Source organism: Metopolophium dirhodum, chromosome 1, assembly GCF_019925205.1.
Source record: "Metopolophium dirhodum isolate CAU chromosome 1, ASM1992520v1, whole genome shotgun sequence".
In the NCBI taxonomy this organism is placed as follows: Eukaryota; Metazoa; Arthropoda; class Insecta; order Hemiptera; family Aphididae; genus Metopolophium; species Metopolophium dirhodum.
The window spans coordinates 120,982,091-121,558,806 of NC_083560.1; the positions used below are offsets into that span (position 1 = coordinate 120,982,091).

The 576,716-nt window shown below is 27.8% G+C and overlaps 12 protein-coding genes, 4 long non-coding RNA genes and 3 pseudogenes across 20 annotated transcripts; 9 read left to right on the forward strand and 10 right to left on the reverse strand.

The window, feature by feature from the left end:
- Positions 1–3,600: 3,600 nt before the first annotated feature.
- LOC132936409 (uncharacterized) lies at positions 3,601–14,270 on the forward strand. 2 transcript variants are annotated; one of them, XR_009663451.1, is made up of 2 exons: positions 3,601–3,927; positions 10,836–10,937. XR_009663451.1 is itself a non-coding variant. In XM_061003129.1 (2 exons), the coding sequence occupies exon 2, from the start codon at positions 13,689–13,691 to the stop codon at positions 14,019–14,021; it is 333 nt and encodes a 110-aa protein (XP_060859112.1). In that variant the 5' UTR covers positions 3,601–3,927; positions 13,684–13,688; the 3' UTR covers positions 14,022–14,270. The 2 variants fall into 2 exon arrangements, 1 of the variants encoding a protein (XP_060859112.1); XM_061003129.1 differs by lacking the exon at positions 10,836–10,937 and adding an exon at positions 13,684–14,270.
- Positions 14,271–41,052: 26,782 nt separating this feature from the next.
- LOC132937398 (uncharacterized) lies at positions 41,053–213,788 on the forward strand. 2 transcript variants are annotated; one of them, XM_061004217.1, is made up of 14 exons: positions 41,053–41,772; positions 49,724–49,988; positions 119,337–119,553; positions 145,902–146,146; positions 147,999–148,145; positions 156,344–156,679; positions 166,381–166,742; positions 178,384–178,582; positions 180,545–180,681; positions 188,711–188,951; positions 189,863–190,306; positions 191,197–191,838; positions 204,948–205,817; positions 213,085–213,788. In XM_061004217.1, exons 2-14 carry the CDS (start codon positions 49,727–49,729, stop codon positions 213,147–213,149), a joined length of 4,167 nt encoding a protein of 1,388 aa, XP_060860200.1. In that variant the 5' UTR covers positions 41,053–41,772; positions 49,724–49,726; the 3' UTR covers positions 213,150–213,788. The 2 variants fall into 2 exon arrangements, with proteins under 2 accessions (XP_060860200.1, XP_060860199.1); XM_061004216.1 differs by lacking the exon at positions 213,085–213,788 and adding an exon at positions 207,997–208,802.
- A 2,334-nt stretch (positions 213,789–216,122) lies between these two features.
- On the reverse strand, positions 216,123–221,087 carry LOC132937399 (uncharacterized). Of its 2 annotated transcripts, XR_009663667.1 has the most exons (3): positions 220,606–221,084; positions 219,876–220,521; positions 216,123–216,745 (listed from the first exon to the last, which is right to left on the reverse strand). It is a non-coding gene; the product is annotated as an uncharacterized LOC132937399 (long non-coding RNA). The 2 variants fall into 2 exon arrangements; XR_009663666.1 differs by having other exon boundaries at positions 219,876–221,087.
- Positions 221,088–221,098: 11 nt separating this feature from the next.
- On the forward strand, positions 221,099–225,137 carry LOC132937400 (uncharacterized). Of its 2 annotated transcripts, none has more exons than XR_009663668.1 (4): positions 221,099–221,926; positions 222,114–222,297; positions 223,154–223,330; positions 223,402–225,137. It is a non-coding gene; the product is annotated as an uncharacterized LOC132937400 (long non-coding RNA). The 2 variants fall into 2 exon arrangements; XR_009663669.1 differs by having other exon boundaries at positions 221,099–221,922.
- A 2,662-nt stretch (positions 225,138–227,799) lies between these two features.
- LOC132953599 (piggyBac transposable element-derived protein 3-like) lies at positions 227,800–229,872 on the reverse strand. Its single transcript, XM_061025979.1, has 2 exons — positions 229,738–229,872; positions 227,800–229,540 (listed from the first exon to the last, which is right to left on the reverse strand). The coding sequence occupies exons 1-2, from the start codon at positions 229,752–229,754 to the stop codon at positions 227,800–227,802; spliced, it is 1,758 nt and encodes a 585-aa protein (XP_060881962.1). The 5' UTR covers positions 229,755–229,872.
- Positions 229,873–250,233: 20,361 nt separating this feature from the next.
- On the forward strand, positions 250,234–253,241 carry LOC132953600 (uncharacterized). Its single transcript, XM_061025980.1, has 5 exons — positions 250,234–250,619; positions 250,953–251,326; positions 251,604–251,810; positions 252,027–252,473; positions 253,181–253,241. Exons 1-5 carry the CDS (start codon positions 250,422–250,424, stop codon positions 253,239–253,241), a joined length of 1,287 nt encoding a protein of 428 aa, XP_060881963.1. The 5' UTR covers positions 250,234–250,421.
- Positions 253,242–255,382: 2,141 nt separating this feature from the next.
- Positions 255,383–259,167, forward strand: LOC132953601 (uncharacterized). The gene is made up of 5 exons (XM_061025981.1): positions 255,383–255,823; positions 256,157–256,530; positions 256,808–257,014; positions 257,231–257,677; positions 259,140–259,167. Exons 1-5 carry the CDS (start codon positions 255,626–255,628, stop codon positions 259,165–259,167), a joined length of 1,254 nt encoding a protein of 417 aa, XP_060881964.1. The 5' UTR covers positions 255,383–255,625.
- LOC132935667 (S-phase kinase-associated protein 1-like) lies at positions 259,074–259,692 on the reverse strand. The gene has a single exon (XM_061002271.1). The coding sequence runs from the start codon at positions 259,690–259,692 to the stop codon at positions 259,204–259,206; it is 489 nt and encodes a 162-aa protein (XP_060858254.1). The 3' UTR covers positions 259,074–259,203.
- Positions 259,693–261,132: 1,440 nt separating this feature from the next.
- On the forward strand, positions 261,133–267,076 carry LOC132937469 (probable dimethyladenosine transferase; annotated as a pseudogene).
- Positions 267,077–267,887: 811 nt separating this feature from the next.
- On the reverse strand, positions 267,888–268,478 carry LOC132934451 (protein hold'em-like; annotated as a pseudogene).
- A 62-nt stretch (positions 268,479–268,540) lies between these two features.
- Positions 268,541–270,969, reverse strand: LOC132934363 (protein hold'em-like). Its single transcript, XM_061000668.1, has 4 exons — positions 270,799–270,969; positions 270,575–270,728; positions 269,037–269,219; positions 268,541–268,704 (listed from the first exon to the last, which is right to left on the reverse strand). Exons 1-4 carry the CDS (start codon positions 270,967–270,969, stop codon positions 268,541–268,543), a joined length of 672 nt encoding a protein of 223 aa, XP_060856651.1.
- Positions 270,970–274,691: 3,722 nt separating this feature from the next.
- LOC132936979 (surfeit locus protein 6 homolog) lies at positions 274,692–276,015 on the reverse strand. Its single transcript, XM_061003803.1, has 2 exons — positions 275,945–276,015; positions 274,692–275,310 (listed from the first exon to the last, which is right to left on the reverse strand). Exon 2 carries the CDS (start codon positions 275,225–275,227, stop codon positions 274,706–274,708), a length of 522 nt encoding a protein of 173 aa, XP_060859786.1. The 5' UTR covers positions 275,228–275,310; positions 275,945–276,015; the 3' UTR covers positions 274,692–274,705.
- Positions 276,016–283,146: 7,131 nt separating this feature from the next.
- LOC132935585 (S-phase kinase-associated protein 1-like) lies at positions 283,147–283,745 on the reverse strand. Its single transcript, XM_061002179.1, has 2 exons — positions 283,735–283,745; positions 283,147–283,647 (listed from the first exon to the last, which is right to left on the reverse strand). Exon 2 carries the CDS (start codon positions 283,618–283,620, stop codon positions 283,147–283,149), a length of 474 nt encoding a protein of 157 aa, XP_060858162.1. The 5' UTR covers positions 283,621–283,647; positions 283,735–283,745.
- Positions 283,746–288,462: 4,717 nt separating this feature from the next.
- LOC132933500 (uncharacterized) lies at positions 288,463–290,692 on the forward strand. The gene is made up of 3 exons (XR_009662891.1): positions 288,463–288,596; positions 290,253–290,429; positions 290,501–290,692. It is a non-coding gene; the product is annotated as an uncharacterized LOC132933500 (long non-coding RNA).
- Positions 290,693–324,655: 33,963 nt separating this feature from the next.
- On the reverse strand, positions 324,656–325,440 carry LOC132935445 (S-phase kinase-associated protein 1-like). The gene has a single exon (XM_061001995.1). The coding sequence runs from the start codon at positions 325,326–325,328 to the stop codon at positions 324,840–324,842; it is 489 nt and encodes a 162-aa protein (XP_060857978.1). The 5' UTR covers positions 325,329–325,440; the 3' UTR covers positions 324,656–324,839.
- Positions 325,441–331,375: 5,935 nt separating this feature from the next.
- On the forward strand, positions 331,376–333,516 carry LOC132937459 (uncharacterized). Its single transcript, XR_009663677.1, has 5 exons — positions 331,376–331,513; positions 331,632–331,851; positions 332,351–332,484; positions 332,847–332,946; positions 333,013–333,516. It is a non-coding gene; the product is annotated as an uncharacterized LOC132937459 (long non-coding RNA).
- Positions 333,517–459,284: 125,768 nt separating this feature from the next.
- On the forward strand, positions 459,285–461,338 carry LOC132935950 (uncharacterized; annotated as a pseudogene).
- A 997-nt stretch (positions 461,339–462,335) lies between these two features.
- On the reverse strand, positions 462,336–520,599 carry LOC132933476 (laminin subunit alpha lam-3). The gene is made up of 50 exons (XM_060999749.1): positions 520,128–520,599; positions 496,411–496,709; positions 482,967–483,215; positions 482,631–482,876; positions 481,860–482,084; positions 481,605–481,754; positions 481,355–481,513; positions 481,142–481,285; positions 480,769–481,035; positions 480,368–480,603; positions 480,055–480,280; positions 479,741–479,955; positions 479,491–479,678; positions 478,803–478,912; positions 478,560–478,737; positions 478,344–478,450; positions 478,090–478,270; positions 477,865–478,004; positions 477,580–477,807; positions 477,265–477,516; positions 476,967–477,143; positions 476,736–476,908; positions 476,334–476,468; positions 476,012–476,270; positions 475,755–475,951; positions 475,504–475,697; positions 475,148–475,401; positions 474,932–475,043; positions 474,358–474,502; positions 474,120–474,267; positions 473,891–474,055; positions 473,674–473,828; positions 473,458–473,596; positions 472,887–473,118; positions 472,647–472,820; positions 472,412–472,578; positions 472,182–472,349; positions 471,673–472,121; positions 471,448–471,616; positions 471,219–471,384; positions 470,819–471,060; positions 470,606–470,749; positions 470,455–470,514; positions 470,046–470,389; positions 469,676–469,976; positions 469,478–469,609; positions 469,255–469,404; positions 469,030–469,186; positions 467,616–467,978; positions 462,336–465,765 (listed from the first exon to the last, which is right to left on the reverse strand). The coding sequence occupies exons 1-50, from the start codon at positions 520,243–520,245 to the stop codon at positions 465,617–465,619; spliced, it is 9,738 nt and encodes a 3,245-aa protein (XP_060855732.1). The 5' UTR covers positions 520,246–520,599; the 3' UTR covers positions 462,336–465,616.
- An 18,229-nt stretch (positions 520,600–538,828) lies between these two features.
- On the reverse strand, positions 538,829–572,942 carry LOC132953602 (dynein axonemal heavy chain 2). Its single transcript, XM_061025982.1, has 60 exons — positions 572,897–572,942; positions 566,302–566,426; positions 564,456–564,523; positions 564,108–564,273; positions 563,914–564,044; positions 563,638–563,817; positions 562,468–562,625; positions 562,251–562,396; positions 562,024–562,166; positions 561,850–561,946; positions 561,490–561,639; positions 561,216–561,408; positions 560,783–560,930; positions 560,518–560,718; positions 560,315–560,442; positions 560,011–560,234; positions 558,247–558,545; positions 558,038–558,161; positions 557,821–557,972; positions 557,652–557,763; positions 557,452–557,590; positions 557,162–557,376; positions 556,979–557,087; positions 556,789–556,916; positions 556,506–556,725; positions 556,087–556,428; positions 555,527–555,999; positions 555,091–555,435; positions 554,507–554,624; positions 554,213–554,349; positions 553,964–554,123; positions 553,690–553,897; positions 553,439–553,627; positions 553,106–553,383; positions 550,395–550,724; positions 550,213–550,322; positions 549,925–550,040; positions 549,530–549,840; positions 549,188–549,456; positions 548,992–549,131; positions 547,961–548,105; positions 545,860–546,005; positions 545,472–545,799; positions 545,209–545,373; positions 544,983–545,149; positions 544,740–544,911; positions 544,105–544,684; positions 543,593–544,020; positions 543,072–543,438; positions 542,864–543,010; positions 542,500–542,800; positions 542,220–542,436; positions 541,967–542,158; positions 541,608–541,792; positions 540,241–540,574; positions 539,681–539,831; positions 539,448–539,602; positions 539,290–539,379; positions 539,050–539,197; positions 538,829–538,980 (listed from the first exon to the last, which is right to left on the reverse strand). The coding sequence occupies exons 1-60, from the start codon at positions 572,940–572,942 to the stop codon at positions 538,829–538,831; spliced, it is 11,898 nt and encodes a 3,965-aa protein (XP_060881965.1).
- Between the last annotated feature and the right edge of the window lie 3,774 nt (positions 572,943–576,716).

Genomic DNA, 576,716 nt, shown 5'->3' on the forward strand with positions numbered 1-576,716 from the left:
AATGTAATAAAATTAATTATTAGTCACTAATAAATAATAAATATATAATAATATAAATTAAAGTTAATAAAACGCTATGTAAATTTAAGAAATGTATTTTAAATTGTAGTAAAAAAAATAATATATAAAAATAACTACTGGGTAATAAAAATATAGTATTTTTGTTTTATGAATTGTAATACATTTTTAACGCATATTTTGTTTGCATTTTTCGTAATTTTTTAGTGCATAAATGCATGCATATTACAGTAGTTTTAAGTGCATAAACAGTGCATATTCATATATTACTAAAATCAACCGATAGCGGCATGACAAAAACATAACATAGACGGTTAAAAAGTTTTTATTTATTGTATTTATGTGGTTTCTTTAAATTATTTGAATTTGCATATATCTATTGGGTTAAACTCATTACTTGCGCACAATGTACTTACATTAAAATTTAATTTTGACAATGTGTAATATTACAATCTTGTATGTTAAGACTGAACTGAAATTTTTATAGAACTTGTATAGATGTAACAATGGAACATTCCATTAAATTTGATTAGTATTTAGATTCTTGTGTTATGGGTCTTTAACTATCAAGCCTATAGCTGTATAACTAAATACAAAATAAATTTTGCTTCAATCTACCCAAGTATGTTTATCAATGGATTTCTCACAATGCACAAAGATCATAATTTAAATTGATCATTACAAGTGACTTGTGATAAAATTAGTTGAATGTTAAAAAGTTAATTTAAAAATAAAAGTTGAGTAAAAGAGTAATACAATTGTATATTAGTTTGGATGATTAGATGTGAAAGGATATTGTATTTAATTACTTATGTAGCATCTCCTCCAGTTTAGTTTTCTCTGTGTTATTGTTGAATTTAAATGAGATGTGTTTTATTTGAAAGACACCAACTGAGCCAACGCCGTGTGGCTTGATACACTGCTATCTGAAAAATAATAGTCAGTTAAATTATGTTGAATTTATAGGTACAAAATATTATTACTAGTCATCATTAAAACTATACATAGCACTATACCTGGATTCCTCTTTCATATATTACTATGGATTCAATTCTAACCGGTTATAATAGCGGTCCGTGGACTAAAGCAAATGTTAATACAGAATGGTATGACTCAAAAATCAACCGATAGCGGCATGGACCAAAAATGATATATAAATAATTTTTGATTTGTCTTAAGTTATATGCTGAAACTAAGGTTGGTTGAATTTGTGGAACTAAATATACCTAGTATTTAAATAGTGCCGAAGTTTTCGATCGCTGTACTGAAGCATGGCATATGGATACCAGATGCCATTCTTCAGTACCCACAAGCTGCGGTCAAAAACTCCCGCACTATTTTCATACAAAGTACTTCTAATACGACACCAACTGAGCCAACGCTGTGTGGCTTGATAAGCTGCTATCTGAAAAATAATAGTCAGTTTGAATCATTTCATTTCTTCAACATTATTTGAATTTATAGGTACAAAATATTACTAAAATATTAAAACCATACATGTACAATGTCTATAAGTTCCTGAAAAAACCTGAAAAATAATGGTCAGTTAAATTTTGTTAAATTTATAGGGACAAAATATTACTACGAATCATCATTAAAACCATACATTGCGTTATACCATAATTATACGTACAAATTTAGCAATTCGGTAAGGAAGCATATTTGTTTAACATATTTTGAATATTTAATTTATATAGTTTAACTGTATGTGGGCTACTGTGATGATTTTAAATTTAAAATATTTCTAAAATTGCACCGAATGATTAGCTTTTTTGTCTACTTCAGTTTTTTTTAATTAACAAAAAAACAATAATATAGGTAATTTGAGCAATAATCAATATTGTGTCACAGTAACAAAAACATAACATAGACGGTTAAAAAGTTTTTATTTATTGTATTTATGTGGTTTCTTTAAATTATTTGAATTTGCTTATATCTATTGGGTTAAACTCATTACTTGCGCACAATGTACTTACATTAAAATTTAATTTTGACAATGTGTAATATTACAATCTTGTATGTTAAGATTGAACTGAAATTTTTATAGAACTTGTATAGATGTAACAATGGAACATTCCATTAAATTTGATTAGTATTTAGATTCTTGTGTTATGGGTCTTTAACTATCAAGCCTATAGCTGTATAACTAAATACAAAATAAATTTTGCTTCAATCTACCCAAGTATGTTTATCAATGGATTTCTCACAATGCACAAAGATCATAATTTAAATTGATCATTACAAGTGACTTGTGATAAAATTAGTTGAATGTTAAAAAGTTAATTTAAAAATAAAAGTTGAGTAAAAGAGTAATACAATTGTATATTAGTTTGGATGATTAGATGTGAAAGGATATTGTATTTAATTACTTATGTAGCATCTCCTCCAGTTTAGTTTTCTCTGTGTTATTGTTGAATTTAAATGAGATGTGTTTTATTTGAAAGACACCAACTGAGCCAACGCCGTGTGGCTTGATACACTGCTATCTGAAAAATAATAGTCAGTTAAATTATGTTGAATTTATAGGTACAAAATATTATTACTAGTCATCATTAAAACTATACATAGCACTATACCTGGATTCCTCTTTCATATATTACTATGGATTCAATTCTAACCGGTTATAATAGCGGTCCGTGGACTAAAGCAAATGTTAATACAGAATGGTATGACTCAAAAATCAACCGATAGCGGCATGGACCAAAAATGATATATAAATAATTTTTGATTTGTCTTAAGTTATATGCTGAAACTAAGGTTGGTTGAATTTGTGGAACTAAATATACCTAGTATTTAAATAGTGCCGAAGTTTTCGATCGCTGTACTGAAGCATGGCATATGGATACCAGATGCCATTCTTCAGTACCCACAAGCTGCGGTCAAAAACTCCCGCACTATTTTCATACAAAGTACTTCTAATACGACACCAACTGAGCCAACGCTGTGTGGCTTGATATGCTGCTATCTGAAAAATAATAGTCAGTTTGAATCATTTCATTTCTTCAACATTATTTGAATTTATAGGTACAAAATATTACTAAAATATTGAAACCATACATGTACAATGTCTATAAGTTCGAATATTTCATACATATTTATTTAGTATTTTAAATTGAGTAAAAACGAATATAAATTGTTACATCATGGCACAAACATTTTATGAATTTATTTAATTAAATGATTAGGTTATAAGTTATGTATTGAATGGTATATTATTAATTATAATCGTTGCTTACTGGTGTATCCACGACTTTTATTTAAGAGAAACCTTAGATGGCCCAGGTTAATCATAAAAGTATTTTTGTAATGCAGTTTTATGGAAATTTGTTTGCGTAACAATTAGATTTATATAAGTTAACATCTTAACGTCTTTACTATTGGATAATTATTGGTAATCACTATTCACTTATTTCTTATGGTTTCCACAAATATTATGTCTATCTATTATTTTTTGATTCCAAATTCTCTACAATATTATCATTTAAAGTTTGTTTATTATATTTTATTGATCTGATGACTGTTATCAATATATTTATGTTTTTAGTGATTAGGTGAAAAATAGTTTGTTATCATTTCTATCTGCTTTTTGATTACTGTTTTATAATATATCATAGCTTATTAATTATTTTGTTTGTGGTCTTAAATCCTAATTTCAAATTATTCCAAGCTTGTATTGTAGCATCAACGTTGTTTTATTCCTTCTCAGTAATACAGCATTTCCTAAGTTGACATTGTGTCTTACTTAATATAAATTTACTTTTATATAAATTAATTTGATATTAGTTACACAAGTTTCTAATATTTTCAAAGAAGACCACTTTCATTTAAGAAATTACTCTTGCAATATACCAGTTTTATATCGGACTCAGACTCTTCAACTCTGTTACAGCTGTCTGCGGTCGGTACACGGTAATATTGAAAATTGGAGTCAACTTTTTATACTATAAACTTTTGATCATAAACCATGGTATAGCCTATATCACTAGTGTTATGTGTGTGAATCCAACATAGTACCAAAAGTGTGTGTACTTTCTGTATATGTGTACACTTCTCTGTTTTGGTGCCTATTATTTCTTTGCATTTCTAAAAACAGTGTGAAACCTGTATATAGCTGACAGTCACAAGACCATCAATAGTATCCATTATATTAAGGTGTTTGTTGGTAGACTACCTACTACTATCTGTTTAGTATGTCACTCACATAAGCTATTACGTACCCATGTATCAATTTAATGATAATATATTTTATGAAAACAATCTTATACTAACTATTAGTAAATATTACATACAAGATATAGGTACACACATACATTGATAGTTATTTAAAGATCTATTGGTAGATTATTATTAATATGTGTATTTTGTTATCAGCAATATAGGAGTATGTGATCAGTCGCCATCCTTGCCTTCACCATCCAGGGTTTATGTGTAATATTGCACCTTGCACAACACTGTTGCATACATAGGCGTAAATAGTGTTTGAAATTTGGGTCTATATTTGATACTCTTACGATGCTTTTAAATTATAGTAATGAAATCATTGGTTTTTTTTGAGGAGGGGGGGCTAAAGAAATTCTATGGGGGCCTAAGCACCTTAGCCCCCCCCTTTTTGCACCTATGGTTGTATAGTACTTAAGTATGCAATTATAATTGATTTTGAACTAAGATTGTTGTTCTTTATCAACGTATGGTGGAGAAATTTTACTGTCTGTATCTATAATATAAAGGGTCTGTTATAGACATATAGTTTTTCTGGAAGTTAATCATTCTGTTGAACAGAAAGGTATCTGTAAAGTCAAGTTTCACTGTATTGTGATGTAATCAATCAAAATCAATAATTATATTATATTATTAACAATATTTTGTTGATAGGAGTGAAAATAACAAGCTTAATGAAACTAGCATTTTCACTTTTCAAGTCTATAATAATAAATAATAATGAAATAATGGCTAGTTAATATTGTATTACAATTTACATTACATTTAATAAAAAAATAAAAATTCATATTTAAATGAAATAAAAATAAAATTAAGTATACTATACAGTGGTTAAAATGTTTTAAATTCTAAATATTTCGAAAAATTGTGTTTTTATTTCCTACTGATTTTTAACCTAATGTTTTTTTTATAAATTGGTATGATTATTGTCCTTGGTATTATAACACAATATTGTCATTATTAACAATAATAATGATTATTGACGACTGGGAGAATACTCGATTACCGGAAAACACATTCTTAAAAAACATGTAAATCTAAATTTATCAATATTAATTCTGTTTGATTAAAGATAAAGATAGACATTTTCACATGTTTATGTTTTTTAATTTGTAGCCTGTTATTAGGTTGATTATACATAGATAACTAGTATTAGTTAAATTTACCTGATAATATAATATATATGTATATTGTATACTCTAATCCAAAACCGTTAATATTAATCGGTTAATCAGTCTGTGATGGGTAGTCTGTTATTAATTGTTAAAATATATGACAATATTTTGACTTACTTATAATCGATTAATCATTATATCAATTACATCAATAACAAAAAACTAATTGATTATGAACATAAATTATTTACAATATTCGATTATTTGCAAAATAAATAATCGCATATACCTACTATTTACTATGATGGAGAAAAAGTTAAACATTTGATAACCAAAACTGATTATGTCCGTAAACATCTCAAAAAGAGTCAAGATATTTTTGAAATTTTATGGTGTATTGAAAATAAAAATATAAAAATTCAGTAAAATTCATGATGATATTATTGTGAATAGAGTAATTTACATATAACCTATTTATGTGGAACCTTGTTTTAAAATTTCAATCCTTGGCTAGAGAATTTGAACATTTGATAAATTTTTTAAAAATTCGAACTTTAAATGCTTATAAAAAAAAATTGTGGCCATGTATTTAAAATTTCATGTATCTACAGTTATTCGTTTTTGAATTACAACAAAATAACAAAACCGCTACATGAGAAATCGGGTGAATATCCGATATTATAAAAATGTAACTTATAAGAAATTTTGTATTAAATTTTAAAATCTTAGATTTAAAAAGAAAAATTTTTATGAATTTCTTACTCAAAATAATTTGCACATTATCGTGATTTTTACGTGTTTTGTCAACATTTGAACTTTAAATGCTTATAAAAAAATTTGTGTTGGATATTTAACATTTTTCAAACTCCATTGTAACGATATATTTAGATCTTTGTATTAAATTTTCAAGCTTTTTCACTCAACAAATAAAATTTAATTGACATTCATAGAAAAAAAAAAAACTAAAAAAATTGGATTCTGTAAATGTCCGTATACAGTTCAAAACACATCAAAATATTTTAGATTCTGAGTGGAACAATGAATGTATTGATTTTATAGTGATGTGTGTGTGTGTGTGTTTTTTTTTGTATCTGTGTACACGATAAGTAATTGAAATAATGCTTTGATTTTCAACTTCAGTATCTTGTTCAATGGGAAAGTGAATATTGTTGGTAGTATTTTTTAATGCGCCGTGAAAAACAAAAGAAAAATTAAGGAAAAAAGGGAAGTTAAACGCAAAATTGACTTTGGTGTTTGGTGTAATCTTAAAACAAATGACAATGACACAGAACAAATAAAAAAACATTCATCATTGTAAAATCAATACATTCATCGCTCCGCTCAGAATCTAAAATGATCTAAAGGCCAAAGAAAACTTAAAATATAATATATGTTTGCTAACAAATATCATAAATAATTTATTTGCAATTCAATAGCTTATCAACAGATTGTATCACTTTTAATCTCATATAGTATTGAATATTGACTATAGTGCAAATTGAGGTACAAAGTATCATAGACAACAGTTTACTCAGTTACTCACTTAAGTTCGAATTTTCTAGGCATTTGCTTTTTTTTTTTATTGATCTAAAATACTTTGTATATCTGCTATACATTTGATTTACACCACTTAGAATAAAATTCTTTACATTTTATTTTGCTTTTTTATCTATCTTTTTGGTTTTTTGTGTGCTTTTTTACGTTTTAATGTTTAAGTTTTTTGTTTTGTGCTTGATAGCATTTTAAAAATGTAATCTAAATCAATGTATTTGACTTTTATATCATATTTTAATATGTTCCAAGGACTTGGCTTGTCGATTTTATCTTGTTATATGTTTGATGTATTCAATATATCTTGGATGATTCACTAGTGACATTTCTTATTTATTGTACATTATTTTCTATATTAACAAAACATCCACAAGTTGTCAACTGGAAGTGTCCACAACTTTTTTAAACATTTTTACATTTATTTTTATTTAGTTTCATTTTATATTTTTATGTATTTAATTACAATTCCGGATTTTAAACTAACCCGTTTTAAATAATAATAAAAAAACTATAGGTACAAGTCTATTTTCAAATTTTGTAGGTTTATTAAAAATAGTTTAGGTACTTTTTTTAGGAATTTTAGTGATTTTTTGCTTTATTTTAAGTGTTAATTTTTATTGTTTTATAGTGCTACAAAACCCAAACTCTATTTATAAGCCAATATAGGCTATGAAAATTATAATTGAAAATAATTTGAAAAAAAAAATTTGATTTAGCCATACTATAAACAGTAGTAGTAATAGATTTTATGATATTTAAATAATAATATTGCTAAGGAACAAAAATATTATTTAAAACTGATTATTATTTTATCATAATTATTATTCAATTTTTATGAATGAATAAACCTTAAACATTGATGGTTAAGAGTTGGTATGTATTTTTTGATTTTGATTTACTACATATTAAATGAATTGATCAATTTTTAAATTGTTTGTTGTAAATGTATGCTTGATTTGTTGTTTTCTAGCTTCTAACTTAGCTCTCTTTTTAGAGTTGTTTCTCTTTTCAGCGCAAGCTTTGCTTTTGAAAAGAGAACCAATTAATGGATCTTATTTGTAACATCTAAGTTATTTAAACATTTTTAACTTGGTGGCAAATAAATATTATTATTACCAACTATGTAGCTTTTTTACTTACTAGTTACTTGTGTAATATATTGCTATATACAGGGATAGGCAAGTTACTTAAAAATGAGTATTGTGAATTACAATATTAGATACTAGATACTTGTCCATGGAGTATTTTAATACTAGATACTCAATATTCAATAGTCACTGCATTTGAATAAAATTAATCACAGGTATTTTAGAACTTATATTTATACACATACCTAATATATATTTTAAATAGTTAATTACTTAAAGTATACTACAGTTAATACTAAATAATAATAATAATAGTATTCTAAAATGCTATTAATAATTGTTATTTATGTACATAATTATTTAGATAGTTATCATAAACTACAGTCAATAACATAATTTTTATACTAGTATGTATTAGTATTATAGGCTCCTACTTATATTACTATTATACTATTATTATAATCATTCTTGTATAGTACTCAAGTAAAAGTATTCAAAATTAAAATATTTTTTAGGTACTCAAATATGTATGTTTAATACTTAAAAAAAGTACTAGAACAAAGTATTTCAAATAATTGCTTAAGGTATCTGTATTTAAAATCAAATACTAATTTTCAAATACTTATTCTTTTTGATTTATCAATTTACTATATTAATTTTAATTTAGATTCTTTGACATAAAAAGAGGATTTTATAGTTAAACAAAATGATACAGTGTTAAATACTCTTTGAATTAACAAAAAATATAAAAATTAGATAAGTTGATTTAAAAGGTAAAAAAAATATTTAGTAATTACTAAATATTTTTTTTAAATAGTTGAATTGAAATTATCTACAAATACTTTTTTTTACTGAGTATTGAAGTATGTATTTTAAATACTTTACAAAATAAGAATCTGTAACCATAACTGTAATTGAATACTTTTAAAAAGTATCTTTTAGAAGACTAATCATAATACTACTTTATGTACTAGTATTGAAATATATATATATATTTAAGGACAAGTTATTTTTAGTATAACATAACTTAAATAAACACATTAAAAATGTCAAGTATCTTTAAATGGTTATTAGAGTATCTTATAGTTCTTAAGTAGTATCTTAAGTTTTATTTAGATAAGAAGTTAGTAAAACTTAAAGTACCTACTCTGTATTTTGTATCGAGATACTCTTTTTGTGGTATCTTGCTCAGTTCTGACAACATTATAATATTATATTGTACCTCTGTAGTACAGGTTAGACTTTTATACAAAATACATAATGTTCAATTTTAACTTTATCTTGTTAAAAATTGGCGAGACATTGTTGTCTTATACTCAGGTAAACTAATTAATAAATTACTATACTTAAATCAACGAGAGAACGCAAGTCAGTAATGCATAAAACTCGTCTATTGCTACACATTCCCATCTTGTGCTCAGCTAGGAGGGGGGTAATTTCATACAGTAATTTCCTATGTCTTATATTAACTTGTATTATTATTATTTTAGATTCTTAGCAACTGAGTGATAGATGATGAATGTATTGATTATAAAATGACGTGTGTTTTTTTTATTTTATTTTTTTGTTATGTCTGTCATCACCTTTTAGGACAGTAAAAGTGCTTGGATTTTCTTCAATAGTAACTTTTCTGATAGGAAAGTGAATCTAGTTGGTTCTTTGGGGGTCAAAAGTAAAATATCCTGATATATCGTTCTAATAGCAGTTGAAAAATATTAAAAATACAAAGGCACAATTTTTTTTTATAAGCATTTAAGGTTCAAATTTTGACAACATTTATCAAATTTATAATTTATAAATTATTTTGTAGTTAAAAATGTATAAAATGTTTAACTTTTATGGCTAAGGATTGAAAATTTAACACAAGGCTCCACGTAAATAGGGTATATATAAATTACTTTATTCACAATAATATCATCAAATGTACTTGGTAATATCATAGGCTGACTGACCGTTTTCGCTCAGAATCGTTTTTCTTATACAATGATATTATATCATTGAATTCAAATTTAACACCATCCATTACAGTGACCCACTTGTAACCTACTGTACAGCAGAGCGACATCCACTTACCCACCCATTTTTTAGTTTTTAATTCTATAATTGTCAATAAAATGATATTTGTTGGGTAAATTAGGTAAACACACTTGCCCACCTTTTTTAAATTGATTATTTGTAAATATTACAAATAATATATTACCCCTACGGCTCAATAATGTTTTACAAGTGATGAGGATTGAGGATGCTCTTTTTTTAAAAGTAAACAGAGTCCCCTTACTTTGATTTTGCCATGTCGAGCACTGTTGTGGGAACGGAAAGTGGTGGGCACTTTACCAGCGCAAGCGCCTCCGCCGCCGCTAGACTGCGCAGAATCGCTGTTGTATACACGTAAAGCTTTAAGCTACCCCATAGTGGGATAATTTAAACCTCGAGACGGCGGATCGCATTCATTTGGTTGCCAAAGCGACTTGCGTTTCCTAGGTGATTTGAGCATATACCCCGCTCCATGAGAGAAGTTTACACGCCGTGCATCCGACTGACGCCGACGCCCGGCGTAGCACGGAGCCCCAAATTTTTCCCACTCCTTACCACGACCCCTGCAAAATTATCGAATTTTTGACAATCGTTACCAAACGGGGAAAAGTGGTGGGAGATGCGCAGTGACGGACGAAAACCCGTGTATCTTCTCTTTTGGAGTGTAGTACAAAAGGTTGCTACCGATATCGTAGACTCAATAATACGTTGACACGGTCGGAAGGTCTGACATATTTTGATATAATATATTATTGGTTAATATAATAGTCATAAATTAAAAATAATAAAGCTGTTTTATTTTTTCATGTAGTTAAAGTTCTACCCAGTCATTGTTTCATTTCTGCCAACCAGAATTACAAATACTTCGCCAATTTGTATTATTGATTTTTCTTCAAGAAATTATAACTAGGTAAGAATGAACATTTAATTGCTCTCATAAGTACCTAATAATTATTTAGAACTAAATTTACATATTAGTATCTTCCTTATTTATTTTTACATCCATTATTAGTTTTGTAATATCGGAATTCTATAAAACCCCTCACTTTCATACTGCAGTGCTCTCAGCAATATTTAGGATCCGTCTGGATCTCTATATTTTATTTTATTTTTAAATTAATTTATATAGTTATATTATTTTCAGATAGTTGCTATATCCTCAAAAAATTACATTTTATTATTTTCATTTGTATAATTCTGTTTTGAAATAAATTAAGTGTTTTTTTCATAACAGATTTAATTGCCTTATTAAAAATGTACTATTGACATTACGTAAAAAATATTCCAACTGTTTGTGTGCTGTGCTTCAACAACCTTTTAACTACCCGTGCACACCGGCACTCCATTGTGAAACACCAACCTGAGCGCCCGCGACGCACCTGTGTGTTTCATAATATATATTATGTTTGTTTATCTTTAATGTTCCAATTTGAAGGCAAAAGCCTTTTTTTAATAATAATAATAATAATAATAATAATAATAGAGAAATCATTTTTATATAAAAATGCGTATCATTTAATATGTAAGAGTATTTTTATTTCCTTTTTTTACTGATAAATGCCTTTTTGCCTTTTTCATTTAAATAAATGCCTTTATTGTGTTTAATTTTCTATTGATTTAATAGTTTTATACATAATATACGTATAAACGGTACAGATCGATAAGATTTTCTGATTAAATATTTTCTTTAATTATTTTTAATGGGTTTTATTATCGGTGATATTTACCGACATCGCTAAATACTTTATCGAGTTATTTGGTAATGGCCAGTTAATTTAACGTTTATAAAAGTACCCAAACTACCTATCTATAGATTAAAATAATGCGTTTATAATGCGTCAGACCACCCCGATTACATCGTCTATGTACACAAATAGTTTAAGCCCAAACCGTCAACGTTTTACTAATGACTGTTTATCTGATTACATAATAGTGTTTTTTTTTAATACACACTAGTTAAATATACAATATACAAACTATTTATTTTTTAGTAAATTTTTTTAAATTAATTAAATGCTTTTTTTTCCTTTTTTGACATTTTAAATGCATTTTACTGATTAAATTGCCTTTAAATCCGAACCCTATTTATTATAATAATATTATAATATATATTATTGATTAATTATGATAGAGATATTTTACTGGTACTGCCATCTAGTTCTCGTTATGATGAATCATGCTTCATATCACAATTTCCAAAGAAGTTATAAGCAAATCTTAATTTTTTTCTTATCAGGGGTTGTTATTACAAAATATATTTGTAAATTATTACTACTTGCCTGAACGTGTGGGTGTGCCTTTGCAAAATGTGTCTGGGCTCTAAACGGTACAAATTGATTCAATATGATATTATTTGTTCATTTATTTTATAAACTATTTACATTGCATACAGAACACGTATATATTTTTGATTTTAATTTTAATTTAAAGACACAACTCTAAGGGCTGGACTAGATACGAAGTCTAGTATACTAGTGAAGCACTAACAAAGTATAAATGAATGAAACATTTTTCGACCCCAAATATAAAATCTAAATTAACATGTCTTCCACCCCCATGTAGGAATAGGAAACTCAAATTAAATGTTAAGAGAAGGGCACTAACGATATTAATGAACACTAACGAAGCACAAACAAATACAATTTGTTTGGATCTGAAATTCGAAATGGGGGGTACCAGTGACATGGACCTTTATTATATTTTTATTTTATAGCAAGTTATAAGTATTTTAACATTATAAATTGTTTGTGCATTTTAAAATACTTATATTTCGCTTGAAATTAAAATATAATAAAAATCCTATGACATTGCCTACATAATAAGCTTACCTTTAGAACTAACGAAGCTAAATGTGATTGGCTGAGCGTAAAATTTGCTCAATTGGAAGACGAGTGATAAATATCGGTAAAACGTCCTCGTAACTAGCCGACCTAGCAATGCATCGCTATTGCTATATTTCAGTATAATATATTTATATATGAACACCATACCATTGAAAGTTTGATATCATTTTTTCTTAAAAACTTGTTTTTTTATGTATAAGACTACGCTCAACACATAATAGTTCTTAAACTTAAATCTTAATAATTATTATAATAATGACCTTTGTGATTTTTGAGATAATAGTGTAAGATAGTTTGGAATGTTATGAGAAATACGTGTTAGGTTCTGGAAAAGTAAATATTTCAAATTTGTGTTTGACTGATTTTAACAATAATTATAATACAATTATAAATAAAAATAATATATCCATAAAAATGTATTATGATTAAAATGAAAGAATTACACAATTTCTAACCAATATTTATAATTAATTATTCTGTCTATAAAATCATTAAAAAAAATACAAAATAACATTTACTGGCATAGGTGCTTATTTTAAATTTTATAATTGAAAATATGTGATTTATATAAACATACCTATTTATTTACATATAATTGATAACAAAAAAAAATTAATACGACTACCAGACTACATAAGAATGTGGTGTTGAAACAATATAATTTTGAATTTATTACCAACAGTTGAGAAATATGAACTATTAATTATATTACATTTTAGTAACCAAAGAGTTTATTTACACTAAAACAGATATTATCTTATAGTTATGCCAATAAATTAATCTGTTATTAATATTGCATAATTTAAATGTCAACAGGTATCATGGATAACATTCACAGATACAACAAGGAGCAATTCTTCTTTTATGAACTTCTAAAAGATATCCAGGAAGATATTCATTATTTAAACGATAAACCAGGCAAAGTGTACATAACTTTAACGGAGCATTTAAATAATGTGAATGGTAGAGTACCTGAACCATTTAGAGCACAAGAACTTGTTGACATGGAAGAATGTATAAGAGATGCAGTGAAAGATCTGACCGATCTTGATCTTAACACTTACCTTTGTACTGGAGTTGTTGTTCTATCAGAATATTTAGATTCCCCAGAGGATATGTTTGAATATATTGGGAAAAAAAAGAGAGGCTTGTAATTTGTACTTTAAACTTATTAAAAAGTTTTTGTCTTCATCTTTACTATATGTAGTTTAGAATAATAAGTAGTCAAGTAGTTACTATATTATAATAGTATTAATGTTTGAATATTGATAATGAATCAAGCATGGATTCAGAAATCTGAAATGGTGGGAGCCTACATTTTTTTTAGAAAAAATAATTTTATAGTTTTAGTACATAATGTCATAATATGTCACAGATAACATTAAAAATAACATTTAATAACATTTTTAAGAATTTTCTTCATATTTAAAATTTTAAAATTTTAAGACATTTAAACTATTTATTGTAAAAAATATATATATACTAAAATATAACATTCCCCAATAGGGATTTGCCTGTAATGAATCAGTTACTAGAATATTAGAATAGCATGGTAAAAATCCAGAATAAAATTAACCTCTATAATAATTAGGTTAATTTGAATCAACCAATATTTAAAAAACAATTTTAAGATTACTTTATACAAGATTTTATTTATTTTATAGGTTTTATTAGGATATTCAACAATTGAAAATTTAAATTTATAATATTATACCTACCTCCTATATTTAATGCAAAATGAAAAAAAAATTAATTTCCTATGGAATTCCTATTTAAATATTATGAACCTATTATAATTTATAAATAGATCTTATTGTTTTTTCAAGCTTTTCAATTCCAATTCAGTGCAATAATGATTAATCTTTTATCGTAATATTAAGTATTAGTATTTGTGTTTAGTAGAAATAATCTGTAGAAATAAGATTTTATTGATGTAATTAATAATTAAATTGCTGTCAATGCTATCTTACAAAAAATAAACTGCTTATATACCTATATATATATGTGAATAAATTTATTTAATTACAAAGGTGTAAAGGAAAAATCAAACTAATCTAATATTAAAATTGAATACTTGACCTGATGAGGGCATTGTCAATTATAGTTAAATTGCAAATATATTTGCAATAAATTTATGGTTAAAAATTTAAATATATATAAATATTATGTTAGTCTATGACTAAGTAAGTAAGTAGGCAAGTATAATATTATAATCATAGGCGTAACGAGTATATTTTAGCCCCCCCTGTCATCTCCTATGCTCCTATACTTCCACAAATGATAACTAAATTTAAAATTTAATATTTTTTTTTTTATATAAAAAGTGGTGTAGATTTTATTACATACTTAATAAAAGTTTTCAATAAAGTAAACACAAAAATAGTCTTCACCCAGAATAATAGATTCAGGATTTTATTTTTGTAACATTAATGTATAAATGTTAATACAAATAACGACTAACCAGACAAAAATCGCAGCGCCTGCAGACCGCTTATAGTGACCGCTAACAACAAAATTCAATTTTATATTATATTATTAAAATATAATTTATCATCGTCTTTTGATCTTCATAAGTACAACAGTTATCTGATGGTTTGTATTCTGGTCAACGTTGTTATTATTATTATAATAAATTAGTCAAATTTTGTTTTTATAACGTTAATAGGCTTAAATAAATATAAAATAAATGAAACTAATTTAAAATCATAAATGTTGGTTGGATAACAAATTATTAATCATTTAATTGTATCATCATTATTATCATTTATGTAACAATCACCAGGGTAATTTATTTAAAATGTCTAAGGACTAAGGACTAAGGAGTATTATTCAAAAATCTATAGTATTGTTCCAAATGTATATTAAATGCTATATTTTTCACTTTCTGTTCCAATAAGTTCCACATTTAGTGAAAGAACATTTTCAGAATAGATACTTATATGAGGGAAACTTTATTACTAAATTGATTCTCTAAGTTGTCTATTATAGCTATTGAAACATTTTTTAAATAAAACCCTAATACTGAGTATTCAGTGAGCAGAAGCTTAAACTGTAATGACTAGTGTATTATTATTATTTTGCACATATCGATTCTTTATCTTTCGCTAATACAGTACCTAATACCTATCATAAAAACTTTAAAAACTTGAATTTGTACCCAACTAATAATATATTTTAATAATTATAATGTTTACCTCCTCATTCCACTTTTTTATGATAACTAATAACTATTATACACACATTTTAATAATAAAATAAAATATTAATTTATTGATTTACGTTTACATAACATTTAGAAAACAATTAATGTAACGCGTTTGAGTGATATAGGGGGCATCCCCCCACTTAATTTACTTATTATACAAATGGTAGGACTGAAGCTTCCCTCCCCTACATTTAAGGTCTAGTCACGCCTATGAATAATAAATATAATAATGAATTCTCATTACAGTAAGATATTAATAAATCTATATGCACAACATAACTATACACTCCAGTAGCCAATCAACTTGATTTTGCTTCATTAGCGGAGTGCAGGTGGATTATGAGTGTTAACTTCTTAAAAGGATTGTTAGCTGCTGGTAGAGTAGATTTCCCGACCTTACTCTCCTTTATAAATTGTATTGTTCCACTATGCACCCCTCGTTCCATTATTACTTTTTATGCCCTTCTGTGTACCACCGATTACACGTCAAATGAGCTATAAGACGTATGATATCTAATGCCAATACGGACCCCAATCTTATCTTTTTTAACCTCAATTTCATAAGTATTAGCATTTTGTTATATTTTTAATTTGTAAATTGTTTGATTTTCTTGTTATCTAATTCTTTCTTTTTATTTATTAAATATCTTTGTTTCTTGATCGCAAATCGGAGCATTTTCACTACCTGCCCCAAAAGTTGATGACAGACGGAAAGATAACACATATCACTGTAAAAACAATACTTTGACAATAATGATAGTAGGTAAAGGTAGGTAAGTAGATACTAGGTACGATAGTTATTAGTCATAGCTCAATAGCTGTTCAATGTTTATAGATGGTTACCAAAACCCGATATGTTAAATTTTCAGTATAATTTACATGGGTGAGACTAAAGGGTGGCTGGGGGGTATCTTGCCCCCCTAAACTTACCCCAGTCAGCCATTCGGACTTTTTTAATATTATAGTCAGCCAAATCGAATGAAAAAAATTGATTTCACGTATTTGTACATGCCCATGATAGACGATAGACATAATATATTAATACAGCCACGGATTAACGAAAAAAAGCATTACATAAAAGCATCATAATAATAATATGTTATATTCCATTATCGTCTAATAGTATAGCCAATTTTTGCGTCTATGCAGTATGCTTACGACTATTTTGAATCGTTATCTTTACACACTAGATGTAACCAAAACCCTCGATAGACAAGGTTTAGCATTCAGAGGAAAAGACGATTAAAATTGAAACTTTAGACAATTTACGTACCTATTTACTTTATAGACACTGTCCGTCGTTAAAAAAATGGCTGAATGATTCTTGTTATCGGCCATACCATTCTACATATAAACATATTTGAGTTCCCAATCTCAAAACGAGTTCATAACCATCCTTGCGTAACCAGTGAACAAAATAATTAGAGCTAAATTTAGGGAATTGGGGCAGTTTTCTGTAATGGCTGATACTACGCCTGATTTGTCACGTACAGTTAGTTGTAAGGTTCGACGATAATGAAGGTACAGTACAGAAAGATCAATAGAAGTCCGCGAAGCTTTAAATAAGAGTGGCGTGGGAATGGCAAATTACTTATTAGATACATTGCAAAAGAATGAGTTGGATTCTGATAATCTTGTTCTTCAGTCGTGTGATTTTGCCAGCAGTACCTATGTCTGGAGTATTAACAACAAAAATTAACTGAATAATAATATTAGGTAGAAAAATACCTCATATTCCATGTCAAGCTCATAGAATAAACACATTCATTGAAAATTGATGTGAAGCTAGTCTTATTATATCCGATATGTTTTCAGTAATGCAAGAACTTTATATATTTTTTTCTTCGAGTACAAAACGATATTCACCATTACTGAACAAACTAGCTGATATTGAAATTGCATCGAAACTAAAAAAATTAGATGGATAGCACATGGGCCATTAAGTCTGTTTGGTCATAATTTAATTATTGAAGTTTTAGATGAGATAACAAAATATACCAAGGACAAATTTGATAAATCTACCAGAAATGCAGCGTATTTTTTATCAAAACATTTAATTTCTATAGACTGTTGTCAGTATTAAGTTTATGGAAAATGTTATGTATAATATGAAGTTTTTAATTAAGTGTCTCGAATCAACTGAACTTAACATAGCTGATGCAATCATATTATTTTATGTCAAGTACTCAGGTACCTGCTCTAGAATCATTAAACATTATTAATTCTGATGTAGATGGTATGGTATGATAACCTTATAAATAGTTCAATTTCGTTTTTGAAATCTTGATGTGGATGCTGAAAAAGAGTTTATAGTTCGCCATAGACGTCAAGTTGTACCTAAACGCCTTGATAATAATAGAGATTAATATATAATTTAAAACATTTTATAGGAAAGAATATGAATCTGTGTTGGATGAGTTGATGTCACTGAAGAAAAATCATTAAGAAAGTTGCATTGGTACAATTAAACCATTATATAATCTGTCCAATCCCCCTGTATAAAGGAATAACTTAAACTGAATTTGGTATTCAAGATGCAATAACATTTTTACCCAAACAGTTTGTTGTAGACCCGTCACATTTACAGGTTGAGTTAGAACTACTTTATAACCAATGCAAAGAAGTGAAAACTGTTTCAGATGTAGCTGCTGTTTCAGAACAAACAAAAAAAATGCTTCCTATAGCTAATAGAATGTCTCGTTTATTGTGTACAGCTCCAGTAACTGTTGCTGGAAATGAGCGTTCATTTAGTAAGTTTAAGTTGGTAAAGAATTACTTGAGGACAACTCAGAGTGACTCCCGTTTAAGCGATTTGGCGTTAGTTTCCTCGGAAAAAGACATAATAGATAATATTAAGTTAGATGTTATTGCTAAACAAAGGTCAATTCTTAAAAAAAGAAGAATTTGTATTCAATAACTTTTTGTATCTAATACTTTTGTTTTAAGTTCATCCTCCAAAAATCAATTAAATATTTTGTATAAATAACAGTGTTACATTTAAATACTGACTTACGAACACCGACAATATTGTACAATAAAAAAATTAATTTAAAAATAAAACATGTATGCACATTGTCTTTTTATAGTCAGTCGGCCAAATGGACTTGGTTGCCCCCCTAAAAGAATGACTTTGCTACGCCCCTGATAATTTAATGCTTACCTACTTTACAGTTGGATGCAATCAAACAATTTTTTCGTTAACAAAACTAATAAATTTAGTTTATTGGAATAAGCTTACGAATGTCGATGCTGATGAGACTACCTATATTATTTAATTATTATGGTATTCAGAACCGAAGAAAGAACATCACGATATATGACTATAGTCGGGGACACGAAAATAGGTAATTTAGGTAATTACACATTTAGGTAATTTTAGAAGCACAGAAATGTCAAGGCTATCATTGAATATTAATCAACGGTTATTTATGAAATAATTAAATAAATTAAATAGTTATGTAAAAGGAACTGCGAGTTAAAAGTCGGTATTTATTTTGAATTCAATTAAGGACAATAATAAAGGCTCTAGCCTCTAGGTCCTATTTTTTTCATGAGGACATCAATTTTGCCAGGCAGAAAAATTGGCAGTAATTTTGAAGTAGGTAGTTCTCTATATGGTTACATATTTATAGGTAACTACCTATTAGTAGGTATTATATTTGTATATAATACTTATATAAATTTAATACAACTAAAATTAATTAAATTTATTGGCTAACATATTGTTAATAAATATTACTATGAGAACAGTCGTTGTTACATACATTTATATTTTATTGTACGTATATTTTGGATAGATTATAATTTATAAACTGTAATACCTAATAATTATAAATTTTTCATTCTAGCCCACTTAGACAATAGTGTATTAATGTACATGCAGTGGCTGATCCAGGGGGGGCGGATAGGGGTTGTAACCTCCCACCCCAAAACAATTGTTAAATAACAACAACATATTTTTCATTAATAATTATTTTTAAAAAAAATTTGTCAACAATTAATTTTACCCTCCCCCCAAAAAAAAAAAAAAATTCTGGATATGTTACTGTGTAAATGTATATGTAGTAAGAACTTACAAGTAAATTGTACATAGTATAAAGTATAAATATAATAAAAATGTATTTAAAAAGAATTTATATTAACTAGGTATAGGTATTTACATTGATAATTAAATTAGTATCTAATTAGGTACTAAATTTTAAAAAATAACCTTAAAACTAAATAAATAGGTATTATCTGTTGAAGTTAGACACAATTCCTTATGTTATTTTATTTTATTTTGTATCATGATGTTTTTACATGTTTTTATTGCGTTACTCAGTCACGTAAAGTGTAGACCATGGTGTCATGAAACTCTAATTTTTTCTTATTAATTATAAATGTGTCTTGGAATAAAGTTTATATAATTATATTGCAGTTGTTAAAGTATGATTTCTCTTTTTAAATCAATATTTTCTTGTATTTATAGCCTGCTATTTAATAATACATTATTTGTTAACTGTTAAACTATATGTAGTCATCGATTAAACATTTAAACAATATCTACTTTATTATGTACAAAGATAATTTCAATAAATTACTGAGAACTTATAATATACTTATTGTCGCCTAAATTAATTCTTTATTGCTTTCAGCTGGGTTGATTAATAACAATGCATGGGAAATATATTTTGTTATTGATGTTTATTTTCCATAAGGATATATGGCGACCGTCTTTGTACATAATATCGTATATATCAGTATATGTAGTAGGAATATCAAATATTATGTATATTAGGTATATGTAAGGAATTTGAAGTTAATTCTCAGTATAATTATTTGTATGCATGATTTGTGTCAAACATTACTTAATGATTGAAGTTCCAAATCCATTATAATAGATAACATTTTAACTTTTGCTTGAATAATTAATTGAGGTGAAAGTTTTTTATCGTAATGCCTAGACTTGTTTAAAAAAAAATCTACATCATCGTATTTTTCAGAATTATATGATTCTGGCTTAACATCTCTGATTTTTCTTTTACCTTTTTTTCTAATTGTTTCGTTATAATGTGTGTTTCTTTTCTTTTATTTTTCTGTTGTAGAGGTAATGGTTGGGTAACTTGAGTATCAGTGGCTTTGTCGTCTTCATTTTGCTCAGAGTTGGAACTTTCATCGTAATCCATATCATTAATATGTGATGTAAGACTGTTGGAATATAATTAAAAAGTTAGATGTATAATATATTATATAGGTAATAAAAAAAATTGGTAAGTAATTAATTAAAAAGTATACAAGTAACCTACAAACATTATTTAAGTCTTGGAATAAAGTTTATATAATTACATTGCAGTTGTTAAAGTATGGTTTCTCTTTTTAAATCAATAGGTTATGGGCCTAGTCACCCTATCCTGGTTATGTAATAATAAATATTAAAAAAAAAAAAAAAAATGGATGATGACAAATTCAAAGTACCGCTACTCAATGGAAAGAATTTTTCCGATTGGAAGTTTCGGATGGATGTATTACTCGAAGAACAAGAACTTTTGAATTTCGTCACGGAAGAACCCACAACTGAGAAAGACAAAAAGAGACAACTAAAATGTAAGTCTTTAATTATTCAGAGAATTGCTGATAGTCATCTGGAATACGTGAAAGACAACAAGTCGGCAAAGGAAATCTGGGACACTACAAAAAGAAACTTTTGAACAGAAAGGTGTTGCTGGTCGCCTTCATTTGATCAGAAAATTGCTGACAATGAAGTATGATGAAAAAGATTCATTGGAGTCACATTTTCTATTATTTGAAAATCGTGTACGTGAGCTTCAAGGATCTGGACAGAAAATGGACAAATCGTTTGTTATAAGTATGTTGTTGTTAACTTTACCCCAATCATACGATAGCATAGTTATTGCATTGGAAACTACTAGTGATGATAAACAAACACTAAATTTTGTTAAGAGTAAATTATTGGATATTGAACTACAGAAAACAGATAATAACAAAAGAGTTAAGGAAGTATCTGGAGCAGCTTTTTCTTGAAATGCAAATAAATATCCAATTAAAAAAACCAGTTTTCAATTCAAATGCTACAACTGTGGGCGAATAGGTCATAAACGTTCTGATTGTCGTGTAAAGACTCAGAAGCCTAAAATTCAACAGTAAAGAATTTTTTACAGAAATTCAAGAATTGGAACAACCTATAAAAATTGCTGTGGCCAAACAAGAGGAAATGCTTTACGCCAAATACTCAGGTACAATCCATGTATTCTCTAATGTTGAAAATGTTTTTAGAAAAATTATTTTTAGCAATGTACTTTTTGTACCAGATTTGTTGCATCATTTATTTTCTGTAAGAAAAATTGAAGAGAAAGGAATGAAAATAACATTCTACAATGCTAAGGTTTTAATACAACAGGATGATAATTTAGTTGCCATGGGTGAAAGGAATGATAAAATGTATCAAATTCATTTTAATATGCATAATATGCATGATTCAGCTAATGCTAATTTAGTTATTGAGGGAAGTGCAAACTTATGGCATCAAAGGCTTGGTCATTTATGTAAATCAAACATGTCTAGATTAATCAAAGATAAAATGGTTGATGGAATTGACATTTCTACCAAGGACATAGATAAACTTGATGTTGTGTGCGAATCATGTGTAGGAGGTAAACAAACAAGACGTCCATTTAAGGAAAGATTGGTTCAACGGTCAAGTCGCCCTTTGGAACTTATACATACGGATGTTTGTGGCCAATATCTCCTGCGACATGGGATAACAAAAGATACATTTTAACGTTAATTGATGACTTCACCCACTTTACAATGGTTTATCTTTTATCAAAAAGAAGTGAAGTATTAGAATATGTTATGCAGTATGAGGCTTATGTAACATCGAAACATAACTGTAAAATATCTCGTATAAGATGTGATAATGGAGGTGAATATACTTCTAAGGATTTTAAAGAATTTTGTGTAACTAAGGGTATACAAATTCAATACACAACGGTGTATACACCACAATTAAATAGAGTAGCTGAACGCATGAACAGAACCCTGTTAGAAAAAGCCCGCTGTGTAATACTACATTCTGGTGTTAATAAAAAATTATGGGGAGAGGCAATTTTATCATCTACCTATGTAACAAACAGAAATCCTTGTCATTCATTACAATGTAACAAAACTCTAGCTGGGTTGTGGACAAATAAAAGGGTAAATCTTTCTAAATTAAAAGTTTTTGGTTGTGAAGTTTTTGTTCACATTCCTGAGGGAAAGAGAACAAAGTTTGATTCAAAAACAAAGAAATGTATTATGGTTGGTTACAACATAAATGGTTATAGACTTTGGAGTGAAGATGAAAATAAAATAACTATATCAAGAGATGTAATATTTAATGAAAATAAATTTCCAGAACTAACAAGCATTGAAGATACACACATCATTGATGAAATTAAATGTCCAGAACCAAAGCATGTAACTCAAGATATAGAGAGAACAACTATAAATGAAAAACAACCACCCAAAACTTCAAGATTAAGAAAAACACCTATATGGCATGAAGACTATGATTTTAATGCATTGGCACTGAATGCCGATACCTTGATTGATGATTTACCGTATAACTATAATTCAATTATAGGTCGGCATGACAAAAAACTATGGTTAAATGCAATTGATGAAGAACTTCAGTCGTTAAATAAAAATAACACATGGGAATTAGTACAATTACCTGCCGGACGAAAACCTATAGACAGTAAATGGGTTTTCAAAATTAAAAGGGACAATGAAGGAAACATCCTGAAATATAAGACTAGATTAGTGGCAAGAGGTTTTCTTCAAAAATATGGAGTTGATTTTAGTGACACATGTGCTCCTGTTGCAAAGCTTACAACTGTGCGAGCTATACTGGCACTCATCAATGAAAATTCATTATGCGCTCATCAAATGGATGTGAAGACTGCATTTTTGAACGGGTACCTAAATGAAGAAAAATTTCATGGTGTTACCAGATGGATTCAAAAATAATGAAGACACAAAAATGGTATGCAAACTAAATAAATCTCTATATGGACTGAAACAGGCAAGTAAGTGCTGGAATGAAAGATTTCATACATATATTACCAAACTAGGTTTCAAGAGATCAGACAATGACTATTGTTTATATTCTCAGCCGGACACTGACAAAGTTTTGAGTTATCTGATTCTATATGTTGATGATATATTAATTATCAGTAAACACTTACACAAAGTAAATAAAATTAAAGATAATCTCATGAAGGAGTTTGAAATGACTGATGGCGATGAATTGAATTTTTTTCTTGGCATTTACATAGAAAGAAACTATGAACTTTAAAAATTGATCAAATACAGTACTTAAAAAATGTATTAAAAAAATTTAATATGGAAGATTGCCATCTAATATCAACTCCAATAGAACACAAATTAAATCTTACTTGTGATAAAAATGATGAAATTTGTGACAAACCATATAAACAATTGATTGGCTGTTTGATGTATGCAATGCTAGGAATAAGACCAGACCTGTGCCATGCTGTTAGTTATTTTAGCAGATATCAATGTCATCCGACTGAACAACATTGGGTGCATCTGAAACGTGTTCTACGTTATATCAAAGGTAGTATTGATCACAAACGTTGTTATAAGAATAATTAATGATTGAAAAAATAATTGAATAATTAATTGAGGTGAAAGTTTTTTATCGTAATGCCTACTGTTTAAAAAAAAATCTACATCATCGTATTTCTCAGAATTATATGATTCTGGCTATGTTAACATCTCTGATTTTTCTTTTACCTTTTTTTCTAATTGTTTCGTTATAATGTGTGTTTCTTTTCTTTTATTTTTCTGTTGTAGAGGTAATGGTTGGGTAACTTGAGTATCAGTGGCTTTGTCGTCTTCATTTTGCTCAGAGTTGGAACTTTCATCGTAATCCATATCATTAATATGTGATGTAAGACTGTTGGAATATAATTAAAAAGTTAGATGTATAATATATTATATAGGTAATAAAAAAAATTGGTAAGTAATTAATTAAAAAGTATACAAGTAACCTACAAACATTATTAATAGTAGCTAGGTGTAGTATTGTAATATTCAAGAGTGGCAAGTTAAATAATTTATCAAGTAAAATAACAAGTTACTAGTTTTTTTATGTTAACGTTCACTACAATGAGTTATTACTATCTTAAAACACATTAAAAATTGTGAAATTTGTACTTTCAATTATGTGAAGGCAATTTTTTTTATATGTTACATAATGTTGACATAAATAAGTTAAACCAAATATGGATAGCTAGAACAGTCTTTGGTTATAAAATCTTATGAATGGTAGTATAAATAAATTAAAATTGCATAATATTACTTACTCTTTCTCTGGTAGAACATCTAAAAATTTTAAATGCGGTGCTAAGTTCCATTTGGTTGATTTTAAAGAAACCCTTGTCATTTTCATCCTTGTTCTCATTTTTTTCCATCTTTTAATTTTAAAATATGTGTCTTATATGTTCTTATATCTTTTTTTGCAGTCTTCCTCTAATATAAAAAAAAAAACTAATTTAAATCTCAGCAGAGCTAGTTTCTAGATGGAAACGTTTTAGTTTTTAGGTAGGACATTAATCATTACACCCTCACACATAATATTATATTGTCTCTGTTTTATAAACAGAGAATAAATAAATACAAATTTACATGTAGTAAATTTGTGTTCAGAAGTCCAGTTTTTTGTTGTTAGCTCTAATATTACAGTGGATTGACCTATTATCAAACCTAAAGGTTAAAACATTGTATGTGTTTTCTTGATCGGTTTTTACAATATTTAAATTTTTAAGTGAGTTACAGGCATTTTTAAATGTTAATACTCTACATACTCATAACCTACTTAAAAATTTAAATGTTGTAATAAACCAATGAGCAAACACAGATTATGTGTTTGGACCTTATAGTTTGATAATAGATCAATTCATTTAAATATTTAAGCTAACCACATAAAATTGGAACTACTAAACGTAAGTTTTTGTTGACAACGTCGTTTTCGGTATTTTAATTGCAAAAATGTAAGAATAAGTTATAAGACGTAGTACAAATGTATAATCATTAATCATTTTAGTCTTTTAAGAATATTATAAAGTTGAATATTTGTTTTATAATTTGTGCAGGTAAGTAGGTACCTGCCAATATTTAAAATCAAAGCATTTTAGTAGGTTATTTATAGGATATTCAATAAAATAATATTTATACAGTTGAAAATAAACTAAATATATTTAAAGAATAATATGTGAATATCCATGGTAAGGAAGCAATTTTAAAAAAAATAGATAGGTACCTATATCAAATTGTGAATACAATATTTTGAAGTACATGAAAAATAGAAGTAGGTAAGAAGCAAATTGAATAATCTTTAGGTATTAACATTTGTAACTCACTGTTTCTGCCAACTAATTCACTTATTTCCTTCCATATTGCCTCTCTAATATATAATAATTTATAATCCTTATTTTGTGGATTATAAATTGACGGATATTTGGCAACGCATTCTACCAATTGTTCATCTTGTTCTTTAGTGAATTTCTTAAGAACATACGACCTTAATCGGATATTCATTTTTTTTAAATATGATATTATATTTAATAGGTGAATAGGAAAACTACGGGGTGAATGCCGAAAAGGAAAAATATGAAAAAATTTTGTTTTGAATTGTTTACGCTGGTACAAAAGTTAACAAATATTTATGATAACACCGGCATTTCGTTTCAAACAACATTTAGGAGATATTGACTAAATCGAATTTGGTATAGCACCACTTTGTTTTCAGTTATCACTGATAAGCTATTATCATAATCATTTTTTTTTTGTAAAATTTAAGTACACGTAAAACTTCATAGGAAAATCATAGGTACTACGGAGGTTGAGAAAAGCAATTGTTGCGATTATTAAAAGTTAATAGACATAATATATTATATTAATAATGATTTGTTCAATCACAATGGAATTCATAATATTTTTCGAATAGAAAATATCATAGATAATAAAAGATAATATATTATCTATGGAAAATATGCTTCAAAGTTAAATACTTCTTAACTGTGTCATTGGGGTGAACAGGAACACTCGAAAATATTAACAAATTTCAATTTATTAAAAATGTCTATTACCTACCTATATAATTGCTATAGACTAAAGTGCATAACAAAAATAATAACAATTATTAAGTTATTTAAAAAAGATATGAAAATAATTAAGTTGTTAAATATACCTGATGTAATAAGTTATTATTTTAATTTGTTTTTAATTAATTATATAGTAACCTGTTACCTATATATTTTAATATAATTTTTTTTTTAAATTAATTATGTAGTTATGTCCTATAATATATATATATATATAACCTTTTTAAAAAAATAAAATGTGTTCCTATCAACCTCCGGTTGATCTGAATAAGAAAAATTGAGAAAATTTTACCTATGTTCCGGTTCACCCCAAAAACGTGAAAATATGAATACGTTTTTGAAAAAAAATATAAAAAAAACTAACAGACCTAAATTAAAAATTTCACATTAAAATAACGAGTCTGTGTGTAGTCTATCCAAAACATATTTCAGAAAAACTCTATCTAAAAAATTGGCATTTTCATAATAAAATAACATCTAAAATCGTTCCTATTCACCCCATTTTACGGCCACCGAGTTATAACAATGAAAAATAATACCTGAACGTCAGTGGTCAATAATTGGTTATGGATGAACCATGAATGAAATGTGTAAAGTTTAATGAACGTGAAACGTTCTTCCAAACACAAAACCACTGGTCGTTCGTCGGGCAAACGCGATCAGCGTGTTTGTCGTCGCTATCGAGGAGTGGCTTAAATTTAGATCGCCGACCGCGACCGCAGTAGGGAAACCAACCATATTTATCACGATATTTAGTTTGAATTATATTGTAAGCAGGCAACTGGCACTGGCAAGTATAGTCGTGCGATCAGTGTGCGCATTATGGTACTACGCCGACAAGTCGTGCGCGATCTACGATAGCTGTTCGCGTTCGCCGACACCGTATTATCCAAAATTACTTTTTTAATAGTATTTTTTTTTTTTATTGAGTAATGACATTATCATTTATTCTGTATTTTGCCCGCGTCTGTGCATTGTCGAAGAAAATGAATTAATTAAATATAGAAATTATTTTGAATTAAATAAATTATTGTTTTAATGGACGAGTTACAGACGTAAATTGATACATAGGTACTATGTAGGTAGCTACTAAGTGTAGGTACTGAGATTGAGTGAGAAGTAAGTAAGTACTCGATACGGAATGGAAGGAGATAAAATGATTAAATTAATTGAGTGCTTACAGTTGCCAATACTTGCCAGTTGCCATTGAACTCTATGTATAATATAATATACGTAATTAGGAGGACGTATCTAATATTAATATATTATCTTCTTATCTTAACATATTATAAAACAAAGTCCCTTTTTCTGTCTGTATACTTGGATCTTTAAAACTACGCAACGAATTTTGATGCTGTTTTTTTTAATTGATAGAGTGATTTAGGAGGAAGGTTTATATGTATACAACATGCATAATATAGTAGAGAAACACTGCCTCTTTTTGTATGTACGAGCATATCTCGAAAAGAACTCTAGTACTCTACTTATTTTAATAAGGTTTTCACTAATAAATCGGTCGAGTCATAGGAGCAATAATTAGTAAAAATTAGTATTTTAAATGTTTACCATTAGTTTCTCTGGCAGATGAGGTAAAAGCATCCATCAATCGTCGCACGCTTATGGTTTCGAATAAAGAAATTATATCTTAAAACAAATATGAGAGTTGAATGTAAATTTGTAGCTATTATATAGATTCACAAAAATTACTTGACCGATTTTGTGAACATTTCGAATTGTTCTTGGAGATATCAGGAATGTTTAAAGAGTAGTTTGAACCACGTTCGATTTATACAAAGTGCTATACCAAAATATCCACCACAAATAAATTGCTCACCTTGGTCGACTTAGTTCGCAAAGCTACCCAAATTTATCTGTGAACTGAGGTACCTAGGTATAGGTACACTTAATAAATAATCTAAATTTTTTGGTGGGCGGGATTGAGTTATAGGTACAACTAAAATTGGATGTTGGTTTATCCGAAGTTAATTGTCTCAAAAAATGACTGGACCGTTTTCAATAAAAAATCATAACAATATATTATTACTTGAAAATTGGAAGGTGTATAGGTACAGCTTGATTTTTCAACTCATATAGGCTGTAGATAGGTAAAGGGTAGCTCACACATGAATTTTTTTAGCAAATGATTTTTTTTGTCAATCTAAATGGTTGCAATTCGTTACATATTATATTAATATTATAATTAAAAGAAATATAGTATATACATTTTTACAAATATATTTATTAAAAATATAAATATTTGGCCTGGACAACGTTGGGCGGGACAGCTAGTTAAACTTTAATATTATATAGTGATTATGTTACTATATTTTAGTTTAATTATTGTAGTTTGCTATGATATTTCAAACCTCCGGCGCTACTTTAGCTCTGATGCATAATCTATTTATTATTTTTTCATTTCTAGGATTTGTTAAATAGGCAATTGGTTCTTCTCGTCATCTATACATTATAATTATCTAGGTAAGTACTATATGTCTATGTTACTTATCATAATATCTAGTCTCTGCTATACTTAAAACAAACCTACAATTTAAAATGTATTATTAATTGAAGTTGTAATAATAAAATTAACCTAATTAATTAATCACGATTTATGAAATAAATTGTATAAAAAATAAAAATAATAAAGTTGAAAGAGAAATTAAAAATTACAAACATTTTTTGAAGTAAACATTTTACTATCTACAATGTTTATTGTATCATAGTAGGCAAAACAACTTTATTTCTTATGTTTAAATATTTATTTCAATGTTGTTTATTACTATTAATTAATATTTATCGTAATTTAAAGTCGTTCGTCATTGTATAAGTTCCTTATTACTCACGTATCCTGAAATAGTGAAATCATAGGTATAATGCCAAGTCTCTGAACTCTGAATGGTTTTTCGGAATCCAGACATTGAATTAGTATTGAACTTATTTACTTGTACATGTATAGTACTATAGTCACACAACAGCTGCTGTCTTTGTTATCGTCTATAGAATACGTTTCACCGGTAGCCTAACTTGTTGGTTACTATGCGCTACACTTATACTGGCTGTCTATTTTGTTGCCTACATTCTAGATAGTAGGCGTTATACTTCCAGTCCGATCGTCCAAAATCGTAATAAATAATTATGAATACGATTATTTGTCGGTAAATATGTAAACGAATTTTCATAGTGTTTGTGTTTAAAATATCTATCCCTGCTTCTATAAAGCTAAGTGAAGTATTATTTTCAATGTTAAACGGTAATTTACGCGAAAAGGTCTCGACATCTGTTTGACTCCGTTTGTATGCAAATATTCTTCAGTTTACAATTTTAGTGCTAAGTCCATCTTGCAGAGTAATGTAAAATTGCATGATAAGTTGAACAAGCTAAACACTGGAAAGTTCCCTGTTGGGTTTTAGGTTAGTGGAGCTCTGAATGACAATGAATCCACGGTCTGTTCTTCGTCTCCTCTGGTGAAATTAAAAGCATCCAACACTATGTAGGTAATTCCAATAATGCTACTACATCTCTGTCTGCTGCTCCAGTGACTGAGTTCGGCGAAGAAGGACTATTGCCTTTTTCTCTTTATTTGTTGATGGCATAAAGATTAATGGTCTAAGAATGTGCCAATTTCTTATGTTTCTTATGTTTCTTCATACTGAATACCATTAGGATCTTATTCTACTACAAGATGATGAGAATGATGTATTAAACAGTCATATTTCATTAATTATGAGAATGCGAACAAGCGTCCATCATTCCTAATAGTGGACTAAATCAATTACTTCTTATTTTACTTCTATATTATGTGTTAATTGTTGTAGTTAATATAACTTTATTTTATGTAAGCTAAATGTGAGATTATTATTATCCAAAATTTGTATTGGGCTTATCCTGTTTCAAATAAATAAATATAGGTATAGTGCATTGGTTAGTGGTTGTTACGCGGATGATTACGTTTTTTAAAAACTCCTTTTAAGATACGCGTGTAAACCACCAATCAAGCATTTTCTCAAGGGTTAGTGTTTAGAGGTCACTTTTCGTAATTCTGTAAAACCCGTTTTTTTTTTAAATGTTATTTGGCCCACGATATTCTCATCGTTAATTGGGTCCTTCGTACACGCGCCGTCACTCAACAAGCCGCATGATCGGAATGTTATAAATTTATAATAACAACGCCCGGGCTTCTCAATTCGGTGTAGTAAACACACAAATAATAAACGGATCCATGACTGACGATTTTAGTGATAATTGGTATTTATCATATCCTTAGCGTGTTATTTTTATCGCATGTGTTACACACTTACACCTACTCCTAAACAACAGCACCCGCAGGGGGGACCCAACTAGTATATTAATAAAAAAAAAATCATAAAACAACATATCCGACATTCTAAAATCAACTATAAGCATCCAGTGGATACATAATATTGTAGTGTTTATATAGGACTATTTTTAGTTCTAAGTGGAGCCAAACGCGTATTAATTTTACAAAGATGTGTGTTTTTTGTCTGTTTTTGTCTGTTATTGTCTTTTAGAATGTAAAAATGCCTCAATATTTAACTTAAATATATTTTCTGGTAGGAAACATTTATTGGTAATTTGGAGCTTTGGAAGGCGAAAGGTAAAATATTCCCAGTTATTTTATTAATAATTAGGATAAATAAAACATTTTTGTTTTTATCTTGGTGACTATTAAGTCGCAATATTTAGTTAGGAAGTATTTTAAAATGTTATTGGTAATTTTACATTTTTGTTAAAGGTAAAACAATTGTTTTTGATCTATAGCTATAATCTATAGATCAAATGTACACCCTAATTCTTTTAGATAATTTTTGTTTGTCAGAATGCCAAATTAATTAAGGCAGATATAGGGTCTAATGTTGTTTATATAAAACTGTATATAATTGTATTGTTTGATTATTAGTTTTTAGATTCTGAGCGAAGCGATGAATGTATTGATTCTACAATGATGTGTGTTTTTTTTTTTATTTTTTTTTTTATTTTTGTGTCTGTCATCACCTTTTAGGACAGTAAAAGTGCTTGGATTTTCTTCAATAGTAACTTTTCTGATAGGAAAGTGAATCTAGTTGGTACTTTGGGGGGTCAAAAGTAAAAATTTCCCAGTAGTTTTCACAAGCGACGTGAAAAACAAAAGAAAAATTAAGGAAAAACGGGAATTTTTACGCAAAATCTGTTTTCGAGAAAATCGATTTTGGTTTATGGTGTAACTCTAAAACAAATGACCGTAGGGACATGAAATTTTGACTGAATGTTTATATTAGCATTTTCTATACACCATAAAATTTACAAAATATTTTGACTCTTTTTGAGCTGTTTACGGCCATTGTCAGTTTTCAATTTTTTTAGTTTTTTTTTCTATAAATATCAATAAAATTTTATCTGTTGAGTAAAAAAGCTTGAAAATTTAATAGAAGGCTCCTAGGTTATTGTTTCAAAGGCAGATGAAAAAAATTAAAAATCCTTAGTCACAGTTTTTATTTATAAGCATTTAAAGTTCAAATTTTGACAAAATACGGAAAAATCACGAAAATTAGCAAATTATTTTGAGTTGAGAATTCATAAAAATTTTTCTTTTTAAATCTAAGATTTGAAAATGTAATATAAGATTACTCATAAGTTTGTCTACCTTTATCAAAAAAAAAAATGTCTAGAAGAAACTTAAATTAAATTTTTATGAGCGTCTGAAATTTATATTTTTACAACATTTGATATTTACTCGATTTCTCATGTAACAATTTTCTTATTTTATTGTAATTAAAAAACGAATGACTGTAGATACTTGAAAATTTCAATGAATGTTCATATTAGCATTTTCTATACACCATAAAATGTTGAAAATATTTTGACTCTTTTTGAGCTGTTTACGGACATTGTGAGTTTTCAATTTTTTTAGTTTTTTTTTCTATAAATATCAATAAATTTTTATTTGTTGGGTAAAAAAGTGAGAAAATTTAATATAAGGCTCCTGATATATCGTTCTAATAGCAGTTGAAAAATATTAAAAATACATAGGCACAATTTTTTTTTATAAGCATTTAAAGTTCAAATTTTGACAACATTTATCAAATTTATAATTTATTAATTATTTTGTGGTTAAAAATGTATAAAATGTTTAACTTTTATGGCTAAGGATTGAAATTTTAAAACAAGGCTCCACGTAAATAGGTTATATATAAATTACTTTATTCACAATAATATCATCAAATATACTTGGTAATATCATAGGCTGACTGACCGTTTTCGCTCAGAATCGTTTTTCTTATACAATGATATTATATCATTGAATTCAAATTTAACACCATCCATTACAGTGACCCACTTGTAACCTACTGTACAGCAGAGCGACATCCACTTATCCACCTTTTTTTTAAATGATATGAAATATGAATGATTATTGAATATGCCATATAATAATATTAACAATTATAAAATTAATAAAAGGAAATTAGAAGAAACACAAAATATGTATAACAATGTATAAAAATGTGCATACAATTACAAGTAAAAACATAACAAGTATAGAATAATATGAACAAAATGTACAAGATAACATTAAATTAAATGATGAAGGCGTCTGCACAAATAAGCGGCTCATTAGCTAAATAATTAGTAGGTGGAGTATGAAATGTAGCAGAGGACTTGAAGGTATTAAGGCTTAAATAATAGTAATGATAGAAGAGTGGGCAAATCAAAGGTACTTTCAACAGTCCGTTAAGAATACCTGCAGCATGCCTACGTCCGGCCAGACACGAGTGAGCCAGTAATGTAGCAACGTGGGTGTAATCGTAAGATGCGCAAGAAATACTGAGAGCATTACTTTCAAACCGAAATAACTTGGTTGGACTCGTTGAACTGGCTTATAAGTTACCTAAAATCACCAGCTAAATAGGAATCTCCTACAACAGCCCCGTATTCGAAGCATGGGTCTGATAAGAGTACAAAATAGCTACTATTAACGGACCGGCTAGAACGAAAGTCTTTAGACCGCCCAAAGACAAAACCCAGTGTTTTGAAGGACTTGCAGCACACGTAATCGATATGGCGACCAGCCGACCAGGGTCAAGGTTAATACTTACCTTAAGACTTATAAATATATTATAATATATTTATTATAATTGTAATATTGTTATTGTATTGATATATATTTTAATATTTATAGTTAATTTAATTAATAATCGATTGTTAAGTATCCAGTATCTGACACATATTACTATAATATTAAAAAAATGTACCTAAATTGTATTATAGTATGAATAAAATACCCGCGCATGCCCGGCACCTCCACCATTCATGTTTTATATAGGTATTGACATATAATATATAATTTTATAATATATGTACCTATTGTACCTACATTATAATCATACAATATAAATACTGTAATGGTGGATCACCATTTTGAACTATTGGCCACAGCCATTTATTAACATGAATTAATAAAATATAGCATTTGGTATCTGATTGATCATATAATTTAAAAAAATAAAATGCTATAAATATATATTTAATATTTTTCCAACAGTATTGTACATCTTAAATATTATATTAATCCTGTACTCATTTTAGCCAGTTTATAATAAATCATTGAGTGAACTATGCGCCGTATAGCAGTTTTGGCTGCAAATAAGTACTGTTCCAAATGAATTAATTAAATTATGTCTGCCGGTTCGATATAATAAACACGAGCTGTGTTTGTAATATTACTATACAATAATATGTAATATTATGCACAATATTAATTCCTAAATATATTTCAAGTAATAAAACTCGTTGTAACACTACACAATCGTCGAGTAGTTTCTATTTTGTATACACATGTTCATTTTATTTAGTGCATTTATTTCAAGTCTTACAACTTATTGTAACTTCCCAATATTTTCGAATACTTGCTTTCAGTTATTCGAGCATTGTTGAACAAAATAAATAATCATGAATGTAATGTGAACAAATTAGAGTATTATTTTTATTTTGCTATAATTGGATGCAAATATATTTTTACCATAAGATTCTGATGAATGATATACTTATAGGTTCAGTAAAATATAAAAGTAAAAATCGGGTAAGTGGGTGACGCTCTGCTGTACAGAAGGTTACAAGTGGGTCACTGTAATGGGTCTTGTTAATTCAAGGATGTAATATCATTGTACAGTATTACAGTGGCAGGTAAAGCAATTTACCGCCTACAATCGGGACATTTGCAGCCTTTTGCAGCCCTTGTTAAAAAAACAAAATAAATAAATAAATAATATATTGTTAATTTATTTATTCTTTATTATTAAATTGTATGCAATACGACTTTTCCTTGATCTACCATCGAGAATAAAACAAAATTAACATTAACAACTTTTTGTCGCCATAATATAAAGTTTTAATTGTAAATAAATAAGCGGTTTCCTGGAAAAATCATGGTTTTAATACATTTTCAATCCTTAGCAATAAAAATTGAACATTTTATAAATGTTAAAACTACTAAATAATTTGTAAATTTTCAATTTGATAAATTTAGTCAAAATCTGAACTTTAAATGCTTATAAAAAAAAATCGTGCCTATGTATTTTTAATATTTTTCAACTGCTGTTGTAAAAATTATATCAGGAGCCTTTAATTGAATTTTCAAGCTTTTTGACCCTACAGTTAAAATTTTATTGGTAATTATAGAAAAAAAACTAAAAAATTGAAAATTGAATATATTTGTAAACAGCTCAAAACGAGTCTAAATATTTTGAAAATTTTTTCAAGTATAAAAAAATGATAAAACAACATTTGGTGTAAATTTCAAGTATCCATACGATTATTCGTTTTTGAATCACAACAAAATTCAGAAAACCGCTCCATGAGAAATCGAGTGAATATCCAATGTTGTAAAAATTTAAACTTGAAACGCTCATAAAAATTTAATTTGACTTTCCGGTTGATATTTTTTTTTTTTTGATAAACGTAGAAAAACTTATGAGGAACTTTGTGTTTAATTTTAGATATAAAAATTAAAATTTTTATGAATTTCTAACTCATAATAATTTCTAATTTTTCCTGATTTTTATGAATTTTGAGAAAACTTTAGATGCTTATAAAAATTACTGTTGATTTTCGATCAACAATGAATTTTCAGTTTTGACCTTCCAAATACACCAACTAGATTCACTTTTCCATCGGGAAAGATACTAAAGTGGAAAACCGAAGCATTATTTCGACTACTTACCGTGTTTACAGACAAAAGATAAGGAAAAAAAGAAAACTAGCCTCATACTAGGCGAGCAAAAACGATTGTTATAAGCAGGTATGTATTTTCCTAATTACATTTAATTGGTACTTGGTTGTCATATTTAGTTAAGAACTGTGGTATATGGATATATGGATATAAATATTAAAATATATAATATAGTTATCTATACTACAAATAATAGGGAACCTACTATCGAAAATATCCATAATGTATTATTTTGTATTTATGAGTGACTGTGTGACGTGTGGGAGCAACTAGGATACGTATTCGGACATTATAGTCTTTAGAGGTACCACCAATCTAATTTAAAAAAAGAAATTATTTGTGCAAACATTTAAACGTAATGCTAACTGGTTATCAGTATAGTCATGAATAGTTTTATTGTTCGTTTTTAATATGACATAATAATATGTTATAATAATAAATTAATAAGTAATCGCGTACTGAGGACTACAACAGTCGATCATGTCGAAAGGAGAAAAATATAGGTTAATTAATATAATACTATGACGGTATTTTGGTGACTTGTCAGTGTGTGACAACCGACGAGTAAATAACCTTAGCGTGTGTGTCTAATCTAAATATTTTATCCACCATATTCATAGTTTATTTTTAATCGTTGAACTTCATCTGTACCCGCAGGCCAGTGGAGTACTAACTATTACTACCGTCCACCTACCTATATTTTATTGTGGAACGAGAGATATTTTTTGAATTATTTCTACAATTATATAACAAGCACATTAATTAATGCATATTAAAGGTACTGCAGTTTTAAAATTACTCAAAAGGACATAAAGCCATGATGTATGATAGTCAAATACAATAATACCACCAAGGTAGTTACATATTATTATAATATAATATCAGTAAGATAATTGGAAGGATTGTAATTTTAAAAACAAATTCTGATTAATTTAACCAGTTTACTATGTTTTAATCGAAGTGATTTTCAATAGGATTTTGTTTTTTCAACTTGCATATTATTATTATTCGCATTGATCGTAAAAACTGAATTTTGTATTATAACCATAAACCTTGTATTAGTAGGTAACTTCTAATATTTGCATGTGTACGTTTTGAGTGTCTACGGTTGTTCGTTTTTGAATTACCACAAAATAAGAAAACCATTCCATGAGATATCGAGTGTCGTAAAAATTTGAACTTCAAACGCTCGTAAAAATGTTATTTGACTTTCCGGTAAACATTTTTTTTTTTGTTAAAAGTAGACAAACTTTTGAGGAATCTTGCATTCAATTTTAAAATCTTAGATAGAAAATACAAATTTGTATGAATTTCTAACTCAAAATGATTTTAATATTTTCAAAATTCTTACTTTCAACACTCATATAAAATTATTGTTGAATTACGCTCAACTTCTATTTTAGTTTTCACTAACAAAAATGTATGAGGAACCTATTGTATTACATTTTAAGTTTTTTGACATATCAAAAATTTAAAAATACTAATGAAATCGAACATTTCATATGTTTATAAATAGCTCAACATGAGTATGAGTCGAACATTATTGAAAATTTTTTTATGTATAGAAAATGCTAATATAAATATTCAGTAAAAATTGCATGCATATAGGTACAGTCATTTTTTTTTTAAATTACACCAAAAACCAAAATCGATTTTGTCTAAAACCCATTTGAAAACTATTGCTAATTAAAAAAAAACCTCCCTATTCACTTACCCACCAGAAAAGATACTGAGGTAGAAAATCGAAGCACGATTTCGACTATTCATCGATAAATATCGTGTACACAAGACACAAAAAATAAAACAACATAAACATCATTGTAAAATCAATACATTCATCGATTTACCAGTCGGTTTATGTTATCCGTTTTGTCCAGTACCAAAATGATTACATTAAGCAGGAATTTCTATAAAATATCAGTCATCAGTAACTACTCATTGTGCAGTACAGTCACAAATGTTGTACTTGGAAATTGGAAAAATTCGCTGCTAACCCCCCTAAAAATAAACCTTAGAATCATCCCTGTATTTCATTTATTACTATTTAAAAAAAAAATCCTCATCTCTTAAGGTGAGTGGGTAGGTGCCCAAAAAAAGAGTTTACCCCAGTGATTTAAAAAAGGTTCGGAGCCACTGCGTACATAAACACACCATGAAAGTATCAAAAGATATTTTGCCTAAAATCTGGGCTGCATCCTGCAGGTGTCTTAGTGCTAATATCTAAAATAGGTACCTACCTATATATTATCACGTCCAAAAAACGTAAGAATATAATCAATATACGTAATAATGTGAATCCATAGATCAGCTGGGTTGGTCTGCCAGTACCTATACATAGGTATGTTGGATACATATTGTACCTTGTGTTATTTTTAGTTAGAAAGTAAAAGATACATATTTTTCAATATTTATTTCTCGGTTATAATAATGGAATGAATAAAATTAATTATATTTTATGTTATTAATAATAAAGTTATATTACTTTGGTCTTATAATTATTAATTATTCAACAAAAAACTTTTTATTAATTATAACACCCAGCCTTAATTCTTCAGATCCTGTTTTTCATCGCTGCAGGATTTGCACTTTCGCCCCCTTTTTTTTAACCGAAGACGACGGGGGGCATTAGTTTTCCTATTGCTTCCCTGAAATCTTCACCTAGACTAGTGGTTCTAAATCAATGGTACGCGAAAATCTCATAAATGGTACAATTTAAATTATGTATTAAGATTTAAGATATTACGTTTTGCGACACGCGTACGATAATAACTTAGCCCAGTTATAGCACTACCAAAGGTGTGAAGCCCGTATATATTTATTTTATACCTATGAAGATCAGGATTTTCTTTCAAGTGGTTGGCTATGCGAACGTTTTAAAAATGTGTAGGTTGTACTGGGATAGAAGAAGGCTGAGAACCGCTTACCTGTATGATAAATATTGTCAGATAAAATATTCAAAACGTATGTTGAATAATCATGTTTTTATTAATATGATAATATTTAAAAATATTAAATATCCTGTTTAGGTTCTGCAATCATTGGATGACCGTATTTGATAAATAAATAAAAATGAAATAAAATTTAGTTATTCATAATAATTAGGTAGGTATATAATATTCAAATTATGTAATAATTGTAATAGCTAATAATTTGTTAGTAATAAAGTAACTGTCTGTATAACATAGTATGATCATTATCATCACATCATTAATATTAAACATTTTTATTTGTATACACAAATATCTAAGGCGGGTTTGTATAAAAACTATATTATAATATATTGTCATTCATGCATTTATTAATGCAATGGCGCCTAAGGTAGCTATATTTCACCAACTGGTTCAATTTATAAAACCATAAACACACAACTAGTACATTTCAATAAATACCATAATATATTCCATATTATAACTCATAATAGTTATTATTATCAACAGTAAAGTTAATTATTCCAACCCATGATTTTTCTATTGAACCGAATGAATGTTCGGCGCCTCTGCAGTGATTGTTTTGTATACTTCATTGGAACGAAATATATTTGCCTTAAACATAATATTATACTTATCGTACTACCTATAATATGATCAATATAATAATAAATACAGCCACCTAACCACCTTACCTAATCTGGTAAACCTAAAACCCAATAGTGTATTGTATTCCGCGTATCGAAACGTTTTATTCCGTTGGCACCTCGCACACAGCCTTGCAACAGTGCAGTAGTGTCCACGTCAATACAAAAAAAGTGTAAGTGGATGTCGCTCTGCTGTACAGTAGGTTTTAAGTGGGTCGATGTATAATGGATTGTATTAAACTTGAATTCAATGATATAATATCATTGTTTAAGAAAAACGGTTCTGAGTGGAGACGATTTGTCAGTCTGTATGTTTATATTGTTGTAATTTATTATAGCCTGTAAGTTGAATTAATATTATAATATTTTTATTATTTTTATTCGTTGCTATGGCAATAAGCAAAGCGTTAGAAATTAAAATCCCATTTTTAGCGGTTTTTCGTAATTTATCGGTAGTTTTCCCGTGGCATTAAATAACTATTGAGGAAATCGAAAAATCACCTCTCCAAAGTACCATCTTGATCCAATTTGCCAAAAGATAAGATACTGTATATTATGTTAAAATCAAAGCAGTCCTTCTGGTAGAAATTTTTTATACAAGATAAAAAAATATACACCATTGTAAAACCTCTAGCTTCTTCGCTCCGCTCATAATCTAAAAATAACAGGTGCATCTGAAAATATATAATATTATTATCATCGTAAAGCGTATGGGCCTACCCTATACAGATTTCGTACACCCGTCTCCACAGTAGTTATTGCGGTGCACCTCCGCTGTGGAGGGACAAAAGAAAACGCGATTGTATTAAAATATCATATTATAATTATAATAACAACAATAATAATAATAATAATAATAATAATAATAATGTGCCTGCCTACCGTGCAGGCGCCAAGGCGTATTGCGCCTAATTGAGATACCTTTGACGGCGTGTGGAGGGAAAAGAGTCGCGCCATAGCGTGCGGCGTTAGTGTCGCACGCGTCGGGGAAAACCTCTTTAGAAGAGGTACCACGTACACGCGTGCGGAAAGCAGTTGTAAGCAGTTGGCTGACCGACAGCGACGGGGACGTTTGTCGTGCGGTGTAGTCATGCCCGTCCGGTGCTGAACGATCGATGTGCGGTCCACGTGGGTTTTTGCGTAAATTAAAAACGACGATGTCGACATTAATTATTTTCCGTCCGATGGCGGACGTTCACGCCATATTGTTTTGATCGCAAAAAAAAAAAAAATAATAACAATAAAAACGGAAAACAGTTATCGCATTTTTAATATAAAAAAAAAAACAACAACAGAACGATATTACTCTCGTTTGAATTTGATCGAGTTTTAATTCTATCAGAAAGTTTTCTTACATCGTGATATTAACTTCCTACCGAATATTTTGTCGACCGTTGATTAAATTTCGTTAAAACCAACGATGTAGTATTATTATAGTCCACTCACTGACGTTTATAAATATTTTATTGCTATACTATTATATTATCTTATTACGCAATTAAAACTGAGTTATTTAGTGAAGAATTTAATTTTAAAATTATTTAAATTCAATAAAACGGTTATTAGCAGCATCATTCGAATACAATTATGCGGATGTACTGCCAATGGCATATCCTCTAGCAGTCGATGAAATAGCTGGCTAATATAATGACGACGACCTAAATTTTTATTTACGACTATAATAGATGAAAACTACTTTGAATTATTCATTCTGAGGCACTGCTATACTACATAGGTAAGGAAAAAATTATGGACATAATTAAATATATAACATTATAATTATATTATTAAAAATTACGTGGACATGTTTTACGTTATTTTTCTCACGTTCGTCTGTTGTAGATTAATTTGTGGTTGTAAGCCTTACGAATTGTACCTACAACCATTATGTCTTAAATGCTTATAAATACTGGTATCGTGTTTTAGAAATAAGCAATAATGTAGACTAGAATTTATTAGAATTGTATAGTAATCAACCATAATTTGGAACCTAATTTTACCAAATTCATTATTTTAGTATTTTATTCGATTCAGTATTATTTTATTTGAGTTGCTAAATTTATCTCAAAAATGTGTTATACTACTTTTACTAAGCATCCTATTTGTGTTATATCTCTAAACTGTATTTTTACAAAAGCTGATTTATTCATTAACTAAAATTAAATAATACTTAACTTGACGTTAGGGCCTCAAATTAGCTAATATCAAGTTAGTAATAGCTCATTAGAATAAAGTTTAATACATAGATGTTAATACATTTTTCCATCCATCTTGTGTAGGTATTATACACTTAAATTTTAATGTAAGAATATTGATTACATACAATTCAAATGATACCTACTCCACATGAAACATTTCCAATATTTTTAATTAGGTAGTTAGGTACCTACCTTAAAAAGCGTTTCATTGATCAACCATTTAATTTAAAATTAAACATCTCATTCTTAACAAATAAAACTAAGACAAATGTATAAAATGTTTGAAAACAAAATATTTAAAAAAAAAAAAATCAAAACCCCGAAAATAAACAGGAACATTATTGCCAAAATGTTTTAAACTTTTTTAAATGGAGGTATTTCAAGTATTTTTGAAATTAAAAACATTTATAATAATTATAACATAATATACAGAGATTCCAAACGCTGGCTTAGTATGCACTTGTTTATATTTTTACTATTTTTTGCTCGAAATGGTTGACATTCATTTATCATGCCAACAGTGCAAACGAACTTATAAAATGTAAATCAAAAAACGCGCGTGTAACACGCTGCGTACTATTATACGCGTGGCTCTAAAATGGACCTTAGGACCTATTTTAGAAAAGGTTTCATTGTTGTAAATATGTTGGTTATGTATATTTTAACTTTAAATCTTAATTCCGGGTGAATCAAGTTGTTTTATTTTTATTCACAATTTATATTAAAAGCTCTTTCAACTTCGTAACACGACATAAGCATTACCACTATACTAGTATTGTACTACCGTATATACGTATACTACATATACCTATTACAGTATATTTACTGAGAGTAGAATACACATGGTACCTAATCGTTTTCTTGAATGTGGTGATTTATTATTAATTGAGATGAGTGCTTACCATCAATGTTTCAGTATGATTCGGTTTTTTTTTTCTATAGATATTTAACGTGATGTTAGGCCAATTGAACTATATATTTAGCCATATAGGTACTCCTAAAGTAACGAAAACCGTTAGTTAATATGTATTTTTAAAACCATTGTGGAGTATTCATTTTTTAGATTTTTTATTTCTGACTTTAAATACTTTAAAGGTGGTAGTCGGTAAGTATATTATTTTATTACAAATTGGTTCCTATTTGAATATAATAAAACTTACGGTTATTTTTGATTATTTAGTGGATTATTATGACTTATGCGTAGTCTTTTTATTTAAATTTCCGTCAATTTGCTTTTAAATTATTTAAAACGTGTAATTTAAGGTAGGTAGGTACTAAAAGTTGTAATATTCATCCGAGTTTAATAATCATAATATAATGTTCTAATTATGTTGATACATTTCAACTACTTATGAAATATATACATATGCAACTGAAATGTTTTAAAGTTAAATTTGTCCATAGAGTTCATCTGCGTTGATCAACTTCATTATTTAAACAGTGGGTACAACCTTTATTTGCCGACACTGAAACTCAGCTAAAAAGTTTTCATATGTAAAGCTCCTGATGTTTTGTTTCCATTTTTAAAATGCGTTTGAAGCTTACATTGACAGTTTTTTAATTTTTGTTGATATAGCTTAACATAAAAAAATTATCATGTTATAAATAAATAACTGTTTGGTTACTAGTAAAAATTTGAACAACACTTAGTTTTTAAAACTTTGAGACATAGAACTAGTTTTAACCATGACGTTATTTAGAATGTTAAGTATATAAAACACTAACTATAACTGAATTATAAGGGATTAATTTCACTATATGAATAAAATTTAAAATAAACCACATTAAATTCAGAACTGGTTTTCCGATATTTGTATTAAAATCTGGAACTTAATTTTATTGTTAATGTGGGTATATATTGTATAACTTGTTTGTTAGAATTTATTTGTAAATTAAAAGTAGTTTATAGACAATTTTAAAACGTCAATCGAGCATGACATTTCTTTTTGTGGCCAATCTATAAAAATAATACCTTTATAAAATATTTTATAACATTAAAGTAACCATAAATTATATGATGCTGAATAGTTGGCAGACGGCCAGACGATATTGTTGTTTTGATGGTTGAAGTAGTCTGTGTGCGAAAAAAAACTTGTTTTACCAGAATGAATATATTAGAATTCCTTTAACTTAAGAGTATTTCAACTAGTAAAGAAATGTCGTTTAGATAATAATAAAAATAAAATAAATTTGATCGTTTTGTTTACTTTTGACAGACTGTGATCATCATTAAGAATCGACTAATAAATAAATTTTGGTTTAGGTACAAGTGTTTATGTCAACGACAAACAACTAAAATTATAATTGATTATAAAAATATTTTTTATTAAATTTACTATAGGTACCTAGTCATAGTTGTAATATAATATTCAGTCAATTTAACGTATTTGCACTTCTTTCTGCAGGGTTGATTATACAAATCAATTTGTTGTACAAAAGACATTATGGACTAAGATACAAAACATGTTTAGACAAGCAAATGTTTTAACATTTAGATTGGATGTTTGATTTAAAATTTTTAGATTTTTTTATTTCTGAATGATTGTTTTATTTTCTATAACACCCATAAAATGTTTAAGGATATTTCTTCCAGTAAACTATGTTTAACAATACGCTAATAAACTAGGATGTATTGGACCTTTCGTTATAATTTACAGAAATTAAGTAATTACAATTACAGAAATGAAATTGCAATTTTTGTTGTTTTTTTTAATAAGGTTATTTAAATAAATTAGATACCTAATTAAATAAACGACTCATTTTTTAACAACATTGGGGCTGTCTTAGGTCATATTTCGAAGTTCTTAGTGTATATTGCATGCATGCAAGTCTGAGCGCTTTATATCTGAAAATACTGTATATATATTATAATTTGTTTTATTTAGTAAAAACTTTAACTTTAATACACGTCAAAGTGAGTACTGAATTAATAAGTAATAACTCTGCAAATTATAGAAATATTATTACCTATATTAAATAAACGAAATTACAGGGTTACTCAAATTTAAGGGCACAACCAATTTGTTTACTAAACTTAAATAGTAAAGGAAATTGTTTTATGTTGAATTTTTAAAATATAGGTCAGTCTATTAAATAATTTAATTCTAAAATGTTATTTTTCAGTAGATCAAGGAATCACTATGAAAATATAAATATTAAATCTCTTTCGCATAAATCGAATGTACATTATACAGCTATAGTTTTTAAATCAATTTCACGGTCGTTAAATAATAATAATTCAGTATTATACTCGTAATTTAATTATTCGTTGCGGACAAGCAATTTAAACCTAAGGGTTGTAAAATATATTTGTTTAAATTTATCAAAATATAATATCTTCCGAAAATACATTTGGTTACCATAAATGAAATGTTCAATGAGTATAAAAACAAAAAAAGTTGTGAATTATATTGATACGTTTTTGAAACATGTAATTAAAAATATATACTGTTAATAGAAATACCTATTTTTTTGTTATAAAAAGCGTTGACATGGAGTAAGGGTAGGTAGACAGGTTTTTTTAGAAAAAAACATTTTACAAAATACTTAAAATTAAAAAGTTTGGATAATTAGGTTTCATAGAAAATTATAATGGAATAAGTAAATAATTAATACACCTAATTGAATATACTGCATCAAAGAAAGGAATAGAAATTAATTTTGTTCAACAAATGTGGGTGGAACGGGGATTTTTGACATTCAAATGAAATCACACCCGATTTTTGGATAAGAACCATAAATTACGATGTGAATATCATATACAATATATAACAAATATTGAGTAGGTAGGTAATAAGGATTTTTTCGGAGGTTTCATAGAATATTTGAATAGGTATTGAAATAATTGACATAACGCGCATTTACGGTAGGTACAAACAACCCTGCACTGTGTTGACTACCATTTTACCTATACCAACATGTCGGTCGTATTATTTGAAATATATAAGAGCAAAAGTAAAAGGAGCAGAGATATTGTAACTCAACTCTTTTTCTACATGCCGCCGACACCCATATAGTCGTTTATAATATTATTGTAAATATATGAAGGACAGATGTGCTTTTACAGCGTGATTGATGTGCTCATCGACATTATCCTAACGATCGTTATCGACGTTATCGTTATTCCTATTGGCTATTATCTATTTCGTGTGCGGTGCGTATACATACCCGCGTCTATTGTTGTTCTTTGTTTACATGTACACTGGAATAATGTATTTTGTGTATTATATATATATAATATAATATTATGGTACATACACATATAATAATATTATTACTATCATCATTATTATTATTATTATTATTATATCTTTACATCTGCATAATTGATTTAGTTGTTGTCTGTAACGCGTTTATATTGTTTTTAAATGTGTTGATGATAGTCGCGCTAAAGGGTTGGTCGTGTGGACTCAGCCACTATACACGATTTTCTCTGCTATTAATGACGTTACATTATTATAATAATCACTGTCGGTCTCCAACACACAAATATTTATATATATTATATATGTACAGTGTATACACACCACTATATGTTTTATATACGCAACGCACATTATATTATATATACATAAAAGCACACAGTGGGCACAGTACCTACTTGACATCCGAATGCGTGTGCGCGCATACGAGTATATTATTTGTGCGAGTGCTTATGTGTTTGTACCTTTACTATATATTCCAGTACATTTAGTATTATATTATAGTAGCGGCGACTCGCGCCACGTTTTAAATGCAATAATTGTTTATAGGTGTGTATTAATGTGTACTGTGTGTGTGTGCGTGTGTGTGTGTGTGCGGGCGCGTACTTACCACTCACTTTAGAAAACCTCAGAGGGCCCCGCAGCATTGGAGTCTTTAAAGAAGGAAAAAAATCCTTATTGCTGCAACATATAGCTCTTTAAAACCCATCATCATTTTACCCTTTTTCTCCTGGTCGATATAAAGCCATATATGGCCACTCTTTAATCGAGTATCCGACAGCCAGCCAGCCTTATTATTATTATTATTATTATTATTATTACTCTGTGGTATTACACCACTATAGTATAGTTGCAGTAGTAGGTATTATAGTAGCACTGTAGTTTCAGTAGTTAGTAGTTGTAGGTATCGCAGTAGACAGTAGTAATAGTGGCAGCACTAGGGCCAGCATAATTGCTTATATTATCGGTAATAATTGTAGGTTATACCTCTCGGATTTACACCGGTGAATATTAACGCGTACCTAAATTTTACTCGTATGGCAAATAAAAAAAACCCCGTACCTACACGACTACAATACAGGCCAATATGTCACGTATTTTTTTTCATTCATTAATTTGAGTGATGTACGAGTCATTTCGAGATTCATTCGCGTTTATTATTGGAATCACGACGAACACAAACTAGATTTTATCACCTGCTGGGAAACAGTTTTTGAGCCCGGTAGGTATTCAAAACAAGCAGAGACCCTTTTTAAGCCCGGTACCGGAGTTATTGAATCTGTGTTGACTCCCGAATTTGTTTAGATAAATATTATTCAATTTCACATTTTCTGATTTTTAACCTTTTTCATAACATATATGGCCAATTCAACTAGGTATAATATTATACCTTATACATTTTCATATTATATATATTTTAACGAATTTGACTGACGTTATTATATACTAACTACTACATACGTGCATATAATAATAATACATTTATTAAAAACGCTGAGCCGGTACTAAAAGATCTTGATTAGGCAGTTAATTAATTGTTTTATCCCGTTGAACACTAGACCGCATATTGATTTAAAATTATGGAATAAAATATATTTAATTACATTTTGAATAGTAACATCAATATTTTTATTACGATTTGATTATATTAGTTTTTTTTCTTACAACCTCAAAACTTATTTTTATTATTTTCTCAAATAATAAAATAATCAAGATAAAATAAATGTAAATGTATATTTATTATTACTTTTAAAAGTATTTACTGATATTAAAATGTTAGGTACACTCTAAAACCAATAACTGTTGGATTAGGTTTAGAATCGAAAAAATGATATTTACTTTTCTATAGAGTATAGAGTATAATTCATAATATATTGGATAGTGTGGGACAGCGGTGGATACGATGACGAAGCGATCGTCTAGCCGCTTGGGTAGTTTTTTTTACATAATTCTTATATTGTATAATTATTGTTTTTATGGTTTTAATATTACTACTATAAGCTAAACATATAGGTATTTTCCTATTTTCCACCACATAGGTAATGCAAATCTCTTGTAATTCTTTCTGAATTTCTGGATTCACTAATGGTTTGGAGCAAGTAGGTAGTGTTAACATATTCCGTCCCGCAGTCCAGCGAAACCACAAAAAACAATTTAGGTGCTACTATTTTTGGGTAGTATACAAGTTTGAACTCTTTGTTGTCTCATTGTGTTTTTTTTTGAAATTAGACTTCCAAATTTTGACGAACTTGTACATAAACATGTCTAACATTTACCAATCAACTACGCGTATACATACAACAATTATGATACAAATTATAAAGGCTTAACCATTTCCGAGTAAACGTTAAAATGAAACATTAAAATTAGGTTTCAAAATCTTTGTCGTGTTTTTGGATCTGATCGCGTGTCACAGAATTATAAAATTATTCGTCTATTTACGTGTGAGTTCATGCGCGTCCTGCCACCTTTATGGCATTGTTGAATAATATGCAGTTGACATATTATGCGTGTGAGTACGAGTGTTGCAGTGGTAAAAAGGGAATAGGAGACACTGTAATGATAATTATTTACTTCGCCCGTACACGTTTTTTTTTTTTTGATATTGCCTATGTTTAACTCCTCACAAGTATAAATCACGTCTTGACCTGTGTAATCACCCATAAAATACTAAACAGTTAATATATTATTATTATCCAACATGTAACGTTTTTTTTTTATTAAAAGTTTTTATTTACAATCTATATATTATATAAATAATTACAATAATCAAACTTGATAGTTGAAGAAAAAAAAATTACAAGAGGGACGCCATTAGAGGAAATATCCAGTGATATTACTCAGCAGTATGTACAAAAGTTGTAATAAAATTGTCTAGTACTCTAGTCTGAGTTCAAGACTTAATAATATATTTTTATTTTTAATAATTTATTTTTATTACATAAATTAGGTGTAAATAACAGTTAGGTTATGTTACGTTTTAAGTCATTTTTATTTTTACCATTTCATACGGCGTAATATTGGTGAAACAAATTGGGGGTAACACAATGCACTATATTATTTATATAATATTTTTATGATTTTTGTTTTCAATATGCATATTATGACGTTTCGTTTAAGTCATCAACAATTTATATCCAGTACCGCGCGGGTAAAATATTTGATACACCTACCCACATAATATTTAAATTCTAAGTAGGTATAAGAGCTGCGTGCGTCTGAAACCTTAAGATATCACTATATCAGCATATCGTGTCTCCATCAAAACGATAATATTATGTTGCAGACAATGTCATTGGGTTCCATCGTCCTATTAACTGTAGTTTGGTTAGCAATGTCCATGGTATTGACCTGCGAATCGCTCCGTAACAGCGGCAGTCACCGGGGCCGTCATAAATACAAGCGAAGACAATTATATTCCGGAGGAAATATCGGCGACGTGCGCCTCCACCGAGACGACTTGCCACTGCAACATGATCCGTCATTGTTACTGATGGACGACGATAACGAAGCAGCGACTGATGACGCTACGTTTGAGTTGGACAAACCACGTGAGTGTATATTTTATTATTCATATTATTATAAGCGTACAAAAAAAAAAAAAAAGATTTTATTATTAAGATTCGTGTCATTTATAATACGCGGTTAACGGTATAATTTAGATATTTCGGTTTTTTTTTAAAACATTTTAAATTTTAAGTGGAGCGACGACGAATGTATTGGTTTCATAACGATCAGTGTATTTTATTATTATTTATAATATGTCTGTCATCGCGTTTTGAAAATATTAAAAAATGCTTCAATCTTAAACTTTGCGGACAGTGTCTGGTTACAAATTGCAGGTTGTTGGTAGTTGGTTCATTGAAGGTTAGGTTAGGTTATCAAAAATAGAAAATTCACATGACTTTTGGAGTAAACTTTTACTAATGAGGAAAAGAACTTAAACAAATTACGGAAAAAACGGGAATGTTTAGAATCAATTTTGTTTTTGTCTTAATTCAAAGAAACGAATACCGGTAGATACTTGAAACTTTACTTGAAACTTTTACTAAATACGTTATAAGCATTTTCTAGGTATAATACAATATTTAAAACGTTTTGGCTCTATTTGAGTATTTATAGAATATAGACATTTTAAATTGTCAACTGTTAATGCCACGTCTGTTGATTAATATATATTTGTTCATAAGTAATAAGTATAGCTATATTATTATACTGTTTAGTTTAATAATTTAAGAGTGACTTTACTTCAAACTTTCACTAAATACATTATAAGCATTTTCTAGGTATAATAATACAATATTAAAAAAGCGGGGAAGTAAGTAACGCTCTGTTGTACCTACATTAGGTGTCTAGAGAGTCACTGTAATGAATATGTTAAATTTGAATTCAATGATACAAAACCATTGTATACGAAAAAAGATTCTGAATGACGACGGTCTGTCAGCTTATATATTACAAAGTATGTTTTATGATATGATTGTGATTGAAGTAATTTATTTTACTATTAGGCTTTAGTACTACTATTAATGGCTAGTTGTATGGCTCAGTTAGTTAAATTCATTTTTGACAAAAAAATTGCATTTGCAAATGTCATAGTGTGTATAAAATATCATAATATATTGTGAAAGTTCCAAATACCCGCAAATAATATTTTTAAATTACAACGAAATAACTAAAATCGTTATTCTTCGTTTAAATATGTAATTTCGTCCAAATTTGAACATTTTAAATGTCTGTAAAAAATAACCGCGTATATAAATTTTTAGATTTTTTTGTTACAGTAAGAACTACCTACTTATGAGAATACATAATTAGTTAATAAATTGTAATACATTTTTAAATTTTAGATGCACATAAACCATTTTTATGAATTTCTAACTCAAAATATTTTGCTTATTTTTGTGATTTTGATGAATTTTGTCAAAATTATAACTTAAGACGATCATAATAAATTACTGTTGACTTATCCTTAACTTATTTTTATTTATTTCCACTAACAACAATTTATAAGGAACCTTGTATTAAATTTTCAAGATTTTTTACTGAGCGAAACATTTTTTATCGACAATAATTAAAAGAATTAATAAAAATTGAAATTTTCTTATGCCTATAAATAGCTCAAAAATATTCGATATATTTTGAAAATTTTTGCTTATAGAAAATGCTAATATGTACATTCAGTGAACTTTTCATGTATCTATACGGTTATTTTTTTAGAGTTACACCAAAAACAAAATTAATTTTTTCGAAAATTGTATTATGTAAAAATTTTAATTTTTCCTTGATTTTGTGCTTGTTTTTCTTGACGATTTTGAAAAGTGCTGCTAATTTTTTACTTATTACCCCTCACAATACCAAGTACAATCATTTTCCTACCAGAAAAAATGATGAAGTAGAAAATCAAACATTTCTACGGCCCCAAAAGGTGATGACAGACAAAAAAACATTCATCATTGTAAAATGAATACATTCATCGCTTCGTTCAGAATCTAAAATGATGTGTGTTTTTTAGTATTTATAGACATTTGAAATTGTCAACTGTTAATGCCATGTCTCCTGGCTTATATATATTATTACATATGTATAAGTCTGTATAGCTATATTATTCTGTTTATATTAATAATTGAAAAATCTATTATATAATCCTACTATTATAGTTCAAGATGGTTATTTATCTTTAGGTACAGTTAATATTTTTAACAGAAAAAAATGTATTTTTTTCAGTGTAAGTACCTATTTATTATAATGGCTATATATTATACTCCTCGATTGATGTTAAAATAATTTAAAGTAGTTTTAGGTTCTGAGAGAAATGAAGGAAATGTTAAAAAAAAATTGAATAAAAAAGTCACACAAATGTTTTGTTGATTATTCATTGTTATAGTAACATTATGAACGACGACAAAAAAATCATGACATATTGACATATTATACTTAGTATAGTATATTTACATATTATTTATTTTATCTATTCGACAGTTATATCATGGATGCCGAGTGCCAACGTGCAGTTATACATATTTTTACCTTGAATTGCGTATAATTTAGGTATGATTGATATGGACTTGGGTCTAAAATGTTCATACCTCCTGGTGTCTCGAAAATGTTCATCAGGTTTTTGATAAGTCCAAGAAATATAATTTGATAATCATGAAGCATAATTTGTCATTTATTTTAAAATTTCCTTTCTGTGATTTTGCCGCTGTCGTCATACCTATTTGTTTAATTGTGAGATTTTGTGTATTTAATATTATTTAAAATATTAAAGAACTAAACAAAGGATGATTTATTTAACAAATTATATTTAATTTAAACTTAATTATTATTAAGAGTTTAAAAAAATGAGTTGAGCTAAACTGTTATTTAGTAGGTAGGACTACAGGTTTTAAGTGTTTGTTTATTTATTTTTTATTATTATATCACCTCTAAAAAAAACTCAGGACCAAGGATTGTAATGGGACCAATCGATTTCACCAATACTGATACATACTATTAATTTCTTAATTTTATTGAAACCTAATTTTTTATATTTTTAAGCAGTATATTAAATGCTTTTAGATTCGGAGCGGAACGATAAATGTATTGATTTTATAATGATGTTTTTTTCATAAAAAAAAATTTTGTTGTGTTTTTTGCCTTTTGGAGCAGTAAAAATTCTTCAATCTTAATTCTACTACAATATAATCGTTGGTAGTAAAGTAGAATATCTAGTTTTTTATATTTATATTTTATTTTACGCAATGAAATTTTCAAAATATTTACATTGATTTTAAGCTATTTGCTAATGCCTATTTATAATGTATTAATAATCTATTCACACCGATCTTCTGTAAGTTGGTTATAATTCAAAACTAAAATGTTTTTAGCAATAATATACTATGATGTAAACAATAATTATATGGGTACTGTTATAATAATTATTAATATAAAAGAGGTGGTTATATGGCCAAAAATTAATTCAACCAATTGTATTAAGTACTAAAAATAATAAAATATTTTACTACATAAAAGCAATATGAATGTATAAAAAATGAATATACTTTATAATAAAGCCGACGACCCGTCTCCGCTCATTATCGTTTTTCCTATATGCAATGATTTATCATTGAATTCAAATTTCACACATACATAATATTACAGTGACCTACTCAATAACGAGGTACCTACACTCGACTCCTGCTGTACAGAAGAGTGGTTTCCTACTTGACCACTTTTTTTTTTAAATTTAAATATAGCAACAAAAAAACTTGATTATTTCAATGAAGAACACTATGAACACTATTATAATACATCGGTATAGGCATAATATTATGGCCTAATGGTGCGTAAACTATAATACATTCCCGCAGTCTCTGTATGACTCCCAGGACTTCCTACACGTGTCCACGAATTTCTGTCGCATTTTTTTTTGCCCATATCTAATAGGTTACGTACTTTCATAGTAAGAGTGAAATGTTGAAATGTTAGTTTTAAAGAAGTTCTAAGAAAAAACCATCGAGTTTTTGAGTTAACAAACTACAATTTTGGAGAATAAAATAAAGCGTTGTACATTGTTCGAAAAAAGGTCGACTCCATAATGGAGAATCTTAGGCAGATATTGTGTTTCATATTTTAAATTTGTTGTGATAATGAATGTCAAGCAATAATTTGAAAAACGATTGCGATCAGAGCCCGGTTAAAAGTGAAAATCACGCTTTTACTTATTTAATTGTCTTAATTTAATTGTAGTTTTTCTTTGAGTGTATGAAAATAACTGAGCATATCGAATTACGATCTGTTCAAAGTCCCACCCGAAATTGATTATAAACTGACAGATGATTTTACTTAAAACTGTTGGAGCATTTTCCCTACCAGAAAATGTGTTGACAGAAGAAAACGTAAAAAACACCTTGATTGACTTCCGTTTTAATGTTCAGTCTTGACGTGATCTCAAATGCATACCTAATTATAGACGTGATATTTTTAATTGGAGATATTTTTTACTAAAAATATTTTTATATATTATTTTGCCAGGTTTCCGTTGCTTCATCACAATTCATCACATAATAATTTATTAATAATTATACGTAATTGTTGCGTAACATATTCATAGAAAATAATATTTTTCAAAGTTATTCACTAAGTGTATAAACTAGATTTAAAATGAATTCTTTTTTATTTAATAATCCAAAGTGTTTTTAATTTATTTTATTTTATTTAAAAGAGATTTGATCAGATAATTTTGATTTTACTCCTACAATACAATTTTTTTTTCAAAATTATATATTTTCTATAAATTGTAAATTAATTCTTCGTTAATAAGACGGAAACAACGTATTATACGGGTATGACGTCCTCGTAATGATTTCAGACATTTTATCCTTAATATTATATTTTTTTCCCATGCAACGCTAGGTAATAAAATAAAATTATCAACCATGGTTTATAATAATAAGTTTTTGTTATCAAAACATGACTTATACGTCCTAACAAATTATACGAATACTGGTCATTATACGTAGGTAAAATTATATACTTAAGTACTATACTAATTGGTGTATGTAGTAGGAACATACCTATTATATTAGGTATATACGAACAACAAACACGAACTACGATGTAGTATCTACCATTTAGCATGACGTTTATAGAGAATTACAACACGTCAATATAATATAATTCTTGTCCTATTGGCTATTATATGGGCTATAACCATTATTTTTTCGATATCTAAAAAAAATAAACAATGTTAGGTTAAATTAACTATGTTTTTAATAAAACGTAATCTGGATAATGTGAGTTTAACTGAACGATTTTCATTTTTGATTTTATAACTAATATATAATATTATGTTTACCAAATTATTATTGCAAAACTAGGCAAGTTTCCATAGACCGCGGTACTGCATGGAAATTATAATTTCGCAAAGAAGGAACGTTATTTATGTATTCATTAATTTAGTTTTTCATTGATATTGAGTATACTGGTTTCTTTTTGAAAAAAAAATGAATTAGGTATAATGCATATAATATATAGGTGCTCTTCTTTGGCTACTGCGTTCAGTTTATTATTTTGCTGTTTTCCTCAGCCACAGATAACAAAAATACCCATACGTTGAAATGGAGGACGAAAAATATTTTAATTAAATAATATTTTAATGATAGAAGATGGGTACTAAATAATAAATAGTTTGAATCACTTAAATTACAACTCTAATTTATATTTATTGTTTATTACATAATTATTGTTTTTAATTTATATTTTAAAGAAGGAGTAATATCTACCTACAAAATAACCTAACCATAAAAAATTAAATGTATAGAGACTATATTTAGAGGTTATAGACACTGTATAGAAAGCTTTTATAATACCTACATGTTTTTGTCTTATACATTTTAGGTCCCTGATAATAAAAATAAATGTATTCCTGTTCAATATTACATATACATGCAAATAAAATGCAAATCCATGATACATCTATAATATACAATACGTATTTTAAAAACTCCTAATATTTTCCTCACATTTCCGGACTTTAAATTGTTTGTATAATACAAAAAAATAACGTTTAAAAGTTAAATTAATACAATAATAATTATTACAATTTTAGAGTTGCCAGGAAGTGAACATATTTTTTTTTGTACCTCGCTATTGTTAGATTACTCTTGGAAAAATTGTAGCATTACTGTAATGCTAATGCAATTTTTATATAAGTGCTTTTATTACTATTTATTTTTTCATTTTTTGTATAATGAAAAAAAAAGTCGCAACGGCTGCAGTTGACCAGGACGGCTGTTAAAATTACATTTAATTGGACACTTACCCTCTACGGGAGGGTAATAACCATTTTGGTAAGTTAAAAAAATGACAAACTTTTTGAGTTTTATAAAAGTCTAAATTTAATTCTGGTTGTGTATATTATTGGGTAACATGCTATTATGCTAATATTATATGACTTTTATATATGGAAATATATTTTTCCTTAAATAGGATAGCCATACTATAACCTACGATTTCACTATATTTATATTGTATACTATCATTGAAAATAATGATATTATGCACATTTCAGATATTTTTCTATAGTGTTAGTGTATAATACGTTAAAATATATATATGCTAGTAATCTCGTAATTGAATATTAACTCATCTAAAATTCTACAGTCCTATTCATTCAGTGCCTATATTAACATTCAGTATGTAATACTGATAATAATAATAATAATAACTATAATACACTATTATATTTATATGGGGTTTGAAGTTAGAAATCTTGTGAGTACTCATCACAGATCATAGTAAAATATTTCACAAAATTGTAATTTTAGACTTTCATGTTAATTTTTTTGTTGATAAAAAGCCATGTAGGTATCTCTGTTTTATAAAAATAATGTATCATTTACCTATGTATTTAGAATTATAACAACTATGTTAACCATTTGAAAAAGCCTAAAATCAAATAAGTCAACATTCAGGATTCATTGTAATAACCTAGAACATTAAAATGTTATGTCTATTAGTTTGCTAATCTTATTTAATAGTATTCAAATTATTTTATCAAATTAAGTTCGTTATTAAATTATAATTCAGCAATTAAAATATATGAGTGGAATTATAGTTTGTGAATCATGTTCCTATTGGCTTAAACATTTTGATTTATTATATTTTATCTGTTGTAATTTGTGCTTCAAATCGCTAAAGTGAAATTCAGGTGAAATGTAAAAGCACATTGTTAATATTATAAGTACCTAAATGATACATTTTACGAAAATTATATGATCTGCAGTATTCGCATTAATTAAATTAGCATGTTCTTGAAATGATGCATTTAGCCATGTTTGAATGTTTCTATTTTTGATTTGTAATGCCATAATTATTTAGAGAATCTACTACCTTTTACCACTAATTCTATTTGACTTTACTGTATTCAATATTTGTACCTAACATTATCGATATGCTGATAATACATAGTATAAACAATAAACATATATAATATACCAATTAAGTAACTACACATTTAATAATAATAAAAACAAAAATAATTTAGAATCTTCGTTAAATCAAAATCAAAATGAATTAAGTTCATTAAATCGTTAAATGCAGGTATGAAAAAATATTTTTAAGAAAAAATTTAAGAAACTATTAACATATTTCATAAAACTTTCAAGCACTAAGTAGGTACTTACCTATATATTATAATAAAATAAAACCAATAAAATATATTTATTTACTAAGTTTTTTTTCAATTAAGTAATAAATTTAAAATACCAACTGGGCTGTATTAAATAAATTCAACTATTAGCATCGCGATCACTCATCATTATCATTTTTTTTAAGGTTGTTAATTATAGAAAATAGTATTTAAAAAAATATTGTTTTTGAAACAATAATTTATAATAACTAAAATATTAATTCGACAAGATTTTATTCATTATTTAAACGAAAAAATAAATATTTAGTTGCAGATATTGTAATGTAAAAAATATATAGTAGGCACCTAATGAGTTGAATTGCGTAAAAAAATTGTCTGACGCCTTTAATTTGAGATCGTTATTAGTAGGTACTTATATTAGTTATTACACACATTACCTATATACCTATAATATTGTTATATTATGTACCTTTATATTTCGTTTTATTTTGGCATTTTACTATGTATTGATTTCGTAGTTATATAAAAATAGTATATAATTGAATGTTAAAAACAAAAAAAAAAAAAAAATGGGATGAAAAATATGAGTTAAAATTTAAAACATATTTTCAAGACTCATGACGTGTACCGTGTAGTGTAAAGGCGTGAACTATTTTACATTTAGACGCATATTTTCACTCCGACCACCCGCTTGCCTAACACATACATTTTTTTTCATATGAATAGGTAGCGACACGGCCGTTCACCTTATAAGAAGGGTAGAATGGCCCCGATGAATTCTAATTCCTTGTTTAAAGCTTATTCAATTTATACGCATGTGTGTAAGTTTTATCTCATTCACGCCAACACTGCAGTTATGACGTGTTTTAGGTACTTCAGAACATTTTTATCTGCTGTACCTACTATAATAATAATAATAATAATAATAATAATAATAATAACAATATAAAGATTTAATTTTCTATTCTAAGGTTGCAATGTAAGTAACTCTGTTACTATGGAACAAACACGACGTATGCCCCCACGTCTGTGAAAAATAGAACTTGGTAAACTGTAGTGAAATTTATTTTTATCAAAAGTAGCTTTTTACAACAATTTAATAATACTTTGCGTTTTTTACCTACTGCACACTTAATAAATCGAGAAAACATTGTAGTTCAAAAATGTAATGAGAGATCGTGACAATTAAATATAGAAGGTTTCGTAATTCGTAGGTACTTTTATTTGATAATATTTCAAATAATATAATATAAATGTTCAAGAATTTAAGCTGTTCTGATCACCAATCGAACCCAATAGGTAGGTAATCATTATAATAATACTAATTATTAATAACACCTATATTTAGAAGTATTCATAAAAATTAAAAAGCCATACTGTTTTCTTTGGATGTTGTTTTGATTAACCTTGTTTGAATATCTGAGTGACTGAAAATTATAATAAAAGTTACAAAACAAAATAGAATTATATCAGACACATTTATTTTACTCACGGTTCAGTCAAACTACAGTATAACGACTTATAAATTATAATACAGTGTATAATATTATAATATTTTACACATCAAATGGTTTCATACTGCAGTTCATTACATCATTTTGTATCTGAAACGATAAATTTTTCTCGATTTTTGTAATACTAACAACATAAATTAAATATATATATATATAGTTAGTTAATAACAATACACTACAAAAGAGTCTTCAAGCATTGAACAAACCACGAATAATATACCTATAATAAATTAGGTATTTTCTGGTCAACAGAATAAAATGGACGCGTACCTACCTATATTACATTTGATAAAATAAAATGGAGTTAGTTATTTTATATTGTACGCTGTTTTGCTTACAAGGTTCCCATACAAGAATTGTTCGAGTTTATTTGGGGTGAAATTTACGTTAGATTGTCGACTTCACAACATGTAGGTATAATTAGGTAATATATCCTACCATGGGCGGTAAATAGCTATCGGCCCTAGTCCCTGTCCTACTGTTTTACCTAAAACACGGAACGTATACGATCTAAGCTATTTCAAACAAGGGACCAATAAATCTGGGGAAGGATAAAAACTAGTTAAATTAATTATTTATTTCTATCACGTTTGTTTTAAGTGTTCTGTAGCCAAATTAGAAGTTCAAAAATTATATAATAAATTATTTTGTATTCAATCACGTTAACCATCTGACAAAGAAATGTAATAAATATATTTAAAAAGCCAAAGTTGAATGGTAAATATAATTCATAATTATTTTTATCCGAGTTAATATAATAGATTTCGATCATTAACATAAATTATTAATCAATTTTCAATATTATATAGCACTTGCGATTATTCTCCTACATTTTCACAAGCATAATAATACGAGTACCTACGTCCTATATATTACCTATATTATGATAATGTACATTGTATCCTTTATATTTACAATAAATACGTTCATAAATGAAATAAATATATACTATTATATGATTTTAAATTTATGGGTTTTTTTAGTACCAGTGTATAGACGTTTTTGGGTAGAATAAGTGCTTTATAACTGACATATAGCCCCTCCATCGATTGAATATTGGACACAAATGGTACTTTAAGTGTTAGGAATAAATGTCTAAAAAACATATAGATACGGATAAAAGATAAGTATATTTTTATCTGAGTAAAAATAGATAATAATAATTAGGTTCATAATATATTATACTTATTTATTATACTTAACTGGAACGTGTTGTACGTACGTATATAATAAAGAGTCATGATAAAATATCTTAATATTTAATTTGTATAATATATTATCTTAATGTACAAATGAATATTTCGTAATAATGTTGTAATAATAATATAATATACTGATATAATGTGTTTTTCCTTACAGGCATAGGTACTAGAGAGACTATAGCATAATAACTATAGTATAGATACAGGTATTAACTTAATTATAATTCAATTTGTATTTTTAGGTATTTTGAGTTTACTATAAAACATAAATGGGACCTGTATGGCTGTAGGTATATACTGTATTTATGTTATTGATCAGTTATTTTGGTATACCTACCTACTTACTTACGAGTAGATACTTACTTTCGGATTCAATATCGTTATCAAAGATTTAAAGACAGTTGGTTATTCCCGTAGTTTTAACACACGGCTAAAATACGTTAGTTGGATATTACCTATATAAAATTAAAAATTCACAAATTCAAAATAGTTGAGCGATGTCGAATCGATCTACAAAATTTAAATTTATATCCAAAATTATTCACTAGGTAAAATAACTTTGCTATTATTTATCTTGATAAGATAAATAAAAACTATGTGTTTATCTACATAACCTAACTTGGTACTTTCAATTCGTAATTGTTGTTGTTAACGGTCAGTAGTTTTTGATGAATTGCGAATAAACTTTAAATAAATTTATTGGTATATTGTTTCGACAAAAATGTGCTTTGGTTATTTTATTATTATTTGGAAAATAATACTTTGTAACATATAAACTTTCTTCAAATGTAGTTAATGTGTTTATTTTATCATTTTATAAATGTTCATATATATATATTAGTATTATATCTATATGTGGTAAAACTTACTTTATATTATATTTTTAATTATTATTATTGATTTAATACAGATTTTAGTTATTTGAATAAATAAATATATATTTCATACATTATAATTATAAAATTATTGAATGATATATACAATATTATTTTTAAATAGATTTGAACAATGATATTTTTTATTATTATGGTTTTCAACCAGAACTATCTACCCAGTACTCAGTCTTAGTTAATTTGTGTCTAGTTTATTTTTTTTACGAAAAACCTATTCAACGTTAACAGATAATAAAACCATTCTTATTTACCACCTACGACTTACCTGTTTAAAATTCCTCTGACCGTACAACTGTTAAACTACACACAATATTAGCATTCATATTTCAACCATAAATGCCCAATTACTTTATTTGAATTTCTAGTTATATTTTATATTTGAATTATGTACATTTTTTCACCACATTATACATATACCGTCATACTAAACGGGGAAAGTTGGCGAACGTGTGTCGTACTGTCGTCAATCACGAGGAATTCAGAAGGATTTGGTGGTATGGAAAATAATTAATAGCTTTGAGGTTAATTAATAATTCGCCACCCATCACTTAATTTATCTTGCTAGTATTGTAGGCGGTATCGTCTGTAAATACTACATAGGTACCTACACCTCGGGGAAACATTCTATTATTTTGTTGGTGCAGTGCTGCAGTGTATAGGCACGGCCAGGGTATGGTACCCTGCCAGGCGTTGCGTTACCAAACACAGGCCCGATGATGGTCAAAAATAATCACAGCCGGATTTCTTTACCCTCGGCGCGGGTTAATGCTGTCGTTTCTATGATAATATACCGAGAACTAGTAATACCGATTACGATTGCAATTTTTTTCCCTTATATATAAAAGTAATAAAAATAATAATACAAACTATAACGAATAACCATAACCGTTTACCCCGATGCCACTACTATGATTACTAGTCCGGGAGCTCACGTGACTATTACTATAGTCGAGATTACTAGTTGTACACACACACACACACACACACATGCACACATAAATATATACACTTATATGGATATTTATATGTGTGTGTGCGTGTGTGCAGTATAAGTATTATAGAAAATGTATACAGACTCCGTCGTCTCAAGACACGGTAATATAATCACAATCGGCTTCCTACTGTAATATTACTATTTCTCGCTATACTTACACGCTCCTATAGCACGGACTTCGATGATTATATGCTTCCGGTATAATCGTAAAAATATCTGTTTTGGGAAGGAGGGTCAAAAAAGAGTGAAAATAGGTATATTGTCCTTCCTGTATATCTGCGCAGCCATGAAGAAGTCGTAGTAGCATTCGCCGTGACTCGGCCGAAATTGGATATAATTTTGATAATAATGCTATAAGCGCAACAATAAAGTTAAACTGGAAACATAAAAATGTGTTCTCGTGTGTATATACATATATGTGTGGAAATAATGAAATTTAAGTTCTATATACGTTTCTATTACTTTTGTTCATCTACTTTTAAACAATACAATTTGTATGAACAAGCAACATGTACAACGTTTATGGTGTTGGTGTACACTGCAGTAATGCACATTGTACGTACATATTATTATTATTATATATTTGCTAAAAAAAAACAGGTCTATTGCACGTATTTGTATTTACTATTTTGTATGTACTTAACATACACGGGACGAACCTTAAAACAGAAGCCAAACTGTAGATTTGTTGTCGTTATATTATATTAACATTAATTAAGTAACTACAAAACAAAACGGGTAACTTATTACTTAAGGATTTTTTTGTATAATTTTAAACACTGGTAGATTAATGCCCTCAAATTTATAATGGAATACATTGAAATAAAGAAAAATATTTTTATTTTCAAAGAAATGGGACCAGTGAATTTTTGTAGGTACCTATACTAATCATGATTTAGACTTTCGTACGAGACAACTGCACTTACATTTTTTAATGATACCGTTGAGTACCAGTCATCTGTTAAGTAAATATTTAGTTTTCTATCCGTGGGTTAAAAGAATAGAATGAAAAATCACATTCGGAGTCAACAAATCCCATAGTACTATAATATATATTTGTTAATTGTTAGTACGATAATAATATGTTCATCAATGCATATTGTCCAGTGAATGTTATCCACTTAATATCTTCGCTACAACGTCAAATATAAACGGTATAGCTACCTATCATAATTATTATTTTGTTTTGAAAAATTAGTGTTACAACAAATTTAATCAAAAGTACTTACATGATCATAATCACGTATTGTGTGTATTATAATATAATAATTATTGTACACCTATGTGTATGATATCACGTGGCGTATTTTATAATCCTATATTATGGATGGTAATTTTAATTTTCAATATGAATATTTTAATAAGTATCGCTTTATGTAATAGCCAATAGGAATTATGCAACTTTTTTCATTTCATTGTAGATGTAAACAGTTGTTTTATATTAAAAAAAAAAAAAAATATATATATATATATATATACAAAAATAGCTATGCTATACAAACCTCTCATTATTATAATGTCAGAGCATTCAAGTACCATGATAAAAAAAGATATCCGACTGACGGTATCTTATGGTACCACTTCTATGTTATTTGTTAGGGTTACAAAAATAAAAAATTAATAAAAGCTGTGTTTTCAAAAATGTGTTTTTTGAAAATAATCGTTTTCTTAAAATAAAATATAAAAATGTACTTCATTTTTTAAATTTCTAACAACGGTTCCAGATTTAGAATTTAAAAAAATATATTTGATAATAATGTTAAAACGGGTTTTTTAAAGTTACATAGTTAAGGGTACAAAACGAGTTATAATAATTTGTTTTGCATAGCATTGTTTTGAAGTCAGTTAAAATAAAAATGAAACTAGAAATACAGTCATAGATATTGTACCTATATAAGTAATAAGTAACCCGTTTTGTTTTGTAGTTACTTAATTAATGTTAACATAATATACTATACATTGTGATGTTTAGATTATTGTAATTATCGTATTCGTGTCGATTATGGAGATATAAATACGGAAAAAGAGGGTTTAAAGTTAAGGACAGGCACTATATTGTTTGCAGTGCGTATTATACATACCTATACTATTTCTACAAACTTGATAATTACTATGCTGTTGTCATTGTAGTGATTTAAGGGGGACTAGAAAGGGTAATATAGAAAGTTGTTGGCCACTGATACGGTTCATTTACCCCATACGGGTTTATTTTCGTATTTTTTTTTTATCTTCTTATTTATCGCCTGATACACACACCCCGTGACGTATGCGTTACCACCCATGTACAGAATCCCTTTGCGGCTGTATAATAATATACCAACGGTGGTCGACAAAAGTTTAAATATATATAAAAAAATACAATCATGGTGTGCGAACCATGGAGCAAAAAAATTATGTGTCATGTATGTATATATAACTATAATATAGGGATAAAATAAAATAGAAATAAAAGAGAGAGGTAGAAATATATATCAGGACTGTAAAACTATTGCCAACAACGATCGTTGGTATGCAACGGAGGTGGGTAAATTATCGGCGGTGACGACCGGCTTTTACTAGTGCCACTCCTCCACGTCCGCCGACGAATGATAATAATTATTTAATGAACCGCGGCGATGGTAAAACTGCTGCGCTGCTCATCCGATCGGAAATACAGCAACAAACCCGCGGTGGTGAAAAACAAAACCAACCAGTAAGATAATAAATTATCTGTACCTTCAGACTTTCTGTTTTCGTGCACACCCCCGCACCCATCTCAATTCACGTTTGTGGCAAATGGGTCGTTAAAAAAAACAAATTTCACACTCGAAATCTATCGAAGTAAAAATATAGGTACCTACTCGTCGAAACTTCTGCATTTATCAAAGAAAAAACTCCATTTGTTCCTCGTGGCTGTGGCTGCGACCCAACGGAAAAATCTCAGCAGTGTATAATATTATAATTACTTAGGTACACTCTATAACATAGAATGGCCGCGACTAAGTACACTATACAATTTTTGATTAAACAGTTTTTTTTTTAATACTCAGGTTGACGTTGTAAACTTGAACTGCTCAACAGTCGACGAGAGAAAAATGAAAAAAAAAAATAATCATAGTCTTGTTTAACCGACCAGCGACGTGGTTGCAGTGTCGGCCGTATGAAATTAGAAAAATGCGTTTGGTATTCAGTTTTTAATTTGAATCGTACTTTCTGGCACTTCGGTCGCAATATATTGTTTATTGACCATCGCCGGCCACCGCCGTAATGATCATTTAACGTGGATGCAAGTAGGTACCTACGGGCTACGACGTATAATACAGTGTATATAACGCGGGATCGTGCAGTTCGGTTTATTAAATATTTTCCTATACACGAGGACCGTGCAAAGTTTAACTTTCAATATATAAAACTATAGCAGCGACTATATATGTATGGGGGAAAACCAATAAATACCCATGGTGATCCATACATTCGCGGGACTTGTTATTAAACCATCATGGTGTAACCGTGGGTTAGCACGCGGGTGGATGGAAGGAAGGTAATAGACGAAATAACGATAGTCGGGGAGCAGTAAAGCATAATACATACCAACGTTGGGTATAGGCGATAAAAACAAAATCCGATCCAACGTGTACAAACACAGAGACGAGACAGGTGAAATAGGGGAGGGGGGATGGTAAACGGGAGAAAACAAATAATAATATACCGACGCCGCCGATGCTGCCACAGCCGCCGTCGCTGCGCACGGATAATAATCGACCGGTGGTTGCTGCAAGGCAAATAAATGCGGTGCAAGGGGAGGCAAAAAAAAAAAAGAAAAAAAAGAGGAAAGAATTGTGTGTGTTTGTGTGTGTGTGTGTGTGTGTGAGTGTGTACCTACCTCGGGCAAAATAGGTAATATCGTTCGTTGTTGTTGCGTGGCAGTTTTAGTTTCAGCACCGGGCAAGCAGAATTTAAAAAAAGTATAATATATGCTCCCTATGCGAAATTCCGCATGCAGTACAGAGTGATCATTTTATTATCAACGGAACAATATTATTTTCGAAAGATTTTGATACGCGTCACATATTATTATATTAACTGTAAATGTATATAATCATGATTTAATAAACCACCCACACACCTATTATTTTTTTTTGTTTTTCAAAACCTTTCAAAGTTTCAAATATTTTCACACTCCTCTCTCGTACAGTCATACCCGCATTAAAATGTCATAAACTAGGTATGATTTTAAAACGACTGTCCGCATAATTTATTTAAATCGTTAAAAAGGCATTAAAAAAAAAAAAATGTATACGCATCACAATTGAATATTAATTTTAATTGTTGCTCAAAGGTTGATAAGGTGAGTGGTGCATCATCTGCCGTTCCACTCTCCTCCTCTGGTTCAATCTTGAAATGCTTATATAAATTATAATACAAACTACAAATGATGCAGCGTATTCAAATTAATGAAATTTGAATGGTCATTTGAAGTTTATGATATTTTAGCGCTCACGAGTAGTTGCACGCCAATATAATGTTCAAACTGTTGAAAAATGTTTAAACTGTAAAACAAATTTGCATTAAACGAAAGCGTTCAAAACAATGTAAATTACGTAATATTATAATGAATACCTATTAAAATATAATATGCGACGCTAATATAAAATTTCAGTGCCGATTGTAAAGTAAATTGTTGCGCTAGCAGGAAAAGCGAATAATGCTGGGATAAAGGAACACCGACAATTAATTTATCTGACGATGGCAGCGGATACTATTTTTACATGTATCTTCGTACTACGCGTTTTTCGTATATGATAATATTATAATATAATACCATCCCATTATAATTTAAAGCATTTAAAATACGCGGACAATGTGTGCGTAGCTTTTTCATAATATGTAATTAAGTAAACAATATTATACACGTAATATGGGATAATAAAAATAACAATTATTTGAACTATTGTAATAATGTGTAATTTACGGAACTGTAGTTATAGTAAACACACTTTTACCAAGTTTGCAAAATATACTTATTTATTTATGTGTAAGATTTCAACGCAGGCACCTAACTATACTTACATATATATTCCATGTTTGTCTACAGAACATTAAGCTGATTTAAGTATGTATAATTTACAAAGTGGTCGTCTCTTCAAGCGGACTCTATATATTAGTGTGCCTACGTGTACACACTATTATACTTATAACATAATGATGGTTTAGTGTTTACTTGCAATATTTCTATATGGGGTTACCACTTCCACCTACGAACCACAGTTATTTACCACAGTATTGAAGCTATACGAAGAATGTCAGACGACATCACACGTACATGACAGATATTTTCTAAACTTGTTCTCTCCGGACAGGCGGCCGAATGATAATTTTTTCTTTATTAGGTATACATGCATGACGTATAATAAATACTTGCTGGAAATTACCAAAAAACACTATTTTAGTTTTGTCTGTCCCGTTGCGTGTCGGCCAAGCATTTGTTTTCATTTAGTGCTCCCCATGCTGCTACCGTTATTTACTTTGAGCTTCCTCTCTTTTTTTTTTAACAAGCGGTAATAAATAAAATAACGTACACCCCGGATATGGCCACTCTGCAGACGGCAGACCACTACTAGATTCTATAATAATAATAATAATAATAATAATAATAATAATAATAATAATAGCTCCTCCATAGCAAAAGTATCTCCCTCCCTCCATCCCTCTCTATCACTATATATATAGAGTATATATAGTTTAGATGGTGGTTAGCGCAACGTTAGTTGATGAATATTTAGTGGTATATCTGTTGGACAGTAGTAGCTACTCCTACTACTATTATATGGGGGTGGCTAAACGATAAATCTTTCTCTCCAAGGCCGCCCGCAGCTTTTTTCTTTCTCTCTCACCCATTTTACCGGTCTGCACACACAACCACCAATACCACACACATATAACGATAATAATACTCTCTTGTGTGCGTTTGTGTATGTACACACGCGAACAATTCCCAAGGAACGCCACTACTATAATACTACTAGGACCGTATATCGTAGATAGATGAGTTCTGGGGTTAGAGAACTATATATTATATATATAATATATAGACGTCAGTATTGGTGAATTATCATCATTGAACAACTTCCGCCGTGTATGTAGAGCCTATCTTAATCTTAACTATCAAAATGCCATCTACACCTTTCTGTTCCTATGTCTAGGTAGGAATATATAGTGAAATGACAAGTGTCTTTTAGAGGATAAAATATTATGTTCTTTAGAAGTTTTGAAAACATAATTTTTGTTTTAAACCAAAATATGACGACGTATATAGTACCTAATTTATATTATAATGCACGTATTGTTCTAAATAAAGTTTTATTTTCTGTATCTCTCATTTTCACGAATAAACAGGAACTGTACACTGTACAATGTAGGAGGTACCTACTTAAGTAAAATGCAAAGGAAAAAAAACACGATTTTTTTGTGATAATATGCAGTGTGCATAATATTATATTCCCCTATATTTATTTTATGAATACTGAATAATAATACTGTGTAGTGATAACTATACAATAGTCAATAAGTGAAATATATATAATCCAAAACTTGCCTACAATAATGTCGTGAGTACCTATTATAAAAGTTGAAATATTTAGGTACACCATGGAATAAATTATTTATTTATTTTGGTAAATTATGTATGTAATTGGTGAATTTATGACAAATAAAACCTTGCACATATAGGTACCTTATTTTTGTATGTTCTCTAGTTGTATAATATCGAAGAATTAATATACTAAAAAAATGGAAAATAAGTAATTGGTTCCGGGGCCGAAAATATAATTATGTACAAATTGGTTTCTAAAAAAATACTTGTTATCATACAACTGTTCCCATACGTATATCATATGATTGCGATCTTACAATGAAAACGGGGCAGAATTTTCATCTACTTCAAAACAAACAACAATGAACAAATTTTTGTTTTTTAAATTTAATTTAAAATGTTATACCACCCTCTCAAATATATTTTTATTGATTCAAAATTGGACCCAATATGAAATATATCTAAAATAAAGAAGTACACTTAAATTTAAATCGAGAAAAACAGCTGAAAAGGGAAAGTTTATTGGTGAACTATAATGCAAATATTGAATGACTGCCAATTTTCAAGTTTTTCGTCAAACATTTATGTTGTAAATTTATACCGCAATCATATTTTTATTATTATTATTATTTTGGTTAACTTAGACTTTTTTTCTATTAAGTAAATATAATTTTATTAAATACTACCTATTTCATTGTTATTAGTTTAGGCACAATCTTATATAGCTTATTGCGTATAGTAGGTACCTAACAAATAATAATAAATATATTATAATATTATAGTTTATTATTACATTCGTACATAGACTGACCAGCAACACGCGTTTAACCATACATAGGTTTCTAGACAACTTCAAGTTTGTGTAAAATGGAAAAGGAACTGTAATTTAAAATATTTTTCCTATTACAATGAAAGTTCATCTGGAATCAATTCCGAATTCATATGTATATTGTATACCTATTGATTACCTGGGAACCAATTCGGTATTTGGAAACCACCTCCTAGGGGTCTTAAAGAATTTAGTGAATGAATAAATAAAGACATTTTTTCTTGCAACAGGGGTTGTATCGACGTGTGTTAAAAAATGAATAGAGATACCTATATGTTTTAAATAGGATTTTTTTTACGTCCTTAGATATGATTAATGGCTAGAATGTAATAACATTAAACTAAAAAAAATATTTAATAATTAAATTGTAAGTACAATATTATCGATCTTTTAAATTAATCATTAATTAGGTTACATTGCCAAAAGTTCCCAAAAAAAAAATTAAGTTAGAGCATTTAGATATTTAAATTGATAAATAAAAGTATTAATACACATCCGCATGACCATCACACGACAAGCGATTAGGTTTTAATAAATGTTGAGTTCTGTTCATGCAAAATGATTATAATATGTTTTTAAATGTATAAGCTGGATGTAACTATAACCTATATAATTTATCCATTAAATGAAATGGATACGCTTTTTTCACATCATATAATTTCGTAATTACCAAATAAAATACGCTTTTGGGCTTGCGTTTCATGAAAAAGATACTAAATAAACACATTGTAAAGGTATATCTAATTAATTTCTTAACCTGGACTTCCATTTAGTGTTCTTATCATAATATTGGTATTGCAAACATTATTAACTCTTTAAACATATTATCTGGGGTGTCATTTGCATCCCTCGGATACCGTTTATGTTTTATAGATCATTTGTTAGCATTTTAACACGTTTTTCTTACGAAAATAATAACATTTTGACAGTTTGATTTATGTTTAATGATAAAACAATCGCAACATTGAGTGATCATTTTAGATTTTTAGTGGAACGAGAAATGTACCTATTATGTACCTACCTATTATACATTTCAATGACGTCAAGTACAATGATACGATTTTTTAAATTTTTTTTCTATCATCACGTTTTTGAGCAGAAGATTTAACAAAATCGAGTTTCACGGTATTTTTTTAATTTTTGTATACTAAAGCATTTAAGGAAAAAAAATACTTTGTAAAATATGGTGTGTGCCCTTCGTTGTTTACGTATCTATTTCACAATATTATGTGTCTTGTGTGCGCCGATTACATTTAATGCGGATTAGCTTTAGCGAGGAACCAAAAACAAAATCTCACAATAATATAGGGATAAATGTCATTATCATATTATTAATTTTACACTTTGGTAGGTATCGGATTATTAACCGAGTCCGTCTCGTGTTTTGTCTTAATGCGTATTTTGTGACGGCCACCAGGTATATTAATTAACGGCAAACGGACTGGTTCCGTCATCTGATCCTATACGGTTCGCGGAAAACTATAAAGATGAACGCTGAAGCGAACCCACCTATACTACCTATTACCTAACACCTATATTTGTTATTTTAGTGACTTATTATAAATTACCTAAAACTAAGACACAGAAAATTAGTATAGCAATAATGTTTAGCAAAAAAAAACATTTGTAATACACAATAAATTATTGTTTAAAAAGGGGAAGAAATTACATCTTTGCCCACACTATATAAAATGCCAGGACAGGACAACTACCAACGATTTACCTAATGTAATATTATGAATTCGTAATACATTTTTCGTACATATAAAGCTTTCCATAATATATTATTCAGATTGATAATTCCAGTATTTTCTGGTTTTGTTTTTTTTTTTTTTAAAGATTAATCGTTTTCATTAAAAATATGAATTTTTACAATAAATTATCCGAACATTAGACAAGTGATAATCTATAAAATTTAACTAAAATTATATTGTGTAGCCAGATGACAGGCGTAGATATTTTATATTTTATACTAAATATTAAAATATGTATAGTGATTATGATAATATTTTTAAGATGGTGTTATATTCAGTTAAAATGTCAACATATTTTAAATCAATTTAGGAAAATGTTATTAAAAATTCAACTTTAAATATAATTTTATTATAAATCGAATTAATTGAATAAATAATTTTGATTTTATTTAAAATACTAATAAAAAAACTACTTAATATACGAATTCTGATAATAATTACCTAAGCAATTTATTTATTTAATGTCTTTTAATTTATCTAAAAGTTATTTAAATAACGGTATTTTTTTTAATTATTTCCCAATACATATTGTTTAAATACATTTTAAATAAAATTATTGGATTGCTTGCTATAATATGTCCAACTCGGGGGTATTACTTTTTTGAATTATTTATACAAGCCGAAAACGTTAAATGGTTTTCTATAATATTTTCATTACTTACTACTTACTTGCATTTATTTAAATCAGAACCGATTCAAATGAACAGAAAAATCGAATATAAAATATAACTTCATTCATTATTGTTATATAATTATAGTAATATACGTCTGAAATCATGTGCCTATATAAACTGTAGTATTGCACAAAATGTATATAAAAATCTATTATGTATGACCCATAACATATCAAAAATAAAATGTAAAAATGTCTAATTTCAATCCGTTAAAATAAAATTACTCTTTAACATTATTTCAATACTGCCGTGAAAATCCGTTCTGTTTTATAAGTTGCGCACCTAGTGCCAACAGAAGCAAAAAAATAAATTATAGGCTTTGGAAATTAACTTTAACAAGTTCAAAATAATGTACAATACATTTTTGGGAGCAGTGAAGTGGCATACCCTAAAATATTCGGGCTTACATAAAGTGTACACGAATATACAAATTCTGACATAATAATGTTTAAAACAATTGTTTGTCTACAAAAATGTATTATGGGTGCTTACCTATGGAGATATAGTTGCGTAATAATTTACACACAAAGTTTTTATTCTTGCAAAGTTAAGGGTTCATAATATTTATATTTGAAAAGTTAAAAGTACGTTTCTCTGATATTTGTGAGTGTCTTATCAAACTTGTACACCTTAATAAATTAGCAGGTAATCTCATCTTTATTGCAAGTTTATTATGTCATCAAGGTCCTAGTAAATATTTTTAAACCTCCAGGCCAAAAATGAATTATTCAACAAACAACATTAAAACAATTCTTGATACAATTAATATTCGGTTCCAACAGTTATTTCGACAATTTCTCCACATGTGTATATAAAATATTTTCTTCTGAGAAATTGTCCAGATCTAAATAGATAGGCAAATAAGAAATAAAGTTTTTTAATTTTAGAACCATCAAATAATGTTCTACCTTTGGCTTTTAATCGTCAACGGTTTGTTCAAAAATGTAATTATAATATATAGGTAGTGATAGTATAGGCACACATGCTCTTTATCAACAATAAGTTGTTCAAAAGTTATGCTTTTATATTATAGGTACGTTTCATAGAACTTAATAGTCTTTCAGATGGATAAAATAATATCGCCAGTTAAATAAATATATGGCTTAAAAATAATTCTCCAATAGGTAAAGTTATATACATTATGTACAAAGATACATACAATAATTATTGTTTACGTTATACCTACTTTGGTTGTTTGATAAGGTGATATTAGATTCTGAGCAGAGCGATGAATGTATTGATTTTACAATGATGAGTGTTTTTATTTTTGTTAACTGCGAGTCTGAAGACAGTTTATATAGTAGAAAAAATGCTTCAATTTTAAACTTCAATATCTTTTCAGATAGGAGTATGAAACTAGTTGGTACTTTGAGGGATTACAAGTAAAAAATATACGGTACTCATCCTAATAATTAGGAAAAACAAACATAACATTTTTTATGTTTTTCTATTAATATCGATTAATAATTTTATTGTCGGTCAAAAAGCTTGAAAATTAAATACATTGTCTTTTATGTTGTTTATATTTGAACCAAAATTCTAAAAAATATATAAAAACAATTCATTTTTTTATACACATTTTAGTTAGATATTTTAACAATAACTTTTCCAAAACATTCTGATACGTTTTACAAAATTCAACCCATTCTATGGAGTCAGTATTGGCTCAAAAGTTTATAATAATAATATATGAAATAAATATATTTTATTTAATTTTATTTTATTCGAATAAACATCCGTAAGGGCTCAAATAAAGCAGCGAAATTCAATCGTATCTTAAAATTATATATTATATACTTTGTGTACAATAAATGTTTTCAGTAAAAATTAATTAAACCTATTGTACTAATAATAGTTAAATACATTACTCTAGTATAGCCATACGAATATATCAAAAATTTACTTAGTAATATATGACGGACTGTCATTGCTCAGAATATTGTTTTTCTTAAGCATTGATTTATCGCCGAATTCAAATGTACATGTCATACAATTTTAGTGACTTTGAAATTATGAGGCAAACTCGACAACTATACTGTTCAGCATTACAGCAGAGCGGTTACTTACTTCCACCCATTTGTTTGCTAAATTTAATAAGAACTATAGGTACATAATAATTAATTTTGAATATGTATTTTTAAACAATGGTGTAATACCTAAGTAATAATTTAATTTACTAAAATTAACTTTAATTAAAAAAATGTTTTATTAAAACAAATATTGTTGTACACAGGGAAACCAGTGTTCTAGCTATTGTTCATTAGAGCGGCGATTTTGTGTTAATATGAACCTAATAAACTAAATAATGGAGTTAATAATTTAATATTTATTAAATTAAAGTAAAAAATTTCAAAAACACAATTAAATAGTATCATCCCTTTAGAACCTACCCATATTATAAGAGGGATTTACAAATAAACCATGTTTGAAACTAAAAAATGAAAGATGCTGGACAGAAAAATAATAAAACGTACCTGCATATCAGCAATTATGTAATTATCAAAATAAAAGAATTTTTAAAAAAAAAGTGGACAAGTATGCTATAAAGTAGTGTAAAGTATTTCATTGTAATAGACGTGTTAGATTTTAATTCACTGATAAATCATTGCATACGAAAAACGATTCTAAGCAGAGACGGTGTGTCATCCTAGCATACATGTATAAATAATCAAATTTAATAATTAAAAACCACTGAATATCAAATATTATAAAAAAAATTAAATCAAACGGACATAAAAAATGAATGATACTGTCCGATGAACTTTGATAAAGGTAGAAATACTTGTTGAGAATTATCTGTTAAAATTTCTAATGTTAGCTATAAAATTAAAAACTTTTAGTTGAAAATTAAAAGTGCCTACGGTTATTAATTTTTGAGTTACACAAAAAAAATGTAATTTATTTTTTATAAAATAGGTTTAGCGTAATGATTACCATTTTTTTCACTTTTTTTGTTTTCCTAAAGCCTTCTAAAACTACTGGGAATTTTCTATTTTGACCTCCCGAATGCACCAAGCACATTCACTTTTCTATTAGAAAAGAGGCTTATATCGAAAATCAGAGCATTTTTACCACCACAAATGTTGATGACAGCAAAATTAACACACATCGTTGTAAATAGAATACATTCGCTACGCTCAGAATCTAAGACGTATCACACCATTAATTAATCGTTGTATTATATTTAGCCATTTAATTAGATTATTAGTTTTTTATTTATTATTTAAAACAAGATAATTCACAATCTGTACAATAATATATAGAAATAATAGTAAGTTTGATATATTAAAGATAATACCTTAGATAATAATAACACGTGATGAGGCAATCACTCATTGGTAACATATTTTAATTAAGTTAATAGGTCTCTACACCATTTGCGTTTTAGTTTGCGTGATAGTTTTTTGGAAATGTGATGGTATACGTAAAATAATTAAACAGATTATACTGTGAATTTAAATTTTAGTGCAAACGTTTATAGATTATTTGTGCTTGTATTATTATTTATTATAGTCTAAACACAATGCGTTTTCCAATGGGTGAAATTTTAAAATGCGTGCCGTGAGTGAAAACTTGAACTTTTGTATTTTTAACAAACCATTAAATATTATTAAAAACAATTGAAAAATGGTCTAACACATTAATTCCTGTGTCATCACATACTTATACGACTAACGTGAAATACAATGTTTTTCTATTTAATTTGTCGATAATTTTCTTATGCTGTAAAAATATGATACAAATAATAACTTTCTGGAGCCTATAATATATTGTTATAATTTGAAGTAAGAACTGAGATTACGTTAATTGCAAATATATACTTAATGTTCGTATAATTTTAACTAAACATAATAATATGCAATTAATGTGCAATCGCTTTAGTAAATTGACACCTATAGGTTGTTGTTGTCTTGACTAATCGACTATAATTCGTAATTAATTGTTATTATTCAAAAGTATAAGCTTCAATGGCTGGTCAATAAATAAACACAATTTATAGTATGCCGGCCAAGTGTCATGGAAGAGGTTTCCGGTGACATGAGAAAACAGCTACGCTGATGGTTATCTTCGCATGCGGTATTGTCTTGAGAATAAAGTAGTGAATAAAAACCAATCAATTATTAATTATTGAAATCGTTGACAAACATAATTAATATTAATGGCTGAGATGATTAATCATTTACAGTTGTTCAGATATTCACGCAGCTTGTCGGTTTGTTTCAACACATTTCCCGATAATAAAAATAATATAAGGCACAAGTGTATTGTGTATGTATATATTATATTCTGTGTATAATGTATAAACAGTTCTTGAATAGTTCGTGTACAATTTGAATAAATTGGCAGACGAGCTAATCGGAATATATTTAAACTTATATCACCAGCTGTTTGATTTTTTAACACAACAGCTCATTAATTTAAGTTAACTTATCGATAAACTTTTAATGAGTATGCTAAGATCTTGGTTACTAAATGTGGTTTATGAGTTTAAAACTTTTAAACGAAATACAGCCAATCGTGTTGTAAGTTCCCAGCCATAGGTATCCAATCAAGTTGTTCTCTATTGAAATACAATTTAGCACTGTGTACTAAATTTGCTTTGTATTATTTAATTTAAATATAATGCAAATTAATATTGTTTTGTATTAAAGAACAATGATATGCCTTTAGGCTATTGCTAAATAATATTTTCTATGGTATTGGTAAGGTAATGAAAGCCGCAACGAACACAACGGGAATAAAAGGTATTCCATTATGCTATGCAAAACCTAAAACAAAGTCTAATCATATTTATACACGTTTTATGTACACAGTACACAATTCAATAAACTATTAAAATCTGCAAAGTTGAATTATGCTAGCATTTTAAATAATCAGAAACGCTATGTATTTTATACGAAATAGAATTGCTGATCTATTTTCCAAACATAAATTAATTATTCGTAATTAATTTTTGTCGAACAGTCACTAAGGATAAATCCTTCCCAATCATGATATTTTCACTTTGTTTTAGTTTTGAAATAGCTGATGATAATAATCATTAGTGGATTTATTTTTCTACTATATTATTATGGACATTTTTTTTCAACAATTACTGTCCAATAGTTAATAAATGTGTATAATATGTCCAAGACAAAAAGTGGTTATCTAGTTAATGTTTAAATAATATTTTTACAGTTATCGACGATAACTTATCGTTGAAATGGTTATACTTGATAATGTACTTCATCGATTGCAGGTATGACACCATATATTATGTTATTATGGCATCACGTTGTGAATACTAAATCCATATTTATTAAATTGTATAATTTATTGTGAACATTTTTTATCAATGTCGTGTCTGGAGCTTAATCGAGGAGGGAAGGGGCGGAGGTGTTAAAAATTGTAATAAATTGTTATTCACAAGAGGTTCTACCCCCACCATAACACACATTCACAAAATAAACAATCATTTTTTTCAATGATACATAATTTAGTAATAATAAAAATATTGCATAGAAATAAAAATACAAGGAAAGGAAATTTCTTATATTAACAATAGAAGTCTTTTTTTTCATTGGCAAATCGTTTAATTATTGTTTGGACTCCTGTTCAATATCTCTGTGTTTATTTAATGATACGAAACCCTTCAACCTTTCTTCTCTCAATTTTTTTTTTTTATTTCGACCAAGCAAAAATTCAACAAAACGATACAACGTGCAATGAAGTAACTACTAAAAAGCAAATAAAAGTTGTCACATATTTACAATAACTGAAGATAGTTAAAATATGATTATTTTAAATTTAATATTTTATCGTAAAACACTACTAAAATTCATTGTTTAGCCTTTTTTTTTTACACATATATTTACTAATAAATCCATAACTATAATGTAGGACTAGGTGAGACTTTCTCAACAGTCCACTGATTAATTCATATACAATTATCTGAAGCAGTAGTTTATAGTCAGGCTTAAAAGTCCACTGAAATTAAGCAATAGGGAACAAATTATTTATCAAAACAATAACGCTACTAAAAGTGTACAGGGGAGGGGGAGGGTTGGCGATTCAACTATAATATTATACACTGCTGCTTTCTATGCACTATATTGGTGCATGCGATGATTGAACCGTTAAAATGTGGAAAAGTGTAAAATTGACTTCAAAAAAGACTTAAAAAAGAACGAAGTGCACCGACGTGTCCTAACTTCTGGAACAAGTTGAGTAAAAAAAAAACTGATGACTAAATAATAAGAGAGATAATTATTATTCACGTGTAACTTTTGTTATAAACTTGTAAGCGTTATGATTCCATTAAGTTTAAACTTGTATACATAAAAAATATATCGTTTACGCATACTATGTGTTGAATGTGTACCTATTAATAATATCAACCATAAAAATTCTGTAAAGTTAGGAGGGTAGACGATTTTTTTCTGTAGCGACGAAATGACGTGTTGATTGACATGTTCATGATTGTATAACATAATCAACCATGCACATGGCTGGAAGTGGACTGTTGAGAAAGTCTCACCTAGTCCCACATTACAGTTATGGATTTATTAGTAAATATATGTGTAAAATAAAAAAAAAGGCTAAATAATGAATTTTAGTAGTGTTTTACGATAAAATATTAAATTTAAAATAATCATTATACTCTGGACCAGTATAGGGATATAGAATAAAAATAGATGTACCGATTAACGTATTGATAATTAATCGTAAAGATATATTTATATATTATTATATGACGAATAATTTAGGGATACATTGGTAATTTAGATCGAATATAAAAGTCCAGTGGAAACTAATTTTTGATCGGAACAACAGCTTTCAATATAATAATTATTTTTTATTGATATATTATATAACTAATAATATACCTCTAATAGTACCTAATTGATTATCTCATACCCTCAGCCTCCAGATTTTTTGAAAAATATATTTGTGACAATTTAGTTTTCTGTTTTATCTTAAAGTGTAGCTAAATATTGTACTATAATTATAATCATGTTTTATATTCTTATATTTGGATTATTATTCTGACTAATCTATACCTAATAGATGATTTAATAATGATGTTTTGAAGTTGTTTGTTTTGTTATATTTTTTTTGTTTAAAAAAAGTGGCTCAAAAAGTTTTATGTAGCACCTCTATAGATAGGAAATCGAATATAGATGGTACTTTGATGAGGTCATTTCGTTTTCGAGTTTCTTGAAGCGTATATAGTAAAGGTGACCTATCAGAAATTTTTCCAAAAATGTCAGCATACACGGTTTTAACTTGAAAATTGATTTTTGAATGTTGTAATTTATCTTTATTTTTGAATTTAGTATAAAATCTCCCCGCTATCCTTAGCGAGACGAGGTGAGACGAGACGAGTGTCTAACACCTGGTCATTATAAATTATATTCAGATTTTTCATTTATCTCTGAAATATTTTTATGTATGGTTTGTATAGTATTCCATACTGTATAGTATTCCAAACTATATAATATGTACTTATCATAGATAGGTACTAATAGCCACTTGGCCAATGATAGACCTTTGTTTTCCTAATTTAAAATACGACGCACGTCGTACATATTGTATATGGAAAATAATATTACTAGAATGAATAGAACTAAACTCCGTACCTAATATATAGCAATAAAATTGAAAATGAAATTATTTTTTATTTAATTTCAAAATAATCCACTGTATATAATATTATATGTATCCCTTTAAGCCATTAATATTTTAGTATTATGTATAAACGAGTATATGTTGACTGTTAAGCTTCCTACATCCTACTAACACGTTTGGCTACATGTACTGGTAATTTTTTTGTATATATTTTATTATTAAAATGTACAACTACGTTAAATGTCAAATTTAATTATGAATCAGATGACCCTATTTTCACTTTTCAGTGTCATGGTTTGAATCCAGTTAGGTATACATTTATAATATTTAGAGGATTTACCATATACGAATAAGGATTTTTACAATATTATGTTTCTGACTTTACGGTAAAGTTGATTGCTTTTACATAAAAATACACAAAAAATCATATTTTTGTTTTTGTTTTCACAATATTTACAGTTATGCGTAGTTTTTAGATACAACATAATGTCATTATTGAATTAATTACGTCAATAAAATTACGATGTTACTTGTTAATAATGAATATAGAAAAATCTACCACAGAAGAGAAGAGCTAGAAGTGATGGTTTACAACATATTCCCCAGATGTATATAGATATTTATTTTTATCTGTTAAATATTTATGAAATTTATCAGATCAAAAATGAATTAGAACTACGAATAAAATATTATATCTTTTCTGAATAATTCTTTATTATTATCTATTAAATAATTATATGAAAATGAATACTAAACATAATTTTAGAAAATGGTCCTAGGGGTCCTAGTTACAAGTAACTAAATTGGGATACTATAATTTGTATATTCTTAAGGATAATAGTAGTTTTCTGTTATTTTTTTTTTTGTATGGAATGAGAGCATTCATTAAGTGAGAGGATTGAATTCTTTGTCAGACATTAAATTATTGGTTTCTTTATTCATTTTGCAGTATCTTCGTTTTCTGTTATAGGAACATTTTCAAAAATAAGTTTTACAAGAAATAATTTTTTGATTGCGAAAATTTGACTCTTTTATTTTATAATTTATTTATTACCGTTGAGCTACAAATTTAAAATTATAACGGCACTAAGAACAAATATCAAATAACAATAATTGCATATAAGCTAAATTGTCATAGTAATAATTGAGATTTCCTTAAACTTTATGAAAAGTATGGTATAGGTACCTAACTATAGGTTAATATTCTTCAACTTATAAAACTAGTATATTGTAATATTATAAAAACGACATGGTAGTTGAAGTCCAACATATAGCTTCAGTCAAATTTTAGGGTTGGTTAAACATTTTTAATTTAAGCTAAAATAATACCAATAGCATAACATTTTATCTTAGTATTCCTCTCTCCAGTCTCCATCAACTATTTATGTTTTAAGTATTTTTTTTCACATTATCATAAATATTGCCTATGTGCAATAATTGTACATCAGACATAATATTTATTACATAAATATACCTATTAATATAAATAACATTTTTATACAACATACCAAAAGCGTGTTTAGTTTTTAACTTTAAGTCTTCCCGTACACAATACAATTACTGACTATACAAAAAAACATTATTTGAATATGTTGTGCATAACGTATATTCTATAATATGGTAACTAAACTATTTCTAAATATATTATATTATATTAAATAAGTATATATAAATATAATTCAAGGATTTTGTAAAAGAGTTTTAGTATTCTCAAAACTAACTTAAACATAACTAACAACTATACTAAATTCAACACAAAATACTTTTATAACAGCCCTAAATAATAATATAGACGAAATTAAGTAGGTATTTAACTAAAATATAGTCATTAATGGCGATGACAAGATGTTGAAAAAAACCAGTCATCTCGTCTAACAGTGTAAACAATTCAATATTATGAAATGTAGGTACTATAAATACGTTTAGTAAATCTCTCACAGTTATTTTACCAACGACAGCTCTAATAGTTGTTCATTTATCATTCATAATAGTAGAATATTACTTAGTAGGTACATATATCATTGTTTTCATTGATTCCTGCATTATTGTTATTTATCTATTCGCCAACATTTTTTCAAGAATGCTTATTATGATTTAACAAATGTCAATAAAATAATACTTAAACGTGCAATTTACATGGAATCACATACAAATATGAAATATAGGTACCAGGTTCAGGCTAGACCTATATTATAGGTATTTACGTTTATACCTATAGTATATTATACAATATACATTCGAAAATACAGATTGGGCGTACAATTTCTAAAGCAGAAGATGTGTTGCTTAGGTGCATGTATTTGATTATATATAGTTATAAGATTATGACATTATTAGAAATATAATATTACATAAACAGGTGTATTCTTGTGCAAAATATGATTTTAAGATGAGCTTCGTTTTGAGTATAGGTATTAATTATTATTTATCCATTTCTTAAATTAAAAGCAGGTGTCTATTATACCCATATATAATAATAAAATAGAATAATTTACAAGTCATTCCTAAGTATATTGATGACTATAATAAGTATAATCGCAAAATTATCATCAAATAGTTAATAATGTAACTAAAATAATAAAACAAATAAAATTTGAATTAGACTTAAAGAAACAGCCATCCGTTTATCGCTGCAAATTATTACAATTTATTAAATTTCATAGACGAAAGTGTCGCTTTAAATATGACGTATTCTTATCAAGATATTTTTTTAATAGAGTTTTCCAATATTGGATCAATAGTAATGTACACTGTTAGGTAACATTACGGGAAATAAATTACCTATGTCGGCAAATCACCATTTTATTGTGATGTAAATAAAAACAAGTATTTTTTGTTGTTTCCGAGCATGTAAATACCAACAATTATTGAACACTCTCCTTTTAATAACAATAATCTACAATTGTCTAATGGTACCTAATATGAAGCAGTGTGTTATTTCCGTGCGTTTATTACGGTTTGAAAAAAAAACATAGCGAGCCTACCATTACCCACCACCGGTCCCTTAGGAGTAAAGTAATTACTCTTATCTATGTCAGTAATAATACGAGAAAATAAAAACGCACTCCTTATAAATATATGTTGTATAATATAATATATAGGTCTGAACAATAATACAGCCTAGTGGCTACTATATTATCATCGCACACCGATCTTCTTTGATGCATATATAAACCACCGTGCCGGTACGAAATTACACACTAATTATACATTTCACCTCTCAGTCGCATTATAATTTATAATATATACCGATGATTTTGATGTCAACGATAACGCGGTTTTTATTGAGTTAATTTATAAATAGGTTTATATTTCAGTGGTAGGCAGGTAGGTTAGCTATACCTATTATACCGATTGGCGATCACGATCTGGACGTGGGTACCTATATTATATTATATTATATTATATATATATATATATATATAAATAACTACTGCGGCATGTTGTTTTATTCAAAGATTAGACATCGACACGAGAACCTAATGGTGTAATAAAATATGGTTGAAATATTAGATTTAAAAAAAAAAAAATCATAAAAGCCTCCTTTCTCACAATATTGGTATGCACTTTTTAACAACTCAATTATCAACGCGCCCGTGCCCTACAATGGTATAATATATGAATCATATAAATAATAATCTTATCACTCAGAACAATCTTACTCCGGAGTGGGTACCTCTATATAATATATACGCGATACTAGTTTATACGATTTTAGTAATATTATTATTATAGGCGTAAGTTGGGTAGGTACTTTACATGTACGCCTTGTCGCCTTGGTTACGAGATACACTTTGATTAAAAAAATATATATATATTGCTGGTATCTATAGTAGGTAGGTGGTCACATAGATCATGATCATATTGCAGTCAACGTGAAAAAGTTTAAATAAAACCACGTAAATTATTTTAGTATTAAAATTTGTTAAAAGTTTTTCAGTAATGATTTATAGACCTAAACCGCGTAAACGTTAGATATTATGTGCTTTTAGAACCATTTACCAGGTCTTTTACTTGCCCGACTTATGATGACGGTAAGGTTTTTTTTTCGTTTGTTTTTTGTATGTCAATAATACTTCGAAATGAATAATCGATAAGGCATAATATTTTAAACATATAAATGGCTATTCAAAATAAACTCACTACCAACAAAATACTATAACGCACTTAACGACGGCCAACGTGTTGTTGACATCGCTGTTTTATGTATTCTTATAGACTATTATGAAATGTCCTGTATCATTGTGTTATCTTTTTTTGTCGAAAATGTGTTTGAAATGTCTAATGACAAACAATGAAAAATATTTTTGCTGAAATAATGTTGTAGATAACACAGACTATGAATATTATAATATTAAAAACGATAACTGCTTTATACCTTTAAAAAAGTACAAATGAACACGACACGATAACGTGATAATGGAAGTAGCAGTTTTGTTATAATTTGCGACCGCCTTACTATTATAACGTGCACATAAAAATAATATTTATACTTTACAACATTATGTAGGTTATAGGTGTAACTACAACGCAATAAATATATGTATTTATTAAGATATAGGAATAGTAAATACCACATTTTCAGATATACTGTGAATTTGAAAAGTTTTATTTGTTCATAATATAATATTAATGTTAGTGAGCTAAACACTGAATAATATTATATTATAAAATACTGTTGTAAGTACCTATGGAGTATAATTAAATTAATTTTACTCAATTGATATAATCATATATAATTTATTATGTGATGATCTGATGATGAATAGGAGGTACAACATAATAAAATATTGACAATAATTACTAGACAGTAGACAATTATTTTAAAGATGAACATATTGTTCAAATAGAAGTATAGAACAAACAATAAAGGGCAACTCTGTGTGTAGTAGGTACCTACCTATACTTATTATAGTGTAGTATAATAATTATAGTATTATACAATTCAAATAGGATAAAATTATACCCACACCACTTATAGGTATGTTTACTATGTATATGTAGTTTCCGCTATTACGTGTATTTGGGTGCAAAATAATAAAATAAAATAATGCAATGTAGGTACAGCACTTACTACTTACTGTAGTTCATTAAACGAATGATAATATGGCGTAATATCATGAGAAAAACCAAAGGATTGGTCTATCGTGGATAATAATATTCAAATTTTACAAAGTATATTGTATTTCAGAAATTGGATTCTGAAAATAAATGTAATCGTCACAGCGGTTCTCACTTAACCAATCAAATGAAACACAAGTAAACAGTAACAATAACAATAGCTATTGGTTCATAAAAAACTTGTAGATGGCGTTGGCATAAAAAAAAATCGAAATGCCTTAAATTCGTGAAACCATGAAAATGGAGTATAATAGATCTTTAAGTAAAATTTAATTTAATTTTTAAAAAATTGTTTCGTTATTTTACATTTGCCCATTTATCAAAATTTCAAAATAACTTTAAACGGACATTAGTATAATAGTAGATACACATAATTATTTTAATAACTATACCTATGTTTATCAATAATTTTATGTAAATATCAATTTTATAAAAAAAAATATTTAAATACAAAGATAAGACCCAAACTGACATGTGTAGGTATTTGAGTTTACCCTACAATGTAATTCACGCACAAATAAATAAACTTAATGACATTTAAAAACTACAAAAATATAAAAATCACAAACAATATAATTCATAACTTATGGATGGGTAAATTTAAACCTTTCACAAGACGGTTAATTTACAAATTTAGGGTTTCAAAATGTTCAGACAGTAGCTCTACCTATGTTGTAATTGAACTCAAGTTATATATTTAAATACACTGCCCATTTGAAGTAAATTACAATCAACTATTATTATCAAACTCACCAAAATTATTAATTATCTTGAATCCATCCAAAGTACAACACAATTCAAAAATTAAAGACTTATATTATAATAACTATTATATTAATCCTCAGATGGATGAATTGTTTTTACTTTTAATATTATAATAATTATAATGATTTTCCGTTTAGGTTTCGATTAATCAAACAATTAGTTATAACTTCTATTTAACAGTTAATGAATTACAAAGAGAAACACGACAATTTGCAAATTGGTTAATACCTATATAGGTATAGTTGAAAATGTATTTAATTTCAATTTTAGGAGCCACTTGAAAATTAAATACTGAAAGGATTCTCATTTATTTTTCTTAATCAAACCTAAACATCTCAAAAATATAAGGTATGCACAATTTTTTTCATACACATTTCAAGTTCAAATTTCAAATTTTGACGTAGTTAAATACTGTTTATTGTTCAAACGAAATATAACGATTTTATAGATATTTTGTTGTTATTCAAAAACCATTATTCAAGGAGTCTTGAAGCTTTTCGGGATTGCGTATAATATTATTGAACCTATTAATTATTAGTTTATAGTATTTACTATACATAATGAATTTCTCAATAGTATTTAGATTAATGTAAAGCTATTAATACAACGGACCTATTAACGGTTCGTCGGTATTGACTTACAAGTTATTAACAGCTAATGAAATAATATATTAATTTATAAGTGATATTTATTAGACAAAAATTAGTTCAACTTACCGTATTACAAATAGAAAAATTAACTACTAATAGCCGTATACATATATTATAATAAAAATCACTTAGAATAGACAGTCGACAGATCGTCTTCGTTCATAATCGTTTTTCGTATCCAATTATTACAAACTCATCGTCAATACTCTGAATACAGCCACCTACACAATATCGAATTACACTCGACATCTACCGAATACCATTATACAGAGTGACTTCCCCGCTTTTTTCGATTTTCTAATTTTATAAAAAAGTGAATCTATAAAATAAATATTATCGAATAAAATATTGTACGGATGGTTTTTATGTAAACACTTCGAGTATTATAATTTAACATCATTCATGCCAATGATTTGATAAATTTGCACATTTTACTAAAATTTAAATTAAAAAAGTACGATTTGATACAAGAAAATTTCGAATAAGTTAATGTTACAGTAACGGCTGAAACAGAACTATTGTAATTACTAATTAGTATGTAGGTACTAATTACTAAATTTATAGAATAGGTTTTTGTTTTATAATCAGAACATACCTATTATTATTCTATCGAAATTATATTCTGTCAAAACATTTTTTTTTTTAAATATCTAATTATTTATTATGTATTTTGTATCTGTGTTACCTGTATATATATATAATATGTTGAGTGATATAAGCTATTGAAGAGATACACATTATTTACGTACTTATATAGTCTATAATTAAAAAACTTAATCAATTACAACTCCTTGCTTATTCTTTGATATAAGTTGAATACTCATTACACCTTTAAGAGTTGTGGTAAATATTAAATCTAACTTTCCATCAGAATGTTAACAATTATAATAGTATTCAACAAATCAAGAGCAACTTGAATGATGTCACGTCCTTCGGTCAAAGTCACTTTTTTGTAAATATTTACAATTGTACCTATCTAGGGATAAAAGGTACCTAGTACCTACCTTTGGATTACAATCAATGTAAATCCGGTTTGGCAAAATTAATAAAATGTAATAGAATTATTTGTATAATACCAATTTTGTTTCATAAGATTTACTATAAATATTTATTATAAATAAATAATTGTTTCTAGGGAAAATATATAGATATATTATACAACATTATTATGGGGCTAAAAACTTGGAAGTAATTGGTACCTACTATCATTCAAGTTCCTAATAATTTAAATATAATGTTTATAGAATTAAGGCATTAAGCAATACCTAAATTGAAAATTGCTGACGGAATATAAATATGATGGAAAATACATCAGAAAAATGTATGTCCTATAATATGTACAGCCTATAATATAAACATAGGTATTTACTACCTAGTTGACTACCTACTATCATAGCAGTGAGCACCATAATTATCTTAATAATAATTATTTATATTGTACAATAATCATACAATTATTATAGAATAAATACTATCATTCAATTTATAAAAAGTAAATAATTAAACACATTAAATTGTTCTCTAATTCAACGAAATGTATAAAATTAGGGACACTGAAAAAGCTGCATGACTTTTTTCATCAAATCAATAATAGGCGTTGCTACCAATAATCTGATAATCGTAATTTACTAAATTATTAATGTATTATTCTAATATTAAATGTATATTGAACAATTATAATTATTTCATTTTAATAAAAAAAAATTAAAATATTTCAACGTTAATATCTAAATGGCTAATTTAATTATAATAACAGTATTTTTTTGTTTATTAAAATGTTAGTACTATCGTACAAAATAACGAAATGGCTAAACTGCTATTAGATAACTGCATACTCGTTATAAATACTTTTTACACTTTTTATACTTCAATTAAAAAGTATTTCAAATACTTCCAAATACCTACTACATTTACATTTTTCCACAAAAATCATTTTCTTCGTAATAAGTTTGTAAAATATTTAATATAGAATTTTGATAACAAAATTTACAAATCTTACGTCATCGTCTCGTCGACGATAAACCATTTCGGAGGAAAAATATAATCAAAATATCCAAGTAAATAATATAGTTTAAAGGAATTTTGTATTAATTATTTTAAATTTTTAAGCACCTAAAAAAATATAATAATAAGTATATTTTAAAATACAAACAATTATTTAAATATTTAACAGTTATAACGTAAGAGGATATAAGATATAGGATATAGGAGTGTGTTTAAATCATAGATAATAAATATTTGTTGGCTTATCAATGTGAATGCAATACCTAATTATTACGAAGTGATAAAAATTTGTGGCTTATACGATATACCTATAGGTACCCTATTTTGTCACAGCACCATATCACATTAAACAATGTAAACAGACGACCTCAATTTCTTATCGTTTAGGACCACGAAACTATAACGACCTGAGTAGTCAGTTGGAAATGTCTGATCCATGGTTTAAACCCTAAAAAAAAAATCCCCTAACATAGGCATGTTACGATTGACTTATGAAAATAAATAAAATACTTACCAAGTATTTGTCAGTTTAAGCAAAACCTTTACAGTGGATTAAATAAAATTGTTGAAAACGAAACCTATCTTATTTCAGTAGCGGATTTTTAAAGTTGAAGTGGGCTTGTTGTCTGTTACATGTCTTGTTCACTCTGACAAAGATATATTGATAGAATATGTTATTCGTTAGACTGCATAATATAATATTATGTAAGTTTGTATACAGAATCAAAAAATGACTACAATTTATTAATATTCTTTTTTTTTCAAATAAATTTTAATTACGATTTGCTTTGATGTAGACAAATAACAATAAATATTAATAAAGAGCAGAGCTGATGACACGAAATAAAGTACAGTCTGCTTAAAAAAACATAAAAAAACTGCAGCAACAGACAACAGTACATAACAGAACCTCAGATTTATTTTATTATTTGCAGCTTATGCGAGTTATACAAAATACAAAATTAACAGTTAAATATTAAAATGGATAATTTTTTATAGTGTTTCGTTCAGTATTAGTCCATTATTTAAAGATATAATTCGACTTATGTAGGTATCTATAATTTTTTTTTAAATTTTAAACATTCATATTACCTATTTCTTTTTATTCTTGATATAATAACAGAATTTAGGATTGAATACATTATATAAATTATAATTTTAGCACCATCAGAATAAGTTCAGTAACACGTGAATACAGTTTCTCATCTACAACGATGCGTCAAAGCACGGCGGAGAACTTATGGCTTCAAAATAGGTTAATATGTAACCAAGGCTATATCGCTATATGCCTGAAGGGTTCAAGGGTTGAAAGTTCTCTTCCCTTTTCCTTGCTGGTTACCATAAATTAAACCATATTTTGAAAAACATATCATACAATATTACTTTCTTTAAATTGTGTTATATAATATACTATATCCATGAGCAATGGCTTATATTATTGTATTAGTATTATAATTTTCAATCACTTTATTATATACAGTTGGGCAAATATATAGTAAGTATATATTATACTTATTACTTGTTTAATCCATGTATATATCACTATATAATATAATATTAATGTTTTTCTCTATTACTACGGATTATTTTTGTATATTTTGATAGCAACCGTCTTCTCATTATTATTCGAGAAACTTTTTTTTATTTTTATTAAATTATTGGTCGATAAATTGTATTAGTTAAAAATATATTAATGTGATAGCAAATATTTGCAAATATCGTGGAAAACTTTTTAAATAATAATTATTTAAAAAAAATCAATAATAATATTAAATGTCTAATGCTGATTTTCTAGACATTTTTTGAATGCATACTGAATTATAAGAATATATTTAGAATGTTATGATTAAAGGTGAAATCAAATCTAAATGATCCTTATAATTACAAATTTGATCAAATCGGGTTTTAAAATTAATAATAATATAGTAAAATTAATAAACCGATTGCTAAAAGGTAGGTACTAGCAAAATATTTACATGCATTTCACAAATAGTGAAAGTTTATACCAATGAAAATACATATGTCACGGTTCATTCGTTATTTTTCCTGAAAACCTATTAATTATCTGGAAAATCGACCTTTCTAAAGTGGTATCTGCACCGACTCCATCCAATTCACAATAACACTCTTGATATTGTAATGGTAGGTGAGTATGTAAAGTATCAGGATATTTTGCAACTTAAAGAGAGATCACAGTTAGAAAAATTAAAAATGAACTCCGTGCAGTTACTTAGTTTCTCTTTATTTGGTTATTAAAATATATCACTATGTTTTAGGTAGGTGTATCAAAATTATAAAATAGTTGCTGACAATAATTCGTTATTTAAAATACCTATTTGTATAATTTAAATTATTAAATTAATTTATATCAATAAATTTATACTTTTGTGACCTACACAGAACACATGTTTTTGTTGTATATATTTTTCGCCTTTATCTATAGTCTTTGTAAACTCATCTGGTGTATGGTTTTCAAGATGGCTTAGTGTTATTAAATACCCGTGTTTATAATATGCAATATAGAATGTTATATAACTAATCAAATTGCTCTTTCAGTATTGTTTACAACGTCAATGTCGATCACGTAAATAAACAAATGTATGCGCCAGACCACTAGAATTCCTATATTCATGGTTTTCTTGGACACACAAAACTTAAATTCTAAATAAAACAAATATCACGTTATTTATAAAAAATATATTTTGACCAGAGGATATTACCAAATAACAAATCAAGTTTCTTTTTATTTAATAACTCATCCTTTGGTTGGTTTCTAGAATGCTTATTGCTTTCACAAAGAAGACTTTTTGTGTATCTAATGGAAATCACTTGTCTCGTGGTAGTAAAAGTGTCTTAAACCTTTCATGTTGCCTCTATGTTGATTGAAAATGTGGAAAACAAACGCTGATAGTATTTTAGGCGGACGGAATAGCAAAATCATGCTTTTAAGAAAAATGTTGTAAATTACGAAGAGATATTGGAACAAAATTTCAGTGAAAACACATAAAATCATTAAAAAATGTTGTACTTAGGTACAACTTGAAACAAAAGCTAACTTGTTTATAGCCTATACGGTCTTTTTCGAATATAGTTATAAAATTAACGTTCTATTCGGTAACTACACGACGTATAATCGATTAACAATAAAGATTTGACGTGTTTTGTTTTTCACAAAATCGGTAGGTAGGTAGTACCTATTAAGCACACCGAAAGTCTACAACCTCTGTTCAGCGAACCTCATAACGGTTTTAACGACGCCACCGATCATGCAAAAGTTCGTAGATTGTAATACGATACAAGATTATTATATTATTATTATGTTATAATATTGTTATGACGGCGATGACTCTATCCGGTGCAGGCCATCCGCCCGGGGCACTCTTCCTCCTCCTCACCCTCATCTGCGGTACATAATATTATAGTAATACTATAACAGTAACGATATTAATGTGATACCACTACGAATAACGAATGCGGAAGGTTCACGCTTGCTTTTCCGTCAAATAAATAGCCGGACCACTACCCCGACCAGACAGACGCCTCGCGTTATTACGAATTACGACCGATTCGTCGGACACTATTTTATCAAGTCTCTCCCGATCGCAGACGACGTACATCAGCAGCAGCAGCAGCAGCAGCCACGGAGTGCCCTCTCGCGGCCGGTTGCATATTATAATAATATTATTTACGTGTACACGTCAACTTACGAGAGAACAAAAAAAAAAAAAAAACACCAACAACAACATTAAACGCACCGTCTCCGGATTAATTATTAGATTCTGTCTCGCTGTACGTGCGTGCGCTCGCGGAACAACACGATAATAATAATATTATTATTATTACTACCATCGTCGGAAACAACTCAGTCGCGGCGCGGACACAGTCGCACGCAGATAAGACGCGATACGCACCTACGTGCCCTCCTCCGCCGGTGTAGTATGCGCTTATAATATTATTATTATTATCATCATATCGCGCCGTACGCACTCGCGTGCATTATTATTAATATAATATATATATGTATGTACAAACACACGTGTCACGGGCAGCATCATAGGTATAATAACATTATATAATATAGTATACCTAGGTATATAATAATAATATTATATTATAATAGGTATATCGCTCGCGCACGGACGGGTGGGGACTGGTGGGTGCCGCACTGCCGCGGATACTGCGCGGACGCGGGGCGGATGTTTCGCCCGTTGTATTACGACTGTCGGCGGGCGATGGGTGGGTGGGTGGTACGTGCCCGCAACAATAAAACACGAAAATACTCGCCGCGTTCGGTAAGTGTGTTATTCTTCGCCGTCCGTGTGGCATTGCCACTATACATACCTCTTCGGCTAACCACCACTATTATGATATGGCGGCGTACCGTGCCGTATCGTCGCGCCGTATCGCCCGCGCTCATTGTTCGCGCCGCCGCCGCCGCCGAGGCTCTTCTAAGTCCGATTGCTATCGTCTTTGCCTCGTCGAACAGCCGATGAGACCGAATGCAGGCTCGGCGTGTCATCAGCCACTACCACAACCCCCACCCTCTTATTTCATCCAAGTCGACGACGACGACGACGACTCACTATATTATGTTATTATCTATATGGTTATATTATTATATTAATTGTATAGTGTATACAATAGTGTATATCAATATCGAAATGGAAAATAGTTAAATTACGAAATTTCCTAAATTTCTTAGGATGATGCATTTCATATAAGCCCTTCTCTACCAACCTCTCCATTACACTATATACCCTCCTCGGCGGGTATCTCCCGCGCTCATTGTTCGCACCGCCGCGGCCGCTGACGACGCTCTTCTAAGTCCGATTGCCATCGTCTTTGCCTCGTCGAACAGCCGATGAGACCGAATGCAGGCTCGGCGTGTCATCAGCCACTACCACAACCCCCCCCTCTTATTTCATCCAAGTCGACCACGACGACGACGACTCACTATGTTATTACCTATGTGGTTATATTATTAAATTTGTATAGTGTACCTATCTATAATTATATAATGTATAGGTACCAATATCGAAATGGAAAAACCGGCCAAAGACAATTCCGTTTTCAGTTTTTCCGCACGCGATAATAGTAGGTACCTATATAATATAATATTATATGCGGGTAGGCCGCCCGTCATAACACACGAATCTTGTACGTATATGATGTATACATACGTACGGCCGAGCGAGACCCAATAGCAACGCCCCTGCTTCAGGTTTAATATAAAGGGGGATCATGATCACCCTGTATGTTAATAGCTTTAGGTATAATTTACTGCGGTGCCTACTAGAAAACGGTTAGGAATCATTAAATGGTTAGGTTTTACTTATGGGAAAAAAGTCAAACAACCAGGGTCGTCGTCATGGCGCTTTATGTGGAAAGAAAATATTAACTTCTTGTAGATTATGTAGTATTTAAAAATAATTTTCATATCCTGCTTGATGATACATAATTCTTAGAAATAGCTACATAAAGATAGATTGCAAACCCATGAAGTTTACGTGGGCGAAGGTGCTTACCTTGCAGTGAGATCTGCGACATTCAGGCTATTAAATCTTTAGTGCGGGCTAGACACCAGAAATTATTATGAATATTATATCCGACAAATTCGCCCATAAGGAGGGTCCGGGGGAAACGACAACTATATAATATTGTCTCCAATTTTAAGAATTTTGTCTGAAAAAACTACCTAAAAAAATAACAGTTTGCAATTATCCATGGTTTTGACAAAATCTGAATTGCAAAATCTAATAACAAAAAATAATATGCCCATGTATTTTTAATATTTAAAAATTACTATAGGAACAATTTATGAGGAATTTGTTTTACGTTTCCATGCTATTTGTCTGCTAAAAATTGGTAAATCAACAATTGTTAATAAAAAAAACTTAAAAATGTTATATTTTTAGTATAAGAAAAATATTTCAAATTTTAATAATATTTTTTGAATTACCCTACCTACTATAAAATAACGAAAATCGTTTGAAGAAAATTCGTTTTTTTTACTTTTGAATATATAATTTGGTTTTACTTCAAACGCTTGTGAAAAAATGGTGACTATATTGAGTATTTTCGATTATTTTAAATATTTCTATTACCTAGAGATATTTATGAAGAAACTCCTATTTTGTTACATTGTCAAGCTTTTTGACTAGGAAACAAATATTTTATTAATATACCTAAATCGGAAAATAACTAAAAATGTAGATAATTTCAAATCACTAAAAATACCTACCTATAGTTCATTAACTTTATTTGAAAAGTACTGGGATTTTTTAACTTTGACTACCAAAACATACTAAATCAAATGTTCTTCCGAACACTTGAAATATTACCTCAAATTTGAAGATCGAGCATTTTGTCTGCTCCAAAACGGAAAGATAAACACAAAAAAAATCACATAATTGTAAAACCGATAAATTCATCAAAATGTAATATTGTTGATTATCAGTTATCATACGTTGATACTCTGTTTTTTTTTTTTATAGGTAGTTGTGCCACAATCAAATTTATTATAATATTATGATATGACAATTTTTCATACCAACATAACTTAAATCCATCTAAAATATAGAATATTATTAGTGCTGAGAATCATTTATGAAATGGGAAACGAATAAGTTTGATCATAATTATAGTATGAAGATTATAGAAGGATTTCTCTGATTATATATTATGTACGTAAATTATGTACGTTTTGATTTCAGACAATGAAGATCTAGAGTTCAGGGAACGAAGATTTTTCTAACGTTAACTGCCAAAAATTTCCTGATTTTTTTAGTTTTTTTCCTGCTTTCTATTGAATTATGAAATATCTTTCTATAAATAAGAATAAAAATTATAGTCTTATAATTTATTATTCAAAATAAAATATAATAGGTAAAGTACTTAATAAGTACCTATTTTAATTTATCGAGTGGCATGTTGGGTACGCGTGTTACGGATTTGTCACGTCTAGACTTATGATACGTTGATTTATATTTTTCGTAAATTTTTGGAAATTCCGAAATTTCCGAAATTTCTTAGGGTGATACATTTCTCAAAAGCCCTCGTCTACCACCCTCTCCATACGCTGGCCCACAGCGATCCCCGTGTCGGTCAAACGAGAAAACCCATATTTATTATTATACATTTCCGTGCACTGCGTGCAGTGTAATCTATATTGTTATTTGTATTTTTCCGACCGTTATAGAACACGACAGTTTTAATGTTTTGAATTATTAAGATGCTACAATTTTGCCAAGTAATTTAAATTTAAATATTAGTGCAGTTATAAAGTTGTTTTGAAAATATATGTTTAGGGTACCTCTACCTAAACATATTATATTTTATAACCTACCGCATAGGTATATGCAGTATTTAATCATATTGTGTTATACTATGTTGTTACTACTTATACTCACGTCATATTCAAGTGTTTGATTTTTTGTGAAAATGTACGTAAATAGTTTTTATAATTATTATTTATTATTATATTATATAATTATATGTTATATTTATAACTATTTTAATTATTAAAATAATATATATTTTCATTCTTCACTTTCTTTTCTTAAAAATGTCCACATGGATTATGTGATTCTATTAATTGGGGACTAAATTATAAATGGATAATGAATAAACGATAATTGGACATTTGTAGCTTTATTTTTTTCCAACTATAGGTATTGTAAACCTTTATTCAATCGTGTGAAAAGCAATAACCAGTACCCAACACTACTAAATAGGTAGCTAAAAAGATTTTTTTTTTTTTTTTTTTTATTTATTTGAAGAAATCTACAATCTATACATGCTTTTTGTATAATAAGTAGGTTAGATATATGAAAGGTAAAATATGGTATGAGTAGTTAGATTAGGGAAGATACCCAGTGGTAACACCCTGTGACATGAATAAATGCTAAAAAGATTAAGCTTTTCTTAATGTTATAAACATTATTTTAGTAATTATAAACACTAAGCTAGAATCAAATTCAATTGTGTTATATTTTATATTATAATTTATAATCTTTATACCTATAAAATCAAAAAAATTGTTGTTTAGAATATACCTATATTTGGTATTATTTTTGTAATTCTATACTCCTATTTGAATATAATATTATCAACTTTAAAGTTAAATATGCAAGTTCATTAAAAAATTGAACAAAACCCCAAATATATTAATTTAAAAATAAATGTTGACTTTTAACTTAATTTTTGTTCTTACATTATAAACTTACAACAAATAATCGAGTTTAAAATATATAGGTACCTATCTACTTGATAAAATTAACAAGTTTATATACAAACTAGTCCATTTCAAGGACAGGTTTTCAACGATTGTTAGTAGTTTTTTTCTGATATTGGCCGAGAAACTATTGAGAAAAATCAAAAAATAATAACCACCTATACTCAGGATTTCTGATTTTAAAAATGTGCCACATAAAACATATTTTAACCATTGCTTTTACACGAAAAAAATGTTCACAGTTAAAAAAGATTTTAAAAAAAAAACATTCCTGTAAAACGGTACATTACTTGCTAGTTGCTACACTCGAAACCTATAAAAGAAGTCCATGCATTATTCATAAATCATAAAACATCAATATAAGGTTAAAGTATAAGGGAAAACACCGTATTGTTTTTTCCAGATTTGTATTCTGTTATGGTCATATTTTTAATTTTTGATTTAGTATGTAGGCCGTAGGTTAGATAATATTTCTAATTAGTATTATAATATAAATATTTAATTTGTCAATTTTTTTCAATGAATTTACAATGATGATGGAATGGCACATTGGTACCTATATTATTCGTATCGTACAACTGATAATTTTTTTTCAGAATAATTATTGTGTTAGGTATTTTAATTGAATTTAAAGTTCAATTTGCATAACAAATTCATCCTCAACCAACTTACTTAAATAAGAGATTCATAATAAACATCTATCTACTATCCTAAAAATAATTAAAGTGTCTAAACTTAATTACAAAAGTATAAAACCAATTGTGACATTTATAAATTGTGTTCTAAATGTAAATAATTTCAAGTATGACTAGACGAAGACGATACTACATACTCGTACCGCACGTGGCATAGTCCATTCACTACACCACTTCGGACTAACAGCGAGACATTTTCAACAAAACTTGTACGAGGAATGCTATCTTATTACTTATCAATTTTCTGCCTCCACTATAAATTAATGGTCACTTTTTTCAATAAAAACAAAAACCTACTGCCCTCGTGTAACTTATTATTTAGATTTTGATCTTGTTTATTAATATTTGTTTTTATCGCTTATTGATGTACCTACCTACCTATCATATGTATAATTTTCTTTGATAATTATATGGTATAGAGGTTATTTTTTTCAATTACGTATACCTACTATAGCCATAAGCAGTTAGGTGAAAGGTATACACTATACATGATATATGATTATTTACATAGATACACCATATTAAACAATCTATATAATTAATTTATCCGCCACCAATGAATCATTATTACAAATAATATTATAACCACGTATGAGTGTGTATATAAATATTTGATCAGTGAACAGAAACGGACGGTTGATGCACGGTTTATTTAATATTCAAATAATTGATATAGGTACGAATAGAAATATCTAGGTACTCTTATAAATAATTTGATAATGAGAAAATTGCATAGGTATAATTACATTTGTTATTCTTGTTTTTAATTAAAATAGTGGTATGAAAAGTATTTAATGCAATAATATTCAAATTATGTTAGGGTGTCTAGAACATTTTAAGCGATATAGTGAACCTCGTTATTAGACACAGACGAGTGGAGGACCTTTACTCTGAAAAGAGCAGAAGACCATTTATCGTTTATCTGAATTAATAAAATAATTCCTTCACAAGTATTCTTTTAATTTAAATAACCATAGAATATAGGTACCTAATGACAAATAATAAATTAGGAAGTACAAGAAAAAATAAATAAATGGATATAAGAACTTAAAACTCGTAAAAAAACTTTAGATGACAATCATAAAATGTAATATTATAACTTAAAATTGCCCATACCACAGTCTAATTAATATGTTTAATGTATTTTGAAAATATTGATATGACATTATTGTTGCTTGTGTTATTTTGGAATAAATTATTTTAATATCTAGAAGAAATAAGAAATGAGATTAATAACGATTCATGAGTACCTGCTGTGAACTGCATATTTTTGTAAGCAACAAAAAAATAATCAATTTGTATTAAATTAACATTCAGCCGAGCCATATAGCTCAGGATATAATTATATTATTTATTCTATGTTATAAGTAAATCCATTATCGATATTGTTTTTATTTTTATTGGAAAGACTTTGTGTTTATCATAAATAATGTGCAAATTGAAAATTAAAAGTTATAAAACAGGAAACATCCCTATTTAAGGAGACAAATAAATTTAAGTTGTAAAAATTACAAGGTATCACCTGATATAAAATCTATCTAAAATATTATATGTTCACTATGTACACATTTTTCAATAGGTCAATTAATCTGTCAGGTTAGCAAAGGAAATACCATTATGATTTTTATTGAATCTGTCATTCGGTATGAAAGTGTGTTAAATATTTAACTATTTAAGCTGTAGTTATCACAAACAATTTGGTAGTGTATCTATAAATAAATAACGATGGTCATATTTAGACAATTTTCAGATAGGGGTTATAGAAAAATTGTCGCTCTAAACAATTTTAATTTACATTCAAAGTGGTTTTACATTTTTTTTTAATAATAATTATGAAATTAAAATAATGACACAAAATATTATATTTGTTTAATACGAGATGTTAGGTAACATTAAAATGTATGTAAACATTTGTTAAAAAATGTAATAATTTGTATGTTTGGTTATTGGTTGGACATTAGACTCATTAGATCATTTTATAATATAAATTAAGTATAAAAACATCAAATTACAAGCTATAATATATTTTATGTATTATAATGCTATTATTATGTTGACATAAAATATGAACAACACGCACGGTCACATACTCACTAGTGCATTATGCAATATTATACACCAATATTACAAATCCTTTATTTTATTATAAAATAAAATAAGATAATATATTTACCAATAATTATAATAATAAAATCTCTGTAAATGTGTAATATTATAGGTACTAATAAGTAACATGAAAGATAAAGACTGGAGAATGAAAATAAAGAAAAATAAGTAGATACTTAGTTCAGTATGGCACAAAAAGACACATTGACACATATAATAAAATAATTATATTCAAACTTTTAATTAATAAGTATATTTAATACCGGTATTTTTTTTGAAAAAAATAAAAAATAATTTTCATAACAATGTCCATTGTATGATAAAACATTTAAAAGTTACAATTTACAATATAAATGATAATGATATCGTCTTGAAATATTATTACCTATTTAAATGTATGTAGACACAGGTACAAATTGTATTTTAAGTTACAATACAAATTGTAACGAGTTCCATTTTAAAATTAAGTAGATACTTAAAAATTACGCAACTTATTAAAAGTTGCAAACGTACCTAACTTGGTTATACGTATCTTTGATGATAATATTGATAATATATTGGCAAGCCCTGTGTTTTTTAAATATTATTTTCAAATCTTGAAGTATTTATTAGTCTATAACATTTGAGTGAAAAATCAAATTTATAAAAACTTTTTATTGATGTGTTTTTAAGTTTTATAATTTTTTTAAATTTTTTTTAAGTAGGTACCTATAAAAGAATAAAATATGTTTGCATTTTTAAATTACGGTAACTCTCCACTAAAATACAGTGAATTTAAGTATTTGAATAACAATAATAGTTTCTTATAAATAATTTATATGTTTATACATATTTTCTTATATAAAATTGATAGTAGAATCGAGTTATAATTATGGTCTATTCTGAAGTAAGCATAACATAACTGATGCGCATGGTCTATAGTCTCTAATTTGACAATAAATTTACCTAAGCACATGTATGCTCACTGGTGAAAGTAGGTTCTATATTTGCAAAAAAAAAAATTGATATTATACCTACTGATATTATACGATACGATAATAACAAACATGAAACTGATTTTATTTATCCATAAAGTGATATTAATTCCCTCTATGAATAAAAAACTGGAACAAGCAAGTTTTGGAAAAAAAACAAATCAATTCATATCCATCATAATACCTGACAAATATTTTCCTGAATTTATGGTTTCTGACGAAGATTATGCGCCACCGTTAACACCGGCCACGGGCGCTCAGTTACTCGTGTCACTTACGAGTTGACATCGGCGTTCATCGTATTAAATAATGAATGACCGTGTAATACCTATTATTATTTTTTGGAAACATGTATAATTTATACATATTTTATGTTCATGACTTTTTTATTTTTCATAAACATAAGAGCGCCTGAGCGCCCTTATACCATAACTGCGCCCGGGGCAAGGATACACTGGCCTCCTCCCCCCCTCTATAGATCCGGCACTGTTATGTACAATAGGAGATTAATATTCAATTTTTTTTATCTTTCATACCTTCAATACAATCAATAAAACTGAGAACTTGCATGAATGCACAACTTTAAATTAGAAAATTGTTGAACTATGCTCATTAGTCACACCTGTAGGAATAACTTGGTGTGACCTCTCTATATGCGTATGGGAAAATAGAAAAGCCTGCTAAATTACATTTAGTAGTCAACTTGATAAATAACATGCAAAATATAATACTATAGGTAAATAAATATATTAAACTTACAGATCACAATTTTCAGTATTATAGATAACAAAATTATAAGTTACCGCCAATAAGTTTGGATTATTCTGGTTTAGATAATAAGTTATTATTTTAGCTCTTATCTATTTATAGATATTATATAATATTTTTATTAATGCAGTGAAGTTCAAAAGTGTCAACATTAATACTTCAAAGAACTTCCTAAAATACTCAAAAAGTTCAATTTATAAATGTCCGTATAACAAAATAATCAGAACCAAAAAATGTCATCACCAATATTTTTTGTTTCTAAATTAAATTCGACAATTTTTTATTGAAGAAGGGTCGTGAATTCACTATTCAGGCATCGGTCAATATTAGCTGAATAACTGTTTCGACGACCCAACGTTTGTATTATTATGCCCTTTAAAACAGTTTTAAATCCTGCACGAGGATACCTACTCGTTTTTTTTTTTACCGATAGAGTAATCTTATGTCCCCCTAAAAATCATAGATTTACCTAAAATAAATTGTTGTTATATGTTTACACTAAAAATCAGTGCACCTAAAACAGATATTTATATATTAGGTATTGTCTGTGATCTAAAATGGTTTTGACGTCATCACTCATCATATTATGGACGCAGAAACAGTGATTTAGCCGATATTGATTAGTAGGTGTACCTAGTTTTAGTTTTACCGAAGCTTAGAACATAAATAATAAATGGAAGGTCCGTCTATTGTCACTGTTATGTAGGTAAAGCCTATGGGGCTATGGTGAATACAATGAAATATGAATTATTACAGCTACATCGTTTTTGTTATCGTCACATTGGTGGCTAATAATAAATTTACTTTATTTCTAAGAAAATACTGCTGTGGCCCACGTAACGTGACCAATCGCGTGGCTGGTCCATGGTCGAAAGATAATATAATTATTATTAGTTGGATTTAATTTTCTAGATAGGTAGGAAGTTTATGAATGTATTTTCCTTCCCCTGGCAAGCGATGTAGTTAGGTACAATAATTAACGGTGGTTCAATAGTTTAAGTTATGTTAGAAAGTTTATTTTTTTAAACTTTTAAACTACTTAGTTAGTTAATAGACTAACAATCAAACTTCACATTTTAACTAGTTTAAATGACTGTTAAAATAACTTAGCATTTTTCTGTTTTTCAGTTATATTTAAAAATAATTTATCAAGTTAAGATTAAAAATGATTTCGAAATTTTAGATAGATATATATAAAAATATTTGGTATAGAGACACCCATAGATAATAATATATTAGATAGGCGTAAATACTATTTATATGTTCTAAATAAAAAACGTATATTAGATAACTTGTTTTAAACTGAATATTTTTTCCATATTAACTTTGAACTTTGTGAGTTAAATTTATTATTTGTTATCAATTAACTTCTAACTTGACAATATTGTATTAATTTAATTTAATTATTTTCATTAACTCAGCTACATTTGAAATAACTCTTAAGTCATAGTATATATATTACTGAAATACTGCTTAAACTACTTTTAGTAGTTAGTAGTTGGTACTACTAAGTACTAACTATAATGCAATAATAGTATTTACTAACTTAGTGGTTGCTATGTATTATTACTGCAAGTTGCAACTACAGATCTGCGAATAACTATGTTAGTGTGAATGCAGAGCGACGTATATAGATGGATTAATACGTCATATTAAATATTAAATCAAATGCAAAATATGCATTTACAAATTTAACAAATTTTGCCGCTCCTATCAAGTACCGCTTGCGGCAATTTCCCTAAGTATGGGGCTGAACATAACATATTTTATATTACCGGTTATATTACTATTACAATATAGGTACCTACTATTAACAATACATTTTAACATATAATATACCTATCTAATTTATGCAGATATAGGCGGTATAGCACATACCTAATATATTATTAAAATAAAATATTTACATTATGACATTTATTATAGAAGTACAAGTATTTAGTTATAACGTTACAACTCATAAGCACATATTATATTAATTAATTAAACACAAATTTATATCGGTTCCATCAACTCGTAGCATCATTGCGATATTGCTACGCCATTTTCTTTGATGTATATACTGACAAGAGCTATAGATGAGAATCCGTGGCTTTGGACAGTCACTAAAGTTTTAAAGCTGATCGGCAAAACCAAACACAGCGAAGACACATTAAAGGATAGAATAGCAGTTCATGATAATATATTATTAACTTTTGTAATATATAGGTTGAAGGTTGAAGGTATCCACTCTGTATATAGATATTGAGATTTTTAATAATTTAAGGTTATAATTTTGTAATGCGCCAATGCACTATAATAAAATTAATGCTACATACCTATACTACTACTAGTACTACTACTAGATACCTACCTACTTTTAATGTAGATTATAGACATACACATTACATATAGACACATACTATATAATAGTATTATATAACCTTCGTATATTAATTGAATACTATCTCTAAAATTCTAATAAAAATGTGTCATTAGTGCGGACATCTAGAGAAACATCTTGTTTCAATATTCTCTGTTTAATAATATCAACTTTCAGTTTTATAACACCTATAATGACTGTTAAATATCCAGCTCATATTAAAAAATAATAATCTGATGGACTAATGGACTAACAATGTATTGGCATTGTCATAAATTTATGATTTAGTACCTATCTAGGACTGGTTGCAATTAAGATCAAGTAGGATTAACGTGAAGATATATTATTTCAACACACATAACACGGATAATCTCTCGTTAGCGTGCATATAATTTGATCTATCAATTTAAATTATTAACAGTTGTCATCTACGTATTTCAGCTGTCAATTATCTACTTAATCGGAATTAATTTATGTGCAAATAACAGTCATTGCAATATATTTCAAAGAACTAAATATTTTTATTCTGCAATTTATTATGTTTTTATTACAACAATTTAACGTTAAAGTTTAATATTAAAATTAAAGATAAAACAATAGAAATTAATTTTTTTATATTATGTAATTGTATATTTATGTAAATCTTGCTAATTTAATAAAATAAAATATGTACTAGGTACATATTGTATTAACAGCAAAAGTATAACAAAATATATCTACGATTCCGTAAATATTAAAGTATATGAAAAAACTATTCTAGAATAAATATGTACTTACTGATTTCAATTAATATTTAGAATAATAGATGTACCTAAAACAAGTATTTAAATTAATATTTATTATTTTTTAAAAAATAATGAAAGGAAAACGGGAATTATTTTTAAGCAAAGCCAGCTTTTGACAATATTGATTATTTTTTTTGGGTATTACCTACTCAAAAACGAATAATTGTAGATACTTGAAATTTTCACCAGATATTTAATTATTTTAAATTAGCATATTCTGTACATGAAAGCATTATTTGACTCTTTTTAAGCTATTTATTTAGATTTTAAATTTTCTTTGGTTTTTTTTTTTAAATTTCAATATAAAGTTTTCATACTAAAAGCTTAACATTTTAATAGAAGGTATAATAAGCTGTTTTAAAAAATTTAACATTTAAAATATCGATATTTCATAGTTACAATATATTTTTATAAGCGTTTAATCTTAGAAATTTGACAAAAATCGTCAAAATCGTGAAAATTTGTAAATTATTTTGCGCCTAGCAAGAAATTTATAAAAAAATTTCTTCTACATCTAAGATATGAAAATGTAATACAAGATTTTCTACTTATAACAAAAAAAAGTTCACCGGAAATTCACATTAATCTGTTATGAGCGTTTGAAGTTCAAATTTTTAAGAGGATTACTCATCTACACAGTTCCTTATAAGTTGTTATTATAGCAAATTTAAAACTATTAAAGATATTTTTTTTTATAAGCATTTGAAGTTCACATTTTAATAAAATTCGTCAAAACCACAACAATTTGAAAATTATTCTGTAGTTAAAAAATTAAAAAATCTTATTAGTTATTACTAAGAGTTGGACATTTTAAAACAAGATTTCTCATAAGTAGTCCATGATGTAACCAAAAAATATAAAGAATACATAAGCACGGTTTTTTATAGACATTTTAAGTTCAAATTTGGATGAAATTAGATATTTAAACAAAGAATAACGGTTTTAGTTATTTTATTGTAATTTAAAAATATTATTCGTGGGTACTTGAAAGTTTTAAAGTAGGTATATGTTATTATATTTTAAAGTGTTTAAGCATATAATGACATTTTCAAATGCAGTGTTTTAGACAAAAATTAATTCAAGCTGCTGTATTACTAGTAGTAGTCAGTATAGGTATAGGTAAAATAAATTACTTTAATATCAATAATATCATAAAATAAGACTTGTTGTATTTAGGCTGATGGACTGTCTTCGCTCTGAATTGTTTTTCGTATTCAATATGATTTATCTTTGCATTTAAATTTAATACATTAATTACAGTGACCCACTCGTCATCTATATTATACTGTACCTTCAGCAGAGCGGTATACACTTGTCGCTATACACTAGGGCTTGAATAAAGCTAACACAAGAATTCAGAACAGTCATGAGTTTTTTACTTTAAACTAAAAAAAAGTTTAGAATAAAGCCATGTACATTTTTTATGAGCTATTGATGTATCAACGACATAGGATATTCACACGTAAAATAATGATTTCTCTTCAAACAATTTTTGTTCTTTTGCGTTGTTATTCAAAAAAAAATTAATCTTAGAAACTTGAAACAATTTATTGTTTAAATTATTATTTTTTAGGCACATTGACATTTTAAAAATATTTGCATTCATTATATGTGATTGATAACCAACCTATTTATATAATTCTAATGTTACCTCGGTATTTGACTTATTTATTATTTTGTATTATATTTGTGATGTTTTTAGCAAAAATAAGTTCAATCTACTGTAATGGTAATAAAAAAAATAATACCTTCTTACGGTTATTAAATGTATAAATTGTACTATTCTTAAAATCAAAGAATTTGTATAAATTAAAGTATATTTTGAGAAATGAATTAAAGTATTAAACAGTGTATTTCAGCTTTTTTGTATTATTTAATTACGAAATTGAAAATAGTAATCATTTATACCTATCAATATTATAAAAATATTTGTTCTAACCTAAACAATTTATAAGAAGTAGGTAGTATATATATATTTATCAATTTATCATATATTATTGCCTAACTTTGGTCATCTAAGTGCTACTAGAATACTAGATATCATACTTTAATTTACAGTAAATTTAAACACCAAAGTACTATTAAGTAATGCGAGAAGGGACGAAAGCTTAGTTTTGAGATAATGCATAATGCTAATGCCATAATGTGTTTTGTTTTCTTGCACAACTTTGAGCGATAATATTTATATTTACTTTGATAACATTTAAAATGTTTAGATTTAGATAACGCTAGATATTTTAATTTTAAATGTTTAATACATTTTCATATTTTATTATATTTTGTAAATCACAAAAATCTTTATTCACTATAAATACATGGTTTTACACGTCTTGAAAGGTTCTAAAAATGAAATGCGCATTAATGTCAACCTAGGCGCGTATATAATCACAGCCATTTTTTTTATATATTTAACATGATAATGGGGACCCACGCCTATAGCGCCCTAATAACAGTGACCTAGGTAACCTACCTACTGCCTAGGTACCCAACATGCAAAGGATGTCCGCTTTTTATAATGATTTTAATATACCTACTAATTATATTAAAAAAATCTTGTAACCGTAAATTTAAATTTTATACGTAATTATATATTTGCGTAATTGCGTATACATTTAATGAATAGAGTCGGGCGAGCTGGAGAACAAAACAAATTTCTTTATTTCACAAACGTATAGTATTATGTGGAACAAAAAAATGTTTTTTATTTATTTGTTGTAGTGTTAAAGTACCGTTATGGTGTAATGCAAACGATGAATTTTATATGTTTTAATATGAAAAGTTTTTCTGCATCATCACCGCCACGGTATAGGTCATAGTAGGTAAAGTAGATTTATACAAAGTACGAATTATTGTACATAACCGTACGTATAAACACGGCGATGGAACTGTTTGAAAAGCTAAAAAAAATGTGTGCACCTTGAATGAAAAAGATTAAATCATAAATGTCTACCAAATTGTTATTGTTGATGTGATATTAAATTGTTGTTATTATAATAAGCTTTAAATATGATCAAACACTGAACATTCTAAAATAAAACTTGTACAATATTATGATATAGAATTATAAAAAAAATATCACAAAACTTCATCTTCTTTATTTTTTGTTTTTCACTATTTTTAAGTTGACCTACCAAAGTTAATTTTATTTTGAAAGTTTTCATGATTGCCACATAATTGTATTTATGAATGCTGTTTTTTTTTCTTATAGAACAATTGTATTCAAAGACAAATTAAAAAAGGAAACTTTTGTTTAACATTGTACATTATTGTATATTTAAATGTAAATTTATGTAACTTTAATAAACAATTTAATTACCTATTCAAATAATATCGAATTATAATTAATAATATTATGTCTTGACTAGGATATTAATTTGGTAGGTATTTTCCACATTTTTATAAGCTTATAAAATCTATTCTATGTTTAACATCTTATCTTACATTATACCTATGGGCTACTTATTGACTTTTATGATTTATATTTTATTGTGTAGTGTATAAACTAAAATCGAAATAGTAAGTAGTGTAAGAAACTATAGGTACTATGGAGTTTACCTACCTAAACATTTAGTTCACATACTTATTGTTTAAAATAGTTAGGTATATTTAGAACTTGTAATAAATGCGTGTTCATAGACGATAAAAACTGACTGACTTAATTCACAGATAGATTCTGTTTGTTCAAAAATAATATATTTTAAATCACGTACCTACCCATTTAAAATATATTGCTCTTGTTTATTTTTATGTGTAATCTTTGGATATTTGAATGGATGAAACTTTTTGTCGATCTTTGTATAATTTTAAACAACACGTCATATCATAATAACCATCTGCAGGATTCTTGGTACCCGCAGAAAATATGCAAAAAGGTATGTTTAACATAATATATCACATTGGTAAAGAGATTATTAGGATTTATTTTACTTTGTTCATTACTAAAGCTTATAATAATACTAAAAATGGCTCATTTGTACATTTTATGTTATATATATATAATATTTATGTATTGTGGTTTCTTTAAATCGTACACGTATCCATTTAAATGTAGAGAAAATTTTCCTTGTGTAAGGCTTCTTGAGCAAATGTGAATAGTTCGACGAAAGTATGTATAAAAACCTGAATAAGCTCAGCCTAGAAATCATTTGAAGCAGACCTCATTCACCATAAAATAAATCATAATAATGTTATTAACTATTTTAATTATAAATCTATAACTTTGGATTTTGATAAAGGTTTAAATATTTTTTAAGATTTATCTCAACAACCACAAAATACAAAGAAAATCATTATAGTTAATTTAGAATTATCAATAATTGGTAAAAATACAATGATGCATGTGACATTAACTGATATACTTATTTTTACAACAAAGTTTCGAAATTCAATAAGACCGTTCATTATTTGACTAAGCAAAAATGTACAAAACGTATTGTACCAGTGTACTATTTTTAAAGTTAAATATTGTTTTAAGTAAGATTTGTTTACAAATTTTCCAAATTATATTTGTATTTTAACAGCCCAAAAGAAAGAACATTATATTACGTATGTCCCACGGCTGTTTGTCCGCTTATATTAGAAATTTAAAATACCTATTGTGAATAAACCTCCACTATTTTTTAATAAACATTATTTGAATTGTATTAAAAAATTGTATTACAATTTATCAGTTTTATGATAATATTTATCATACATGAATCGGCTGGAATATTTACTATGCTGTGTAGTAGGCAGAATTCATAAACATTTTAATTTGCTCAGTCGATCATCAATATTGACCAAGTAATGTACTAATGTCTAGTTTACTCGGGTTTGCGTCTACACTCATTCTATTCACTGGACCGAGTGGCTACCCTCCCCCCTTCTTCCCCATCACTAGAAGCACAGAACAATATAGAAGCGACACTCGATCAGCTGGTCGGGCTTCTGTATCCCTACGGTATGAAGTATTGGACTCTAAAAGTTGTACTTACCGTGTCCGTACTCTGATAAAATGTCGGTAACGTATATCCCTATTTGTTACGATATTATAAAAATGGAAACAACGCAAATATGGCCAATGGACATTAACCATTAAATAATTTATAATATAATAATATATTGTTCTGTGATAATATAATAATATTGATATGATTTATATAAGTGATAACGTATACCACGTCCTCCGGATACAGTGTTCAGAGCCACAGTCACCCGATTTGGCCAATACGCACAGTGTCTATGCCCTGCTAGAAGTACTCGAGTACTCGACAGTTATATCCCATGTTGATTTTCTCAGAATCAACTTTGAGCATAATATGAGCATTAATTTATTATTGTTATGGACGTCACTCAACATATTTATTCGCTTGCAACTACTACAGCATGACGTGTTTTCTGTATTCTAAAATACTTATCTATGATGAGTATACATTTCTTTGGGATGCAAAATTTGAAAAAAATCCATGGGGATCCATTCCCCTACCATAATTTTATAAATACGAGTACAATTGGTTAAATACAATATACCTAACCTAAATCTTAGTGGGGGTAACCCCTCGGCCCTGCAATGAATAGAAACATCTTCACGACTCGCCAGAGTTCTAGGGCGAGTACTGTACTTTTGTGTTTAGATTGCGGACGAGCCAATAGTTCACTCTTGTGGCCGAGTGCTCTTCCCGTGTAAACTTGGCTTAAGTATAAATTAAAAGACATGGATCAAATAATAAAAATTTTGTTTATTACGTAATGAAAGAGACTTTATTTTATAGGTTATAGTAGACAAAGGTTCATAACTTAATTCAGCACATACACGATCCACTATTAGGTTTTTAAGACCACGGCCGCTTGATATTATGTTTTACTTTTCAAATTTGTATTGCAGACTGTACCTACCCATTAACCTATATAGTATATACCTAAGAACATTTAAGATTGATAAACAATTTTATTCAAGCAATAAAGGTAGTAAATGTACAATATATATATACAGTATGATTTAAATGACAGCTGGAAATGCCTAATTATTGTATGGTATGCTAAATAAAATTATTGTGATGCCAATTCGTAAAAGTAAGTATTTATATACAGTTTACTCACATTATGTGAAACTCAATGGAAATAGAAAAAGTTCGAGATATTGAGTTTTATTTTAATGATAATTATTTCGTGATTTTGTTTTCAATTTTTTTTTGAATAAGTTTGAGTTTACGAAAAATTTGAGATATAGACGTTCGACAATCGACATAATAAGAATTTACTGTGTATATATATATCACACCCGCTTCCAGTTGAAAATCATTAAGGTAGTCAACTTACTATGTTGTGTGAGCCACAGAGAAATATATAGGCATATTATTAGAATTCGTTATAAATTATGAAATTATTATGTTATTGAGTTACTTCTAATAAAAGCTCCGATAAATCTTGTTTTACTTAAAATGTATGGGTGGTTCTCCAAACTTCAACGGTTTCATTATTTATAAATAGTGAAGATTTTAGAAATTTATAAAAAGTTATTGGTAGTAGGTACGTTATTAATATACCAACGTATATAATTGAAATACCACAATTTTTCATAGTTTGGAAAAAAACTTTATGCCTATCAACTTGGTTATACAGATACCAAAATGATCCTAGATTTAATAAATATTTTATCAAAACTTACAAAATGATAAATCAAATGCGTTATATTCATTATTGTATTTTTTGTGCACATTTCTGTACTAAACCATAATATACCATAATAGTTAATACTTGACTTTGACTTGACTTAAGAATACCTAAGCTATAAACTTATAACTATTTCAAATAAATACCTGGTATATTTAAAACACTTTTTTTTATATATTTATTTACGATAAAATGACTGATATTTGAGTTGAGTGGATGCGATTCAGTCCACTGGAGCGAATGTGTTCTATTTGCGTTGTGATAATATCAATTTGAAAGCAAAGATTAATCGTAGCGTAGTATTTGAAAAACAATTTTGAGCGAAGCTTAATTAAAAACCACGCTTTCTTCAATACTATAATCTATAGTATCTTTACGCTTAGAAAAACCACAAAGAAAATGATTGAAGCTAAACTCGATTTACATCAAATTGTTGGAACTTTTTAAGTACCCTTTTTATTAAAAAATTTTTTACCTAAAAAACATGAAAATAGTAGTTAAACCAATCATTGTTGAAAATGTAATAAAGAAAGAATAACATTTAAAATTACAATTATGAGCAGTGATATTTGAGGTCGCTTAAAATCTAAACGTGAATATTTCGTCCTAAAAGGTGTATACTGTGTGTTGTACCACTAATATAGAAATATAATAATATGGAATTTTATAAAATATGAGGATTTCTCATGTTTTCTTATTCTTAAACTAGGTGAATGTTTTTTTTTTGAAGAATAAATAAAATAAAAACGAGAAGGAATTTCACGTGCAAGTGTTCCGAGTAGACATTGAATGTTATGGTAATGAGTGAGTATAATAAAATAGCCTCTGGTTCTTTGCCCCGACACCTAACCCATCTGAAAAAAACAATATTACTTGAGATCCATTAAATGACGTCGCAGTTCCCGCCACCGCGACCGTAATAACTCATAAAATAACAACACCATACCCCTTATTTTAGTTCATCATCATATTATTAGTTGTATAACAATCTATATTATTATTATTATTATCGTTATTATACATGTATCCAGTATGTATTATATTATATATTATAATAAAAAAAATATATATATCAGCGCGTTTTAATAACATAGTTACTACTAATCATTTTATATATAAGTATACATACACAGGCGTTGAAACGTATCGTAAAAAAAAAATTATATTAATGAATATCCTACGTGGTTAGAGATAAAACGATGTCTATTTATACGGATAATTATAGGGTTATACAACAATTCCTGTTGCACCGCCAATATGTCGTATATCCAGTTATCGTCAACAAAATATGATAATATTCACTAACGATTATGAAACACAGCACTACAGAAGCGTTTTAGAATTTGTTAGCCATAGCGTATAGAGCATAATAATATTATAATCGCAAAATATTGTCTACAGCACATGACAGTAAAAATAAACGATGCATACGTGGTCAGCTGAACACAAACGGTATAGTTAGGTACATACAGTGTGAAATTATCAGATATAAAATCTTTATTGTCAGGCAACGTGGCAATTTTTAATCCACAATCATAATATATTTTTCCCTATAAATGGTTCCGAAATCTAAAGCGAATAATAAACTAATATAACGTAAGTATATCTACTAATTAAAATTACTTTACCTCTCAGCTAAAAATGTTCTGAACCTGCAGATTATTGAAAAACAAATTTTAGTAACAAAAAAAAAATTACTATAGGTAGTACTGTGCATTCTATTTTTTCAAGAAATAAAATTAACCCATGTTCTATTAGTATCTACCAACTCAATTTTAACTTTTACTCTGAAAACAAATAATATCGCCCACTAAATGAATCCCCTTTTATTTCTAAGTCTTGAACTTACCACGGAAAATAACGTACTAAATACGAATACAGTAGGTACCGTTAAATATTAAAAAATCGAACTTTTAATCTTATGGGAATTGAACTCGTCTGAATGGTCATATAAATTAAACTTAACTATTATTTGGTTTTCAACTGATACTAAAATTAGATATTCTATCCAGTATTTAGATTGCCAATGATAAATAGAGTTTGTTTGAAATTTACTCTCAATCGAAAATAAAAATATAGGTAGTATAATATAATGAAATATTCAAATACCTATCATACCACTTTATTCATTTTAAAAACATTGCTGTTTATATGATTTTACCACAGTATTGGTTTTTTAAAGCTTATTATTTCTATAGCTAAGGTAACTGGTAGACACAAACATATTTTTAAATTTTTATGCAATATAGATCATTAAAATGTAATTATTTATTTTATTGTAACCGACAACCGTGCTTATAAATACGATGTTTTTTTGTTTGAAAAATTGAGATCATTTTATAAAAAAAATACGAAGAAATACAAGCAAACAATAAAAAAAAGTTGAAATAAAAGTGGTCGGAGGGAGGGGGCAATTATAGTAAATGCTGACAGTTACCGATGCCCGTAAACATTCACTAACTAAATTGTTAAATGTTGGGAATGCACATGAATATAATAATAATAATAACTTTAACTAGCATAAACTTCAAGCCTTCAAACAAAATTAAATGTAATTTTACAAGTAAAAATAAAAAATAAAAAAAATGATTCGATGAACCTTTTATTTCATGTTGTGATACAATTTAATATGCTAATACCTATATATATTACTACCGACTAATATTTGAACACAAAAACCTGTAAATAAAATACAGTTATTAATCCATAAAAAATTAACCGATATAGGTTCACTTTATAATACTTAAATGCAACCAAAAAAAACTAATTGATGGTTAATTTCCAATATCTAACATTCGTGTTTCATATTTTAGTAGGCTATTTCTGAATCAACTATAGGAACATGACCGATATGTTTCGGGCTCAAGAAATAAATCGATTCTAGTGAAGGTTTAATTTTATGTTGGTATCAACTAAAAAGGTAATTATTGATGGTTATAATAATTATAAGCAAAACAAACTAAAACTTCTGAATTTGTGTAAGAAATAATAATTTTGATAAGAGTACCCATAGTATAAATGTATAACATTATGTAATAATATAATATATAGGTTAAATCCACTTATTTATCTTTTCCCACAATGCTAGAATTTTTGAAAATAAATATAGCAGGTATACAATTCTAGCACAGCATTCACTTCTTTTCCTAGGATTTAATTTTCCTAGAGTTTAATATCAGACTTACTATAAGTAACTATATTATGTCTTTAAACATTTAAATGAATTTTATTAAAAATGGATTTTCTACAAATATCTAAATTTTTATTTAATTTTCTAATTTATCAGTAAATTGTATATTATATTGTGGCTCACCGGCTGAGGTAAGTGAGCTCAGACTTTGCGCCCTCCACAGCTCTCTAATAAAAGAAATGGGAAAGAAAGGAAAATATAAATATATAAACACATAATATAATATACCTATAGTTTATTTTAATATTTTATCACATTCTAACATTTTTCATACCTGTCATTTTAAATGTTCCATAGTTTTCGTATTTTTTTACACACAACTCCTATACGTTTATACACTTATACTTTTAATCATATTTTGCCTCAGTTGATTGGTATTTGGTACAGATAATAATAATATTAAATTTAATATTTAATAATATTAAATATTCGGGAAAGCTATAAAATATATGATCAAAATCCAATTGGATCACAACATTTCGCCGAATGAAAATAACTATATAATATCCCAATCTGAACAATATGTGTCACATCGATATTTATCATACAACAATTACTATTATAAACATTATGTTTGTGTATTATGTAGTTAATAGTTTTGAGAACGATATTAAATATCTACCTCGTCCACTATTATTATGTTCATGAGCCACTATTGGACAGTTGATGTCATTCACTCCCTAAAACACATTAATTGCACTAATATACGCTGAAGTGCTGAACTTTATAAGATATACAATAAAACTTTGTTATAGTGCGTTTCCTGATATAACGTGGATTTAAATCGGTCCTTTGTACCCTAGGCTATGGAATCCGCTCGCTTTCCAGAATTTTCAGAAATAGTGATCTTGTAGCTTCCCGGATTTAAAACTGATGTAAATTATAACAATAATAATAATAAATCCAAAGCTAAAAAAAAAATAAAATCATATTTGAATCGAGACTGTTTTATATGATACTTACCTATATATTATTATACACGCAAAATAATATTACCAATTTATTTACATTTTCTATAAAGAGTACCTATGAAAAAAAAATTATTTTTTTGAATTAATTGAAATTTAAATCACGATCAAAGATATGATTTCATTTTATTCGATACGGCCAGGAAATATTAAACTTATAGCAATCATGTCTTGCAATATAATTAAAAATATTGAATGTACCTACCAAAATTAATCTAGAAATAAAATTAATATCAATACATCATGCAGTGAAATCAATATATAGAGTACCAAGGTATACATTCAGTAACCGCAATTCAAGCTTTCATTGTTTTTTCAGTTTCTAATCAAGTTGAAATTTTTATTTAATGTTTGAAACTGTTTTCTTAAAATGTCTACTAATATAAACTCAATAGGTGGACATTTTAACGATTTTATATCAAATATAAAGCTTTTTGCTGTATTTTTACTATTTATTTTTAATACTTTCAAGGTTCTAGAAATTGTTTAAGTTAACAGGTACTGTTACTGTAATGGTACTGTAATGTACTGCAACCAATTTTTTACTTAGGTACGTCGTACATGATACAGACGAATCTTATTTTACCAGCTACCATTTTGTTGTTGGAAAAAAAGTTTACCAATAAAATAAAGACACATATTATACCCAGAATCTAGATATAAATCATTAAAACCAATATAATAGTATAATAGTATACTCACGTAGTTAAGCTCCGTTATAATGTGTTGTAAAATATTTGTAAAATTATATTATTATTAATTTTATAACCTAATCTATATATAACGGAAGTCTTAAATCTATTCTAGTCGAAAGGGTATTTTTGGTATACATTTAAGCCAAAAAAAAAAAAAAACGTATTTCAATATACCTAAAACAATTTTGTTTTAAAACGAAAACAACCAAACTAAGCGATTATATTCAGAATATTTTAACTATCGTCTGTGGTTGGATAGATATTGATATTGATTCACATAATAATTAATTGTTCGATAGGTTTGTTTATATTTTTACCGCTTTTAAAGTCACTTAAGATCTAGATAAGCAGGTTAACCTACCTGTACCTACCTACATCTGCAAACTGCTATTAAGGAGACTGAAATGAATACATTTTTGACGGAAAAGCTGTATCTAATATTTCGGTCAAATGGATTTTCAAATTTAAAACGGATTTAGACTCATTAATTTGTTTGTCATTTTTTTTATCGAAACGTTTTTAATATTTTGTTTTAAAAATGAGCAAAAATGGTATTTGTTGATTATACATTTTACAATTATTACATAATACCTTCAGTTAAAACATAGCCGGTAATTCTTATATAAATGAATCCGAAATCCGTGTTCAAAAATAAAATCCGTTCAACCTGTCCTATAGTGTTCAGTGATGATATCATCTTATGTGCCGTTTTGATTGATTTGAAAATCGTAACCATAATATTGATTGACATTTGTCCACACACGTACACCGATTAAAAATAACCCTTTCATTCGTACGGGTGATAAAATGTCCAGATTAGAATCACACTGCTGACTCACTTACCGTTCACTAATATATTAATTTACTATTCACACACTGACACGTCACCATCATAATATAATCATATCGATTTACTATTTACCTATGTTTCTCCTTATAACACGGCCGACTGCAGCCCAGTGGCGCAAATAGGAAAATTGTTTAGGGGGCTCAAGCCCCAAATATTAAAAAAAAAAAAATATACATTATATTATTGTTTTTTGAGGAGGCTTTGTGTGATTTTAAGGGGGCTACCCCCCCCCCCCCCCCAATCCCCACACCTATTTGTGCCACTGATGCAGCCCTTTAAATGCATTTTTATTTCAATTATAATAATATTATGCTATTACTTTTATGTCGATAAATATTTCTATGTCTTTATAATATTTGTTTCATGGATGAATATACGTTTTTTTTCAATTGTCAATTACACAAAACTGGCAATTGCATATTATAACGGCCGCAAATCCGTGCCCACGGACATAGCAAATATTTCTCAATTTCCGGTTTATTTTAAGCCGACCAATTAGTTAATCAAATTTGCCAATATATCATTACTGTATGCGGATAAAGTTATTTAGAATACCTATTAGATTTATTATGAATTACGTAAAATGATTTAATACTATCATTAACTAACAACCATGTTTAATATTTTGCATTTTAATGAATTTCCATGTATTGCAAAAATCATAAATGTTCAAACGTATACAACAAATTTGTGCTGATACACTGCACCTAGGGAAGTCACAAAGATATTACATAATGTTATAACATTGTGTGAGGATAATTAATTATTTAGAGTAACCCGGTAAACGTAAAAATAATATGATCACACGTTTTTAAAATATTAAGAAACGTTTAAGTATTTATTTAAATTGTATTAACAAGCTTCTTCTGAATATAATATAAGTACCAAAATTAATGTTCTTGAATATTCCTGAAAGTGAATAGATATTTCTAATACTGTCGTATCTGTAACCTGTAAGTAATAATGGCATTTAAAATTTTTGAATTTTAATTTTGTACCTCTTAAAATGTCAAAATAATAGTTACCTACTCATAAATATGTTTTTTTTATATCTTAATTATTAAGAAAAAAAATGCTGTTTATGTGTTTTTTACATTTATTTTTATGGTCGTTCAATGTTTGAAATATGGCACAGTGTAACTACAAAATGTACTATAAAAATATTTAACTTACGAATGACGATATTGAGTGAGATTTAGATTAGAACATGATACCTACCGGTAATGTTTTATATTTAATTATGTGTAGGTATTTTATTCGTGGTTAGCAATATTTGTATAAGAAAAAAATTAAAAAAAGTATCACGTCACAACATTAGAGATTGTTGTTGTTGATATAAACTACACTGCGCAGTCAGTCTATAATATCGATTTATCGCATTAGTTTTAATAAATTAGGTGATTCGTTATGTTTGGTTAGTACTATCAGAATTTAAATTAGAAAAATGTTGTTTTTTAATTTTAGTTTTATGTTTATAAAAATATTGGGATTACGATCGACATTAATATTTAGATAAGTATATTATACGTATCAGTATTCTTCATAAAGTGCCTTAAAATTATCTTATAGGTTTAACTTAAAAAAAACGCTGTTAAATATATAGATAAGCAAACAAGTTGTACCTAATATTAATATGTATTACAAGTATGAAATACGAATTGGCTATTAAGTTTTAATTATTTATTCATTATTTATCGTTAAGACTTATGTATATCAAATAAATTCCATGAGGTTTATAATATTATATAACACATTTTATATTATCAGTGATAGATACGCTTTATAGAGTAATAAATAATATATATATACACCGACAATATATTTTCGTACTATATTCATGTAGAAATTAAAGAGCTATTTGAATAATAATTTCAAGGCGCGAGAAAAAAATACTTTATAGGTAGGTAGGTACGTATAATATACAAGTTATTATAGGTACCAATAAAAAAAAGTTCATTTTAGAATTATTTATCTCGGTGAAAATTATAATAGCAGTAATAGTATTAAGATGGTAAGTAGGTAACACACATTTGTCATAGTTTGTACCTACTTATAAAACTCGTTAAATATAATTTGTTATAGAAGTAAAATAACTTATTGTTAATTTCTTTTATATTTTGTGTGTAAATCGTTTCAGAAAAACTGCTATACTCTATGAATTCTATAATAGTATTTTTATCAATTCAATTATGATTTGTAAACATTTTTGATTTTCGGTACCCCAGTAAAAAGTACATACTTATCGGAAAAATATTTTTTTTTAAAAATCAAAAAGTCTCATATCATTATGTTTATCTAGGAGGAAAAAAATAACCAAAGAAGATATATAAGTATAATTAGATAAGTATTATAATATATATATGTTAACTTGATTGAGATCATTAATTTGTTTTAAACTGTTCAGTTTTTATGTATATTTTCCAGTTGTCTATTATTGTTGCTAGAGTTTATCCTAACACTACGTGTGATGATCATTATTGCATACTAAATTATTTTTATTTGGATTTCTTTATATTCAAGAGTTCTTTATGCCTCAGTAAAATCCACACATTATAATTATTTATCTGCATGGGAAGAAACGGTACACTTGGTACACTTGGCGTGTTGAAACAGAATACAAAAATATAAACTTTTCCCAGCTCGGCGTCATGTATTTCATTCAACGTTTACTTCTTTTATAATAATTTTTAAACCTTGACCCGTGGAAGGAGATGATGTATAATAATAGTCTCAATACGTGTCTACCCCATATTGCCCTGTGGTTAAAAATTCCTGACAGCGTACCTGTTAAATTACAGAGTAGTGCACTGAGCAATGAGCACGTGTCAGAGCGTACTTTATTGTTTTATAAATACAGGTTTGATTCATATTCATTTGTTTCATAATTCCAAAATTTTTATATTTTCCAGTACCCATCGACCAAGTAGCAGTTCCGGTTGGCGGCAAAGCTTATCTGCCCTGTGACACACGAAACCAAGTTCCGGGAAAGTCTAAAGTATCTTCTGGATTTTTCATGGTTATGTGGTTCAAAGAACAAAAGGAAAATAACCCAGAAGATCAAAGCTACGGACAGGCCGCACCGTCATCTTCCTCAATTTCATCCACTTCCGGTGAACCAATTTTCACGTAAGTGTTTTTATTTTTAATATGACGACGAGAATAAAAAAAGCTATTACATTTTTTTAAATATTACAGTATCTAAATAAAATTAAGGATGGAATATTTTGGACCTTAAAATACTGAAATTTAGACAAGTCTCTTACTAATAGATACATAACTATGTTGTTAAATATGTAAGGTTTATAGTGAGAGAGTATAGAGTCGGTTAATAGTTAATACTTTAGGTATACCGTTTCATTAAATAACACATGTTAGAGGCGTGTTGTCTATTTAAATTTGAAAGCAATGATTAATGACCGTATTCAAAACCGATTATAAGCAAAGATTATTTACTGTTGAACAAACTACATAGGTAACATATTAAAAATGTTATAAGTATAAATCAAATTGATTCACGATTTTTAAGATTTTCGAAAAAAACTTTTTACAATATTAAATGTAGCGCCAAGGTTTTAAAATTAAGTTTAAAATTGTTTAGTTTTTGTTTGAATCGGTGTTCAGACTTAATGTACAACAAAGTGAGATACAGAGACCGGGTATTAAGTACCGTGTATAAACACATAACGAAAAATAAGTCAATCTTAAGAAGTTGAGTATAAGAATCTCAGAACTCTTAATATTTTTAATGTATAGTTTTCATATTTTGATTGTATTAAGTATTTAGTTCAGAAAAGTTTTCAGAAAAGTATTTTATAAATTAAATAAGGAATTATTATGGCTAATATCGTTTGTCGACATATAAATACAGAATTATGCTTTTATATTAAAATTGAAAACCTATAACATCACATTAAAATAATTAACGGTTGTTCAGGGTAAATTTATATTCAGTGATATTTTTTATTGAAATTAAAATAATTAACGTAAAAATAACATAATATATACGTAATTATATTTAATATTCATTGTGGTTTTTGTGTTTCTAGTAGCTATAGACATTTTTTTTTAGAAAATTCTGAATGTCCAATAACTAATTAGTTAAAATTTAAATGATTTACTTATTTTATTTTTCAATAGACACTATGGAGTTAACAACATAATTTTCTTAATTACAAAAAACCAAAGTAAAAAACGTTGTGTCCTAATATTATCTTATAAGTACTCATTATTCCTAATACTAAAGATATCTAAGAGTACCTAAATCCTATTTTGTTTTTAGATTATGACATTATTTCAAATGTGTGTGTATTGATAACAAACACATTTATGTATTTGATCAATAATCATAATATTTAAATCTTAAATAATATAAGCTGCAGTGGATCGCGATGTCTATAATATGGTTTTAAAATATTATGTGTATAGTTAGGTAATTTATTTTGATTATCAACACTTTTCATTACTATATTTAAATTCTTTAGTGGACATCCATTCATGAACAACAAAATTAAGGAGCGTCATAACACCAATATTAGATGGCAACTGGCATGCCCGCTCGTTCGTAGAATACTCCTATAGAATTTGTACAACATAAATTAGTTTATTATAATAGGTATTAATTTGTTCACACATTTTTTTTTAATTAAGAATGTGTACAGTCATAAAATATTTCCTAGTATCTTAAAAACTCATTAACTATTATCTATATATTAGATCTATAATATCGTAATAGTCCAAAATAGCATGGGGTAGAATTGTCCAGATAATATTTGAGATGGTCATATTTTAAAGATATTTCAAATGTCAAATAAGTTGAATACGTTCAATAATAATATGCAATTGAAAATGTTGTGTCAACGATAGAATTATGGAGATAAAACAGTGATATTATCATCTACTGACAATACCTACAGACGTTCTTTAGATTGTTCTTAGTTAAGTTATGACGATGATTGAGACTAAATTTAAAATTAATATTTATTTTTTGTAAATAACAAATTTAATTAATTAATGTTTGAACTAATTTTAATTGCATTAGACAATCTGAAAATAAACCATTAATTTTTACAAAAAAAATGTTGTTCATTCTCAATTTTAAATTAACTGAGTAGAAGCCATTTAAGAATTAATTTTAGGAAAATATGTTTTTCGATCTATTCAAGTTGAATTCAATGCATATTAATTTGTTTTAGTATTGTTAATTATATAGTATCTTACTTAAATAATATTAAATTACAGCATTAAAAACAAATTAATAATAGGTAATAATAATAATGATAATATTAATCATAATAATTAATTAAGCTATATTATTATGTAACGACTGTTACGAAACGTCACAGTTATCAACATTTTAATAAATCTAAAAAGATTATGTTTCAATTAAAAATTTTAAATAGTCCAGTTGATTTGGATTTGAGAGCATAAATTACTTAAAAAATAAATAGTCCAAATAAGGTACCAAAAATACGTGTTGCTATTAATAAATATACAATTTTTATTGAGCACGCAACTATATACTATGCTGCAATGGGTACCAGAAAAATTAAAAATTTGAAATTCACTGTATAAAACTGTAAGTACCCTTTACCAGAATGTCAATCTCTGATTCAATCCAACGTATTCTGTCTGAAAAATGTACTGTTCCAGTGTTGCCTTAAACAATTATCACTCTGTATATGACAGAATACAACTTTTTAGCTACATATATCGCTATACTTTTATACAATAAGTCTTCAACACTCTGTCACACGTAATATTAAGTTATAAATAAATTTTTGATTAAAGTAACCAAACAACTAACCACGAAAATGTTCGTTTTTAATGACCAACTTTAATCCCAAAACTTATTGTCGGTTAAGATATAAATATGTAAGCATAGTGTTAACTTCATTCGAACAGTTTTTTGCTACTAACTATACAATAGAAAACAAACATAAAATAAATAAATGATGTCCATAACTTTTCTTTCAAATAAACCCTTTTGATTTCATAATTCATAGTTTAAAAATTGTTTTATATCAATATATTTACTAAACATTTTTGAATGAATATTTTCAAAAGCAAACAATCGTACTATGTTAATTACTAATAGATTATTTTCCAACTTTCTAAAACGAGTGAGCTGAATTTATAGTATTTATAGGTATTTATTTTAATATTATAAATATTATATAATATTAAATTAATGAGATTATTTAAAATATACTTTAAAATCTTAAAACATTCATTTAAAATTAAAAAATTATTTACCAGTAATAAAATAAATTAACTAAAATATGCATTTAACATTTTTAAAATTTAAAAAAATCAACATTTTAAAATTATAAAAAGTATTACGTTTTATTAAAAATAATTCAAGGTAGATGCCAACAAATTATAAATGTATTCAAATTGAAATTTTTTTAGAATTTGTATCATTGAAATTATTTGAAATTTTTGAACTTCAAATTGTTAAAAATGAAGTTGCGACTATGTATATATTAGATATTTTTTAATTTCCGTAAGAAAAACTTAAAAGGAACGTCGAATAACATTTTAAACTTTCAAGCTTTTTGACTAACAAATAAAAATGTTATTGTACAATTGAAAAACAAAATCTAAAAAGTTAAACAATTCATATAACTATATAATACAAGCATTAAGTATCCAAAAAACCAAAATCTTTTTAAAACTACACCATTTCTATAAAATGCTCATATAAATTTTTGGTGAAAATATATATCAACTACCTACTTTTCTACTGATTATCTGTTTTAAATTTCTACAAAGTAACAAAATCTGGTATTGCGTAAATATTCCCATTATTTATTAAATTTTGTTTGGGTTTTCTTAATACTGTAAATTTTTTTGACTCCCAAAAAGTATCAAATTGATCTAACTGTTTACCAAAAACCACCCTCAAAAACTTTACTACTCTTAAATGTAATGTCAGACACAAATAAAAACATACACAATTCCTCAGCATATAAAATAATGCAAAAAATATTAAAATTAAAAGTTAAATGTCGCAAATAGTTAAACAAAATATTTCAAGTGAAATCAAATAAAAAAAAATTTTAAATGCAAACAATTATATACATCATCAAAAATATCGAAATATGTGAATAAAATTTTTCTAATAATTTGCAACCTTATTTTCAGGTTCTTAACAATTTTTAGACACTATAGAGTACCTACACTACCTATACTATCGAAAATACTTAACATTTTAAAATTATAACTAAGAATTTATTTTGATTAAAATGGTCTAATGGAATAGGTACAGAATTGATTATACCTACATACATATTAATACCTGTGCATAATCATTGAAATTGTCGTGATTTTTTTACCATTACTATAATGTATATATTATCCCTAAAATAAAAACTTTATTTAAACTCAACGTTTCTATTATTATCATTTTTTCTATTGTTCTAAAACTAAATTAATTAATCAGAATACAGTTTGTTAAAATAATTACAATATATATGATTTCTGTTATTGAACAATTTCCACAACCATTAAGTACGGTTTTAGCAGAATTCACATATATAAATTTAAAAAACTACTACACATGAGTAAATGAATCATTATAGCTCTGTACGAGAACAGATAAACATAGGTGTATAATACGGTACCAAATGTACTTTTTGTATTAATAAAAATCATGTTGTTCTAAACTGAAATGTTTTGTATTTCATTCTAAAATAACATTTTTTTCAAACAAAATAAAAACGTGCAGTTAAAATTTACACAATATTATATAATAAACTAATGAAAATCAATATTAATGTACCTATAAAATGTTTCGAAAAATTGTTTTATACGATATCTTCTTCGTGTGTGGAAAATCATAATTAGCAAAATGTTATTTCTTTCGATTTTTCATAATTCAGTATTTTATAACCTACCCTGTTATTCCTTTCAGTATTTTTTTTCTTACATGGACTTACTTAATAATTATCTTTTTTGTACTTTCTGCTAATTAATCGTAAAATATATGTTCCCTACCCCTTTATTTACGTTTTTGCTATTCTTATCCGTCATTAAATTTTCGCAGTTTTCACTTTGTATATCTATCTACAGCTGATGTATTCCAATCAAACAATGTATAATTATTATTAATCACGATAAATATTTACTTTAATAATTAATTCTAAATCGTATCATAATGTCTCATATTAATTTTATCATTATATAATTAAGTATAGGTACCTACTAGAAGTATTTATTAATTATTTGTATTCGACATAGGCACAGCGACTGTCCGCCATAAACCTAAAGGTATTCTCTATTGTCATAATATTATAACTCGTTACAATCTACTGTAGTTGTTAGCAATTATTATGTATATATATATATATAAAGCACAACGATCACATGACAATATTAAATATTATTGTTTTGTTCGACGACACCTGGGATTGTTGCGCGCGCCATTCCACTTTGAAATCATCTTTTGAGCCTCGTACTAAATATAATGTTATACAAACGCGTACACCACACACATAATAATATAATTCTGTGTGAATATATTGTGTGTATTTATGGTTTCGATTAAAATAACCACCGGCGGTACCTACGAGAAAGAGTTGTTTAGCGTGAGATCGCGTGCCGCTGCGGGGTGTTCACACAGCCGTTAAATTTTCCCCGTGGTCGCTACGGCCACGCAATATAATTACTGTCGGCGTGCACACCGAGGAGTATCACAGTTGGTGGCGTAATGCCACTGCTGCCTTTGTTGCTATGGCGGTATGATGATAATCGCCGAATAGAGTTTACATGTACGCCGCTGCCACTGTTTGCCGTTCGACTACTCGGGGTGGTACTACTATAGTGTATGCGGGAAGAGGTTAACTTAGAAAAAAAAAAAAAAAACGAAAAAACCAACAAAAACAAATGGGTTTAAAAAAACTGTGCCGGTGAATTAAAAAAAATATAGTCGCAGTATTGCAGATAGATTGCAAAGCTCCACTGTAGGAGATGATTCCTTTTTGCGAGCAATATAGGTTTTATAATTAAAATGGCCGTTGGCTAATTTGAATTCTTAAGAAAAATACCGCAGCTGTGCGTTTTGCGAAACTCACGAGACAATTTAAGGATAAAAAAAAAAATATGATATTATGTCATGTGTTTAAACATTTTCTCCGGAATAACAATATCTAGGATAAACTAATAAAAATACTAAAAACATAATTTACTTCAGTACCTAAATGAATGTTGAGCACTCGAGCGGTTATATTGCGATGTATAGTTGAAAGTTAATTTAGATGCTATTCGATACATTTCTTGTTTCAGTTAATTTCTGGATTAATGACATTGTTATCGCATAGGTACAATTTAGTGTGGGGGGGAGGGGCTTTGGTTGTTGGATAGCCGCTATGTTGTACAATCAGTTTTGAAATCAACACACTCATAATAGTTATGCCATTAATTACGGTTAATCAGTTCTTATTTTATATTAATAAATCAATATGTAACTAGGTACAAAGCCATTATTTTATATATAGACATATAGTTATTTGATTGCTGGTGTGTGAGATGGGGAGAGGTAGATAGTATAGTATAATATGATCATAAGACTAACTGAAAACATAGAGAGCTTCAACACCCCCAGATTTTTCATTGTAGTTGCTCCCCTGTGTATACGTCTTAAAAAGTTAGTTACTTTAATCTAGTTTCTTTATTATAAGTAAAATTTAAAAGTCCAATTATCTAAAAATAATTGTTTTACAAGACCAACTAAAGGTAACTACTAATTACATTATTCCAACTTGATAACATTATTATTTATTTAAATATACCTACATAATAAATAAAACAAATATTTTTTAAGACTAATACCTATTGTTATCGTAATATTAGATATATTGCACAAATACAGTGAGATACCTAAATTCTTTCATTTGAACAATTTATTTAGTTCCCTAACTTGTTCAACGAATTTCGTTTTATATTTAAAACACAAGACTTTTATTTTTGTGCACATATTGCCGGTTTTTTAACTACAGTCACATAGGTATTCTGGTAGATTATAAGTTATAACTTATAACCTATCGTGGTTAGAACAAATATATTTTTTCTTGCTAAATTGAGTGCTTGATAATAAAAAAAACATTGTTGTGACACGTTTTCAAATCACTTGATTGAATTGGTTATAGATTGTACTGTAACTTAGTTTAAAAAATTGAAAATGTTTCATTATTTTACGAGAACAGCCACATAATTTTATCACACATAATCTATTATTATTATGAATTTATTATCTACTGTACACCGTACTTTTCCTATATTTTTACCATATTATTCCAACTAAAATAGTTTTATGATTTGAAAATTCAATCTAATATTTATATTCCGAACTTTATAAACTTATTTAATAGTATTCAAGAAAAAAATGAACGTGCAGACATACTGTATAAAAGTATTTTTTTATGAAATCGAAAAGCTATTAAAATAAATTAACTTTAAAACGTTTATAAAAGGTCATTCAAATCACTTCATAATAAATAATTGTGTACAAGTTATATTTAAACAGATACTATGCATACCATTATAATCTATATACATGTAATAGGTACAAGTTATTATTTAATTAGGTATGTTAAGACTTTCTACGGATAATATGAGTATACTAATATTGCTAATAATTAATAAACATTTTATGCATAAATATTTCAAAATTCCAAACATTTTTATCACATTTTCTTCTCGAAGAGTTTGTACAACATTACAACTATAATTTAAACTAGATTTCACAAAATAATGAATCAATTTTCATAAAAAATGTATCATAAAACATCTTATATTTATATAAACAAAAACGTTTCAATAGGATTCAATATAAGTAGATATATAGTAATATTTTTTAACGGTTTATTTAGAAATCAAAATATAACTAATAGTATTATAGGTTCAGTGTTTTGACTTGGAAGAATATCCCAAATACAAAATACATATACGACTGTACAACACTGCAGTACTCAAAGGTGGTAATATTAAATAAATAATTTGAGTTAGTTATGTGACGTATACAATGCATTTAATTTTAAGTTAATAGTTTACGAATAATATATTTAACTATAAAATTTTGAAGTTAAAATGGAGAAAAATATTAACACAACTCCGTTAAAATTAAGTTATATAATTATTTATAATTACGACCTGTGCTACACATAATGATTCTTAAATTTTCCAAATAATAACTAAACATTTTCTTAAAATTATTTGTTTATTTTTATTTTAAATTATTGTATACAGTGTAATTAAACAAAAGCAGTTTTTATTCATTAAATAATTAGTTTGATCTAAAGTTATAGAGTTTGTAAATTTAAAAATAACGTATTATTTTTCAAATAAACTGGAAAAAGCTAAGTTATTACTCATTAAAATGATTACTAAATAGGGTACCCCCCTACACTACCATTATTAGATATTATCTCCTCAACCGTATTACCACAAGCCAACAACATTTAATAACTTATTAGGTATATTTACTTTAATCCATAAGTGTGCGATGGTGGTAGACTTTCGCAGGTAATACCGATTACTGGTATTTATTTTATAATGGATTAATTTTGGTATCACTCATCACTTATCAACACTGTTGTTAAAAATGTTTGACTATCGATTATTATGATTTATTAATTACCAATTTGTGATTATTAATTACTCACAGGGTTAAAGATCTTTATGCACCAGTGGTTACTTATTACATAACATCCACTCGAATTTTGTTAACAGTTCATTTTTGTGTAACAAAAAATGCTAATCTTTAAACTTTATGAAAATACGTTTAATAACGTAGGTAGGTAGGCCTGGTAATTCAAAAACAAAAGTAGTAACAGGTAAATTCAAATATAATAAAATATCTTAAAAATTGATTTAGGTAGGTACTCAGTTCCACTGTATTCCTTATGACAAGCACTGGGACTTAACATTTGAGTCTATATTTGTAGTCTTATGTGATAGTTTTTTAATTTTTATTCATATACTTTTGAATTTGTGAGACAGTCACAAGATAGATCATTATATATTTTTAATGTTATTATTAAATTCTGAATGTCAGATAATATGTAAGGTAGGTACATAAAAAATTAATAATCAGCAATTTATTATTTATAAGTGACATACAAAATTGAAATAAAGGACAATCCCATAAGTTATTAGAATTTTTATTTAATCGTCACGTCTTCAATATTGCTATAAAAGTCTCGTCGTTAACAATATTACACTATATTATTGACTATAATATGAACAGACCGTTTTAAACCTTTATCAAAATAAAAATTCTCACCTTCTATAAACTGGTAAATATAGATTTAAGTTTTGAAATATTATCTAATTAGGTAAATTGGGTTCTAGAAATTGTATTATAACTTGCAGTGTAACTAACAATTTGATCGTACCCAAATAAAAAAAAAGTTGACAGTTTAAACAAAATAGTTTTCTGATCGCAACAAGAATATAAAATGTATATAGGTAGGTAGTCATTAAAAAAATGTTCTATTCATATCATCCATTTAAACTGTAAAGAAATATTTATTTATTGTTATCTCTTTGACGAAGGTTCAAACAAATAATTAAATTAAGTAATTCCAATGAAATTTGTCATGATCGTGTATCATGTAAAGTAGTGTTTATGGTACATTTGATGTATTTTGTACGTATACCAGTAAAATATTGAAACACTCAAATCATCTATTTCTATAGATACTTAATATTACTTATACGAGAAAAAAGCATCCGGAACGCTCTACGCACGGTATTCAATAAAAATAAAGGCTGACAAGCCTATATAAGGTCCCTCGCCTCAGCCACCTCGATGGTTTCCGTCAATCGCTTTATATAATAGTATTATATAATATATTATCACCTATGTTATTACCCACTCGGCGCCTTTAAATGATATGCCAATAGCTGTTCGGTTATTCGGCGTGTCGGAAGGAACGATATTATGATAAAATATATCTCATTTATTATATTATTATTATGTTTACGATTCGGCTGGATTATGATGACAAAAACGAGCCGCAACTAGTGGTGGGTATGTTCATAAAATTAACCACCCTTTCGGTGTTTGAATAAAATGCCCCGTTGTGGTTAGACGGCCAAGTTGCCTGTTCCGTACGGGCAAAAGCAACAGACGAACCGCGCCGAGCGCAGTATAGTTACATATTATTTATATAGTTGGTGGCAGGGCCGACACGAGTGAAAGAACTATTACATAGGTATTAGGTACTGCTGCTATGGTTTTATTATTATATATATTATACAACTATACGATTATAATAATCGCGTTTCGGGGTTATTATCGTAATAATAATAATAATAATATCGCCTTCACTGGTTCTGGCGGCACCCGCCGCCGCCGCCGCCACTGTATTACCTACTATTATAAAGTGTTGTTCAAGAATTTAATGAGTGCGTGAAAACACGACACGGGTACAACAACACTGTATATACACTGGTATAATATAATAATACCGAAAAACAGAATTAGCAGCTATACCTAGTTAATATAATAGTAATAATAATAATATCCCCCCCTCCCCCGGTCGGGGGTCGGCAGAGATACTATGTACACACGCCTTGTCCGTCGTAACGGTGGTTCTCTCCTTTTTTTTCACATATTTTTTTCCGTGCGCGCCAACAGAGTTGTATTATATTATATTATTATTATAGTAACCGGGTGACAGCGAGAGTACAAAATAGGGGCACGCACGCACGCAAAACTCGTCACGCAAAACACTGCCGCCGGCGGCAATCACCACCTCTCGCCCGGCGGCGATGAAGCCTTTTAATAGTAATTAATGTTATACTACGTAAACTATTTTATTGTTTTAAACGTTAACGCTGGTTTTGTTTGGCACACCGAGACACAATAGACACTGACTGCGCGTCGACTTCATTTTTTCCCCCCGCAATCGAATTAATAATGAAACGAACCAGTACTGCCGGTATACCTCATATTATATACCTGTGCGGTTGTCCAGATGTAGTCTGGTATACTTGTTTTATTTTCATACCATAATTTGTAATCTTAAGTTATAACGATGAATTCGAAGTTTAGGCATTAAGAAATAAATCGTATGGCTCGCTTATTCTTTTTTACGAAAAAAAACCCAGTATAGTTTCTGACATTTCCAACTTCACCCTGCACGAATGTAGGCACAACATTAAAACTATAATCAGAACAGACTATGATATAGATTGGGTGTGTTTATAGCACTATCGTTTGATCTTGTTTAGCACTGTCTAGTAATCTTTGTATACATTCGAAGACAATAAGAAACAATCGCAAATATTTTTGTACAGCTGGTAGGTAACAGTATTGTTCATCAGACGTTCTTAAAATATTAAGTGATCTATAAATAATTTTCGAGTAAGTAGTAAGTATATCTACCTAAAACTATAATATTAAGATATACACAATGAAACGAATAATGTGTAAGCAGGTCATCGTATTGTTTTAATATCTTAATTCTTAAAACTAAAAGGAATAAAAAGTTATAAATTGAAAATAGACAGTATAAAAATATGTCGGATCAGATACAGAGAGTTCTGGTGTTGGACATAATTATCTTGACCCTATAGTGGTGCATGCATTACAATACATTTTAAAGCAATAGTAGAATTAATAGAATAAATTATTATAATCGAAAAACGATTCTGAGGTTGTACTAAAAAAATCAATAATTGTATCTGTATATTAAACACCAATATTATACACTTGACTTCCAATCCATGAAGTAGTTACCTATACATTAAGCTCTTGAGAAAAACACAATTTCAAAAATGTTACCTAATATTAATTTACTGAATATATTAGTGATAATAACACCGTAATTAGTTCATGAATATAAAACATAAATTACTTACAAAAATGAACCGTTACGGTTAAAGTGTCCGATTTATTAATAATACACTTTAAATGGTATAATAACTATACCTAATACCTAGGAAGGTACCTACTAGAGATGACATGCCAGCTGCAGCTTGGTAAATTTACGTAAATTTCACTGATATTTTTTTTACGTTCATACAATTAGATGACCGCTCATTTCAATTGTTATCAAGTAAGGTACACACTAATATTGCATTAATAATATTTGGTTCACGAGTTGAGGTGGACGTCTAAAATAATATTATTATAAAGGTAAACTAATATAATATAATACCAGAATAATATGCATGTTAATATATTTAAGTACATCCGCTTTTATTAAACCGTTTAGAATATTACGAAAATATTATTATTTATTTAATATCAATTTACTATTGAGTCCATAATAAAAAAAACTAAATAAAAATATTATACACTATTATTATTTATTACCTATAAAAAAATGTTAAGGTTCATTTACTGACAATTTGTTTACGGCTTACGGTGAAACTCCCATCACTAGTAGGTAGGTACCTATGCCTGTAACTTACCTCAAAAGTTCTTTAGCACACAATTTGTAAACGAACTAAAATAAACACAGCATTGTAAAACAAAAAGCAATACGCGTCCTGGAACCATCCGGCTTCAATAAAGTATATACCTACGTAATTAAAATCATGCGTAAAGCGTACCTAACCGCTGTGTAAAATATAAAAATTCCTTGTTGGTATATTGTTTTTCCACTCTCTAGTAGGTGGTATTATATTCACACAATTTTAACTCTAACGATTTATATCTCATATTTATTTACCTCATATTGTGACATAATCATTTAATACCCTTTGGCTCGTGATGTCGTCGAGTGGTATATTTTTAAATACGAGTGTAAATAGAAATACATTTTTACTAATAACAATACGAAAAAAACTTTATCTGCTCACTCCGCATCTGCACAAAATCAACACAATATAATCATTATACTCTTTGATCCCACTCGTATTCATCTTTTGAATGTGAAAAAATAGTTACTTTGAAAATTGAAATATTAATGTAGTATATTGTATAGTAATCCGTATACTATAAAGTGACGAACCTTAAACGGTTGTAATGACGTACATAATATTATAATAAAACGTGTGAAAAATTCACCTTTCCTATCTGTTTTTTTGATATTAAATTGCTTACCTATCAAAAATAATTAAGCACTTCAGAGCATACCATTGGATTGGTTGAACGCGTTTAACTATTATATGCATATTTTATATTAAACTTAATTAATTTAAGATTTCTAAAATCCAGGATATTGTTGTTCTCCTTAGGTATTCTATCCTTTCTATATGTAGTTCATTTTCCCGTTGAAATATAAGTTAGGTATTACTTACATCCTCAGTCCTCACTAGGTAATTACTATCACATTCAAGACGTATTAGTAACTATATAGTAACTATACCTACCATATATTTAATTCTACATTTAATTTCAACCTTCAAAAAGTGTATGATAGACGTAAACATGAAAAAGGGCAGGAGATAGGACAGAATGTCGGCACACTCGTCTCACTTTGATCACCTTGAAAGAAGATGGTGTTATATTATTATTATTATTATTATTATAATTTGATAGCAATAGAAAATCATCACATTCGAACAAATGACTTCTGAGTGAAGCTCGAATTACCTCAGTATTTACGTAGATATTTAAATTATAATAATTCTGGTTGATAGTTAAATTACTACAGTACATAGTATTATATTAACTTTATAATCAAATTCAAAACAACTACAACAACTATAAATAATTACTTTAAAAAATAAATAAATGTATGTACTCATTGTATGAAATATTATATTACCTAGTCTTGAATATGTATAATTTTTAAAAATTTAAAAAAAACTTAAATTCTTTAAGATTTAAAACGTTAAAGGTACTTACCAAATTAAAATGTTGTGAAAAACAATATATTTACGGGTAGAAAATATCAACGTGAAAGTAAAGTTTAAAATTTACCGATAAACTTTAAAAACTTTGTTATAAAAATTGTTTGGTTATGATTAGAAGAGATTTTTGGTTTTCTGAAGTACAATATTGTAACCAAATACATTTTATTCCAAACAAAGTTGATATAAATTGCAGTCTATTAAATTTGGTACAATAACATATGCATATCTAAAGTACTTTCAGATTTCAATTTAGAATATAGATAGGTACGTTTATAATATCATAGGGCTATAATTCATAATATAATTATAAATTCATTAAAACACCTTTTATTGATTTAAAATTATATAATACACGTCCTATTGTTAATAATATACCTATACCTAGAACTTAATTATAAAATTGATCAATTCTTACTTAAATCATAATATAAGTTCAAAAATAACCACAAATAAACTATTTAATAATTTTACGTAATTTCAATGAGAGCAGTTGTTTATGAAATGAGTATTTTCAGCTAAATTTAGCCGCATAGGTACATTTTTATTCTACTGATCTACTAACGAGAAAAAAAACCTAGTGCATCGTTGTGTTTAGATATATATTTTCGCCATACAATTTTTACAACAAAGAGGTAGAAAAAACGAAAAAAAAAATAGACGTCTATGAGATAGGTAAGGTACATTTGAAAGAATGATATATACTTACCGCAACTCATGGGAGTTGGGGATCAACCCGCCATCACCGCCACCACTAGCACCACTCGTTCGCAAAAACCGTCTAATACTTTGTCTACCTCTTCTACCCACCCTAACCCATTCCAGCTCCACCCTAAACTAATATAACAACAAATCTATACATTTAATACAGTGGTACTACACTCGTGTATATTTGTCTACACGTATTTTACGCGGCCTCCGACACCGACAGGCGTACACCAAGTTTGTACATTTAATATTTTCTCTCACCATAGACACATATACCTACACGAGTCTGTTCCGCTTTATTTATTACCTCGGTTTCTTTTACCCATAACTTTACTCCGACAACCCCTCAGGTTTTCACATATCCCCTTATTCCGCCCCCGCAGAACTGTCTTCCATGCGTGCACAAAATATAATACAAATGTAAAATGCACGTTTATACCCACACACTGGAGCGATGTTGTTATTACTGTTATCATAATGGCTTGTATGCGATGGTGACGGTTTTCTTTTCCCAAGGCGACATCTGAATGATAATACAATCCACCTGTAGAAACCTGACATGGCAGTTTGCACGATCATCGAGTATGATGTCTACTATACGTCTATACCACTGTATAGGTATAGTAAGTGTGGAAAAAAGCTCTGATACCGACCACTGCCTAGGACAACATAATAAATAACCACCCTTAGTTTTTGTAAGGGACATCTATAAGACAAACGACTCACTTAACCAATACTGGTACACATTTATAAGATGATTTTTGTTATCACCAAGTCTTGGATTTCAATGCGATTGTATCTTTTTTGGATTTTCTAACATAATCCTTTCCATGCTACCTAATAATCTGTTTCAAATGCATACTATTTCAAGAAAAGGTCCAACTATAATATACTATTCGCAAGGCTCGTTTAAGGTTTTTAAGGCCTTTTTTCGTTGTCCAGGCCATGTTTGACTTATTTATAGGAATAGAACAATTTAGAATAACACCTTAGATCTTAGATTTAGTATAAAAATACATATTTTTAATGTTTGTTCTAATTCGTGTTTTAATCTGGTTTTAAAATAACATGAATCTCATATTAGTCTTAATGACCAAATCGTCACTCAATCAATCGTTTATTACAAAGGTACATTTGCAAATGCAATTAATTTAACACGGGTAAACTCATTTTCTTTTATAATATATTAGTTAATTAATATAAATGTATAAAAAGTTTCAGTCAAAAATAAATAAATAAAATTATTAATTTAAGTGTTATTTTTGGAATTTTGAATTTTGAAATCATAAATTAATTTTTTAACTAGGTATCGCATTAAAATCCTATCCCTAATTACATTAAAACCAATGAGCGAACAAAAACCACAGACGCTTTTCAATTTATCATATTAAATCTTTCAATGTTGATTCTGGAAACAGTTGTCTATCATTGTAACCCGTTGACTACATCTCTGCAAACAGCTATTATTATTTTTGATGACTCTGTGAGCCTTAACAATTAGAAAAAATTCTACCGAGATAAAAAAATACAATCAAACAAAAGCAAGTATACAAAATAACATAACAAAGCACAACTATAAGCTATAAACACTTCATCATACTTAATCATTAACCTTAAGTCATTCCATTTCATTTATTCTACAAAAAACAATACGTTGTATTTTTTGTTATTTTTAAAAATTAAATACTAGGATGGAAAACCAACATTTAATTATTTTGTGATTACATTGAAAAACGTTTATTCCCTTGTTATTTTCTTAAATATCATTAATTGGAGAAATTGTTTTTTCTCCCCGATTAAATCTATAAAATATAATTATTTACTAATCTAAAATCGAATAATAATTAATTAAAATCGGAGAGCAAAACAATATCAAATCGGTTGAAAATACAGTAATAAGAAATTAAAAAGAAATAAGAAATTTCGACATTTGCGAATATCAATATAACCTTAGTTCAACTTTTAATTTGGTTATTGACCACTTATATTTATTATTGCAGATCTTGCTTTTACGTATATTAATAAATTCTAATAAAATGTCAATCAAATTCACAGCTATGTTGTGATTCATCAACCATCGCACAATACAAATTGTATTTACCTGGAAGAAATACTTAATGAATTATCTAATAAAGAGTGGAAATAAGCTTTTATTTTATAAAATTAACAAAAAATAAAAAAAGTGGGTAAGTGGATGTTGCTCTGCTGTACAGTAGTTTACAAGTGGGTCAATGTACAATGGATTGTAATAAACTTGAATTCAATGATATAATATCACTGTATAAGAAAAACAATTCTGAGTGGAGATGGTTTGTCAGTCTGGATATTTTATATTGTTATTATTTATTATAACCTGTAAGTTGAATTAATATTAAAATATTATAATTTTTTATTCGTTTCTATGGTGATATACAAAGCGTTAGGAATTAAAATCCCATTTTTAGCGGTTTTTCGTGATTTGTTGGTGGTTTTTTCCCGTGGCATTAAATAACTATTGAGGAAATCGAAAAATGACCTCTTAAAAGTACCATCTTGATCCAATTTGCTAAAAGATAAGGTACTACATGTTGAAATCGAAGTACTCCTTCTGGTAGAAATTTTGTATACAGGATAAAAAAAAAAATAAATAAATAAACACCATTGTAAAACCACTAGCTTCCTTGCTCCGCTCAGAATATAAAATAAACAATTAGTTTTTTATTTTTATTTTTATATTGAGACCTGAGTTATAGACAATAGAATGTAGATATTTATTACTAAGACTTAAGGGTAATAATATTATCAATTAATTTCAAATTATTTATGATTCACAAATAAATCAAATATAAAATAAAATCCCCCTTCCAAGTAAATATCATTTCTACGTCATTGATGGTACTTTTATCAATCACTTATTCAAAAGAATTGAGGTTAAATAATATTCAAATAATATATTTTAACAGATAATATAATGAAATAAATAAACTTTTTTTGTGGTATTAACTCTTCAGTCTTCGGACATTTAAATACATTTAAAAACCATTTAAACAGATATGATTTCCATTAAAACATTTTACATTCAAAAGCGGGTGCATATGGACGTCAAAACAATTACTATCACATTACATTCACATACATTACACTTTAACATTCCATTTTATTTATGACAACATATTTTAATGTTTGAACGTGAGTCACAGAACATTTTTTTAATAGTTCAGTGTACATTTTTTTATTATTAATTAATAAAATTATTAATTTTATTTTTATTTTTTATTTTTATAAACTTATTTTATTTATTTTATATTGTAAGTTATTGAACAGAAGCTGATAGAGTTTCAATTATTAACTGAATGATTTTCTTTTACACGATTGTCTGTATTTTAATAATTTAGTAAAACAGGAAAAATCGTATTAATAAATTATATTATGTATAATTGTTTTAAAAGTAAATTATTATTTTTTTATTGATATGTGTGTATTTATTAGGAACAGTTTCGTTTATTAAATTACACTAATCTAGAGTATCTTAGTAATTAAGTTATAAATAACAAATAATTATTTACAGAATCTATAGAGTTGATCATTTAAAAATGATATCGTTTAACTATTAATAAGCCACGATATTATATTATATTATATTACATAGATAGTTATTAAAAATAAGGTTGCTATAAGAACAATTATCAGTGTCCCTAAGTTCGTATTCTTTAAGAAATAAAAAATAAACAACATTTTTTTAAATATTTTTTCTATAATTATTATTATTACATCATTGTTAAATTTACATTATTTATTAAAATGTAGAAGTAATTCTTTAACTATCGTGGTATTATCAAAAATTAATACCACTGTTGATTAAAAAATAAATTTATAATGTATATAGGTACATACTTAATTTGACATCATTCTATAATTATATTATATTATTGCCTATCTGTATATTGAATATTTTCGTACTCATGTTGATAAATTATTGTTTAATTAACTTTTAAAATACAATTATATTACCTATATTTTGAATGAGCAAACAGTTGAGTTTGTCGATGGGAAAACTGCGTATCACTCTAAATCATTATTTTTTAAGAAAATTCTAAAAAAGCCTTAGTTATTAAATCATCTAAATGTATACAGAAACAGAAAAACAATGAGGAATGTATGCACCAGAACTAGGATTATTAGAAATGCAGAACACTATTAAAATAGTGGCAATAAAAAGTTGATCAGATAACAAAATATCATTTACACATTACGGTATTATATAAAACGAGATGACTACGTAATGGGTAGTATTAAACATAAAGAAAAACGATTTTCTACTATGGATATAGGGACGAAAGACGTGCATTTTATTACAAACGACGATAGACAGTTAACGAACTTCAGAAGATTTGAAGCCGTAGGTGAATGAATATGTTTCATCTTCCTAAGAACTGTACAAAATATTATTATAATCATTTGCCACGCACTAACAATGGTAAATGTGAAAATTAGCAAGAAAATCTCAATAGCGTATATAAAAAAAAAATTGAACTACTATATTAGTGTCTCCGGATGCAACATCTAGCTATCGACAAGCAGAGGAGATACTGACCACTACTTAGTAGTAGCAACCCTAACTGTAAAGCTAACAGACTACGGCTGATTGGTAAAGAATCAAGGCAGAAGAAAAACAAATATAATAGGCATAGATAGACTTGAAACCCACTAGTAGTAACTAGACAGTATAGGAATAGACTAACTGATGAATTTAAGTATAAGTGTATAAATTAGTAATTTGATTAAGTGATATTGGACATACTCTATCATCTAATAGATTTTAATTTTGAATATTTACAAGATACTTTAAGAAAGAACTTCCAATCCCTATAGCAGTTCATAGTATCCTTGATGAGACTGCTAACTGTCCAAATGATTCCGATAATCTATTCTCAAAGTACATCCCTTCTGTTTTTAATCAAACTCTGCTCTCTCGATCTTAAATTTTCTATGATACTTGGACAACGTATTTTTAGCACTCATATCTTTAAAATCTTCCAAAGGCCCTGACGAAATTGTTCATCGTTTCCGCTATTATTGCCGTCATTCAATTGTTTATACTTCATAATTTCATTCAAGTCACCTCAATCTAACTTTTTCTCTCACCTCAGCACTTATCTGATTATCTGAATATAATATGTAGGCATACAAAATATTAATACCTCAATGCCTGGCAAATTATTTCAGATTTAATTATCCAATAAAAGTTAACTGAGATATGGAAAGCTCTTGTATAAAGCTCTATATTAATGTCTCACTCAACATCAGCATGGCATCGAACAGAAAACAATAGATAGAGATAAAGAAGCGGCAAAAGATCTAATTTTACCCATTTTAATATGCCAAAGAAAAGAAGAATCGGTATATAATAGCTGTATAATATTGTATAGTTAACGAACTGCATATTTGTTTAGCTAAAATAATTTTGTCATCTGTCAGCTTACAACATACAACAAAATTTGTCTACTTTAATAATTTAAATACCAATATTGTGATTTAATTTTCAGTTGGTTGGCGGAGATATTTATTGTTTTGAATTATTAGCCAATTAAAAAAAATTGATGTTTAATTTATATTAAACTGACCGGAGATAATGTAGTGATAAACATAATTTGGTTACAATAGTTGTAGAAATGAAACTTTGTACTTAAAAAGTTTAAACTGCACTTCGTTAATTATAGCGATGTATTAGAAGCTATTTTTTTTTTTCTTGAAGAACCTCTATACTATAGTTGTTTGATAAATACACACAATAGACGAGTAATAACTTACAGGCTGCAGCAACTTAGACCGTTATACTATTATGCGAGCTATTGTCAATAAAAATCAACAATATACCCGGAGTGTTTGCTTTAATGAAATTTTAATTAAAACGTCGTTGACAATTGTGTATTTTTATTCTTATTATATATCAGTGAGGGAGTAGTTAAAACACAATTTTTTTAATAGTATAATAAAATAATATTTATATAATAATTTACCTTGAAGTTGGGTCAGTGCATGTATACTCTTCTACATTAAAATTCGTATATATTTTTTTCCTTTTTTCGCTAGTCCCCACCGTGCTATAATAATCTAACCTTCCTGACCCGCCGATGGTTATAATATTTCCTACTAAAGTATTCCACTTAGTATCATTTATATGGCGATCTCTCGGCAGCCACTACCGTTTCAGAGTTTATATTTCTTTTTTCTTTTTTATCGTTTTAGTTGTTATTGTTTTGTATATCATTAAATTATCGTCCCCTACATCAACAAGTATTTTCCCTAACCAAGGCAATGATAATAAACTTTTATCGGTAGGTACTGTGCCGTCAAAATTACTGTCCACCATCATTTTGCTGGTCGCTTTAATGACATTCAGTTGATTTAATAGTAGGTACTCGGTCTGTGTATCCACGTTCAGTCAAATATTAGCACAGTGCTTGCCGACTCGTTATATTAATCATCATCATCTTCCGATGACGTATACTTCTCTCAGTTACTATAAAATGGGATATTTACCAGCTTTAAATAATAAAATGTAGTATTAACATAGGACATACAATATTTAATTATAAGTAGGTATTTATGACTACCAGTGTGTATATAATATATTAAATAAATACATCAATATAAATTAATATTATTAATGTCAGGTAGGTATAGACTATAGGATTTTAGTTATTAATTAATATTATGGAAATAATATTAGACACAAAATAAAAATTCTTGCATAATTTTTTCAAAATTTAGTACTACTTGCGCTTTAAAATAACAAAATACAACACTCGCTTGTCCTTGTAACACACCTACAAATGTTACCAAGTCAATGTGCGAGGAAAGGTATAGTTTTTAGTAGCATAATTTACATATTATACTTACGCTGCAATATATATAATTAATATAAAAATATTTAAAATATTAAAATATGTCATGAAAAACATATTAAGAAAATAATACTTTCCTATAGCTTTGTGAATAAAGTCATTAAAAATATTATCATCCTGTAGTAGCTAACGGATTTATTATTGTTTTATTTATACCGATTTGATTTCTACAATCTATAATGAATACCTACTGACTTCATTTATATATATGCATATAATACATTATGACTATGAGTCAGTAATGGTGTGTTGAGTGTTGACTATAAATTATTTTAGTACACAGTCTAAAGCTATAGAGTTGGTAGGTATATAATATAGGAGTTGGTACATAACTTATCCCTTATAATCACGATTTCCTCTTAGGAAGAGTGGATGGGCTACAGACAATTTAATTTTGAATTTTGAATAGTAAAATACGTCCAATAGGTATACGGATTTATGCTTTGGAAGTTTTTTTTTTTTTGAAACTATAGGTAATCGGTATTATTCATATTAACAAAACTAAAAAATGTATTCTTCATATTATTATTAATTAAAAATATTTTTACTCTCGTTACTTAATTAATAATAACCACTAACTGATATCCGTGATTGTATTTTACACTTACACGTTTTACATTGTTTTTGATTTAATATATTCAGACATAATAAGTTATATTACATAATAAATGAATTCCTTCACATACATTTGTATTTATCAATAATCAATACTTTCAAAAGAACTTAAAACTTCTGGAACTATAATCGTTTGGATTTTATTTTGATTCATTGGTACTATAGGTAAAATTTTACCTATGGTTAAAAATTGAAATTCACTTTATTTTTAATTTCAATATGTTTCTTAAATAAAATAAAGTGCCTAACCTAAATAATTTTTTTTCATATTCTTTATTCATTTCAACTACAAAGCCATTATTTAGTTGCATATTGTACCAACATTTTTTTTTTTAATGAAGTAAATAGTTTTCTGAATTTTTTTTACTATAAATTATACATTTAACTAAGGTAGATTTTATTGTACAGTGTTATTTTTGTAAATATTAAAAAAGTATGTTAATGCGAAACTGAGAAAATTGTGTAAGTCATCATTCTAAAACAAATTCTTAAATTATAAATTAACATTGTTGAACGTTAAAAAATATATAATATTTGGTTATTAGACTTTAAATTATTATTATATAGATTGGTTAATTTACTTTGATTTGACTTTAATCGCCGTCAAATTTTGAAAATAGTATTAAACAATGGACATTCAACACATTAAAAAAAATGAATTATGCTAATCATTATTCAACAGTGACTGTTGATAATCTGTTTTCGGTCCCTCACTGTAATAGTATGCAAATAATATTATTGATTGACACGAAAAAAATTAAATAGCTTATAATTTAATTGTATGTAATTTAGTGTTTCGATACTCATTTTATATTTTATCTTTTTCTTTGTGTAGGTACATGAAATGTTTTTATCACCTAATTTCATCTTTTTTTTTATATTTTTAAACTAATCTTTTTTTCGTTTAACGATTAATTTCTAAATAACTGTTAAATAGTTTAGACTCGTGAGTACTATAAGCAACTTGCATCAGATCGTTTTTCACTATCATTTTGTTATTTAGTGGCGATCAATGATTGCTATCTGTTGACACGCTTTCAATACATACATATCAGTTTATTTATGTACTAATGATAAATACGCGAAATGAAAAGTTTAAATCTAAAGCTAATAATACTTAGTCACGAAACTATGAGATATCTATGAGTTATAAATTAAAATATTTCCATGGGTTTTTATTTAATATAATCATGAAATTTCTACCACTGATTTTTACTGGAATATTTTTGAATCAACTTTGTTAATACACTTCGTGATTTTATCTTTGGTGGTAATATTATTATGTTTAGATTGTAAGATATCTACTGTAATACGAATTTAATTATAACCAACAACAATAATAACTACTACCTGACCAATTCGTTATAAATATTATAATCATTTGTTATTTATGAGTTATGACACAGCATGTTACAATTATTAATACTATATTTATTCGAATGACTCGGTTTTCATATTTGATGAATTGGTATTGTTTTATTTTTTGTCATTGATAACGTTGGAACGGTGAAGTTCGTTTATTGAATTTTAGCCAGGAATACAATATTTTTATTCTCTGAACATAATCGAGTTAAAAAACATACAAAACAATAACGTGATAGGGACAAACAATAATCGTATGTGTACAAGGGTTTTATTTTTTTTTTTTTTGCTATTCTTTTGACCCACCGCCTTGCCCCATTTTCCTGTCCCATGCAAGATTTTTGACCGCTTGTAAAAATTCGAATTTTTCATTACTATTATTATTTCAAAAGTAGTGTATTGTGAAAAATAAAATAAAACCGTATGAGTTTTTTATATATATATAAAAGGGTTGAGTAATGGTGGCGATAGTTAATGAATAAAATACAATAGTGTTCAGTCGTTTATTTTTCATCTAAAATGCGGTTATAAAACCATATGTCCAACACCATAACTAACATTAAGTAAAAATAAAACCATGACTAGGTATAATTGTTATACTTTTTTCTTTCATCTCCCATTGTTTCAAACACAATTTGTTTAATTTAAACAAAAAAAAATCTTAATTTATTTGAAAAATTATGCGCTAAGTGGGTATATTAATTGTCCTGTTATATGCGTTGACCATCGTCTTTTTTCTCAAAGATCAAGATAGGCAAGTACTAAATAATTTTCATTCGCTGTTTTTTTTCTGTCATAATATAAAAGGGATTTTTCAAATATATCCAATTATTATTTTATATTGTATTTAAATGCCTACAATCCGGTACTTTACATATAAACTACCAATTACGAACCATAAGCAAATCTACACTTTATTGAAAATACTATTCTTAGGAACAGCCAAGTACTTCCATCTACTCCCCCAACTTCCAAATGTTTGAATTACATCGTCAAAATGTATAACTCGGCTGTGTTAGGCTATTGTTTGGGTAGGTACCTACATATGCTATATATGGCCAGAGCTAATACATATATATATATAGGTAAGTGCAAACAATATAAGGGTATCTCGGAAAATCACTGAAATAATATTTCCTTAGATTATCTGATTCTAATTATATTTTACTTATAGTGACTTTGAGAAACTACTCAAAACGTTTTTCAATTCAGACAATTCTGTCTTTATGTTTTGGAAAAGTCAATCTTAAAAAATATACCGTAATTAATTACCCACCTATTGAATTAATACTAACAGATATTATTAGGATTTAAAAAGAGTGGAAAATTTTAAAATTATTTTATTTTATGGCAATTTTATTACAATTAGGAATGTAGGTAGAAAATTATACATATAATACAAATACGTATACATATACAATATATTTAAATCATTTGTTATATGACAATAGCATAGTTTAATTGTAATCTATAAGTTATACCTGGACATTAAGATAAATAAAATATTATAATATAAACTTTTACAAATATAAAAATCTGGACGTTTTTTTTTATATTTAGACAATGTTTATGCATACATATTTTCTTAAGTCTATATACTTATAATGTATAATGCTTAATACTTATCTGCTGAATATCAAACTATGCTTTGAAAATACAAAGATCTACATTTTTATATGAATAAGCGCATATTATATATTTGTATTATGCTCTTAGGTAGGTCGTATATAGATATACCTAATGCTTAACCCAAAATTATTGTACGTATAATGTCGGGCTTAAATTTAAGCTGTAAATATTTTTAAATTATTATTATAAAACTATAATAATAGTTGAGACATTTAAATGTAGAAAATTAAAATTAATTTTGTATTGTTGAAGTTCTTGAAAAAAATTAGTTAGAAAATAAAAATAAAATATATATTAATATTGTGTCTCATAATTGAAATCTCTAGACATTTTTATTTTCATAGATACCTAAGTAAAAAACAAACTTAATATCTTTTATTGTGTTTGTAATCAAAACTATAATAAAGTCAACTATTAAAGTCATATATAGCTAGTAAATATTTAAATCACATCTGTGGAGGTATTATGTAAAATTGTGTGTTTTTCTCTAATTTAAATAATAAAAGACAAATAATTTAACTAACCCTCAAGAGGATGCGTTGTATCCATCTTCAAATGTATGCAATACATATAGACAATTTGCGTTCAACATAACCAATAATTTTGTTTTGTTAGATTTTATACAAGAGTGAATTAACCTATTATAAAACTTTAAGGTAAGGGCATCTGTGTTTGTACATTATTTTTTTTACGATATTTCAATTTTGTAGCTAGTTATGAGTATTTTTATATTGTAATATTTTACACGGGTACTCCTTAAAAATCGAAATATCGTAAAAATTTAACGTAAAAACACAGATAATAATTTCACCTTTAATTTTGATAATAGGTCAATTCACTCTAATGCTAATGGTTGGCATGGTTATTGGTTCTCTTGAACGAAAAAGTGTTATGTTATAAACTTATAATATACGTTTTTAAGGATAACTCATTCGTGCAGGTGTGGCGTCCTCTTAATAGGCGTAAATACCTAAATCAAACGTTTTATTATGCAAATGAACTTATAAATTGTGTAAAATGCACGATCGATTGACTAAATTATTCTTCTAATATACCTATTAATTTAAGTATGATATCGTTAGTATTTCGTAATTTGAAGTTGCATTATAACTATTATTATAACTGTATAAGTAACGAATTACCGTCTACAGCCTATAACTTGGTTGTATAAGCTTGGAAGTATAGGTTAAATGACTATTTACTATCAAAAAAAACCGAATTTTTTATTTAAGTATTTATGTCTTACTTATCAACTATCGTACCATTATTCTTTAATCATATTTATTATATAGTAATATGATATAATAATAACTGACTAAAATATTTATTAATTTATTTGAGATAGAAAAAAACGGTTGAATTGGTTTATTATAATATTGTTTTTACAGGACGCCGTGTTTTTAAACTCGTGTATTAATTTTATAGTTATTTGGTTACAATGTTTATTATTTTTGTTTTTCCATGCAGGTATGATACAAGACAGACATCTGCAAAAGTTCCGAATCCACCAAGATGGTGGTCTTCACCAATGGGATTTGGTGACCGTGCATACTTTCACACAGTCAACAGTGAACAACTACAGGGTGACCTAGATACAGTAGATCATCTGACAGTGGATAGAGCTATGGCCACCGATACTGGAATATATAGATGCAGAATTGACTTCCTGCAAGCTCCCACCAGGAACAGACTAGTTAACCTCACAGTCATAGGTAATTTTAAAGAGATAAATCAAAGAAACATACTATTTTTATTTACTTTAATTAGTATTATGATCCAGCTGCGACTGTTCTCGAATTTTCTGAAATAAAACAAAGAATAATCTAATAATATAAGCTTTTGCACGCATGTGAAGAGAAATAAAAGTACGGTTTAAATGTAATTTTTAAAACTCGTTTACTCTAAGCTAATATGAAAAAATATAACAAGAAATGTAGACACACAAGAAAATAATATTAATATGACTGGCTTGTGCCCACACAGCATAGATAACGCTTATAGTTTGGATTAAATTTTTATTTCAATCTAAACTTAATATTTACAGCCTTACAAGTATTAAAAAAAGATTATGTAATTTTATAAGAGTAATTTCTTTCTTTATGAAATTAAATACATTTTTAAATTAGGATCATTATTAAATTATTTCTATATTTGGTTCTAAAATTAATAAACGATTATCTCAAGGTTAATTATCAGTGAAATTGTTAGAAAATAACCAAAAGGCAAAACTGGTACCTATATATAAGGTATTGTTGCAAGTTATATTATATTTATATATTTTTTCAGTTTCTTGGAAGTCGTATAATAATTTTCTCTTGACAACTACTAAAGAAGCTCCAAAATTCCTTTTTAAGTACAATCTGTGGCCGATTTTCAATCGATAGAGTCATTATAGAACAAAACTTTTGGAAGAGACTTCTTTTCGATAAACTGTTTGCAAACAAAAAAAAATCATCACTGTGAAACCGATACTTACATAGTTTCGTATCTAAAATATGATGTAAAATTACATAGTTGTAAATATTTTCTGTCAAGTAAATTGTTATATACATAATTGATTGTAGTACACTCTAATTTAAAAATTAGTATGGATATGAGAAAGTAATAATCTGTTTTATGTAAACTTATGTCTGATGGAAATAATTACTTTTAAGGGCTCAACGCTCTTCATGTTGTATCGTTTGTTGCTAAAGTTTTAAGGGAACATCTGTCATTGGCATACTTGGGTTTAGGGAGGGGGGTCGAAGTCCCGGCCAGATACTTTACAAGCTTACAAGTCATTAAACGCGCTAATTACTGCATTTTTAAATACAAATCATTCATAAATCATAGTTTAAACAAAATATGAAAGTTAGTGCTTCATACAATACCTATAGATAATAATATTAAGTTTGTACTTAACATAATGTATATTACTATACTAGGTAGGTACCTGGGGGTTCACTAATAAATTATAATTAATCAAAATCAAACAGGTATTGACAGACTTTGGTTGATTACATATTTACATGTGAGTAGGAAAGGCTCATTTGTTATTAATTTAGCCCAATGAGTTTCCGTTGAATGATTGTGTTAGGTACTTTCATACCTATAGGTACTATTACTAATGGTTTTTAAGCATAAGGAAGATTATATCTGAATTTCTGAAATTAATCACTCATCATTGTAAATAACATCACAAGACCTATTTATAAAACAAATAAAAAATAACAGTTATACGTCTATACGAATCTCGTTTCATTGGTACGCAGATGGACGCTCTTTTTTTCCTACGAAAATGTCTGTCAAGTATCTCATTTCAACTAAAAATGCAAGTTTAATTAAATTATTTAAATTTTTTTTGTTTTAAATTCCAAGTAGGTACAGTGAGAACTTTATTTAAGTATTTTAATAATGAGTATTTTTTATTAAGAACCGTAAAACCCATAGAGCTTTTTAAATTTACTAAATAAATTTGTACTTATTGAAATAGTTTATAAAATAACATTTTTGTATTGGTTACCTTAAAAACAAATATTATTAAGAACATATTTTACATATTTAATTATTTATTATGTATTACAGTCGCTCCCGAACGACCAACCATTTATTTCGAATATGGAAACTCTATTGGAGGAGATCGTCCAGAAAATTACCAACAAAATTCCGGAAATGTGATTGTTGTCGATGAAGGCAGTCAAACTGTTACATTGGTGTGCCGTGTGGTTGGAGGTAAATAGTCTTATTTTGTCGAAAGCTATATATATATATATATACAACTAAGGGCCGTATTCGTATTCGATGCTTAAGAATAAGTATTGCTTAAGCTAATTTTGATAGTTAAAAATATAAAAAAATTATGATAAACTAAAAGCAATGCTTAAGTAGGTCTCGGACCAACCTTAAAAACAAGGAATACTTTTCTTTTTTTGAACCAAAATCTCGTTTATGAATCTCATTTGAGTCATAAGTATAGCTTAAGCAATACTTATTCTTGAGCGTCGACTATGAATACGGCCCTTAATGTTTAAAAAATTGTCAATTATTTATTTATTTTTTCGAGGCCCCAGTGAACAAAAGTTCGTGGATTATAAATCACAATATTAAATTACAAAGAAAATATATATTAATTTACCAACCATATACCGTAGGTATATTATAATACGTACGAGGCACTAAGAGGTTTTGGAAATTCTATATGACAGTTGATATTATATACAAGCGGTAATAAATATTTAAACTAGAAAAAAAATATATTAATGTGAACAAATTTTGGAATCATATTGAAGTATCATCTGGATAGTTTGATTTTTATTACATATTATTTTTATTTTTAGCCTCCAAACTCTATTAATTTGACAATATTTTGAATGCAACAATAATTACTTTCGAGTATCGAACGAACATAATATAGTTATAATGTTAGGCATACACAAAAGTACCGGTATATAGGTACATATTATCATTTTTGTCATCATCGCTCGCCGGACTGACAGTATCGTGACATTTTTCGTCAAGTCCACGATAAGCAGTGGCTCGTTCATCCACAGGTGCCTCGTCAGATCGCTGCTTTGAGGAGCGAATGTCTATTATGTACAACTAACATCACACGAATAAAACTTTCTGACAGTAGATACTATTCTCGCCCATTCGAGTCCTATTCGGCTGGCCGCGAGACCGGTCATTTTAGTGATGTTGATCCCGGAGAGACGTCGTCACGAGCATTTTCTCGGCCTTTGCTAAATAATACACCAATCAAAGGTTAACCGCGTTTTATATACATCTATGTGTTCGTATTCGTACAGCAACGCGGTCACTAGATAATTTATTACGGTTTTGTACTTTTGTTACACGGTAGATTGGAATTCATATTGACATTGTGGGGTGTATTCGTTCCAGTATTTGTTGTATCCCCGTTTAAAGTAATTACAAATTCAAAACGAAATTAAGAATCAGATGAATAAATTAAGATTTATATTATGACTGCTACTGAGGCTATGTCGAGTGTTGACTATGGTGGTGACATCGCAGGGGTTAATTTTGCGGTTGTTGAATATAAATACATGTGTATACAATATATATAAATATATAAATGGGGTAACGTGACTGGTTCAAGGCTGGACCCAAATTATATAATATATTATACATAAGTCGTGACTATCATACAATATAATCAATCATTACGATACCTAGTTAAAGCAGTAAATTATTATAATATTTTAATTAATTATTATTAATAAAATATTAGTTTTGATAAAAATATAATAAATAAATACATATTGTATGCGAAGATTAAAAAAAATACTCATCCCATGTATAGACTTTATAGGTACATATTGATGCAAGATTAAAAATAATATTAATTGTTTAAAACATAAATTACAATATAGTGAGTTAATATTTTATGGATAAATAAAATTGGAAGGAAATAATTGTGTACAATTTTTAAAACTAACTATATAATTCTATAACACCACAAAATGTACGAATTCAATTAAAATATTGTCTTTTAAATATGGCTTCAACCTTGGTATAGTACAATTGTAATATATGAACTGCCTCCCTTACTTACATTCGTATTTTAAGTACTAAATACATAATATTATGTTTATAAATTTAAATAATTGTATTTCCTAATATTCATGTTATAGACATTATACCTACGTAGAGTTAGTAAGCTAAATATGTTTCGGTAAATAAAAAGTTATTTAACTTGTCGTACCTATATTCATTATTCATGATGACATGTTCAAAATTATATTTTTATTAAATCTTTCGGAACAAAAGTAAATATATTTATATTTATGTGGTTACGCACACACAACTATGAATACTTGCACGACCGGCTCGGTTTAAAATATCACATATAAAAATGAAATGTTTTGCGGCAACTTCTAATATTGGTCCTTTGAAATAATTAATAATTATAATAACCACCAACGACCTAAAATATACTTATAATAATACCGATATAGATGATTCATTGAAAAACTCTATCTATTTTAATGTATTAAGATGTAAAACAACTATAATTAAATATGCTATAAAAATAATGCTTGTTGAGAAATTGTTGTATAAAATATGCAGTTCGTTATTAAATTGCTTACATCAATGTTTTACTGAGAATTTCAAATTCCGCATTTATTGAAATACCGAGTTAGTTAAAAAAAAATACGCTTCAGGGTATTTTATGTCTGCAAAAGAATATTGATAAATTTAGACAAAACTGCAAAACTTTGCAAGTTTGATAATTTTAATTTTTAAAACAGATTATGATTCAAAAACAAAAGTTCACTATATTATAATTTAATTGGTTTTTAATATTCCCAGAACTGTTTACGTTGTTTTTTATAATAATAAAAAAGTAAAATATAAAAATACCTACTACAATACCATTAGGGTTCATTGATATTTCTGTAAAAAAACAAATATTATTAAAAAAAAATCGGGTTAGTGGATGTCAATCTGCTGTACAGTAGGTTACAAGTGGGTCACTGTATACTATAATGGATTGTATTAAATTTAATGATATAATATCATTGTATACAAAAAACGATTCTGAGCGGCGATGATTTGTCAATCTGGGTATTTTATATTGTAAAAAAAACTAATTCGTCACAATTTTTTATTCGTTTCTACGGTGAAATAGCGGTGACATTTCTAGCGTTAGAAATTAAAATTCAGTTTTTCGTAATTTGGTGGTAATTTGGACGGTGGTTTTTCCCGTGCCATTAATTTAACTATTGAGAAAATCGAAAAATGACCTCTTTAAAGTACCATCTTGATCCAATTTGCTAAAAGATAAGGTAATATAATATTATGTTGAAATCGAAGCACTCCTTCTGGTAAAAATGTTGTATACAAGATAAAAAAAAATAAACAAATAAACACCATTGTAAAACCACTAGCTTCCTCGCTCCGTTCAGAAACTAAAATTACGTCGGTTAAGAAGATAGTAATGTTGTGAACGAAACAAAAATCTAAAATTCGGTCTTTTAAATTAAAATCCGTCCTACCTATTATGCCTACTCTGTCCACTGTCCAGCGAGAGAATATGTCGTGGCCCGAAAAAAATTAGTTCTTCTTTTAAGTTTACCCATGAAGTTTAACACCTTTGCCAGATCTATTCTAAACGAACATCAACATGTAGAAAATCAATCGCAAATAGTTCCAAATCGCTTTTTGAAATTTGCAAATCAAAATCGTTATTTCAGTTAATTTCTCGACTAATTACGATTAGCTCCCCCCCACATTCTATAATATTATTATAGTCTTTAAATGCCTGAATAAATAAATATAGTTTTCGCTAGTGTCACAGTAATAAGTGAATTCCAGGTCACGTGAACAAATACGCAATAATTACGCATGTACATTTTGCAAAATTTCGAAAATTTGATTTTTAACTGCCTCCGTAAATGGTAGGTTGGGGCCTGTAAAAATGCCTCAAAACTATAATTTATCAGTTAGTGCAATATTGATTTGTTAAGCGTTGACCGTTGGTTAGGCATTGGTCAGAGAAAGTGGTGGATTTATGAAAAGTTGGACATCCAAACGTAAAATTAAAATTTGATGTTTTGTAAATGATTTGCGAATTCTAGAAAGTAATTTGCATTTTATTTAAAAAAAAAAATTGCACTAATTTTGATTGATTCATTTGGCCGGGGCTTCGTGGTCATACCGACACTGCAGCAGACCCTATTAAACTCGATATTATAATATTATAACTTCAAAGCGCACCGTGACGACTGCTGTGAATGTCCGTGACATATTATGGAGTAGATAAGTAACGTTACCGCCAAATGCCGATGCTGCACGATAACGCGATCCGACAATCTCGAATTTACAATACGAAGTTCTTTACGTTTCGCCTTCACGGATGTGACAGTACTAATTTACATTAATAGCGTCAACGTACACGTTTTGCCCGCCACAATTATACACATCGTGTCCATATGTACACACATTACACTCGTGTGTCGGCTGCGGTTGTACCGGCCAACTGTATAATATAATATTATTCTACATTATTGTCAATATAACAACAATAATTCACTGTACATAGTATTGGGATAGCTACATTTTACGGTCCCGTCCGTTGTGGTGTTCACGTGTCCAAGGTTTATAAAATCGTCTGTTTTTTTTATTGATTCTATATATGCACCGTTTTAAATGTATTATGTAAATAGATTTATATTTAATTTTTATTTAGAAATGTACATTTGCTTGTTTAATTATTTATGATTACGGAAAATTGTCGGAAATCAGCTATCGGGTACGCAGTGCCGGCGGCGTTCAATGAAAAATCATCACGTTTAGTAAAATAAAATATGCATTCGTGATATTTTTTTTTTTATTTATAAATAGAACTTATTCGGACACACGTGGCCTCCACTAATGTGCATTTGATTTTTACATATTTAATCATATAATTAGTTTCCTAGAAAACTCTCTTTAGAAGATGACCGGATTGAAGCCTGGATAACTAGGGCTATGTGTTTGTATATAAAAATGTATTTTTTTTTTGAGCTTATTGTAAACCGTAGATTTCTCAATAGAAAGTTTTGATACAGTTTTGAAATTTTTCCTAAAATGTTTTGACAATTTTCCTATTTATTAGTGTATCTTAGTGTATATTTTTTATTAATTTTCGTTGATTAAAATCGTTGACACTAATTTCTACAAACTATTTATTTATTTACATCGACTGTAAATGTATATAATATTATGCTTTATACGTCGTTAATTAATAATAAAATTAAGAATGTAAATCTGTAGTACTTAATAGCACTTTTAGCTATCTTGGTTGTCATATTCTTAATGCATTTTTTAGGGTATTAAATTTCTTTTTTTAAGGTTTTATTGTGCATTTAATTTTCAGCCTTACTGTTGACTATAAATTATGAAACAACTAAAAACACGTCCAAGAAAATCTACTAATTTCATCTGTTTCTTGTACGTGTTTAAAATAACCTACATATAATAATGTATTCATTGATAAGTGGTTGTTGTACGTACGTCGTAATCCTAAAAGCAGTTAAGTAATATACATAATATAATATGGATGATATTGAGAATTTTAATCAGATGGTTTTCAATCATTCATTGCCTAATCCAATAATTTATGCTATATATTATGACATAGTAATATGTTTCTATATTATAATCGTATACTTAGTTTGATTTAATATTGTTGGATCATCGCGGTTGCTATTGATAGCTTAATCCGTCAAAAGACTTGACATTTTTGTGAAAACCATCACAGTAATTTTTTCTCAGTTTTCTAACGATGCCTAATAATATATTCTATCTAGATTATTGTATATTTTTATGGTATTAACCTTCCGAATGTTATCCCTACCTTTTTTTTTTTTGTTGCGCTCAGGTCTCGTAGTAATATCACTACCTATTTACCAGATACCTGTTAGTATCTATATAATGTGGGTACGTGATGCGCCAACATTCCTCGGGGCCCCACCTCACCTATGAGAACTACTAGTGGCTAATGGCTATGGTTGATAATTATATTGGAAATTTATTCTTAATTAATATTCAACAAGTTTCGTATTATCGGAATAGCAGCTGATCAGGTATTGAACTACTTGCGAAGTTTACACGACGCCTTTTCATGATTGTAAAAGGTCCGTGGTTCTATAGTGAGGTCCATGTATTGACCAAAGATAACACTGTAGATAACTCTTAGTTTGGGATTTTATCAGTATGAATGGCGTAATTTACACGTATGCCCATATTTATCCCATATTATGTTAGTGTTCAAACAATGTTGAATTTGGTTGGTCATTAATGCAAAAAATAATGTTACACCGTTAAAAATAACTTTTTTTGTTACATAAGTCATAAACGACAATATCATTGTAACTTAAAATAGTTAAAAACATTAAATTCCGTCGTTAATTCAAATAATGATGTGTTGTATTATTGATAAATTATTTAGATTTACAATTCATAAAAACAGAGTACGTACACGATAATTAATTTTATTTTGAGTGATTGCTTTTACCTATTATTATTTCATTTTCTGTGTTTTTGATAAAAATAATTTTCGCACGTCAGCAGTAGCTTTTACAGCTGCAATTTTACTGATATGTGTTATAACTTATAATGTACGTGTATAACCACGCATTATGTTAGCAGTGAAATAATAAATATGTTGCGTAAAATGACGGGACAAGATTAAAGTATCATAACGTTAATAATATTGTAACTACATTTAGTTCAAATTGAGTTAACGTTTACATAATATGTAATAAACTATTTGTGTAACTTTTCGAGACTTTATTTCAAAGTCACAGAAATGAAATATACGAACTAGGTATATTTACCTAGTCGTCAATTTATTATTTATCTCAAAAACTACTTGATGTTTCTGTTAATTAAAATATACTAATATTATTTGTTATTTGTTATTTTATTTTGTACAATATCATATTTAAATGATTTACTAAAAAAACATTATTTCCCTACTTTGTTTTATAGTTATATACCAAAATTGTTTATTTTGAATAATAATACATTTTCAAATTACTACTTATAAAATAAATTGTTTACTGATTAATAATTTGTACCTACCGTTAAATTGTGCGAACTTTTTTTTAAGATATCCGAATTATCTGATTAGTTTGGCGCTTTATATCCACCAGAACATTACTTAGTTTATTTTTATTATTGTTATAATAAATGAAAAATTGTATAATTTATATGTGCACAATACAGGTACATAAATACATAATAATATTATAACACAATAACCATTTGTGACACGACTTCATAAATTCGAGCTCAAACGTTTAAGATATTGGTAAGTTAAAAATATTGTATCATGCCATATTCTATTAAGATCAAAAATTGTTTATTATAATATATACTATTATACTATATTATATTTATATAGTATACCTATGTTCAGAAAAAACTTTTATTATTTTTTTAGACGTTTAAAAATAAATGCATATAAACTAAAAGCCCTAAATTAGTTTTTAAGGTTAACTACTGAACTAAGTCATATGTTATTAAATTTAAAAAATGTGAATCTAATATAAATTGTATCAATTATAAATCTTTATATCATTTAATTAATTAAATTTTAAACACTTAAAAACAATTATTATTTCCTAAACAATTTCCCTGTATTGTAGTGGTTTCGAAAATAAGAAATATGTTCGTAGTCTATTTGAATGAAATAATCAATACAATTGTATTCATTCAAGACCTAAGCATTTTTTTTTTTTGTAGAAGACCATAATAATAAACCCGCTAAGTTCCACCTTATTGAAATTTATTACAATAAGTTAGTCTTGTTATTATTTAGGTACCTATGTAAGTATAATGTATAAAATAGTTTGTATTTTAAAATAGAAGTATGTTATGGGCAAAGTGTCGACCACGATAATTCTTAATATATAGATTTTATATAATATAAACTACCTAAATACAATCATTTACTTTTTTGAAAGTTTGTCTATTCTTTTATAGCACAATAAGATAATATTTAAGTTTTTAAATTTAATAGAACTTTTGTTATTGAGCGCATAAATACAACATGTGGGAAAGCTGAAAAACATTCGTTTTTAATATTTTAAATAATTATAGGTACCTATTCAGGATATTTTGATATAATTCAGATTTTTAAACGTAGCTAGAATGAACTTTTATAACATTTGAAAATATATACAGTGTAGTAATGTACACCCGTTTAATGATATTTATGGTTTAAAACTACCTATTATATTATTTCAGAGTACAATGCACGTGAATTACATATTTTTAGTTTTTTTTTTTTTTACAACTGAAAATGATGATTATTGTAGCCAAGTGTAATTTTAGTTAATTAAAAATAATTTTTCGCGAATATTTAATGCATAGAAAACAACAACAATAATTGTCTTAACAAATTACACTAATTTATTTTGCAGGGTGGCCGCGACCTCGACTGACGTGGTACCACGAAAATGCAGTATTGCACTCTCCGTATCAACTGGTAATTGACGATAACCACAGTCGCGGGTACCGCAAAAAGCCGAACAACGGTTCGACCACCGCCGGTGTGACCGTTAACCGTTTGGCGTTGACTAACCTAACCAGGTGGCATCCGATAATGAGCCAGCGGCAACAGACGTTGGGCACGGCACGTTTGACGTGTCAGGCCAGCAACAGCATTCTATATTCCGTGTCCCGTCCTTCGGCAATTGCTGTAAATGGAAATTTGCCACCGCCAGCTACCACCGAGCACACGTTTATCCGTTTGAACCGTAAGTAAACCAATAACCATCATATCGTTATATTTACATTGCATTTCCCCGGCCGGTTATGACTTGTGCATTTAGTAAACTGCTTTAGATCGAATGCGATTGGATGTGTGTGGCCGCCGTTTAGGTATACCTAACCCATGTTATCGCATATTATAGTTTTGGAAACTGTTTGCTAAAAGTGTATAGGCAGTATTGAGTATAGTACGCTGCACCGACGCACAGATATTATATATTATTATTATACTTAGCCGTTGCGCAGATAACCCTTTGAAAACAAGTTTTGAATATATATAATTACCTACTTTCTCGGTCTTTATTTGTTATTGTAATAAATTCCTATAGACGCAAACAAATCATTCACCTTGTATCGTTAAATCGTAATTTAAATTATGATTTCGAGCTTTATTTTTCGACTTGAATATATTTTTATACCTACTGTATAATTACTATATTTTTTCGACGAAAGTGTTCACTTTACATGTATTAATGCGATTAGTACGCGATGAATAAACACAATAACAATATCAGACAATATGATTCTGAACATTTGACATTTTCAAAACAAAAGAAAAATAACGAAGACAAAGACTTTGGTACTTGTATAGCTGTTACACATTATAAGAATACATAATTATTAACATTTGACAATTAAAACAGGAATCATAACTATAAAGTTTCTTGACTGTTAATGGTTTTGGGGATAGTGATCTGCACTACCACGGAACTTGTAATTTTTGCACTTTTAATCGATACTATACTTTCACTTCCATAATATACAAAAAAGTTAATTGTTACCTACCGAAAGTTAGCAGTGAAATATGGTTCATCCAGTTGCGTAACCAGGGCCGTATTTACACTTTTTTCGCTCTGGGTCAACAATATTTGTAACAATTGGGTAGTAGGGTGGCACGAAGTGAAAAAGGCCAGAGGCCCACAAGTATAAGGGTGCTCCATCGTATTGAATATATTATAATAAAACTATTTAAAAATTTTTTCTTCTTGTAATTTAATGCATTTACGGTTTTACTATTCTAATCGTTCTATATAATACAATTAGTGCCCACAGTTTTTATTTTTCCACAAGCCATAAATGTAAATACGATTTACACCTCTGGTTCTTCGGTTCCTCTATATTTGGAGAGCTTGGTCGGTCGACATTCACAGAGTCCTCATTTTGTGGATTAGTGGATTGGTTGACGAACATCGGCTTCTCCATTGGAGGAGTGACTGATTGATAGAACAATCCTTATGCAGATATAACCGACCCATATATGATATATGCAGGCGTCCAAGTTTTTGTGAATAACTACGCGTAACTCGGGCCGGGACATTATCGAAATCAAAGACATTCTTCGCAGATACCCATACTTCAACATAAATACCGTTATATGCGTGACATGATCACATTAAATATACAGAGTGATTCACCAAGCATGCTCTCCCCTTTTTTCTTCAATAACGCTGTAATTCAAAATCTGATTATTGGAATTTTTAAATATACTTTAAGACCATATTGTTTTCAAATTCTTGAGATTTTTTGTATTACTAATAAGGAGTGTCCTGTGGAGATACAAACTTCTAACTTGTGTTTTTAAAATGAAAACATTCTTTTTCAACTGTAAATTATACAGTGGACAATTTTTCTGAAATTTTTGACGTATCAGAACCATAATTCGTACTGGTATTTTTTGAGTTTTTCAACTTCGTGTTCTAAGGGTAAAAAGTCCATGGTAATGGGTTCATAAGATATGGAGGCTATGGTGATTTGAAAATCGTAGTCATTAATATTAATAATTTGTAAAAAGTATAACAAATACTAGATCCAGTTTTACTTATTTTTTATATTTATGTAAAACCATTTTTAAAGACTATTATCCTTAATACAAACATTTTAATAACTAAGAGACTACTCATTCGAATTTTGAATTAGGGTCATCAACATTTTCAAAAAATTATCTACTAAATAATCTATAGTAAAAAAGAAGGGTTCTCATTTTAAAAACAGAATAGTATACATTGTATAGCCACAAGACATTCCTTAAGTAGTACAAAAATTTATGAATTTGAAAATATGGTCTATAACTTATGAGTATATTTAAAAATTTCAAAAATCAGAATTTGAATAAATTCATTATTAAAAGGAAAATGGTGGTGAGCATGCTTAGTGAATCACCCTGTATAATGTATATATATTATATATTATTTTAAAAACATTTATATTAAAATATATATAAATTTGTTTCGGGACAAAAACAAACCTGGAGATAAGAGGACGTTTAACCAAAGACACGTAAAAAAATATAAAGGGGAGGCAGAACCGTACCAATAACTTCTAAATAGGTGCAATAACACCTTAAAAATTGTATTATATTTAAATTTAATTGCATCGTTGTATTTAAAATACTATATGCTACATAATTATGTGCTTAAAAAATTTCACAGTACCTACCTAAGTTGAACAAAACTATTTAGTTTTTTTAAGTTCCAAAATATCAAACTTGCAAGGCATGTTACAATAAAATAAAAAAGTTTGTAATTATTCCATCAAATTATACATATTGTTTATAAAGTGATTGTTTAACATTTACTTAGAATGAAACGTAATAAGAATAAAACAATAAGCATATGATTTTTTTTTTTGTATTATTTTGTATTTTTTTATATGTAATTTTTGTAAAAGGAATTTTTCTAGTTATTTTTAATTGCATAAAAATAAAAAAATAAAATAATATAAATAAATTTGAAACTAATGCTATAATTTATTAAATAATGTAAGATATGTTGTAAAAATATGATGTACCTATACAATAAAATAAGATTAGGCCCAAACAGTGTTATCACACAGTATAAAGGTGGCTTCGGATTAACGGCAATTTAAAGAAATGTATTAACAATCAAACAATTATATAGGTAGTTAAATTATTATAGGCACATTCGTTATAGTAAATTTGAACAGTTAGTACAGTTTGAATTCATATCGCATAAATTTACGAATGTATTTATATTTAACATCAAAATATCAAAAACAATTAGTGATCGAATGCATTTTGTGATAGTAAGTATTTGGGCGGAAATGTATTACGTACAAGGTTAATGGTTATGGATAACAATTAATGACATAATATTATGGTCAAAGAATAAAAAAAGTCATCAATAATATTTTCTTTTATCTTCACTCAATGTTATAGGAATACCTTATCATTATAATATGGTTTTGCCTGTTTTACGGAATTACTCATCAGCTTTCCCCAACATAATTTAATAGGTTGACAATCATTAAATTATCAGACTATCTACATATACATGCACATGTTGTATTATTATGATTAATTTTAATTGAAACGTACATTTGTGAACAATACATTATCATCTCACTCCACGCCGCAGGTAATCGGTATTCTTGCCAAATTATAATACTAAATATTAAATTATACCAGATGGCAATTGATAACCATCATACTTAGATGGGTAGAATGTAGTTAAGAGAAAAGTGGATTAGTTAATTTAGTTAACAGTTATAAAATGTGGCCAAAAATATTCTACAACTAATGAAGAAGAAAGTTTTAAAATTCGTTAAGCAAAAGAGAATTCAACATTAAGTTATCATATGATTAAAGAACAAATTAATTTGAATAAGTCTGCAAAACAATTGTTTGGTGATTAAAAAATGCTAATTTACAGAACCGTACAGTATATCAAGAAAAAGCCTCTCTGTTATAACTTAGCAAAAAACTTTTGGATTTTATAAAAACAAATATGTTGACATTCTCTGTTATACTTTTACAACAATATAATTTGGAATTGTACAAGTAAATTTGAATATCTTTTGTCACAAAGAAAAAACAAAAATATATATTGAATAAATCAAATAAAACTTCTATTTAACGTGTATTATGGGTTATAATATTATTCTGAGTCTATTGTCATCTGAGACGTTTTTCCTGTACAGTGTACACTGTACAGCAATTACTGATTGAAGATTATTGTATCATAAATTATGACTTTTAGAACTATTTAATATGAAAACATTTTGAAGACTCGATTATGCTGTAGTTGTATTTTTAAAACTCCATACATAAATTTAGTTTTTTTTCATTGATGTTTATGAACTCAAAATATTATTTATTTATCAATAAAATACATTTAGTAAAATAATAATAAATCTTTTTTTTTCAATAGTTGATCACTTTAAAATTGTAAATGTCATTGCACCCGGCTAAAGTACAAACAATAAACTTTCATTAAGTACCTACCATTAAAGAAAATATTTACACATAGTTTTAGACGTTTTAGTGTATATCCTAAATATATTTCTAAACTGTAAAAAATGAATCCTAATAAAGAGTAATTGTCAAGATAAATAAAGATTAATATAGCCACGTATAGGTGGTATATTATTATATATCGTATACTATCGAAAGTGTTTTGAAGAGTTTGTCCTACTTAACAGTGTCATTAGCATTCATTTATAAATTATAATTAATATATTTTGAGCTTTCAGAATTGAATTTTTGCAGAATACCATAACTTAATTCTGAATAATTAAAAAATTGTTCTTAATTCATTCACCGATTCAAATTAGTTTAACTAAAACAATTGTTTTTCATGTAAATGACCGGTTATGCCGTTATGTCATAATATCAAATAATACACGAATAACTTAGGTTCTTATATATTATCTTTGACTATACTCAACAGTTAACGATTAAGTTCAATTATAATATATGTATAACTTAACTTATTATTGCTTCTACTATCTATTTACTCTTACTTCACTTGTTTATTAAGTATGAAAAATGTCTAATGTCTATAATACTTGAAAAATTAATACAAGTTAGAACCTACTACAACAACCTGAGTGAAGGCTTTTTCGAGTCCTACCATTATACTATTTTAATTTTAAACATTTTCTATTCATATATTTTTTTGATGGTGGACAATAATTTACGTATAGTTGAATATTATTACTTATTATTTCTTTGTTGACGAAAAAATCCGCTTACAATACATTATACATATAAATTGTGTAGTAAATAACAGATACAATAAAAATTATAGCATATACGAATAATATTAAAATTCGTACTCAATTAATATAATAAAATATATATATGGTATCTATATAATTTTACAGCCATAATTAACTATTAACTAATATCCATAGTATTTACTATAGCCATCAATATATTCGCAGGTGATGATTTTAAGTATGTTTTAGAAGTATTATTAATTAAGAAACTTTCTTGATTTCTGGTAGATTAAGTATTAATTCGAAAATCGAATCGTTCCATCAAATAAGGGCCAATCTATAGAGTTATTTAATAGTTTCAACAAAAATGAATAATGAAGGTTACCTACTTCTCCTTATACTTAACGATTTTATATTGAAATATGATAACACTCCATTATAATCTAAATGTCATGGACGTTAAACTTTTTTTTTAATGTTAAAAAACGAAGAAAATGATTCTGAACAGCTTCAAAATTCTGAGTTACACCTGTGTTATTTGAATAGATACCAAATAAAGGATGCATATTCTAATTGGCATCTCAAAAATGCAAAATATATATATTTTTTAAGCCATTTAAATTATTAAAATTTGTACAAGTACGTGTAATGAATCCTAGATTATGAAAAGCTTTATTAACTATTTGATGTGTGTATTAAAACACGTTCCAATGATTTGATCATTTTTAGTCACACATACATTTTTTTTAAATGTGGTAGTTGTTTACAGTTTTTTGGTTAATAATATATTATGTATAGAAATAGAATAATATGTACTCACCTTAAATATATTCATCGTACCTACCTGACCACCTTTGGTGCCTACCTACGCTAAAATATATATTTTTTTTATAAATATACAGTGTATATTATACACTCCTATTATGGATGTATATTGTCATAGTATTTATTATTTATGATTTTATTCAAATAAATATCTATTTCTCGTTAAGTTCATTGAATATTCTATTACTATACTTGATTTCATAGATTTAATAAGTTTCATATTGGACATTTGAACCGAGTATTTATTACGTATTATTCAAATGTGTTTACCGTTTTAGTAATGTAAATTTGAATATTTTAGCACATTCAATTTGATTAGGCAATATATAACATTAATAATTATTGATTATATGCCAATGTATACTCACCAATAAATCATATAAACAAGGAGCATTATAGTAGAGTGTGCATTTCAATGACTGATAATTTTTATTACATATTAAAATAATATAATATTGACCTTTAGTTATTTGAAAATGATAGCATTATATTGTCAAGCACACATAACCAATGGGTTTTTTTTTATTCCAAACAACAAACTTTTATTTTCTTAGTGAAAGTTTATTTGTTTCAATGTCGATTTGTTATATTTTGTCCACAGTTATAATAAAACACTGGTATTTTATGATTATAAATAAACGGTACCTAAAATAATATAAAAACAAAAAAAAGGTCAATGAGGGATCAACCTCGTCATCCCCTCTATCATAAATACGACTGTGCTTTTCAGAATCTAAAATATGTGAATTATTACGTATTGGAAATTATGAAGTGCCGGAATAAATACATTTGAATTTCAAGTTAATAGAACCATGCATATTTAGTTTTTTCATAGTACATAATACATAAAATATTATATTATAATATATTGTATTGATATATTGAATAGTCAATGAGATGAATACAAAAATACTAAATTATGCATTTAATATTAAGGAACAAAATATCGAATCCATGTAGGCATGCAAAACTTTCATATTTACGGTGCACCTCAAATTTTCACCAACCCGAATGTCTTTTTTTTAATATAAATACGAATTTTTCGGATATAACAATTTATTGCACAAATTGTAAAAAAATTCGTAAACAAATTTGTATAAATAAACATATACCATACATTTCCATTTTTCCAGTTAAAACATGAAATACTTTTTAAATAATGTTTATTCTACCTAAATTTTATAGTTTTAAATTTGTATTATTTCTCGGATGTAAACTTCAACAGGTACCCATGTCCTATGTACCTATTTTTACTAAACGGTGAAAACTAATTAATTACACTGTATTGTTATTTTAATCCACACGTGTGCAGTATTTTTCCCTGAATCCAAAACTACCGACCAATAAAGTGCATGCAGATTAATTATGTTGATTATTTTGTATTATTTTCTATATGCCACGACCCACATAATTTTTGAATCAGTTCTTAATTCTTAGTTTTGGGATACGTTTAAAAATTACACTTTTCAATATACATTGATGTGTCTATGATATATTAAAACAAAAATATCAGGGTGGTTTTAAGTGTTTGAACCTAGAAAGACATTATTCGGAATTTACCCATACTGTATACCAACATGCAAAGTTTATATAAGTGGCGTATAAGATTCAAAATTTAAACATATGGCAGAACATTTCTTTATCTCGACGTAAAAGATAAAAATTCATAATAATTAATAATATTCTCCATTTAAGTTCTGAAAAATGTTTCATATTATTATTTCCCTTCGTGTAATTTACATTGTTTGTAAAACATTTAGTAAGCTAATAGTTTTATTAATCGTAATAGTTGGGAATTTAATAACACCTTATAGGTCATAATAATTTTTACTAAAAGTTATTAAAAATTGTTTAAATATTATGTTTATCTAACTAAATTAATACAAAAAAAAAACCATAAATCTAGCCCCTATTTTAAGGTGTAATACGATACACTGTATACAGTTAGAAATTTAAAAGCGTGTACTGCGTGTAGTTGTAACATGAACTATGTGGAGATATACGAGTTTCAATAGTTTTGTTAAAACATAAAAGTAGCCAGTAGGTATATAGAATATAGATAATATAATAAATTTAAATTTTTGAGTTCTGGACATTCTGGTGTTTATAATAGTCAATGTCAAGTGACAAATAATAAAAACAAAATATAAATTAAAAATCCATTACTCATGTATTTAATTATTTAAATCAAAATATTACAATTACCTACAACTATTGATTTATCATTTTAAACTAGTAGGTACATTATTATATGTTCTAAAAGTTAGACAGGAAATTTGTTATAAGGACATTAAATATTATTTATTAGCATAATAATGTGCATCAGTAAACTACAACAGTATGTCAATATACATTAAGGGTGTCGGAGTCTGCGCTTTTTTTAGTAAAAAAAAACATGTCTTACAGAAAAACTCTTACACCCTGTATTTTACTATTTTAGTCAGATTTTGTTAATTTTTATTTTCTTTAAAAGAAGAGAACATTTTTTAAGTCGGATTAAAGCCCCATTTTCAAAATTATAATTATAGAAGCTAAAATATGCATTTTTATTACAATATTTGTTATTTGTCAGACGTGTTTTTCCAGCTCTATTTAAAGTAAAATGAAAATCCAGGCTTTGATCTGACCTAAAAAAAGTTCTCATGTTTCAGATAAAAAAAAATTATCAAAATTCGACTCATCAATGAGGCATATATAATTTTCAATAAATTGCGGAAAATTGAGAAAACCAGGACCGACACCCTTAACAGTAAAATACCCAATTTTTTATTCAAGCATCATAGATTTGACCCAATTCACATATTACCATAATATTATATTATATTCTTGAAATATAAAACCAAAACTGTAATCCTTAGTATAATTAATAATAAGTAATAATAATACAAATTCTTAGATAATAATATTCATAATGCTTTATGAGAGTGTTGGCAGAGTGTTCAACGCTTTTTGTTTATAGAAAATTATATAACTGTGCAGAACGAAATAAGTGTAAAATAAAGGCTACATAAAGGTGCATCAAGCCTAACGTGGTAACTATTCAAATATTATAGAATATTGACGTACCGACCTATTCAGCTGCATATTTACTTTTAACCTATATATTTTTTTGAACTTATAAACAACAGAATATTACTATAATACTGTTAATTTGCCATTTTGTTTCACTACCTGTATAATGATGTCGTATAAAAATTAAAAACTATGATGTACATAAAATAATTTCAATGTCGGTAGTTGTTGACAGTATTTTTGATTTGTTTGGTTGACTACCGCCAGTAGGTACTTGCTGCAAGTGATTTTACTTAGGTGTTGTTTGGTAAATTGTGATTATCATTAACGGCACACGGCGTGGAGCGTCGGCCAATGCTGATAACATTCATCGTATTATTCTACTTATAAATCTATCATTTTCGGTTATACCTATACATCTCAGAATAATAATATATCTTTCGTAAATAAAAAACTGATTAAAATTTAGTTTTTGCATTTTATTGGGGCTTATAAAAGTAGATATTCCTTAAAATAACACCGTCTTCTAAAAAAAAAACTGTGTATACGCCACACCGTATTTTTCCAAGTGCTATACCTAATATAATCACTTTGAGTTCATTGTACCTACCTGTTTGATAATTATTTCATATTATTCAATGCAGACAAATGTTCAATACTACTATGAGCCGACATTCGTGAACTCCTTCAACCGTAATCAATTGATGTACTTTATTGTATTCATATTTTGTAAATATTGATTTTTCTTCGATTCTTTGTACATTTTTGGTATATATTATATTCGAAGATAAGTAACGATATTGTCTCGTATATACATTTGATACATGGGTACAAAAAAAAATTCACCTTGTATTTTCATTGTTGTTGAATAATTTAACTAATATTTTTTTTACAGTGAAACCCACCGAAGTACAAATCATATCAATAAAAGGATACGCAAACCATTTGAAAAGTAATGAAAGCCATGTGATTGAGAAAAATGAAGTGTTCGCGTCGGAAGATACAGTTGATCACAAGAAATATACAATTAGAGCCGACCGGGTGTATCAAGCCGAGTGCCGTTCGAAAGGATCTCGACCATTGGCTACAATCGAATGGTATCTATTAAAAAAAAATCAACGCTTTAACGTTGGTCAATCGATAAATTCCACTCGTACGATGGGTGCATCGTCCCTGATGGTCTTATTGGGAGAACAACGAGGCGGTGCGTCGGCGAATTTAGAAGGTACAATCTCCGGCGTGGTGGAAACACAACAAGTAAGTAATACGTTCCTTATTTTTACGATTGTTACTTACAATTTAACGAATTATATACACGAAGCAAAATATTATACATTGGGCTCGATAGTATATTGTTTGATATACCTATATTATATACATGGTCAACCCGTGTGCGAGATTTTCGTGGAGGGGGTTTCGAAAAAAAAAGTTATAATATAGATACATAAATTATTAATAAATAATATTATATTTATATTCATTTTTAAGTATATGAAAATTGTTTACATCAATAGGTTAGAGTGGTTAAACCACACATTTAGGAGTTTAGCAGAAGTACACTTGCTTTTAATACAATAAATCTAATAAATGTTAATGACCTAGATGCAGAAAAAAGGCTTTGTGGGAGGGGTTCACAGAACGAGCCCCCCCCCCCACTATTGTGCACGTGCCTGTACATGATTACATGATGGGTACACTGAACTAGAATAGAGCCATCACTAATACTTTTTTTTTTATAATCATTATTATGTCAGTGAGCATATACACGATACACTTACACCTAAAACCTAATTGTCTAAAATTGAAATGTGTCACTTGTGCGAATGGAATATTGTTATAAAATACGCTTTAATGATAATTATACGTTGTATTTCCACAATAACAACGACTGAAACTAAGACATGTCTTATAACCACCCAACCTTATATTTTGCACACAGAACGCATAATTACTATTTACTATTATAACTGTATCAATGAAAAAATACGACTAAAAGTATTTCAATATAATGCGACGAAGATGTCTAAATTGCATAATATGTCTGTAAAAAAATTAATTGTATTACATTGGACACCAATATACTTCAATAGCACCTTTCAATTATATTTTTGAATATTTAATGACAAGCCGTAGTGCAGTACATTTTTAATAAAAATCAAATTCTCAAAACAACAATGTCTTGGTTAAGCCTGTATTATTATTTTTATTTTTAAACCGTATATTAATATGGTATAATTATTATAATATACCTATCTCCAAGAATTATTTTTACTAGGGTGTTGTACAAATATTTTACTTAGTTATGGAGTTAATTAATGGGATATTACCTTACTATGTAATGTAATATATAAATGTAATTAATTGTCAAATATACATTTTAATTATGTTTATAATAATTATGTATATACATTTTAGTTAAATAACTATTAAACACTTAGGTACCTAATATATTTGATTGCAAATTAAAAAAAATATGTTTAAATAAATTAAAGAAGACATGCCCACATTTATCAGTTATGATTACTGCGTGGATTTTCCAAAAAAACTGGAAAATGTCTTTAAACAATAGGTACGACTTGATGCACTAATAATAATACTACAAAACTTAAAAATATGCCTTTAATAATTGTTCTGAACATAATGTTAAATAAAAACATAATTGAACAAAAATCTATTTCTATTACAATCAATAACAAAATGTCTGATAAGTATTCTGTGTCACTATAGGCAACCTGTTAGACAGGCAGTCCGCTATGTATTTTATAAATAAAGTTGTTCTCTCTCTCTCTCTCTAAATGTACGTAATTTGGCATTATCACCATTGTTCTTCATTTATGGTATTTACGAAAATGTATCATTTACAATTATGTTTACACTATAGGTATATTATTTAATTGGTTCTATAGGTAATATGTTTGTTTTATGGAATGAATGTACATTATCATTTCAAAAAGATTTGTAAGGGGTAATATTATACCTACACTTTGACAGACTGCCGTTTTTATTGATTTTTGTCTTTTGAGTTTTGATATAGGTTATAACTTATAATCATATTAAATTGTGGAATAATTATCATCGCATGATAAAATCGATCATAATTTTTAAATTATATAGATAAAATAATCAGTTGTACCTACAAACTTATAAACAATTTCAAATATAATTTAAGTTCATTTTTAATTATAAATTTCATTAAGTGTTAGGTAATAATTTTAAGCAATAAACAATATATATATTATATATATAAATGTAGATATTGTCCATAGAAAATACTGCGTTTTTGATAGAAATTGTTTTTATTATAAAATACTATCACATCAATGGTTATGTATCAAAATCTTATGGTTTATAAGACCATTCAAAACTGCCCTATACCAACGCAAAAACCGAAGTATAAAAACCATTAAAATTTAAAACATATTATATATTTTCTAAAATAATTATGGAAATACAAGGATTAATAATTAAAAAAAAAAATTGTGTTCTGTATTTTAATCCCAAAGAGAATTTATCCTTTATGGTTTAACATAGAAATGCACAGAAAGATAGATGTGCCATGTGTATGCACTATTTACAAATTAATATTATACGACATATTTTATTTTATCGATTGTTACAAAATACAGAATGTTTACCCAATACAACCACTTCCATATCTAGAATTACTATTATTATTATTATCATTATTGTTCTATTATAAACACACAGTTCTAGCTAATGAATAATGATCAAAAACAATAGCGGACCACTATAACTCAGTTAATTCATCAATTAATGTATTTCAGCATCATCGCCGATATTTGTATTTGTTCTAAAAATTAAGTTTGCCTCTCTGACACAATACTATGCAGTTTGACAACAATGACTATTATTTCGATTTTATTTGTAAATGACAAAATACAGCTACCAGTTTCCCAAAACATATTTTAAAAATTCATTTGTCGTAAAAAAAAAAAAAAATACAAAGCAGTATAATATATTGAGTAGGTGCTGATATAAATAATTATTTGACGATAACGATTATAACAAGTGAAACGTATTATTACGTACCTAGTTGACTTTTATCATGAATAACACTATTATTGATTAAACTAGGTTATAGGTAATACCTATACATTATTTTAGAAAATTGTAAAATTTTGTAGGCACTAGGCAGTAGTTATATTAGTTAAAATACAAATGTTAAGGTATGTATTTATTAATCAAATCTGTCATGTGTTTTCTTATGAAGTAAATGAACAAAATTAGTTTTAAAATTAATTATTTCATGAGTAATACTATGTTTAGTACGTAAAAAATAGTATATTTAAAAATGATTGTAATGTTTTGTCAACATTATTATTATTATTCAACCAACATAAATAATTATAATAACAATAATATATTATTATAACAATAATTTATATTGCTCTCTCTGATAAAATAGAATATTATAATATATTAAGCTGTTGATGAGTAAACTCATTAAGTTTACACGTCAACAGTTATATGGTTTACCTTGACGAGTCACTGCATGGTAATTTCCTGCACTTGATGAAATATTTTAAATGTAATTATTAGGTAAAAATGTAAAATACTATGAAAATGTAAGAAACGAGATAGGTGTAAAGTGATTGTGGTTTGAAAGTAGTATTTTAAAACAATGTTTTAAAATACTAAGCCTGCGCCCGGATATGTTGTGGTAAGGGAGGAGGCGTCCCCGTGGTCCAGGTATGTAAATGACCCATCAGATTGTCAGCTTGAACAATTATTAAGTGGTAATTTATTATTTTTATGGTGTAAAAATTGAATTATTACATTTTAAGACAAACTGATTAGTATATTAACAAAAAGTTCAGGTGAAAATAAAATGTATAGGTACCGTCCTACCATATGGTACCCATATACCTAACATATGTTCTTAATTGTTATCTGCTTTTTTATAATATTTATATATTATGGACCTTAATGTTTTGAAGTTATAATTTTATTCTTTGTAATAAATATTACATTTTTAAGCCTTAGGTAGTTAGGTATTTAAACTAAACATTTTATGAATTCTCAAGTACAAATTAATATTTAAGATAGTCTGATAGTGTCTAGCTGGTGAGTTAGAAAAAAACAACCTGTTTTAGATTTTTTAAATTGTAACCCCTCACAATAATTTTATTAAGATTTCCGCCTTGAGGATGTGTATTAGGAGATTGTATTTGAGTGAATAAAAAAATGCGTATAGCACTATAATGATTGTAAATGATTCACCAGATCACAGGACTTCAAACTACGAAGGACAAAACATTTCAAACATTTTTAAATGTACTATTTTTTACGTACTAAACATAGTTAGGTACTTATGAAATAATTAATTTTAAAACTAATTTTGTTCATTTACTTCATAAGAAAACACATAACAGATTTGATTAATAAATACATACCTTGACATTTGTATTTTAACTAATATAATTACTTAGGTATATCGTATATTATACGTTAATCAAATGATGACTCACATGATTGTGTAAATATGCCACCAATTCAACCATATTTCGAATAAACATTACTGTTTGTTCAGACAGATGGTATTATGCATTGGATTTGTAAATATTAATGAGTTTTTCTGTATATACACATAAAGTAAAATTCATTATTTTAAGTAATAAAAATGTGTGAATGTTGTAGACAGAGAAATCAAGAAGTGTTTGGTTACATAACAATGGGGTTTTATTTTATCTATGATCATTTGTTTAAGAATAGGGTTTAAAAAAAAGCATAGTGTTATAGACGAATATCTATTGAACATTTTAATTTATAAAATGTCTGTTCAATATTTTAAAATCTATAACATCAGAGTAAACCGGAAGATTTTTTTATCATTATGTTAATATTATTTAATCATATAAGTAAAAAAAAAATACTTTTATTCTTGGATATTATAATAGTGGTTCATAAACGCAACAATATATTTTACATTAAACCTACGCAAGTACGTAATACTGCGGATCGATGGATATTTATGATTTAAATTGTCTATAGGTAAGGGTGGTAAGGCGGTAAAACATATTTTGTTAGCAAAGTTACCAGCTTGCAACATATAAAAAAAAAGTACTTCTTCGTTAAAATCTTTTTTTACTCGACTTGACTTTCTCAATGGGACAACGCATATTTGTTTGTCCCATTGAGTTGTTTAATAAGGTATAATTTTTTGCGCTTATAAATAATTGTATACATTTGCACATTTGAGGTGCGTTTGTGTATTTTGGGATTAGTAACACTCGTATCAGTCGTATCTACTTGGATCTCTTAAAATTATAAAATAATAGGCAAATTCAAATATTAAATTAATGAATAAGAAGTAATATTTTTTTTCGAGTGCATACAAATTAAAAGTAGTGTTAACTATACCACCTCAATTGAGTAATAAATGACTATAGTAAAATATTAAAGATAATATTTCAAATATATTGGTTATAAGTTTTAATACAATACTGGCTTTTGGTCATAATATAATTTAAAATGTGAAATGATTTAATTTGTGCATTGGCTATTTGGATTCAGTGCTAAATTGATTCATTAAATCAACTTAGCTTTGAGTGATTATGTGCTGTATCATTTAAATATAGCTGTAACCTAAAATTAATAATAAGATGATTTATAAATTCTCTGTATTTAATAATATTATACTCAGTAATTTATTATCAATCATTGTTGTAACTGTTACGTTGGAACTAGGGATAGTAGGGTAGTAATTTCTAAACACAAATATGTTATTGTTTCTGCCGCCGTGAACATTCACCGCTACTTTTGTTATCAACGCCAACTATGATCAATTATTTCAAAATATTTACGTATTTTGATATCTAGTGTTATTCCTGTGACCAAGTATAGGGGAGATGTGGGGGTCGAAAGAATGTCAAGAAATAATGTTTTTTTTTTTTAGGAAAAGCTTAAATACATAATACTGCGTTGTTCAAATTCAGAATAAAAATGTAGTTATTTCATTATAATAATCCTATATAGTATGGCGAGTATAGGTATACACTTGTTAACCTAGGTTCGCACGATGATAGTGGCAACCGTGACACAAAATATCATGATGGACGATAGTATCATAATGTAACCCCAGGGAGCTAGTTAAAATCACGAACAATAAATAAATAGTGAAAATAAAACGGCGAAATGTTTTAACATCGAAAACCATAATATCGATTAGTAGGAAATTCTTCTCGTAGATATATTATAAGAGAATTTCGTGTGTAATGTTACTTACACGGTTACATCTAAATAGAATAATTAAAATTTCATGTAATTGTGTAGGTACTGTTAGTCTTGAATCACGTAATAAAAATAATTACGTGGTTGGGCCATTACCGAATTCGTAGTCGTCCATATTATAGTCGAAGTAAAACAATCAGTGTTGTACAACTGTCATATCCAAGTAGTTATAATACGTACCTATATATATATTATATATAAATATAAATATATTTGTTATATAAAGTGTGTTAAACGATAAAGGTAACACAAAACATTTCGAAAGCATAACCCTGAATGAATTCGGGTTTTTTTTACCGCATAATAAGGACAAGATATGACACTTGTTTTAAATAAAAATTTCAAATTTCACTTCCCATTTTTTAGTTTGGACTTTAATTAAATTTATTTTATTTGAACAACTTTGACTATAAAGTTTTTCCTATTTTTTTTTTCTTATTTTTATTTCACATTATAAATACACCGGTTAGGTTATTCTCGTTTACCTCCCCCAACTGCCTACCACTACAAAAGTTATATTCAGTGTATATTCCACTGACTAAGATGTAATAACTATAATATATGACTTATAAATATTGATTATTGACAAAGGAATAAATGATAATATATAATAATAATATAATAATATAGTATAGGTAGCGACTGTATGATTACAACGTTTATTAGATAAATATACGGCTACAATAAATCGCGTGGGGATTATGAGCTAAAATAAAATATTATACAACTCGTGTTCAACGAAGTACGTGCAGGATTGTAGAACTTTATAATACAGTGGCGGTAGTCGTAACCACACACACTTTGAAGAAAAAAGTCGTCGTTAAAATCTGTACACTTCTATATAACATATCAATATGGCACAGTTCTCCACAAAATCACACCGTTAAATACCGCTTGGAGGTACGCTGATATAATATTCGTTATACATCGATAACGCACACATACATATAAAGTTGCATTATTGATTAGAACCGCACACCGGACACATCGGTTAATGAAAATTCGTAAAGATACATCTTTCAGGACTATCCATATAAAATACACTTGATATGTCTTCGGTCTTAAGAAATTAAATGTCTACTACCGCGAGTGTCAACGGGAAACCATCGTAACGACAATATTAGTGTACTCGCGTCTCGTCTCGACTTCACGTGGTGTGATACGAGTTTCCACAGCCAATAAAGGTGCGAAATTTACCATAAGTACCTATGCATATACGTATCGATTTTTTAGTAAAAATAATAAAATTCCGAGAACACTCAAATTCGGCGTTACAATATTAAATAGTGACGTAGTGTTGTGGTGAGAAGAACACATCCAGATATTATTATAATAACAATAACGTATATTCATCAAAGGGATTGTAATGTGTAAACACAACCGCGAAGAAAAATAAGTTAAGACAGCCTCAAAAGAAATTCGTTCTGCCGTCAAACGTAAACCACGATTAAATGTACATATAATATGAAAAACCCATGAAAATTACAAAGCAATAATTAAACATGTGTTCCGCCGGAGTGCAGATAAATATTGATGCTATCCTACGAGACAGAATAATTATTATACGGAAACGTTTTACGCACACCACTCCTACCGATGATAAAGACGTTACACATATGATGTGCAAACCAAAGGGAATATCGTTGCGGTTCGTGGGCTCTGTTCGAGACACAATAATAGAACGAAGAAAAAAATAACAATAATAATATGATGTTTGCATAGCAGGTCGGTCCACGGTCGACCTAAAAATCCGAATAAACACGCGATAAACGCACCACCACGGCCGGAGAGTATTCATCGGATGATCACCGCTTAAAACAAACATGTTTTTCGCTGGCGCGGCACCGCGCCGAACGGGTAATGTAAAGTTGTCTAAGCAAAAAGTAAGCATTCGAGAAAATATATAAAGTATTGCGCACAAGTAAGTATAAGTAAAGCGTACGCCCGAGCAAACATCCGGCGAGTGTGGACGTGTGTGCGTATATATGTATATATGAGTACGATATACGCACCTATACATGTGCGCGTGCGCGTGTGTGTGTATTGCAGTAAGCTTTCAAACTTTGTATAATATTAAGACAAATACGAACATTTTTAACGAACGAATCAACAGCGGCAGTAGAAATACTACTGTAGTTTTTGGCGAGTTTTACGGGTTGGTGTAAACAAATAATAATAGTAATAACAATAATACTTCTACGGGAAAACTCAGAGGCGGTAGCGAAAAACGTATACAACAAAAGACGAGGGGGCCTGAACAAACAAACCTACTATGCAGCAGCAGCAGAGAAATACATATATGTATATTCATTGCCCGCTCCTCCTGCCACCTCGCCGAGCCCTGCCTGTGCCTGTGCCTGTGCCGCCCAAGTACAGCAGTAGTGAGTGTATATATAACTTTGTTGTGTATTATGTTTGTCGACGGACTGTGAATAAATAAAGAACAAGTTTTTAGAGTTTCTGCGGTGATGGCGACGGGAAAACCGAGTTCGTATTATATACGTGTTTTTATTGTATTTTCATAATATAGTACCAGCGCGCGGCCACGGCGAAGTATATACTTTACTAGCGGTAAAGATAAATACAACTGTACTGTGGTTTAAATTATAAAATAATAATATTTCTATATCACATACGAAATTGAACTTTTCCGTTTATGCATAAAATCTCCAAGCAACACTAAAATTATCAATGATTTGACTTTTATTTTTCTTCGGGACAAAACCCATGGGTAACATTTTAATTTTAAAAGTGGGCCACCGTCATCAGATAAAAAAAAAAGTAAAAACAAATATTACTTTATTAATAACTTTACTTTATTCAATTTGAATTCCTTACTTTAACTTTCCTTCTCGAAATATTACTCGAAATCAAGTTATGCTGCATCAAAGGACCGACTACCTACTCGATTTTTTCACAAAACATATTTTTCTATATAGTGTAATATAGAAGAAATAAATTAATAACCTTAACCATAGACTATACATTTTATTCGAATATATTACATATTTGTATTATTATTATTAATATAATACAAATATTTTCACTGATTTAAAAATTCATATCGATACAATCTGCCAAAATAAACGGGATAAACATCGAAAAAAAAACAATTCCAAAGTCAAGTGAAATAACACGAACAATCCACAAATTGCCTATCAGCTATAACTCTAGAAAATACCAAATAATATTAAACAGATTAAGAACTGGGCATACTAAAATTACCCTCACATGTCTCACATGCGGAACCCAAAAATCAGTGAAACATATTGTGAACCTAACTACTATCACAGTAGGTAGGTACGTAATGTCTCCATTACGAACAGGAAAGAATAAAAACAAAATACCAGACCAATTGTATAAAATCATTGGACCATAAAATATCAAATCGACGAATGGAATTTTAGGAATTCAATATTTAGATATTAAGAGACAATAAAATAAAATAATTGTAAATACAGCTGATAGCCATTGTTTTTGAAGCTTATAAGCTCAAATAAAACAAATGTTTAAAAACATTTTCATAAGAAATTAATCGTTTGAAATCGTGTTAAATGTTGTCACTTCATCAAACTTTATACTATACAATTATAACAATTTTATAAAATATTTTTTAAAAAAATATTGCATTATAATAATACCATACTGTTAATTCATAGGTAATCCAAATATAAATAGAGATATTATGTTAGGATAATATAAATATGCATTCAAAGTTATACTAAGTATAATTCACAAGCATTACAAAAACATTAGGGTAAAGTTTATATAATATTATCTTGTATCTTGTATCATATAAGTCGTATTTATTTTGGTAGGTACATTCGCAATACGGTTGACACCTGAGTATTACAAAATTGCCTTCATACTTACAGTATTTTTGATGGTTTATTATTTTCTAAGTTCAAGAACATAAGTTTTAATAGCGAAGGAAAAGTTTACGTCGATGAACTTCTTTTGTATGTCATTCAATTTATACTCCTCCTATATATTTGAACTTTCAATATGATATTAATTTTGTTCTTCGATGTTGTTTCAAAAATATTTAATAATAATTAAATTATAATATAAGCATCAATGGTTAATAGTATATTGTATATGAATAAAAGCAGCTTTATAAAATTTTAAGTAAACAAATTGATTTACAATATCGTTTGGCTAAATATTAAAAGACAATATAAAAAATGTATATTATGTGCGTAGGTAGTACCTAAATCAAAAAAAATTACTGTCAGTATTAAGTCACAATATTTGTTAGACAGACGGATAGAGGATTGGTAGTTTATTATTTCATAAATCAAACGTGACACATTACATATTTTAATTTCAATTTACTCACAATTTATTAACATAATCGTTTAGGTATCAATCAATTCATTTTACATGTAGGTACACATTTTTATATTGGCTATTTAATACAATATGCGACCTACCTATCTTATGGCCAATATAATTTGCAGTACACGCAGGGGCGGACTTACCATTTTTCCGCCTCTATAGGCACTACAACACTAGCGCATATTACAACCCTATACATTGGCGTGCTCCCGTGTTTAATCCTTAATATTTTAATTTATGTTTTCTTATAGATAGACAGGCAGTTGTTACTGATTAAAGTGGTGAGCATTATATATAGTCTCTATAATCGTAATCGATTAGCAGATTTCTGAGCAGTATGCACTATGCAGGAGACGGGTGATAGTGCCGTCGTCGCAATGTTTATTATTATTGATTCACTTTATCAAGACATCTGATTTCCACAATTAATTCCAGTATTCTAAGAATAGACTAGTTTAGTGGCCGCGCGCCCGCGCACACTTATTGTGGTACCGGGTGCGTGGCGAGGCAGGTCATTCCAGTTAATATCAAATAATTTACTTGCTAAGCACTGTGCGAGCTGTCCCCCATCTAGCTAGTAGAGCGGCTATATACCATGTACCCGGCGGCCCGAGGCAGTATATTTGACTGCCTTGGCTGGCGTTTTGCGCATGCGTCATTCACAATATTGTATGTATTGACGCCGCACACCCGTATACCACCTCACATGCATTAACATAGGCAACTGCCTCGTCGAGTGTCGATGTCGAACCTCTTGTGGTGGCGGTGCGCGCCGTTCGCAGGATTAAACTCATACGGCAAGGTTATTATAGCTTATAAATTAAAACGTTACTGCGACGTGACCTTTCTCCAGTTTCGTGCTAGTTGTATGCAAAAAAAAATTAATATAAAATATAAATTTAAGCAAATATAACTATGAAATTATGAAAAACTAAAACATAAAAATTAACTAAAAAATTGTGCCCCAAAAAATATTGCGCCCTAGGCACGTGCCTGGGTGGACTATGGGTAAATCCGCACCTGAGTACACGTCAATGTAAATTCAGTAGGTAGTTCCTTTTTATTGTTATTTATTATTTTCATCGAATCGTATTTTTGTTATTATTATTTTTAAGAATAATATAATATTACAAAAGACTAAGGTCTTCTTATTTTTTAATTGTTTAGAATATTATCTTTATGTGTATAAAGTATCTAATTATATAAATGTACATTATAGTTTAACGAAAACCCAAAAATTGTGTGCTTTATTGATATTAAGTAGGTATAGTTGCAATGGAATAATATTTTATATTTGTTTTCCATGTAGACACCAGAAATAGTGACAGACAAAGATGAATTGGTTGTGACCACGAGTATTCTAAGTTTCATACTTTGGGGTCCAAAATCTGCAGTTATTAATGAAAATGACGACAACGAATCAACTTTAGTTTGTCATGCATACAATCCGGTCATCAAAACGTTTGACCGCCATTACGTGGAAACCAAAATAACGTTGGATGTTCAATGTAAGTTATTAATAACATAATATTATGTAGAGTGTAAATCTATAATATATGTATAGATATATATAATAGGCATACCAGAATATAAAATACATATAAAATTTAGAATTAATTTTAGTGTAATGGAATGTAATAAGCAAATAACGTAATACGTAACTGTACCTACTCGTAATGTCTAATTATATATTTTGTTGAAAACTTTTATTAAAATAATGTCCTCTATAGTTTTCAAAAATCAATGCTAATACATTTTTATTTTATAGCTAAGTATCTAATTGTCATGTTTCTTTATTCACATAGAAATCACCAAACGTGGTCTTCCCCATTTGTTAATTTAACAATATATATTTGAACTTTTAAATATACGTACTTAAGACGCCATATTTTCAAATTCTTAAATATTTTTGTACTACTTAAGGAGTGTCCTGCAGTAGTACAAACTACTGTTTTTCTAATTTAGAACCCCCCCATTTTTACTGTTAATTATATAGTGCTTTTACGGACAATTTTTCTGAAAATGTTGACGTATTAAAATTAAAACTTAAAAGAGTAGCATTTCAACAAGTTATTAAAATATTTATACCTACTAAAAATAATAATCCTTAAAAATGGTTTTACAATATAGTATAAAATATATGTTATATCAGATCTAGTATTTATTATAGTTGAACCGTTTTTATAAATTGTAAATATTGATGGATCAATATAAATTACTAAAAAATTTTATTACCATTGCCACCACATACTGCAAACCCCATTATCATGAATCTATTATCCTTAGTACACAAAGTTAAATAATTCAAAATCTACTCGTTCGAATTTTGATTTTGACGTCAACATTTTGTTAAAGCCAGAAAAATAATCCACTAATTAATAATGGATAGTAGACAATGACAGATCTCATTTTAAAACTAGAAGTTTGTGTCACCGCAGGACACTACATAAGTAGTATAAAAACTACAAGAGCTTAAAAATATTATGGTTTTTAAGTGTATAAAGTATTTCAAAATTTAAAAAATCAGAGGTTTAATAAATTCTTTATAAAAAAAATGGTTGGCGAATTTATTGTAAACTAGTTTTATTTATACTATCTGCCATGCATATTAATTTAATTGTTGACACGGCCCTTAGGATTTCATTAAATAAAAGTATTATGTATATTATACACTAAATATAGTATGAGGTATGAGGTTAGTATCTTAGTTAATTATATAATAATTAAATAATATGTATTGTGTCTAGAGTTATACACAACTCAATAACTTAAACCTCCGCACTATAATGGCTTCAAAAATTTTGAATTAACTTTGCCTTGCACTCAAAGATTTGTATGCGCCACTGATATCCTAAAACCAACCTGGGTAGATTACTAGATTTGCTAAGTACACTTGATTGAAATCATCTGATCTGCCAGTTAAAAAAAAAACGAAATTGATCCACCAATCCAAATTGGTCACAAGATTATTACTGATTATTTATTACACCCAAAATATGCGTATACAATACTCCCAGCTTCAATCTAGGTGTCCACCATAGAAATTGTAAACATTGTAAAAATAGTAAATAATAAATAAATAACGCACAGATTTTGTAATGTGTACATATTGTATAACACTATAGTATAACACTTGAGATAATATGGAAATATGCATTTATATAATATTTAGTACGGGAAATAATATTATGTTAATGTGCAAAAGAACAAGTGTGTAAAATGATTATAGCCTTTTGCCTTTCCTAATCTCAATCGGTAATATACAACTAGTGTAGTATTTTCATGTGCCTATGTATTATTGTAGTACCTACCCGGCGAAACGTACATAATATGCGTTTCATAATTTAGGTATAATCGCATTAAAATCGAATAATAAATTAAAAATATTTTCATTGCAATATAAGTACCTACTATTTGAACATTTATACTGTATCGTTATTGTTTTGCATTATTGTGTTTATTTTTTCAAGACCCTCCGATAGTAGAGTTACGGTTTGGAAATCGTATGCTGGACACCGGACGTATTGGTCCTGGAGATGACGTGTATTTCGAATGTGCGGCTCGAGCCAATCCGTCAACTACCATCCGTTACAGTTGGTACCATAACGTGAGTAATCGATCTTACTGGTGTTTATTTGAATTGTACGTTTTTCGATGTTGTATAATATATTTTGGCAATAAAGTATAAACGTGTTAATAACAACATAATATAATATCTTCAGATTCTATATTATATTGTATACAGTAAAATATTACCTACTGTATTATACACTATTGCCTGTAAACTTTTTCAAATCAATTTAAAATTAAATATAGGAACTGAATTGTGTGCACGTTTTAAAAAACCCGTCGTCTGGAGTCATTTTAATGTAGTTGAATAATTTTTTTCTCTGAATATCGAGACTGAATACGTCATTAGTAGGTAATTCACGTACGGTTATTGGTTAATAGTGAAAATAATAATTATTCCTTACATAATATTGATTTTATTACGTTTCGTAGAAAAAATTAAACATTTATGAAACTTTTCAAGTATAAAAATATATGATAGCAAATCAAATAATTATCGATTTAAATGTAGATAATTATTTCTAATTTCAAAGTTTGAATTGTTGTATTCTAAAACGATTCACACTGTAATACTGTATTACAAAGTTTAAGTTATCTTTCAAAGTTTGAGTAAGTACTTATTAAATAACCACGAATGTGGATTCCTTAAATATATTCACCATTGTTAGAATATTATGAAACAACATTAATCATGGATTACAATAATTTTAAGTAATACATGCATTGAGTTATAAATGGTAACAAGGTAAAGATAAGAATAAATAATAATAACATCGATGAGAAATTAATACATTGTATTATAATTTAAATAACGTCCGTATTTCTACATTGCAGAAATATTAATAAGACTGAATAACTATTTACCTATTTGATTTGTATAATATTTCTATAGCTTAAAACTTCAATTAGGCACCCCAAAAAAAATAAGCGATCATTAAATTAAAAGCTTAAACAAATTCGAATACACCCCTAAATATTTGCCATAAAAATACCCAACAATTTTATTCTTAAATCAAAACATAATAATCAGAAAAAACAATATCATAATATTATGCATTCAAAATTGTATAACATACCATATTAGTCAATAGAGTATCTGTAAAAAAATAAAGATAATGGATGTATTGTTTTTTTTTAAGTACTATGGCTATTATTAACATGTGAACGCTAAAAATATAGGGATGAAATATGATTTAAAGGGTAGGAAAAAATGGATGTCCTCAAACACAAGTATTATTATTTTTCCATGCCTGTGCCGCGCCGCCCTAGGTCCTATCGTTGTGGGAAGATTTATTATTTATACCGTAAGAGTAATTTTGTAGTTGTCATCTTTACTATATACTAACAATAATTCTCGGGTGGTAGATATGAAAAGGATCATTTACAAATGAAAAGCATATTATAGAACCATCATCCCATATTATATTATATGTATTATTGTGAATACACTTGTCTCGCTATCTTTTTTATTTATTTTTTTTTTCAAGTTCTCATACATGGTTTCTATTATATGGGCCAAAACGGTAGAGGGAAATGACAAATCACGTGCTTCACGTTGATAAATAATATAAAAGTATACACTTAAACAATCACGGTAGGTATAAGAATTGACACACGCTATTCATACTACCTACCTATAGGTGTATACTATATACTTATACGAGACCTACATGGTAGATAAAAAAAAGACAACAACGTGATCGCCGCGGATGAAAAAATAAAATAATACTACAAAACCCTCAATGGTGAAAAACCACAACAACACTATATATTATACACCTAATAAACCGAGCTCCCGATGATTTATCGTTTCTTCGAAATGTAAACAAATAAAATAACACTTTATCGCATGACTGGAAATAAATGAGTTAGGTACATGCTCACAAAGACTCCAAAAAGTATCTATTATCCTATTGAAAAACACTAACTTTTAAATTGACAAGTTACTTTTTCCCCTAATGACTTTTAAATTTAACTCGTTACTGCATACTAATATTGAAAATTATAGAAACGTATTTAGTTCCTGTTACGTGGTTTTCAAATGTATGTTATTTGAAAAATTATAATTTTACCAAATTTACATTTTCTGAGATCCTACTAAGTAATAATACTTAAACTAAAACTGTAATATAATCTGTAACGTATTATTAAGACAGTAGGTACTCGTAAAACAGTTTCTATTAATCATTACGAAATTGTTACTTTTTTTTTAACAATTATTTGAAGTTCACAAGTTGATACCTACACTTTATCCTGCAGTCAACGTACCTAATGATTGCAATTTATATAGTAGAGACAAGACACATTATTAGTGATCAAAACACTAAGCAAATACGTTGTTTAATAATAATTATTGATGGTTATAAATTTAAATTTTAAATTTTAAAGGTAACTATTATTTCATTGATTTATAATAGTATAGCTATTGCTATAAATAGTAACTTATATAAATATAAATATCTAAATGGCTTTTGTTTTAAATTTATTTTTTCAAAAGTACCCAGAGAAAGTTAATATTTTCCCCTCGAAAATAAAAACTCAACAAATCACTCTTTTTTATAACTTTTAAATTATTTTAGTTATATTTACAGTCGAATAGTCGAGGTACTGTACTCACTAACTGTACTAGGTACTCAGTTAAATAAATTGAGTAAGTAGATAACTAATTTGCTTTACTTTATTGGTTTTTGCTATGATGAGACAGTGGTGTACCAAGGAGATTATTCACTGATGGTGGGAGGTGGTATAAATAAAATAAATAATGAAAATTAGATACCGCAATAATTTTAAATTCTGAGCTGAGTGTTAAATGATATATTGATTTTACAATAAAGAGTGTTTTGTAATTTTTTGTACAAACCTTTTAGGGTAGTAAAATTGTAAAAATGGTTTGATTTTTTACTTCAGCTTTTTTTCTGGTAAAAAAGTGAATCTATTTGGCACTTAGGGAGGTAAAAACCAAAAAAAAAAATTCGCAGTAGTTTTTGTCGAGAAAATATCAGGAAAACCCAAAGAATAATAAGGAAAAACAGGGACTGTTGTGTAAACCCAGTTTTTAACAAAATCGATTTGGTTTTTTGATGCAAAAACTAATAACCATAGATAGTTTAAAATTTCGCCAAATGTGTATATGACCATTTTCCATACATGATAAAGTTTTCAAAATATTTTGACACCTTTTGAGCTATTCATAGACATGAAAAATGTTAAATTTTTTTAGTTTTGTTTAAATTATTTTCGATTATTTAAAAAACTAGAAAATATAACACACCTTATGAGGTGTTATTCGTGTAAAATAAAAAGAAAGCTGAGCGTAAACTCAGAATATTTTTTATGAGCGTCTGAATTATAAATTTGGTCAAAATGGGTCAAAATCTCGAAAAATTGAAAATAATTTTAAATTAATAATTCAAAAAAATGTTCCATTTTATATTTGACATTTAAAAATTTAACACATAATTTTTCATAAGCTTTTCTACCTTAAACAAAAATAAAATGTGTACCAGAAAGTCTCTTACATATTTTATGAGCGTTTGAAAAACAAGTTTTTACGACATTATAGATATTCTCATCGAACGATTATCGTATTTGGTTGATATCTGGATTCAAATTGTTATACACATCATATCACATATCAGTTAATAAATTTCTTTTTTTTTTTTTATTTTTAAACAAGAGAATTGTACAATCTGTAATTTAAAGGTTTACAATAAGCACAAGTGATAAAAGAATAATATAGAAAAGACGAAATAATAGGGTAATAACAAACGGGTTGATAATTACGATTATTTACAACAATTCAGACAGGGGGCATGAGAGAAGAGACCATCCATTGATGGGACTTCGTGGCGTGTGTGGGTGGAGGTTAGTCTAAAAGTAAATCACGACACCATGTTCGTTTTAGTCGCCTTCTGGGGTCACCAGGAATAGTGGGGATAGATAGTTCCGAAATCAAGGGATTGCGGTGATTGTGGAGATTGGTGTGTATGCGTTTGTAGAAAGACTTGGCAACGTTTTTAACTGTTTGGATGGAAAGATCTTTATGGAGAGTATCATTAGAGATGTAAAATGGGGCACTAGTTATATGTCAAAGGCATTTGGATTGAAAAGTTTGGATTTTATTAATATTGGAGGGTTTGGCAGCACCCCATTGGGTGCCATATGTCCATATTGGTTTGAGGAGTAATTTGTATAAGAGAAGTTTATTTTAAAGGTTTAAATGTTTAGATGTTAAGAGAAAGCGTAATTTACGAGTCCGATTATTTAGAGCAAGCCGTTTTGTGTGGATATGCGTTGCCCAGGTTAGCCGGCGGCCTAGATGAAGATCTAGGTAGCGAACGTTTTGGGCAGATGGCAGCGGAAGGTGATTAAGGTACACAGGAGGGCAAACAGCTTGCCGAAGCGTGAACGTACAGTGGACGGATTTCGTTTCATTGACTTTTATCCCCCAATCTTTATACCATATTGATAGGAGATTTAGGTGGTTTTGGATGAAGTTTGAGGCCGTTTCAGGGTTTGAAGGAGAACCAAGAGTGCCTTATCGTCGGCAAAGTCCCCAGTTGTAGTATAGGCAGTAGTAGATTGGTCAGATGTGAATAGATTGAATAATAATGGAGCTGCAACTGCTCCTTGGGGGACACCAGCACAGATCGGGAATATTTCGGATATAGCAGAACCTGAACGGACAGAGAAGTGTCTGTCTTTAAGGTAGGAAATAAATTTCTAAAAATTAAAAATCAAGAAAGTTTACATTCCAATCCCTGACTTGGCAAACGTTTTTTTATAACATTCATAGTTAAAATGTTGACAAAATTCATAAAAACTATAGGTACAATTTTAAATTTTTGTAGCTAAGGAAAAATAATTTAAAACGATGGTTCTTATAAGTAGATCATACTGTATATGAATATCTAAGAAATAAAATATATAAACTTGGTTTTTAAAAAAAAGTTCACATTTGGACGGAATTAGATGTTTAAACGATGAATAATAATTGTAGTTATTTTGTTGAGATTTATAAATATTATTTGTGAGTAGGTACTTGAAACTTTTAAAGTATATTATTATATTTTATACACACAATTACATTATCAAATTCCGTTTTTTCAGCAAAAATTATTTCAACCTACTTTACATACTATATTACAATAATATTATAAAATATACTGACCGCCATCGCTCAGAATCGTTTTTCGTAACTTTGATTTTATATCATTGAATTAAAATTCAACACATCCATTATAATGTCCCACATGACACTTAATGTACAACAGAGCGATACCCACTTGCTACCTTTTTCTAAATTTAATTAATGTCACCTTAATAAGCTTAATTATTTAAGTACCGGGGGACGGAGTGGCCGAGCGGTCTAGGCGTTGGTTGCGACGCAGCCGGCGCCGGTTCGATTCCTTGGTCACGGGCGGCATTTTTCTTCGGGCAAGTCACGGTGTCCGGAGAACAAGTGCCGCCAACCCCACCCGGGCATAGCAGATACCTACGGGTGCCCATTTAAAAATTCTGCCAAACACTCACGTGTAAAAACCCACCACTTCAAAACAAACCCTAACACCACCACAATACAACCCTACTAACAGCTAATGTCCATAGATGCCAGGCTCAAAGGTCAATAAAAAAAAAAACAAAAAAATATTTAAGTACCGTTTTTTTGAATTGAATATAATATTATTAAATATTTAAAATTAATTAACATTTTTTTTACCAGTTATAACAATAATAAAACTAACATCTAAATCCAACAAAACAATAAAATATAGTTGTAGTGTTTCATAAATTGAATAGAGGTAATAGTATTTTTTTTTTACATGTCAATAATTTCAAACAACTACATAATTTTATGTATAGAACATCGTTAATTAGCATTAATTATTAAAAATTCTACATATTTAATACCTATCAGTAGTTAACATCATAACCATTCCCACATGTTTCTTGTACTATGAATAGGTACTAAAATACTCGTTCTTCCGTATGAAGACCAACATTACCTATTATTAAATATTAAGACTAAAAATCGACCTAAGCTGCAATATCGCCTACCTACTAAAAAGTAATGTTAGTGTTAGTGAAACATGTTTTTAAAAATTTATAGAAACTAAATTATTCACTAATGATATTATATGCGTAATATCCACTTAAATAAAAAAAAAATTTAATATATTTACTTTGAAGTTAACCGACACATAATTATCAGGCCAAAATACTTGAATACTGACTAATCATATATTATAGGTATAATGTATATCTTATAGTATGTATATTGTATATAATCATTTAATGTAGATACCTACATAATGTAATTTACAGTCAGTGGCCTAGATTCTGAGGATAAACCTAATAACAATTATAAACAAATAAATATATTTAGATAATTTTCAAAGAATGTATAGTTATTCATTATATATATTTTAAACTAAACACTGGTTGTAACTACATAATCAAAAATATTTAAGTACCATTTGACCACACCTCGTTGTGCCTTGTTTAGGTACATATAGATTTGACTGGTAAAATTTTGATATTAAAAATTAGTGACCTATTCTCATAACCTCCGAAACAGTGAGCAATATTCACTATTCACACACAATTTCGTACAAAATATATAGCATAATATTTTCTATTTTAATTTATAATTTTTTATTGAACAAAACGCTTCAACTCCAATGGTTATTAGCGTACATTAATTATGAAATAAAATTTTTTTTTTTTTGTAACCATTTTGCTAAATTAAATTTTATATTGCTAAAATTTAAAAAAAATGTATTACTTCGATGTTCGCTTTTTCGCCGGGTCCCTGGATTTCGGATAGTTGGTCAGGTAGACCATTTTCTTTTCTGAGGTCTTCGTATTTTAAACATTCAGTTAGAAAAATATTATGCTATGTTTGACTGTTATATGTGTTCCGCATGTTGTGCATACTGGGGGGTATTCCTTGGCCATTAAGAAGCCAATTTAAACAAAGTTATAAACTTATAAGTTATAACAATCAATTTCTTGAAATGGACATTATAAAATATCGGGCGTAATAATGACTATACAAACTTACCTATTCGTAGTTATTCGTTACTAAGGCTAACGATTTATTTACTCGTCCAATAAATGTGATTAGTTGAATTAATTTGACGGGTACCTATAGTTTCTACCTACTGAATTATTAAAATCAAATTAAATCATGAATAGAGTGTAATAATTCAATCCATGAAATCTTCTGCAATTATAATATGAATAAATAACTAATGAAAAATCCAAAAGAAATAAACAAAACAATCAGTAATAATATTATGGTTTGTATACAATGAAAAAATTCTTACGTTTTCATAATATAGTACCTATCATTCGCCAATAAAATTCTTAATAATTTATTATATCAAAGCTTTTCCCGATTACGTCTTATTGATGTCGTCCAATTAGCCTATCGGCTATCAATTTGTTCGTTCACACTTTTATACGATTAATTTATTCATGTCAATGGCGGTTATTTGTAGGCGATAATCAATACATGTTATTAGTTTATGCTACCCATCATTATACGACGTAATGGCGGATTTGCATCGAGTTGAGATTATTAGCAATCGATAAATTATTGCGTCTGCCATAGTGTATAATAATATTATATACATAGAAATTCGAGAAAACGCTCGAGCCTGCAGCTTGACGCAATCAAATTTGTGGTGCCTATATACCTATAAACCATTAACGTACAGTCGCGTATTATAATTCGGCGCACGAGGGCTGGCGTGTGTTGTCGATGGCCATGTGTATACACAGGAGGTACCTACATAATATATTATCAGTAGGTACCTACGAAGTACTATGTCAAACCACTCTTAAAGTGAATTGCTTTAAAATGTATTGTACAACACTATTATTCAGATCTAATTTGTTTTCACCCGTCATTGACTGTCTCCGTTGCCGACAATCGCTTTGTGCACTACCTATATATACATATATATTTTTAGCTAATTACACACATCATGTATACATAATAATATATTTATTCGAGTACCTACCAACATGATGACGCGTGCCCCCTTTTAATTGCGACGTAGGGTGTTCGGCTGACGCAGGAGACGGAGAAAAGGCGGACGGACGACGGTGAGAAAAGGGGCGAAAAGAGAAACAGCAGACTGGCTGGTCGAGTTATACAGTACAGCCAGCTGGGTAGTTTGGTTTTGCAGTCAGTGAACGCCGCTGCGGCGGGAAAATATTCGTGCCAGGCGACAAACGGCATCGACAGCGATAGCAACGAGAACAGAACCACTAGCAATACGGTTCGGTTGTACGTGAAACGTGAGTACAATATGATTATTGTTATTATTATTGATAAATGTTGATTTTTATCGTTGAAATATCATCCCTCGATCAACTACGAAACGGTCACGAACAGTTCGCAATAGTATAGGCAGTTATGTTATATATGTACTGTTTTATAATATATTTACCCGCAAACTGACAACCGTAGATTGCACACGAAACATAGGTATAGGTGCGTAAAAAAAAGTAAAGATTTCAAAATATTCCGTTGGAAGTGAAAAGTGATACAGTGTTCAACACGACAAGTATATTATACCAACATTTGTCAAATATAGATATATTTATTAGTTAGGGGTTTGAAATATTTTATAAATTGACGATATTCTTAAATCAACATGATAACAAATAGTATGATTGTATCGACTTCGTTGTTTTTAATAGGTATTTTACTATATCTCAATAATAATATAAAATTAATACCTAATTATATAAACCTATGTAGTTTGTATAATCTTTATAATGACTGTTTGTCGAATAAATTCGCAAGATGCTTCGTATGTAATTTTTGACTCATCGAAGTATGTTTATTTAATCAAATATTTATATTTCTAATTCTCAAATAGAAGTATCATTCATTTTGAAGTCTTTAAAAACAGAAATAATAATTCACTTAAATACATTTTATAGATTAGCTACCTATACATAATATAAACAGTAATTGCTTGAACTGAGGGAGGGCAGAGTCCCTCTTTAAAAAAAAAAAATGTATGCGTACCGCTTCTAATAATATCCTAACCAATAAGATATTTAAATATTCGGGTTCACATTTTTTTTTACACTTTAGAATCCCCCTTCTATTTTCACCTAATTCAAGCACTGTAAATAGCGGTATAGACTAAAGTTGAACTATATTTTAATAATTGTATATGTTTCTTATAACCGTGAAGATGTCCCGGTGTGTCAGCATCGTGAAGATATTTATATTATTACGAAAAAATCCGACGCAGTCACTGGCCCAGTGATCCGATGTCGGGCTGGACACGGGCATCCACCGACCATCGAATACCATTGGAAATTCTATCCCGAACAATCAGAACCGGAAACCCGCCACAGAGGTCCCCTCGAGTCCAACGAAATGACTTTAACTGGGCGATCAATAAGAGAACTAGACTCATTACTTACGGAATCAGCTGTCCAAGGCAGCGATGGCGGAATATCATATACATTCACCACAAGTACGCCAGTATTAAAATCGTATTTATCAGTCGTATCGGCCGCAGCTTCTGCCTCTTCAAGCGCAGTTCGTCCAAACTTTCTTCACGGTCGACTAGAATGCCGAGCCGTCAACACAATGGGAATACAGAACAAACCCTGCGTTTATCGTATTACAGGTAAAATTAGTTGACATTAAACACTCAACATTCGTTATTTATTTTATTCTCACTATGCAGGAAAACTCGTTTCACGAAATTATTTGCTAACCCTGATATTTAAATACTGCAATCCGCAGTACTTTATTACATCGACATTTTGGTGAAAAACGTTGGTATTTTAACATTTTTTAATTTATCGTCAAAATGTAAATCTTATAACCTCATAAAAAAACCCATTAGCGTTGGTCCCACTTAAGAGTTTTCAGATTTATTAATAGAAATAACAGTAAGTATCCACCTAGTTAGTTAACCCATGCATATCTTTCATCCTAATATTTATACAATTATATCGTAAATTCATAAAATAATTAAGTTATTGATTATACGAAAAATGTAATATCAAATAATTTAAATTGTTTTCTTAAACATTACTGAAGTTAAGATTGAAACAAGTCGTATTGGCTATTGCCTATTGCTAGATAGTCTAGATACAAAAACATCGAGTAGGTACGACGCAAAATTAATTAAATTACAATCTGTGTTTAATTTATAACATGCTAACCTTTATTGGTTAGGTTAGTATATTATAATTAATATATATATATATATAAATAAACATAATATTTAATGAAACTTTTAATATACTTATTAAATTGTATTAATTTGTTTTGTATAGTCAATGTATATTAAAACCCCATTAATATTTTGGTTTCATGAATGTATGAAAATGTGTATAAATATCATATACCTACTTAGTTATTGCATTCGAATAACAAACAACCCATATTTGTTTTATTTTATTGACATCTCCAAACAGTATTATTTATTATAGTGAAATTTCAATTATTTACTTTAATAAATTATACTTACTAAAATTATACCTAAACTATTATTTGTTATATGTACAGATAAGACAATGATCAATCAAGGTAGTAAAGATCTTCAAGAAATCACTGATTGTCGGTCAATATCAAAGAAAGAACTGTCTAACGAAGACTCAAATTCAACTGCGACATATCCTTGCGGTGCCAAAGTGGAAGGCATCGTCACCAGCACTAATAGAAGAACACGATTTTGCATTACTTGTTCATTGAACACGTCGTCGTTGCAGTATCATCAACAGCGGCCCAATTACGTTTTACAGCTATTTAAGTCTACACCTGGGGATGCGCCCGCAACAGTTGTTATTGCATTTAACGTTACCGGCGTTACCATAACCGAGAACAATAATGGAAACGGCAGGACCATTATCAGCGCACAAGACGACGATGATTACTACTCTGATCCCGAAGAAGAAGAAGAAGATGATGTCGTGGATAGCAATAAAGGTGATTATAATCTCGACACTAAGAATGCAGTCCAGAGAGTGGTGTTCGTAATCGACGACACCGTAGAACCAGGAATATATCGAGGAAGGATTTACAACGGTTATGGGGGCACCATATCTGCTGTTATCAAAGGAATGATCAACGTTGCAGCAGTGCCATTTAACGATATCAATGACAACGACAGTTCCAACTACATTATTGACGACATTGGAGATAAGACAGGTAGGTTTATCTAGTTATTTTTGACACGTTAACGTATTAAACACGCATTAATTTTAATACAATAAAATATGATGTTGGGTATTTTGATTTAACCTTAATATATTATCAGATATATTATTTATAAGATATTGTTTCTCTAAAAAACTTAAGCTTAATATTATAGTTTAGTAGTACCTACCTATGTGTAGCAATATATATTTACACACAACAGAAGTAAAAAGGTTAGGATTTTATATTTTTAATGGCTTCACATCATATTGATTTCAGAAAATTTAATAACATATTGGCAATTATTTTATTCAATCTACTTACTTAAAATATATATATATATCGTACAAAATATAAGCTATATGAATAGTATTGTAATACATTGCTTTCGATCATCTTTGGTGAGCAGATTTGATTTAAATTATGTCAGAATTTCGCTTGTGTAACACTGACACCTATAACTTTTTTCTCAAAAAACACGACTGATGTGCAATAACTGTAGGGGATATTTAATAAAAATAAAATCACATTTCATAACGAAAATATTATTTGTAAACCTCCCTAAAATTGACATGAATATATCTAAACCTATTTCCTAGAGTAAAATTATATTAATAACAGCAAATATCATAAATATAATATTAGTAAATTTATTTTTACGGTATAAACATATGAAGGTTAATATAACATAGGTACTTATTACCTATATAGTATATATTATATATTCATGTATATAATACATACGGGCCACTGTATTCTGTTTCCACAAAAAATTAAAAAGATTCATTTCCAATTTCCGCTAAAAAAAGTTCGGAAACCAATGTTTTAAGTTTGTAGTCATTGTAATATTGTATTGTGGACCAAGTCATATTAGGTACCTATTTGCAAAAATGCTTTGGAATTTGTTAATTATCACTTAAAAAATGACCAGTACTTTTCAAAATAACCGAGAAAAACAAAAAATACCGGAATTTTTGCAAAACACAAGTTTTTGATAATTTATTGTCATTCAAAATAAAATAACTGTAGATACTCGAAAATATCAACTAGTTAGAGTTAGAATTTTTATACATGGTAAAATATTTTAAAAATATTTTTGACTATTTGTAGACTTTTGAAAATGTAACATAAAGTTATTCATAAGTTGTAGGTAGTTATTACTGTACCTAAATAAAAAAAAAGACGTTTAACTTAAATCCATAAATAATATGATGAGCGTCTGGACTCTGGAGTTTAAATTTTGACGAAATTGGATACTCACGTGTAAAATACCGATTTCTCGTTAAACAATTTATTTATTTTTTTTTTGTAATTCAAAAAGTAATAACTATAGAAACTTGTAACATTCTATTTACCTAATTTATCATTTTATAAACTCTAATATTTACACAATTTAAGCTATTTTAAGTTTTTGAATTTTTTTTCACCTACCTAGGTAATCTTCTTCTTCTTCTTCTTCTTCTTTTGGCTTTACAATTCTTTAAGAATTTTGGCCGCCACCGTCACCGTTCTCCAATAATCACGATCCTGAACTCCATCTTCCCAATTTGTCACTTCCAATGTTTCTAAGTCCTTCCTTATTCCATCCATCCATCGCTTTCTAGGCCTCCCTCTTGGTCTTTTCCCTGTCGGTTGCCACTCCATTACTGCTCTCGTATTAGTGGTTTCTGTTTTCCGCATGGTATGACCAAACCATTTGAGTCTTTGACACTTAATGTGGCTTGTTAATAGTGGAACTTCAGTGATTTCTCTTAGTTCAGTATTACCTAGGTAATAGTAAAATAAATTGCTATGATTGGAATAAGGGTAAATATATAATAAAATTAAAAATATTTTATATAAGCTGACAGTCTGTCTTCACTCAGAACGGTTTCTTGTTTCTAAGAAATGGTTAATCATTGAATTCGAATTTAACACATACATTACAGTGATATACTGACTTACTCAACGATATACGAGCAGATCGGTTACCTACTTTACCCCGTTTTACGAATTGTAGCTATACATTGGTACCTGATAGAATAATTAATATTTGTACTGTAATCCAATATTTCACCATAACATAATTCATTTTTTTTTACATTTAATTATTATTTTTAAACAAAATTACTTTCTGATAATCACACGGAATATGGAATTATAAAATTATTAGAAATATTTTATCGTTATGTACACACCTTATGGTATTGTCAGTTGTTACATTTTTGCACATTTGGCTTACAAACAATATTTAGCGGAAACTTCTTCAAAAAAATATATCTATTTTAGCGGAAACGACAGTTGAACCTTTTTCGTTTTTGGCGGAAACGGCAATGCGTAAATCTAAGTACTAGTGTTTTGGTGAAATAGGACCATGCTCAATGCTCATATATAATATATTATATTCCTTAACGTTTTAAACACGCATAGGTATAATGCATGAATAATAATACTTGTCTTATGTTATTTATTATTAATTTTTGTTATAGTACCTATTTATAATATTGATATTTTAAAAGTAATAATAAAACAAATAGGTAAATGATAAAAATATTTTTTATTTTAATTTGTGTAGGTAGGTACATGTAATAAAGTATAAATAATTTGTAAAGAAAGTTTATGTAATAGGTAGGTAACAATACTAGTACATATTTATAATCAATGATCAACGATAATACTAAATCGTAGAAACACTAATAATTTATTTATTTATTTTATTAATAGTTAATATTTATTATCACGTTTATCGTGTCCAGGTAATATTATGATATGTATTATTATTTATACAAAATCGTGAACTATACATGTTGACAGTTAAAATAATTATAAAACGTACGAAGTGTTGAAACTAAAACATTTTAACAATGTGAAAAATTAAACCTAAACATATTTTTTACTTGGTCTACTACTACAGTTTGTGCTAAAAAAAAATTACCGCCATAAATTTTCCGCGTATAAAGTGCACGCTATACGACCAAATAGTTTCAGAATTCTCAAAAATTCCACCACTGTGTTGAAAGTGTGTTATAATATATGCGTTGAATATTTAGATGAAACAGTGAAGCTAAAATCAGTTGCTGGAAAATCGAGCTACCCAAATTAAACGATTGTATAGATAACAGCTATACTATCTGTTGTTAACGCTATATTATGAACGCGTGCTCGCATACTATATAGGCACACAACAACAATCATAATAATAATATATGTGTCTTAATATAAATGCACTGTGCATGAAAAATAAATAAAATATATTTATAAGAATTATAACTTTTGTCAGCTCTCGCAGGTTGAAAGGGGAAATATGAGGAGCTTTGGTGTAATGGCGTGCACACCCGACGGACCGGAAACAACCGAGATAATCCTTGTTCCTCTCTCCTAACTTCCGGTACCACGTGTATCGCTTCCTTCGTTTTCGCAGTCTTTGTGACTGTGCGAATCTTTGTATAAAACGCGACGGAGGCGTTGTTGGCATAACAATATTCTGTATATTATAGCGTTGTACCCGCACACGCACACACATAATAATAATAATAATAATAGCTACTATGTGCAATCGGAAGCTGTGTTTATCGATGTGTGATTTTTGATTGTAACAACAAGTGTGTGTATTATACAAAATATGTGTGTACACGTTGCCACGTTGGTTCAAAAGAAAAGAGCATCATTTTCGTATACAGTCGACGACTACTGGAGATAGTAATCTGTTATGGGTGGTGACGGTGGTATATAGAGTGTAAGTAGTGGGATATATATATGCTTATATACACGTATAATATTATACATTATACACCTTAACACCTTTAACACCACTGTTGCCGCCGCGACTGTCGACAACGAACGAACAGCAGTAAAATGATTATACGTGCGTTTCCGGTACGATAGACTCTTGTACAGGAGACAAGAATAAATGTTTAATACGTGAGAGATATGACTGTGTATCTGCAGGTGCACGAGAGATAGAAGACGACCAGAGACACGAGGTTATATTATTGTTATTATTATTATTATTATTCCACATAACAATATTATAGATGGATAGCGATAGCGTAGGTACTACAGGGCCTAGGCTGGTTATAGGTATACCTACTACGTGAGCAGACATTCGTATGTACAACGAATTTATAAATTATTTTTTTTTAGGTAGATATTAGGAAGATAATATAATACTTTTTATACTTGTTGGTTCACGGTTTAGAAATCCTGTGAAAAAATACGACCGCTATGATATTAGGGATACCATAAGCAATTTATAAGATTGATACCAACTATACTGTTTTGTACTTTTGTCTGTATAGTTGGTCAAACACATTTTACGTCTGCCGGCTCGTACCTACGACAATAATGTTGTTTACCCATGATAATAATAATATTATTCCGCTGTTTTATTACACATGTCACACACTATAAAATAAAATGATGACACAGGAAAAATATTATGTAAAGTTTTCTTTTATATCTACGCATTTGTACCTTACCTACTATGACGCATAATAATATACACTTTATATGCAATATTATTGGTATATTATAATAAATTACTTAAGCGAACTGCGAAGAACAAAGCTGGTTAACGGGCCCTGAGGTGTTTTATACTTTTGGAAAGTGTTTAAGGGTGAACATACTGTATACACTGTACAGTCACTTTTAAAACATAGCTACTATAAAGGAAGAATAATAAATTATCGACATTTAATGCAGCCAATAGGTACATATTAAAACTCAATCGACCATTGTCAAAAAAATTCACGTTTTACCTAATTTGGATTTATTTTGATATTTTGTACTTAATTTTTATAGAGATGGTGAGATTATTTTTGAAGTTTTCTTATAAAATTAAAAAAAAAAAAAACAATTATATCATAGAAAAAAATAAATTCTGAAGAAACATGTCGAAGTGAGTAATCTGATAGAGGTTCTTTCTTAGAATTTATAATATCTTGTGGTTTTTTGAAAATTCTCAATAATTAAAAATGTTGATTTCTTTTTTGAAAATAATATTATAAATGATAGTTACTTTGCATTTTGTTTTTTTTTTTAATGGATTTTATTGTTCATCTTATTTATATTTCGTTAATTTTCAAACTAAATTTACAATGTAGAAATAAGCTTTGTGCAAAAAAATAGTAACATACGTTAGTACCTATATAACAATTTTTTTTCTTGTAATGTAAAACAAAACTTTATAGTTTAAATTTTATTGTAATATTTTCTGTTAGCATCAGTTGACTGTTTGGCCATTTGACTATTTAATACCTTAAATCAGAATGCATATACACATATAAATCTCCATAGTAATAAGGAGTTTTAAATAGGCAATTTTAAAGACATTTATAGAAAAACTTATGTAAATTAAAATATATTTGTATACATAATCTACAATTTATTTTAAATGTGGCCACATACCCATATCCACATGTGACTAAGTCAGAAACAGTTTAATTTAAGGCCAATTATGAAATTATATAGAAATACTGTCCCGAGTGGTTTAAATCTTATAAGCCAGTAGTCATCATTGGGAAATCATAATTTTACGAAATGTACAAGACAACTGTTTGTAACCGTCATACTATCATGTTTTTTTCGGTAACACACAATTATCTCTAAAAACAAAAGCAATATTTGGTTTCTTGTTAAAAAACATTAAAAAAAAGACAGCAATATTGTATAACTTGGAAGGTAGTTAATTATCTACAAAATAGTATTATATGAACTAATATAGGCTATAAGAGGTAAACTTTTAATTTTTTTTTTAAATATAAATGTTTCATTTGATTTTTTTATTTAATAAATCCCTTACTTTTAATAACTAAAAAAAAATCTTCAATATAACTTACGAATCTTTAATAAAAATCCTACATAAGTTTCAATCAAATCCAATAACTAAAGAAAACTTTTAAATAAAACTTTTTGTTTAGTAATTAATTTGTCATTTTTATGAGAAATACTATAATTGAGCACACAATATTCAATAATTATAATGAATTTTTTTGATACACTGGAAACAATTATATACATGGTTTTTAATTACCTATTTGTTTGTTTTTAAAGTTCTAGATTCAATATAAATTGATTGATTATTTGTTTACGATTGGACATAGGTAGGTATGTAAGTTTTTCACATTGACAAACTACCTCTTTATTGGGTTCAATAATACATGATGCATGTATATAGAAAAATTGTGTGTAAGTAATAAATTAACTAAAAATAATAAGTTTAAATTATTATTTATATTAAAGGTAGGTAGGTACTTGCTCAACATATCATAACTTATTATTATTCGTAGTTAACAGTTATGTTGACACGTTGTATGTATGTAGATACTGTCATAGGTGAGTGTATAAGTATGTATTCAAAGTAAAACTTATCGTACTACATAAATGTACCTAACCTATAATGCAGGAGTATACATTACCTATTAAAGTTTACATATAATTTATACAGACATTGCTAATCTTAAATAACAATATTTAATGAAAATAATGTTATATGCGAAATAAAAACATTTGTTCTTTAATAAAAGAGAGAAGACAACATTGTTTTTCGAATAACAGCGCCAGTTATAAAAATATTATTCAAACCATATAATAAACGTTTTTTTTTCATTTTATGTAAAATTAAAATACGCATATTTTGGCGTTTGTTACACTGTTGTACGTTTATCTAGTAATCCACAGTATAATATAGCAACGAGAAATATTCATTTTAATTAATTATTATTTTATTTACATGAACTTATGCACCCATACCCTCAAAATTATCTCTCTTGAGCCTTTTATTGAGAGTTTTACGCTGGACGTTGTTCCCATTTCTGGCAGCACCCCCGAAGGTTAGGGCATTTAGGCCACAATTTTAGGCAAAACCCGTTTGTACATGATTGGATCAGGCACTCATTATTTTTTGAAAGATTTTGGCCGGATTTTGCCCGAATACCACAAAAAACTTAACGACGACTCATTTCTCTTTTTTCATGTCACACGTTTTTAAACGTCATGGCACTACACCATTAACTCTAAAAATTCGTATGGCAAACAATATATCTCCGATCACTATCAAACTTGGTAAACTAGTGTAAAAACTTAATATGTACCTACTTCGGTACTTTAGTATAAGCTCATTTTTATGGCATCCGTGTGACCACTTGAGGCGCTTGAAACAAATACTCGTTATTTATTTGCCACACATCGTAAGTCGTAGTCAATGCTTTATCGTTAAATCTAATAAATTGTCTAGAATAATTGTTATTGATTTGATTGTATTCTTCTTTCATGTATCGTAAAGTCGTATAATTATTATTCATTTTGTTTATTGAATCAAAAATAATTGCTTAAAAATGTTCATGTATAACAAAAAGATTCTGCAGCTATACCTTTTAATAGTAATATGCCTAATAATTTGGATAATATAATATATAGAAATAAAGGAACGATAATAAACGGTCTCTAAATGAAAAAATTGAAAAAAATATAAATATTGATTACCTAATATAATAAATTTGACATTTTATAATTTTAAAAATCCACACACAAATATTCAAATGAAATCCTCGTTCTAGAAATAATTAATCTTCAGGCCTCAGTGCATAATATCTTTATTAATATAAGAACAATTAGTTATTAACTAACTTTACTTTAATGGTAGTGTTATGGAATGGCGCTATGCTAATGGTGTCACATTGACTAGAAAAGTTCCGATCTCGTCTGTCTTCTCCTATGATAAGTAGACAAGTGTATAATTTAATAATTTTTAGTCTTCATATTACACGTCAGAAAATTTCTATTACCTACAAATTACAACCGTGTTCATCATCATTACCTATATTTTACTAGATCGCCAGTCGCACCATTCAAGACAGTAATGTTATGTAGGTAACGTAATAAATATGTTATAATATCGTGCCTTAGGTTTTAGAATAGGCAATTTCTTGCAGTACTGCAACCGCTAATATTTAAATTGAACAGTGATTTTTGTGTAACTATACTTACAAACTATAGGTGGTAACTACCTAGGTATACCTACTTAACCCTACCCATATGTTGAATTACCGTCGTTATAATACGTGCGTTTATTACGACAAAGAACAGTGATGGCTACGGCGGAAATATACTTGCGGCGATAGATCCCTTTATTCTGTCCCACAACACTTAAATATACGGTTCATAATATTATATATTGTACACGCACAACTATCGAATATACATATAGGTACACATTCGTTAATGTTGTGTTTAAACACCTGAGGGTAACTGTTTTTGAAGCGTAATTTCACTCCATATACATCTCATTAAACACATACAACACGTAACATATTATACGAAGAAAAATCGTTTACCGTAATATTATTATTTTTACGATTTTTTCGTTATTTAAGTTTTAGCATGTTATACGACACACACACACACCCATACCTATATATAATATGTATAGCTTTATTCTAATTTATTTCCTTAAAAAAATATTATTGTATTTTTCTCTCTGTAAATAAAAGTTAAAAGTCGGTTTTCGTTGATAAATGAGAAAAACGTTCAATCTGTTAGCCGAGTAAAAACATTATTACCTAATTTCTCGGCCGAAACGATAATCCAAATTAAACTTTTAAATCGTTATGTAATATTAGTTTGAAAATTAAAAACATATGTTAACATTGATGTGTGTCTATATATTTTTTTTTATCAATATTAATGATTTTTTTTTATTAAAGGTAGATATTAAACCTAAAAAAGAGAAAGGTTTAAGTTAAACTTTAGAGGATTAGAGTATTCAATCATTATCAGTACCTAGTAATATTAAGTTTTAATAGTGTAATAGCCGATAATATATGTTGATGGTTGGGAAATGACGGAAGATAAATGTTTGGAGTATATAGGTATACTCCAAATAATGATTAATGACTAGCAACTCATTGAAAAGTGAAAAACGTTATCTGTATATGATTTTCAATAAAACTTTTACTTTTCTGTGATTTTTATAACTAGAGATAAAAACTGGAAATGGAAAAAAGTATAATGTTGAAAACAAAAAAAGTATACCAATCCAATAAAATCTTAACCTCTATTTCTATATACCTGTATAGTGTATATGCTATATTTTCTAATAGTGTATAAGAAAAATGAAAAGTAAGTTGTGCGATTTAATTTGTATTAAAAATTTTTAGTAAATAAATTTACTTTACAATTCTCTCGTTAAATATAAAAACCCGTTTAGATTCAATGAATACATTTATTTATTGTTATATTTATTCAACTTAAATTAAAGTTAGGTACATATCAAACGACAAACCTTAATTTCATAATTTGTGATTAATGTCCTAAAAATTCTCTACTCAGAAAATGGGAATAGTATAGGTACTGAATACCAAACAACTCCATTCTTGTGCTACCCAAACATTCGTATTCTGTATTTGCAACAGAAAGTAAAAATTCACGAGAATGTCCAAAGCTCCTAAAGTTCCTAAAGCGTTTTTAGCTAACGAATCGACGGTACAAGCATCTGGTGTTAAATAAACGTTGGGCTATACTTAAATAACTTTAAAGAGCAATTTAATGTCAACAAAACTCATACAAGTAATCAGCCGTGGTGTCCAGACGGGTTACAAAATTATGCAACTGCATGAGCTCTCATGCGGTGGGTGTAAATAACTGGTGTCCCAGGAAAGCTTATGTAAATTATACCTAATAAATAAATAATATTCTTGGACTATAGTGATTTACTGATTTATTAAAATATTTCATCGCTAACGACTAAGACATGGAAGGTGTAACCTATTCACTTTTGTTAGGTATAAATGTGTAAGACTTGATTAGGATAAACAGGACCAGACGATAGGTAATGGATATTATGTTTGTTTTTAATCAACATCTGAATAACTACTGGTAATTATGAAAAAGTTAAAAATGTACCTGGAAAGAGAAGATGTTCATTGCCCCTCCGGCCCTTCCACATGAATCCTACCTATAACCTACTATATATACTATTTATATACAAGGACATAAGGTGTTCAAAAAATTTGGAAACGCTTTAAATACTGCATACTTGTATACCTACATGATAGGCACAGCAATAACAAGTAACATTGCTGCACATTTAGGTAAAATATTTAATCATCTCATTAATTATAATATGATATTAATAAATATCTGATATCATCGTCTATCAGTTCTAATGAGTCTAATGATCGTTATCAAGCTTTTTGAACAGCCTGTACTCAAGGTTTAACTGCATAATATTATAAGAACCCGTCTGCAATAGCTGATTGTCTAGTTTACAGACTAGTTGATTAATATTTTACATGATTTAATTTAAAATGTTAAAAGTAAATGATATAATATGAATAAAAATGTCTAGTACACAGATAACATTTTTTTAAACGTAAAAAAAAGGTGAGTGAGGTCGTGGGGGTACTTATTTATCAACTGCATGTGCTCTCGTAATATTCCTCGGTGCACCGCTGCATTTCACCTTGAAAATTCATATTTTTTGAAGATTGTAATATAATAATATGAAGATCATAGATAACGACCACTATTTGTACATTTATTTCCTAAATGTCTTCATATTATATTCAAAACAGTTAGAATAATGACTTTTGTAAATTCGTTAGAATAATAATATTATTATAATAAAATTATTAAAAATATTTAGTTAGGTAGGTTGGTAGGTAGGTGGTATATAACTCGATAAATAATAAACAATGTCTCCAAATATCTACATATTTGAGAACCAGTAGGTAGTTTTTCTTTTTAATTAAATAAAAGTAGGTATATTTTATTGTTGTTATAACGACAAATGTTTATATTAAGTTGGTTTAATATTATTAGAACAATAATTCAATCATTTTGAAAATTGTTTGTTGAGATTATTTTCGTGACGTTTCGATATTAAGTAGGTTTAAAATGTTTATAGTTGGAAGTAGGTACTGTACATTTAGTGTATTTCGGGCTATTTACCTGTTATTATCTATTATTTATTTTGATAGAAGTTGTAATTTCATTACGTAACTTGAAAACCATTAAATTAACTAACCGTCATAATATAATATATTACCATACATACCATATAATAGGTACCTGTCCAACCACAGATACACACCCGCGTACCTACTATTTATGTGTACGATTAATATTATATATTTTCAAATATTTATACAAAACGCTGTTAATTATTATTGTTTTAACTCAACATTACAATGTTTATAGAAGATATAAAAGTTGCTTATTTCTTGCCGAACAGTCATACCTAACATTTTATACGTTATATGCTTTACGGGTAGAGTATATTCTAATAATATATAATACGTATATAATTTATATAGTTAATTTAATTGAATTGACTCCAGTCACGTACCTACTATGATAAATTGATTACATTTTTGATTTATATATAATACAATATATATATATTTATCACTATTAATCTAATAACAGTAAAACGACAATGCAATATTTGATTTTCAAATAGTCAATAGATATCCATTGCTATTAAATTTGTTTAGGTACTCTGTACCAAATAATCAAATATCAATAGTTTATATTCTATCATCTCCTTAGATAACTTTTTTTTTTGCTTTACAGGTCATCTGCATCTCCAATGCTCCTCCCCTTAATCCTTTTAAATCGTTTTTCGCTCGTCCATAATCGTTTTTATATTTGACTTATTAGTAAGTATTGAGTACCAATTCGTTTAATTAACTTCTCCTCTGCATGCGCAACCATGTCGATTCTAACCTTTTCGATTTTAGAAAATATTGTTATCATTTATATTAGATTAGGTTAGGACTTGCTTCTTTAAAAATTATATATAATATTAATTCCGTATTTGTATCAAAATATATAACAATATTACGTATGAGGTGTTTTATCGTTTATTTTATTATAGTTTTTCTATGCAAATACAAACAATTTATTACGTTAGGATTTATGTTTTATCCCCAGGGTAGACTAACAACTTTCTCCTACCATAGTAGTATTTTTAGACTTTATTATTTTATGATTTATTTCTTTGAGGTGTGTAGTAATGTTTTGTACTTCTTACTACCTGTCTCACAAAATATTTAATACCCATATTAAGACAATAGTATCGTCGATGGTTTGAGTTCCTAAACATTTGAATATTTTTGGTATTTTTTTGTATTGGTAGGTATTTGAAAAATTACCATAGTTGTTGTTATTATAATAGTGTAATTATAATATAACTTTGGAAAAAAATTATTTGTGTTAGAAATAAATAACAATACTGGGTCTTGATCTACATCATATTGTTAAGACCGGTGCCTGTTTCATATTTGGCACTCATTTCGTTTCGTTCATTTTAGTGAAAGATAGTGGAAAGAAATTACAAACCAATAATATAATAGGAAATTATTGATAAATATTTAAATACCTAATAAATGTTTCAACTCAATCGATAATCTTTATTTATAGGTAATCAATATTTATAGCCTATAGGTAGATACATAACTACTACATGTTACTTTGTTATAATTTAATTCAAGATGATGTTTTAATCAAATTGATTAGTAAAGAAAATATGAATAATGTATAAGTAACTATATTATATCATTATATGTAATTTATTATTAGGTACTGTTTTAACACGTCAACTGCCCAATTATAATAGCCAACTTTACGATGCATAATATATTATTTTGATTTACAAAAAACGCATATATTATTAAACGATATGAACGTAACGACGTAACATAGTGTATTAATATTTGAAAGCATTTGACCTTTTGCAGTATTGTAGATTATTCAAAATTCTGGTACCTATTTATTTCATTCAATTTTTTTTTAATTTTAGTTTCTAATAGTTAAATTTCAATATACAAGGTCAATAGGTAGGTAGTATATTAATGATTAAATGATTAAATCTGAAAAATATAGGTACAGGTACTCGTATCTCGTAAGTATTATTACGGGTATTCATTTTTTAAATAGCATATTATGAATTAATAGTTATTTATTTTTTTTTTGCCTTCCAACTGTTAGCTATAATTATTGTTTATATATTTATTACTATACAGGTTAGGTTAGGCTAGGTATTCCGGTAACACATTATAATGATGGTATGCCTAAACTATCGGATTACCAGTCAGCCGTGAGTCATCGTTATAAATATTAATTTATTGTGTTTTGTTTCGCAGACGAATCCGCGTTGGGATACGCGTGGCGCCGCGTCACCGTCGCGCTGGTAGACGCGTTTTCCTTGGTGTTACCACCGTCCGCCGCCGGCCCAGAACCGGACTGGGACGAGGACCGCGCCCGGCCACCGCACAAACGCTGGCGGGCCACGTCCGCCGCCCTAACGGCCGTTCTAGTGGCCGTGGTCGCGGCGCTGTCTTGCGGCATATGCGGCGTAGTGGCGATACTGTACCGCCGCCAAAATTACGGCCACCGTCGCGGCGACCGCGGCCACGTCGCGTACGGACTCGGATGTGACGGAGGAGGTGTTGACAGCGCTGATGGCGGTGACGCCCAAGAAGGTACCGGAAAAACCGTGATTGTCGGACGGCTGAAGGCCACGGACGCCGCACCACCGGCCACCGACGTCGACGGCGCGCGACAACAGCACCACAACCAACAGCAGCAGCAACAGCGCCTGCTGCAACAGCGACAGCAACAGCAGCAGCAGCAACAGCGACAGCGACAACTGCAAGAGCAACAGCAGCAGCAACAGCGACAGCGACGACTGCAACAAACGCCGATCGCCGCGCCCGAAGATGCCCGTTCCGGGGCTTGCACGCCCCTGCTGCACGCGCAACCGTTGTCTCGCAGGGTGCAGTACGCGTCGAGACCGGAAGCGGCAGGTCGACCGCTGTCCGCCACGTTTCCGGTTTCTTGTGCACCAGGTGACGACTACGATGACGACGACTACGACGCCACCGCACTACGTCTACGTCCGACCGACACGTCCACCGTCAACTGCAATGCCGCGACCGTCGATCGCCGCGACGACGGTAGAGGGCCGGACGTCGTCATGTCGACGGCCACGACACTACATCTGGCCGATACCGGTATATACCTATTTATCATAATATTATCTTTATACGAATCGAGAACATTTTCCTTCTGGACATTTTCCCCCTACTCTTTTCGGTGTAGTAGGACATTCCCCCTAATATATATTTTTGATGCGGACATTTTCCCCCCATTTTTAAATAAATTAACTATAGCTTATAAATATAATAAATTATAGATGTATATTTTTGATCAACTGAACTACTTGAATCAAATTAAATTGTTAAATATTCAAACTGGTACAGTTTTAACAAAAAAAATAAATATTAACGATGGCTAAAAAATATGTGTTTAGAAATAACAAAAAAAGAAGTAATCAAAATATGTTTTTTTACAAAATGTATCCTTTCTGTGTCGGAATTTATGGCCATTTTTATTATTTATTAATTATATTTTATTTTATACTTATTTTTTGTTAATTTTTATTGTTTCAAGTAGTTCAGTTGATCAAACATATACATTGATAATCTATTATATTTATGAAAATAAAAAAATGCTTATAGGTATATTTTATATTTTATTTAAAAAAAATAATTTCATATTAAATAATAAATAATATTGTATTATTAAATTCACTTTAAAAAAAATTGGGGGGGGGATGTCCTACTCGACCGAAAACAATTGAAGGAAAAATATCCGGGGGGGAAATGTCCATTTACCCTTTATACACGGTACGGTTTTGGAGGTATTACCTACGATTAAAAAAAAAATCAATAAATCACTTAATTTTAAGCAAATTAATTCAGTTAGGTACAATATTATCAAAAGATTGATAACATCATCTAATTTTGTTATTATTATATACAAATTTTACGTGAGACCAAATAATAACGACATGTAAGTACCTACCGATAGTGGCCGCAAGCACTCCTTTAAACTAGTTGACAATTTGTCCTCACACTTGAATAATTTCCCTATTCTATAGTATCGAGAATGTGAGGGTTGTCATTAAATACTTTCGCTTTTTATGAGGTGACTCCATAAAATGTAACTGCAAGTTACTTATCTGCATTTAATGATACACAATATTTTTGTAATTCACGTCCCTTTAAGAATACATTATATTATATCGAAGTGATAAATCTTCTTCTTTGTGGAGATCAACCCTCATATTTTGATAGTGTGGCACTACTCCTCCCGGCAAACCTCAGTTCCATGCGTGATAATAATTAATAACAGGTATTATATGTTCATCAGTCCAGCACCAAAAAAACGTTTAGTAGATAAATGACGGTCTTGCTCGTCCTCTTGTAAACTACCTATTTAAACTCAATTCCTTCTATTATATTGTTATGTTTATTGCAATTATTCGTCTCCGTATATCTTGTTATGTACCCAATGGTAGTAGGCGCCTATAGGCCAAAATATATGTTACAGTAAATAATAATTGAGAACATAACATATAATGTAATATGACTGACCGTTAACATTATTCACCAATTATCTACATTGGTAATTATATCGTTAGAAACCAAAATATGTTCACGTCAATCGCCAGCTAACGTAACGATTAGGTACCTAAGTAGTAGGTAACATTAATTTTTTTTTCTTGTTTAAATTACATTCACGTTGTTATCCATAAAAAATTAACGTTGATAAACGTTGGGTGATGTAAATTTTCGTTTAAAAAACCCGTTACTCCAAACTCGTGCAACTTAATATAATAATATTTGAGTGACTATAAGTAGGTACAATAGATTACAAAATTACAATATATTATTTTTATAAGAGTACTTACGTTGGACTCACGCCGCTCAGGAGATCTTAGCGAACAAACACACCCATAAAAACTGCAAACTATGATGGTGGTTTTTGAGAAGAAACAAAAGTTAAAGTGGTTTAAAAAAAAATTATTTTTCGTACCTACCTTAAATAATTGTTAAATATTATGTAACGTATATTCAAATAGTACCTACCTATCTAGGTATATTTCATAATTTCCAAAATATTATCCACTTTCTTTCAATTGTATTGTTTTCAATAATAATTACCTAACAATACACAAACAATTTATTGAAAAAAGTCTAAATTCACAAATATTTTTTTTTATATTATGTAATATGTATACTGACCGCTGAATGCACAAAAGCTAGCCATTTAAAATTATACCAACTAAATGTATGCACGTACATATTTATTGATTTATTTTTAAATACAATGCATATATTATTATAGATAGGTCAGGTGGTAACTGGCCACAGAAAGATCAACCACCACAAACAAAATTCAGTACCACGAACAGCAACCACAAATGGTCGTTAAACCGACTTCCGTATCAAAAACCAAATACAACTACTATTTCAAGGGCCAAATTTACAACGACCTTGACACCAACAGCAGCTGCAATCTTAACGAATAAACATACCATATTATCTAAAACAATCAAGCCGGTAATAGATGAACCTATATCGGTATCATCTCGGGTGTTATTAAATGCGCTTCATCGAGAGTCATCCATCTAGAACTATGGTTAACTTTATATAACATAAATAGGGTTTTATTAAAATAATCGTTGTCTTAATGACTTTATTATCTCTTTTCGCTCTAACTTTATTTTTTCGGTCTATTTGTAATCATTACTAGATACATAAATTATGTGTGTTTACCGTATCTAAAAGTTAAATTAAAATTTTGTCGGTGATCATTGCCACGTTGTATAATAATATTGTGATTCCACATTTTTTTTTCATGGAATTGTTATTGTTTTTGTTAAAATATTATGTCTTGATACGTTTTCATTCCTACGGACGTGTTACCAATTTAAGTTTTAAGATAGGTATAACCCTTTGATTTCATGTACCTACTACTTGTTAGAATATTATTTAGGCCAAGCAAAAACGTTAGTTAAACTTTTGCATTGTTTATTTTTAGCAAAACTATTTATTTACATTAAATTGTATTATAGTAGGTACTATTTGATTTACCGTTGTCATTATAATATTATGTGTACATATCAATATATTATCATGTGTTATTACTTATTAATGTACTTTAATATTTTTTTTTTTGTGATAATGATTTTGTAACCAGTTCCTCATAAGTAAAGACCGGATTTATATTCTCTTAAAATACCTTAAATATGATGCTAATATTCTCGAAAAAACCTTAAAATATTCTCATTATATTCTCTTAAAAATTTAAAAAATATGCTAAAATATGCAAAATATACAAAAAAAAGCAAAAATATGCAAAAATAATCAATAAACATCATTATATTTACTTTAATATGCATTTAAAATTTTTTTTTTAAATTTTATATTAATAGTGAGTTAATTATTAGGTATTTAAAGTTTCGTATTCTAATGGAATATTATTGCACTTTAGTAAGAGTTGGAAATGATAAAATAAAAAATTGTAAATGTTCAAAAAAATTTTTTCTGGGTACCGTAATATTAAAATTAAAAATAAATACAAATTTTTTCTCACAATTTACGAAATATTCCAAAATATGCTAAATGAGTTAAATATTCTCTAACCCATAAAATATTCTCAAATATGCAAAAAAAACTTTTTTGTATGCATTCAGAATTGAACAAATCATCCACATTTTTTACTCTCATAAGACTGCATAGACCCAGTAACGATATGTAAAAACATATAAATCCGGTCTTTACTCATAAGTCATCGTAGAATAAGGTCCCTCGTAGAATTTCTACATAGGTAGTTAGATACCTATATTAATAAGGTATCTAAGGAGATAAAACAACATAAATTAATATAATTCATAACTCTGCTTAATATATAGTACCTAATAAGTAGGGTTAAAATGTTGAGGTAATATAATAAATAAAAAAAAACAATTTAAATTTAAAAATAAAGCATTTTATAATTATTATTATTATTGTTATAATGTTTCCACCAATTAAATATTGTGTTAAAAAAAATAACAACTGAACATAACAATATGTTGACAAACGGTCTTGGAAAAAACGTAGACGGTCTAGTACATTGATAAATAATGAACTTTTAATGTCCATCGAAGATATACCATACCTACCTATACTTAATAATTATTATAATATTATTTCATACCTACCTAATACCTACATACCTAAGCACTATGCCACTATACTACCTACTAATGGCTACTATAGCCGTTATTAACTTAAAAGTCAACGTACCTACCGTAAAACCGTGTGAATATCAGAATATAGGTTCGTGATATAAATAGTTTCAAAGTACTTAGGTAATCAAAATAACTGATAGATAAATTGTATTTATTACTATTGTAGATTATGATATAATAATATGTAGAAACCTACCTCGATATAATATACATACAGTGCATAGGCGGAAATTCGTTAAAATGTCAAGGGGCTTACATTTTTAATATCATCAATGTGAACCATGGGGGTTACGTCTCCCAACCTCCTCCCCATTTTCGCCTATGGTATACACACAGTGACCAAAAGTTTCAAGTCCTCGCTAAAAATGATATTTTTTTAATTAAAACAAAATCACTACTATACTAATTTTTCATTTAAATACAATTTTGTCAAAATTGTAATTTAAGTGTGTATAAAAATATATAAACTTGTGAATATGATTTTTAAAATTTTTAGGATGCTGTAAAAAAATGAAATATAAGTTAGGCGTGTGGATTTAAATAAAAAAAAAAACAAAAACAATGCCTTTTAAAAATACGATTTAAATAATGCAATAATATTATAATATTATAAAAACTAAATAAAATGTCCTTAAAAATGGTGTATAATATCATAAAGTTAATTAAAAATAATTAAATAAATGTTTTTAACAAATGTATTATTTAATTTACACAATTTTGTACCTACACATAGGTACTATCCTGTAGGACTGACTTAAGGTACTTTGTAGGTAAATTTTCAAGTTAATCACTCAAAAACTAACATTTTATTATTCATAAATCGAAAAAAAAATTGAAAACATCAACAATTTTAAACGACTAGAATTAGCACAAAAATAGTTATTTTAAAACATAACACTATCATTTAAATTACCATCTATATACAAATAATACAATTGAACAATTTGAATTTTTTTTAAACATTTTAACTTTTAAGGTACTTATTATTATACTATGAACCTATTTACACTATTCTTCTATCTATATGTCGGCATGTCGTTATTGATCTATAAATTATAATAAATGAAATGTAGCACAATAATATGCGATGAATTAAAAATTAATGGTTCAATTTGGTATGAATATCCTAAATTAAAATAAAATCTTACATTGATGACATAACTAACACAAGAGACAAGATTGCATACAATTATTAAAATAATTTGAATTTTTCCCTGTAGTCAAAGAACATTGTATACCTACTAAATATTTTAATATTAATACACATTAGATTAACACCAGTAATTTTCACTGTAGAAAGCATATTTTTGTGCAGAGTTAAGACAATATCGACAATGAGTGATGTTAGGCTTGATATTCATGACAAGTTTATTAACAATTATATGTAATTGTGAATGAATTTGGTTTTAAAAAAATAAACATGCAATTTTTATTTTGCATTAATACTAAATAGTAGGTTTTATTATTGTAATTCGATTATATAATTTATCTTTTTCAAAATATCAAATGTGTTAATCAAATAATTATAATTTATTGAATTATTGATATTAAGAATTTGGAAAGTGTTAATATAATATATTCATAATATTATGTACCTATATAAATGTAAATATAAACATTTAAATTATTTGTCTACTCAAATCGATAATATAGTAGACTATTATATTGTTTATAGTCATATACAGTTCATCAGTACATATTTAATGTACGAATGTATACCTATATTAAGTAGGTAGGTACCTGCCTAACCTATATTGTCTATAGTAGTGTTTACAATCATGTTGCATGGATGTACAGTAAGTACCTACCTACCTTTAATATTGTAATGTCTACCTAAGTTATTACCTACATCTTATTCTCATTTGAAAAAAATATGTTTTTATCTGGTATTACCACAGGACTCCTACTTGAGCGAGATATAGAATCTGAGTAGGTACCTACTAACTTACTTGAAAATAAGGCCATTCAGTAAATTTAAAAATTCCAAAAATTTGAATTTGAATTTATTATTAAAAGAAAAATGGGGATGAGCATGCTTGGTAAATCACCATGTAGGTATAATATAGGTACTGTTCATTTTTACTATGTTTATTATACTTACCTATTAACTGTAGTAAGATGTAATTAACTGTTTAAACAGTGCCAAGGTTATTTTGAGGCCCTAAGTATTATTTGAACCATAAAAGGTATGCAACTATTTATTATTGAATTCAAATTTCAAATCATAACATATAATGCAACATATCCATTAAGTACCTACCTACAATGACAAGGTTTACTTAAAACGTACAATACAACTTCCCAGTTCTTTTTAAATTGAAACCAATTTTAAAAAAAAATTTAAAGCAATCAGCATATATTTTAGTAGGTAGTAAATATTGAAGTCAAATATTTGAAGTTGACAAACAAATAAGTAATAACCATACAAAATAATCTTAGTTCTCTGTAGACATGATATATAAATTATAAAATAATAATTATTTGTTTTTATAATAAAAAGTTTATACAGAGTTTGTATGCACTTAAGTAGCTTAAGTACTTACCTATGACCTATTGTTATACATTAAGAGGATGTCGCATCCGCATATGTTGTCTCCATCTTACACACGTATGGCATAACAAAAATATTTTGGCGCGGGAAAGAACCAAAAAGGCTAGGTACAGTCATAACTAAGAAACAAAATTTTCCCCACATAAAAAGGAAAACTTTGGCTGTGCAATATCATTTTTATTTTTTTGTTATCACTTACCTATACGAAAAAAGTTCTTATTCTTTCAAAATCCATTATTGTTTATGTTTTTCAAACTTTAATATCTTTTTTGAAGTTCCGATAACGAAAAAATAAAAATGATATTGCACAGCCAAAGTTTTCCTCTTTATGTGGAGAAAATTTTGTTTCTTAGTTATGACTGCAGCGTTCTCGGTTCTTTCCCGCACAAAATAGTTTTTGCTATGTTGTACATTTGTAAGATGGAGAGATACATGCGAGTGCAACGTCCTCTTAAATCATTAATTAAATGTATCAATTACCATTATCTCCAGTCAAGATTTTTATGTTTTTAGTTGTTCAGTGTGTATGTATATAGATTATATATATATATATATAGGGATTATAAAATATAATATGATTTTTAAGTTATTTCCTATCCTATCCTATTTAGATACTAATTACTAATATATAAAATATATGTTTTAGTTGAAGAATTGAATAGACTACTGGAATACTTTGAAAATGAAGACTTATCTTATGTACGATACTGAAGTCAGTAGAGCCTCTACATAACTATAGTCAATAATACTCTACATTGAAGTCAGAACTAAATAACTGCCATTACCGTGACTACAAATAAACTTTATTTTTCCTTGAACTAGCACAAAAACCATAGCCAATAATCAATATAAAACAGACAATTTCAGACATACAAGATACAAATATCCACAATGATCCTCAACATCAATATATCACTTATTCAATTGGTTAAACGATGGAACACAATTGACAATACAAAAAACTCAGATAAATTATAGATTTACTTAAAGTTTTAATACCCACAGTAAGCATGGTAGATATATTTATTTATTTATTATTAATATACGGAGCAAAACTCTATTTACATCTGTGTACTGTGTACAAATATAACAGTCATATAAAGTATTTTGATAAATTTAAATAAGAGTATAAATAATAATTATTAATTATCTATAAACTATGTATAGTCAATAAGTGTATTATATAATAAGTGTATGTAACGAGAAAAAGAAGAAAAAAATTAAATATAAAAATATAAAAATAAAATAGACTATAGTAATCAAATTATACGATTACTAGTATTTGTAAATTATTTATATCAATCATCAGACCTAATAAAGGGTTATAAAATAGGGATTGAACAAATAATGTGATAAGTATATTACTTCAGTACTAAAATTTTTTTAAATTAGATACATATAATAATATGTACCTAAATACTAAATGTTATTAACAGACCCGGATTGAGCCGGCGGGCTACCAGGCAAAACCCGGTAGGCCGTTAAAAATTCGAAAGAGTTGGGACGTCTCGAAGAAATTTTGAATCAGTGATTTGGTCCTGTCTAGGCGGATAGCCCGGTAAGTAATTTCTACCCAATCCGGCGCTGGTTATTAAAAATACAACGTGATTTTATTATGTATTATATATTGGGCCAATTATTAAATTTTTGCCAAATTTTTCGCTCAATGAAATAAAACAAATAAAATTAACATGGCTTACCATGTAGAATATCAAAACCAGTAATTCGGTACCAAATACTACATTTTTATAATTATACAGGTAGCATACGATGCAATTTTTTATATAATATTAAAGTTAGCTATTAAACATATAAAAAACAGCATAACAATCTGAATATTTGAATCTTTATCTAAAATTGAAAATGTTTTTGGTTATACATACTATACATACTTTTGTCTATAAATAATGTAAGCAAATACACAAATATATCAATTTGAAATAATAAATATAGGTTTTGGTTATCACTTATAAGCAAAATTAAATAAATAACTCAACTAGTGAATAAGACACTAAAAAATTGTTATAACAACAGAAACCTAAAAAAGAAAACATATTTATTATAAATAAAGCTAAACAAACTACCAAAAATAAATAGAAATAATTACCTATACACTTACGGAAAATTTATTTCATTGTAGATTATTTAGTTTTAAAGAATAGAAAAATGGTAGTCCCCAGCATTATAATTGGTGCAAGAAATTAGCTAATGAAAAATTATGAACAAAACAGTGTTTTTGTGCCTGGAAATAAATTAAATTTGTACCGTCTACTGATGGCACACTTTTCATACTTTTTTTATAGTATATGGTAAATATTCAGATTTTTTTTATAATTTTATATATTGTTAGCTGATTAATAAGGTTTAAAAAAAAAATTGCATTAAGTATTAAAATAAGGGATTAACATTTTATATAGTATAATATTATACATGCAATTTAAAGCCTGTAGCATTTTATAGAACTATTCACATCTCAGACTTGAGAATCATTTAAATTTAAATTAGATTGTAAAATGTAATTGCTGTATTGCTTAAAATTTATAAATTTCAAAATAAAAACTCTAACATTAATATAAAAAATAAAGAATAAATTACAAGGTATATTATTTACTACTTATAAGCAAATATATATTGTTCATGGTTAAATTAATATCTCTTTCAAAGTTAATACAATCATATTATATATATTTAATTTATTTACAAATAGTATCCAGAGTAAATTATGAAACAAACAACTACTAGGTTATTCAAAATAACTATGCGATAGGCAATAGCCAATACGTAGACTAACCAATCACAATAAGTACTAATTAGTGAATACTAAATAATAGTACAGCAGTGTAATGGTGGGTAATGAATAAACTGTAAAAATGTAGAATAATATAAATTACAATAGGCACCAATTTATAATTTATACAATATATTTATCATAAATGTACATCTCTATGATATATATAAATTAATATATATTATATATAGCAACAGTCTATGATGATCGTAATAATGACCAAAGTAAGTATTATTAATAAAATTTGTGGCAACGTTGCTATTATAATGTCTTTATAAGGGTGATTAATGTTTACTCTATATTATTAGTAATTAATATTATGATAAATAAGTTTTTATCTATAAATATAAATAAAAATATTTTACAATATAAAACTTCTAAAAAAATTTATAAATATTTTCTATATCCTTACAAACTTATAGTTATAATGGTAATAAACAAATTTATTCTGAATAATATGAAAATTCAAGATTAACGTGGTTATGCTAATAGTTAGTAATTAACCCAACATTTAACTCTTAAACTCGTTTATGCCTAACCTTGATTATATTGTTTATTAATTAAAAATTAATGGTATCCCTTTTTAGTCTTAATACAGACTATTTAGGCTTTCCATAACTTATAATGATGCTCGATGCTCAAATATCCACGTGCTGTCAAATTTACTAAAAGTTTAGTACTAATATAAAAAGGCAGTTCACACATATTAACATTAAGTGTAGTTCTGGATTGAAACACATAAATACTATCAAATATACTTTTAAACTTAAAAACAAATACTATAAACTGTATGCAGTAAAGTTGTAACAATTAAAACATGTATAATATCAATTATGAAAATTCACTATAATTTCTTATGAAAAGTAGAAATTAATAAATTAAAATACAACATACGATTACTGTAAAAAATATATTTAAACATTAATGTTATTGTTCGTTAAAATATAACAATAAGTAAATTTTATAAAAAAAAAAATATAATATTTCTGACAATGTAATATTTTCAAATTCTTGCAATTTATTTTAATAATGCTAAAGCAAACAAAATATGTAATCATGTTAGTTAGGTCAAGTTATAACTTTGTCTCAATTAGCATCTGTTTTCATGAACATATTTCAGATACCTAATATATAATTGTTCTTAATTTGTGGCACTTTTGATGCATGTAACTATAAGGTCAGTCGTTTTTATATGCTCACATCAAACAATCTAAATGCCGCAGCATTGGCACACATACTTTTATCACATAGCTATAATTGCATTCATCGGATGAAAACATGTGTGCCAGCACTGTGGCTATTGACATTTAGATTGTCTAAAGTATGCACATAAAAACGTATGTTCTTGTAGTAGAATTGCCACAATATCACAGCATCAGGATTCTCTGAAATATCCTGACGAATATAGATGAGTTTAGGATTTAACTATCATAACCATAGTTGAAGGTGAGTGAATGAAGTGAGTGCATAACTGGACCATGTGGCTATTGTGGCCTGTTACGTTGCATACACATCAACTCTGTATACAAATAATAAATACATTACTTGGGATACAATATTAAATATATTGATATAATATTTACAGAACTTAGCGGTAAAAGGCAATGTATGTATTGTCCATAATGACATGCATGACATGCCAGGGGCGTGTACAAGAGGTGATGCGGGGTCAGATCCCCCACCATTGGCTTTTTTTAAAAATTGTATAAAATAATGTTCTTATAGTGTAAGGGGGTTATTACAAAGAAGCATAAAAAGAAAATGGCTATGAGTAAATTTTTATTTTATCACATCCAACATAGACAGACAAACAGATAGACAGACAGATGGTACACTATTATACTAATGACTAATTAATAATCAACTGTCATGCATTAAATTCATAAATATAATTATTATAAGAATACAATTTGACCGACAGACGGTCACCAATAACAACACTGCAAAGACATCGCTCACATGTCCGTGCAGCTAATAATACATTTTCCTACATTAGAAAAATATTTACAAAATAATAATATAATACAATTATGCAAAGATTGGTTTTGTACTGAAATATTATCAATTTTGTATTACTATGGATAATTGACATACCTATCAAATATAAATTCCTATTAGTGCTAAAAAAATAATAGAAGAAGTGACTAAAAAAAAAAAGAAAATTCAATTTTGTACCATAGGTAATTGTTTAATTCAGGGGCATCATTTCAACTAACAACTAGGAAGGCAAAAATTGCTCGGGTAAACCTATGGGTAGGTTTACATTTTTTTTCTGATCCCCCATATAACATTTTAACTCAGATATAGAATAGTTATTTCACTTTTATTCACTATTTGTGTAACAAAACAATGCAAGTGCTTATTAATCGCGTCCGTAGTTAATATGTAGGTAAGTCTTGTAGAATTTGGATATTAAGTATTGGTTCAAAACTTAAAAATGTTTTTTTAATGTATCGAATGATTTTGACTTTTGCTACTCCATGTAATTATTAATGTCCTTAAAATACTAGTTAATAGTTTTGCAATTGCGCTGTGTAAATTATTGAATTTCCTTGTCACAATTTAAAATTGTTTTTAATTTTTATATTCTTTTTAGTAGTTGGCCTTGGGTATTTAATACAGATTTCGCTTTTTTGATTGATTTAATTTAGTATTCTTAATTACACATTCGCGCTTTAAAATTCAATTTTTTTTTTAAACTCGTATTTGTTCAAATACTTATTTTTTCCATTTACAGAATTATCTAAAATAGTAACATTTATACTAAACATTCTATCCTTATTAACGGTGAGTATCGCACTATTATAAAATACGTTTTTTTTTCTTCATAATTTGTTATTTATGAATGAACATACTTTTACTTCTGACTATTGGCTTACCAATTATTATTTGTACAACAATTTTAGATCGCAGGACTAGTTTTTTTTTTTAGATGTTTTCAAATTTAGATGCTGGGTGCAAGGTCGCGTGTTTTATTTTTTTTCACTTTCAGCGTTTTAAATAATTACTTTATTTTTTGCTATATCTACTAATGCATTATTTTAATTAGGAACTCGTGTCCTAGTATACTGTCTTTTATATATGTTTATAATTTATTTCTACGGTTTTATTATTATTATTTTTTTTTTTAATACTAGTGTGTGTTCTTATTTCTAATGTTCGTTTGCATATGATGAGAGAATGTATAATATACCTATAATATTATAACTTTAAATACACAGAGTAATATAATATATTATAAAGATTTTTTTTTTTTCCGTGTAAATTCTTACTTCTAAATTTTAAACTATTTTATATTTATTTATTATTTATTATTACATGATTTCGGTTTTTCTTAAAAATTTAATTTAATATTCTGGCGGTATATCGATATTATCATAATAATTATATGGTAGATCAAAATTATATCTTCTAATTTTTGGAATATAGACTTCATCATTATTGTAACTATTTAATCCTGTTTTACTGCTCGGTCACTTAAAATATTATTATTTCTGTTATTTCAATAATCATTCCTATAACTAGAGTTATTTATTTCTGAATTCTGCGTTTTTACTGTTTTTGTATCTATTAATCCTTTTGCTAACTTTTGCTTATTTAATATTTCATGTATTATTTTTATTTCCGTATCTATTTAATTAATCGTGCTAACGGTACATAACTTGTAATAAAATTTCCCTATTCTTTGATAATATTCATTTTCGTTTTTGCTATTATGCATTTTAATATAATTTAATTGTATTTGTAAATTTGAAGCTGTAGTTAAGCGTTCATGTGCATTTGTTAAATAACCTTTAATAAACTCCCACTTGTTAGTGGATACATTTTTATATCTTATTTTTTCTAACCGTTTCCCAGTTATGTTAGTAATTATAAATCAAACTAATGTTGATACAAATTTTTCTTCTACCTACCAGATTTTTTACCATGTCACATACATTTATAAACGGATAAATATCATCTTCCTTCGTGCACAAAGGTATCAATTTATAAGCGTCCTCAAATGTTATGGTTACTGCCATTTTAATTTGTTATATTATTTTCAATACTAATTCTTTATACTCAAAACTTTCTGTAATTTTCTACTTGTAATTAATTTTTATATATATGTTTCTTTTATCTGGGCTTGGCTTCTACTTGGCTAGGGACTTCAACTTGGCTATAGAGACTTCTTTAATTGGCATGGGCTTCTATTCGTCTAGGGACTAAAAGGTTTCTTAAATCTACACGTGTTTTATACAATGAGCTACGTTCAAGGGAGATGTAACTTCCCTTCCTTGTTCATGAAATGCCTTCACTACTCATTTAATACGTTTTTAATTCTCAATAATGTGCCTTAAATAAACGCCCTTTAATAATCAATAATTCAATAAATTTCCTTTAATAATTCAACAAATGCCCTTTAATAATAATCTCAATATAATAATAACTTCAATATAATATGTTTCAATAATCCTCATAAACAAATTCTCAATAATAAATCTCAATATAACTTCTCGTAAAATACAATATGCCCTTTATAATAATTCAATATAATAATACGTTTTACACCATTATACTTTATACTCGACTACTTAAATAATTCTTATGTTCTTTTAATTTATGTTATATACGTTTGTGTAAACATTTTTAAATAATTATTCACTTACAATAATGCGGTGTTTTTTGATGCTGACATTCTGTACCGATGTGATGGTGCTGCAACGTTGATTTGTTTGTGTTTGGTTCTTCTTCAGAGTTGTCGGCAAGGAATACTGCAGATCTTCCTTGTCAACGGTAGCCTTTGACGGTTGCCTCCTTTGAAAGAAATCCTGCCAACTGCGCCAGTGTTACGTGCTGCCCCTTCAGGGATCCAGAATTATGATGACTTGAAATAAAATGGTAGTCAAATTAGAACAGTAAATGCAATGTTATTTATTAGAACAGAATAAATGTATAACATCGTTGTTTGTGGTGCAGAATATTGCTGAGTATGGAGTGAAGTAGCTGTTGTTGTTAACAGCTCTGGTCCAGGTACATCTGATTATGCTGTGCTCCTGGCGTCCCTATATATGATGTCAGCTCCTTTGATCTGGTCGGCGCGTGGACCTAGGTGTCCTTAAGGTTGTTATTCTCACAGTGAATGAAATTGCCGCCTCTTAATGGCAATTCTGTTGTGCCCGCTCAGTTTGATTAGTTGTTAAGTGTTTTGCCGAAATGTTCCCTATATGGAATATTCGTAACTACGAGATCATAACATCTCAAAGATGCTTCTGTCCTGAGTAACAATTATATACTAACACGTGAATCGATTACCTACACATATTATATATTAGTACGTAAAGCTATTCCTTTACACCACTGTCATATGCCATGATTGTCAACGGGACTTATACTTACTATTGATTTTCAAGGGCGTTTGAATTCCACTAATGAACAATACCTATGCATTGACATCCGGACCAAGGTAGTCGAAATACAATAATTTACTGTATTACAGCTACCCTGATTGGAATCGTCGAAACCGAGAATCCTCGAGATGATAGGTAAATGTAAGCTGCCTGCGTGTCTGAAGAGCGTGTAAGGGCCAATCGGCCGACGGTTCAGTTAATCGGGCGAATGACGTCGTACTCGGACGCTCGGTTGAGTGAGTCGTCGCGAGAGTGTGAGTGCGGATCGGAGGCTGCGGAAAACGTAGGCCGTCGCACGTATAAACTTAGTTTATAGGTCTGTGCCGAAGCAGGTGAGGCCGACTAGGAGAGAATTGTGCGTAAACGATGTAGAGAAGACAACATCTTGGCCTAAGATATCTACCTCTACATCGTGAGACGTGAATAGTGGAGCCGGAGTACACCATAGACAATAATATAAGAGTACGCAAGTAATATTATCTACAAACGTGGATAAACAGCACGGATATCAGCCGCGATGAACAGTAATTATCGTTATCTATAATATGTCAATGCTTCACGGACGTCGAACGTATACAATTTATTATCAATTATTTAACATCCAACGGCCGTGCGATATTCTGTGGACTGTGATAACTGACAAGTATTATTACGAATTAATGTGAAAACGGTTTTATAAAAGCAATAAATTAAATAAAATAAAATTAAGTAGTATTGTGAATATACTTACGTAAATATCTTTTTGCGGCCAACGGCACTCACATTCACATTTGTATTCATAATCAGATTCATATTATATTCATAATATCATGTTATATTACATGACAGTTAATTAAATAAAACTATGAATAAATAGATCCATATTATTCACAAATCGCAAACCAAACGACCTTCTAATATTCGGCGACTAGAAGAGCATAGCCGCAGCAACAACAACTTTCCAATGACCTTACCAAAAGACACCTTCCAAATCTACGTTCCGACCATAATATCAAAAGAGCTGAAATCCTATATAGGAGGGACAGGAACACGGTATAATATTGAAATGTACCATAGCCGCCATGACCAGAGCGACTACATGCCAAACTATGTGAACTGACAATAATACGATATAATAATATAAACATTATACGTTGAAAAAACATTTTTACATCATACTCGCCTAGTCCTAGTTTATATTGTGCACTGTACACCACAAGAACTAAGATTCATCATTCATGTTGCACTTAAATCACAAATGTTGAATGGCCTACGAGATACTGCACACATTACATAGTGTACAATATATTGGATGTTTGACTTGTGTGTAGGTACTAACAGTAACAGTAATTATAAATAATTATAAAGTTATAATATTATTATAAGTTAACACCATAAAGTTAGGCACCTTCACCCAGCAGGAATTGTACAATTTTATTACATTAATTATAACTTGTATTTTATTAAATAAATAACTGTTATACATTCACTGATTGATTTGAAATTGTCTTGAATTAGTTAAAACACTTCACCGTCTGGATCAATAGCAGAGCTGCACATAATTGGCTCAGTGGATAAAGGATTTACAAAATGGCTAACCAGCAGTATGGCTCACTGACAATTCTGTGAATGATATCCAAACAACAACAACATCAACAACAACGTAGCGGCACTGTTACGATCAACATTTTAATTTACAATGGTAACATTAACAATAATATTAATGCATTATTGTAAAGTAATAATTAAGATTTATTACATAGATGTATGTTACACAGTTTAATGAATTAAAATAAATAATAACACAGAATAATTAGAGGATATTGAGGTCATATTAGAGTGTTTTATTGTAAATTATTATATTTGGGGACATATTATACAGCCACACTCAACATGATATGTCTGAAAATTCATATTTTTATGTTTTATATTTTTCTTATTAACCTGATATTAAATTAAATAATATTTACTTTATAGTGTTAAGTTATATTTATATACAATTGTATAAATAATATTTGTTCATTTTTAAAAATATTGACACTTGTGTGATACTTGTCTTAGGAGTGAGGACTAAATATTTTATGTTTGCTTAAGAGGGCGCTATCCATGCATTTGTTGTCTTCGTTTTACACTTTTATGACATAGTACATTTTTGTTCACTAGTTTCAATAGTATGCTGTTATTTTTGATACTAAAGTAAATTGAACTACTATAACATTTTTAGATAATAACATTATCTTTGCTTAAGCATTATGGGCATTTTTAATTTTTGATATTTCACATACACATATCTTACTTGAAAATGAAAATATTGAAAAATCGGCAACGCTTAAGCACATATAAAATTGTTATTTAAAAGTATGATAAGTCAATTCACTCTAATATTAAAACTAACAACACACTATTGAACGGAAATTTGGTTTGTCATGCGCGTGTAAAACGGAGACTACAAATGCATGGGTAGCGTCCTCTTAACATAAATTGTTTAATAATTTAATCTCATTATGTATTCTGTAGGTACTGTCCTGTTGTATAATGTATTATATAAATAATTACAGATATAAAGGATGTGTTGATGTAATGATGTCTACCACACGTTCTTACACTAGATGTGTCATTGAAGCATTCAGCTAATTATATTTTTGCCATTTAATCTACAGAGATCTGAAACATAAAAATTGGACTTTACTGGTTGTGTGAAATTTGACGAATTTGCTGTTGCTATAAAACCAAAAGTAAGTATAAAATACTTTAAAGTTTATAATATTTTTATAATTTATATTCATAAATCATAATATATTTTCAGAACAGAAGAGAAACGTGGACATTCTATAGAACACCAGAATACATTACACTTGATCTATTCTCAACAGAGTTCATGATATCTTTGGAGTACTTATGTTTGAATTGAATTGCTGAAAAAAGCCCTAAGAAAAAATATTACCGAGTAGTAAAAAGCCATCATTTTTTATTTTAAATTTTAGTTGACATTTGATTATAGTAAGATAAATTACATTATAAAATATAATTTTTTTTTTTATTTAATGTTATTTAAAAAAAAAAAAACAATTTTTTTTAGACTTCTAAATTAAATACATTTTTAAACAAGTTACCAACAATATTATGTGTAATTAAGTAAACTGTACTTTGCTCAAATCAGATAAAAGGACACTACGTTAGTTTGAACATAGCAAATTTATGATCAGCAGGTCACGTTTATGTTTGTTAGTTTACAAATTAGAGTGACTTGAACTATTATAAAACTTAACTATAAAAACATAATCTGTGTTTGCATGGGCATTTTTTTTATGATGATACAGTTTTTAAGTGAGTTTTGAGCATTTTTAATTTGCGCTATACCAATTACCTACTATCAAGGCTGGGAATTAAAGAGTTAAAAAGATAATTTTAAGTTAAATTATAACTTTTTAACTTAACTAGTTACTTTTGGATTTTTGGAAACACTTATCATGAATTGTTTTAAGTTAAAAATGTTATATTATTCAAATGAAAAACTTCAATGAAATACATATTATGTGGATAGTGTTTATACTGTTTACAGTATAAACACTTAAGACCATAATTTAGTATTGGGTTTTGAGTTTTTAAAATATAAAGTACACTATGTTGTATACAAAAAATTGTTAGTTGTATGGTAAAAAGTTAAATAAACATATGTATTAACTTTTAACTTCTAACTGAGTTAACCAAAAATTAAATTACCTTTGTTCTTATTGATGCATATCAACTTAACATAACTGAGTTAAAAAAAAAAATCATTAACTTCTCCATCCTTGCCTAACCTTGCTAAAAAATTGATCCATCATAAAAAACCCACATACAAACCTATAATGTTGTAATCTTATAAGTTATACCTAACCATTTAGTTTTGTAACTAGGTAGATTTTTAAACTAACGTAGCTAAACATAATTTGCTGAGCTTAAATTTGGTTTAAATTTGTGTTACGCACTAGTAAGATGGAGATAATAAATGTGTGTGTACTGTCCTCTTGATATGTCAACATTTTTATCAATAGTTATTAAAAATATCTTAATAGAAACTAGAAATTACATGTTTTATAACAAGACACTATAAAAGATTTTTTTTTCCTTAATTTTTTTGTTTTTAATTAGTAGAATTAATGTACAAAACACATTTGAATAATTTAATATTGTATAATAGCACTTAAACGACCAATTACATATATTTGAAAAAATGTTTTTCCCATAACAACCAAAACTATAAACTGTTTTCTATAGGTAATAGTGTACCTATTTATTATAATGATAGTGTTTACCAGGGCCGGATTATGGTAATATAAAGAGTGGGGGGGCTATAACTTTTGGTGAGGCCAAAACAATTTTGTTATTTTATTTAGATTAATAATTTGTAATAAATATTAATTTAAATAAGTACCTATAGTATATTTGTATATTGTAGTATAGTCACATTTACTGATAAAACAGTACTTTATATTTGTTAGCCAAGTATTATAAAATATGTTTTAATGATAATATAGAAAAATTGTGTTGTATTCTAATTTTAATGTACATTTTTTCACCATATTATGCAATAAAAATATGTTGGTGTTACTCTACTGTAAGGTAGGTTACAAGTGGGTCACTGTTATGAGCGGTGTTAAATTTGAATTCAATGATTTAATATCATTGTGTAAGACAAACGATTCTGAGTGTAGACAGATGTCAGTCTTGATATTTTATACTGTTATTATTTATTATAGCCTGTAAGTTGAATTAATATTATAAATAACAACAAAATAACTAAAATCGGCTTTAAGATCTCCGCTCAGAATCTAATATATATATATATTTTTAATCTATTCAATGTTTAGTTGTTTACAAAACTTTTTCTGGATTTTGTCTCCGTAATTTTTCTTATAACGTAAGTAAACAAATGAAATATTCACTGTCAAGTCACACTCTATTGAAAGTATTGATAGAGATATCTATTGATTCATTCATCATACAACAATTTTAGATTCTGAGTGTAACGATTAATGTATTGATTTTACAATTATGTGTGTTTTAGATTCTGAGTGGAACGATAAATGTATTGATTTTACAATGATGTGTGTTTTTATTTATATTTTAGATTCTGAGCGAAGCGATGAATGTATTGATTTTACAATGATGTATGTTTTTTTTAATTTTTAAATTTTTGGTGCAACTCTAAAACAAATGACCGTAGGTATATGAAAATTGACTGAATGTTTATATTAGCATTTTCTATACACCATAATATCTTCCAAATATTTTGATTTATTTTGAGCTGTTTACGGACATTTTAAGTTTCCATTTTTTTTAGTTTTTTTTTCTATAAATATCAATAACATTTTATTTGTTGGGTAAAAAAGCTTGAAAATTTAAAAGAAGGCTCCTAGGTTATTGTTTCAAAGGCAGATGAAAAAAATTAAAAATCCTTAGTCACAGTTTTTATTTATAAGCATTTAAAGTTCAAATCTTGACAAAATACAGAAAAATCACGAAACTAAGCAAATTATTTTGAGTTGAGAATTCATAAAAATTTTTCTTTTTAAATCTAAGATTTGAAAATGTAATACAAGATTATCCGGCCTAGACACCGTGCCATCTGGTGGTGGCGTACGGTCGTCACTGTCGTTCTCGATACCGATCACACACCTCAGTAGAGCGCATTGTCTTTACCACGGTTCGGCATATTATTATGAATTTCATACCAACTATAAATTCTGTTTATTTTTTTTCGGACTTTTATAGTAGGTAATCGTAATAAATTGTACACGCAGACACGCAGTATTTCTGATTAGTGTGTAAAATAAAATATATTAGTGTGCTCTCGCATAACTGCTTAAATCAATAACGCACGATATTAATTTTTGATTATCAATCGTTTGCCAATTATATCAACCACGGACTAACTAAGAAATGTAACAAGAGATGCTAGAGTTTTAATTCGGTATCTTATACTGGCCCAATAAACACGTCAATGCTATGATATGTCCAACTTGGGTCTATAAGTCTAGGATCTATAAAGATCTATCTAAATATTTTGGTGAATAACGGTTCCGCCAATTTACGGAATCGTGCAGCTTTCAATAGCAATTTATATACATACACGATTCCGCAAATTTCATATATAAATAGACGATTCCGCATGTTTTAAATGCAACGTTGCCATTCCGAAAATAAAATATCTATATTATTGTAACATAATATATATTTTCAACTCGTATCCGTCATACCCGGGTGGGGGATGGCGGCACTTCTCTCCGGACACCGTTACTTTCCCGAAGAAAAATGCCACCTGTGGCCGGATTCGAACCGGCGCCGGTGTGCGTCGCAACCGATGCCTTAATCCACTCGGCTAGTCTGTCCCCCAAAATAATAGTATAAAATATTATTATTGTAATACGTACATTGTACAATTTGATGTATTAATGTATTATAGCCGCAGGTAGCACGTAATAAATTTGTAGTAGTGGCCAGAAGGGCGCTGTATCAAACTATCACTAAATATAAAGGTACAATTTTATACTATTATTATAAATTATAATGTGTAGTATAGACATTTGTGCTATATCCATAGACAAATATTAAATATAACAACTAGATAGCCGACTACCTACTATCGCCCACTACTGTGCAACAGTCGTGCAATGTTCTGAGGTCGTTGACGGATGTCGCCATTTATTTTCCTAAAATATCGTTGGTATAATCGTTAAATTGAATATACTCAAAACATTAAAAAAAAAAAATAAAAATAGTTGAAAAACGGTTTTTTGATTTTCTTGAAAAATTACAATGTTGGACTTGGTTCATTCTACTTCTCATTAAGCGGACGCGTATTCAATAACAAGTTACAGTAAAGTTGTCCTTTAACCCATTTACGCCCAAGGTTAATTTTTGTGAATAAAATTGATTTTTCTACTATAAACTTATATTATTGGAGCCAAATGTGATTGAAAAAATTATAAAAAAAAAAAATTATATACCATACAAGAGTTATTGAGTGTCCTATATATAGGACACTGGGCATATGAACAATTATAAATATTATTATGTTTTCATATACAAATATACCAATAAAAATAATTGAAATTTAATACTTTTAATTGATAATTAATTATTACACGTTATATTTAAATTATGATAATGAGAGGCTTACAATGTATATTTTTTGAATTTACTTAGGTACATACGAACATTATTTTGTGTGATATAAAACGTTACATTTTGCGTGGACACCAATATTGCACTTCATACATCTTGTCGTTGTTTTTTGATGACATTGACCACACCGTGTTTGAGAGTCTTGGGGAATCAAATAATGTTCAAATTTGTCATATCTTATTTCCATAATAACACTGGATGGTTTGCCTCCACTTCTTCCTGGAGTGGGTTCTGTCTTGTAACGTGTCAGATATGAAATAACTATGCTTCTTCGAAATGCCAATTGATCCATTTTATTTTTATTATACATCCTATGAAGCTGCCATGCATTTTGAACGGCTAAGTCTATAATATATAGAACAATAGAAGAGTACCATTTTTTACCTCTGATCCCAATACGATATTGTGATATATTTTGGTCCATTCGATCTACACCACCCATATTTTTGTTATAAACAGAAACGATATTTGGTTGTGAAATCCGTAATCTTTTTTTTTCGAAAGTAGACCAACGGTTTGCCACAGAAATAGGATCTGTCCCAATAGTATTTGAAGCTAAGCAAACAATGTTATTATCACGCCAACAGCAAATAAAAATTGCATTATTTGAAACAAAACTACAGCTAGACCCTCTTGGTTGTTTTTTCATTTTTCCAAAATCAATTGGACATTTCATAACTCTGTTTGACCGAATTGTACCTGTCGCGCGAATGTTGATAGATTTGAGCTTTTCCAAAAGAGTGACACCCGTAAAAAAATTGTCAAACACCAAATGATATGGAGCAGGTCGATGGTTTATAATTTGGTTAGCATAAGCTAAAATAACAGATCCTCCTAATCCGACATCTGTTTGGTTGAACCCGGTATTTTTTCCTTGGTAAGGAGAGATCCATAATGCATATCCTAGACGCAATGTCCCAACCCACACTTTAAATCCAAAACGAATTGGTTTTCCTCGGATAAATTGTTTGCATCCATGTTTACCATAATATGGCACCATGGATTCATCTATGCTATGAAATTCTTCGTGAGGAGCGTGCATTAGGAATCTAGTATTTATCATAGTAATCAACGGTCTTATTTTTGCATATTTATCAGAATTATCCAAGTTGTTGTTGTTTGAAAAGTGAAGATTATGAAATATATCGTCAAATCTATTTCGCCTCATAGCATTGGACACTAAACCATTATTTGTATCAGGGGCCTTTTCCCAGTACATACGTCGCCGAGACATTTCATTATACCCAGATAATAAGAGAATTGCAATAAAACATTTCAATTCATTTTTTGTCAAGTCCAAGGAAATATTTTTAGAAGAAGCATAAATGTTTGTATATTGTACAATAGAATCAAAAACTTGATCATCGAAAAATAATTCAAAAAGTTCAAATGGCGCAAGTGAGCCATATTTTATTTTACTGTTTTCATCTGGACCCCAAAGCTCTGTTATTTTAGGAGTCTCTAAATCTCCTTCACGCCAAATTTGAGATGAATCTTTTTGACTTTTTTTCATGCCCACTACAACCCGATTTTTTTTTGTAGTCACAACTTTTTTTTTTTTTGATTCGTAATAATTGTCGGTGTTGAGAATTTCTTTCGGTAAAATAACATTAGCTTTCAATACACTAGCAGGTAAATGGTTTATATCACCTGTATGTTCATCGTTATCGGAGTCTTCGTCAGTAATATTTTCATCCGGAGGTTCTAAGAAAATAGTATCTTCACTCAGCTCATCTGCTTCCAGCAAATTTATAATATCATTCACACAAAGAGATCTAAAAAAAATATACATATTAGGCTACAGAATATCCCAGTGACCTACATGTAGAACACTAATATTTAAACGCAAATAAATGAAAAAGTATGTGGAATAAATTAATTTAATTTATAAAAATATAAAATGTAAATAGTAATATATATGATTGTATGTGTTTTATGTATAAAAAAAAAATCTAAAATATAGTTCACTTACTTTGACGATGAAGCCATTTTTCTATTTGAACAAGGCGGTGTACAAAATGTTACTAACACGTAATAACGTTCGACTATACAACGCAAAATAATATCATCGGGTCGATTATTATATTATCTAACAGCCTAAATCGATAAAATGGGGAAAATTCTAAAAATAAAACCGATAGCAATAATTATTTCCGGTGTCCTACATATAGGCCACTGGGTGTATATGGGTTAATATGTCAATGGTTTTATTACAGCCTACACCATACCATAAACATTAAAGAATATTTTAGAAATCCAACCATAATATATTAATTGTTGTAAGCAAATTGTAATAATTTATATAAATTTTAATTTAAACGAAGTTCATAAAAATTATATATAAAAACTTTATAACCTTCATGTTATGTTTTTGTTGTAGAAAAAAAACTGTTTATTGTTCAAGTTACCTATAATAGTTTTTGTTGTTAATTATATTAATTTGATGCAGACAAAAAGTCAATCGTTCGTGGCATTATGAGACATGTTTGTCGTTTAATATTTTAATAGTAGCCTGCAAAGTGCAGACAGTGCATAACTTAAATGTTTAAATGTTAAGCAAATTTGATTCCATACTGAACTGCTAAATATGTACATACAATAATGGTATAACTTTATGTACCTAATGATGACTAGTAGTATTATTTTGTATTTATAAATTCCACATAATTTAACTGACTATATTTTTCCGGTAGCAGCATAGCAAGTCAGATCATATTGGCTCAGTCTTTCAAATAAAACATTTTATTAATTTTCAAAACTCGGAGAAAACTAAAGAGGACGAGATGTCACAGTTCAATGTTAATCTCATAAATGTATCTCATCTTTAATTATTAAATTTATTTTTTAACGTTCATTGCATTAAACAAATTTACTCTTAAGTAACTTGTAATGTTCAATTTATGTAATGATATTCATGAGTTTTGAGAACTATACTGTTGAACATACTATGGTCGTTTGAAGCTATATTAATTGTAATTTGTTATTTTGGTTTAAGTTTATTAGTTAGAAACCTATAACATAACTGTTTAAATTCTAATTGAATATAATCAAATGTTTCATTAAATGTTTCAAAATACTGATTATTGATCAAATTACCTACCTAGTGTTTATTGTTAATATTTAATTATATAAATTTGCTGTAGACAAAAAAGTCAATCATTCGGTGACGTTATGAGAATTGTTTTCCGTTTATTATTTTAATAGTACCCCTCAGACAGTTGAACTACATGACTTCCGATGGATGGACGCGTTAAAAAGATGTTTACGCTGGTTAGGGGCATTGCCGCCGAAACCGTGCAAGGAGAAGCGACTAGCATCATCCTGCGATCCTGGTACCTAGTGCGTCCGATGGAGAAGCAAAAGAAAAAAAGAGACCAATTTAAATGAAATTTTGCTATATTTATTTATTATTACTTTTTATATTTGTTGATTAACCTCACATTATATTTCTATGTCTGTTATCATAAATAATAATTATTGTAAATAGGGAAAAATTGCAAGTTATTTGTTGCTAAAAAAAAGTAATTATAAGTAGACAGTTTAATATTTCACCACAGATATTATGTGTGCTTGTGGACTTCGGAAATGGGTTTTTTTTATCACATTTAGAACAATACAATAACGTTATAAATGAAAATAATAATATTTTTTATTCTATTATTATCGACGATAATTTATTATTATTGTGGTAACCGTACAAAATATGGTGGAGAATTTGGTATGACCAGACAGTTTAATATTTCACCACAGGTATTACGTGTGCGTGTGAACTTTGTATTTTACTCGTTTGCTATTGATTGAAAGATATAGATTTTATAATATTTAAATGTTGAATGTCAATATTAATTGTATTGGTGGGTCGTCGTGTCGATAATATTAATATGAATAATAGTATGTATGTAATATGTATGTATGTAATATGTTGGTGGGTCTTTGCGACAAATTTTTTTTATAGTCTTTTATTTATGATTTTTAACTACGGATCGCGATACTGACTACGCGCGACTATGCGGTTTAAACGAACCACGGCATCGTCTACATGGGGTCCTGGTTTCCAGCCGCAAGGAGAACATTGCAGTTTCGAGCATACAAACCGATTTTGACCGGTGCTGTCGGCATGCCGAGGAATGCAAGCAATCGGACGAGCAGGGATGCATGGGGTCCTGGTATGTATTGAGACTAAAGTATAATACAGGGGAACAAAAGAACATTACCGTTTCGAGCATGCAAACCGATTTCGACCGGCGCCGAACAGCAGCGCTGTCCGGAATAGGACGAGTTGTCGTCGGACGACTGTAATCTTCTCGCGTGGGCCGTAAAGCAAAGTTACAGCGCGTGTTGGCCTAGGGTCTTCCTCCCCTTATCATGGCTTGATCATCAGAAATTACAACTATCCAGTGTTGGGTAAATTACTTTCGATAAAAAACTCAATTACGTTACACAATACATTAAATATTTTTATTTTAATAACATTTGCGCATTACCCGAAGTTTTTTTTCTATAGATTATCTTTTTAAAATATTGTACTTTTCAGTTTTCTTAAAAAAATAATTGTTACAAATCTAAAATGCCTTTTTGATAATATTTTTCAAATTAATTTACAAAATACCAAGGGGGGCATCGCCTCGTTAAATTTTTGAAGGGGGCAGGGGCAGTTTCCCACTCTTGCCCCCCTCAGCTTAAGCTATGAGTTGTACCAATTGCACAAACCAATAAATCTATGAAGGTCCTTTAGCTTTTTAAAAACTGGAGAATTAGCGATACTGACGAATTCTTCTAGTTGTTTTTGTATGTAAACCGAATCTACAATATGCCCAGAAAATGAAAATCAGATGATCAGTTTTATAATTATATTATTAAAGTTTTTTTTTTTTTTTAAATTTATTTTTTATAAATTATACATAGCTGAAAAGAACAAGTTTACAATAATATAATAAGATGAATCTATCTACCATCTGTATAAGCAAGCTTGTGATGATAGTAGAGAGTGACAAAATCTAGTAATTAATTTAATAATCGATCAAATATAAATTAAAATCAAATAAATTAAAAAATTAAACAATGTTAAAGTTTTTGTATATAACAAAATAATAATAATAATAAATATATAATATACATAAAACACTAGTCTAATAGAGTGTCTAACCAGTTAACAATCAATTTTATGAGATTTGACTTTTTAAGATTCCTGGAGTTAGCGTACATACTTATTTTAATGTTAATTGGCAGTGAGTTGAAATACGTAAGACTAAGGTAATTAACAAATTTTTGTCTGAAAGATTTTTTAGTAAAAGGTATTTTAGCATCATATGCTCTATTTTCTCTTTTATCATACATGTTAACTACGTCCACCCATAGATTATAATTTTTAATTATGAAAAATATAGCTATTTTTTTGTACAGTTTTTCTAGTGGTAAAACATTGAATAGATTAAAATGTTCTATTGTTGATCTTTCTAGGCTTATCTTACTAAGACAGATCCTAACTATTATTAGTGTCCGCAGTACGTTTTTAGCTGTACCTCCTCAGACCAACAGTCCGTATTGTAATATTGTTTGATATAAGCAAGATAAATTATTCGTAAAGTATGAATTGGTAAAAAATTTCTTAATTTATAAAATTTGAATGACACAGTTCGTAGTCGTGACACAATGTTACTCACGTGTAGATTCCACCTCAAGTTCTTATCGATTATTAATCCTAGATATCAAGTACACCGTACACGACACTCTGAAAATACTTTGACAATTTAACTCACCACAAGGTTCATTCCCACAATTGTGTATTTCTAAATGTTCAAAGTTATTTTCATCCTTAAGAATAGAGAAATTAATAAAACTTGTTTCATTATAATTAATTAAAAGTTGTCTTTGATTCAAGTAACCTTATACTTTTTTGAAACCGAGTGTAGCATTGGTTCGCACGTCATCCCAAGTATCACCAGAAAAAAGTAAACAAGTATCATCTGCATACGTTACGACTTGCCAATTGATATCAAGATCACATATACTATTAATATATAATATAAAAAGAGTAGGACATAAAACACTCCCTTGAGAGTACTCCGCAAGTAATTAACATTTCATCCCCTAAAATAGCATTGATTTTTACTTTTTGTTTTTTTTTCTAGATAACTTCCCAGTAGTTTTCACAAGCGACGTGAAAAACAAAAGAAAAATTAAGGAAAAACGGGAATTTTTACGCAAAATCTGTTTTCGAGAAATTAGATTTTGGTTTTTGGTGTAACTCTAAAACAAATAACCGTAGGGACATGAAATTTTGACTGAATGTTTATATTAGCATTTTCTATACACCATAAAATTTACAAAATATTTTGACTCTTTTTGAGCTGTTTACGGACATTGTTAGTTTTCAATTTTTTTAGTTTTTTTTTTTCTATAAATATCAATAAAATTTTATCTGTTGAGTAAAAAAGCGTGAAAATTTAATATAAGGCTCCTGATATATCATTCTAATAGTAATTAAAAAATATTAAAAATACATAGGCACAATTTTTTTTTATAAGCATTAAAGTTCAAATTTTGGCAACATTTATCAAATTTATAATTTATAAATTATTTTGTGGTTAAAAATGTATAAAATGTTTAACTTTTATGGCTAAGGATTGAAAATTTAAAACAAGGCTCCACGTAAATAGGTTATATATAAATTACTTTATTCACATTAATATCATCAAATATACTTGGTAATATCATAGGCTGACTGACCGTTTTCGCTCAGAATCGTTTTTCTTATACAATGATATTATATCATTGAATTTAAATTTAACACCATCCATTACAGTGACCCACATGTAACCTACTGTACAGCAGAGCGACATCCACTTATCCACCTTTTACTAGTTGAACTTAGTAGGTAGCACCGCAGAACATATTAATATTATGTTCAATTTAAGATATGTAATTAAAATATTTTATGTCAATAACACGAATCTGTATAAATGTACTAAGCGTTTATTCTTACACATTATATATTATCTTGATGTGTTATTATAAATAATAACTATTGTAAATAGAAAAATAATGCAAGTTATTTGTTGCTAAAAAATAGTAATAATACCAATAACCATATCGTTCATATCGATATTTAGTACTGATTATTGTTAAAATTACATATAATAGTCTTTATTGATAATTATATTAATTTGAAGTAGAAAAACAAGTCAATCATTCGGTGCGTTTTGAGAAATTTTTCATAGTAGCCCCCAGACAGTTAAACTACCTATATATAACTTAAATGTTTAAAATATGTTAAACAAATATGATTCTTTACCGAATTGCTACATTTGTACATATAATTATAATGGTATGTATGCAGCGCTATGTATGGGTTTAATGATGACTAGTAGTAATATTTTGTACCTATAAATTAATACTAATACTAATATTATCTCAAGTAACTTGTAATGATCAGTTTAATTGACGATATCTATGGGTTTATTGCGCTTAACATAAATTGTTTAATAATTTAGTCTCATTATATATTACACAATTACTGTAGGTACTGTACTGTTGTATAATGTGTTATACAACTAATTACAGATATCAAGGATGTGTTTATGTCTACCACACGTTATTACACTAAATGTGTCGTTGAAGCATTATATTCTAGTCATATAATCTACAGAGATCTGAAACATAAAAATTGGAAATGTCCACTGGTTGTGTGAAATTTTCCGATTTTGCTTTTGCTATAAGACCATAAGTTAGTATTATAGTATACTGTGTGGCGTGGGCGGGAAGTGAGCTATCGGGAAAGGCCGCATTTCGTCCAAGACTGAAATTGCCTTCCCGCACGAGCCACACATACTGTTTTTTGTCACACCTCTGCGTTCATTGATCGCACCATCACGGCAAAGGTAATTCAGGCTGGGATCTATGCAACAACCAGACTATCTACAAAAACAATAGGTATTTCATGAAAGAAACGACTTGGTTTTATTTATTTTAAGCGTCATGCATGGAGGTTATAATATGAATATAACTATATAAGATGTCACCAAAAGTTTATGTTTTATAAGGACCGTAGTATAGATTTTAGTGTCTGTTTGTTCAGAGGATACGCGTGATATCTGAGCTCAGTACTCTTGGGGATTTTTAATTTAGCAACCGATACTTTTGGTATACTAACCTAACCGTCATCGACAACTAAACTTTCGGTACAGGCAGGACAAAAAATAATTTAAAGTTTATAATATTAGATTCTGAGCAGAGCGATGAATATATTGATTTCACAATGTTGTGTGTTTTTTTATTTTTATTTATTTATTTTTGTGTCTGTTATCACAGTTTGGGGCAGTAAAAAGGCTTCGATTTTCTTCAACAGTATCTTGTTCGATGAGAAAGTGAGTCTAGTTGGTGCATTCAGAAGGTCAAATTTTAAAATTCTCAATTGTTTTCAAAAGCGCCAGGAAAAACAACATAAAAATTAAGGAAAAACGGGAATTTTTACGCAAAATCGGTTTTTGACAAAAGCGATTTTGGTTTTTGCTGTAACTTTAAAACAAATAAACATATACACATGAAATTTTCACCGGTTGTTTATATTTACATTTCCTATACAGGATAAATTTTTAAAAATATTTTAATTTATTTTGAACTGTTTAAGAACATTTTCAGTTTCCAATTTTATTAGTCTTTTTTTCTAAGGATGTCAATAAAACTTTATTAGTAGGGTAAAAAAGTTTGAAAATTCAATACAAGGCTCCTACCATATTTTTACAATGACATTTGAAAAATATTAAAAATCCTTAGTCACAGTTTTTTTTTATAAGCATTTAAAGTTCAAAAATTGACAAAATATGAAAAATCATGAAAATTACCAAATTATTTTGAGTTAAGAATTCATAAAAATTTTTCTTTTCAAATCTAAGATTTTAAAATGTATTACAAGATTCCTTATAAGATTATCTACCTTTAACAAAAAAAAAAATGTCTATAAAAAAGTCAAATTAAATTTTTACGAGCGTTTGAAGTTATGATATTGGATATTTACTCGATTTCTTATATAGCGATTTTGTTATTTTATTGTTATTCAAAAACAAATAACTGTAAATACATGAACATTTTTCTGAATGTTTATTTTTTCATTTGCTATACACCATACAATTTTAAAAATATTTTGACTTTTTTTTGAGCTGCTTATGGACATTGTCAGTTTTTAATTTTATTTGTTGGGCAAAAAAGTGTGAAAATTTAATGCCAGACCTCTGATATATTTTTACAATAGCAGTTGATATTAAAAATACCTAGACACGATTTTTATTTATAAGCATTTAAAGTTCAAATTTAGACAACATTTTCAAATTTCAAATTTTATAATTATTTTGTAGTTAAAAATGTATCAAATGTTCAACTTTTTTAGTTAAAAATTAAAAATTAAAAACAAGGTTCCACGTAAATAGGTCAATATATAAATTACTTAATACACAATAATATCATAAAATATACTTAGTAATAACCCTCTATATTGTTACTATTATATTCTTTAATATCTATGGTTAAACCCCCATCCGCCGTATTGTTTTTAAGTGCTCAGATAGTCCCTCTACGACTCTACGTTCCTAGATATTATCCACGATCCCCCCCCCCCCCCACCATATTGTCCCATTCAACATTTCTGAGAACGCCACCGCTCGTGGGTGTAAAATATATTCTGTATTATTATTATTAGTTTATAATCAAATCAAATTCCGGTATCATTTGGTGCTAGATAGGCAACCAAATTAACATATTTTTCAATGCTTATCCAATAATACATTAGAACTATTTTTAAGATTCTGTCTGTAATCAACATTCGGTGAGTTTAGTTGGGTTGGTATTATTATGAGGTAAAAATAGAAAATTCCTAGTAGTCTTAGAAACAAAAAAAAAGTGGTAATTGTTAACAATTGGGTCTTAGGTACTACATTTTTTCAGGTTCTACACTAGTTGAGTCCACAATTTTATTATTTTGGGTACCTATTACACTTATTTTTAGTTAGTACGGTTATTACTAGTGTACTACACTATACTAACATTCTATTTTTTTCCCATTTTAATAGACTTAGGAGTTAGGACTGTCTCTAATCTATTTAAACCAATAAGGTGTGGTTAAAAATGTTTTTTATGGTTTTTTTGTTTCTTTTTTAATAAAAGTATAAATTATTAGAATTTTACAAATTATGTTATAATACAAATTTAGGTCCAATTCCTAGAATTAATGTCGTACACACTTTTACCAACACAAAAAGTGGTTTAAATAGTATTTTATTTTTATTTTTAACATTTTCAAAATGTTCTCTTGGTATTGTCTCTGTATTTTTATTGTATCATAATTTGTAAAATTTTAATAATTATTATTTTAAATAGCAAAGAAACTTTTAGTCTAAATAGATCATAGACAATTCTAAGTCTGATTAAATAGGACTAAAATAATGCAGGACCCAACTTATTACTAGTGTAGTAAGTACCAAAAAAAAAAAAAACCAGGAACCATTAAGTTAGCAGTTTTTTTACGGGATCTAACTAGGACACAGTTATATAAGTAGTTATAACTCTGTATAGCCACATCTGGTCACCGAAAGTGATCGAGTAAATAATCATGCTTGGAGACAATTCATTGATAAATTACAGCAATATTTATTTCGTAATTTTTCAGTTTATAGCTATCAAGTTTAATTTTTTTAGATGCTGAGCGGAGCAAGGAAGCTAGTGGTTTTACAATGGTGTTTATTTTAGTACTATTTTAGTAGGTGTTTAGTACTTTATATTTAAAAAAAAAAAACAGTATTTCACTATTATTACGGTTTTGTGGTAGGCATTACTTTAACGCGTTGGTGAAACCCAGTATGTACGCAATACGCATATCTCAATTTGCTATTTAACTATTTAAGTATGACATGTAACCACTATCAACGCTGGCTGGATCCGGCTACAACACATTACCGGTAGAGCCCAAAATGTCATACGAATGCCCGAGGCCCGCTGGCCCATAATAATTACAGGAAGTACGAAACGATATCATGAGCATAATAAAAGCAAATAGGGAAAAGATTATAAAACTGTATTATTATTAAATACCTAATACACTATATGAAATGAGGCATTTATTATGTTATTTTATTCCGAGGTACGATGATACACACGTGTCAAATTGTTATGTACGGGAAAGTATATATCGGGCACAACCTGAACGTTGATAATCTATTATGTATGTGTTTTTCTAACTTATTAATTTTTTTCGTGGAAGTGATGTTGAGAATAGAAAAACAATAACACAGACATTATACTTTTAAATAAAATTGAAAATTGCCTATACAAAACCCCTTAAAAAGTCTGAGTTCTCTTAACGTTAACACATTATACTATTGTTATGCTCAGTCAAAAAGAATACATCTACAATAAAACGTAAATATTTATACTTAATCGCCACTCTGTCACCTTATTCATGAAATTCGTATGATTTGCGTACTCTTTATAATACCTATATAAATAATATTATAGAGTGTATTAGTTATCTGCAGGTTTACTTTTTTATTGACACGGTGGCGGCGCGTGAACAGTTGTCGGATGGGCCATGAGAGATCATGGTACATGGTACATGGACGATATCACGTCGTAAGCTTCGTCAATTGTCCATATGAGTTCTTGGTATATACGGGACTAAACAGCGACATAAGACGTAAACTGTCTAGGCAATTATTATAATATAATCTCGTCGCCGCCCGTGGTTTTTGGGCTAGCCGTAGCTCGTAACTGATAATTATTTTTGTTTTTTAGCACTTAATTAGTAGTGTTGCACAGTAGTCGCTCGCGTTGTACATATGATAGAAGACAATTATTTTAGCTGGCCCACACTATTATTTTTGAAAATTCAAAAATTATTGTTATTTTAACATAATTATGTTTCGGGCTGGTTACAGATATTTTTAATTTCTAACCATTTTTTTTCTACAACTAGCAGACCCCATGCTCTTCGTTGCCTGCTCGAAATACCAATTCTATAATGATTCAAAATTTGTGTTCAGTCCGTCATTTAATACTCAGCATATCAGTTTTTCAAAACTTCCGGTGACAAATTCCCGTGGATTTACCCATTTTAATTACCCATTTTTAGCTTTGTATAGGTGTAAGAATTTTTTTAATTGGAACCTAATAAACAATTGCTAATTTACTTCTTCTTCATAATAATATAAATAAAATAATAAATAAATGTAATATAATAATCAATCATAATAACTTTTTTATTTGTTGTAGCCAATAGAAACCCTATAATAAACAAAAAAATTATTATTATTTGTCCATGTTCTATAAAAAATGATTAAATTTTCATTAAAAAAAAATTAAGGGCCTATAGATCCATGGGACAGTGTTCCTTCTAATGGTGAACTAATTTTTAAAATCGGTTAAGTAGTTCCAGAGATTACCCCTAACAAACGAACAGTTTTTCTTCTATATATATTAGTATAGATTAGTGGTTACTTATTAATATATTTTAATTATTATTTATTAATTTTGATTCATAAATTCTCTTCGAAGTTGAAAATATCTAGTAGCGCTACACTTATGTCACATGACAACCACTTATCAAAAAATTGATCTTTATAAAATTATGGTGCAAAATATAAAATTTCAAATGAATTAATTCATATACATCTGCTTATAGCACTGTTTGTATAATTTATAAAGGTAGTATTTATATAATTGTATTTGTGTGTCGTCGTGTCGATGATATTAATATGTTGGTGGTTATTTGCGACTAATTCTTCTCAGAGTGTTTAACTTACGATTTTTAACCACGGTTTGCGATACTGACGATGTATGGGGTCCTGGTATGTATCGAGACTTAAGTATAATACGGGGCACGAAACAACATTACCGTTTCGAGCATACAAACCGATTTTGACCGGTGCAGTCGGCATGCCGAGGAATGCAAGCAATCGGACGAGCAGGGATGCATGGGGTCCTGGTATGTATTGAGACTAAAGTATAATACGGGGCATGAAAGACCATTTCGAGCATGCAAACCGATTTCGACCGGCACCGAACAGCAGCGCTGTTCGGAATAGGACGGGTTTTTGTCAGACGACTGTAATCCTCTCGCGTGGGCCGGAGTATAATATTATATTAACGAGTAGGTAATAACGTAAAGCGAAGTTACAGAGCGCGTCTATTTAATAATAATGGGCAATATTTAGGCAATAAAATATAATATAATATAATATAATCTCTATTTGTCATCTTCATTTATTTTTTGTGGAATCTTATATAATTTTTTATAATATTTTGGTTCTAATTACTTTAATATTATTACTTACTTTAAAACTATACCCAACATAAAATGATAATCTATCATTATTACCAAATATTGCCATACTAATGAGATAGTATTATTGCGGTAATGGAACCGATATATAAATAATGTTATTTTAAATCTAATATCCTATCTGCATTTGAGGTGGAACTTGGTTTGGTTTTTTTTAATACTTAAAAATAATTTAAAACTTAAGACTAATGTGGTAATAATATCATAGTATAAATATGATTATTTATTTTGTGTGTCATAAACTATTGTCAAAATTTAAGTTACTTAAGATCGAAATGGTGTGGTACATCTGTACTTACCACACTAAATGTTAGTCCACTACTCCGTGGGTCTAAACTATAAATACTTAAAACTTATACACATATCCTACTAGTCCGGTATTGGATTTTAATAAATTGAAGTACTCCGAATGACATATTGCTTAGGAATGTGAATTTAAATAACATGTACTTGTATATAAAACGATCACGAATATTTTCATAAGCATATTATGTGTTTTCTGAAATAATAAGTATCTTACATGTTAAATGTATGACTCCATATTGTAGGTATATTTAATATAATACAATGGTCGTGTGCATTGTGATTCTTGAATACTGTACCTATTTTCCCATAATTTTTCATTTTATAATCCATAGTAGATATTATAATTCTGGGACCGTTATGTTTGTAAACGTAAAATACGGTAATTTCATTTTGCATTTCTTAAACTTTTATTTTACATTTAAATAAAAAATAGTTTTCAAAAAAAAGTATAATTTAAGTTGAATTAATAACTGGATTTTTGCAAAACTTCTTGGTGGGGTTCATTTTAATAATTATAGTATATAAAGTGGCTTAGTCCCTCTAAATCTCACTTAATTGTGCCTAAGTGGGTAGAACATTTTTGAATAGTCAAGTTTTGGCTATAGATCACTTCGAAAAATGATCTACCTACGACTAAAGTCTAAAATTAGCAATAACTAATTATACATCTAACTGTATTTACATTTATTTTATCTTATAACTCAGCTATTGAATTGAATCGATTATCTTCAATACGAAAATACTAGGTACAATATTTTTTTATTTTCATATTATATTATATTTTACATGATATATTTTTTTGTTTTTAAAAATATTAAACTTGACCTAGTGCATCTGATGGATATGCTCAAGCTCGAGACGTGCGATGGATCAGAAAAAAAGGAAATATTGTTGCTTAAAAAAAAGTAATAATAACCAATAACCCTATCGTATTATGTAACCTACGTATTGAGTAAATTTGCTTAGATGGCTATTGTCTACTAACTATAGTCGTGCTAATTGCTTACACTAAAAAATGCATGAAGGTCTTTTTACCTTTTTAAAAACTGGAAAAGTAATGAAACCTTTATGCATTATAATGATCTCTTTTAAAATTGTATAGCTTGTGAGACTACACATTCATACATGTGCTGAATATGTGATATTTGGTATTGGATTTTAATAAATTGAAGTACTCCGAATGACATATTGCTTAGGAATGTGAATTTAAATAATATGTACTTGTATATAAAATGATAACGAATATTATTATAATACGCTTGGATGGCTATTGTATATAGGTAAATTATTGTCTACTAACTATAGTTGTACCAATTGTACACACCAAAAATTCTATGAAGGTCTTAACCATTGTAAGAACCGGAAAATTAGCAACACAGACCAATTTTTAAGATTTTTAACGAATGGTAACATTATCGCCTTGAGAAATTGTTCATTGGTTTCAGTGGTTCTACGTGCATTTCGATTTTTGGAGCCTCAACGGTAGGGGCAAAAAATCAGTATTATTTTACATATCAGTTGTGTAACCAGATCTGTATCTTTAATCGTGCTACAAAGTTTTTGTGGTGGTTCCACTAGGCTTATACTATGAAGCCTAGAATAAAGAGACTAAACTCGTACAGCTGCCTACATGAAAAAACGTCCCGTATTGGGACGAGTCACATGATTAAACTGTGTTAGGGGGTGTCAGGCACAGTAACTAGAGTTGCTACTTTAATCAGTATAGATGGTGTAGTAAAGGCGTACCTAATCCGTTAACATTAACACTATATTATCTAGTTATTTTATTCCTATTTATCTGTGATCACAGTAAGTGTGAATTTGGATTATATACCATACATGTCTTCTTGAACGATCGTTTAACGTTTTTTACCAATATGTATCGTTAGTCATTGGTTGTTAGTTGTTACACTCAAATTCGTTTCTTAAGAGTGTTAAATGTTTATGAAATATACACATATACAAATACATAATCGTACAAGCTACAACATTTAAAAAAAAGCCTAGGTTTAAAATAAAACATGAATAATCCCTATGGCCTATATTAAGGCCTTGAAGGATTATATATCGTGTAGATGGCAGAAGAAAATAGAAAAAAGAGACAAGAATTGCTGTCAATTGAATGCTGTTGCTGGACAGTCAGACAGAGTAAATATAATCACCTCTAATACCAGTACTGAAAAGAAAACTCAGTAAAAATGCATTCAAGTGCACATCTGTATAACACCAAATTATGTAATAATACTTTATAGTGAACAGTTATTGTGTTTTAACTTTCAATCATTTCTGTCTATAATTTCTGCTTATCTTTAAAAGTTATATACAAATCACTAGTTAGAAAAAGTAAAAATACATGCTTCAATTTAGAGGTTTCATTACACTATGAAAGAAAATGTTAATATCTTATAATAAATTATATTGTTTAAATAAATATATAATTATTGAATAAATATCACTATTATTATATTTTAATAGAGCATATTTATAAATATTTATAAAATAAATAAATAAAGTCAGTTTATCAATATCAGTATTTGTAACATTTGTTGAGGACAGGTGTACACAACAGGTATTTAGGAAATGTGTTTCTTGTACAAAAACCTAATAAGGAGTAATAACTATACATTTATTATTGCATTTACAATTTACATTATATCATAATAAATTATTAAACTCAAGTATTATGTGATAATAGTATAGTAAATGGAAAATGTAATTTTATGGATAAGTAAATTTAATTAATATATTTGTGTATGTAATAAATAATACAATATATATATATAAAATATATTAAATCTTCACACACAATAATAATAAATTAATATTACCAGTTAACTTTTTTTTTAGCCATAAATAAATACTATTTCTGAGTACAAATTATCTTATATAAAACAAAAAAAAATAGTATTCAAAAATAAGAATACCAACAAACAAATTACTTTTAAAATAAAATTTTGATTTTACAAAGTTAAACTGTCAATGTTATATCTTTTTGAGGTACATCTACTTAATGCATTGGTCCAAATTAACAAATAAAAATACAGTTAACCTATTACAGGTGTCTGAGGAGGTGTCTGTATGTCCACTTTATAATCACAAATCCAATAAACGATATTACGATAACATACAAGATTGTTACCAAAAACTACCTAGTTTAACAAGGAAGCATAAATAGAGTCCTAATATTGATAACTTATCATCACAACATTAAAAAAAATAATAATAATATAATAATAAAAAGATATTTTACAATCAGATTTATTGTATTTTGTTTTGGTTTACAAATAAAATAGTTAACTAGAAGAAAAATTTGATTATTGCTAATTGTATTGCTAAACAATATATAGTTTTATATAATACATTTATATAAATACTAAAAATCATTCTATTTAAAAAAAAAAAAATATTTTAAATTTTAAAATGGTAGATAATACTGTAAAATGACTAGCAGACAGTGTTACTAAATAGAATAATAATTACTAATAGTTTTTATAATTCCGCACTAAGGGAAAATCAAATAATATTTTAAAGCTGAAGTTAATTTTTAGTGAACTAAAATAATGAAGAAAAACATGTTCAACAAAAATGATATGTTGAGATTATTATTTTCGAGTTTAAATAAAATAAAAATATAATAAAGATACTGATAGTTAACAATTTGTTGACACAATGGAATGTCGGATAGAGCTTTTTGGATCTGGTTCACCATCACATATCTTCACCTAAGAACCATCATGGCCAATCTCAAAAAATTCAAAAATACGTTTTATATATCAATAGATTCGTATTTTCGAGACGCGTGAGACCAAGTGATTAGTTTTGATGTTTGTCCGATAGGTTCGCTGTGAAAATTCAAAATGTCATCATGGCCTATCTAAAATCGTTTGTTATCAGTGGTATCATGGCCAATCTCAAAATATCGCAAAATAATAATAGAACACAGCCGTCGCCCGTCAGCGGCCAACAAATCGATGAATTTATAATTATTGTTATTATGATTATTGCTGATTAATTATTATTATCATATTATGATAATATCCCTTCAACACGTTATCAATGCTGTGTTAGTAAAGTATTTTAATGATGCTTAATTAATAGTGAAGTTTTATTAAGTTTAAAATATCAAGTTTATTAAATAATTAAGTTATTTATTAAAAGATTTTTCATTACTTCTCAGTGACCCAGTTGTTACTGACTTGAAATGGTTGCAGTACAATTTATTCCTCTGGCCAAATAAAGTATGCTCTGGAGTTTTTTACCGAACTGCAACCTCTTCCAATTAGGCCCAAGACTAATATTAGAACAGGAAAAATTACGTCCCCTCCTCTCAACAGTGGCCCAATAAAAATACCTAAAGACAAGTGGAAAGATTTGCAAGATATAAAACCAGTGGTTCCACATGATTGTCACAATTATTATGAACTTCTTCCCCACGCAGATATCTCCTACAGACAAAATAAGAGGGCTGAAAAAGAAAAAGCTAACAAAGCTACAAAATTGGGCCAATAATTGTTATTGGCTAGCTTTTATTTTGATGTGTTTAATACGAAAGTTATAAATTTTAAGTTAAAAGTTTTAAAAATTGTATCTTTAAGTTTAAAAAAAATAAATTTTATTTTAAGAACACAAAATTGTAATATTATAATAATACCTATGTCTTACAAAGAGAGTAAGAGACTTAAATATTATTTTGTTATCTTACCTATTGTTCATGAATTTTAAAATAAAACCATGATAATAGTAATAGTAGTATTTTATAACTTTTTAATTTTATGTTGTTGTTTAATTGTCATGTTATTTAATTTTTTTTATACTTTAATAAAAATATACGGTTATTATGTATTTTAGGTATTATGTTATCTTGCCCCATAGACATTTTCATCTTACCCTGACCTTAAAGTAAGATGGTACATTTTTGGATTTTTAAAAACAGTGATGAGTAAAAATATTTTTAAGTTTTTAATATTATTACTATTTATTTAAAAGGTAAATACTTCAACACGAATATGTAAAAATCCCTTTCAAAAACTCGTTCATACTACGTGGAAGAGGCTAAGGGATTTATCTTGCCCCGGTCTCCCCTAATGTATAATTTTTATGTTTAAGGAAATGATTTCATTTTTATTTTATTCTAATCATGGCCTATCTAAAATATAAATATTACGATATCAAGGCCAATCTCGTGAAATTTTAGTAAAAATAAATATCTGGAAATAATATTTTTTCAGAAAGATTAAGTACATGTATTAGAGTCATTTAATGTCAAGAGGTATACCAACATTCAAAATTCCTAACAAAAAAACAGTTTTTTGTTCACCCTGAAAAGTTGGGAAAACTGAGAATGGCCATGATGGTTCTAAGGTGACGATATATATTTAACTGAAAAAGTTAATGATTATAAATTAGTATAAAATATTTAAAAAAAAGTATGTGATTATTTTTGTGTATAAAATATCAGTGTCAATGACAACTTTCAGTAATAGAAAAAAAAGAAATTTAACTAATAGTTATAGTTATATTTTAGTATAACTCACACATGTACCTACAACTGTCATTATTATATTATTGAAAATTGGAATTTTATTCCGTTAATAAAATATTATTATTATTATTATAGGTACTTACAATCTAATATGTATACATGTAAGATAAAGTATAAAGATCTTAGTAAAAAAAAAAGAATTTCACAATATTGTAAATCAATATTAATTCTGACTGTTACATTAATTAATATAAATGTATCATAGGTATTAAAACGTTTAATGAGATAATGTACTCAACGTCGATATAATATATATCAGGTAAATAGAATAATTAATATTGGAAATTTACTAGCAACAAAACGTCTTTTGATTAATGACACTCTATAACCACTACTTGCTAGCTCAAATTCTAGTCCCGATAATGTAGTAACCTCAACATTTAATTGAGTAACTATAGTTGATAATGGGCATGAGCAGTCAACCTCAAATCTTGTTTTTAGTGAACCGGAACCTTGATTTTCAGAATATTTAAAGAGTTCCTCAAACCTTCAACGTACTGTTTTTGTATCTGATTCCCTATGTTTAAATCAATCTATAAAATTATTGGCTCATTAAAATTGTGTTAGATCGAAATTACCATAGGGCAGTTGGCTTGGACTGCATATTATGTAGGTAAGGCTGAATTCAAATTAGCAAAAACAGTAATATTCAGTTAAGGTGAATGAACATTTATGGAGTGATTAGTAAACTTGTAGCCAATTTTAAGATCCGTATAAGTATTAGAACATGAAACTAATTGGTACGGACATGAAGCTGCTGCAGTATTGCGCAAATTTACCTAAACCATACAATAAAAAATTATAAAATATTTGATTAATTATCATGACATTAATATAATTAATTTGACATTTAAGAATATCAACATGGCTCAAATTGTTTAAGTAATAACGAAGTTAGAGCAGGCATGTTGAACTCATAAACAGTTGAACCAGTAGATTTTATTTTTATATTAATAGTCACAATTTTTCCTTACGTTAAGACTAATTGTTTGTTCGGAAGAATATTTTCCACCCGTGTAGTGTTCTTCAATCGAAACTTTAATTTTGCTGGATTCGGATTATTTGCTAAAATATTTGCCATACCTGCAGGAAAAATATCATCATTATCTCCAAACATTTTTACTTGACACCTAAAATAACATTTTAATAGTTATCTGACTGACACATCTTAAAAAACATGGTATTATTTTAAAAACACGATGTACCCAAACATTGTAATCATTTTTGGTGACGACTGAAAAAAATTGTACCTAAGAGTGTGCCTAATCGTTCTACCAATTTCTTACAAAAATATTGTTTTGTGCCTAAATGTGTTACAGCCATTATTTTTTACAAATAATCAGTATAAAATTTTTGAAAATTTCCATAGAAGTGCTCTATTTAATTTGTTTGGCATTGACAACATTTTTGGGGGTTCATCAGATAATTTTACACTTGCTGGTTCTTTCTTCTGGCTTTATCTCCACTCTCCTGTTCCATAACCATGGCTACGCCACATCTCTATACGTTGGTATATGTAGCTTGTAATAAACAAACTTGATAATTAAAAAAAAATTAGTGATATCACAATAAAAACCCTCCACAATGTTCAGATGTCATGACTAAAACAAATATATTTTAGCATTATACAGTTGTGATATCCTACCAAAAATATTAGATACTCAATTTTGAACATGCTCGACAAGAGGGTTCTGCAAGAGGCTGAAGAATCCTTTAGTGTTCTATAAGTCAGCAGAGAACAATTTGTCCATCAAGGAGGATGAAGAGCAACTAGTTGAGAGGCAGATTGGATAAAGGTAACGTAACCTATTGTTGTTTTTTTATTTTTCATCATGTAGGCTCAGGCCATCATGGAGTATTATGTATGTATATTTGTTGTTGGATGATTTTGCATAATTTGCATGGCACAAGATAGAAAGAAGTGGAAGAGCGTGTGGGAAGCAGTGATGATCCTAAATAGACTGTTAAAACTTATAAGCATTTAGGTTAAAATTTTAAAGTAAATCTTAGTAAAATGTTTAATATCAATCACATTAATACTATTTAAATAATTATATAATTACCTACCTCACGCCGTGAAGAAGGACGAGGAATAGAAATAGAACACATTGGTGGAGTTGTTGATGGAGATCCCTGTTTTGGAGTAGAATGTTGAGCATCTCCAACATCGAAAAACAAGTTGCCTAAATCTGAACAATTTTAAATTTTATTACAATATACTTTTTTTTTATCATTTTAGTTATTTTAATTTATAATTATAATTGTAAGTAAAATTTGATATATATTTTTTTTCTAGTTAGTTACCTTTAGAGTGTGTGTTCCTAATTTGGGAATGAGGTCCAAACATAATAATCAATGATTCAAGATATTTAAAATTTAGATTTTAACTATAATTAGATGGTAGGTTAATGAAGATGAGAAACACTTTTTTTCTTAAACTCAAACAGCGAGTAATTCAACAATACATTCACCAATATAAACAGCCAATTACCCTGCAAACTCTATTTCCTAAATCTTTGCAGTCGAGTTAAAACAGATAATTTCATTATCTGTAAAAGAAAAACATCTGGTATTAATATAGTACAATAATCAAAAATAATAAATGAAACCATATAATAAATATACAGTTGACAACATTTTTTTAAGAAAGAGATGTCCTTAGGCAAAATATAGTTTTTGAAAAATATAAATCCTAAATTATTTACCAAGGATTCTCAGAAACCATTATCCAATTTGATTTTGTTTTCCAAAGTGTATAAATCTTCATATTTTTCAATGGAAAACATGGATGGATGGATATTTGTTAACATTCGGGAGGCAAAGCTGGGCACTAACTAGTTAGAAAGTTAAAATTAAGTTAGAAAGTTACTTTTTAAGTAACTTTCTAACTTAACTAGTTAGTTTTAAATCATATTAACTTTGTAACTTAACTAGTTGAATTTAATGTGTAAAATAGTCTTATCTAACTCGTTAGAAAAAAAAGTAACTAGTTATTATTATAATTTTTTTTTCATTCCAAAATTCCAAAAGCTGTTCATTAATCATAACATTACGGCTAGGTTATATAGATTATTGGCTCATATAATATATAATATTATTAAATATTAGTATTTACTATTTATAATAATGTACGCACAGAAACCACGGTTTTTCCGCGTAGTCTGTAGAATGTAGATATCTACTAGATGTCTAGATATAAATAGTATCTATACGGGTGGCTTAACCAATTAGTATAGACACAATATCGTATAAAATCGTATAATATCAAATAATATTTACGACTGTCGCGACGCGCGATTATTCTAGAATCCTACACACATGCACATGACGACTGAGAACCAAGACACTTTTGTGACACTTTACGATCGTGATTCATACGCGCTGTTGCCTGTTGTTGTTTTCTTTTTTTAAACAGTTTTCAGTACCAATACGTCTCGTGCCTACTTTCGTTGTTGTGCAAATTGTTCATTATAAAATTGAAATGAGTGTTATCGTTGCTGATTCGGCTGTTGCCGATAGTAATTATAATTTAAAATGGCCACAGTTACAACAGTTTTTTGAACAACAAGGAAAGATTGAGGATAAAAATATTGAATTTAAATGTGTATTATGTAAACCTAAACATAAAACATTATCCACTTCAAGTACATCGTATTCAAACTTGAGAGCACATATTAAGGTAAATTTAATCTTGGAATATATTTAATTATTTTTAATAAATAAATTTTTTTCTTCTACTTACTGGCATGGTTGTATGGTTATTATTTGTCCAATTAAAGTATACATTTGCTGATTATTATTTAAAAAAATTAATAACATATACTTGAAAAATGAATAAATAATCACCCGCCTACCAGCAAATTAGTTACTATGACTAGATATGGCCTAAGCTATTTAGCCATTAAAATAAAAGGTGGTTCTTTATTATTTTTGTTAATGGTTAAATCTGAAAAATTACTAATTAATAATTATAGATTATATATTTATACTTGTCATTGTTTGATTTTTTTAGAGTACACATAAATCTATGTTAGATAAGTTTAATGATATGGTTAAAAAAAGATCACTTAATCAAGATAAACCGAGTACATTGAAACAATTAAATTTACATGAATTTAAAAAACAAAAAACTAAGTTGTCTCAAGCTACTTTTGATAGAGCCAACATGGAATTAATAATTAGTACGGTGTCCCCTTTTTCATTCATTGAACATCCTGCATTCCTCAAATATACTAATACTGTGGCACAAATGGTACCAGTATCTAGAAGAACATTGATGAGAAATATTAATTCAAGTTTTGAAGAAATGAAAAATTCAATTATCAAAAAGTTTAATGATTTGGAATATGTATGTGTTACTGCAGATTGCTGGACTGCATTCAGAAGGTAAATGTTTTAGTACATATAAAAATATTTCCTGTTTGATTTATCAGCTTTTTCTCTAGTTTTTACTATATTAATGCAACAGTTTTAAATAAAATTACTTTTTAATAATACCTACCTACCAGTCCTATCATCATGTCTTTTTTCAACTACTTAGGTACCTTCGTATTATAATATATATATATTTTAAATTAATCACAATCTATTCAAACTATTCACAAATCATTGTTACTTACACACTTCTAATGCTTGTAATTTATTTTATTTCATTATTTGGTAGGTCTTATATGGGCTTTACTGCACACTGGATTGATCCATTCACCTTTGAACGCAAGTCGAATGCCATTGCTTGTAGGCGTATAATTGGTAAACATACATATGATGTTCTAGCTGATATGATTGAACTTGTGTTGAATGAATACAAAATAAATACAAAAGTAACCTATATGGTTACAGATAATGCATCAAACTTTGCTAAGGCATTCAGGTATAATAAATATTTATTATTAAAAGAATAAAAGAAGAGAATCGGCTAACCATTTGTATTATTTGGTATTTTAATTTTTAAACAAATAGTGAACTGACATCTTCTAAATATTGTATTGTGAGACAATTGTTTTACTCATACCTACTTAAAGTAGTATTTTTCTTTTTACATGCCTACTTACTTATATCATAATTACAATTACAATTTTTTCATTAGACTTTATAGCACTACTGAAGATGAAATAGAAACTCCAGAAAATGATTCACTTATATATTCAACGGATATTTTTGAAATTTTAAGTGAAGGGGAAGAAAGACATTTTAGGCTGCCTAAACAACTGCGCTGTGCTTCGCATACATTCAATTTGCTGGCCACGAATGATGTGAATAAATTACAAATCAAAGATGGACCATATAAAACATTAAGTAGAAGGGCTTTTGGAAAGTGTAATGCACTTTTCAATAAACAAAATAATGAATATTCAAACTCTTCTCCTAAACTACCATTAAACACATTTTCTGAAGAAATACAAAAATTATATATTAAGTATAATACAAGTATTCCCTCTAGTGCTCACGTCGAGAGACTTTTTAGTGCAGGAGGCCAATTGTTCGATGAAAGGCGTGGATCTATGTCCGATGATACTTTTGAAATGTCACTTCTGTTAAAATTTAACAAATATTTTGAATAAAATATACTAGCATATAGTCATATAAATTATATTATGTATTATTATTAAATATTAACTTATTATTTACATTTTAACAAAAAATTTTTTTAATTTTTATAAACTAACTTCTAACTTCTACTCTAACTTAGTTACTATTTTCACCAAACTAACTTCTAACTAACTAAGTTAGAAATTTTTACAGTTTCAGAAACTAACTTATATTCTAACTTAGTTAGTTTTTTTATTGAAGTAACTTAACTTCAACTAGTTGAAAAAAATGACTAACTTGCCCAGCTTTGTCGGGAGGAAACAATCAATGTTCAAATGTTTAGAAAACAACAGCTATTACAATTTAAAATAAAATATTAGCTATTATTATAATAATATATTGAGGTATCTATTACATTTGTGAGTATTTAAATACCACGACCATACTAGCCCTTGGTAGTCTTATACTGTACAACATTATTATTTTGTTAACTTGAATATAATAATTCAGATGTAACTGCAGCAGGTAACCCTATAAAATAAATAACATTTTTCTAAATAATATTTTATTTACCACACAGCTAAGTCATGCTGTTAGTTACCAGTACATATGTACGATTGTTGATTTTTATTTATTATTTTCCAGTTACAATTATTGTTGATATAATATTATATTACATAAATTATATATAGAATTGATATATTTATTAAGTTGTATTAAAATACATTTAGAAAATAGGAATTTAGCACACTCGCAAAATGAGCTTTCCTAATCTTTTTCTAATTAAAATTATCGTTTATTATTATAGACTATAGTCATATTATTGAAATGCACTGAATAATATTATATAAACTATTGACAAATGTTATTAATAACCTGGTTGTGTGTGTGGATCCTCAACATCTTTGAATAGCGCTCTTTATACTGGCGATTCTTCATCGTATGTTGTCTCAAATGTTTTATCTACATTCCATTTATCAGTAGTAGAAGAATGTGGAACTATTGTTGTATGACACTGTTCTGGTGAATCAACAGCATGATTTAATATTTTCCAGTTGTCTTTGGTCAAATATATTTCCTTTACTACCTTTGATGGAGTGTCAATAACAATGTCATTGTCATCACTAGTAGGTAACTGATACAGCTTACATATAATTATAATAATTATCAAAATAGCATTTCCCAAATTATAGAAATGTATTACTATAAAAAATGTATTTTTATGTTACAGCTACCACTGTATTTTGTGATGTAAATTGTACAACACCCCAAAGTTCCATCTATTAAGTAATATTAAATATTATTATTTACTTTATAGGTATGACAATATTATAATCTTTATCTATTAAATAGTATTTAAATCATAAAAAAATGAATTTATTATAACTAATTAATTCAAACATAAACAATTAAAGTATTAATATGTATAGCAAATTTAAGTGTTTTCTGTAAGTAAATTGATCAAATAATATAATAACTAAGATATTATTTTCTTTTCTAGACCTATCATACAAACAATTGGTATTTAGAATTATACTAAATCAACACATTTACAAAACAACGTGTCTAACAGAATAAAAATAATAATAAACACTCTAATTGAATTATTTATACCTAGAATTGAAAATCGGTTATATTTTATAATTATTCTTCTACTGCTGAGTGAATAATTGGCATGGATATAATCTTTCCACCGTGTTTTAAAATCATAATTTTTTTTTTATATCATAAATTTCCCAATAATGGATGTTTCTAGAAAGATTTTTTAATTCAAATATAACCAACAATGAGGAATATAATGGTTTCATGTAATATGGTAATAAAGTCTTAAAAAATTTTCCTATTAATTGGTAGATGATTATTTATGGGATAATGATTTTGAAGTTGATACCATGATTCATGAACTACCTACCTACCCAATGAGCAGTAAGTTCATATTTGAAAGCTGATACAATATTTGTTTATAAACAAATCAATGAACCACTGGCCAACATCTTAGTCAGGAGAATGAAAAGTGGACACCGGTGATATGCAACCTTTTTAATCTTTGGAAAGCAGGGATACTAAAAATCATACACAACATCATTCTATAATACATTTGTATTAGGTAAGTATATTTAAATCTAATATTTCAAAATGCGTGCTATGCGAAACCATCTCAGAAATTCACCACCAGAAGTGTGCGCAACAGCGGCCAGATTTCATTTTCCCGACTATAGTGACAGTTAGTTTCATTGTAATAAAATTCATATTTTTTTACATTTTCACATATTTTTCTTAAAACACAGCTACAACTGCTGTGCAGATAAAAAGAAAATAGTTCTCTTAAGCTGTACTGCTAACCAAATAAATAACATTAATCTATTCACCAAGATGGAACACAAAATGCTATTTTATGCGATTTTATAAGTTTATTAATTTTTTTGTACATATTTAATATTACTAATTCTATAAACTCTAACTTAACAGAAAACTGACATCAATTGATGATTTACAAAGCTGGGCACTAACTAGTTAGAAAGTTAAAATTAAGTTAGAAAGTTACTTTTTAAGTAACTTTCTAACTTAACTAGTTAGTTTTAAATCATATTAACTTTGTAACTTAACTAGTTGAATTTAATGTGTAAAATAGTCTTATCTAACTCGTTAGAAAAAAAAGTAACTAGTTATTATTATAATTTTTTTTTCATTCCAAAATTCCAAAAGCTGTTCATTAATCATAACATTACGGCTAGGTTATATAGATTATTGGCTCATATAATATATAATATTATTAAATATTAGTATTTACTATTTATAATAATGTACGCACAGAAACCACGGTTTTTCCGCGTAGTCTGTAGAATGTAGATATCTACTAGATGTCTAGATATAAATAGTATCTATACGGGTGGCTTAACCAATTAGTATAGACACAATATCGTATAAATCGTATAATATCAAATAATATTTACGACTGTCGCGACGCGCGATTATTCTAGAATCCTACACACATGCACATGACGACTGAGAACCAAGACACTTTTGTGACACTTTACGATCGTGATTCATACGCGCTGTTGCCTGTTGTTGTTTTCTTTTTTTAAACAGTTTTCAGTACCAATACGTCTCGTGCCTACTTTCGTTGTTGTGCAAATTGTTCATTATAAAATTGAAATGAGTGTTATCGTTGCTGATTCGGCTGTTGCCGATAGTAATTATAATTTAAAATGGCCACAGTTACAACAGTTTTTTGAACAACAAGGAAAGATTGAGGATAAAAATATTGAATTTAAATGTGTATTATGTAAACCTAAACATAAAACATTATCCACTTCAAGTACATCGTATTCAAACTTGAGAGCACATATTAAGGTAAATTTAATCTTGGAATATATTTAATTATTTTTAATAAATAAATTTTTTTCTTCTACTTACTGGCATGGTTGTATGGTTATTATTTGTCCAATTAAAGTATACATTTGCTGATTATTATTTAAAAAAATTAATAACATATACTTGAAAAATGAATAAATAATCACCCGCCTACCAGCAAATTAGTTACTATGACTAGATATGGCCTAAGCTATTTAGCCATTAAAATAAAAGGTGGTTCTTTATTATTTTTGTTAATGGTTAAATCTGAAAAATTACTAATTAATAATTATAGATTATATATTTATACTTGTCATTGTTTGATTTTTTTAGAGTACACATAAATCTATGTTAGATAAGTTTAATGATATGGTTAAAAAAAGATCACTTAATCAAGATAAACCGAGTACATTGAAACAATTAAATTTACATGAATTTAAAAAACAAAAAACTAAGTTGTCTCAAGCTACTTTTGATAGAGCCAACATGGAATTAATAATTAGTACGGTGTCCCCTTTTTCATTCATTGAACATCCTGCATTCCTCAAATATACTAATACTGTGGCACAAATGGTACCAGTATCTAGAAGAACATTGATGAGAAATATTAATTCAAGTTTTGAAGAAATGAAAAATTCAATTATCAAAAAGTTTAATGATTTGGAATATGTATGTGTTACTGCAGATTGCTGGACTGCATTCAGAAGGTAAATGTTTTAGTACATATAAAAATATTTCCTGTTTGATTTATCAGCTTTTTCTCTAGTTTTTACTATATTAATGCAACAGTTTTAAATAAAATTACTTTTTAATAATACCTACCTACCAGTCCTATCATCATGTCTTTTTTCAACTACTTAGGTACCTTCGTATTATAATATATATATATTTTAAATTAATCACAATCTATTCAAACTATTCACAAATCATTGTTACTTACACACTTCTAATGCTTGTAATTTATTTTATTTCATTATTTGGTAGGTCTTATATGGGCTTTACTGCACACTGGATTGATCCATTCACCTTTGAACGCAAGTCGAATGCCATTGCTTGTAGGCGTATAATTGGTAAACATACATATGATGTTCTAGCTGATATGATTGAACTTGTGTTGAATGAATACAAAATAAATACAAAAGTAACCTATATGGTTACAGATAATGCATCAAACTTTGCTAAGGCATTCAGGTATAATAAATATTTATTATTAAAAGAATAAAAGAAGAGAATCGGCTAACCATTTGTATTATTTGGTATTTTAATTTTTAAACAAATAGTGAACTGACATCTTCTAAATATTGTATTGTGAGACAATTGTTTTACTCATACCTACTTAAAGTAGTATTTTTCTTTTTACATGCCTACTTACTTATATCATAATTACAATTACAATTTTTTCATTAGACTTTATAGCACTACTGAAGATGAAATAGAAACTCCAGAAAATGATTCACTTATATATTCAACGGATATTTTTGAAATTTTAAGTGAAGGGGAAGAAAGACATTTTAGGCTGCCTAAACAACTGCGCTGTGCTTCGCATACATTCAATTTGCTGGCCACGAATGATGTGAATAAATTACAAATCAAAGATGGACCATATAAAACATTAAGTAGAAGGGCTTTTGGAAAGTGTAATGCACTTTTCAATAAACAAAATAATGAATATTCAAACTCTTCTCCTAAACTACCATTAAACACATTTTCTGAAGAAATACAAAAATTATATATTAAGTATAATACAAGTATTCCCTCTAGTGCTCACGTCGAGAGACTTTTTAGTGCAGGAGGCCAATTGTTCGATGAAAGGCGTGGATCTATGTCCGATGATACTTTTGAAATGTCACTTCTGTTAAAATTTAACAAATATTTTGAATAAAATATACTGGCATATAGTCATATAAATTATATTATGTATTATTATTAAATATTAACTTATTATTTACATTTTAACAAAAAATTTTTTTAATTTTTATAAACTAACTTCTAACTTCTACTCTAACTTAGTTACTATTTTCACCAAACTAACTTCTAACTAACTAAGTTAGAAATTTTTACAGTTTCAGAAACTAACTTATATTCTAACTTAGTTAGTTTTTTTATTGAAGTAACTTAACTTCAACTAGTTGAAAAAAATGACTAACTTGCCCAGCTTTGATGATTTATAAAAAGTCTATCACAAAATGTTTCAATTTTTAGTCAAAAGTTTTATAATTATACTTTAAAAAGGGATTTTAATTTAAATTAATTTTAAAAAAATAAAATAAAACTGTACTAGGTTATCAATTGCATTTTATCTAGAAATTAATATACACTTTTAGTAAAATATACACAATATTGTCGGTACTACTTAATTCTTCACGTTTTCATTTTAAATAATATAAAAAAAATTAATTAAATAATGTTATTCAATTTATTTTTAAAAATATTAAACTAATGAGTGGTATAATTTAAATATAATATATTAGCATCATATTTTGGCGGACAGGTATATGGTTCTTTTGTAATTATACCAGATTGTTGTTTACTATTATTAAGAGTAGTATAACGTTTAGTTGAATACATTTTTTTTGACATAAATTGTGCATCATCAGTTGAGGAAAAATCAGTAGTAACTGTAGCTTTGGCAGTCTTCATTTGAGCCAATGCCAATGAATCTATGATATTAAGATTAAATTAATTTCACAAAAGTAAAACTGAAAATATTTAAGAAACATACCATAACTCCCATTTCCCAATTTTCTTGCTGGGCAGTAAAAAAATTATGTGGTGTTTGGTTTAAAATGATTTACTATAAATCATTTATCCAATTTCGGATTAGGCCATACACATTTAGATCTTTACCTATTAAATATACGTAGTATTTAAATCATAAAAAATTAATTTATTATTACTAATTAATTCAAACATAAACAATTAAAGTATTGATATGTATAGATAAATCTAATATTTCAAAATGCGTGCTAGCGAAACTATCACAGAAATTTACCACCAAAAAGTGTGCGCAACAGCGTCCACTTTTCATTCTCCCGACTATAGTGACAGTTAGTTTCATTGTAATAAAATTCACAGTAAATTTTACAATATTTACAATAAACATATTGTATAAAATATAAAACATAATATTTAAAACACAACTACAACTGCTGTGTAGATAAAAAGAAAAAAATTCCTTTAAGCTGTACTGCTGAGCAAATAAATAACACGAATCTAGTTACCAAGATGGAACACAAAATATTTTGCTATTTTATTAGTTTACTAATTTTTTTGTACATATTTAATATTACTAATTCTATAAACTCTAAATTGGCAGAAAACTGACATCAATTGGTGATTTATAAAAAGTCTATCACAGAATATTTTTAGATACAAATTAATTACTTTTCTTCACACCATTCATTCTCTTTACGTACTTTATCCTCCTCTGCAGCCGTAAAATCACTTTTGATGCTGAAGTTTGTCCTTATTTCCTCAGGTGTCTTACCCTTGATCATATTAGCGATTGTCTTGGAAGTTACATTTAACAAGCCTTTGATTCCCAAATAGTTGGCGGCCAATATGAGTTCAAACAGCGTACACTGATCCACCTTCAAGAAATCCATGTCCCAACTGCATATATCATCGGTGCGCTTTTCAAGTCCTTCGTCGTCTTCGGCCGGTGGTGGGTCGTCCTTGTGGTAGGTTGCCCACTGGATGACTTTCTTCAATATACCAGCTTTCACTTTAGGCAACGGTACGATCTTCTCGTCTTTCTCTTCCAAGCCCAAGTGTTCCACCATAGTTTTGATGGTCACCGAAGCTTTGGCGATCTCAAAGTCGACTTGAAACACTTTTCCATCCGAACTCTGTAGCTTTATCATAGGCATCTTGTATTGATGTGATGCGTGAACAAGTGGGTCAAAATATACAGTCGAGAAAAACCAAAATAATTAAATAATGACAACTGACGAATTAAATATTGATATTTGATAAGATACAAGCTGAAAATTGTATTTTGTGTGTTCCTCGAATCAGTTAGATATTATATTATGATGTAACGTACCTATAAACTATTAAGTACTCAAGTGGAAAGTGCTTAACGCAGGACGCTTACAGCCATGACAAAATGAACAGGTATGACAGCAATATTTTCATTATGACGATTTTCTGAGCAAATATGGCGTACTTTATGACCACTCTCATTGGTCGATAATTGATCACATGACTAGAGATAGGGATTCGGGATATCATGAATAAATAAAAAAAAAACTACAGTGCGTCCAACATGAATTGACCGGAAATGCTGATAGTCGACTCTGCACTCTGTTGTCGACACAGATATATAAAAATACTAGATTGAAGACTCCCTGTTCCGGTAGTCCGTAATTTTCCGGAAAATAAATTATCCAGGTTGATAAAAATCCGGAAATAAAAAGAACCGGAAAGTCAACGAGCGATTGCAGCGCCATCTCCTAGTATCTATCTTTTTCACTAGCTTCCTATGCTGCTCTATTACTATATACAGTCACTAAATTTTAGTTACTCAATTTTATCGCCACGATCGCTCGTTAACTTTCCGTAACAGATCTTGATCAAATGATAAAGGTTCGTTTCCAGTCCTGTATATCTTAGTCCACGGTCTTAGAAGATAAGGTCGGACAACTATACATCATCAGCATTCCGCTTAGTGAGGTAAATCTATTTCAAAATTAAGCCGCTATACAATTGAGCGCTGCCCTTCAGACTTTTTTTGAGGTAATGGCATTATAGTATTATAAAAGTTTAACATAACCTTCGACCATATAAACTAACTAGTTCGTTATAAACAACGTTTATATGTTCGGAGAAAATAATATAATAATAAAATCCATAAAAATAACCCCGGATGCCATTTAAATATTGTTCTTAACCTCAAAATAAGTCTAACCGGCAGCGCTTTTGCGGCAACTTGGGAAACCGGCAGCGCTCAATCGTATAGCGGCCAAATTTTGAAATGGATTTGCCTCACTAAGCGGAATGCTGATAATGTATAGTTGTCCGACCTTATCTTCTAAGACCGTGGTCCTATCCATTCTTATATTATCTATGGAAATACGACGTAAATATTAAATAAGTACCAGGACCAGAATTACTTGCTTACCTTCACAACTGGTAACAATAATGATAAGGCAACGATTTGATTAAAAGTCTTGTGATAAATAACAGCACATGTGAGAAGTGCTAAATCGCTAAATGCTGATGTATTATATTTTAAGACTACCTAGTGTTTTTTTGAATACTCAAGAATTAAAGTATACTAATAAACAAAATAATATTATCTGCTCAATATGCCCAAAGTGAAAAAGGAAAAAGGCCATAGTGTCTATGGCAGACAAGGTAATATTTAAAAATATTTAGCGACATTTTTACTACATTATCTTGCTTCTTGGTGTTTAAAAATGGTTTTCGTAATTCGTTTGAACTTACTTAAGTAACGTTTTCCGATAATTCATAACTATTACTACTATTCATAATATTACAATTAGCCTTGATGCCAACATTTTATTGGCTAGAAAAAGTTCAGTGAATAATGCATTGTTTCAGTTGTTGATAATTAATTTTTACTGTTGATTTTCATCGTGTGTATTTTCACCACATAGGCCTGGAGTGAATTAGTAGTGAATCATGTTAAGCTCCTAGAGGTGCCAACACAAAGGCAGTTTACTTCCCACTCTCCATTTTGAATTTTTTTAACAAAACTTGTGTAACTCCTCGAGTTAAGAACGATGGTGCAATCAGGATTTCTTGCTTGAACTTACTTTTTAAGTAATAAAAATAAAACATTTTTATTAGGTATCTATTAGATTTTTATAAAATATTCAAATTTGAATATATTGGGTTCAATTTATTCCTAAAACATGTTGTTTACACAAAATATTCTTTAACCTTAAATTATTATTTTTTATACGCTAAAAAAATATATTGTATATTATTCATAGGTAAATGAATCGTTGAGGAAGCTTATCCAATTGAAGCTGCATACTCTCAGTAATGAGATGTAAAAACATAAAAAACTGGTATCTATATATAACATATATAATGTTAAATATTATTATATTATTATATATTATAGATAGTTGGAAAACTCAAGGGTAGGACTTCTTGGTTAGCCTAACCTATATGGTGGGAAAATACGCATAGCACATACGCAAAATTGCAAAATCCTCAATTCTATTAGGTTATCACAATGAAACTAAGTCCGAGCAACAAGTTCTGATTGTTTCATAAGTTATAACTTGTAGAGTTACTTAAGTTCCGGTAAAAGAATTCAAATTGGCAAGAGGGAACTAAACATTTATACCGAGATGCCAATTCTTATGGATAAAATAGTTAACCCTAGTATGTTTTTAATTTTTGGTCTCGATTTAGTACTGTGTAAACCAGTGGCATATTTTAGGTGATTTATCGGGGGGTGTCCAACATTTAATAGTTGAACCTCACAAACAACATTTTTAGAAATATTAACTGATGTACAAAAAACATTGAACTTACTTTTTAACATATTACCACGTTAGGAATAGACAAGAAGTTTTACATTTGAAACTCATGCAAATGGTATAATAGGCAAGTTGTAGGTTATTACTTAATACTGATTACTAATATTAATTTTAAAAATTACCTTCAAATATTAACAGTATTTTGAAATTAACAAAGTAAATCTATAGTAAAAAATCTAAGCGCCTCTTCTTTAAACTTAGTTGGTCGATCACTTCATTGACATCAATTCCAACGTCTCTGTGGATAGCTAGCATAGCTAAACCATTTAACCCCCCCTATTTTTAAAAAAAAGACTTAAAACTCATAATCATAAAAGAATAAAAAGAATAAATTAACCAATGTTGATTTACTTGTGACATTGTGTTTTGCAAGTATGTCTTTATTCTTTTCAAGTTTTAAAACGACCTCTCACTAGATGCAGTTGATCCTGGTTAAGTTGCAAAAATCTGTAGGAGTTTAAATACACTTGGATAAACTTGCCTATTGCATAAAACTATTGCTTCCATGGCATTTCTTGGTATATTTGATGATCTAATATTTTCTAAATGTCTTTGCCATAATTTGAACTCAGCCAATAACACAGATTCTTTACATTTACTTAAGTCAACCATGTACTTTGTGCCAGGCGTAAGAAGTGAGCTTCATATTTGTCTGTTGAAATTAATAACTTGAAGTCCAATAATAACATTTTTACACCTGGTACAGTGGTGGACGGTGGTAGACGGTAGACGGTAGATGAAAAAATGAATGACAAATTGACAAATAATACCATAATAGTATAATAGTATAATCAATGGTATTATTATTAATGAAATGTATAATTCTCTAAACTGATAAATTGTAAACTAGATTAAAATATAATCTTTTACAATATTTTCGTTGTTATTGTATTTTTGCTGCGGCCTGCGGGTATTTTTATTATCGTAATGACCCGGGGAAATTCAAATAATTTCTGGATATCTCTGATAAATTGTAGATAAGTCTCTGTGTCGTCGAATCTATTCAAATTAATTTCAGTTTTACCGTTTATATAAAATTACCATTTATTTTATAATAAAATAAAAATAGTATACTAATAAACTATAAAATAAATGATAACACCAACGACCAATATATTAGAACTTTTTTTTTAAAAGTCGGGGGTGTGCAGACATGGAGAACACCCCCACCCCCCTTCAAAATACGCCATTGGTGTAATCGAATAAGAAGATGCTCAGGAGTCAGGACATTCAAAATAATACAACAATACTTTCAATATAATATCTAATAATCTAAAAATCCTTTTTTTCATATCCAATATATTTGGGATAGAGATTGTGGGTTAGAGATTGAAAATAAAACTATATTGGTAGTTTGTCACTTGATTAAATTTATTTTGATCTATTATATATTATATAGGCATGTAGTCCAATATTTTTTATTATTAAATAGGGGCAGATAGCAAAAGAATACTGGATATTATAATAATAAAATACACAATATTAATATTATGTTAATTTTTAGGAATTATGTTGAAAAAAGATTTTGAACAACATATACTGAAAAATCCACTGTTCAACAATCCAAGGAATAGTAGAAAAGTCAGCTTTATTACCTACAGATACTGTACTTAAAATTGGCCCTGGAACAGGAAACTTAACTGTTAAGTTATTGGAACGTGTTAGCTTGTGAAATTGTGTTAGGTAAATTTACTTTAAATAATATCTTTGGTTTAGATGTTAAATAGTTAAATCATTAAGTATTCATTTTTTTCTAAATATATAATACCTATTTGATGAATATTTAACCAAAATTTATATTAAAATGAATTAATATATTTTTAACGAAACATGGAAATTAATTATAATTTATTGTATTTTTAGGTTAGTGGCAGAGTTGAAAAAGCGTGTTATGAACTCTCCTTATCAAAATAAATTGCAAATAAGAGTTGGAGATGTCCTTAAATCTGAATTACCATATTTCAATGTACTTGTTGCTAATATTTCGTATCAAATATCATCTCCTCTGGTTTTCAAGTTATTTTCATACAGATAAAACATTATGAAATGTTCTATTAAGTTGACACAAAAACTTTTAGTTTTTATATGTTTTTTATTACTGAAATATATATGTTTTAGGTTGGAAAAAATAATTTTAGACCTCCACCAAAAGTAGAGTCCAAAGTGGTGCGTATAGAACCTCGTAATCCACCACCTCTTATTAACTTCAACGAATGGGATAGCTTAACCAGAAGAATTGAATTCTCCAGGAAAAATAAAACATTAGGTGCAAGTTTTAAACAAAATGCTGTTGCAGTAACATTAGAGAAAAATTATAGAGTTTATTGTTCTTTAAAAAATCAAGTTAGTTAAAAACACTATTTTTATTTTTAGTTTAAGTACTATCTAATGAAGAATTTACCAAAAAATATTTTGAATTAAAATTTATCTTAAGCATCATTTAAAAATGATGCGCGATGTCACGGGTTCCATCTGCTGGCCGCCCGTCCATTGGCATTACAATACACACTTTTCTTCAATAATGTGATTTAAAATGTAATATATACTACTATTACCTAATAATTAATATATACTGAAAAAATCTGCTGACGTTGTACATCAACGGTATAAACAATATTTACTCTAATAGTTTTGAACGCTAAGAATAAATTAGAAAGTATATCAAAATTATAATCACACCAATCTCATAAACACAAATACACATCAGATTAAATACAAATAAAATAAAAATGTTAAATTTAACGATTGAATTTGTAGTATTAATCTATACTCTGTTCAAGTTCAGAAACACAGTCAGCAGTGACCCCCCCCCCCTCCCCCACCAACGGGTTAGGTTAGGTTTTTAAGCCTTTTAAAAGAACATTACACAGACATCACGTTTGTTTTACAAGTGTGTAACTTAGCAAATGTTACAATAAGCAGATCATGTTTGGCTCCGTTAGTTAAAAAATTAGAATGAGTTGACCTCATATGAAATTTAAAGAAAAGATTATTATTCTGGGAATCTCGTAGGTTTTTATTATATTTTAATTTTAAAGCGAGTTATGAGTATTTTAAAATTGTAAATTGACAGAGATAATTAACCCATCATACACGATACCGGATACACAACATGTTTATGTGTCTATTTCTAAAATATTATGAACTTACAAAAAAAAATATATAATTTATGAATGTAATAAATGTTTTCTACCTTAAAGATTTATTATTTCAATAGGATGTTGGTATCAAATTGTAAGAAAATATCTAAGCTTGTGTTAATATGTAAATACAATAATGAAGACACTTCAAGGAAATGTGTGTATTGTGGTGAGCCAACAGATAAACCCATGTCATTACCGTACTATTTTTAAATGTCTCCACTAATCAAATGAAATGACAGATACTATTTTTGACTATTTAGTTTTTAGTTATACCAAGTACTAATGATTTACCTTTTGTAAATTTGTTCTTGGATAGTCCTTACATAACAATTTGGTTAAAAATAAAATGTGTTATAATATTGCTATGTTTTTTATAAATATATAAATTATTTATTTTAAAATTAGGAAATAGGAGACGACTTTGACATTAAACAAAAACTGGACGATGTCTTAAACAAAAATGATTTATGTGACAAAAGAGCAAGAAAAATGGATATTGATGAATTTCTTGAGTAAGTAAACCTTTGTATTCATTTTAAATTCAATGAACGGGAAATTGTTTTTTGGCCAGTAAAATAATTTCATATTTTAAAACTATCAATTATTGATTTAACGTTAAACATTTATGTTGTATATAATAATTAGGGCAGTGAAGTTGTTGCATTTGCATGTTTTTTTTAAATGGTTATATTTATTGCTGAGTGAGCTTAAAATATGTTTCATTAAACTCTTAATTTAAACCAAAAAAAATTATATTGCAATAAATGCAATTTTGGTGATTTTTTTAATTTTACTGCAATTTTAACTATTTTTGATAATTTTCGTTTACATTTAAGATTATATAACTTAATATATAAAATAAAAGTAACTAAACGTAGCAGTGAACAAATTTCTATATTTGTTGTAATACCTACTTATTATTTCTATAGAGCGATTATCGCATTTTGGTCGTTAATATAAAAACTTGTCCCTCAATAACAATCGAAGCTTTATCTATAGTTAAAAACGTTGAAACTAAAATAGAAAAAATTACGGGACAAAATGGAATAATAAAAAACCAGAAATTCAAAACTATTTTACAAAAAAATGAAGGATATCAAATAATTGTTCGTATATCAAAAATTCTAAGTGGAGAAATACAGTCAATGGAGGGCTTGCCAGAAGACTTGACCAACAACGATTTAATCTATTTCAAGTACGTGCCAATAACAACTACTGACGTAGAAAGAAGTTTCTTCCGATACAAAAATTTGTTGTGCGATAACAGACGATCATTCGATTTTGAAAACTTAAAAAAATCATTTGTAGTGCAATGCAATAATGTAAGCAATATTCATATTTAATTTTTATTATTATTATGTATTAATATATTTAATTTTATTGATTATAATTAAATTTTTTTAAATTTTTTCAATGCAATTTTTAAATTTAAAAGTGCAATTTTTAATATATTTTAATGCAATAATGCAATCAATTTAGTGTGTTTTTTAATGCAATAACTTCACTGCCCTAATAATAATATATGCTTAATTTTTTTTTTTTATTGTTTTAAACTACTACTCGCCTTCAATAAAGAAGGAATTCATTTTTAATGAATATAAAAAAATCATTTTTAATTTAAAATTGTTACAACTTGGACTTGAAAAATAAAGAAATTTGTTCAAGTATAGAATTAATTTTTTTTAAGTTATTTACAATTTATTAATTTAAATATTAAATTTAAATATTATAAGTAATACAAATTAAGTTTATTTTTGTTTAATTTTAATATTATTAACTCCCCTTTTGTTTTGTCAGTATAAAAATATAATAATTATTTTTGTAGTGTTCCCCAAATAACTAGATGGCTATTTAAGGAACGTGGTTGTTGTTAATCAGTTATTGGTTCCCAGACTTGTTTCTCTAAACAGTAATCACTAATCATTTATAATTCAACAAATTATATTTAAATAACTGTATGCATTATGCACGTATTCAGTATTGTAAACTAATAAATTTAGCTAATTTTAATATAAAAATTATTTAAAAAAAAAAATTAGCTCATTTATTGAGTTTAAAGGGCCACCATTATTATTCCAAATTGTCTGGTGAGTGTGCACTGTATATCTGTATATTGTGGGAAAAAGTTAAATAATTAAATATTTATAATGGAGTCTAGAACTAAAAAAAACAATTTTTAATATATGGTATAGTTTAGGTAAACTTTCATGAAGCAATAAACTATTATATTCATAGTTATAAATTAAAATGTAGATTAAACTTTATCCGCTTAATTTTAGTATTTACATGTACATGCTGCTTTGTGAAACTAATTTTTACATTTAAAATATTTAATTACAAATTATGAAGTCATACTTTTTAAATACAAGAATACATTTTTGAGACTTAAATTGTGCATTAAGTTTAATATATTGGTATACAAGATATACATTTAGATACTGGCCCTTCATTTTCTATATCTACTATTAAAATTGTTAACTTTTCATCAGGGTGGGCTTCTGTTGCCACTAATTTGATCAAACAATTAGTGAATAAATATTTCCATTTTAATTCTGTCTTTTGGCTCAAGCTCATATTTTGAAAATAATTTACCTGATAAAAGTATTATGTAACTAGTAATTACTAACTATGATTGATAAGTTTTATTTACTATTATTGTTAAACTATTTTATTAAAGTCAAATGAAATATTAATAAATGTTTAAAGATAGTGTTGCTACGGTATTGAATAAAGCGTTTCACTATTCTTTCTAAATTTGTATTTTATAAGTGTCAATACCAAACTTATTTCTCCTATTCAATATTACTTACCTCATTTAATATGTTGATAGCAACATGATGATGTAATATACAGTTTTCTAGAGTGCCCGTAGAATCTGTTATTGATAATCGAATATTTAATATCCTTTCCAATTCATATGATTCAGTTTCCATTTCAAAACTAAAAGTTACATTCTGGATTAAGACACATTAAGTATGTAGTGTTCACATTCATACCATATAGATTATTGCACAAAGTGTTTCATACATTTAAGAACTGTTTATTACAATTTCAATTTAGAATAATAAAATTACTTGCCACTTAGTTAAAACCAATGGAGATAATCCATCAATATTAAATTTGCTCACAATTGCATATAAGATAGCTGTAAGTTGTCTTCTAATTTCATTAGACTTGACTAAAACTCGTTTACAAGTCATAATGTCCGTTATAGTTGACACTGAAGACATAAAAAATTATTTTTTTAATATTAGTTGGACAGACAAGTATTCTAACCTAAATATGAAATGTTTATATTTGTTAGATAAATAAAATACAATTTCTAATATGGTGTAATCAGTAACTATTATAGAATGACATAATTAAATTTTAAAATATTTATATTATGTAAAAATAATAAAAAGAAAAACTATAATATGCATGTTCGTTATGTAGGAAATATATAAGAAATCAACAATAGTACAATGTACAGTATAGAACCAAGTTTATTTTCCTTCAAAACTCTTTTAACAATTTAAAGTTTCTATAACCATAAACATAAGTATTAATTACAATCGGGAATGTTAATGTTTAATTTAGTAGACAGGCCAGTCAAGTGTGTATTTGCATAATTTTTTAAATCGTTAGCTTCATTTGTAATTGAATCTTCGGTAATAATTGTTTTATTGGAAACAACAGCTGTCATGCTTCTTTTAAAAACATTCCATTTCAAGAATAAATTTGAGAAAGACAAGACTAAAATACAAAAATATAGCCAATTAATCATGGTTTTCTTTTTAATTTAAACTTAACAGCATGCTTAGTTAATTTATAGACATTAATGAGACTTGTGAGTTATGGCAGATTATACTAATATAACTTCGAGTTAAATTAAATTAAATTATTTAAAAAGTTATACCAACTAACTGAAGTAGGTATGTGGTATTATACTATTATGGTACAAGGCGATTTTTTAATAAAAATATTATCAAATAATCTTTCAATGAAAAGATGATATATACTTAAAACCTATTTGATAGTTTTACACTAGATCAAATTAATATATACATATATTTGTTAGTGAAAATAGTTTATATACTTGAATTTATCTTATTGTTATTTGTTATTGATGTTTCAATGCTGTAAAAAAAATCCTTTAATACCTAGGTATATATTTTAATGAAAAGAAAATGTTTCCTCATCTAACTCATGAGTCATGACTAAAGACCGGATTTTTGTGCAGCTAAAATCTAAAAAATGTGCAATTAAAATGTTAAAATGTGCAAAAACGTGCAATAACAAAATTTTCATTATAGGTACTTCAAATTTTAATTTTAATAAGTAATAACTAATAACTAATAACTGACTTTACAATATTTGATTAAAATAATAATAAACTGACAATATGTATATAACTGACTTTACAATATTTGATTAAAATAATAATAAACTGACAATATGTATATAACTGACTTTACAATATTTGATTAAAATAATAATAAACTGACAATATGTATATAACTGACTTTACAATATTTGATTAAAATTTATAATCATGTACATTTCCAAGTTTTTTTCTTTAAAATTATGTCTTCTGTCACTTAATATATGTTTTAACTTATAGTTAAATTATTTAACTATAAAATTGTATATAACACGAGTTGACTACGACGGCTGCGGATAGACTGTAGTACTGTATGTGTACCTATACTGTATATGTAATCGATAATCTATCGACTATCGTAGTACCTTAGTCATTATCTTAATTACTTTGTATTATATCGTTATATATATATATAATTATATTGTTAGATATAAAACACCGATAGCAGCATTTATCGATTAGCACCGATAAAATTAATACAAAAATACAAAAATATTTGTATAAAAGTACATTTTTATAAAAAAAACCCGAAACGTGCAATTTTGTGCAAAAACCCAAAAACGTGCAATTTTGTGCAACATAAAACTTTTTTTAAATTAATCTACATCTCTTGATTTGGATTTGTAGCTTGTTTCTATTGAATTTAGAACACGCCATAAAAAGATGCAATTGCACGGAAATCCGGTCTTTAGTCATGACTTAACAGTATAATTTTATTATTGATTACTTGTTTTTTTTGGTAACCATTGTGCAGCTCTTTCTGATAGTTCCTTATCCCAAATTCTTACTACAAGTGTTGGGTATGTTTTGTCCATGACAATAATTTCTTTTAAGAACGCTTTCTTGCCAATTTTAGTTTTTATTAATTTAGTAAACTTTACCTAATTATTAAATTAGGTGTTAAGTATCACTTTTGTATTTTTGATAAGTTGTCAGTTGTTAATAACTTACACATCTTACTGCAGCCAACAAACAACAAAATTTCCCACTCATCTCTTTTCCACTAGAATGGATATCCTCAATATTAATATGCATGTGTCGTGGACAAATAAGAATAATTCTGAGAAGATATTTATACTTCAAAGAATCATGATCATCATGTAGCAACATTTGAGATGACATTTCATTTAATGTTAAATATAATGGGCTAAATATTTAATAATATTAAATTAGATGGGTAGATATACAATATAAGTAACCATTTAAGTCATTAAGTTTATTAGTATATTATATTTACCTAGAACTTTTTGGCATATATTTATCTTTGATACCCATGTTATAAGTAACTTTTGAATTAACTAAGTCAACTATAAGCATAAATAAATAATTTCAAAAACTAACAGACATTCTTTAATATATATTGCATATTATTTTATATTTACCAACATCTCCAATTTTAAAATCATTATATAAACGAACGTGTAGTATAATCATTAGAACCCCAAACACTTATATTAACCACATCTTCTGGAGAGTCAAGTATAGTAAACGAAAAGACAGATTTTTCTTTATTATCTGTTTAAAAATATATAATTAGGTACGCGTTCATATTTTTAGTTTTTTTTTTAATTATGTAAAATATTTATTATGCTTATACTGAATTATTTTTAATAGTTTTAATTATAAATTATAAACCAAATATTTAATAATTATGAATGAAAAAAAATTGTTTCAATATATGCGTATTGTTTAAGTTTTAGGAAGGTAATGGTATATATTTAAATATAATTTAAAACCTAAAATTATACATAAATCATTTATTCAAATTGAATATAACATTATATTTATGTTTATCGTTTTATGTTAACAAACAATAGTTTACTCTAAAATGTTATTTTTTTACCTTGTTTTGATACAATTACTATAGGATTTTGTTTAGCTATAATAATCCCAACTTCCAAAATGTTTGTTGTTCCTGGGAAAATTGAATTAAGCTTCAGTTTCATAACACCGGTATTCATTTTTTCTAATTATTATTTAGTAATTCTAAAGTATCTATATAACCTAAACAGCATATTATATAATATAATTATGGATAGATAACATAGGTATTAAATATTATATAGATAGAAAATAAATAAATATAAATTTGGATTATAGTTAATAAATTATGGAATACCTAAGAACTGAATATTTAAGAAAATTATTCTGAAGTGTTCTATGTGTAGATGTGTTAATACTTCTTAAAATGTTGTTACTGAATAAAATTAATTGATTTATAAATATTGGATGCAATCAAAAGTTAACTTAATTACAGGGTAATTTACCAGACAGGCTCACACCCATGGACCCATGTTCCTCTTTAATAATGAATTTGAATAATTTAGATTTTTAGAGTTCTTAAATATAGGTACTTAAAGACATTATTCAGGAAAAAAGGTGGTGAGCATGCTTGGTGAATCATCGATCACCTGTACAATTTTATTATACCTAAACTCAATGGTTCAACATACCTATTTATACATACATTTTTAAAGTGTAGGTATCAATAGTTAAAATATAATTATTGAAACTTATTTAGAAAATGTATCAACTTTTTAGCCTTTTAATAATTAAACCACTAAACTTCTATATTTCTTGACGTCTTTTTAAATGTTTCTTTCAATATTTAGCTCATAAATTAAGTTAATTACCAGTCACACGATTTTCAAATTAATAATAAATAATATTAATAGGTTACAAAATATAAAGGCATATAAAACTGAGAAGTGGCGGACTGAACTTACATTTTAAATTATGTAATTTCATATTTAAGTATTTACCACAACCTCACAATACTATAATAATATACATTATTTACTTATAACAAAATTAGGTAGGTACCTATGATGTAAATACAATATGGCTGAAAAAGGTTGAGCCGTGGCCCAAGACCTTAGCCCAGACCTTAGTATAGACTTCGGCCCTACTGCCACCACCCCTTTGAATATTTGACGTGGTTGCGTCAAAATTCAGCCTTTCGTCCCGCCATTGAAACTAAGAGATTCAGATTTTAATCAACTTCGAAGACAGATCTGCGTCTTCCTAATAGGTCAGTATTTTAAAAGGTATTTAAATTTTTCTATCAAAATGTTCAATCTGCACTCTGGAAATAACCGAAATAGTTACACTATATTTTGTGTTAATTGTTTAACTGTTTATATGCCACCACAACTTACTGTTACTAGGTAGTTACCGATAATATTTAAAAACTATATCCGGCGTGAACGACAAACATAACGTTATTGGCATTTGGTATAACATAGCAAGGATTTAGATACATACCTACTTATAAACATACTTATCATTTTGATATAAATACAATAAATACAATAAAAATATTAAAATATAATATAAATACATAATCAACGATATTGGTATATACGACATAAAATTACTTACCGTTGCTTTTGGTGCCGGGTTCTCACAGGTCACAGTTTCACACCCGTACCGTGCGGATATTCAAGTCATAAGTTAGAATACAGATCGATGCATAAATCTTATCTCGCGGCATGTGCTAGGTTAGACCAAAAATTCAATGAATTCGAACTTTAAAGGTCAAATGTAAATAACTTGGTTAGCTAACCTACCTCACGATTCGAAAAGAAAATAAACAGATTTTGTAATGAATTTTAAAAACCGTACCGACCGCAACGCAGCTTTGGTAAAATATGTGCGGGTGGTTGTGAACCGGATACCGGAAACCGGACTTATCAAGATAAATAACCAATAGATCGGTCGATGACCGGACTTTTCACAGCGTATTTTTGTCGTTATCTATGTACATACATTTTAAGTGTCTTCAGTCACAGTTTATTCCTAAATACAGGTACCTACTTAAGAGTACCTACCTACTCCTTAAACTGTGCTCCAGTCTTATTCTAGCATAGAAGACAATGGACCAGTGCTGGGCAAGATACCTCAAAAAAAGTATCTAAATATAAGATAGGTACAAGATACAAGATACTATAATATTTTTAAAGATACTAGATACAAGATACATGTATCTGAGATACCTGTAAGATACAAGATACTTAATATATTTATTTATTTTTATTAATTTCTTAATTTACTTTGGATACAATTTTATCATATATAATTTATATTATATTATAGCTTATAAATGTATAATAATACGGTATTTATTGATCATTAACAATATAATTTCAAATAACATTAGATACGTTTAAAATAATAACACTAATAATAGACAAACGAAATAATAGGTAAAAAGATTTACAGTCTATAAAAAAAATTACGTACACAATAAGAAAACGTTATAAAGAATAATAAATATATTTATAAATTAGCAATGTTTACTTATTGTTTATTAAATATTTAAATGTAGATGATTTATATAAATATTTAATTATATTATTTATATCCCATGTTTTGAAATAAATTCCTGGTTATCTTTTAAAGAGTCTAATTTTTTGAAAGTATCATCTGACATACTAGATCTACATGGAGAATGAATAAGCCCAGCAAAAGAAAATAGTCGTTCAATAGCTACTGAAGAGGTTAGGCTTGTATTATATTTTATAAATAATTTTTTTATTTTTGGATAATTGTCTAAACAACTAAGTGATTTATTTTTATCATTTAAAAAACTTATAAATTCAAGCTCGTTACTTGACTGTTGTCTGAACTGGTCTGGTTCAGAAGAAAAAATAATAATTTTTCTCGTGTCCATTAGTGTATTGACCTGATGCATATAATATATTTATTTTCTATAGTTGATAATTGATATTATGATGAATCAATCACACTAATAATTAGAAGTATACATTTTTGTAGCATTTAGTATTAATTTAATAGGTAATTATTATTAAAACCAATAGCAAAAATATTTTAATAAATACATACATAATTTTTTTTACTAATTTATACCTGGCACAAACCGGCCTTTTTTTATAGCTTTCTTTTTTGTTTTTTCCTTTTTTTCTTGTTTCTTTTTCAATAAATTATTTGTACGTTTATCTTGCTTTTCTTTCTTGGCCTTCTCCAGAGTATTTGTTCTTTCTTCCCACTTTGTTTTACTAACCTTTTTCTGTCTTTCTTTTTTGGCAATGGTCTTTTTTAATAACTCCACATTGTCTTTAACTTTTACCCCTTCAGCTTTGGCCAAGACGTTATTCCAAGCATCGCGTTCTTTCAACTCTTTGGCTTTATCAATTTCACCAGATTTTTCTAATTCATTATACATATGTTGCTTTGTTTTAATTTCGTCTAAAGCCACCTTTGCATTTGTACTAGTTGGATGTGGAGCTATTTCAGTTTGTTCTCCTAAGAAATTTATCCGATTGAATACTAATTTAGTCTTCATTTTAGTACCATTTACTTTAGGAGGCTTTTCATTTGCTTTTTCAACACTGTCATTTGGTTTTTTTTCACCCTTCATTTTTTCATGTATCTTTTTTTTTCTTTTAATCTTATTTTGAAGTTTATTTTTAATTATTTTTGCTTGGTAAGTATATTTCTTTTCTAAATAAAAGTGAAAAACAAAGTTTATATTTAAATATAGTACATATGATATTTGATTCATAAAATTATTCACTTACAAGTGATAACAAAATAATTGAATTTAACTCATTACATTACAGTAATATTAGTCAAAACTTAAGTTATTATACCTGGCACTGATAGCTATTACTAAATATTTACCATTATAAATGTATAACCCTAACAAACAACATTTCTACTTTTGAAGTAGCACCATAGTAGTTATTTTAAAAGTGAATAAAATTTAGGTAACAGCTGTAAATAATGTTTCACAACAAAAAACCATTTAAAAATGTCCACATTTTAATTGGAAATGCATGATTTAATGCTACAGTACTTTTGAAACAGTATGTAATTATTATTATAAGAAACTAAAATAATGTCTATGGAGACAACACTATAGAAAAAAACAAAATATTATATTGTTTTTGGGTGGCACATGCTAGTGGCTAGAAAGATTACACAAAATATACTGTCTAATTAATAATTTTTTTTTAAAAATTACTAAATTATGAATTTAGACTAAAATATTTCAAAGGTGAAGTATACTTTTTCAAAAAATAATAACAAAACAAATGAAGTTTCGACTCCAAAAATCTACATTTGTATTCCTTACCTCTTATTGCAGCAAGTCTTGTATGCAGTTCTTCTAAACTTTGTGCTCTGTTTATTTTGTCACTTGCAAGTATTGGCTCTAAACAAAATCATTCAGTCAAAAACATACTTAATATATATATTATATACATATAAAAACAAAGTAAAGCTTACTTCTGACTTTTTCATTACTATCGCATACTTCTGAATCTGAAAATGTAAAATATACAACATATACAAAATATAAATTGTAATTATGTCAACGACTCAAGATCAAAATGTGGATTTTACTAATATCACTTAAATACTTGATACTAATACATTTTTCGTATTTATTTTGTAAGTACAGTAATATTTTTTCGACACAAAGATGCACATGTTTATAAAATAATTTACCCAAGACTTCTACGCGCTCCGGCAGTTTCACTTGATTTAGGACTTCACTGACGAAATCGAATTCTTTATTGAAAAGGTTCTTCACGTTTTCTTGGTTTAACGACAACATTATAAGTTTTTTATTTTCGTCTTAAATTTTAAAGTTTAATACAGTTATCAGTAATTGCTAAACTTTGTTATTTCAAAACACACATTTTTTCAATGTTCTGTATTCCGTTATCATTAATTTTTATCACCACTGTCGACAACGTTAATTTGTCAAATATAAAATATATTATTATACAGTGCACACTGCACAGACACACTGTTCGATTTATTAACTCACGCAGTCACGCCGCTGTTACTGATTTAAAACATTATTTTATGAATTTTAGGATTGTATAATACTAATATACTAGGTATTAAGTATTAATACGCGTTAACATTCATAACTCATAACTCATAAAGTCATAACCAGAGCCGGATTGGTGTGTATCGGCCCATCGAGATTTTCACTTCTAAGGGGCCCATTTACATATTCAGAGGCCCAAAATTACGAGTATAATTATCTATAATTATTACGAGTCAATCGTATTTTAAACATGAATTTATTTTCCCTTAAACTCAGTGGCGATCTCGGGAATTTTTTACGGAGTGGGTTCTGAAAATCTACTAGAATTCAATAGTGGGGGGCTCTGCCCCCCACACCCCTCATCTGGTGACGCTTCTAATATCCAAAACTACAGACCAATTTCTATAATACCACATATTGGTAAATTATTTGAATCGATTGTATACTCCAAAATAAAGCGTAGTCTTAATCATCTTATTATAAGTGAGCAGCATGGTTTTAGATCACATAAATCAACCGTAACAAGTGGTGTTGCCTTCTCTTCTTATTTATCAGAAGTTATCGAACACAGAGGTCAGGTAGATGTAATCTTTACAGACTTTAATAAAGCATTTGACACTGTGGACCACAATTGCCTCATAATGGTGCTTAAGTCTTTAGGCATTGGGAATCCCCTACTATCTTGGTTGCACTCTTACATCACAGGTAGAAAACAATTCATAAAATTCAAAAATGCAATTTCAGAGTTAGCTGTGATACCATCTGGAGTCCCTCAAGGAGGCCACCTTAGTCCTCTTTTATTTATTCTGTTTGTAAACTCGATAACCAAACGGATCACTAAGGCTAAACTCCTTCTTTTTGCTGATGACATAAAAATATTCCTTAAAATAGACAATCTTAATCAATGTCATATCCTACAGTCAGAACTAGATATTTTTGCAAGTTGGGCGTACTCCATTGGTCTTAGCCTTAATATAAGCAAATGTCATGTTATGTCGTTTTCTAGGCAGCGATCTCCTATCTACCACAACTATTCTCTTAATAGCACTTCTCTTAATCGTGTCTTCCTCTATAAAGATCTTGGTATTCATTACTCACCATCATTAAATTTTGAGCACCATATAAATGTCACTGTAGGTAAAGCTTTAAAAGTATTGGGTTTTATTAAACGCAATACTAATCAGTTTTCTTCTGCTCGTTGTCTCTGCACATTATACTTCTCATTAGTACGTTCTATATTAGAATACGGTGTGGTGGTGTGGCATCCCTACCTAGCTAAATACGAATTAAGACTCGAGCGTGTACAAAATAGATTTCTTTCCTACATTGCCTACATAAGGAAGATACCTCACCCTACGCATGACTATTCCTTAATTCGTAGTTCATTGGGAATACCAATGCTGTTTACTCGTCGACAAGATGCCGATGAGCGCTTTATAACCTCGCTCCTAGGTGGCACCATAGATGCACCCGATCTCCTCTCTAAAATATGTTTTCGTATCCCTTCCTTCTTCTCCAGAAATCACGCACTCTTCCAAGTTCCAACTCACAATACATTATACGGACATAATCACCCCTTGCACAGAATGCTTCGTAATCTTAACAATCTTAATTTTGATTTTATTAAGTAATTAAATAATATCATTGTTATAAATATGTTATATCATAGATTTATATAGCTAAATTAAGGTATTACCATTTAGTTTAAATTATGTTGTGTTTTTCCATATGTTCTAATTTTGTGTGTATTTGTATTATTATATTATTGTTATATCTATTAAATTTAAACTTAATCTGTTAATTTAAAATTGCCGTTTGGCGTTTATATATTATAAATAAATAAATAAATAAAATTAGTCATAATATTTTCAAAAATATAATATAACTTAATATAATATAATATAATTTTACCATTTTAGTAGTCAGTACCTAGTGAGCTGTATTTGGTATATCAAATGAATATCAAATGTAAAATAATGCAACCAAACACTAAGCTTTTCAACATTCATACTTTAATCAATACTACTATATAAAATGAAGTTGGTTCGGGATAAACTCCGAAACTACTGAACCGATTTGGCTGATTATTTTTTTGTTGTGTTCGTGATTGTTCTTATGAAAATCCACCAGAAAAGTAGGAAATAGGGATGTCAAAAATACAACAGTGGCGCCGTCCGGAAAAAAATAAACTAAATAATAAAAAATTTAGTTTATTGTTGCAGATTAAAATAATACTAGTGTACTATAATATTGGTTGCTATTGGTTAATCGGGCATGTTTATTGATTAACTTCGTTGCCCGTTAAATGTAACAACTCTATACGACTCAAACTTTGTTCAATTCGTTATTTAATATTCGGTGTATGGTGTTTAAAATTAATCTTAACTTTTCCGTTGCCCCGAGTAAAAATTCTGATTCGCAGCAGTATATTAGCAGTTAGGCAATCTACCTGCGGTAGATCACAGACCCCGTGTTGTTTGTACGTAAGTGTATGATTTAAATCTAAACTATCAAAGTTATACCAAGTTCGTCGTATTCTACCTATGGTGGATTAATATAATCAATTAATACAGAATCCTAACCTAACCTTTTCGTTTAAAAAAAAAAATCAAGAAGATCTGATAAGTAGTTCCAGAGTTTATCCTGAACAAAGATTTTCATTTCACATTTATTTAGTTAAAGATATATTATATGTATTTACAAAAATAATAATACAAATCAACAAACATGCCCGTAACAATAGCAAGCAATATATAATACACTATTATTATTTTAATCTGCAATTAATTAACCTGTACATTTCTTATTTGTATACTTGTTATACTTATAATATATTATGTACTTATCTGTACATAGGCCCACGGCCTGTTTTCATGGCCAACGACGTTTCTTTAAAATATTTATTTAACTGACTTCATTTTGAATGAAATGTGTCACTATTAGCTTAGTTAATAGTTAATAGGTATCCATATTTTTATTCTAAATTTCAAACAATAGGTACGATACAATATTGTAAGAAACTAATATTAACAGTAACCCTTATAACATTTCCGTCAATAATATAGTTATATAATATTTTCTGTGAATATGCAATATAATAACTATTATTATAAATTATTATTTCCTAATTAATATATTTAATATTTCTGCTTCTTTTTTATAAAATGAATTTTTACAAAAGTGAATTTATTTTAAACCTGTGGCTTAGGAAAAAAATTTACTTAACGTGGCAATAAAATTAACCAACTCGTAAGTTACTGAATAACATAAGAAAAAAGTAACTCGTTAATTAACTTAGTTAAAAGTAACTTAACTTAAACTTATTAACTTGTTAATGTCCAGTCTTGCTTTTTGGACTAAAAATAAAATTTTATTGATTTTTATAGAAAAAAACACTAAAAAATTTGAAATTTGAAATTGTCCTCAAAACAAATCTAAAAATTTTGAAAATTTTATCAAGTATAGCCATATAAAAACTGATAAAATAAACATATGATAAATTGTGCCTATGGATTTTTAATATTTTTAAAATGTCATTGTAACAATATAATAAGAGCCTTGTATTAAATTTTCAAGCTTGTTTACAGAATAAATAAAATTTTATTGACATTCATAGAAAAAAAAATTAACAAAATTGGAAACCAAAAATGTCCGTATAAACAGTTCAAATAAATCCAAATAATATTATTAATAAATTTTATCGTGTATAGAAAATGATAATATAAACAACCAGTGAAAATTTCAAGTATCTACGGTCATTTGTTTTAGAGTTACACCAAAAACCAAAATCGATTTGGTCAAAAACCGATATAGTGTAAAAATTCCCGGTTTTCCTTATTATTTTTTTTTTTCATAGGCGCTTTTCAACACTAATGGGAGTATAGGATTTTGACCTCCTCAATACACCAACTAGATTCACTTTGCCATCAAACAAGATACTGAAGTTGAAAATTAAAGCATTATTTCGACTATTTATCGTGTACATAAGTCAGACAGAGTAAATATAATCTCCTCTAATGCCAGTACTGAAAAGAAAAATCAGTAAAAATGCATTCAAATGTACATCTGTACATAAAATTGAGTAATAATACTTTATAGTGAATAGTTATTGTGATTTAACTTTCAATAATTTCTGTCATTAATTTCTGCTTATCTTTTAAAGTTATATACAATTCACTAGTTAGTTTTCTAGTTACCTTTAAAGTATGTGTTCCTAATTTGGGAATGAGGTCCAAACATAATAATCAATGATTCAAGATATTTAAAATTTAGATTTTACCTATTATCAGACAGTAGCTTAATGAAGATGAGAAACGCTGTTTCTTCTTAAACCCAAACAGCGAGTAATTTACCAATACATTGTCCTTAAACATATGGCCAATTACCCTGCAAACAATATTTCCTAAATCATTGCTGTCGGGATACAACAAATAATTTCATCTGTAAAAGAAAAACATCTGTTATAAATATTGTAAAATAATGAAGAATAATAAACAAAACCATATAACAGATAAACAAAAGACGAAACAATTTTTATTTGAGTTGTGAATCAGCTGAAAAACACTGACTTTGCAGACATTTACATATGTCTTTAATTAGGAAAAATATGTCACTATGCTAAATATAGTTTTTGAAAGATATAAATGCTATATTATTTACCATGGATTCTCTGAAACCATTATCCCATTTGATTTAATTTTCCAAAGTGTATAAATCTTCAAATTTTTCAATTGGAAACATACTGCATTTAATGTTTGAAAGTTGAAATTGGGAAGTAACTGTAAAAGTAAATGTAAATCATCATAACTGATGTCATCATCTTGTTCCTGCATTACTTTGATTTGTTTAATATTGTCCGTACTACATAATTCTTCAAGTTTTCATTCTAAATAATCTAAAAAAAAAAAATAAATAAATGTTAATCAATTTATTTTTAAAAATATTAAATTATTGAGTGGTATAATTTAAAAATAATATATTACCATAATATTTTGGCGGACAGGTATACCATATTATACTAAATATTTTGTAATTAGACGAGATTGTTATTTACTATTGGTATGAGTATAACGTTTTGTTGAATACATTTTCTTTGACATAAATTGTGCATCATCAGTTGAGGACAAATCAGTAGTAACTGTAGCTTTGGAAGTCTTCATTTGAGCTAATGCCAATGAATCTATGATATTAAAATTAAATTAATTTCACAAAAGTAAACCTGAAAATATTTAAAAAAACTTACCATAACTCCCATTTCCCAATTTTCTTGCTGGGCAGTAATAAAATTATGTGGTGTTTGGTTTAAAATAATTTACTATAAATCATTTAACCAATTTCGGATTTTTAGCCCATGCATATTTAGTCTTTTTTACCCAGGTGTAAGGTACAGCTTCCACATTATTTTGTGATGTAAAATGTACAACACCCAAATGGGATACTGATTTTGAAAATGATACCATGATTCATGAACTACCTACCTACCCAATGAGCAGTAAGTTCATATTTGAAAGCTGATACAATATTTGTTTATAAACAAATCAATGAACCACTAGCCAACATCTTAGTCAGGAGAATGAAAAGTGGACACCGGTGATATGCAACCTTTTTAATCTTTGGAAAGCAGGGATACTAAAAATCAAACACAATATCATTCTATAATACATTTGTATTAGGTAAGTTTATCAAAATCTAATATTTAAAAATGCGTGCTATGCGAAACCATAGCAGAAATTCACCACTAAAAGTATGCGCAGCAGCGGCCAGTTTTCATTCTCCCGACTATAGTAATAGTTAGTTTCATTGTAATAAAATTCACATTTTTTATTTAAAATACAGCTACAACTGCTGTGTAGATAAAAAGAAAATAATTCCCTTAAGCTGTACTGCTGACCAAATAAATAACATTAATCTAGCAACCAAGATAAAACAAAATATGCTATTTTATTAGTTTAGTATTTTTTTTTTTTGTACATATTTAATATTATTAATTTTATAAACTCTAACTTAACAGATAACTGACATCAATTGGTGTTTTATAAAATGTCTATCACAGAATATTTCAATTTTTAGACAATAGTTTTATAATTATACTTTAAAAAGGGATTTGAATTTAAATTAAATAAAAAAAAACTGTACTATGATATCAATTGCATTTTATCAAGAGAATAATATACACAACATTATATTGGAACTTACAGTAAAAGTTTAAGTAATTTTTTTATAAATTAATCAATACTCACACAAATCCGTTATTTGAAATGTACGTATAAGTTAATCTACTTAATTTAATAAGGTCAATTACAATTAAGCAGGTAAAATATACAACAAATGTTTAAATCCAAATTTTCCTTATATTAATATATAAATTAAAATAAAATTCCTATTACAAAAAGTAAAAAAATATAAAATAAAGGTTTATTATTGAATGAAAAATTAAATATATGCCGTTAGAAAAAAAAAATACATACGTAGATAAAAATAAATTACTTTTCCTCACACTATTCATTCTCTATACGTACGTTTTCTTGCTCTGCAGCCGTGAAATCATTTTTGATGTTGAAGTTTTTCCTTATTTCATCAGGTGTCTTACCCTTGATCATATTAGCGACTGTCTTGGAAGTTACATCTAACAAGCCTTTGATATCCAAATAGTTGGCGGCCAATATGAGTTCAAACAGCGTACCCTGATCCACCTTCAAGAAATCTATGTCCCAACTGCATATATCATCGGTGCGCTTTTCAAGTCCTTCGTCGTCTTCGGCCGGTGGTGGGTCGTCCTTGTGGTAGGTTGCCCACTGGATGACTTTCTTCAATATACCAGCTTTCACTTTAGGCAACGGTACGATCTCCTCATCTTCCTCTTCCAAGCCCAAGTGTTCCACCATAGTTTTGATGGTCATCGAAGCTTTGGCGATCTCAAAGTCGACTTGAAACACTTCTCCATCAGAACTCTGCAGCTTTATCATAGGCATCTTGTATTGAAGTGATGTGTGAACAAGCTGGTGAAAATATACAGTCGAGAAAAACAAAAATAATTAAATAATGACAGCTGACGAATTAAGTATTGAAATTTGATAAGATACAACCTGAAAATTGTATTTTGTGTGTCAATCGAATCAGTTAGATATTATATTATGATGTAACGTATAAACTATTAAGTACTCAAGTGGAAAGAGCTTGACGCAGGACGCTTACAGCCACGACAAAATAAACAAGTATGACAGCAATATTTTTATTATGATGATTTTCTGCGAAAATATGGCGTACGTTATGACCACTTCTCACTGGTCGATAATTGATCATGTGATTAGGGATAGGATTCGGGATATAATGAATAAATAAAAATAAAACTACAGTGCGTCCAACATGAATTGACCGGAAATGCTGATAGTCGACTCAGCACTCTGTTGTCGACACAAATATATAAAAATACTAAATAGACGACTCCCTATTCCTACAATGTAATAATTACCAGACAGTAAATCTTAAATCATATACAATGGATACTCAAACGAAAAATCTGTGACGTAGTGATATGCGCATACGCATGGAGCAGATATCAAATGAACAAGGTGTCATAAGCTGTCACGCATGCGCAGATGTCACGGGTCCTACTATTAAGTTGTTATGTTCACTTCAACTAATTCTATAGGTGTGATATGCTATGACTCTGATAACCAATGTTTATGATCTAAGCAGTAAATAAAAGCGGTTTATATCACTAGAAAAAAAACGGTCTATATCACTATCATGGATGAAAATTATCATATCAGTTTGGCTTGGAATAAACAACAAATTACATTTATCACTGACCGCCGAATTATAAAATATATACATTTTTAATATTATATATTATTGTAGTATACAAATACAATTTCATAAATAATATATTAATATATTATTCGCTTTAGAAAAATTGACATGCAATGTTCTTGGAACAATTTTGAATTGGAATATTCAAATTGTACCAATTAATAATTTAGATTTTTGTTGTATTAATCAAAAGTTATATATAAAATCTTATATAATTATATTTAAAATACAATTATTTGATAGAAAATACATTTATTAGGGTTTTACTAATATTATCATAAAGCTATTTTCAATGTCCAAAAATTAATGAATCCAATTACCATAACTATTACTCATGTGCAACTAAATGTCTGAAGTCTGAACTAGGTATATTGATGGCGAATATGCAAAAGGGCATAAGCGGCACTTTTTATGAAATCGACTTTTTGTAATTAGGGCATAAGTGACGGCATTCTGTATCGATTGCTCTTAATCATTAATCGATATGATTATTATTTACAATAGAAAACGAAAATTTAGATTTAGACCTAAGCGCCAAAAAATTTTAATTAATTAACAGGTATGTGTATAAATAGGGAATAAGCGACATTTAGTTTTAAATATTAGCATAAGCGCCATAGGATTTTACTTTATGGGGCCTAAGCGACAACATCATTGTTATAATTAATAATAGATTTTATAAAAAAACCATTTTCTGTTATCTGTTCGGTTGACGATAAATAATCTTAATCTTAAGAATGCAATATCGTATGAAGTTATTAACATTTTTATTCCAAAGAGAATATTTATCTACGTTTCTATTAAAATAACATGTCATTTATTTATGATTTATGATTATAAATTATAATATTATTATCAATGAAAATTTACTATGATTGCCTATTTGTGTTTTATAATAATTATTAGTTTTGCGTGTGAATATTCACACAATAAGGAAAAAATTAATACGACATAAGCGCCAAAATACTTGTACTAAAATTATAGGTAAGGAAATGAATGGGGCATAATCACCAAATTATATAATAATAGCCAATTCTAACTAATACTAATGTTTAACTAAAAAAATCGAAGAACAATTGTCTTAAATAGAGTATAACTCATCTTTTTTATTCTTATCATATTTTTTTTAATTAAAAATATAATCTACAAAATGTAATTATTATTGTTATAAAATAGTTTTTTGGCTCTCTCTTTCTCGTATAATATGAACGAACAATATATAATTATAATACTTTTTCAATTTACATGAAGTGGAGTTTCTTCATCTCACACTGTCGATGATTCTATATTAGTTCATTCAAATGTTTATTCCGGATTTGTAGTGCATGTAACTAACATTCAAATAATTACTTGTATGTTCTACCGGTTGTGTTTATTAATTTTTGTGATAGAATTTGGTTAACATAGGCACCGTAAAATTTTAAATTTCTAACTACCTAGGATTTAAGTTTACTTATAGTCGTCTGTATTTATGGGCTGGCTACTAGGCTAATGCCTAATTGTCTAATGTAAACTAGTATAGTAGGCACCCTGTTTTATGGAAAAATCGCGGAAAAAAAGTCCCGGTAAAAAAAGTCCCACGCTAGGAAAACAAAGTCACGATAAAAAAGAATGAAAGTATATCAAAATTAAAGTATAAATATGTTGAAATTGTATTGAAAAATACATTAAATTTATATACAAAATCATATAATGTCATAAAAAGTGTATGACTGTTAATTACTTACTTAAATCACATATTAAAATATAATAAAATAAAATTAAATACAAGTCCAAAATAATAAAATGTAATACAAATAATACAATAATAAATACATTTATAGTACTTATTAAATTATATTAATTTTGCTATACAAATTTAATTTTTTAATTAGGTACACCTCTTTCTTATGTTATGAGCCACCGATATTGCGCGCTTGCATTTGTATACATACATTTTGTAAACGTTTTTCTACGGTCCGAGTTTGCCCTAGTTTTTTAATAGTTCTCGAATCTCCTACAGCATTTAAAGCTAATTTCGCTTCATCTGCGGAAATTTCCATTTTTATTTTTCTAATTAATTTCCAAATAGTTGGAACATTATGTTCACAAAGTTTTGAAAATCGATTATTTCACCCTACAGTCATACTATTTGTTCGATGACGGCCCTACTAAAGTAAAATATACGGCTTAAGATAATTACTATGGTAGATAACAAATATATTTTATACCTACTTATATATTACACACTAAAATAAGTACAAAGTTGAAAGTACAACTCTACTACTGCAGTATAAAATAAGTATTTTGTTAAATTGTCCACTTATATTTTTTTCTATTATTTATTACTTATTTATTACTTACTTACATTTTATACATTACATGAACACACTAACATACAAAGCATAACTGTAGAACTGTACAAGAATAAGATAGATACATTTGGTACATTTTTCACTAAACTTTTTTTTACAGGACCTTTTTTTCCGATTAGGTACCGTATTATGTTTGGGACTTGTATAGGCAATACATCGTACACATTCTTATCAATGTCTTATCAATAATAATTATTACTGATTAATGGCTAGTTTTAGACTTTTTGGTTTACAGACATTTTGTAAAGTCTATACTCTATTGTCTAACTCGCGTCTCATAGTTGAATAGTTCAAATACGACACACGTGACACGTAAGTAGTTATCTGAGGTAACTAAAATTTTATATATTTGCTGAAAGTAATTTAATGATTTACTGTTACTGTTTGTAGTTCATACAAATACACATTGTATATCATAGTTTTCATAACTGAAATATATTACGATGCAGATTTTTCATTTTTGAGAAGTTGATTTTAATTAAGACAATTCTACGAACCAAGTATACCTTATAAATATTGCAATTCAAGTTATAAAAGCATTAATATTAAAGTGAATACTAAAACTTAAAGGTAAGAATATTATTGTGGGCCCCTCATGGGATTTTATTTATTTATTGATTTAAAAGTGAGTTATCTGTATGACACTATTACTACATTACATTGTCTGATATCATTATGTTATATAGTTATATTATAATATATTTAATTATTGTGTGTGTAGAATTATATTTGTGTCCAAAAGGCTTAACCTGTTAAGTCATAATAAATAATAAATAACTATGCTAAATAAATTATATTAGGTACTTAAAACACCCATAACTTACTTTAAAAATAAAATATAAATAAATATACCTGTAAGGTTCTTTAGAAAATATTTTTACAATATGTTTATTAAATCTAACATTACACAATTAGATCTGCTCTACACAAATTTGTTATGTTGCTCATAGGTCAGAGATAACAAATACTGCACTGGCATATTTTTAACAAACTTTTAATTTGTAGGTAATATTATATTGTAAGTACCATAACAATTAACAATCTACCATACATTTGATTAAAATATTAGAAAATAAAGCTAGAATTATGATTACCTGCAATGTAGATGTAATATTCAGTGGCTAGTTCTAGCTAATATACCTTTGTTTTGACCATTAAATAGCTGACTTGGCAACACTCAACTGGCGAGTGATAAACTAGCTGAACTGACAATAATACAATATAATAATATAAACATTATACGTTGAAAAAACATTTTTACATCATACTTGCCTAGTCCTAGTTTATATTGTGCACTATACACCACAAGAACTAAGATTTATCATTCATGTTGCACTAAAATCACGAATGTTGAATGGTCTACGAGTTACTGCACACGTCACATAGTGTACAATACCTATTGGACGTTTCACTTGTGTATAGGTACTAACAGTAACAGTCATTATAAATAATTATAAAGTTATAATATTATTATAAGTTAGCACCATAAAGTTAGGCACCTTCACCCAGCAGGAATTGTACAATTTTATTACATTAATTATAACTTGTATTTTATTAAATAAATAACTATTATACATTCATTGATTGATTTGAAATTGTCTTGAATTAGTTAAAACACTTCACCGTCTGCATCATTAGCAGAGCTGCACATAATTGGCTTAGTGGATAAAGGATTTACAAAATAGCTAACCAGCAATATTGCTCACTGACAATTCTGTGAATGAGATCCAAACAACAACAATGTAGCGGCACTGTTACAATCAACATTTTAATTTACAATGGTAACATTAACAATAATTAATTAAGATTTATTACATAGATGTATGTTACACAGTTTAATAAATTAAAATTAAGAATAACCAAAAATAATTGAGTATATTGAGGTCATATTAGAGTGTTTTATTGTAAATTATTATATTTGGGGACATATTATACTGCCAAACTCAACATGATATATCTGGAATTAAATATCTGAAAATTCATATTGTTATGGTTTATATTTTTCTTTCCAACCTGATATTAAATTAAATAATATTTACTTTATATTGTTAAGTTATATTTGTATACAATTGTATAAATAATATTTGTTCATTTTTAAAAATATTGACACTTGTGTGATACCTGATTTAGGAGTTAGGACTAAATAATTTATGTTTGCTTAAGAGGACGCTACCCATGCATTTGTTGTCTCCGTCTTACACACTTAAGACATAGTAAATTTTCGTTCACTAGTTTCAATAGTACGCTGTTATTTTTTATATTAAAGTAAATTGACCTATTATAACATTTTTAGATAATAACATGATCTGTGCTTAAGCGTTGGCTTTTATTCGATATTAGATTCGATATTAGATTTTGTATATTGAAATATATTACTAGAATAAACAATTAGGTATTTCATTTTACTATTCTAATTAACTACAAACTTATTTAAAATCAGCATCTTTTGGATCCCTAATGGAGCTGCACGTAACAATCTGATTAAATTAATTATAACTAGTAGAAAATGTGTTATATCTTATAATATTTGAAAATATTAGAAAATATAGCTAGAATTATTACTACCTGCATTATAAGTAGATGTAATATTCAGTGGTTAGTTTTAGCTAAGGTGTATTAATACACATTCGTTTTGACCATTAAATGGCTGACTTGAAACATTCAACTGTCGTTTGATAAACTAGCTGAACTGACAATAATACGATATAATAATATAAACATTATAAATAATTATAAAGTTATAATATTATTATAAGTGAGCACCATAAAGTTAGGCATCTTCACCCAGCAGGAATTGTACAATTTTATTACATTAATTATAACTTGTATTTTATTAAATAAATAACTATTATACATTCACTGATTGATTTAAAATTGTCTTGAATTAGTTAAAATACTTCACCGTCTGGATCGATTGACACTTGTGTGATACCTGTCTTAGGAGTGAGGACTAAATATTTTATGTTTCCTTAAGAGGACGCTACCCATGCATTTGTTGTCTCCGTTTTACACTTTTATGACATAGTAAATTTTTGTTCGCTAGTTTCAATAGTATGCTGTTATTTTTGATATTAAAGTGAATTGAACTACTATAACATTTTTAGATAATAACATTATCTTTACTTAAGCATTATGGGCATTTTTAATTTTTGATATTTCACATACTCATATCTTACTTGAAAATGAAAATATTGAAAAATCGGCAACGCTTAAGCACAAATAAATTCTTATATAAAAGTATGATAAGTCAATTCACTCTAATATTAAAACTAACAACACACTATTGAACGGAAATTTGGTATGTCATGCGCGTGTAAAACGGAGACTACAAATGCATGGGTAGCGTCCTCTTAACATAAATTGTTTAATAATTTAATCTCATTATGTATTCTGTAGGTACTGTCCTGTTGTATAATGTATTATATAAATAATTACAGATATAAAGGATGTGTTGATGTAATGATGTCTACCACACGTTCTTACACTAGATGTGTCATTGAAGCATTCAGCTAATTATATTCTCGCCATTTAATCTACAGAGATCTGAAACATAAAAATTGGACTTAACTGGTTGTGTGAAATTTGACGAATTTGCTGTTGCTATAAAACCAAAAGTAAGTATAAAATACTTTAAAGTTTATAATATTTTTATAATTTATATTCATAAATCATAATATATTTTCAGAACAGAAGAGAAACGTGGACATTCTATAGAACACCAGAATACATTACACCTGATCTATTCTCAACAGAGTTTATGATATCTTTGGAGTACTTATGTTTGAATTGAATTGCTGAAAAAAGCCCTAAGAAAAAATATTACCTAGTAGTAAAAAGCCATCATTTTTTATTTTAAATTTTAGTTGACATTTGATTATAGTAAAGATAAATTGCATTATAAAATATGATTTTTTTTTTTATTTAATGTTATTTTAAATAACAATAAAATATCAAATCGATATGTCATTCCCTCTAAAATATTATTCTCTATTTATTTTGTGATGGGTGATTTTACCCTAAGATTACTTAAAAACAAAGAAAAAACGATTCTGCGAAAAAGCGTTTTGTCTATGTTACGCGTTAGAGAGAAAACAAATATCATCTGACATCCTCATAAAACGATTCAAATGTGTTCAATATTCTTGAATTATATTTTTAATTTAATTTATAACTTAATTAAAATTTTAAAAACTAAATTTTAGTACGTTTTGAATTAACTTTTTTACTACCTATACAACACGTATAACACGGGTAAAAGTACATTTTGGCATAACATAAAAAAGTAAGTTTTGGAAATAGTTGGTTTTGATATAGTTAATGAATTGTTCCTATTCTTTTAACATGGGCATTACGATTTTGGCTTAAAACTGGTAAAAGTACGTTTTGATTTTTTAAATATCATTTTTATGTATGGAAATTGGAAAAGGTTCGTTTTGGGATTAATCAGGCATTTTGAATCACAGATTAGATCAGGAAATAGTACGTTTTGATATATTCTGACGACGCCAATCGATGTATTGATATTTTTTCCATAAGAATCGATACCTAACTCGATTTTGTCAATTTTGGCAATAGTACGTTTTGGATTTCCACCCCTCACATATAAAAGTGTAAACATTGTTAATAACTTAAATGTTTAAATGTTAAGCAAATTTGATTCCATACTGAACTGCTAAATATGTAATATAATAATGGTATAACTTTATGTACCTAATGATGACTAGTAGTATTATTTTGTATTTATAAATTCCACATAATTTAACTGACTATATTTTTCCGGTAGCAGCATAGCAAGTCAGATCATATTGGCTCAGTCTTTCAAATAAAACATTTTATTAGTTTTCAAAACTCGGAGAAAACTAAAGAGGACGAGATGTCACAGTTCAATGTTAATCTCATAAATGTATCTCATCTTTAATTATTAAATTTATTTTTTAACGTTCATTGCATTAAACAAATTTACTCTTAAGTAACTTGTAATGTTCAATTTATGTAATGATATTCATGAGTTTTGAGAACTATACTGTTGAACATACTATGGTCGTTTGAAGCTATATTAATTGTAATTTGTTATTTTGGTATAAGTTTATTAGTTAGAAACCTATAACATAAGTGTTTAAATTCTAATTGAATATAATCAAATGTTTCAATAACTGTTTTAAAGTACTGGTTACCTACCTAGTGTTTATTGTTAATATTTAATTATATAAATTTACTGTAGACAAAAAAGTCAGCCATTCGGTGACGTTATGAGAATTGTTTGCCGTTTATTATTTTAATAGTAAGGCCCTGTGTTGGGAATAGATAACTAAAATATTATTTAGATAAGATAAGATAATTTTAACAAAATATTATCTAGATAAATATAAAGATAAATACAACAATACACTTATCTATATAAATATCTAAATAGATATCCTTTTTATTGTTTTTTAGTATTTTTGTAGTATTATATTATATATATCAGTATAATGACATAATATTTATAATAACAACAAATTGAACCTTTGAAATACAGTTCTACGAAGTTAATTTTAATTTATTTTTAAAATGAATGGGGAAATAAACTTATACCTAATTAATTTTAATATGCTTATTATGGCTAGTAGAGAACGATGTATAGTGCAAGCCCGAATGCAGGTTCTCGTGTTATCGTTATATTGTTATTGGCAATAATAACAAGAAATATATTCTTCTAATTTTATAAATAATTCATATTATATTAGAATTTTAGTAACATTGGTTTTATAATTTTTTATTGGCACTATAATATTTATCTAGATAAGCCCATTTTTTATTTAAGCTAAACATTAGATAAACCGTAACATAATTATCTAGAAACTTTAAACGATTATTTATTTCAAAAAATCTTATCTAGATAATTCCCAACACTTACTCTTAGTTACCCTCGGACAGTTGAACTACATGACTTAAATGTCCTGCGACCTTGGTACCTAATGCGTCCGATGCATCGACGCGGAAAAAAGATGTTTACGCTGGGTAGGGAGTCAAAGGGGTCCAGACCGCATCGCCGCCGAACCGTGCAAGGAGAAGCGACCAGCATCATCCTGCGATCCTGGTACCTAGTGCGTCCGATGGATAAGCAAAAGAAAAAAAGAGACCAATTTATAAATGAAATTTTTCTATAACTGTTACCTAATATTACATTAACTGTATTTATTTATTATTACTTTTTATATTTATTACCCCATATTATATTTCTATATCTGTTATCATAAATAATAATTATTGTAAATAGGGCGTATGAATAGGCGGTCACAGGATTTTATTGCAGGTGTGGCATGGATGGCTAATTTCTAAATGTTAGGGGTATCGGGAATGTGTACGAAGTTAGATTTACTGAGTATCAATGAATCATAATTTACATAAGACTATTATATATAATTGTTGAAACTAGTTAACTAGTAATTTCCTTTCCTCCGAACTTGGTTTTTCTTCATATGATAGTTATAATGTGATCGTGACTATATAAATAAATACCGCCGTTAGCCTAGGGTCATCCACCCCTTAATCCTGGCTTGATCATCAGAACTACAAGCTTACAACTATCCAGTGTTGGGTAAATTACTTTCGATAAGAAACTCAATTACGTTACTCATTTCATTAAATATTTTAATTTTAATTACATCCGCGTTAATTCTTCTAGTTGTTTTTGTATGTAAACCAAATCTACAATATGCCCCAAAAATGAAAATCAGATGATCCGTTTTATAATTATATTATTATAGTTCATACCGATGAGTTTTTTTTTTTACACCGGCTTGGACCAACGAACTGCTTGATTAACACTGATCCCGACCTTCGAGTTTCTCTATCAAAAAGTCCACGGTTATCATTTGATAAAGGCAATATATGTGTATATTTCATAAAAAAATGTATTATTAGTGTGTAAATAATGAAATTATTCAATCATTATCTAGTTTTTTTATTCCTATTTATCTATGTTCACAGCAAGTGTGAATTTGGATTATATACCAATACCATACAAATGTCTTCTTGGACGATCGTTTTAAACAGAATAGATACGTATCGATAGTCATTGCTTGTTACACTCAAAATTATTTCTTAAGAATGTTAGATGTTAATGAAATATACAGTATACACATACATATTATATTATACAAATACAAAATCGTACAAGCTGCAAAATTAAAAGAAGGCCTAGGTTCAAAATAAAACATGAATAATCCCTATATTATGGCCTCAAGGGATTATATTATATCGTGTAGATGGTGGAAGAAAATGGACATCGAGACCAAAGTTGCTGTCAATTGAATGCTCTTGCTGCACAGAGTAAATATAATCACCCCTAATACCAGTACCTACTAAACAGAAAGATCAATAAAAATGCACATACGCACAACACCAAATTATGTAATAATACTTTATAGTGAACAATAATTGTGTTTTAACTTTCAATCATTTCTGTCTATAATTTCTGTTCATCTTTAAAAATTACATACAATTCACTTGTTAGAAAAAGTAAAAATACTTGCTTCAATTTAGAGGTTTCATTACATTATGAAAGAAAATTTCGAATAATACTATTGTTCCCGAAAATCGGGCCATTCCCAATTTGTTTTTAAATTTAAAAAAATGTTTATATTAGCATTTTCTATACACCATAAAATTTACAAAATATTTTGACTCTTTTTGAGCTGTTTACGGCCATTGTCAGTTTTCAATTTTTTTAGTTTTTTTTTCTATAAATATCAATAAAATTTTATCTGTTGAGTAAAAAAGCTTGAAAATTTAAAAGAAGGCTCCTAGGTTATTGTTTCAAAGGCAGATGAAAAAAATTAAAAATCCTTAGTCACAGTTTTTTAATTAAAGTTAAAATTTTGACAAAATACGGAAAAATCACGAAAAATAGCAAATTATTTTGAGTTGAGAATTCATAAAAATTTTTCCTTTTAAATCTAAGATTTTAAAATGTAATATAAGATTACTCATAAGTTTGTCTACCTTTATCAAAAAATAAATGTCTAGAAGAAACTTAAATTAAATTTTTATGAGCGTCTGAAATTTATATTTTTACAACATTTGATATTTACTCGATTTCTCATGTAACAATTTTCTTATTTTATTGTAATTAAAAAACGAATGACTGTAGATACTTGAAAATTTCACTGAATGTTTATATTAGCATTTTCTATACACCATAAAATGTTGAAAATATTTGACTCTTTTTGAGCTGTTTACGGACATTGTCAGTTTTCAATTTTTTTAGTTTTTTTTTTCTATAAATATCAATAAATTTTTATTTGTTGGGTAAAAAAGCGTGAAAATTTAATATAAGGCTCCTGATATATCGTTCTAAAAGCAGTTGAAAAATATTAAAAATACATATGCACAATTTTTTTTTATAAGCATTTAAAGTTCAAATTTTGACAAAATTTATTAATTATTTTGTGGTTAAAAATGTATTAAATGTTCAACTTTGATAGCAAAAGATTGAAAATTTAAAACAAGGTTCCACGTAAATAGGTCAATATATAAATTTCCTAATGCACAATAATATCAACAAATATACTTAGTAATATCATAGGCCGACTGACGGTTTTTACTCAGGATCGTTTTTCTTATACAATGATATTATATCATTGAATTCAAATCATCCATTACCTTTTTTTTTTATGAATGTCAATAAAACGTTATTTGTTGGGTAAAACAGCTTGACAATTTAATACAAGACTCCTACTGTATTGTTACAATGACATTTTAAAAATATTAAAAATCCTTAGTCACAGTTTTTATTTATAAGCATTTAAAGTTCAAATCTTGACAAAATACGGAAATTTTCATATTATTTTGAGTTGAGGATTCAATAAAATTTTTCTTTTTAAATCTAAGATTTGAAAATGTAATACAAGATTTCTCATAAGTTTGTTTACCTTTATAAAAAAAAAATGTTTACAAGAAAGTCAAATTAAATTGTATGATCGTTTGAAAATCATACTTTTGAAAATATTTTGACTCTTTTTGGTCTGTTTACGAACATTGTCAGTTTTCCATATTTTTAGTTTTATTTTCTATAATTATCAATAACATTTTATTTGTTGGGTAAAAAAGCGTAAACATTTAATGCAAGGCTTCTGGTAAATTGTTACAATAGCAGTTGAAAAATATTAAAAATACATAAACACGATTTTTTTTTATAAGCATTTAAAGTTTGAATTTTGTCAAAATTTATCAATTTTAAAATTTAATAATTATTTTGTAGTTAAAAATGTATTAAATGTTCAACTTTGATAGCAAAAGATTGAAAATTTAAAACAAGGTTCCACGTAAATAGGTCAATATATAAATTACTTAATGCACAATAATATCATCAAATATACTTAGTAATATCATAGGCCGACTGACGGTTTTCACTCAGGATCGTTTTTCTTATACAATGATATTATATCATTGAATTCAAATCATCCATTACAGTGACCCACTTGTAACCTACTGTACAGCAGTGTGACATCAACTTATCCACTTTTTTATAATTTATATTCATAAATCATAATATTTTTTCAGAACAGAACAGAAACATGGACATTCTATAGAACACCAGATTACATAATTACACCTGATCTATTCTCAACACAGTTCATGATTTTTTTGGAGTACTGATGTTTGAATTGAATTGCCAACAAAATAAAGGTGACATAATATTGTCTCTATATTTGTATTGTATCATAATTTGTAAAACTCTAATAATTTTTATTTTTTATAGCAAAGGAACTTAAAATAAAAGAATCTTCAAAAAAATCATTTTCTATATTAGGCATCTTTTTCCTAGTTTAATATATTGTTTTGTAAGCATGGGCGTACTTATGATGGGGGGGAGGTCATGGGGTTTAAACCACAGAAATTATATAATGGATAGGTACCTAGGCCATTTATGATTATAACAGGGGAATGAACATGAAATTATAGAGGTATTATCACAAATTAATGGATGTATACGTTTATATACAGAGTTTATTTTATGTCATTGTACGCGGGGTTTTTTAACGATTATGGATCGATGACATGGAATTTCGTTAAAACAAAAAAAGACATGTTTCTTTATTTTTAACAGGCAATGTTTTTATAATAATTTCAAAATTTTTAAACACGCAGGTGTACCAATAGCAAAATCAACTTTATTTTTCAAATGGCAACTACTATATTTTTAATGGATTATAGTAAAGCTTTTTTTTCTGAAATTTTTGATAGTCAAATCATCAATTTTGGTTAGCTAGTTTATTAACTATGGTTCTCTAAAGTTTAGTAAAATCTGCATTAATACTTTTAATTAATACTTTTTTTGGTATAGGTTTAATTTACAAGAGCTAAATACATTTTTCTTTGTTGTGACTAAAATAATGCAAGACCCAACTTAGGTATTACTAGTGTAGTAGGTACCGAAATAAATCCAGGAACCATTAAGTTAGCAGTTTTTCTACGGGATCTAACTCGGATACAGTTATATAAGTAGATATAACTCTGTATAGCCACATCTGGTCACCGGAAGTGATCGAGTAAATAATCTTGCTTGGGGACAATTCATTAATAAATTACAGCAACATTTATTTCGTAATTTTTCAGTATGTTGTTTGTACATATTATTTTAATATTATTTAATTTTCTCAACTAACACATTACATTTTTAAAATTATTTAGTAATTATATTTATTTTCCTTAATGTAATTATGACAGATTATTATTTATTAGAGGTATTTTTTTTATTTTAGTATATAATGCCATATTATAATATTATGTTGTCAAAAGATTGAGTATTTCAATGGGTTTTTAAATTTTTAAGAATGATACTTACATTTACACTCTTTTACTAATTGCTCAATGTAATATATTATTATGTCATGTAAAAGAAACTAATAGCCATTTTAAAATTGCATTTAATAGATTGTACTTAATATTACAAAATTGGTTTTAATTTGGAATTTTATCACATTTAGAACAATAATATAATAACTATATAAATAAAAATAATAACATTTTTTATAATATTATTATCGACGATAATTATTGTGGTATTCGTAGAAAAGACGGTGAGAGAATTTTATATGGCTAGACAGTTTAATATTTCACCACAGATATTATAAGTGCGTGTGAACTTTGTGTTTTATTCGTTTGCTATTGATTGAGGGATATGTGTAAATAATAATATTAATTGAATTTGTGTGTCGTCGTGAAAAAAAAAGGTAATCAAGGCAAAGGTAATGCATTATGCGGGGATCTATTCAACAACCAAATTACTATACGAAAACAATTTCATGAATGAAAAATATTTACGCGTCATGCAAGGAAGTTATAATTTGAATATAACCAAAAGTTTATGTTTTATAAGGACCGTAGAATAGATTTTAGTGTCTATTTGTTCAGAGGATACGCGTGATATCTGAGCTCAGTACTCTTCGGGATTTCAATTTTACCGCCCGGTACTTTTGGGGAATTCCAATTTACCGCCAGATACTTTTGGGATTTCCACTTTACCACCAGGTATTTTTGGAGATTCCCACTTGCTAAAAAATAGTAATAATAACCAATAACCATATCGTCCATATCGATAGTATTGAATATAACCATGTTATATTATAATATAGTATATAACTTAGTACTGATCATTGTTCAAATTACATATAATAGTCTTTATTGATAATTATTATATTAATTTGAAGTAGAAAAAAAGTCAATCATTCGGTGTGTTTTGAGAAATTTTAAAAATGATAAATAAAAATTTTATAACCGTTCATGTTATGTTTTTGTTATTGAAAAAAAAACTGTTCATTGTTCAAGTTAGGTACCTATAGTAGTATTTGTTGTTAATTATATTAATTTGATTCAGACAAAAAAGTCAATCGTTCGTGACGTTATTAGACATGTTTGTCGTTTTAATATTTTAGTGATAACTTTGATGGTTAAATGTTCAGCAAACATGATTCCATACTGAATTGCTAAATGTGTACATAATATTATAATTATAGTAACATTTTGCGGGCTTCGATAAAAAAAAAATGTATATATATTTAAATCATTCTAATTATGCTTACAGGCTTATTACTAGTTGAACTTAGTAGGTAGCACCGTAGAACATATTAATATTATGTTCAATTTAAGATATTATGTAATTAAAATATTTTATGTCAATAACACTAATCAGTATAAATTTAATGAGCGTTTGGAAGTTAGCAGTATTACCACAAAAACGCAGTGATTTCCTTCAAAAATAAGTTTGTGTTGTTTAAAAGTGAACATTAGGCGGTCTTCAATGACTATTAATACTAATATTATCTCAAGTAACTTGTAATGATCAGTTTAATTGACGATATCTATGGGTTTATTGCGCTTAACATAAATTGTTTAATAATTTAGTCTCATTATATATTACACAATTACTGTAGGTACTGTACTGTTGTATAATGTGTTATACAACTAATTACAGATATCAAGGATGTGTTTATGTCTAACACACGTTATTACACTAAATGTGTCGTTGAAGCATTATATTCTAGTCATATAATCTACAGAGATCTGAAACATAAAAATTGGAAATGTCCACTGGTTGTGTGAAATTTTCCGATTTTGCTTTTGCTATAAGACCATAAGTTAGTATTATAGTATACTGTGTGGCGTGGGCGGGAAGTGAGCTATCGGGAAAGGCCGCATTTCGTCCAAGACTGAAATTGCCTTCCCGCACGAGCCACACATACTGTTTTTTGTCACACCTCTGCGTTCATTGATCGCACCATCACGGCAAAGGTAATTCAGGCTGGGATCTATGCAACAACCAGACTATCTACAAAAACAATAGGTATTTCATGAAAGAAACGACTTGGTTTTATTTATTTTAAGCGTCATGCATGGAGGTTATAATATGAATATAACTATATAAGATGTCACCAAAAGTTTATGTTTTATAAGGACCGTAGTATAGATTTTAGTGTCTGTTTGTTCAGAGGATACGCGTGATATCTGAGCTCAGTACTCTTGGGGATTTTTAATTTAGCAACCGATACTTTTGGTATACTAACCTAACCGTCATCGACAACTAAACTTTCGGTACAGGCAGGACAAAAAATAATTTAAAGTTTATAATATTAGATTCTGAGCGGAGCGATGAATGTATTGATTTCACAATGGTGTGTGTTTTTTTATTTTTATTTATTTATTTTTGTGTCTGTTATCACAGTTTGGGGCAGTAAAAAGGCTTCGATTTTCTTCAACAGTATCTTGTTCGATGAGAAAGTGAGTCTAGTTGGTGCATTCAGAAGGTCAAATTTTAAAATTCTCAATTGTTTTCAAAAGCGCCAGGAAAAACAACATAAAAATTAAGGAAAAACGGGAATTTTTACGCAAAATCGGTTTTTGACAAAAGCGATTTTGGTTTTTGCTGTAACTTTAAAACAAATAAACATATACACATGAAATTTTCACCGGTTGTTTATATTTACATTTCCTATACAGGATAAATTTTTAAAAATATTTTAATTTATTTTGAACTGTTTAAGAACATTTTCAGTTTCCAATTTTATTAGTCTTTTTTTCTAAGGATGTCAATAAAACTTTATTAGTAGGGTAAAAAAGTTTGAAAATTCAATACAAGGCTCCTACCATATTTTGACAATGACATTTGAAAAATATTAAAAATCCTTAGTCACAGTTTTTTTTTATAAGCATTTAAAGTTCAAAAATTGACAAAATATGAAAAATCATGAAAATTACCTAATTATTTTGAGTTAAGAATTCATAAAAATTTTTCTTTTCAAATCTAAGATTTTAAAATGTAATACAAGATTCCTTATAAGATTATCTACCTTTAACAAAAAAAAAAAATGTCTATAAAAAAGTCAAATTAAATTTTTACGAGCGTTTGAAGTTATGATATTGGATATTTACTCGATTTCTTATATAGCGATTTTGTTATTTTATTGTTATTCAAAAACAAATAACTGTAAATACATGAACATTTTTCTGAATGTTTATTTTTTCATTTGCTATACACCATACAATTTTAAAAATATTTTGACTTTTTTTTGAGCTGCTTATGGACATTGTCAGTTTTTAATTTTATTTGTTGGGCAAAAAAGTGTGAAAATTTAATGCCAGACCTCTGATATATTTTTACAATAGCAGTTGATATTAAAAATACCTAGACACGATTTTTATTTATAAGCATTTAAAGTTCAAATTTAGACAACATTTTCAAATTTCAAATTTTATAATTATTTTGTAGTTAAAAATGTATCAAATGTTCAACTTTTTTAGTTAAAAATTAAAAATTAAAAACAAGGTTCCACGTAAATAGGTCAATATATAAATTACTTAATACACAATAATATCATAAAATATACTTAGTAATAACCCTCTATATTGTTACTATTATATTCTTTAATATCTATGGTTAAACCCCCATCCGCCGTATTGTTTTTAAGTGCTCAGATAGTCCCTCTACGACTCTACGTTCCTAGATAATATCCACGATCCCCCCCCCCCACCATATTGTCCCATTCAACATTTCTGAGAACGCCACCGCTCGTGGGTGTAAAATATATTCTGTATTATTATTATTAGTTTATAATCAAATCAAATTCCGGTATCATTTGGTGCTAGATAGGCAAAAAAATTAACATATTTTTCAATGCTTATCCAATAATACATTAGAACTATTTTTAAGATTCTGTCTGTCATCAACATTCGGTGAATTTAGTTGGGTTGGTATTATTATGAGGTAAAAATAGAAAATTCCTAGTAGTCTTAGAAACAAAAAAAAAGTGGTAATTTTTAACAATTGGGTCTTAGGTACTACATTTTTTCAGGTTCTACACTAGTTGAGTCCACAATTTTATTATTTTGGGTACCTATTACACTTATTTTTAGTTAGTACGGTTATTACTAGTGTACTACACTATACTAACATTCTATTTTTTTCCCATTTTAATAGACTTAGGAGTTAGGACTGTCTCTAATCTATTTAAACCAATAAGGTGTGGTTAAAAATGTTTTTTAATGGTTTTTTTGTTTCTTTTTTAATAAAAGTATAAATTATTAGAATTTTACAAATTATGTTATAATACAAATTTAGGTCCAATTCCTAGAATTAATGTCGTACACACTTTTACCAACACAAAAAGTGGTTTAAATAGTATTTTATTTTTATTTTTAATATTTTCAAAATGTTCTCTTGGTATTGTCTCTGTATTTTTATTGTATCATAATTTGTAAAATGGTAATCATTAAATTGAATATACTCAAAACATTAAGAAAAAAAATAAAAATAGTTGAAAAACGGTTTTTTGATTTTCTTGAAAAATTACAATGTTGAACTTGGTTCATTCTACTTCTCATTAAGCGGACGCGTATTCAATAACAAGTTACAGTAAAGTTGTCCTTTAATATGTCAATGGTTTTATTACAGCCTACACCATACCATAAACATTAAAGAATATTTTAGAAATCCAACCATAATAATATATTAATTGTTGTAAGCAAATTGTAATAATTTATATAAATTTTAATTTAAACGAAGTTCATAAAAATTATATATAAAAACTTTATAACCGTTCATGTTATGTTTTTGTTGTAGAAAAAAAACTGTTTATTGTTCAAGTTACCTATAATAGTTTTTGTTGTTAATTATATTAATTTGATGCAGACAAAAAGTCAATCGTTCGTGGCATTATGAGACATGTTTGTCGTTTAATATTTTAATAGTAGCCTGCAAAGTGCAGACAGTGCATAAATTAAATGTTTAAATGTTAAGAAAATTTGATTCCATACTGAACTGCTAAATATGTACATATAATAATGGTATAACTTTATGTACCTAATGATGACTAGTAGTATTATTTTGTATTTATAAATTCCACATAATTTAACTGACTATATTTTTCGCGGTAGCAGCATAGCAAGTCACATCATATTGGCTCAGTCTTTCAAATAAAACATTTTATTAGTTTTCAAAACTCGGAGAAAACTAAAGAGGACGAGATGTCACAGTTCAATGTTAATCTCATAAATGTATCTCATCTTTAATTATTAAATTTATTTTTTAACGTTCATTGCATTAAACAAATTTACTCTTAAGTAACTTGTAATGTTCAATTTATGTAATGATATTCATGAGTTTTGAGAACTATACTGTTGAACATACTATGGTCGTTTGAAGCTATATTAATTGTAATTTGTTATTTTGGTATAAGTTTATTAGTTAGAAACCTATAACATAAGTGTTTAAATTCTAATTGAATATAATCAAATGTTTCATTAAATGTTTCAAAATACTGATTATTGATCAAATTACCTACCTAGTGTTTATTGTTAATATTTAATTATATAAATTTGCTGTAGACAAAAAAGTCAATCATTCGGTGACGTTATGAGAATTGTTTGCCGTTTATTATTTTAATAGTACCCCTCAGACAGTTGAACTACATGACTTCCGATGGATGGACGCGTTAAAAAGATGTTTACGCTGGTTAGGGGCATTGCCGCCGAAACCGTGCAAGGAGAAGCGACTAGCATCATCCTGCGATCCTGGTACCTAGTGCGTCCGATGGAGAAGCAAAAGAAAAAAAGAGACCAATTTAAATGAAATTTTGCTATATTTATTTATTATTACTTTTTATATTTGTTGATTAACCTCACATTATATTTCTATGTCTGTTATCATAAATAATAATTATTGTAAATAGGGAAAAATTGCAAGTTATTTGTTGCTAAAAAAAAGTAATTATAAGTAGACAGTTTAATATTTCACCACAGATATTATGTGTGCTTGTGGACTTCGGAAATGGGTTTTTTTTATCACATTTAGAACAATACAATAACGTTATAAATGAAAATAATAATATTTTTTATTCTATTATTATCGACGATAATTTATTATTATTGTGGTAACCGTACAAAATATGGTGGAGAATTTGGTATGACCAGACAGTTTAATATTTCACCACAGGTATTACGTGTGCGTGTGAACTTTGTATTTTACTCGTTTGCTATTGATTGAGAGATATAGATTTTATAATATTTAAATGTTGAATGTCAATATTAATTGTATTGGTGGGTCGTCGTGTCGATAATATTAATATGAATAATAGTATGTATGTAATATGTATGTATGTAATATGTTGGTGGGTCTTTGCGACAAATTTTTTTTATAGTCTTTTATTTATGATTTTTAACCACGGATCGCGATACTGACTACGCGCGACTATGCGGTTTAAACGAACCACGGCATCGTCTACATGGGGTCCTGGTTTCCAGCCGCAAGGAGAACATTGCAGTTTCGAGCATACAAACCGATTTTGACCGGTGCTGTCGGCATGCCGAGGAATGCAAGCAATCGGACGAGCAGGGATGCATGGGGTCCTGGTATGTATTGAGACTAAAGTATAATACAGGGGAACAAAAGAACATTACCGTTTCGAGCATGCAAACCGATTTCGACCGGCGCCGAACAGCAGCGCTGTCCGGAATAGGACGAGTTATCGTCGGACGACTGTAATATTCTCGCGTGGGCCGTAGTATAGTAACGATTTTGACCGGTGCAGTCGGCATGCCGAGGAATGCAAGGAATCGTAAGAGCAGGGTATGCATGGGGTCCTGGTATGTATCGAAACTAAACTATAATACGGGGGAACGAAAGAACATTACCGTTTCGAGCATGCAAACCGATTTCGACCGGCGCCGAACAGCAGCGCTGTCCGGAATAGGACGAGTTGTCGTCGGACGACTGTAATCTTCTCGCGTGGGCCGTAAAGCAAAGTTACAGCGCGTGTTGGCCTAGGGTCTTCCTCCCCTTATCATGGCTTGATCATCAGAAATTACAACTATCCAGTGTTGGGTAAATTACTTTCAATAAAAAACTCAATTACGTTACACAATACATTAAATATTTTTATTTTAATAACATTTGCGCATTACCCGAAGTTTTTTTTCTATAGATTATCTTTTTAAAATATTGTACTTTTCAGTTTTCTTAAAAAAATAATTGTTACAAATCTAAAATGCCTTTTTGATAATATTTTTCAAATTAATTTACAAAATACCAAGGGGGGCATCGCCTCGTTAAATTTTTGAAGGGAGCAGGGGCAGTTTCCCACTCTTGCCCCCCTCAGCTTAAGCTATGAGTTGTACCAATTGCACAAACCAATAAATCTATGAAGGTCCTTTAGCTTTTTAAAAACTGGAGAATTAGCGATACTGACGAATTCTTCTAGTTGTTTTTGTATGTAAACCGAATCTACAATATGCCCAGAAAATGAAAATCAGATGATCAGTTTTATAATTATATTATTAAAGTTTTTTTTTTTTTTTAAATTTATTTTTTATAAATTATACATAGCTGAAAAGAACAAGTTTACAATAATATAATAAGATGAATCTATCTACCATCTGTATAAGCAAGCTTGTGATGATAGTAGAGAGTGACAAAATCTAGTAATTAATTTAATAATCGATCAAATATAAATTAAAATCAAATAAATTAAAAAATTAAACAATGTTAAAGTTTTTGTATATAACAAAATAATAATAATAATAAATATATAATATACATAAAACACTAGTCTAATAGAGTGTCTAACCAGTTAACAATCAATTTTATGAGATTTGACTTTTTAAGATTCCTGGAGTTAGCGTACATACTTATTTTAATGTTAATTGGCAGTGAGTTGAAATACGTAAGACTAAGGTAATTAACAAATTTTTGTCTGAAAGATTTTTTAGTAAAAGGTATTTTAGCATCATATGCTCTATTTTCTCTTTTATCATACATGTTAACTACGTCCACCCATAGATTATAATTTTTAATTATGAAAAATATAGCTATTTTTTTGTACAGTTTTTCTAGTGGTAAAACATTGAATAGATTAAAATGTTCTATTGTTGATCTTTCTAGGCTTATCTTACTAAGACAGATCCTAACTATTATTAGTGTCCGCAGTACGTTTTTAGCTGTACCTCCTCAGACCAACAGTCCGTATTGTAATATTGTTTGATATAAGCAAGATAAATTATTCGTAAAGTATGAATTGGTAAAAAATTTCTTAATTTATAAAATTTGAATGACACAGTTCGTAGTCGTGACACAATGTTACTCACGTGTAGATTCCACCTCAAGTTCTTATCGATTATTAATCCTAGATATCAAGTACACCGTACACGACACTCTGAAAATACTTTGACAATTTAACTCACCACAAGGTTCATTCCCACAATTGTGTATTTCTAAATGTTCAAAGTTATTTTCATCCTTAAGAATAGAGAAATTAATAAAACTTGTTTCATTATAATTAATTAAAAGTTGTCTTTGATTCAAGTAACCTTATACTTTTTTGAAACCGAGTGTAGCATTGGTTCGCACGTCATCCCAAGTATCACCAGAAAAAAGTAAACAAGTATCATCTGCATACGTTACGACTTGCCAATTGATATCAAGATCACATATACTATTAATATATAATATAAAAAGAGTAGGACATAAAACACTCCCTTGAGAGTACTCCGCAAGTAATTAACATTTCATCCCCTAAAATAGCATTGATTTTTACTTTTTGTTTTTTTTTCTAGATAACTTCCCAGTAGTTTTCACAAGCGACGTGAAAAACAAAAGAAAAATTAAGGAAAAACGGGAATTTTTACGCAAAATCTGTTTTCGAGAAATTAGATTTTGGTTTTTGGTGTAACTCTAAAACAAATAACCGTAGGGACATGAAATTTTGACTGAATGTTTATATTAGCATTTTCTATACACCATAAAATTTACAAAATATTTTGACTCTTTTTGAGCTGTTTACGGACATTGTTAGTTTTCAATTTTTTTAGTTTTTTTTTTTCTATAAATATCAATAAAATTTTATCTGTTGAGTAAAAAAGCGTGAAAATTTAATATAAGGCTCCTGATATATCATTCTAATAGTAATTAAAAAATATTAAAAATACATAGGCACAATTTTTTTTTATAAGCATTAAAGTTCAAATTTTGGCAACATTTATCAAATTTATAATTTATAAATTATTTTGTGGTTAAAAATGTATAAAATGTTTAACTTTTATGGCTAAGGATTGAAAATTTAAAACAAGGCTCCACGTAAATAGGTTATATATAAATTACTTTATTCACATTAATATCATCAAATATACTTGGTAATATCATAGGCTGACTGACCGTTTTCGCTCAGAATCGTTTTTCTTATACAATGATATTATATCATTGAATTTAAATTTAACACCATCCATTACAGTGACCCACATGTAACCTACTGTACAGCAGAGCGACATCCACTTATCCACCTTTTACTAGTTGAACTTAGTAGGTAGCACCGCAGAACATATTAATATTATGTTCAATTTAAGATATGTAATTAAAATATTTTATGTCAATAACACGAATCTGTATAAATGTACTAAGCGTTTATTCTTACACATTATATATTATCTTGATGTGTTATTATAAATAATAACTATTGTAAATAGAAAAATAATGCAAGTTATTTGTTGCTAAAAAAATAGTAATAATACCAATAACCATATCGTTCATATCGATATTTAGTACTGATTATTGTTAAAATTACATATAATAGTCTTTATTGATAATTATAATAATTTGAAGTAGAAAAACAAGTCAATCATTCGGTGCGTTTTGAGAAATTTTTCATAGTAGCCCCCAGACAGTTAAACTACCTATATATAACTTAAATGTTTAAAATATGTTAAACAAATATGATTCTTTACCGAATTGCTACATTTGTACATATAATTATAATGGTATGTATGCAGCGCTATGTATGGGTTTAATGATGACTAGTAGTAATATTTTGTACCTATAAAATAATACTAATACTAATATTATCTCAAGTAACTTGTAATGATCAGTTTAATTGACGATATCTATGGGTTTATTGCGCTTAACATAAATTGTTTAATAATTTAGTCTCATTATATATTACACAATTACTGTAGGTACTGTACTGTTGTATAATGTGTTATACAACTAATTACAGATATCAAGGATGTGTTTATGTCTAACACACGTTATTACACTAAATGTGTCGTTGAAGCATTATATTCTAGTCATATAATCTACAGAGATCTGAAACATAAAAATTGGAAATGTCCACTGGTTGTGTGAAATTTTCCGATTTTGCTTTTGCTATAAGACCATAAGTTAGTATTATAGTATACTGTGTGGCGTGGGCGGGAAGTGAGCTATCGGGAAAGGCCGCATTTCGTCCAAGACTGAAATTGCCTTCCCGCACGAGCCACACATACTGTTTTTTGTCACACCTCTGCGTTCATTGATCGCACCATCACGGCAAAGGTAATTCAGGCTGGGATCTATGCAACAACCAGACTATCTACAAAAACAATAGGTATTTCATGAAAGAAACGACTTGGTTTTATTTATTTTAAGCGTCATGCATGGAGGTTATAATATGAATATAACTATATAAGATGTCACCAAAAGTTTATGTTTTATAAGGACCGTAGTATAGATTTTAGTGTCTGTTTGTTCAGAGGATACGCGTGATATCTGAGCTCAGTACTCTTGGGGATTTTTAATTTAGCAACCGATACTTTTGGTATACTAACCTAACCGTCATCGACAACTAAACTTTCGGTACAGGCAGGACAAAAAATAATTTAAAGTTTATAATATTAGATTCTGAGCGGAGCGATGAATGTATTGATTTCACAATGGTGTGTGTTTTTTTATTTTTATTTATTTATTTTTGTGTCTGTTATCACAGTTTGGGGCAGTAAAAAGGCTTCGATTTTCTTCAACAGTATCTTGTTCGATGAGAAAGTGAGTCTAGTTGGTGCATTCAGAAGGTCAAATTTTAAAATTCTCAATTGTTTTCAAAAGCGCCAGGAAAAACAACATAAAAATTAAGGAAAAACGGGAATTTTTACGCAAAATCGGTTTTTGACAAAAGCGATTTTGGTTTTTGCTGTAACTTTAAAACAAATAAACATATACACATGAAATTTTCACCGGTTGTTTATATTTACATTTCCTATACAGGATAAATTTTTAAAAATATTTTAATTTATTTTGAACTGTTTAAGAACATTTTCAGTTTCCAATTTTATTAGTCTTTTTTTCTAAGGATGTCAATAAAACTTTATTAGTAGGGTAAAAAAGTTTGAAAATTCAATACAAGGCTCCTACCATATTTTGACAATGACATTTGAAAAATATTAAAAATCCTTAGTCACAGTTTTTTTTTTATAAGCATTTAAAGTTCAAAAATTGACAAAATATGAAAAATCATGAAAATTACCTAATTATTTTGAGTTAAGAATTCATAAAAATTTTTCTTTTCAAATCTAAGATTTTAAAATGTAATACAAGATTCCTTATAAGATTATCTACCTTTAACAAAAAAAAAAAATGTCTATAAAAAAGTCAAATTAAATTTTTACGAGCGTTTGAAGTTATGATATTGGATATTTACTCGATTTCTTATATAGCGATTTTGTTATTTTATTGTTATTCAAAAACAAATAACTGTAAATACATGAACATTTTTCTGAATGTTTATTTTTTCATTTGCTATACACCATACAATTTTAAAAATATTTTGACTTTTTTTTGAGCTGCTTATGGACATTGTCAGTTTTTAATTTTATTTGTTGGGCAAAAAAGTGTGAAAATTTAATGCCAGACCTCTGATATATTTTTACAATAGCAGTTGATATTAAAAATACCTAGACACGATTTTTATTTATAAGCATTTAAAGTTCAAATTTAGACAACATTTTCAAATTTCAAATTTTATAATTATTTTGTAGTTAAAAATGTATCAAATGTTCAACTTTTTTAGTTAAAAATTAAAAATTAAAAACAAGGTTCCACGTAAATAGGTCAATATATAAATTACTTAATACACAATAATATCATAAAATATACTTAGTAATAACCCTCTATATTGTTACTATTATATTCTTTAATATCTATGGTTAAACCCCCATCCGCCGTATTGTTTTTAAGTGCTCAGATAGTCCCTCTACGACTCTACGTTCCTAGATATTATCCACGATCCCCCCCCCCCCCACCATATTGTCCCATTCAACATTTCTGAGAACGCCACCGCTCGTGGGTGTAAAATATATTCTGTATTATTATTATTAGTTTATAATCAAATCAAATTCCGGTATCATTTGGTGCTAGATAGGCAACCAAATTAACATATTTTTCAATGCTTATCCAATAATACATTAGAACTATTTTTAAGATTCTGTCTGTAATCAACATTCGGTGAATTTAGTTGGGTTGGTATTATTATGAGGTAAAAATAGAAAATTCCTAGTAGTCTTAGAAACAAAAAAAAAGTGGTAATTGTTAACAATTGGGTCTTAGGTACTACATTTTTTCAGGTTCTACACTAGTTGAGTCCACAATTTTATTATTTTGGGTACCTATTACACTTATTTTTAGTTAGTACGGTTATTACTAGTGTACTACACTATACTAACATTCTATTTTTTTCCCATTTTAATAGACTTAGGAGTTAGGACTGTCTCTAATCTATTTAAACCAATAAGGTGTGGTTAAAAATGTTTTTTATGGTTTTTTTGTTTCTTTTTTAATAAAAGTATAAATTATTAGAATTTTACAAATTATGTTATAATACAAATTTAGGTCCAATTCCTAGAATTAATGTCGTACACACTTTTACCAACACAAAAAGTGGTTTAAATAGTATTTTATTTTTATTTTTAACATTTTCAAAATGTTCTCTTGGTATTGTCTCTGTATTTTTATTGTATCATAATTTGTAAAATTTTAATAATTATTATTTTAAATAGCAAAGAAACTTTTAGTCTAAATAGATCATAGACAATTCTAAGTCTGATTAAATAGGACTAAAATAATGCAGGACCCAACTTATTACTAGTGTAGTAAGTACCAAAAAAAAAAAAACCAGGAACCATTAAGTTAGCAGTTTTTTTACGGGATCTAACTAGGACACAGTTATATAAGTAGTTATAACTCTGTATAGCCACATCTGGTCACCGAAAGTGATCGAGTAAATAATCATGCTTGGAGACAATTCATTGATAAATTACAGCAATATTTATTTCGTAATTTTTCAGTTTATAGCTATCAAGTTTAATTTTTTTAGATGCTGAGCGGAGCAAGGAAGCTAGTGGTTTTACAATGGTGTTTATTTTAGTACTATTTTAGTAGGTGTTTAGTACTTTATATTTAAAAAAAAAAAACAGTATTTCACTATTATTACGGTTTTGTGGTAGGCATTACTTTAACGCGTTGGTGAAACCCAGTATGTACGCAATACGCATATCTCAATTTGCTATTTAACTATTTAAGTATGACATGTAACCACTATCAACGCTGGCTGGATCCGGCTACAACACATTACCGGTAGAGCCCAAAATGTCATACGAATGCCCGAGGCCCGCTGGCCCATAATAATTACAGGAAGTACGAAACGATATCATGAGCATAATAAAAGCAAATAGGGAAAAGATTATAAAACTGTATTATTATTAAATACCTAATACACTATATGAAATGAGGCATTTATTATGTTATTTTATTCCGAGGTACGATGATACACACGTGTCAAATTGTTATGTACGGGAAAGTATATATCGGGCACAACCTGAACGTTGATAATCTATTATGTATGTGTTTTTCTAACTTATTAATTTTTTTCGTGGAAGTGATGTTGAGAATAGAAAAACAATAACACAGACATTATACTTTTAAATAAAATTGAAAATTGCCTATACAAAACCCCTTAAAAAGTCTGAGTTCTCTTAACGTTAACACATTATACTATTGTTATGCTCAGTCAAAAAGAATACATCTACAATAAAACGTAAATATTTATACTTAATCGCCACTCTGTCACCTTATTCATGAAATTCGTATGATTTGCGTACTCTTTATAATACCTATATAAATAATATTATAGAGTGTATTAGTTATCTGCAGGTTTACTTTTTTATTGACACGGTGGCGGCGCGTGAACAGTTGTCGGATGGGCCATGAGAGATCATGGTACATGGTACATGGACGATATCACGTCGTAAGCTTCGTCAATTGTCCATATGAGTTCTTGGTATATACGGGACTAAACAGCGACATAAGACGTAAACTGTCTAGGCAATTATTATAATATAATCTCGTCGCCGCCCGTGGTTTTTGGGCTAGCCGTAGCTCGTAACTGATAATTATTTTTGTTTTTTAGCACTTAATTAGTAGTGTTGCACAGTAGTCGCTCGCGTTGTACATATGATAGAAGACAATTATTTTAGCTGGCCCACACTATTATTTTTGAAAATTCAAAAATTATTGTTATTTTAACATAATTATGTTTCGGGCTGGTTACAGATATTTTTAATTTCTAACCATTTTTTTTCTACAACTAGCAGACCCCATGCTCTTCGTTGCCTGCTCGAAATACCAATTCTATAATGATTCAAAATTTGTGTTCAGTCCGTCATTTAATACTCAGCATATCAGTTTTTCAAAACTTCCGGTGACAAATTCCCGTGGATTTACCCATTTTAATTACCCATTTTTAGCTTTGTATAGGTGTAAGAATTTTTTTAATTGGAACCTAATAAACAATTGCTAATTTACTTCTTCTTCATAATAATATAAATAAAATAATAAATAAATGTAATATAATAATCAATCATAATAACTTTTTTATTTGTTGTAGCCAATAGAAACCCTATAATAAACAAAAAAATTATTATTATTTGTCCATGTTCTATAAAAAATGATTAAATTTTCATTAAAAAAAAAATTAAGGGCCTATAGATCCATGGGACAGTGTTCCTTCTAATGGTGAACTAATTTTTAAAATCGGTTAAGTAGTTCCAGAGATTACCCCTAACAAACGAACAGTTTTTCTTCTATATATATTAGTATAGATTAGTGGTTACTTATTAATATATTTTAATTATTATTTATTAATTTTGATTCATAAATTCTCTTCGAAGTTGAAAATATCTAGTAGCGCTACACTTATGTCACATGACAACCACTTATCAAAAAATTGATCTTTATAAAATTATGGTGCAAAATATAAGATTTCAAATGAATTAATTCATATACATCTGCTTATAGCACTGTTTGTATAATTTATAAAGGTAGTATTTATATAATTGTATTTGTGTGTCGTCGTGTCGATGATATTAATATGTTGGTGGTTATTTGCGACTAATTCTTCTCAGAGTGTTTAACTTACGATTTTTAACCACGGTTTGCGATACTGACGATGTATGGGGTCCTGGTATGTATCGAGACTTAAGTATAATACGGGGCACGAAACAACATTACCGTTTCGAGCATACAAACCGATTTTGACCGGTGCAGTCGGCATGCCGAGGAATGCAAGCAATCGGACGAGCAGGGATGCATGGGGTCCTGGTATGTATTGAGACTAAAGTATAATACGGGGCATGAAAGACCATTTCGAGCATGCAAACCGATTTCGACCGGCACCGAACAGCAGCGCTGTTCGGAATAGGACGGGTTTTTGTCAGACGACTGTAATCCTCTCGCGTGGGCCGGAGTATAATATTATATTAACGAGTAGGTAATAACGTAAAGCGAAGTTACAGAGCGCGTCTATTTAATAATAATGGGCAATATTTAGGCAATAAAATATAATATAATATAATATAATCTCTATTTGTCATCTTCATTTATTTTTTGTGGAATCTTATATAATTTTTTATAATATTTTGGTTCTAATTACTTTAATATTATTACTTACTTTAAAACTATACCCAACATAAAATGATAATCTATCATTATTACCAAATATTGCCATACTAATGAGATAGTATTATTGCGGTAATGGAACCGATATATAAATAATGTTATTTTAAATCTAATATCCTATCTGCATTTGAGGTGGAACTTGGTTTGGTTTTTTTTAATACTTAAAAATAATTTAAAACTTAAGACTAATGTGGTAATAATATCATAGTATAAATATGATTATTTATTTTGTGTGTCATAAACTATTGTCAAAATTTAAGTTACTTAAGATCGAAATGGTGTGGTACATCTGTACTTACCACACTAAATGTTAGTCCACTACTCCGTGGGTCTAAACTATAAATACTTAAAACTTATACACATATCCTACTAGTCCGGTATTGGATTTTAATAAATTGAAGTACTCCGAATGACATATTGCTTAGGAATGTGAATTTAAATAACATGTACTTGTATATAAAACGATCACGAATATTTTCATAAGCATATTATGTGTTCTCTGAAATAATAAGTATCTTACATGTTAAATGTATGACTCCATATTGTAGGTATATTTAATATAATACAATGGTCGTGTGCATTGTGATTCTTGAATACTGTACCTATTTTCCCATAATTTTTCATTTTATAATCCATAGTAGATATTATAATTCTGGGACCGTTATGTTTGTAAACGTAAAATACGGTAATTTCATTTTGCATTTCTTAAACTTTTATTTTACATTTAAATAAAAAATAGTTTTCAAAAAAAAGTATAATTTAAGTTGAATTAATAACTGGATTTTTGCAAAACTTCTTGGTGGGGTTCATTTTAATAATTATAGTATATAAAGTGGCTTAGTCCCTCTAAATCTCACTTAATTGTGCCTAAGTGGGTAGAACATTTTTGAATAGTCAAGTTTTGGCTATAGATCACTTCGAAAAATGATCTACCTACGACTAAAGTCTAAAATTAGCAATAACTAATTATACATCTAACTGTATTTACATTTATTTTATCTTATAACTCAGCTATTGAATTGAATCGATTATCTTCAATACGAAAATACTAGGTACAATATTTTTTTATTTTCATATTATATTATATTTTACATGATATATTTTTTTGTTTTTAAAAATATTAAACTTGACCTAGTGCATCTGATGGATATGCTCAAGCTCGAGACGTGCGATGGATCAGAAAAAAAGGAAATATTGTTGCTTAAAAAAAAGTAATAATAACCAATAACCCTATCGTATTATGTAACCTACGTATTGAGTAAATTTGCTTAGATGGCTATTGTCTACTAACTATAGTCGTGCTAATTGCTTACACTAAAAAATGCATGAAGGTCTTTTTACCTTTTTAAAAACTGGAAAAGTAATGAAACCTTTATGCATTATAATGATCTCTTTTAAAATTGTATAGCTTGTGAGACTACACATTCATACATGTGCTGAATATGTGATATTTGGTATTGGATTTTAATAAATTGAAGTACTCCGAATGACATATTGCTTAGGAATGTGAATTTAAATAATATGTACTTGTATATAAAATGATAACGAATATTATTATAATACGCTTGGATGGCTATTGTATATAGGTAAATTATTGTCTACTAACTATAGTTGTACCAATTGTACACACCAAAAATTCTATGAAGGTCTTAACCATTGTAAGAACCGGAAAATTAGCAACACAGACCAATTTTTAAGATTTTTAACGAATGGTAACATTATCGCCTTGAGAAATTGTTCATTGGTTTCAGTGGTTCTACGTGCATTTCGATTTTTGGAGCCTCAACGGTAGGGGCAAAAAATCAGTATTATTTTACATATCAGTTGTGTAACCAGATCTGTATCTTTAATCGTGCTACAAAGTTTTTGTGGTGGTTCCACTAGGCTTATACTATGAAGCCTAGAATAAAGAGACTAAACTCGTACAGCTGCCTACATGAAAAAACGTCCCGTATTGGGACGAGTCACATGATTAAACTGTGTTAGGGGGTGTCAGGCACAGTAACTAGAGTTGCTACTTTAATCAGTATAGATGGTGTAGTAAAGGCGTACCTAATCCGTTAACATTAACACTATATTATCTAGTTATTTTATTCCTATTTATCTGTGATCACAGTAAGTGTGAATTTGGATTATATACCATACATGTCTTCTTGAACGATCGTTTAACGTTTTTTACCAATATGTATCGTTAGTCATTGGTTGTTAGTTGTTACACTCAAATTCGTTTCTTAAGAGTGTTAAATGTTTATGAAATATACACATATACAAATACATAATCGTACAAGCTACAACATTTAAAAAAAAGCCTAGGTTTAAAATAAAACATGAATAATCCCTATGGCCTATATTAAGGCCTTGAAGGATTATATATCGTGTAGATGGCAGAAGAAAATAGAAAAAAGAGACAAGAATTGCTGTCAATTGAATGCTGTTGCTGGACAGTCAGACAGAGTAAATATAATCACCTCTAATACCAGTACTGAAAAGAAAACTCAGTAAAAATGCATTCAAGTGCACATCTGTATAACACCAAATTATGTAATAATACTTTATAGTGAACAGTTATTGTGTTTTAACTTTCAATCATTTCTGTCTATAATTTCTGCTTATCTTTAAAAGTTATATACAAATCACTAGTTAGAAAAAGTAAAAATACATGCTTCAATTTAGAGGTTTCATTACACTATGAAAGAAAATGTTAATATCTTATAATAAATTATATTGTTTAAATAAATATATAATTATTGAATAAATATCACTATTATTATATTTTAATAGAGCATATTTATAAATATTTATAAAATAAATAAATAAAGTCAGTTTATCAATATCAGTATTTGTAACATTTGTTGAGGACAGGTGTACACAACAGGTATTTAGGAAATGTGTTTCTTGTACAAAAACCTAATAAGGAGTAATAACTATACATTTATTATTGCATTTACAATTTACATTATATCATAATAAATTATTAAACTCAAGTATTATGTGATAATAGTATAGTAAATGGAAAATGTAATTTTATGGATAAGTAAATTTAATTAATATATTTGTGTATGTAATAAATAATACAATATATATATATAAAATATATTAAATCTTCACACACAATAATAATAAATTAATATTACCAGTTAACTTTTTTTTTAGCCATAAATAAATACTATTTCTGAGTACAAATTATCTTATATAAAACAAAAAAAAATAGTATTCAAAAATAAGAATACCAACAAACAAATTACTTTTAAAATAAAATTTTAGTCAATGTTATATCTTTTTGAGGTACATCTACTTAATGCATTGGTCCAAATTAACAAATAAAAATACAGTTAACCTATTACAGGTGTCTGAGGAGGTGTCTGTATGTCCACTTTATAATCACAAATCCAATAAACGATATTACGATAACATACAAGATTGTTACCAAAAACTACCTAGTTTAACAAGGAAGCATAAATAGAGTCCTAATATTGATAACTTATCATCACAACATTAAAAAAAATAATAATAATATAATAATAAAAAGATATTTTACAATCAGATTTATTGTATTTTGTTTTGGTTTACAAATAAAATAGTTAACTAGAAGAAAAATTTGATTATTGCTAATTGTATTGCTAAACAATATATAGTTTTATATAATACATTTATATAAATACTAAAAATCATTCTATTTAAAAAAAAAAAAATATTTTAAATTTTAAAATGGTAGATAATACTGTAAAATGACTAGCAGACAGTGTTACTAAATAGAATAATAATTACTAATAGTTTTTATAATTCCGCACTAAGGGAAAATCAAATAATATTTTAAAGCTGAAGTTAATTTTTAGTGAACTAAAATAATGAAGAAAAACATGTTCAACAAAAATGATATGTTGAGATTATTATTTTCGAGTTTAAATAAAATAAAAATATAATAAAGATACTGATAGTTAACAATTTGTTGACACAATGGAATGTCGGATAGAGCTTTTTGGATCTGGTTCACCATCACATATCTTCACCTAAGAACCATCATGGCCAATCTCAAAAAATTCAAAAATACGTTTTATATATCAATAGATTCGTATTTTCGAGACGCGTGAGACCAAGTGATTAGTTTTGATGTTTGTCCGATAGGTTCGCTGTGAAAATTCAAAATGTCATCATGGCCTATCTAAAATCGTTTGTTATCAGTGGTATCATGGCCAATCTCAAAATATCGCAAAATAATAATAGAACACAGCCGTCGCCCGTCAGCGGCCAACAAATCGATGAATTTATAATTATTGTTATTATGATTATTGCTGATTAATTATTATTATCATATTATGATAATATCCCTTCAACACGTTATCAATGCTGTGTTAGTAAAGTATTTTAATGATGCTTAATTAATAGTGAAGTTTTATTAAGTTTAAAATATCAAGTTTATTAAATAATTAAGTTATTTATTAAAAGATTTTTCATTACTTCTCAGTGACCCAGTTGTTACTGACTTGAAATGGTTGCAGTACAATTTATTCCTCTGGCCAAATAAAGTATGCTCTGGAGTTTTTTACCGAACTGCAACCTCTTCCAATTAGGCCCAAGACTAATATTAGAACAGGAAAAATTACGTCCCCTCCTCTCAACAGTGGCCCAATAAAAATACCTAAAGACAAGTGGAAAGATTTGCAAGATATAAAACCAGTGGTTCCACATGATTGTCACAATTATTATGAACTTCTTCCCCACGCAGATATCTCCTACAGACAAAATAAGAGGGCTGAAAAAGAAAAAGCTAACAAAGCTACAAAATTGGGCCAATAATTGTTATTGGCTAGCTTTTATTTTGATGTGTTTAATACGAAAGTTATAAATTTTAAGTTAAAAGTTTTAAAAATTGTATCTTTAAGTTTAAAAAAAATAAATTTTATTTTAAGAACACAAAATTGTAATATTATAATAATACCTATGTCTTACAAAGAGAGTAAGAGACTTAAATATTATTTTGTTATCTTACCTATTGTTCATGAATTTTAAAATAAAACCATGATAATAGTAATAGTAGTATTTTATAACTTTTTAATTTTATGTTGTTGTTTAATTGTCATGTTATTTAATTTTTTTTATACTTTAATAAAAATATACGGTTATTATGTATTTTAGGTATTATGTTATCTTGCCCCATAGACATTTTCATCTTACCCTGACCTTAAAGTAAGATGGTACATTTTTGGATTTTTAAAAACAGTGATGAGTAAAAATATTTTTAAGTTTTTAATATTATTACTATTTATTTAAAAGGTAAATACTTCAACACGAATATGTAAAAATCCCTTTCAAAAACTCGTTCATACTACGTGGAAGAGGCTAAGGGATTTATCTTGCCCCGGTCTCCCCTAATGTATAATTTTTATGTTTAAGGAAATGATTTCATTTTTATTTTATTCTAATCATGGCCTATCTAAAATATAAATATTACGATATCAAGGCCAATCTCGTGAAATTTTAGTAAAAATAAATATCTGGAAATAATATTTTTTCAGAAAGATTAAGTACATGTATTAGAGTCATTTAATGTCAAGAGGTATACCAACATTCAAAATTCCTAACAAAAAAACAGTTTTTTGTTCACCCTGAAAAGTTGGGAAAACTGAGAATGGCCATGATGGTTCTAAGGTGACGATATATATTTAACTGAAAAAGTTAATGATTATAAATTAGTATAAAATATTTAAAAAAAAGTATGTGATTATTTTTGTGTATAAAATATCAGTGTCAATGACAACTTTCAGTAATAGAAAAAAAAGAAATTTAACTAATAGTTATAGTTATATTTTAGTATAACTCACACATGTACCTACAACTGTCATTATTATATTATTGAAAATTGGAATTTTATTCCGTTAATAAAATATTATTATTATTATTATAGGTACTTACAATCTAATATGTATACATGTAAGATAAAGTATAAAGATCTTAGTAAAAAAAAAAGAATTTCACAATATTGTAAATCAATATTAATTCTGACTGTTACATTAATTAATATAAATGTATCATAGGTATTAAAACGTTTAATGAGATAATGTACTCAACGTCGATATAATATATATCAGGTAAATAGAATAATTAATATTGGAAATTTACTAGCAACAAAACGTCTTTTGATTAATGACACTCTATAACCACTACTTGCTAGCTCAAATTCTAGTCCCGATAATGTAGTAACCTCAACATTTAATTGAGTAACTATAGTTGATAATGGGCATGAGCAGTCAACCTCAAATCTTGTTTTTAGTGAACCGGAACCTTGATTTTCAGAATATTTAAAGAGTTCCTCAAACCTTCAACGTACTGTTTTTGTATCTGATTCCCTATGTTTAAATCAATCTATAAAATTATTGGCTCATTAAAATTGTGTTAGATCGAAATTACCATAGGGCAGTTGGCTTGGACTGCATATTATGTAGGTAAGGCTGAATTCAAATTAGCAAAAACAGTAATATTCAGTTAAGGTGAATGAACATTTATGGAGTGATTAGTAAACTTGTAGCCAATTTTAAGATCCGTATAAGTATTAGAACATGAAACTAATTGGTACGGACATGAAGCTGCTGCAGTATTGCGCAAATTTACCTAAACCATACAATAAAAAATTATAAAATATTTGATTAATTATCATGACATTAATATAATTAATTTGACATTTAAGAATATCAACATGGCTCAAATTGTTTAAGTAATAACGAAGTTAGAGCAGGCATGTTGAACTCATAAACAGTTGAACCAGTAGATTTTATTTTTATATTAATAGTCACAATTTTTCCTTACGTTAAGACTAATTGTTTGTTCGGAAGAATATTTTCCACCCGTGTAGTGTTCTTCAATCGAAACTTTAATTTTGCTGGATTCGGATTATTTGCTAAAATATTTGCCATACCTGCAGGAAAAATATCATCATTATCTCCAAACATTTTTACTTGACACCTAAAATAACATTTTAATAGTTATCTGACTGACACATCTTAAAAAACATGGTATTATTTTAAAAACACGATGTACCCAAACATTGTAATCATTTTTGGTGACGACTGAAAAAAATTGTACCTAAGAGTGTGCCTAATCGTTCTACCAATTTCTTACAAAAATATTGTTTTGTGCCTAAATGTGTTACAGCCATTATTTTTTACAAATAATCAGTATAAAATTTTTGAAAATTTCCATAGAAGTGCTCTATTTAATTTGTTTGGCATTGACAACATTTTTGGGGGTTCATCAGATAATTTTACACTTGCTGGTTCTTTCTTCTGGCTTTATCTCCACTCTCCTGTTCCATAACCATGGCTACGCCACATCTCTATACGTTGGTATATGTAGCTTGTAATAAACAAACTTGATAATTAAAAAAAAATTAGTGATATCACAATAAAAACCCTCCACAATGTTCAGATGTCATGACTAAAACAAATATATTTTAGCATTATACAGTTGTGATATCCTACCAAAAATATTAGATACTCAATTTTGAACATGCTCGACAAGAGGGTTCTGCAAGAGGCTGAAGAATCCTTTAGTGTTCTATAAGTCAGCAGAGAACAATTTGTCCATCAAGGAGGATGAAGAGCAACTAGTTGAGAGGCAGATTGGATAAAGGTAACGTAACCTATTGTTGTTTTTTTATTTTTCATCATGTAGGCTCAGGCCATCATGGAGTATTATGTATGTATATTTGTTGTTGGATGATTTTGCATAATTTGCATGGCACAAGATAGAAAGAAGTGGAAGAGCGTGTGGGAAGCAGTGATGATCCTAAATAGACTGTTAAAACTTATAAGCATTTAGGTTAAAATTTTAAAGTAAATCTTAGTAAAATGTTTAATATCAATCACATTAATACTATTTAAATAATTATATAATTACCTACCTCACGCCGTGAAGAAGGACGAGGAATAGAAATAGAACACATTGGTGGAGTTGTTGATGGAGATCCCTGTTTTGGAGTAGAATGTTGAGCATCTCCAACATCGAAAAACAAGTTGCCTAAATCTGAACAATTTTAAATTTTATTACAATATACTTTTTTTTTATCATTTTAGTTATTTTAATTTATAATTATAATTGTAAGTAAAATTTGATATATATTTTTTTTCTAGTTAGTTACCTTTAGAGTGTGTGTTCCTAATTTGGGAATGAGGTCCAAACATAATAATCAATGATTCAAGATATTTAAAATTTAGATTTTAACTATAATTAGATGGTAGGTTAATGAAGATGAGAAACACTTTTTTTCTTAAACTCAAACAGCGAGTAATTCAACAATACATTCACCAATATAAACAGCCAATTACCCTGCAAACTCTATTTCCTAAATCTTTGCAGTCGAGTTAAAACAGATAATTTCATTATCTGTAAAAGAAAAACATCTGGTATTAATATAGTACAATAATCAAAAATAATAAATGAAACCATATAATAAATATACAGTTGACAACATTTTTTTAAGAAAGAGATGTCCTTAGGCAAAATATAGTTTTTGAAAAATATAAATCCTAAATTATTTACCAAGGATTCTCAGAAACCATTATCCAATTTGATTTTGTTTTCCAAAGTGTATAAATCTTCATATTTTTCAATGGAAAACATGGATGGATGGATATTTGTTAACATTCGGGAGGAAACAATCAATGTTCAAATGTTTAGAAAACAACAGCTATTACAATTTAAAATAAAATATTAGCTATTATTATAATAATATATTGAGGTATCTATTACATTTGTGAGTATTTAAATACCACGACCATACTAGCCCTTGGTAGTCTTATACTGTACAACATTATTATTTTGTTAACTTGAATATAATAATTCAGATGTAACTGCAGCAGGTAACCCTATAAAATAAATAACATTTTTCTAAATAATATTTTATTTACCACACAGCTAAGTCATGCTGTTAGTTACCAGTACATATGTACGATTGTTGATTTTTATTTATTATTTTCCAGTTACAATTATTGTTGATATAATATTATATTACATAAATTATATATAGAATTGATATATTTATTAAGTTGTATTAAAATACATTTAGAAAATAGGAATTTAGCACACTCGCAAAATGAGCTTTCCTAATCTTTTTCTAATTAAAATTATCGTTTATTATTATAGTCATATTATTGAAATGCACTGAATAATATTATTTAAACTATTGACAAATGTTATTAATAACCTGGTTGTGTGTGTGGATCCTCAACATCTTTGAATAGCGCTCTTTATACTGGCGATTCTTCATCGTATGTTGTCTCAAATGTTTTATCTACATTCCATTTATCAGTAGTAGAAGAATGTGGAACTATTGTTGTATGACACTGTTCTGGTGAATCAACAGCATGATTTAATATTTTCCAGTTGTCTTTGGTCAAATATATTTCCTTTACTACCTTTGATGGAGTGTCAATAACAATGTCATTGTCATCACTAGTAGGTAACTGATACAGCTTACATATAATTATAATAATTATCAAAATAGCATTTCCCAAATTATAGAAATGTATTACTATAAAAAATGTATTTTTATGTTACAGCTACCACTGTATTTTGTGATGTAAATTGTACAACACCCCAAAGTTCCATCTATTAAGTAATATTAAATATTATTATTTACTTTATAGGTATGACAATATTATAATCTTTATCTATTAAATAGTATTTAAATCATAAAAAAATGAATTTATTATAACTAATTAATTCAAACATAAACAATTAAAGTATTAATATGTATAGCAAATTTAAGTGTTTTCTGTAAGTAAATTGATCAAATAATATAATAACTAAGATATTATTTTCTTTTCTAGACCTATCATACAAACAATTGGTATTTAGAATTATACTAAATCAACACATTTACAAAACAACGTGTCTAACAGAATAAAAATAATAATAAACACTCTAATTGAATTATTTATACCTAGAATTGAAAATCGGTTATATTTTATAATTATTCTTCTACTGCTGAGTGAATAATTGGCATGGATATAATCTTTCCACCGTGTTTTAAAATCATAATTTTTTTTTTATATCATAAATTTCCCAATAATGGATGTTTCTAGAAAGATTTTTTAATTCAAATATAACCAACAATGAGGAATATAATGGTTTCATGTAATATGGTAATAAAGTCTTAAAAAATTTTCCTATTAATTGGTAGATGATTATTTATGGGATAATGATTTTGAAGTTGATACCATGATTCATGAACTACCTACCTACCCAATGAGCAGTAAGTTCATATTTGAAAGCTGATACAATATTTGTTTATAAACAAATCAATGAACCACTGGCCAACATCTTAGTCAGGAGAATGAAAAGTGGACACCGGTGATATGCAACCTTTTTAATCTTTGGAAAGCAGGGATACTAAAAATCATACACAACATCATTCTATAATACATTTGTATTAGGTAAGTATATTTAAATCTAATATTTCAAAATGCGTGCTATGCGAAACCATCTCAGAAATTCACCACCAGAAGTGTGCGCAACAGCGGCCAGATTTCATTTTCCCGACTATAGTGACAGTTAGTTTCATTGTAATAAAATTCACATTTTTTATTTAAAACACAGCTACAACTGCTGTGTAGATAAAAAGAAAATAATTCCCTTAAGCTGTACTGCTGACCAAATAAATAACATTGATCTAGCAACCAAGATAAAACAAAATATGCTATTTTATTAGTTTATTATTTTTTTTTTTGTACATATTTAATATTATTAATTTTATAAACTCTAACTTAACAGAAAACTGACGTCAATTGGTGTTTTATAAAATGTCTATCACAGAATATTTCAATTTTTAGTTAATAGTTTTATAATTATACTTTAAAAAGGGATTTGAATTTAAATTAAATAAAAGAAAACTGTACTAGGATATCAATTGCATTTTATCAAGAGAATAATATACACAACATTATATTGGAACTTACAGTAAAAGTTTAAGTAATTTTTTTATAAATTAATCAATACTCACACAAATCCGTTATTTGAAATGTACGTATAGGTTAATCTACTTAATTTAATAAGGTCAATTACAATTAAGCAGGTAAAATGTACAACAAATGTTTAAATCCAAATTTTCCTTATATTAATATATAAATTAAAATAAAATTCCTATTACAAAAAGTAAAAAAATATAAAATAAAGGTTTATTATTGAATGAAAAATTAAATATATGCTGTGAGCAAAAAAAAATACATACGTAGATAAAAATAAATTACTTTTCCTCACACCATTCATTCTCTTTACGTACGTTTCCTTGCTCTGCAGCCGTGAAATCATTTTTGATGTTGAAGTTTTTCCTTATTTCATCAGGTGTCTTACCCTTGATCATATTAGCGACTGTCTTGGAAGTTACATCTAACAAGCCTTTGATATCCAAATAGTTGGCGGCCAATATGAGTTCAAACAGCGTACCCTGATCCACCTTCAAGAAATCCATGTCCCAACTGCATATATCATCGGTGCGCTTTTCAAGTCCTTCGTCGTCTTCGGCCGGTGGTGGGTCGTCCTTGTGGTAGGTTGCCCACTGGATGACTTTCTTTAATATACCAGCGTTCACATTGGGCAACGGGACGATCTCCTCATCTTCCTCTTCCAAGCCCAAGTGTTCCACCATAGTTTTGATGGTCATCGAAGCTTTGGCGATCTCAAAGTCGACTTGAAACACTTCTCCATCAGAACTCTGCAGCTTTATCATAGGCATCTTGTATTGAAGTGATGTGTGAACAAGCTGGTGAAAATATACAGTCGAGAAAAACAAAAATAATTAAATAATGACAGCTGACGAATTAAGTATTGAAATTTGATAAGATACAACCTGAAAATTGTATTTTGTGTGTCAATCGAATCAGTTAGATATTATATTATGATGTAACGTATAAACTATTAAGTACTCAAGTGGAAAGAGCTTGACGCAGGACGCTTACAGCCACGACAAAATAAACAAGTATGACAGCAATATTTTTATTATGATGATTTTCTGCGAAAATATGGCGTACGTTATGACCACTTCTCACTGGTCGATAATTGATCATGTGATTAGGGATAGGATTCGGGATATAATGAATAAATAAAAATAAAACTACAGTGCGTCCAACATGAATTGACCGGAAATGCTGATAGTCGACTCAGCACTCTGTTGTCGACACAAATATATAAAAATACTAAATAGACGACTCCCTATTCCTACAATGTAATAATTACCAGACAGTAAATCTTAAATCATATACAATGGATACTCAAACGAAAAATCTGTGACGTAGTGATATGCGCATACGCATGGAGCAGATATCAAATGAACAAGGTGTCATAAGCTGTCACGCATGCGCAGATGTCACGGGTCCTACTATTAAGTTGTTATGTTCACTTCAACTAATTCTATAGGTGTGATATGCTATGACTCTGATAACCAATGTTTATGATCTAAGCAGTAAATAAAAGCGGTTTATATCACTAGAAAAAAAACGGTCTATATCACTATCATGGATGAAAATTATCATATCAGTTTGGCTTGGAATAAACAACAAATTACATTTATCACTGACCGCCGAATTATAAAATATATACATTTTTAATATTATATATTATTGTAGTATACAAATACAATTTCATAAATTATATATTAATATATTATTCGCTTTAGAAAAATTGACATGCAATGTTCTTGGAACAATTTTGAATTGGAATATTCAAATTGTACCAATTAATAATTTAGATTTTTGTTGTATTAATCAAAAGTTATATATAAAATCTTATATAATTATATTTAAAATACAATTATTTGATAGAAAATACATTTATTAGGGTTTTACTAATATTATCATAAAGCTATTATCAATGTCCAAAAATTAATGAATCCAATTTCCATAACTATTACTCATGTGCAACTAAATGTCTGAAGTCTGAACTAGGTATATTGATGGCGAATATGCAAAAGGGCATAAGCGGCACTTTTTATGAAATCGACTTTTTGTAATTAGGGCATAAGTGACGGCATTCTGTATCGATTGCTCTTAATCATTTATCGATATGATTATTATTTACAATAGAAAACGAAAATTTAGATTTAGACCTAAGCGCCAAAAAATTTTAATTAATTAACAGGTATGTGTATAAATAGGGAATAAGCGACATTTAGTTTTAAATATTAGCATAAGCGCCATAGGATTTTACTTTACCATAACCTTTTATTTGTAAAGCTTTCAGATCTTCAGCTCTTGATCCATTTTTTATTATTAGCAAAGATCTGTTGATTTTTTTTTTTACTGCAAATCCAAATACTTCAAGTGAGGATTTGGACTCATCTAAGATTTAATTTTTTTTTTTGTTATTTCGATACTGGTTTTCTTTTGTTGTACCTTTGTCGTTATATTCACTAATTTCAATGGATTATCTTTTATTTTTTATTTCGGTGGACATATTGTGGATCGGCTCTATAGTTGATCCATTTAGTGACTGATCAGGGATATTTTTGCTAGTACTGTCATCATCCTGTTCTACAATGCATGTACTAGGAGAGATAGGAAGTAAGGTGTGGTTCAGTGACCGATCAGAAACCACGGAGTACTGAATATTATTATTTTCTGCAGTATTTACTGTGTTACTATTTGTGTGAAATTTGCATGTTACAATTTGAGTATAAATGAACTTTTAAAAATTTCACCATATGATCAATATGTTTGATTAATTGATTGTTTAACTTAATAATTACGATTTCGACCAAATGTTAAGCATAAAAACACATTTTTCAATAAAAAAAATTATCTAAAAATATGAGCATTAAAATATTCAAGGTTTCCCATAAGCAACTTTTATCAAAATTAAAAACAGGAAAATATATATATACATTTTTTTTGTTATTTAATCGTTTAAATTATCATGAACGTGAACAAAATGAAGGATTTATTTGTTTTTCTATGAATTTTAATAATATGATTATTTGGAAGGGTACATGCGTATGGGCATTCTAACGTCATAACGACTCCTTACATGATATAACTTTCAAAATATTTTATATTTTAGATTCTGAGCGAAGCGATGAATGTATTGATTTTACAATGATGTGTGTTTTTTTTTTTTATTTTTGTGTCTGTCATCACCTTTTAGGACAGTAAAAGTGCTTGGATTTTCTTCAATGGTAACTTTTCTGATAGGAAATGGAATCTAGTTGGTACTTTGGGGGGTCAAAAATTTCCCAGTAGTTTTCACAAGCGACGGGAAAAACAAAAGAAAAATTAAGAAAAAACGGGAATTTTTACGCAAAATCTGTTTTTGAGAAAATAGATTTTGGTTTTTGGTGTAACTCTAAAACAAATGACTGTAGGGACATGAAATTTTGACTGAATGTTTATATTAGCATTTTCTATACACCATAAAATTTACAAAATATTTTGACTCTTTTTGAGCTGTTTACGGCCATTGTCAGTTTTCAATTTTTTTAGTTTTTTTTTCTATAAATATCAATAAAATTTTATCTGTTGAGTAAAAAAGCTTGAAAATTTAATAGAAGGCTCCTAGGTTATTGTATCAAAGGGCAGATGAAAAAAATTAAAAATCCTTAGTCACAGTTTTTATTTATAAGCATTTAAAGTTCAAATTTTGACAAAATACAGAAAAATTACGAAAATTAGCAAACTATTTTGAGTTGAGAATTCATAAAAATTTTTCTTTTTAAATCTAAGATTTGAAAATGTAATATAAGATTACTCATAAGTTTGTCTACCTTTATCAAAAAAAAAATGTCAACAAGAAACATAAACTAAATTTTTATGAGCGTCTGAAATTTATATTTTTAAAACATTTGATATTCACTGGATTTCTCATGTAACAATTTTCTTATTTTATTGTAATTAAAAAACGAATGACTGTAAATACTTGAAAATTTCACTGAATGTTTATATTAGCATTTTCTATACACGATAAAATTTTGAAAATATTTTGACTCTTTTTGAGCTGTTTACGGACGTTGTCAGTTTTCAATTTTTTTAGTTTTTTTTTCTATAAATATCAATAAAATTTTATTTGCTGGGTAAAAAAGCGTGAAAATGTAATATAGGGCTCCTGATATATCTTCTTAATAGTAGTTAAAAAATATTAAAAATACATATGGACAATTTTTTTTTATAAGCATTAAAAGTTCAAATTTTGACAACATTTATCAAATTTATAATTTATAAATTATTTTGTGGTTAAAAATGTATAAAATGTTTAACTTTTTTGGCTAAGGATTGAAAATTTAAAACAAGGCTCCACGTAAATAGGTTATATATAAATTACTTTATTCACAATAATATCATCAAATATACTTGGTAATATCATAGGCTGACTGACCGTTTTCGCTCAGAATCGTTTTTCTTATACAATGATATTATATCATTGAATTCAAATTTAACACCATCCATTACAGTGACCCACTTGTAACCTACTGTACAGCAGAGCGACATCCACTTATCCACCTTTTTTTTAAACTATTTACCTGTGGACATTTGAAATTATTTAACTTTTAAATTCTTGAAATTAATGTATTGTTTTTACAAAGATGTGTGACTTGTGTGTTATATATTATTATGTGTCCATCAAATTATTCATTAGTCAAAAATCTTAAAAATTTAATGAAATGCTTCTCACGCATTTGTTACAATGTTAATTTAAAAATATTAAAAATACATAGTCTAGAGTATTTAAATTTCAAATTTCGAAAAAAATGTAGTGTTCAAATTATATAGTTAAGGATTAAAAATTGAAAAGAGGTTCCACGTAATTAGTTCATACTGTAATCAAAAAATCTATAAGATATAATATAAACAATTTGTTTTATATAGTTATTTGAAGTTCAAGTTTAGACGATATTACATATCTAAACGAAGAAGAACGATTTTAGTTTCGTGTTATAATTTAAAAATATTATTCGTGGGTTCTTGAAACTTCTACAAGCATTTTTTTAAAAGTAAGAATCATAACGTTATACATTTTACATTCCAAGACTTATAATATGATTAAGTGAAATTTCATTATTTTAACATATAAACCTACTTTACTAATACAATTATTATTTAAAATATTCGGTAGGTACATTGTGTCGGTGCTATTTTTATCGATACGTGGTTGGTTTTATTGTAGAATGGGCCTCATCCACCGTAACGTTAAAATGCCTCGTTTAACTATTAGCAGAGTTACACAGGACACATAATATTATAAATATAAATTAAAATATCGAACAATTAAAAACGATATTCCACAGATAATGTTCTCCTCTAATTTGGTTTCATAAATATCCCCAAAGCATCCCCATTGGATAAAAAGCTTTTTTGAATAAAATATCCGAATTAGATAAAAAAAGTCTAATTTGAATAAAAAAAACTGATTTGAATAAAAAACAGTTTGGTAAAACACCATAATTTATTAAAAAATCTAAATTGAATAAAAGAGCCTTGTTGATTAAATTGTCTTTTTTTTTATCGAATTTAAGTTTTATATTCATCAAGACTTTTATTTAAGACTTTTAATAAAATAAAATGTTTTTTCATTATTCATATTAATTCAATAAAGATTGTAATCCTTATCAAAAAAAAATTTTAATAAAAAAATCTATATAGCATAAAAGCCTAGTTGAATAAAAAATCTAAATTAGATAAAAATTCCAATTTAGGGCACTAAATTTCCCCAGCACCCCACCAAAATTTTGATTTTAAAAAAAAACTAAATATCTACAAACGAAAAAAATTAGATTACAATCCAATACAAACCGGCTACAAACGAATGCTAAAAAAAAATTTAATTTCGTAATTGGTGGTTGTGGGGGGGGGGGGGTGGAATGAACCTATTTTTTTTTCACTTATAGCCACTTGACGTCGGGTCTGCAATCCACCGCAGGTTAGCCTAACCTAACCGCAGGTGGATTGCCTACCTGATTTGCTGCAGCACATTGTCCGCTATCCTACTTAGGTAGCTAACTTGAAAGTTAATCGATTTTGACTTGAGATGACTGACTTGCTAGACACTCCAACAATTCTTATCACAAAATTACCTTCTTTATATGTGCGGCATTTATAATTTGAACGTGTCTCCAAAATCGGTACTCACTTAATAATAAAACGGGGGTCTAACTATATTTTCGATTATTCACCTATCTACGCAACTAACGGGGTCCGTAATCAACCGCATAACCTGATGATATACCCTTCGCATATTTTCGGATCACCTACCTATGTGATCTTATGACTGATAGCTTGACAATCAAATAAACCTATCGACTCTACACTGTTTAACAATTTTAACAATCAAAAGCAGCGGACAAACGGGAGGTGATCCTGAAGATCGTATCCAGCCTATCCATTTACAACGTTCGTGATGGATTTCTAGACACTCAAACTTTTAAACATTCCCGCCAAAGTGCCAAGCCATATCTCCAATCCATATCACTAATCCTTATCTCAAATCCTAAACTTTCGTCTTATAACCTTTGCGACTTTTATAATTACAACGACATTATCTCCAAAATCGATACCCACTCTCAGCGAGTCCAACCGGCCCCGAGTTTCACTTAGAGCTAATATTATAATAACAGCTGCTCATAGCCCGTATGAATAATGTAAATAAAACGGAGTGAGTGTGTTAGAATGAGATAGCGAATACTTTAGAGTTGAGGTGTTTCTATCTCTGTCTTTATTGATAACATGTCGTATCGTACCTATTTACTTTTCGGTGTTTACCGGCATAAATGTATTCGTCGACCGTCAATTTCAGCTTTTTGTGTTTTCTGCTTGAAAGTTGAATTGTGTTTGTGTTATAATTTATATTCTATAGGTATAATTAAACAATGGTTCATTTTTATAGTGTTTTTAATTTCTCCAGTACAAATGATGTCAAAAATGAATTAATATTCCATAAGTTAGTACTAATGTTAATTGTGGTTCGTAATTTTATGTATCGTACTATTAATTTAAATTATAGGCAGGTACCTTTATAAATATATAAATAATTTATTTTTGTATTTTTATTGTCCAAGGTTTCCACTCAATGATAGTGAAAGGTTAAAAAAATGGGTAAATGCTGTCGGACGGACAAACAAAATTGTACCTACTTCTTTTTTATGCAGTCTACATTTTACTGAAAATGATTACAATATTACAAATTTGTTTTGGAAAAATGTGCTGTGCCAACTATTAGATCATTTAATGCAAAAGGTGAAAGAAAGGCAAATTCTGCAATGATCTGTGGAAATTCATGTAAGAATTATTTTTAATTTTCTTAGGTAATATGCTAATAATTTATTGTGTAATTATTATTTTATATTGGATAATAAAAAAACAATACATTAATAATAATTATTTAACAATCTAAAAAAAATTACATAGATATTATAAAATATCTTTGAATACCTATTTATTATTTTTTTTTCATAAATAATAAATATTAGGTATCATATTATTATATTAAATGTTTACTATATAATTAATAATAATTAAATAAATTATAATACAATTATAATTATATAATAATTCTAGGGATGATTTAGACCTTCAAGTAAAAAATACAAAATAATAATTTTAAAATTCCAAATAAAAAAAAATTAACATGTTTTTAAATTTATAAATAATATATTTTATATTCCTTATTAACATATTTACTAAAATTTCTTTTCATAATATATAATATTATATTGATAAATATTTGTATAGGATGAATTAAAACCAGTTCAAAATACTACAAATGTTCATGTTTCAGATGGCACAAAAATGATGTTTGTTGATGATGGTGTCCAAACAAAACTAACTGGTGAAGAGTTTAACTAAACAATACTTGATTTACACCAAGAAAAGAAAATACTGCAACAAAAACGTATGTAAAGAGATAATCAAGTAAGTAATATGGGAGAAATGTAACATTTATTCCGAAAATATAATTTAATTGAAGAAATTGTAGAAGATATTTTTAAAAACTTATTTAATTCTTCACTATCGTTCATATTATTTCAAAATAAAATTGCAAATTTTCAAAATTTTTTCATTCTTTATAAATCCTTTGAAATGGCTTTTATTGTTGCATTTGTTTTAAAAGATTACTTATATTATTAATTTACCCATTTTTTTTATAATACAATTTTTTTTTTATCCTAGTTGCATGTATGTTATTCACAATTATTTTATCATTAGTATTATTTATTGAAAAGATTTTAAGTGCCAAATACAAAGGTTTTGGTTAAGATATTTAATGTGTTCAGGGTTTTAAGGATCAGATGAGACAAACGCAAAGAAAAGAAAACTAAAAAGAAAAAGAACTCTAGTTGGTGAAACAATTGGCAAAGAAGATAAATCCTACAAGTACATAAAAATTGTGATATAACATACATTTTATTATAATATACTAAATTATAGTATGAATTTTAGTGAAGAAAAAATAGATGAGCCAAAAAATAATGCTGCAGAAATTGATGATGAAGGATATTGTATTCGGCCATCAGGACAATGAACTGTTGATATAGAAGAAACATTTGATTCCTCTTCTGATTCGGGTTCTTAATTTGTACTTGTTGCAATTCAAAACAAAGTGTACTTATTATGAATGACTTTATAGATGAAGAAAGTCATAAAAGACTACATGTTGAGATAAAACCATTAAGCAATGGGGCAGGCCCAAACATTGCAAGTGTTGATGAATTAAGAGCTACTGTTCAAAACATATCATTATTACCTTTAGGAACACATACTTGAAAGGTAACTAGAAAAAAAAATATCAAATTGTACTTAAAATTGTAATAATAAATTAAAATAGTTTTAAGTTCAAAAACAGCATTTGGTGGAGATCTATATTATATAAGTATGCACAATTAAAAATATTATACAACTACAGTTTGATGTCTATGAGAAATTTTTTTACATTTAAATATAACATTGTTCATTTATTTAATAAAAGGGTAAGTATTTAAATATTTATAAAGCTACTATACTTAATAAATATGTTAAATGTTCTTTAAATGTATATTTAAAAATATAAAAATGATACATTTCTAATCGGTTAAAATAAATGTTTGGTTCACAGAACAATGGACCCACGGGGTCAACTTAGTCGTCCAATAAGTATTGGCAGAACAGATAGTGTGTCAAGTCTTAATTATTTTCGATCTTCCGGAGTTTTAGGACCATCTAGATGTTTATCTCCATTAACTATTGGATTATATGATTCTATTCCACTGGCTATTGCTTTTCATGAAATAATCCATGCATATTTCAAAAAACAAATAAATCGAGGTATTATTTTAAATGTTTTAAAACATCAAAAATCCTCTATAATGTTTCATTAAAAAAAAAAATTTGTTAAATAATAAAAAATAAAATCTTTTATTGCTATTAAGTTGTATTATGTCATACATATTGTATTGTGTTAAGTAAACAAAGAATGTCAGATACTCAATACTGTTAATTATTTACTAAATAAGAACATTTTTACAGAGATATAGAATTGTAACCTAATATCTTTATAAATATTCTTCCTAAATAAATAATTACAGGATTGAGTAGTAATCTTTTTTCTCATGGTGTGAACTATTATAATATTACTTCCACGTAAGGTGCATCGTTTATTGTACAATAATCATCAGAAAATTATGCAAAATAAACCATCAATAAATACATATACATAATACATAGTCCATGGTGGCCAGAGCCTACATAATTTACTTATGATAAAAAATAAATTAACAACAATAGGTTAGGTTACCTTCATCCAGGGCCAGACTGGAAGAGTTTCGGCCCACAATTCTCTGTAAGCAACCGGCCCATTTTCCTTCATTCATCGGCCCAGCTTAAACAAAAAAAATATTAAATATTCCTCAATAGTAGTACAATAATTAGGATTTAAGAACTTTTTCTATGTTGATTACAAAGAAAATGTAAAATATTGACAAATTAAATCTTATAATTATATATTTATGTAATTATGTGTATGTACGATAATTCGAGAACTTCCTTTACAATATTTTTGTATTGCCAATAGTGTAATGTTGAGTAATTTTATTCTCAGTCTTTTTAATTAGATTTAAATAAAAATAATATAGCAAAGTATAATAAATCTTCAATTATTTGATCTTCAAAAAAAAATATATATATATATATATAAATATTTTACATATTGGTTTACGATACAAGACCTATTTCTTAAATTAAAAAATCAAATATAAAAGAAAAAAGAGTATTCAACCACAAAAATCAAATAAATGTCTTTCTTACAAATTCAGAAAAATTTAGAATATAATAAAAATTTATCGCGTATCAACGGTCCTAATTTTGGTTAAAAACATTTTTAGAGACCTCAGAACCTATGTTTCAATTCAGTAAGAATGTAGAATACAGGGATAAAAATGCGTCAAAAAAAATGCGAGTTTTACAAATTTTAAAATAGTCATTGAAGACCGCCTAATGTTCACTTTTAGACAACACAAACTTATTTTTGAAGGAAATTACTTTTCCAGTTTTTAAAAAGGTAAAAAGACCTTCATGCATTTTTTAAAGTAAGCAATTAGCACGACTATAGTTAGTAGACAATAGCCATCTAAGCAAATATACTCAATACGTAGGTTACATAATACGATAGGGTTATTGGTTATTATTACTTTTTTTTAAGCAACAATATTTCCTTTTTTTCTGATCCATCGCACGTCTCGAGCTTGAGCATATCCATCAGATGCACTAGGTCAAGTTTAATATTTTTAAAAACAAAAAAATATATCATGTAAAATATAATATAATATGAAAATAAGAAAATATTGTACCTAGTATTTTCGTATTGAAGATAATCGATTCAATTCAATAGCTGAGTTATAAGATAAAATAAATGTAAATACAGTTAGATGTATAATTAGTTATTGCTAATTTTAGACTTTAGTCGTAGGTAGATCATTTTTCGAAGTGATCTATAGCCAAAACTTGACTATTCAAAAATGTTCTACCCACTTAGGCACAATTAAGTGAGATTTAGAGGGACTAAGCCACTTTATATACTATAATTATTAAAATGAACCCCACCAAGAAGTTTTGCAAAAATCCAGTTATTAATTCAACTTAAATTATACTTTTAGTATTTATATAAATGTATTATATAAAACTATATATTGTTTAGCAATACAATTAGCAATAATCAAATTTTTCTTCTAGTTAACTATTTTATTTGTAAACCAAAACAAAATACAATAAATCTGATTGTAAAATATCTTTTTATTATTATATTATTATTATTTTTTTTAATGTTGTGATGATAAGTTATCAATATTAGGACTCTATTTATGCTTCCTTGTTAAACTAGGTAGTTTTTGGTAACAATCTTGTATGTTATCGTAATATCGTTTATTGGATTTGTGATTATAAAGTGGACATACAGACACCTCCTCAGACACCTGTAATAGGTTAACTGTATTTTTATTTGTTAATTTGGACCAATGCATTAAGTAGATGTACCTCAAAAAGATATAACATTGACAGTTTAACTTTGTAAAATCAAAATTTTATTTTAAAAGTAATTTGTTTGTTGGTATTCTTATTTTTGAATACTATTTTTTTTTTGTTTTATATAAGATAATTTGTACTCAGAAATAGTATTTATTTATGGCTAAAAAAAAAGTTAACTGGTAATATTAATTTATTATTATTGTGTGCGAAGATTTAATATATTTTATATATATATATTGTATTATTTATTACATACACAAATATATTAATTAAATTTACTTATCCATAAAATTACATTTTTCATTTACTATACTATTATCACATAATACTTGAGTTTAATAATTTATTATGATATAATGTAAATTGTAAATGCAATAATAAATGTATAGTTATTACTCCTTATTAGGTTTTTGTACAAGAAACACATTTCCTAAATACCTGTTGTGTACACCTGTCCTCAACAAATGTTACAAATACTGATATTGATAAACTGACTTTATTTATTTATTTTATAAATATTTATAAATATGCTCTATTAAAATATAATAATAGTGATATTTATTCAATAATTATATATTTATTTAAACAATATAATTTATTATAAGATATTAACATTTTCTTTCATAGTGTAATGAAACCTCTAAATTGAAGCATGTATTTTTACTTTTTCTAACTAGTGATTTGTATATAACTTTTAAAGATAAGCAGAAATTATAGACAGAAATGATTGAAAGTTAAAACACAATAACTGTTCACTATAAAGTATTATTACATAATTTGGTGTTATACAGATGTGCACTTGAATGCATTTTTACTGAGTTTTCTTTTCAGTACTGGTATTAGAGGTGATTATATTTACTCTGTCTGACTGTCCAGCAACAGCATTCAATTGACAGCAATTCTTGTCTCTTTTTTCTATTTTCTTCTGCCATCTACACGATATATAATCCTTCAAGGCCTTAATATAGGCCATAGGGATTATTCATGTTTTATTTTAAACCTAGGCTTTTTTTTAAATGTTGTAGCTTGTACGATTATGTATTTGTATATGTGTATATTTCATAAACATTTAACACTCTTAAGAAACGAATTTGAGTGTAACAACTAACAACCAATGACTAACGATACATATTGGTAAAAAACGTTAAACGATCGTTCAAGAAGACATGTATGGTATATAATCCAAATTCACACTTACTGTGATCACAGATAAATAGGAATAAAATAACTAGATAATATAGTGTTAATGTTAACGGATTAGGTACGCCTTTACTACACCATCTATACTGATTAAAGTAGCAACTCTAGTTACTGTGCCTGACACCCCCTAACACAGTTTAATCATGTGACTCGTCCCAATACGGGACGTTTTTTCATGTAGGCAGCTGTACGAGTTTAGTCTCTTTATTCTAGGCTTCATAGTATAAGCCTAGTGGAACCACCACAAAAACTTTGTAGCACGATTAAAGATACAGATCTGGTTACACAACTGATATGTAAAATAATACTGATTTTTTGCCCCTACCGTTGAGGCTCCAAAAATCGAAATGCACGTAGAACCACTGAAACCAATGAACAATTTCTCAAGGCGATAATGTTACCATTCGTTAAAAATCTTAAAAATTGGTCTGTGTTGCTAATTTTCCGGTTCTTACAATGGTTAAGACCTTCATAGAATTTTTGGTGTGTACAATTGGTACAACTATAGTTAGTAGACAATAATTTACCTATATACAATAGCCATCCAAGCGTATTATAATAATATTCGTTATCATTTTATATACAAGTACATATTATTTAAATTCACATTCCTAAGCAATATGTCATTCGGAGTACTTCAATTTATTAAAATCCAATACCAAATATCACATATTCAGCACATGTATGAATGTGTAGTCTCACAAGCTATACAATTTTAAAAGAGATCATTATAATGCATAAAGGTTTCATTACTTTTCCAGTTTTTAAAAAGGTAAAAAGACCTTCATGCATTTTTTAGTGTAAGCAATTAGCACGACTATAGTTAGTAGACAATAGCCATCTAAGCAAATTTACTCAATACGTAGGTTACATAATACGATAGGGTTATTGGTTATTATTACTTTTTTTTAAGCAACAATATTTCCTTTTTTTCTGATCCATCGCACGTCTCGAGCTTGAGCATATCCATCAGATGCACTAGGTCAAGTTTAATATTTTTAAAAACAAAAAAATATATCATGTAAAATATAATATAATATGAAAATAAAAAAATATTGTACCTAGTATTTTCGTATTGAAGATAATCGATTCAATTCAATAGCTGAGTTATAAGATAAAATAAATGTAAATACAGTTAGATGTATAATTAGTTATTGCTAATTTTAGACTTTAGTCGTAGGTAGATCATTTTTCGAAGTGATCTATAGCCAAAACTTGACTATTCAAAAATGTTCTACCCACTTAGGCACAATTAAGTGAGATTTAGAGGGACTAAGCCACTTTATATACTATAATTATTAAAATGAACCCCACCAAGAAGTTTTGCAAAAATCCAGTTATTAATTCAACTTAAATTATACTTTTTTTTGAAAACTATTTTTTATTTAAATGTAAAATAAAAGTTTAAGAAATGCAAAATGAAATTACCGTATTTTACGTTTACAAACATAACGGTCCCAGAATTATAATATCTACTATGGATTATAAAATGAAAAATTATGGGAAAATAGGTACAGTATTCAAGAATCACAATGCACACGACCATTGTATTATATTAAATATACCTACAATATGGAGTCATACATTTAACATGTAAGATACTTATTATTTCAGAAAACACATAATATGCTTATGAAAATATTCGTGATCGTTTTATATACAAGTACATGTTATTTAAATTCACATTCCTAAGCAATATGTCATTCGGAGTACTTCAATTTATTAAAATCCAATACCGGACTAGTAGGATATGTGTATAAGTTTTAAGTATTTATAGTTTAGACCCACGGAGTAGTGGACTAACATTTAGTGTGGTAAGTACAGATGTACCACACCATTTCGATCTTAAGTAACTTAAATTTTGACAATAGTTTATGACACACAAAATAAATAATCATATTTATACTATGATATTATTACCACATTAGTCTTAAGTTTTAAATTATTTTTAAGTATTAAAAAAAACCAAACCAAGTTCCACCTCAAATGCAGATAGGATATTAGATTTAAAATAACATTATTTATATATCGGTTCCATTACCGCAATAATACTATCTCATTAGTATGGCAATATTTGGTAATAATGATAGATTATCATTTTATGTTGGGTATAGTTTTAAAGTAAGTAATAATATTAAAGTAATTAGAACCAAAATATTATAAAAAATTATATAAGATTCCACAAAAAATAAATGAAGATGACAAATAGAGATTATATTATATTATATTATATTTTATTGCCTAAATATTGCCCATTATTATTAAATAGACGCGCTCTGTAACTTCGCTTTACGTTATTACCTACTCGTTAATATAATATTATACTCCGGCCCACGCGAGAGGATTACAGTCGTCTGACAAAAACCCGTCCTATTCCGAACAGCGCTGCTGTTCGGTGCCGGTCGAAATCGGTTTGCATGCTCGAAATGGTCTTTCATGCCCCGTATTATACTTTAGTCTCAATACATACCAGGACCCCATGCATCCCTGCTCGTCCGATTGCTTGCATTCCTCGGCATGCCGACTGCACCGGTCAAAATCGGTTTGTATGCTCGAAACGGTAATGTTGTTTCGTGCCCCGTATTATACTTAAGTCTCGATACATACCAGGACCCCATACATCGTCAGTATCGCAAACCGTGGTTAAAAATCGTAAGTTAAACACTCTGAGAAGAATTAGTCGCAAATAACCACCAACATATTAATATCATCGACACGACGACACACAAATACAATTATATAAATACTACCTTTATAAATTATACAAACAGTGCTATAAGCAGATGTATATGAATTAATTCATTTGAAATCTTATATTTTGCACCATAATTTTATAAAGATCAATTTTTTGATAAGTGGTTGTCATGTGACATAAGTGTAGCGCTACTAGATATTTTCAACTTCGAAGAGAATTTATGAATCAAAATTAATAAATAATAATTAAAATATATTAATAAGTAACCACTAATCTATACTAATATATATAGAAGAAAAACTGTTCGTTTGTTAGGGGTAATCTCTGGAACTACTTAACCGATTTTAAAAATTAGTTCACCATTAGAAGGAACACTGTCCCATGGATCTATAGGCCCTTAATTTTTTTTTTAATGAAAATTTAATCATTTTTTATAGAACATGGACAAATAATAATAATTTTTTTGTTTATTATAGGGTTTCTATTGGCTACAACAAATAAAAAAGTTATTATGATTGATTATTATATTACATTTATTTATTATTTTATTTATATTATTATGAAGAAGAAGTAAATTAGCAATTGTTTATTAGGTTCCAATTAAAAAAATTCTTACACCTATACAAAGCTAAAAATGGGTAATTAAAATGGGTAAATCCACGGGAATTTGTCACCGGAAGTTTTGAAAAACTGATATGCTGAGTATTAAATGACGGACTGAACACAAATTTTGAATCATTATAGAATTGGTATTTCGAGCAGGCAACGAAGAGCATGGGGTCTGCTAGTTGTAGAAAAAAAATGGTTAGAAATTAAAAATATCTGTAACCAGCCCGAAACATAATTATGTTAAAATAACAATAATTTTTGAATTTTCAAAAATAATAGTGTGGGCCAGCTAAAATAATTGTCTTCTATCATATGTACAACGCGAGCGACTACTGTGCAACACTACTAATTAAGTGCTAAAAAACAAAAATAATTATCAGTTACGAGCTACGGCTAGCCCAAAAACCACGGGCGGCGACGAGATTATATTATAATAATTGCCTAGACAGTTTACGTCTTATGTCGCTGTTTAGTCCCGTATATACCAAGAACTCATATGGACAATTGACGAAGCTTACGACGTGATATCGTCCATGTACCATGTACCATGATCTCTCATGGCCCATCCGACAACTGTTCACGCGCCGCCACCGTGTCAATAAAAAAGTAAACCTGCAGATAACTAATACACTCTATAATATTATTTATATAGGTATTATAAAGAGTACGCAAATCATACGAATTTCATGAATAAGGTGACAGAGTGGCGATTAAGTATAAATATTTACGTTTTATCGTAGATGTATTCTTTTTGACTGAGCATAACAAGACCGCCTAATGTTCACTTTTAGACAACACAAACTTATTTTTGAAGGAAATCACTGCGTTTTTGTGGTAATACTGCTAACTTCCAAACGCTCATTAAATTTATACTGATTAGTGTTATTGACATAAAATATTTTAATTACATAATATCTTAAATTGAACATAATATTAATATGTTCTACGGTGCTACCTACTAAGTTCAACTAGTAAGCCTGTAAGCATAATTAGAATGATTTAAATATATATACATTTTTTTTTTATCGAAGCCCGCAAAATTTTACTATAATTATAATATTATGTACACATTTAGCAATTCAGTATGGAATCATGTTTGCTGAACATTTAACCATCAAAGTTATCACTAAAATATTAAAACGACAAACATGTCTAATAACGTCACGAACGATTGACTTTTTTGTCTGAATCAAATTAATATAATTAACAACAAATACTACTATAGGTACCTTACTTGAACAATGAACAGTTTTTTTTTCAATAACAAAAACATAACATGAACGGTTATAAAATTTTTATTTATCATTTTTAAAATTTCTCAAAACACACCGAATGATTGACTTTTTTTCTACTTCAAATTAATATAATAATTATCAATAAAGACTATTATATGTAATTTGAACAATGATCAGTACTAAGTTATATACTATATTATAATATAACATGGTTATATTCAATGCTATCGATATGGACGATATGGTTATTGGTTATTATTACTATTTTTTAGCAAGTGGGAATCTCCAAAAATACCTGGTGGTAAAGTGGAAATCCCAAAAGTATCTGGCGGTAAATTGGAATTCCCCAAAAGTACCGGGCGGTAAAATTGAAATCCCGAAGAGTACTGAGCTCAGATATCACGCGTATCCTCTGAACAAATAGACACTAAAATCTATTCTACGGTCCTTATAAAACATAAACTTTTGGTTATATTCAAATTATAACTTCCTTGCATGACGCGTAAATATTTTTCATTCATGAAATTGTTTTCGTATAGTAATTTGGTTGTTGAATAGATCCCCGCATAATGCATTACCTTTGCCTTGATTACCTTTTTTTTCACGACGACACACAAATTCAATTAATATTATTATTTACACATATCCCTCAATCAATAGCAAACGAATAAAACACAAAGTTCACACGCACTTATAATATCTGTGGTGAAATATTAAACTGTCTAGCCATATAAAATTCTCTCACCGTCTTTTCTACGAATACCACAATAATTATCGTCGATAATAATATTATAAAAAATGTTATTATTTTTATTTATATAGTTATTATATTATTGTTCTAAATGTGATAAAATTCCAAATTAAAACCAATTTTGTAATATTAAGTACAATCTATTAAATGCAATTTTAAAATGGTTATTAGTTTCTTTTACATGACATAATAATATATTACATTGAGCAATTAGTAAAAGAGTGTAAATGTAAGTATCATTCTTAAAAATTTAAAAACCCATTGAAATACTCAATATTTTGACAACATAATATTATAATATGGCATTATATACAAAAATACCTCTAATAAATAATAATCTGTCATAATTACATTAAGGAAAATAAATATAATTACTAAATAATTTTAAAAATGTAATGTGTTAGTTGAGAAAATTAAATAATATTAAAATAATATGTACAAACAACATACTGAAAAATTACGAAATAAATGTTGCTGTAATTTATTAATGAATTGTCCCCAAGCAAGATTGTTTACTCGATCACTTCCGGTGACCAGATGTGGCTATACAGAGTTATATCTACTTATATAACTGTATCCGAGTTAGATCCCGTAGAAAAACTGCTAACTTAATGGTTCCTGGATTTATTTCGGTACCTACTACACTAGTAATACCTAAGTTGGGTCTTGCATTATTTTAGTCACAACAAAGAAAAATGTATTTAGCTCTTGTAAATTAAACCTATACCAATTATTTCAATTAAAAGTATTAATGCAGATTTTACTAAACTTTAGAGAACCATAGTTAATAAACTAGCGAACCAAAATTGATGATTTGACTATCAAAAATTTCAGAAAAAAAAGCTTTACTATAATCCATTAAAAATATAGTAGTTACCATTTGAAAAATAAAGTTGATTTTGCTATTGGTACACCTGCGTGTTTAAAAATTTTGAAATTATTATAAAAACATTGCCTGTTAAAAATAAAGAAACATGTCTTTTTTTGTTTTAACGAAATTCCATGTCATCGATCCATAGTCGTTAAAAAACCCCGCGTACAATGACATAAAATAAACTCTGTATATAAACGTATACATCCATTAATTTGTGATAATACCTCTATAATTTCATGTTCATTCCCCTGTTATAATCATAAATGGCCTAGGTACCTATCCATTATATAATTTCTGTGGTTTAAACCCCATGACCTCCCCCCCATCATAAGTACGCCCTTGCTTACAAAACAATATATTAAACTAGGAAAAAGATGCCTAATATAGAAAATGATTTTTTTGAAGATTCTTTTATTTTAAGTTCCTTTGCTATAAAAAATAAAAATTATTAGAGTTTTACAAATTATGATACAATACAAATATAGAGACAATATTATGTCACCTTTATTTTGTTGGCAATTCAATTCAAACATCAGTACTCCAAAAAAATCATGAACTGTGTTGAGAATAGATCAGGTGTAATTATGTAATCTGGTGTTCTATAGAATGTCCATGTTTCTGTTCTGTTCTGAAAAAATATTATGATTTATGAATATAAATTATAAAAAAGTGGATAAGTTGATGTCACACTGCTGTACAGTAGGTTACAAGTGGGTCACTGTAATGGATGATTTGAATTCAATGATATAATATCATTGTATAAGAAAAACGATCCTGAGTGAAAACCGTCAGTCGGCCTATGATATTACTAAGTATATTTGATGATATTATTGTGCATTAAGTAATTTATATATTGACCTATTTACGTGGAACCTTGTTTTAAATTTTCAATCTTTTGCTATCTAAGTTGAACATTTAATACATTTTTAACTACAAAATAATTATTAAATTTTAAAATTGATAAATTTTGACAAAATTCAAACTTTAAATGCTTATAAAAAAAAATCGTGTTTATGTATTTTTAATATTTTTCAACTGCTATTGTAACAATTTACCAGAAGCCTTGCATTAAATGTTTACGCTTTTTTACCCAACAAATAAAATGTTATTGATAATTATAGAAAATAAAACTAAAAATATGGAAAACTGACAATGTTCGTAAACAGACCAAAAAGAGTCAAAATATTTTCAAAAATATGATTTTCAAACGCTCATACAATTTAATTTGACTTTCTTGTAAACATTTTTTTTTTATAAAGGTAAACAAACTTATGAGAAATCTTGTATTACATTTTCAAATCTTAGATTTAAAAAGAAAAATTTTATTGAATCCTCAACTCAAAATAATATGAAAATTTCCGTATTTTGTCAAGGTTTGAACTTTAAATGCTTATAAATAAAAACTGTGACTAAGGATTTTTAATATTTTTAAAATGTCATTGTAACAATACAGTAGGAGTCTTGTATTAAATTGTCAAGCTGTTTTACCCAACAAATAACGTTTTATTGACATTCATAAAAAAAAAGGTAATGGATGATTTGAATTCAATGATATAATATCATTGTATAAGAAAAACGATCCTGAGTAAAAACCGTCAGTCGGCCTATGATATTACTAAGTATATTTGTTGATATTATTGTGCATTAGGAAATTTATATATTGACCTATTTACGTGGAACCTTGTTTTAAATTTTCAATCTTTTGCTATCAAAGTTGAACATTTAATACATTTTTAACCACAAAATAATTAATAAATTATAAATTTGATAAATGTTGTCAAAATTTGAACTTTAAATGCTTATAAAAAAAAATTGTGCATATGTATTTTTAATATTTTTCAACTGCTTTTAGAACGATATATCAGGAGCCTTATATTAAATTTTCACGCTTTTTTACCCAACAAATAAAAATTTATTGATATTTATAGAAAAAAAAAAACTAAAAAAATTGAAAACTGACAATGTCCGTAAACAGCTCAAAAAGAGTCAAATATTTTCAACATTTTATGGTGTATAGAAAATGCTAATATAAACATTCAGTGAAATTTTCAAGTATCTACAGTCATTCGTTTTTTAATTACAATAAAATAAGAAAATTGTTACATGAGAAATCGAGTAAATATCAAATGTTGTAAAAATATAAATTTCAGACGCTCATAAAAATTTAATTTAAGTTTCTTCTAGACATTTATTTTTTGATAAAGGTAGACAAACTTATGAGTAATCTTATATTACATTTTAAAATCTTAGATTTAAAAGGAAAAATTTTTATGAATTCTCAACTCAAAATAATTTGCTATTTTTCGTGATTTTTCCGTATTTTGTCAAAATTTTAACTTTAATTAAAAAACTGTGACTAAAGATTTTTAATTTTTTTCATCTGCCTTTGAAACAATAACCTAGGAGCCTTCTTTTAAATTTTCAAGCTTTTTTACTCAACAGATAAAATTTTATTGATATTTATAGAAAAAAAAACTAAAAAAATTGAAAACTGACAATGGCCGTAAACAGCTCAAAAAGAGTCAAAATATTTTGTAAATTTTATGGTGTATAGAAAATGCTAATATAAACATTTTTTTAAATTTAAAAACAAATTGGGAATGGCCCGATTTTCGGGAACAATAGTATTATTCGAAATTTTCTTTCATAATGTAATGAAACCTCTAAATTGAAGCAAGTATTTTTACTTTTTCTAACAAGTGAATTGTATGTAATTTTTAAAGATGAACAGAAATTATAGACAGAAATGATTGAAAGTTAAAACACAATTATTGTTCACTATAAAGTATTATACATAATTTGGTGTTGTGCGTATGTGCATTTTTATTGATCTTTCTGTTTAGTAGGTACTGGTATTAGGGGTGATTATATTTACTCTGTGCAGCAAGAGCATTCAATTGACAGCAACTTTGGTCTCGATGTCCATTTTCTTCCACCATCTACACGATATAATATAATCCCTTGAGGCCATAATATAGGGATTATTCATGTTTTATTTTGAACCTAGGCCTTCTTTTAATTTTGCAGCTTGTACGATTTTGTATTTGTATAATATAATATGTATGTGTATACTGTATATTTCATTAACATCTAACATTCTTAAGAAATAATTTTGAGTGTAACAAGCAATGACTATCGATACGTATCTATTCTGTTTAAAACGATCGTCCAAGAAGACATTTGTATGGTATTGGTATATAATCCAAATTCACACTTGCTGTGAACATAGATAAATAGGAATAAAAAAACTAGATAATGATTGAATAATTTCATTATTTACACACTAATAATACATTTTTTTATGAAATATACACATATATTGCCTTTATCAAATGATAACCGTGGACTTTTTGATAGAGAAACTCGAAGGTCGGGATCAGTGTTAATCAAGCAGTTCGTTGGTCCAAACCGGTGTAAAAAAAAAACTCATCGGTATGAACTATAATAATAAAATTATAAAACGGATCATCTGATTTTCATTTTTGGGGCATATTGTAGATTTGGTTTACATACAAAAACAACTAGAAGAATTAACGCGGATGTAATTAAAATTAAAATATTTAATGAAATGAGTAACGTAATTGAGTTTCTTATCGAAAGTAATTTACCCAACACTGGATAGTTGTAAGCTTGTAGTTCTGATGATCAAGCCAGGATTAAGGGGTGGATGACCCTAGGCTAACGGCGGTATTTATTTATATAGTCACGATCACATTATAACTATCATATGAAGAAAAACCAAGTTCGGAGGAAAGGAAATTACTAGTTAACTAGTTTCAACAATTATATATAATAGTCTTATGTAAATTATGATTCATTGATACTCAGTAAATCTAACTTCGTACACATTCCCGATACCCCTAACATTTAGAAATTAGCCATCCATGCCACACCTGCAATAAAATCCTGTGACCGCCTATTCATATGCCCTATTCACAATAATTATTATTTATGATAACAGATATAGAAATATAATATGGGGTAATAAATATAAAAAGTAATAATAAATAAATACAGTTAATGTAATATTAGGTAACAGTTATAGAAAAATTTCATTTATAAATTGGTCTCTTTTTTTCTTTTGCTTATCCATCGGACACACTAGGTACCAGGATCGCAGGATGATGCTGGTCGCTTCTCCTTGCACGGTTCGGCGGCGATGCGGTCTGGACCCCTTTGACTCCCTACCCAGCGTAAACATCTTTTTTCCGCGTCGATGCATCGGACGCATTAGGTACCAAGGTCGCAGGACATTTAAGTCATGTAGTTCAACTGTCCGAGGGTAACTAAGAGTAAGTGTTGGGAATTATCTAGATAAGATTTTTTGAAATAAATAATCGTTTAAAGTTTCTAGATAATTATGTTACGGTTTATCTAATGTTTAGCTTAAATAAAAAATGGGCTTATCTAGATAAATATTATAGTGCCAATAAAAAATTATAAAACCAATGTTACTAAAATTCTAATATAATATGAATTATTTATAACATTAGAAGAATATATTTCTTGTTATTATTGCCAATAACAATATAACGATAACACGAGAACCTGCATTCGGGCTTGCACTATACATCGTTCTCTACTAGCCATAATAAGCATATTAAAATTAATTAGGTATAAGTTTATTTCCCCATTCATTTTAAAAATAAATTAAAATTAACTTCGTAGAACTGTATTTCAAAGTTTCAATTTGTTGTTATTATAAATATTATGTCATTATACTGATATATATAATATAATACTACAAAAATACTAAAAAACAATAAAAAGGATATCTATTTAGATATTTATATAGATAAGTGTATTGTTGTATTTATCTTTATATTTATCTAGATAATATTTTGTTAAAATTATCTTATCTTATCTAAATAATATTTTAGTTATCTATTCCCAACACAGGGCCTTACTATTAAAATAATAAACGGCAAACAATTCTCATAACGTCACCGAATGGCTGACTTTTTTGTCTACAGCAAATTTATATAATTAAATATTAACAATAAACACTAGGTAGGTAACCAGTACTTTAAAACAGTTATTGAAACATTTGATTATATTCAATTAGAATTTGAACACTTATGTTATAGGTTTCTAACTAATAAACTTATACCAAAATAACAAATTACAATTAATATAGCTTCAAACGACCATAGTATGTTCAACAGTATAGTTCTCAAAACTCATGAATATCATTACATAAATTGAACATTACAAGTTACTTAAGAGTAAATTTGTTTAATGCAATGAACGTTAAAAAATAAATTTAATAATTAAAGATGAGATACATTTATGAGATTAACATTGAACTGTGACATCTCGTCCTCTTTAGTTTTCTCCGAGTTTTGAAAACTAATAAAATGTTTTATTTGAAAGACTGAGCCAATATGATCTGACTTGCTATGCTGCTACCGGAAAAATATAGTCAGTTAAATTATGTGGAATTTATAAATACAAAATAATACTACTAGTCATCATTAGGTACATAAAGTTATACCATTATTATATTACATATTTAGCAGTTCAGTATGGAATCAAATTTGCTTAACATTTAAACATTTAAGTTATTAACAATGTTTACACTTTTATATGTGAGGGGTGGAAATCCAAAACGTACTATTGCCAAAATTGACAAAATCGAGTTAGGTATCGATTCTTATGGAAAAAATATCAATACATCGATTGGCGTCGTCAGAATATATCAAAACGTACTATTTCCTGATCTAATCTGTGATTCAAAATGCCTGATTAATCCCAAAACGAACCTTTTCCAATTTCCATACATAAAAATGATATTTAAAAAATCAAAACGTACTTTTACCAGTTTTAAGCCAAAATCGTAATGCCCATGTTAAAAGAATAGGAACAATTCATTAACTATATCAAAACCAACTATTTCCAAAACTTACTTTTTTATGTTATGCCAAAATGTACTTTTACCCGTGTTATACGTGTTGTATAGGTAGTAAAAAAGTTAATTCAAAACGTACTAAAATTTAGTTTTTAAAATTTTAATTAAGTTATAAATTAAATTAAAAATATAATTCAAGAATATTGAACACATTTGAATCGTTTTATGAGGATGTCAGATGATATTTGTTTTCTCTCTAACGCGTAACATAGACAAAACGCATTTTCGCAGAATCGTTTTTTCTTTGTTTTTAAGTAATCTTAGGGTAAAATCACCCATTACAAAATAAATAGAGAATAATATTTTAGAGGGAATGACATATAGATTTGATATTTTATTGTTATTTGACTATGTATTAAAATTTCAAAATAAACAAAAAATGTTGTAAATTAAAATTAAATTAAAATTGTTTTGAAACAATATTTAGAGAAATCGATATGTCATTTCCTCAACAATGTTATTCTCCATCTTTTATGTAATGGGTAATTTTACTTTAAGATTACTTAAAAACATAGAAAAAACGATTCTGCGCAAATGCGTTTTGTCTATGTTGCGCGTGTGCAGTGCCGCAACTAGAGATAAAAGGGCCCAGGTGTGAGTCAAATTTTGGGGCCCCCTATGGCCCTATTTCAAACTTTTGTCTTACAACATTGCCTAGCACTAAAAGCGCAATTAAGGGTGGGCTTACAACTCCATCGTAACAAAAAAACAAAGAAAATAATGAAGACACATGCTTTTCCATCTCAGGAGGCTAAACATTTTTATATAATTGGCAAAAGATTGATAATCAAAAATTAATATCGTGCGTTATTAACTTAGGCAGTTATGTGAGAACATACTAATATATTTTATTTTACACACTATTCAGAAGTACTGCGTGTCTGTGCGTACAATTTATTACGATTACCTACTACACACGGCCCAGAACTAATAGACAGACTTTATAGTTGGTATGAAATTTCCAATAATATGCCAAACTATGGTAAAGACAATGCGCTCTACTGAGGTGTGTGATCGGTAGCGAGAACGACAGTGGCGACAGTACGCCACCGCCAGATAGCGTGGTGTTTACGCCACCCGCAACACGACTAAAGATAAGTGTAACTGAAAGGTTGTTTCTAACTTGTTATTACCATTGTCGATTTGCTATGTATATATATTATATACATCCAAACCGATACGTGATATTTGTGAGGTGCTCGCAGTAGTCGACGTCAGATCAGCCGTACGCTGTAGCTAGATATGTGTTTACTTGTGTTTACAAACTTATAGATATGTTGTGGAATTTCAATTGCTTCACTGTGCATTAAGTGGTTTCTCACTAGGCCACGCACCGAAGTAATTTAACGTTTAACAGATCCGTCTCACACAATTTTTTTGTTTTTGGGTGCATTTTTTTTTGGTCGCGAATGATATATAAAATGATAATCGATATTATTTTTTATTTCATATCATAAAGGTTTAGGACGTGTATAAGCATAGGATACTTTTTCCTAAATCTGTTATGAAGATATGAAGTATTTGAACGTCAAATCGTATTTATTGAATATAAATTATTAAATTATTCAATCATATTCAGAACACCTCTAAAATACATATTATTTATTTTACGATTATTTAAATAATTTTTTCTTGTAATTACGAAATATTTTATTTCTGATAAATAATTACATAAACAGGAGAATTGTTCATGTGACCATGTCGGACGTCGGTAGTACCTACTCGGTAGTCGGTTAGTCTGTACTGTGTCTACTCTGTACATATTACTGAGATCCAACATCATACATAACTACAAACTTCTTTAAGATAGACCATGAATTAAATCAAATACTTAGGTATTATATTATAATATAATACCAACATTAATAATATTAATAAAATAATAAAATATCATTTGATGCTAACATTGCAAATTATGTTGAAAAAAAATATGTAGTAAATTACGGTGTTTTTCCACATATTTATGTAGCGTTCCGATTTTTTTAGTGTGTACCAGGTACCTATACTAGATATTAACTGTAAAAGCGAACGATACTTTTCTTCACTATCAATAGTTAAAAATAAATATTGTTGTATGATATGGACGAATCAATAGACATCTCTATCAATACTTTCAATAGTGTGATTTGACAATGAATATTTCTTTTGATTACCTACGTTATAAGAAAAATTACGGAGACAAAATCAAGAAAAAAAGTTTTGTAAACAATTAAACATTGATTAGAATAAAAATATATATATTTTTTAGATTCTGGCATATTTTATAATAGTTGGCTAACAAATATAAAGTACTGTTTTATCAACAAATGTGACTATACTACAATATACAAATATACTTAACTTATTTTAATTAATATTTATTACAAATTACTAAATCTAAATAAAATAACAAAATTGTTTTGGCCTAAAAAGTAATATCCCTCCTTATCTGACCATAACCAGCCCGGTAAACACAATCATTATAATAAATAAATTCACTATTACCTATAGACAACAGTATAGTTATGGTCGTTATGGTAAAATATTTTAACACAAATATGTAATTGGTCGGTTAAGTGTTATTATACAATATTAAATTATTAAAATGTGTTTTGTACATTAATTAATTAATTAATTAATGAATACATTAATTCTACTAATTAAAAACAAAAAAATTAAGAAAAAAAAAATCTTTTATAGTGGCTTGCTATAAAAAATGTACTTTCTAGTTTCTATTAAGAAATTTTTAATAACTATTGATAAAAATGTTGGCATATCAAGAGGACTGTATACACAAATTTGTTATCTCCGTCTTACTTGTGGGTAACACAAATTTAAAACAAATTTAAGCTCAGCAAATTACGTTTAGCTGCGTTTGTTTAAAAATCTACCTAGTTACGAAACTAAATGGTTAGGTATAACTTATAAGTTTACAACATTATAGGTTTCTATGTGGGTTTTATTAGAATGGATCAATTTTTTAGCAAGGCTATAGGCAAGGATGGAAAAGTTAATGATTTTTTTTTTTAACTGAATTAAGTTAAGTTAATATGCATCAACAAGAACAAAGGTAATTAAATTTTTGGTTAACTCAGTTAGAAGTTAAAAGTTGATACATATGTTTGTTTAACTTTTTAGTATACAACTAACAATTTTTTTTATACAACATAGCGTACTTTATATTTTAACAACCCAGAACCCAATACTAAATTATGGACTATAATGTTTATACTGTTTACAGTATTTCCACATAATATGTATTTCATTGAAGTTTTTAATTAGAATAATATAAAATTTTTTAGTTTAAACAATTCATGGTAAATATTTTTTGACATGAAAACTAAATAACTGAAATAGTGAAATGTAATATAACTAAAACATAATGATAAATTAACTTACTTTTTAAAATGAAAAATTAATCGTTAATTACACGTCAGTTAAAAAATAAATGTAGTAAGTTAATAGTTAGGTTAAAAAGTTATAATTTAACTTAAAATTGAATTTGTAACTCTTTAATTCCCAGCCTTGATAGTAGGTAATAGGTATAGCGCAAATTAAAAATGCTCAAAACTCACGTAAAAATTGAATCATCGTAAAAAAAATGTCCATGCTAACACAGACTATGTTTTTATCATTAAGTTTCATAAGTTCATAAGTTTGTTTACCTTTATCAAAAAAAAAAATGTCCACAAGCAAATCAAATCAAATTTTTATGAGCGATTAAAGTTCATATTTTTACAATATTGAATATCCACTCGATTTCTCATGTAGCGATTTTGTTATAATTCAAAAACAAATAACAGTAGATACATGAAAATTGCACTGAATATTTATATTCTCATTTTCTATACACCATCATATTTTGACTCTTTTTGAGCTGATAACGGGCATTGTTAGATTTCAATTATTTTGGTTTTTTTTTCTATAATTGTCAATACAATTTTATTTGTTGGGTAAAAAAGCGTGAACATTTAATAAAAGGCTCCTGATATATTGCTTTAATACGAAATAAAAAAAAATATGACTGTTATATTATATTGCTACAAAATCTTAATGTGCATAAAATATTTTTATAACGATTTATAAAGATTTATAAAATTATATATGTATTCTACTCCACTCTCAGTATACTTGGTAGACTAACAAAATAACATTTATTGGTAAATCGACTTATTTTGATAGTGATCAAACCGGCACTTGTTCGGAATTATTGATGATACGGAACAATATCAACCGATTACAATATATACAGTATAATAATGTATAAATGGTGCAGTGTTGGGAAAGTTCCTTTTAAAAAGGAACTCGTTCCCGTTCCTCGTTCCTACTGTAAGAAAGGAACTCGTTCCCGTTCCTCTTTCCTGTCCCGAAAAAAGAACGCGTTCCCGTTCCTTCATGTTCCTTTTTTTGCAATTTGAGTGGTGGTCAATGGTGTATTTTGCGAACAATTTTTAAGTCAGAAATAATCGAACCGAGAGAGTTAACCGATTATTTCTGACTTAAAAATTTTTCGCAAAAAACACCATTGACCACCACTGAAATCGGTTAACTCACTCCTTTCTAGGAGCACCGATTTTTAACAAAAATGATTTGTCTTAGATTTTTTTTGTTATAATTCAAAAGTTGTATAGCGTAGACTTGAAACTTTATATATATACATTCATATTGCATAATTGCATAATATTATACATGTATATTACTATAGTAGTATAGTATACAGTGTATAGTGTGTACTATACACGATACACCACACATAGAGACATGCTATAGGTTATAGGCTTATAGCCCATAGGAGTATAGGACATAGTATGATACAACAATCTGTTTTTTTTTTTAATTCAATTTATTTGAAAAAATATTTTTATACTGACATTTTGTTTTGTTTGAGAAGAACTAATTTGGCGCGCGGAACCGGAAACGACCTGGAACACGACACGCAGTCGACCGACGGCGTCGCGGCTCAGTTTTGGCGCGGAAACACACTATATGCGCTTCATAAAATATACTGTGGCACTCAACGTGTTAAAATTTTTTCATTATTTGAGGAACGGAAATTTTCGTTCAAGTTCCTTCAAAATAGGAACTCGTTCCCGTTCCTCGTTCCTATATTTTAAATGGAACGCGTTCCGAGCTTCGTTCCTATAAAAGGAACGCGTTCCTTCCCAACACTGAAATGGTGTAGGTCACAGCTGGAGTTTAAGATGTAGATTTAAGAACGAAAAAATATTAGTTTAGTATATAAATCGAATGAAAGGTTAAGCAGACTGTACCGGACGGCGAAAAAATGATAATATCTAATATGTTTGAATGTAATGGGGACAGTCGTCATTGGAATGTGTCCATTTTTGGGAGTATCGGCTATTGATGTCACGAGGGTAGCAGCTTTATTATAATATAGAACATCTTTTATTTAATCATTGTTTATATTGGTATAAAATATCTGGTTGGCTGAGCCCTACCCCACATCTACGTGGTGCCGACCGGTAACGGAATTTCGGTTTCGGCTAACAGGGAAGGCACAGAACAGCCTGTACAGCAATGTATACATTTTTACAAAATATCTAAAATTAGTATATTATGTTGAAAATAAAAATGCACGTATAATCATGTACTTTCAGGCATCTTGATATCCAACAGGCATCCTGTTTATTGTAAAATAATTTTAAACTCTATATTATACTAAACATTTAGCTGGAATTTTTTTGGTACATGTTGGAGTAATAGAAATAGAAAAAGTCAATTCCTGACCATTGGTGGAGCTGTAGAAACGTCTCCCACACCCTATCATAAATTTATTCATTTCGCGGGGCGGGTGTTGTGCAGGAATTCCGGAAGACGGAAGTAATGGCAGGAATTGGTTGGAATGGAGCACTAAATATTAGCGTTGGTAAAAGTTGTTAAATTTAAATGGGTGGTAGTTAGGAAATTTACCGTTTAACATTCAGCATTGGGATTTGAAATTTATACAAAATTCCTCATAAGTTTTATTTATAAAAATCTTAAAATATTCAAAACACTATAGGTACCTAATATGCAATTTTTTTTAATGGACAATTACAATTAAGAATTTGAAGAAAATTGTATCTTAAAGCAGCTCATAGTGGTTATAGTTTAAGGGGATCTTTTAAGTTATCTTTGCGTTAGTCTTAAATTATTATTACGTATTAGTGTGAAGGTGGATGCTTATTATGAAATATCGTGTTTGAAATGTAGATGATATCTTCACTATCTTTGCTCAGAATTATTTTGTTTGTGTATGCAATGGTTTATAATTGAATTTAATTTAATATGTATTCTCTACAGTTATCTAACCAATGACGAGGTATACACTCAAAACTTATTATATAGCAGAGCGACTTCTCGGGTTTTATTTTTTTTTTGCCTCTCCGGTTTTGACCATCACGCGACGGGGGACTATATTATATTATATTATATACTATATAATTATACGACGCGTATACGGCATGTGCATGTACTATCGCAGAATTTCTGTGGCCTATTGTGGTATAATATATAAATTACTATACATGTATGAACTACGAATAATATATACAGACAACATGTGTTGTCGTACTGGCCCTAACCTAACCTGACACGGTCGGAGGTCCGGATGTTCGTGGAACAAGTCCAAATGTCCAAAACGATCGGTTCGGTGGCAGAGATGGCGGTGGCGGGGTGGGTCTTGGAAACTGTCGCCTTTGTAGTGTAGGTTTGCCGCACTACAATATAAAACTCGACTGCTGCAACTGCTGTTTCTACGGGGTTGAAGGCTTATAATAATATTGTGTTTTTATTCGATACATAGCCATGTGTGCGTGCATATGTGTGCGTGATGTTCCTAGAACGTGACCGGCGGGAGATTTTTTTTATACTGGACTTATAGCCTATAGGTTTTTTTTGCATGTGTGCTGAGGGGAAGTACCAAATCTCCTCCAATACTCTACAGTCCTTCCTTCTAAATGTAGTTTTAGGAACCACTTTGCAGAAACATTTCTTATAACAATATTATATTAAGTTATATTATACCTACAAAGTACAAGTATATTTTAATAACACACAATATTAAACTCCAGTTTTCCTGCGCCACACTGTATTTTATATAATAGTGGGTGTAGCCCTGCAGGACGCAGGCACTATATATACATTAGGTATACCATTGATTATACCTACAAAAGAAGTGTCGTTGACAAATCGATTATTGAAATATAGCTTCCGGTTTGTTCAGCACGTTAGTAGGCGCTAATATTATATTATTATTATATTATATTCAGACTGCGATGGGTCGTACCTTAATTTATGTCCCCATATTATATTGTGTCCATTTAATAATGCGTGTATGTGTAATGTGTTAATGTATTTCTATACAGTTTAGACAGTCGACATTATATCAGCTGCAAGTAAATAATATTATATACATATAAAAACATGTAGGTACTGTATATAGCTGTAGTTCTCGCGATAACAATCACCGATACTCAATAATGGGAATACCAACGATGACTATCCTCATTATGTTCCAACATATTATTATTATACCTAAATTCAATTTATTTCTTTTTCGCCGTCCTGTACATTCTGCTTAACCTATTCATTCGATTAATATACTATATCTACTAATATGTTTTCATCACCAGCTGTGACCTACGCCATTTAGATAGCATTGTTATTTGTTATACTGTTTACATAGTTATCGGTTAATATTATTCAGTGTCATCAATTCCGAACGACGAACGACGGAATTTTAATTCTTCTCAAAATAAGTCGTCGATTTACTAATAAATGTTATTTCATTAGTATACATATAGGGACTTAGAAATGAATGGAATTTTTAGTTTTAAAATTTTCGTTCATTGTCTGTACTTATTATTGTATGTACATGTAGTAGGTACAATACACAAAAGACATATTAAGTACCATCTATAATAGATGAGTTTCCGTCCTTAAATTGTCTAATTTAGCACAAAAAAAAAGGTCGTTTAAATTCTTTAGAAGTGATAAAAGACAATATATATAAATACTTATTCTAATATTATATTTCCATTATAATTTTATATCTATCTAACTGTCATTAAGAATGTATTTCCTTCTAAGGTATGAAGTGGGCCATCACGCATTTTCCCATTATTTAAGTACGTAAATAAAAATAAATACCGTGGTACACTGAAAGTCAGATATATGAGAATCAAAAAGACAAAAAACCAATCCATCGTGAATATAATATTACTATAGGATAATATAGGCGTTTTATATATTCTATTAAAATTATGGATTTAATAAAACATAAGCCTTTTGAAAAAAATTAAGCAATAGATAAAACAAAATAAAGTTATCATAAAGTTATATTATTATGTAGGTATATAGCATAAGTGGTAGGTATCTATTTTTTAGATTTAGAATCGATTCGCGTGATCACACTATATAGCACCCCAGGCAGTCCGCCACACAATATATAAATGGCAGAGCTGTTTATTTTTTCTCTCCGGCCCACACGTTACATAGACAAAACACATTTACGCAGAATCATTTTTTTTTATGTTCTGGAGTAAAATAAATCACCCATTACAAAATCGATAGAGAATAATTCTTTTGAGGCTATGACATAACACTTACCTATCGATTTTCCTAAATAAAAAAACAATTTAAAAACATTAAAATTTACAATTTTTTTTTTTATTTTGATTACCAAGTCGAATAAAAGTCAAATAATATTAAAATAGTTAGGACATTTTTTCTAAGATATCGCAAAAATCATAAAAAAAATGTTTGTGAAAGCGTTTTATCTATGTTGCGCGTGGGTCTGAAAGAAAAAAAATATTGCACTGCAGACATCCTCTTAAAGTTAAACTGCAACGGAACGTGAATCAAAATATATTAACTTGACTAAAAGAAAGTATTGATTTAATACATTTAAAATGTAGTTTTGAGCTGCTAAATAAATACATTTTTATTAATTTAATATTTTATATACTTTCATTACAATTTGTTGCAACAAAAAATAATTTGCATTAGTTTTTTTTTAAGTTATATCTTAATAATGATTTTCTAAAAACAAGTAATGAACCTTATATAGAACAAATATTATTGGAAGAGAAAACCTATTTGTTTTTGTAAATAAGCTATGTTCTGGTTTCGAGTTTTACCATTATGTAATGACGGTAGGTATAAAAGAAAATATAATATATTATAATATGATTTGTTAAAATAGTAATTCTGGAAGTACTTATTATGTTAAATTTTTCTTAAAATATTTATATTTTATTTAGGTACCTACTTATCGCCGTACGATAATATATTAGAATTAAATATATTTGGAGATTAGATAATAATATTAAATAAAAGAATATTGTAATAATGGCATCGTTTAAATTGTCTTTAGTCATATTTGTTCATAAGTAATGACTCACAATAATTATGATTATTCCTGTAAACTGAAAATGTAATTTTTTAACAATCCGGGTGTGTGTGTGTGTGTGTGTGTGGGGACATTAGACCTGCAATAACTGTTAATAGGGACAAATGGATAAAACCGTTTGGACAATTGGATTTTAATAAAATTGTTCTGAAACATTGGCTAATCCTATATTTTGTCTCCTATTTTACAAAAAGGTTAGTATATACCCAAACGGTTTCCGTTGCACAAAATACACGTCAGTTCCCAGACGGCTCCCGTTTTCGACAACGCAATTTCCTTCGAACTTCATACAATCTAAGGACTGTTTCGAATGAAGTGTGGTTGAAAATACGTCGGTGTTTTAAATTTTAAAGTAAATTGTAAAATATGGAATTGTATACAAATTCATTAGTATCATAAATCATAAATTTAAAATTTGTTGGTGTTATTTTTAAAATTTATAATATGCAAAGTAAATAATTATAAAGAATTTTGGTTGTCGAATACCGGTAGGTGTTTAGAAATGTACGTATTTGTGAAACTTGGGAATAGTTTGGGAACCAACAAATAATAATGGATGGGAAACGTTTGGGTTGCACTTAATATACATATTACATATATTAGATTAATGAAGTAGAATATTTTGGGTGATTCTACTGAAAAATGATAAAATACGGTACGATACCATTAGTTATGACTTATGAACATTATCATTGGTTTTATAATTCATATTATATACCTAAACCAGAACTAAAACATAATTTTCACGCAGATTTGCTCAAAATATTTCATTTAATTTTAATTAATATTAAATTAGTAATTTTTACATTTGTTAATTTTTTTAAAAATATTTTAATACTGATCTATTTGCCATTTTATAATAAATATATATATTTTTGATATTCTGTTTGAATTTTTTAATCTTTATTACCGATTTATTTATTTTTTGTCCAAACTGGTACTTTCAAACAACTACGGTTATTATAGTTCTAGATCGTAAGAAAAGGTAACCCTCACGCCCATATAACGGCAAACGGTCCCTTTGTACGGTTCATTGTTTAAAATACATAACGTGGATACTTTGTACGGACAGGTAAAAATGTACATTTCAGAACGCGGACACTTTGTACTATTATATATACAAAAAGTATATATAAATATTTAATATAATCTTATAAAGTTCGATGAGATTTAAACATTATTTTATTTATTTTATATTTAAAACTTAAATGCAAATTAAAGATGTTATACATAGTATAATATATGCATAGGTAAACAAGGCAAAACAATTAATTTTTTAAATTGACATGTTTGTTATGCATATTTTCTGCGTATGGTAACAACCATAAACATAAGGTACTTGGTGCAGTAATATATTTATAAATTATAATTATATTACCAAATGGTTTTTAAGCTTAATAATATTTTTAGTATAATTGATAACACTATTCAGATTTTTTATATTATACCTGTACTTGTATAGTTTATAGTATACTTTCTGTAGTTACATAATATTATGTGTATAATCGTACAAAATCTACGCGTTCTAAAATCTAATATTTTACATTAGCTAGGTAATCTGCTTAACAAATAAGTAGGTACTTACTGTAACCTGGAGTATACATATTATTACTTATTAGTTTCAAAATACTTTCATTCAAGGTAGTGTATATAGGTAATAGTTATTTTGCTATTTTATATGTCCCATGTTTCTCTCGTCATTATTTATTATCTTGTCTTCCATAATAATTAATATATGTTATACCTCAAAAATGAAAATATTCTCTACAGCGTTTGAATAATTTTAATCCTATAACTATTAAATACTCTTTTATTGTTGTATAATATAATATTATGTATAATTTAAATAACTAATGAGTGCACAATATAATACATTTACTATATCTGAACAATAATTTTAATAACCTACGTAGTTCTAGATATGTCTATCAGTCTATGCCATTATTTGAGTGGCTTGAAAAAATGTACATAGTTACGGAAGAAAATTAAAATGTCATCGGTAAGAGAATATCTCGATATTCGCCTGACCTCTGGAATCTTTATCAATGAATATTGAATAGTAGAATTCAACCAGATAAAATTGGTGGAATAACAGATAGATCAAACAAAGTCAAACCGACGTTTATATTTGGATATGGATACTTGTCTAGCAATTTGGACCTTTATTCCATGTTTCAATAACAATTTATGCCAGACGTGACACGTATAATGTGCTGGCATTGATTAAGGGGGGGGGGGGGGTGTGCTATGGGTGCTTGAGACAATATACTTATTAGTTTTAACAGGTATCAACATGATAATTAAAAATATTTTTTAGTACTAAGGATAATTAACAGTTGGTAATTTAAGATATACCGAAGTAACAATGTGATTACAATAATATTCTAATATTTACATATTTACAATAATTTAATAACTATAAGTAATGGAGAGGTCGTAGAGAGATCTGGAAGAAGCGCATGTGTAGAGTGAAGATTTGGGTGTTGAGAATAAGTGGCTTAGTGAAGAGGTCGTGTGGACGATCTCGTTTTAATCGACAAAGAGTTGGGTGAGTGAGAAGGTTATAGTGATGTTATAGTGATGTTGCACCTGATGAGTTTGATTCTTTGCAGCTTACTAAAATCTAATAGATAAAAAAAACCAAATTTAACCATTTTTAAATTAGCCTTTCTTCTTCCTAGAGGTCTAATCTACACACAAACATTAATTTATTGATTGATTGTTTTTTTTTTTTGCTAAACTAAATATTTATAATAATTGTTTGAATGTTATTTATTTTCAGCCATCGATTATTTCTTACTAAAAAAGGTATAGGTATACAATTTATACATTTTTTAAATTAAAAAATTCAATATATCTTTATAAATTGTAGCATATGTGTTATTCTGATGTATAAACTATATTATTGTAAAGTTTCATTAAAATCCATTCAGTAGTTTTTACGTGAAAGAGTAGCAAACCTACTTATAAACTTTCGTGTTTATAATATTAGTAAGATTTATAAATTGAGTGAAAAACAAAGATAGCTGTCATTGCGTATTTGCGTATTGCGTGCTTCTAATAAAGCGGGCGTATTAAAATCTGATAATTGATTACACGCTAGGCGGATTGCTGACTCCCGCACACCAATAGTAAAGACCAACTCTCTACAGAGGTACGCCCAACTTACATGAGTTATACACTTATACGTTATTAAATCATTTTAATTTTACCTATATTTAAAAAAATATTTTCAATGTGCTCAGATTTTATTTAATTCTATTTTTTTACTATTGAACCATCTAATAATAATTAAGTCAGAAGTCAGTAGGTAATAACCTAAACGATTGGAAAAAATATATAAAATAACTAAAATTAATTTTTAGATTCTGAACGGAGCGATGAATTTATTAGTTTTAGTATATTACAGTGATGTGATTTTTTTTTGTGTTTGGAGATAATTTTTACAAAAAATACTTTAATATCTTTTCTGACGGGAAAGTGAATATAAGGCTCAGTCAAACAGAGAGCGGGCTGCCATGGTGTACGGGTACGCGGACCACGGTCTGGTTGTATAATTTTTTACAGTGCCCACGCGGGCAGACCGCTTTTTGTTTTACTGAGCCTATAGTTGGTACTTTGAAGGATCAACATTTCCTAGGACTTTTCTTAATAATTTTGAAAAACTAAAATACACTGGAGCACAAACATTTATAATATTTAATTTACCTTAGTACGCAATGCAATATTAAATATAATATAATATCATATATCACAACGGAATATATAATATGTAATTTATTCCAAGCGTATTTTATAACAATTATTTTAAGATATGGACATTGTATTTACTTATTGATACACGATTAGAATTGAGAACATTTGGAAATATCAAATAAGATAATAATATTATGTAATAAAAAGATATCGCCTTTTCGGCTTCGACTAAATTATTACTTATTACTATTATTAGTCATATAAGTAATGACTCGTAATTTTTATAGTATACGCAGATGGCCATATTTTATTATATTAACGATTATGTATAACATTATTTCATTATGCATTGTGTAGGTATATCTGAAGTCTGAAGACTGTCATTGCAGTAATATTTACTTCACAGAAAAGAGTATAATAATAATAATATTATAAAATAATGATGAAGTATTGAATATCTATTATATTATGAGAATTTATGTAAAGTTAGAACGGGAATAAATGTGCGATGACGACAATCTGGGTTATGTACCTATAGGTGGTTGTTTATAGTGGGGGGGGGGACTTAAATTAAAATAATTTATTAATTAGACGCCAAACCCACATGTGTTATCTCTGTTTTACAAACTTACAACATGACAATTTTTATGTTCACAATAATACATTTTACTCTGTAATTTCTAAAATTAAAGTGAAATTACCTCTTGTAAAATGTATATTAAAGATTATTATCTAGGACATATCATAGGTTTTTTGTTATATTTTAATTTTAAAGTGAGTTATAAAATTTTAAGGTGTACAAACAATTTACAGTTTTAAAATATTCATAACTCGTTTTAAAATTAAAATATAATAAAAAACCTATGATATACTCTAGACCAGATCTTCCCTTAAATTTGATAAAAGGTAATTTCACTTTAATTTTAGAAACTATAGAATAAAATGTATTTTTGTGAACGTTTGTAAGATAGAGACAACACATGCGAGTTCGGAATTCTCTTAATAATCAAATAGATTTTTAAGATTTAGCCACCCATTCTTGATTATTGATTAATCATAATATAGTTTAATATAAAATATATTATTATACTCGAGCATAGCTCTTCAATTATTAAAACATTATACATGTAGGTAGAGCGATATTAGTACCTTGTAAAATGACACGTGAGGATAATAATGATATTATTAGTAAAACTAATGTTTATATATTTTAATAGAATTCAATGAGCTTCTAATATCATTATATAGATACAAAAAACTTTTACCCTCACGTCCACACGTAATTTTTCTATTATGTATTTGAAAAAATTAGTAAAATAAATTACTATAGTCGCAATAAAAAGTATTATAAAATATACTTAGCTGACAGACCAGCTTCCGAATCGTTTCTCGTGGTCAATGTATCACATTGATTATAATCGATAATGTGTAATGTATGCAGTGATTTACTCATCTGCAATTTCTGTACATCAGAGTGATATTCATTTGCACACCTTTTTACTACTCAATATAATTTGTAGTTTTATTTCTTTAAAGTGGATATTTTTTAGAAAAATTTACAATCTGTACAGAGGAAAAGTGAACATATTCTTAAATTACTTATTTCCGTTCATACTTCATTCGGTTTACATGTTCTGAACGAGAAAATTACATAACATGTTATAATGACTTGAATTTACTCACCGTTTGTTTACAATCAGTTATATGCCAATAATATGGTAAATGTACCTGTATATTTATACTAACATAAAAAAAAATGTATTATCTAATATCTTGACTTAATATATCAGTGCTTTAGCAAAGTGCCCCCTAAGATTTTTTTATTAACAATGATGTCATAAAATAAAATTTGTCGATTATAATTCATCGCTAGTTCTATTTCAACCAACGTGCAACGTAAATAAATTGAAATATTTAAAAAGTAGTTTTTTTTTTATTGGGTAGTCATAAATCACCTAATATGATCAAAATCAATTACATATAAATAGTTTAGTTAAAATTAAACAGTTTTTACTCTCATAAAAAATTTGGAAAATGGTGATATGTGTTGTTTACATGATAGTAACGATCTATATTAATATTTTGGATGTATATTATCTATCGTTATTAGTTATTCCAGTTTTCGTAGAAAATAATGTAGTGACCCACGATAGTAGACAATATAAAATATGATTAGTTCTTTTTCTTATAAAAATATAACAATAAAGTTTCTGTGATAATATACTAAAATTAATCATGCATTCATGCATAGAATAAGATTATAATAATATAATTGATGATAGTTATATTTTAACAGTATTCACTTCTAAATACAGGCCACGGGCGTAACTATTCAATAAATTGTAAAAATATTAATTTAGCGTACCGTAGAAAACTAGAAATAAAAATATATACTTCTTAGTAATTACCAGTATTAGTATATACGTTATATTGCTTAAATTTGAATTATTTTTTAATGAGGAAAAGAGACCTTTTGATTTTTGATTGTACGGCTCATTTTGAACTTTGATCTTTACACTCTAGAGTGTACTCTTGTCACTCTAGTGCCTGCAATGTATTACTAAATTCTAGTTACGGATTTACGATCATATAGTTAATATAAATAATGATACACTAAAAGTAATAAAAACTATTTTATTTTATTAGACAGAAAAGACACATATTTATATTTTTAATATTTTTTTATAAATGTTGTACACAATACAATATTACGATAAAATAAAATAGGTACCTATCTGGTATATAGCTGGTAATACAAAAATAATATAGCTTAAAAAAAACTGAAAATTATAGTCAGGAAAATAAACAGTGGCCGCTGGTGATACCTTTGCAACATTTTTTTCTTTGAATACCTACTTAAAATCTTATACAACATTATTCTATGATAGGTACATTTATATTAGGTAATTATATCTAAATTTGATATTTCAAAATTTGCACTTTGCTGAACTATTACAGAAATTCACCGCGTTCATCAGTGGCACATCAGCGGCTTAATTTCATTCTCCCAACGATAGGTAACATTTTATTTATTTAATTAAATTAGATTGATAACGTATTTTTAATTAAGACAATTTTTCGTCTATTAAAAATCAACGCAAAGCTGAACCTTTGAAATGTTGAGTGTAAATTAATATTATAATTTCACCGTGCACTAAGAAAGGATTTTGCAAAATTTTGATTTTAAAGAGTTAAAATTGGAAAAAACAAAATTTTACTTGTTAATTATATACCTAACCTATATACCTACGTAATGGTTGCTACTAGTTATAGGAGAAATAATTAGTAGAAATTAGTATTTATTTATTATTGGTTACCATTGGTTATTCGAGTAGTTCAGGTACAATGACATCAAATCGAATTTTTGAATATTGCCTACCAAGGTTAGGTTAGGTATGAGTTGCCTTTTGTCCGCAACGTAGTCGGATTGCCTACCAGTTTTAACAAGTGAGTTGCAATTAATGCAGCAAGTTACACCGAAAAGGAGTCGAACAATCAAATTATTTTTAAGAGATGCCATTTTTTACGGGTAACAAAGTGCACGGGAATACGGGATCAGTTAATATTATATAAATAATCTCTATATATTATGTTAATATTATAATGTATATGTATATCGTATATGAAACGTGCAGAGACGTTGATTGTATAATTGTTTTAAATGATAGGTAAATATAGGTTATATATATCATCGGTTATAAATCCTACAAATATGATGGTGAGTTTTACTGATATTTTATTGAAAATTATTAAGCTGTGAATACAATAATTTCTTATCAGCAATTTTGCACCAACATCAAATGTATATACTATATTTTTACATATATTTTTTTATTTTTTGCTTTTGTGGTGTCTGAACGGCTCTGAAGACACTTATTCTTTATAATTCTTCAACATTTACGTCGGCAACGGTTGTCAACGCGTCAATAACGTGAAGATTTGACACAGTAAAAAGGTCCGCTTAGTGTCGCCTATTCACTTCAAAAGAGAAATGAATTATTTTTTAATATTAATATAATTATTAAAATAATAGTTTGGTAATCAAAAAGGTTACTAAAAACTAAAGCCCGTCTCCACAGAGATCATTGAATTAAAATTTAGCAAATCATATATTTTAATAATTGACCTCTTCATTGACGGGATCTGGTGCACATACTATTTAAAATACATATTTTTATGGGTTTTAAAAAAAATTAAATATATTTAAGCGGTTGTTGACCTAACTGTATATTCACTATTGTATTCTGAAAACGGTATTCAAGTACATGATATGGATCATAAAATACTAGTAAATTAAAATTGCTTACTAGAAGTAGGTACCTACTTATATATAGATATAGTATTATAATATAAAACAAAGCTATGTCTACAAATCAGATATCGACAATATATAAGTAATAGATATATCTCTATGTTTATTAGTATAAAGTGGTGGTGACATCCCAAGATTGTTTATTTAGTTTAATATTATGTTTTATAGTTTTATTTTATTATTATTTTTAAAGCTAAAAATATACAGTGAAAATATAAAGTTCATCATAAAATATTAAAATCTAATAATTATTATAACAACCTATAGTAAATATTCTATACACAATTGTAAATGAGAAATGATTAGTGTCTAAGCAGTAGCTGATAAGTATATATTATGGAAAGGCAGACCATAGGTACATATTTATAATAATTAATTAATATGTATACTTTATGACTAATGATAAGCATATTCTTAAAATCATATTAATATACCTAATATAGATTTAAATTTAAGCTCCTATATTATATACGTATTTTAATTTAACCTATCACAATTTATATTAAAAAGTTATCATACAAATAAAGAGAAAACACCTTTGCAGGGAATTCAGAATTCACTCTTCTGTATAATAACTAATGAGGTGTCGACGGTCGAATGTTGTAAGTACTTCGTCATTGATTAGGTTTCCATAGTATAATTTGTTTAATTTAATTTCAGTGATAAATTATTGGATACGAAAACAGATTTTTTACATATTTTATATAGTAGATTATTAAATAATAAAATACATATAGGTAGTAGGTAAAAAAAAAGTTTCAATTTTCTTAGAATAATATTTTTAGATTTACGAGAAAATAAATATAATAAAATCATTATTATTATTTATTTGTTTGAATATCAAATGTCTATAAAAATAATTGTATATTTTTATTTCTGAGGTAGGAATGCTTGGATACATTGACCAAAAATCTAAAACGTTTGGGCATAAATAGACAACGTTAGGACGCCATTTTTTTAACCATAAAACAGTGAATATTTTCGTAATTTGGACGAATTTTTTCAATATTTCAAATTACAATACCAAATTGTAAACAGTATTATCCGACTAGAATTTTGAAATAGGGTCATTGGACCCACCCTTCTGTCATGCCGTTCAGTCCTGTTTACTTGTACCCCCAGTTTTTTTTTGATTTATTTTATTAATTAGAGTCAACACAACTGCAGAATCTTGTATGACATTTTCAAGCTATTTTACTCATACACAAAAATCACATCATACATAAATCGAATAAAAATTAAAAATTAAAATGTCTGTAACACTATAAAAATGTAAAAACAGCCAAGTATTTTAAAAATTAATTCTTAAACTGCTGGTATAGGTATACATTTTGATGTAAATGTAAATTCTCTACTGTATTTCGTTTTTAATTCACAACAAAAAAAACGAAATTTAATTTTCAGAATTGTTTATTTTCGACAATTACCTATAGTTATGGATATTTATTTTTTCGAAATTCTAAAGATTCAATTTGGTGTCTGAAACTATCTTCGAAGTTGATGATCGAAGCACTTTTTTACTATAAAAAGTTTCTTCGTGTACAAAGAAAACCACACATTATTGCAAAACCAAAAGTAGATATAATCCGCTCAGAATCAAAAATATATTACTATAAATTGTTATATGTATATTTTATAATAATATTCATGCGATTAAATTGAGTAGGTAATGACGCTTGTATAACAGAAAGTAAGAAAAACAAAAAATCCACAAGACATGTTTTTGATATATCTTCGGTATATTATACCTAATATTAAAACTAATTTATATATAGCCATGTAGGTAATGCAATTGTTGTCGATCAGGAATATTTGACTAATTATTTTATTCTATATAGGTAGTAGCAACCTATCAAAATATGTATCCTGTATATTACTTTAGTTTATTTTCTTGTTTGATATTTGAATGATACGTGTCAATATTATTAATACATATTTTAATTCTTTTTTAATAAACATAGGTGCGAAAATCAGTAATAGCTAATATTTATTTTTACGAATATAGCATAAATTATTAAATAATATGAATAACACTCAGAGTGTAATAGTGAACATCGTCGAAATGTTTAAAAATGTATGTTCTTCTACATCGTAACTTTATAAAATAACTAGGTCCCATTAAAATGTTTTTACCAATATCATTTTATGGGCGTTTAGTACATTTTCATCTGCGTCTACATGCATCATTAGTTTAATCAGTGATCGTATTCATTGTAAAGTATTATATATAATTAAAATAATCATAGCAATAAAAATAAATACTTAACTGATAGGCCAAGAGCCTCTTATTTGGATATATTTTCGTTTTAGTAAACATGTAGGCATTATTATTGAATGCTGTTTCAGATAATATTATATTGAAGGAATTATACATTTTTATCTTTTTTCAGCTGTTCTCAAGCACCTTTTTCATAAAGGTCAAGCGTTTATCATGGATATTAATCGTACTATTCATTATTTTGTAAGTACAAACTACACAAATAATGCATGTTTAGATTTGATAAACTCACGTCATTATTATTCATTTAATATACAAATATCATTCATACAATATTTAATCAATGAACATACTGTTACATGCCTAAAGGTCATTGTTCATTTAGAATAACAGATTAATTTCATGTATAGGTTTTAGTTATATATTATTCATTAATAATTTGAGATTCACTTATTATTTCAAATTATAATTATTGCTTAGAAATGAATTATAATGACAATTATTTTTTTATAATATTAAGATATACGAATAGACGATGAAAATAAAATAAAATATTTTAATAATACATCAGACAACATATTTTATTATTTTATTATTTCATAAAAAAATAAAAATAATGTTATGATTATAAATTAAGTTATAAGTTTATATTTTACAGTAAACAATTCGTTATATTGACAATTATTATAAAACCAAATCCAAGGATTAGCATTTTTCTTATATATAAGTAAGGGCTTGGATATTGAATTATGGTGATTGTATTGTAATGATGACCATATATTTTTATTATTATTTATTTGTGGAATATTTTAGCCTATTATATATTTTAATACTAAAAGAATATTTATTTATTATTCATTATTATAATTATTATAATTGAATTCTATATTTATATTATTATTTTTAATTAAATGGCAATAAATTAAAACACGGGAATTAAAAGAAATTTATTTTGAGAATTTTGTAGAATAACATGATTTATAGTACTACATTTTCAATTCTATATAATATAATGGTTAACAGGTATATTTTTATAAATGTGTTCGAAATAATTTGGTTTGTGTGTGTTAATTAATATTAGGTGGCCAACCTTTTACTTACATCTGACAAAATATTCTAAAACATATTGGGTTGTTGATTGCAACACTCTTAAAATATTAGAAATAGGTTTAAAATGTACAGTAAGTACAGCAGATGATTTCAACAGACATACTACGAGATACTTGTTTAAATGCTTATGATTTATGAACAATAGAAATGGAACGTTTTTCAATCATAGTATGTTTCCTATAGTTTTAGTATTTAGTTGCTAGAACGCGGGTTTAACTGAGTAAAAATACAGCCGGGTGGTATGGGTCCCTCTAGTGGCTACAGACAACAAAATCCACCTTAAAGACGTAATTTTACCTGATCTCTAGTGCTAAGTAGTAATAAGTGCTAAGTAGTGCTAATTGTTCATTACATATTGGACTCACGACCTCCCTGCCGACTACTATTTTATAAAATGTGTACAAAAATATCAATTTTTTATTAAGTTAATATTATTATTAGGTATGTTTAAAATACTTGCTTCGTAAAGTTTAATGAAATTAATTTTAATTGTATATATATACATTTTTTAGAATAGCTTATAAACTTTAGAACATTATAAAAAGAACCCATAAAGTGACCGATTTGTGAAGCTCGCGTAACCTTGAAAACATATCATTATTCGTGTAATTTATGGATTATAATTTATAAGTCACCATTGTGCTTTATACAAATTGTGCGATATACAGTTAAAACTCTAAATATGAATTCTCTGGTCGATGAAATGTTGTCCATTATTCGAAGGTGTCCGTTATTTAGAGGATTTATTTTGTAGACAATTTGTAGTTAGTTTCCAAATAAATGTCCCCTACCTATTATGGATTAATAATTAATATAGGTATAGGTACATTATGTAATGTGGTAAGCAATTATTTCGTTCTTAAGCGCTTTCTGTTATGTTCAAGTGAAACCATTTTATAAAAAACCTGAGCTTGCATCCGGTTTTCATGATAGTTATAATGATTTACAATACCATGTTTTTAATGATAGTACATTTATTTATCAAAAAGTGGTTTTCTTAATCTATAGGAAAAAGGAACAAAAAACCTCGGAAAACAAAAATATTTAAGCAAAGAAAATATTTTCAGTTTTGAAAAAATATGTTGATTAAACGGTAAATGGACATCCCCCCCCCCCATGTTTTTTAAAGTTAATTAACTAATAATATTGAATTTAATAATATAATACTATTATTTATAATTTTATATGACATATTTTTTTTAAATAAAATATAAAATAGTTTGTATTTTCATAAATATAATACATTATAAATGTAATACATGTATGATCACTGAACTGTTTACTTGAAACAATAAAAAAATAAATAAAAATAAGTAGGTATAAAGTAAATTATAATTAATAATTAATAAAAATTGTTAAAAATTCCAACATAAAAATGATACATTTTGTAAAATACATTTGAATTCTGATTCTTTTGTTATTTATTAACTTATATTTTTTAGCCTTTGTTCATATTTATTTTTTTTATTTTTTGTTAAATCTGTATCAGTTTTAATATTTAACAATTTAATAATTGCTTGTAAATTTGATTCAAGTAGTTCAGTTGATCAAAAATGTACATTTTTAATTTATTATAGGTATTTATGAAAATATTTGAAAATATTGGACAATAGGCATAAATATATTCATATTAAATAATAATATTGTATTATTAAATAGTAAACTTAAAAAAAATGGTTGGAAAATGTCCTACTACACCGGAAACATTCGAGAGGAAAATGTCCGGAGGGAGGGGGAAAATGTCCGTGATTCGATTAAACATAGTAAGAACTATAATATTTTGCTGTACAAACTAAACACAAAAACGAAAATGTGTTCATAGGTATTAGGTACTTTATAAATTTATAATATAAGAATAACAAAATAACAAATACCTATATAAGTTTTAAATAATTGATTTCAATACTTAATGTCATAAGCTAACCATATTTGTGGACGAAAAGTAGGATGATCATGTATAAGAACAAAAGACCGGTAGTTCAACAGTTAAATAAACACTTAAAAATGAGTCAGACTGTATATTAGTGTAAATAGTGTCCCAAATACCTACCGATTGTTTAATGGTTGATAATGGTTAATGGAAATTCCATTCGTCTACAGATATATTTGTAAATGCCCAAGCCACTCGGTGCAATGTACAATGTACATTGACAATCAGTTGCGGATTTAACTGTAATTTTGTTAGTAAAACATATTATACACACTACACGTCTACACACACAAGACTCCAATATATTTTTAACGTTTAATTTTTTTATTAGGTACGATAAATTTTAGTGAAGTTTACATGCTAACTGCTTTTCAAATCTCATATGACGAGTGGAGTTTACCTACTATATCGTTATTATTAAAAATATAGTATAGGTCCCCGGTTGGGTTGATATAGCTTATAATTATAATTCGCTGACATTTTAATTATTATGTAGGTACTCACTCTAAATAAAAGAAAAATAAGTGATTTATTCTCATGTAGAAAAATGTTGTTTTTTAATTAAAGTTCTTCATTGCTTCATAAAGTATTAAAAACGATAGAACATTTCCTTAGAATAAAATAAAAACCAACCAAAAAATCCTATCCCCAAAAATTTAATTTAAAAAACAAAAGCTAAAATAAATCTTATGTAACCATGAGGTACCTATACCTACTATACTTTCATATTGATTAAACAAATAAATTGTATTACTATACATATTAACTTGCTGTAAATTTATCTTTTACTTTATTATATAGAATTTTTACTAGAATATTTACTAGTTAATAGTTTTTTATAGTAATTGTTCAATTTTATGTTAAGTTTAACATAACATTTTATTACTATATATTATGTATTTCTCTGTTTATAAAAACGTTTATAATATTATCTTATAACAATAATAAACCAAAATCAATATCCTCTAGAATGTATCAAATTACTTGTTTACAATATTAGTTATTAATTATTATATTTGATGATTTGGAATAAAAATATAAAACTAAGTTTAGAGTTTTGACTGTATGTCTAATAATTATGTTTTAGTTTAATCGAAAGTACGTGTATTCAATATTGGAATGTACCTATATTATTTTATAGCTATTTAATAATTAAATAAAATAATCTACTTTTTATAATATAACATTAAGAAGACGTCCCACCCATATGTGTTGTCTCTGTATTAAAAATGTACAACAGAGGAAAAACTGTTTTGAGGTAGGTAATCTAGGAAAAAAAATCCCCAAACCTATACCTAACGTTTGTATAGGTACAGCTCTCAACAATAGTAATTAAGAATAATAAAAAAATACAAAAACTTAATGATAATTTTTATATTATTATTATAATATTGATGAATGGGTTTGTTTATATTATATGATATTGCTATATAAATATTTAATTATTTATTTATAAACGGGAAGATGCCCTCTAGTAATAATTTTTTTTTTTTTTAATTGGATAACCCGCGGCAACTTAGGCCATTGGGTGTGAGGGAGGGAACTGTAGGTTTTTAAATTGGGTAGGTTGGTACACGTGTGTGTTTTGTTTTTGGCAGAATTTCTAATGGGTCACCCGTAGGTTTCTGCCATGCCCCGGGTGGGGGGATGGTGGCACTTATTCTCCGAACACCATGTTTTGCCCGAAGAAAAATGCCACCCGCGGCCGAGGTATCGAACTCGGGTCGGCTGCGTCGTAGCCGACGCTTTAGTCCGCTCGGCCACTCCGTCCCCCCCCACTCTAGTAATAATTGTACATACATTATAAGTAGAATCTCAATTTGACAAACATATACAACCTATAATTAAATAATATAATGTTTTAAATAAATTAATATTTTTAAAATTAATCGAATTCCTGTATGTGTATGAATACAAACATCTTAAATTATTTTTAAACTTAAGTATTAATATGTACTATATCACACTTATAAATTTTATAATTATAAGTAATAACATTATCTAGACGAGAAAAGGTAAGTGGGAGGTAATTTTGACGACTCCAAGTAACAAATGTGTCTAGATTTTACTGTATAATTAAAGTATCAGTTGGATACTTTTAATATTCAAACATATTATTCAATATTTATTTATTACAATTTAATTTTGATTTCTGATTGGAAATAGTATACTGTATAACTACTCGTATACGAAATCGATATATTCATATAAAGTTGTCCATTTCATTAAGTGGAAATAGTAGATAATATACCATATATCCACATAAATAGTTACAGAGTAACATAATTTATAAATATTTAAATAGGTAATATTAAATATAAAAAAAAGCGGGTAAGTGGATGTTGCTCTGCTGTACAGTAGGTTACAAGTGGGTTTTATATTGTTATTATTTATTACATCCTGTAATTTGATATATATTATAATATTATTAATTTTTATTCGTTTCTATGGTGATATACAAAGCGTTAGAAATTAAAATCCTATTTTTAGCGGTTTTTCGTAATTTGTAGGTGGTTTTTCCCATGGCATTAAGTTACTATTGAGAAAATCGAAAAATGACTTCTCTAAAGTACCATCTTGATCCAATTTTCTAAAAGATAGAGTACAATATGTTGAAATTGAAGCACTCTACTATAAATACAGTAGGAGTAATGTTGTCCCCTGAAAAATAGTTTTTGCTATATGTTGTACATTTTTAAGACAGAGACAACACATGCGGGTGTGAAGTTTTCTTAAGAATATATCATCAGACATAATGTATTTGAGTAATGACTAATTAGTGCTGATACTGTCGGTCATTAGTCAATGACTCATTCTATAATCTCTAATAAATACACAATGGTACTAATAGATTATTTATGTTACTATAGTATAAGTACATATTTAGATAATATTATGTGGTATATTTTTAATTGGCTCAAGCTAAAATATTCATAAGATTTCATGTCGATCTTTGTATTTGTAATGTATGTATTAAGCTCTTTAAATATGAAAAATCGAAAACTTTATAATATGTTATAATAATACTAAATTAAAAGAATGTCCCACTGTACGTTATCCAGCAATTTGCTTGTTATTTTATCTTTTATATTACTTATGACAATTTAAACTTATTATGGAAAATACATAGGTAGGCGCACTACATTAATTATTATTTATTATACATATTATATTATTTTCCACACACAATGCAATTTTATAAATATTTTTACTAATTTTAAGCTAGGTAGGTTAGCTACGAAACTTAGGTACACACTATTCTACGGTACATGAATATTGACTTATAAGTTTTTAAAAATAATATATCAAGATTTATTATTATGATAATAAATTAATAATATATAATATTATTTTATGTTGTTTTGGAGAAAATTATTTTAACCTACTATATTACTAGGTAATTATAAAATAAATTACTTGTTGGAAAATAATTTTAAACTTTATAATTTCCTACAAAAAGGCTGTTAACGTGTCATAATCGTTTTTTGTTTACTACGATTTTTTTTAATATTTAACACATCCATTACAGTAATTTATTAGTGTACCTACTCTCTATAAACCTTCATTTCGTACAACAGAACGAGTTGATCGTTTTTTATTTGAAAAGTTGGTAATGCATATGGATTTTTAAGTTAAAAACATTTGAAATGTAATATAAATTACCAAGTATAATGTACTGCGTATTATGGCTTGAAACTAGCCATAGCACCCTATAGTACCAACATACATTTTGTATTGACAAAAATGCTTTATAGTGTTTTTTAAAGTTAAAATGTACGAACAATCACTGGACATATTATAGGTATTATACATTTTTATATTTATATTTATTATATTTATGATTTTGAGTGCTACTATATTCTTTTATAGTTATTTATTTTGAACAAACTTAAATTTAACTTGTTGAAAAATTAATTACGAGTAATTTAAAATTATTGTACAAATATTTTAGGAAAACTAATTAATTAAAATTAAAAATTAAATGTTAAAGAGTACTAGCTTTTCGTGTTTATAATTTAATTTGTTATAAATTCTATAGATAACGTAAGTACTGATATTCTGAACACTCAACGTTTATATGGAATTTGTACCGGCATGCATTAAATATTTTTATTCGATTCTTAGAGGGTGGGACAAAACCGCTAATACATAATATTTAAGCAGTAATCAACCACTACGATATCAAATCATATAGCGGTTAAGACAGATAAATGTTTCAGATTATCGAGAATTCTCAATATAAAATTATTGTAGGTACTTATTACGGCAATCAATGTTCTTTGAACCTAATCTAGATTTCAAACATGTGTTAAAATGCATACGAATATAATATATTTATATACATCGTATTGTTACATATGCCATACTACCACCTATATATAAAATAATAATATAACGTTTTTACAATAACATCGCCGTCGCCATCGATCGGCATTCGATGATAACGTGGGCGACGGCGCCTACCATTATACTGTCGTCGCACGACGGCGAACATTGGACCCATTATAATGAATGTACCTACCTCGTACGCGTTTTCTTAGAAATGAGTCAGCTGTAAGGTGGGTTCCGTATCCTTACTGCGCATGCGCTTTTTACACCAGCTATACCTGAACACTATAATGTGGCAGCTGCATCGATGGCCGCGTGAGGTAAAATTATGTTCTTCGCTGGAAGTCCTCTACTAAACCGACTATCTATATAAGGGTATCTGCAGGGCTATAGAAACTCGATTCTTCTCTATAGTCAATGCATTACGTATTGTCCGATCAGAAACTATAGTTATAAAAAACCAAAAAAAAAAAAAATGGGTACAACATAATTTACTAGTTTAGTTTGGTTCTAACTATTATACCTTCATGATTTTACTGATCTTAATTTATACGATTGTATTTTGTACATCATATTCATTTATTTTATTATACAACAGACTACTGACAAATGATATTGAATATTATTGTAAAGCTGTGGTCTCAAACACAAGAACCTTTTCGATGTGGCCCGCAATAGTTCAACAATGTTTAATATTCCTATTTTTTTATTGAACGATAAAATTTTTAGTTTTTAAACATCAATAATTATATTATTTTAATATTGTTTGACATTCATAATGTTTTATGTTTACGTCCATCGTTAGTGATCAATACCTAAATACCGATAAGATAATTTTTATTATTCTCAGTAGGCGCAATGCACTAAAAATATTCCCATTAGGTGACTTATAAGTTATAACCATTGGTGTTTCAGTGTAGATCTGTCCAGTGTATTTGGTCTGTGTTCCGTATGCGTGACTCACAGATCATTAAGATATAATACATAAATATAATATTATATACAATAAATATAAGTATAGAATATACTGTATACTGTACACATTGAAACCCCTAGATATACCAGTCACTCTCGGTCGCAGAAATATCGATCGTTATTCATAGGTTTTAGTTAGTATAGACACTTTGTAATTAGATTCCAAAAAAAGTCCTCTATTTGTAGAAGTTCGCTATTTAGAGGTTCCACTGTATATGATATATTATATTTTTTTCACCCCAATATCATATTATAATTATTAGTTTTGATGTATCAATCGAGCTCAATTAAAAATAGAAAATTTGTTTTTCAAAATCATATTTTGACACTCACTAGTATGGATGAAAACTAATAAATTTGCATGTAATTTGATTCAGTAGAAAATTTAAATTTTTATGCGAGGGTTTGTGAGACATCGACAAAGCTAATTTTAGTAATAGCCTAACATTTTCTTATTTTAAATTTAATCAGCTGTACAAATAACATTATTTCTCATTTGATTATTTTGATATTTATATTGACTTATTTGAAATTAATGATAGCCTCTTTTATGTTAAATGTTATTGGAGATTAACTTACTGTTACTGATAATAATGTGTGTGGAATTATACGTACATACAGCATAGGTACTAAATATTATTTTTGTTTTAAATTAGTATTTTCTGATATATTTTGTTGACTTAATACGTCCATATTTTTTTTTATAAATATTAAATAGGTATAGTGAAACCTTCCTTAACTGACGACTCTAAATAACGAACGATTTTTTTTTAAAACACACCACAAACTGTGTATAAACTGACATTCTAAAAAGCGGACAGTGGACACTTCCAAATAGTGACCAACATTTCAGCACCTGAGAGGTTTTGCTATATTTAAATTCATAAAATCTTAGCTAAAGAACTGTATTTTATTATTTATAACGATTAATCAGTTACGTTTTTTGAACAGAGTCGTATTATTTGTATTTTTAAGAGATACCTATAGCTGAAGTATTTAAAAAAAAATTATATTTATTAATTTACGCCTATTGTACCACTATTGAAAGTATAATTTATTTGTTTGAATATATCTATTTTATATTATAAATAGTATGATAATAATACGTACCTACTGCAGTACGTGGAAGTAGATAATATTATGATAATAGATATGGTTGCACCCACATCTCACACACATACTCACGTATCAACCGTATAGTATTTCGTCGTATATACTATATATTATGATATTATTTGGGATTTACTTATCGTTACTCTTATTCATCATAGTTTCGTGGAAATTAAATGTATATCCACTCATCTAAACTTTAAATACTTATAAGAAGTTATTACAAATTAACTGCTTGTTTGGAATTCGGTTTTTATGTATTGAAATTCGCAGAATATGAAATTATTCAAAATATTTTATTGTTATGACTTCCTATTACTTATTAGGTATGTAGAAATATATTTTAAAAAAAATCAATCCTTTTCGAAAAAATTGAGTGTTTACTTTTAGAATAATTACCTTGTAATTTGTATCCATACAAGTTACGCAATGATACAATTTTTAGTTTTTACTGTCAGAACGAAAAGTGAAAAGATCGTAAATGAATACACCGATGAAGGGTTAAAATTATATTATGCATTATGTATTCTACACAATTATTTACAAGTATTCACAGGGTCTAAAACTAAGGGAAATTGCCTACCCAACGTGACTAAATAAAACAAAACTCAATCTAAAACATTAAAAAATTAATAACTCATTAAAATAAAACATTAAATAATTACAATAATTTGACAATATTTATGTTTTAAGAAGAATTGGCCTAGTGGACCAGTGGTGGATCTAGGGGGGGCAAAGGGGGCATTCCCCCCTCCTCCCAATCATCATAGGTTCCCTATGTTTTACACTGTGTTTAACCAATTTTGTAGCCAATTTTTGTACTTTTTTAACTTTTTCCCCCCATGCCCCTCATCTCCTAAATTAAGCCCTGGATCCGCCACTGTAGTAAACTCCAGAATATTAGTTTTTTTTTTTATTGATCTTAAAAACATCAGCTTCCATGGCCATTAGTTTGATATGAACTTAAAGATATAAGTTTTGACATATCGGATAGTACATAATAATTAGATATTCAACGTAATAATATAAGAGAAAAAAAAGAGTAATAAAGGATAAATCGATTAATATTACTCAATGGATTAATGATTTTCAATAATATAATTATATTATACTAATTTTACATCCTTATTTGTTTACATATAAAATATTATAATACTAATTACAATAAAAATTCTAAATTAAAATAATTATAATACAATTTAAAAATTAAGTTACTAAAAAAACCATTTGTTTAATAGCTCTCTTTTGCACAAATTTTTCAATTCATTGTTAGGTAGGTACTTAAATCGAATAGGGCTTGCCGGTAGAGGGTTCGATCCCGAGGAGGGCCAATCTCCGGGATAGGTTTTTTTAAATATTTTTTTTCAGTTTTAAACCATAAAAAATAGTAATTTCAACTATTCAGTATGGTTGATTATACTGTTTATTTTATAGTATTATACTATTATTCCAACTACATTGAATCAACTAATTCATTTTAGTACTCCCAACCATACATTTATTGTGTCACTATATTAACCTGAGATTATGGTTGGCCATTTAAACAGTTGTGTCAACTACAATTTTTTTCCGTGCGGGATCAGCTAGTCTATACTATTATATAAAGAGGAGGTGTTAGTTACCATTGTTGAGGGTAATCTCCGGAACTACTGAACCGATTTCGAAAATTCTTTCACCAATAGGTGAAAATATTGAGTTAAAACAATATTAATATTTAAACAATTTTTTTAATTTTCCATTCCTCGTCTTAAAAAAATTGGTTTAATTCAGGTGAAAATAAATTCCATTTTGCCGACTGAAAATCAAATATTGCCGAGTGGGGGGTGTAACAACACCCCCATAACCCTCCTTCGGTTCGTCCCTGATGAGCAGTTTAAATTTTTTTATATTTGTAGAATATTATACTTTTAATATATTTTCAGTTTTTAATTTTACGCATCTCCTGCACATTTTATACACGACTGTACTAGGTACCAGAGACGGAAATATTCTGTTTTCTACGCCGCAGCCGTTGTTCTCTACAGGCATTATAGTTACTATTACTATTATTATGTGTGTTGTACGAGCGGCTACGTCATAGTTTGCAGAGGTGTTGCCCGTGGAATAGGCGTCTTGGATATTATTCACGCATACAATTAAAATAACGATTTTTGATCAGACGATTTTTAGTTTTTTTTTCAACAACCAACTATAACAAAGATATTATTATGCCTATCGTAATGTTTATTATGTTACATCGTCTGGTTTTATCGTCTTCGGCAACAGCAACTGTTTTCATTTTAGGTACGTTTTGTGACCCTATTCATTTCTCGGAAACAAGTTAAAGAATTCCAATGGCCCATTCATTGTCATAAACCAGTCCCTTTTACGTTTATACACGTTTCTCAACCCTCGTGACCTCGTACGACACTGTCTGTTGTAGGTACTACCTATTGACTTTTGAAAAACTATCTTTGTTCATTGGGACAATTTCTACAGTACAATCGAACTGTAAAATCCATAAATTCAAACAAAACAAATGGAAAAAACCTGTCACACATTACAGTGCATTGTTCAAAGTAAGATGTACCCTGACTCCCGTCGATATGCAATGTATCCCATTATACATTGTGAATATTGGGTTTTTCTCTACTACGTACCCAAGTAGAACCTTAGAATGATAATAATACATAACACCATAACAATATATTTAAAATACTCAACTACATTATTCATTCATCAACAAAACAACATTAATCAACGGGGGTGCATCGTTTGTTTATAGGTACGTGTTTTAATACACACGACATAAGTACCTAAGAGAGTACATGAGGAATGACGATATACAATGAAAATGCTTGTGCATAGACAATATATTTTCTATATTCTTGAGCAATGGATACATTTATTATATATTATATTATCTTAAATCGAGAGTTTCATTACTTCTGTTTACAAACTTAACAATTCATATTATTAATAAAATAATCAAACACATAATGGATAAAAAAATATATAATACTTAAAATATTTTTAGTTGTTTTTGATTGGTTTCTAATCGTGTGCAGACGCGCATAACGTTCGATTTGCTTATTTAGGTATAGTTATAGGAATTAGCTCTAAATTATTAATTATTGCATTCCTTTGCGTTAAGCATTCCATTTTATTCCTGACGCTTCGTCATGGTGGTATGAATACACATTACCTATAAAATATTTGGTACCGGGCACAACCATATGATGGTGTGAGGGAGTTGAATATACTTCTGCTAACTGCAATTTATAATTGCAACTTTCATTCAATCAACCAACAATAATCGTGGTTGAAATTCATTTTATAAGTTAACAGTTACTTTTGTCACAAATGTCTATATGTCTTAATATACTCACACACTCAAAAACTGCGTTACGTCTGAACACAATACAAGACATTGATATCAGATACTACAGTAGCAAATTTAGTAGTAATTTTAACTGAACAATTATTGTCATATTTCGCTTCTATATAAATGCAATATTGTTATAAAAATAAATATCCACCGGTTGTTGAAGAGAAGGCGTGGTGGGTTCACCTGGGCGCCAAGATGAATTTCTGATAATAGCTTATCACTTCTATTACGACCCCGTCACAATGTAGCCTGATCAAATTAATATAATGTAAAAATAAATGCATCCAAACCCTGTTTTTATTGTGTGATTCGGACGTTTTGCATGTGGTAGGTACGATTCGTATATGAGTTTGAGCGTAAATTCCACTGATTCCAGGTAATTGTATTTAGAGAGTGATTTAAAATATGTTAACTCCACCATTAAATTAATTCACTACATATATTTTAAAAACGTTTATATCTCTACATTTTCATATTGTAAAGAAATTATACCCAAGACATTCATCCTGTTTCAGGTTACACCTAAAATCCATACACATATTATAACTATAAAAATATATTTTATAATAGTATTACAACAAATTGTATAGTCTTTAAATAATTATAACTCTTTAATTAATTTTAAATCTATGGTTGTGGACGTTTAATAATTCGCAATATAGACGGACTTTCTGAAACCATATTTCTACAAAATAATCCGCGATTTTGACGAATTTCGTCGAAATTTGAAATAAACTTCATACAAAATGAATGATACTTCAAATACCTAAGCCATTTACTTTAATTCTTCCAAGCACAACTTATGATAAACTTTGTATTATTTTTCTAAACCTTAAGTAAATGCAAATATAAAAATAATATTATTTACAATTTTAAAACTTTGAAAACGCTTTAAAACAAATTGTGATTATTTTATATTCAATATTTTATAATTATTGACAGCATGCGTACGTAAAACTTGTGAGATGATTATATTAAATTAAACGGTTTTACTTATAAGAGATATCTTATAGTAAGTCAAACAAAATAAGGTAAGTGCAATTTCAAATGTCCGTAAAATACTTAAAACGAACCAAAATATTTCTGAAACCTTTTATTACCTAGTAAATGGTATTCTAAAATATTTGTTGAATTAAAACATAAATCCAAATCCATTTTGTAAAAAACTGGTTGTGCTTAATTATTCAATAATAATATGCACTTTACCTGCCAAAATAATGTGTTCAAAAATGTATATTTTACGATATTTTGAAATGAAAAAAAGATGGATAAGTGGATGTCGCTCTGCTGTACAGTAGGTTACAAGTGGGTCACTGTAATGGATGGTGTTAAATTATAATTCAATGATATAATATCATTGTATAAGAAAAACGATTCTGAGCGAAAACGGTCAGTCAGCCTATGATATTACCAAGTATATTTGATGATATTATTGTGGATAAAGTAATTTATATATAACCTATTTACGTGGAGCCTTGTTTTAAATTTTCAATCCTTAGCCATAAAAGTTAAACATTTTATAAATTTTTAACCACAAAATAATTAATAAATTATAAATTTGATAAATGTTGGTAAATGCTTATAAAAAAAAATTGTGTCTATGTATTTTTTAATATTTTTTAACTACTATTAGAATGATATATCAGGAGCGAGGAGCCTTATATTAAATTTTCACGCTTTTTTACCCAGCAAATAAAATTTTATTGATATTTATAGAAAAAAAAACTAAAAAAATTGAAAACTGACAACGTCCGTAAACAGCTCAAAAAGAGTCAAAATATTTTCAAAATTTTATCGTGTATAGAAAATGCTAATATAAACATTCAGTGAAATTTTCAAGTATCTACAGTCATTCGTTTTTTAATTACAATAAAATAAGAAAATTGTTACATGAGAAATCGAGTGAATATCAAATGTTGTAAAAATATAAATTTCAGACGCTCATAAAAATTTAATTTAAGTTTCTTGTTGACATTTTTTTTTTGATAAAGGTAGACAAACTTATGAGTAATCTTATATTACATTTTCAAATCTTAGATTTAAAAAGAAAAATTTTTATGAATTCTCAACTCAAAATAGTTTGCTAATTTTCGTGATTTTTCTGTATTTTGTCAAAATTTGAACTTTAAATGCTTATAAATAAAAACTGTGACTAAGGATTTTTAATTTTTTCCATCTGCCTTTGAAACAATAACCTAAGAGCCTTCTATTAAATTTACAAGCTTTTTTACTCAACAGATAAAATTTTATTGATATTTATAGAAAAAAAAAAAATAAAAAAATTGAAAACTGACAATATCCGTAAACAGCTCAAAAAGAGTCAAAATATTTTCAAAATTTTATCGTGTATAGAAAATTCTAATATAAACATTCAGTCAAAATTTCATGTCTCTACGATCATTTGTTTTAGAGTTACACCAAAAACCAAAATCTATTTTCTCGAAAACAGATTTTCCGTAAAAATTCCTTAATTTTTCTTTTGTTTTTCACGTCGCTTGTGAAAACTACTGGGAAATTTTTATTTTTGACCCCCCAAAGTACCAACTAGATTCACTTTCCTATCAGAAAAGTTACTGTTGAAGAAAATCCAAGCACTTTTACTGTCCTAAAAGGTGATGACATACACAAAAATAAAAAAATAAAATAAAAAAAACCACACATCATTGTAAAATCAATACATTCATCGCTTCGCTCAGAATCTAAAAAATGTATTAGTTAACCATTATGTTATTATTTTAGATTCTGAGCGAAGCGATGAATGTATTGATTTTACAATGATGTGTGTTTTTTTTTAAATTTTATTTTTTATATTAACATAATAATGTATAATTTATACATTTTAGACCTATATATATATATTATTGTATTATAAATATCACAATTCAAAATTAAGAGCTTTCTTTAAACATAAATAGTCATTTTTTTTTTAAACTATTATTATATTATTTATTAAAAAGTAAAATAGCTTTTACTGTTTATTGGAGAACTGGTCTAATTAAATTTTAACGGTTTGCTGTTATATTTAATAATTAATATTACATTGTTTTAGGATATTTCAATAACACATTTGAATATCAAGGATCTACTCATAATGTAAATAATAACTATTTTGATATTTATTACAATTATTTAATTAAATAGGTATTAGGTATTCTATAAAATAAATGCTTTTCGCAATTTAATTATGGTTAACTTTGCGGGACTCGTTCCACGTAAATTGTAATTTATAATATATAAATACATACATTTCTATAAAATTCTTATAAATGTTTATTTGTTTACTTTACAATATAAGGGGTATGCCACATATTTACTACGATTGTTACTACACACTACAAAAAATAGATCTCTAAATTATTTCTTTAATGTTGTTTCAATATTTTTAAGATAAACAATTTCTACAAACGTCTTTAGAAAGATATCTCTCTAGAATCTAGGCCACTTATGTTAAATGTTGTGATGAATCAAAAGGAATCCTCTGGGGTTGTTTGATTGTTGATTGAGTCACCTAACTGAAAATATAATAATAATATCACTTTAATATCGTCCACTCGATACGCGATACATATAGTCGACGTCAGGTAGATTATTTGCAAGATGCCAGCTGCCACTTTTGGTATGTGTAGCTCAAACTAGGTAGTTAGTAGTTACGGTTTGTGTTTCAGCCGCACAGTCCCGGACTGTTTACCTATGATACATTAATTGTTTCTATTATATTAATTAGTAAAATCTGTACTTGTGGTTGTTATAAAAAATATTCTTACATTAATTATTCTCTAATTTATTCTTATAATATTAGTGCTAATATGTTTTGTGACAATTGTTGGTTTCTTAATTTCTTGATATATTTTGTAAAAACATCCAAATCCAAGCCTCAAGTCTTACCAGTTATCACATAACTATTGCTAATTTTCAATTTTTGATATCTCATTAAATACCATTTTATTTTAAATTCGATTTCAAATTGTAGGTACCTATACATCATAATAATATGAACTCATAATAATTTATTCAGGACTATGTGGTAGTTCTTGAAACATTAGGAACAACAAAATAAACATTTAGTCGCATTATAGGTTTATGACATATTTCATAAAACCAAGTATTCAGTGAAAATCGTTTATTTCAATACAATAACGATTGACTAATGGTTAAATGATTCTTGTCCCTGATTATTCAGTAGGTATTTACAATAAATAATTATATTCCATTTTATTCAAACATCGGTGTATTCATTATAAGCTACACTATACTGTCTACAGTTGATACTGTATACACTATCCATGCATATGTTTTTAATACATACATTTATTTTTCAATAATCGTAGCATATTCATGTGACATTTTTTGACCCACGATATTAAGCCCAACTCAATTGTTATTTATTATTATGTACCCAACTATACAGCACCGTTTGACCTTATAATAGGTATACCAAACAACGTTGGACGTTTTCATATATATTGTACCTTTGTATTGAAAGCATTCTCTGGTCTTGGGTACATCCGTTGCCCATTAAGTTTATTATAATAATTATAACAATAACTACTGTACAGTTGTCAAATCGTCCAATATAAAATCAAATTTTATCATTTTTTTACATCTTAAAATTGTTAAAATAGATTTTATAAAAAAAAAAAAATTTTAAAAAGTGTTGGTGTTATATTGTAACTTAAATAATTATTTATTAGGTAGGTATGTCGTATTTACTATTTACTATTTACTATTTACCAATCTATAAAGAAACATTGATAACATTTTGTTGTATATCTATAGTTCAGTAAAATATCGTACCTATGTGTATTGTATATAACTACAAGCTAAATGTTGAAATATATCAATTGAAATTAATAATGATACGTTTGAGTGGTGTATATAATATCATTGACATGCAATGGGTTTACAAATATTGTGGTCTATACTCACACTATTTACGATTCAGTTGTAGGTAGGTAGTATAAAAATTATGGAATAACGCAGGAAAGTAGTTAGGTATCAATAACCCAACTTTAAATTTTACAATTTAAAATTTGACCGTATTTAGTCAAGATGCGTATATCTATATTATGTGTTTACGTGGTTTATGATAATAATATAATATATTTAATTACTTAACTATATAATTTACCAAAATTATGATTATGAATAATATATTTTTTATAATTATTCCATTAATTACAAATTGCCAATAAAAGAACACATCAACTTCTTACAAGGTTAATAATATGTATGATAGTTTCCAACAATTTAAGTCTAGTACGCAATGTTGTCTTGTATTGAGGCTTTTTGAAATTTTTATTAGTGGGTAGGTAGATTTGTAAATGTTAGTACCTATAATATAATAGTAGCGATATTTGTATAGCCTTAAGGTAAGTGTAGTTATACTTATTGTATATGCGATAATTCTACGAAGATTAGGTTAGGTTAGGTTTTAGATCATGTCAAAAAACAGTTAATTATTTATTATTTAGCATGTTCATCTAAAACTATTGATTAGGTAATAGGTAGATGATAAATTAATATGTACGCAGTTGCGTAGATGTAGTTACAGTAATTCGTTTAACCGTATTTTAGGAACCTAAATACGTCGTAGGTACTCTGTTGGTGATTGTATATTTTTTGAGTCACTGTGAATTGTAAATTCTTGGAGGTTTGTCGCCGACACTCTCTGTTTCTCACTCTCACCCGCCAACCAAGAAGTCTGTCTCACTCATCCCACCGACTCTTGCCACCAGCGCTACCCGTCGATAAACCAACAAGGACGGGTCGCCGGGACGTTCAAGCCGAAATAATTATTATCTATATCGTGGTAGCGATCATATTATAATATTATACAGACCGGCCCGCTTTGTAAAAGAATTGTACGCGCGCACATCGGCCCCCCACCAGAATACGCCCCACCTTTTGGTCGTGGACCATCGGCGATTGTCGCCCCGCCCGATTTTTCCGTCGGACCGGTTGCTTCGGACGTGTATAGTATTCATTTATCAGTCAGTCGTTCCGCTCCGTGCCGTCGTGTCTTCGGTTTTCGAAATAATCACTCACATCTTGACATTAGCTCTGACACGCGACCATTTTTTTTTAATACATATACTTTGTTTATTCGAAAATTGTTAGTGTGAAATTTTTTTTTTTAATCAAAAAAAGTTACGAATCTGCCTAAGATTTTTTAATATACGTGTGTTATTTCATAAAAAGAAGCTATATTACATAGCGGTCCTCGAACCACAAACGTCCAGATAATTTAATGCTGTTGCAGTTCTATCCACGATCACATACTATTATCACAAATATTCGCTGTGCATTTTTAAAATGATTCATATTTTGGTGCCGATCATAAGGATAAGGATTCAAAGTAAGTCAGCTGATACAATTGATAGCGTTCGGTAGATATAAGTTAAGTTAATCAGATCAGTAGATGTAGCCTAAAACCAAATACATGTTAGGAGCAGCTGAAATTAAAACTTTGGAGACACTGTATATTCAAACATATAACAAATTGTCTTCAACTGGTTTCGATAAATTTGTTATTAATCAACAAGTACTATTATCGTAGAAAATGAAAACTTTCGACAATTATTTAACTTAAATTTTCATTATATAATATATATGCTATATATAATTATATTTTTAAAATATTAATACTAATTTTAAGCTGTTTGTAGACACTAGTATTGTACTAGTATCGGTCAAAATTCGAATATAAAACCGTTTTATGTGCAAAATCCATACACTATAATAATATGGAAAATAACAATAAAAAAAATTACCGTAGATACATGACATTTTGAATAAATGTTTGTATTCGAATTTTCTATACATCATTAAACTTTCAAAATTATTGACTCATGTTGAGCTATTTAAAAGGAAATGGAATCTTCGATTTTTATTAGATTTTTTCAAATTAATGTAGATAAAAAATTTATTACAAGGTTCCTCATAAGTTTTTATTAGGGGAAATTAGTAGTATGAAAAAATGAGTGTCAAATCTGAACCTGCTGGCTCACCTCTATCTTCACTCTGCTGAACCCATCATCTTACACGGGGGGAGCAGCGTACCCGGTTGAACCTGCTTGTGGGCTGATCCCGCCGCTGGTCGCGTACGTCCGCGACATAATATATTTTCTACCCGCCGCTGACGCTACCCCGCCACCGCACACCACCACCAATAGGGCCACTTCCGTTCCCCAAACATACACCCATACCAACGAGGCCACATATATTTTCACCGTTATCAGTTATCAGTTATCACATTATCATTATCATATATGCGTTATCACATTACCGTTAACATAATACCGTGAGCAGTAATCAGTTTTAGATAATAATCCAGTGTACAATTTATTGAATCGACTATATCGACCTCTGTACTGACGTACTGTGATATTCATTTCCTTCGTCTCGACAAGCCCATAAAAAATGTAAGCATTCGAAATGATACTTTTCTTCGGAAAAATTGTTCAATATATATAATTTAATAATTCTAAATATAATATAATTTAAGTTGGTTGATACTTGGTTTAAAATGTTAAAATGTGTATAATATTGTAAGAATGTCCAGAAAAACCACAAAATAATTATTATTGTAAATAATAAGTATTTTTTATAGGAATAAAATACTTTTAAAAAATATTCCAAATTGTTTCAGAATACTGTTTGAAAAAGTATTTTAAAAGTATCTATATAGGTACTTGAAAAGTATTCCGAATACTGTATTTGGAATACTTTATTCAGAATACTACCCAAGACTGCAGATTTTATACATACATTCAACAGAACATATTATACAGTTTACTTATGATATAATCACAATTCGATTAAATATCTCGCTAAAGCATACTTCTGAATATATCACACACGCCTCCTTCCAAACATGTTATATAGTTTACATATATATACATACTTACATAGTTACATGTATCCATACACACATCATTATCACAAACTCTTAAATATAATATTATAAAGCTTACATATATTATATATAATCACATATACATAGTACATACATATACAGTATTCATACATATTATAGGTACTTACATATTATATACATACATACAGTGGCGTACATTCAAATTTGCTCTGGGGGGGGGGGGGGGGGGGTTTAAAAAAAAATAACCAGCACTAAAACCTTCTCTTTGCAACTACCCATTCTCCTAACAATCAAACACATTACACGTATAAATATTAATAGGCAAATTAAAAGCAAAACAAATACAAAGGTTTACGTAACTCATGGCAGTTAAATATTATTTAATATGCACATAGTAAGTACAGAATATTATAAATATTATATTATTAATTATTGATAATAAAATTTCTAGTCTCTTTTTTTATTGGATAGTTCAACCAGCACTTCATCAGGAGTAATTGAATCATTTTTGTTGATCGAGAGCATAGCTAGACCATTAAGAGTTCCACTAGAGGAACTTATAGCTGTTTGAGTTACATTCAATGAATTTGACAATGAATTCATTATTGAGGGTGGTTTCGAAAAAAAGATTGCAGTTTCGATTGTTTTTTTTCAGCCATGATTACTATTTATTTTACCTTCAAAACCTAAAATATATCGAAATCGAATGATAATGATTATGATATGATAATAAATCATTAAAAATTATTATTAACAGTATTCACGTTGATACTTAAAACATTAAAATTAAAAATACCTACTCATCGTATTATGATGTACACAAATAATATCTGTTTGAAAGACAACTAAAATATATAATACTTATTTATTATTATTTATTACTTATGTGATAGGTAACTTCTGTACTTAAAAATACAATATATACAGCTATATCTATGTGTATGCATATTAACTTAACTGAGTTAAAAAAAAAAAAACTTCCATTTCACCGTATTATTGTGACTCACGCGAAATTCAACGATTATAACGCAATCGGTTTTTTCTCCGTTGTCTGATCGAGTCGGTCGAGATAAAAACAATATTAATATGTATTTATATCCGTACGCAACTTACTAACTGTGTACGATCAAAATAATGTCTATTTTGATTGATATACCGTATTATACGGCACCCATAATTTCGTTATGAAATCTTTTTTCGTTGTTGGTTAAGTATAGTGTTTACTGTTTACTCAATAGTCATATTATTATGACGTATATTTGTGTATACACGGTTGATTAATAATAAGAAATTCATCAATTATATCATATTATTTTTTTTTTGTTTTTTTGGTCTTGGGGGGGGGGGGGTTTGAACCCGACCCCCGTATGTACGCCACTGCATACATACAACATCACACACATCTTAACTTGTTATAGGTACTGCTTACAATATCAGTAAAAGACACTTCGTTAAAGTATACATTACATATAGACATTAGCACACACACACAATAGTCATATTCACAAAATACAATACAGTTGCAAATACATTTATGCATTTACACATTCCAATCCAACCATCCTAAAAAGTATTTTCACGCTATCTTAACGTTGCGAACGTTTAAGTCTCCATAAAAAACAGCTGTTGACATGAATTTATTATAAAACTGACGTGATAAGCTGGATAAACGAAAACAGATTACACGGAAAAAGCTTGAAAGTAATATGGGAAAAACTTAAAACTTACTACATGTGATCAGCAGAAATAACTCACAAAGTATAACAATGAACAAAATGGGAGTAACACGCAATAATAAAGAAATTTTGATTTAACTCTAAAGAAAAATAAGTAAGGTTCAAATTTATTAACATGATATTCAAAAACAAATTCAGTAACACAAGTAAAAAATTAAAAATAATGATATTAAAACATCATAGAAAAAAAACGATGTAATTCATTATTCCCTTCCACCGCAGCACATGTGCTATTAACCGCGGCCTTGGCCACCATGTTCGCGCGACTGCCACCGTCACCATTTTACTAAAAGGTAATTTGGATTTTAAATAATTTTTTCTTGTTTTTAACTTAACAAGCCATTTAAGTTATTAGCTTCTAAAACTAAGTCCCTTCTTTCTTCTATGTTCTTTGATATGTTCTAATCAACTTCTCGTAACTGCTTAAATTCCCCCATGGTTTCTCATACACTGTTAACTGTTCATCCATCTTCGTTGCGGTCTTCCCTTTGGTCTTTGTGCCTTTCAGTTCTTCGCTTATGATTCTCTTCATTAGTCTACCATCTGCTCGCCAAACGTGTCCCATCCATTCTAGCCTAGTGCTCTTAACAAACTAAGCCACATTTTCCCTTTTATAAAATACACTTAATTCATTATTTGATCTTATTTCCCGTTTCTGCTCTTCGCCTCTTGGGGATAGTAAATTAGGCCATGTATTTTCCTTAGTATCTTCCTCTCAAATCCTAGGAGCTTTTCTTCGTCACCATTCATGATTACCCAAGTGACACCAGCATATCAAAGAACTGGTCTTACGTTAATTATGCTGTACCAAAGTAGCATTTGTTTGTTGTAGTCAGGCTTATGTTTATTCACCATGCATGTTATTTTTTTTATTTTTTTATTTAAAATCTCTTATTTGTTCAATTCTATCGTTATCTATAGTTATGCCTAGGTACCTGTTAAACTTCCTATTTTTCTAGCCATTATCATGTAATTCGCTTTTTCCATGTTAATTCTTAGGCCAATATACTTTCTACAGCTTTTATCAGTTCAATCATGCTCTTTTTCACATCTTATTGTGTTTTTCCTATAATCATAACATTTTCAGTACATGGAAGTATTAGATTCCCATATTTAAGAGTCATAGATTCTATTCTTGGCACTTATCGTACCATACTCTCTAATGCGATGTTGAATAGTAATTGTAATATGTGTATAAGTACGTTCTAATATAAACCATACAAAACTCAACAAAAAAATATTGAAAAATGCGGGTAAGTGGATGCGGCTCTGCTGTACAGTAGGTTACAAGTAGGTAGGTGACTGTAATGTATGGTATGTATTAAATTTAAATTTAATGATAAAATATCATTGTATAGGAAAAACGATTCTGAGCGGTGACAGTTGGTCAGCCTATAGGATAATTTCTATTAAATTTTTATTGTTATTATTAATGCGGTGGTCGGTTAAGTTTAATTAATATATTATAAAATAACAAAAAATAACTAAAATCGTATGTGTAATACTGTAATTGCTTCCAAATTTGAATTTAAAATAACTCTATAAAAAAAACTATGTCCATTTATATTTATAAATTTTTTGGTTACAAAATTAAATACTTACGTGGAACTTTCTTTTAAATTTTCATTCCTTAGCTATATATATTATATATTAAACATTTTACAAATTTTTAACTTCAAAATCATTTTAGATTCTGAACGGAGCGATGAATGTATTGATTTTACAATGATGCGTGGTTTTTTATAAATTTTTTTTTTGTGTCTGTGTACACGATAAGTAGTCAAAATAACGCTTCGACTTTCAACTTCAGTATCTTGTTCGATGGGAAAGTGAATATTGTCGGTGCATTGGGGAGGTCCAAATTTAAAATTCCCGGTAATAATAATACGACACTGATAGAAAGACAAACAGTATATAAGTAAATAGGTGTTAGGTATAAAATATGTAATCACTAATCGTCATTCGTCAGTCCAATTCTTAATGACTTTACAGTTGCGTTAATGATAGGTACCTTAAAACACACACTATTCTATAAAGTTGCTCATTTACAGCAAGTTAATATGTATAGTAATACAATTTATTTGTTTAATCAATATGAAAGTATAGTAGGTACCTCATGGTTACATAAGATTTATTTTAGCTTTTGTTTTTTAAATTAAATTTTTGGGGATAGGATTTTTTGGTTGGTTTTTATTTTATTCTAAGGAAATGTTCTATCGTTTTTAATACTTTATGAAGCAATGAAGAACTTTAATTAAAAAACAACATTTTTCTACATGAGAATAAATCACTTATTTTTCTTTTATTTAGAGTGAGTACATAATAATTATAAATGTCAGTGAATTATAATTATAAGCTATATTAACTCAACCGGGGACCTTCTATATTTATAATAAGAACGATATAGTAGGTAAACTTCACTTATCATAATATGAGATTTGAAAAGCAGTTAGCATGTAAACTTCACTGAAATTTATCGCAGGTACCTAATAACAAAAATTAAACGATAAAAATATATGATGGAGTCTTGTGTGTGTAGTGTGTATGTGTTTTACGTAGGTATTGATTAAAATACTATATTTACAACTTATCGGAAGCTTAATCGCATTTTTTAAAAATATATATATTTGTTTACACAGGTAGTATTTAAAGTTTGCTTATAAAATCTCCACCACAAAGATTCGATATTTTGTAACCAACCTAGTAGGTACCTACTATAATAACTGTATACTTTTATTCGTACCTATTGGTTTAAATCAAAGTTTAAGGATACAAGTAATCAGGGACGGATTGGAATTTCGGATCAGCCCGGGAAAATACTTTTTTACCGGCCCACTATTTGTTGGGAGATTGGGGGCGACTGGCAAGTGTACCTTACTGAAGATCCTCTTCCTTTACTACCACTTTCGTGGGCTTTACTGCTCTTCTTTATTGCGGTTTCCAAGTGATCTTTCATTTGAAAATCATATTTTGTTAAAAACAATGATTTCTAAAAAATTTCCGTGGTCAAAAAATGGATTAGCTAATGTGTGTGCTGCTTCAAATTAATTTTCCCTATAACTCAATCCACGTTTTCCTTTTTTATATAAGTTTAACAGCTTCAATCACTCTTGTAACAATTTCGCAGTTTTTTTTTATCTCTTTCTTAGTTTCACAGAAAAGAAGTGAACCAATATCATGTTTATTTGAATGGAGAGAAAAAAGCTGATACACAATTTTTATGTACTGTGCTTTTTTCATGTTCATCCAGTGCCGGCGCAAGGTTTTGCGGGGCCCAGGGCAAGTAAAAAATATGGGCCCTCATTCCTATCTTATACATTACATCCCCATTCTAAATTAATTATAGATTTAATTCAAAAAGAAATTTTGTCCATCAATTTTAAATCAAACGATGTACATTAAGTAGGTATGTAAATAAAATCAAAACAATCAATGATAAATGTATTATCTTATTATTTGCATAGAAAATAAACTCATCATCTTAATCACTATTATAAAATATCAGAATACAAATATTATTAATAATTAGCTAGGTACTTAAAAAAAAATACTATAATTAAATGTATAATTGCATAATAGGTGAGTAATAATATTAATTTATAAAGGAAATTAAAAAAAAAGTGGGTAAGTGGATGTCGTTCTGCTGTACAGTAGGTTACAAGTGGGTCAATGTATAAAGGATTGTATTAAACTTGAATTCAATGACATAATATCATTGTATAAGAAAAACGATTCTGAGCGGAGACGGTTTACCAGTCTAGATATTGTTATTATTTATTATATCCTGTAAGTTGAACTTATATTATAATAGGTATTATTATTTTGTATTCATTTCTATGGTGATGAACAAAGCGTTTGAAATTAAAATCCAATTTTTTACGGTTTTTCGTAATTTGTCGGTGATTTTTCCTTTGACATTAAATAGCTACTGAGAAAATCGAAAAATGACCTTTTTAGAGTACCATCTTGATCCAATTAGCTAAAAGATAAGGTACTGTAATATGTTGAAATCGAAGTATTCCTTCTGGTAGATATTTTGTATAAATAAATAAACACCATTGTAAAACCACTATAGTTTCCTCGCTCCGCTCAGAATCAAAAATGAGTGTTATAATATTTTAAATACATAAATACATTGTTAAAGTAAAATATTGTCAGTTATAATTCTTTAATTTTTCTAGCTTTTTTGGATGCAAAATCATTTATTATATCTTCATATTTTAGTTGTTCTGTATTATGATTCAGATTAGGGCTATGATTTATATGAAATAAAAAATGATGAAAAATATGCATTTGTTTTATTAAAAATATGCTAAAATACTTAAATATACTACATAAATATTATTAAATAAATAGTATTTCTATACATTTTTGAAAAAAACTTCAAATTTTCAAATATCTTTCAATAGCCTTAAAAGTTAGATATTTGGAAATTTAAATAAAAGGAAACCTAGCCGTATCACTGTTTATCGAATATTTTTCGTTTTTTCAATTTATTTATATCTTTCATAGACAGTTGGTGACTATTATAAGTACTAATATATACCTACATATTATACATACTAATGGCTACACCAAATGCGATAAGCCGATAATGACTTTAAATAGCCGATAAATGAGCACTTTAGTTTTAACAAACATAATATTTTCAACGTATCCAACGAATATAATCTGGTAGCAATCAACTTAAATTTACTGTACTTGGGTATTTTGGGTAATATGTTGTTAGTTTTTGTCGAGTAATAGGTACAAAGACTCATGATCAAATCTGAACTTGATTTTTTTTTTTTGGTTTCGTTCAGGTGGGAGCACTAAATAACGAGGCCCCAAAATCGCGGGGCCCGGGGCACGTGCCCCGCTCGCCCCGACGCTTGCTCCGGTACTGTGTTCATCAGTTCGAATATAAGTATGACTCCATACATTTAAACCTTTAGTAAAATTATTACTTTCTGAAGAAAATGCAAGACACAGATAGCAGAATAATTGTTTTGGATTTTTATTGTAGGTTAACCATTTTCGTTCAGAGCCATTACTTCTAAAGAAAGCTTTTTGAAAATTAAATGGAGTTTCTTCATTTAATTTTAGTTTTTGAGGATGATATTTAAAAAATTGATTAAGCTGTGTAATTTTAGGTTTCTTGAATATATCTAGAGGGCCAAAATTAAAAAAAATTACACATTTATCAGTTTGATAATTTACAAACTGCAATAGACACAAAGACACGTAGGTTATAGGTATCTAATAATGACCCAAATGCTCAAATTATTAAATTGTAATATAATATTTCAACAAATATTTTTTAGTTTAATATTATAAGTTATAATAATATTATTTACTTTTATAAGAATAATATGAATAGTTAAATATAATAATTTAATAGTACTTTTATAAGTAAAACAATAAATTACAAGACTTACTTCATCTAAAGTAGATGTTCCAACTTCAACATCTGTAGTAGTTTCATCCTAATTAATAATATCATTACTCTAAAAATAAATCTATAATTATTATACTAGGATGGGTATTAATGAGTTAAAAAGTTTAAGTTAAGTTAAAAACTCAGTTAAAAAAAAAACATTAATTTGCCCAGCCTTGTTATTAAATCAATAAATCATAATTTATACTTATAGATAAATATTATCTATAGTTTTTAGAAGTAGGTATTAGTTGAATATCACACTAAAATAATTTAATGTATATTGTCATATTAAAAAAATAAAATAGGTACCTATTGAATTAAGTATTTTGCAAAATATGTTGTTTCTCTCATTCTCCATCAATAAAATAAATTGTAGATTATTGTACTTTGTACAGTAACAGTTTAATATTTTTAATTATTAATATATTATTATTATAATGACAAAGTTCAGCTAAAACTCACTTCGCTATTCTGAGAATTGAAAAATTATTTAATGCTCTTAGAAGCAAAGACTTCTAAAAGTAGTATTTTTTTATTTTTGTCTCGAATTTTTTCAGCTCCTCCTTTTCGTTTTTAACTACAGTCTGATCCATCCATTTCCATTTTATTTTATAATTCATAACTATTGTAATATATTATTATGTGGCAAGGGCGGGAAGTGAGCCACACATACTATTTTTTGTCACGCCCCTGCGTTCATGGAAAAGGTTATGCAGGGATCTATGCAACAATTATAGACTATTCTACAAAAACCCACATACCCGACAATCCTAGGAAAATACTAAAAAGGCGGTGGTGTCGGGACCTATTAATTTAGTTATTTAGTTAACTACCTAATCTTTATTTCTATTCATAACTTTATTGTTAACTTATTGAAATGTACATAAACAGCTGACAAAGTGTCTTCACTGGAAGGCTTCTTAAATCCGTCCTTTCCTCAAGCCACTTATTCTATTATTTATTTTACTTATTGTTCATTTTATTGTAACAGATTGTAAATAAAAATTATAAAAATAAAAAAAAAAAAATTCTACAAAAACAATTTCACGGAAGACATTTTATTTTATTTCAAAATTACAATTTTCACTTTGTATATTTTATTATTGTAACTGATAAGATTATTATACAAATTGCGTGAAATAAACTTACTAACGCATCGTTCGACGCACTTATTTAGGAATAGTGCAAATTAAATATGTTTAAATGTTTATGCGTCATGCAAGGAGGTTATACTATACATTTAAGATGTAACCAAAAGTGTATGTTTTGTAAGAACCGTGGTAGGTATACATTTTAGTTTCTGGTTGTGCAGGCCCGGCGGCCGGCACTTTTGGGGATTTCTTCTTTTCCGTCCGGCACTTTTGGGGATTTCCTCTTTTCCGCCCGGCACTTTGGGGATTTCCACTTTACCGCCCACTGGACGGAAAAAGGACGCTTTCGAACGCTTCAACCGTGGTCGAAAACCAAACTTTCGGTGCAGGCGTGACAAAAAAATATTTTATGAATTATTCCTAGTTAAGTACTTAGTAATTGAATTGTAAAATTAACCAAATTGTGCTGAACTGCTGACTGCCGAGTGCTGATATCGAGGTTTTTAATGATATTTAAATATAAATAATATAAATTTCAAATAAAAATATTCTTATTAGGTATTCATATTAACGACCCACATCGACTTGTATCGTCAAAATTCGTCGTCATTACCCGCAACCCGCCGGTCCATCTGATCGACGACAACCCGAATAACCAATTATTTATAGATTTTACTGTCCACGGAAGTTGATTTTTTGATTACAGTTATTGTTATTACTTATTGATAATTAATATCATTATTCAGTTTCTGTTGTAGACTTTGTATACTTGTATCATTATAATTTATAACGTTTCGCGTTATAATATTATGGACTGTTATTACGTAATATCATTGAATGAATAATTTATAATCAATGGTAATATTTATTAATTATTAGATGATAGATTTTTTTTTTTTTAATTGATGTTTAAGCCCGGCGACTATGGCCATTAGCTGATTGTGGGGTTTTTATGATTGTAGGTAGTGGGATTTGTAATGGTAGGGTTTTTACACGTGTGTGTTGTGTTTGGCAGAATTTCTTAGATTATATTCACGTCTACTTAAGTACGCGGCCCATCGGGAATTTCCCGATTTCCCTATGGCCCAATCCGTCCCTGCAAGTAATAAATTATAATTTATAGTGTACAAGGGAATATTAATACAATTTACTGTATTTGATACATAACGCAATAATATCTGACCGGTGGAGCTTACTTTACCCTGGTTTCATTGCCAACAGTGGCGGATTTAAGGAATCAAAATATAAAGTCACCAAATCCATAAGAGAGGCCTCGTACAAAATGTATAAGTAACATACCTACTGACAAAATTGTTGTTTTTACTAACTGAACTTATCTAAACTATAAAAATGGACAATGGTAAATGATATATTGATATTCAGTTTGCAATATGAAATGCATTTAATATTTGATAGTAAATATTTAAAAACAATTAATTAGGTAAATAATTTTAGTGGGACCCGTCGGCATATACCAACAAAATTACAGTTAAAGCCGCAACTAATTGTCAATGTACATTGTACATTGCACCCAGTGGCTCGGGCATTTACAAACATATCAGTGGACGGATGGAATTTACATTAACCATTATCAACCATTTAACAATCTGTAGGTATATGGGACACTATAATTCACACTTATATACAGCATGACTCATTTTTAAGTGTTTATTTAATTGTTGAACCACGGGTCTTTTGTTCTTCTACAGGATCATGCTACTTTTCGTCCACAAACATGGTTGGATTATGACATAAAGTATTGAAATCAATTGTTTAAAACTTATAAATTTGTTATATTGTAAATTTATAAAGTACGAACAAATTTTCTTTTAGATTCTGAGCTGAGCGATAAATGTATTAATTTTACAATGATGTGTTTTTTTTTGTGTGTCCGTCGTCACCTTTGAAGACAGTAAAAGTGTTTGGATTTTCTTCAACAGTATCTTTTTTGATAGAAATTTGAATCTAGTTGGTACTTTGGGAGGTCAAAAGTAAAAATGTCCCAGTAGTTTTCAAAAACGCCGTGAAAAAAAAAGAAAAATCGATCTTGGTTGTTATAAAATGACCGAAGATACATGAAATGTTGACTGAATGATTATATTGGCATTTTCTATACACGATAACATTTTCAAAATATTTTGACTTACTTTTTTACGAACATTTTAATTTTCCAATTTTTTTAAGTTTTTATTCTGTAAAATTTTAAATTGAGCTTTTTCTCAGCTTTTTTTCAGCTTAAAAATTTAATAGAAGGCTCCTAATATATTATTTCAAAGATAGATGAAAAATATTAAAAATCCATATAAAGTCACATAATTTTATTTATAAGTATTTAAAGTTCAAATATTGACAAAATACGTAAATTTTTTCTTTTTAAATCTAAGATATGAAAAGGTAATACAAGATTTCTAGTAAGTTTGTCTACCTTTATCAAAAAAAAATTCTACAACCATTCACGTTACATTTTTATGAGCGTTTAAAGTTCATATTATTACAACATAGGTATATTCACACGATTTCTCATCTAACATTTTTCTTATTTTGTTGTTATTCAAAAACGAATAACTGTAGATACAGAATGTTTATTTTATCAATTCCTATACTTACAATAGAAGACGAAATCCAAAGGTTTGCTCGCAAACACGAGATGAGGATAGATCACAATGTCAATCCATTGTCAATCAGTTGTGATCTTTTGTCTGTCTAGTGCGGTTGTGTTACGATTAATATAGTTGTCCTCGCTATCTTATCTATAATGCCATGTAACGTCTGTAAATCGAACGTTTCACCAACAAAAAAAATCAAGTGCTCTTTTTGTGGAAAATTTTTTCATCAAAACTGTTTGTCTAATTACAATAAAAACAAAAATGACCCACTAAACTGGATATATGATGAATGTGAACAAGATATAACTATTAAAAAAAATGTTACCTCAAGGAAGAACCGTCAAGAAAATGAAAAAATAATTGACATCAACAATGTTAATAATATAACTTCGGTTGATATTAATGAAATAAAAACATCGATCAGTAAGATTTTAAATAAATTAAATAATCTAACAACATCCTACAACGCAATTGAAAAATCGATGTCCTTTTTATCTGATAAAGTGGATGAGTATAATTTAAAATGACAGAACATAATCAAAAAAGTGAATGATAATGAAACTAGACTAAATACTTATGATACTGAAATTGCTATATTTCAACGAGAAATTGATATTTTAAAGGTAATATTAATATTACAGAACAAACAAAACTTGCTAACAATCTAGATATAACTGGTGTACCCAAAACGACCAATGAAAATTTAAAGGCTGTAATTTCGACTTAAGCTAAAATTGTTTAAGTCGAAGTAAAAGAAGAACAAATAAATAAAATTTACCGTTTAAACATAAAGATGATAATAGTCGTGTTATCGTTGAATTTAACAATAAAGAAGTGAAGAATAATTTATTATCCGCCATCAAATTCAGAGTTAAGACGAAAATTCCTATCCTAGCAAAAGAAATACATAATAGTTTTCCTGAAAATCACATTTATGTGAATGAACAATTATCTGCTGTGAATAAAAAAATTTATTGGCTTGCAAAACAAATATCTAAAAAATACAAGTATGATTATGTCTGGGCAAACGGAAGTGGAGTCTTTATGAAAAAAGCGGAAGGTATGTATGGTACGCGTATTACTAATCTGTCCCAATTAATGGCAATTGATACCGAAAAATCATTTGATCAACTATGGAATGATAATTAAGCCTCATCGTTAGTCAAAAACTTAATCAATTTCAGTATTTTAGTTTATTTTTTATGAATAATATGAATAATACCGATATCAATTTTTTACTTAACAATATTATGGATATTAACAATGTTAAAACTATATCAGTTAATTATATTGACGATATAAAATTTAATAAAAACTGTATTAGTGTTTTTTCGATGAACATTAGTAGCCTTAAAGCACATATTAATGAACTAATAACATACCTAAGTTCCATAAACAACAGATTTGATATAATAGTTTTAAGTGAGACATGGATGAAAGACGAGTGTGATATAAAAATTAATGGATACCAATTGTTTCATTCTTTAGGATTAATAAATAAATCGGATGGGGTTTCCGTACTTATTAGTGATGACTGTACATTTGACAACATTTCTACTCAAATTGTTGATAACTGCAGTTCAATACAATTATCAGTAAATAAAGGTGGGTTTCAGTATATAGTTACAGGTATATATCGGTCACAATGTTATAATACTAAACAGTTCATTAGATGACTATCTTTCAGATAATGATTTTAAAAGTAATCATATAATCTGTGGTGATATTAACATCAATTTGTTTTCCAATTCATTCGAATCTAATGCATATCTTAATACAATGGCCAAGTTTGGATTTACCTCTGCAATTAACGATTTCACTAGAGTTAATGGTAATTCTAAAACATGTATTGACCATATTTTTGTAAAACAATCTAAGACTATAGCTGATCACGCTATCATAAATGGTAGTACATTTACTGCATATATCCTTAAATGTAATATAACTGATCACTTTAGCACTATTATTATTAACGAGATACCGCCTCTCATCGATAGAAACATTAGTATTAATTATACTAGACGGATCCTTATTAACTTTGACCATCTTAATATGCTAATTAGTACCGAGAATTGGGATTGGCTAAATCATTATAATTGTGTAGATAATATGCTTGAAAAATTTAATCAGGTGCTAAATTCGTTTATTCATTCATCCTCAACCAATATTAAGCATTGTAAATCTAAAAATAAAAAAATTAAACAATGGATTACTAAAGGGTTAATTACGAAGATGTATCATACACTAATAAATCAAAAAAATCGAATGTTAGCAATCTAAGAAATAACGATGGTGAAAAAATAACTGGAAAGTAAAACATAGCACACGAGTTTAATAGTTTCTTTTCTAAAGTCGGCAGCGTAATTTCTAATAATATTAAGATTTGCAATTTCAAACCTATAAGTTTTGATACACTAAACAAAAACTGTTATATTTCTGAAACTATATTTTGAAAACCAATTGAAACACTTGAAGTCCTTAACATATTAAATAGTATTAAAAGTTTCAATTCCTTTTCTAAAAACTCGATATCTAATTATATTCTTAAAAAACGTCAAATGCTATAGCTGTACCCTTATCTATAATATTTAATAGCTTTTTTTCTAATGAGAAATTCCCTAAATCATTTAAAGAATCTATAGTTATACCTATTTACAAAAATGGCAATAAAAGTAAATGTTCGAATTACAGGCCTATATCGCTCACTTTAACTCTGTCTAAATTATTTGAAAGTGCCTTAAAAGTACCTAGGTTATTAGACTTTTTAAACAAACATAATTTTTTTCACAATAATCAATTTGGTTTCCGAAGTAATATTTCGATTAATAATGCACTATACAAAACAACTCAATATATATATGAAAATCTAGATAACAAGCAACATGTTCTTGGAATTTTTTTAGATATTAAGAAAGCTTTTGATTCAGTTGATCATACAATTCTTCTCGAAAAACTGTATCACTGTGGAATAAGAGGTGCTGCTTATAATTTATTTAAGTCATACCTAAATGGTCGAGTACAAAGAGTTAAAATAGATGATTATTATAGTAATGTACAAGAAATTGATTACTCAGTGCCACAAGGTACCGTATTAGGACCGATATTATTCATAATATACATTAATGGACTTCTTAATCAAGATTCTCCTGGAAACATAATTTGTTTTGCTGATGATACCGTCATCTTATGAAAGATTCCGTGTATAAATAATTTATATAAAATGGCTGAGAAAAGTTTTTGTATTGTTAAAAGCTGGCTAGATAATAATTCACTAGAGATTAATAGTGAAAAAACTAATTACATTCACTTTGGTATACAAAAATCTATACATTTAAATAATTATAAAACCATTGCTCATACTAATAGTTGTATCAACAATAATACTAAAAATAATGTATGCAAATGTAGTGAATTAAAAAGAGTAAACTATGTTAAATATCTTGGAATATTTATTGATGATAAGTTAAAATGGGATATTCATATAAACTATTTAAATAATTCACTTAGAAAATTTTTCTATGTATATAAATCTCTTAAATCTGTTTTAAACTTCAAATTAAAAAAATTAACTTACTATGCATTAATACAATCAATTCTTTCTTATGGAATTTCTCTCTTTACGAATCTTGAAGTCACTTTGAACTCACTTCTTAAATTTATTTTTAAAAAACCTACGTTATTTCCTACAGTTAATTTATACAAAGAGCTAAAGATATTAAATTTAAAATCACTGTATACAAAAAACATTTGCTTACTATTTTATGATATGATAAAACGTATTGATATTCCGTGTCATAATTACAATACTCGCTATACTAATGTCGTCGTCCCTAAAATTAACACAGTATTTGGGCAACAAAGCCCTAGATATAAATTCATTCAATACTGTACTATTTATAATTTTAATATTCATATTTTTAAGAGTTTCAAGATGTATAAAAAATATATAAAGAATGCTCTGTTTCAATAATCTATACTTTAATTTAGAAATTAATTAATATTATTTTTCACTGTTAATAGTTAAATTTGTGTTAAAATTAATTACTATTATCAAATAATTCTATTTAATCTTCTAATTATACCAGTATATTATAATCCACAGAATATGCTATATTAACATTTTATTTACTTACGATTACATATATATATATATCATATAGGCTATAGCCTTTATAATGCAACTACTAATTGTTTTTATCCTTTCTTTTATTATCTTTCTTGTGCATACTCTACCTATTTATTTTGTTCTATTTTTTGCTTTATTAATTGTCGATAACGATCATAATCAATAATATCTAAATCTGTATCACAACTCCCTCTTTTCAGCACAAGCTCAGCTTTTGAAAAGAGAACCAATGTATTTTAATGTAATTTTTTGTTTTGTTTTGTTACTCATAAATTGTTTGTAATTGTTATAATTTGGTGACAATAAATATTATAATTATTATTATTATTATTATATTGCCCATCCAATTATTAGATAACTCCAAGGACATCAGACGTCTTAAGCGTCTGAAACCATAAGACTTAGATTTTAGATTAAGGTAGGAGCCACTTCATAGGAAGTGACTCCATCAATGTGTAAAAATATAATATATTATAATTTATATCTAGTATGTAAAATATATAATATAATAAATTGTTATTGTACCATTTCAACTGCTATAGTAACGATTTATCAGGAGCATTGTATTTACACCATTTTTGACCCAACATAAAAATATTTATTGACATTCTTAGAAAAAATACAAAAATTAGAAACTGAAAATGTCTGTAAACAGTTCAAAACAAATCAAAATAATTTGAAAATTTTATCGTGTATAGAAAATACTAATATGAACTAATGAAATTGCATGTATCTATTTGATTTAAAGATACACCAAAAACCAAATTCGAGTTTCTCAAAAACAATGCGTACAATTTCAGTTTTTACATAATTTACAACTAAGGTAAAAACCAACTATATTCACTTTCCAATCAAACAACATAAAGTTGAAGAAAATTGAAGCTGTTATACAGTGATGATGAACAAAAAAAAATAACTTAAAACTAAAAAAAAAAATATTTATTGTAAAATTAATACATTCGTTACTCCACTCAGCACCTAAAGTTGAGATTATCTACATATTTTTGAGATTTTTGGAATTATTATAATAACATCTTATGATTAACATTAATATTACATTTTGATATTAGCAATGCACTACAATTATACCAATTAACTATTAATTATGATTTGTCTGTTATTAATAATAAAATATAATGTTAACACTATAATATTTTATATAATTTATCTCTTAAACACTTATATTAAATTACATTAAATGTATATATCATATCCAGTTTTAATTATATAACTTCAATCAAAAAAAAAAAAACATTCTACTAAAAAAAATCAACAATATGTCTTAAATTTGTCTACAATATATCAGAGTTCAGATTAAAATATCGCACTTTTACTATGCATTAAATGACACCAATCATCATATATAAATATCAACTAACTTTTAAATTTGATTTCAATGAATCACCTTATTGCATAAGGGAAACAGTATTATATTATTTACGATTTGGATGGTGAATAATATTTTTTAAATGCTTTACCGCATACATACATCATCATAAATGGAATGTAAAGGTAATGACATTTTAATAGAATTCAATAATTTATTTTTTATTTTACGAGCCAACTGCCACAACAAATTTAGCAGACTGTCTCCCATTGCCATATTTGGTTCACAAAAATTGTTATTATTTTTTGATTGAGCAAATGTAACAAATGTACTATAATAGTGGAATTAATGTCTAATGCATAAGGTCATTATTAAATTTAAGTGATTTTTATGCATTAAAGTGTGCTTTTGATCTTATTCAGTTTTTATTTTATAACTTCAATCAAAAATATATACATTTCAACTAATAGTGATCAAAATAATGGCTGGAATTTGTTTAATTTGTATCAGAATTTAGTCTTATATTTCTCACTTTCAGTATTCATGTAATGGCATCAATCATCATATATAAATATCATCACTATATTTTGAAATTTCTATTCTATAACATCAAATTTTCGGACAAGGTAAATAGTAATATATAGTTTATAATATATAGATATATATATATATATATAAATATTTTAAATGGGTAACCAATTAGATAAGTCATCATAATTCAAAGTCAAGACCGAAATCCATTCTACTATTATATATAAATGTGACTCTAAAAAAATCATTAAAATGGTTACTCTGTTTCGATCATAAATGGAATGTAAAGAAAGGTATCTATTTATTTTTTCTATTATGAGCTAAATTATTTATTAAATTATTAATTGTTAATAACTGCAATTTACTAACATTTTTATTTAACATTGAAATTAGTTCAGTCTGATTATATTCTAGAAGTTATTTTATTTTTGTTAGAGCCAATTTAAAAAATGTACTATAATTGTGGAATAAATGCCGACTGAATGAGAGCATTAGATTACTTTATGGGATATTAATACAACAAAGTAATGATTTGGTCTTATTCAGTTTTCATTTTATAACTTAAATCAACAATATATTATACATTTAAACTAAAAGATAACATACATCTACATACATCACAGATACATTTAAACATGTAATGTCACCAATCATCATACATAAATATCAACAAACAATATTTTGAAATTTGATTTCAATGCATAACCTTTTTGCATAAGGTAAACTATATTATATAATTTACAATTTAGATGGTGAATTAAATGTTTAAATGTTTTAACCCATACATGAGTCATCATCAATGGCATGTAAAGATATTACATATTTACTAGAATTATTTATATTATTTAATATTATTTATTCTTATTAACTTTAATTAAATTCTATTTAAATTAAAAATTTAAATTTCCTCTGATTATATTATAGAAGATATAATTTTTTGTTGGAGCCAATTTAAAAATGATTATAATTGTGAAATAAATGCATACTGAATAAGAGGATTTTTACAATTTAAGTGATTTTTATGCATAAAAGTGTGATTTTCATCTTCTCCAGTTTTCGTTGTATCACTTCAATCAACAACATATACATATTCAGTAAAAGAGATCAACGTCGTGACGGGAATTTTTCTTTTTTATAGCACAATTCAGTCCTAAGTTAATCCTTATTTGGTAAACATGTACAAATATCAACAAACAATTTTTTAAAATTTGATTTAAAAGTGTAACCTTTTTGCATAAAGTAAATGTTATAATAATACTTACAATTTAGATGGTGAATTATATTTTTTAAATGTCTTACCCCATACATAAGTTATCATCAATGGCATGTAGAGATATCACATGTTTACTAGAATTCTTTTTTATATTATTAATTGTTATTAACTTCAATTACATTACATTTTCATTACAAATATAAATTTGCTCTGTCTGATTATTTTCTAGAAGTTATTATCTTTTGTTTAAGTAAATTTAACAAATGTACAATAATTGTAGAATAAATGTTGACTGCATGAGATCAATTCATTACTTTATGTGATATTAATACAATAACGTGATGTTTTGGTCTTATTCAGTTCTCATTTTATAACTTCAATCCCGTGTATATTCATGTCCACTAAAAGGAATCAACATAGTGTCTAGAATTTGTATATATTATTGCACAATTCAGTCCTAAACTAATCCTTATTTACTAAACATGTTATGGCATAATCATCATTTATAAATATCAACAAACAATATTTTGAAACTTGCTTTCAATACTTAAACTTTTTGCATAAGTTAAACAGTATTATATTATTTACAATTAAGAGAGTGAATTATATTTTTTTGATGTATATTTTTAAATTTACTATCTAATTTTTGTATTAGGTAAATGGTATTATATTATTTATGATATATATATATATATTCTTTATTAAAATTCATCATAATTCAATAAATTTTAATATTATTAGAATTAAATTATTTTGTTAACAGACATTGTTCACTTACAAACCAAGACCGTAACCCATTCAACTACTGACATTATATACAAATTCGACTCTTAAGAGATCGATTAAGTGGCTACCGTGTTATTATCAAAAAGGGAATGTAAAGAGAGGTATTAATTTTTTATCTATTATATTCTAACTTAGTTGCTACCCTATTAATTGTAAATAACTGCAATTTAATAACATTTTTATTTCACATTAAATCTATGAGACGACTGCATGAGATCATTACAGTACTTTATGTGATATTTATGCGATAAAGTCATGTTTTGATCTTATTCAGTTTTCATTTTATAACTTCAATCAAAAATATATACATTTAAAATAAAAAATATAACACGTCTACATACGTATACATATAATTTAAACACGTAATGTAACCAATCATCATACATAAATATCAACATACAATGTTTTGAAACTTGATTTCAGTGCTTAACTTTTTGCATAAGTTAAACAGTATTACATTTTTTACAATTTTGATGGTGAATTATATTTTTTAAATGTTTTACCCCATAGATTAGTCATCATCAATAGCATGTACTGATATTACATTTTACTAGAATTATTTAAATTATTAAATATTATTTATTAACTTTAATTAAACTCTATTTTAATTACAAATTTCAATTTGCTCTGTCTGATTATACTCTAGAAGTTATTATTTTTTGTTTAAGCAAATTTAACAAATGTACTATAATTGTGAAATAAATGTCTACTACATAAGATCATTATAATACTTTATGGGATATTAATACAGTAAAGTGATATCTTGATCTTATTTAGTTTTCATTTAATATCTTCAATCAACAATTTATACATTTTAACTAATAGTGGGCAAAGTATTGGCTAGAATTTGTTTAATTTATATCGGAATTCTATCTTATATTTCTCACTTTTAGTATTCATGTAATGGCATCAATCATCATATATAAATATCATCACTATATTTTGAAATTTCTGTTCTATAACATCAAATTTTCGCATAAGGTAAATGGTATTATATTATTTATGATATTTATATATATATTTCTTTTTTAAATGGGTTACCAATAAGATGATTCATCATAATTCAATAGATTCTAAAATTTATATAATTCAATTATTTTGTTTATAGACATTGTTCACTTACGAACCATGACCGTAACACATTCGACTACTGACATTATATACAAATTTGACTCTAAAGAGATCATTAAATTGGGTACCAAGTTTCGATCAAAATTGGAATGTAAAGAGAGGTATTCATTCTTTTGTTTTATTATGCGCTAACTTCGTTGTTACATAATTAATTGTAAGTAACTGCAATTTAATAACATTTTTATTTCACATTAAAATAAGCTAAGAGATGACTGCATGAGATCATTACACTACTTTATGTGATATTTATACAATAAAGTCATGTTTTGTTCTTATTCAGTTTTCATTTTATAACTTCAATCAAAAATATATACATTTAAAATAAAAAATATAACACTTCTACATACGTATTATATATTTTTAAACACGTAATGTAACCAATCATCATACATAAATATCAACATACAATGTTTTGAAACTTGATTTCTATGCTTAACCTTTTTGCATAAGTTAAACAGTATTACATTTTTTACAATTTAGATGGTGAATTATATTTTTTAAATGTTTTACCCCATAGATTAGTCATCATCAATAGCATGTAATGATATTACATTTTACTAGAATTATTTATATTATTCAATATTATTTATTATTATTAACTTTAATTAAATTCTATTTGAATTACAAATTTCAATTTGATCTCTCTCATTATATTCTAGAAGTTATTATTTTTATATTCATAATTCACTAAATTTTAATATTTATAGAATTCAATTATTTTGATTACAGACATTGTTCACTTACAAACCAAGTCCGTAACTCATTCCACTACTGACATTATATACAAATTTGACTCTTAAGAGATCAATTAAGTGGCTACCGTGTTACTATTAAAAATGGAATGTAAAGAAAGGTATTTATTTTTTATCTATTATATGCTAAATTAGTTGCTACCTTATTAATTATAAATAACTGCAATTTAATAAAATTTTTATTTAACATTAAAATAATCTACGAGATGACTGCATGAGATCATTACAGTACTTTATGTTACATTTATGCGATAAGTCATGTTTTGATCTTATTCAGTTTTCATTTTATAACTTCAATCAAAAATATATACATTAAACTAAAAAATATAACACTTCTACATACGTATACATATATATTTAAACACGTAATGTAACCAATCATCATACATAAATATCAACATACAATGTTTTGAAACTTGATTTCTATGCTTAACCTTTTTGCATAAGTAAAACAGTATTACATTTTTTACAATTTAGTTGGTGAATTATATTATTTAAATGTTTTACCCCATAGATTAGTCATCATCAATAGCATGTAATGATATTATATTTTACTAGAATTATTTAAATTATTTAATATTATTTATTCTTATTGACTTTAATTAAATTCAATTTTAATTACAAATTTCAATTTGATCTCTCTCATTATACTCTAGAAGTTATTATTTTTTGTTTAAGCAAATATAACAAATGTTCTATAATTGTGAAATAAATGTCTACAACATGAGATCATTATAATACTTTATGGGATATTAATACAGTAAAGTGATGTCTTGATCTTAATTAGTTTTCATTTAATATCTTCAATCAACAATTTATACATTTAAACTAATAGTGGGCATAATATTGGCTAGAATTTGTTTAATTTAAATCAGAATTCAGTCTTATATTTCTCACTTTTAGTATTCATGTAATAGCATCAATCATCATATATAAATATCATCACATTATTTTGAAATTTCTATTCTATAACATCAAATTTTGATATAAGGTAAATGGTATTATATTATTTATGATATTTATATATATATTTCTTTTTTAAATAGGTTACCAATAAGATCATTCATCATAATTCAATAGATTCTAATATTTATAGAAATTAATTATTTTGTTTACAGACATTGTTCACTTACGAACCAAGACCGTAACCCATTCCACTACTGATATTATATACAAATTTGACTCTTAATAGATCAATTAAGTGGCTACCGTTTTACGATCAAAGATGGAATGTAAAAAGAGGTATTTATTTTTTTGTTCTATTATGCGCTTACTTAGTTGTTACATTATTGATTGAAAATAACTGCATTCTAATATTAATTTTATTTCACATTAAAATAAGCTCCGTCTGATTATATTCTAGAAGTTATTTTTTTTTGTTAGAGCCAATTTAACAAATGTACTTCAATTGTAGAATAAATTTCGACTGCATGAGATCACTACATTACTTTATGTGATATTTGTACAATAAAGTGATGTTTTGATCTTATTCAATTTTCAATTTATAACTTCTACCAACAATATATACATTTAAACTAAAAAATATAACACGTCTACATACGTATACCTATACATTTAAGCACGTAATGTAACCAAGCATCATACATAAATATCAACATACAATGTTTTGAAACTTGATTTCTATGCTTAACCTTTTTGGATATGTTAAACAGTATTACATTTTTTACAATTTAGATGGTGAATTATATTTTTTAAATGTTTTACCCCATAGATTAGCCATCATCAATAGCATGTTATGATATTACATTTTACTAGAATTATTTAAATTATTAAATATTATTTATTATTATTAACTTTAATTAAACTCTATTTTAATTACAAATTTCAATTTGCTCTGTCTGATTATAATCTAGAAGTTATTATTTTTTGTTTAAGCAAATATAACAAATGTTCTATAATTGTGAAATAAATGTCTACAACATGAGATCATTATAATACTTTATGGGATATTAATACAGTAAAGTGATGTCTTGATCTTAATTAGTTTTCATTTAATATCTTCAATCAACAATTTATACATTTAAACTAATAGTGGGCATAATATTGGCTAGAATTTGTTTAATTTAAATCAGAATTCAGTCTTATATTTCTCACTTTTAGTATTCATGTAATAGCATCAATCATCATATATAAATATCATCACATTATTTTGAAATTTCTATTCTATAACATCAAATTTTGATATAAGGTAAATGGTATTATATTATTTATGATATTTATATATATATTTCTTTTTTAAATAGGTTACCAATAAGATCATTCATCATAATTCAATAGATTCTAATATTTATAGAAATTAATTATTTTGTTTACAGACATTGTTCACTTACGAACCAAGACCGTAACCCATTCCACTACTGATATTATATACAAATTTGACTCTTAATAGATCAATTAAGTGGCTACCGTTTTACGATCAAAGATGGAATGTAAAAAGAGGTATTTATTTTTTTGTTCTATTATGCGCTTACTTAGTTGTTACATTATTGATTGAAAATAACTGCATTCTAATATTAATTTTATTTCACATTAAAATAAGCTCCGTCTGATTATATTCTAGAAGTTATTTTTTTTTGTTAGAGCCAATTTAACAAATGTACTTCAATTGTAGAATAAATTTCGACTGCATGAGATCATTACAGTACTTTATGTGATATTTATACAATAAAGTCATGTTTTGATCTTATTCAGTTTTCATTTTATAACTTCAATCAAAAATATATGCATTTAAAATAAAAAATATAACACATCTACATACGTATACATATATATTTAAACACGTAATGTAACCAATCATCATACATAAATATCAACATACAATGTTTTGAAACTTGATTTCTATGCTTAACCTTTTTGCATAAGTTAAACAGTATTACATTTTTTACAATTTAGATGGTGAATTATATTTTTTAAATGTTTTACCCCATAGATTAGTCATCATCAATAGCATGTTATGATATTACATTTTACTAGAATTATTTAAATTATTTAATATTATTTATTCTTATTGACTTTAATTAAATTCAATTTTAATTACAAATTTCAATTTGATCTCTCTCATTATACTCTAGAAGTTATTATTTTTTGTTTAAGCAAATATAACAAATGTTCTATAATTGTGAAATAAATGTCTACAACATGAGATCATTATAATACTTTATGGGATATTAATACAGTAAAGTGATGTCTTGATCTTAATTAGTTTTCATTTAATATCTTCAATCAACAATTTATACATTTTAACTAATAGTGGGCAAAGTATTGGCTAGAATTTGTTTAATTTATATCAGAATTCTATCTTATATTTCTCACTTTTAGTATTCATGTAATGGCATCAATCATCATATATAAATATCATCACTATATTTTGAAATTTCTGTTCTATAACATCAAATTTTCGCATAAGGTAAATAGTATTATATTATTTATGATATTTATATATATATTTCTTTTTTAAATGGGTTACCAATAAGATGATTCATCATAATTCAATAGATTCTAAAATTTATATAATTCAATTATTTTGTTTATAGACATTGTTCACTTACGAACCATGACCGTAACACATTCGACTACTGACATTATATACAAATTTGACTCTAAAGAGATCATTAAATTGGGTACCAAGTTTCGATCAAAATTGGAATGTAAAGAGAGGTATTCATTCTTTTGTTTTATTATGCGCTAACTTCGTTGTTACATAATTAATTGTAAGTAACTGCAATTTAATAACATTTTTATTTCACATTAAAATAAGCTAAGAGATGACTGCATGAGATCATTACACTACTTTATGTGATATTTATACAATAAAGTCATGTTTTGTTCTTATTCAGTTTTCATTTTATAACTTCAATCAAAAATATATACATTTAAAATAAAAAATATAACACTTCTACATACGTATTATATATTTTTAAACACGTAATGTAACCAATCATCATACATAAATATCAATATACAATGTTTTGAAACTTGATTTCTATGCTTAACCTTTTTGCATAAGTTAAACAGTATTACATTTTTTACAATTTAGATGGTGAATTATATTTTTTAAATGTTTTACCCCATAGATTAGTCATCATCAATAGCATGTAATGATATTACATTTTACTAGAATTATTTATATTATTCAATATTATTTATTATTATTAACTTTAATTAAATTCTATTTGAATTACAAATTTCAATTTGATCTCTCTCATTATATTCTAGAAGTTATTATTTTTATATTCATAATTCACTAAATTTTAATATTTATAGAATTCAATTATTTTGATTACAGACATTGTTCACTTACAAACCAAGTCCGTAACTCATTCCACTACTGACATTATATACAAATTTGACTCTTAAGAGATCAATTAAGTGGCTACCGTGTTACTATTAAAAATGGAATGTAAAGAAAGGTATTTATTTTTTATCTATTATATGCTAAATTAGTTGCTACCTTATTAATTATAAATAACTGCAATTTAATAAAATTTTTATTTAACATTAAAATAATCTACGAGATGACTGCATGAGATCATTACAGTACTTTATGTGACATTTATGCGATAAGTCATGTTTTGATCTTATTCAGTTTTCATTTTATAACTTCAATCAAAAATATATACATTTAAAATAAAAAATATAACACTTCTACATACGTATTATATATATTTAAACACGTAATGTAACCAATCATCATACATAAATATCAACATACAATGTTTTGAAACTTGATTTCTATGCTTAACCTTTTTGCATAAGTAAAACAGTATTACATTTTTTACAATTTAGTTGGTGAATTATATTTTTTAAATGTTTTACCCCATAGATTAGTCATCATCAATAGCATGTAATGATATTATATTTTACTAGAATTATTTAAATTATTTAATATTATTTATTCTTATTGACTTTAATTAAATTCAATTTTAATTACAAATTTCAATTTGATCTCTCTCATTATACTCTAGAAGTTATTATTTTTTGTTTAAGCAAATATAACAAATGTTCTATAATTGTGAAATAAATGTCTACAACATGAGATCATTATAATACTTTATGGGATATTAATACAGTAAAGTGATGTCTTGATCTTAATTAGTTTTCATTTAATATCTTCAATCAACAATTTATACATTTAAACTAATAGTGGGCATAATATTGGCTAGAATTTGTTTAATTTAAATCAGAATTCAGTCTTATATTTCTCACTTTTAGTATTCATGTAATAGCATCAATCATAATATATAAATATCATCACATTATTTTGAAATTTTTATTCTATAACATCAAATTTTGATATAAGGTAAATGGTATTATATTATTTATGATATTTATATATATATTTCTTTTTTAAATAGGTTACCAATAAGATCATTCATCATAATTCAATAGATTCTAATATTTATAGAAATTAATTATTTTGTTTACAGACATTGTTCACTTACGAACCAAGACCGTAACCCATTCCACTACTGATATTATATACAAATTTGACTCTTAATAGATCAATTAAGTGGCTACCGTTTTACGATCAAAAATGGAATGTAAAAAGAGGTATTTATTTTTTTGTTCTATTATGCGCTTACTTAGTTGTTACATTATTGATTGAAAATAACTGCATTCTAATATTAATTTTATTTCACATTAAAATAAGCTCCGTCTGATTATATTCTAGAAGTTATTTTTTTTTGTTAGAGCCAATTTAACAAATGTACTTCAATTGTAGAATAAATTTCGACTGCATGAGATCATTACAGTACTTTATGTGATATTTATACAATAAAGTCATGTTTTGATCTTATTCAGTTTTCATTTTATAACTTCAATCAAAAATATATGCATTTAAAATAAAAAATATAACACATCTACATACGTATACATATATATTTAAACACGTAATGTAACCAATCATCATACATAAATATCAACATACAATGTTTTGAAACTTGATTTCTATGCTTAACCTTTTTGCATAAGTTAAACAGTATTACATTTTTTACAATTTAGATGGTGAATTATATTTTTTAAATGTTTTACCCCATAGATTAGTCATCATCAATAGCATGTTATGATATTACATTTTACTAGAATTATTTAAATTATTTAATATTATTTATTCTTATTGACTTTAATTAAATTCAATTTTAATTACAAATTTCAATTTGATCTCTCTCATTATACTCTAGAAGTTATTATTTTTTGTTTAAGCAAATATAACAAATGTTCTATAATTGTGAAATAAATGTCTACAACATGAGATCATTATAATACTTTATGGGATATTAATACAGTAAAGTGATGTCTTGATCTTAATTAGTTTTCATTTAATATCTTCAATCAACAATTTATACATTTAAACTAATAGTGGGCATAATATTGGCTAGAATTTGTTTAATTTAAATCAGAATTCAGTCTTATATTTCTCACTTTTAGTATTCATGTAATGGCATCAATCATCATATATAAATATCATCACTATATTTTGAAATTTCTGTTCTATAACATCAAATTTTCGCATAAGGTAAATGGTATTATATTATTTATGATATTTATATATATATTTCTTTTTTAAATGGGTTACCAATAAGATGATTCATCATAATTCAATAGATTCTAAAATTTATATAATTCAATTATTTTGTTTATAGACATTGTTCACTTACGAACCATGACCGTAACACATTCGACTACTGACATTATATACAAATTTGACTCTAAAGAGATCATTAAATTGGGTACCAAGTTTCGATCAAAATTGGAATGTAAAGAGAGGTATTCATTCTTTTGTTTTATTATGCGCTAACTTCGTTGTTACATAATTAATTGTAAGTAACTGCAATTTAATAACATTTTTATTTCACATTAAAATAAGCTAAGAGATGACTGCATGAGATCATTACACTACTTTATGTGATATTTATACAATAAAGTCATGTTTTGTTCTTATTCAGTTTTCATTTTATAACTTCAATCAAAAATATATACATTTAAAATAAAAAATATAACACTTCTACATACGTATTATATATTTTTAAACACGTAATGTAACCAATCATCATACATAAATATCAACATACAATGTTTTGAAACTTGATTTCTATGCTTAACCTTTTTGCATAAGTAAAACAGTATTACATTTTTTACAATTTAGTTGGTGAATTATATTATTTAAATGTTTTACCCCATAGATTAGTCATCATCAATAGCATGTAATGATATTATATTTTACTAGAATTATTTAAATTATTTAATATTATTTATTCTTATTGACTTTAATTAAATTCAATTTTAATTACAAATTTCAATTTGATCTCTCTCATTATACTCTAGAAGTTATTATTTTTTGTTTAAGCAAATATAACAAATGTTCTATAATTGTGAAATAAATGTCTACAACATGAGATCATTATAATACTTTATGGGATATTAATACAGTAAAGTGATGTCTTGATCTTAATTAGTTTTCATTTAATATCTTCAATCAACAATTTATACATTTAAACTAATAGTGGGCATAATATTGGCTAGAATTTGTTTAATTTAAATCAGAATTCAGTCTTATATTTCTCACTTTTAGTATTCATGTAATAGCATCAATCATCATATATAAATATCATCACATTATTTTGAAATTTCTATTCTATAACATCAAATTTTGATATAAGGTAAATGGTATTATATTATTTATGATATTTATATATATATTTCTTTTTTAAATAGGTTACCAATAAGATCATTCATCATAATTCAATAGATTCTAATATTTATAGAAATTAATTATTTTGTTTACAGACATTGTTCACTTACGAACCAAGACCGTAACCCATTCCACTACTGATATTATATACAAATTTGACTCTTAATAGATCAATTAAGTGGCTACCGTTTTACGATCAAAGATGGAATGTAAAAAGAGGTATTTATTTTTTTGTTCTATTATGCGCTTACTTAGTTGTTACATTATTGATTGAAAATAACTGCATTCTAATATTAATTTTATTTCACATTAAAATAAGCTCCGTCTGATTATATTCTAGAAGTTATTTTTTTTTGTTAGAGCCAATTTAACAAATGTACTTCAATTGTAGAATAAATTTCGACTGCATGAGATCACTACATTACTTTATGTGATATTTGTACAATAAAGTGATGTTTTGATCTTATTCAATTTTCAATTTATAACTTCTACCAACAATATATACATTTAAACTAAAAAATATAACACGTCTACATACGTATACCTATACATTTAAGCACGTAATGTAACCAAGCATCATACATAAATATCAACATACAATGTTTTGAAACTTGATTTCTATGCTTAACCTTTTTGGATATGTTAAACAGTATTACATTTTTTACAATTTAGATGGTGAATTATATTTTTTAAATGTTTTACCCCATAGATTAGCCATCATCAATAGCATGTTATGATATTACATTTTACTAGAATTATTTAAATTATTAAATATTATTTATTATTATTAACTTTAATTAAACTCTATTTTAATTACAAATTTCAATTTGCTCTGTCTGATTATACTCTAGAAGTTATTATTTTTTGTTTAAGCAAATTTAACAAATGTACTATAATTGTGAAATAAATGTCTACAACATGAGATCATTATAATACTTTATGGGATATTAATACAGTAAAGTGATCTTGATCTTATTTAGTTTTCATTTAATATCTTCAATCAACAATTTATACATTTTAACTAATAGTGGGCAAAGTATTGGCTAGAATTTGTTTAATTTATATCAGAATTCTATCTTATATTTCTCACTTTTAGTATTCATGTAATGCCATCAATCATCATATATAAATATCATCACTATATTTTGAAATTTCTATTCTATAACATCAAATTTTCGCATAAGGTAAATGGTATTATATTATTTATGATATTTATATATATATTTCTTTTTTAAATGGGTTACCAATAAGATAATTCATCATAATTCAATAGATTCTAAAATTTATAGAATTCAATTATTTTGTTTATAGACATTGTTCACTTACGAACCATGACCGTAACACATTCGACTACTGGCATTATATACAAATTTGACTCTAAAGAGATCATTAAATTGGGTACCAAGTTTCGATCAAAATTGGAATGTAAAGAGAGGTATTCATTCTTTTGTTTTATTATGCGCTAACTTCGTTGTTACATTATTAATTGTAAGTAACTGCAATTTAATAACATTTTTATTTCACATTAAAAAAAGCTAAGAGATGACTGCATGAGATCATTACAGTACTTTATGTGATATTTATACAATAAAGTCATGTTTTGATCTTATTCAGTTTTCATTTTATAACTTCAATCAAAAATATATACATTTAAAATAAAAAATATAATACATCTACATACGTGTACATATATATTTAAACACGTAAAGTAACCAATCATCATACATAAATATCAACATACAATGTTTTGAAACTTGATTTCTATGCTTAACCTTTTTGCATAAGTTAAACAGTATTACATTTTTTACAATTTAGATGGTGAATTATATTTTTTAAATGTTTTACCCCATAGATTAGTCATCATCAATAGCATGTAATGATATTACATTTTACTAGAATTATTTATATTATTCAATATTATTTATTATTATTAACTTTAATTAAATTCTATTTGAATTACAAATTTCAATTTGATCTCTCTCATTATATTCTAGAAGTTATTATTTTTATATTCATAATTCACTATATTTTAATATTTATAGAATTCAATTATTTTGATTACAGACATTGTTCACTTACAAACCAAGTCCGTAACCCATTCCACTACTGACATTATATACAAATTTGACTCTTAAGAGATCAATTAAGTGGCTACCGTGTTACTATTAAAAATGGAATGTAAAGAAAGGTATTTATTTTTTATCTATTATATGCTAAATTAGTTGCTACTTTATTAATTATAATTAACTGCAATTTAATAAAATTTTTATTTAACATTAAAATAATCTACGAGATGACTGCATGAGATCATTACAGTACTTTATGTGACATTTATGCGATAAGTCATGTTTTGATCTTATTCAGTTTTCATTTTATAACTTCAATCAAAAATATATACATTAAACTAAAAAATATAACACTGCTACATACGTATACATATATATTTAAACACGTAATGTAACCAATCATCATACATAAATATCAACATACAATGTTTTGAAACTTGATTTCTATGCTTAACCTTTTTGCATAAGTAAAACAGTATTACATTTTTTACAATTTAGTTGGTGAATTATATTTTTTAAATGTTTTACCCCATAGATTAGTCATCATCAATAGCATGTAATGATATTATATTTTACTAGAATTATTTAAATTATTTAATATTATTTATTCTTATTGACTTTAATTAAATTCAATTTTAATTACAAATTTCAATTTGATCTCTCTCATTATACTCTAGAAGTTATTATTTTTTGTTTAAGCAAATATAACAAATGTTCTATAATTGTGAAATAAATGTCTTCAACATGAGATCATTATAATATTTTATGGGATATTAATACAGTAAAGTGATGTCTTGATCTTAATTAGTTTTCATTTAATATCTTCAATCAACAATTTATACATTTAAACTAATAGTGGGCATAATATTGGCTAGAATTTGTTTAATTTAAATCAGAATTCAGTCTTATATTTCTCACTTTTAGTATTCATGTAATAGCATCAATCATCATATATAAATATCATCACATTATTTTGAAATTTCTATTCTATAACATCAAATTTTGATATAAGGTAAATGGTATTATATTATTTATGATATTTATATATATATTTCTTTTTTAAATAGGTTACCAATAAGATCATTCATCATAATTCAATAGATTCTAATATTTATAGAAATTAATTATTTTGTTTACAGACATTGTTCACTTACGAACCAAGACCGTAACCCATTCCACTACTGATATTATATACAAATTTGACTCTTAATAGATCAATTAAGTGGCTACCGTTTTACGATCAAAAATGGAATGTAAAAAGAGGTATTTATTTTTTTGTTCTATTATGCGCTTACTTAGTTGTTACATTATTGATTGAAAATAACTGCATTCTAATATTAATTTTATTTCACATTAAAATAAGCTCCGTCTGATTATATTCTAGAAGTTTTTTTTTTTTGTTAGAGCCAATTTAACAAATGTACTTCAATTGTAGAATAAATTTCGACTGCATGAGATCATTACAGTACTTTATGTGATATTTATACAATAAAGTCATGTTTTGATCTTATTCAGTTTTCATTTTATAACTTCAATCAAAAATATATGCATTTAAAATAAAAAATATAACACATCTACATACGTATACATATATATTTAAACACGTAATGTAACCAATCATCATACATAAATATCAACATACAATGTTTTGAAACTTGATTTCTATGCTTAACCTTTTTGCATAAGTTAAACAGTATTACATTTTTTACAATTTAGATGGTGAATTATATTTTTTAAATGTTTTACCCCATAGATTAGTCATCATCAATAGCATGTTATGATATTACATTTTACTAGAATTATTTAAATTATTTAATATTATTTATTCTTATTGACTTTAATTAAATTCAATTTTAATTACAAATTTCAATTTGATCTCTCTCATTATACTCTAGAAGTTATTATTTTTTGTTTAAGCAAATATAACAAATGTTCTATAATTGTGAAATAAATGTCTACAACATGAGATCATTATAATACTTTATGGGATATTAATACAGTAAAGTGATGTCTTGATCTTAATTAGTTTTCATTTAATATCTTCAATCAACAATTTATACATTTTAACTAATAGTGGGCAAAGTATTGGCTAGAATTCGTTTAATTTATATCAGAATTCTATCTTATATTTCTCACTTTTAGTATTCATGTAATGGCATCAATCATCATATATAAATATCATCACTATATTTTGAAATTTCTGTTCTATAACATCAAATTTTCGCATAAGGTAAATGGTATTATATTATTTATGATATTTATATATATATTTCTTTTTTAAATGGGTTACCAATAAGATGATTCATCATAATTCAATAGATTCTAAAATTTATATAATTCAATTATTTTGTTTATAGACATTGTTCACTTACGAACCATGACCGTAACACATTCGACTACTGACATTATATACAAATTTGACTCTAAAGAGATCATTAAATTGGGTACCAAGTTTCGATCAAAATTGGAATGTAAAGAGAGGTATTCATTCTTTTGTTTTATTATGCGCTAACTTCGTTGTTACATAATTAATTGTAAGTAACTGCAATTTAATAACATTTTTATTTCACATTAAAATAAGCTAAGAGATGACTGCATGAGATCATTACACTACTTTATGTGATATTTATACAATAAAGTCATGTTTTGTTCTTATTCAGTTTTCATTTTATAACTTCAATCAAAAATATATACATTTAAAATAAAAAATATAACACTTCTACATACGTATTATATATTTTTAAACACGTAATGTAACCAATCATCATACATAAATATCAACATACAATGTTTTGAAACTTGATTTCTATGCTTAACCTTTTTGCATAAGTAAAACAGTATTACATTTTTTACAATTTAGTTGGTGAATTATATTTTTTAAATGTTTTACCCCATAGATTAGTCATCATCAATAGCATGTAATGATATTATATTTTACTAGAATTATTTAAATTATTTAATATTATTTATTCTTATTGACTTTAATTAAATTCAATTTTAATTACAAATTTCAATTTGATCTCTCTCATTATACTCTAGAAGTTATTATTTTTTGTTTAAGCAAATATAACAAATGTTCTATAATTGTGAAATAAATGTCTTCAACATGAGATCATTATAATATTTTATGGGATATTAATACAGTAAAGTGATGTCTTGATCTTAATTAGTTTTCATTTAATATCTTCAATCAACAATTTATACATTTAAACTAATAGTGGGCATAATATTGGCTAGAATTTGTTTAATTTAAATCAGAATTCAGTCTTATATTTCTCACTTTTAGTATTCATGTAATAGCATCAATCATCATATATAAATATCATCACATTATTTTGAAATTTCTATTCTATAACATCAAATTTTGATATAAGGTAAATGGTATTATATTATTTATGATATTTATATATATATTTCTTTTTTAAATAGGTTACCAATAAGATCATTCATCATAATTCAATAGATTCTAATATTTATAGAAATTAATTATTTTGTTTACAGACATTGTTCACTTACGAACCAAGACCGTAACCCATTCCACTACTGATATTATATACAAATTTGACTCTTAATAGATCAATTAAGTGGCTACCGTTTTACGATCAAAAATGGAATGTAAAAAGAGGTATTTATTTTTTTGTTCTATTATGCGCTTACTTAGTTGTTACATTATTGATTGAAAATAACTGCATTCTAATATTAATTTTATTTCACATTAAAATAAGCTCCGTCTGATTATATTCTAGAAGTTTTTTTTTTTTGTTAGAGCCAATTTAACAAATGTACTTCAATTGTAGAATAAATTTCGACTGCATGAGATCATTACAGTACTTTATGTGATATTTATACAATAAAGTCATGTTTTGATCTTATTCAGTTTTCATTTTATAACTTCAATCAAAAATATATGCATTTAAAATAAAAAATATAACACATCTACATACGTATACATATATATTTAAACACGTAATGTAACCAATCATCATACATAAATATCAACATACAATGTTTTGAAACTTGATTTCTATGCTTAACCTTTTTGCATAAGTTAAACAGTATTACATTTTTTACAATTTAGATGGTGAATTATATTTTTTAAATGTTTTACCCCATAGATTAGTCATCATCAATAGCATGTTATGATATTACATTTTACTAGAATTATTTAAATTATTTAATATTATTTATTCTTATTGACTTTAATTAAATTCAATTTTAATTACAAATTTCAATTTGATCTCTCTCATTATACTCTAGAAGTTATTATTTTTTGTTTAAGCAAATATAACAAATGTTCTATAATTGTGAAATAAATGTCTACAACATGAGATCATTATAATACTTTATGGGATATTAATACAGTAAAGTGATGTCTTGATCTTAATTAGTTTTCATTTAATATCTTCAATCAACAATTTATACATTTTAACTAATAGTGGGCAAAGTATTGGCTAGAATTTGTTTAATTTATATCAGAATTCTATCTTATATTTCTCACTTTTAGTATTCATGTAATGGCATCAATCATCATATATAAATATCATCACTATATTTTGAAATTTCTGTTCTATAACATCAAATTTTCGCATAAGGTAAATGGTATTATATTATTTATGATATTTATATATATATTTCTTTTTTAAATGGGTTACCAATAAGATGATTCATCATAATTCAATAGATTCTAAAATTTATATAATTCAATTATTTTGTTTATAGACATTGTTCACTTACGAACCATGACCGTAACACATTCGACTACTGACATTATATACAAATTTGACTCTAAAGAGATCATTAAATTGGGTACCAAGTTTCGATCAAAATTGGAATGTAAAGAGAGGTATTCATTCTTTTGTTTTATTATGGGCTAACTTCGTTGTTACATAATTAATTGTAAGTAACTGCAATTTAATAACATTTTTATTTCACATTAAAATAAGCTAAGAGATGACTGCATGAGATCATTACACTACTTTATGTGATATTTATACAATAAAGTCATGTTTTGTTCTTATTCAGTTTTCATTTTATAACTTCAATCAAAAATATATACATTTAAAATAAAAAATATAACACTTCTACATACGTATTATATATTTTTAAACACGTAATGTAACCAATCATCATACATAAATATCAACATACAATGTTTTGAAACTTGATTTCTATGCTTAACCTTTTTGCATAAGTTAAACAGTATTACATTTTTTACAATTTAGATGGTGAATTATATTTTTTAAATGTTTTACCCCATAGATTAGTCATCATCAATAGCATGTAATGATATTACATTTTACTAGAATTATTTATATTATTCAATATTATTTATTATTATTAACTTTAATTTAATTCTATTTGAATTACAAATTTCAATTTGATCTCTCTCATTATATTCTAGAAGTTATTATTTTTATATTCATAATTCACTAAATTTTAATATTTATAGAATTCAATTATTTTGATTACAGACATTGTTCACTTACAAACCAAGTCCGTAACTCATTCCACTACTGACATTATATACAAATTTGACTCTTAAGAGATCAATTAAGTGGCTACCGTGTTACTATTAAAAATGGAATGTACAGAAAGGTATTTATTTTTTATCTATTATATGCTAAATTAGTTGCTACCTTATTAATTATAAATAACTGCAATTTAATAAAATTTTTATTTAACACTAAAATAATCTACGAGATGACTGCATGAGATCATTACAGTACTTTATGTGACATTTATGCGATAAGTCATGTTTTGATCTTATTCAGTTTTCATTTTATAACTTCAATCAAAAATATATACATTAAACTAAAAAATATAACACTTCTACATACGTATACATATATATTTAAACACGTAATGTAACCAATCATCATACATAAATATCAACATACAATGTTTTGAAACTTGATTTCTATGCTTAACCTTTTTGCATAAGTAAAACAGTATTACATTTTTTACAATTTAGTTGGTGAATTATATTATTTAAATGTTTTACCCCATAGATTAGTCATCATCAATAGCATGTAATGATATTATATTTTACTAGAATTATTTAAATTATTTAATATTATTTATTCTTATTGACTTTAATTAAATTCAATTTTAATTACAAATTTCAATTTGATCTCTCTCATTATACTCTAGAAGTTATTATTTTTTGTTTAAGCAAATATAACAAATGTTCTATAATTGTGAAATAAATGTCTACAACATGAGATCATTATAATACTTTATGGGATATTAATACAGTAAAGTGATGTCTTGATCTTAATTAGTTTTCATTTAATATCTTCAATCAACAATTTATACATTTAAACTAATAGTGGGCATAATATTGGCTAGAATTTGTTTAATTTAAATCAGAATTCAGTCTTATATTTCTCACTTTTAGTATTCATGTAATAGCATCAATCATCATATATAAATATCATCACATTATTTTGAAATTTCTATTCTATAACATCAAATTTTGATATAAGGTAAATGGTATTATATTATTTATGATATTTATATATATATTTCTTTTTTAAATAGGTTACCAATAAGATCATTCATCATAATTCAATAGATTCTAATATTTATAGAAATTAATTATTTTGTTTACAGACATTGTTCACTTACGAACCAAGACCGTAACCCATTCCACTACTGATATTATATACAAATTTGACTCTTAATAGATCAATTAAGTGGCTACCGTTTTACGATCAAAGATGGAATGTAAAAAGAGGTATTTATTTTTTTGTTCTATTATGCGCTTACTTAGTTGTTACATTATTGATTGAAAATAACTGCATTCTAATATTAATTTTATTTCACATTAAAATAAGCTCCGTCTGATTATATTCTAGAAGTTATTTTTTTTTGTTAGAGCCAATTTAACAAATGTACTTCAATTGTAGAATAAATATCGACTGCATGAGATCACTACATTACTTTATGTGATATTTGTACAATAAAGTGATGTTTTGATCTTATTCAATTTTCAATTTATAACTTCTACCAACAATATATACATTTAAACTAAAAAATATAACACGTCTACATACGTATACCTATACATTTAAGCACGTAATGTAACCAAGCATCATACATAAATATCAACATACAATGTTTTGAAACTTGATTTCTATGCTTAACCTTTTTGGATATGTTAAACAGTATTACATTTTTTACAATTTAGATGGTGAATTATATTTTTTAAATGTTTTACCCCATAGATTAGCCATCATCAATAGCATGTTATGATATTACATTTTACTAGAATTATTTAAATTATTAAATATTATTTATTATTATTAACTTTAATTAAACTCTATTTTAATTACAAATTTCAATTTGCTCTGTCTGATTATACTCTAGAAGTTATTATTTTTTGTTTAAGCAAATTTAACAAATGTACTATAATTGTGAAATAAATGTCTACAACATGAGATTATTATAATACTTTATGGGATATTAATACAGTAAAGTGATGTCTTGATCTTATTTAGTTTTCATTTAATATCTTCAATCAACAATTTATACATTTTAACTAATAGTGGGCAAAGTATTGGCTAGAATTTGTTTAATTTATATCAGAATTCTATCTTATATTTCTCACTTTTAGTATTCATGTAATGCCATCAATCATCATATATAAATATCATCACTATATTTTGAAATTTCTATTCTATAACATCAAATTTTCGCATAAGGTAAATGGTATTATATTATTTATGATATTTATATATATATTTCTTTTTTAAATGGGTTACCAATAAGATAATTCATCATAATTCAATAGATTCTAAAATTTATAGAATTCAATTATTATGTTTATAGACATTGTTCACTTACGAACCATGACCGTAACACATTCGACTACTGACATTATATACAAATTTGACTCTAAAGAGATCATTAAATTGGGTACCAAGTTTCGACCAAAATTGGAATGTAAAGAGAGGTATTCATTCTTTTGTTTTATTATGCGATAACTTCGTTGTTACATTATTAATTGTAAGTAACTGCAATTTAATAAAATTTTTATTTAACATTAAAATAAGCTACGAGATGACTGCATGAGATCATTACAGTACTTTATGTGATATTTATACAATAAAGTCATGTTTTGATCTTATTCAGTTTTCATTTTATAACTTCAATCAAAAATATATACATTTAAAATAAAAAATATAACACATCTACATACGTATACATATACATTTAAACACGTAATGTAACCAATCATCATACATAAATATCAACATACAATGTTTTGAAACTTGATTTCTATGCTTAACCTTTTTGCATAAGTTAAACAGTATTACATTTTTTACAATTTAAATGGTGAATTATATTTTTTAAATGTTTTACCCCATAGATTAGTCATCATCAATAGCATGTAATGATATTACATTTTACTAGAATTATTTATATTATTCAATATTATTTATTATTATTAACTTTAATTAAATACTATTTGAATTACAAATTTCAATTTGATCTCTCTCATTATATTCTAGAAGTTATTATTTTTATATTCATAATTCACTAAATTTTAATATTTATAGAATTCAATTATTTTGATTACAGACATTGTTCACTTACAAACCAAGTCCGTAACCCATTCCACTACTGACATTATATACAAATTTGACTCTTAAGAGATCAATTAAGTGGCTACCTTGTTACTATTAAAAATGGAATGTAAAGAAAGGTATTTATTTTTTATCTATTATATGCTAAATTAGTTGCTACCTTATTAATTATAATTAACTGCAATTTAATAAAATTTTTATTTAACATTAAAATAATCTACGAGATGACTGCATGAGATCATTACAGTACTTTATGTGACATTTATGCGATAAGTCATGTTTTGATCTTATTCAGTTTTCATTTTATAACTTCAATCAAAAATATATTCATTAAACTAAAAAATATAACACTTCTACATACGTATACATATATATTTAAACACGTAATTTAACCAATCATCATACATAAATATCAACATACAATGTTTTGAAACTTGATTTCTATGCTTACCCTTTTTGCATAAGTAAAACAGTATTACATTTTTTACAATTTAGTTGGTGAATTATATTTTTTAAATGTTTTACCCCATAGATTAGTCATCATCAATAGCATGTAATGATATTATATTTTACTAGAATTATTTAAATTATTTAATATTATTTATTCTTATTGACTTTAATTAAATTCAATTTTAATTACAAATTTAAATTTGATCTCTCTCATTATACTCTAGAAGTTATTATTTTTTGTTTAAGCAAATATAACAAATGTACTATAATTGTGAAATAAATGTCTACAACATGGGATCATTATAATACTTAATGGGATATTAATACAGTAAAGTGATGTCTTGATCTTATTTAGTTTTCATTAAATATCTTCAATCAACAATTTATACATTTAAACTAATAGTGGGCATAATATTGGCAAGAATTTGTTTAATTTAAATCAGAATTCAGTCTTATATTTCTCACTTTTAGTATTCATGTAATAGCATCAATCATCATATATAAATATCATCACATTATTTTGAAATTTCTATTCTATAACATCAAATTTTGATATAAGGTAAATGGTATTATATTATTTATGATATTTATATATATATTTCTTTTTTAAATGGGTTAACAATAAGATAATTTATCATAATTCAATAGATTCTAATATTTATAGAACTTAATTATTTTGTTTACAGACATTGTTCACTTACGAACCAAGACCGTAACCCATTCCACTACTGATATTATATACAAATTTGACTCTTAATAGATCAATTAAGTGGCTACCGTTTTACGATCAAAAATGGAATGTAAAAAGAGGTATTTATTTTTTTGTTCTATTATGCGCTTACTTAGTTGTTACATTATTGATTGAAAATAACTGCATTCTAATATTAATTTTATTTCACATTAAAATAAGCTCCGTCTGATTATATTCTAGAAGTTATTTTTTTTTGTTAGAGCCAATTTAACAAATGTACTTCAATTGTAGAATAAATTTCGACTGCATGAGATCACTACATTACTTTATGTGATATTTGTACAATAAAGTGATGTTTTGATCTTATTCAATTTTCAATTTATAACTTCTACCAACAATATATACATTTAAACTAAAAAATATAACACGTCTACATACGTATACCTATACATTTAAGCACGTAATGTAACCAAGCATCATACAATAAATATCAACATACAATGTTTTGAAACTTGATTTCTATGCTTAACCTTTTTGCATATGTTAAACAGTATTACATTTTTTACAATTTAGATGGTGAATTATATTTTTTAAATGTTTTACCCCATAGATTAGCCATCATCAATAGCATGTTATGATATTACATTTTACTAGAATTATTTAAATAATTAAATATTATTTATTATTATTAACTTTAATTAAACTCTATTTTAATTACAAATTTCAATTTGCTCTGTCTGATTATACTCTAGAAGTTATTATTTTTTGTTTAAGCAAATTTAACAAATGTACTATAATTGTGAAATAAATGTCTACAACATGAGATCATTATAATACTTTATGGGATATTAATACAGTAAAGTGATGTCTTGATCTTATTTAGTTTTCATTTAATATCTTCAATCAACAATTTATACATTTTAACTAATAGTGGGCAAAGTATTGGCTAGAATTTGTTTAATTTATATCAGAATTCTATCTTATATTTCTCACTTTTAGTATTCATGTAATGCCATCAATCATCATATATAAATATCATCACTATATTTTGAAATTTCTATTCTATAACATCAAATTTTCGCATAAGGTAAATGGTATTATATATTTATGATATTTATATATATATTTCTTTTTTAAATGGGTTACCAATAAGATAATTCATCATAATTCAATAGATTCTAAAATTTATAGAATTCAATTATTATGTTTATAGACATTGTTCACTTACGAACCATGACCGTAACACATTCGACTACTGACATTATATACAAATTTGACTCTAAAGAGATCATTAAATTGGGTACCAAGTTTCGACCAAAATTGGAATGTAAAGAGAGGTATTCATTCTTTTGTTTTATTATGCGATAACTTCGTTGTTACATTATTAATTGTAAGTAACTGCAATTTAATAAAATTTTTATTTAACATTAAAATAAGCTACGAGATGACTGCATGAGATCTTTACAGTACTTTATGTGATATTTGTATAATAAAGTCATGTTTTGATCTTATTCAGTTTTCATTTTATAACTTCTACCAACAATATATACATTTAAACTAAAAAATATAACAAGTCTACATACGTATACATATATATTTAAACACGTAATGTAACCAATCATCATACATAAATATCAACATACAATGTTTTGAAACTTGATTTCTATGCTTAATCTTTTTGCATAAGTTAAACAGTATTACATTTTTTACAATTTAGATGGTGAATTATATTTTCTAAATGTTTTACCCCACAGATTAGTCATCATCAACAGCATGTAACGATATTACATTTTACTAGAATTATTTAAATTATTAAATATTATTTATTATTATTAACTTTAATTAACCCTTATTTTAATTACAAATTTCAATTTGATCCCTAACATTATATTCTAGAAGTTATTATTTTTATATTCATAATTCAATAAATTTTAATGTTTTTAGAATTCAATTATTTTGTTAACAGACATTGTTCACTTACAAACCAAGACCGTAACCCATTCCACTACTGACATTATATACAAATTTGACTCTTAAGAGATCAATTAAGTGGCTACCGTGTTACTATTAAAAATGGAATGTAAAGAAAGGTATTTATATTTTATCTATTATATGCTAAATTAGTTGCTACCTTATTAATTATAAATAACTGCAATTTAATAAAATTTTTATTTAACATTAAAATAAGCTCAGAGATGACTGCACGAGATCATTACAGTACTTTATGTGATATTTGTACAATAAAGTCATGTTTTGATCTTATTCAGTTTTCATTTTATAACTTCTACCAACAATATATACATTTAAACTAAAAAATATAACACGTCTACATACGTATACATATATATTTAAACACGTAATGTAACCAATCATCATACAAAAATATCAACATACAATGTTTTGAAACTTGATTTCTATGCTTAACCTTTTTGCATAAGTTAAACAGTATTACATTTTTTACAATTTAGTTGGTGAATTATATTTTTTAAATGTTTTACCCCACAGATTAGTCATCATCAATAGCATGTAATGATATTATATTTTACTAGAATTATTTAAATAATTTAATATTATTTATTCTTATTGACTTTAATTAAATTCAATTTTAATTACAAATCTCAATTTGATCTCTCTCATTATACTCTAGAAGTTATCATTTTTTGTTTAAGCAAATATAACAAATGTACTATAATTGTGAAATAAATGTCTACAACATGAGATCATTATAATACTTTATGGGATATTAATACAGTAAAGTGATGTCTTGATCTTATTTAGTTTTCATTTAATATCTTCAATCAACAATTTATACATTTTAACTAATAGTTGGCAAAGTATTGGCTAGAATTTGTTTAATTTATATCAGAATTCTATCTTATATTTCTCACTTTTGTATTCATGTAATGCCATCAATCATCATATATAAATATCATCACTATATTTTGAAATTTCTATTCTATAATATCAAATTTTCGCTTTTGGTAAATGGTATTATATTATTTATGATATTTATATATATATTTCTTTTTTAAATCGGTTACCAATAAGATAAGTCATCATAATTCAATAAATTTTAATATTTATAGAATTCAATTATTTTGATTACAGACATTGTTCACTTACAAACCGAGTCCGAAACCCATTCCACTACTGACATTATATACAAATTTGACTCTTAAGAGATCAATTAAGTGCCTACCGTGTTACTATCAAAAATGGAATGTAAAGAGAGGTATTTATCTTTTATCTATTATATGATAAATTAGTTGCTACCTTATTAATTATAAATAACTGCAATTTAATAAAATTTTTATTTAACATTAAAATAAGCTCAGTGATGACTGCACGAGATCATTACAGTACTTTATGTGATATTTGTGTAATAAAGTTATGTTTTGATCTTATTCAGTTTTCATTTTATAACTTCTACCAACAATATATACATTTAAACTAAAAAATATAACACGTCTACATACGTATACATATATATTTAAACACGTAATTTAACCAATCATCATACATAAATATCAACATACAATGTTTTGAAACTTGATTTCTATGCTTACCCTTTTTGCATAAGTAAAACAGTATTACATTTTTTACAATTTAGTTGGTGAATTATATTTTTTAAATGTTTTACCCCATAGATTAGTCATCATCAATAGCATGTAATGATATTATATTTTACTAGAATTATTTAAATTATTTAATATTATTTATTCTTATTGACTTTAATTAAATTCAATTTTAATTACAAATTTCAATTTGATCTCTCTCATTATACTCTAGAAGTTATTATTTTTTGTTTAAGCAAATATAACAAATGTACTTTAATTGTGAAATAAATGTCTACAGCATGGGATCATTATAATACTTAATGGGATATTAATACAGTAAAGTGATGTCTTGATCTTATTTAGTTTTCATTAAATATCTTCAATCAACTATTTATACATTTAAACTAATAGTGGGCATAATATTGGCAAGAATTTGCTTAATTTAAATCAGAATTCAGTCTTATATTTCTCACTTTTAGTATTCATGTAATAGCATCAATCATCATATATAAATATCATCACATTATTTTGAAATTTCTATTCTATAACATCAAATTTTGATATAAGGTAAATGGTATTATATTATTTATGATATTTATATATATATTTCTTTTTTAAATGGGTTAACAATAAGATAATTTATCATAATTCAATAGATTCTAATATTTATAGAACTTAATTATTTTGTTTACAGACATTGTTCACTTACGAACCAAGACCGTAACCCATTCCACTACTGATATTATATACAAATTTGACTCTTAATAGATCAATTAAGTGGCTACCGTTTTACGATCAAAAATGGAATGTAAAAAGAGGTATTTATTTTTTTGTTCTATTATGCGCTTACTTAGTTGTTACATTATTGATTGAAAATAACTGCATTCTAATATTAATTTTATTTCACATTAAAATAAGCTCCGTCTGATTATATTCTAGAAGTTATTTTTTTTTGTTAGAGCCAATTTAACAAATGTACTTCAATTGTAGAATAAATTTCGACTGCATGAGATCACTACATTACTTTATGTGATATTTGTACAATAAAGTGATGTTTTGATCTTATTCAATTTTCAATTTATAACTTCTACCAACAATATATACATTTAAACTAAAAAATATAACACGTCTACATACGTATACCTATACATTTAAGCACGTAATGTAACCAAGCATCATACAATAAATATCAACATACAATGTTTTGAAACTTGATTTCTATGCTTAACCTTTTTGCATATGTTAAACAGTATTACATTTTTTACAATTTAGATGGTGAATTATATTTTTTAAATGTTTTACCCCATAGATTAGCCATCATCAATAGCATGTTATGATATTACATTTTACTAGAATTATTTAAATAATTAAATATTATTTATTATTATTAACTTTAATTAAACTCTATTTTAATTACAAATTTCAATTTGCTCTGTCTGATTATACTCTAGAAGTTATTATTTTTTGTTTAAGCAAATTTAACAAATGTACTATAATTGTGAAATAAATGTCTACAACATGAGATCATTATAATACTTTATGGGATATTAATACAGTAAAGTGATGTCTTGATCTTATTTAGTTTTCATTTAATATCTTCAATCAACAATTTATACATTTTAACTAATAGTGGGCAAAGTATTGGCTAGAATTTGTTTAATTTATATCAGAATTCTATCTTATATTTCTCACTTTTAGTATTCATGTAATGCCATCAATCATCATATATAAATATCATCACTATATTTTGAAATTTCTATTCTATAACATCAAATTTTCGCATAAGGTAAATGGTATTATATTATTTATGATATTTATATATATATTTCTTTTTTAAATGGGTTACCAATAAGATAATTCATCATAATTCAATAGATTCTAAAATTTATAGAATTCAATTATTATGTTTATAGACATTGTTCACTTACGAACCATGACCGTAACACATTCGACTACTGACATTATATACAAATTTGACTCTAAAGAGATCATTAAATTGGGTACCAAGTTTCGACCAAAATTGGAATGTAAAGAGAGGTATTCATTCTTTTGTTTTATTATGCGATAACTTCGTTGTTACATTATTAATTGTAAGTAACTGCAATTTAATAAAATTTTTATTTAACATTAAAATAAGCTACGAGATGACTGCATGAGATCATTACAGTACTTTATGTGATATTTATACAATAAAGTCATGTTTTGATCTTATTCAGTTTTCATTTTATAATTTCAATCAAAAATATATACATTTAAAATAAAAAATATAACACATCTACATACGTATACATATACATTTAAACACGTAATGTAACCAATCATCATACATAAATATCAACATACAATGTTTTGAAACTTGATTTCTATGCTTAACCTTTTTGCATAAGTTAAACAGTATTACATTTTTTACAATTTAAATGGTGAATTATATTTTTTAAATGTTTTACCCCATAGATTAGTCATCATCAATAGCATGTAATGATATTACATTTTACTAGAATTATTTATATTATTCAATATTATTTATTATTATTAACTTTAATTAAATACTATTTGAATTACAAATTTCAATTTGATCTCTCTCATTATATTCTAGAAGTTATTATTTTTATATTCATAATTCACTAAATTTTAATATTTATAGAATTCAATTATTTTGATTACAGACATTGTTCACTTACAAACCAAGTCCGTAACCCATTCCACTACTGACATTATATACAAATTTGACTCTTAAGAGATCAATTAAGTGGCTACCTTGTTACTATTAAAAATGGAATGTAAAGAAAGGTATTTATTTTTTATCTATTATATGCTAAATTAGTTGCTACCTTATTAATTATAATTAACTGCAATTTAATAAAATTTTTATTTAACATTAAAATAATCTACGAGATGACTGCATGAGATCATTACAGTACTTTATGTGACATTTATGCGATAAGTCATGTTTTGATCTTATTCAGTTTTCATTTTATAACTTCAATCAAAAATATATTCATTAAACTAAAAAATATAACACTTCTACATACGTATACATATATATTTAAACACGTAATTTAACCAATCATCATACATAAATATCAACATACAATGTTTTGAAACTTGATTTCTATGCTTACCCTTTTTGCATAAGTAAAACAGTATTACATTTTTTACAATTTAGTTGGTGAATTATATTTTTTAAATGTTTTACCCCATAGATTAGTCATCATCAATAGCATGTAATGATATTATATTTTACTAGAATTATTTAAATTATTTAATATTATTTATTCTTATTGACTTTAATTAAATTCAATTTTAATTACAAATTTCAATTTGATCTCTCTCATTATACTCTAGAAGTTATTATTTTTTGTTTAAGCAAATATAACAAATGTACTATAATTGTGAAATAAATGTCTACAACATGGGATCATTATAATACTTAATGGGATATTAATACAGTAAAGTGATGTCTTGATCTTATTTAGTTTTCATTAAATATCTTCAATCAACAATTTATACATTTAAACTAATAGTGGGCATAATATTGGCAAGAATTTGTTTAATTTAAATCAGAATTCAGTCTTATATTTCTCACTTTTAGTATTCATGTAATAGCATCAATCATCATATATAAATATCATCACATTATTTTGAAATTTCTATTCTATAACATCAAATTTTGATATAAGGTAAATGGTATTATATTATTTATGATATTTATATATATATTTCTTTTTTAAATGGGTTAACAATAAGATAATTTATCATAATTCAATAGATTCTAATATTTATAGAACTTAATTATTTTGTTTACAGACATTGTTCACTTACGAACCAAGACCGTAACCCATTCCACTACTGATATTATATACAAATTTGACTCTTAATAGATCAATTAAGTGGCTACCGTTTTACGATCAAAAATGGAATGTAAAAAGAGGTATTTATTTTTTTGTTCTATTATGCGCTTACTTAGTTGTTACATTATTGATTGAAAATAACTGCATTCTAATATTAATTTTATTTCACATTAAAATAAGCTCCGTCTGATTATATTCTAGAAGTTATTTTTTTTTGTTAGAGCCAATTTAACAAATGTACTTCAATTGTAGAATAAATTTCGACTGCATGAGATCACTACATTACTTTATGTGATATTTGTACAATAAAGTGATGTTTTGATCTTATTCAATTTTCAATTTATAACTTCTACCAACAATATATACATTTAAACTAAAAAATATAACACGTCTACATACGTATACCTATACATTTAAGCACGTAATGTAACCAAGCATCATACAATAAATATCAACATACAATGTTTTGAAACTTGATTTCTATGCTTAACCTTTTTGCATATGTTAAACAGTATTACATTTTTTACAATTTAGATGGTGAATTATATTTTTTAAATGTTTTACCCCATAGATTAGCCATCATCAATAGCATGTTATGATATTACATTTTACTAGAATTATTTAAATAATTAAATATTATTTATTATTATTAACTTTAATTAAACTCTATTTTAATTACAAATTTCAATTTGCTCTGTCTGATTATACTCTAGAAGTTATTATTTTTTGTTTAAGCAAATTTAACAAATGTACTATAATTGTGAAATAAATGTCTACAACATGAGATCATTATAATACTTTATGGGATATTAATACAGTAAAGTGATGTCTTGATCTTATTTAGTTTTCATTTAATATCTTCAATCAACAATTTATACATTTTAACTAATAGTGGGCAAAGTATTGGCTAGAATTTGTTTAATTTATATCAGAATTCTATCTTATATTTCTCACTTTTGTATTCATGTAATGCCATCAATCATCATATATAAATATCATCACTATATTTTGAAATTTCTATTCTATAATATCAAATTTTCGCTTTTGGTAAATGGTATTATATTATTTATGATATTTATATATATATTTCTTTTTTAAATGGGTTACCAATAAGATAAGTCATCATAATTCAATAAATTTTAATATTTATAGAATTCAATTATTTTGATTACAGACATTGTTCACTTACAAACCGAGTCCGAAACCCATTCCACTACTGACATTATATACAAATTTGACTCTTAAGAGATCAATTAAGTGCCTACCGTGTTACTATCAAAAATGGAATGTAAAGAGAGGTATTTATCTTTTATCTATTATATGATAAATTAGTTGCTACCTTATTAATTATAAATAACTGCAATTTAATAAAATTTTTATTTAACATTAAAATAAGCTCAGTGATGACTGCACGAGATCATTACAGTACTTTATGTGATATTTGTGTAATAAAGTTATGTTTTGATCTTATTCAGTTTTCATTTTATAACTTCTACCAACAATATATACATTTAAACTAAAAAATATAACACGTCTACATACGTATACATATATATTTAAACACGTAATTTAACCAATCATCATACATAAATATCAACATACAATGTTTTGAAACTTGATTTCTATGCTTACCCTTTTTGCATAAGTAAAACAGTATTACATTTTTTACAATTTAGTTGGTGAATTATATTTTTAAATGTTTTACCCCATAGATTAGTCATCATCAATAGCATGTAATGATATTATATTTTACTAGAATTATTTAAATTATTTAATATTATTTATTCTTATTGACTTTAATTAAATTGAATTTTAATTACAAATTTCAATTTGATCTCTCTCATTATACTCTAGAAGTTATTATTTTTTGTTTAAGCAAATATAACAAATGTACTTTAATTGTGAAATAAATGTCTACAGCATGGGATCATTATAATACTTAATGGGATATTAATACAGTAAAGTGATGTCTTGATCTTATTTAGTTTTCATTAAATATCTTCAATCAACTATTTATACATTTAAACTAATAGTGGGCATAATATTGGCAAGAATTTGCTTAATTTAAATCAGAATTCAGTCTTATATTTCTCACTTTTAGTATTCATGTAATAGCATCAATCATCATATATAAATATCATCACATTATTTTGAAATTTCTATTCTATAACATCAAATTTTGATATAAGGTAAATGGTATTATATTATTTATGATATTTATATATATATTTCTTTTTTAAATGGGTTAACAATAAGATAATTTATCATAATTCAATAGATTCTAATATTTATAGAACTTAAATATTTTGTTTACAGACATTGTTCACTTACGAACCAAGACCGTAACCCATTCCACTACTGATATTATATACAAATTTGACTCTTAATAGATCAATTAAGTGGCTACCGTTTTACGATCAAAAATGGAATGTAAAAAGAGGTATTTATTTTTTTGTTCTATTATGCGCTTACTTAGTTGTTACATTATTGATTGAAAATAACTGCATTCTAATATTAATTTTATTTCACATTAAAATAAGCTCCGTCTGATTATATTCTAGAAGTTATTTTTTTTTGTTAGAGCCAATTTAACAAATGTACTTCAATTGTAGAATAAATTTCGACTGCATGAGATCACTACATTACTTTATGTGATATTTGTACAATAAAGTGATGTTTTGATCTTATTCAATTTTCAATTTATAACTTCTACCAACAATATATACATTTAAACTAAAAAATATAACACGTCCACATACGTATACCTATACATTTAAGCACGTAATGTAACCAAGCATCATACAATAAATATCAACATACAATGTTTTGAAACTTGATTTCTATGCTTAACCTTTTTGCATATGTTAAACAGTATTACATTTTTTACAATTTAGATGGTGAATTATATTTTTTAAATGTTTTACCCCATAGATTAGCCATCATCAATAGCATGTTATGATATTACATTTTACTAGAATAATTTAAATTATTAAATATTATTTATTATTATTAACTTTAATTAAACTCTATTTTAATTACAAATTTCAATTTGCTCTGTCTGATTATACTCTAGAAGTTATTATTTTTTGTTTAAGCAAATTTAACAAATGTACTATAATTGTGAAATAAATGTCTACAACATGAGATCATTATAATACTTTATGGGATATTAATACAGTAAAGTGATGTCTTGATCTTATTTAGTTTTCATTTAATATCTTCAATCAACAATTTATACATTTTAACTAATAGTGGGCAAAGTATTGGCTAGAATTTGTTTAATTTATATCAGAATTCTATCTTATATTTCTCACTTTTAGTATTCATGTAATGCCATCAATCATCATATATAAATATCATCACTATATTTTGAAATTTCTATTCTATAACATCAAATTTTCGCATAAGGTAAATGGTATTATATTATTTATGATATTTATATATATATTTCTTTTTTAAATGGGTTACCAATAAGATAATTCATCATAATTCAATAGATTCTAAAATTTATAGAATTCAATTATTATGTTTATAGACATTGTTCACTTACGAACCATGACCGTAACACATTCGACTACTGACATTATATACAAATTTGACTCTAAAGAGATCATTAAATTGGGTACCAAGTTTCGACCAAAATTGGAATGTAAAGAGAGGTATTCATTCTTTTGTTTTATTATGCGATAACTTCGTTGTTACATTATTAATTGTAAGTAACTGCAATTTAATAAAATTTTTATTTAACATTAAAATAATCTACGAGATGACTGCATGAGATCATTACAGTACTTTATGTGACATTTATGCGATAAGTCATGTTTTGATCTTATTCAGTTTTCATTTTATAACTTCAATCAAAAATATATTCATTAAACTAAAAAATATAACACTTCTACATACGTATACATATATATTTAAACACGTAATTTAACCAATCATCATACATAAATATCAACATACAATGTTTTGAAACTTGATTTCTATGCTTACCCTTTTTGCATAAGTAAAACAGTATTACATTTTTTACAATTTAGTTGGTGAATTATATTTTTTAAATGTTTTACCCCATAGATTAGTCATCATCAATAGCATGTAATGATATTATATTTTACTAGAATTATTTAAATTATTTAATATTATTTATTCTTATTGACTTTAATTAAATTCAATTTTAATTACAAATTTCAATTTGATCTCTCTCATTATACTCTAGAAGTTATTATTTTTTGTTTAAGCAAATATAACAAATGTACTATAATTGTGAAATAAATGTCTACAACATGGGATCATTATAATACTTAATGGGATATTAATACAGTAAAGTGATGTCTTGATCTTATTTAGTTTTCATTAAATATCTTCAATCAACAATTTATACATTTAAACTAATAGTGGGCATAATATTGGCAAGAATTTGTTTAATTTAAATCAGAATTCAGTCTTATATTTCTCACTTTTAGTATTCATGTAATAGCATCAATCATCATATATAAATATCATCACATTATTTTGAAATTTCTATTCTATAACATCAAATTTTGATATAAGGTAAATGGTATTATATTATTTATGATATTTATATATATATTTCTTTTTTAAATGGGTTAACAATAAGATAATTTATCATAATTCAATAGATTCTAATATTTATAGAACTTAATTATTTTGTTTACAGACATTGTTCACTTACGAACCAAGACCGTAACCCATTCCACTACTGATATTATATACAAATTTGACTCTTAATAGATCAATTAAGTGGCTACCGTTTTACGATCAAAAATGGAATGTAAAAAGAGGTATTTATTTTTTTGTTCTATTATGCGCTTACTTAGTTGTTACATTATTGATTGAAAATAACTGCATTCTAATATTAATTTTATTTCACATTAAAATAAGCTCCGTCTGATTATATTCTAGAAGTTATTTTTTTTTGTTAGAGCCAATTTAACAAATGTACTTCAATTGTAGAATAAATTTCGACTGCATGAGATCACTACATTACTTTATGTGATATTTGTACAATAAAGTGATGTTTTGATCTTATTCAATTTTCAATTTATAACTTCTACCAACAATATATACATTTAAACTAAAAAATATAACACGTCTACATACGTATACCTATACATTTAAGCACGTAATGTAACCAAGCATCATACAATAAATATCAACATACAATGTTTTGAAACTTGATTTCTATGCTTAACCTTTTTGCATATGTTAAACAGTATTACATTTTTTACAATTTAGATGGTGAATTATATTTTTTAAATGTTTTACCCCATAGATTAGCCATCATCAATAGCATGTTATGATATTACATTTTACTAGAATTATTTAAATAATTAAATATTATTTATTATTATTAACTTTAATTAAACTCTATTTTAATTACAAATTTCAATTTGCTCTGTCTGATTATACTCTAGAAGTTATTATTTTTTGTTTAAGCAAATTTAACAAATGTACTATAATTGTGAAATAAATGTCTACAACATGAGATCATTATAATACTTTATGGGATATTAATACAGTAAAGTGATGTCTTGATCTTATTTAGTTTTCATTTAATATCTTCAATCAACAATTTATACATTTTAACTAATAGTGGGCAAAGTATTGGCTAGAATTTGTTTAATTTATATCAGAATTCTATCTTATATTTCTCACTTTTAGTATTCATGTAATGCCATCAATCATCATATATAAATATCATCACTATATTTTGAAATTTCTATTCTATAACATCAAATTTTCGCATAAGGTAAATGGTATTATATATTTATGATATTTATATATATATTTCTTTTTTAAATGGGTTACCAATAAGATAATTCATCATAATTCAATAGATTCTAAAATTTATAGAATTCAATTATTATGTTTATAGACATTGTTCACTTACGAACCATGACCGTAACACATTCGACTACTGACATTATATACAAATTTGACTCTAAAGAGATCATTAAATTGGGTACCAAGTTTCGACCAAAATTGGAATGTAAAGAGAGGTATTCATTCTTTTGTTTTATTATGCGATAACTTCGTTGTTACATTATTAATTGTAAGTAACTGCAATTTAATAAAATTTTTATTTAACATTAAAATAAGCTACGAGATGACTGCATGAGATCTTTACAGTACTTTATGTGATATTTGTATAATAAAGTCATGTTTTGATCTTATTCAGTTTTCATTTTATAACTTCTACCAACAATATATACATTTAAACTAAAAAATATAACAAGTCTACATACGTATACATTTATATTTAAACACGTAATGTAACCAATCATCATACATAAATATCAACATACAATGTTTTGAAACTTGATTTCTATGCTTAATCTTTTTGCATAAGTTAAACAGTATTACATTTTTTACAATTTAGATGGTGAATTATATTTTCTAAATGTTTTACCCCACAGATTAGTCATCATCAACAGCATGTAACGATATTACATTTTACTAGAATTATTTAAATTATTAAATATTATTTATTATTATTAACTTTAATTAACCCTTATTTTAATTACAAATTTCAATTTGATCCCTAACATTATATTCTAGAAGTTATTATTTTTATATTCATAATTCAATAAATTTTAATGTTTTTAGAATTCAATTATTTTGTTAACAGACATTGTTCACTTACAAACCAAGACCGTAACCCATTCCACTACTGACATTATATACAAATTTGACTCTTAAGAGATCAATTAAGTGGCTACCGTGTTACTATTAAAAATGGAATGTAAAGAAAGGTATTTATATTTTATCTATTATATGCTAAATTAGTTGCTACCTTATTAATTATAAATAACTGCAATTTAATAAAATTTTTATTTAACATTAAAATAAGCTCAGAGATGACTGCACGAGATCATTACAGTACTTTATGTGATATTTGTACAATAAAGTCATGTTTTGATCTTATTCAGTTTTCATTTTATAACTTCTACCAACAATATATACATTTAAACTAAAAAATATAACACGTCTACATACGTATACATATATATTTAAACACGTAATGTAACCAATCATCATACAAAAATATCAACATACAATGTTTTGAAACTTGATTTCTATGCTTAACCTTTTTGCATAAGTTAAACAGTATTACATTTTTTACAATTTAGTTGGTGAATTATATTTTTTAAATGTTTTACCCCACAGATTAGTCATCATCAATAGCATGTAATGATATTATATTTTACTAGAATTATTTAAATAATTTAATATTATTTATTCTTATTGACTTTAATTAAATTCAATTTTAATTACAAATCTCAATTTGATCTCTCTCATTATACTCTAGAAGTTATCATTTTTTGTTTAAGCAAATATAACAAATGTACTATAATTGTGAAATAAATGTCTACAACATGAGATCATTATAATACTTTATGGGATATTAATACAGTAAAGTGATGTCTTGATCTTATTTAGTTTTCATTTAATATCTTCAATCAACAATTTATACATTTTAACTAATAGTGGGCAAAGTATAGGCTAGAATTTGTTTAATTTATATCAGAATTCTATCTTATATTTCTCACTTTTAGTATTCATGTAATGCCATCAATCATCATATATAAATATCATCACTATATTTTGAAATTTCTATTCTATAACATCAAATTTTCGCTTTTGGTAAATGGTATTATATTATTTATGATATTTATATATATATTTCTTTTTTAAATGGGTTACCAATAAGATAAGTCATCATAATTCAATAAATTTTAATATTTATAGAATTCAATTATTTTGATTACAGACATTGTTCACTTACAAACCGAGTCCGAAACCCATTCCACTACTGACATTATATACAAATTTGACTCTTAAGAGATCAATTAAGTGCCTACCGTGTTACTATCAAAAATGGAATGTAAAGAGAGGTATTTATCTTTTATCTATTATATGCTAAATTAGTTGCTACCTTATTAATTATAAATAACTGCAATTTAATAAAATTTTTATTTAACATTAAAATAAGCTCAGAGATGACTGCACGAGATCATTACAGTACTTTATGTGATATTTGTGCAATAAAGTCATGTTTTGATCTTATTTAGTTTTCATTTTATAACTTCTACCAACAATATATACATTTAAACTAAAAAATATAACACGTCTACATACGTATACATATATATTTAAACACGTAATGTAACCAATCATCATACAAAAATATCAACATACAATGTTTTGAAACTTGATTTCTATGCTTAACCTTTTTGCATAAGTTAAACAGTATTACATTTTTTACAATTTAGATGGTGAATTATATTTTCTAAATGTTTTACCCCACAGATTAGTCATCATCAACAGCATGTAACGATATTACATTTTACTAGAATTATTTAATATTATTTATTCTTATTGACTTTAATTAACCTTTATTTTAATTACAAATTTCAATTTGATCTCTCACATTATATTCTAGAAGTTATTATTTTTATATTCATAATTCAATAAATTTTAATGTTTTTAGAATTCAATTATTTTGTTAACAGACATTGTTCACTTACAAACCAAGACCGTAACACATTCGACTACTGAAATTATATACAAATTTGACTCTAAACAGATCATTAAATTGGGTACCAAGTTTCGATCAAAATTGGAATGTAAAGAGAGATATTTATTCTTTTGTTTTATTATGCGCTAACTTAGTTGTTACATTATTAATTGTAAGTAACTGCAATTTAATAACATTTTTATTTAACATTAAAATAAGCTACGAGATGACTGCATGAGATCTTTACAGTACTTTATGTGATATTTGTATAATAAAGTCATGTTTTGATCTTATTCAGTTTTCATTTTATAACTTCTACCAACAATATATACATTTAAACTAAAAAATATAACACGTCTACATACGTATACATATATATTTAAACACGTAATGTAACCAATCATCATACATAAATATCAACATACAATGTTTTGAAACTTGATTTCTATGCTTAACCTTTTTGCATATGTTAAACAGTATTACATTTTTTACAATTTAGATGGTGAATTATATTTTTTAAATGTTTTACCCCATAGATTAGTCATCATCAACAGCATGTAATGATATTACATTTTACTAGAATTATATAAATTATTAAATATTATTTATTATTATTAACTTTAATTAAACTCTATTTTAATTACAAATTTCAATTTGATATCTCACATTATATTCTAGAAGTTATTATTTTTATATTCATAATTCTATAAATTTTAATGTTTTTAGAATTCAATTATTTTGTTAACACATTCGACTACTGACATTATATACAAATTTGACTCTAAAGAGATCATTAAATTGGGTACCAAGTTTCGATCAAAATTGGAATGTAAAGAGAGGTATTTATTCTTTTGTTTTATTATGCGCTAACTTAGTTGTTACATTATTAATTGTAAGTAACTGCAATTTAATAAAATTTTTATTTAACATTAAAATAATCTACGAGATGACTGCATGAGATCATTACAGTACTTTATGTGATATTTATACAATAAAGTCATGTTTTGATCTTATTCAGTTTTCATTTTATAACTTGAATCAAAAATATATACATTTTAGCTAAAAAATATAACACGTCTACATACGTATACATATAAATTTAAACACGTAATGTAACCAATCATAATACATAAATATCAACATACAATAAGATAATTCATCATAATTCAATAGATTCTAATATTTATAGAATTTAATTATTTGGTTTACAGACATTGTTCACTTACGAACCAAGACCGTAACCCATTCCACTACTGAAATTATATACAAATTTGACTCTAAAGAGATCATTAAATTGGGTAGCAAGTTTCGATCAAAAATGGAATGTAAAGAGAGGTATTTATTCTTTTGTTTTATTATGCGCTAACTTAGTTGTTACATTATTGATTGAAAATAACTGCATTCTAATAATATTTTTATTTCACATTAAAATAAGCTCCGTCTGATTATATTCTAGAAGTTATTTTTTTTTGTTAGAGCCAATTTAACAAATGTACTTCAATTGTAGAATAAATTTCGACTGCTTGAGATCATTACATTACTTTATGTGATATTTGTACAATAAAGTGATGTTTTGATCTTATTCAATTTTCAATTTATAAATTCTACCAACAAATATATAAATTTGATTCTAAAGAGTTCAATTAATTGCATACCGTGTTTCGATCAAAAATGGAATATAAAGACAGGTATTTATTTTTTTTTCTATTATATGCTAACTTAGTTGTTACATAATTAATTGGAAATAACTGCAATTTAATAAAATTTTTATTTCACAATAAAATAAGTTCCGTCTGATAATTTGCTAGAAGTTTATTTTTTTGTTAGAGCCAATTTAACAAATGTACTATTATTGTAGAGTAAATGTCGACTGCATAATATCAGTATGTCTCTTTATGTGATATTTATACAATAAAGTGATATTTCGATCTTATTTAGTTTTCATTTAATACCTTCAATCAACAATATATTCATGTCCACAAAAAGGATCAACATGGTGGCTAGAATTTATATTTTTTATATCTCAATTCAGTCGAAAGTTAATCCTTTTTTAGTCAATATGGTATGGCACAATGATCATATAAAATATATCAATAAACATTATTTTAAAATTTGATTGCAATCCATAACCTTTTTGAATAATGTATATGAAATATACAAGTGTATGTGTATGTAAGTGTATGTGAATTATGTTTTTTAAATGTTTTACCCCATAGATTAGTCATCATCAATAGCATATAATGATATTAGATTTTACTAGAATTATTTTATTATTTAATATTATTTAATCTTATTGACTTTTATTAAATTCTATTTTAATTACAAATTTCAATTTGCTCTGGCTGATTATATTCTAGAAGTTTTTTTTTTATTTGTTAGAGCTAATTTAACAATTGTACAATTGCTAGAATTTGTTTAATTTATATCATAATTCAGTCTTATATTTCACACTTTTAGTATTCATGTAATGGCATCAATCATCATATATAAATATCATCACATTATTTTGAAATTTCTATTCTATAACATCAAATTTTTACATAAGGTAAATGGTATTATATTATTTATGATATTTATATATATATGCCTTTTTTAAATGGGTTACCAATAAGATAATTCATCATAATTCAATAGATATTAGATAGAATATTTATAGAATTCAATTATTTTGTTTACAGGCATTGGTTACTCACAAACCAAGTCCGTAACCTATTCCACTACTGATATTATATACAAATTTGACTCTTAAGAGATCAATTAAGTGGCTACCGTTTTACGATCAAAAATGGAATGTAAAAAGAGGTATTTATTTTTTTGTTCTATTATGCGCTAACTTAGTTGTTACATTATTGATTGAAAATAACTGCATTCTAATAATATTTTTATTTCACATTAAAATAAGCTCCGTCTGATTACTTTTAAACAATATATTCATGTCCACAAAAAGGATCAACATGGTGGCTAGAATTTGTATTTTTTATATCTCAATTCAGTCGAAAGTTAATCCTTTTTTAGTCAATATGGTATGGCACAATGATCATATAAAATATATCAATAAACATTATTTTAAAATTTGATTGAAAAACCATAACCTTTTTGAATAATGTATATGTTATTATATTATTTACAATTAAGATGGTGAATTATGTTTTTTAAATGTTTTACCCCATAGATTAGTCATCATCAATAGCATGTAATGATATTAGATTTTACTAGAATTATTTTATTATTTAATATTATTTAATCTTATTGACTTTAATTAAATTCTATTTTAATTACAAATTTCAATGTGCTCCGTCTGATTATATTCTAGAAGTTATTTTTTTTTGTTAGAGCCAATTTAACAAATGTACTTCAATTGTAGAATAAATTTCGACTGCTTGAGATCACTACATTACTTTATGTGATATTCGTACAATAAAGTGATGTTTTGATCTTATTCAATTTTCAATTTATAACTTCTACCAACAATATATACATTTAAACTAAAAAATATAACACGTCTACATACGTGTACCTATACATTTAAGCACGTAATGTAACCAAGCATCATACATAAATATCAACATACAATGTTTTGAAACTTGATTTCTATGCTTAACCTTTTTGCATATGTTAAACAGTATTACATTTTTTACAATTTAGATGGTGAATTATATTTTTTAAATGTTTTACACCATAGATTAGCCATCATCAATAGCATGTTATGATATTACATTTTACTTGAATTATTTAAATTATATTATATTATATAATCTTTTTAACTTTAATCAAATACTATTTTAATTACAAATTTCAATTTGATCTCTCTCATTATACTCTAGAAGTTATTTTTTTTTGTTTAAGCAAATTTAACAAATGTACTATAATTGTGAAATAAATGTCTACAACATGAGATCATTATAATACTTTATGGGATATTAATACAGTAAAGTGATGTCTTGATATTATTTAGTTTTTATTTAATATCTTCAATCAACAATTTATACATTTTAACTAATAGTGGGCAAAGTATTGGCTAGAATTTGTTTAATTTATATCAGAATTCTATCTCATATTTCTCACTTTTAGTATTCATGTAATAGCATCAATCATCATATATAAATATCATCACATTATTTTGAAATTTCTATTCTATAACATCAAATTTTGATATGAGGTAAATGGTATTATATTATTTATGATATTTATATATATATTTCTTTTTTAAATGGGTTAACAATAAGATAATTCATCATAATTCAATAGATTCTAATATTTATAGAATTTAATTATTTTGTTTATAGACAGTGAACAACTTACGAACCATGACCGTAACACATTCGACTACTGACATTATATACAAATTTGACTCTAAAGAGAACATTAAATTGGGTACCAAGTTTCGATCAAAATTGGAATGTAAAGAGAGGTATTTATCTTTTATCTATTATATGCTAAATTAGTTGCTACCTTATTAATTATAAATAACTGCAATTTAATAAAATTTTTATTTCACATTAAAATAAGTTCCGTCTGATAATTTGCTAGAAGTTTATTTTTTTGTTAGAGCCAATTTAACAAATGTACTATTATTGTAGAGTAAATGTCGACTGCATAATATCAGTATGTCTCTTTATGTGATATTTATACAATAAAGTGATATTTTGATCTTATTTAGTTTTCATTTAATACCTTCAATCAACAATATATTCATGTCCACAAAAAGGATCAACATGGTGGCTAGAATTTGTATTTTTTATATCTCAATTCAGTCGAAAGTTAATCCTTTTTTAGTCAATATGGTATGGCACAATGATCATATAAAATATATCAATAAACATTATTTTAAAATTTGATTGAAAAACCATAACCTTTTTGAATAATGTATATGTTATTATATTATTTACAATTAAGATGGTGAATTATGTTTTTTAAATGTTTTACCCCATAGATTAGTCATCATCAATAGCATGTAATGATATTAGATTTTACTAGAATTATTTTATTATTTAATATTATTTAATCTTATTGACTTTAATTAAATTCTATTTTAATTACAAATTTCAATGTGCTCCGTCTGATTATATTCTAGAAGTTATTTTTTTTTGTTAGAGCCAATTTAACAAATGTACTTCAATTGTAGAATAAATTTCGACTGCTTGAGATCACTACATTACTTTATGTGATATTCGTACAATAAAGTGATGTTTTGATCTTATTCAATTTTCAATTTATAACTTCTACCAACAATATATACATTTAAACTAAAAAATATAACACGTCTACATACGTGTATCTATACATTTAAGCACGTAATGTAACCAAGCATCATACATAAATATCAACATACAATGTTTTGAAACTTGATTTCTATGCTTAACCTTTTTGCATATGTTAAACAGTATTACATTTTTTACAATTTAGATGGTGAATTATATTTTTTAAATGTTTTACACCATAGATTAGCCATCATCAATAGCATGTTATGATATTACATTTTACTTGAATTATTTAAATTATATTATATTATTTATTCTTTTTAACTTTAATCAAATACTATTTTAATTACAAATTTCAATTTGCTCTGTCTGATTATACTCTAGAAGTTATTATTTTTGTTTAAGCAAATTTAACACATGTACTATAATTGTGAAATAAATGTCTACAACATGAGATCATTATAATACTTTATGGGATATTAATACAGTAAAGTGATGTCTTGATATTATTTAGTTTTTATTTAATATCTTCAATCAACAATTTATACATTTTAACTAATAGTGGGCAAAGTATTGGCTAGAATTTGTTTAATTTATATCAGAATTCTATCTCATATTTCTCACTTTTAGTATTCATGTAATGGCATCAATCATCATATATAAATATCATCACTATATTTTGAAATTTCTATTCTATAACATCAAATTTTCGCATAAGGTAAATGGTATTATATTATTAATGATATTTATATATATATTTCTTTTTTAAATGGGTTACCAATAAGATGATTCATCATAATTCAATAGATTCTAAAATTTATAGAATTCAATTATTTTGTTTATAGACATTGTTCACTTACGAACCATGACCGTAACACATTCGACTACTGACATTATATACAAATTTGACTCTAAAGAGATCATTAAATTGGGTACCAAGTTTTGATCAAAATTGGAATGTAAAGAGAGGTATTCATTCTTTTGTTTTATTATGCGCTAACTTCGTTGTTACATTATTAATTGTAAGTAACTGCAATTTAATAAAATTTTTATTTCACATTAAAAAAGCTAAGAGATGACTGCATGAGATCATTACAGTACTTTATGTGATATTTATACAATAAAGTCATGTTTTGATCTTATTCAGTTTTCATTTTATAACTTCAATCAAAAATATATACATTTAAAATAAAAAATATAACACATCTACATACGTATACATATATATTTAAACACGTAATGTAACCAATCATCATACATAAATATCAACATACAATGTTTTGAAACTTGATTTCTATGCTTAACCTTTTTGCATAAGTTAAACAGTATTACATTTTTTACAATTTAGATGGTGAATTATATTTTTTAAATGTTTTACCCCATAGATTAGTCATCATCAATAGCATATAATGATATTACATTTAACTAGAATTATTTATATTATTCAATATTATTTATTATTATTAACTTTAATTAAATTCTATTTGAATCACAAATTTCAATTTGATCTCTCTCATTATATTCTAGAAGTTATTATTTTTATATTCATAATTCAATAAATTTTAATATTTATAGAATTCAATTATTTTGATTACAGACATTGTTCACTTACAAACCAAGTCCGTAACCCATTCCACTACTGACATTATATACAAATTTGACTCTTAAGAGATCAATTAAGTGGCTACCGTGTGACTATTAAAAATGGAATGTAAAGAAAGGTATTTATTTTTTATCTATTATATGCTAAATTAGTTGCTACCTTATTAATTATAATTAACAACAATTTAATAAAATTTTTATTTAACATTAAAAAAATCTACGAGATGACTGCATGAGATCATTACAGTACTTTATGTGACATTTATGCGATAAGTCATGTTTTGATCTTATTCAGTTTTCATTTTATAACTTCAATCAAAAATATATACATTAAACTAAAAAATATAACACTTCTACATACGTATACATATATATTTAAACACGTAATGTAACCAATCATCATACATAAATATCAACATACAATGTTTTGAAACTTGATTTCTATGCTTAACCTTTTTGCATAAGTTAAACAGTATTACATTTTTTACAATTTAGTTGGTGAATTATATTTTTTAAATGTTTTACCCCACAGATTAGTCATCATCAATAGCATGTAATGATATTATATTTTACTAGAATTATTTAAATAATTTAATATTATTTATTATTATTAACTTTAATTAAACTCTATTTTAATTACAATTTTCAATTTGATATCTCACATTATATTCTAGAAGTTATTATTTTTAAATTCATAATTCTATAAATTTTAATGTGTTTAGAATTCAATTATTTTGTTAACACATTCGACTACTGACATTATATACAAATTTGACTCTAAAGAGATCATTAAATTGGGTACCAAGTTTCGATCAAAATTGGAATGTAAAGAGAGGTATTTATTCTTTTGTTTTATTATGCGCTAACTTAGTTGTTACATTATTAATTGTAAGTAACTGCAATTTAATAAAATTTTTATTTAACATTAAAATAATCTACGAGATGACTGCATGAGATCATTACAGTACTTTATGTGATACTTATACAATAAAGTCATGTTTTGATCTTATTCAGTTTTCATTTTATAACTTGAATCAAAAATATATACATTTTAGCTAAAAAATATAACACGTCTACATACGTATACATATAAATTTAAACACGTAATGTAACCAATCATAATACATAAATATCAACATACAATGAGAACATACAATAAGATAATTCATCATAATTCAATAGATTCTAATATTTATAGAATTTAATTATTTGGTTTACAGACATTGTTCACTTACGAACCAAGACCGTAACCCATTCCACCACTCAAATTATATACAAATTTGACTCTAAAGAGATCATTAAATTGGGTAGCAAGTTTCGATCAAAAATGGAATGTAAAGAGAGGTATTTATTCTTTTGTTTTATTATGCGCTAACTTAGTTGTTACATTATTGATTGAAAATAACTGCATTCTAATAATATTTTTATTTCACATTAAAATAAGCTCCGTCTGATTATATTCTAGAAGTTATTTTTTTTTGTTAGAGCCAATTTAACAAATGTACTTCAATTGTAGAATAAATTTCGACTGCTTGAGATCATTACATTACTTTATGTGATATTTGTACAATAAAGTGATGTTTTGATCTTATTCAATTTTCAATTTATAAATTCTACCAACAAATATATAAATTTGATTCTTAAAAGTTCAATTAATTGCATACCGTGTTTCGATCAAAAATGGAATATAAAGACAGGTATTTATTTTTTTTTCTATTATATGCTAACTTAGTTGTTACATAATTAATTGGAAATAACTGCAATTTAATAAAATTTTTATTTCACATTAAAATAAGTTCCGTCTGATAATTTGCTAGAAGTTTATTTTTTTGTTAGAGCCAATTTAACAAATGTACTATTATTGTAGAGTAAATGTCGACTGCATAATATCAGTATGTCTCTTTATGTGATATTTATACAATAAAGTGATATTTTGATCTTATTTAGTTTTCATTTAATACCTTCAATCAACAATATATTCATGTCCACAAAAAGGATCAACATGGTGGCTAGAATTTGTATTTTTTATATTTCAATTCAGTCGAAAGTTAATCCTTTTTTAGTCAATATGGTATGGCACAATGATCATATAAAATATATCAATAAACATTATTTTAAAATTTGATTGCAAACCATAACCTTTTTGAATAATGTATATGTTATTATATTATTTACAATTAAGATGGTGAATTATGTTTTTTAAATGTTTTACCCCATAGATTAGTCATCATCAATAGCATGTTATGATATTACATTTTACTAGAATTATTTAAATTATTTAATATTATTAATTCTCATTCACTTTAATTAAATACTATTTTAATTACAATTTTTTTTTTGTTTAAGTAAATTTAACAAATGTTCAATAATTATAGTATAAATGTTGACTGCATGAGATCAATTCATTACTTTATGTGATATTAATACAATAACGTGAGGTTTTGGTCTTATTCAGTTCTCATTTAATAACTTCAATCTCCAATATATTCATGTCCATTCAACGGTATCAACATAGTGTATAGAATTTGTGTAAATTATTGCACAATTCAGTCCTAAGTTAATCCTTATTTAGTAAACATATTATAGCACAATCATCATATATAAATATCAACAAACATTATTTTAAAATTTGATTTCAAACCATAACCTTTTTGAATTATGTATATGTTATTATATTATTTGCAATTAAGATAGTGAATTATGTTTTTTAGATGTATTTTTTTTAAATTGACTATCAAATATTCACATAAGGTAAATGGTATTATATTATTTATGATATATATATATATATATTCTTTATTAAATGGGTTACCAATAAGATAAGTCATCATAATTCAATAAATTTTAATATTTATAGAATTCAATTATTTTGATTACAGACATTGTTCACTTACAAACCAAGTCCGAAACCCATTCCACTACTGACATTATATACAAATTTGACTCTTAAGAGATCAATTAAGTGGTTACCGTGTTACTATCAAAAATGGAATGTAAAGAGAGGTATTTATCTTTTATCTATTATATGCTAAATTAGTTGCTACCTTATTAATTATAAATAACTGCAATTTAATAAAATTTTTATTTAACATTAAAATAAGCTACGAGATGACTGCATGAGATCTTTACAGTACTTTATGTGATATTTGTATAATAAAGTCATGTTTTGATCTTATTCAGTTTTCATTTTATAACTTCTACCAACAATATATACATTTAAACTAAAAAATATAACAAGTCTACATACGTATACATATATATTTAAACACGTAATGTAACCAATCATCATACATAAATATCAACATACAATGTTTTGAAACTTGATTTCTATGCTTAATCTTTTTGCATAAGTTAAACAGTATTACATTTTTTACAATTTAGATGGTGAATTATATTTTCTAAATGTTTTACCCCACAGATTAGTCATCATCAACAGCATGTAACGATATTACATTTTACTAGAATTATTTAAATTATTAAATATTATTTATTATTATTAACTTTAATTAACTCTTATTTTAATTACAAATTTCAATTTGATCTCTCACATTATATTCTAGAAGTTATTATTTTTATATTCATAATTCAATAAATTTTAATATTTATAGAATTCAATTATTTTGATTACAGACATTGTTCACTTACAAACCAAGTCCGAAACCCATTCCACTACTGACATTATATACAAATTTGACTCTTAAGAGATCAATTAAGTGGCTACCGTGTTACTATTAAAAATGGAATGTAAAGAAAGGTATTTATATTTTATCTATTATATGCTAAATTAGTTGCTACCTTATTAATTATAATTAACTGCAATTTAATAAAATTTTTATTTAACATTAAAATAATCTACGAGATTACTGCATGAGATCATTACAGTACTTTATGTGATATTTATACAATAAAGTCATGTTTTGATCTTATTCAGTTTTCATTTTATAACTTCAATCAAAAATATATACATTAAACTAAAAAATATAACACTTCTACATACGTATACATATATATTTAAGCACGTAATGTAACCAATCATCATACATAAATATCAACATACAATGTTTTGAAACTTGATTTCTATGCTTAACCTTTTTGCATAAGTAAAACATTATTACATTTTTTACAATTTAGTTAGTAAATTATAATTTTTTAAATGTTTTACCCCATAGATTAGTCATCATCATTAGCATGTAATGATATTACATTTTACTAGAATTATTTAAATTATTAAATATTATTTATTATTATGAACTTTAATTAACCTTTATTTTAATTACAAATTTCAATTTGATCTCTCACATTATATTCTAGAAGTTATTATTTTTTGTTTAAGCAAATATAACAAATGTACTATAATTGTGAAATAAATGTCTTCAACATGAGATCATTATAATACTTTATGGGATATTAATACAGTAAAGTGATGTCTTGATCTTATTTAGTTTTCATTTAATATCTTCAATCAACAATTTATACATTTAAACTAATAGTGGGCATAATATTGGCTAGAATTTGTTTAATTTAAATCAGAATTCAGTCTTATATTTCTCACTTTTAGTATTCATGTAATAGCATCAATCATCATATATAAATATCATCACATTATTTTAAAATTTCTATTCTATAACATCAAATTTTGACATAAGGTAAATGGTATTATAATATTTATGATATTTATATATATATTTATTTCTTTTTTAAATGGGTTACCAATAAGATAATTCATCATAATTCAATAGATTCTAATATTTATAGAATTTAATTATTTTGTTTACAGACATTGTTCACTTACGAACCAAGACCGTAACCCATTCCACTACTGAAATTATATACAAATTTGACTCTAAAGAGATCATTAAATTGGGTACCAAGTTTCGATCAAAATTGGATTCTGCATTCTAATAATATTTTTATTTCACATTAAAATAAGCTCCGTCTGATTATATTCTAGAAGTTATTTTTTTTTGTTAGAGCCAATTTAACAAATGTACTTCAATTGTAGAGTAAATGTTGACTGCATAATATCAGTATGTCTCTTTATGTGATATTTATACAATAAAGTGATGTTTTGATATTATTTAATTTTCATTTAATACCTTCAATCAACAATATATTCATGTCCACAAAAAGGATCAACATGGTGGCTAGAATTTGTATTTTTTATATTGCAATTCAGTCATAAGTTAATCCTTTTTTAGTCAATAATATTGACTCAATATGGTATGTTACAATGATCATATAAAATATATAAATAAACATTATTTTAAAATTTGATTTCAAACCTTAACCTTTTTGAATAATGTATATGTTATTATATTATTTACAATTAAGATGGTGAATTATGTTTTTTAAATGTTTTACCCCATAGATAAGTCATCATCAATGGCATGTAATGATATTAAATTTTACTAGAATTATATAAATTATTTAATATTAATTATTCTTATTGACTTTAATTAAATTCTATTTTAATTACAAATTTCAATTTGCTCTGGCTGCTTATATTGTAGAAGTTTTTTTTTTATTTGTTAGAGTTAATTTAACAATTGTACAATTGCTAGAATTTGTTTAATTTATATCAGAATTCAGTCTTATATTTCTCACTTTAAGTATTTATGTAATGGCATCAATCATCATATATAAATATCATCACATTATTTTGAAATTTCTATTCTATAACATCAAATGTTGACATAAGGTAAATGGTATTATATTATTTATGATATTTATATATATATTTCTTTTTTAAATGGGTTACTTATAAGATAATTCATCATAATTCAATAGATTCTAATATTTATAGAATTCAATTATTTTGTTTACAGACATTGTTCACTTACGAACCAAGACCATAATTCGACTACTGAAATTATATACAAATTTGACGCTAAAGAGATCATTATATTGGGTACCGTGTTTCGATCAAAAATGGAATATAAAGAGAGGTATTTATTTTTTTGTTCTATTATGCGCTAACTTAGATGTTACATTATTGATTGAAAATAACTGCATTCTAATAATATTTTTATTTCACATTCAAGCTCCGTCTGATTATATTCTAGAAGTTATTTTTTTTTGTTAGAGCCAATTTATTATTGTAGGGTAAATGTCGACTGCATAAGATCAGTATGGCTCTTTATGTGATATTAATACAATAAAGTGATGTTTTAATCTTCATTAGTTTTCATTTAATACCTTCAATAAACTATATATTCATGTCACTAAAAAGGACACTAAAAAATCAAAATTTGTGAGAGTAGTTTTTAATTTATTTAACTTTGTATTCGAAGGTCTATTGTAATGGGCATATATGATTGGGGGGTTATGGTGATTTGAAATGTTAATCAGTAATTAATATTACTTAATCTATCAAATAATCAGTAGTAAAAATAAACTAAATTATTATTTGAAAAAAAAACAAATAATAACATAATTATTTTTACAAAATCAGTATTATATTTGTTTATTTTTAATTTTTAATCAGTATCTAATTATTAATTTATAATTATTGTTCTTTATAGATACTCCACCTTCTAGGAATAACATGATTATTGATAAAATATTATCGCCGAGCAACCAATCAGTGAAGAGAAAACTAGATTTCAAAGATCGATCTTTGAGCCCAGAATTAATACCAGCTGCCGAAGTATTTAGTATGAATATTATATAATATGCTTTTATAAAAATGATTTTTAAAAATAAAAAACTTCTAATAATTATGTCATTATCCTTTTTTCAGATGCAGTTAATCTAATTGAAGAAGTTATTTATACATCCTCGTCACCCTTTAAAGTCTCTATGATCAATGCTACAACAACTGACAACTCAGCATTAGGTATGTATAATATGCAATTTACAGTTTAGTAATTAATTCAGTGGCGTCATTTGGGGGCAGGGTGGCAGCAAGGTGGGCATTTGCCCCTGTCTACTTTTAATAGCAGCCTGATGGGCCGGTGTCCGGTTGTTTCCATTTAATGATTATTATATTTTATTAGTTCAAAAACATGCCTATTTTTTTAGAGCTAAGAAATTATTGTCACAATGATAAATTTTGTAATTAATAATATATTAATAGTTGGAATATATTTATATTTAAACGCATGCGGGGACGTGCATAGAAGTGGTGTGTGTGTGTGCTTATGAAGGAAAAGAATTAAAGGATATATAAAATTGTTCAATTGTTGTATATACAACAGTAAAAATAATTAAAAATCATAATCCCATATAGCTTTATTTCCAAAAATATAAAATGAATACTACTTCTAAAAACAACCGATCTTTACTCTAATATTTATCATTGATTTCAAACTGCAGTTAATTTTGTGACAGTTGTGTACTGTGCACTATTCTCTATTGTATTCAATTTAGTTTAGTACCTATATTAAAATAAATTTTTCCATGTGTTTCCATCTCATTTTTAATATAAATAATAAAGTAAGTGAAAATAGCTCAAGATTCATAAACAATTTCTAATAAAACAAAAAGAACTTGAACCAGTAAGCAAGCAATAAAAATAAAATAAAATTAGTTTACATAGTTTTAATTTCTATGTACAATTTATTGTTCTATAAAATATCTGCTACCTTATATTTTCAAATGATTTTGTTATTTAGTTAGTGAAATGGGTTGCAACGATTATAGTAAAAACTATTTAAATTATAAAATATGTGTGGTTTTTAAGTTACCCATTTGGGCTGGTCAAATATTTTGCCGTCCCCCTCCTATTGAAAACTGAAATTACACCACTGTAACCAATATCCAAAAATTAAATGCATAATATTTTTAAATCATTAAAATTTGTTAACAGACATACTGAATAAGATAAATAGAATCACATCAAACACATGGTATGAAATAAAGACTATGACCGAAAGAATAGAAAATATTGAAAAATGTATGACAAATAAAACAAACATATTTGAAATTCACGAAACAACATTACAAGGCATTGATCATGTATTACAATACATACTTTGTAATTTACCATTGAAAACAGAAGAGGATCTTACAATATTTGAAGAAAAATTACTTGATATGCAGTTAAAAAAGAAAATGGTAAGAGTTATTTATTATAATAATAATAACTAACATGTAAGCAGGGCTTGTATTTAAGAGGTTTCTAAATCTTTTTACTTGTGTAACTTACTGGGGTTTTTGAATGGACTATCGTTACAATTTTTTGTGGTGTTATTAAATTTGTTTAATACAGTTGTACCTTCTTATAAATAATTTAATTGTATCCAGGTAAAAAAAAATAAATACATTTTAAAGTAATTAAACAAAACAAATTAAAATATGCTTACAGGTAGAAGAACTGTCACGGCTAGCTCGCAACAACATAGGAGGAACAGTTAGAACAATATTGAGATTTCTTTTCACTGATGAATTACTAAAAGAATTTAGTTACAGAGGGCAAAAAAAGAAAAAGGTGTTCTCAGTCTTGGCCACTTGTTCCTTAATATTTGGTAAGAAAGATGATAACATATTCTTTTATATTAAACTTCTTCTCAAAGTTTATTCTAAATTTTTATCCTATTGTACCTACATATAAATCAACCAATTATATTTTACGTTTATTGTTTATTATATTTGAATGTTTCAGAGTCAATAAATAAAATTGGGAAGTTTAAAAATTGCAACACAATTGATGTTGAAACCCCTTTAAAAATTTTTATTGCTGGCGCCAAATTCCGCATAAATCAACTTTAATTGTACAATTATTATTAAAAATAAAATATTTAATTTGCTCATCAAATGATTTGTTCAATTTTTTTAGTAATATAATTTGATATTATATTATATAATATTTGTATTTATGAATAAATTGCTATAAGCTAATCTAATGGTTGGAAAAAAGTATATTTTATTAAATGTATACTTAATGCCAGTAGGTATAATATAGTATTTTAATATTATACTATAATGGGCAAATAATTGGAGGATTGTGCTAAAAATTAATAAAATTAAGCTGTAATTAATACATGTATATTGTATCTCACCAATTTTCCATTTTCATTTAACAATTTAATTTAAAATAAATGGGGACAAGTTAATTTTCATTAACATTTTATCCATTGTAATGGGTTGTATTTTATTATTATGAGTTCTAGTACCGGGCCCGTGAAAACATTTAGTACAAGCCACAAGGGTCCAAAATTTGATGTCAGGGGCTTGTATTTACACATAAGTAATCATTACCTTACGAGCGTCATATTATGGTTGATTAACCTATATTAACCTATACGAATATCTGCCTATAGACTGTATTATTTAATATATTATATTATAATATTATATATTAAATTAATGAATATATTTAAAAAGTAATCATATAATGATAATAAAAGAAAAATAATATAATGTATATAATAATATAAAATATTATTTTATTCATATTATTTTTAAAATAACATATTAATGATAATCCAGTGGCCAACTGACATTTTATAGATATTTTTTTAATATTATTAAAATCAAAAATATGGGAAAAACAAAACGTTTATAAAATCATTTCATTATAAAAATAATACTTTATAAATTTCAATAAAATATATTTTTGCTATCTGGGATACTGCTTTACAATTATAATGTTTTTTACTAATTTTTTTCAGCTAGATTATCAACGATTTATAATCAGTTGTATTTTTTAATGAACTGAATTTTATGAAATCAAAGAAATAATATTTCTAATAAAATAAAAAATAGTTTTTATTATGTATGTTAAAACAGTTTTGTGCCAAAACAACCTCGGTATGATGGCCACGACATAATATTCTAGATCCGTAATTTTGCTCTAACATTGGATATTTAAATATTATTTTGCTAGGTAGATTGAGTCACTGTTGTTTTCTTACAAACCCTTATATTCCCTTTGTGTAGTAGAATTTCCAAAAAATCTTTTCTTAGCGGAAGCCTATGTCATAGTAGGTATCAGAATGCCAAATGTCAACCAATTCTGTCCTATGGTTATGGCTGTAAGTTAATAGATTTATCTGTCAGTCAGTCACCTTATCCTTTCATAAATATATCGAGGAGATAAATATATTGTGAGTGTTGGATGTAGCAAGTAGAATATCGTAAATTGTTCTAAATTGTATATAATATAAATTATTAGGTATTGGTTTACATAAGTCTAAAAATGGAATTTAGAATACGAAGGTACTTATTATTACTATTCATCATTTTATAGTTTTTATACAAAGTATTTATATGATTGACCTATCGTGTACATGTGTTGATACTAATTTTCTAATAATATGTTACATTAGACAATGTGTTTATGTGTAATGTGTGTAGCTTATTAGCTTCAAGCTTCAGATCCTTATCCTGAACACACCGTTATTATTATATTTTCCATCTTTAAATAAGTACTTACCTGTACTGGCGTATTTTTATATAGTTATATAATAGTGATATCGTACAGGTAACATAGGTGGTTGAATATTATTATATTGATATTTGTTTTTTGTGTATGAGAAAAATTAAGACATGCATCAGGTTACCTATGACCCAAAATAAATTCAGTGACCTGACTTTAATTAATAAAATATGTTATGCTTAATTTAATATTTTAATTTTGTTTTTAATGACAAGGAAACTCTTTGTTTTTATGGTTTTCTACATGTTATTTTCCACTTATGTTTTCTAGGACTATAGCCCCTGTTACTATTTAATGCTAGTTACGACCATGACACTAAGGTTCTCAATTTGAAATATTACAATTGAAGTTTTTCAATGGAAATATTTCAAAAATAAAAATGTCACTCTTCTTGAATATTTCAATGACATTATGTATACATTTTTTTCTTTTAAACATATTTGGTTGTAGGTAAGTAATTATAAATTATTATTGATTGCACACAGAAAAGATTGAGAATGGATGACTTATCAACCAAGATTTACGAATTAAATTATTAATGTTTATAGGTAAATTAGGTATAAACTGTATTATATTATTAGTTATCACTTTTCAATTGAGTTCCTATGCGCTATTATTTGTTAATAATTGTATACTATAAAACAACTTTTAAAAATTGTCTCTTGCTGTAAGTATATGACCATAAACTTCTAGATGTAATAATACATTTTTTTATTTATATTTTTCACATAAATGAAATATTTCATGAAACTTTAAAACTCTACTCACTTTGTTAATTGGTTTTATACTTCATTAAGCAAGAAAACTCCCACGACTTTACCCGTGCGAGCGCTGTCTGTCAATCGTTGCCATCGCCGGTAGACTGCACAGCATTGGCATTGTATACATGTACAAGTTCCCATGGTGGAAAAATGTATAACCTCAGACAGATTATATTCATTTAGATGCACAAGAGACTTGAGTTCTCTCGCAAATCGAAGTATAGATCAATTTTTTTTTTTCACTAAATATGAATTTTATGTATGATTTGTGAACTTAAAATTGTGATTTTTGGTTTATTTAAAAATTAAGTAGCCGAGAATTAAAGAAATACATTACAGTAAATAAAAAAGCCTCAAACAAATTATAAATTAATTTCTCTTCTTTAAAAAAAAAAAAATTATCATACTTCTGCGGTTGAAACCTAACCGCAGAAGTGCATAATTTTATTTTTAGAAAATATAGATATTTATGATTTTACGTTAGTCATTTATTCGGTATTTGTGCGACTTAAAGGGCATCATTCAAGAACTTTATCTTTTCATCAGATGCCGGACTTTAAATCTTTGGAATTAAGTCGTAATAGTGTAATATATCATTATTGTCACAAGGCAATTATCATCACATATTACTCATAATACTTTATTGTCATTATAATATAACATTTATGATATCCATTCCAAACAAAAATTTTACTTTGTTCGAAGTAAATAATATACAGTTTAAATACATGATTGTACTAAAAAAATTATTAAGAAAATTTTGTTTTATTTTTTTTTTTAATACAGTAACTATTTATAAGTGTTTTATACAAATTATAAAACATAATAATATGTTCTCACAAAATACTCTAATGACATTATAATTTAATTTAAGTATAGTTGTATTTCTGAATTTACAGATTATAATTATTTTTGAAAAAGTAGTCATGTTTGTTTGTATTGTATATTAATATTTTGATCATTATACAAAAAGTTAAATTACATTATTAAATCAATAAATTATGACTTTTGTAAGCGTATACATCATCAATACTCTTTTAAGTTTAAATTGTATTCTGAATAAAACTAAAAAAATCTATATATAAAATTATGAATATAAGAAACCTGATGAAAAAAACTTAAAATGTTGAATATTTTAATGAAAATCTTAACAATAATAAAAAAGAAAAATTTCCCAAAATCTACAAAGTAAACGTCTTGATAATTATCGATCTATTTATTTTTCATACGATAAAGATAAAAAAAAATAGTAAAAAATGATTTAATATAAATTACTTGTAGGTAATTATGCTTGTAGAAGAATTTCTGTACATTATATACGTAATAAACATTAGATTATAAACCACGTTTGCCTTTTCTAATATTTTCTAATTATAAAATATCATGTATTAAAATATAAACTTTAAACAACTTTTTATATGTATCATAATGTTATGAAACGTGAAAAAAAGATAACATACATAATTAAAGGAATTGAATGATAGGTAATATTGGTATGAAAATGAAAATAAAAAAATATATATTTATATACCTAAACTCATTTAGGTTATACCTAAATATTATACTCATAAAAATTAATTATACTTTTGATTTGAAATATGGTAGGTATGAGTATTTACAATAGAAAAAAAAATTGTAAGTCAAATCCGCCGTGCAAAAAAAAAGTACGGAGGAGCGCAGTCTCGGAAAACTATAGTTATGTACAATGTACAAAATAGGATACATAGTTTTTCCTCGTAATAATAAATATTATATAAATATCGCATCTAGGTACGTTCTCGGACCACAAACGTTTATAACGAAAACTGAATAAAATAGGGAAATAGGTAATATTAGGTATGTATAGTGTTAGTGGATGATCAATGGACAAGAACCCAACAGTATGTTGTGAAGACCCGCCATGTTGGTCCAGTCGGTACGTTCGCCACCAATGACAAGGTTTCGTATGCAGCCTTTGAAGTTTTCTCTGGTTCCTAAGGTACCACTTGATGCAGCGTCTGTAAAACACGTCAGTACATTCGTTACACATTCACAGGTAATTTATATTATAATATTTATAAATTATATAGGTACCTATCACATTATATTTTTATGTTATTACGGTGCCAACTACCACCAAGGGCACACTCGCGCTCCGTTATCTCCTATGTCGAAATAATCGCACAAACCATTTCGCATATTACCTACTTAACTTACTACGTTACGGTTACACCACGCATCGAGTCCATTTAATATGGCGCCGCATCGATCGTCACAATCAAAAAAACTAAAACGGCATCTATCCTCGCCCTCTAATACTTCACAACAAAAGGAAAAAAAAATCAAGTAATTTACGCCACCAAATCGATACGCGGCACTAACCAATGCAGACAGTGACATCGAAAACTAGGTAAATAAACTATAAACAACTTTAAAAGGTTCGACGATTTACATAAGGAAACGTCACCAATTTCTCAATATTCAACAATAAACTATAATTTCACTCACAGGTACGAACAATATTTCATTTAAGTCCACACCGTCATTTCTTATAGTCCGGTCCAAAAAATGAATAACCTTCAATATAATAATTGATTACTTAATTGAAACCGATGCAAAATTTCACTCCTTCCGGCCGCATTATAAACTCCAGTATAAGGTGTTAATCAGAAATCTCCATCACTCTACAATCATAACTGATATTTCAGACAGGGCGGCCGAAGTAGGACACTCGGCTACGGTAAATATCAAAAATAACCATCGCTCTTTACCACTGCACCACGTAAAATAACTGGCTCTTGAAGAAAACAACAAAGAAATCTTTGAGATCAAAATTCTGCCTCACACCGTAGTGGCAATCGAAAAACCACATGCAAAACGCAATAGTCCGACCCCCCCCCCCCCCCCCAATGATACACATCTAAAGCTTATGGCCATATACGCACAAGTACTGCAGTCAACAACCTAGGTGGCTAGGTGCGTTAAATGCGGAGATGATCACTTAACTGAAAAGTGCATCAAAGAGAGTTAGATGTCTCAGCTAGATGTGCACTATGCTCTGGTGCACACACAGTTTCATGTAAAAACTAAAGGTTGTATAATTTTCAAAAAATTTACAAGACCCACAAACAAATCTAAAAAGGTAAAAATTCAAACACAACACGTCCCCACATGTCGTTACGTATTCAATTCATCCACGTCCAGAATACGCCATCATAACTGCCGCCGAACATCCAATAAGTACCCCAGATTCAGCATCAAAAAATTTGAACGAATTCAAAACATTATTAAACCTTCTAATTTCTCTACTAACCGTAATTTTAATCAAACTCACGACAAAGTTCCTATAACAGTCATTATTTCCCATTAAACTTCTCATCCTAAAACCTCACTCTAATTATCTATTAATTCTCTTGCTATATTATATAATATCGGAAACCGTAATCCCGATTGCTTTGTATACATGAGAATATTATCTATATCACTAATTATATAAATGTCGCACGCTATACCATAATATTAAATGTTTGTAATAGCATGTGATATGCTGAAACATTTTAATTTTAATAAATTAAAAAAATGTTTTTATGTTTGATTGAATTACTTACGAGGATTAATTAAATTGAGATTACGCTATACTATTAAGCGGTCTATATACGATAAATGTTATTGATCAATATTCAATATTGACTATATTATTGATCGTGAATTGATTATATTGAAGGTTATTCAATAATACTATAGATATCAAAACCGTTTTGATATCCATTGAAGGGGTTTTACTGATATAAATGTATATAGACTGCTTTAGATAGAAAATACATAGTATTTACAATATCATAAATACACTCAAAAACTAAACAATTACCTGGTAATCCACCAATATACAGAGGACTGTGTGTACGCGCTCCGGTTATGTGCCCGTTGTCAAGAAGCCAATACTTTTGCTCAAATTGATCGACTTTCAGGGTGAGTTTATCTTCAACGTAGAACGCTTGAATCTGATGCCATTTGTTGTCACAAATAGCAAATTCTGATTGGAAACTCTGTTCGACACGGAATGGTCTGCGGTCGCCCATATCACCGGAGATAATTACTTTACCTTGGTTCAGTTCCAATGACAGGGCTGGATAGCCTTCCGGTTCCGACACAGACAGAAGAACCGCAGTAGACTGCGTCGTTTTCAGCTCTAACGACAACTCCAGCAATGCACCCACATAAAATTTGTTTTCTGTATTTTTATTAAAAGAACAATTAAAATTTAAAGTTACTTATATTTCACAACGATATTTATAGTATTATATGTGCAGCAATTGTAATTGTTTTAATTTCGCATATTAGTAGCGTAATACACTGTAGTAGAGAGACGAAAATATATTAATCGTAATAAATTACCATACACGCTGTGACTCTAGTGGTGCTGTTCGCACACGGCAACCACGGATTACCGATATGCCACTACTCTATACTCGCAGCAGAATAAGAACGTACCTAGGCAGTCGTCACGCAGACGGCCGCCGGTTTCCACACCGTAACTTTATCATAGTTGGGTACCGCTAATGTTCTTTTCATTTTTTGTAAGCCTGATGCCGACCTGCGCGCCACAAACCTACATTAGTTCACCACAATAATTACAGTCACCGTGCGTTATTATACTGCTGCGAGTATAGTGGACTCATGCGACTAGCCGTCATCGTATCCATGACAAATTAAATTAAATTAAACTTGTCACGATCGTATCTAATAAATCAATAGATACAGATAGCACGCCACATATCATCCGCGTTTAGAAATATATCTGTATAGCCGCAATAAATAACAAAATTAAAACAATACCGTATTTTTTTTTACATTAAAATATATACAAAAACAGTTTATGAATGTAACACCTAGTTGTGATCCAAATATACATAAATACTCATCTAAATATCCCCAACAAAAATATTGTATCTATTCAACACGTAAAAAATACCTACTATTGTGAAACTCAGTGGAGTTATTTTTAATAAAATAAGAATATATCACTAGTTATATCTTATACTTGTAAAATCATATGGGGAAATTATTCAATAATCTTGATGAAAATGAATAGGTACATAAAAAAACCGTGTCATTAAAACTTAGCTTAAAGATATTATATAAGAGATTATTAATTGAAGAAATTATAATTTAAATATTATGCTATTTGATATGAACCAAATAATGAATGCATTAAACAGTTGATTTAATTTTTAGTGGTTTTTAGAAATAATTTTAATATATATTTATTTTTCATGACTTACTATAAATGGCATATGCGTCACCAGGGAAAAATGAACCTTTTTCAACTTGTGGAAAACATTGTCCGACCTTGTGACGTATTGCTTTTTCGCTTACCAGCTCTTCTTCTTGATGATTTATTGCAAAGCCTTGCATGCATCCTCTGAATGGTTGGACATTCTATAAAAACAAATTTATTAGACCATTGAAATTAGGGGTATTGATATTTTAAGAATTGATTTTCATACCAACGATTCCGGTAGTTGAATATCTTTTTCTGGAATACCACCCACGTACATAGTATTGCCTGTACTTAATTTTTTGGTCAAATTTAATTTTTCCTGTGGAATTGAATCAATAACGAAATTCAACGTCTTATTCTCTTTTACTAATTGAATCTATTGTACAAAACACAAATTAAATATTAAATTGGAATGTATTCAATATGATGTATTTTTTTCTGTTTCATACTTTATGCCATATTCCATCGTTAAATACAGCTTGGGTGGATATTTCAACTCTTTTTCGCGTCTTCAATACTAACTGCACACGCCCATTATACAAATGCATTAATAAATAATTTGTCTGCTTCCCACGTGTTCCCTAATAATCAAACAATAAGTTAAGTAAAACACATGAACATAAAATATAAGATAGTTATTTCTTTACAATCAACATAAATATCAGTCCGTTTGGATAGAAGCTCCTAAATCTGAAGTCCATTTTAAAGTTTTTCTGCATATTGTGGCGTTTACCAAATGTAACATGCACATAGCTATTTGGATTGTCTCCAAATTTAACTGCACCAGGTTCGAGTGAAAAGCTTCCTTCTTTCACGCAGCCTACTGATTTTTCAGCTGATGTCATTGAGGCGATCTCACTGTAAACATTATTGTCTTTCTGCGGCACTGGCCCTACTTGCCCAATAGCAGCGTGTTCGAACTCGATTGGTGAATCAAAAAACAGAAGTCTTTAAGAAACAAAATAGGTGATAATAATATTTTGTTATGGACAGTTTTAATTTGATATTTTTACTTACTGGTCATTGAAAATAGCATCTTTGATCGTACCAATCAATGGAACGCTAGACACCGCTTTTCCAGTGGTATTTATTTCTATTGGCAATCCTCCTAAAAATAGACCTCCAGCTGTTCCAGGTGCCTTCACGATATTCGTCCCTTCAGGCAATGACGAGGACGAATGCAAAACGTCATCGATGCGCAGCTCTAACTTTTTTCCGTTTTTGGTCACCATAATGGAGTGATACTTACCATCACCAAATTCAAACCCTTCACTTGCAAGTCTAACTTCTCCACGTCCTGCATTTATTCGAATGTCTACTTGGCCTCGTCTTAAGCTGACTGAGTAGTAATTTTGCTTGTTCTGAAATAAAATTAGAACCTTGAATTAGTATCATATTATTTTAGAGAAATAGAATCCAAAATTACTTCTTGGTCGATATTATTATTTATTTCTTCAGCGTTATCACTTGTATTAGTTACTCCAGGCTGAAATTTAATATATTGCATTTTTAATAATAAGTTTAAAAACATTATTCATGGGAATTCAAAAATATTTATTGAATCCATAATTACTTACAATTAATGACTCGGTTGTAGATAACATTAATAACACGTCTTGTTGTAATGTAGCAAACATGAATCCAAATGATGCTTTCTTTTTGAGCGTGTGTGATACAAGTTCCAAATAACCATTTCCATAGAATCCCACTACAGTCAACGGCTGTATGTTGTAACATAAAACTTTATGTTAAGACAGTATTTTTTTTATTTAAGTAAACAAAAATTATACTTTATCTGAACAAGTCGGTTGGACGCCCCAAGATATTCCTCTCATTGGATTATATCCTTGTTGAGCAATTTGTATGTCCGACATACATCCCAAAAACGATTTGGGTAAACCACTTATAGATTTGAAGCCAGGAGAAACGCCACCAACCATATATTCCGATTCAGATAAATCTGGTATGTCATTTTGATTTGGCGGAGGAGATGGGACACCTTCTTTTGATTCTCCACCCACTTTTAAAACACCTTAAATAAAATAAATTATCATTCACACATTAATTTTAAATTTTAAATCAATTAAAACAGTATTTTTAGAACAAGTTTAGATCTAAGTAAATGTGCATATGAATCAAACTTTATAATATAGCTAGTTTAATTTTGTTGAGTTTGTATTCTCTGTTTACCTTTTTCTAACTTCTTTTTTCTATCAAAGTATCGAGTAGCTTCTAATTTAGTCCAACTTCCAGTATTGTATCGGCTTGTTGAGGATATTTCGAGAAGGGAATACCCAGAGTAACTAACTCGGAATACTACTTTACCATCGTGTATTCGTATTTCTATATATTGATCCTATGACAAAATTAACTCCATTATATAAGTATTTGTTTTAGTTATAACAATTATTATGCTCACCGGCTGGGAACCTTCGACAAGAAAGAGTAGAGATCGTTCATCAAATGTTTTGAAACTCAGAGAAACACTGAATAAATACTTATTGTACGTAGTCGTAGTATCGTAGTGTAATACAGCGTAGCCATCCCCAAAAAATCTATAGGAACCATCATCCACCAAATCTTCTGCACTGTAATATTAATTTTGGTTAATAACTGTCGTCTACCTGAGTGTATTAAAATTTACCCTTCAATACAGGCGGAGCAAGTCCCTGATGGTTGTGATTTAAAATTCCAAAGCCCCACGGGCCGACCATCAAGCCAAACTTGATGTAAACATCCTATTAAGCCATGTTGTCTAGAGTGTAAGTACGATGGTAGTGGTGCTTTGTCTATCCCCCCTATCCATATTTGATCATCAGAATTTATATCCAAACGTCCCATTCCTGCACTGGACATATTTGTGTGCGGAGAACCCATGGCTAGAGACGATCCATTTGGTACTACTTGTGGTCTGATCAGCAATTTACCTAGGTTGTGTATTCTTTCCGCTTCGATTCTATACCAGTGTTGATCATTGTTTAGGTCGCTAGCTGTCTGTATATGCATTGGATGTGTAATCTCACCAATCCCACCACCCACATCCCAAACAAAACGTATTTTACGATTCACCATTTCGATTGCTACAAAATCACCCTATAATAACACAACGATTATTGTACATAGTAATAGTTACACCAATTTTAATTGACGTACCGTGGTTTTACTAGCGAGATAAAATAACAAAGCGTCTCTTTCGTTTGAGCTTATAGCATAAGACAATACAATTGTAGTTCTTGTACTAGGCTCCAAGAACTTTGGCTGATACGTACGAATACACGCATTGTCAGTACCGTTTTCTTGACCAGATATCGATATTCGAATCTAAAAGAATAAAGATATTGCATACTTAAAATGTAATTAATTTCATTTGAATATCAACTTACACCATCAGCGATTTGATGAGCTTTTGTAATTTTATTCCGTAGAGCTTCAAGCTTAGCATTCATAGAATGGTTAAAAGCAGCTACTTTCTTACTAAAATCTTCAGAAGTTTTGAGGATTCGACTGAGCATATCAATGGCTTTTTTCCCATGTTCTTCAGTTTCATCAACTAAGAAATATAAAAGTACTCAATTATTTTTACAATTAAATTGAAAACAAAAGTTGTTGAAATTATACTCCTATCCTGTGCAATTGTCAGACTTGGTTCTCCTTCTTCATTCAATTGAGCCAAAACTGGGCGTAATTTATTGTCAATATTATCTTGAATATTTTTGATTTTAGTCTCAACATTACTCGAAGCAATTACTAACGGATCAACGTCTTCTTTATTGTTTAGTTCCATGTTCATTCCTTTTTCAAAACAAGTTAAGCGAAATAAGTTTAGTCAAGAGACCTAAGATAAATTTAATAAAATACCTTCGGATTGTTCAAGTTCTGTTATTTGTTTTGAATTTAAATTATCATTTTTCACAATTTGTTTCATGTCATTTTTAATGGTTTCTATTTCATCAACTTGTATGTCAAAATCTGACTGAAGCGAATCAACAATATTCTTGATATCGGTCGTACTTGTATAGGTTAGTTTGGATAACTCTTCAGCTGTTTTGGATTTATCGATTAATGATTCTTGATAAACTCCTGGGTACGCCTAAAACATATAAAAATAAAATATGTTATGTTTATAAAATAAGTGATCCTCATATTGATACTTAATTTAACATTTTTAAAAATGTATTAGTTTGATTGCTGTCCGTATAAAATGGGTAACAATACTGTCAGTGGTAATAAAAATGAAATTAATAATGAACATCAATATAATATAAATTATCTATATTGATAATATATAATTATACAAATCGTGTTTATACATTATTAACTTATAATTAATTTGTACACTATATAAAATATAGAATATATGAGTTTAGAATAGATATAAAGTTATTGATTATTGATAAAGTAACTATTGTTAAAATGATTTAAAACTTACCGTTTTGAACGATGTATCAGCTAATATACTAGCATTAATAACTGCATTACGAGCTAGTTGGAGAGAATCAACAATATTTAAATATGCATTGCTGGCCTCTAGAGCAATGTTTGCATCATGTCTAATTGGTTTAAATAGCCTAATAAAATAAAGTTATAAATTATTAACTATTTCATTTTTATACTTTTTATTTACGTATGTGTAAATAAACCTTACTCTGCATATTTTTGAGCAGTCTGTAAAAGATAATTAGCATGTATTTCAGCCGAATTAACCAAAAGTTGATCATCATCAAATCGAGGATTAAAGTCTTTTCCTTTATTCATATTTTTCTTTATGTTTTCCAATTTTGGTTTGATTAATAACAATTCCTTAAAAAATTATATTTAAATACAGTATGATAGCAATTTCACACATCTGTATAGATAGGTACCTCGAGTTTATTTAAAGATGAAAAATAATTTTCTCTAGCTTCTTTCAGTAATTCTTTGGTATCTCCTTGTATTGTGCTAAAGGTTAAATCAAGATGATTTATATCTTCTATCATCTTATTAAGATCATTTAGCGATTCAAAATTCTGTTGTTTCAATTGCACCGTCTATTTGTTTTTGAGAAATAATGTTTAAATAAAATAAAATATATTTTAAAGAAATTATAATTACTATTTCTGAAGTATCTGAAAGATTCAATAATATATTATCAAAATCCTTCACTTGATTTAATAAGGTTTCAAATTTATGTCGAAGATTAATGGTTTGAGCTTGACTTCCTGTGTTTAACTGTAAATTCTGCATTGCGTCTGAGCATGTTCTAATTAAATATATATATTTATGTATGTTAAGTATAAAAATGTTTCCCAATTAATAGTTTTATTTAGGCATAAAAAAGGGTTTAAAATACTTGAGTATCGCTTTTGGATCAATTGAAGGACCAAAATCAATGTTATTTATTTTGCTCAGATAATTTTTTGCTTCTCTCATAGTACTTATTATATTTACATGAGACCTATCTTCAAAGCTATAGCTCTGCAAACTGTTAACTAATTCTGAAAAATAATCAAGTTGATCATGATTTAAGTTCAGTAGTTTAATCTCAAAACAGTAAAATAGGAACAGAAATAATTTATACAAATATACTTTTTTATAATTTTGTTTAATTGAATATTACATGTATATTCATGCATAATATATATATAAATATATAATCATAAAAATCATATTTTTTGTATTGAACTTTATTGAAATTATGTATAAAAATTTGTAGAATTTTGTATTTTTTAATAAATTAAAAAATTCACAGAAAATAAGTGATTACAACGTATACATTATAATGAGTTTTGAATTAGAAAATAAATGTATCAAATATAATTCAGAAATACATATGTTTTTCAATATATTTTACATGGCATATAAAAATACATTGAAAAGAAAAAAAAAATGATTTCCTAATATGTAATTCTAACAATTTCACATACCATCTACTTCCCTTTCTAGAGCAATGCTGTTAGTTAACTTGTTTTCGGCTAACTCGTGAAGAGGTTGTATTTCATTTTCATTAGTTTGAGATGACTTCAATAATTTCTTGGCCTGGAAAAAAAAGTATTCAATAGATATGAAAATAATAATAAATATGCACTACCTAATAAAATTAAAGACTACGTTGTAATTGTATACTTGACATTTATGGTTACCTTAACAAAAGCGTACTTAAATTTCTTTTTAAGATTTTGGTCAACTTCATCAGAAAGGCTTATTAGTTTTAGATTTTCCTGACTTGACGTGTTTATTATGTTATTTAAAAATGTTATATTTTCTCTAACAGAAGATAGTTGTGACCATGGTGGAGATATCATTCCTTCAGCAAGATGAAGAGTTGTTTCATTCAACAATTTAATTTGTTTAAACACGTGATCTAATAATGTGTCAATGCATTTATCTTCACAAGCTATATGAATTTAAATCATAAAAAAAAAAATAGTAAATTAAATAAGTAAGTACAATCATAGTGTTTCAAATATTTATTAAAAACATAGTATTAACAACTCACGTGTGCATCCTTTACTCGTCAGAACATGTTTATCTTGACAAACCGAACAATCTCTACCAGTTATATTTGGCATACAGTTACATTGACCTGTCTCTTCATGACATTCATCACTTACTATGCCAAATTTGTTACATTGGCATGGTTCACATTTTCCGCCTTCTTCCCGTGGATATCCAAACCAACCATATTCACATCTATAATAAATCTTATTAGAACGTTTATAATAGATTAGAAATATTATTGATTCTTACTGATCACACATGCTTCCTTTATAACCTTGTTTGCAATGACATATTAGTTTCCCATCAAAATCGATTTCACAAGATTGTGCGTAATTTTTTGTAACTGATGGACAGGGACATGGTTCACAACCATCGGTAAATGGGTCTCCATAATATCCTTCCGCGCATACATCACAATGAGCACCTCCAGTGTTATGCGTGCAATTCTATAAAATTTATATTTATTATTTTGTGTTATGAAACATAAATCATTGTAAATAACTTACTTTGCAAATTCCGGTGTCAACATTACAGATAGATGACCTTCCATTGCATTCACATTGCCGAGCTTCACCGACAGTCTGTATTATTATTGTAGCACTTACTGAAGTGTTGTAGTAACGAAAGTATCCCAAGCTTGGGTCTTGACAAGATGAAGAATTATATTCTGGTGGACAATCGCATACTTCAACAATTTGAGAAGCAGTTAAGTGGTTAGTTTTTTTTTGAGACATTGTAGCAGTGTCTAAAGTTACATCTTTTAAACTGTAATAATAAATCATTATTATAGAAAATAAACAATAGTTTTACTAAATTTCATTGACTAACGTTGCTGTTGTGAAATCAACTGAATCAGTAGCTCTAATAAATATATATTTTATATTTTGTAGTGCAAGCATAAGTATTTCTCGGCTGACTTTGGCGCTAGGATTGTTTTTGACTTGCCATAATGACTCGTGTAACCTATAAAATAAATATTATATAATATGTACTATGTATCTACTTACGTATAATATATAGATTCTATATGTATTTTTTTGTAGATATTTATTAAAACAATAATTATTATACTTAATAAAATATTTACTCTCTCTATTCTGCACAAGCTTTGCTTTTAAAAAGAGAACCAAAGATCAATTAATTTATGCTTATAACATGTTTTGTAAATTTAATTTTAATTTGGTAACAATAACTATTAATATTATTATTAACAGTTTCATTTTAACTTACCTTACTTGATGGCTTGTCCCCACATTGATGGTTGATGGGAAATGTTCTAATATTATGTGGTCGTTACCTTGAATCTGAATCAGTGGGTATGAAGTAAGAATGGATTGAGGGAAAAGAGTGTTTCCTCCTTCGGCATCTATGGTGAACCGTATGTAACCACCATATGATAGTACCTAATTTAAAAGTATTGGTAATTATTTCAAATTCTTATCAATATTTATGAATACCAACCTTATCTCCACAAAAACGTTTAGGAAGTTGCCAATAAACAGGAGTATCGAACAAATATTTCACTCCTATCTCAACATTACTTATAGTTCCCGGTATAACCCTGAGATTATTAGTTACATTAAGTTGATTCCGTTCGTCTTTGTTAGGTTTTAATCCTGTACTATCTGGATTTGCTAGCTATAGAAATAAATAAAATGTTTCATGTTTATACTCATATAGTTACTAATTAGGTATTAACTATGAAATTATTTATTCATAATATTATACTGATGCTTAAAAAATATAACTTTAGTCTTACATTAATATAACATATTTCTTGAGTATTGACTGGATAATCACCCTCTCTATACAGAGTATTATTATTTGTATCATAGTTTATGGATAAAGTACGTGTTTGTGATAATCTGATTTGATTCCATGTTAAGCCTGCTGCTGTGCATGAGTTGCTTCTCCCAAAACAGAAACAAGGTATACATCCGTCCGAATTTATTGGATGAAGTCCAAAGGTTCCATCTTTACATTGATCACATCGCTTTCCGTAAACATTAATCTGGACACAAAGCAGATAACGTGTTTAATCTATTTTATAAATCCTATAGATAAAGATTATTACCTTGCATTCACACTGCCCAAATTCATCACAACCACATAAAGTTTCGTTGCATTGGTTTGGTTCACTTCCAGCATAGTTACAAGCACATGGCCGACATCTTGGATACCCATAGTAGCCAAAAGAACATTTATCACATTTTGGACCGTCATAGCCAGTTCGACAAACACAAGACCCGGTTTCGTTATTGCATAACCCATTGAAAGCCCCAAATGAATCACAATGACATTCCTAAAATAAATAGCTTTATTAATATTTTTGATATTCAATAAATCATCAAAATCCTACTTGACATCCTTTATTGATTTCCCATCTAAAAGCATTGGCTGTACATAGACTACAATTTGGTCCTTCTGTTAGTTGAGGACACACACACCTGCCAGTATCCATATCGCAAGTGTGTCCAGGTTTTTCACATACTTCACATTCTGAAATAATATTTAACGTTATATTCATCGAGTAGCTGTTAATGCTTGTTAGCTGATCATTGCATTTATAGTTTAGTTTAATTACCTGAACAGCCTAATATAGAAAATCCATAATAATTTGGAAGACATTGATCGCAGTTTTTACCCCCTATGCCAAGCTTACAAGCACACTCTCCGCTTTCCGAATTACATATATCGTTAATAGCACCTATTTTGTCACAGCTACATTTTTGACATCCTGTTTCAGAAATATTCCAAAAACCGTCCTATGATAATAAATTACTGTTAGGCACAACCAAATTTAATAATGATGTTTTTCATAAAATTTTCTATTCTTACGTTGCAAGCATCACATTGATTTCCAATCACGTTTGATCGACAATTACACTGACCAGTTATAGGATCGCATATATTATTATTGCTTCCTGTTTCATTACATTGACATTCTACGTATAAAACAAAATAATCATTAAAATGTCAATATATTTCACTTTATATTATAATACCTATAGTTATTACTTATGATATTTAAATTCGCTCTATTAATCTACTTACCAGTGCAACCTTGATTTGAAAATAAATGAAAACCATCGCTGCATGTATCACAATTTATGCCAGAAACACCTTTTTTACATGGGCATAATCCTGATCTAGGATCACACAAATCAGATATAGAACCAATGTGATTACAGTTACATTCCACGCATTCTGCAGTTATATTACCCAAACCATCCTGTAAACAATTTGGATTATAAAATATTAATCTTCCACTAAAAAAAAAAATAGTGTTATACATACCATACAACGATCACATGTTCTACCGGTGAAATTTTCTTTGCACTGACATTGGCCAGTGTCTACATTACACGAATCAGTTATAACTGAACCGATAGCGTTACAATCACAGGCTGTAAACATAACATACCATGTTGTAAGTAATAGTCTTCGGTAAATTATACAAATAATAATACAATCACATAAAGTTATTACTCATGTAAATAAATCATGAGAAAAGTTAGTGAAAAAAATTAATGTAAGATAATTAAGCGAAATCAACGTTAAATTATAAATTAATATTTAATTAACAGTTTATTCAAGAGGACGCCACACTGCATGTGTAATTTTCATACGATAATTTATAAATAATTAAATAATATATATAATACAATTATTATTGATGATACATGTTGCATAAACATTTACTTTTTATAATTTTAAACCATATTACTAGGTAGCTATTTATAAATTTAAAACAAAAAATAAATAATTTAACTTAACTTGACAAGTTAATTGTAAGTTTCCATATAACTATTAACTTAACTGAGTAAAAAAAAAAAAATTAGGAAAACTACTAACTATAAACTTTTAAAAATATTTTCTATCAATTTAACTTAATTCAATTAAAAGTTATCATTAACTTGCCTAGGCTTGCATAAATCAGTTGGGTTAAAAAATTTTATGACCATCTTTTATGTGCATTACTTACGTCTGCAGTCAGAAATAATGGGATTTCCAAAATGACCAGGTTTACATTCCTTACAATTCCACCCAATAGTGTTTCCTAGACAATTGATGCATTGCCCGGTGAGGTTATCACAAGGGGCTTCATTACAATCACATGGTTTACAAGTAGAACCAATTACTAATGGATTTCCGAAATATGTTGGAGCACATCTATAAATGAAATAAATATTGTAAACATTTTGTCAATTATAAGAGTTGGTTTGAAATTATACATTTCGCAATGATCGCCAGAGTATCCCTCGGGGCACTCTGTACAAATATAACCTCCTACACTATTCGATTTACAAGTAGGACTGAAATTGTTCGAACTCTCATCCAGGGGACAAGCACATTTTTTGCAATCATTCGGTGTGCCCTCAATTGCATTCCCATAGAAACCAATGGCACATTCGTTGCATTGCGGTCCAGTTGTGTTGTGTTCACAGATCTATGACGTAAAAAATTATATTATACATGTATTATCATTAGTTTATAACAGCTGAATATAAGTATACATATTAAAAACATAAATTTATATTATATTTACCGAACAATGACTAGATATTTGGTCACACTCTGGTGAATGGTTGTGACAGTTGCATTTTTTACAAATTATATTTGTAGAAAATGGATCAATCTGTTTTACATAACCATAGTCACAATTTTCACATGATAGTCCCGAATATCCTATTGGACATGTGCAACTTTCTATACCATCAATAATTTGTCCACTTCCGTTTATATCTCCCATATCCATATAAGCGCTAATCAAACTGAAATAAATTGAAAGTTTGACTATAATTTCTATATTTTTAAAAAAAGTCAATATTTTACTCATTATTGTGTATAGTGTTACGTACTTTGATTCTACTTGATTGGTGTGGTATTTTGCTTTAATAAGTATATGTTTAATATCAGACAAGATCGATAAAAATTCATCACGTGACACTTCAGTGTTATCAACAGGTGTTTCGAGATTTTTAAAATCTCTTGTCACATAAAACCAATCATTTTCAGTCAAATTCACGTTACCAGAAATATTGTTCGAATATCTCAAGTTCTTGCCACCGTATGCGATCAGAATGTTTTCCTTGGCCTATAAATATACGCATTCAATGTAAAATACTAAATGATTCAGAATATAAATTAATTTCACACATATTAAACGTAAAATAAAATATTTATTATTCGTACCCACGTTAGAAATTCAGTAACTATCATATAATAACCAACGTGTTTATAGTAGGTAGTTAATACTTACAATAATGATGACATCTGGATCAAGCATTTGTCTGCCGCTAGAATCACCTCGCATTATGACCCATGATATACTGAAGTATAAACTAGAACCATACGCAGACAACTTATTACCAGTAAATTGACTAGGAGATAGCCAATAAAAGCTGTCAACGTCAACTGGTATATCAAAGCTGCTTATTAACGCGAGTCCTGTACTCGGGTCCGTTGATGGAAATATGGTTTTGGTTAATTTTAAATCAGTTATTAACCATCCTTCAGTTTCGTTGATCTAAAACATGGGATTATATGTAAACTCCACACGCGGTTATAATAGTTTATTCAAAGTCTGTAATATGACTTATATGACTAGAAAAATTATCAAAATATCGAATTACCCTAGTTGCTTTTAAATTCGTCGCTGTCTTGCATATCGATGACACACCAGAGCAAAAACATTTCTCACAGCCGTCAGGGTTCGTGGATTTTAAATTAAAATAGCCCATCTTACATTTATCACAATTGTCTCCGGTTACATGTTCCTAATTAACATTATACATACATGATAAATTGTTTATACTTAAGACTTAAGAAGTGTCTAATAATAATACCTTGCAATCGCATTGGCTTTCACAGGACAAAGGCACTGTTTTAATTCCACGTTCTTCACAAGCGCATGGTTTACAGTTAGGAAACCCGTTGTAACCAGGTGCACATTCATTGCATTTGGCACCACCGTACCCTTTCAAACAGTTACATAGTGCGATTCCCTTCAAGTGAAATAAAAGTAGTTAAAGATTATGCGTTATTCCGTCCAAACTAAATGTTAAACTGTAATGGGTAAAACCAGTAAATACTTACTGTTTCTTTGTCGGGAATACACACATTGCCATCGGACCCGTCAGGGTGACATTCGCATGATAAACATGGTTCAGGATCGTCAGGTTGGACATCTATTGGTCTATACCACCCAAGCTCACACACTTCGCAATTTGTACCCATTGTATGTTTCTATAACATTTTAGATTTTTCAATTATATAACTATAATATAGGCAATAAATAACGGATTCCCGTATTTCTGGAATTATCGTCCCGAGAAATATATATATACTTACTGAACAGTTGATACAAATTCCACCACCTGAATACGTTCCGTAGATGTCCAGACTAGACTTCTCTTCATCGACAATCGGATCGTATTGACATTCAGTAGCATGACCATGACATTGACATTTTTCACATATCACCGGACCTGATTTCCATGGGCGCTGGTTGTACATTGGACAACATCTGTCACAATTTGGGCCACACGTGTTATGAAGGCAGTCGCAGCTCGGCTCCTATCAAATAATTGATGGAGGTCATTGTTAAACAAATAAATTATATAAATAAATAATTTATTGTGGTTAGGTTACTGATACCTAACCCAGGCACAGCGTTAAATGGGGGTATAAGTGCCTTGTCCCCACCCCCTAGACATCATAAACTACCTATAAATAATAATTTTTTTCAGAAATCTGTTTAGAAGTTCAGAGTGTTTATAAATTATAATCACGGCTTAAACATTTTTATTAGATACATGTTTTTCCCTCTGTACAGGCCTAAGTAGGTATAAATAGTTAAAAATAGAATTTTTGGACCAAAATGATATTTTTCTCGCCCCTCTTCCCCCAGCAGACGAATTAAATCCGCTATTGACCTAACCTAACCATCTTATACTGATCAGTAGGTTGTAGGTAGGTATATTATAATCTAGATATAGAAAAATGCATCAACGCTATTTGTTCTAATGATCTAAGAATTTACTTTTTGAAAAGGAAGGTTTATATTTTCAATTATGTATTGCAAAACAAATTAACAATCAAAAATAAATAGATACAACTTACAGCATTTTCTGACATTTCCTTGCATTTTTTTGCATGTCCATTACAAATGCATCTGCCCCCAATGAATATATCTTTGATAGAATAGAACAATTTGCGTTTAAATGAATTGTCCAACATCGCCATCTTGTCATTGGGTAAAATTATTTTTTGCATCCTCAGTTGTATGTGTTGGGCCGCAGAAAAGTCTAATATTTCAGTGGACGTTAAGTTCATGCTATTGTGTCCTTTTAGAAGATTGATGTGAATCTGTTGAATAGGCATTTATTTAAAACATTTAGTGTTAAATAATATATTATAATAATATTAGTATAAGGTGTTGTTATTTAATTATTTTACTTCAGCGTTTTCGTGAGGTTTGAACCGCGAAAATGAAGTAATGCAAGTAGCGTTTCGGTAGATTTGCACTATTTTATCCTTGTTGAACGCTGGCTGAACGTCATATTTCTGAATGCATTCCTCACCGTTGATGGCAAAATACTGCCATGGTTTGTATTTTATACCACCGTCTGTTGACCTCTCTAGAATCCAATTGCCGGGTCTTGACGAAATACCAAATTTCATAATAATGTACGACACTTGATAAATCTACAACAATAAGCACAAAAGTATAAAAATAGTGAAATATTTAATCAGTTTAATTTTCTATAAATCAGTATAGTACAGCTGATGGTACGTTTTTAAACAATTTAAGTTGATCGAGACCAAGTCTTGTACACGCGGCCGTGCAAGAGCTGACGCTGCCACAAGTGGCTGGTCTTAGGAGATATATGGATAATTAAATTTAAAAAAACGCACGGCACGGGATTTGAACCCGCGACTCACGCGCCGGACTATCGGACGCGTAGCAGTTATAGCCACCGCGATCATGTCATATTATTAACCTTGATATTGTCCCTCTTAGGACAGAGTGGCAGTGTGTACAGTTGAGGAGAGAACGCAGGCGCTAGGCCGCCAGAGCTTGAGAATTTTTTTTTCAGATCTAGGTAAAACGATTTAAATGACTATTGTACATTTTAATACTTCACTACGTACTTAATAAAATCTAGTATAATATGGTTATTGCAATTGAAACATGAATGTTACTGAGATAAAACTGAATATAATATTTGCATAATCATTTACAATTAGATTCTTTGTAATGGTAAATACCAATATATGAAGACTCCATGTTTTGATGAATGAAAGAATATAGATAACTAGCTATCTTATATGTTACGGAATTTAACTTTTTTAAATTTAATTTTTGACGGAATTTAATAATTAAATAGAGATTAACGATTTTAGTTATTTTTTTATAGTTCAAAAATATATTATTCACGGGGAATTGAACTGTTTTCGTATATTTTTATATTTTACTATTCACACAACAACACTTTTAAAATAGATTAGGTTTAAGGTACTATTTATTCTACATATTTATTCATACCGTTTTACGGTAAGTCGGTATTGATTCAAAAGTTAATAACAATGATATATGATATAAATATATACTTTTATAATACAGTCGAACTTGGTTAGCTCGAAGTTGAAGGGACCGGCAAGAAAGTTCGAGTTATTCAAGAATTCGAGTTATCTTAGGATAATACAACTAGAGGCATTTATATGGACCGGGGAAAAAGTTTTAGGTAACGATGATTTTGAGTTAAAGAAATTCGAGCTAACCACGATCGACTGTAATTAAAAATATACCTAGCAAAAGCAATGTTTTCGACAAAAAATAATTTAACCAACCCTATTTCTAGTACGTAGTAAAATAAATTATTATAGTAGGTAGGTATAACAATATAAATTTATACAACAAAATATACTTAGTAATGCCTATATTATAGACTGGTATCCACTCAGAACTACTTTTTGTGTGCTATGATTTATCATTAAATTAAAATTTAACATAATATCCATTACAATTACGATATCAAACACCTACTTTACATTAGAGTGGTTACCTACTTCATAACGTATAGTTAATATAAAGTTAACCCACTTCATAGATAGGTATGAAAATAAAATTAATAAATCATGTTACTAACGATTTTCTTAATATATAAACCATATTATATAAGTTTTATAATAGTATGTATGTATAGCTGAAAAAAAATTAAATAAACTTAAAACATTAATATACTCAAATGACAAATAGAAGTAAGTTATTTTACTCATCAGTTGAGTAGTTTTAAAATTAGTTATCATATACAATAATGGTTTGAGTATATTGTACTCGTATATGGGTAGTAAATAGTAAATATAATACTTCAAATTATGGTGTTAAAAAATCTGACGATAACCTATACCTAACCTACATATCGTAGTTTTAGTATCGTTTTAACTTATAACTTCTTGGTTCACAATTTTATTTTTACTTAATTTTAATATATGCTATAATTTAAGTTATAATTATAGTTAAGTATTTAAGTACGCATATTATAATATTGCATATGTCATTTTATTTTTATGTTATATAGTTAAATTTATTAATAATAAATTATATTTAAATATAAATGTATTAATAATAAAAGTTTGTACCTATTTGCTTATTTATGATTTTCAGTTTAACTTCACAATTACCTTAAATGTTTTTTTATAATATAATAGTACATTTTGGATTATAATACCCTTTTACATTTTTAGTTGGTATTTAAACTAACAGCAATAGAAAATATATACATGTATATATTGTGTTGAATTGTATTGTTATTTTTAAATTTCAATAAAGTAAAATATGAAATATTTTGAAATAAATAATAATATATATAACTGCTTACATACTTACAATTAATATAGTAGTTCATAAAATATTATAAGAATATTATTTAGTGTTTACTTTTTTTTTTATAATAAAAAAACTATTCACTTAGCCAAAATGGCAATTATTGTAAAGAACTTAATTGAAAAAAATTAATAACCTACACAATGGGCTTTTAAATAAAGTGGGGGAGTTGTCAAAAAAAAAATAAAATACTGGATTGTAATATTATTGTTATTGTTATTATAATGGTATTTTTTTAACATTAATTTTCCATTTAATTTTAAAAATATATAATAATTGGTACAATTCTTATCGTTTATTAATTTAAAAAAATAAATATAACCAAAAGACTCTTGCACTCATACGATTTTCTTAAGAATTGCCTCGTTTTCAAAGAAATATCATTTATCGGATGCACGCATGTATCACTGAAGAGATTATGCAATAATTAAACCAAATTGAATAGTTGTGATGCACTGCTTATTTACCCTATCAATATAGTATATAAGAACTATTTATGAGTAGAAGACATTTTAAATATAAATAAATAAAAACTGTACTTAACACATTTATTTAACACACACTCATTATGGCGGGAAAAATTTCGTAGACGGTAGAAATGTTGGAAGTGCTCACTTAACACATTATTTCAAAACTGTTATTAGTACACAATTATAGGACTTAACAGTTTAACACATTTGAGACATAACAATATTTATTTATAGTACTTATCACATAATAGTCCGCTATCTATTGACTTAAATATGTACAATATCACTTACCACATATTTGCAAACATACAATTATTACTATTCTTATACTAAAAGGCACTCGACTCATTTTCGTCAAAAAATGTACTTAAAACATTTTTGAATTAAGCCATCGATATTATAGTTGAAGCACCTACTTCTATAATATTTAGTAAAACGATATTTTTGAGATAATAAAATCTTTTGTAAAATTTTGGCCAGCGAAGAACTAAGATTGTACAAAAGTAGGTATCTATAAGACGTATAGCAGTGTCAGACAAAATAACTCCATGTCTAGGTACAACCAATAACTAAAGATAACATCAACATCCACAAGATAATTTAAATTTTTTTTAATAAATATCAATATTATTGCATTTATTAATACGAAAAAAAAACATGTTGGTAATAAACTGATAGGTGATCACTCCTGATAGGCATACCTACTCGATAATAATAATAAAAAAAAAATATTAATTTTGTTTAGTCGTATTTATAAAATATATTTTAAATCATTATTTATTATTATATTATATTAGGGGTTTTCCCCTTGATCACTCCGCTCGCCACCTTTTATATTTTTTGAACTGTCTCAGCTGCAAAGTTTAATCAAAAATGCTTTTAATACATAGGTATAACAGTAACTTTATTTCTATCTTTTAGATGTACCTAATGGTAATATTATGAATTATTGAAACTTATAATAAATTGAAATTGAGAGATATACATAATATAATATAGGGTCATATTTTTCTATATTTCTCAAATAAATATTTTTGCTAGACTTGGTTATTAGAAAGCTTATAGTTCCGAACTTGGATCACTTGTCATCTTACGCGTATTGGGCTATATTTTATGGAACAGTCTTCAATGACGGATAGGTGATTGAAAACGCAAATAACATTGTTTATCACCACAACGAGTAAACAGTAAAATAAACAAATATAAACGACAGATCGACCGTTTTGATGTCGGTGACCACAGCTGTGGTTGAATATCGCGAATCGCGACTGAAAAGCGTTTAAATAAGATTCGTATGCGGATTTCAGAGTATCAACATGAGTGTATAGGAATAAATATATTATACTTTTAGGTATAGGTTAGGTAAACTGATACACCACCTAGTGGTAGGCAGGTACAGACAAATGTAAAAATTATGCTTTGTGTGGTTGTCCGGTGGGGGGGGGGGGGGGGGGTGGCATCTACGGTCGAGAATGACTAATGGTAAATCCTTTTTCTGTGCAGTTGACGTTTACAGAATTTTTCAATTTCGACGTTATCGCATTGGCAACGTGATTTGTTTTAAGTCGTTTGTTTGTTTTTTTTTTAATGTTTATTTGTATTATTATTATTTGGTAGAGAAAGAGAGACTGATCGAGGGATAGACACTGAAGAATAACTCCAAAAGAGAGCTCCTACGCACTACATAACTACATTAAACATCGTAATAATGACAATAACAAACAGCGATAAAATATGTAAACAATTGTAATAATGTATTGTAGGTCATGACTTTATTTTTTTCAATTGCTTCTAGTATTATTCTCGACGCGAATGAAATATAGTTTTTATTTGCATGTTTCTTTTTCAACACAAGTAATTATTTTTTTTGTTATTAAAAAATACAAATTTAATTTATACTACGCCACAATGCAAACCGAATACAAATTTGTTCCTACTCATAGGAACACAAACGTAATCAGAAGAATCACGTTAATTTTTCCCGGTCAACCGTGGTTGTTTTTTTCATTATTGTGCCAATACAATATGTTTTAAAATTCTATGAACAATAAAATAATACTACATTTTTTTTAAACTAGAAATAGCATGTATTACTATATGTAAATAAAAATAAAAATATGTCAATGGTTTTGTGACATGCACAAATAAAAGAATGTAGATAATATTAAATAAATGTAAATAAATAATGTAATAAATCAATTAAATTATTTTTAAAACATTGAAAAAAAACATATACTTAAACAATTCATTTTACATTTCATAACTAAATACAAAAAAAGAGCGATATGTAATATCATATAATATAAAATTATTTTATGATTTCTATCTTATAAGGTCGTCGGATTTCGTTAATTTTTATTTCATTTAAAATAAGAGAACATTTTGGCGATCGATCAAAGCCCGATTTTTAAAATTATAATTATAAAACTAAAATATGCATTTGAATAACATTTGTTATTTTTCCAACGTATTTTTCAAGTACTATTCAAAGTAAAAAAAAATTAGGGCTTTGACCTGAAAAAAGTTCTCATCTTTCTAATAAAAAAAAATTATCAACATTTTACATATTATCAATGAGACATGAGAGTTTTTCCTGTGAAGTCATTTTTGTTGATATAATACCTATCAATCTCCTCCTCCCCTCTAAATAGGTATCGTGAGGTAGATTAGTGGAAAAGTATTACAATTAAGGTTGAAACTAAAATGTAAAATATAATCTTAAAATTTCAAATTGTACATAATTGCGGAAAATTGGAAAAACCAGCATCGACGCCCTTAATTAAATGTCATTAAATATGACAATAATAATATTTAAATATAAATTGGACATCCGTAAGCAGGTGTTCTAACTGGATAGGAATCTTCTAATTCAATACAAGTTATCTATACAACGTAATTATATTAATTTAAAATAAATAATATGAGATTATAGGTACTTATTTATATCTATATAATTATTACCTACATAATATTACAATATATATTTAAATATAAATATAATAGGTACATTATAAATAAATTATAAGATTTTATTTGTTTTTATTTATTTACTAATTAATTCAATGCAACTTTCATTATTCTCATAAAATTAAAAATTAAAAAAATAAAAAATAATTGCAATCCAATTTTTCATTATTTTTATAATCTAATAAACTTTATGCTAGTATACCAATCACAGAATTAGAAAACTACCATGGTTTTTTAATTTATAATATATTATTTATACCTATACATTGTACATTTATACGACATACATAAATGTAGTATTGTGGTATGTCACCAAATTACAACGGGGAAAAAATAGTACATAGAAAACCTGTTAATCAAGCGCCTAAAACAGTCTCGAAATATTATTTAAAATTCACTTTAATTTATCACACTATTTTTTTCAGCAGAAACAAACTATATTCAATTTATGAAACGGTGAAATTTGTTTGATTTTCCGATATTAATATATTATAATATGACGTGTTATAACTGTGATTATAACGTGTTTTAATATTTGTTCAAATTGGTTAACATCAAAAAGACTACCTATAAACTAATCAAATTGTATAAAATATTTAATAAATATTATGTTTTATTTTACTTATTTGCTTGTATTGAACATGTTTATATACTCTATACAGATAATGGCGTTAACCCACCATATAAAAAAATATAAAATGCTTTATGATCGTGAGGTATTGCATTATTTATTGTTTTAAAATGTATACAAGTCAACTTAAAGTTATGAAACTTCTTCCACAGCTGGTAATATTTGTCAAAGTTCAGTATTGAAAATGGCAGTTTAATAATGTTGACAAATTTCCAAACCTTATTATTATGTCATTGAGATACATACTGCGATGTATTTCTATATTTATTGACGTATCTAAATACTAGCGTCAGTGGCGTGCTTAGAAATTTTAAGTGGAGGGATGTTCAATACAGTTTCATAAGTCAAAAAGTAGGTGGTCACAAAGTCATAACAAATCTATTATTTTTTTTTTATCGTTTTCAGTTTTGAAGTTTTTACTTTTTTTGTATGACAGAATACATTTATTTAATTCCGTACTCTGAATCAGAATCATTTTGACCAATATCAAATTAATTATGGTTTAAAATAATAAAAATGCGACGGAGTGCACTGGGTAATCAAAAACTGTATTTTGAAGTCCTATATTTATACACTTAACAAATATTATTGAATATTTACTATTTAAACCAAATTGTATTATATTCAAGTGTTAATGCAATTTAAGACTTTAGTACATTTTCTTGTTGTTATTATAATATATATTTGTATTGATTTTTTATTACAATTTTTATGATAAATAATTAATTTTAAAAGTAGGTACATTTTAAATAATTCATCTTCAACTTATCTTAGTTATATATTTTTTACATTATCTTTACATTGTAATTTTTATAATATACCTATACCATAAATACCTAAATTAACAACAATAATAAAACATGCCTTAACTTAGTTCACGAAACTGCACTTAATGCAGATTTCTTTAAGCGTAGATCTACATATATTTAAACAATTATTAATCATTTTCACTAGGTTTTTTCAGTCTTTTTTTTATTTTATACCTACTTTTTTTAATAAATTAGGAAAGTTATTATTCTTTACTCAAAATTTTGGAAAATTCAAGCCTCAAGCTATTATTGTTTAGGCACTACGTTTGTCAGTCAAGACACGTTCGATAATATTATATTATAGTTATCCCACCCGTGAGACACACTTGTGATTATGTGAGCAGTATATTTTCAGGTAGGTGCGAGGTACATAATATGTAATTACGCGCGAATGTGTTATTAACACGTTGGGTGCCACGGTGTTTATGATGTGTAGGTTCCCGGGACAACAATCGAAAATATAGGGTTAAGAATACCATGGATATGCATATGACCAAATGTAAAATACAAAGTCTAAAATTATATTCTGTCATAATAACTGTTTTATTTATTTGCTGGACAGATGACGCCACCTGTTGTATTTTTTCCATCGAGATTTCCTACTTTGCCGGACAAACCCTGAAAATTACAAACGCAACGAAAAATAAAACAGACAAATCGGTTAAGCCGTTTCGGAGTTTATCCGAAATAAATAATGCAACTTCATTTTATTCTATGTATATTATAATATATATTATAATATGTTGATTGATGATAACAAATGCAATATCTTATGCAAAAATTAATTCAATCTACCATATAAGTAGGGTATAAAGTCCGTATTCTCCCATAATCGTTTGTTACATGCAATGATTCATATATATTTTTTAAATTTAACACATAGACCGTAATACAATGACGAATTACACTCTACACCTAGTTTACAGTAGATGGATTACCTACTTGCCACCTTTTTGTTGTTGTCATATCCAAATTCTTTTGACTCCCTAGCTCAGGGGTCTTCAACCTTTTTATGCAGCGGGCCACGTATTATTTTTTAATAATCTTGCGGGCCGCATTCGTAGTAAAAACATGTATTTTATACAAAAATTGTACTTTTCTTTTAATACTTTATTGTTTTGTAAATCAATGATCTCCATTTGCATGTTTTCTGGGACATCTTCAACTGGTAATGAAAATGGAATTGAAAACAAATTAAAATATGTTTCATTAGCTTTGAAATAAAATAGTTATTTTTCTTGAAAAACGCGACTTTCATCCGAGATTTTACGTTTTTTACTGACTGACATATTTCACACGAGTATTATGCTCATTCCACAATCGATTACGAACTAACAGGCAACAGCTAACATTTATTTCTAGGTAGGTTAGGTCATTTATATCTAGGTAGGTAGGTAGGTATAGACGGTATAGTACGTATAATTAAATTTATCTTATCGCATATTTCCGATAGCGATGGCTTAGCCGTTATAATTTTATCGAAATAGAAAATATACATGCTTATTTTCAAATACGATCGCGGGCCGCATATTATGACGGGGCGGGCCGCAAGTGGCCCGCGGGCCGCGGGTTGAAGACCCCTGCCCTAGCTCCTTCTCCCTAACAAGTAGATACCAATAAAATCAGTAAAAATTTTACTACACATTTTTTAAGTGATTTCATACAATTTGAAGTTAAAAATTAATCATTTTTACTGCTTCAAAAGGCGATGACAGTCAAAAAAAATAAAAAGAACACACAGCATAGGAACACTAATAAGGGTTTATTTTAGGTAACAATGCATTTCATAATTCCGTTTAAAATAAAGAAAACCCGTCTTGTTTATCATGCAAATATTCTCATCAAGCTACTATATAAAACAATAATTAATCGGGGAAAAATATGTCTTAAGCATTTATACAATTAGGTTTACTCCCGATTGTCTAAAAGTTAAAATTACGTACGGGCAAAAGTTTTACAATTAAATCGTCTGGTATTGAATTTCTCTGTGGAACTCAACACTTTGGGTAACTATTACCATTAACTCTTACTATTTTCTGGCTCGCAATCAAGTAATTGACCGCATTTGTCCGGATTCATAGAAACTGTAAGTTGGTCGGTTTTTTCCCAGTCTTGAAAATAGGTTAAATATATATCAATAAAATAATTGTTTATACAATAGGTAATATGTTTCAAACGGAAGTCAAAATAAAACATTATATTATAATATGATATATTAAACGGATAAATACGGATATAAATATATTAATTTAATTAATTTAAGTTTATACAAACATAGGTGTGCGTACGGTTAATCCTAGGACATCAGTTTCCATTCTTTCCCTAAGAATATATGGTTTATATATACAAGAAATGCATTATTTTCATAAAAAAATAATATTATAACTATTATGATAAGAGTATGAGACAGCTGTTCTACGCCAAGGATAATTACAATTATAGTAGTACCTATATATGATAGCTATTAGCTACTATCACAGAATAGATGATTAATCACGATTTAAGATATCTTAAATCGAGTGATTATAATTAATCTATTCTGTGATATTTGCTGCAATCACTAAGTACTATTCAAGTGCATGGTCCATGCTAAAACGATTTTACGTAAATGTCAGCAATGTAAATTTCTACTGGTCAATCTCCTCGAAAAAAATCCTCTATACCCCTACCTATTCCCTACCTAAACTGTAAACAATACAACAGTATACGGCTCATTTATAAAAGCTCAGCGGACGCCTGGGTGTAATCTTAAATAATAAAATATAACATAAATATTAAATGTTAATATATATGATATAGGTACATATTATTATACAGATATAAATTATACTGTATCCTCAAGTTATTTATTTTGAATTGATTTCAAATTGTATCTATTTTGTTTATTATATTTTTTAGATACATATCACTTACACTAATTTGTAATAGTTTACTACATTTCTAAAAAATGTATTTTACATGGATTTACCAAATTATTTAAAACTATTAAAATTATTCAAATATCCTAAGTTCTTAACTTATTAATTAGATATGTAGATAACTAGGTATCATGAATAAAAATAACTAAGAAAACCTTACTACTATTGTTGCTTTCTTATAAATAAAGATTGAATATACCTAAATAAAAATGATTCCTTATTAATATTTTTCTAATATATATAATACATACTATTATGTCATAAAGTAACATTTTTTTATATTATTACTGCAGTAGGTATAATATAGGTACTATGGATTATAACTTGTTATTCGTATTTTGGTAAAAAAATTCTATTATTTTTATTAGTTCATATTTTTAAATTAATATCCTCTACCTACGAGTTTTTATGAATAAATCGAATATTTATGTTGTGAATTATTCTTATATATTTATTTATAGCGTATTTAATTAGGCATAAAGTGTAGATTAAGATTCAAGGCTTTAAATAGTTTTGGCAAAGAAGTACAGACAGTTGTCTTTTTATGCCAGAAATGCAGTCATTATTGGCTGTATAAAGATATTTATCAATGATCTACGATACAGACGATACAGTCACTGCTACAACTACATAAGGCAAGTTGTATGACTTTAGTTTTTCATACAATTTGGGCTGAGTAGAAATTACTAAGTAAACTGTTTAAATATTGTGAAAATATGTTTCTTAAAACTTATAACATAACATAATATATTAGGATATTAAGAAAATTTCGAAAATTATATCGGTAAATATAAATATTTACAACTATTAATTATAAATATTTAATTAAAAATAAATGCTTAAATTTCCATTATTACCTACCTATTTACTATTTAAAATATTTATCATAAATAAGTCCATAATATTTTTTACACTTTTGAATTAATAAAAAAACATACATATTATGCTTATTATACTATTACCTAGTAATTTGGTTTCTATAAATGCCATCAAATGCTATCTAATACGTGGATTATTTTTAGAACGAAGACTCGTGTACAATACAATATAAATGATGGGTAAGAAATGTCACAAAACCATGGAACGTTGATACGTTTTCCCCTGGACATTCTGTTATTTTTGTTATCATGCTAAAGTTGAGTTTATTTAAAAAAAAAGCTTTTTTGACCGAAAGAAAGTTACTAATTAAATCATTAAGATCGAGACAGTTTGTAATTTCAAGATGTTTATCGTATTCTTGAAAGTTTATTTCATTAGAAAAATCTCCTCCAAACTGTTCTGCAACCTTACGCATTCATTCATTCATTCATTCGTGAAATGATTATTTTGGTAATATTATGTCAAATTATGATAATTTTTTTTAATTCAACGAATTTATCACGTTTAACAGATATTAAAAAAGCTAATCGATGTAGGTATACCCATTACCCACAATATTATATTCAGTCGCACACACCCGCGTTTTAAGGTATTAAATTTGACAAAATTGTTTAAAATTTAAAATGTATGCATATTACCAATTTTTGTTGATGCGTCTTTATGAAATTATGCAGATTGAAGCAGTTCAGTTTTAATTTTTAAATACAGATTTGTGATTTCAGCTAGGAACGTCACACACGCATGTGTTGTCTCCGTCTTACAAGTGCGTAATTTATTATGAAACTTTATGGTAAGAACATTATCTGTGTTCGTATATGTTGGCTTTTTACGATTATTTAGTTTTTGAGTGAGTTATGAGCAGGGACGCACTGCCTACTTTTGGTCCAAGGTGCAAAATTAATTAGGGGCCCGTATTTTTTTTTAAACTTATTAAAATTAGGAAAGAGTTCTACATTACAATAAAAGTTAAATTTAAGAAAGGGCTCAAAAATAATAATTAGGGCCTGTAATATAAATACGAATGGGGGCCGGGGGTGCTACCTGTTTTATAGCACCCTGAGCCAGTCCGCCCGTGGTTATGAGTATTTTTAATTTACGCTATATTATACACGCATAACTTCCTAAAAAATTGAACTATCATCATAAAAAACCAACATACGAACACAGATAATGTTTTTACCATCAAGTGTCATAATAGATAGATTCACTCCAATTTTTAAACTAACAGAGCTAAATGTGATCTGCTGGGCGTACATTTGCTATTTTACGTAATTGTAAGACGGAGAAAACACATGCGGGTGTGGCATCCTCTTAATACAAATATATTGAAGACCATTACAACCTTAATATAATATTATATTATAATCGAAGAGGATAATATTATTTTGACGAAAACGGCGTATCCGTTTTTGAATATATAAAGTAATTATTTTACTATAGGTATACTTTACCTATGGTACCTACAAAGAATCATTTTTATTTTACAAACATTTTTAAACAGCTATATTTTTTTGTGATGCACTAATTTGGTGAACAGATATATTATGTCTACCTATGTCGTTATCTCCAAAATATCGTATACTTTAATAACCGTTTGATTAGTATTTTTCTGCCTAAAGTATACGGAATAGAACGATAGTAGTGCAGGTTATAATATATATTCTCCGTATATAGGCGTGTCTCATATTATTTTAAACATTTTTGAGAATTCTTTACATCCAGTACTATAGTTATTATTATTGTTATTATTATTATTAGGGCATAGTATGATAATTTATACACATTTTAAACTATCCATGCGTATAGATCTCAAAATTACATCACGCGGTGGAGATGCAACGAACAAATTTTCTTATAACGTAGTACTACTTTTAATCAACAGTACTTTTAAATTTTTGTAGGTAAATAATATGTAATTTTATTTTATAGTTGAATGTATTTTGACGTTAAACCGGCAATGTTTGCAATAATTACATTTATATAGTACCGTTTATATATTATTGGTAGGTAATTATTAAATTTTATAATTCAAAGTATTATTTCGACGTTATACTATTATAGTGATATCGGTATGATAATATTATATTATAGAGATGCTCGTATATGAGCTAAGCTTTGTACGTCATTATCGTATTGATTACAATTCGATGGATTTAGGTAATCTAAAATAATAATATATATTAATTTTGTTTTGCTGAAAATTAGAATATTTAACCTTTGGCGGAAAACGGTCATGGTGCAGTCAAGGGTCACTTTGACGGAAATCGGTTATTAAGCCCATTTCGCATCGCATGTTTTTTTTTTTTTTTTTCTGAAATTTGCGGCCAATTTTTTCTCACCTGTTTCAAGTCGATCGTGAACGTCACGTACTGGTACCGGTCACCGTTGTGCAGAGACGGGCTCTGCCACCACGTGCCAGCCGTGGCGTTGTCCACCGCGTAAGCTGGGCCGTGCGTCTTGGCCGGGTCACCAGACCGGGCATCGCAAACGCCGCACTGCTGTCCCGCTGAGCCAAACTTGCAATACACTTCCGGTCCTTTTTCCGTCTCGCCACAGGTCGCGTTCGCTGTCACAACGGCCCGGGACGCCAGGTTGAATATTTGCGGATAAACAGGTTTGATACCACCACCGCCACCATCTGCGCATAAATAAATAACAAACAAATGTCACGATTATAATATTATCCAAAGACAATACGGTAATGGTAATACCTATAATAGTACTTAGTAATAATTCACATGCGGATCGCGGCAAGTACCATCACATATTATTAAGCACATAATAATATACAATTTAATGTGATCATATAATAACATATTAACGGCAAACATATTATTATCATCATTGGAGCAATCATTATGAGCTGAAAAATACTGGGGGTGCTGAAATTATAACTAGAGGGCCTTTTTTTGGTGATAAAAATTCGATTTGTAAACTGTGACCAGATTTTTTAAATTATAGCTACCAGTACAATATGTAAACTGGATACAAATTGTTTTTATTTTTAATAATCGTTAACCAGAAGACACCAATATCAGGGTACGGTTTTGATTATTAAATATTAATTTCCAAAATATTTTGGTTTTTTCCTTTCAATAAATCGGTTATGAAAAATAGTTAGGTAACTTACTTTATAATACAGTATACAGTTATATACACAGTGTTTTAATTTAAAAATAATATTTCTGTAACTTATTATAAAATGGTAAACGGTATAGAAAAACATGTTTACCTTACGTATAGGTGTTGTACCTACAACTTACCTACATATTTATTGGTTCATGATTCACGATTTATGTATCATTGAGATTAATTGGTCACTTGCTGAATACATTAATTGGTTATACAAAAGACAAAACGTATTGTTTTGCATATACCCGATGATTTTTATGAGTGTTTTTATAAAGACGTACTTACACATGGTTTTTCGTTAACTGACTGAACTACAGCCAAAAATGTGTGTTTTACTGAACATATTGACTGATAGTATAATAATGATAATATTATATAATATGGTAACATAATAATTGATAATAACAAATGATAACAGAGGAGTATAGAGTATAAATGAAAAATGCCCAAACACGTATTTCTATCAGTATTAATCTGGGCCTCATTAGTCATTTACAATCGAAATTGTTATTACAACTGCTATACGTATACAGCTTATATTTGCTGGACGCCATTCCATTGCTCTTGTTAAGATATAATAAGTTTGTTTAACCTAACTTTATCCAGTAAAAATTCGAAATACAATATCTACCTACTTTTATAAACAAAAATATCGAATAGGTATGCCAAATTTATAATATTTTATTATATAGTAATATAACTCGTATTTTTATCGTTACACGTCCTTTAACTTTCGATGCGAAGCCGATCAATGATCATACATAACCCAATAAAAATACCAAATAATAAAATAATATAATAAATTGGTATAATAATATGGCTGCTAACCGTTTTTAAATCGAACAAATAACAACAACGATTTTGTGATAACTACCTAACAAATAATGTAAATAATATTACTGATTAAGCTATGTACACACTAATTATTGTTTACAGTAATTGGACCATAGGAAATCGCACGATTGTTAATTCATATAACTAAAAAATGCCGAGTATGCAATTTTAGCAATCACCCGATTCCGTCAAAATAATTACTGATTCCGCACCAATATCAGAAAGGGTTAGATTCTTGTTACAGCTCTACCTGATACCTATTAGGATCCAAAATATTATACTTCTCAACATTAATAAAGTGCGAATTTTTCTTTTTATTTGATTTTACAATTTCATCATAATTAACATACATACATACATACATATATACATTCATACACACATACATACATACATACATACATACATACATACAATATACATACATGCATACATACATACACACATACATACATATATACATACATACATACATACATACATATATACATACATACATACATATATAGATACATACAGAAAACAATAAGCACTTATTCAGTTGCCTAGGTATACAATTTTAAGTGAATAAAAAAAAATATAATATATATTACTCCAACGTAAAATAGTTTCTACATTGAATTTCTCTAAATGATATCTAATGCTCATTATTATCAAAGTTAGGAATGCTAATAAAAATAAAAATGTTGGTGAGTCGAGTTAAAAATAAGAATTTATATGTACCTACAATAGAATAAGCAGTTATATTTTTATCAATAATTATTATGGTACCTTGGTATTAATAAACAAAATATAAATTTTACTACTTCATTTTTTAAATTATTTTTATCTTAAGAACATTAATTTTTTTGGTTAATTATTATGTGTATACCTACCTAATACTGTGATAACTAATAAAGCATATTTAAATACAAATACACTGGAAATAGTTGTAAACTGTAATAAATGAATATCCGTTGTCGGTGACGTGTGCACTAATTTTAAACTTTGTAAATTATGGCTGTCCCCTGGATGATTACAACAATTAATAGATTGAAGTTGATTTAATATATAATATTAAAAATAATAAACAAACTCCGTCAGATATTAAGCTACTTGTAAAAATAACTAACGACCTAGTTGAGTAAAAATGTAAAAAAATAACTTCAACTTTTTAACTATCTACCTATACTTTAATGAGTGCCCACTCTTTACTATAAATATATGTTATAACACAAAACATATGTTTTGCTGCAAGTTACGTATAAATGATATTTTGTATTTTTGTAATATATTTTTAAAACTAAAATAAAGTTGATTTTAACTAATTAACATTTTGACCTATCTTGACTACACTCAGTCGTTTTTAAAAATGTTTACTTTGTTAAGCTAACCAAATTGTTGCAGGTGAATTGGTAGAAACTAGAACCATTGCCTGATTTTAAAATTTAGGAAAATAGTATCATCACAATATTTTTTTTATTGTTATTCTAAAATAAATTCTGAGTAATTTAAATTTTTCTAACATTATTAAGGAAATAATATTACAATGTAATTTATAAATATCAATGTTTAGTTATAATTAATTAAAACTTTTGTTAGTTCTGTGTATGATTTTAGATTTTTACTATTAGTATCAAACATACTGAATATACATAAAAATGAATGTTTGATGTACAATAAAATTGGATTTTCTTTTTCTTCTTCAACGCGTGATTTCGTAACATAAATACATTATAATCAAACAGTCCGTCACAATAGCCAATCGTACATAACAACATTTGTTAAGGTTATAAAAAATATTTAGTTATAACTGTAAAATTAATTTAACAGAATTGGATTATTTGTGAAATTTGGATATATTTTAGCACAAGTTGAAAATTATATAAATATTAATTTTTAATTTTCATTAAACCACACTTCGAGTAATCGATCATTATTTATTCTTAATCCTAAGAGTTTTTACTAAGCATTTTATAATTGTAATAATGGTATGAATTCCGGTATTAATCAAAGTTGATAAAAAATTAAAATAAAAAAAACTGTTTTAATCGAACAAAACATGTTTTTTTATGTTAAAACGTCTTCTTTTAAATGATTTTTAAAACTGTTTTAAACATGTATAAACATGATTTAATCGAGTTTAAAACAAAATTTGTAATTTATTATGTACAATTAATGTGTAAGTACACTGTACTTACGAAAAAAATCTATTAATTTATAATCTATTTATTTACTTAGTATAATTTAAATATTTAATTTTTTTTAAATTTTATAATTATTTTTTATTCAAAATTGATTTATAGTCACAAAAAATAATATTTAGAAGTTTAAGTTATATGCTCATAAATTATATTTTTCTGTTTTAAACAACTGTTTTTTTTATGTTGTTTAAATCATTTGCTATAATCGTTAACTAAATAACAAAACTATGTTTGATTAATTTAGATGTTTAAACTCTGGTATTAATACATATTATATAATTATAATACGTTATAAGTCAACCAACGTTAAAGGTTGTTATTTTGGGCTGGAGCTCTATTGAAAGTCCCATAACCAAATATTCTAAAAAGGTCATCTACATCTACAAAAATGTTTTATTAGATATTCAAATCAAACATAAAAAAGCTTATTATCCTGAAATGTAAATTCTGTGAGAATAATATCACCAATAGCTGGATGTTAAATGTTTGATATTAAATTATTATAGTAGACATCAATAATTTTTTTTACATCATAATCGGAGTTTTGTACATTTTGTAGCGGCTCAAGACTCAGCTTTATTTTCTAATGAGCGCTATAATTCGCATTGGGTATTTATATAAGACAGGAAACTTGTTTTATAAAAATCGATAGATTCAAATAACTTTTTGAACAACATAATAGTTTGTCATTTAAATTTTTTTCCAGAAAAATATTCAAATTGCAGGTATATTAATAAGCACACTACTGTATTATTTTTATGTTATTGTTATTAAATATATAAATATTTTTTATTTTACATCCACTCGGTAAATGGAAACAATGGGGGTACCATTATAATGTAAACATTGAATATGGTCAACACAGCAGTTCACAACAAAATTGTGTCAACTGTAATAAAAATAAACCGTTTTTATTTAGTGTTTCAAACATTAAGATGCGATTTTATTTAAACGACGTAATTAATTGTTATACCGTATCGTTTTTAAGGTCATGTCTGAAATGATTTCTTCGGCGTAAGGATTTTTATTATTTAGCATTTTAGATGTTGTCGAATTATGATGAAACTCCAGACATGCAATCATACTAAATAATATGAACCAAATGTTAATCTGTCAGACAGCCGACAAAGAATTCGTTCTAATTAAGTACTTATAAAAATTTAATTATACTAATTAAAAAAAAAAACATATGAAAACATAAATGAGTGCTTCAAATTGTCATTACTTTTCTAACACAACGAGTAGTAATAAAAAACCATATAATAAAATTAGAGAACCAGAAAAAAACTTTATCGAGTGGAATAATAATAAATAAAAACACCCACTTGAAATATTGGATGTATAGTTGAAAATGTATTTTAACTTATAAAAATATAATATAAGTACGTAATGTAAAGATCATATTTTTATCAATCAAAATTATTTGATGTAGGTACGTAGATACTTCTAACATACATATTATAGTATTTTATTATGATTTATTTATGTCACTGTTTTACCAGTCACTTTAGCAATAGAACAAAATGGAACAGACACTATCAGTAGCGGTCCAGAGATTAATTTTGGGGGGCAAAAGTACAAAAAGTACAACAATTGGCTACAATGGATAAACATAGTGTAAAACCAAGGGAAACTACGGGGATTGGGGGGGGAGGAAATGTCCTCTCCCCCTCCCTGTATCCACCACTGGGCACTGTAAAAAATCTTGTCTCATTTATTCAAGCCATTATATTATTGTCCATATCAAATTGACTTTATTATACAATTGACATTAAATAATTATTAGTTTAGATTATAATAAATAAAGCTAACAGTTAAAAACTATGAATTTAAATTCTTATAACTGGTAACCTATAGGACCTAACTAAATAAGACGCCCCAAAGACCTCACGTTCCACGTAATTCAGGATCTTACGGGACATGGATGCTTCAGGTACTATTTGCACCGGAGGAAGCGCGCCTCCAACGCGGCTTGCCCCTACTGCCAGCACCCGAAGGATACAGCCGAACATACAATTTTCGACTGTACTCACTGGGAATCAATGCGGCTGACAGTAAACGGGTACGGGTTCATAGGCAACCGAAAAGTCACTCCAAGTGACGTACAGGATCTGTTGTGTGGCCCCACCGACGTCCCGATCTACATTAATGACCGAATACAGGCTGCCTCTCAGCACGCCACGCAGACCATCTATGAAATGGTTGAAGGCATACTTAGCTGCAAGGAACAGGATGCGAGGCTAGCTGAGATTGAAGCAAGAGCCGCTCCAAATCAGCAGAACGAAATTCCTGGCTGGTGGGTGCGTGCGACACCGGGCAGAGAGTAGGAGCGAAAAACGAGACTAGGCGACAAAGCTCAGTCGACCATTTCCTGGTTAATTATTCGTGATATGTATATATGTATGTGATTTATTGTGTGTGATAAATGTTATTTGTCAATAAACGATGGCAGCAGAGGAGTAGTTTGTGCAAAAGGACCCTCTGCTGTCGGTTCAAAACAAAAAAAAAATCTATGATAATTTTACATTATTTTCAACATAATTTATTTATTAATTTATAATAAAAACTACAACAGTAAAACTAGAATTAAAATATAACAGGTAGGTGGTACCTAATCTATATTTAAAATAAAAACTTTTTGTATGGCAGTCAACATTTTTTTTTTTATTTTGACAATTTTCAATATAAAACATTTCTTATCATATTATTAAACAAGTAGATATGGCCTTAAAAAAAATGATATACTTGTCATCACGTGAATGTTTATTAAAATGCATCGAGGGGGATAAAGATAAATAAACGTCTATGGTAAACACTTTAATACACAGTATTAGATATTAAACAGATTAGATATGGTTTTTAAATTATCATAAACTATAGCCACAGAATAAAATAGCATTCTTAATATTATATTATCTTTTTAAATACATTTTGTTCTAAATCTCGTTCCTTTATTGCTGCCTGTAGATAAAGAAATTATTATGTGCGATTATGCGATAAAATGTGTTATAGAAATAACGCATACCTATTGGGATTTAGGTGATATCAACATGGTATAGACAATTTCAGTTTATCAAATACTGTCATTACATATTAATTTTATGAATTACTATTTATTTACCTACTATTTATAACCGAGTTTCATACTCCTAATAATGACAATAGGTACTACATAATATTATAGTACATGGCTTATTATTATTACAACTTTTCAGTTGATGTAAATTATGATAAAATATTATATTAACAAGAAAACATAATATTGGAATAGTTAATTTGCTCTTAATTGTTGAGTATTTAATGCGGGTATAACATATAAATAATATTATCTAAAGTGTATTTGGTAAATTTAAAGTATACTGTATAATATTTATAAAAGGTAATTTTTTTTATTATTACAATAGGGAATATAAGTTAGGAATAGATTTAAATTTATTAAAATTATACAAATAGATAAAAAAAACTATGAAACGAATATCATCATTGAGTTTGTTGAAAATAATTATGTTTATTCCGAGGTTTTTCTTTCCAAATGTATACGACGTATACGATCATTTTAATAAGTATACACGTTTTAGCAGTTGTTTATTTATTTATACCTAATTTATTAGATATTGTGCCCTTCTAAAATATTATGATAATTTTTATAATATCTCATAGTATTTTAAAATTTAACTTTTGCAAATTAAGAAAAATATAGGTAGATAGGTACAATAGCTAAATAAACATATTGTTGCCAATATATAAATACGTCGTACTTTGAATAAATTTCGAATTACAATTGGTATATTTTATTTCTTAAAAGAGCCCATTAGTTTATATTTTATTTTACCTAGCGAGACATAGTATATTTTTGTTTATCCTAAATGATGCTAATCCATAATTTTTAGTCAAGGCACTATAAGTTTATCTTTGAAAGATTTTTTCGAATAAAATGTAAAAGGTACAAATAAAGCAAAAACAATACAAACTATAATGATTCATTATAGGTGCTTCAAATAAAATAATATTATGTAAACAGTACATTTTCTTATATTATAGCACATTAGATATTTTTATTTTTATTATTAATATTAGGCATAGACACAATTACATAAATAATAATATGCACCTCATGCATAGCCTATAATATAATATAATATTTATTGAATTATAATAGCTACGTGTTTAAATCATATTTTTTAAGAATAAATTAAAACGGAGTTCTTGTTGTAGATAACAAAATATAAAACTATCAATAGGAATCTACGAAAATTAATCTTTAAATTTTATTTGTTTGTTGAATTGCATAAAAAGTTTGTTATAAAAATAAACCATGTTTTTTTTTATAACAGAGAAATTTAGTATTATTTTCACAAAATATATATTAAAAGAAATCTGATTACATCAAATATTTTTAACGAGATTGTGTTAAGTAATTATTGATTATCGATATTATAAAAAATAATAAAAACGTCTGAGATAACCTATTGATACTTTTATATTTGCTAAGTCAAAATGTAACTTGGAATTCTTTGAAAACAAAAAAATTCAAAAGAAGTAAGAACGCATTTATCATTTTCCTTTAAAGAATTAATTTTAATACATTTAATGAAAATAGTACCTACTGTAAAAATTAAAATAAATAACATACAATATACACAATATAAATTATTAAGGGGAGATGAAACAAGTGTACAGCTAAATTAAGTTTTTTACATTTTTTTTTGTAGGCTTATCTTATGTTTTGATTGAAACTATGAATGTCGGCCATCTTAGTATATTTTATATTATTATTCATTCATAAGCAATAACTAATATCAATATATCATATTATATTTCTCTGAAAACGTCATATTATTTTGTGGACAAAAAATATTTGTTTAAACTACAGTTGACCTTTAGAGAATAAAATTCTAAAAATTAATTTACATTAAATAAAAATATTATTTGTGACAAAATTAATTTTTTTAGACAATTTTTTTATTTATAAGACTAGTTTTCAGTCAAGAATTTTATCACAATAATTATTTTGATGGCACGATTAAATTTAAGTGGATATATCATTGTTATGTTAATTACATTTCTAAACCTAAGTACCTATGTACAATTTAATAAGGATAATAATTTATTTTGATTTTCACACTAACGCACGATAAAAGTGTCCCAGTACAATTAATTACGTTTTATAATATGGAGTCATCAGTAAATAATTTATAGTAAACGTTTTCGTAGAATTTCCATTCATTTGTTACTATGAATAATTAAAAACATATTGAAATAATTAAAAGTTGTATTGAAACAAATGAATAAAATGAAAGTATTATAATTAATAAGAAACAAAAAATTTAATTTTATACTATTTTCTTAGTTATAATTTATTCCATTGAAATGTTATAAAATATAATATCGCAGATAATGAAGAATAATGTTGATAATAACCTACATATTAGGTACGTTTTTACAATTTTCTTGCACATTATTAATTGTTCTGATAAAAAAAGTTTTTACTTACCTACTTATTACTTATTAATAACTTGCTCATTTATTCAAATAAACGTATATAAGTCTTAATAAAATATATTTTGATTGTTGAATTAGGTACAGACGTACAGAAGTAGAAGTTAACTGTTAAGGGTAAGTACAAATATAAAATATAATATACTCTGAATTTACATAGGTGCCTATATTGTTTTAATAACAACGAAATGACCACTATCTCAGATGTACCTATCCTCAGACTACAGTCCATATGGCTTATTAAATTACATAATTATGTACAGTTAATTTAATAACAAATAGCCAAGCACAGCATATTATAGCATTATAATATATTAAATTACAGTAGATATTATATTAGTTATTCTACGTCGGTTTTCTAGAAATTCGACATCACATTTGTGGTTTTAGTGTTATTATTTCTATACCTATACTGAATATATTATGTGGAATTAAACTATTCATCCCAGTTCAAGTCCCAGTTTTAATAGTTAAGGTGTTGCACAATTTGGCGAGTCAGGTACAATTTAGTTCATAAATTAAATCTATTTATTACTATTTAAATATTTAATAACTGGCTACTGTTTAAGACTTTGTATTATTTTCTACTATATATTTTAAAATCAGCGAAACGCGTATGCTTTTTTATTTCAAATGATCGATTAGTCAATACTTAAATTAAAATTGTAGTATTTTTTATTTCTGGTGAGTATTTTATATGAATAACATTTAAGTTATAAAAAATGTAAAGTCAATGACTACATATTAATTGATAAACTAAATTGTTTCGATTCATAAACTTATGTGGAACAAATATCAGAACATAAATTTTTGTAGTTATTCAAATTTTACCTAGGTACCTAAGTGTTATTGTAGTATATTATAGCTACAATATACAGATAGGTACAAGTTTAATACAAAAATATAATCCACATACTATATAATATAGTCCTTAAGATGAAATATATTTTGACAAAAAATATTGAATAATTATGAAACTGGGGAAGTAGCTATGCAGTATAGAGGTGTCAAGTGTACTACGTTATTGAGTAGGTCACTGTAATGGATGTGTTAAAGTTTAATTCAAAGATAAATAATTGCAATAGCGTTATTTTTCGTTTAAATATCCAATTCCATCTGAATTTTAATTGAAAATGGTCATAAAATATGTCATGAGTGTATGTAAAACTTTTTTTTAATTTCACGGAAAGTTATGGAAAACTTTGAGTTACATTTTTAAAGCTTAAAATATTTAAATAAAAATAAAAATTATAGTTTTGATAAAAATATGTCTAAATAATACATTATATTCACACGGTTATAACGATTGCTAGTACCTTGTGTAGTCCATATAAAATAGAGTGAATTAAAATACTCCGTATAAGAACACCGTTGTTGTATGTGTTTAAAAAATAAATAAATCAAAAATGAATTAAATTTTTACTAAGTTGAATTATAAAACTATAATATAATATTATTAGATTATTATAAACTATTGTATATAGGTAGTAACCGAATAAACGAATAATAAAATATACACCGAGTAAAATAAATCCTTGGTTGTTTTTTAAGTGCGAGACGACCCCACCGTGTGCGTTTTCAATGTGGGATTTTGATTGCGGGTTTATGTGTTTTCAAAAGAATTTCGGCATTTATATTGTTGAGGGGTTTGGGGTGTACAAAAAATAATACACCATTTAGGTAACATCGTACACGGAGGCGGTGGAGCATATCGTTAATAATTCAGTCGAACATGTCAATAAATTTAATGAACCTTATATGTTTTGTTGGCGGTAGATGTACCTTTTTATACTCAGTTTTATTTTTATCATTCCACCGGTTCACGGGGTTCACATACCTACCAAATAAAACCATTTACAAATCACCGAAAATCATGACATTTGATCAGTTAATCTTTGTTCCCATATGTATAGTAACATAATAATACCCATATACGGAATACCTATAATGATATAATATAATATATGGGTAGGTATATTCAATAAATTACCAGTGGTTTTTATGGTCGGTCGTAAATTTTAAGAATATAATATAATAGGTTTTTAATTTATTATACAGACTATTATAATTGGCATTCGTGACAAAAGCAATGGATTAAAAAGAACGACGCCATAATGAAGTCTGCACCCTAACCCCTATACTCCATAGGTATTAGGTATACTAGGTATTTGTACTTAAGATATTTTTTCATAGTTTACATCTGCAAAATACACTGAATGGCAATTGGCATTGTGTTTGATGGACTCTTAAATTAAACATTTTTACTTTGAGACTCAGTTAAACACGCGTAACAATAAAACACGAGAACTTTATATATTATATAATATAATACATTATTATATATTGCCGGCCATCATCACAATGGCGTCAGACTTTTGTTGTTATGTCTCGTATGGAAAGCATAAAAATTAAATTTAACCTCATTACTACGAGTTTTAAAAATACAAACAGGTCGTAAAGTTTTCGCTACGTGGTAATACGATGCATATATTATTCACAGTGGGATAACATTTATAGATATTGTTTTTTCTGCAACGCCTACAGGGTCGTATCTTGACATAATGTAATTACCAAATACAAATTCTCAGAAAAAGATAACTTTACCATTAATTATATTTGTATGGTTAACTTTCAATATCCTAAACTAGGCATACTAAATGTATAACTTACAATTTTAAATCACAATATCGTTTTTTGTTATTAGGTAGGTATTTAAAAATTCAAATATTAACTAAATTTGAATTTTAGAAAATGAATGCTTTTATTCGCATTTTAGATTTTAAGATTAAGTTTAATATTAAGTAAAATTACATCACTATCATTTTTTTAACTTTCAGTCAGCTATATACACTAAATACCTGCATGTAAGTAAAAGATTGTTTGATTACCTTAATGTAAAGTAATAAGACTATAATCAGAATAATAGATTGCATTTTATTTCAACATGGTGTGAATCAATCTCATTTCAAATAAATTCACAAAAAATCAACATTGTGAGAGAAGTTCAAATTTTATATATAATATATATCTATATTATTATATATGGTGCAAAACCTTTTAACTCTTACTGAACAAAAATATGTCACTTGTGAAACAATATAAAAAAGTACGATTAATTGAATTTGTTTCAAAAACAGTGGAGTATAAAATAAATGAGAAATCGGGTGAGAAATGCATTTCTATAATTGGTGTATGATGAAGTTTAATATTAATTGTTCGAGCGTAAACGAAGTATAATACACATTTTTGTCTTTAAACATGTTATGGTATTAATATAGTCTATATATTATATACCTGTATTATCACTACCTTAAATCGATTGAATAAAACTTTATAATCGATTAGCACGCTCGATATCGGTAATAGATATTTGGGTTTCATATGTACCTATCATTACCTATAATTATTTTATATTTTTTTTACATTCGTAGATAATATATTATCTTGCATTATAATGCATCTCCGGACGGTTATTGAATAGGTATGTCAATATGGAATAGTAACGATTTGAAATGCGTGTACCCGCGTGACGTCGTGACACATAGCATTATTTGGAGCTAAAAAAAAGTCGAAGGGAACAATCGACACTGTTACATTCCTAAGGCGCAGACCAGGACATTTGTCGGAGTCAATAATATTATGTTATTAGATGTTGAGGTTTTTATGTCAAAGCCGTATATATTTGAACTGGGATGTGTAACAGCGGTGGCGGGTGCAAATGTCGAGGAATTACCATCTCCGTGACTTGAATATTCCTGTCGGCGGGCACTTACGCTCCCAAGTTATTTCAGTGGTCCGAACCAGCTCCACCGGATTCTTTGTATATACGTATATATACATTATTCACGTAATATAATATCCATCCGTAGGTACACGCACACGCCGACGGAGGGTTATCGTAATTAAAGCGTCTCGAAAACGTGTATTCAGTGTACATGGCAGACGGGCTGTTTGGACTGCCCAATAAACACACACATACGCATAGGTATATATTTATATACACGAATATGCATTCGATTGTTTACATTATAAAGGGTCTACGTGGGAAATAAAAAAAAAACCTAAACCAAAGTTTTCCTCTATTGTTGAGGTCAAACGATGACAACATGTGGACTACTACAGACTACTCACTACTCTACTATTATTATACTGCTATAGGTACTATTAAATACAATAATACCTACCATACAACACAGCGGCAATAGGTATAGATCGGTTCGTTGTTCCGTATTACAAATGAATATTCATTTTTTAAAACGAAAAAGTTTCGTGGGCAAAAAAAAGGATAACAAAGCCCTGTGCATTTCCGTTTATGGTTGTTTTTTTTTCTGTCGTTTTTGTTGTTTATATATTATTTATATATATATTCCCATACAGCAGCACAGTAATGGTCTCACGGGGTTCCCGGAATGCGATTCGTTGTTAATGGTCAGAACCTCATTTTTTACCATTATAATCGGCCGCATGTGTTCGAACCGGTGTTCGTGACGGCGAGTGGTGAGGGGGTGCAAGTGGTGCGACGGCGTTTTAAAAACGTGGAAAGCAGAAACAATTTGTCTTTTGGCGGCGCGCGGCCGAAGTAAAAACTGAGTTTTGTGTTTGCGCGTATATATCGTATAATATTACTATAAAAAATGCGGCCCGAAGAAACGCGTATGTATTATAGGGATATTATATTATTAAAGAGAACCTGCGAAGTACCAAGTGAAAAGAAAAAAAAAACAGACGGGCGCGCGAGCATAAAAGCGTCTGCACTATAATATACGGGGAACGACGAGTGGTAATAATAATTCGTAAGAGCGAGTACAGTATTTTAAACACGTGTTGACAGTTATCCCTGTTAATAAACGTCTCTGCGCGACGAATGATAATAATAATAATAATAATAATAATAATATTTAACTGGGTGCTGCACACGCTTTTTATTTTTCCTCGTGTGATGGCGTTCGCGTGTATTACCTACCTACCTCGAGACGAACGCACCGCAGCACAAGCATAATATAATATTATGTGTACACGTTAATATGTTACACTATTATACACATATATATATATTTATACGTTTTTAAGTATTATACAGGTATTGTACTACTATACGCCACCGGCTCGGTCGGTCATTCCGTTAAGTGGTCCGGATCCGAGCAGCGGTCTACCGTCCAAAAATGGAAACCTTCCACGGAGGAATGTGCCGAAGACACGTGTCGTTCGTGGCCCCGTATGACGTACGCGGGGGGAGGATTTATGTCAACAAGACGCGCGCGTGACAGAAGTCGTAGCTATATGTGTGTGCATGTGTCTGAGTGCGTGTGTGTTTAGGTGTGTGTGTGTGTGCGTGTGTGTTTAGGTGTGTGTGTGTGCGCGCGCGCGTGTATAATACATTAATACAGCTGCTGCAGGTATGCACCGCCGCCGTGGCGTTTAGGAGCATTATAATAATATCGTCGTATCATTATATCTATCCCGGTCGGTGGGGAGAGGGAGTAACCGTATTTGGTAAAAGGTATAAACCTACTTGAAACGTCGGCGGAGGATGCACGAAATTAATTTTTTTTTCCCATCTATTACCACCGAATTTTTCCCATCGTAAATATTACACTCGTCGTCCCGTCTCCACGTACCACCACCAACCGGTACGTGGCGGCGACCGCGCTGACCGAACCGTATATAGGTATACGGCAATGATAATAGTAATATAACTGGCCGCTCTACTAAAAAAAAAAAATAAATAAATAAATACCTATACTGTACCTATAACCACACGGCGACGTTCGTATATTGCTGCAGTGCGATCGTTTCTGGCCGTGTGAAAAACGTTAACGTCCGATTTTTATTACGCGTCCAAACGTGTACTGTATAGACGGGCATGATATTATTATACAGGTAGATGTAACATTATACAAAACGCGGCCGAAGACTATACAGGTACCACCGGGTACCACGATACGACAACGAAGTTTACATGCCGTCCCCGCTGCATCTGTATAATATATTTAATGACTGCAGCGCCGGTCTCTTAATGAGGAACCGTTTGAAGTTTTGCGGTAAAAACGGTATACAGGAGGTACCTACCAATCCAGATAGTAATAATAAAAACGAATATAAAAAGATAAACGTGCATCGACGGACGACCCGTCGGCGGCGTCGTACACGGTGGCGCGGCAGCGGTCGCCGGTTAGTATTATATAGGTATGCTGGTGCAGGTCGTAGTTATAATAATATATTATTATTATTATTATTATTATTATTATGTTTAGCGAACGAGGGATATAATATTATAAGTTCGTGATTCACGACTTTCAGCCGCCGCCGTCCCGCAGCAGGTCGTTAATTTCGTCGCGTTTCTCTCCCCCCGTCGCCGACATCGAAACACGTTCGTACAGGACATAATATAGGTATTAGGTACACAATAATAATATTATTATTTCTGTTTGGTCTTACGAATTTCCTATCGAACGATTATAAAACGTCATCCGCGTTTGTCAGCCGCCCGCAGCGGCAGTCGTTACGACGGACCTCCCCGGAATTGATGATCTCCGAGTCGTATATTATATGAGTGTCTCTGTATGTGTGTGTGCGTGTATCTAATGAATAATGATATTCAAACCGGGCGACTCGGGTCTATAAGGAATTCGGGGCATTCGGTCGGCTCGAAAATATAGGTACGTGACGACCACCCACTAGGTTAATTTTCGCGCGAATAAATAAATTTTCCACGTTCTGTCATTAGGTAGGTAGTAGGTACGCACTGCCGTGAGGGAATAATAGTATATATTGCGAATATTATATTAAACTATTTTAATACCATTTGCAGATCAGGTGCGCGACGCACGCGTCGTCAATTCGATTTTTTCAAATTGTTGGTACGATAGAATTCCAAATATTTAAATTTCTCGCGGCGTTCAAATTTAATATATTATGTCCCTGCGTTATCGGCATTTGGTGTATTTCGTACGACGCACAGCCCATTATAATAATATCATCATTATACGATCCGTTTCTTACATATTTTGTCTGTATATTATAAACGAAACACGCGATTATGCAGTTACGCAGTTCTCTGTTCACGTACGGTTTTGTCGAGGCGATTCAGAACGTGTGAAAGATTCAGGACTCGCTCGAAATGCCTTTTATTCGACTATTTCGACTCATACAACTACAACAGCCGTCGCCGGTTTTTACCACGGCTAATACCAATCGATTTCGTCCTCGGCCGTATAATCGGATTTTATGATCATACCTACATATAGCAGCAGTATAATATACACTAGGTACCACCTACCTACCTACCTATACTACAGTAATAATAATAATAATCATATGATATATTGCCTACCTGAAGCAGTGCCTATACAACTCGGGCCACGGTATTGTTAAAACGAAAATATAATGCAATCGAACGAAATCTAAATCCGTGTGTGGCACTGTGGCACCTATATATGCGCCCGCACAGAGTTTTTATAAAACATAATATAATATACGATGAGAGGACCACCGAAAAGGAAACACAACATCATGTACCGCCCCTGCGGTCGGAGCGCGCGTGCGTGAATGTAACATGGGCACGTATTATTATTATTGTGTAGGTCCGACTGCGTTCAGGGTGGCTCGGTGGTGTAAATATATCTTTTTATTGTATATATTATGTTCAGTGTCGCATTGTTTGTCCCTTGTGCGACACGGCCGACCGTCGTGTTTGGCCTGCACGGTACACAATGCAACACGGACCAGCACGTTATATTATGTGGTACAATAATATAATAATAATATACGAGCCTGGGACGGCGGCATGCAGAATAATATGAAGAAAAAAAAATGGAAAAAAATAAGGGAAAAAAATAATAACAATAAATACACCCAATATTCACAAGTCAAAACCGAACCTTCCACTGCAGGTCCAATATAATAAAATATTATAACGTATATACGCGTCTATTGTGCTTGTGCATATACGGTTTCGTGCGGTGTTCTCGAAACGAATGAGCCGTTCTAAATCTTATTTCTTTCTTTTCTTCCCCGAAGTGATCAAATTGATTTTATTATGTTACGCACTAAAAGTCACGTACTTATATATAATATACTCCAGCAGTGTTCATATATAACATTGGATGTTTACGACCTTCGGACAGAATTTCACTGGTATTTAGATAATATTATATTATATAGTCGCTATGATACATTATGTTTTTTTTCTTGTGGATGCTGTGAAACACCAACGAAGGGCATCGAGACATTTTACTAAGTTTGAGATTTTACAATGTTATTTTTGTTGAATTGTTATACTTATACACATGCTTACGCGCAAGACCACACTCACATTATGTTTAATACCACACACACAATCACACAGGAACAAAACTCCTCAACGGCCAGTTGCGAGGCAAAAATGTAAAATGTATTTATTATTATTGTCACAATGTCAGATATCACAAGACTTTTCGCTGATAAATCGTACCTATATTCACACAATCACCAATAAATTATTTCTAAATTAGCCGTATAAGGATATCAATGCCTCCCGTGTTAGCTATTGTTCCATTGCTTTTCTAAATCGTGATCGTGGGGCGTAGACACTAACTCGATTCTATATCAAACACATAATCATTATTTGATAACTGTAACATAGATAATAACTGTAACTTGTAAGGAACCTAGTAAAAACAGTTTATAACTCAGATGACTATTGACTATACAAAATCCAATGACCATTTGTTGTAAATAGTGATGCACATTAATTTATAGAATATTATGTTATTTAGAATTAAGAGCACCTCCCACAGAAATTAATTACTTTCACAGGACAAATATGTGAGTTCGAACTCAGCAATTAAAACAAGAAAAGATAGGTATTCTAGCGAAAAGCAAATAAGTGTTGAAAAATCAATGTCTTTTATTATTGTTCATTGGAGCGATCTACGCAAAACAATTGCATCTCATCTGTTACGTAATTCATACAGGATTTAAGCAAGTACCTATACCATTAAAAGGATGTGAAAATCATAGGTAGTATCTGTTTTTACTCTCCTACTTACGCGAATCATAACAGTTATGCGTCTAGTAACACCAATATTGTGTTGATAATATAATTATAATAAAAAAACTAAAAAGAGTGAATTGACACATTATCACAAAACTTAAGAAAAGAAGGTGAGAAAACTATGTTAATCACCTAACATGATTTTATGGATATATCTATTTAAAAGCTAATTATAAAAATTTTTAAAGTGTACTATTCTACATAGCTATAAGGTATAACTCACTTTAAAATTAAAATTAAAATAAAAGATTACGATGTGCCCCTGTCAGTAATATTCTTATCTTTTAGTTTAATAATAGGTATGTCAATTCACTCTAACATTAAATCATTTTAAAGCTAACAACACAAGATTGGTTCTACTGAAAGCAAATTTGGTGTGTTGGGCATGTGGCAGAAGGATAAAACAAATAGTGAACTGACATCCTTTTAGTAAAATGCATCTAGTCAATAACATATATGAATGTAATCCAGTAACAAAGATATTTATAATAAAGGGTGATAAGAAAACAGCAAACAAATTAAATAAATGTATATAGCGTGCCGAATTTGTCAACAATTGTTCTACAGAGAAAAAATATCTTATTTAATAAGGGGGATTACATTAGACATATACGTGGGTTCTGAAATGAACGAAGTTAATACAGTTTCAATATTTAAACGTGTATGGACATTATTTTGAACTCCAGTAGTGGGGACTGAGCATGGGTAATTGGTCTTAAACACATATGAATTTGAAAATGAGTTAGAAACTTCACCCCAAAAAGTAATCAGATATAGTGATTAGTCAAATAAGAAATATTCTATTAAATGTAGGTGTATTATATAAGGTAGGTATAACATGGGCATTAATCGTTTATATTTTATAATGTTAAAATAAAATAAAATAATTTTTGGTTCAACTTAATTGGCTACCTACTGTTAAAAAATCATAAACATCATACCTCTCGAAAAACTATCAACTTGCACTGTGTAACATAAACATTCTCGTAAACATTAGATACATGTATTTAATTGTACTTGCATAGTTGCATATAGTAAATAATTAAATAAACAATTGTTATTAGGAATAGAGGTATATTCCCGGGTATATTTATTACAAGAGCACAGATAGTAATATAGTATCTACTTTCTAGAATAACAACCATCTCAAGAGTAAAAACATTTTTTAGTTGAAAATCATTTTGTTTGAGAAAATTATGATTTTGAAATTATGAAATTAGACTTATTGATAGTACATAATACAGTTGTAGTATTATAAGATATGTTTTTAGTAGGTTAGGTTAGGTACCTAACCAACGTATTATTATACACTATACAGAATACATAGGTACAAATAATTCAATATATAGGTAATAAAATTACTGTTGTAGGGCTTATTGTTAAACTTTTTTATAAACGATTCTATGGAAGAAATTCATTTCCACTTTGATGTGTAAAACTTAAACGAAAACAAAGTTTTTCGTAAACCATATGGTTTCCTCTCTTCCACCATAATCACCTTTCATCCGGCAACCGCATACCGAACAGTCCACTAGGTAACAATAACCGGTACGAAACAAAACCGTTTACCTCTTACATATACCTACTTAATACGTAGTTAACTAGTAACGTTAGTATCATTTTTATCGTTACAATGTCGCTAGCGTCGACGAACCACAATAATGCAGGCGCTAAAAGATACAATATCAAACACAAACTAATTTAAATTCAAACACAAAATATATACGTATATAATAATATAATATACCTTCTGTCCTATACTCAAAATAATTCTTTATTATATTGTACCAACAATAATACTATTATAGTGCATAAAAAAAACATGTTTTGTGTACATTTATTAAGTTTTATTTAGTCTTTCCTACTTTATGTAAATTGTAAACATTATATTTCACTACAACGATCGTGATACAGTGATGATTTTAGAAGACAGATAATAACAAATATGTAAAGAATTCATTAAAATTGTTGGTACTTTGAAAATACAATGGATATATACATATATTTATAGAATATTATTTTAAATAGTACTTATAAAATTTGTTATCCTGGAATTCTTAAATAATATATTATGTTCAGTGGCGGCGGGATATAGGATTATTTGAAGCAATTGCTTCATGTCTGAAATGGGTGGGTGGGTGTATAAATATATATATATAATCGTAAGACCTCAACACAAATATCATGATAAATATTATAATTAATAATTATTAATGGCCCCTGCTGCTAATTTTGGTTCAATAAATGGTGCGGTGTTAAAAATATTTAAATTATACAATATGCTTCAAAGTCTCCACAATTTCGCGAAACAAAATATTAGATAGAACTACCAACTAAGTGAACTTTTTAAAATGCACCTACTAAAAAACGATTGTTTATGGTAAACCCCCGTAATAACCTTAAAACTTAAATATTTAATAGAATATTTCGTTGAATGTATAAAACTAAAACTACACAGAATATAATATACATGATTATTAGATTAGAAAACAAAACAAAATAAGTAAAAATACAATTAATTAGGCTGACACAAGAAAAACCTGTATACCCGACAAAGAAAACGATCTTAGGCAACATTGGGAAGATTGAATCAACTAATTTTAAAAACAGCTTTTTTGACTAGAAAAATAAGTGTTATTCAAGAGGTAGGTGTATAATACTGCATACCTACTCAGAAAAATATTCTCAATATAGGTATGTATTATAAGATATTCAAGAATTATCGAATCTCAATTATTTAAGTTAAAGAAATAAAATTGTATACGATTCTTAGGCCGTGTTGTTTTTTCTTCTATACTTTTAGAACAATATTGTCTCATGTCTGTATAATTTTAAAACATTGAAATAATAAAACCAACTGTGTTTCTGTGTTAATTTCATTTAAATATAATATATATATAATGATCAATGACCTTAAATGATACTTATACAGTTACCAATAGATACCTAAGATCTGAATTCAATACTGTTTTTGCATTGCACGTTTAAACGTAAAATATAAAATCCGATGACGTATACTATTATGGTACCTATACAATATATACATTATGAATGTTCACTATCATTAGAGCTGTTTACAAAAACCGACAAAAACATAATTCTATGTACCTAAGCTACTATACTCTTTTTCAAATGAGAACGCACCGGGCGGCGGACGAAAACCGGTCGAAACGCGCGCATGGCCTCCCCACTCCCGACAGTTTCAGCGACAATTATAATTATAATAATAATTGAACATTCTGTATGCCCGGCGGCGTCGAAAGTAGCCGATCATTGGCGACTAATCAGAAATTAATTACTAATTTTGTGGGAGGGGCTTGTGGTTCCGCCTCTGATAACGATGCGCGACCCGGTGCGTTCTCATTTGAAAAAGAGTATATACAATCTTTGTTGTTTGTCCATATTATGTTAGTATGACATGAATAATAAATTATGACTAGTATAGAATATTATGATAAACCTTTTTACTAATTGTACCTAATCATAACATAAAAACTAAACATTATTTAGGCAATCTGATTCGATTAACAACCGCTAAATAAAATAAATAAGCATCATCTGGATGTAACCTGAGTGTAACCGAAACAATACATTTTTCAATAAATAATTTTTCAATGATTTCCTGTCACCTGTGATGGTGTAACTAACGCATACCTAAATATACTGTGGAACAGAATACAAACGGCCAGTACAAAATACTAATGTTCTAACAGTTCAAACACGAATACAAATATTTTTTTCTTAGTAAAACAAAATCATATACATACCTAGTTCTAACGACTACCAACTATGTACAAACAACTATAGTTGGTTCTTCAGTATTCGGTAATATAATATAATATTATATATATATATATATTATGTACATTGTACTTATATTAACATAGTGCACGAGTCCGATGGTTGCTAGAACTATCTCGTCAGTAAGAGGGACCTTCACCATGGGTTACCAATAAATATGTACATACCCAAACTAAAACGGGATTCTTAATACTATATATTGTGTAGTTTAACGATGACGACGACATTACGACGTACCTATGTGCACTTAAGTACACGCTGTCGTTTGCGCCGTAACGCGGTCCATCGCAAAAAAAAAAGGTGAAAAAAAAAAAATTGACCAAGGGCATTTGTTTTTAAGGCATTTTGTTATTTTGAGGGGCGGGTTTTCAGGCACTTAACAGTATAATAATAATTAAGATTCCATAACATTGTTTTGTTGTAGGTAATTATGATAATAATAATTGGTAATTATAACTCGGAGAATAGGGTAGACTCGTATGGTGTTGTAGCGGTGATGGATGAAGTCCCCACGGAAAATAATAATTAATTATTACTGGAACGCTTAGGTATAGCTGGTATAATAGGTATAATATGTGACACACATGTCTATCTATGCTATGGAATATCAGCTAGGCGCGGCTTGGAAGTCTCACTTACCCCCACCCCCCAAACTTAGTGGTGATATTTTCAAGAAAATGAACAACTACCCCTTCTCTCTTCCCTGGATTGAGACTATATTGAGCCCTAAGACCAAACCTTTTTAATGTTCAATATCCAGGCATATATTGGTATTTGTTGGTGTGCGGTAGTATTGGTAAATTATGTATTACATTTTTCAAAATAAGAAGACATTTTTCTTCGCTATCATCAACAATTATTGTAATATCATAGTTTTCCGTATACTTACCAATGTTATTTTATAGTTTATACCTACACATATTTTTTTATTGTTGCATATACATGCAGTAATTTATTTGGGTCCAGAATTAACGCTTTGATACATCCCTTCTAAAATACTATTACTGACAAAGAAATCCACGGGCAAAATCATTATGTATGTATTTTTAGAATAGGTATAGGTACTAGGTGTACAGTCGAGTGTACGGTATTGTCGTATACTTGTGAATTGTGGCGCATCGCAAAAAAGATAATATTGTGATATTATTTAAGAAATTATCCTCATAAGTACCTTTACGACAAATAAAAATATCATCGTCCAAATAATAAATAAACGGTACCTATTTTAGACGGAAATTCAAAAATATAATATATAATATCCCCCCGCGGAGCCGCGCCTGTGTAGTATTAGATAGGTATTAGATATTTGGGCATTATACGGAGTTGTGTATTTTATAATAACAATATTATACCTACACGCATACAGGTATATACCTAGGTTGATGTACCTATATATACCGATGCCGCTGGAACCCGTTTCGTATACGAGTCGCGGTCATCGGCGCGCGACCGGCGCCCGGCGCGTGATGAAATCGGAAGACGACGATATTGTTACAACCATAATACGTTATTGCCGCGCGAATGTGTGGTATCATTGATTAGGTAAAAATTAGAAAATCGCAAGACAAGTTACCTGAGGCGGAGACGATCTTGGACGTGGTCACCAACAGCACCATCAGCAGCGCCGCCGCAGCTAGCGCCGACTTCGGCCGGAACCGGGCAAGGGCCCTGGGCGCATCCTCGGCCGGCATGGTGATAATGATATGATCGTTACGGATATTCGTCCGTCGGCTGTGTGTCTTTTGCGCGCGCTATCGAATCCGTCCGGCGTGTGCCGTGCTCACGCGGTCATTGCACTCGGGCGATCTGTCCGATGCGGGAATGGCGTTCGTGAGCGATATTGGTGTTCGATGACGCGATGGGACACGCGAGGTGAACAAATCGAACCGATCGACGGCGGTCGGGTTACTTGACTCCGTCCGGCCCCGTTCTTCGGGCAGGAACAAGTCGCTGGTAGCACGCTTGGGCACAACCAAGAAGAACACACCTCACCGGCACACGATCACAAAATCTCACACACTAGCACACCGCTTACCGTCCGCGCAGACACTAGTCGCACACCGGTACAACGCGCGCGTATACTATCGCCGCCGCCGCCACCACCACCACCACCACCTCCACCCCCACCACCACCACCACCGTGGTAGTCATTACTACTACGACAACTGAGTATAATGCACTGCCACCACCACCGCCGCCGCAGCCACCGCCGCCCTGGCCCGCCGGACTACCATTATACGCTATTATAACACACGGCGCACACGGTACGGACTGCATAATATTATTATTATACAATATAATATCATACTATTATTATTGTCGCGTCCCGAAGATAAAATATCCGAAAAAAAGGTCTCTCCGAGGGTCTCTCTCTCTCTGTCTGTCTTTCACACTCCGGTGTAACGAATCGCGTAGGCATATCGGATTATTATTATTTGCTCGACATTCCGAGTTCCATCCCGCGGCGATAGCTAGCGGCGATAATTCGTACACGCACGGCGATGACACGTACCTATAATAATAATAATATAAATGCGTGTAAATAATATGCTATCAACAATAACTGTCATCGATTGAACGGCAGCGAGACAAAAACTAAATTAAAAATGTACCTATACATATATTATAATTTTTTTTTTGGTTTCGCGGTAGGTACGATTGAAAAAAAAACCAGCACAATATAATGATAATATTTTTATGACTGATGGGAAAACGCCAGTGACCGCCGTGCAACTGTGCAAGTCGCATAACATGCGACGAGCGGTCGTGTCTGCACCACTCTAATAAAGTCTCCGCAGTCATACGTTTCCCTAGTGACTTCGGTTGCAATCATTATTGTAATATCGTAATTTCCGCGTGAAATCAAAAAGCGAGATTTAATGCCTCCCGGGCCACTGCAAACAGTGCGACTTGGAACGATTTTTTTCCGTCGGATTACCGCATAATAATATGCGCGTTGAATAGTCGTCAGCGCGGTACCTACTCGACGTTGTCATTAATTAATATTATTATAAAATAACAATATTATTATTATATTATTGTTGTTGTTGTTGTTGTTGTTGCACGGCGTCCGCGCGTATAAGGCGCGACGGCTGATAAAAAGCAGTCTCGGCGATGCGGTGCCGGGGAAGCTTGGTCTGGAGACGAGTGCAGCGCCGCCGCACACCGGTGCACCGTGCAGTGCAGTGCGGTGCAGCGTGGCGTGGTGCGGCGGAGGCGGAGGCCGTTTGCGTGTGTGCGTGTGACGGAGAGATGAACCTGAAATAGTTGTACCGACGGACGACGGACGCGACCGTGTTGGCGGCCGTGGCGCGGGGCCTCGGCTGCCGGGTCGGCGGGGCGTGCAGGGGGATGGTCGCCGCGCGCGCGTTTATCTTTAGTCCGATCACAGCCGCCGCCAACCGTCCGGCGACGTTGGCGCGCGCGCGAGTGTCGGTGCGTGCGTGTGCCGTGTGCGTATGCTTTTTACCGCGCGGGCACGGCCCATGCCAGCGACGGCGACGCACATAATAATAATAATAATAATAATATTGTTATTGAATTTCGTTGACGACTCGAAACATGATCGGCGCGACTGCGTTTCGATCGCAGCCGTACCTGTACGAGATAACGATACAATGTTTTTTTTTTAATATAACGATGTGGGTGCGGACAAACGAGCTGGCTCCTCTCGGACGGTGGTATTATACGGTCCCCTTCGCAGATATCATCTGTGATGTTACCTATATGATTAGTTTGTAAAGGTAACCTACCTAATAGTATTATTTTTCCTGTCGTTCGATAAAATAATTTCACTTTCACCGTGGGAACATTAGTAATCCGACTGACGCTTTTACGTATTCCTGTAATCGTGGGTGCGGCTACTCGGCGGTAGGTAGCTGATACGCACTGCAGGTTAGGTTATAGGTATACTTATATATACGTACGTTAATGTACAATACGCACATAGTGACGGGACGACGCCACGACGGGTGGGAAAGGATCAAGATAAATCCACTCCAATACCTATACCAAAAAGAAATAATCAGATTTAAAAGTTAAAATTAACAGAATAAAAATAATATATAAGTACTTTGTTATTATTGGAATGTGAAGAGGAGCAAACCGAGGCATTTTTGATTTTACAATGATAATATGTTTTATTATTTTCATGTCTGCCATCACGTTTTTGAGACTAATATATTTTGATTCCAATAACCTAACAGTTGTTCTCAATAGTTAGGATAAACTAAAAAAAAAATATCGGAAAACGGAGATATTATAATATTTACGCAGTATCGGTTTTCGACAACATAGATTTTATTTTATTTTCGTAATTCAAGAAAAATAATCGAACCTATAGAGACTATAATGTTCACCAAATAATAAATATTGAGATTAGCATTTTCTAGACATGATATAATTCTCAAAAAAGTTTGGCACTTTTCAAGCTATACCTAAACATAGGCGTTTTGAATTTTCAACTTTTGTTTCTTGGCCAAAATGCTTGACAATTTTATATGTAATACAAGATATATGCACGTTTTCGATTCACCATTGGTTTTGTTATTTATTTTTAAAACAATATGGCAGCCGTTAACGCAAACAGTTATAAGTCATTTAAATTGATAATCACTTTTACTAAGACTTAGAAAATATCCTATGTTATAGTACGTTTCAATGGATATTTAAAATAATATTCCACCAAGAAAAATATTACAAATATTTTTCATTCATAATTAGAAGTGTTTGGAAGTATTTTTGGGGCTAATCCCCCTTCTCCTATTACGATTAGATAGGTACTGTCAATGAGTATGGCATATGATAGTACTAATTATGGTGGGTGAAGTTTTCTCATGAACATGTGTCTGTGTCATTTAAATCCCCTCCCAGAATTGAATGTACTATTAATGCCGCTGAGCTGAAACCTTTAATATAGTGACGGATGTCCTGTCCAAAGAAATGTGCACGTTTTTTGATACCTACCGAGCTTTAAACCATTTTACCCCCCCCCCCCCAGCCACGCATTATTAGGAACACACCACATGCGAGAGCCCTCTTAGGATATAAATATCAGCTGCAATTTCATATTGTATATGTATATATTACATACAGTATACACTCAAACTTCATCGCGTCACTGGATTTATCGAGGTGAAATCACGCTGCTCGCACTCGCATCGTATATTTCGGGATAATGGTTAAACATAATAGAAAATAGTATAATATTATGGTAAATGTAAATTAGATCAACAAGATTTTGAGTCCAATTCGAACATCACCTTAGCTGTGAGTGCATGCATAAACTATATAAGTTAACGAATTCACTTATATATCATAATATAATATATCGTCTATATCGACGTCGTAATACTACGTTATTTTCGACGGTTGATAAACAATATGAAATCTGCATATATAACTGCAATTTAGTACCTATACGACTATTAACCTTTGTGGTACCATGGTGGCAATGACTATACTCCGCGGCAATGTAAAATAATAATATGTGTTTCGTTGCCGCCACCAAAAGACATACAATCCACATGGCTCTCCGAGTGCGGTAGACCCAATCGGCCGCAATAATATTTCTCATATGCCGCTCGAACGCCCACCATAGGCAATACAATAAATCGTATATTATAATAATAACTACCGCGACCATACGATAATAATAAACACTAATATAATATACGGTTCTCATTGTTGTGCGAAACGTTTGTCGCGGCCGCGCTCTTACAGGTGGGCTGCTGCGGTGGCTGAAGATCGGCGAGTAGGTATATTATAAAATATACCTATAATAATATATTATAGTGAATGTATACTGATTTACAAAGGACCCGCCGGTTTGAACGCACACAAACAATGATTACAATTACCGAACACGCGAAAAAAAAATAATCGATTTCGTTTTTTTATAGGCCCACCTACAACTCGCTATAAGTTGGGAAGATTATATTGTACAATATAATATCATTTGCTTATATTCATTTTTATATAATATCTACATTCTACATAATATGTCGTATACTTACCGGCGTCACGTACCCTTATATATTCAGACGGACGTACCATAAACCTATAGCATACACACTTACCTACTTCGATAATACAGATAAGAAAAACTATTAGACCGGCGTACAAAGCTATTTACAATGGTGAGGGGGGAGGGTACATTAAAAAATTAAAAATTATATGCATAATATTATAAATATTATACATCAATACATCAAAACATTATGTTGTTTAACAAAGGGTTATTTTTATATTATCATAAAATGCAGACTTGGGACTTTTTTTACTTTTATTCGTCAAAAAATAGTCATTTAGGTATTCTTTTCATTTTTATTATTTTAGAAAATTTAACATTCCGTATCAGGGATTTGAATATCAAATGATATAGCCTTATAACTGTCCAAATCCAATAGCTTGATAATATTAAAAAGTATAGATTTAGCGATATAGCCTTATAGGCATATTATATCGGATTATATACACAGATCTATAATTAATATTCGTTGATTATACTCGATTATACGTCGACCCTCACGTTTGAACAAATTTCCTAAATAAATTCAGTTATTAGTAATATCTATAAATTCAGGGCTTGAAATCGAAATAAAATTTTTCGATTTTAATTTCAATTTTGCTTATCGATTTTAGTTCTTTTTGATTTAAATTTAAAAATAATTTATCGATTTTAGTTTTTTTCGATTTCAATTTAAAAATAATATATCAATTTTAGTATTTTTTGATTTTGATTTAAAAATAATACATCGATTTCATTATATTATGATTTTGATTTTAAATATAATTTTCTTTTTTTCAATTTTAGATTACATTTTAAAATTTAAATATCAAATTTATACTATTATTATTTCAATGTCACTGAAATATTTTCAATTTATGAACTTTAACTATACATTTTTGATTATTCTTTATTACTTTTACATTTCAATCAATGTGAAATTTAGATTAGATTTTAGATTCTGATATTGATTAACTTTATCAATTAAATTTCTGTCGCAACCAGGCCCGTATTTAAGGGAGGGCTCGGAGGAGCAATTGCCCCTGGCGGCAGTATAAAAATTAGGTTTAGGGGCGGCAAAATATTGAAATGGTCAAAAATGTAAAATGAAGGTTAGCCCCTGGCGGCAATATTTGTTAATACGGGCCTGGTCGCAACCATTTAAAATTTAAATAATAATGCCCAAGATCTAACGTTTACCTAGTGTTTAGACTTTTTTAATAACAAGGTCTACCCATTTAAAATTATATAATATGACAATTTTACAACGTGATAACTAATAACCGGGCATGAGCGGCATACACGGCAAGCTTCAGCAAACTGAACAGTCAAATCGACAAAATGTAATGATTGAGATTGACGACACGTAGCAAATTAAATTATTAAAACTATTTTAGTATTTTAGGTTATTGGTTTAAACTTAACAACATACGCGCCACGCACTAAGATATTATTATCTTACCTCCATAATACAAAATATCTATATACGGAATAAATAATGTACGATAATGGAAAAATTATTTTTCCAAGCATTTTACTTAATAATAAGTTAAATGTGTGTATGGAAATAAAACTTGCAATAACAACAACTATCGCCTGTCGAACGCTGATTCCTTTTATCCTATAATATGTAGGTACACTATATTGTAAAGATTCTATTTTAACTTTCAAGAAAACAAAATATTAGACACAAGTTATTAATTATTACTAGTAATTAGTTATTACTATTGTGCATAATACGCAATATGGCCATTATGTAAGTATATAATAGTCAATGCTATAACTTATAACCCAATATATCAATGCGTGTGCCTATTAACAATATAAAATATAAATAGACCTGATGGCTGTATGCCTGTATACTTTTTAATTTTAAATTAAATGTTTTTTGTAATTTCTTTAAAATCGATATTATTATGATATGATTTCGATATTGATATAAATTATCGATTTCAACTTTTTTCAATTTTAATATAAATTTTGGAAATCATTAACCAGCATTAATGATTTCGATATTACTTTTGATTTTTTAAAAAATTTTTAACGATTTTTATCGATATTTAAAATCGATTTTGAAATCGATTTCAAGCCCTGTGACTATAATAAAATAAGTTGTTTATGATATAATGGAATATATAATTTTGATATATAATATAAAAACTTCGGTGGCGACGGTCTTTTCATCGTAAATCTAAATCGAAACTCGATGGTAACGGTAACACTGCCATTCGTTGATCTTTAATTTTAATTTCTCTTTTCTAAGTATTATATGAAAAAAAAATTATAACATTTTTTAAAATTGTATACATTTTTATTATATATGTTTACGCAATTACGTATAGTAAAAAAAAATATCAAAGTGGGGGAGGGGGGGTTAGAACACCCTTTCCCACCGTGTGTTGTATTTAAGTGGTAGGTAAGTAGTATCGTCACAAGCTGATCGATGGTTTTGTTATACCTATTATATAATATAGTATAGTCAGTCTAATTGCATTCTGCAGGTCATCAGGTGGAATCTAGTTTATTTGCTGACGTAGTCTGGAAGTCGTCAAAGGATGGATTGGAAACGTTTATGTAAATAATACTAAAATATACTAGAGAAAATATTATCAACTATTATCAAATAATTTGAATTTAATTATATTAAATATTAAGTGTATACTACCTATACAATGTGTAAACAAAAAATATACCAAATATTAAATAGGTAGGTACTTAATAATCACTATTGGCCAACGTATTATTACATAAACCATCGTTAAATACACGCCCGACATATTATGTGATATATCCACTGATAATAATATTATTGAATTATTCACATATAATACAAAATAAAAATCTATTACTATAATATTGTATGGTTGTATGGCACTTACAATATTATAACTTAGCAGTAGCTAATTTATTAACTATGACGTTCCTAATTATTTCCTAGTGACGCGATCACGTAATGTTATTAATTTTAGTATTTAAACGTGTCGCTTTTTGGTGTTACTATTCTTAGGGAACGCACTGCAGGAAGAATAAATTAAGCTTAATGGTCTCATGTGAGGATTGGCTGTATAAAGTCTGTCGTCTTACTGTAGGCTTGATCGCATAGTTTACGCTATGACTCAGGCGTTGGCCTAATCCACGATGATAAGCAACTTTTCAAAAGCCCCAAACGCGATAATCACTTGTGCACGCGTGCGTGGACTTAAAAATATTTCTCACAATACCGACTAGTTATACCATACATGCATATCACGGTTGTAAATGCCAATTGTTCAATACTGGATCTTACGAAACCCTGGAATTAATTATTTTTCAATGACAGCCACGAATCACGGTGGGTAGGTATAATAATATTTGTATACACAACTACTGGACTACGTGTAATAAATTGGCTTAACTTATAGTATGTTTATTACCTATATAATAATAATAATATGCTACTTATTACAGGAACTATCTGTTTAATGAACATATTATACATAATATTATAAGTAGCAGCGCACAAAAAGTATACTTATTATAATAATATTGTACCTATAGATACATCGTATATATAAGTACCTACAGTGAAAATACTTAGTGAAAATTCCAAATTGTGTATTTTTTTATTCAAAACAAACCGTACCTTAATAATTACCGTTAATTACCGTAAGTCAGACTCTAATGTCATACTATATCTATAATACTAAAGCTGTCGGCTGCGATTTTAAGGTCTTAAAAGTTGTACAAAATTCATTAAAAGTATAAGAAATATGATGTATTGATTCTCTCAACAAATTTACTCTAGAAAATATTTAAATGTAGGTGATTATTAATTTTAGTTTTCTTCTTCAAAATATAAAATAAATATATGGACATTTAATAAAAATTCAAGAATTATTTCTTAAATCCTTAGTAATATATTTGATGTGTTTTTAATATTATAAAATATATTTGAAAGAGTTAATTAATATAGAAGATAATTGGGAAATATCGGTCACTTAAGCTACAAATTAAAATGTCTCTGATAATAATAATTTAATTATTACAGTTCCGTTGAGAATTGAATCATTAATGTGATGGCAACATTGTGACCAACTTAAAATGTTCGTACGAAAAATATTTATTTGTTTTTTAATAATCGAAAATGACCGGTATTACCTTATAACTCGTAAATTTTGACCGTTATTACCGCACTAGTATATATATTTTACAAAATAACCATACGTTTTTTAGTATAAAACTAATATTTAACTTGTATAAGGAAAAAACATACTTTGTGTGTATTTTGGGTCATATCATACTCAAACTAAGTAAAAGTGTCGTAAAAAATCATAGTCACCTATAAATATTGTTGAAATTTATATTTCTGAGGTGTGTGAAATGTTATAAGAAATTATGATTTTTGCCAAAAAAATCATATTATGATGATCACTTGACGATTTTATACTACGATGCCATTATTTACCAAAGTGTCATACTTTAAAATATGATAGTTTTATAGGAATATACGTGACCAGTATTATCCAATGACCTGTATTCCCTCATTCTACCCTATCTATATAATATGATATTATATTATTTACTGTATATTATAATACTGTAATAAACATTGTCACGCACCGTTCAAAAAGAGTAATAAAAGCCTTACATTTTAACTATAATAATAGGTAGCCAGTATATTATATACCTATAGCAGGCTATATATTTTTACATTACGATTGTAAACGTATACCACCATTAATTTTTAGTTCAATAAATAATAAATATGTCGCACACTAAATTATTATTATTTTATTATTTATTAATTATTATATATATATTTTTTTTATAAGTAGGTAATTAAATATTTTATTTTTGTTGGATAAAAGTTGAAACATATTGAAAATTACACATTTAAAAAACACAAAATATTACCAAATTTAAATAATTTACTAATTAGGTATAATAGATAGATACTGCTAAACTAAAAGTATTGGAGATCCAATAGAAATATTTGAAATAGATGTACCAAGTTATTTATATTATGATTAAAATATAATCCAGTACCTATGTACCTATATTAATGTCCATGAATTTGACCCACCCACTTTCTATGATAAACCCAAACTAATACCAAAAGTTAGCAAATAGTTAGCAAATAATAGCAAATTTACTATAGAAGTTAGCAAATCATTATTGAGGCAGTTATAAGCATTATTTATTTGGGTGGGCCAAGTTCAGGTAACCCACCCACTTTGTCCGATCGTCTCCAAACAAACGTCGGTAGTTAGCAAACAGTTAGCAAATAATAGCAAATCAATTTTTGAAGTTGGCAAATCAAAATTCTATTTTTGGCCGATTTTAGAAAAAAAAATTCCAGTCCACCCACTTTGTCCGATCGTCTCCAAACAAACGCCGGTAGTTAGCAAACAGTTAGCGAAATAATAGCAAATTATTAATTATTATTTTTGCATGACTCTTTTATATTATTTTTAGATTATGAATTACGATAATATCCATAATAAAACTCATATACTCATATACGATATTAGTTATTACTTATTAGGTGTAATTTTTAGTGTTTTATAAAATAGATACGTGTATGAGTATGAGTATGAGTAAACGTGTTGTGTTATTTTACCACCTCAATCCAAACTAGTGGTGAAGTGCTGAAGTCCCCAACAAATATTATTTGTGTTCCATAATCCTGTATAATATTAATATCTTAGTCCGTTAATAGATTTACATTGGTCGTGTTCATCTTATTAGCAGTAACCACGATATGTGATGATACCAGAAGACATTAATCGTGTGAAAAAAACACAGACTACAGAGTGTGATGCATACACGATGATTGAACACTGGTTGATCATGATCCGGTCGTAGTGTTAGTTTGGATTGAGGTGGTAAAATAACACAACACGTTTATTTGTTTTATGTCACTAATTACTATATAATATTATTACAGCCAAATAATACATGGGCGTGAAGTTCGTGAAAGTGAAGTAGGTATTAACTATACTATTTATAACATGGTCAAATCCCATATAATGTAGATATGAAAATATTTTTTTAACCCCCCACCCATAAAAAAGGCTTATGTACGCTACTCAAGCAGATTGAGAATATTTTAGAAGTTGTCATATCACCAAGGATACGAAAAATCATACTCATACACGTATCTATTTTATAAAACACTAAAAATTACACCTAATAAGTAATAACTAATATCGTATATGAGTATATGAGTTTTATTATGGATATTATCGTAATTCATAATCTAAAAATAATATAAAAGAGTCATGCAAAAATAATAATTAATAATTTGCTATTATTTCGCTAACTATTTGCTAACTACCGGCGTTTGTTTGGAGACGATCGGACAAAGTGGGTGGGCTGGAATTTTTTTTTCTAAAATCGGCCAAAAATAGAATTTTGATTTGCCAACTTCAAAAATTGATTTGCTATTATTTGCTAACTGTTTGCTTACTACCGGCGTTTGTTTGGAGACGATCGGACAAAGTGGGTGGGCTGGAATTTTTTTTTCTAAAATCAGCCAAAAATAGAATTTTGAATTGCCAACTTCAAAAATTGATTTGCTATTATTTGCTAACTGTTTGCTAACTACCGGCGTTTGTTTGGAGACGATTGGACAAGGTGGGTGGGTTACCTGAACTTGGCCCACCCAAATAAATAATGCTTATAACTGCCTCAATAATGATTTGCTAACTTCTATAGTAAATTTGCTATTATTTGCTAACTATTTTCTAACTTTTGGTATTGGTTTGGGTCTTATCATAGAAAGTGGGTGGGTCAAATTCATGGACATCCTATATTATTATGTATGCGAGCAGAATAAGTGCTGGATGTTGCTACAAGGTAACACCTTTCAAATTTTAAAAATTTTCATTGTTATATTACTGTCACTTTACAGGATGTTACCAGTAGGCAGCCTCCCAAATCTTAAGATTCATGTCAACCTATTTTTACTGTCATTTATGATGTAAAACTCAATATTTAACATATTTTAAAGTCTCAAAAAGTGAAAAATTAGTATTAGCAAATCTTCACGCTGAATAATATTGAGAAAGAGGTCGAGGATATAATGTTAAACGAATAACAATTTTGATGAAACTAAAAACAATGGTTAAAATTAAATTTGAGCATAATTTGTAAAATAATAATTTCTTATGTGATTTTGTTGTAATCCAAAAAAAAATAATTGTAGTTACTTGAAATATTCCATCAAATAGGTTTTTTAAAGGTATAATAGTATTTTAAAATTTCAAATACATGGTATTGTTTGTCTCTTTTTGTGATATTTATAGATATTTTAAATTGTCGATGATATTTTTAGATTCTGAGTGGTGTAAGGAAGCTAGTGGTTTTACAATGGTGTTTATTTTTTTATTTTTTTTATTTTATTTTCTTTATTCTGTATACAACATTTCTACCAGAAGGAGTGCTTCGATTTCAACATATAGTATCTTATTCTTTAAAAAATTGGATCAAGATGGTACTGTAGAGAGGTCAGTTTCCGATTTTCTCAATAGTTATTTAATGCCACGGGAAAAATCACCGTCAAATTACGAAAAACCGCTAAAAACGGGATTTTAATTTCCAACACATTGTTTAACACCATAGAAACGAATAAAAATAAAAAAAACGATTAAAGTTTTGCTGTAATTTATAATATTAATTCAACTTGCAGGCTATAATAAATAATAACAACATAAAATATCCAGACTTACAAACCGTCTCCGCTCAGAATCGTTTTTCGTATACAATGATATTATCATTGAATTTAAATTTAATACAATCCATTATACTGTGACCCACTTGTAACCTACTGTACAGCAGAGTGACATCCACTTACCCGTTTTTTAGTTTTATTTCTACAAATATTGATAAAAGTTTAAACATTTAATACAAAGTTCTTTAAAAGTACCTAATTCATATTGAAACTTCTAAATCTAAAAAAAAAGTATAATACATGTTTTGTAAATAGACATTAGAAGTTTACATTTTGGTAGAATTGGATAGGTGTTTGAATGAAAAATTACGATTTTAATTATTTTGTTGTAATTGAAAAATATTTTTCATGGGGATTTGAAACTTTTAACTATTACACATTTTATTATATTGTATATATTATATTGTAATAAAGGTACACAATTACATGCCATGTTAAAAATATTTAAATCAAGTTTATGTACTATTACTTATAGGCTATTTAACCATAAACATATTTACACCATTCTACGGTAAGTTTGTATTGATTCAAAAGTTAATAATATTAATATATGATAGGTATAAATACAAATAGATATTATATACTATTATAACGATAATTAATAAAATATGCCAATTTTTCATCAACAATTACTTCAACTTTTCGTATTACTAATAGTAAAATGTAAAAGTGAATGTTAAAAAATGAAAATTAAGTGACCAGTAGCATATCTTATTATAGAAAATTGAAAAAAATTATTAAGGAATTTAATTTTTTTTTAACATTTTTATCTATACTATAAAAGTGAAATAGAAATCTTTTTAACGGGTTGGCTCCAAAACGGCTAGACCGATTCGGCTTATTCTTTTTTGTTGTGTTCGTAATTGCCAGGATAAGGTTCATATGAAAGAAAATTTTAGGAAAATCCACCGGAAGTAGGAAATCTGGGAGTCAAAAATACAATAGTGGCGCCATCTGTTCAGGAAAAAAATAAACATATTAATAATATATTTTATTGTATAGTTACTATTGGTTATGATTGTTATGGTTTTAGTTGTGAATTTTGAATAATTTTTGTTTATTGGTCAAAATATTGTTTTATAATGCAAATGGTGCCAAGAGGATGTGTTTATCTAGTAACAATATAGTTGAAGATGAAATTAATTACATGTCTTTGCAGCGATGCCAACGAGGGGTTATTAATTTGGAGTCAGCTAAAGGCAAAGAAATAAGAAAATAAGGCTAAGTATTAATGTTTTTATTAGAGATATGACCATTGTTTGTCCATTTTGTTTTGCGCTGAAATTCAAATCAGAAACTCCTTCAATGTGTTGCTCTAATCTATACTATAAAAGCAAGTCCTGATTTTTTTTGTAACGAATACAAATCTACACCGTTCAACGTATCGTCAGCAATTTTTTTACTGTTATACCTGACAGTCTGCTGAAGGTTTTAGTGCCACTTTTGTTAATATAAAATAAGTATAAAGTTCTTGAAAAATTAAAAACAAAGCTAATCTACTTACGTATAAATGTATAATTGCATGGGGTATTTCGGGTATTTCCCGTGAGTCGTGACCGACCCCGATGTATCTATAGAACCTGTGGGTTTCAAGCTTACTACAACCTAACTATTTTCTTTTGTGTGTTTTATCAGCGTGTACATATGAATTGTTCCGAGAAGTAAAACTCAACAATCTAAATATATCTATACTTTTATATTCATATCTTGGTAAATTCATACATGGTAAATATACGGTATATAAATATATATATATTATATAATATGTGAAAATGGAATCTTTGTGTCGAATATACTCTGAAACTACTTATCCGATTTTCTTAATTTTTTTTCTAAATGAAAGAGTACGTCGCGGATCTGGCTATATGCTTAATTTCAAGGTAATTTTGTTATTACCCACCGGTGTGTTGTCCACGATCCGACGTAGTCAGATCGTCCACCTGACTGGTTTATTCATACATTGAACGAAATATAATTCATATATATTTATAAAATAAATAAATCTTATGCATGACTGTACGAGCAACAGTTCCACTATTTGAAAACTTGTTCTTCTACTAAACTAAGAGTTGTTTTTGATGGATCAAGTAAGATGGATGATGGGTGCTCGCTTAATAATAGACTACATCGTGGTCAAAAATTTCAAAAAAATATTGTTGATGTCATCACACATTTCCCTGTCATTGTGTTTACCACAGACATACGTTAAATGTTCGGGCTAATACAAGTTCACGGGGAAGATTATCAGTTTCATGTTATTGTCTGGAAAGATGATCCATCGAAACCTATTCAGAGCTACAGACTTACAACAGTGACATATAGATTGATCAGCTCACTATATCTCATGCCTTAAATGTCTTCAAACAATTAGCATTGGACAAGACAGTTACCCAATAAGAGCTCAGATCTTGTTAAATTACTTTTATGTTGACAAAGTCATGCGTGGTGGTGATAATCTAAGGGAATTATTACTTAAAATTTAAGAAATTTTACCATTATTAAATCAAGGAAGTTTTGAGCAGCGCAAATGGGAAAGCAATCATCATGATGCCTTGCAACATAATATACCCTCTGAACACGAAATCGAAGAAATTTCATTCAAAGAAGATATAGATTCCACAATAAAAATATTGGTATTAATTGGAACACAACGAATGACACATTAACATTTAGGTTGGAAGCAGTGAAAGTTATCTTTCATCTAACCAAAAAGGAGCTATTATCGGAAATTGCTAGAAACTTTGATCCTTGTGGTTGGTTGGCGCCTCTAGTAGTTGTGGCTTAATAATGCAAAAATTGTGGAATGAGCGCTTAGAGTGGGATGACCACATTCCCCAACAGTTATTTAACGTCTAGAAAAGACATAGGACGTCATTCAAATTTTTAAACACATTTGAAGTATCACGACAGATAATGAATTCATCAGCGCACAGTACATTTTTACTTTGAAAAAGCTCATGCCGCTGTAGTCTACATCGTTTCCACTGAAGAACATTCAGCTCCCATGTTGCTAACAGCAAAAACTCGGGTTGAACCAATTAAGAAAATGACCATTCCAATATTGGAGTTATGTGGTGTGTTGTTACTTGCTGAGCTTACTAACGCGCCCTACTTCAGTCGTTTAACATAAACATTCAATCAGACAATTTGTGGTCAAATTCAATTGTTACATTACATTGGATTGGTAGTAATAAAGCTAGGTGGCTGACATTTGTCTCAAATAGAGTAGGACAGATCCAAACCGTGATTCCATCAGTGGTTTGGCAATATGTTCCATCTGAAGACAATCCAGCAGATGTGACCTCAAGAGGTTCAAACAGCCAAGATTTCACAACTAATTAGTTATGGTGGAACGGTCCCAGGTGGCTTACTATCCCTACAGAGTGGCCAGTAGCGGAAAATTATGAAAATTCTACATTTAACATTGAAGAGAGAACAGTGCAATGCAGTATGCCATTAATGACCACATCAATTACTTCACCAAGTTTACAAATGCCGAATCCGTCATTCTAATCTAGAACAGTTATTAAAAATGATGTCTTATTATTCGATTTCGCAGGAACTGTAGACCTAAGGCCATCCAGACTGTTGGAAGCTGTGCTGTGAGTGATAGGTGTCAAGCAATGGAGTATTGGATACGTATAGTGCAAGGAGCAGAATTTATTATGGAACTAACCTCTCTGAGTCGACAACAGAATAAAAGGACCAATAGTCAATTTGCTGGTTTGAATCCCTTTATAGATGAAAAGCGAATATTAAGAATGGGCGGTTGTCTCAAACATTCAGAATTAGCTTATGATACAAAACATCCTATTATTCTACAGATAAATCACTCATTCAATAAATATCATCAAACAAGTACGCCTACATAACTTACATTCAAGCTTGTCGCTTACTATAACCCTTCTTGTACAGAGATATTAGGTCATACACAAAATAAGCTTTGTCAAAAGGGTGATACATAACTGTATTAAATGTTATCGATTTCGAAAAGCAACATGTCAATAACTTATGTTTAATCTACCTACATCTAGAATTACATCAGCATCTGCCTCTGACAGAGTTGGAGTCAACTTTTCCGGCCCATTCACTGTCAAATCTTAATTGCGCTGCCATACATTCAGTCTTCGCAAAATCTTACCTAGCACTGTTCATATATTTGACTACTAAGGTAGTAAATTTGGAGAGAGTATATCAGTGATTATCAAGTAAGAGTGGATAAATACGTACTGCTGTAGCCGAGATGACAAGTCACATCACTAAATTAATCAAGTTGCCAATTAATCAACAATTAATTTGTAACCATTAATTATTTTTCTATTTATTGTTATTTAATTTACATCTCATATATATGTTACTACTTTATTTGTATTTTTGGTTGACTACACTCTTTGACATCTTGCTGAACTTTTTCGGTCCTCAACAGTATGTTTGGGCAATTTTAATTTGCAGTCCAATACTCTTATTATAAATTATGACGTTACCGTGTATTATTATTATATTATAAGTCTATATTATGTTCATGTTCAATGTTCAATAAAATACATTTGACTGTATTGGCTACTTCAGTTAACTAAATACCATGTGTACGTCTTTTTAAACATCGGGTATATGGAAAACAACAATCATGTTACTCGTCATCACGCTATGCATGAATTCCACTTTGTGATGGTTTGGGAGTATCTAACGATGCTGTTATGAATTAACGCGTAACAATAGCGTATGAAACACCTATATACTGTCAAATTTTAGTAGGTCTATTGAGGATACCACCTTCAACAAATGTATCCGTAACGAAATAGGAGTTCTGTGTCGTTGTTCTCCTAGTACGGTTGTTATCCTTCACACAATCAAACTTTTCACTAAATAAGTTTTATTGCCTGGACTGACTCCACCATACCCTTAACTTGAATAAAGTCACCCACCGCTAAATTTAAAACGTTTATTACTAACCGTGTAACAAAAATTCAATAATTAACTAATTTGAATAGTTAGCGTCATGTACAATCTGAGATGGATCTAGCAGATCATGCTTCTAAGGATCTGTATAACCATACATTTAAGTGGAAATTCCTAGAATTTCTTAAAAAAACCGACTTATAATAACCCTGCCGAGGTAATAATGACTCCTAAAGTATGTCAACATGAAAAAGTAGAACATTTTCCAAATTATTAAGAGTAACTGCATATTGGTTGCGATAAAAAAATAAATTTTTAGTTATTACATAAAATCATGTACCTACCATAATCCTATACAGACTACAGTAGAATCCATTAGAGCTTTGTTAGCCCAGGTGTGCTGGATGCAGCAAATATTTTTTTTTTGGAAAAGTTTTTGCTGAAGGTATACTTTACATTATATTATTTAGGTATCTGGGAGGCAGAGGTGAAATTTTCCAAGACTTTGCTCCATGGAATTATACTGGACCATGTATTTAAGTATAAATAGTTAAATACCATATTTTTCCGGTGACAGGATCAACAGACTCAACTCCAGACTTCTAGGTGCCATGTTTTTCAATCCAAGTGACTTTAGAACTCTTATCGCTAAACACTTCCTCATAAAGGGACCACTTTTCACCTTACTGTCATCTCAATAAGTACCCATTATTCCTAGTGCTTCCATTAGCCAAAGTGACCGATGTACACTCATACAGCAGATTCAGGAAATCTTGAAAGTCTGGTTGCGGTGAAAAATATAATATTTTTATACATCCCAATTGGTTTCGTTAAAGCTAAAATTTACAGAAAAACGTTTTAGTTTGGTTTAAGAATCCATCCCCGCCACTCACTTGGACTACTCCACAAGTAGTCAAATTGAGCCCGCGTCCTGGCACAGATGGAGTCATTATAGATACAAAGATAAAAATAGCAACGGGAAAACTTCTTACCTGGACGGTGGTGAGGATTTGTCCAAAAAGATTGAAGATGCTAAGTGGTTGGTTTTTCAGCATAACACTTATCGATATGCTGGTTTTAATAACGCACGAACTGCCACTTCGGAAGAATCGTATATACACTTTTACCACCACGTTTACTACAGTAAATCTTACAACCATATAGTTTTCAAATCCTCTTAGAAATTGGGGCTATCTTTGAGAGATTGGTGTAAACTTGGAAATTATAAACACTGATTTTTAATGTATAGTATAACATGGTCATGGATGGGTTACATGACGTTGCTTACCCTATTAATTTATACTATAGTAAGTTTGTAGTTTATGATTTGCAAATTGTAAGAACTAATTTTCATATTCTTTTAACCACCAACTAAAATGTAGTGTTGGTTTGAAATTTAGGTATACGGAAGTTCATAGTAAAATATAATGCATATACAATTTAATTTTTATAATACTGCACATTTTAATATAATATAACAATTATAGTTTTAGAATTCTAATATTTCAGATTAATATTTTCATTTGTTACAAAAAGTAATTGAATTATCTCTTTAACGTATCACGTAGTATTATTTCTACTTGTAATACGTACATACTGTTGAAATAGAAAAAAACAAGTTGAATGTTTGAAATAGTGTATTTTGATGATTTTTAGTTTAGGCTGATAAACTAAGTAATACTGCTGTTGCTCGTTTTGTCCAATACTCTGGAGATTCTGATCCACTATCGAGGTACATCATTATTATAAACGATTCTCTTCCTTCTCCACATCGTGAAGGATAATAATATATAGGGCATTGGTAGAAATCTAAAAATGTGTAAATATGTAAAGTTTATAATATGCATATAAATACATGAGTTTATAATGACTAAATACTTCTTGCTACTTTTGCGCTGTCTATGGGCTTAAAATGTATAACTGGTAAGTTGGAAATAAATTTTAATGGTACTGATTCACACAAGCATGATTTTTTAAAATTCCAATCAGCCCCTTCTAAATAAAGATCTCGTACGTAAACTCCTTCCTAGAATAGAATAATATAATTTAAAATATTTATTATTTATTATGTAAGATGCTTGTTTAATATTTTAATATTATCATACTATCTATGATTACTTTTGGAGGTAATGATTCCCTTTCTGGTAGTATAGGAATAAATTCCCAATATAGTAAATCTATTGCTATATTCGAACTTCGTGAATGAATCTAAATCATATTTTTAATTGCTGTCAATAATTGTTAAAATAATACTAATAGAAACAAAAAATATTTACCTGTAGTACAGCTGTCAAAAAAGTAATTGGGTAAGTATAAGCTCCCAACCAAAATAAAATCGGTGGGTGAGTTTTGTTTGCCCAAGTTTTAAAATGATTGATTCTTTCTATTAAATCTTGAGTCCATGGTCCCAGAGACATTAACGAAGGATATGCTAAATGGTTTTTTTTAATGTTTTCATTAAAAATTCGTAAATAATGTATTATGTGCAAGTGTCATCATTTAATATTACCTTTGAGCCATTGACCAGGAACTCTACCTTCATTTATAAACTGAAATATCTTTTCAAGATCAGACGACATAACTGCTAGCCCCTTGATGCCTTTTTTTAGGTTAACTAATGACGTTTTAATTTCGCTCAATAAACTATTATAACGTTGTACCTACAAAGACCAATTATTTTTTAAAATATATATTTTATAACTAAATTTAATTGACGTGTATCATGTGTAGAAAAATTAAATTTTATTTTAAGGACCTAATAGTTATGTTAAGAGGACGTCGTACCCACATTTGTTGTCTCCGTTTTAATAACGAATAACATAGCAAATATACAGAAGATTCTGTTTTACTCTGTTATTTGTTATATTGGATTAAATTGATACATTTAAAGGTAATAACGGACCCCACATAGGGTTTTTTGATGTTTTAATTTTGATGTTTTAATTTTGATGCAAGTAGTGAGCATTTTAATTTTGTTCAGTTTATTATAAATACGACATCCTCTGAGTTGAATTTAGTTTTTAATTATTTTGGAAGCAAGTAGAGATTTATTATCATTATGCAGAATACCTCTTGTAACAGTACAATATCCAAGGGGTTTCTTTTAATATTTTTTGCAGTAGTCGCATAATCTATCAATTCAGGTAGTTTTTTCAGAATTTTACTAGACAAATCTAAAACTTTGCTTTCTGAATTTTCTTCAGCCACTGTTGATGATTGTCCTTGTAAAATCATTAGAGCATCGCAAATTATACGATTTTCTCCCATCAATGAAGCCATTTCAGCATTAGAATGTTGTCCAAATATTTCGGGGCTATCCACGATTGGTAATGTGTCAATGTAATTTCTGTACATATGAAGATCTCCATCTCTTGGTATAAAATAAGTTGACAACGGAGATAACCTTAAAATCCATAGTAATATTTTTTAGTTTCTCTATTTCAAATAATGTATTTCATTTTTAGTTTTTTAAAAAATGCCTACTTCATAAACGTTATTTAGGATTCATATTTAAAATTCCCGTGGTAGTGTCACCATTTCTGAGAAATTTTTTTAAATTAATTCTAATAAATCAAATGGCATCTAATATTTTCAATCATGTACTTACTCTGAATATATTATCTTTACATATTATGGGAAATTTTTTTTCCCAACGAGTTTATAGTTAAGAGTGAGTATAATTTAGAAGTTTTCCACTGCCATAAAATGCATTTTATATTACGATTATTATTAAAAATATCAGTATCCGTTGATAAAAAACACAAAAACCAAAAAAATTATAATGTTAAAAAAAAATGACGAATACTTTATACCATAACAAAACAACATGTTGAACTGGTATATTCAATATTATTTTGAAATAAAAACTACAAATAAGTCCTGTGTTAAGAATTAACAAGCAAGCACTCGATCATATCACGCTATTTATAGAAAATTATAGGGTTTTAAAATAATTCATTAAAAATATTGTTCATTGCTAATAAATGTTTTTAATACGTTTAAATTAATAATAAGATACAAATATAATAAAAATAAATAAAATAATTAAATACATATTGCTATAGTTCTTCTAAATGATAATGTTTATTCATGGTACCTATTTTATTTGATAAATGATGTATTATGTTATAGACTGTTGCTCTTACTTGCACATGAATTATTAATAGGCTATAATTCATATAGAAACTATGTAATTTCATAGAGACCACTGAGGTTAGGCCAAAGTAATTAAAGAACATATTAAGTATCTATCGTTAAATCGTTAATAATACACCATATCTATGTATACAGTATACCTACACTGTTTTTAGTAACTAATATTACACTGATTACTTACGTATTCCTTGTAAGCAATAGTTGTATTTTTATAAAATATAACATTTATGCTACTTATATTGGTTATACCTAGAATAATATGATGAAATAATTTGTTATACTTGAAATGTGGCGTTGTAATTGCATCCTCATTAAAATATTGACCAATGTAGGTATCTAAGAGTCTTCTGTCCATGTTATCAGTAACGTGACCACCGTAACAAATTCCAGCAATCAAATATTTTAAAGCTTTCCAAGGAGTTTCTTCATATTCATCCAAATATATGGATAGCAAATTTTCTGATACCTATAAAATAAAATGGAAAATAAAGTTTAAACTATAATATTATTATATTACATAAATTAGATTCCTAAGCTTATAGAATATTTATAATATAACCCGATATAATATTATTTTTAAACTTTTTAGTCTATACTACCTAGCGGCTTTAAAATAAAAAAAAATAAAAATATTATTTACCTCAAAATCGGAATCATTAAAACTGTAAATCACGTTCCATCCAAGATTTTGAAATTTTTTTCTTTCAATTAATATTGAATGAAAAAAGCAAAGAGAAAATATTAATTTTTTGTATTTTTCTTGTGAACGGCATTTATCAAATTTGTCATCTGTTAAATTTTGATACAAACGTTTCATATTGGCTCTTAATCCCTGAGTACGTTTAATATACAATCATTACATTTACGGATATTTTTTTATTTTTTTAAATTACTTTTGGTGGTTCGGTTGTCATTTTTATAGCACTTTGTAATAGAGCGATAGGAAAATCAGGATTAGGATTTGAACTTAACCACAGCCTGAAATCCGGGTGAGCTTTACCATCTTGCATAACATCAACTATTTTATCTAGCTGTGGCATCCATGATAATGAAAGATGACAATTGGCGAGGAATATCCACTTTCCTGTTTGTTGACCTTGTTCAATTAATCTATCAAAATAAATAGATGTTATTAGTTATTACAAACTAAATTTGGTTTCTATGTGATATTACTGTGTTGCAACTAATGATTGACCTTGACCCAGAGATAGAGATTCATAATAGATGTTGTTACTTGTAGCCAAACCAACTAATGTGTTAGTTGGATCCACTCCAGGAGATAACAAAAATATTAATGGGGTTTTGCAACTAGAATCTTCTAGAGCACTTTTAACATCCATAACTGGTGGTTCTATAAACTTAGGACCCAGTTTATTGGAAATAAAATTTGTAATTGCAAATGATAATCTGTCTAATCGCAAAGATCTTACAAATAACATTTTTTGAAATGAATTGGTGTTCTCATTCCATTTACCTATTAGATACATTAATCGTTTTAACTGATATATTAGTAAACATTAGTTAAAGAAATATTCACCAATAAGATTTATTGATTCCGGATTTGATGACATATACCATTGTTTCCATTCTCGAGAGAATTGTTCAAATGATTTTTCTACTCCAAGAAACCCTGGCAATTTGTTTAATTCGGAAATATTATCCCAATTTGATGCTGACAACCAAGCTTTAAAATAAAATGAATATATAAATTTAATTTTAGGTTAGAATAATTATAACAGACATACATGAACAAGGGTTTTCTGCCTGTTCTACTTTATTAAGTACGATACCACCCTTTAAAAGAAACTCCATTTCATACGCAGGTATTAAGTCATCAGCCATTAACAAACTTATAATTATTTGAAATGAAAATAATAATTTGTGAACTTCGAACAATCCTCGACAAGTATTTTTATAAACTGCATATGTATGGTAAGCATTTAAATGATTTAATCTTTCGAAAAGTCTTTCATTTTTTTCACTCTTTCTTATTGAATTTTCAAATAGATTCATATAAGCATCCAATGAAAATTGATACATAGGATCGATTTGATTGAGTTCATTGAGAACAAAAAATAAAATTGATGCTCGTTTGGCACAAGTTCTATAACCCTACAAAATAAACAAATGCTGAAATTAATTTTATAAGTCAATACAATTTTAAATAATATGAGCAATTAGTTATTATAGTTATATTAGTTATTAATATATATATTTTTATTTAATTTAGTTAAAAATGTTTTTAATGTAAAACATTTAATCATACCTCTCGAGCAACATCAATATCGATTTGAGTTGAAAAAGAAATTTCTAGTTGCTCATTTACAGTTACTGATGTAACTTTTGAAGAAGCTAATGTTTGGAAAAGTTCATCATTTTCTAATAGTGATCCTTCAATCTCATTGAGGAGTCTAAGTAGTTCATCTTCCAGTGCGACCAGTGTTTTTTTACCTTTATCGATGTTAATTATCAAATTATCTTTAAGTATTTTCAACTCTGGTTTTTCCATTGTGATCACAACGTCCAAAAGTTGGTCTTCAAGTCCTTCTTCTTTAATTGCAAAATTAACTACTGTTGTTCGTGTAAAAATTTCAGGAGGATAATACGGGTTTCTTATTTTAGTTGTTATGAAAAATCTAAAATTGTCATTATATGGTAACTCCTTATCGCCCATTTTTATAAAAAGTTGATTTTCTAAAAAAATGAAATGTTAGTGAATTTATTATACTTTTAAAATATATAAAATCTTTAAATCTGGTACTTTGATAAAATATTAACCTTTTTCAATAAAAGATTTTGATAAAACTGGCATCACTGAAGGATCGAGATGTTCAGAAGTTATTTGCAATAGTGTTGGATTTCCGTTTTTTAATGCCATTTCCAAAATATTCATGAAATTTGGTAAACAAAAATCGATGATTTTTAATTCGTTTTCGGCTTCCATGTTTTTTATCCATTTCAAAGCTTGACATTGTGGATCTATAATCAATGGCCATCGCGAGCCACGGCTGATAATGATACCATTTTCTGTACTTGAGTCATCGTTGGGTAAACCATGAATATTCCAGTTTCTTATAGTAGCCGGATCAGATAAAAAATCTTTATTGTCATATGCTGGATTAGTTGGAATTTTCATATCTTTTACTGAATTTGTCCATAATTTAAAAAGTATATCTCTATACTTAAATAGAAATGGACCCAAATACGAAACGAACGCTATACTCAGTAGACAATCACCTGGTAAATAGTCAAAATATATATCTAATTGTTTTACAGATTCCGTCCATCGTATTTTTTCGTCGGATAGTCCTTCAATTAATGATGCTGCTCTATCAAGATTTCTTTTCAAAGTATCTGCCTATAAATTTATTTCCACTGATTAACATTTCAATTTTAGTTCAAAATTAATTTACCTTTTTGACCAATTGTTCCTTTTCTTCCATTTTTATATCAAAATCAATTTTTAATTTCAATAACAGTTTTTGAATCTGGGATAATTTTTGTTGTGCAGTAAGTAATTCAGCTTCCTTTTCATTAAGATCAGCCAAAGCTGCATCGGCAGATTCTTTTTTGGGAGCTACAATTCTTATAAACGAAAAAATATTGTAAGAAATATTCATTCGTATATCATATTTATACAATATTATATGTCGTACTTGTAAATTATAGCATATTTTTCTATTGCGATGACCCACTGAGCAAGTGATTTTGCAGCTACTGATTGAGCTCCTACTTTATCAGGTTCAAACTCTGGATTTGATGTAAACGCATTTATTTTTTTTAAAACTTTTTGTGACACATGATCTTTGTCAAAATCTTTTAGCTAAAAGTTTCATTTTGTATTATCTAAATTTAATTTACTTATTTTAATATTAAATTAACCTGGTTTAGGAAATTTGGATCTCCTAATTGTCTTTTTGCTTCGTTCCAACTAGGTTCAGATTCTTTTAATATCATCACAGCTTCCAAAACTAATTTAACTCTATGTGGAGGTTTTGAAAAAGATTTTACTTCAGCAAGATCTTTTTTATTGAGTGCATTTAAAGCCTAAATAGGTAATATATAATAGGTACATATTAATAGTCTATAATAATAATAGACGACGATTACTATAATTGTATGTTATTATTTATATTAATATTCACCTCCATAGCTTCTTCTAGTGCAGGTAATGCTGTTTCTAAATCAATCATAGCCAATCTATACAACTCTTGACACACAATTTCTTCTTCTTTGATTTTAATGCTTTTGGCGTCAACTTCAATTTTTTGTTGGTCAGCTATTGATGTTTGCTTTAAAATAACTTCTAGAAATTGATCACATTCCACGGTATACGCCTGAACAATTTTAGTAGCTTTTTCTAAATCTACTGTCATTCCAGCTACTTTTTCACTGGTGTCGTCTATTTTGAACAAGCCATTTCTTAATTTATTCGCCTTACTTGCAAGCTCAATTCGTTTCTCACGTAATGTTCTGTTTAAAACAACCATATCGATAATTATATAGAATAGGTTAAGACTTTTTTTTGCATACTCTTTATATCCAGTTACTAATTCCAAATAATTTGTAGGTGTAACATAATTGTATCGCTTTAATTCTAAAATCATCAGCCTAGAATATTCTCCTACTGAATGGTGAATAACAGCAAATAAATTTGCTATGCATAATTTTAACTCACTCTATGAAATAAAAATACATAGTAAATAAATTATCAAGCTAGTATTTGGTCCGGTGTATAAATTACCTCTGATAAAGAAACTGTATCTACATCAAATACCTGGAAAATAAATTTATATTAAAGATCTTAATAACTGAACAAATAAACAAAAGGTAATTTTATAAGCAGAAAATATTATGTATAATCGGTAATTTGTAATTGTCAACATAGTTATTTTTGTTAACTTATGTAAATTTATGCAAACATTTTCGGAGTCCTAACTTAAGGCCTCTAACTTTAAAGGCGTGGCTACTGGATAAAATTATACCCCCCCCCCCCCCCCCCCACAAGACAAAACCTAAATACGCCTCTGAATGGCTTAAAATAGTCTAAATATCTTAAAAATGTCATCGGGCATTATAAAATATAATTTGAGTAAAAGTATAATGTTCAAATTTCTAAAACTAATATTTTTCGAGTACAACAAAATAAGAAAATCGTTTAAGGTTATTTTTTAATATTGTGGCATGAATAATTTACTACGTAATTTGTTTTTTATTTCAGAGCTTTTAAATCCAATATAAAAATGTTATTAAACATAAATCGCAAATTTAAAAATATATCTATTAATATTATAACAAAAAGACCCAAAATAGTTTTAAGTTGAGATTATGTTTAGAAAATGTTAATATAAGTATTTCATACATGTCCTTACATTAATTGTTGAACATCAATAAAAATAAAATAAAATTGGTTTTCGTACAAATTCCCGCTAAATATATTTTTATAAGTATGTATCAGTAATTTTTACTTTTGATTTCTGAAAATATATTTTAATTGATTTTAAGCATAATTTTATATTTTAAAATGTGTTTAATTTTTTTTATTTTTTGTGAATATTATTGAGAATAATATGTTTGATATTTTGCATTATGGTTTGAGAATGTGACTGACAGTTTTTTAATAGTTAATTATACACAATTTAGAATGAATATCGAAAATGCAAATGTCTAATTATTTTTGGATAAGCAGTTTTAGTACATCACAATTGTTTTTGTGTTAAAAATGAGTTAACATTTAAATATTTAGTTAAAATGTAATCCATTATTTTACGGTGACCTACTTTGTGATAAAGTGCATTTAAAATCTACTATAGGTACAGTATAGTTAAACATGTAATTACTATGTCTATTATTTTTAAATCCAAATTTTAGAAATTAAAATTTGAACAAAAGAAAATACAAATTCAAAAAATTGTGTTGTTGCAAATTGAGATACATATTTAAATCAACAAATTAAATTATGAAATTTTAACAGTTAGGTATAACAGTGATTTTCTTTATGTATTAATGGAATAGTTAATTTAAAATATGAATAATATAGCATAATCATATCTAACATTTAGAAATCTATATGCGATAAAAATAAATAAAATATTGTGTTTATATTATTTAAAAATACCGTGTCAATTAATTAATACCTAACTAAATGGTTTGAATTCTTTTTACTTGTGTGTATTTATACATTCCATAGGTAATTTTAATTCGTAACATTTTTAGATTTTTGGGATTTATTTTTAATAGATTTTTTAAACTACTTTAAACTGATATTATATTCATCAATGTTTATTGTATTATATGTAACTATTTTGTATATTTTATGGTTTTTCTTGTCAAGTTTATTATTTTAAAGATAACATTAGTTTACTACCATATTAATGTAATTCACTTTAGTTCATTAAGGTGTCTATCTAATAGTGACATATAGGTATCTATTTTAATTGTATAATGAAAACCATTATAGATTTAGCATTATGAATAACTTGTATGGATAGTTGATATAGTAAAATACTAAAATATAAAATCATAATCTATTAATAAAATTGTAATTTTGTTAGTTTTTACTACAAAATATTTTCCATTCATTATCAATATCTATGAAAGGTATTATTTTGTGTATTTAATTTTTTAATCTTACTCTTGGTGCACCAGTTATAGTTTCCAATACTTCTATTGTAGCAAGAGAGCTAAATGCCACCTCTAGTAAAGCTTCCTTAGGCCAATCCAAAAACCAATCAATTGTCGTACAATTTATCAATGAAGGATATTGACGTAACCGCGTTCTAATTTTGAGAAAAAAAAAACAACACCAGTAAAATTATTTAATTATAAACTATAATATGTATAATATATATTTAACTTATTTTTACAAATATTTTTAATTTGTTTTGTAATATCTACCGATACGTATATCAATTATATGGTTGGTCACTGTTTATGGCCTAATATTAAAAATTCAGATAATTTCATAAATAAAAAAGTGTATACATTATACGGTATAGTAAATACGCACATTGAAGTTTGTGGACAGTTTGTACCTACTTATATAATTAAGTATAAGAGATTAAGTTAAATTAGTGAATTACAATTAATTGTTAAATGACATTTATAAAACAATGAACAAGTATGATATTTAAATTTAATATAGCAACAACATATTAAGATTTAGTATCAATTTATTTATTTATATTACACGTATATCATATTGAAGTATAATTAAGTAAATTAGAGAGTTATAAACCATGTTATACCAATCCCCAGTACGTGTAATTATCAAAAATTTCGGACATGCGTCATATAAATTACTTCGTAGCTTTTTTTTGGTTTTAACTTAGTCTAACTTATAGAAGTCCTTTTCACTTTAATAGTAGGTACTAAGTAGTAATTTGATGGTTAGCCAAAAACTGAAATGAATTCCAGCAGAAAGCAGAGAATAATATCACTGATATCACATTTGGAAAATAATATTTTATTTTATTTTAGATAAAGTGACTACGTTTTGTCATCTATATTTTTACCCTACCGTACAAAAAGTTTACATTTTCTATATACAACAAAAAACAGTGCAAAGTTACTGTGCACGCGTTTATATATAGGTACTTAATATATTAATTTCATTGTTTTTTTTAGAAAATATTTTTAATAAATCAATAAGTAAATGAAACTTACCGAAATTTGATTCCAATCGGACTTAGACATAGAATAATATGTAGATTACTTCTGACGCGATCTAAGAAAAACGAATACATATCATCTGTTGTTTCTGGAACACCTTCTTTTTTAGCAGCGGGTGATAATTGTTCTTTAATCTAAAAATGTCAATACAAAATTGCACCGTATTTTAACATTAATTAGGTATTCTAACCTCATCAAACTCGTCTTCCTTGTACAGTTGTGGTACTTCACCAGTGCTTAGTATGTTATTTATTGTCTCCAAAAACATTTCATTTACAATTTGCGTGTCATTGAATAAAAACGACGTTGGTTGATCCCTCACTCCTGTCTGATAGTACAGGCGTTTCAAGTCTTCTTTGAAATCTCCTATCCCATATGATTTATTCAATTCAATTGTAAACATATTGTATTCGCATAGCCAGTTCGCAACTTTTGAAAGTGAGGTCCGTCCGGATCCACCTTTCAGAAAAATTATAGAGCATTCATTATATTATTAAAGCAGAACAATAATGACGACTTGTAAACACTATACCAATGCCAACCAGCATTATATAGCCTCTTGGTTGGGATATAACTCTGACGATGCGACATATATGGTCGATGGCGTCCCTAAATAATACGAGATTCATTGGTATAACTCTAAAGCTCAAATTGTATTCTTTTATGCTATCATCGATAAATTCACGTAGATATTTTTCGTCGGTAACTTCTTCGTACTGTGAATTCTTGTTCAAAAAATGACAGAATATTAGACCTTGTTCTGAAGAGCATAGACTTCGGTAAGTCATATCATAATGTTTCCCTAGTTGAATATTGATTTGATCCATGAACCATTCTCGATCCCTGTAACGTGGTAATCAGAATTAATACAATATTATTAAATATACATTATTATACATTTTATCACAGGTAACTTGAATAATTTACTTTTCATCGATTAATTTGTCATTAAATACGCGGAACACTTCATTACACCAAAGCCGCAACATTGAATTGTCAGTTGTCTGGTAGTCGGTATTACTGCGCAACAGGCCTTGAAATACCTACAATTTAAACTAACCCTCAGAAGATAGAATTGTACACAAAATTGTGGATAAAATATAATTTATCATATACAGTTTAATCAGGCAAGACTAAATCTTCAGCATATTTAAAATCAAGATTATAAGCATATATTAGTATATTAGTATATTTATTATACGATGAATGACGCACTTTAGATATATCTCTCAAATTGAATAAATAGTGCATTTTTGCTGGTGTTGGGAGCAAATTAGCTACTACACTTTTGTAAAGATTAATTGTCATATTGGTTAATCCGTTTCCTGCAACGAGTAAGAAAAGTGTCAACACAATGTAACATATCAGTGTAACATATCTTAATATCCAGATCATACTCAAGTTCCGTATATGTTCCACAAATGATTTTAGATGTTGGTTTAACATTGATACATAAATGTTAGATATTTGCGCTTCTTCGGGAAACGTTAAGTTTATCATGCTAAAGGAACTCAACAGTCTGTTACTTATGGTGCTCCTTCCACTTCCAGGTGGTCCCATGGCACCGATCAACAGCATATTCTTCACGTACTTCAGTAATCTAGTCTGTCGGTCAAACCAAAACTCGTAGTCTATCCACTGTCGAATCAGTTCTAGTGGAGCCTGAGCACCGTAAATTTCTTTTTCAGGCATATTCATGTCATCCAAAAATGTCACCAACGTTTTATCTGCATATATAAAAATTAATAAACAAAATTCCGTTAAAAATTGTATGTAGTTTTTAATATATGTTGTATGCATGTACAGTTATTATTAAAAACAATTATAGGTATAACATTATAATAATATATATTAAATTAAATTTTTTAAATATATTTTGTATTGAAGTTTGCATGTCTTATATCTAAAAAAGGATCGTTAAATAAATAAGTTCAGAAAGCTCACATTGCGAGCTTGCTAAATTACCTGTTTTTAAACATATTTTAATACAATGCAATACATTATAATTCCACCTATACAGTAACTACAGACGATAAATAAATAAAACCTACCTACAACCTACCTACTGGTAACAAGCGAATATACGGACGATAATAATATAATATGTTTAGAAACCTAAAATTTAGTCAATCGAATAGAGTAAAAATAATAAAAATAAGTAAAAAATATAAAAATAATAATAAAAAAAGTGGGTAAGTGGATGTCACTCTGCTGTACAGTAGGTTACAAGTGGGTCACTGTAATGGATGGTGTTAAATTTGAATTTAATGATATAATATCAATGTATAAGAAAAACGATTCTGAGCGAAAACGGTCAGTGAGCCTATGATATTACTAAGTAAATAATTGATGATATTAAGGTGAATAAAATAATTTATATATTGACCTATTTACGTGGAATTTTGTTTTAAATTTTCAATCCTTAACTATAAAAGTTGAACATTTTATAATTTTTTAACTACAAAATAGTTATAAAATTTTAAATGTGATAAATTTTGTCAAAATTTGAACTTTAAATACTTAAAAAAAAATTTGCTTATATAATTTTAATGTTCACCAAATGTTATTGTAACAATGTATCAGGAGCCTTGCATTCAATTTTCACGTTTTTTGACTACCCTACATATAAATGTTTATTGATATTTATAGAAAAAAAAATTTAAAACTGACAATATCCGTAAACAGCTCAAAAAGAGTCAAATTATTTTCAAAATTGTATAGTATATAAAAAATGTTAATATAAAAATTCAGTGAAATTTTTAAGTATCTATAGTCGTTTGTTTTTTAATTACAATAAAACAAGAAAATCGTTACATGAGAAATCGAATGAACAAAAATATGAATTTCAAACGTCCATAAAAATTTAATTTGACTTACTTGTCGACATTTTTTTTTTTGATAAGGGTAGACAAACTTATGGAGAATCTTGTATTACATTTTCAAATCTTAGATTGAAAAAGAAAAATTTTAATGAATTTCTAACACAAAATAATTTGCAAATTTGTCGTAATTTTTACGTATTTTGTCAATATTTGAACTTTAAATGCTTATAAATAAAATTGAGACTATCGATTTTTAATTTTTTTCACCTGCCTTCGAAGCAATATACTGGGAGCCTTCTATTAAATTTTCAAGCTTTTTTAACAAACAAAAAAAATTTTATTGATATTAATAGAAAAAAAAACTAAAAAAAATGGAAACTGAAATTCTCCATAAAAAGCTCAAAATAAGTCAAAATATTTGGAAAATGTTGTGGTGTTTAGAAAATTGAAAATTGATTTTTTCAAAAACAGATTTTGCGTCAAAATTCTAGTTTTTTAAAATTTTTTCTTTGGTTTTACACGGCGTTTTTGAAAATTACTTGGAGATTTTTACTTTTAACCCCCCCAAAGTACCAACTAGATTCATTTTCCCTATCAGAAAAGATACCGTTGAAGAAAATCTAAGCATTTTTACTGTCCTAAAAGGTGATGACAGATACAAAATAAAAAAAATAAATAAAAAAAACACACATCATTGTAAAATCAATACATTTGTCGCTCCACTCAGAATCTAAAACAAATAAAGGGGTTAAGTATATGTCACTCTGTTGTACAGTAGCTTACAAGTGGGTTAATGTACAATGGATTATATTAAACTTGAATTCAATGAAATAATATCATTGTATAAGAAAAACGGTTCTGAGCGGAGACGGTTTGTCAGTCTGGATTTTTTATATTGTTATTATTTATTATAGCCTTTAAGTTGAATTAATATTATAATATTATAATTTTTTACTCAGTGCTATGGTGATAAACAAAGCGTTAGAAATTCAATGCTCATTTTTAGCGGTTTTTCGTTATTAGTCGGTAGATTTTCACGTGGCATTAAATAACTATTGTGAAAATCGAAAAATGACCTCTCTAAAGTACCATATTGATCCAATTTGCTAAAATATAAGGTACTATATGTTGAAATCGAAGAAATTCTTTTGGTAAAAATGTTGTATACAAGGAAAAAAAAAGTAAACACTATTGTTAAACCACTACCTAGTTTTGTCGCTCCGCTCAGAATCTAAAATTTGAATTTGTAATAGTTTGTTCAGTATTTTGTTATTATGATTATGTACTTGATAGTGGAACGTAAGTATCCTTTGTACGTTTTTCCAATCTTCCTTCAATGGTTTCCTGAACATTATGCACTGTAGTTTGTGCTGACATATTAATTGTTATATTTAAAAATTTATTTTTATCTAAACCTTCCAGTGCTTTTTGAACGGTCAACGTTTTTCCAGTGCCAACTGGACCAACCAATAATACGGGCCGTTTTTTACTTAAAAACGCTTCTACAAGATAGTTGTAACGAACGGTGTCAATTGTAGGTACGATAATTTTGAAAAAAGGTAATCTGTAAACGATACGGTTATTTAGATGCATATAACAATTAATGATGTGATGCATACTCTGTTTTGTATATCCAAGAACTATCACGCAAAAAGTTATCCCAGTGATAAAATTGAGCAGTTTTCGTATCAACATAGTAGTGATAAACTGTATCACTTATTGGAAATACTACTTCCTTTTCTCTAAAAAAATTGTCAATTTTTTTACGGCCATCTTCATTAACTACTGCACAAATGGACCAAACCACACTGTAAAATTATTTTTCAATTGTATTTTAATAGTTTTAATTATTATTCGTATCAGTTGTTACCAAAAGAGAAACCATAATTTAATAAGATGGTCGTAGTCATCGGATTTTAATCCAGTGGGCATTTTAATTGCTAAATCATCAAATGTAAAACATTCTAGCAATGTGCATAACGTAATAATAGAACTCAATTCGGGTAAAGGAATAGTTTCAACGCAGTTTAACTTTTTGAATTCTAGCACAGCAGGAACATATTTGTCAAAATTTTTTTCTATCTAAAAATGTTAATTTCTTTGTTTATTATTATGTATGTTAAAGACAATTATTCACTAGATACTGACATTAATTTTGTATGGTTGAAATTCACAGTTAGTCAACCATGATTTGTAATACAATTTCCAGCCAAAATCTTTATAATCATTGTACACGATACCACACCTAGAAACAGTAGCTGGAGATGCAGCAGCTAAATCTTCTACTTCAAAAAGAAGGGACACCTAATTTAAATAGTCAGTATATTATTGAGCATGTCTCCCAATATATTTTCTACGATTAGTATCGTATAAAGTTACTAAAATTGTTTTACCTGTTCAGGCATTGTAATTCGCTCACTATTAATAAGCGTTAATACTTTGTTGTCGTCCATTACTGAATTCATATTTTCTATCCAAAGTGCATCAACTGGGCCGTCAAAAAGTATCCATTTTTGATCCAATCGAGTATCTATAAGTTAGGTTAAAATATATATATAAATCACGTTAAATGAAATGAACAAAGTTAAAGGTTAAATAATAACGTTTTTTAAAGCAGTAAATACAATTTGTTACAATCAATTCAACTGATAAGATTTCAAAGTTTGTATTTTAAAAATGTTAACTACCTGCACAAACTGTACGCATCAGAGATGATAATACACCATCTTTCCATTCTTGAGTAGAAGGATTATATTCTCCATATAGCTCACCAAGAGTAAGCGCTTTTGGATTTAAAGGATATTCCTATATAATTTAAATAATACACAAACATATTATACAAATAGGAATTTAAAATTTTGAAAATTGACTTAAAATAATTGTACTATTATCGAATATGAAATTATTTTATTTTATATTTTAGGTTTTTGATTGACTTAATTTTAATTTATGTAGATTTTACTTCATATATTATAATTATAAAATTGTGTATCATATTAGTGTAACCAAAGCCCGCGACCGGTATTCGTTTAGTACGGTTAAATTTCAGTCATCATTCGGTACCGATGATCGTCTGAAAAATTTCTTTGCCGCATTTATCTTAATAAAATGAAAAGTAAACGGTTTTTGGAAAAATAAAGAGACTTGTCTGAGTTCTGAGGTTACTATTGTAATATGATTCTAAGTATCCTAAGTATAGTAAACTCATACCTAAGTTAATTTTCAACATGTTTCATTTCAATTTTGTTTTAAATATAAACTTTAGACTTACAGTGGCTGTTTCAAATAGTTCAACCTTTTCATTATTTAACAATTCCATTGCATCTTTTAGAGTTTTCCATGTAGCAGTTTTTGCGGCTCCAGTCTGCCCCAATAGCATAACGGAATGCCTAGAAATTTTGGTTTCGTACAGCTGAATAATTTTTGCAATAGCAGATTCTGATGGTTGATGATTTTTATTCAACATACATTGCTTTATTGCACGAATGAGTATGTCGTTTTTAACTTCTGGTAAAGTTATACTGGGAAATAAATCTTTCGCGATGCCCAAAAATATTGGAAGATCATCGACTGTAAGTTTTGCTAAATTCATGTTATGCATTGCCAGTAATAGTACCTGAATTAATTATTTGATATTATAATTAGCAACAAGTTCATTTATTCATTTATCAAAGATTTATAATTAATTACACAGAATTGATTCATACCTCGTCATCCAACATATGTGAATTTTGTCGTCTACATTGCCCAGCATACCTTATTAATGAAACCAAACCACGAAGTCCAAATTCATAATGATCTTGTTTGCTGAGTTTTTGTTTACACAACACGAATAAAACGAATACTTTGTTGGCTAAAACTCGGGTTTCTCTAAAACCTTCTCCAAACAACATAATCTCGGCAATGAGTTTGCTATCAGGAACCATCATGGATATGGCACGGAACATGGACTTTAAATTGTCGGGTAGTTCTGTCCTACCAGCGTATCCAGGATTCATTGTTATAAAAATACCACATGTAGGTATGAGATTTATCATTGAGCCCTCAAATATAAATTTATCTCTTTGAGCAGTGAGGGCAGAATATATAGACAGTATTTGTTGCGCTACGACTGACAATACTTCAATGTTTATACGATTGAATTCGTCAAAACAACCCCAAGCACCTTGTTGTGCAAGTCCTATTAGTAAAACACAGAAGTAAAATATAGAATAAAAATTAAGATAGTTGCAGGATAAAAGTGATACAAAACGTGGAGTAAATTTACCAGAAAACATACGTCCCATGCTCTTATAATCCAAGCCATCAGAGCAGTTTATTACAATGACATAATAAGCTAAATTTTTCCCTAAATCTTTTACAGTTTCAGTTTTTCCTGTACCTGCAGGTCCTTTTGGACTACCGCCACGAAACAAATTTAGTGCCGTAGTCATTGTGATGTAACATCGATCAGTCAAAGGCGTGATGACTAATCTCCCAGAATTACCTAAATACTCATAACCATAGGGTTGATGTGTATTTGTTTGCCGTATGGTTAGTTCACTGTTGTTTTTATCCCAATAAAATCTTAACTGTGACATCCATTCAAAGTCGGTAACGCTCATACACCCTAAATATGATTCATCACACAAAACGAAAAGTTTCTTAACTATTTAATTTAAGATTTGTATAACTAATTTTACATACTAGAAGTATACATATGATCGACTACATCTCTAGCATGTATTTCGATAGTGACCAATGAGACGATTTTTAATCGATCTATTTTGGCCAAGTCCCCTCGAATAGCATCAGAAAACTTGAATAGCATTTTTTTCTGTCGTTTTCTGAGTTTTTTTAATGGCTTACTATTCCCAGTATGTTTGGATTGTAACAAAGCCACTGTACAATGAGCTGTCCATTGAATCTTAACATAATAATGATGCAATACACTAAGCATTTAAAAAATAACAAATGTTATAATACATACTTGAGCCGATGTAATACATAACTGCCCCGGCCATTTTAATATCCATTTATCGCGAGTCTTAAGATTTTTCTTCAACGCATCCAAAACATGTACTAACTTATATTTAAGTGTTTCTCGCATCATCGTTTCTACAGAATAAAATTGAAATTTAATTATTGCGGATTCATTGAAATCATGTTAAGACATTTACCAATATTGCCCATCCAAGCTTCTACAGGTCCACTACACTTGACTCTATTTGTGAAAGGTATGTATTCTCCGTCAGCTGAATACATTCCTATGGCCGAAGTGTTATTATCCTTTGAATTAAAGTTATAATATCAGAACAAATTGTGAATAAGAAAAAATTAAACATAATTAATATTTTACTTACTGAGAGTTCTAGTTTGTTAATATTATCAAAACATTTTTTAAAATGTGGCTGTAGACGTTTAGGATTATTTGAATGTACTAGTATATCTAATAAGTCATCGTTGGATATAAAATAAAACCGAGGAAAGATGTTTCGCTTGGTCTCCATGTATAATTCAAGTGCTCTCTGGGTTGCTTCTAGCCGTGCATTCATGGCTTGCAAGTGTTTTAATAGAGCTAAATATAAATTAAAATACTTCAATAATAAACACTTATAAGTTTCAATGTATACTGTATAAACACGAGGTATACGTTTTGATCGAGTCGCCTTAAACAGATACTTGTCCGTATACATTTTTGATGTTATCTTTTTCCACTCTTTTGCTAATAAATCAAATTCATCGGCTTCCTTTGGAATTTGAATACGTATATCATCTCCTTTAAATATGTTCTAAGATGGTTGAAAGAATTAAAAACATAAATGTATAAATGATTAGGCATTGCTGATTTACCATTGCATACAAAAGTTGTCTTTGAACAGAAAGTGTTAATTCTAGAACATCTGTGACGAGGGAAATTCCTTTTGACCAATGATCGGCTTCTTTGAAAAATATAGAAATATATCTAAAAATAAAATTGTTGATGATAAAAAAATAACAAAAATATTAGATAAATATTTACTTTGATCCCTTCATAGAATAAAGTTGTACTAAATGTTCTTCTAACATTTGTAATATATCATCGGATACTGAAATACGATAAATATCTTCATCGCTATAATATTTTATGTTTAACTCCATGTTAATCCATGTATCTGCTATTGATTTTATTGACTAAGTGGAAACATAATAAGTGATATATTAATTTTGTTTTAATATCGAGTATTGAATGACTTTACGTTTTCTATATTAAGTTCCATTGTTGCTTTATTTGAAATTTCACTTATTTGATTTCCATATTTCTGCATTTGCATTTGCATAATTAGTTCCAAAGTAAAACCGGGATCAGTTTCATCAAAATATCTATTGCAATTTTATCAACTTTTAAACGTGTAGATTTATTACAACTTAATATTATCATCATAATAATATTCCAACGTCTACTAACTTAGTCATCGCTTCTCGTACTTCATCCCAGTGCCGATTGCGCATGGCTGTATTTTTCAAGTCACTAATAAGTGGTAAAACACGCCGAAAAGCGTCCACACTATCACGTCTGATTTCGAGCATTTTCCAACTTTCATCTTTTAGCAATTTCAATGAAGAATTTAACATTTTGTAAATGTTTTGTACAGTTACTTCTATTTCAGGTACTTTGATCTCCCAGAAGTTTGCAGATTTATATTTATTCCACGTATTGTCCCAATTATAAGCAATCGTAAAAGTTTGACGCAAGAAAATCATTTCCTAAGAGTTACATACAATATATTATATTTTTAATTTTATAATTTAAATAATTATGGAATTCATTTTAATAGTTTTCATTTAATTTTTTTTTTGTACATGATTTTATTCTACAACCTATATAATATTATTTTAATTATATAGTTTAAATACATTTTAAACACCAAATTAGGTTTATATATGTTAATTAAATCTATATGTAAGTTATATACATATATATTATATATATATATGTGTGTAAATAATTCTCAAGGTTATAATTTATAAATATTTAATCAAATTAAAATCAATTGGGTATCGTAAGTTATATTATATTCAGTATTTATCTTACTTTTTTAATACTAAGTTGTGGTGGCTTCACATATTTCAAATTAAATATTGAAAGATTATATTTCAATTGTTTTTCTTCTGCTTTTAATTGTTGGTATCTGTTTTCCATTATAGACATGTACTCTAAAGCAACTGTAATGTAATATACAATGAATTAATATATAATATTACGCTTTAGCATATTTAGTCCAAATATAAGCTAGTTACCTATTTGAATATACAATAATATACTTGAAAAAAAAGCAGGAAAGTCGCTATGCTGTATATTAGGTGTTAAGCTTACATCGTTATTGAGAAGGAGACTCTATAAACTGAGACTATAGTATAGTATTATGTCCAAAAAATAATTCGATATGGTAGAAAAAAAAAATTAAAAATCATAAAAATAATGAAACATTAAACATTTATTTAACAAGATTTTCATGCATTGATTGCAAAATTTTTTTTTCAGAGGTGCAAATTTGTATAATAATACAACAAAAAAGTCAAAAATTGCAAATGTCTATAAATAATTCAAAAAGAAAAACCAAAATATTACAATGACAATGGAATTAATAATAAATGATTTTTTGAAAACTTAGAATTGAGATATAAAACTAAATCGAATTTAGTAAAAACTGGTTTGTGTAAATATTCCTGGTTTTTCATCATTTGTTTTTGTTTATTAAAATAATTTTAAAAAGTGCATTGAAATATTTACTTCAAGTATAATATACAAATTGTATAATACTAATAGTAGGTACTTAAAATCAAAAATAAATCAAATTTTCTACCAGAAAACTTCCCTGTGTTCAACATCTACTTTAATTCTACTATGAATATAAAATGTTTGACACAAAACAATTTTTATTAATGCTAAATTATTGCAAAATCAATTCATTCATCGATCTTCTTAGAATCTCAAACAAAAATAAGACAATTAAAAATGAATTTGTGAATATCTTATACATTTTATTATTTTTGGTACCTAGGTATCACTGTATCAGATATTGCATATCCATTTTATGAGAATCAATATTATGAACTATGATTGAATACGTGGTATATAATACGAGGTTGACGTATTTATCAACAATAATATGGGAAGAGACTATTATTGATGATATTGTTTTTACGAACCAGACGAGGTCAACTCTACATTTTTAGATTCGGTTTCTTTAAATTCTTCCCAAATTTTCTTAAAATCTTCAATATTTTGTTTGAAGATTTCTTGATCGCGTAATACCATATCATGAAATTCGTCTTGTTTCACTTTTAACATTAGTTCCGCCTCGTTTAATAAGAGCGTATAATTATTCCACGAATTATGCAAATCATTGTACAAGCTGCGTAATGCATCTGACATTTGTATTTCATGTTTGTCTATAAAATTTAAGTATAACTAAGACGTTCCATAAAAAAAATTAACTATAGGCACATATCATATCTAATTGAAAACTTACCTAAGACAAGAACATTTTCAGTAATCAAATTGATCTCTTCTTTTTTTGCAATACACTCTAGATCAACTTTTTTTTTATATTCAATAAATTTGACCATTTCGTCCAGGTTTGACGGTGGTGCCATTACTCTATTACATTTAAAGCAAGTATCATACTACTTTATTTGACTTAAATTGTACAGTAACGTTTTGTTTAAGACTCACCGTTCACCATTTATTTCTATGTATTCATAAAATCCTTCTATAAGATCGACCGTTTCACCTAAAAGTATCTGGGAATAATTGAAAATCCAATCTTGACAGTGTCTTACAACTTGCTTTATCATATCACTGCTTCTAATAATAATACAAGATACTATCGATTCGGTCTCCATCTCATTTAACACATTTATATAATTGAGGTACCTACAAATAGATTTAAAAAAATTATCATAAGCAATTATTTTAATTTACATGTGGTTTATCGTACAACATAATTTTGTTATCAATGGATTCTGCGTTATGTGCACTCGACTCAAATTTAGTTAATTGCTCTCGTTTGTCCAGTGTCCAAATATCACTGAACTTCATTAAGTTTTTCATATAAGTTTTTATATTTATCAATATATCCTTCGTTGCTAAATAAAATACAAGAATAAATATTAACTAATTTAACTTGTTTAACTGACATTAAAATAAGCAAAGCTGAATTTCAAAATATAATTTTAAAAAAACTCTCCGCGGGGTTCATAACAGTTTGTTGAGTTATAATAAAATTATTGTTTATTTGAATATAATAATCAGGTAATGTCTATCAAATGTTACGAGCTTATGATATTACAGTGAAATATTGTGTCGTAGATTAAAATTGTAGTTTGGCTTCTCTGATCGAATAATAAATGTATTTTCTGATATAAACATACTGAGATCGATCTCCGTCTGCAGATCAGAGCACAACCGATCATGGGCGATCGCATAGCTGTATGGCATCAAATTAAGGTTTGTCATTTTGAATGTTTCACACAACCTGGGTATGACTTTTAATGCTGTTGCCATATCCAAAAGTAGCTTCATGGAATATACCACTAGTTGTATTAAACTTGGATTGTATTTAATCTGTCAAAAATCATATCGACTGATAAATTGTGATAAAAAATTTTAAGAATATAACACCAATAAATTTTCAATCAATCTTACTTTACTGCCATGTAAACTGACATTAATCAAAAACACGGTATCATTTCGTTGTGCTAAAGTATTTTTCATCGACCATCTTACATTGAGAACTAACGATTCGTGTATGAGAGTATCAATTTTGACTAGGTAGTGTTCCCAATATAACATCATCTATTTAAATTTATGTTTTTAAAGAACATGTTTATATTTTATATTCATACAATTTTGATATATGATCAATTAAAATATATTTTTTATTTTATTTTTTAATTTTGGAAATCAAATAGTTAAAAAGGTTCAATTAACTAATGATTATTTCAATACACCTATATTCTGAATTTGTAAAAAGCTAACATAATATTTTACGACAATTTTACATACACGCTTAATGTTTTTTTCAAATTGTTCATATACAACAGTTACGTATCTGATGATTTCATTATAATAGCCAATAATTTTGATGACTGAAGTCCTATTACTATTGAAAGAAATATTGTATTAGGTGTATTTATTATAATATAATATAGGCAATTTTTAAAAAACTCGAAATCAAACCTGAAATTATCCGTACTATGGTTCAAACCTCTTATCTTTATAAGTTCAAGTTCATTGCCAAATAACGGCGTATTAGATATTTGTAGACATATTTCCATTATTTCAGTATTGCATTTTTTATAGCAATTTTCGATGTCTTGCACCTAACCATTGTTATTAATGAATTGATAAGAAATATATTTTTTGAAAAAACTTCTCTAATCGAAGTTACTCAAATAAGACTTAACTGATTCCAATTGTTCATAACATCTAGGAAGATATTTGTTAACATGTTCCGTTTGAGCCCAAGTATATTTATAAACCAACGGATCTATTGTTTTAATGCATACATGCATTGTTTCATAAAACAGTTCTACTTCTTGTTTGGACAAGCCTGTGTGCACACATATAATTCCAACATTAATTTACCACGGACAATATTATCGACCACAATGATAAAAGTACCCGCGATAATGTAATTGTAGTCCTTGAGAACCATTGTCGCGTTTTTATATACATTTCTTATATTTCGAGCGACTTTGGTAAATTCTGAGTACTCATATGGCATCGCTACTTTAATCAACTTCCAGCAAATTATTTCCTCAGTCAAATCATAGAAGTAACTTTACACGAAAACAAGATAATTTGTACATTTTAAATGCATACCAATTAATATTAAATATAGTAAATTAATAAAGATACCTCTTTAGATCCAAAGTATATTTTATACAACGGTTTGGCAATTGACATTTTAGTAAAATGTGGTTATCCAGTTGATTTTCGATTTCTGGATCAATCTGATTCCACCAGGCTCTAAATGAACTCTTAAGCATTCGTTGATAAAGATCTGCGTAAGAATTATACGCCTCCCGTAATTGTTTAGTGAGAGAACATGTCAATAACCAAGGCCGGTTGAAAATAGCCTATTTTAAAACGTCCAGCAGTGTTGTAAAGTATATTTTAAAAATGTATTTAAAAAAGATTTATTGGATACTATTTTGGCTAATCAACTAATGTTTATATGATAATAATCAGTGTATAAATTACATTTTTTAATATTGTTATATTGTTATACTGGATGACGGCCATCATGCAAATACCCGAGTATTTTGGCATATAATAAGGTATCAAGTACTTATTGTTATAAAACATTTCCATCACCGATGCAATGTAGTCCATTACAAATGTATATACTACTTTGGTCTTTATACGGAAATAATACTTAAGTGGCGGCCATTCGATGAAATATCGTAAACCCTGTAATATTTTTATACAGTCTATTTCATTGCAGGCTGTTTTCAACGCCATGTCAGTTAGCTGTTCGATTTTTAAACATAATTGTTTGATTTCATTCTGAAATCTATAGTTAAATAATATATACTTAATTTTCTTGTTCTATTTTAATAAAATATGTTAGAGTAAATTTTTAAATGGTTCATTTTTGTTACAAGCTTGTGTGTACCTACTGTGTGTAATAATAAAATTCGATCGATATCTATTAATGCCAAAAATAGTTCAAATTTCCGTCGACAATAATATGTACTTATAACATATATTTACTAAGCATTAAAATGGTTCAATGCGATTTTTGTTATTTATAGTACGTACACGTATAGTTTATCAATCGTTAATTACTTCTTAATATGGTAAATCCAAACATCGTCAAGCACGTTGAATATGTTTATTAAAGGATTTTTCAAGTCGTAGATAAATACATCATAATCATGTTCGTTATCATCCACAAACTTTACAAAATATTCTCCTGGAGTGAACGAAAAATTTGGTTTCAATACATCAAGATCGTATACGTTTAACCTGTTAATTGTATTGTTAAAATTAGTAACTAAGTAACCTCAATTTATTATCAGTACGATAAGTCGTAACTGCAATATAGTTGTACAAAGTGTGTACCTTTTAAATACAATTTTTGATTTCAAAATATATTTTAAATCTTTGCAGCGTTCAATAAATTTGTACACAAGCTTAGCTTTCACCCATAAGTGTTCTTTATCTTTATCTTGATTATTATACATTTTTATCACCTAGGCACACATAAAAACTCCCATTATCTCAAAACTATCGGTTGTAAATAAATCAACTGTTACTTCAGAATACATTGATAGGAAGTGTTCACAACACAGTAAACACCCGTAAAGTGAATCCATTAACATCTTTATATCACTTTCAAGTATAGTGCTGGTGTCAATGGTTTTCCGGCATAAAAATATTATTTGATTACACAGACAATCGCACAAATAGTCGAAATTATATCTAAAATAGATTAAAGATTTATCACATTAGTATATAATTATAATGTTTGAAGTATCTGTTTATAAAATTAGAATGTGCATTACATATTATTATAATAAAGGGATTTTTCATAAATGAAAATGAACTGTAAAAATAAATTCGGTAATATGGGTAAGATGTCGGTCAAGGATTCAATGTCATACATATCCATACATGCATCTTTAACGGTCTGTAAGTAGTTAAGGTTTGATCTCGTCTCGGTTAATGACTCCTGTAACATTCACAAAAATAAAAATGTTTGTAAAAGATTTGAAATGTATTACAGTATTTAGACGTATAGTATTTAAACAGAAGAACATAATATATAATAATAATTTATAGTGTATTATTATTGATAAAACAAGATAAAGGTGAGGATAAAATTACCAAACCAAAAAAATAAATAAATATCGCAAAGTAGGCATAAAGAAAAATCAGACGTTTTGATATTTAAAGAACATTTTTAACACATATTTACAGTTTTTAATAAAATGCATTCAAGAGTAATGATGGTTCCAAATTAAAATATTTATAAGAGTTGGTAATTATATTTTGGTATTGAAGCGAAGTTTAAGATAATTTTACCGTCGACCATAATTTATTATGAAGGGTTGAAAAGAACAATATAATACAGGAATATTATGATGTTATTAGTTATCAAATGTTACACTCGTGAGATCACCATAATTATTAATAGAATGCGCACCTCCGATCCTTCAGCATTGTAAATTTGGAAATAATCAAAATCATATTATTATTATGTCTACGGTCCGATGTGTCGGTAAAAACTGGATTGATGTGATGTGAGAAATAGTTGGTCGGTTCTCGCTACAGCATAGGAATGACGCAATATTTCGAAAAATTTCAATATACACGAAACGCAAGAACTAGATTTATTGAATTCCACTGTTCAAGTGAGCGATATTACGATACATATTTTACGCAAAGTAATATATTTTATAGGCACCTCCTACTGTAGTTTCATAAAATACACCAGTTACCTCGGCCGCACAATAATATGACGTTTACCGGAGTACGAAAATTGCACCTTATATTATCGCCGCACAGTGTTGTATTAACACGTAAAGATCAATTTCTGTTTATAAATGCACCTCAACGGTTTGTTGCCTACCCGGGCAGAATGATGTACGTCAAACATAATATTATTTATATTATCAAAGCCAGTTGGCTGTTCTTTAGCATTATTTACATTACGCCATATAGCGCCATATAAGTATCAGCTGTCGGTAGTAAGTGAAAAAATTACTTTCAATAATGGTAAACTGTTGTGAATTTTACATACTTCCAACTACCAAGAATTCTATATTTATGTTACAAAGGTTCTAATCAAGTAGGTGTACGACGAATGAACGTACGTGAACAATATTATTGTGCTGCGCGAATAATCTCTATTGTTTACAATCGATTTTGCTTTAATTTAATTTATATATATATATATACATTTTTTTACTATTAAAATTTTTCAAAATGGCTTGATTTATAAATCAACGATTTGTGAATTTGTGTGAGGAACACAATTTTCCTATGACTTATGAATTAAGAATAATAATATAAAGGCACCTCCCTACTCGAAAACAGTGCACGTTAGTCTTGTCGGTAAAAACAATTTATATTTGAAATACTTGTCTGATACGTATTTATAAAAAACCCAAAATCGTTTCAACTAAACAAGACCATAATATTATATCGTTCAAACAAGATTAGGCCGTTTGTACGCGTTTACCACATATTTTCCAAACGAATGAGCGCCTTGTAACATAATGCATTAATACCGATTAAGATATTATATATTATACAAGCCTAAAAAAGGCCATTAGGTGGCTTAAGCAAGGTGCAGTTTTTGTAATTCCCGTACTATTCGTATATTATACTGACAAGAAAAATAGAAAAAAAAATGCGTTACAGGAACCCACTAATAACAACAACGCGTGACTTGTATAACACCGTGACACAGACGTAGTATTTATATGCTATTTATCGTATAATTACTTGCAAACTATTAGTCATGGTGTCGTAAAGTTTCACGAACCCTGACTCTGCTTTCCTCAAACGTTCCACTGTTTCGGACACCCGGACGCGTTGTATTACAGCCGTTATGAATTCCAAGTCCACGACTGTGAGGGAAAAACGTACGATTAGTGTTTTGGTGGTCCATTGGGGGCTTAGGACAGGTGTTAATTGAACCAGTAGTGCAATTCATTTTTGTGGGGGCTCATGTGTAAGTCCTCCCCCTTAAACAGTATATATTTTTGTGTACCTCGTATTATCGAGTTATATAGATTTTAATTGATTATACATTTAGGACTAGGGACTTACATGATTTCTAATACCCATACACGGATCTGAGTGATATACAATTTCGTTTCATTATCAAGAGTCTAGAGTAATTTTTTTTTACATAGTTTGCATAATACTTGACTTTATTTAAGCGCACATTTTGTTATATTTACATTTGAAGAAATACATTATCACATATATTTTTAATTATAATTTGATTTTCTTTAAATTGGTTAAAAATATGTACTTGGCAGAATATTTGATTTATATCCATTGAACTATAATAGAATTTATGAACCCCATTATCTACACACAGACTTCATCGAACAATAGTTTGTCAATGACAAATATTGTATTCTTTAATTTTTATTATATGATTATTATTTAGTGTTATTGCTGTATGACTTACATTATAGTTTTCCCCAACTCAAGTTAAGATTTGACATGTTAAGTTTTTACTTTTTAATATCATAAATTAATAATTTTACTAGTAAAAATAATGTTTTTATTTAAGCCGTACCCAATTAAAATGTTTAAGTTTTGAATGCATATTTTGAAACCATATTCAAGTGACACTGTGCTTATTAAAAGGGTACCTATATTTAGTGATTTTTCTAGAGAATTAATAAATTTCATGTTGTAAGGTATTTTAAGACATGAGTCCTTGCTTTATTTATAATGTAAATTGTAATAATATTACCATTATAAAAAAATACATAATAAATAATATAAATATACACATCATTATTATGGACCCCCCTCGATACATTTTTGGTTGTGCTACTGTACCGAACGAAATAGATCACTAACGTCTTTCCTCCCAGAAGGTGAGCTCGTCGATGATGTGTATCATTCCGTATTCGCATCGGCTCGAGATTCGAGTATCATTGTTCAGGTGTAAATGTACATCCACGTACCATCGGACCAATTCGGCTACGACCACCAACGAATAACATCACATATTGGACAATAAGTAATACAATATAATATTATTAAAATCTGTATAGTATAAAATACATAGCCACACACCCACCGTGAAGAACAAACACATTGGTAGTATATTTTGGAGGTGATCAAAATGACGGGACGTCGAGTTATTGTTTTTGTATCGAAAAAATAAACGTGAAAATAGTTCAACACATGTATTTAATTATTTAACAGATACACTTTAATAGTGCATCACTGTGACTATAAAGACTTTGTCAACTTAACAGTTATTTTTTAAAATTATTTATTCACGCATAAATAAAATAACTAAAGGTTAAAAATTAAATATAAAAAAGGTGGGTAAGTGGATGTCGCTCTGCTGTACAGTAGGTGACAAGTGGGTCACTGTAATGGATGGTGTTTGAATTCAATGATATAATATCATTGTATAAGAAAAACGATTCTGAGTGAAAACAGCCAAGTATATATTTTGATGATATTATTGGGAATAAAGTAATTTATATGTTTGCCTATTTACGTGGAATCTTGTATTAAATTTTAAATTCTTAGCTATAAAAATTGAACATTTTATAAATGTTGTCAAAATTTGAACTAAAATGCTTTTTTAATTTTAAATGCTTATTAAAAAAAATTGTGTCTATGTATTTTCAATATTTTTCAACTGCTATTGTAACAATATATCAGGAGCCTTGCATAAAATGTTCACGCTTTTCTACACAACAAATACAATTTTATTGATATTTATAGAAAAAAAACTAGAAAAATTGAGAACTGCCAATGTCCGTAAACAACTCAAAAAGAGTCAAATTATTTTCGAAATTTTATGGTGTATAGAAAATACTAATATAAACATTCAGTGAAATTTTCAAGTATCTACAGTCATACGTTTTTTAATTACAACAAAATAAGAAAATCGTTACACGAGAAATTGAGTGAATATTAAATGTTGTAAAAATATGAATTTCAAACGCTCATAAAAATTTAATTTGACTTTCTTGTAGAGAATTTTTTTTTTGATAAAAGTAGATAAACTTATGGATAATCTTGTATTACATTTTCAAATCTTATATTGAAAAAGAAAAATTTTTATGAATTCTCAACCCAAAATAATTTGCTAATTTTCGTGATTTTTTCGTATTTTGTCAATATTTGAACTTTAAATGCTTATAAATAAAAACTGTGACTAAGGATTTTTAATATTTTTCAAATATCATTGTAACAATATAGTAGGAACCTTGTATTAAATTTTCAAGCTTTTTTACCCAACAATTAAAATTTTATTGATATTTGAAGAAAAAAAAACTAAAAAAAATGGAAACGGAAAATGTCCGTAAACAGCTCAAAATAAGTCAAAATTTTTGGAAAATGTTATGGTGTATAGAAAATGCTAATATAAACATTCAGTCAAAATTTCATGCACCTACGGTCATTTGTTTTAGAGTTACACCAAAAACCAAAATCGATTATCTCAAAAACACATTTTGCGTAAAAATTCCCGTTTTTCCTTAATTTTTCTTTTGTTTTTCATGTCGCTTTTGAAAACTACTGGGAAATTTTTACTTTTGACCCCCCAAAGTACCAACTAGATTCACTGTCCTATCAGAAAAGTTACTGTTGAAGAAAATCCAAGCACTTTTACTAAAAATAAAAAAAAACACACATCATTGTAAAATCAATACATCCATCGCTTCGCTCAGAATCTAATAAATATAAAACTCATTTACCTCATTATCCATTATCAATAGTTTTAAAAAGCGATGCATCGATGACAAAATTATAAAATTACGAACTTTTAATAATATAGTATTCGTGTATTATTATATATTTGTATTATAATAAATCATAAACTTTCGTTTGTATTCACGTAAAATAAATTGGATTTAAGATTGAAAAACTCAATAATAATGAACTAAAATATCATTTTACAGTTTAATAATACTAGCTTGATATTTGAATTGCATATAATAATACCTATTTTAGGTGGTGAAAAATTGACCGAACTAAGTAAAACAAAATCGTCAATGTGATATTAGTGTTGAAGTTAGTGTATAATACCATTAAGAATTTCACTTTACTATGAGTGTCTACGAATCAACATTGGACTTTAGTATTATGTCCTCAACGATATAATTACAATATCCTATTTAAATGTACCTATAATATTTTTAAATATAATATTATTGTGATAGTCAGTAAAGAAATTTCATCCAGCGGAGACATTAGATCGTGAAGTAAAATAAGTAAAATTCATACACGGATCGAGAAACAAACATTTCGTTAAAAATCAAATTAGCATTTGAATTGAGACAAGTAATCGAACAAACTTCTTTGCGGACGGGCTGACAGCTACAGAAACACAGACATATTATGTAACGCCAAACAACGAAAGTGTACCAGTGATTCTTTATTTTAGCGATGGATAGTCGTCTATTTTCTTCTCAGACGAGCGTAGACATTTTTTTCGTGGGGTTTACAGCGTCTCATATATGCGGCGAGTCATACATTTAATGGTAATAGGTAAGGTATACGGTCGCGTAAAATGCGTTTCGACCGTCGGCCTATAGACATAATACGCTTTTCGTATAACGGCGGGGTCGTCACCCATGGGACACATTTACTAAGAAAAACACACCCGCCCTCGGTGGATGGCTATTCGCCTAGTCCCGGTGCAAGGTTCAAACGTTGGCTATAAAAGAAGGTTCGCAATTTGCATTTATTTCATTTTTTGTCTTATTCAATTCGACAGTAGACAAAACGTCGTACGCGCTGCAATCGGCCGAAATGACGTACCCGCATAACGAGGTTGGCAGGATTTCTTTGTAGACTTTTCTGAGACGAGTGCTATTTGACTGGCGTCAGGACGTCACTTTGATATTATGTGCACTCGAATTGTCCACTTCCCACCCCCTTCCCCTCGGAGTCGTATCAGATTTCAATTTCTCAAAAGAGCTTTTGGGTACGGAGATTTTTTTAAGGTCCATATAAATAATTAGGTGCAATCCGTGTTATAGACCGTCGGCGTCTAAATTGAATGTTTCAATCGTTTTTGATCGGTTTCGATTCTCCGTAACGACTAGATCATAAAATGGACGATGCACGACAGTACGAATCCGTTCAGTCCTTAACGATTTTCCCGGTTGAATTGCACGTTTGAAATAGGCCCAAAAAACGTAAAAATTAAATATAGCCCGTACTTGGTTTGATAACGATCAACCCAAACATATTATACATTCAAAATGAAATCACACTCACCAGTTTATTTTAAACAATAAAGGTATTCCAAACATGTACTAGGGACAACTGTGTAGCAAAAAACTATTCATCACATCATTGGTAGGTTAGACTCAGAATTTTTTTTAAGAACTTTTGTGATTCAAATTGAAAATTAATTTCAAAAATAACAATTTAAATCATTTTCAAAAACTGATAGAACAAATCGACGGTGGATAAAAAATCCAAACATTCCTGTAACTACTACTTGCGTTGAATATTAATATTAAAATAATATTACAGTACCTACCTATTATTCAATACATTTTTAACTAACTTTTATAACTTGAAATTTGAACTACAATTTATACATTATATAACTATATTGGTAGGTATCGCATGCAAAGTATGAATTTAACAGTTGAAATTCTTTAAGAATTATTTAATGATCGTGATTTAAAATAAACTATTTGCAAGATATTTAGATAAATAGTCAATCTCAATATAGGTTTGTAACCTAACTTAGGCATACTTTTAATCTAAGTTAATTACAGATTTTTAATATTATTTTAACAAGAATCAAATACTTTTAGGTAGCTATTACCTTAGTCCTTAGCTGCCTAATAAAGAATCCAAATTAATGCTATTGAAAGAAAAGTATGGTAGGAATTTATGATAGGAAAAATACGAAATAAAATTTTTTTTTTAAATATCTAAAACTAAAAAAAAGAAGGGTTATGAAGTTCAACTCCTAAATTCATACTTTGCATGCGATACCTACCAATAAGTATAACCTATATGGTTCAAATTTCCAGTTTATCCCACTACGAAAAGAGCACCACAAAACATTGCACTTTTTCATGACACAATTTATTTAACCCCCATACATACATAAGGCATTAATGTCAACAATCGAATACCATTTACCAATTTACCATTATTACTTTAGCCACCTAATAAAGAATCCAAATTTATGATATTGTAAGAAAAGTAACTGTGAAGTAATTAATTACGATTACCTATAGTAACAAATTAAAATAATAATATTGATTTTGATGATTGTATGTTAAAATAAAAATGATAAACTATGTTTGCAAACAATTTTGCTTATGTTTTTTTTTTTTTAGTGTCATTAGATTACCGATTAAACTACTTAAGTGTATAAAAAAGGTAGTTATAAGAAAAAATTATTTAGATCTTGTAAATTAAACCTATACCAATTATTTCAATTAAAAGTATTAATGCAGATTTTACTAAACTTTAGAGGACTATAGTTAATAAACTAGCGAACAAAAATTGATGATTTAACTATAAAAATTTTCAGGAAAAAAGCTTCACTAGAATCCATTAAAAATATAGTAATTGACATTTGAAAAATAAAGTTGATTTTGCTATTGCTACACCTGCATGTTTGAAAATGTTGAAATAGTTTTAAAAAAATTGCCTGTTAAAAATAAAGAAACACGTCTTTTTTCGTTTTAACGAAATCCTATTTCATCGATCCATTATCGTTAAAAAAACCCACGTACAATGGCATAAGATACACCCTGCATATATTTTACAATACCTTTTTAGTCAAAGCGATTATATTTTTAATATAATTAAGGTTAATATATAGTTATTATATTATATTATAACTCAATGTTATGGTACCAATGGAAACCATTGACTTAACGGTTTTTGGTGTAGATTTTCTCACGAAAGCTCTAATAATAACATGTTATTATGTTATTATAATAAAAAATTGAACTTATAATATTTGAACGTATTTTTTATTAATTACTTAAAAATTGTAAATACGTTGATAAATATTGAAATGAGATGATAATATTGTCACATTTTGATATCCGCTTCCTTGCGAACACACTATTATAAAGTCCTAAAATATTTCAGTTTGATGTAAAATAATTATTTTCCCACGTCTTATTGAATTTATATCAAATTGTGTACCCTTCGCTCGCTCTATGTATAATATACAAGGACGTTAGAGATTAACCAAAATAATTTCTTATTTAGGTTTTTAGTTATGTTACATAATTAACACACATAAGCAATATCAACAACAACAACAATATTAATAATTTTATGATTCAGTGCCAATTTTTTATTATTGTGATTCTAATTATTTGCACTCAAGTATAAGACTAACCTTCTTGTTGCCTGATGATGTGCTCTTCTTCTTCCTCCTCAAACATCTCGTAAACTTTTTAGGGTAACCAAAATACTGATACAACCAAAAGCAAAATTAAGTTTTGCAAAAAAAAAAATAATCATAGCATAATATGAAACAAATGCAAACAATTTTGTTCGTTGCCGTAGATACTTGTTACATGGCTCGTAAAAAATCGATTGGTTATTATTATATAAACAGCGTATTATATTATTTTAAAATAGAAAGAATAATTAATAATAGTATAGGAAACTTAATTAGTCCTAAACTCATTACGGTAAATCACGCAATACACAAGTCACGACTCTCGTGCGACTTTTGTTTACTGGCGTTTTGAGCTCGTCAATCCTCTTGTCGAGCTTGTCAATTCTTGAAAATTCAATAAGAGTTAAATGATCTGTTTATATCATTACGAGTTGTAAAACAGATAGGTCCTATTTGCAATTATTATTAAACACCTTAGAAAAATGAATGTTATTTACTACACATATATTGATGTTTTTTAAAAATACAACTTATTAATAGTAACTTCATTTGTTTAGTATTTATAATTTATTTTGATAAAATCTACAGTTGAATACATCATAAACATAATATTATTAATGGAAGTATCATTTTTAAATGAACATTTTATTAGGACTTAAAAACTAAAACTGTTGAAGACTACTTCAGTAAACCGAGTTATCTACTCATATTGATTTTCAAATTTATTAAATGATAGTTGGTATTAATTTAAATGAAAATACAACACGACTCACAAGCTGCATAAAATGATAAGTTTTATGTTCAAACCCCATTAAGGCTGATTTCGTGTTCACATTTTTAAATATGAAAAATCTATAAAATAAGTTAGTAACATTTAAGCCTCAAGCTATAGTTTTCTTGTATAAACAATTATCCACGTGCCACTAAAAACAAATATTCGAGTAAACATACTGCTAGATTCTACGTAATTTTAATAAATGTTTGCTTGAACGTCTTGATTCAACTTGTTTCAATTTATTTTTTAACAATTTTAATATAATATCGTGGTTAGTACTAAAACAGCAAAACAACTAATGTTGTAATTTATACATATTTTCCAACAACATAATATTATATTGCTTGCAATAATTTATTCATGTTTTATCGACGTCGATATTATCTCGTTAGACCTAAATGATTGATGTTTAACATTAAATTTAGTTGCAATAATACAAAACGAAGGTACACCTCCACATCCATAAAAATTGTTTTTGCGAGCGCGCATTATAAATTATGATGTGTTTTTTTTCAATTTGTTTAAACTTTGTTTTGTCTTCAATAATTTTAATGTCGAATTCAATTATGGTAAAATTAAAATTTAAAACTTGAATAAATAATTTGCAGTTATTTCTACAAATTTACCTCTCAATAGGACATTAATATTCTGTTCAAGTTCAGTCTATAACCTATGTATTGTATCAGAGACGCAAAGCCAAATAAATATATTAGCTCGTTTTTAAAATTGTTTTTATTAAGATTTCTATTAGGTTTTAGCACAATGATTGTTACATCATCATAGGTACTAATATTTTACTATTTTCATAGATACTATAATAATTAATGAATAATATAAGATATTTTTTCAGTCGATTTATATCAGTTCTAAAATGCACAATAAAAATGCGCTCAAATAAATTTAATAGAGCTTAATAAGTAAATAGTGCTTGGATTTTCTTCAATAGTAACTTTTCTGATAGGAAAGTGAATCTAGTTGGTACTTTGGGGGGTCAAACAATTTCCCAGTAGTTTTCACAAGCGACGTGAAAAACAAAAGAAAAATTAAGGAAAAACGGGAATTTTTACGCAAAATCTGTTTTCGAGAAAATCGATTTTGGTTTTTGGTGTAACTCTAAAACAAATGACCGTAGGGACATGAAACTTTGACTGAATGTTTATATTAGCATTTTCTATACACCATAACATTTTGAAAATATTTTGACTCTTTTTGAGCTGTTTACGGTCATTGTCAGTTTTCAATTTTTTTAGTTTTTTTTTCTATAAATATCAATAAAATTTTATCTGTTGAGTAAAAAAGCTTGAAAATTTAATAGAAGGCTCTTAGGTTATTGTTTCAAAGGCAGATGAAAAAAATTAAAAATCCTTAGTCACAGTTTTTAATTATAAGCATTTAAAGTTCAAATTTTGACAAAATACGGAAAAATTACGAAAAATAGCAAATTATTTTGAACTCATAAGTTTGTCTACCTTTATCAAAAAAAAAATGTCTAGAAGAAACTTAAATTAAATTTTTATGAGCGTCTGAAATTTATATTTTTACAACATTTGATATTTACTCGATTTCTCATGTAACAATTTTCTTATTTTATTGTAATTAAAAAACGAATGACTGTAGATACTTGAAAATTTCACTGAATGTTTATATTAACATTTTCTATACACCATAACATTTTGAAAATATTTTGACTCTTTTTGAGCTGTTTACGGACATTGTCAGTTTTCAATTTTTTTAGTTTTTCTTTCTATAAATATCAATAAATTTTTATTTGTTGGGTAAAAAAGCGTGAAAATTTAATATAAGGCTCCTGATATATCGTTCTAATAGCAGTTGAAAAATATTAAAAATACATAGGCACAATTTTTTTTTATAAGCATTTAAAGTTCAAATTTTGACAACATTTATCAAATTTATAATTTATTAATTATTTTGTGGTTAAAAATGTATAAAATGTTTAACTTTTATGGCTAAAGATTGAAAATTTAAAACAAGGCTCCGAGTAAATAGGTTATATATAAATTACTTTATTCACAATATCATCAAATATACTTGGTAAAATCATAGGCTGACTGGCCGTTTTCGCTCAGAATCGTTTTTCTTATACAATGATATTATATCATTGAATTCAAATTTAACACCATCCATTACAGTGACCCACTTGTAACCTACTGTACAGCAGAGCGACATCCACTTATCCACCTTTTTTTACTTATGTAGCTAATTTTTAGAAAAAAATTCCATTTCATCAAAATTCCATGAGATTACTGGTAGATAGAGCAGGATAGCTGCTGCTCTATCTGTGTCGAACGATAAAGGTTATTTGAATTTAATAGCGCGTAGTTTCAGTAGATAAAAAAAAATTCTCAAATACGTAATACAGATTATAGAACTTATAACTAAACTAAACGATTTTGCATACTGTCAAAGTTGAGTATGTATATAATTCATTGTCCAGGGCAAAGTGCCAAAATGGAAATATATTATAAACTTTCTAAGTGATTCATGCAATATTTTCACATAAATAATATCATATACCTAATAAACTTATATTTATAGTAAATGCCGTAAACTTGTTCATGCTGATAAATTAATTATGCAAGTAGATCACGAAGGGAGTTAGAACACAAGGGCTTGCAATGTATTACTGTTATAGGCCAGTTATAATGAATAAATGTTTAATTAAATTCTATACCTTTGTTTTTTTCACGTTCCGAGATGTTTTTGCAGTTTAAATTTAGATTTAAATCTATAGTTTTCGATTGACATATTATCTGGAGTCAATGTTTTATTAGATTTTCAGTGAGCAGTCGAATAATAATATATTTAAGATAACATTTACGTAAGTAGTAATAACTAATAATATTACTCATTAATATGAAATTAACTATAATATATTATAAGTATAAATATGAACCAAAATTTATGAATTTAACAAATGAATTAGAAACAATGATTAAAATTCAATCAAGAATATTCTTTCAGATAAAAATAATGTGTATTTTTTGTTTGCTTCAGTTATAACGAGGAAATTATGGAGGT

Excerpts from the sequence above, each read along its gene's own strand:
- LOC132933476 (XM_060999749.1), bottom strand. The coding sequence starts at position 520,245 with ATGCCGGCCGAGGATGCGCCCAGGGCCCTTGCCCGGTTCCGGCCGAAG. Across the intron at positions 478,913-479,490 it reads CATTATTTCTGACTGCAGAC|CCTGTGATTGTAACGCTATC; the intron begins GTAAGTAATGCA and ends TTATGTTTACAG. Across the intron at positions 472,821-472,886 it reads AGAACTTGAACAATCCGAAG|GAATGAACATGGAACTAAAC; the intron begins GTATTTTATTAA and ends GTTTTGAAAAAG.
- LOC132937398 (XM_061004216.1), top strand. The coding sequence starts at position 49,727 with ATGTCATTGGGTTCCATCGTCCTATTAACTGTAGTTTGGTTAGCAATG. Across the intron at positions 190,307-191,196 it reads CTGCGTTTATCGTATTACAG|ATAAGACAATGATCAATCAA; the intron begins GTAAAATTAGTT and ends TTATATGTACAG. Across the intron at positions 191,839-204,947 it reads CGACATTGGAGATAAGACAG|ACGAATCCGCGTTGGGATAC; the intron begins GTAGGTTTATCT and ends TTTGTTTCGCAG.
- LOC132936409 (XM_061003129.1), top strand. The coding sequence starts at position 13,689 with ATGGATAACATTCACAGATACAACAAGGAGCAATTCTTCTTTTATGAA.
- LOC132953601 (XM_061025981.1), top strand. The coding sequence starts at position 255,626 with ATGAGTGTTATCGTTGCTGATTCGGCTGTTGCCGATAGTAATTATAAT. Across the intron at positions 256,531-256,807 it reads TGCTGGACTGCATTCAGAAG|GTCTTATATGGGCTTTACTG; the intron begins GTAAATGTTTTA and ends ATTATTTGGTAG. Across the intron at positions 257,015-257,230 it reads AACTTTGCTAAGGCATTCAG|ACTTTATAGCACTACTGAAG; the intron begins GTATAATAAATA and ends TTTTTTCATTAG.
- LOC132953600 (XM_061025980.1), top strand. The coding sequence starts at position 250,422 with ATGAGTGTTATCGTTGCTGATTCGGCTGTTGCCGATAGTAATTATAAT. Across the intron at positions 251,811-252,026 it reads AACTTTGCTAAGGCATTCAG|ACTTTATAGCACTACTGAAG; the intron begins GTATAATAAATA and ends TTTTTTCATTAG. Across the intron at positions 252,474-253,180 it reads ACTTTTGAAATGTCACTTCT|TTGTATTAAAATACATTTAG; the intron begins GTTAAAATTTAA and ends ATATTTATTAAG.
- LOC132953602 (XM_061025982.1), bottom strand. The coding sequence starts at position 572,942 with ATGTTTGAGGAGGAAGAAGAAGAGCACATCATCAGGCAACAAGAAG. Across the intron at positions 557,591-557,651 it reads GACAACTTTTGTATGCAATG|AACATATTTAAAGGAGATGA; the intron begins GTAAATCAGCAA and ends CAACCATCTTAG. Across the intron at positions 543,011-543,071 it reads GGCAGAAAACCCTTGTTCAT|CTTGGTTGTCAGCATCAAAT; the intron begins GTATGTCTGTTA and ends TTTATTTTAAAG.
- LOC132936979 (XM_061003803.1), bottom strand. The coding sequence starts at position 275,227 with ATGAAGGGTGAAAAAAAACCAAATGACAGTGTTGAAAAAGCAAATGAA.
- LOC132935445 (XM_061001995.1), bottom strand. The coding sequence starts at position 325,328 with ATGCCTATGATAAAGCTGCAGAGTTCTGATGGAGAAGTGTTTCAAGTC.
- LOC132934363 (XM_061000668.1), bottom strand. The coding sequence starts at position 270,969 with ATGTCATCTCAAATGTTGCTACATGATGATCATGATTCTTTGAAGTAT. Across the intron at positions 270,729-270,798 it reads TGTTGGCTGCAGTAAGATGT|GTAAAGTTTACTAAATTAAT; the intron begins GTAAGTTATTAA and ends TTTAATAATTAG. Across the intron at positions 268,705-269,036 it reads AAACATTAACATTCCCGATT|TGTCAACTATAACGGACATT; the intron begins GTAATTAATACT and ends TTATGTCTTCAG.
- LOC132935585 (XM_061002179.1), bottom strand. The coding sequence starts at position 283,620 with ATGCCTATGATAAAGCTGCAGAGTTCTGATGGAGAAGTGTTTCAAGTC.
- LOC132935667 (XM_061002271.1), bottom strand. The coding sequence starts at position 259,692 with ATGCCTATGATAAAGCTACAGAGTTCGGATGGAAAAGTGTTTCAAGTC.